The following is a 449,999-nucleotide window of genomic DNA, read 5'->3' as shown; positions in this document are numbered from 1 at the left end:
TTTCTGAAGCATCCAAAGGTCACCGCTGTTCTGCCTCGCGACGATCCTTCGGGAACACGGCTGCTTGGGGCAAGACTGAGGAACGAGTGTCATTTTCCCGCGGGTATTCGAGTAGGACCGGCTGATGCCGGCCTTGCAACTACTATCTTTGCTTTATTCGGTCCGGCCTTGCGCAGCATGCTTCACCACGCGTCTACATACCTTGCCAGCGTGCCACTGCTGTTTTCAGTCGGCGACGATCCGCACGGGGTTTCAAGGCGACACACATGCTCTGTAACGTGAGAGCGACAGGCCGACGCGCCTGCAAGACATCATGACAATTAACATTTCTGCGCGACTCGTATGGGAGTGTGACTGCATCACACTGTCCTTCCACTGGGATACCGTTTGCTTTGCTTTGCTTTGACTTCCTTCTGCAAAACTTTCTACTCCAACGTCTCCAACATCTCCGACATCTCCAACTCAACAAAACGGTCACCACAGCTCGCTTATTTCACTCAATCAATCGGTTTGCATGCTGCTAGCACTCTTCCCGTTGTCTCTGCATCATCGCTGGTCCGGCAATTCGCTGTAGGGTGTCCACTTTTCGTTCTTCGGTGGTTCTCCAGCAGATGGTGCCTGAGTCATGCTCCTGCTATCCAGGGTCCACCTGGTACACGCAACCAATACACTTGTATCGGTCCGACACCTCACTTGATATTTCAGAACAAGGCGACATCAATCACGACACTTCGATCATGGAAGGCTGCCGAACCCAGTAATCAATCGCTGCCGAACCAAGTCACAACATGCCGCTGTTGCGCCGGCGCGCGAGCAATTGTGGAGCTGCGGTTTACATGTCCGGTAGGGCTGCATTCGGAGACAGTGCGGCGATTTGTGTTGCAGAGTGACGCCGCTGGGATGTGGTGATGTAACTCGCAAAGGACGCCTGGTATGCATCACGGGGCATGAAGAGCTGGACGCGAGGCACCGACAAATTCGCCGGTGGTGGATTCCGACAACCACGCGTCCCTATAACATGCGATATATACCTATTACAGTAGACCTGGCCTCTGGAAGAAACACTATCCAGATGCCTCTGTGCACTGGACGAAAACTGCCTTCAACTCCGGTGTGCGAGGTCTATATATATCTACTTTGGAAACGCCAATTTCCCTTCACTGGATATAAGAGGTGACCGTCATTCGAAGAGACAGTCATCAGACACGGTGTAGGTAGATCATTGAACACACCGACACCAGAGATATGTATGAAGCGCTGCCATATTGATTAGCAGTCTTTCCCCACTTGATTCGGATATGGCACTTCCAGACCAGACAGCTGGGGATTCCCCGGATCCCCTGCGGCCACAAACATAGTTTTCTGAAGATCATCGTTGCCCATCTCCGTGGCCGAGGAGTCAAGACCATATGGGAACTTAATGAGGCAACTAAAGCGCGGACGCGAGGTCCCGACAAACTCTTTAGATTCTCTTATTGATCGCCATTCATCAACGATCTTCGGAGAACATTGGTCTGAGAAATCGGCGATCGATCTGCAGTTGCAGGTTGCGTGAATGTAGTTGACCGCAATCTCCAGATAAGGGTTCGTGGAGACAATCCGGTGTCGAGGCATTTAGCCTCACCCTCATCTAGCCTTCCCGCCTCATATCAAGCCCTGAAGGTACATCAATCATGTAAATGCGATTTAAAGTCAGGAAAAATCAGTTGCCATGCGTCCCAGCTGTTCGCAGCTATGCTGTTGTACACGACGGCGCATGCATTCATCTTTTTGTATCCTATGCGTGATAAGTCAAGACATGACCATGGTGCACGAAGAACAGTTCGTCCGCAGTACACATTTCCCAACTCTCGAGCGTGAGCGGAATGCGAAACGCCCATGTGGGCGATATGGTCCAGGATACCGTGTTGGACAGCCCTCGGCATTGCGTCACTGCCAACTCCAACGCCTGGCCCAAGCTCAAGCTGTCTCTTAACAATCTGGACGCGAAAACTCCAGTGTAGCGACAGCGACGTGTAGTGAAGCGGTGATTTGTTTGCAGAACGTCCATCGCACCTACCTCATTAGACCTGGACTTTGCACGTTGCTGAGTAAGAGCTCGCAGCTACCCCACCATGCACGGCATCCTCGAGCTGTCGCTGCAGCTCCTCAACTCGTTTAGCCCGGCCAATCTCGGTGCGTACGCCTCATCCACTAGCCACCTACTGTTGCTGTGGCTTAAATTAACAGTCACTAATTATGAACAGGTCGATCTGGGGCTCAAGTACCTCTTCAAGGCGAACAGGATGTGAAGTGTCGGTACTCCCTAATCTTACTGGTCAGGCCAGCAGATTGAAGCAGCAACTAACAATCGCACAGCAATACCAACAAAGTCATCTGTTCCAGACTACTTTGTCACGGACGATGGACACTTCCAAGGCCCTACCAAGACGGGCGCTGCACCGTTCATGGCGCAGACAAACCTAGCACCTTTTGCCGGCGTGTCATACATTCCAAATACGCCTCTGGAAACACAAATCCCCATTGCTGGCAATGCGGAAAACAAGAACATATTCCAAAGTATGGCAAACATCAGCCCTTACTTTCCTAATCCCCGAGGCTTCGGAGTAAACGAGTACTCGATACCGCCTGGCACCAACGTAACATGGCTCAACATGGTCCATCGCCATGGAAGTCGGTACCCCGAAGTCAGTGGTGAAGCTGCAGAGCGGACTTTAGGGAAGAAGCTCACGGACGCGGCTGGCAAGTTCACTGGTCACGGACCCCTTTCGTTCCTCAACGATTGGCAATTTCTACTGGGTGCTGAGATCCTCGTCCCCAATGGCAAGCAGGAGCTATTCACCTCTGGTACACTGCACTACTACCAGTATGGCCACTTATATCCCAACAATGGAAGCAAGGTTATCGTCCGGAGTACGACCCAACGACGCATGACCGAGTCGGCGGAGTACTTCCTTGCCGGCTTTTTCGGTCTAGGCTGGGCACAAAATGCAACGCTTGAGCTGGCAATTGAGGCGCCTGGCTTCAACAATACGCTTGCTGGCTACAAGCAGTGCAACCATTCGAGTTGGCCGACGGCGCGACAAGGGCTCATGGAATGGATCGGCGTGTACCTTCATGATGCTCATCAGAGGTTCAGAAGCAACATCACCGGTGACCTTGACTGGACAATCACCGATACGTACAACGCTCAAGCTTTGTGTTCGTATGAGACAATTTCGCTTGGCTTCTCTCACTGGTGCGGCCTGTTTACCTACGAGGAGTGGGAAGGCTACGAGTACGCCCTGGATCTTTCATTCCAGGCAGGCACAGGTTTTGGCTCTTCAGTCGGTCGTGCTATTGGAATTGGTAAGGATTGACGATGCCTCTTCTACCTCAATATACTGATACTGTACAGGCTACGTGGAGGAAGTCCTCGCCCGCATGCAGCACCACGTTATCACCTCCCCTTCTGCCCAAATCAACGTAACCCTTGACAATAACACGGTCACCTTTCCCATCGATCAGAACCTGAACCTGGACTTTAGCCACGACGCCGGCATCATCAGTATTCTCGTCGCATTCGGCATCACGCAGTTCAGCGAGGTACTTCCCACGACCCACATCAAGACGCCGCGCGAATTCATCCTCTCGCATCTCCAGCCGTTCGCTGGTCGTCTCGACATCGAAGTCATCAAAGCACCTGCGCCCGTCAACCCTAACCGGACGGACGAGGAGATATATCTTGACGGGCCGCCAACGAGCTACGTTCATTTCATTCTCAACCAGAGGACTGTTCCACTGGGTCGTAGTCACAAGGAATGTGGTGATAGAGACGACGGGTGGTGCGAGATGGAAACATTCCTGAAGGTCCAGCAAAAACAGATTGAGCTTGCGGATTACGATTTCGCTTGCTTTGGAGAGTACGACGATCCGACGTACGGAGAGGTCACAGACGGACGGCCGCTGAGATAGGCGCTGGGATGCCGTTGAGAATGGGAGCGGTATAATGATTTGGATACGTCGCGATGACAAGATCTTTGTTGCTAATGAATCTACGCCATTGAAGGCTCATCGTTGAGTTATTCTATTCGCGACTTCGCTATGCTGATAACCATACGTTTCGGCAAGGTCTTATTCGCTCTTGCAGTTACCAATAGCACAGCAACAAGTCCCCGGCTTATCATCATTCTTGCTCAGTATCCAAAAGGTTCCGAATCATAATCAAAATCGTCATCCGAGTCGTCCATCGCACCCCAGACACCAACGTAACGCACAGAGTCAGGCAATCCCTTGCACCTCAATTTGTTGCCTGGAAAGCAGAGCTCCAAAACACCCTCACCCAAGAACGTGACTTTACAATCAAAGGGATCCAGTGCCACAGTGCCATATGCTGTCATTTCAACAGGGTCTTGTGATGCGAACTGCGGAGGGCTGTTGATGTTCATCCAAAACCTGTCCTCCGGTTCGTCCATGAGATTGAGCCTGACTCCAGTCTCTGTATCACCTTTAGGTAACATTGGCTCCAAGTGTTGCCTGCCAATTTTGAGGGTTCCGGCTTCCCAGTCATCGATGTTATCTCCATTTTCCCACCACCGCTCTGGATTCTGAGCGTAGAAGTCCAAATGTTGAGACGAGAAAAGCGTATAGTTGCCGCTGATGTCTCCCAGAAATATTTTCTCGCCACTTCGTATTCTTTCCTTGAGAGCTTGCGCTTGATTTTCGAAACGGGTTGCTTTGGTCTTGTGTTCGGCAATAGCTTTTTGATGATATACGTCTTCAGGTTCTCCTAAGCCGACGTAATCCTCTTTGTCGTACATTTCTGTTTCTTGGTCTTCGTACTCTTCTTCGTTGTTTACAACCGGTGTCTCTTTGAGAGTATGTAAGCTTTCATCTCAATAAGAGTCGTGGCGTCATACCACTATGCAGGCCAAACCCTCTCGGACCGTCGTGGTTATGTTGCGTCGCCATACCGAGATAGAAAGCTCTTCTGGTTTGAACACTCCAGGGAGCGGATTACGGTTCGATTCTTTGATAATGTAGGTCTATGCGCAGATGGAAGACGTAGATTCGTTGACAGAGAAAGAGACGCTGTGGTGCTTATGATCAGGTTGAGTGTCGCGCTGAGACGCGTTGCATTGTCCGAAAAGGGTGTGTGAGGGCTACCTAGGTATGTAGCAGCTGAACCCTGGGCGTGCACGTGTGCAGAGCAGAACGTGGGTATCATGTGACCAGGGCGCACGTTGCATTGTCTTTGGTCCACCAAGAGTAGTGCATTGGGTCCGGCCCAACGCCACATCGTCATCACACGTCGAATTCACGATCAGAGATCCTCGCACTGCAAAACCAAAAGGATATATTACAAAGTCGTAGATGGCAAGGTCGAAGTATATACAAATTCGGAGATCGCGTGCTTTCTCATTGTCCATCTTCGTCATCGTCCTCATCGTCGCTCTCGTCAAAGCTCCCAGAATCAGAGTCTTCCAAGTCAACGGGCATTCCAAACGCCGCCAGCATATTCGACGGGTGTGTATGCCTGGTATACTTGCAATTCCGCCACTCGTCATGAAATTCCTCGGCTGCGCGCTTCACAGCTTTCCGGTCTTGGACCATAATCCCAGCAAAGTAGATACCGTCCATGCGCAACTCCAAGTAGCCATCGCCGAGAAAGTTGAGTTCGACGGAGATCGGTTCTTCTTCACCGTCATCGAAGAGCTGGACGCTTTCGGGACACGTGGATGTATATTTTGGTTTTGTCGAAACTGGTCGCCTGGGCGTCTACAGGCCCACCGAAGATCTCGAGTTGCATGCCCATATCGCCAGCATAGGGACCGAGATCTTCGACGATGAGGTGCTTTCCAAACTCGATACTTCCGACACCGTCGGTCCAGTCGGTATCTTCGAGGTCTTGGCCCTCCTTGCTTGCATATTCTTCCACCCATTGCGCGGAGTAGAGATGCCACTTTCCGCGTATGTCACCCACTCTGCGCTCTGTGTCCCCAAGCTTTTCGGCGGCGGCCTTGACCTTTTCTTCTTCTTTAGCTTGATCTGCTTTCACTTCTTCGAGCAGCGCTTCGGGGTCTTCTTCGTCGGTGTCCCCTGCGCCTGAGCTCTCAGCTTCCGATTCTGTTCCCAGTTCCACTTCGCTGTTCTCCTCTCAGCTCCGTTCCTGCGCTAGTGGGATCGGTTAGAGCGTCACAATAAGCTAGCTGGAGGCGTCCACGAACTCACCTGTATTCGCGCTGGGTTGTGTAGTAGGCATATTGATATTGATTCGTGTCGTGGCCTCCGCTACAATAGAGATGCATGTGCTATGGAGAGGGAGTGTTTATATTTAAGGTTTCTAGAAAGGCCATTGTGACGTAGCCGCGGAGATCTTCCCGACTGGGGTGTTCGCGCTACGGCAGGAACGCCTGACGCGACTCGTTCCCCCATCACCTCGCCCCAGCTTTGCGTCCAACATGGCGCTATGCCGCTCCCTCGTGCTTGGAATCCAATGTCGCTTCTATTACAAGCAATCCTCTGGCAGCTTTATGAGCTTTCGCATGTGAAACGAATGCTAGGCGGCTTCGCTCCCCAGGTCATCTAAACGAAAAGAAAGCAGACCTTGGAAGGCGCACCGGATCTCCAGAAACCGGTCAATACCGCGCGCCCGTACTCATCATGTCTAGGGGTATACAAGCGTCTCAAACAGTTCCCAGAATTTTCACCCCGATCCAAGTAGTCTGACACCCTAGTGTTATTGTTAAAGTCGAATCCTTGATTTCGTAGCGGCAATCACGGCCTAGAGCTTCGCACACTCTCGCACACCAAGTGCGGTGGTCTACCTCACTTCCGTCTCCCCACTTCGTGCTAGCATTTCCATCTTCAGCTTCTCCAGATCCAAGTGCGGAGCAACCTTGTTCGCCCACCAAAGCGCCACCCAGCCTCTGCTCGTCTCCTTCAGTTTATCCGCCAACATCTGCTCCTGCTCTTGTTCTGCTGACTCATCATCATAGTGCTTCTCCATATCCTCGCGCGACATGCCCAGGAAGCTAGTATTCACCTTTTCACTGAAAGCATCGGATGCCCATGCGCCGGGTGTGTAAGCCGAAGTTGTACGATGGAACTTAGGTCGCGGGCGATGGTTTTCGGCAAGTGTATGTTCGGCGTGGGGCAGCACAACTGCAGTGCGAGAGAGCGGCTGGAAGGGCGAGGGATTGACGACGTAATGATGCTCGGGTGATATAGTCACCGAATCTGTTGTGCGGGCCCGTTTAGGCGATGGTGAGGCGGATTGGCTGCCTGGAATGGTGCGAGTGCGTAGGCGCTTGAGGATCGATTTCGGGACCGCGGAGTTATGCTCGGATGCCAGCGGGGTCGCAGTTATTGCTGTAGCTACGGGATGTGCGTCTAACTTCTCTCCTAGTTCTGGTTCTGGTACTGAAATCCACCGAGACTCCGGTGGCTGACTGCGCAAAGCTTCCACTAACGGATCCAGTCGAGTCGACTCCGGCATCGTGAGCACCTCCTGCGGTTCGTTCAATCCTGTTGCGGACATAGATGATGTTACCTCGTCTCTCCACTCTTCATCCATCTCTTTCTCGATCACCTTCCTCAACCATACCATCAATAAACGCGCACCCTCCTTCTCCAACTTGGTCGGCTCTCCCTCTTCTGCACCGTCAACGTATCTTAGACCCGGCACTCTACCCAGCAATACCTTCTTGTAGTTCCAAATATTGAGCGCTTCTCTCAGCTTGGTCAGATCCTGGACTGGCACACTTGTGTCGTTGAGTAAGTCTTCGAACAGTTCCACAGTATTGGTCAGTGCAATTTTTGCCCTGCGCCAGTTCCTTCTGACGGCCTTGTGGCCAGGGCTCGCATGGTCGCCTTTCCCGCCTTCTTTGGACTGGAAAAGACCACCGCGCAATTCAAACTGTTCCTGTACAGCCTCGATGTCTCGGGCTTGTGAAATTATCATGCATGATGGACAGAGCTGCGGCGAGGGGAGCCTGGAAGCAAGAGTGGTCGGTACGGGGTGTGCGCATGTGCTTAGAACAGGCGTGGCAGGGTTGAATCGTACCATCTTGGAGGAGCCGTGGGTGTTGAGCGTCGGGGTTTAGTGGACGAGTTGCTGCATGCGACAGTTTGCTGCGGCTCTGCGTGAGCAAGGGTCACCTGTGTCTGTGCGTTAATGTCCTTCTTGTCTCAGATAGGAGAAGCGAGTTGAGGTCCAGGCTGCCACAACATGACGTAATAGTGGAGTTTCACGTGAATAACCACGGTACTGCGATGACCTGTAAACGACGAGTCACGCACAACCCCCATAATGCCAATGAGATAACGGTGATAAGCCCCCTTTCCACGAGGGGCCCCAAAGAAAGAGGTGTGAAGTAGAGTAGCAGAGCTATCGTATGGCTTGTTAAGATGGATAGAAGCTGGGTCCATCAGCATGGTAACCAAATTCGGCCGGCCTTCACGGAGACGCACCTCATATAAGCGTAAACTGAACATACGCGCTGAAGTCGACGTTATTATCAAAACGCAAGTCTGCAAGTTCTTCCGACAATGTAGTCTTACCAGTCATTCGTTTTCGTACTTCGTTGACGGGGATGGGCATTTGATCCTCGAGCGTACATGAGATCGGGTGGTAATGCCAGGTACAGATGGAACCGGTAGAAAGTGAAGTCGGTAGTTACCACATGAAACCGCCCGACTTCAGAGCGCCGCTTTCCATATTTCTTTCTGGAAACGTCCGATATGTATGAGACAGCTAAGGAAAGAATAGGAGTGCTTGACCATCCATCCCGAGAGGTGACCAGCTTTTGGAGCAATGCATCCTTTTAGTCACCGTAACGGCATCCTGTCTAGTTACACCGCCTACTTGAAGTTCACAAACTGTCCATCTAGAAAATAGGTACACATTCACAAAGACAAGGCCAAAGTACATGCTTCCAAGAAGTGCCGACGGAATAAGCAAGACTGTTGGTGGAAAGGTTCGGCGACTTGTGATGGCAATACAGATAGGAGATCAGAAAGAAGCAAAGAAACAGACTAACGGTGATGTCATGGATTAAATCGTAAGTATTAGTCTGCCGACAGAGCCGAGTGCGGGAAATCGATATATAATGGCAAGAGATGCCCACTTGGCGAGGCTGAGGCCGAAATGTCGCGGTACGTCCACCCCAGCATTCTAACGGGGTTCAAGCTCTTCCAGCACATATCTTCCAGTATGAAGACAAAAGACGCAGGTTTTGTATCGCACATCGCAACAGATACGCTACGTGCCAGCTGGCAATACGATGAACATGCGCTTGCATCGCTGACTAGTGTGGTCAGTTCATCGTGGCTGCTCACACGCGCTCCAAGACGAGTCGGCACTCTACCAGCAAAAGCATCGCAATCAGTCGTAGATTGGTCCGGAGCAAATGACCATGCAGTCCGTTCTCCATCGGCATGATCTATCTTCCGCACAGCTGAGGCACGTGGCGCGATATGGCTCTCCCGTGGCTGCCACGATATTCCACACATGGCCGGACATTACTCGCTCATGGAAAAGTAAAGGCCAGTCGGTAGTGCAATTGAATGACACCATATGGGCGACGAGACAGTTGGAGTCCTGCTTGTAGAGAAGAGGTCTCGAGGTGGGTCCCATGCAGGCAATACGCTAGTCAAGGCCGCGGCAAAAACGAGGCTGGGATCACGCCACGAAGAGAGCCGTTGCATGAGCACCAACACACGCGCCACGAATACTGCATCACATCGCATCGTCCATCATCGACCTGCAGTCTTTTGAATTGCAGCAATATGCCTTGCTGATAGTCAGTGATAGAGCAGAGAGGATAGATACGCATTGTGTGGACGTGATCGTCGTACCGCAATCTTCGCATCCATGGACGATCGTTTAGATGAGGGGCCGCATGAGAACCGTGGTACTGCTCCGGGTCCTCATAGGGGAACTGTTGTACAAATAGATTCCGCGGCGCCTCGAGCAATAGCAGTACAGAACAGCATGTCGACTTCCTCATGGCTGTCGTCATTGACGCAGCATGGATCCAAGCCACCGTTTATGCTCAAAGCTAGAAGCTCGGATGCGTTCATCATCGGGACTGTGTCTTTGGCCGTATTTACAGTAAGTCCTCAATGCGGGTGTAGCTAGGTTCAGAACAAGAGCTGATTCAAGAAGGACATGTTTCTGTACGGCGTCATTGTACCCGTCATCCCATTCGCAATACGTTCGCGTAGTCACATTGAGGAGGACCAAGTTCAATACTGGGTCTCGGTACTGGTTGCTGTATATGGCGCCGCTCTTCTTGCATTCTCGCCCATATGCGGATGGCTTGCTGACCGCGGGTCGACGCGTCGCTTTCCGCTTCTGATGGGCTTGTTCGTTCTCCTAGGAGCTACAATCCTGCTGAACCTTGGCAACTCGACTGGGGCTTTGATTGTCGGAAGGCTCCTTCAGGGGGCTTCGGCAGCTGTGGTATGGGTCGTTGGCCTGGCCTTGTTGGCTGATACGGTGCCCCAGGAACGGCTCGCAACTGCTGCTGGGTGGCTGACCATAGGCATGTCGATCGGAATGCTCATATCGCCTCTACTCGGTGGCATAGTCTACGACAAGGCTGGCTATAATGCCGTCTTCAGCATGTGCTATGCATTAGTCGGCTTGGATGTGATTCTCAGACTGTTGCTCGTGGAGAAGAAGGTGGCTGCGAAATGGGACGCAACGGTAATGGGACGCTCATCTGGCGAGGGAGACGCATCCTCAGAGGACAAAGAGTTAGGCTCCATCGCCATCGCAAGTCGAAGCGACAGCTTAGGTCTTACCAGGACAACAACTCAGCAAGACGCGGAGTCTGCTGAAGCGCAACAAGAAAGTCCGCCTCGGCAACGTGTGCGCGATCGCCTTCCTCCCGTGCTTTCACTCCTGTATTCCCGACGCCTGCTTGCCTCGCTGTTCTGTGCGCTCATTCAAGCAATATTGTTGACGGCCTTCGACTCTGTCCTCGCCATCCACGCCGCCAACACATTCAACTGGTCCTCGACAGGCGCTGCGCTTCTTTTCCTTCCGATCGTCATACCGAGTTTCCTCTCGCCGTTGTGGGGCTGGTTGAGTGACACATATGGAGGGCGCTATGTGGTTGTCGTGGGCTTTCTTGGGGGTTGCCCTCCCCTCGTCTGCCTCCGGTTTGTCGATGAGAACACGACGAAGGACAAGGTGCTGCTATGCGCGTTACTGGCGGTCACGGGGCTCTTTGTGGGCATGACGTTCGCGCCGGTCATGGCAGAGGTATCGGCTGTCGCTGAGGCCAAGGAAAGAAAGATGATCGCAGATGGACGCCCAGGATTCGGCAAAGGCGGTGCATTTGCGCAGGCTTACGCACTATACAACTCCGCGTTCGCTGCCGGCTGCATGGCGGGACCTCTGTTGGCCGGGTTTCTTGCGGAGGACAGCGGCTGGGGGACTATGGCGGCCGTCTTGGGCGCGCTGTCTGCTGTCACTGCCGTCCCGGGTTTTCTCTGGCTAGGTGGATGGGTGCTAGCAAAGAACTAGGCACGGTCGATAGGATAGTCTCTCCGAACATCGGCCGCATACACAGACATTTAGTCGGTTGCACTCTGCGTGCTGTGAGTCGTGATACATGGCGTCATTGCCTCGGCTTCGTCCCCACTGCCGTTGTTGCCCGACGCCTGGACCCTGCAACTGGCCGGGAGGCGCCACGCCACACCTTGATCGCACTCTCCCTCCTGTCTTCCACCACACGTCCATCTCCGCTCGCCACCGCCTGCATCGCTACATCGGCACCTCACTGTCAAGCGCCTCATTGGGTCTTCGAAACAGGGTTCCATCTCATCCCTATGTGGCGACGGCATTCGCTCCTGCATCATCTCCGGCGCTCACCTCAATCAATCACTGCACGTCCAGGTCCAATCGCGACTTCACCCGTGAGATGCATGCTGCGTGCAATCAAACCCCTTTTACAACTCTTTTTCCAAGATTTGCACCGCCAGTGCAGTTGCAGCAACAGAGTTCATTGGCATCAGAACACTAATTAGAGCCTTATACAATGCCATCACTACGTCATGCACCGAGAAGTTAACATAGGAGGCGCGGAGCAAACGCCGCAACCCCGCTTGACAACAGGTTCCCTCTGACGGCCTGGAACAACGCATGGAGATAGGCGAGCGTGTTGCGATCTCTCTTCGACGATGTAATAGGTTGCCAAAAGATTAGTCTGCAGATCTGGGGTCAGATGGTCCATGCCACGCATCTTAGGTTCCAAGATCGTCAGGAACAGCCTCTCTGAGTACTAACACACAGTGCTAACTTTACTCCGAACGCTTTAGGCTCGCATCCCACAGGCCGCTTGGTGCGTTAGAAGGGGTCCAAGTTGATCAGGTGTTTCAGATGCAAGCAACTACCTACACCGCTACAAATTTCACCATGGCTGATGATCACTCCACGGCAAATTTTTCTACTTCAGGCTTCTCCACGGCAGTCACATTTCATGTGCGAGTATGCACTACAAGATGTCTAGTTTAGAGTGCTCATCGCTACCAGAATCTGAGTACGATGTAGGTCGTTCATTCGTGTGAACGCGTCACATGCGCCTCGGCGTGCTGAGCAAACCCGCCTCCTGACCGCGTCGTCATCCATGTAGCTTTCTGTCCCGATCCGCGTCTCCGGGGGAAGACGTTCACTACAATCCCCCAGATTACGTTTCTAGTTAGATCGGAGGGTCCAACACCAATCACAACCCAGGAGACCCGTGGGCTTACCAACTTAGATGCCCAGTTCGGACTAGAGGATATCCGTCACATGGCCATAACACAGCAGTCGCGACTCCATCGAGTTCGCTGCCTCCAAGGAAAGCGCGCAAACTCCACCTTGGCCGCATCCACAGTGTTCGCTCGGCAACTTGTTAAATGCACTCACTTGGTCCCATCTACAGACATACCATCACATCTTATTTGGATTGAGCGCCACCGCATCTTCAGAGCCCGTACTGCTACCCTTGATTTCCAACAATACTACCCGACAACATGATTATCAGTCGTGCACTTACTGCATTATCGCTATGCGCCGCCGCGATTGCAGCTCCAACGTAAGTCACGCGCACGATGCGGAAGAGAACGTCTTTCCTTTTCCGGTGATAGAGTAGTCACTTCCGCATTCGACACTCCTTTCGTCCCAACGCACATATGACGCAACCGCTAACCCATCTAAAGAGAGAAGCGCGGTGTTGACTTCAAGTGGGGGTCTGACAAGATTCGTGGTGTTAACATTGGTGGATGGCTGGTCTTGGAACCGTACGTATTCCCGAGAGTCTTCGTCACCAATCGCCACCCAGTTGTGTTGCTAACTATCTCTACGCAGTTGGATTACGCCTTCTATCTTTGATGGAGCGAACCAAGGCCGTCCGCAGAGGGACATCGTTGACGAATACACATTGGGCGAGAAGCTTGGCAGAGATGCGGCGGGAAGTATCCTACGCAAGCACTGGGACTCGTTCGTATCATGGCACGACTTCAACAAGATCAAGCAGTCTGGCTTCAATGTCGTTCGTATCCCCATCGGGTTCTGGGCATACGACACTTTTGGTACACCTTACGTCAGCGGTGCGAGTGTCTACATCGACGCTGCCATCGACTGGTCTCGAAGTCTAGGGCTGAAGATCATCATCGACCTCCATGGTGCACCAGGCTCTCAAAACGGATTCGACAACTCCGGCCAACGAATGGACTACCCTGGATGGCAACGCGGCGACACCGTAAAGCAGACTGTCCAAGTTCTACGGACAATCTCGCAAAAGTATGCTCGGACAGAGTACCAGGACGTCGTTGTCGGTATCCAACTGCTCAACGAGCCCGCGTTGTACACTGGCATCAGCGAAGACGTGACCAGGCAGTTCTATCGCGATGGTTACGGTCAGGTTCGTGAGGTTTCCGACACCCCAGTCATCATTCACGACGGGTTCAAGCCTCCGAACACGTGGAACGCCTTCCTCACTCCTTCGGATGCGAACGCGGTGAACGTCGCGGTTGACCACCACGAATATCAAGTGTTTGACAGCAATCTCCTCCGCATGTCACCTATGGACCACGCACGCTACGCTTGCAGCAACTCTCAGACTATCGGCGGTGCGGACAAATGGACGTTTGTTGGCGAGTGGACATCGGCTATGACGTGAGCAGTCCGCATTCTTACAGTTTATGAGACGTCTACTAACGTGTACTAGGGATTGCGCAAAGTACCTCAACGGCTTCGACCGTGGCGCTCGCTACGATGGAACGCTCCCAGGCAGCTCCAGGATTGGATCTTGCGATTGGCAAAACGACCTATCACGGTGGTCAGCCTCCTACAAGGACGACAGCCGACGTTACATTGAAGCCCAGATCGCCGCTTTTGAGAGCAAGACTCAGGGTTGGTTCTGGTGGAACTTCAAGACGGAGGGTGCGGCTGAATGGGACGCATTCCGACTTATCGACGCTGGCGTCTTTCCGGCAATTAGGAACGGGCAGGTGGAGTATAAGTTCGCCCGTATGTGTTAGGAGCGGAATGGGACGGTGACTTATCAACCTCCGGGTAATTGGGCTGACACCTAGAGTCCTGGATAGACGGGGCTATATACACGAGTAAGGTAACGCACATCGTCCTGTTGGTTGGTGGGCTATATACCAGAATACTAGATTTGCGCGCATTTGGAGCTCAGGTATCCTGCAACGTGAGAAAAGCAAGTCGCGCGAACCACGGGGACATGCGATCGCGTGATGTTCGCCAACCGTTGCACCGCTTCCGACCGGTATGACCTTCCAGCTGGAGAACTTACCGCCAGCCGCCAGCGGAACACATTATGCGACAGCGCACAACGACGCCGCCAATAGTTCGCTATTTCTCCACAAAAAGCACGTTGTCGGCTCCAGTTCTTCCCCAGGTTCCCAGCCAAAGGGCGCCGCTTGCGAACCTAGAACCAGGAATCCCACACACAATCTGCTGATCGGCGTCAAAAATGCAACCGAGAAGTCTTGGATAGTGTTCATTCTGACAGTATATTACGATAAGATCTGCAGGCCAAGCTTAGTGGCTGAACAAGCGGAGCGCGCATGTTTGCTATATTGTAGCACGGTGCGGGGAAAAGTCTTGGTGAGATCCTGTGCCAATACCACGCCAAGCAGTTGATTGGAACATGCGTGTGAACATACCATGCCACCCATCATGCATTCAAAAGCAGTGTGCATGCCCTCTGCATGCCGGTACGTTCTACCTGTTGACCTCTTCGAGAGAGACGCTCGAAAGTTCCAGCCAAAATGGATACAAAACGCCAACCCGTAGTCGAGCCGACAGACGAGAAACCCACGATCGTGGCGCACTTGGAAGACAAGAGTGAGCTTGGTCCAGATAAGCATGCTGGTGTTGTGGACTACACCGGTGCAGAGGCGAAGACAGACCCAGAAGAGATTGCGCTCGTAAGGAAGATTGATTGGAGACTGATGGTACGTATTGCGGATACAGATGTAGAAAGGCTGCTAATGTGATCGTAGCCAACACTATGCGTCATGTACTTCCTTAACTATGTTGACCGTAATGCCATCGCTCAAGCGCGGCTGAACAATCTCGAAGAGGATTTAGGAATGTCTGGGGTCCAGTTCAACACCTGTGTTAGCATGTTAGTACTACACGGAAACTCGCTCCTACTCGAGGAGCGATAGTGACGGACGGGCTAACCTTCTTGCAGTCTCTTTGTGGGATACGTACTTATGCAAATTCCGAGTAACATGCTTATAACGAGGATACGTCCCGGTATCTACATGAGCAGCTGGATGTTCATCTGGGCCATCGTATCAGCTTGCACAGCGCTGGTTCAGAACTTCGGCGGACTGGTCGCATGTCGATTCTTCTTGGGTATTACTGAAGCACCCTTCTACCCCGGAGCGACGTACATGCTCTCAATCTTCTACACCAGGAAGGAAGTGGCGACACGTATCGCGTTGCTGTACTGTGCGCAGATTCTGGCTACAGGCTTCAGTGGATTGATCGCGGCCGGTGTGTTCCAGCTGGATGGCGCCCGAGGCATCTCAGGCTGGCGCTGGCTATTTATCATGTAAGTCCACCTTCTCTTGCCTGAACATACATCGCGCTAAACCATCGACAGCGAAGGAGCCGTGACCGCATTGGTCGCCATCTGGGGTTTCTTCATGCTTCCCAACACCCCACTCACCACGAGCTGGCTCAACCCACGCGAGCGTGAACTCGCTCATGCACGTATGGAGCGTGACCGAGTCGGCGATTCCACCGAGCCTGTCAGCATGATGGAGGGACTGAGGCAGGCGTGCCGCGACAAGAGGACGTGGCTGTTCTGTCTCATGCAGAACTTCCATCTCAGTGCTTGCTCGTTCAACTCTTTCTTCCCAACGTAAGTACATTCGAATACTCACGGGAAAATTCGCTGACAATGATGGTAGTGTCATCAAGACCCTCGGTTTCAATACAACGATTACTCTCCTACTGACCTGCCCTCCCTTCCTGCTTGCCGGCGCCGCAGGTATCGCTACAGGCTGGAGTTCAGGCCGTATGCATGAACGCACCTGGCACATCACTGGTGGACTACTAGTCGCCATTGTCGGATTCGTCATCGCTGCCAGCACGATGAACACAGCGGGTCGATACGTTGCCTGCTTCATTTTCCCTATGGGCGCCTATTCCGTCAACTCCGTCATCATCGGTTGGGCATCTTCGACCCTCAGTCAGACGAAAGAGAAGAAAGCTGTCGTGTTAGCGATGACGAACGTCGGAGGCCAGATCGGATACATCTACGGCGCTTACCTCTGGCCAGACACTGACAAGCCTCGATACGGAATTGGATTCGGTGCATCTGCTGGATTCGCGCTACTGTCGATCGCTTGTGCCTGGGCGATTCGCGTGATGCTCATCAAGGAGAACCAGAGGCTCAAGGCGTCGTCGAATGAGCGTGTCAACTTGTATGGATACTAGATGAGGTGGCTGAATTCGAAAGGAAGTCACAGACCGAACGTTGGCAGGTATATACTGGGACAGTTTGGCATATCACGGAGCATGTCGCGATTCGATAGGTACAAATGTTCGAAACTCAACTATATACCCGCTCTACCAATCTTCTCTGTACATGAACATGAACCACATCGCCCCTTCGTTGCTGGCACAAGTTCAAACAACTCGAACCCCCGGTGACAAGAACGTGAGACGGAACTGCAAACCGTCGGGGATGTAGCCACTGTGCTCTACATGGCACTGGATGCTGGCCCCAAATTTGGGGAACATACCGCCTCGCTCGGCCGTCAAGCTAGTAAAGCATTCGCATCTCGCCCTGCAGTCCGTGAAGTCGGGACGGCCATCTAAACGTTCCATTCCGCGTTTTTCCATGTGACATGTGAAGAAAGAAAGCCCTTCAATGCCTTCAAGCACATTATCGATCTCTGCAGCATTCCATCATGCTAATGAATGGCGCGAGTAAAGACAGGGCTACCAATCAGACGGGCGGATCCTCCGGGTGACCGACGATGCTCTTCGCAGCAGGAAGACTTAGGCACAAGGCCTTGATGATATGGTCGCGGTATTGCGTTTCATTGTCTGTAATGAAATCGCATCCAGACAACTGTTCTTTATGCAGGAAGTCACCCCAGTAAACGCGGACATCAAGGCTGGTGATATCTTTGAGGTTCGCAAGTGCTTCTAATCCACCTCTAAGTGGTCCAAAGCCAAGCAAGCCCAAGATCTCATCCTGAGGACAATACTGCGCGAGATCCTTCGGATTGGTTTGGCAGCAGTCAATGATATCGAGACCCAAATCCAGTTTCTCGAGCGAAGGTAGTATGTGGGGTAGCAATGATATCCCTCCTGCGATGTCCCGCTTGATCTTCATGACGATCGAACTGTAATCCGAGGCTGCTTTCGCACCCAGTCGTGTGAAGTAATCAGGATAGGGCATCAGTATAGACGGGTTCACCGTTTGCAGATGCTCGAAGCTTGTGGACCGAGTCGCCGGATTGATGAGACCATACACGGTGACCCGAGGCAGGTAGGCATGCTTGATTCGCTGTCGAACTTCCATGGGGACCGAATTTCGGAAAGCACGGAGAAGGTATCGATCTGGCTGTGTATCGCTGCTGAAGGTCCACCGAAATGTTGATCCTGTAAGATACTCCACGGCCTGATAATACGCCTTGGATGAGTACTGGTCCTTCAATTTCGTGAGGAGGTCGATAGCTGGTGCATGAAGCTGGCCTTCGTTGTCGTGCAAAAGCCTGATCTGGATCTCGCTGCTGTTGTCGCTCGCTGCCCATTTGAAGATCATCTGCTTGATCTCGAGTGGTAAGAGCTCGTCAAATGCCTTTGCGAATGACATATCCTTGGGAGACATGTCGGTGATTGAGTTGTGCTTGTGGTGAGCCGACTGAGCGTACTGTTGTTGGATACCGGAATTCAGGTGGACAATTTTTCTGATCGTGCAGTAGCCATAGGCTCGGTGGGATAGGGAAAGGATAAAGAGCCCTGGAGTGTCTGAGTGTGTCTCAAATAGTTGGATTGCTAAGCCTCGGTGTACTAGCAGATTTCCTATCTAGGTATTGTTGTACCAACCTGTACTCTCACCTTCGCCAGTCACCACGCATTCTCACCTTCACTAGTCACCTTCACCGTGTCATCTCACTGGACGTAGGTGAGCATCTAATCGCGTAAGGAACAACTGTCCACGGCGACGATAAGGAGACGTGACCTTGCAATAGAGCGATTCCTCAACTGCGTGTACCATGACACAAGCCCACGAAGACTCGTAAGATCTGTCATTGGCGATATGCCGTTTGTTTGAGACTCGGTCACTTAACGTATCGGGCGGGTAACACTGTTGTTGTAGGCACGCGACGCGCTCTCGAACGCGCAGGAGCCTGGCGATGACAAAATCCGGCCCCACTTTTACCGCGGGGCAGACTCGGCCGCGCAACATCTCCAAACCAGCACAGCAAATGTCGGTAGTAACGCCGTGAAGGTCGTTTAAACATGATCTAGAACGCGCTTTGATGGCGTCGCGCGTATGCAGGCAGCGCCACAGGTGAGTCAGGCAAGATGCAACCTCCCAGCTTAAACCCGTCTCGGGTTTAACGCCCACACTAGCAACGCGGGTGGTCACCAGTCTTTTGTAGGATGAGATCTTTTCCGTGCTTTTCCGTTTCTCTTCATCTTTTCTTCTCGACATCTAGAAGCAGTCGACGTTGAGTTTGCACTCTTACGGAAGGTCAACTTGCGTTCTCTGATCCAACACGCGGCACAGTCCAACATTGCCACCATGGCTCCCACGGCGATATCGCGGATCGCTGGATTTCTCGGCATCACATCACTCAACGCGACTGGACGGGATGCATACATCATCATCACACTGCGATCGTTGAGAATGTTCACGGCCGGCATTCCGTCGCTGATTCTCGCCCTCTTCTTCTCCTCGCTCAAATTTCCGGATTCGAGGATCGGGGTCTTCATGACATTGACATTGCTCGGAGATGTCCTACTGTCATTGCTGCTTACTCTCGTGGCGGACAAAATAGGCAGGAGAAGGATTCTGTTCATGGGTAGTGTGATGATGGCTTGTTCAGGCGTCGCATTTGCGCTGTCAGAAAACTTCTTCATTCTTTTGGTTGCGGCGGTGTTCGGCATCATTTCTGTCACCGGTGCTGACTGTGGTCCTTTTAGGGCTGTCGAGGAGAGCATGTTGAGTGGCCTAACAGACGAGACAACAAGAAGCGATGTCCTCTCGTGGTATGTCACAGCGACAACATTGGCAGGGGCCATTGGCGCAGAAGTCGCAGGGAGAACGGTAAATGCTCTCGAGAAGAGCAGCGGTAATGTGACCAAGGCATACCATGCCCTGTTCTGGGGCTATGCAGCCTTCGGAGTGCTTGGGAGCATCCTTTGTCTGGGTTTGAGTAGCAGATGCGAGGTTGCAGGTGAGAAGCGGGCGGAGATGCAAGAGCGAGGACGTGGTGGGGGCCAGGGCGAAGAGGAAGAAGTGCTACTGGAGGCGATGACACCCAGCACCACGGACGGTTTCGACCAAGACCGCGAGCACGTAGGAAGACCAGCGGGTGTCAGGAATCCGCCATCGCAAAAGAAAGCAAGCTACTTTAGTCAGATCTCGCAGAGTACACGATCCGTCATGTACAAGCTCTGGATCCTCTTAGCTGTTGACAGTCTAGCAGACGGCATGACACCTTACTCCTTGATGAACTACTACGTCGACCAAAAGTTCCACGTCTCAAAGTCTACGCTTGGGGATATTACCTCGGCTTCGCAGTTTCTCTGCGCAGTTGGAGCTATCTTCGCCGGGCCATTGGCCAAACGCATAGGTCTCATCAACACCATGGTCTTCACCCACCTCCCGTCATCGATCGCCAGCGGCTTCATCCCATTACCTTCAAAGGTCGGTTGGACAGTGGGCCTGCTGCTATTCCGAGCTTCTCTCAATAGCATGGATCAAGCACCGCGTACGGCTTTCATCGCGGCAGTCGTGAAGCCTGAAGAGCGTACGGGTGTCATGGGCATCACTAGTATGCTGCGCACGTTAGCCATGAGCGTCGGGCCATCAATCACAGGCTTCCTCTCCGGTAGCGATAACTTCTGGGTGGCCTTCGTGGCTACGAGTATTTGTAGGATCACCTACGATATTGGATTATGGATGTTGTTCGTAAACGTCAAGGTAGAGAAGGACGTTGGAAGAGAAGACGATAGGGATAGCGTCGATGATGATGCTTGGAATGGATTGCTCAGCGACACAGAAAGTGATATCAGTAGCGAGGGGGGAAAGAGCAAGGATCTTGATCGCGAAAGTAGGGTATAACCCAAAGATTGTATTGAGTGAGGTGTTGTTTTGCCTATCGAAGCATGATCAACATCGCCTTTCAAACTAGCATGCAGCCTTCTCTGCTCCGAGCATTGTGCTATCCCGATGATCAGTAAACAATTTGACCTTTACCGCTCTTGCCTGTCTCTTCTGAGCTGGCAAACTGTCTTTAGTACCGAACCTCTCCTTAGTATGATGATCCAAGCCGTGTAACAACGGCACAAGCGCACTGCTTTTCCACACTTGCGTACCAGACGTATGCGTCATCGTCATCGTCGCGAGCAAGAAGATCAGAGTGGCCACGACAGCCGCGATGGGTAAGACAGCAAAACCCCACCGGATGTGGACATAGGACTCTACCGTTATCGACTTGCCGTTCGTATCAACAGCGCCATTGAAGCCGCGAAAAGCGGTTGTCATCGAAACGGCCAAGTCGCTCATCAGCATATTGAGTCCATCGGCGTACTCGTAGTAGTTCCAGTAGAACGCTGTGACAATATCCGTGTCGAAGAAAGTCTCGCCTGATGAGATACCGACTGTGAGATTGACAACTACGGCACGGTCTGGGTCCGTGACACTTCGGGTGAAATCGCTAGTTGTACGGGTAGCGGAGCCGTTGGTAAAGATTGCACTGAACCATCCGCGTATGCTCAAAAGCGCTTCCATGCCGAGCAAGTATGCAGTGTCATCGGACTTGCCAGTGATGTAAACACCATAGTCGGCGGCGGGGTCGGGGGAGCTCATATCGATGACAGTATGGTTGAGAACAGAGTGCGTGACATTTTCTTGGTGCGTACCGTTTGTGACCGATGCGGACAGCGTATTTGCACATGCTTGCAAGCTGCATTGTGATGCCCAAGGGTTCAGAGCGTTGGGTGTATCTTGACGCTCTGTACCCATGAAGATGAGTCGGATTATCGTGGAGTGGGGCATGTCGCCATACGCCGACGGGATGAAGGATGTCATACTGAATACATCGGAGCTCGTGTTGACTGAAAAAAACAGTGTAAGCAATAAGTACCCGCCAATTTACAATTTGCACATGCGAAACTTACGATGAGCTCCTTGTGGTACTTGCCATCCGCATGAGGACATGTTTGGCGATGCACCCAATTCAGGTGGACAGTAGCGCGTCATGAGCGGAGTGATGTCTGTGCACTCATGGCAAATAGCCAGCGTCTCGAAGGGCTCCCAGGTGCAAGTACCACTCTGGCACTTGAATGGTAGTGACGCAGCAGGTCTATTGTTCTCCGCAAACAAGCCGTTGTAGACTGCGGCTTTAAGTGGGAGAATTGGCACGAAACCCGCTAGAAACCTACGTCAACGAATGATATCGAAATGCGCTTGATGCTACTTACTCGTGCTGGTGTTACCCGGTAACGCAGGGGTGAAGTTGAGGGCTCTAGGCATGATGGCGCCAAAGTCACTTTCCACGTTACGGATTTTGTAAGTTGCGATCTGCTGCGCGAAAGGTCCAAGAGCGAGACCTATAACAGCGACGATAGCGCCGAAAGACCCGAGAAATCTGATCAAGCATTCGTCAGTCATCTGTCAACCATGTCTTGAGCTGAGAAACGTACCCTCCTCTGGCAGTCGCCAGCAGTTTGATAGAGCCCCACGAACCACGACTAGCGTCATCGAAGGCCTCCATGTCAGACAATGGAGCCGATGTCTGCTTGAAACGGATCCATTTCGCCTGCGATAGTCCACTCGATAGGCAAACCGACATTGCAGCGTTTGCAAAAGTAGCCAAGAGGGCAATGAGAGCGTTCAAAGTTATGCTGTAAGGCCAGTCTGGCAATGCGTGTCCATTGTATTTGGCTACCACGCCGACAATGGCGGCGACAGCACCCAGCCCGATTGCGACAGCCATGATCTCGAAAGCCCAAGACCGTGCACGGGACGCGCCAGCCTTGCTGTCAGACTTTGTGCTACATACCTCCGACGACGTCACAGCCGTGCTGTTGGTAGACGAGCTCCAATGCGTTACATGCTTCTTGATAGAAGGTGATTTAACAGTCGAACGTGGACTCGTGGGGCTGAAATCGAAGTCTCGTATCTCTTCATAGTTTTGCAGGGTGGACGAAGGCGGAGTGTAGTCCTCGTTGACCGGCGTCACTTCCACATTGTGCTGTAATTTGGGTAGTTGCTGGTACGCCATCGCGAGGCTGAGGCTGAGGCTGAAGCAGGTAGTACCCGAAGATGAGCCCGAATTGCAGTGTTTCACAATGCGGCGAAATGCTCAGGTCTGAGTAACCTAGATATCTATGAACATATAAGGGATTCCCACTTTGGTCAGCCGCTGTATAGTGCCGCTCCTTCCAAGCGTGATAAGCACAGACAACCCGCTCTCAAGAAATGGTAAGCTTATGCCGCCATGCCCACATTTGGGGTTCAGCTCACAGAGTGCCACATCGATGCAGCTTTGTGGTGCAGGCGTACTGGTTCTTATTCGCCAGTCACGCTGCAAAGATTACCTGTCACATGCGAGGCCCTTGTATTAGGCACTGATTGTCTTGGAAACAATGGAGGATGTTGGCGATAAGCAAGGTGGCGGCGCAGTATGTTCATGGCAGATCGGCCAAGAGTGCCTCGTGGAGCAAGCGTAGTATATGATCGGCAAGACCATGCAGAAGCTCTAGATTGCATTCACCTCTCGGTATCCATACTCCGAGCCTGATTCGCATCATTAGCAAGCATCCTCACTATATATAGAGAAGCTACTGCGATGCCCGCACTTTCCGCCCCATCCTCGGTCGACATAGCTTCATCCGGCGTTTGCGATCTTGGCAAGATATGCCTGCAGAAATGCGCTAGAGAACCATTTGATGGTACATGATATGCGAACAGGTCTTATCGCGCGGGGCTCGCGCAATGTCTAGGAAGGATTGCCGTGCACATCGTGGTGGAAAGGGCCTCCCTGGTGGCTGTCGAGGTGGGGCCGAACACCACCTGGAGTCCTGGACACTTGAGCCGGCTTGGCGCAAACGCACAATCAGCACCAACAGACAACCTATTCTGCACTGTTGTTGATGCATGCGACTAGACAGAATAGGCTTAGCTGCACGGGTTCCAGTATGAGGTGTGGACGCAGAGCGAGGGCGGCATGGCCGTGGACAGAGGTATGGTTGCTGTGTCACAGCATGGCAAATGCTCAGAAGTCTTCGTCTTCGTCATCGAAGTCGTCCTCGGCTAAGGTAGCTGCGGCGTTCGTAGCATCCAGGTAGGCTTTGATATGCGCGATGGTTTGCTTCTGAGCCTTCCACCTTATGAGGTTCTGGCTCTCGCGATCCACGACTTCCTTGGACCAAGTCATCGGATTGGGATCAACGTCATGATCGATTTCCATACGACCTAGGCTTAGATTTGGTAACCCGAGCAAGCTCTCCTGCCATTTCTTGAATTGCTCGTCGACCTCCGCCACTTCCCTGTGCATTATAGCTCTTTCCTCTTTCATTGTGTACAATGCATCTCGTTCCCGAGATGACATTGAAGCTTCTCTTCGCAAGAGCATGAGGGTTTGAGCGGCATTGCGCTCGGCAAGTTCCACATCTTCGTAGTCCCGGATAACGGTCATCGAAGGGTATTTGCCCCATAATGGGGTCATGTTGTCCATCTTCCAAATGTCTCTACCGTGCTTATTGTTACGTGGATTCAACTTCGAACGATAGCGCTTACGTCGCATGTCTCGAAGGCCGTCCTCTAGATGGCTGTATGTAAATTCGTCTTCTTCGGTGTCTTTGAGTAACAGGTTCAGAGCTCGTTCTTCTCGAAAAACATTCTTCAGCATACGCTTCCAATTCGTAACCCGGACAATGATGGTGTCTTCGTCTTCGCGCTCCACCAGTTCAATGTCCACGTCTTGCCCGTCTGCCATGCCAAAATCCACAACCGTTGGGCCTACTTTGACACACCAACGTAGCTGCCCGTGCACTGAAGATGGCTTTCGTAAATCAAGACATTGTACGGTATGGTGCCACCACGGATTGTCGGGTTCAATCTCGCCGACACTGCGGACAAACGTGTCATACCAGGACTCCTTGATGCGAAAGTACGCATTTTGTGGATCCCATACGGCTTGGTTGCCCACACGCTCGTCTAGACGTTCGAAAGTCGCATGGACAAATGCCAAGTCCCAGTAATTCTTGCGCATTGAGTTGCTCCATGAGTTGACCTTCTTTCGGTCCGAGATAGCCGATCAACTCCACACGCTGGATGTGATAATAAAGCACAGACGTATCAATCACTTCTTTGAAGGCTTTGCATACGAGCCGGTGGTCCAAGATGTCCGCTGGGTCGGCGTTGTCAAGGACGGTCAAAAGGACTTCGGCAGGTAGAGTCGGTAGCTGAGATGGGGATGCTTTCTGGCTTGCTGCAAGGCTGCTCAAAAGCAACTCGTGGTCTCTGCCCTTCTCTGGTGGTTGAGATGTAGCTGGGAGATTGGACGGATCGCTCTCGTTGTCTTCTTCATCGTCGTCGTCCAGGACTACACGACGCACTCTTTTGTGTGTTGTTGTGGGCGAAACATCGTCAGATCCCGAATCGGAGTCGTCCACAACTAGTGGTCGTTTGTGAGGAGATATTTGAGGAGCTCCAACACTCTCCTTCTCGCTCTCGGACTCCTCACGAACAATCCGGCGATTCCGGGGGCTGACCATCTCGCATGTGACTTGCGTTAGCAGGCAGGGTGGGGTGAATGGCGATGTGCACGAGTTCGGTGCAAACGATATAGGGACGATGTATTTCCAGTGGAATTGAGGTCAGTGGTGATAACACGTTGGTGTTGATGCAAACAGGAGAGCACAAAGAGCAAGGTGGGCCAGCCCGAAGCCGGCGGGGACTGCTGCAGGAACCCGGCGGGTCTATCCAATCACGCATCGAATTGCCGGTGGTGACCGACCCCAGCGTCATCACTTTCCCTGTTTCTCCAAGGTCTGCGCATTTGAGTTGTAGCGCTGTTCCATTCGAACTCGTCTCGTAATAATCCGGTAGCAATGATTTTGAGGCGTACTTTGGTTGGGTATATAATGACGACGCCGATTTGGCGGCGGCAGTAATCGTGTTCCGTCCCCATCTTCAACGTGACGGTTCAGCACACATTATGTGTTCGTCGTGCTTATTAGCGTACGCTCTTTTAGATACCGCGGACACGGCTGAAGTCTAAGGATGGAAGGAATTGGGGTTTGGCTCTTTTGCTGGCAGGGCGCTGTGTCCGCTTGCTTCCGCGACTACACGCGCCGATCGTCGCTGGGACGCCACATCGATCGCGGGTACACGCAGAGCTCTAGCACTAGACATATAAATGTTCGCATCGTGGTCATTTATTATATATAGTGGCATTAGGATAGCGCGTTGGCATTGATTAACCTTTTCCCAAACCCAAAGTGCTCTGATAAACGCTCTAGCAGAAAGTAAACCATGTGTGCTATGACAATAATGGTCTCGTTGTATCTACGAGGCTTGTGTAAATTTCTAGCGCGCTCAGCATTCAAAACCACGAGATTTCTCAACCTTCACCGAGACGACCAGCCGCAGCAGAGATATTCCATCCTTACCAATTGCATACGCACCGAAGCAATGGATCAGGTCCCGCTCTTCATATCCTTTATGAGTCTCTCGAGGACTGTGTCGGTAAATGCCCAAACGGTTGAGCTGTATTGCGCTCCCCAAGCGTATCCAGTATACCACATATTTTTATATCCCTGCAGGGCGTATAAATTTTGAACAAAACCTGCTCGAAACCGCTCAGCTGATCGCGGCCACCAAGGGCGGCTATGATCCGAAAGCGCTTTAAGTTCCGCTTCGCAATCCGCGGCGACAGTTCCGACGTCCTGCATCTGTTTGACGCTTTCCAAGACTATGCTTGTGAAGGCGTCCGGAGATACCGTGTAGTTGGCGCCGAAGACGACTCGGAAGAGGCCTTGGGCTGCAGGCCCTGTCGAGTCTAGACGCAGGCTGTGTGGCCAGTCTTTGATTGCCAGCTGGTCAGCCGGCAGCGCTACTGAAGGCAAGTATGTGATGGAATAGTTTTCGGGTAAGCAAGGCGCCTTCAGGATTCCTACGTAGTTGGACTCTGTGAGCCAGTTTGAAAAGGCAGCCGTTTCCTTGTTGTCGAGATGGAAAGGAGCCAGATTCTCCAGGCTTGGGCCTGCGGTATACAGAATGCGGCGTGCCTTGATGGTGTAGCTGGTGTCGCCCTGTTTGATTGATAGCCTCATCCCGTCCCTGGTTCGCTTCATGTCGGAAACGGTGCTCGATAACAGTACGTCTGGCTTAAGGAGCTCGAGCGCGCGTTCGTAGAGAACACCGTTATTGCCAACAGGTTTGAAAAGTGCGCCGCTCAATAGATCTATAAGCAGTAAGCTAATACCCTCAGCGAGAGAGAGTCTCAATTTATGAACAAGCCTGCAACACCGACTGACCTTTCGTAAGTGAGGCCCCAAAAGCCTGTAAGACGGTGAGCGTCAAAAGATTGCGAATACCTCCATAGCCCACACCAGATATCACCACTATCCGTGGAACGGCGGCTTCCAACTGATGGAGCTTAGCAAAATCACCGAATGGCGTAAGAAGATCTTCAGGGATATCTGCTGGAGATGGAAATTGCCAGAGGCCGGGCTCCAATATATCTCTGTATTTCGACGTGATCGCAAGCCATCGCTGCAATGCTTCGTTGGTTGCATTTGCACTCGGGGCGCTGTAGTCCTCCAGTTCCTCACCCGTCTCGACATCGATATTGAGTGCCGTCAACCTCTGATTAGTGGGGATCACCGTATCAATCCCAAAGCGTGTAAAGAAATCGGTAGCCGGTCCGTAAGGTATGTAGCTTTGGACTCCGTAATCAATCGAAATGTTTGTTTCGGGAATGTGGTAGGTGCTAGTGTGACCACCCAGAATTGGTCTGGGCTCGATGAGCACTATGCTCGTGTTTAGGTCTTCGCGAAGTCGAACGGCGGCGTACGTCCCCGATGCCCCTCCGCCGATTATTGCAACATCTCTGATCAGCTCGATATGATTTGGGGTAATTTTGCCCTCGGCAGTGGCCAATGTGACGCACGAATACAGAGAGCGCGCCAAGATATTGATCAATCGAGTCATGACGAGGATGAGGTGATAGGTAGTAGACTTAAGGAAGGCTCAAAGTAGGCCTTAAGTATGACCCGACGCACAGTATGCAGCAGACGTCTTACCGGCTTCATCAATATTGCTGGTTGAGTGCACAAGAAAGCCGCCGGAACAGCCGCAGTCGAGTATGGAGTAGCTGTAGACGACGCTCATAGGACATCCAGCACAAGGGGGGAGCTTTTAGTCATCGGTGGCGCCTGCGAGATGTACGGCCATGCACCTGGGCAGCTGCAAGGCCTTTCCGAGGAAGCGTGGTCTACGTGTCGTTGGAAGATAGACGCATTAATGCATCCTCGCAGTGGGAAATTCAGGCGCCGCGATCGACCTGTTTCTCAGAGCTTGCTGCACACCTGGGCCAGGCGCAAGGCCGCCGTGACTGAGAAGAGTTGGGATGCGGAAGCAGCAGTGGAGACACCCCCGGGCCCCGGAAGGCTTTCTTGGCACGCTAAAGCCACTCAAGTTAGGTAGCGCTGACGCCGACGCGCTGCTTCCCCACCTGGGCAGTAACAAGCCAACTTCAATGTTGGCACGCGTCGCGACAAGTCAACTTCCTTCATTTACGAGGCATGCCTGCATCTAACATGCATGAGTATTACATTCACGTGACCGCTCCAACAGCTCAGTGCGCCATGCGAGGAACTACCCAGAGCCAACGCTTTCGATCCCGCATGTCGTGCCACGGAAGCTGTCCTCAGATCAGTGGAGACCATCCACAGCACAATCTCGCGACAAAATGGGAAACTTACCGACTTAGCACATACATTGCGTAACGGCTCATTAAGGTCGTTCGATTCGGCTCACCTTTTCCTCTTACGAAGGGGGATGGAGTGACCGGCAACTCCGAGTACACGTACGGGTGACTACATCCGGTCACAGTTGTTGTAATACCATCGCGACCTTCTCGGCTGATATCACAGATGTTTCTGAACACCATCGTATAGTCGCAAGGAAGATCGAATAGTCAACAAATGAACGCAAATCTATCACAGGAAGAAGAGGCCAATGCATGCGTAGTAACATCGCCAGGTTGACAATTATCAGCGATGGGAACATCGCACTCGGAGGGACTTGCGATGGCCAAGAAAAGGTATCACTGTCACTTTATTGTCAGGCACAGCCCTTGCTGGAGAGCAGCAGTGTGACTACGTGGCGGGCCTGGTCAATTTTACCGTCTTCGTCAACTGTTCCGGTGAGCAGCAATAGGGACCTCCTTGAGCTATAAAAGCTTCCTGGTATTGCGGTAAGAACCGTTGACTGCACAGGATAAAGACGCGTTATCCAGGCTTCTCACCTCTTCGAGCACTTTGCGACAGTACTGCTAATGTCTTCTTTAAAGATCATAGCAGGATTGCTGATCTTGGCGATGTCGCCCTCCGCCATTTCGGTCTTCGTATCTCCAATTGCTGTCACGTCTACTCTTTCCGAGACCACTACAGTGTCTAACTCTATATCCTGGTCAAATGCCTCTACCGCGAGCTCGTTCACGGACCCTACACACGCGACGGAGAATCACTCCATCGCTAACACAACCCTGACTTCAATAAAGAGCCAGAAAACAATCACCGAGACGTTGCCCTTGGAACAGGCCACCTCGACTACTCTATCAGGGTCGCCACAATGGACAAATGCTACTGCATCTGGATATGTCAACACTAGCACCATCATTGGACATGCAAGCAGGAGCTCTATCTCTTCAGTATATTCCGGGAATGAAACACTAAGCCTGGTATCTTCGCCACCGGCTATTACAGCTACCAGCACGTTGAATCCCAATTTGTCCAACACGCCCAGCTTGGAAACGCTCTTGACGACTAGAACCACACAACAAGAAGCATCAGGTTCATCATCTACCGAATCAGTGGTGCTCTCGAAGAGTTCGAACCCTACTACACTTGATGAGCACTCCTCTTCGGCTTCGTGGACGTCGCATGCTGGCGAGTCCACGATATCCACGACACCTGCCCAGCCACGAATTACCATGACATCGGTGCAAACTCCAATCGCACCTATCGTCTCATACAATATCAGTGGTCAGGTCTTCACTATGATCATCACAGCTCCATTCGCAGCTCCAACGCTCGTGATCATTACGACTGTGACCCTGGGGCAGACTGCAGTTCTGCAGTTTCTCTCCGGGGGTGCAATAGTCACACCTATCCCGATACACATTTCGAATCCACCTACTATGCCGACATTGAACCCCGCTGTTTTCGAGATATCTTCTGCATTGACGATAGCGTCACTGCGATGGATGGGTGTGGCGCTAGCTGTGCAAGACTGGAGCCAGAGTAGTATGAATCCAGCAAAGCAAACCGTGGTTGCAGAGGGTGTTAGCATGTTCATGGAAGAGATGGGCTCGCTCATGGGTCGAACATCCCCAGACGAGGAGGATGACCACGACAATCATGACAAGAAAGATGGCTCATGCATACGGTCTAGCAGTGGGCTTCCGTTCATTGGGGGTATCTTCAAAACGATTTCGTGCGTTGTTGGCATGGCGTCAGACATTAGTCATACGTTTGGTATGTTGATCAAGGGGGCAATGGATGTTCATACAGCAATTTCAACATCCGCTGTCCAGATGGCGGCTATTGTTGATGTGATCAGGTTTATGGCGAATCCATCCTTGAACACACCACCAGTCACACCACCACTTTCGCTTCCTTCTACAAGCAATGCGCCACATGCTACTGAGTCTGCACACGCATCCATCTCAATGCCGCTATCGAACTCCGAAATATCGACTGATACTTCCCGTTCCAGCACTTCGGTATCATCTAGTGTCTCCAGCTCCATGGCTTGTGCTGTGCCAACTTCAGTTATCGGCGCTTTTCCAGGGGAATCATATGCTAAGAAGCCCTTCTGTCCTCGATTCCAGCCATGCGGTATTTCCTGTAAGACATGCCTCCAGGATATCTATGTGGACAGTATGGAAGGATCTGGCGGAGGTATGGCCGATGTCGCATACAACAGGTCGGATACCCTCGACTCAGCGATTTTGGCACAGCTCGATCGTCCGGAGAGTACCACGGAAGAAGGCATCAGCGCTTTTATGCGTTCCAGATTTGCTGATGCAAAGCATGCATTGGAAACAAATAACGAAGAGCGGGTCTTCGTTCCCCATGGCCACATGGGCACGGAGATTGGGAAAGGCGTTCCGTCTGCGCTATTTCGCACATACGACCACGCAAAAATGGTACTGGGCTTGGTAAATCTGTACGGATGCACGTCTGTGTTGGTCGTATCAAAATCTGCAATATGGTGGTCCCATTTTTGGGAGCTTCCTGGCTTTCTAGCCTTGTATGATGAGGAATCCCCGAGCGATGGATGGTACAACACCTGGTATGAACCATTAGAGGACGAGGAAGAAGGCAACCCGAGTATCTTTCGAACCTACGTGCTCGACGTTTTGGAGTCAACGAAGAGCTGCTCTATGGACGAGGAGCCCAAGAGCTTTTTGAGTCTGGCATGCCACGTCGACAAAGCCTTCGTGGAAGGCGAAGAGCCACGAGTCATCGTCATCACCCCTAGGTCTTCGTACGGTTCGAGCTAGCGTACCCGAATCATATCAACGCCATCCGAAGCGTCCTGAGAGACAACGTTTTCAAAGACGTTAGTGAATATGATGATAACCATGTGGTAGTTGTGGCTTATGATCGCGGAATGGGTGAGGATCCAAACGCGAACCCACCCCATGAAGGAGGCGATCCAGAAAAGTATTCGTGGCTGGATGGCAAATTCATGCTACAATTCGATCCACAGCATGAGACAGACAGGGCTGCATTGGAGTTATGGGCCGAACAGAGTTCGCAACCCGTTTTCTCTACTCAATGGTCATTCTCACAGACTGTGAGCATCACAACTACAAGCCCACCGACAACTACAACGAGCAACGTTTATACAACAGACTCGTCTTCTTTCACAACGATCGCGACTCCACTAGCTTCAGGTGTACCGAGACCCGGTATCAGTGGGATCCCAGGGTGCGCCTACGTGATTGCACAGAACGGACAACGCTGTGTCGAGGACTATTGCAACTGCGGAGGTACCGTGGCACCCTTGTTGACCATGACCGTAGGCAGTACCCTGGAACTCAACTGCGAATACTCAACCCAACCAAGCTGGAACCGCTGTCCAGGCGACCCAACAGCGTCGCCAAAGTCTACGTCTGCATCGCTTACCACACCGTCTCCAACGCCCAGTCCACTTTATGAACAGGGTATCTGCAGGCTGCATATAAAGGAGTCAACTAGAAGGCGTGGGCCTGCTGAGTTGACTCTGGCTGTGTTCGACAACAGCGGCCATGCTCCACTTTCTTACAGTCATCACGATGCTATGCGTTTCGGTGATATTGCTGTGATCGAAGACAGTAAAACGATATTAGGCTATCCAATTGAGGTCCACTTGGGCGAACCGGAATGGTTTGAGGATGTGTATGACTCTCTTAACATTGTCATCACTTTTGGCGATGTCGCGACCGTGTCTTTCCGAGATCAGGATGCATCGAAGTACCCACACTGCAATGTTGGAGGGTGGGATCGCAGTCTTTTTAGTCTCAAAGCGCCCGTAAGTTCATCAACGAGATCTCGTGCATGAGTTGAATCTGGAAGTGTACTAACTAAGCTATAGAATCGTCAAGCAGACTGCTTCTGGGCGTGTTGAGCGGCGGAGTTGATCAATCAGGTGGGGCTCGTAGATCCACGGCGAGTGAGCGCGCGGAGGATCAGGCTCATGTAGTCGTAGTCGTAGTCGTAGTCACCGAAGCGTAGTTTCCGTTTCGAAGACGATTAATGATGAAGTTTGTGGTAGTGAAGTGTTCCACGACTGAGACGTGGGTGAAGGCGCCAGTCGCGTGCTGTTTCCGGCAATAACAGTGACAGGGATGGTGGGTGCGGCGAGAAGCCGCGGAAGCCGTCACGACGCGCGGGAGGGCTGCTTGTGTACGTATCTGTCCAGTTGGCAGCCCATCATCGCGCAACTGCGCCTCGCAACCTCGAATCTGTTGCATTCTCCTGCATTGTTTCCCAGCCATTTCTACGCTTTCGCTGCAACGTTTGCGCGCCGGTTACGCCTACGCCACCACGGCGCATCGACTGTTTCAGACTGCCAAGCGTCATCGGGGCTGCCATTGCATAGCTCTGAGGCTGTGATTGTTCCCGCAGCCAGCTGTTCTTTCGCTTTGCGCTTTCACCAGACCCCATCACACACGTTTACGCTCGCCTCTATGCAACCATGAAATACAACAAGGGCCTCCTGCTGCCCGCCCTGCTGGCACTAGCATCCACCGCCGCCGCGAAGAAAGAGGACCCGCTCGTTGCGGTGACGCCATTCAAGAATGATCTCGTCAACCTCATGTACTTTGACGATTCCGGCGTCGCCTTACTCCAGGAACTCGAGACGGGTAGCATCTGGCGGTCGCAAGATGCCGGCAAGGGCTGGGGCAAGATCGACGAGTTGCGCGGACTGGGCATAATCAAGAGTCCGTATGACAACAAGGTCGCGCTGGTCCTCGGCGAGAAGAAGCATTGGATCACGTACGACCGGGGTGACAACTGGGACAGCTTTGAGACGGAGCTTCCGCCGTCGCCGCAAGTACCCGTCAACTGGCATGCGCAGGACAACAAGAAGATCATGATCCACGAGATTGAGAACTGCTTCACTGCGCCATGTCTTGGGCGAGTATGTGTTCTATGCCCTTTGTAGCAATTCAGCGACTGACCCCAACCAGACATACTACACAACCGACGGCTTCAAGTCAGAGCCCAAGGTCCTCGTTGACGACCGCCGCATGTGCCAGTGGGCCAAGGGCGCCGAGCGCTTCCTCGAAGGCAAGGACAAGCACGACGACCGGATACTGTGCATTACAAGAGGCAAATACTCGGATAGGTCAAAGGACTTCAGGCTCCTGATATCCGACGAGTGAGTGGCGACGGGCTAGAACCGCAGGCAACAGCTAACAGGCGCAGTTACTTCAAGAACGAGGAGGAGCCCGTCATGTCCTCCGGCCGGACCGTCCAGGGCATGGCCAACATGGCTGCTGTCAAGGGCTACATCGTCGCCGCCGCCAAAGCCGAGCACTCGAGCGAGCTCGCCCTCTACGTAACCCAGGACACCGAGACATGGCACCATGCCCAGTTTGGCGACCACAAGATTGAGGAAAACGCATACACTATACTCGAATCGACCAACTACAGCATACAGGTGGATGTCACGACTTCCAAGTTCGTCGACATGGGCAACCTCTACACAAGTAACTCAAACGGAACCCACTTCACCAAAAACGTCGAACACACGAACCGCAACGAGGGTGGCTACGTCGATTTCGAGAAGATCGCCAACATACAGGGTGTCGTTCTGGTCAATACTGTGGATAACTGGAAGGAGGTGGAAAGGTCAGGCCGGGGCAAGAAGCTCAAGTCGCGCATCAGTTTCGATGACGGCAGGTCGTTCGAGAAGCTCACAGTCAAGGGCAAGGACACGGAGTTGCACCTACACTCTGTAACCAACCTGCACAACAGCGGGAGGGTCTTTTCGAGCCCAGCACCCGGTATCGTAATGGGCGTTGGAAATACTGGAGAGTACCTGGGCAAGTACACCGACGGCGATCTTTACGTCTCCGACGATGCGGGTCTCACTTGGGAGTTGGCTCTGGAGGAGGCTCACAAGTACGAGTTCGGCGACCAGGGCTCCGTTCTAGTAGCCGTATTTGACGAAGGCGACACCGATGAGATCAGGTACTCATTCAAGCACGGACGAAAGGATACCTGGCAGAAGATCAAGCTCGACTACAAGATCCGCGCACGCGAACTCACGACCCTACCTGACTCGACGAGCTTGAAGTTCATGCTGTACGCATCCAAGAAGAAGAAGGAAGGTGGCGGCCGAGAACATGTCATTATACACCTCGACTTTACCGATATGATGAAGAAGTGCGGCGACAGTGACTTTGATGACGAATGGTCTGTGCGCAAAGATGCGGACGGTGACCCGAGCTGTGTCATGGGCCACAAGCAGTTATTCCGCAGGCGCAAATGGGACGCCGAGTGCTTCGTTGGAGAGGTCTTCAAAGACCCTACACCAAGCTTCAAGCCATGTGATTGTGACATGTACAGGGACTACGAATGCGATTTCGGTTTCACGCCCACTGGAGAAGGCAAGGACAAAAAGTGCGAGCCTGACAACACATTCCGCCTCCCGAGCGGCGCTTGTGAGGGTGACGCGAAGACATACAAGGGTAAGTCGGGATGGAGGAAGATACCCGGCGACCAATGCAAGGGCGAAACGGACAGAGACAAGGAAGTTGAGCGCGAATGCGACGACGCAGAGAAGCCACCACCAAAGAGTGATAAGATTACCAGCGAGATCACAAGGTTCAAGGGAGGCGAATTCTTGGAGCAATACTACCTCGAGGGTAACACCCAGAGTGACCCTGAGGGTAATGACCGGGACAAGGATGAAACAGTCGTTATGTTGACCGACGAGCGAACGGCTTACATCACTCACGACCATGGAAAGAAGTGGAAGAAGGCTGTCGATGATGAGGTCGTTCGGATCTATCCTCATCAGTACGACAACAACAGGGTCTACTTCCTAACCGCCGGCAAGAAGTTTTACTACTCTACAGATCGTGGACGTCATGACAGTATCCGCTCTCACGAGGCACCCGTCATGCCCAATAAGGAAAGGCTGCAGATCATGCAGTTCCATCCCAAACAGCAGGATTGGGTCATCTGGATGGGCGGAAAGAACTGCGACAAGCTCGGTGACAAAGACTGTCATACTGTAGCCTACGTCTCACAGAAGAATGGTGAAGAGGAAAGCTGGGACCCGCTTGTACCTTATGTCAAGAAGTGCGCCTTCGTATGGCGCGAGGCCGGTCGAAGTGTCAAGGAGGAGCAGGTATTCTGCGAGCAACACACAAACGAGGAGATGAGCGCTCCACTTGAACTCATTTCCAGCGAAGACTGGTTCAAGAAGAAGGATGTCAAGTTCAAGTCTGTTGTAGAATTCGCGACCATGTCCGAGTTCATCGTTGTCGCAACAAAAGCCGATGATGGCACCCTCCACCTGGATGCCAGTCTCGACGCCAACACCTTCGCCGATGCCAAGTTCCCTCCCAAGTTCTTCGACGTCCACCAGACTGCCTACACAGTTCTCGATAGCTCCACTCATGCAGTCTTCCTCCACGTGACAGTCAACCCAGCACAGGACCAGGAGTATGGCTCTATCATCAAGAGTAACAGCAACGGCACGTCTTACGTGATGAGCCTGAGCGCCGTCAACCGGAACACAGAAGGCTATGTCGACTTTGAGAAGATGCAAGGTCTCGAGGGAGTTGCTGTCGCCAACGTCATTGTCAACGTCGATGAGGTCAACAAGGGATCCAAGAAGAAGAAGCAAAGTCGTATCACACACAACGATGGCGCGGACTGGGAAGCTCTGCAAGCACCCGAGAAGGACTCGGAAGGCAAGGCATATGACTGTGACGTTTCGGATAAGAACAAGTGCGGTCTACACATCCATGGATACACCGAACGCGCCGATGCTCGGGAGATGTACTCTTCCCCGACAGCAGTTGGATTGATGCTTGCTGTCGGTAACGTGGGCTCAGAGCTGACCACCTTTGGCGAAGCTAATACGTTCATGACGACCGACGCAGGCATTACCTGGACAGAAATCAAGAAGGGCACCTACGCCTGGGAGTTTGGCGACCAAGGTTCCGTCATCGTCATTGTCCGCCGTGGAGAAGACACCGATCACGTCTACTACTCGCTTGACAGCGGTGCGAAGTGGAACCTATACCAATTCTCCGATCACAAAATGCGCGTCGAAGCCATTACCACTGTGCCCAGCGACACCTCTCTAAACTTCCTCCTTTGGGGCAAGGATAGCAAGGAACTTGTTGCTGTCAACCTTGACTTCTCCGGTCTACCAGAGTTCAGCAAGCCTTGCGAGCTCGACGAAGAGCATCCCACAAGCGGTGATTATGACCTCTGGACCCCACAACATCCTCTACAGCAAGAGGAGCCACAATGTCTTTTCGGCCACGTAGCGCAATACCACCGCAAAAAGAGAGACGCCAAATGCAAGAACGGCCAGCGTATCGACAAGATGCACAAGATTGCCCGAAACTGCTCCTGCACCAGACGGGACTTTGAATGGTAACACCCACTTCCCACTTTTGACAGGCGACATAAGTTAACATTCAACAGTGCATACAACTACGAACGCGATGCAAGCGGCGATTGCAAGCCCGTTGCCGGTCTCGAACTCCCTGAAGCCTCAGCCGTATGCAAAGACAAGAATGTGAAAGAGTACTACACGGACGTCCGATTCCGCAAGATCCCCCTCTCTACCTGCGAAGGCGGCCGAGAGCTCGACAAGACGGGTGACGTGCAGCCTTGCCCTGGCTTCGAAGAGGACTTCCAGAAGAAGCACGGCATCGGCGGCTTCTCGCTCTTCTTGGCTATCATCCTTCCTTTTGCTGCCGCAGGTGGTATCGGATACTATGTGTGGAAGCACTGGGACGGCAAGTTTGGTCGCATTCGCCTCGGCGATGGCAATGGAGGTGGAGCGTTCGACTCGGACCAACCATGGGTCAAGTATCCCATCGTCGCGGTATCAGGCCTTGTAGCTGTCGTCAGTGCGCTACCCCTACTCGTGGGAAGTGTGTGGCGATGGGCGGCTGGCAGAATGGGTGGCGGAGGTGGCTACGGGGGATACGGCCGGACGTATACTTCTAGAAGCAGTTTTGCGCGTGGCAGGGGTGACTACGCGGTTGTCGATCCCGACGAAGGAGAGCTGCTGGGCGATGAGAGTGACGAGGAAGTATAGAGGTCCTGTTATTAGATGATTAAAGATGGACATGGGAGACTTGGTATTGGTCATGGTCATGGTTATGCTAGGTCGGTTGAAACGATGGGTTTGGGGAGGTGCAGGGTACGATAGGATCGAGTTTGTACATTCTTTGTATCAATCGAGCTGTTTGATGGCTATGTAAATGTAACGCGATATTCTCTTTCTGAATGAACTACGCATGTTGCAGTGCCGACTGAAGACTGCGCATATCACGTGTCCAATGCAAGCCTTGGGCTTCAGTGTTTCTCAACCATCGGAACTCAGGAATTTTTTAACTCAACAACCAAAGTACACCACAGTCATGTTGAACACTGCGCATAACCTCCTGCACAGGCAGAGCTGCATACCTTGCTTTGGCGGGTTCACGGGTGGCTAAAGCTTATCGCTTTCGCGTCTGTCAAGATGCTGTGCGTCATGAAGAGAGTTTAGTGTGCATCGCGTAGAATTCTCTACCCCAGCCGTTGGGCAGATAGAGTAACGGTGCGGTCTTCCGTGGTGCATCGACAATCTAAAGTCCGACATAGAGCGACCCCAACCACGACCATGCTGCTCCACAGTAAAGATCGGAAAATTTGACATTCCCTACCAGTGTTCGCCATAACCCACATAGTTTCTGCATCGTTGGCTGAGGTAGATTGGATCCTGTAGATCTCCATCTAGTGGCGCGATGGAAACTTCCCCATCCATCTCCAAGCGAGGGATTGGTAGTGTGGTTTCAAGCGCCGCGCCTAATCCCGACTTGTGTGGCCATGATTCGAAGACCAAGCCACGATGCGGCGCACATAGATTGAGGGTCTCAGTGGTCGTCGTCCTGCGACCAGGGCATCCAAACCAATCTGCTGGGCCTTGCTGGACGTGAGGCGCGATTGTGGTCGATGGGCCAAAAGTAGGCCGCGGATCAAACATTGTCATCTTGTTTGTTTCTGACAGCTTTATGCCTCTTTCTTTGACAGGTGAGACTGCTCTCTACAGGTCATGGTTGTTTATGCCGCAGTTCTTGTTGTTCAGGCTGAAGTGGTCTTGTAATTGGTGGTGCGTGGGTGGTGTTTCTTATGCGTGCTATATCTGACATCTCGAAACAGACCCTCGGGTGGTACGAGTCGAGGACGAAACGTTGGGGAACTGGACGCTGTGTTCAAGGCACTACGGCAAGGGCGCACGTCGTGAAGACGCTTCTGCCAGTACTCGGGGTGTGTGGCTACTGCACGGGAATTAGTTATGCACACAGACGCGGTACAATGTGCAGTGTGAAGAGTCGTCTGTTCCCAGTCACCGGGTGTGTAACGCCATCAGTTCGTACGAGTCCCCTTAATAAACATTGAAACGCCCCATTCGGATATGTGGCTCTGGGTGTTTAGTTTCCGGATGGTGGACGGCTTGACACATTGCGGAGAGAGACCATTGTGTCGCGTCAAACTATGCACTCTCGACGGTGGCGACTGGATGCAGAGAGAGGAAAAGCCGTTGCGGTGCCGAGTGGCTCAGGCATTGACGCGTTCATAGGACGCCACGGCTCTGCTGGCGGTCGTGCATGATCTTTGGACGCGCAGACGGGCCCCTTGGCCGTGCGGACTGTTGTCTGGATTTTCTTGCGTTGAGTGCAGGTTCATGCATCATGTGGGGATTGGCCCTGGGCGCTTGCCTGGTTTGGGTTGTGACGCAGGCCCACGCTGTTTCAGAAGCGGACAGCCAATCAAGCTCGAGACGGCTAAGGCTGCTCCTTCCCTCTGTGTCAGTCAAACTACCAACGCGGCAGGGGCGAGTGTTTGCATTCAATTTCCGCATCGCCCATTTCAGCAACTCGAAAGCCCGGGAACGGTATTGTGCGACCAACAACGGATTGGTGCGCCCAAATAAATGAATGTTGGCCGTGCAATACAATGTTGGCTATTGGCCAGTCGTCGCTCTACCACGAACAATCTCCCGAGGCGCCCCAATGGTGCGTCGAGGGTCCCTAGGGCCCGCTCTACCCCTGGTTAGCGATCTGATGCAGACCGTCGCGGCTTGGCTACCGGCGCGCAGTAGTGAATTGGGCCTGGTAGCTCGCGGGAACAAGCCCACAGCCAAGCCGTTTCACATGCGGAGGCTCCAACGATGAGCTTGGTGATTATGGCCTGGACACTTGCGGAGCGAGTACATGAGGCCGTCTCGTCCGCCTGGGCAGGTTCCCATCACTCCTTCCCAACGGTCTTGGTCCTTCTTTGCTCCTACAACCCCACATTCACTTTCCATTCATTAGGAGTGCTCTGTCTCTCTCTTCAACACTCATTTTTTTCGTCCCTCACTCACTTTGCTTCCCTTCACCACCCTCCCTTTCTTCTTTTCGCGTGCTGGCACGTCTTGGCCGATACGCCTTCCTCCTCAGACACGTCCTGCCTGATACACGACTCCGTCGCACCTGCACGTTGATGTGAGTATCCTAGCTTTTGCCAACCCAAGGCTGCCGCACATTGTGTGCCTGCCCTACCCCAATCTGCCGTATACCTCGACCCCACACAGCGCTATTATAGCCCTTTTGTATGCTTGTCTCAAAAGGCGCAGCCAACACCGCTTATGTTCACGGTTATAAACCGACAAAGACGGTCGCTGGTCCACCGCTTCACTAGTCGTTTGTTCACAGCAGGCCTGTCACTGACTTGCACCTCGTAGCGTTCCTTCCACATTCATTGCCAGTGACTACCAGGCTCGCCCCACCTTCGTTTCTACTCCTCCAACAACTTTTTACCGGACCGGATCCTTACCGTAATCAACATGAAGTCTTTCTTCGCTATCGCCGCCGGTCTTCTGGCCGCCAGCGCTTCTGTCTTTGCAGCTCCTGGACCCAGCAACCCCGGCTACATCAGCAAATACTCTCTACCGGCGAACCATTCCGGGGATGTCAAGGAGTACATCATTACCTTCTGGCGTAATGAGACTATCCCTAGGCCCGTCGATGAATACCTGGATGCCCTATCTCTCAACAGGAACGAATCACTAGTATACGAATCCGAATGCGAGGACCCTAAGATCTTCATCGTGAAGATGTGCGACGAGCACGCCAAGATTTTCCAGGGCATGACTGAGGTGAACATTGTAGAAGAGAAGGCCGAAGTCAAGTCTTTCGCAGAGCAGCAAGGCGCTCCCTGGGGTCTGCAGCGAGTCTCGAGCGCGGCCGGCGCTAAGGGATCCCCTCAAGACCAGGACTTTGTCTACTCTTTCGATGATTCAGCCCTCGGTGCCGGAGTCGACATCTACGTTATCGACACTGGCGTACGCACTTCCCACGCTGTGTTTACTGGACGCGCTTCTGAAGGTTTCACCGCCACTGGTTCTTTCGTTGACGGTGATGGTCACGGCACTCACGTTGCCGGTACCGCCGGTGGCGCTAAGTTCGGTGTTGCTCAAGGCGCCAACATCATCGAAGTCAAGGTCCTTGGAGACGATGGCTCTGGTGCATCTTCCGACACCATCAAGGGTATGGATTGGGTCATCACCAACCACAAGAAGCGCAGTGCACAGCCAGGCTTCGTCGGTTCTATCATGAGCATGTCTTGGGGTCTTCAGGGTACCGCTGGTTCAGTCGATGAGATTATTCAAGGTGCTTCAGCTGCTGGTATTCACGTTTCGGTTGCCGCTGGTAATGACGGTATCGACGCTTGCGGTAGCACCCCCGCTCACCTTGGTGGCAAGAACTCCAACGTCGTCACTGTCGGCTCCGTCAACATCGACAACGAGATCTCTACCTTCTCCAACATCGGTCAATGCGTAGACATCTACGCTCCCGGTGAGCAGATTCTCAGCTCCTGGGCCACTGGCGACGCTGTCATCAACTTCCTCTCTGGTACTTCCATGGCTTGCCCTCACGTCACTGGTGTCATGGCCACCCTCATGACCCAGGATGTCGCCGGACTTGGTCAGAACCCCGCTGCCCTCAAGGCCAAGCTCCTCCAGACTGCCCGCCAGGGTGATGTCAAGGGTAACACTGCCGGAAGCGCAAACCTCCTCCTCAGCAACGGTGTTGATGGCAACGTTGCCAAGCGTCTTACCAAGAACTACGTCGTGCCAGACCACAGCGGTCTGAACGGTAGCCCAGCTGCCCGCGCCGCCGCTGCTGTCATCGCTAAGGACATCACCCTCGACAAGCGCTTCCAGCTTCACTCCCGGGAAGCCAAGCTTCGCTTCTAGAGCAAGCAAGAGCGCATTACATGAGAGCATAGCGATTGCATGATACCCCTCATTGTTGGTACCTCTTCGAAAAGTTACCGCGGCATTTCTGTCTCATCTTTGGGCTCTTCAAGCTGCCCCATAATAATCCAATGTACCTGCTTCAGCACGGACTGGTCTCTTTTTTTGTCATCAAGTGGGGAGTGTGTGTCGGATCTTAATTTCGCTGTCAATACTTTTATTCATCGCATTGACCGGCTGGGGTGAAGAAGGACATTGGGTAATGGATGTGTACGAAGTGATCCTGCTATGAAAGATCCCATGCGCAGCCACACCGGTGGGCTTCTAAGCCTGTGTATTACATAGACGAATCTAGTCATTGTACATACCAACTTTTGCATCTTATCCATGTTTGCATTCGATATCTGTGAAGAATAGCACGTGCGGCTATGGCTGCCATGATCCAACGCACAGCATTTCACACTTGCTGCGCTGCCAGCGACGAATTCACTTCAGCGTTACACGGCGAGCACATGTCGGCGCCTGTAGACAATGGCCCCACAGCCATTCGAAGCATTTATGCACCGCCACTCTGCCAAGCTGGCGAAAAGCGTTGCAGGTTGCACGTAGAATACTCGCCTACCAGGCCGCCTGCCTGACATCCCCGATGCTGGACGTTGATCACACGGCAGATTTTGGTAGTGTCTTGGCCAAGTCAGTGCGGCAAATGCAAGCGAAGCCGGTCAACCCATGCTTCACTTTTTCGCAGATCAAACTGGTCACGTGTTGGTCCATGTGCGACAACTAAACTCCCATGCGCAATGCACTGTGCTAAGAATACCACGTTCTAGAAGACAGCGAAGAATTTCTCAAAAGAAGAAGAGTAGCCAAGGGCTATACTTTGGAGTTCAATGTGTGTTACCGGCCCATGTAGAACGGCCGAGCGCGGGACATTTCTGACCCCGAAGGGTTCATGCACAGGCGGCTGCTTGGACTCATCTACAACCTAACATCTTCCGACGTCTTCAGCAACACCGCAGAGCTGAGCACTGCGTCACAGCTGTCGCTTCTTTTGGTGATGGACGCTTCCGCCTTCCAAGTGGCCACGCGACGTCGCTGCCACGATCCCTTTGGTGGACTTCGTGATGGCGCTTCACACCTTACCCAGGTAGATCCGGGTGCCGTTCTACGTGGCGCGGTCGCAACCAGATCCTCTGCATCAGCACATCTTCATCGGTGCTATAAGCTCAAGAGACGACAGTTGCTCCAGCATCCTCGGGATGTCGGACCTGTTCTATCTGTACGTACGCGCCGGCATCGCGCTTGCGGTCGCCTACGCGCTGACCATACCCACATTGCCACGTTATTGACGCCGAGCACGTCCTGCGCACTAAAAACGGCTCAAGAGATACTCTTTACGGTATGAAGATCGCGAGTGCTTGTCTCGAGGCGCCAGGAACGATGGTCGTCGTTTCCTCGGTATTCGTTATTCGCCGCATCGCTTTGCCAAGCATCGTCGAGCAACTGTGCCTCCTTCAGATTGTACATTGCAGTAGATCCGATGCTTTTCGTAGCAGAATGGCACGGTATTTAGTAGATGCAATGTATCGCAGTAGCCTCCTTCAACACAGCGGTTCGCTTCACTTTTCATTTTGATCATGGATCTTTTTGGATACGGGACGTCTCTTGAGCTAGATGCGAAATTTGTGAGAACTGGCGCATGGTAAGTTCAACTCGTTGAAGTTCCGTATCATAGCTCGGAAACCTTTACTGACAAGTTCGCATCTAGGACTAACCAGGATGATGGGCCCATCCTCGGAAGAACGATAACGACTGACACGCAAACTGGCAATCTTGTCGTTGCGCTACTAGCTATATTATCAACCCTTGGTATGACCAACTAGGGTATGATTCGACGTATCCCTAATAAGATCAGGTACGGCACATCTTTGGCATCTGATTGCATTTGCGATCCATCAAATTCGAGCCAATGGCCATCCAACAGATGCTTTGTTCCGGCAACAACAAGCGCTGCTCCGTACGCTTCCGACTCCAAGCTCAGTCATTGCTGAGGCACTAAAGCTATATTGGGCTTGGAGGAAAAAGGCCGATCGACCCTTCCTACGGTCAATATTGTTGGTACTCATCGCCATGCTTTTCGCAGCGATAACGATTACCGCCTCCATATTCTCCTCTCTCATTGTCGACACTGGAACGGTTACAGTCATGGTAGATTCTCCGAGTTGCGGACAAGTCAACGTCACTGGAACAGTATGGCGGCCTTACGGACAGCTGATTGACAGAGCTGCTTCTGCATACACTCGGGAATGCTACCGTGATGGCCCACTACCTCCAGCCTGCAATGTATTCACGCAACCCAACATACCGTTGAACGTTGAAAACGTTCCTTGTCCCTTCAATGACACCATGTGCGATACCAAGGACGCCGTTCGTATCGACTCCGGCCTCATTGATGTCAGCAAAACTTTCGGACTGAATCTCGCTGCTAAAGATCGTGTATCCTTTCGCAAGAAGACTGAGTGTACTGTTCTACCGGTAGAAGGATACTACGATGTCGTTGATCTGGAAGAGAGGCCTATGTGGAAACCCGATTATCGAGAGATCCTGCCAGGAGAACAGGTTGCCGTCTTTTTCTACGGGCCAAGGACACCCCTCGAGACTGGAGAGAGCTACATAGTACACCTTATTGCGTCGAATTCTAGTGGGAACCCATGGGTGCCTCGGTAAGTCAATATGATGATGGGTTCTGTTAAGGGTTCAGCTGATTTAAGCAAAAAGCGGCCTGCAGTGGTTTAGAAAGAAGGAAACCATTGCCCTATCAAGTTGGATTCCCAGGAGGGGAATTGAACCTGTCAACCCCGAAGAAGCGGAAAGCGATATCATCTTGAAGCAGTTCTTTGGTGGTTCCCTCTCTTTCGAAAAGCCGATCAACGACCCGCTCTATTCTTCACATAAAGAATACGAAAAGGTTGACTTCTCTACTGGCGAGACATCTATACGCTATCAGGCTGATCATCCTAGCAAGGCGGTTGCATGTACCCAGAACGTGAGTCAAGAGCTTATTTTCACACAGCAACATCCACTAACAGCCCACAGTTGCAATACTGCCATGCAAGGGATGGCAAAGACGATTGGTGTACACCAATGGAAGGTGTACCCCATCCCCTCCATATCGAGCAGGATTTTTCGGAAGCAAACGAGGTGCAGCGGGCGATATTAGAGCTGTTGATCAGGTCAACGTGGTTGCACCCAACCTCGGACGTTTTATCTTGCAAGGTCAACACAATGATATCTTTGAACGAATTCACAGTTAAAGACATACCGGACGACTTCTGGACACAGGAAGTACTTGGCTGGGAACAAGAGACTTGGGGCGCTTTGCAAGTCATGGTATCGCGTCATGCTATAGGGCCCGAAGAAGGCGATCCTTCGGCAGATGGATACCGCATAGAGCCGAAGACTGAGGGCGAGTGGACGCTTTGTGGGGCGCAGAAGATGAAGAAGACTGGTGGATTTGTGTGAGTATCCTTGCTCCACTGCAAAGCGTTTGACAACATTTACTAACTCATACCAGTAACATCAACGTCTTCGGTCTCTCGTTCATCATAGCCTTCTCCGTTCTCGTCGCAATCATCGACATCACACTCCTCAAATTCCTCGTCTACCTCACTCGCTTCCGCCGCGCACTCGGTCCTCGCATCGCACGCTGGACACAAGATGGAGTATGGCAGCTTCAGCGCCGGGCCTATGAGGGGGAAGGCCACCGCAATTGGACTGATCTGGAAAGCGAAATTCCGCTCATGGAGAAGGGTCATAAGCTCAAGGATCTACCGATCATGTGGCGGCCTGGCAAGAGTCCGATGATGGTGCAGACGTCTTCGTTCGCTTCTACGAACTCGATGGTATCGGAGCAGCAGTCGGTGAGCGAGTTAGCGGCGGAGGATGTGGAGACCGCGCCGGTTGTCACTGGGCCGCAGAGGGGCTGGTTTAGCTTCGCGCGACGTTAAGTCTTGTAATTTGGTTGCAAGCGCCCGAAGTTCATCATGACTTCATGATCAAATTGAACTTTTTATAGCTAATTACTCAAAGATATTTCTCTCCAACCTTCGGTTTCGTTACAGGTTTCGATGAAAGCGAACAATGATTTCCCCCTTCAAACATGTTACCCTCCGTGACGCCCCACTGAACAGGTCGCAAGTGAGGATCGACGTCGTCTGGTGGTGGATGACATGCCGCACTCATGACTAGACTACAGGATGCCGCAAAGGGTATTCGAACCCTCATCTGTCTTCGCCCTATCCATGCTACGGATCCTACAAGGACGTAAAAGCAGAGAATCAAAGTTATAAAGCTTATTGCCGAGAACCCGATTGCAGACTGAGAATTAGCCTGCATGATCTTTCCCTCTCGGTCATAAGCGTCGATACGCACGATAAAGATGCTCTGGGATAATAGCCAATGTAGACCACCACTCACTGCAGCTAGAGGGAGGGACCAGCGATATGGTAGCTGGAGGATGTACTTTTCGCGTTGGTCCCCGACAGGACGAGTTACACGTAGGCCTTTGCGCGAGACTGCCAAGTTATTCCACTCCGCAGCTCCAGCCATAGCAGTACATTCGCTATTAATTGCGAGATAAAAGTAGGACAGCACCAATTGGGCGATATTGGCAAGCCACGCGTTCAAAAGTGTGGCCTGGGCGGACGTTTCAGTTTGGCGGAACGCGGTAAGGCTTGCGGATCCCCATCTTGGACTTGTGAGTCCTAGAGTCGAGAGTAGTATCACTAGACCGTAGAAGAGTGCACAGCCAATTGCATAGCTAGTAAGACGTTAACCTCGCGCTTTTTTAGTTAACAGTTCCAGGTGAACTTACATGGCATACGAGGTATATACTCGGTCTCTGTCGAGGGCAGTGGAGTATTGACTGCGTCGTTTGGTCCAAAGATTGCCACATTTACGAATTATAATCCCAAGTAGATCTTGATCCTCTTTTGAAATGTCTGTGACAGCCCCAACTTTGGCGATGACTTCGTGTCTGGTTGATACACACATGCCCCTGGTCGTTAAGTCGGGGTACGCCAGAAATGAGGCTGCTCCATCTCCGACAGTAACAATATAGTCCAGGTTTTCCATGAATACCACCCACAACATCGTAAACAGCTTCACGACGTTACAGACGATCACAATCGCCATGAAGGTGAGACTTAGCTCGATGCGACTGGATGTTTTGACGTGATACTCTGCAAATCCGTGAGTGTAACGAGCCCAAATCTGGTTGCCGTCTTCCGTAGAGGCGGTGATTGTCGAATTAATCCTGACATACGTCCAAGTGCCATTGATGATACTTCGGTTGAGGTATAAATCGTGTTCTATTTCAAAGGGCCAGGATGCGTTTGGATTCCAAAGTACTTCTGGACCGCTAAACGGCCAGCCATTCTCACCCAGTTCTGGAAGCTCCGACTTATTTCCATGAAAGTAGCCGTCGATCGCAAGGTACAAGTCTCCGTATTCATGGAAACTGGTGTCCACATGGTATGCACTGTCTATTCTGCTATTGTCGAGTGTTACATTGCGATCGTCGTTGGTGGCTGTATCAGCCTGAAGTGATAGACTCTCGTACTCAATAGAGTCTGTTGGTAGCAGGGAGATGTTGTACTTATTGTCTGCTCCGATGTAAAAGACTGCAGAGTTGTAGCTGAGACTGGTAAGCCATCAAACTGATCCGATGAAAAGTTGATATAAACCTACAATAAGTGTATAGGTATAGAGGACATTACCATGATGATGCACAGAAGCTTCCGTCGGGTTGGGATATAACTGAAGTTATGAACGCTAAGAATCCCGATATCAAGCCAATGGCGTGCAGAGTGAGCTCGATCAATATCGCTTCTTGTTGGCGAGCTCAGTACCTGCATGGTATAGTTAGAAGCAGCTAGAAGAACTGTACTGAGCGCATTGATCACGATGTGGATAGCGCTAGACCACCAAGACATGTCTTTGGCCTTTCCAGTTGACAGCACGGTAAAGTTGTCCGCAGAGCCGTGCCGTAGTGAGCCGAACACCAGGATGCCTATGTTGCAGCAAAGAACAAGCGACGAAGCAAAGGAGCCTAATAGAACACCCATACGCCAACCGTGAAACCGGCTGTTCGAAGAGACGTCTTTGAATCGGCGGCTGAGCCACTGAAACGGCCAGGTTATGTCACGAATGACTGGTAGTTTCCAGAAAGCTTTGACGACCACGTTGATCTGGTGCATTCTTTGGGTGGGCCGATCATCGTCCGCTTCTGAAGAGGATGAAGACGTGACTGACGAAAATGAAGACCTGGCATTCTGGATTTTGAGCAAGGTCTGAGTGTCTGGATTGCCTGTTCGGTATAATCTGTCTGCCTGTAAGCTCCACCGGAAGATGATGATGGTATGAACATAGCACTTACGGATAGTACGTCAGTTCAGTTCCTCCATCGAACGCCTCTGCACCGAAAGAACAGGGCGATCTTTCGGATTCAAAGTCTTGATCATCATCTGGCAGATACGATCCTGTCGATGATGAAGTTGACCAAGAGCGAGATGTCTGGGACAACGATAATCGGCGCCCTGCTGACCCAGAAGTAACAGAGGCTATGTGGTGGTCTTGGAATGGATCCATAATAGCTCAAAAGCCTTCGATTCCTTGCCTAGAAGTGTATGCCAGATTCCACGAGGTCAAAGTATTGATATTATAATAACGGTGCCGCATTCAGCGAGGAGAATAAAATGGGAGAGAGAAACAGTGTTCGCCTTTTGACATGGAACTCGAGTAACAATTTCATCGGAGAAGGCTGGGAAGTAGCCTCTAATAAGTTCAAGCCCCCCATAAATTTCTTATCGAGAAGGCTGAAGCATGGCAGACTTAGAGCCATTGTGCCGCCTGAACTCGGCTTGGTGGCGGCTGCGATAGACCTCCGGCGCAGATGGGGGCTGATGAACGTGCGTGAAATGGGTTCTTGCAGAGAGCTGAGGGCCTAGCTGCGGCCTCCCTGGACAATGCGTGACCAAAATAGGTGTGCCTATGTGCAAGCATTCTTCGCGCATTCCGCCTTGGATATCACAACGTGTAAAAACACGGTTTCTGACACAGGCTCCACCATGGTGATGTGCCAGAGAGCGAGAAAGTCTGAAAGTCTTGTTATTGCCATGAGCGGATCCCCATCTGGCGTGGTGACAGCCACTTCAGCCACTTCAGCCCTCGGGTAACGATAGACCAGGCTAGAAGCCAGCCTTGCCTATACACGGCAGGAGCCATGTTCAGTTCGCGATGAGTGTGGGTGCACGAACGTCGAAGCGAAATCCCTGTTCCCTGTTTGGTTGAGACCGTATTCATTGCCCGGCCTTGAAGGTGCCGATGCTCGTGTTGTGGTCGAAAAGCTGATGTTGTGCTGTGCGGGTGAGTATCGCACTTGCCGAGAACGACAGCCCCCACCAAACAATACAGTCAGGCAGGGAAGGAGTCCTCCATACACCAGGACAGACACATCATCCACCGACAGCTGTGTTTCGGAGCACAACACCAGCGAGCGCTTACACTTGTTGATACAATGGACAAAATAGACCAATATGAACTTGAATGATTCGATTCTCAATCCTAAACGGCTTTCGCTCTTAAACATGCTAAAACATGCAATCCATCATCCGATGTACATAGAATACAAAATACATCCCTCATTTCCTTTCCAAATTACCAATCCTCTAGTATGTACGCTTGAATGGTGGTACAGCCTTGCACTCAGCCTCGTCCAAAGTGGTACCAACAACCTTCCTGTAACCTAATTGAGTCTCGCCGTGTGGCTTCTTCTGCCACGACAATGTGTGCTTCATCCACTGGTCATCGTCACGGTCGGGGAAGTCCTCACGGGCGTGAGCACCTCGTGACTCTTTACGGTTGGCGGCGGATTCGGCAGTCTGTACGGCGCAGGTGAGGAGGTTGCGTAGCTCAAGGGTCTCGACAAGGTCGGAGTTCCAAATCATGCTGCGGTCCTTGATACCAACGTTGGCGAAGTCGGCGTCGACGTCGTGGATCTTCTTGACACCCTCGTCGAGCGACTCTTGGGTTCGGAAGACGGCGACATCGGTCTGCATGACCTTCTGCATCTGGAGACGGACCTCGGCAGTCGACTTGGCGCCGTCAGATGTGCGGATCTGGTCGAGGACGGAGATGGAATCGGCACCGGCATCGGCGGAGACGGGGTCAGCCTTCTGGCCGGGGCTGAAGTTGTCGCGGATGGTGTGAGAAACAGCACGACCGAAAACGATAAGGTCGAGTAGGGAGTTGGCACCGAGACGGTTGGCTCCGTGGACAGAGACAGAGGCAGCCTCTCCGCAAGCGAACAGACCTGGGACGACCTGGTCGTTACCCTGAGCGTCTTGGGTGATGACCTCACCAGTGTACTTGGTGGGGATACCACCCATGTTGTAGTGCACGGTAGGAAGAACAGGGATGGGCTGCTTGGTGACATCGACACCAGCAAAAATGGCGGCAGTCTCAGAGATACCAGGTAGACGCTCGTGAAGGACCTCGGCGGGCAGATGGCTGAGCTGAAGGTAGATGTGGTCCTTCTCCGGTCCGACACCACGGCCCTCACGGATTTCCAGGGTCATAGATCGGGATACGACATCGCGGGAGGCAAGATCCTTGGCAGTGGGTGCGTAACGCTCCATGAACCGTTCACCCTCGGAGTTGAGAAGGTAACCACCCTCTCCACGGGATCCTTCAGTGATCAAGCAGCCAGCGCCGTAGATACCAGTGGGGTGGAACTGGACGAATTCTAGATCCTGATTGGGAAGACCTGCGCGAGCAACCATAGCCATACCGTCACCAGTGCAGGTGTGGGCGGATGTGCAGCTGAAGTAGGCACGTCCGTAACCACCAGTGGCCAAGACGGTGTTCTTTGCGATGAATCGGTGGATGGTTCCGTCTTCCTGGTTGTATGCGACAACACCCTTGCAGACGCCGTCCTCCATGATCAGATCAGTGGCGAAGAACTCGATGAAGTACTTGGTGTTGTGTCGTAGCGATTGTCCGTACAGAGTGTGGAGGAGAGCGTGACCAGTACGGTCGGCAGCAGCACAGCATCGGTATGCTTGGCCACCCTTGCCGTACTTCTGGGACTGTCCACCGAAAGCACGCTGGTAGCTGGATGATGTTAGTACTCTGCACAAACTAGAGCTGGTTTGACCCTACATCTTGCCATCGTCAGTTCGCGAGAAGGGGCAGCCGTAGTTCTCAAGTTCGATGACGGATTGAGGCGCCTCTCTTGTCATGTAATGAATGGCGTCCTGGTCTCCAAGCCAATCTGATCCCTTGACAGTGTCGTACATATGCCACCGCCAGTCATCCTCGTGCATGCTACACATATCCGTCAGCTGCTGTTATACCCATCGCATGTTTGTCCAGTCCACCTACTTTCCGAGCGCGGCGTTGATACCACCCTGTGCTGCGACTGTGTGCGATCGAGTGGGGAAAAGCTTGGATATACAGGCTGTGTTGAAACCAGCTTCAGCGAGACCGAATGCCGCGCGGAGACCAGCTCCTCCAGCGCCAACAACAATGGCATCGTATTCGTGGTCGATGACGGGGTATTTGCTCGAGATGAAGCCTGACGCTTCCTTCGCCCTCAGGTTCTCGGTAGCGAATATGCGCTGCGCTGGCCGGGTGGAAGAGAAGGCTCGTGTAGTTGGGCGGAAGCTCCTCGCGAGCTATGAGGCGAGCATTAGCCATTGAACAATAAACACTCGGAAGAAGACGTGGAATATCCAAGGGCATTTTCCAGCACTGCGAAAGTGTCGTGTCGACATGCGACATTCTGCCAACGCCATGTGGGATGTGGCACACGCCTCGGTGCGGCGGATGCCGGGCTTGTCGACCGTCGACTGCGACTGCGTGGGTGGGAGGGCTGTCAAAACTCACCTGGCTTGCAAGCTGCGTACGACGCATCCTGAGACAACTCATTTTGGCGGTAGCCGAAGAGCGGAGAGTATACAACGGGAGTGCGAAAGGTCCTGGTGGATTTGAAGTTGGAGGTCAATGATGGCAGTTGCGACCTACGGCGTTACTTACCAACTAAAATCGGAGCGCGCTAATTGGGTCGGTAGGCCTCGGCTGCATTGCCTCCCAAGTACCTGCCCTTCATTCCGGCTTTTCTTCTTGATGAACGTGATGCATCTTTGCCTCTATTGCAGGGTCACGCAGTCCATATAGGCTATCAACACAGAGGCTATGGGTTCGGGTGTACTTTGCACAGCAAGGCCCTTGGCGATTATAGACATGATCCCATCAACAAACTCATCCCACATTAAATTATTACACGCTTGACAGCCAACTTTCGGCTTTGGACATTCGGGACAATGATGGTACCTGCGAAGCACATGGCAACTGCTGTCACTTCGGCTGACTCATGCACCTTGTCTGGGCCGACAGTTGTTGCCGCTGGCGCTCAAGATGTCGAGCCTCATTCGTCGTCGTCATAGACCTTCTCACACGATCACAACGTTGTTCCCCAGTCGTTGTACCAGGGAATTTTCTCCGCACGTTACGTTGCTAATATAGGTGTCGCTACTACCGTTAGTACACCATTCTTATTTACTCCAAGACCCTTTTTGTCAGCCGCATCAACGTCTGAATTGCGCATGTTCATACAACCTTCTCAAATCCTCGTTACAAGTACATGGGATGACGCTTGCAAATCGACATTATGTTAGCTTTATTAAATCAACTCGTACAAAGGAAAAACATTAAACATTTACCTCTTAAAAGCCTACATTGCCGTGGAGAATATCTAAACTTCAACTATTACACCAATGTCTGTTTGCACGGGTGACATCCCACGCTGTCTTTTCTGCATTCTCGGTTCTCTCACGCAAGTCGCGCACGGACACACACCATGGTCAAATTCCCACCTTATACAGGTGAAATGCTGAGCAGGTCTGGAGCCTACATCAGCGTTAGATCTCCCACTTTGCAAGTTTTCATGTTGATGTAGACTGCGGACCTGTTTAGGTTTTTCCTAGGTTGACCAGCGAGCGCCACTGGGAGAGACGGTTTTCACGCATCACACATTGATAACACATATTTGAATTGGGGAATCGTTGAATTTTTGTTCAATCGCTCATGACTGGCATCCATATAGTAAACCTATCCTCTGCGCCCAAGCCCGTGAGAAGAAAGCATGCACTCCGTAGCACCATCTCGAGACTTCTAGGACGAAGTCTGGAGGTCCTTCTTGAGGACACCCTCATATTGCCTCTTCTCCGCCGGTGTCTGGTAAGCACCGTGACCGAACTTGGAAGAGGTGTCGATCCACTTGAGCTCGACCTTCTCCAGCGCCCTCCTGCTGGTGTGGGTGAACATGGACTTGCGCAGGGTCATGACGCGCTTCTTGACACCAGGGCAGTTACCCTTGAGGAGGAGGAAGTCGTTCTTAACCTCACCGTAGCGGACGAAGCCACCCATTCTGATTTGTGTTAGTAGTGATTACCGGCCAGTGTGACATATGACTTACGGTGTGATGCGCTTCTTGGAGACGTCGAACTCGGTGGAGGCGTTACCCTCATCCTCGCCCTTGCCGAGACGGTAGATCTTGTGGTTGACAGAGGTACGGTGGTGGTAACCCATCTGACCAGCACGGGCAACAGTCCATTGGACGTGGGCCGGGTGCCAGGCACCGATACAGGCGACCTTACGGAGACCCTTGTGTGTCTTACGCGGGAGCTTCTTGGTGCCCCATCGGGAGGTGACACCGTTGTATCCGTGACCCTTGGTGACGGCGATAACGTCGATCATCTCGTTGTCCTCGAAGATGGAGCCGATCTCGATGGGCTTCTCGAACAGACCGTGGGCGTACGAGACCTTGTCGGCGATGCTGCCACCGTTGACCTGGATCTCCATGAGATGGGCCTTCTTCTGCTTGAGCGGGGTCTTGTGGATCTGGGTGTGGGCGAGAACGCGGATGACGGTGCAGTACTTCTTCATGCGCTCGAGCTCCTTGGTGATAGACTGGCCGTTCTCCTCGGAGTGCTTCTTGGCGTACTTGGTGAAGGCCTTCTTCTTGCTCTTGTACCAGTTGCGGTAGAAGCGGCGCTTGACCTCGTCGCTCAAGTGCTCAGCCCAGACGGTGGTGAGCGAGCGGAGACCACGGGGAGTCTCGATGTAGCCGACAAGACCGACAGCGATCATCTGCGGCCGTGTTAGTAGTGCGCCAAAATTGCTCGGAATTGGCTGTGCGTACGGGAGGAGTCTCGATGACGGTGCAGGCCTCGACAATCTCCTTCTTGTGCAGCTTGGCACCTGGTCGGTCGAGATCGCGGACGATTGTGGTCATACCGGCCTTGTAGCCCATGGCGGCCGTCAGGTGGACGGGCTTCTTGGGGTCATCCTTAGGGAAGCTGGCAATTGCAGTGAGCAGGCTGTCCGACAGTGGGCGGTGGTGACATGGGAATTTACCTCTTCACCTTACCCCGGTGACGGGCGGCGCGCTTTCGTGGCAAGAATGCCAGAGACCCGTGGCGGGGGGCTTCGAACTTCCTGTGTGACATGGTTCGATTCCTGTGGTTAGTTGGAGGAGTTGGAGGAGTCGTCAAGGAAAAGTCCTCTTGAATATTGAGGTTGACGGAGGAAAGTGCGAGCGGACGGCGCTAGTACAAGTTAGCGCGCCTTCCGACCTTGCTTGCCAAGACACGTCCACGGATCGCAGTTGCCCCACGTTAGAGGCAGTGAAGGTAGCAACAACACACTTGATCTCTGTAACGTGCGCTGTTGCCCCCTACGTCGTCGCCCGCCCTCGTCATTCCGCCGCCGACTCGATTCCGCCGGAGCTTCAACGATCAGCCCGCCCAACCGCCAACCCCGCCATCGGCCACGGCCAGCAGACACCGCTCCCACTACATCATTCCCAGCACTCACTCACCCACCACCCTCGACCTTGGCGGCGCTACCTCACCCGGGCCCCACGACAAGCTCAACAGCTCGCACACTGAACACCCATAGTACATTGCGTACGAACACGACAGAGCACTCGCTACCCTTGACCGCACGCCGCTGGTGTCCCGCAATCCTTGTCCAGAATCATGGTAGAAGCCGAAGGCAATCCCACGACGTGGAAATTCACCCAGTACGTACCGCATGCTACACATCTCCTTTAGGCCCCTCAGCTCAGCTCGGTTGCTGCTGTGCTCGCCACTAGCTCAAATCGCACTGGAAACGCCACTGACTGGAGCAGGTGCTTCGGCGACAAAGGCGATGTTGAAGACATAACCGAAGGTACGTACCGTTTCTTACCGTTGCGCTCTCTGTACATTCATTAATACCTGCATGCAATTGCTGACAGCGAGCGCAGCCGACATCATCTCAACCGTCGAGTTCGACCAGACGGGCAACTACCTTGCAACCGGTGACAAGGGCGGTCGTGTGGTTTTGTTCGAGAGGAACGAGACGGTATGCCCTTCTCTACTATGACCTCGCGCTGGTTCAAGACTGACAAGATGCAGAAAAAAACCTGCGAATACAAGTTCCACACCGAGTTCCAATCGCACGAGCCTGAATTCGATTACCTGAAATCTCTCGAGATCGAAGAGAAGATCAACAAGATCAAGTGGTGCCGCCGGCAAAACGCTTCACACTATCTGCTTTCCACAAACGACAAGACAATCAAGCTATGGAAGGTATTTGAAAAGTCGCTGAAAGTGGTGGCGGAGAACAACCTGTCACACGAGTTGACACCTGGAGGTGGGGTTGCTGGTGGAGGTGGTCCCGTCAGGAACCCGAATGCACAGTTCCGCAGCGCCACCGATCTGAAGCTCCCACGGCTCACACATCACGACACAGTTGTCGCCGCAGTACCGCGAAAGACGTATGCCAACGCACACGCCTACCACATCAACAGCATATCAGTCAACAGCGATGGCGAGACGTTCATTAGTAGCGATGATCTGCGAATCAACCTCTGGAACCTGAACATCCAGGACCAGAGCTTCAACATCGTCGACATCAAGCCCGCCAACATGGAGGAGCTGACGGAGGTCATCACCGCTGCCGAGTTCCACCCTATCAGCTGCAACTGGTTCATGTACGCAAGCTCTAAGGGCACCATCAAGCTGGCCGACATGCGCGAGAGTGCTCTATGCGACCAGCATGCAAAGCGTAAGCCGTCCGTCTTTCCGCCTCAGCTAATACTAACCTCGCTCTACAGAATTTGAGCAAGAAGAAGATCCATCTTCGCGATCGTTCTTCTCTGAGATCATCTCATCCATCTCCGACGTCCGGTTTTCACACGACGGAAGATACATTCTGTCACGCGACTACCTGACTGTCAAGATCTGGGACGTAAACATGGAAAAGACTCCGGTCAAGACCATCCCAATCCATGAACATCTCCGACCGAGGCTCTGCGACACCTACGAAAACGACAGCATTTTCGACAAGTTCGAGGTTGTTTTCTCTGGGGATGCGAAGAATGTCATGACTGGTAGCTACAACAACAACTTCATGATATACCCATCCGATAACGACAAAGACACCGAGGTAGTTTTGCAGGCCGACAAGTCTGCATTCAAGGCGAAGAAGGTTGGAATCCCAACACCCATGAACTCGTCGACAAGCCCGACAGGCAGCAACACAAGTAAGAAAGGTGGCTCGAGGGCCGGCAGCCCTGCTGCTGGTGCAGTTGGACAGGGCCAACGCATGAGGAAGGAGACGGACGCAGATCAGATCGACTTCAACAAGAAGATCCTACACATGAGCTGGCATCCATTCGAAGACAGCATCGCTATAGCAGCAACAAACAACGTAAGCAGGCTTGTTCTCTTCACATGACCAAAATCTAACATCCTACAGCTTTTCGTCTTCTCCGCATTGTAGGGGTAGTCTTGGTTCGCGAACATCGCCACAGGATACATGTAAACAGGAGCATCAGCTTGTTGGGTTTCTGGTCATCTTTACTCTTCCATCTTCCTTTCAATGTTGGCAGCAGCCTGCCAGGCGGCGCTAGGATGATAGAACAGGAGCATTCTTGGCGAATCGGCGTGGGAATGCAGATGAGGAACGACGCAATGTGGTTTAACGATCGGGTAGCCGCAGAGCAGTGTAGATTGCAACACCACTATAATGACTCTGAGTGGTGCAGAGAAAGAACAAAAGAAACTCTCATCAACAAGTCTTGGTCCCACCTCTGCGTGAAACAGCGCAGGACATATCGCAGATGCTAAAAGACTGCGACAAGCACATGACAACTTTGTATGTGCTTTGCATTGTCGTGATGGACGTGAAGCACCCATATGCTCAAAATTGTTAACATCTTTCGTAAATTGTACGCAAAGATACCTAACGAGGCTCTGTTCTAGAAGTTTGCTTGATTCGGCAGTACCTAGGTTGATCCCGTTAGCGCCCGCCGTGAGGCTCATGACATCCCAGACTTCCACGTTGCGTTTCATTTCTCTAGATTTCTCTCAACGTTCACCATACTACAAGCCATGATTAATACATAAAGGTTTATGTACAATCGTACTCACTTGAGCGTTTTCTGTATGTTACCTGTGCGATGGAAGATGGTTTTCGCGGAATGCGCTATGCGATTCTGCACTTGCCAACTTACTGTCATCTAACGCTCACCTACGTCACCTTTCTGACAAGCAACAGCTCCACCAACTTTCGCTTCGAAAAGTGTACACGGCCGAATTCCCGAACAATTGCCTAGGTAATCTGTGCCACTCCTCACGCCACGCGACTGCTATCATGGCCGCTCTTGCGCCCGTTATCAGCAGCTTTTCGCTCATCTTCGGAGGGTGTTGCGCAAATGTAAGAAATCCACAACTGTTATGATGCCATTACTAAAGTCTGAAAGGTGTATTGTCTGGAAGCAATAGTAAAGTAAACAACGTGTAGTCCCTAGTAACAGCACGAGATCTGACACAGCCCAGGCAAGAGCCTGACAGTGGCCTACTCATTACGCTCTTCCAATTCGTGTTTACATGTCTCTCGACATTGCACTACCAGTTCGATCCAAACGGTCGTTACTTCATGCGGAGTTCGCCCGTGCCATTTCGCAAATGGTGTGTCAGCGCTGCGTTGTTCTTCACGGTCAACATGCTGAACAACTGGGCTTTCGCATTCAACATCTCAGTCCCTGTTCACATCATCCTCAGAAGCTTTGGTAGTGTGACTACTATGGCGGCTGGCTGGTTCCGTGGCAAGAGATACACACCTCTCCAGGTCTTCTCCGTTGCGATCCTGACGCTAGGTGTCATGGTGTCAGCATGGGCAGATGCACAGTCAAAGGTACAGTAGAGCGATCAACGACTTATCTATAGACGCTGACCACGGAACTAGGGCAAGAACATGGATGCTTCGAGCTCCGATGAGTCGAATTCCTCTCTACAAGCTGGTCTTCTTATCCTGCTCATCGCACAACTACTCTCCGCATGGATGGGCGCCTATGTCGAGGACGTCTATAGTGAACATGGCAAGGACTGGCAGGCCAACCTCTTTTACTCCCACTTGCTGTCTATCCCGTTCTTTGCAGGATTTGCACCGGTCTTGACGCAACAATTCAAGCGCCTGCAGGCCTCGCAATCATTCGAGGTCCCACCGAAAATCGCAGAAAATCTCCCGCCAATCGTCAACAGTATCTTGGCCTCGACATCACAGCATGTTATCTATCTTACTGCCAATGCCCTTACACAACTACTCTGCATCACCGGCGTCAATATGCTCAGCGCCAACACTTCCGCCGTTACTGTTACGATCGTGCTGAACATCAGAAAGCTGGTAAGCTTCTTGCTCAGTATCTGGATATTCGGAAACCAGATGACTGGATTGATGAAAGTCGGCGCTGCCATGGTGTTTGGTGCGGGCGCTCTGTATGGGTGGGAAACATCATATCGCATCCCGCAGCAGAAGAAGTTGGAAGCCGAAAAGGGAAAGAAGGGCCAATGATTCCAGAGTGTTACCACTCGATCCGCTTTCTAGGACGCCTCGAGGCGAACACCTCAATGAGGGGGCGAACTGAACACCCTAGAGCCTACATAAACGCTAGATCTCCTAATTCGCCTCGATGATCGTAATGTAGTCTTTAGACCCGCTCAGTTTCTTCCTTGTCAGAGGTGCGCATATGACTTTGTACTGCTTGCTGGCAGGGTTGCAAGGTTGCAAGGAGATAGGCTCCGGTGGTATCTCGGGAACATGTAGAGCATGCGAAGATCATGGAGATGCCAATGCCAAGAGCACATAGACGAATATACTTGACCAGACTTCTGTTACCCCTCGCTGGGGGGCTGCGATGATGGTGGACCAATGACCGCTAATGCAGGGGCCAAGTGCAAGCGAGAGAGCCCATTAGGGATTGGCTCCTCCGGACCCTGAACTCGCGATTAGGTGTCGTGTTCTCAGAGCGGAACTCCAACTCTCTTTCCAATTCCATCAAATTCGTTTCTTTGTTTATGGGAGGTAGGCGCATTCTCGCAGCCCTCAACGCGTCGCGGCATTGGAAGCTAACATCAGAGTCTACAGGTAGCTTCATCGAGCTATAGCCCACCATGTCTTCACCAGCTGGTAGCGTCCGCCAGCGCGCAGGCAAGGACAAGAAGCGAGGAACCTCACCGAACCCGGAAGCCCTCGCCGAGAAAGTCCAGGAGAAAGTCGCCAATGTCGTCGAGAAGGCCAAGCCATACAAGCCGGTCCAGCAGGGCGGAGAATGGGACTACAAGCTCGCTATCGCTGTAATGACCGTTCTGGCATTCGTTACGCGGTTCTGGGGCATCAGACATCCTGATCAGGTTGTTTTCGATGAGGTGCACTTTGGAAAGGTGTGTATATCATGGAAGACAGAAAGAGACACGATGCACGTCCAGATCGCTAATCGCACATAGTTCGCTTCCTACTACCTGCAACGAACCTACTTCTTCGATGTCCATCCTCCCCTCGGAAAGCTCCTCTTTGCCTTCGCTGGCTGGCTCGTCGGATACAAGGGCGACTTCCTGTTCGAGAACATCGGCGATTCCTACATTACGAACAAGGTCCCGTATGTCGCATACCGCGCCATGCCCGCCTCGCTCGGTGCTCTTACCGTTCCCATCGTTTTCATGATCATGTGGGAGTCTGGCTACTCGCTACCCGCCTGCATCACGGCAGCCGGTCTTATGCTCTTTGACAACGCCCACATTGGCCAGACGCGCCTGATCCTTCTCGATGCTTCGCTTATCTTCTTCATGGCGCTCTCCGTGCTATCCTACATCCGCTTCTACAAGGAGCGTCACAATGCTTTCGGGCGGAAATGGTGGAAGTGGCTCCTTCTGACTGGTATCAGTCTGAGCTGCGTTATCTCCATCAAGTACGTCGGTGTCTTCACCTTCTTCTCCATTGGTGTACCGGTCATGATTGACCTCTGGGACTTGATGGACGTCAACCGACGACAGGGTGCCTTGACTTTGGCCGAATTTGGCAAGCACTTTGCTGCTCGCGCTGTCGGCTTGGTCATCGTTCCATTCTTTCTCTACCTTTTCTGGTTCCAGGTCCACTTCTCCATCCTCACACGGTCCGGCCCTGGTGACGACTTCATGACCCCAGAGTTCCAGGAGACTCTGAGCGACAATGTCATGAGCCTTCAATCCGTCGGTATTAACTACTATGATTCCATCACCATCCGTCACAAGGAGACCAAAGTCTACCTTCACAGCCACCCTGACCGCTACCCTCTGCGTTACGATGATGGACGTGTTTCTTCCCAGGGACAGCAGGTTACTGGATACCCCCACAACGACACCAACAACCACTGGCAGGTCCTTCCTTCAAAACCCCTAGACAGTGAGATCGGTCAACGCGTTAAGGTCGGCGATGTCATTCGTCTTCGCCATTTGATCACGGACACCGTTCTTCTCACACACGATGTTGCTTCTCCTTACTATCCCACCAACCAGGAGTTCACCACTGTGAGCAAGGACGAAGCAACCGGTGCACGCTACAACGACACTCTCTTTGAGCTCAAGGTCGACAAGGGCAAGGGCGATTTCAAGACCATGTCTACTCACTTCAAGCTTGTTCACGTGCCAACCAAGGTCGCCATGTGGACCCACACCAAGCCTCTGCCAGATTGGGCCTACAAGCAGGCTGAAATCAACGGTAACAAGGCAGTCCAGCAGTCCAGCAATGTCTGGTATGTCGATGACATTCCTTCGCTTCCTGTTGAAGATGAGCGCAACAAGAAGGAACCGAAACAGGTCAAGCACTTGGGCTTCCTCAGGAAGTGGGTTGAGCTGCAGCGCGCCATGTTCTACCACAACAATGCCTTGACCAGCTCGCATCCTTATGCATCCCAGCCCATCTCCTGGCCTTTCCTCCTTCGCGGTGTGTCTTTCTGGACTCACAACGACACTCGCCAGCAGATCTACTTCCTGGGTAACCCCATTGGATGGTGGCTTGCTTCCTCGCTTCTTGCTGTGTTTGCCGGTATCATTGGTGCCGACCAGCTGGCTCTCCGCCGTGGCATGGATGCCCTCGATGAGCGTAAGTTACCTCTCTCGTACACAAAACCCAGGTTATTCGCTTCTGTATTGGCATTTGTATTTGAAGGGGAGGTTCTAACATTCATGTCTGCAGGCACTCGCTCCCGTCTTTACAACTCCACTGGATTCTTCTTCCTCACCTGGGCTGCCCATTACATCCCCTTCTACATCATGGGTCGTCAGCTCTTCTTGCATCACTACCTTCCCGCGCATCTTGCGTCTTGTCTAGTCACTGGTGCTCTGGTGGAATTCGTGTTCTGCATTGAACCTCAGGATCCTGAAACGCCCGCCGCCGTCAAGGGCCACCGCCGCACTCACTCGAAGCCTGTTCGCGAGCGTGTTGCCTCTTCTAGCCTGATGGGCAGCTGGATCGCTATGGGTGTCATCCTCGCCGCTGCCTTCTGGTGCTTCCTCTTCTTCGCACCGCTCACGTATGGTAGCCCTGGCCTTACTGTTCCCCAAGTTCAGTCGAGGAAGTGGCTCGGATACGACCTTCACTTTGCCAAATAGATGGAGCATGAGTGAAGGATTCGCTTCGAATTGGGGTTGGGGTGTCTTCTATTGGATTAACTAGGGTAAAATGCACAGCGCGGAGTGCTGATTGTGTGGATTAGGGTCTTCTATATATTTTAGTGTGTTCTCTTTTGACGAGGCCGAGTAGAGGTCACGCCTTTGAGCACGCAAATATTTCCTATGTAATAGATATAAATACGGTGGTGAACAGTTCATGGTTCGACCATCAATTTATGAGTTCACAGATCCATGACATCACCTTTGCTGTGCATCACTCGTACTCTTTAAGAGCGTAGGCAAAAGATGATAGCATGCAACTAGGGATATATCGTTGTGCTCATGCGAGCTAGTGGAAGACAACATGATATCTACATCGTAGCGATTGGCTATGCATTCCCCATGATCTAAATGCCTCCATGCAGTTTCCAGACGCAATCCATGCCCATCTCCACGGTGCGTGTGCCAAAGCAACAGCTATCGCCCAATTCACCTTCGTCCCATTCATCTTTGCGCGGCGTCTTGACTTTCCGCTGCAAAAGCCAATCATCGTAACTCTCATCATCATGACGTTCAACTTCCACTTTCTCCGTGATACCAACTCCACTATCCTCCCGTTGCTCAAAACTCAAACTCGCCTCGAAAACGCTCAACATCCATACTGGGACCCACGATATCGGAGAGATCCCTACGGCCCATCTGGCCAAACACTCTCCGTAAGGTATCGTACAAGTTTGTGCTTTGGTTCTGGTGGATCATGTTGTCTAGTTGGCTGTCCGAAACACCCTCGCCAACGACTTCTCTAGCCTTCTCCTTGCCTTCGCGCTCGACGACCTTGTGCATGGCTAGCGCACCGAGCAAGTGCTGTGCGGCTTCTGTGTAGCAGCCGATGTTGATACACGACACGCCGAGGTTGTAGCGTGCGCGGACAAAGTTTGGACGGAGAGCGAGGGCGCGCGAGTAAGCGTCGATGGCTTCTTCGCTGCGGCCGGAGTTTGCGAGGGTGGCGCCGAGACGGTTCCAGAGGAGGTGGACTTGTGATGAGGAGTTTGAGACGCCGGATTCGGTCGATGCGAGGGCGGCGCCGAAACAGTCGACGGCTTTGTCGTATTCTTCTACGCCGTAGAAGAGTACACCTAGGCCTACTTGTACGTCGGGATCCATTTGCTCGCCCGTTGGTGAGAGTTGTGCTGCTTGGATGAAGAGGTTGGTGACTTTCTCGTGGAGTACGTGGCGGTCTGTGAAGCCCATCTCGGCGTCTGAAGAGAGTGGCTCTTTGATCAGTGATGGGTATTTGGTGGCCAGCCAGCGTTCCAGTGTCCGGTATGCGGTGCTCTCATAGCCTTCGTTGGTGTATGATACAGCCAGACCCATGAGCGCCTCCAGATTCGACGGGTCCTGCTTCAGGGCATGTTCCAACGCTCTTATAGCTGGTGTTTCCTTCTCGTTCTGCGCTTGCGACTCTCCCAACCTTACCCAAGCTGCAATGTGATTCGGGTCTTTCTGAACAGCTGCCTCAAATGCTAGGGCCGCCAGTGAGAGGTTTCCACCATCTTCCATTATCTTGACACCTTCTTCAAACGGATTCGTGACGTTCTTGAAGAGATTCTCTTGTTCGAATAGGTAGTCGCCCATGGCTGGATCGCGGACCGAGTGTGTGTTGAGCCCATCGAAGCCTTCCCATTGATCCATGTCGCCCATGTGTCCTTCGACGAAGTTCTCCTCGTTGGCAAGTTGCCTAGCGTATTCAGTCTCAGCTTGGATACCCTTCCAAATGGACTCGAAATCGTCGAAATCAACGGCATCTTTCTCTACTGACCTGTCCATTTCGTTCAGCTCTGCCTCCATGGCCTTGTTTGCCTCGGCGTCAAGAGCGCTCAGGTCCTGCTGGTCTGTCTGTTCGAGTTGTGCGAACTGGGCCTCCCAATCCTGATCGTCGAGTTCTACCATGCGCTCCTTGCCTTTGCCAGAGTTCTGCATGGGCTGCTGGAAGTTTTGTGGTGCGTATGGCTGCTGCATGCCCATACCGCCCATTCCCATTCCCATGCCGCCCATGCCCATGCCCATTCCGTACATGGGCCGCTGGTATCCCGTCATCGAAGGCTGAGAAGCGGTAGTCGGGCTCGCTGTCCGCGCGTTCGGGTTCATCTGCTGGAACTTTGCGAATTCGGCAGGGTTGAATCCGGCTGGTCTTTCTTGCATGGCTGGCCCTCCCATCTGTGGCGCCTGCATGCCTGGATCGAACTCTGCTGCCCACGCTGGTGATCCGCTGTGCTGTGTCCGTTCCAACTCGCGTCGCATTTGCTCCATGGCGAATGGAGACGCGGGACCGGGCCCTTGTGGGAGTTGTACATTCTGGTTCATGAACTCGTTCATCATCTATGAATCGCACAGTTAGCCATGATTCCTATTTGTTCGCCCTCGTACTCCTGTTCCCGACTTACGCCATCTGAAGGGCCGCCCATCTGCTGGCTTCGCATGCCCTCCTGCATTCCTCCGGGCCCCCGCCCGACCAGGCGGTCTCTCTGTAGCGACTTGTCATCCTGCACATGTTTGGTGAACTGGCTGAGCGGGTTTGCGCCCGTCGAGCATTCTGCGCCGCCAAGAAAAGACATGACGAAAGGTAAAAGATTAAGTAAGGGTGAAGCAGCGAGTATGACGCGGTTGACAGCGAGGAGGAGGTGTATGTACAGGTCGGGCGGCGAGCGGGTGCCAGATGCGCGTCGGCCGGTCTAATTGATCAGCATGTGGAGAAGCTACGCGGGGCGGCCGAGGTCGCAAATAACCGCCACACAGAGCGAGTGAATCCGAGCTTGTTCAGTAGAGCTCGGCGGCAGCACATCACTAAACTTTGACGTACAGCACGCACTACGATACTGATGAGTTTTGTACATTGCAAGAGTTCCATTAGATCGATTTGCTATTCTAGACCTAGACCCAATACCTTGAACAAAAGAAGAGGGGAATATAACAACGCCGGACGCTCTTCCACTATGATACACAAGACCCATCTATCAACACAGCATGCAGCCAACTGGACACACGTCCCAGTCATGCAGTCGTACAGATACGTCGACCATTTCCTCCATACATCATTCGTTGTAGAAGCGTGGGGCGGCCGTCCCGTTGCATGTAATCACAGTCCCTGGCCTCCTTTCATCATCATCGCTTAATCCTCCTGGGTAGAATCCGAGCGCTTGTTGTCGCGCTGGTTTTGTGTGCCAGACTTGCTGAAGTCGACGCGGAGTTGCCTGCCGTAGATGGTCTTCTCCTTCAGGACTTCCCTGGCCTTGGTGGCGCTAGCGACATCGATGAAGTCTGCGTGAGCAAAGCCTCTGGGCTGACCAGTCCTCCTGTCAATGGCGACACGGACATCCATGACGTTGCGAATGTCACGGAAGAGGTCGTTGAGGTCCTTGTCAGACATCTCGAACGACATGTTGCCGATGAAGAGGGTCTTGGAGGGAGGGTTTTGCTCAAAGTTGCCAGAGGTGCCGCTGCGGGTCCTGGAGTTGGGCTTAGGCGCGTGGAATTGGACAACGAGGTTGCGGCCTTCGAAGACCTGCATGTCGAGGTTGTCAATGGCAGCTTGGGCGTCTGCGACATTCTTGAATTCGACGTATCCGAAACTGCACGAAGGTTAGTGTTTGTTTTCCGAGACTGGGCCATCTAACATACCCTCTGCTCAAACCCCGGTTGTCGTAGACAATCTTGGTGCTCTCAAGCTCACCGAACTTGGAGAAGACACGCTTCAGCTGCTCTGCGGAAACCTCGTAGTACAGGTTGCCAATGTACAGCATGTTGTTCGGCGTGGTGTTCCTTGGGGTCCTGGGCTTTGATGACCTCTGAGCATTGTCTGCGGTCTCAGCGGCAGCCTCCAATGCATCCACGCCAACAGTAGCAGAGGCGTCGGTAGGCTCGGCCTGCACCTCCTGCTGCGCCGGCGTCAGGTTCTCTTCGACAGGTGCCTCAGCCGCTGTCTGCGCAAAGTTCTCGTCCCCCTTGGTGGCATCGTCGCTAGCGAATCGTCGCTGGAAGGACGAGATTGACCATTGCTGTTGCCTCAGACGGAAAGCCGAGGGGGTTATGGTGTTGATGGATCGCGGCTTCGCAAGGAACGCCTTGGAAGGCGACGCGGTGATGGCGCGAACGGCAGTGCGGCGGAGGAGAAACCTGCATTGGCATATCAGTATCACGATTCCAATTGCAGACGAGGCGATTCTTACATTGTGGCGGTATGGGTGAAGTTGGCAAATGTGGATGCGTTGCTAAAAGTCGGAATACCGTAAATTTTTGGGCATGGATCATTGATCCGCGCTAAGCTCCTAGCACGTGAGCGGCGTTCTCAAGCCCTGGACGCTCTCGACATGTATTGCACTTCTTGGTGACGTATTGCACATTCTGGACAGTAAGAATGTAACTATTTGCCGATTCCTCTCCCGCATAGTACAGGTCGTTGCATTCAACGTCGGACATCCTTCGCCAAGATATCAATCCTAGGCCAGGTTGATTGGTGACTTTGTGGGGTATTCATGAGGGGCAATCCTGTGCCCTGTGAGGGAATGATTTCGACTATTCGCCCACTTCAGTTCATGAGAATATTTTGACAAACGGATTGGAACATCAGAGTGCATACAGCGCGCCTCACATGCAAGTGAATGTCTTTGGTGGTCCGAATGACTCTCGGAAAAGGTCCCTTGACCCTGCCGATAACATCACAAGCCGAGGATGGAGGGGCTAGCCTGGTAACTTGCCCGAATGAAACATGATTGCTTGTAGCCTCGAAATCTTGCTCGCTATGGTTACGTACTCCTGCTGGAAGGGTATCCAGGATAAGTATGCCATAGAGTCATCGAATCCATAATTCACAAAATGGCACGGGGTCAGGCGACAGGCCGGCCGCCTCCGAGGCGCGTTCCTGGTGAGACTCGTCTTAAAGTTTGTGTTCGCTCTAGCAACCACAACTACCATCTCTCCATAGCACCATGCTGAAAGGTAGCGCAATCCATTCCTCTATACAAATACAAGCGGAGACTGATCTGAGGAATAGGAGCCTTTTCTGCTGATGCGGACGCGTCGCCCGACTTTGGTCCTGCCCACGACGACCAGATACCCTCGTCGGAAGAGGAAGAGCTGAGCCATGACTTCTCCGAAACTGAAGCTGGCGGTAGCGGGCGCACACGACTAGACAACGGTGCGACTGCAACCGCACAGGAGAATGCTGGTACCAGCGACGAGGAAGAGGACGACAATGGCATGCTGCCCCGCGACAAGCAGCGACGGACCGCCTTCTACGATTATACTGCGGAGAAGCAGATGAGCCACACAGAAGCCAAACAGTTCTACCAGCGTCATCAGCTAGAGACACAGTATGGAGGCTCACAGGCGGGAGAGACATACAGCCCTGCCATGCGCGCAAAGACATTCCCCGTCAACTTTGGCGGCACAGACGGTGTAGACCTCCATGGCAAGGCAGAAAGCATTCGCTCTAGGAAGAGCAATGTCACGCTCGCGAATCAAGGGCATCGGTCCAACCTGCCCATCGGGTTGTCACACACAGAGCAGTCACAGGATCCGCGCCGACACATGACTCAACACGGAGCCAACACTGCAGGTACCGGCAACGAAGGCGACGCCTTTCTCCAAGCCGATCAACAAGCCCGATCTCACGCGCAACACCCTGGTCTCCCTCACGAAGAAAAACCGCTTCTGGCTGAAGAAGGCATCCACGGTGCGGGCGCAGGCATTGGTGTTGGCACAGGAGCAGGAGGCTTCGCAATGAACGAGTCCAGTATCACCACTGAGCTTAGCTCCATCTATACGAATATCCAGAAAGTGCTAGATTTACGTCACAAGTACATCCGCTTGTCTTTGCAGCGCAACTTCGATAATCCAAAAGATGATCCAGCTTGGCGCATCTACCCCACCCCTCCTGAACCAGTATGGAACGACTCTTCCAAACAGCGTCGCAACGCAGGCGGCAGCAGCTTGCAGAACAGCGGCATCCTTGAGCCGAATGAACCGGCCAAGCCACCTCGCAAGATGGGAACAAACATTGGCGAGGACTTCCATCTGGAGGACTGTCTTCCCGTACCGGGTCCCGGAGAGATGTCGTTCCGCCTGGACAGCAGCGGTGTCTACCAAGTGTACGAGACCGCCAAGTCCGCTGAGCTGGACACGCCCATCGTATCAATCCCTACATTACGCGAATTCTACATCGATCTCGATTCCATCCTTGATATATCCTCCGACGGACCGAGCAAGAGCTTTGCTTTCCGTCGGCTTCAATATCTTGAAGGCAAATTCAATCTTTACTACTTGTTGAATGAATACCAAGAGACGGCCGATACCAAGAAAGTGCCGCACAGAGATTTCTACAACGTCCGAAAGGTCGACACCCACGTTCATCACTCAGCATGTATGAACCAGAAGCATTTGCTGCGCTTCATCAAGTCCAAGATGAAGAAGTCTCCAGATGAAGTGGTCCTGTTCCGTGATGGCAAACACCTCACGCTAAGGGAGGTCTTCGAGTCGATTAATTTGACAGCGTACGATCTAAGTATTGATACCTTAGATATGCATGTGAGTACAGACATATGGCACTACCATACTACGCTAATATTTTAGGCTCACACGGATTCGTTCCACCGATTCGACAAGTTCAACTTGAAATATAACCCGATCGGTGAATCACGCCTACGAACTATCTTTCTGAAGACAGACAACTTTGTCAAGGGCCGATACCTAGCAGAAATTACCAAGGAAGTCATCTCTGACCTTGAAGCGAGCAAGTACCAGTTCGTTGAATGGCGCATCTCCATCTATGGTAGAGACATTGAAGAGTGGGATAAGCTGGCAGCTTGGGTCATTGACAACAAGCTGTTCTCGCCCAATGTCCGCTGGTTGATCCAAGTACCTCGTCTGTTCGACGTCTATAAGGCAACCGGACTCATGGACAACTTCCAGCAAGTCATCGTAAACGTTTTTCAACCATTGTTCGAGGTCACCAAAGATCCGTCCAGCCATCCTAAGCTTCACGTTTTCCTGCAGAGGGTCATTGGATTCGATAGTGTCGACGATGAGAGTAAAGTTGAGCGACGCGTGTACAGGAAGTTCCCATTCCCGAATGAATGGGCTACGAAGCAGAATCCGCCGTACAGCTACTGGATGTACTACCTTTTTGCCAACATCTCATCACTCAACGTATGGAGAAAGCAGCGCGGCTTCAACACTTTCCTCCTACGTCCTCACTGCGGAGAGGCTGGTGACACCGATCATTTGGCTGCCGCAGTACTGTGCTGTCACAGCATCAGTCACGGTCTTTTGCTCCGTAAGGTACCTCTTCTGCAGTACATCTTCTACCTTGAACAAATTGGTGTCGCTATGTCGCCTCTCAGCAACAATGCACTATTCCTGGCGTACGAACGCAACCCTTTCCTGAGCTACTTTAGACGTGGTCTCAACGTCTCGCTATCGACAGACGACCCTCTACAATTTGCCTTCACAAAGGAGCCCCTTATCGAGGAATACTCAGTCGCAGCGCAGATCTACAAACTGAGTGCTGTGGATATGTGTGAGCTGGCCAAACATTCTGTCGAGCAGAGCGGTTTTGAGCATGTCGTCAAGCAGAAGTGGTTGGGTAGCAACTACCATCTCCCTGGCGTTGCAGGCAACGACATGGCGAGATCCAACGTGCCCAGTATTCGTGAGGCGTTCCGCCACGAGACGCTCATGGGCGAATTAGCTATGTAGGTTTCGAACAGACATCCACATCTTCGTATGGCAGTACTAACACCGTATAGGATCGACCGCTACACGCGCGCTGCGCAAGCTGGTAGTCATGATCTCACCAGCTCTAACTTGCAGTCGGAAGTGCCACAGACGCCAAAGTCACTCCAAGGAACGCATCCCACTTCTCCTACCCATGCATCCGCGGGTGGAAACCAAGTGTTCTCCAAGCTACCTCCAGCCCAAGTCGCTCGGCTCAAGCCATCTGCCTCGACGACCGACATGGGTAGTATGCAAGGCCAACCAGCTTCACCTTCAGGTACGAAGGACGGTGCCAGCTCTAGCATGACTGTCAACCCTAGCACGATTTCTGTCGCTCAGCCGACAGAGCCTGAAGAGCCGGATCAGGGACTGACGCGCTCAACAAGCACTATTACATTGGATGGGGAGCCTAGACTGTTCCCCGGTATTGTCAGCAGCAGGAGCAGGAGACGGAGCACTAGGACTAGTCAGGCCGAGGATGGTGATATGACAAGTTCGCGTTTGAGGTTCCGTACGGGTGACCAGGAGAGTGTTGTGGAGGAACGGGATACAGACGATGAGGATTAGAACACGTCACTGGTTATTGGATACTTTGTATGTTTAACAATGGGACTAGAATCACGAATGACACATGGTCTGGTTTATGATGGAATCTTCTCTTCATTATGATGCTCGATAGAGTCTCGCTCGATGCAGCTGCTAGTAACACAAGGACGCCCGCTTTGCTAGAATGAACCAAAACAACTAAACTGCCTTCTCTTCTAGTGCTCACGAGTTGAGGTTCCGCGAATAGCAGTCGAGACACCATGCGTCCCCCTCTTCCCCGACTTCTACTATGCACTTCTTACATGTCGCCTTGCTGCAGCCTACACATTGCCTCGCACAGATGAAACAGGTCCGGCCTTCGCATCTCGTGCAATCGAGGTAATTTTCCAGATCTTTCCGTCGCTTGGGCGCTTTGTTGCAGGCGTGACAGGATCGCAGGTCGGAAACGGCGTGTGATTGGGATTGGCAGGGTGATGGGGCGTCCAAGTCGACGTCCATTAGGTGTGATGTTGACTTGACGAGAGACGCTTTCGGACTGAGGCGTTTGAGTTGCTTCACCGGCCGACGTTCTGATGTGTATTCGTGTGGCTTTGAGGGGAAGAGGGCGTATGGCAGGTTGTTGTTGTTGCTCTCGAAAGGCGGGGTATTGTGGAGATGGAGGCGGTTGGAGTCGCGACTGGGTGATGAGCGGTGTTGACGTGATACGCTGCAGAGTTGTTAGAATTGGAGCTCTATTTTGGGTGGAGTATTGGTGCATACGGTTGCGGTCCGTCGTCGCCAGCCATTCTCTTTCTCTTGCCCAGGCCGGCGGCGTGTTGATCGTGGGCCATGGTGTGCCAGTAGCTGGTGGTGGTGTCGTATTGGCGCTCGTGCGGTGTATTGGGACCGAACAAGTCAGAGGTGATGTAGACCATAGTGGCGGCGACTTCGCGGTGATGGTGAGGGTGAAGCGGAGAAGCTGTTGTCGGCCTCAAAGGCGGAAGGAGCTGGAACGTGCAGCGGCGGCGTCAACACAGAACAGAAAGCGGCTTGCAAAACAGGACAAAGGGTATCGAGGACGGCGCGCTAGAGCAGGGGACGCGAATGGGCCGAAAGGAGCGCTGATGTTTAGTCGCGATGGTGCTCAGGACGGACCGGACGGCGCTTTGGATGATGTCGGCCCTTGGAAGGCGGCCGCGCGATGCTCGGCGACGTACCTGACTAGCCGGCCCAGGCAGCCAACAGCATGTGGGCCGGCGCACGTGAAGCGTGTCGCCAAGCAAAGGGTCGCGCGACTCAGCTAACGCGCGACGGCGCAGGACAGGGTGAAACATCGTCGACAGCAGCGACGAGCATCCCGCCCGCCAACTCCGCCGCCTCGGTCTCTGGCGCGTGTGCCATGTCTGCCCTTCCTGCGTGACTTGGGGCGAACGAACCATCTCCACATTATTCTCACCTACCCCACATCCTCCCACCCTGCGAAGAAGCTTGAGCCATGGATAGCGTCAATGTGTCGGAACTGGTTGCGCGCCTCGGCGCGGAGGAGGAGTCGGTGCGGAAGATGGCGGTCTTCAAGCTGCAGAATGCCATTGGCGACCCCTCCTTCGCCGACGTCTTCATATACGAAGGCGGCCTGCCCAAGCTGCGCTTCCTGGCCCTGCACTCGACCGGCAACACCCTGGCCTACTGTCTGACCTCTCTCGCACGCCTGCTGGAGTTGGACAAGGGATGGGACCATGTCACGGACGATCTGGTCGCGAGGGTAAGTCGACGACGACCTTGGAACGAGGGATTGCCTGAAGAGGTCTAACAACTATACTCCAGATCGTCGACCTCGTTGTCGCGCAACCTCTCGTCAACGTCAACCGCGGTGCCATGTCGGTCCTCGCTGCCATTGTCGGCCACCCCTCACACCGTAACTCACAGGACGGGACCACGGGCTTCCAGCGCTTGAAGCCCGCCGTCGACTCTCAGCCCGACTTCCTACCCTCCCTCGTCGAAAAGATCACCTCGGCCGACCACGCGCTATGCGCAAACTCCCTACAGCTCATCAACGCGCTCATGCGAGACGCCATCGCAAATGACGCGGCCTTTGAATGGCCCAAGTTTATCAAGCAGCTGCAGGAGCTGGGCGTGATTAAGAGCGTGTACGGGCTTATGCAGAGCTCTGCGATACAGGATCTGGCACATCCACTACTCGACTTCCAATCCTTGACCAAGATACTGCTCAGGAACTGGAGGGAAGAGAAGGTTGACTTGGAGAACCCTGATCACAGGAGGGCGATCCGGGGTCTACACACGGCGAGTAATCCAGAAAAGTCAGCATCAGACCCCAAAGGAAGCAAGAAGCACAACCCGGATAAATGGAAGCGTCTGGGCTTCGAGACGGAATCACCCGCGTGGGAGTTCGATGCGACTGGCTTCCTAGGCCTCATGGACATTACAGACTTTGTCTACAAGAACGAAGACGGGTTTCAGAAACTTTTGCTGGAGCAGTCGGCAGAGCCGCTCGAGCAGCGATGCCCAATCGCTCGCGCAAGTCTGTCGGTCACACAGACCCTATACGAACATTTTGAAATAGATAAGCTCGACGATGTGGACTCCCACCGGCCTACCGACTCGCGGGCCAACTTCGACCGCTCATTCAAGCCTCTCCTGCTCCACTGGTCCAGGTTACATACGAGTGGTCTGAGTGCCTTCATCCGACTATGGAAGGTAGCCGGCGCACAAACCGAGGACTTTGAGAAGATCGAAGAGCTTGTCCGCATCTTGATCGAGCAGGTCGTGGGCCAGGCGCCACGCATGAGGGATGTCAAGGACGTCGAGGAAGATCTGGCTGAATTCGAGCTGAAACGCCTGAGAGAACTCCAAATGGAAGTACTGGAGCTGACCTACGAGGATGCATGGGGCCATCATCTCCGGTATGCAGTTTGTGTTGATGTAGTCTGTGCTCAGCTAACTCTCTACAGTCAGGTCCGTGACGAGCTCAACCACGAGGCTCTGCAGTTTGTAAAGGAGCAGCGTATAAGATGCCTGCTACAAGGCGCGTGGTTTCCAATGGGTATCGACTACGGCACGAGTGCGGGTCCGGTAACCAGCAAGACCCTGAATCGTTCTGTGCCCTCATCATGGCGTTTTGTCCGATTGTCGCACAACCGGCGATATTTGCATTACGCTGACTTTGACGAGAAGACGGCGACTGAGCCGAGGCTAGACACGCTGCAGGAGAAGAGTAAGTGTAACGCGTACACGCGTCGTTTATGGTTTGCGTTACCGCAGTGGCTGACCCGCATGTACAGTCGATCTATCCATTGTCTCTTCGGTGGTGAGCAATGTCTCGGCTTCGGCGCCATCGACCGCATCGTCAGACAGTACGGTCACAACCCTGCCAGGCCACGAGCGGGCTTCGACGTCGACCAAGATCACGATCCACGGTTACCTGCCCCCGTCCAATCACGCGCGGCAGGCGTCCAGCGGCTCAGGTGCAGGGCGAAAAGAATCCGTCCTACTGCATCTGCATCCCCAGAGCCATACCCTTGCTTCCGAGTGGCTTGATGGACTGCTGATGCTACTGAACCAACAGCCAATTACCGCCGACACCAATAAGTTGGTAACCTTCATCGGCGGTTACGGGCTCAAGATCCGTCTGCTCAACGTTCGCTACGAAGATGTCGGGCTGGAGGAACCAGTGCTCCCCAGTCGTGAAGGACTGGATGACGAATACTACTGTACGTGCTTCTCCTTTACACCGTGGCACGGGCTCAATACTGACTTGATACCTTAATGCAGATGACATTGCTGGTGCCTGAAGATCTAGAAAATGCTTGTTCACGGACAGGAGTCCTGGACAACAAACATCGATCTTGTGCAGGTAATAGTGAAATTAATGGGGCCGCCAACGTCCAAGCTGCATGATGTTGGGAAGCCTAAGCCTACGCTTCCGAAAGCCTAATCTTTCTCGATGCGGAACTAGGCAACGGCGGGGTGGAAGACGTTCGCCGTCTTGTGAATAGACGTCTGTCGACGTTCAAATTGGGAACCAGGTACCGCTCTCTGGGAACCATATTAGGAACTGTGCAGGGGGCGGTAACATTTGTGTTGGCGCGGGAGCTGGATGCGCTTCTCTTGAGATACCCTTGCTTGTACCTGTGCAATACGCTGCAATTAGACAGATTGTTTGGAGCGTGCGTGCGTGTTGTCAGCCTGTCGTCGTTACGCAGCGCATGCTCGACGTTGTACAAGGCGTCTGGTAATCGACGGTGATCTGTGCGATATTAACCCGTGACACGCTGGCGCAGCCATTGAGCCGGCCAGTCGGGCGGCCTGGTAGTAGCCATAACGCATGTTCCAGAAGCAAGTATATTTGATGCGGAGGCTCAATCAGGCAAATATGATGGAGACCATCTGTCGACTCCGCGAGCCGGGCACGTTTGCCAGCGGTGTGTCGCACGCTAAGCATCGTGGCTCCGCTGACGGTGTGTTCCTGGCGGCCACGGGCCTGAAACAGCGGACGGCAAGGTGGAGAGAAGCGGGGAGGAGGCCTGTCTGCACTAACTGACTCAACCAACGACCGCACGCGGGCCTGGCGTGCTCTCGGATACATCAGCCACGGTTCTACTAGGGCCCAGGTGTGAGGTGGAGAGCAGAGAGTGCGTCGCTGGCGGCGCGTTAGCCTGCAGCTGCAGCATCCCGCGACACGAATATGCAGCCGCCCCAAGTGCGAGCGACAGTCGTACGCTGCTGAGCCCACAGATTGTTTCTATCCCCCAGCGGCCGTCCTGTTGGACCTCATATAATTCCTTCTTCTTCGGACTTTCGCTTGCTGCTGTTCGGATAGCCCTCCGGTCGATCCTCGAGAACAAAGTACAGCAGCATTGCTCAACCAAACGTTCACGACCAAGTGCCCGCCGCACCGCCCGGCCACGGCGTCAGGGCCGCCATTCGCAGCGTCGTCCGCGCAAACCACGCCCCCATGTGCCTGAAGCCAAACGTTGCGCCATCGCCGACGTCGAGATCCGAGCCGAAGCCATGAAGAGCAAAGCCAAAGGGACTATTCTGCCTCTGCGGCAGGCCGAATTCGACGCCCTGCCGTATTCAGTCCAGTAAGTAATATTCCGCGCTCCTGAGTGGTCGGGACGTGTGATAAGGGCGCGTTATGCGCGTGCATATACCGAATCCCCCACCATGACTTTTTGTGTACCTTGCAGTAGATGAAGGGCCTGTCAATTATGCCATGATGCCAATGCTAATTCGTCCCGCTACAGGAGAAAGTACTTTTCATCCCTGGAGCGTTTGCAGATCGCCCAGCACGCCTCCGACGAGCCTACTACATCAGGCCGCTCGTCCCAGGCCAGCACCGCTTCCAAATCCCACCGGCCCTCGCTATCTCTCGGCACCGGACGACGCAGACGCAAATACGAAAAGGCTGTGCACGCTCACGACATCTCCCACATTGACCTTGACTTCTTTCTCTCCTTGCCTGAAAAGGTACGCAAGCAGCATTTTTCCCGCGAAGAGCAGGCCCTCCTCCAAGGCAGGCACGAACAGGCGTTCCTTCCCGACGACCAGGATCCCGAGTGGGCACAACAACGCTTCAACGATTTTCACTTCGACTTCTCCCACTCCACGCTCGACCTTCCGGAACGCTGCCGTTCACGACGTCGTTCATCTTCGGCCTCTTCAACCGTCAGCCCTTCCCGCCCTACTTTCGGGCCTTCTTGTACATCAAACACGGACAAGGACCGAAACACCCATTTACTATATCTCGACACAATGGCCACGCCCATCTTCCATCGGAGGGAAACCTCAACGGCAGACATGAGACGAACCATGTCTCTCACATCGCACCCTGTCCGCCTTGGATCTTCATACATGGCGGATCCTCCACTCTTCAATGCCAGGCCGAATCGACTCCACCAGCGTGCCCACTCTTCTTCTCTTACAGGCCACATATCGCCGTCTACGCCGCCAACTCTCATGATCGACCCCGAAGCGACACACTACCAGGATCCCGAGGCGAGGAAAAAGCTGCGCATGTATCTTGCATCTCCTCAAAAGTTCGACGAAGCGATTGAATTCGGCTTCCCATCGTCCGCTGGAAGCGACGCCGCTACACCCCACTTCCAGCTGCCACAGATCGACAATCATGCTCGCAAGTTCAGCCGAGACATGCACACCTTCCTTAGGGATGGACAGCTGTCGTTCTTCGAAGACCATCCAAAGGAGAACCAGGGACTGGAATCTGATGCCGGCTCTGTAGCCGACATGGACTCACCTGCCACGCCCTCTAGCACCGGCCTGTCTTTCCGCATGCACTCCCGACAAATCTCGCACCGCAAGTTCTCGGTCGATTCGCCGGCTCCGTCGCCTGTCCACTCCGCCAATGGGCATTTTAATCGCGAGATGACGCTCCGTATGACCTTGACCCGGCCCGATTTACGAGCTGACGAAGATCAACTGTATGGCTGGCAAGGCTCAGGCTCGAGCTCAAGTCCCAAAACCTCGAAAGACGATCCTCTGGCACTGGAAGACCTTGTCTTCACCGACGACATGACCGGTACCAAGGGCGCCTTCTACGTTAAGCCTAAACCGCGCGGAAACCTCGTGAGCCGCCTACTGAAGCGTGCCAGCCTCAAGGCCACCAGTCGCTGATCCCCATTTCAGCCTGCATCTATTAATTCACTTCTCACATTGTACTTTTTGCCTGTCTTTCCTAATAAAGACCAACAACAGGTCTGCTGCGTTTCAGCGAGCGACTTTTATTTCCTTGTCCAGCCATTTTCTAGACATTTACGGGGGTTTACGAAAGCTCATCAGACTGTACGATTATCACGATGCACGAACCGAACGATTCAGATGCATGAATGAGGCGTTTTCCTTTCATCTCCCATGTCCAGCTACCCTGTTGGTATTTCTTCATACTTAGCTAGCCAAGAATTTCATCGAGAATGATACCCAGTCGGCAGCAACCAAAACTGGTCTGTCGCTTTGATACCACCACTTCGCCTCATCCTTGTCGATAGCATTGTTTCCGCGTATTTCCTATTACATCAGGCAACAACGGTTACTCATCGCAATTGCCGATACAGTCCAGCGTCTCAACTCGCAGCACCTGACTTTTGCCGAAGGAGTGATCGCCCCCAGCGATCATGACTAGGTCCTCGTACTCTCTTCCGGAGCTTTACCTACCCGTTCACACTACCCGTCTTATCTCTCCACATGTTTCGCCAAAGAACCACACTAACCATATTATCCGCAGCGGAGAGATCTATATCGCATAGATGTTAAGGGCAGGGATGGTTGTATGACGTTGCCGTTTTCATCCAGTGGCTAGGCAAAGATCAACATTACAGTACTCGTACAGTTTGCATGCAGTAGTTGATACTAGGCGTTGTATGCGTTTCGTGGTGCTGGGAGGATGTGTTTCGGTGGCGAGGTAAGATGCATGAGAAGGAGGGTTATTGGGCAGCTAGGTTGAGGTTGAGTATATGTGAAAGCATTGGTCGATCCAACGCATCAACACATCACACAACATATTCCACCAACCATCATCTCCATCTTCCCTCTTTACTCCCCCAACCCTCCACTTGCAGTCAACAATGACGTGCCCACTACACTTTCCGCAAAAATACAGCGAACATCCCATCAGCCACTGGAACATGAAACACCCACTCACTCTTATCCTCCACCAGCTCCCCCAACTCCACCACCACATTCCGGTGAAGCTCCACCTGCCCACCCAGCTCTAGATTCCTAATGGGTTCCCTTGCCGAACAAGTCTGACTTACCTATACGCGGTTCCTGGTACACTAACCCACTAGATGCCGAACCGAACTGCTCCAATCTTCACGGTACGCTACGTTTCAGCTTGCGCTAGATTTTTCTTCACTCCCACAAGGCTCGATCTTGCGTTCGCAGCGGATAGCGCGCGCGTACAGTCAATCGGGTCATGTGTGTGGCGGGGGTCTGGATCGATTGAGTGGTTTTCTTGGGACGGTGACGCGTTTGGGTGAGGTGACGATGTTGTTTACATTGTACGCTGGGTTTTGCTCGTGTGGCACTGCAGGTCGTTGTTGTGGCGTTGGCTGATCGACGGGAAAAGAAAGTTAGGGAAAAAGGTACGGCATATGCATGTCATTATCCTGTGATGCGAAAGTGAGAGGAATGCCGTTAGATTGCATACGGCGGCTGGAGGTGGTGTTTTCCGGGGTTCTTTACTTTTTTCGCGCCTTTGTTTATTACACGCGCGTAGTGTAGCCGGAGTCGTATTTAAGATTTATTGAAGGTGCTGATGATGAATGTCTTGCTAGTCAGCATACCTGTGTATGAGTTCCGTGGCCGCAGCTAAAAAGTGATGTTGCTGCAGACACGCTGTCCGTCGGCGTTCCCGAGGTCAGGATTCACGTCTTGGCCAGGTGATAAGCGGCTACAGCAAGATTACAAAACCGATCGTCTGCTTGCATTGAAACGGTTTTTCATGTTGTGATATTCTGCAATGTTAGGTGCACGACAAAGTCGTTAGGCCAGGGAGCTCGCGTTATCGTGGTGAGGCATCACACACATACACTACTCATGAACACGGCACGGAAACACTGCGTCTACATGCTGACGGCCGGATAACCTATGCAGGCGAAAGATCAGCCCGAAAAGCAATTGCTTCGTCACGCGCGCGGATAGTCGCATTCGCATTTCTCCATTTTCCAAACGAGTCAAGTTGAAAACATTGCTCATTTCAGGTGCATACCCCAGGATCAAAGTGGTCCGAATTCGGCATCTGGAAGAAGAAAAGTGATCCACGGCTTATCCTATCTGGACAGTCTGCAGAGAACGACGTGTCCCGCTACTGCAGTCCCATGCTCCCCCACGTGCAGGTTTTAATTGCACCGTTCAAGCATTGAACGCAATATACGCGTAACCTTCACATGCAATGTCATGACATTCCAAACACTTATTTGGCATCAACAGTTGTTCGAATTTTTCATTACTCGTGGTATCCTGCGTCTTTTGCTGCCAAGTCAATCCATTTGCAGTTCTTTACCTCGACAAGGCGATGTCGTCGATTCGCAGAATCATCTTGACGGTCTCGGCTGCAAGCTCGATAGCGCTGGTGCTGACCAGCAGTGGCTGCAGTACGTTCTCCTCACTGATGTCGTTCTTGACACCCCCGCTCTTGATGCTGATACCAGCATTCTTCTGCTCCTGCGCGTGCCTATGCCTTAGCTCTGTGACGACCTTGATGCTGTTCAAACCGGCGTTTTCCGCCAGTGTTGTCGGAATGACCTCCATGGCATCGGCGAAAGCTTTCCAGCAAATAGACTCAGTGCCAGAGAGCTCACGAGCCTTGAGTGACAGCTGATGCGCAATCTCAATCTCCGGGGCACCGCCACCAGCAAGTAGCGCCTTCTTCTTCACCAACGAGCGGATGGCGCAGTGAGCGTCGTGTAGAGATCGCTCGGTCTCATCCAGAATGAGGTTGTTAGCACCTCGGCAGACGATGGAGACAGTGTTGGCTGCTGACTTGACACCCGAAACCTTGACGTATCGTGCGCCCGATGCCTGTACCTCCTCGACAAGGTCTGCCGAACCGAGCTTGTCTTCTGTGAATGAATCGATATCGGCAATGGGCTTGCAGCCAGTGCTCTACTGTGCATTAGCTTTGTTACATGTGAATCACTTCTCTTACGCACCTTGCAAATGAACTCAATCTCGTCACGCTCAATGTCCTTGATGACAAGGATCTTCAGCTTAGACAAGAAGTGAAGACTGAGGTCGTTGACTGCATCTCGGAGGATAGACTTTTGGATGAAGAGAACGTTGCACTTGGCTTTCTGGATCTTCTTAACCATGTTCAGCAGATATGTTCGCTCCTCCTTGAGGATCTTGTCCATTTGCCTGTAGTCGTTGACGACAATCTGGTTCTCCATGTCCGGTTTCGGTGGGCTCAACTGGAACTGAATGAGACCTATCCGTGCCTTCTCCTTCAATGTGGGACCACCAGCGCTCTTGACTACAGGCTGGTTGAGAACCAGTCCGTCGATCATCTCGCTGTCTTCGATGGTACCGCCTGACTTCTTGATCATCCGGATGTTCTTCAAGTCCACGTTGTCGGCGGTCTTGGGGTCGATGACCTTGAGGACTGAATCCACAGCCATGATGGGTAGCTTGGGCTCCTGGGCGACGATCTTGGAAGAGAGTGCGGTCGTAGCGGTCTTGAGGAGCGTTTGCCTATCGGTGAGCGAGATAGGGATGGCCATCTCGGTCAATATCGATATCGCCTCCTGCGCTGCCCGTTGGAAAGCCTCTGATATGACTGTGGGGTGGATGCCCTTGCCCAATAACCTCTCAGCAGCGCCCAGCAGACTTCCAGCAATGACTACGACCGATGTTGTACCATCTCCGGCTTCGATATCTTGGGCGTGTGCGAGGTCGACGAGCATCTTCGCGGAGGGATGCATAACGCTCATCTGGTTCAGCATGGTGGCTCCGTCGTTTGTGATGATGGTCTGGCCTTTGCTGGTTTGGATCTGAACAAGTCAGTTGTGATGGCTAGCGATTTGCGCCTGTGTCGTACCATCTTGTCCATGCCCTTTGGTCCCAAAGACTGCCAAAAAGTTAGTATTCGTCTCTTCCCCGCACCTCGTGGTGGGACATACAGTTCGGATCGCATCTGCCACAGCTGCACAATTTGAGTTAGCGAGATGCTCCTAAAAGAGAAGGAGTAGGTTCTGTACCTCTTGCGGCAATGATGTTGGCGCTGCGAACAGCTCTGGGCTTCTCCTTGTCCTGTGCCCATGTCAGTCAATGTTTTCAGAGCTTAGTGACGAAGCGCACCTTGAAGGCAGTGTTACCGCCGCCGGTACCGCCATTTGCAACTTGAGCAGCCATCTTTCAGTATACAGGAGGAACAAAGCTAAAAGAGGGGTATCGTGGGAGTTTGGCGGGGAAGTTGTGGTGCCTGGACGCGAACTGACAATATTTCGAGAACGCGATAGACGTAGCGCACGGCCAATCCCCAAGCTCCGACTCGCCGGGCCATTGCCGCATCACAGCTACACCTTCACCCAGAACACAACAACCAACCCCATACACTCGCCCGCGCCGCCGCATCTGCTCCCACTGTCGCTCCTACCCGGATTCATCCACAACTCGACTGCACGCATAGCCCGAACCCTATCTCAGCCACACGACAGTCGCCGCCCACTCCGCAAGCATGCCTTCAGCCACAGGCCAGTCCTGGGAGAAGTACCAGAAGAACTTCGCCGACGACGAGGTTGAGGAGAAGAAGATCACACCTCTGACCGATGAGTAAGAGGCGATAAGCCATAAGCAAAGCAGGCATGGGCTAATGGCATTACAGGGACATCCAGGTGTTGAAGACATACGGCGCAGCACCCTATGGCGCGGAACTCAAGAAGCTCGAGAAGGAGATCAAGGACAAGCAGCAGACGATAAACGAGAAGATTGGCGTCAAAGTACAGACTCCTTCACCTCCCTCCAGGCTCGACTAACGTCCCCAGGAATCAGATACCGGTCTCGCACCTCCACATCTCTGGGATATCGCCGCCGATCGCCAACGAATGCAAGAAGAGCAACCCCTTCAGGTCGCACGATGCACCAAGATAATACAAGACGAGAAGGACTCAGAGAAGAGCAAATATGTCATCAACGTCAAGCAAATCGCCAAGTTCGTCGTCAACCTGGGAGAGCGCGTCTCACCTACCGACATCGAGGAGGGAATGCGGGTGGGTGTCGACCGCAACAAGTACCAGATCCTGCTTCCCCTGCCGCCGAAGATCGACCCCTCGGTTACCATGATGACGGTTGAGGACAAGCCCGATGTCACATACGGAGATGTTGGAGGTTGCAAAGAGCAGATTGAGAAGCTACGAGAGGTCGTCGAGATGCCCCTGCTATCACCAGAGCGCTTCGTCAACCTGGGTATCGACCCCCCGAAGGGTGCTCTTCTCTACGGCCCTCCAGGAACCGGAAAGACCCTTTGCGCCCGAGCTGTTGCCAACCGAACCGACGCCACCTTCATCCGAGTTATCGGTTCAGAGCTTGTCCAGAAATACGTAGGAGAGGGAGCCAGGATGGTGCGCGAGCTGTTTGAGATGGCACGAACAAAGAAGGCGTGTATTATCTTCTTCGACGAAATCGATGCTGTCGGTGGTGCTCGTTTCGATGACGGTGCTGGAGGCGACAACGAAGTACAGCGTACCATGTTGGAGCTGATTACACAACTGGACGGTTTTGATGCTCGCGGTAACATCAAGGTAATGTTCGCGACCAACAGACCTTCGACTCTCGACCCAGCCCTCATGCGTCCCGGCCGTATCGACCGAAAGATCGAGTTCTCGCTACCCGACATGGAAGGCCGTGCTAACATTCTCCGTATCCACGCCAAGAGCATGAGTGTAGAGCGCGACATCCGTTGGGAGCTCATCTCTCGTCTCTGCCCCAACAGCACAGGTGCCGAATTGAGGAGTGTGGCTACCGAAGCAGGTAAGTTCTGGCTGTACGAATTGAATTTGAGAAATATACTAACTTCATACCTTCAGGCATGTTTGCCATACGTGCGAGAAGGAAGGTTGCGACCGAGAAGGACTTCCTGGCTGCCGTGGACAAGGTCATCAAGGGCAACCTCAAGTTCAACTCGACCGCTACCTACATGCAGTACAACTAGACGGCGCCACTTGCAGCGCTGAAAGTAGCTTATGTGTTTACATTAGAAGGCAGCACTGGTTTTGTATGAGTACTCACGATGGTGCTTTTCTTCCACTTAGATGGACAAAGACATAATGCATTTTTCGAATCATTCTGTTCTCTACAGTGAAGTCCTGATGAAGCGTAACTCAGTCGACATGATTTGCGATGAACACAAGTATTGTACGTCTCACATTACTCGTGTATTTGATTAAACGACTCCTTGAATACACGTCAACATAGGTGTGTATTAAAACGCTCCAGAGCCTACAATGACGTTATCTCGCCTACTTTGCATGTTTTCACCTTGATGTATCCTGCAGACCTGTTCGTTTCTTTTCTTGTATGAGGTAAATATGCCATTAAACTACGACTGTGCCGCCAATATCGCACAAATCAACATCAACACCCCACTTCAACCCAGCTGCCTCAGCACCCTTCCGCCATCTTTCAGGCGGCTCAGTAACCGGTTCATAGCTAGCCGAGTAGGCACCACGGAAGGTACCAAAATGCATACCTATACTCTTCTTACTCCTCACATCCCTATGTATAGCCAAAGAATCCTCAGGACTAGAATGCTGACCAGACAAGACAGATCTCGGCTTAAAGCAACCCACAGGCACAAGCGCCAGATCAAAAGGTCCGTACAGCTCGCCAATCTCTTTAAAGGCCGGACAAGGCGGGTGCGGCGCGTCGTGGTGTGAAAATTGATCGTCGGAAAGAACGTGGCAGTACCCTGTGTCTCCCGCGAAGAAGAGTTTCTTGCCAGATGAAGACGGTTCCTTGACGATCCAACTACACCATAGTGTACCGTCGAAGTTCCAAGGCGTGCGTCCAGATCGATGTTGCGCAGGCGTGCATATCAACTCTACGCCTCCAGCACCCTTTTTGAACACAGTTATGCCACCCCACCAGTCCATCTCTTCGACTTGATCAGCCTTGATGCCTGCGCCTAACCCCGTCAGGACAGACTTGACGCCTAATCCGCAGAAGAAGCGCAAGTCGCCGCCTTGTTTCGCATTCAGCTTCTTCAGCGTGTCCGAGTCGAGGTGGTCGTAGTGGTCGTGGCTGATGCACACAGCGTCGATTTCAGGGAGCTCGTCGATGGTGCATGGTGGAGGTGTGAACCGCACAGGACCGACCATGCCGTAGGGTCCTACGCGCTCACTCCATACGGGATCGAGGAGGATGCGCATTCCGCGTTCGTTTCCCTCTGAAGCTGTTGTTTCGATCAAGAAACTCGCGTGTCCTATCCATGTTGCCTTTAACCCGTTCTGCGCATTGCTGAAATCGGGCTTGCGCACGTCGACCAGGCCTAATCGATCGGCGGGAATGGGGACGAAGTTCTTGGGTGTGCTGAACCGCGTTCGGACGGCGGCGATTATGCCGTCGTTCTTATAGGAGGGCCATGGGTTCTTGAAGCTTGTAGGTGGCTTGCCGATGTGATGGGCCGTCGTGTATGTGTCTGGCTTGTGTGGGGGTAGCGGCGTTATGGAGGATGAAGGAGGCATTCTCGATGTTTGGTAGTGCCTAAAAAACAGCGCGAGGATGCAAAGGGCTTGATGTGGGCGCGCATGGCTGGTTGTCGTGTAGATGAGACTATGACGACGAATGGCGGGTGTGGAGGCGGCGATAGGCAGCGCTCGTCGGAGGCCACGTTCGTCCGGTTCACCGTTGGAGGCGCGTTTGGGATTCGAGGGTCGTCTAGGGCTATGAAACCTTCGAGACGTCTATCGATGACTTCACTGCCCTTGGAGCAATGTCGATGCAGCTGTTGAGTTTGTGCGTCTGGTCGTGGAGCGTCATCGAGCAGGTCTGACCCAGCCTAACCCTGTCACCTATCGCGCAACCCACGTTCTGCCCCAGCCATCCTTCAAGACGTAATCCCCAACTCTTTTTGCACAGCGAACAAAAGCCGCAATTGTGGCTGGCCCTACCCACCAATCTTACATCCTAACGCGCATCTCCAGCATCATGGCCTCGGAGACAGCTCAAGTGGGTACAAGCACCAAGGCGTGGCTTGCGTAGCCTTGTTCTCTTATCATCCAATAGGACCGACACGTGAGCCCGTCTAGCTTACATGCAGGTACTGTTCGTCTTTCGCTCATCGCCGCCGCCGGAGCTCTAACCAGGAGTCTGGAAGATGTACCTTCTACATGTGGTAAGCACCGACTGGGGCCGCAGCGGCCTGGGTACGCCGTGGCCAAAATTTTGTGAGCTTTATAGATGTCTGGTTCCCAGCGTTGTTGAACTCGTAGTATCCCTTTACATCAATCAAACTTCGATCTTTACAGTCAAGGCAAGATGAAGGGTACCTTTTCCAAAGCCGGCACTGCGGCTCTACTGGCCACAACGGCAAATGCACAACTCTATCCCGACCAGAGCCCGTTAAACCACACCTGCCAGCTACAAGAACCACTTCTGTCGTGCCCATCGCAAGATCCCTCCAAGGTCGACTCCTGCTGCGTCGAGACATTCGGTGGACTCGTTCTGAGCACTCAATTCTGGAACACATACACCGGCCGCGAGTCTGAAGGCCAGCTTCTCCCCACCGACACATGGACTCTCCACGGCCTCTGGCCCGACTTCTGTAACGGTAGCTACACACAGTACTGTGATCTGAGCCGCCAATACGACCCCATCCCGGGACCGAATACTACAAACGGCCTACCAAACGGCACATTTGTCCCACCCTACAATGGGTCCAACATCGGCACCTTCCTCGAGCCCTTTGGCCGCTACGACCTCTTGGAGTACATGAACACCTACTGGATCGCGTGGCAACAAGACAACCCCGGCTTCTGGGGCCACGAGTTCTCCAAGCACGCCACCTGCTTCTCTACCTTCAACGTCCCTTGCTACGGCCCGCAGTACCGCGAGCACGAAGATGTTGTCGACTTCTTCGAGACGGCTGTCAAGTACTACAAGAGGTTCCCTACCTTCGATTGGCTGGCCGCTGAGGGCATCACGCCTTCCAACTCAACCACGTACTCGTACTCCGATCTCGTGGATGTTCTGTACGAGCAGCACGGCGGTATTCCTTTCTTGGGTTGCTCGGGACCCAGGTACAATGCTACTGATGCTGGCAAGAACACGACGGACAGAGGCTACACTATCTTGAGCGAGGTTTGGTACTACGAACACGTAAGCATCCATTGAGTGTGCACATGATGATTCGATGAATGCTAACATGTTACTAGGTCTACGGTCGCCCTCAGGAAGGCAATGCCATCCCCGTCAATGCTTCTGCTACCTACCTCACCAATTGCGCTACTTCCGAGGGCGCAATTCACTACCCGGAGAGGACCAATGGGTCGGAGAAGGCTCCCACTGTCCCGTTTTAGGAAGACATAGTCGGTTTTGGAATGTATTGTAATGATCAAAATCAATCACTTCGTGAACGTAGGCGAAGTCACTCTTGACACCCACCTTATTCAAGGAGAAAACTAAACACCCTAGAGCCTACATTAATATATCAAGATATGGAGTGTGTAACCCAACATTAATGTAGAGCCTACATTAACATAGCAAGATGCAAAGTGTGTAGCCTAACGTTAACTTAGAGCCTATATTAACATAAAAAAGATGCAAAGTATGTGACCTAACGCTAACGTAGGCTATAGAGTGTCTTGTTTTGTTCCGTGAATGAGATGCATCCGCCGTTTTGCTTCGAGTGCCGCCCTTGCAGCACGTTACGCCTAGACGCATACCTCTTCAAAGTCTTACTTTGAGTTGAAACATTCATGCAGGGTCACGGACATTCAAGTGAATCAATACAGAAATATGAAATCCCTTCATATCAACTAACACTATTGATAGTCTACCAAGTACTAATACAAAACAAAGGCTTTACTTATTCTTTACCCTCACATAACGATGCACCCCTGTCTTCGGATCGAATCTGCTCTCCTAGTTGAATTTACGCGGTTTTCCAGCTGCCTCATCTTCCGGACTGGTGTGTGAGGCAGCTCTGGTGCCGCGCTCTTCCTGCATGTTCATATCCTGAGTCTGGTCCTCGGGATCTACACCACCTTCCTCAGGCGTCTGACGCTCGTCGTCTGCGTGATCTTCCCCTGTATCCATGTCGACGTCTGTTTCCTGCACCCGTGGACTTTGTGTCTCGGAGATTCGGTTCCGCTCAACCTGCTCTCTCTTGATCTGGACTGCCGCCTTTGTTGCGGGGGCGTGGTTCTGCGACCGTGGGTGGACGGTATGATCGGTGTTTTCTTCAAAGACTTGACGAGTGTAGTCTTGTTGTTTCCGTGCTGCGTCGACACCAGCGGGAAACATCTTGCCCATTATCGCATTGTGCTTATCGCTGGCGCTTGGGTCCGCTGCGTAGCCGCTTGGACTCGGCGTGTCCGGTGCATTGGCTGAGGCCGCATATTGATGGTTGGTGGGTGTGAAGCCAGTGGGTGAGTGGCTTGCTTCGCCTTCGTTGCGTGAATGCACCTTGCGGAGGTTAGCCGCTGAGGATTGTGAGCGCATGTCTGGACGGCCGTCTTTGCGAATCAAGACTCCATCTGCATTCCTAATGGGCTTGGTGCGCGTCTTTTTTGCCGATCCAAACATGTCACCCGGCGATCCGAAGCTCATAGCAGCTGTCACACCTTGTAGACCTAGACTGCTAGCACGGTCGCTGGTAGGGTAACCGCCACGACCACCCCCACCGCCACTGCCTCGCCGCGCAATACCCCCTCGTCCTGGTTGCGGAACGTGTTGGTAGTATCCGGACGGACTGATCTGAGAATCGGGAACACCTTGCCAATCAGGCCTTTCCCAATCAGGGGTTCCGAGTGTACCGTGGGCTGGCATACTCTTCCTGACTCTGCCACCCCGACTTCCGGGACCTCCGCCACGACGCCCACGCGGTCGATGCTCAATCATACGCTGCGACTCGGGTTGCCAGCTGGCGTCTGAAGGGCCATCTTGTGTGGCGTAAGGGGCGTAGGAAGACTGTTGCGATTGCGACCCGAGAACAGATTCAGGTACAGTTTGTTGGGACGGTATCGTAGGCGTCTGAAAGCGATGGTCTGTCATGGGAGTTTGTTGCGAAGCCGTGTAACCTGAAGGACCAGCATCAACAAGCCTCTGCCTCTTGGGCGAACCGGGTGCTTGAGTGTTGGCCTCCTGTGGATTCTCAACGCCGTTCTGATGTGTTCGTTTCACTCCCGCGTTGATGGTAGCCCATCCGCCAGCCTGACTTCCAGTGGGACCGGCGCTTGTGGGATTCGGCGCGCTCATAGGTGTCGCCGTAGTGGAGGGAGCGACGAACGACAATTGTTGTGGCTGGCCATTGGTTACTGGTTGGGGTGCTCTGGTGCTCGGCGTCATCGTTGGTGTACTCTGATGCGAGTGAGGTGGGCGTGCCATCGATGCTTGCGGTGCCTGATACGTATATGGCGGTGCTTGCGAGGGCTCAGGTCCGGCGCGCTCTTCGAGTCGATAAATTTTACCCTTCATGATCTCGATAGTAGTACTGAGAAGATCTACATCGCTCGCCTTGTGCGACAAAACATTCATCTGCTGCGCCATTTGCTCTAATGCTGCATTCTGAGCCGCGAAAGATGGAGCGGCATGGGGCGTAGCCGAAACTCCTGATTGCCTCTCCATCCTCATCGTATATAACTCACGATTGATGTTTTGCATGGCAAGGTGCATGCCTTGCATCTCACTTTGTAATCTTTCGGCCAGCGCCTCCACCTTTTTGATATGCTCGTTTTGCTGAAGAAACTTGGCATGGTATTGTAGACGCAGTGCCTCTTCTGTCTGGTCCATCTTCTCCTGTTGAAGCCTAATGTCGCGGGTGTGCGCAGCTAAGGCGCCACTGTTGTGGGACATTTGCGTCTGTATACGCGCCATAGCGTCTATGCTAACGTCTTCTGGCGAACGAGGATAGTGATGGCCATTGGTCTGAGGGACCATTGTTGGCACTTCAGGTGGACCGCTCATTGACTCAATGCCAGGCCCTTGGTGAGACTGAGGAGGTTCTTGACGGTAGGAAGAATTTGACTGCGGTGCAGTGCTCAGCGCGTCTTGAGCAAAAGCGTGTGGGGAGTTCCGTATCGAAGACTGCTTCGATGACGGTGCTGGTAACGACGGTATGTTGTTTCCGACAGGATGCAACGACTGCTGCTGCGGTTGTAAATTACGGTCTTGGGATGGCTCGTACCGCCCGCGAGTGTGATCTGGGTGATCTACAGATGGCGCACGTGAGTCAATCTCCATAGCTTCAGCCGAGGACGCTTTTGGTGTTGCTCTCGACGAGGGAGGACTTGGGGTGTCTTCGTTCGCTAGCAGGTCTTGTGAGGCATCCACTTCAGGTTCGACTACAATGGTATGGTTTGGTGCTGTCTCGCATTGCAGTTCTATGCGACCCAGCTTGAAGAAATCTCGACCACTGTCACAGGTCAACCATCATGCAAGGACTTGAAGGGCCATTGGAGAAGTTACTTACCGAAAGGATCCCTTTCCTGCAGGTGCGGTGACAACAGTGAATCCGATAGCTGTCTTTACGCAAGCCGGATCTGGGCACGATAAAGGCTGAATGGTACTGGTGTTGAGTTAGTCCCAAGATCGCTGTGCGAACAAAATGATAGCAATAAGGAATGCGGGACGTAAAATGCGGGCGTACACGTCTAATAGATGTTAATCTATAATGTGGAAAGATTTCGTGCAGGCTAGCGTCGGTGCGTCTAGAGGAAGAAACTTAAAATACCATGTAACCATCGGCAGCCGGGATACGCCAACTCGTGTGTTGGGGTTTGTTGATAGCCAGCCAAGGCTACAAGAGGGAAAGGTGCGACAAACAATTGTAAAGGGAGAAGGAACCAATGCCATGTCTGGGTTCAGCTTACCATCCTGCTAATTCGGTGCCTTTTGACGCCGCTTTTAGTTTGCCCATGGGCTGTAAGGTAGAACTGTAAGAGCCGAGCATGGCGGGAACGAAGTAGCTGCCGGTGACCTTGTACCAGGAGTTGTAGAAATCTCCAATGCACTTCTGACAATTCTTGCAGTATGCTTTAGTTGCACGGTTGGTGGGCGGGGAAGGTGGAGAGGCCTCATCAGCACTCTCCACAACCTCTGGTGGTGATGGCTGAAGTTCATGTGTATTCATGTCTGACTTCACCTCGCCAATTCCGGATCGCCTGGAGCCCGCCATTGATGCAGCCCATTGACACAACAGTGCCTAGGCGATAGCTGCAAGTGAGCGGAGAGGCTGCACGAAAAGTGCTAGATAGCAACAAATCAAAGTTGGATGAAAGAGGGTGGGCCTAAGCAAGCTGAACTACCGGTCTCGGGTACGCGACGACGCGTCTCAGTCCAGGATAGCGTTTCAGCAAGCGCAGTGAGATTGGAAGCGAAGAGGAAAAAATGGTAGGCCCCAACAAGAATAGGCGGTTGCGGCGGAGACTGGAAGGAACCCTGAAAGACGAGAGCTAATTCAGAGGAGGGAAAGGGCAAGTGAAATAATTAGCAGGAGTTATTCCATGATTAGCCATGCATGAGTCCGAGTGGGGTTAGCGCGCCTCGCTATCAATTTAGATGCGCTCTATTGCGAAAAAGCCCTGAAGCCGTCTCGTGTCGCAAGCGCAACACGCTAGCTGTTCCATCTCGCGCAACAGCCAGATCTCTTCAGCTGTAATTTCGTCCGTCTATCGAATGCGAGCAGTTCCCTACCGTCCGATGTACGCATGTGTCGACGTGCACAGGTATGAACTCGTGTCACAGCATCCCAACACCTGATCGGTAGTCACTATCGTTATGGGGCAGTTTACTCATCCCGGGACCAAGCGCCGGCTATCTTTATTACCATCAAATTGCGACGATTACAGGTTGCCAAGTTTGATCCGCGACATGGGCCAATTAGCATAACATGTCGATGCAGGATGATAGCTATATGTCCGAATTTACATTTGCAGCTATATCTGGGCCAGACTACTCGTTTCTGGCTTTTATCCATGCCATTTTCCATGTCGTCGTCAGCAGCATTGTCCCAACTGGTACCCGCCTCCCATCATGACGGAATGATCGCCGCTGAGGGCACTGCTGTACCGTGGCAGCGATCTCACACAGGCAAAGATGGGATTATGGTTTTACAGAGTTGAATTTGCGCAATCTTCGCCCACTGTGAGGCGGCGAAAAGCTTTGCGCTAATTTAACTCCAAGTAAGGGGAAAGTGGACAGGGATGTTGATTGATGTCATGCAGTACTTGTGCCCTTGGCACGATAGTTATTCGCGTTTAATCCTTTCTACCGATAATTGCAAAACACAACGCATGTTCTAGAAAGCATTCAGCCTCTCAGCCTATGCATCCCGATTATCCGTTCATACGCCACGGCCGAGACTGTCTGTCAAGCGATATGCGCTTGGACACCTCGTACTACGACACGTTGCGTTGCACGTAGTACGCGCGAGGTACGAATACTCGTACTTTACTTGACAACAATAAAGCCAACGCCGTTGCGAGCCTCTTGACAGGCTTTCGAAAGAGCCTGCACCTCCGTATCCGTCCATTTGACACTGAGGTTGTCCCAATTCTTGGTAGCGTATTCACGGCGATACTGCTGTTGCATTGCTTGCAAGCGACGGATTTCTCGAGGGTCGCCTGTCCCACTGTACACAATGAAGGCCGTGCAGCGTGGCAAAGCGTCGTATATCTGCCCGATACGTTCAATGGTCTTGGAGACGGCATCGCCGAGCTCAGGACCGTGAACCTCAACATCTGTGTCCTCGCCATCCTTCAGAAGACCCAGTCGTTGCAAGGCATTCTGTCGAATGAGCTCGACGTCGGCCGTCTTGGCGTCGTCCCACCAGCCTCTTGCAAGCTCCAACTCGCGCAAACGTCCCCAGACAAAGTCGATCTTGTCAGTAGTGCCACCCTTGCCTTCGGCTTGGCCCTTGACTGTACGCTCAATAGCTTCTACTACTTCCTCATCGGTCTTGCAGCCTATGGAAACTCGAGCTTGGCCACCATGACCTCTGTTCGGGTCGCCCCAGTCGATGACAGCTCCGGCACGATGCACGTCGTTTGATTTTGGTCGTACAGAACGATCCATTCTCTTGAAAATAGACTCCGCGTTTGTGTCGCCCGATCCCCAGCGCGGGCCCTTTTCACACTTTTGTTTGACCAGATCGAGACATGTCCGAGCATCTTCCACACTGTCGTGACCTGCTGAGCCCTTTTGCACTTCGCGCTTGAGGTATTTCTGCGCAAGCCACTTCAACGACTGCTTGTATGGCGGCCCACGGGGGTGCGGGTAGAGGATACCAGTGTCGATGATGAAGGGGTGGGTCAGCTTGAGTGCGTTGAGATCAGAGTTTAGCGAGTGTCCCACAAGTATTGTACGCGGTGTGATGAGTTCCAATAGCTCCTTCTGTATGTCCGCTAGAGTGGTCGTGACATCCTGGAGCATGGCCGCTGTAATACCAGACCACTGGGTCAGGTAATCCTTAATGGCGACATCTGGCTTGACAAGCTTGTCGAGGGCCGTAGTGCCGTCCCAGTTCAATAGACTGATGCGAGTGAGTACAAGCTGGTCATTCTCAGCTTTGCACATCTCACAGTCGACGGATATAATGTGTCTTCCAGCAGTCAGACTGCCTTGTTCAATCTCCATCTCGGGTACTTCTGCATCTTCCAAGGCAGCGACATTGGTGTCGACCCATCCATCATCAGCAGTCTGATGAGCTAGCTTCCTTCTCTCGTTATTGGCCTCCTTGGATTCCGATGTGGTGAACATTGCTGGATGTAGCACGTATTCGTTCTCTTGCTGTTCCATTAGACTGGCAATGTATTCGGTAATGCGTGTGCGCTTGTTTTCCCAATTCTTTGAATTCTGTGGCAAGGGGCCTTTGTGGTTCCCTGTCTTCTTCATCTGCTTCTCTTCTTGCGTTTTGGGTATTTGTGAAGTTAGCATGGTATGGATGGGCGAATGCACCCTCATGTATTGGTTGTTGCGATGTTCGCCTATAGCCTTGATGGGCCAGACATGCTCAAAGATATCAGCGAGAGGTTTCAGCGATACAGGCAGTTTTTCGGCCTTGAGACTAGCCGGATAAAAGTCATCACGCGAAATGTTTAACCGCTTGGGCTTTGCTGCCTGTGCATCCTTTACAGCCTTTGCAGCCGTGAGGGCAGCATCAGTCTGCGCGTCTGTTGTCTCTGCTCCAACAGAAGGGTTCGACTGAGGCGCGGCGTCTAGAGCAACATCGCCGTTGAACATGCCCAGGTCCAATCCCGGAACCATAAGCATGACGACCTGTTGGATATTGGCACGACTGCGTACAGAAACCCACTGCGGCGCATTACCGTCAGCAAGCAAGTACAGCACCAGTGACTGAAGGTCTGTGATCTTCACGTGCGAGTTCAGACGGGCATGATGTGAATGCTCAATGGCTGGGTAGCTCCTCTGCAGCTTGCGCTCTTTCCTGCGCTCCTCTCTGGTCATGTTCTCGCTTGACTGCTCAGAGCCAGCTTTGTATGTGACGAATGGGTTGTCGGTGGAGGAAAGGCGATTTCCTAGTTGGGCGTCCTTGCCCGCGAATGGGTTGTCGGGAGTTGCATCTTGCTGCGGCGGTGGCGATCGTGCCTTGCGCTTGCCCTGCCCATCTGTGTCGCGCGAATGGCCAGGATTGCGAGCTGGCGAAGGCGAGTTTGAGGCGCGGCGCCCGTTGTGCTCAGAGTGCGATCCGCGTTCCTTCCGTCTTCTTTTGGAGCCGCTGACTACTGTCCAGCCCTCTTCGTCTCCGTTAGTCGTGGTGGTTGCCGCATTGTCGGATTGCGCTTCGCCGCGCATGTGCGCCAGTGTCGCACCGAGTCCCATATCGGCAGGAGGTGGCTCGTCGCGAGCGCCGCGCTTTCGTTTCGCCATATCAGAGCTCATGCGACCCGCGTGAGTCGATTTGATGGGCGCGAGGTGTTGTTGTGGAGAAGCTCAAGAAAATGTTCGGGGTTCCGGCGCATGGGTACGCGCTAGCGATGGCCCACAGGAATCCACTACTCTTGTCATAAGTCTGTATTCACGTCACTTCACAACGCGCAATAAATTCGTTATACTACAATGAGAACCGCGTTGCAACCTCGAAGAGCCAAGTCTTCCTGGTCTTCGTCGTCTTTGTGGTCTTCGCTGCACAGTTCACTATATACATACCCGCCGACGTCATATCGTCACAGCTGCGCTCATACATGAACCAAGTGAAAGCATCACGAGGAGAAGCATTCAGAGCCATTCTACAATGTGAGGCTACTTAAGAGTCTATCATGGAGGGAACATCGCAAGAAGCAAGAGATGGTCAGTCCTGGAAATACAGCTAGACTGAAACCGGAAACTCAGCAGTGGAGTATATGTCGAATTTCTTGAGCAATATACGAATCACGGAGAGGGTGAACGGTGAAGTGAATCCAAGAGTGGATATCCGAGTGATGAAAGTGATGCGATCTCATGCCGGCTCCGCGCATACTATGATACTCCTTCTTTCAACTGCACAAGACCTCTTCCTTAGACTCTACCTCACCGTCGAACCTCTGTCTACATCTGCATCTATTTCAGCGCGATCCTACAGCAAGAATGCTGACCAAAGACCAGTTCGTTCAGGGTCTAGAGCCACTCAGATGTGGTATCTGTCTGGACGACTACAGTACCGAGTAAGTAACGTTGGATGACCCTTGTTATCACAACACACTGACTTGGATACCCTCTGTCAGGCACGTCCCTGTACAACTTCCGTGTGGTCACATCTTCGGAGACCACTGCATCGTCAAGCAAGTCGAGGCTGAAATGCCCAACAACAATCGATGTCCACTATGCCGCCAAGAGCTTTTCCACCAGGAAGATACACATGCATACATCAGCGACGACTCGGAATGGGGCGATGCCGATGACGAAAACGAGGAGGAAGAATGGGAGTTTGATGAAGAGAGGTATCAGGAGACCCTTGCTGGGCTTCTTCATGACAGTGAGCCAGGTATGGCACACTTCGCCTACTCAGAGCTCAACATGCTTACGGACTCAGAAGGACGAACACATGATCTAGCGCCCAGTGCACTCCACGCTGAGACCATCGCCACGACAATGAGGGAGCGCCTCAATCGCCAGCGGGATATCAGAGAGCATGCCGCGCGGAGGCGAGATGGGGGCAGGGCAACCGTGCCGAAGCTACCCGGATGCACCCGCACGTACAATCAGATTGAAGCGTCTGATGTAGAAACGGATGCAGACTGGTCCGGGTCTGAGTATGAGCCAGAGGGGGACAACGACCCAGCTGATGAACGTGAGGAGTAATTTGACGTCGATGTAGATACCACGGTACAGTTTTGTATGGCACTCGACTTGAGCCAGAGGACATGTAGTAGCCAAGATAACCTTTTGCGAGGCAGTTGCTGGGTTCCAAGAGAAATGTAGCCTCCACACTCTCCTATTGCAAGTGTTAAGCTAGGTTCCGAAAATGATGTAGCCTCCACGGCCCCCTTTGTGATATCATGCAGAACGATCACCAGCCCTGTTGATAACATCTGCCGAATCTGCTATCTTTGTGGATATGAAGACCAACAGGTGGACATGGGCGTAGAATTTAGCCGGCAGGTTGTGTAACATTGCATCGACGCAGGTCAGCACCTACATGGTAAGCTTCTTCGCATTTCTATTTGTACATACGCTCATCTACAGTCATTGTCATAATTCGTCGGTCTGTATCGTTATCCTTTCTATAGTTTTCCTCTCCTGCTATCGACCGCTTCCCTGAGCTTCTTGATAACGTCTCCAGGGTCCGAAGCGCCGAAAACAGCACTGCCAGCAACGATGACATTAGCGCCAGCATCAGCAGCTTGGTCAATGGTCTTCTCGCTTAGACCTCCGTCGACCTCGATCTGTAGCTCTGGGTACTTTTGTCGAAGCGCGGTGACTTTGGGAAGCTCGGACGCCATGAATGACTGGCCACCGAAGCCGGGCTCTACAGTCATGATCAATATCATCTGTGGATGTTAGCATGAAATCTCTACCGAACGTGACGTGGCCTAACACGGGCCTTGGGTTGAGGTTATTGATCCTGCGGGAGCAGCCAGCGGCGTGGGCGGGTAGGTACCGATGTCAACTTTGGGGATAACTGAATTGACAGGTGGCCAATGGATGGACAGTCGGTTGGGCAGCATGCGGCGGGCTTCTCGAAAGAACGCACAGGTCAAGACTGATTGACAGTGGGCTTACGCAGGCTGGTAAGCCTAAGCGCCAGCGCGTGCCGCCCACGCCCCAACAGGGTCAGCCCTACCCAGCCTCGCTTTGACCGACCACTTCTGAGGCCTCTCTAACCACCATATAGCGCGTGCGGCCCTTTCGTGATATCGATTGTGATGATGGAAAGCATGGCGGTGCAGGGGTGATGAACTCACATCCGGAACCTCGTCCTTATTTGGGTTCTCCAGTATCTCCCACAGCACATCGACTGGTGTGCTCGGCTTGATTGCGATACCAGCCTGCATACCCTCGCCATGTATGAACTTGACCAGCTCTTTTGGAGATGTCTTCTGGTCCGACTTCCCACTAGGTGAGTCTGCCGCGGTTGACGAGACGGCGGCTTCGTAGTGGAAGCAGTACAGGTCGCAGCCAGCCTTCTTGAAGTCGCGCACCCATCGCTTGGGCTCGGCGATCATCATGTGACAGTCGAATGTTCCCTTGCCGTGTGCGGTGGTCGGTCGGTCGACGTGTGAGCGGATCTTGGTGACAACGGGCGCGCCAAAGGTCATGTTGGGCACGAAGTGGCCGTCCATGATGTCGACCTGCACGTGTCAGTCGCGTGCCCTCCAGCCCGAAACTCAGCATCGCGTACATGGAGCCAGTCGGCGCCCTGGGAGATTGTGTCTGAACAGGCCTTGCCCAGCGCTCCGAAGTCTGCCGACAGAATCGACGGCGCGATGATGGCAGGCGGTGACATGGCGGGCGGTTCTAGTGCGGTTTCGGTGTGTATAGGTGATCTAGAGAAGCGCCAATGGGAGGTATGGGGAGATTGTGGAAATTGCTAGTGTGACGGAGCTCACGATAGCTTTTTGGTGTTGACGGCATCAGCGTCACGCCTGCCCCTCCATCCATGCCCCGCTGCACGCCTTGGCACGCCTCACCTCTGTTCTTGTTCATGCAGACCATGCAGACCGCGCAGCTCACCACCTCACGTTTCGAATCAACTATGTTTGCTGAACGGGGCCGTCAATGCTCTAAATCGACTGAAACCTTTTCTATTGTTATATCTTGGTGATCGGCAACCGCGTGGCTGGTCGCGTGTTTGTACTGCCGAGATGGCTGCGACGGGTCTCGGCACCTGGTCTTTCCCTCTCACATGGCACGGGATGGCTACATGACAGCCTTGAGGACAGCCACAACCACCGCCTCGCGTCCAACTCGAGGCCGTGAGACAATATCCAGCCCCGCAGCAAGAATCGATTTCGACGAGGCACTATTGGGCGAGTATGCTGTCCAACGCCGCTGCGTCTCGTCATTGGACAAGCGTGCAGAACGCGAGCGCTGCAAATAGCACAGCCCGGCGCTTACAACCAAACACCCAACCACGCCGTGCAGCGCAACGCTCCTCTAGCCCAAAGTTTCTAGCGCATGGTATTGACCTTGCTCTCCATAAACTTACTCTGGCCAATCATGCCGCCTTCACCCTCTTTACCATGTCGTGGCCGACCTTGAGCCGCTACTGCCTCTCCACCCAGACTCGGCCCTCTATGCGAGTGGACGGCCAACTGGCAGTGTAGCTCGGACGAATGCCACAGTAACACTAGCCCACAGTCACTCGACGAGTAGGCGTCTACGCGCGATATATCCTCTGACCATCGCGCCCGCGCCGCATCTACTCTCTTTTGCCATTCACTTCTAGTCCTCTTCCGAGCCCCTTCTTCCGTCAAGTCTTCGTTGATCGAAGCAATTCCATTTTTACCAGTAAGCTGTTGACCAGCGCAGTTTTGGGCTATAGCTCATCTTAATATCGCCTCTATTTGGTCCCCTGTACTTCTGTATTTGGACCCCTACCACCCTCGCCGCACTCCCGCCTACTCGGATTTTCATAGGTATCTTTAGTAATATTAGCACAAGGCGGTGCTCACGTCACCGCAATATACAACATGCCTGAGATGCTGGAGCCTGCAGTATACCATCCTGCGACCTTCGGCCCCATGGCCAACTCTCATCAAGCCATGTCTCCGCTGGATCAGAGACAGGCACTTAATGCCACCGACGACGAGTCCTCAATTCCCACCTACTACTTCGGCGCAAGATATTCGACCTCGTCGATATACCTACCCAGTCCCGCGTCACCAGCCAGCATTGACGACGACTTCCCTACCCCCAAGGCACGCTTATTCGATATGACCCCGCAGCCGTCGCCGCGCTTTCCTGTTCACTCGGCTACCTATCCCCCAGTAGACCGGGCGAGTCGTGCTGACAGCGACTTCGATTCCCTCTACGACATCACCGACGATGAGACTGAGGTGCCTCTCCATGCATCCGCATCAGTCAAGAAGCTTGCGACCCAGCCTAGACAGAGACGCTACCCATCCATCGTCATCCCTTCGCCTTCCGCATGGCCAACCATTGAGAAGTTGAAGAGTGCAAACTCGGCGATGCCCGTTACTCCATCGTTGCTACTGACCCCATCGCGTCGCTTCCTTGAGATGATCGACTCTCACAACCTGCATGTGCCCGAGCACTCAGCAGCCCCGTCCCTGGACGGCAGCCTCACATCAGAAGAGATGGACAAACTCAGTTGCCCTGCCACCCCAGTCTCGCAACGTAGACGCGGATCCATGTCCAGTGTTGACTCGTGGGGACCTGTGCAATTGGACCTACAAGCTATGGAGACTCTTCAGCATCTCGGAAACTCGCCATCTGCTGAGCAGTACGAGGAACCAGAGCAACAGGAGTTTCAAGTGGTTGAGGCTAGAGGCGAGATGCAAGAAGTCTCCCGACCAAGTCTCGGCTTAAGCATCCCTTCAACAGTGTTCGGAAACGGTTCCTCTGGTAGCACACCAATTTCCGCGCTCTCTGTCCCTTCTCCCGGTGGTTTCTTCTCATCGCTTCAATCGACTGCTCGTCACACCTGGAGTATCCCCAAGCGCGATGAGTCAATCCCAAACACTTCAACTGCTGAAAGGTTTTACAACCTTCCATGGCAGAAGGAGAACCGAAGGAACACTTCCCCACACCCCGTGCCAGCTGTACCAGCTGTGCCAGTTCTCCCGGTACGAAACTCGACTCTTGCCGGGTCCACTCTCGATGGACACGATGAGCCTCTGGCGACATCGCGCCCAGTCCTGCTTAGCAGCCCAACCGATGAGAACGTGGAGATCAAGGAGATCAACCCTAGCAAGACCATTTTTCAGTATGACGAGAACTACAACGCCGGACTTCAAAAGGTGTCTACTGCTAACCTCGAGATGACCGGCCGATGGTTGGAGGAACAAGATGAGCTACAGGCCGCTCTTCGTGACATGAGCGACATTACCTCTCCCAGCCTCTCCAGCGGAACCCACAGCCGCGGCAACTCGATCGAGAAGACTGTGGTCAAGAAGTCGGTCAAGTTCGCGGATGAGCCGGCCAAGTCTCCAGTCAAGGAGTCGGCGGATGAGCCCATCACCACCTACGTCCAAGGCCTTGAGTACCTTCACTCTCGGTGCCAAAAGAAGGATACGTTCATCCACCGCCAGACTCGCGCTGAGGCTTTGCACGTACAGCGACGCTGCAATCCTCTCGCGCATCGCGATCAGCTCCTGGGAAAGTTCGAGCTTTGCCAGCCAGAGCGCCCAGCGCCACCGCGACCTGTGTCTGAGTTCTTCGTCAATGACCCAACTGTACTAAAGGAGAGAATTGCGCGCGCACAGACGGAGCGTCAAGCGCTCGACCAGATGCTGCCCGTCCACTGGGTCTTGCAAGCTCAGAAGCAACTCAACGGTGGCAAGCTTCTCAGCAAACCTGCCGTGCGATGCATCACACGCGCTACTGCTCCACGCATCCTCGACGTTGGTGGTGTCGCTACCAACGATTGGGCGTGGGATGTTGCCTACGACTACCCATACGCTACAGTGACTACTGTCTACACTGCGGGTAACAACATGTCATCCAACGTCAAGGGCCCCGACAACCACAAGCACCTTACCGTTCCCAACCTGTGGACTCTTCCCTTCCCATCTGGCCACTTTGACGTCGTTTCGGCACGCACACTTTACGAGCTCCTCAAGACAAGCAAGCCTGTCGGCAAGTCATCAGACGAGTACGACCTGTGCTTGAAGGAGTGCTACCGCTGCCTCAAGCCCGGTGGTATTCTTGACTTCAGCGTCATGGATGCCGATGTTGTCCATGCTGGCCGCAACGCTCAGGCCATGGGTGTCGAGTTCGGCTTCAACCTGAAGACCCGCGGCTACGATGCGCAGCCTACCAAGACATTCCTCCCGCGCGTCTCCAAGGCGGGCTTCAAGGACGTTCAAAGGGCGTGGATGCTTCTTCCCATGGGAAAGACGGCAGCGAACTGGAAGGACACACTTGCCGTTGGCGCCGAGCCAAAGCACCAAGAGCGTCGCATCACAGAAGACGGCGAGATCGAGCTCGAGGACGCGCCAGTCTTTGGTACCACCATGGATGCGGCGATGTTGACAGGCGTAGTTGGAAGCTGGGCATGGGAGAGGTGGCTGCTCAGGTTGCAAATGGAGATGGGCAAGGATGAGGAGAAGCTATTGGAGGGAGTTGTCAATGTGCTAGAGGAGGGTGCACAAGGCCACGCTGGATGGAGGACTTTGTCCGGCTGGGCGAGGAAGTAATGGCAACGGGATTGAACATGATGTGATACAGTTACGATGGTTTTGGGTAGACGGATAGGCTGGACTGGACTGGACTAGGTTGATACCACAATAGCGAATTTCTTTTGTAGATGAATTGAAGACAGTTTCTATCACATTCGTCACATTTGGTTGTCTGAGTGTCTGCCTATCAATGTGATGGTGATGCTGGAGTGAGAGACATGGCGAGGCGGCAGATCAGCCTCGCTCGCAGCGGCGCGAACCCCACGCGGCCCATGCGCAGCGCATAACCTCGTCACTGTGCCATGTGCACCGCAAGTCGCGACCACTTCACCCAACTTGCGCTTAGCTGTATCCCGACGTCTCTACCCCAATCCTTTTTCTCACATATACACAATGCTCTTCTTCAGGTGAGTCCCCGGTCCACGTCGACAATGACGCAACAGCGACTGACAGCGCAATAGCTTCTTCAAAACGCTCGTCGAGCACGAAATCACCGTCGAACTCAAGAACGAAGTCCAGATCCGCGGAACACTCAAGAGCGTGGACCAGTACCTGAACATCAAGCTGGACAATGCAGAGGCGGTGGATGAGTTGAGGTGGCCGCATTTGGTACGTTCGGGCATCGCGACTCTCTTCTGCGTACGGACCAGACAATGTGCCAGAGAGATGGCGAAGTAGACTATGGGAAGACGTTGAAGCTAACTTCACAATAGTGCTCGACAAAAGACATGTTCATCCGCGGTTCCGTCGTCCGATACGTACACCTTCCTTCCGGCGCTGTCGACACCGCACTACTCGAGGACGCGACAAGGAGAGAGGCTGAGGCGGCGAAGAACAAGGCGAAATGAGAAAGGAAGGATACCAGGTGCTAGGATAACGCGTGATGATGCGACCGTTCGAGCGGCAACATGAGGAGGGCAAGACGCGCGTGGGCAGACGCAATGTGATATGACAACCCACGGTATATAAGAGCGTGGCCAGGCGCAAGAGCTGGAATTCTGGACCGGGAGTAAGCGCAGAGGTTGCGCAAGCACGAAGAGCGCTTGCAGAGCTGGTGATGTGAATATACCCTTTGATGAGTACGAGGTGATGTCCTCGCCCATCTTTGTTCTCGCTACACATCTCCTCTTTCTGCTCGATGGTTCTACACGCCCTGCTTCGACTCTTTCCCAGCTCACGCGACATGAACATTGCCCATTCAAGCCCATATCTCACATGGTCATCCAAGTCAACTTGCTCTTCCACATATGTGCGTTCCTCCTTCTCTTTGCCTACCCACAACTATGGCATCAAACTTTCGACATCACGAATGGGCCTTCTCTTTTGTCGTCCGTGTCGCTTTCTCTGTGCATTATCTCTCGTACAGTCTCTATCTCCAAGAGACGAATCACTGTTGTGTGTGCGATTCGATATTTTGGTTGTCATCCACTCCATCCACTGGTACTGCGATAAGGCAGGGCAACGACGAGCCACCCACGACTCCCGCAATACATCACCATCCCATACACAAAGGTTTTCCTCAAATGAGAGAGATCGCAATTATCCGACCCCAAGAGACGAGGCCGCTCGTGTCCCCCTTCCCTTTCACCTTTTTTCGTAGCAAACGAAACATGTCGCGTAGAAATTACGCTCACCCACAGTCCTCTCCACTGGCAAATTGCGCATCTATATGACTCCGTCTACCCCTAAACAACGACAACACCCCAACAGCTCTTCCGCCGGTTGACGTCCACGCACACACTTTCAAAAGTCTCCAAATCAGTCCCTTCTAAACAACACCCCACGCAACGAACATACTCGCAAAAGCGACGGACGCCCTCAACAATCATGGCGCCCATCTCCTACCCATCTCCCACTGCCTCAGCCACCCCAGCGCCTTCTCTGCTTACTCGCTCCGCACTCGAATCCCTGTCCTCCGAAACCCTCACCCCAACAGCCATCGGCCTCATATGCGTAGTCGGCACCATTGGCATCACCATCTACATCATCAGCGCCATCATCTATTTCCGCACCAAATCAATCAGCCTGCCCCGGCTGTTCCGCAAGGGCGCGCACACCGACGAAGAGAGCAACACGGACGGCAGGAAGGCAGCCATATCCATCTGGGAGCTAGGCGTACCACTATATGATCGAAGTGGTGTTACGACGACGGCCAATTCGGCGTTTGGAGATGCGTATCCTTCTGAGGGGACTGCGGTGAATGCTGGGCTGGAGAGGGAGATATTGGAGATTCTGGAGGCGGAGGCGGAGGTTAGGGCTATGTCGAGGGTTGTGGTGAGGTATTGAAGGGGTGAACAGGGGAGTGATGGTGATGGGAGGGTATTGGGTAGTTTTAGAGACGATGGGCACGAGCGTGAAGATGTGAGTGTTGAGCTGGTTGTGTCATGCGTTTGGATTTGAGCGACGGGTGTTGAAGTTGTGCTTGGATATACGTTGCTCGAGTGTTCAATATTTTCTGCTCGCTACTTTTTGTGCTTCCGGTGTCTACCTAGGTACCAAATGGGAACTACGATGAGATGGGAAGAAGCAGACGGGGCAAGTAGTCAGTAATAGTTGTCACACCCAAATTTCGTCTACATGCCTGCCTTCTTGTACACATTCAGAAGATCAATCGTGCCTTTTCCATCCCTCGCTATCTAGGCCCAAGGATCTTCCCGCACAACAACCTCAATAGTCTCTTTCCTACCCCCAAGCATTTCACTTCGCCTCGGGTTGAATTTCGACATCAACCGCTTCCTCAACGACTTCTCATCCCGTCTCTCCTTCTTCTCTCTAACAAGCTTCTGCTTCACTGCCTCCACATCCTCATCAGACGAGGAAGAGCTCCAGTGGAGAGTCGGCGCAGTGTTGACGCGCCACGCCTGAATGCGCTCTTCGAGCAAGGGCGAGACGTTGCGTCTCTTTTGCAGAACGTTCCTGGTATGCGGTTGCGTGGTCTCTAGAGACTGGAACAGTGAGGTCGCTGCTGTTGTGGTGAGAACGAGTGTCGCGACGAAGATGAGCGCTGCTTTGGCGACTATGCTCAGGCCGCGCTCGTTGTGTGATGTGAAGAGTGCGGTGAGGAAGCGGGTGATGAGGAGGGAGAGGAGCATGCATGGGAGTACGAGCCATGCGGATGGCTGGGGTTGCGACATGGTGGAGAGAGCAGTGATGTGTTGGTGCGCAGCAACAAGGCACCGTAGTCGAGAATTGGCTTGTGAGAAGGCTCATAAACTCCAAGGTCACTGCGTTAGTCTTGCGGTTTGGTAGAAATCGGATTGGGCGGAGCTAACGGCGGGAGTGTTTGGCTTCTGGTTCATTCACTTCTTAGTATCGACTACTTTGGTATCTATGGAATGAAAATCACTCATCTACTTTTCACACGTTGCTATATTGTCTCACAGTTCGCTTCAAACATTTGCAATTAGGCAGGCTACCTAGGTACTTTTCAAACTGTCTATTCGCACTCGTTGCATCTGTTCCACCTACTAGTTCGCACCCATTCTTTTCCAAGCCTTCCAGCTTTCTGCTAGTCGCCATACGTGAATTATGACGTCGCTGGATGGAGTAGACGCGCGGTTACCGTTTGCCTCAAGGCCTTCAGGGCTGCCGCCAAAGAGGGGGTGGAGACGCTTGTGACCCTGGTGCATCTGCCATACGATGAACCAGAAGTTCACCGATATTATAGCATGGATGAACCAGTAGAGGATCTCACTTAAAGCTGGTACGAGCATGTTGAGTCTTTTGGGTTTGCAAGGAGTCGCGTGTAAGAAAGCTGTTTTTCAGGGTGGTTGTATAGGGAGACTACACTGTGAAATTATCGGTTGTGATTACACCAACGCGGTACTATGGAACATACAGCGGTTGCCTGTAGATCATGTTTTGCTGAGCTGAAGTGAGTGCAGCGGCAAGTGCATACACACTGCTCCGGCGCGCTAACAGGGTCGTCGTTTACTTCTTCGTACCTAGATCAAGACAAGACTCACACCATCACGTCTATATTCAAAGATTCTTGCCAGCTGCTCACTAGCTGTCATCATGGAACTTCACATGCCAATCACTGTCTCGAAATACACCCTTACTCTCGTGGCCTCCATGGCCATTTCGGCCCTCAATTACAGCGGCCTCATGAAAGTTCCACGCATCGTCACTCTTCTCGCGAGTCCAGCGATACTACTGCTTCATTTACTCTGCGAATACGCACAAATCCGGGAGTTGCAAAGACAAACAGAGGAGCTGAGGGCGAAGACCAGACGTTACAAAGCGCAGAAGATCGCCTTGGAAATCGCAATCGAGGAATTATGCGACGGATTTGACGACCTGGATAACGAGGCGAAGATTTTGGTGATCGAAGAGACGATTAAGATGCTGCAGGAATTTGCAGATAGGACTGGAATATTGGAGGACTAGGAAGGAGGGCGGGCAGTTGGGAAAGGGCGCAGAGACATCATATTATCTATGGAGCAGATTTCTATAATGCCAGTTCAAATCTGTAGACGCTTTGCGTATACTGCATCGATTGCTATCTGCGCCTGAATGTAGCACTTGAGGACCAGAGACAAATGTGGTACCATGAGCCACGTCATCTCAAGAATTGCACATGCAATCTCAGACTGTTCATAAGACTTCTACACATCCGTGTCTGCTCATAATCCTACTCGCCTCATAACCTCCAAGACTGCAGAGTGTGCTCGCGGCTAAATCACCGGGATGTTACTGTGAAGGCACATCATCCTGCGTACCCATTCGGGCATCTTGGCCATCGAAACTTGTTTTCGCCTGGACGGACAGTGAAATCACACCCTCCACCAGCGATGCACCTGTGGTGAGGTCGGAATTGACTTTGTGTACGACATTAGCCTGCAGGAACATGCTATATCCAACACGACGCTAATGATCGACGCAGGGATGGGGTACGCGCCGCATGCATGTGCGGTTTGCATATTGCCGGACAACATCAATATTGTGAACAGCCGAGGCTTTCCTCCTTGGGCGACTACTCATCCCGGTGTCCGTCGGAGGGATGATGCCATGTTCGTAGGAATACGGTGTACGGTGTGCGGGTGTGGCGGAGATGATGTCTTGGTGACGCCGATGTACTAGGAGGCGATATCGTGATAAGCTATGGCGGAGATTTTACTCGCATGTAGAGAGCATCTTCTTCAGCACGCCCATCAGGGTGCCGTTCTCGAGGGCAGCAGCGACGCGCTCCTTATCGCCGAGCTGCTTGTTGACCTGCTCGTCGGTGCTGTGGGTGCCCTTCTTGATGCGGACATCGACGCGGAAGCGCGGAGGTAGTGCCTGTTCGAGACGGACGCGCACGCCCAGGCCGATGACGGTGGCCAGCGAGCAGTGGGTGATGGTCGGCGTGATCTCGACGACGACGGTGCTGATGCTCGAGAGCGGTGAGGAGGGGGGCAGAATGTGGATGTCTGGCAGGTTGACGACGCTCAGCGAGCCGAGGGACAGCGGGTGTTCAGGGTCACAGATGGTGGAAATGAGGTCTGTCATGCGCGGGGTGAGCCAAACGTTAACGCCATCGAGGGCCCGCGGGCGCGCCTACCGTAGATTTCCTGCTCGTCAATGGCCTCACGTGCGTCGTCGCTGTCTGAATCGCCGGCTGAGACGCTGTCGTCGAAGGGGTCGCTGAGGTAGTTGTAGCGCGGTATCAGGTTGTCGAACAGGCCGGTCCCGCCGTCATCGCGCCTCTTTGCCGTTGCGTCGCTGCGGCGGGAGGGCAGATCCGAGGGATTCAGGATGGTCGGGTTGGCGTTGTCCTTGTCGAGCTCCATGGCGGCGGTTGGCAGGGGTCGCGGCGTCGTGGTGTGATGGTGGCGGAGGGAAGGAGCCGTCGTGGGCTCCTGCCTCTCCAGCAAATCTGCGAGGAAGGCGCGCCCGGGCCACCAGCAGCCCCTCCTCGGTGTTCGTCATCTAGCATGTGCTAGCCAGCCAGACACTCGGAACATGTCACCCGCCTGCACCTTCACCCTCACCACCACCTCCACCACCGCCGCTGCCCCCGGCCATGCCCGCCGCCTTAGCAATTGCTCTGTAAGCCCTCAATTTCCCGCAGATTATCCGCGACATACAGGGGACACTTGTGTGGGGTGCACCGTTCACACCACAGCACCAGGGCACCCGTGTGTTTGACTAGTGTCTGCAGCTTCGTGTCATTCCATCACGCCGCCGGGGTATACAGTTCGTGGCCTACTGCCTGCTGCCGTTCTGCTCGGCCAGCCTCGGCAAATCCCCAGTGCGCATCCAGAAGGTGAGAAACAGCGCGGCTGGCGACTGCCCTTGGGCTTCAACCCCATCGGCAGCCGACGCTTCCGGCTGATCCACCACCTGCTCACCTCCCAAGCTCGCGCGCCCATGGTGATCGTGTTGACGACATGTTTCTCACTAATCGCTCCCAATGGCAGTCTCGTCCCAACGACCTGTGTCGGCTCCTCCCGCACTTGTGCCTTCATAACGGAAGTGCTGCCTCATCCGGCGTACGACTGACCGCGCTGCTGGATTGTCCCTGCTTTGCTTGCCGTGTTCCTGAGCTGCAGGGAGATCAACGGCAGTGATCAGCGCAGCATGACTGATGAGGTCAGTATCGTGTTATCTTACCACGCGCCACGGAAACCACTGCTTCTATCGACCTTCCAAAGGTCGACGGTAGCCTGGCGCCAGCACCTGTCAGTCATGGCACCATCCCGTCTTGCTCCATACAAAGCAACCCTTGGCAACGCCCGTCGTGTCTCTGCGTGATCGAAGCTAGCACTCGTAACCTGACTGCGCCTTGACTGCCATCGCCATCACCATCATACCACCTGCGTGGTGGGGAACTAATCTTTCAGCTGCCTTGTCGCCTGCCGCGCGAGAGAGAACGCGACCCGGCAACATGGTTGACAGATTACAACAGTCCTTAAAGAAAGGGATTTTCGACCCTAACTTTAGCTCTCCATGCAATCTTCGGTCGTTCTCCATGTCATGCAATCGCCAGTGGCGGACGAAAATACGATCCATGCGCCGGATCGAAGCCTTCGACAAGTCTCCTCAGCTACGTTTCGCTTCGCGGCCGCAATATCTCGTATTCGGCTCATGCAAATGCTATGCCGTCTGTCTGTGCATGCTACCTACATATTCGAGAATCTTGTTAGCCCAACTGAGGGTAGCATCTGGAGTAATATTGTTTCATGCGGGCTACGCTGATGGTGATGCGTCTGCCGTTAGAACCTTGCCTGCACATGGCCCTACCAAGCTTCCGCACGAATCAATTCGCCGATGTGTCGTGCTCAACGACACACACCGGTTCTGCCGTAGCCTTTGCGGCATGCGACGGGATCCCGTCTGCCCAACCCATGCAAAGTCTCGAGTGAACGTCGAGTCTGCGGCCATGGAGATGCAACCGATCAGAGCGGCACATCAACGAGGCCAAAGCGCGGCGTCGAGTAGTGGACGCCTATCCTCATGCTGCCTCCAGCCAAGTCTCTTCCGCGACTATGTGGACAAGACTTGTTTCGCTTTAGCTCCTGGCAGGTTGTGCAGCGTCCTACCAAAGCCATTTGTGTACCCCTATCTAGCCAGCTATAGTCGTACACCTGCTGTATTATATGTCGGCTAAAGCATAATATTCGTCATCGAGGCTAGCAGCCGGAGATCACTTTCTAGAAGGCCCACCTGTCATTGCGGTGACACTGCCAGACCATGTCTCAAACATTCAGGCACCTAAGGCTGTGCGAGATGAGAAACTAGGTACGACTATGAACCGACTAAATGCATGCGCAAGGTTTTCGACATTGTCCAGCCCTATCACGGCCAGGTCCGGGCTGCTGCAGTCTACTGGTCACGTCTGATCTTCTTTTTCTGGGCAATCCAGCAAATGCAGCCGCCACCAGAGCCTCGCAACAGCTTGCGTACTCGGTCCGCTGAAGTTTTTTACTTTGCCTTGAAGTCTGCTGAGTGAGAATGCCGCCATGTACCACCGTCTTCTCAGCTGTCAGACTTTGCCCCCGCTGATTTTATAGCAATCGTTCCCGGCCCATGGCAGTGCTTCGAGGAGGTCCACACTACCCGTCGTTCTACGTGTTACGATTCAGGCCGTCTCCAACGGGCACGACAATCCCTGCTGCCCATTGCCTCACACCCCCACAGCACGGCAGTTCCCTGTGCCCGCAGCATCTTGGTAGCGGACGCTTGCGCTCACGCGCGTGCAGCTTGGGCGCCCATACCAAAGGCGCTACTTGTGCAGCAGTGCGGCTCCTGGATCCTGCACGCTTAAGTCGCATATCGTCTACCCCTCGCCCGCCTATCGACCCCTTCATACACGGCCAACCGCCTAGGACCACAATACTCTCGCCTTTCAGGAGATCCATACACTGCGACGCCACTATTGTGCGCGTGAGCCACGCTGCGAGCCCGCTGCCAGTGCGTCTTCGAAACCCCGGTATGCCAGACATCGTCTCCACCTACCATCCCTATGCGCCTTCTGCCCTGATCTGCCGTATAACCTAACGACGCCGCGGCGTCGCGGAGATTTCCCTTGCGCTATAGCATTCTACAGTGCATCTATTCTCGATTTCGCTTTCTTTGTGTATAGTTTTGGCCATTCCGCGATTTCTTCCGTCCGCCGACCCTCAGGACATTCTGGACCGTCATCGCGCGCCGCTACCATTGGCTGCACACCAACCACCGCACACAACCTCATCGACTTAGTGGATAGCCGACAACCCCGCTGCTTGCAACCATTGCGCAAGGCCTTGCGCTGTCACTCCGGACCGGCTCGTGGTAGCTATTAACGTTATGCCCCCGGAGACCACTGGACGGCCACTGCTGCCACAAACGGCGCAAATGCAGAGCTTCACCTTTGCGCCGCCCACGCTGGCACCGCGCGAAAACCAGCGCAGTGAGTCCACACGCCGCTCAGCGTCTTGGGGACAAGACAGCTGACAACATCTCCAGATTATGTATTCGTAGACGAACACAATAGACACAAACGACTGAAAGGTATGAAGGCACATTTTGTCTTGACATGCAGATGCTAATGCACAGCAGTAATGAGAGCATGCGAAGGATGTCGTAGACGCAAAATCAAGTGCGACGCGGCAACAACGAATGCATGGCCCTGTGCTGCTTGCATTCGTCTGAAGCTTAACTGTGTGCCGCCTACAGTCAGCTATGACAAGGACTACAACGGTTCGCAAACCTTTGACCTGGAGCCCAAACCGCTCGAGTATGCCCCGGACCCATCTCCTCAACATGACTATCAGCGCCATCCATCCATGTCGCAGGCCATGTCTCACCAAATGCCGCCTTCCATGCCGACCACCCAAGGCATGTACCAACCTTCGCCCTACGTGGATCAACAGTCCCAGGAGTCGTGTCATTATCAACCCATGTCTCAGCCCCAGGTCATCCAGCAAACCATGAGCTACGCGCCTCAGCATGGCTACTCACAACAATCTGCTGGCCCGCCTGCGATCCTGACTCCACCGGAATCGGAACCCCACTGGCGAAGTGACTCTGTATCTAGTCTATCCGAGGCACTGGGTGAACTCAAGATCGATCATACAGCCATTGGTGAGCTTCATGGCATCTTGCTGCAAAAACATCAAGCTAACCAGTCTAGCCCCATACATCACTAACATGAAGAAGGCACTGGCCGAAACACCCGCACAAGAGGAGTACGAGGTCGTACTGCCAGCTTCTGTAAGCCTCGATCATACGGTCCGCATACCACCGGAGATGATGCCTGATGATGATCGGGCAATGCATTACTTTGACTACTTTTTCGCCAACGTTCACCCATATTGCCCCGTCATCAACAAGGCCTACTTCTACCAGCAATGGCACAGCGCTCCGGACTCCATCTCTCCACTCATGCTAGAGTCCATCTTTGCTTGTTCTTCGTTGATGCTGGGTGACTCAGAGGAGGGCAACAAATGGCTGGCCCTTGCCACAAGTCAGTAGCGCCCTGTATTGACGGAAAAACGATTACTGACAAGTTACAGAGCACGAGGAGAGCTTCAAAGACGTGTCCCGCCTGAGTACGATGCAGGCAATGATTCTATTGCTGAAAGCTCGTGAAGCTTCACCAAAGCGAGGATACTTCTGGCGTTCTTGGATGGCGACTGTCAGCCTTGTAGCCATGGCGAAGGACCTCGAATTACACGAACATTACGACACCCATCAGATGGGCAAATCATGTGGATCGACAGTACACGACTGTGTTGCCAAAACGAGGGTGTGGCAGATGTGCATGGTCTTCGAGGTCATGATTGGCGGTCCTCAAGGTATGTTTGTTTTGAAGAAGGTACTTGGAGATGCTGACTTCTATAGGACGCTATGACTTTGGTGTTACCACTGATACCGTAGACTTGGAGATGCCCAGACACATCGCAGGACAGGATCCTTCTGAGCTTCAAATTGCGCGTCAATTCGTACAATACGCCCGTATTGTTAAGAACGTTCACCACTCGGCCCTCGTGTACGGAAGACTCAGAAAGAAGAACCCGGACTGGGCACTGGATCCAGCTTTTGTTGGCCACAACACCGACTTTTCCCTCTGGTTACGAGAGCTTCCTGAGGACATGCAGATTGTCTACCCCCAGGATGGCTCTGCTCCTTGGATCCCGTCCCATCAGCTGGCGAATATGCACGCCTATCACTGCTTGGCCATCATTATGCACTTCCGCCCGCAGCTACATGCCGTATCAGAATCATATGATGGTATATGGAAGCAGCATATGCTCACATGCTACTCGGCCGCCAAAAATCTATGCAAACTTCAAGAGGCGATTCTCAAAACCTACGGCATGCCTGGATTGCTTTGCATGATGCGAGGCATAAGTTTCCACATCTACGCCGTGTTGACCTGCACCATGCTGCACCTGGTATGTCATATTCATTGTACAGTAAAGCATCTGACTAACAGCCGTAGGTTGCTGTGACATGCCCGGACCCAGATATCAACCATGATGCCAGGAACTTCTTCGTACGCCACATGCGTGTCCTGGAAACCATGTCTCCCTCGTTTCCGATGCCTGAGATGCAACAGCAAGTCAACAGCCTGCGCCAAGCGTTCTCGGCCGATTGTTCAAAAGCTTTTGAACTGAAACCGACGTTCCCATTCGGAAGCCCACAAGTAGCTCCACAAACAAGCCCTATGGGTCACCAGGGATCATACCGACCTCGTCACCCGAGCCATCCCTCGCCCTTGGAACAACCAGGTCAGGTCAACTACCATGCACTCCCCATTACTCCACCAATTTCGGCATCCGACCGCGGATCCAAGGCTGACTCTCCCGTAGCTCAGTCTTTGGTTATGATGGCGTCTGGTCACCGTGCAGCTCAGCCACCTTCTGGTATGCAAATGCCGGAGAACGCCCAATGGAACCCACAACGCATCTTTGAGTAAGTTCAATCATCACGTTCTCATTGAAACAACAAACTAATACAATACAGTCAATGGAATGTAGCCTTTGGTACGCCCCCTCCTACTAGCGCGTCCTCTCAGGCGTCTCCGCCGCTAAGACCCCATCCTCCAGGAACCAATTACGATATGCGGCCAGCGCAGGAGGCTATACAACCAGGCTACCAAATGTCGAACACATCGCCCCAGTCCAGCAACGTCCATGCAGTCCCAGGCCAGATGCCACCGGCCTCGACATATGGAAACACTGCACCCGTATACGTTACCCCTTCGATGTGGCAGGAAGCAGTTGCCAGCTCTTTACCGGACGGGCTCAAGCGCCGGTGGGACGACAACGCTTCCATGGGGGACCAGTCAATGTACAAACGCGCGCGTTGAGGCCTGACGTCAACCCTGATCAAGATTACACCGCTTGTGCAATGCACTTCGCAGGAACCACAGTGAGCGGAGAAGTGTGGAGAGTGGCAAGCGCATGACCATCACATTGTTTGACCTCGGTCACGGCGAGATGACGGCATGACACGCTTCGGCGTCATTCACATTGCTGTCCAAATCACTCTTTGATGGATGAAGGTGCGCCCGCTTGGAAAAGAAGGTCGATTGAGAAGACAGTTCAGCTGTACCACCACCGTGAGACGGGAGTCCCCCAAAAAGCGCTGCAACAAGCGCGCCTGTACAATACGCTGATCTTGCGATACCTGCAAGCACGACCGCAATGACGATTACGCGCCGCTAGCGATATTATCTAGCGTAAACACCATCACTGTAATAATACTCTGAACAAAGACACTGTACCCTCATTATCGCAACGCATATTATTGACCTTCCTCATTCATGATGATACGGAGCACGGTACCCACTTCTCGTGTCCCAGCCTACGAATGATAACCTCAACAACAAAGCCAACGTACCCAGCCGCTCTATCAAACCTTCGAAGGCCCAGTTGTTCCAAGAACAGTCTCGAGTTTCAACATTGGCATCTTGAAGTTACATCATAAGCGCGCCAACTATCCCCACTCAATCTATTCACCCTGCTCCAGTCCCACCGGTGCCGTCCGACACCTTAGATTATACCAAAACAGAAAGTGATCGTACATTAACATACACGCGTCATATGCATCTTTCTTGAGATCACCACTCAAAAAGCATCCCAGCCACCAGGCTTTACTAATTCGATGAAGCCAGAACGTTCAAACGGGCCGGTTTAGCAAAAGCACCAATCGCCATGTCGCACGTGGGGATGGCCTACCGTCCGTCTCGACCTTCCATCCTTCTACCCGCTTCTCGTACCGTTTGTAAAAAGCAGTTAGCCGTTGTTCCTGATCGTCGAGCAAGTCAATGCGATGCGACGTTGACGACGTTGATCTCGTAACAGTTTGGGTAACCGGACCGCACCATGCGTGCAACTTTAGTACACAGATGCAACAGGGTCCCTTCCAACCTGGTTCGTCAATAGTATAGACAATAAATCCAACGGTCTTTTCAATCCGGGTTTCGCGGCTCCAAGGGTCAATATCGAGGCACACGCCCTCCCACCCGCCAGCCTGGAAAGATCCCGAGGTAAAAACCGCTCGAGCGTCTTCGTCCCCTGAACTTTTCGGCATGTGAAAAAAATAAAAAGCCAACCTTGCAACGCACGGCCCCCTGCAGTAAGCCGCCCTGCCAGCCTGGCTCGAATGGAACGCTTTTCATGATTGTGGAGAAGACGCTAGAGATCAATAGGATCTGACATGGGAGCGAAGGAAGGGGGATAAGCGTGGAAAAAACGTACGCTACTGCATCATGTCACAACGCGGCGGGCAATATGTAACGTGAACATGCAGCTTTTGCATACCGCAGATACATCAAACCTTCTTTCCAGATGTCACACTTTCTCTGCCGCGTGTGCGTGCTCTAAACAAGACTACCACGCACACTTTACGGCACTTTCCATCAGCCACCACTACGACGACGACAGCAGACTAACACTAACCCGGGCGGAATAGTCGCCGACCACCAGAATCCCAGCAAACCGCCCCCTGACCCCTGGTTTCATCGTAATGTTCCCCCAAGCGACTTACCCACAGTGCGTTTTGTTCCCAATCCCAGTGAACGAACCCACCCATCACCCAGTTGCTGTCCCATGTGTCTTGGCCAAGCAAGTTTCCAACGTCTACCCTCCCTGACTAATGCATCCGACTCGTCAACTTGCTTGGCGAGTCATGCTTTGCTACAATGCTAAAAAGTGGATTGTACGAGGTCACTCACCGATCTGAACGATTGCGCGAGCGCGCGTTGTTTGATACGCATGCAATGCATTGATGATCAGCGTTCGGGAACAGGGTCGTGAGAACTAAGAGGGCAGGGGCAGCGGGAGAAGAAGCGGGAGAATTGGTCGTTGGGGACTAGGAAAGGACCGGTTTGGCGAGTACTGCGTGTATTGTTACTATGTATTCTTTCTCGGTCGGTCTACTCCGAGGTGGAGGTAGGTAATGATAATTTTGGCACAGCCTCGTTTTCCAAAATATCATCATCAATGCCATGAATCACCATCGTAATCTCGAAAACTCCTATCGTTGGCCATGTCAGGTCAAAACCCACTTCGAGGGAAAACTCGCATTTCCACTCTCCGCTTCATTATCTCCACTTTCGCCTTGCTGCGATAATTTACCTGCCGTCCGCCGATGTAACTCGGCAGGGCAGCCGAGAATTCCTAGCCTTGAAGATCTTCACAGACCAACCTCCCCCATTCTTGCAAATGATGTTCGATTCGGCTAAGCCCTTACCCACACCGCATCGTCGTTGGTATCCGCATTTCTGCCGCGCGCCGAAGACTATTCGAAACCATATACCACTTCCACGCGAGGCCACTATGAAACTTGGATGTGCTTTGTGATGGGGCGGTTGTGGGGTCGGGAGGCCGACGAGGCATGTGGAACAGGACCGAATAGAGTGGCATGTTGGTCGCGTGTTAAGTGGGATGTTAAGGCATATATTGGATGCCTGGTTGGTTAGGCAGAAGGTAGAGCGAGGCTGGTGGCTGGATGGAATCTGGAAGTCCTCTCCGCAGGTAGCAAGTTATCGTCTCCAGAGAAAGACCTCGCTTCAATAAGCGATGAAAATCATTATGCGACAGCAGCGGTGCCGAGACACCGCCGTATGCATACAAGATCTATCACATAAAGACGAATACAAAAAGAATACCATCACGCCATGACTCAGGAAAAGGCCTCTTAATATCTGTGATATATGTCTAATCCTCACGTTGCCCTATCCTAGGATGTTTCTGCTCATCACCGTATCCTACCATCGGCGCCGCGCTTTTGTCCTTCGGCAGTACAGCGTTCAAGAATATACCAACAATAGCAGCAATGACAAATGGAGTCTCCACAGCAAGGTTGATGCCCTGCTCGAATCCTACCAGATTCTCATTTGGCCCATCGTACGATAAAACCTGTGAAAACCAGTCGGGCTGACATATATCCATGAACCCAATGCCCAGGGAGACTGCGAGGATGAAGCGATCACGGCGGGTCCATGGGATGAGTGCGAGGACACGGATACCGGCCACAGCAATGGTGCTGTAAAGGAAGACTTGCATACCGCCGAGGACAGACGGCGGCATAGAAGCGAAGACAGCACCGAACTTCGCAATGACCCCCATGAGGATCAGGAAGCCACTTGCTGCCCATCCTGCACGGCGAGATGCACAACCGGTGAGAACAATAACGCCGTTGTTGCCTGCCTGGCTGACCATCGGTGGGCCCGTAGCCAATGCACTGAAGAAGCTTCCGAGTCCGTCGCACAAAATGCCGCCTTGGATCCTGCTGTTGAACTCTGTTCCTTCGATGTCAACACCTGATAGCTCTGCAGTGGCCAAGATATCGGGAATGCAAGACACGGCTTGACAAGCAAACATGATAATCATGGGTAGTACTAGCGCGCCATCAACGGAGAGCTTGAACGTGTGCACCCAAAGAAAGGTTCCACCGGGTGCTTGGTTGAGCTGTTCTGTTGACCAGTAGCCTGTTGCGCCTGAGATGGCACATCCTACAGCTAAACCAATAATGACTGAAGCTGAGCGCATGAGTGGCGCACCGACGGCTTCGACCAAGATGATAGTAGCAAACACACTGAACCCTAAGCCGATCAGCTTCGGATGCCCCCATACGAGCGGTCGTGGCGCAGTGATATCCGGACACAGAGCGTAGAACCCGTCTCCTCCGTGGCAGTTTGATGATCCACCCCAGTTCTGCAGTCCGTTACCAACGAGGTAGACTCCAATGAGGGTCAGAAGTGATCCAGTGATGAGCTTGGGAAAGATCTTGTTAAGCATCTTAGGCGGTACAAAAGCCATTGCTATCTGGATCCAGACACAGCACAGCATAGTGCCCAGGCATGCACCCCACGCGTCAGGGCATGGCCCTTGGGTACCGTCTTCAAGAACTGGACAAGAGCCGGACTTATATCGTAAAGCGGCGTAGTTGAAGACGATGGGTAGGATGTCGAATGTTGGTCCCACGACGCTCAAGAGCCCTGTGCCGATGAAGAAGGGCGTCTTCATAATATGCAGCCGAGTAACTTGCAGGGCTGTCGCAATGCCTGTAGTGATGAAGGCTGTCGAGACTAGGTACGTCGTCATAGCTGGGTCGAACTTGAACGCCCCGGAAGCGATTGCGAGTGGTGGTGACACAATGGATCCGATCATGGTGAGTGCATGCTGAAGGCCGAGGAGTAGTGTCAATAGAACAGGTACGCGGTCGTTGAGTCCGTAGAATGGCGCTTGGTAGTTTTTGTACTTTCTGTTCAAGGGCCAGATGTTGGGAGTGATCAAGTAGACGTAGTCCTGGGGCTGTCAGCTATCTATGGCAGATAGTCGGGTAGGTTAAGTATTGACATACGTAGTCGCCGATCCATCCATCTTTCGTCGTGAAAGCATGCTTGATCTTCGCGAGCGTATCCTGCCACTTTGTGGTCACTGTACCTATCTCTTGACTCTCGGCGGACGAGTATTGACCCATTTCTTCAGCGTACTTGGACTTCGGCTCCATCTCGCTCCGGGAGTCGATGACCATGATTACTCCTACTCAACCCAGTGGGATTCCAGTATGCTGACTGAGTTCTCGCGGCAAATGCATTTCAAAATCGAGCTGCATGGTCATATATCAACCTATTAGCCATTGTTGACTCGTGGTTCTAGATCGGCAGGAGCCTTTCCCACGATAGGCGTTTCTGCGCCTGTAAACCCCGCGATAACCAGCTCATCGGAATCCGGCTATTGTTTGTACCTGATAACACTGCGATGATACTTGTGCGTATGCCGTGAGATATGCGACGGGTGACAGAGTACGTGAGCTAGATAAGAGGGGAGATATCGCTAGCGTCGGCCGCCCCCTGTCACGTTAGCGAAGGCGCGAAAGCGGAGAGCGGCGGAGGCGACTGTCAGCGCACGCCTATGGGAAGTCGCGACTATGCAAATAGGATATTGAAAGTAATCGCGTGAAGTAATCATTCGCCCAGATTCCCAAGTTCATTGACCAAATTAGGGACGGATGAGATCTCCTAGAAACTTGAACCTACACTTTCACAAAACCCTCCAACGTCGCACCTAAGCATCCTCGTAGATCTTAGCCAGCGGTATCAGCACTACTTCGAATGAACATGGCAAGATCAAGTCAAACGCCGCTGTGCCTCTTGACGAATGCGACCATTGTCACTGTCAATAAGGACCGGGAAATCATACTCGATGGCGCAATTCTCGTTGAAAGCGGCCGCATCACAGCACTCGGGAAGACGTCTGATCTCATCGACCAAGTCAACCAGAACGAGTATGTAAATCTTGACATTGTCGACTGCAAGAACAAGATCGTCATACCGGGCTTGGTCAACACACACGCCCATCTTGCGCAATCACTGCTCCGTGGACTAGCCGAAGATCTCCCGTTGCACAACTGGTTATGTGATGCAATCTGGCCATTGGAGGCCAACTACGCCGAGGACGATGGATATGTAGCCTCAATGCTGACGATTGCGGAGATGTTGAAGACGGGAACGACATGTTTTCTTGAGGCTATGCTCACGCATAGGAGCGGCCTTGAAAACGTCGTCAGAGCAGTAGAAGAAACTGGCATTCGTGCGTGCTTGGTAAGTATCGCAAAGCAAGATCAATGCAACGAGCTGACCTAGCTACTAGGGCAAATTGATCAAAGTCGGCGAGACGAACTCAGATCTCAACATGAAAGATGCCAGAGATCGGGACGTAGACTCAATGTCTGTGGCAGTTGCACTATCAGCGCACAAGAAGTATCATGGCTCTTCCAACGACCGTCTACACATGTGGTTTGCAGCGGGCACACCTCGAGGCTCACCAATGGCGGTCCATGCCACGATCGGCGAAGCAGCGCGAGCACACGACATCGGTCTCACTATGCACTGCGCGGAAGCTCCTAAAGACCTACCCATTTACCGACAGTATTACCAATGCAGCCCTTTCGAATTCTGCCGAGATACGCAGCTGACGGGCCCGAAGTCAGTATTCGCCCACTGCGTACATCCGGATCCAGCCGCTAGAGATTTCGATATCTTGCGCGAAAGTAAAAGTACTGTATCGCATAACCCTACAAGTAACCTCAAGCTTGGATCTGGTGTGGCACCGATACCAGACATGGTGGCCAGCGGTGTAAACGTAGCTCTGGGGACCGACGGCGCACCGTGTAATAATACGTATGACATGTTTCGGGAGATGCATCTAGCGTCCATTCTACATGGCGGCGTCAGACAAAATGCTGGGGTCCTCAGCGCGTATGATGTCTTGGAGTTCGCGACGATCAACGGCGCAAGGGCGCTAGGACTAGAAGATGAGATCGGAAGCTTGGAGGTTGGGAAGAAAGCGGATATCGTGGTTGTTGGGCCGAAAGGCGTATCTTGTGCGCCCTGGGACCCAAATGAGCAGGCTTCCGGTGGAATCGATCCGGTCACAGTGTTGATCCATTCCTCTGGTTCCCATGTCGATACAGTTCTTGTAGATGGCCAGTTGCTTGTCAGTGACGGCAAGTTGTTGCACATTGATGAGAAGACGATCATACAGAAAGCAAAGAAGTCAGTGGCAGACATACGGAAAAGGAGCGATGTAGGTGCGCGAAACCACATGTCGTTAAAGTATATATGATTTCAAAACTGAAATGAAAGCAAGTCATCAAATAGGCTTTGTCCCCCAAATCCTGTTTGCGGCGGTAGCAAGTTCATGAAAGAGTTCCATGAAGTATGTCCCACGCTTATAGGAACATCTTCGGTCGATGATGACGTGGGAGTTGTTACCTGCAAGTCTTGGGCTACGTCGCTGATAAAGGTCTCCACATTAAATCTACGGGCTCGCTTGCCAGATGTCGACGAGATTCCAAGACTGTCCGCAGGTCGTGCCCGCTTCTTGCTGTTCATGTTTTCACTCTGGAGCTCGCGCTGCAGTCCCGACAGCAACCGCACGCCGCGCGAGGCAATCTTGCTATGTTCGAATCGGCTCAAGTAACCGATTGCGTCAGCAACAAGTCTGGTATGTTCGTCGAACTCCCTGTCACTGGCCGATCGATGAAAAGCATCGAGACTGAGAATGATCCCCGCTGCTACTGAGAAGGCTTGCTCGATCCATAGTATCGGGCCCTGCTCATCGCTGCCCGATAGCGCTTCTTTCAATATGGTCTTGGAAGCTGCAATACAGGTACGTCGCGTGAAGGAAAAAGCGGAGTTCGTAAAGGAAAGGCCGATGAATTTCCGATGTATCATGATGATCTTGTGTGAAGCACATATAGCCAACGAGCGTCTAGCCCAGCCAACATAGATAGGCCAATCGGTCGCCACCGGCGCATTCGTTGATAGGAATGTAGGTATACATGCAGTCGCAAGCTTGCGCATCTTCTCGTCGTAATGTAGCACCTGTTCATACTTCGTGAAAAGCGTGTTACAGCCTGTTATCGCATCTAGGAGTTGCGGCATAAGCGCTGCGATATCATAGCGATAGTTGCAGTAGCTCGCTTGGGTTGGTACGCTCAATGGACAGGGTATCATGTCGTCGTCATTGCAGTTCAGCGGCTTCGCAGTCGTAAAGAAGCGAGGGTTTAGCGTATATGATTCGGAGAACGGAATCTGGAACCAATCTTGTGTGCAAAGCTGATTGAAGACTCGTCGACCGGCTTCACGCTGGCGTAGCTGCTCCTTCGAGGTGGCTGCAGCTGCGCCCTCTGGTCCAAGTCGGTGCAACCCAAGACTCTGTGCAATAGGACCAGCTGAGGCAAGCAGAATCGACTGGCTGTTCGACTTGCCAAGGATATGAGCCGCAATGGTCAACGTTGCAATGGCTTGAACAGAGTAGATGGTATGAGTCTCGATGTAGCCAGCGATTTCGAGACACGTCACACTCGCTTCGTACCATCTTTGTGACAAGACCTTCCTCTCTTCTGATGAGAAACCCCAAGACGGATATACAGATGGCGGCGCACATGTGATACTGCCTGTTATGATGGCGAACAGTAAACTAAGCCATTGCAGATTCAAGCCTTGGTGCCGGACGTCGCCTTCGTAGTCTCCAAGAAAGATATCCAGGTCGTCCTTGAATATTGCTGAGGAGTAAGACCCATGGTACCATAGGATGGTGGTACTATGGTACTCCACAAGCTGGACGATATGAGTCTTGTTCGGAAGAAGCGCTTCAAGTACGTCAAGCCGTGCATCTTTGCTGGTTTCATACAGGATACTGGATGCAACCGCTTCATCCTCATCTCTGATACTCAGTCGCCGTGGCCCGCTGTTCTGCTCTGGTGATGTCCCGTAGTCAATGTCTTTCTTACGGCCCCATGCTAGAAACTCCAACACGGTAGCTGCATCGTCAGTGTCCGTATATTGTGACGCGTTATTGTTGAGAGGTGAAGTGGTCGCTGCATTATGAACTGGACTCGCTGGCGTATCAGAGATTTCCAGAGGCAAGGGTGCTTCGCTCGAGGCCATATCACATTGTTCCTGTAGCTTGGCTTCAAGCTGACTTACGCGGTCGAGTAGAGCGCGCACTAGATCGTCAGGTGCTGTCGCTGCACCTTGAGCTTGGTAGGCGGGTGGTGGTGGTACTGAGGATGTCACAGCCGCGTCTTCTCTCGTACAGAAGCTTGCATATCCCCTGCTTTACTTAGCATGAGATGGTTCGGGCAGCTTGCGCAGTACCAAGAAGCTCTGGTTCCCAGCGAAAAGCATTCCACAGTCGCGCAGGCTCAGTCTTTGTCGAAGACTCGCGGATACTAGACTGCCATGAAAACGGAGGAGCTAACCTTCGAATGCATGTGCTGCAAGGCACACTCTTATCACATTTGATCTTCCTTCTATAGCACTCTGTACATGTCAGACGGGGTCTCGGCCCTTTCGAGGTGCTGCTGTCGTCCATGGTAAGGTTGACCGTGTCGGTCGTGGACTAGGTGTCGCGATCGAGGACATCCCGATGCAATGAGACCGTCTCTCTCAGCATCGCGTTCCCGGGAATTGGCAAGGCGCGCTGGCTATCAGTTGGCTATCGGCGTGCAGTTGCGGTGGGGAAGGAAGATGAACAGGGTGCGGCCGACCACGCGGAACCTTCCACAATCTCGCCTCGGCCCCACATCATCTCGACCGCGACCACCGTCTCGCAGGCTACGGGTGCCTATCTAAGCAGCACGACACACGTGTTGGTGATGACGGCCGATGTGAGCGGCCGCCCTGGCCGCGTCGGCTTTGGCACGCCTGAACGCATATTGCGACACTACATGCGTAGAAGCAAAGATGACCGAACATAAGAATAGGTACAGTTTGCCCTCAAAGCACTACGGTCATATATCAAACTCACCAGTCAATCAGCTCGAATATCAACCCTCTCATTATGGCACCGACGAAATATGTTGATCGCCCTGTGCCGACAATCTCCCTCCGTGACTTCGATGCGCGCATCGATGTGATTACACAGGAACTTGTCGATGCTGCTGAGAACCACGGCTTCTTCTGCATCGTGGACCACGGCATAATACGCGACGCTGTCGACGGCATCTTCAATCAGTCAGCGCGTTTCTTCAATCAGCCCGATCCCGTGAAATCGCAAGTGCCATTCTCCCCTCAACACAACGCTGGATGGGAGAAGAATGCTCAAATCCGGCCATCCACTGGTGCAGTCGACCGCAAAGAGTCTTATCAAATGCAATTTGGCGAAGGCATGAACGGTGAGCTGGTTTCATTCGTCTTGTGTGTATGGCCGTGCTGATCGTTGGATAGGTCGATGGCTGAGTGACCAGACCCTTCCGGGATTCCGAGCAGAGGCTTTGGAGTTCATGCACAGAGTACAAGCAGTTAGTGAGAGGCTCATGAGGTGCTTCGCGCGAGGGCTGAACTTCGAGGAAGATTACTTCGTCAAAGCTCACGATGTCAGCCGACCAGAGTCTCAGACTGTCTGCCGATTACTGCATTACTTTGAGACTCCACAGGTGTCAAATCCAACAGGGGAGGTGCATCATCGAGCGGGCGCACACGCCGACTGGGACTTCTTGACTCTGCTGTTCCAGAAAGCAGGGCAGTCTGGTCTTGAGATCTGTCCGGGGCGGGAAGTATCCACTTCGTTCGGATACGGGGATGCGTGGACCAAGGTCGAGCCGGACGCAGACAAGAACGCAATCGGTATGTTGATGTGCTATGTCGACCTGAAACATTTACTCATGCACCACAGTCTGCAATGTCGGTGACCTCCTAATGTCGTGGTCTGACGACCGCTTCAAGTCGACATTCCATCGTGTCAAGGCTCCATGTGAGCCTGATGACTTCTACGGCGAGCGCTACAGCATCGCCTTCTTCAATCAGCCGTGCAAAGACGCCAAGATTCAGGGTCCACTGAAGAAGTATCCAATGGTGACTGGTGAGGAGTTTACGAGGAATGCCATGAGCCGGAACTATCAGGCTATACAGGATAAGTTAAAGACGGAGAAGAAGTCGGTGGTAACGGTTGTAGAGCTCAATGCGACAGCAGCTCCAACCAGTGCTACCGGGTGAGGCTTTTCCTGGGAGTAGTGGTCAATCTCTTCAAGTATCTACCAAGATCTTTCGTCAATTATAAAAACAGCCCTAGAGCACCTTATACAAGAAAAAACTGAACAGGTCTAGGGCCTACATCAACGCTACGTTACCTATCTTGTAGGCTTTTATGTTAATGTAGGCTGCAGGCCTGTTCAGTTTTCTTCTAAGTTGACGTAGAAGTACAGTCTCACCTAGTCTCGAGTATGACGTCAGGGTATACGTGCACTTTCCTTTCTAGGGTTGTTCACACGTCCTTGCGCAGATGCCTAGTTGACCCGCTTATTCTCTCACCTGCCCTGACATTTAGCCTTCTGGTCTTTAAACCAAGTTCGACCGTCTAAACCCCACAAGCAACACGACAAGCACAATACCCTCCATGGTTCCAGCAACTCTGCCCTTGGCAGATCCTTCGCCCATCGAGAAGCTGCCCACCGAATTACTGGAGTGCATACTGTTGGAAGGTGCGAAGCATGCTGTTCCGCCAGTCACCGAAGACGAACTCTGGGGATCTTTTGTCTATCGATGCGATCAGGAAGAGGAGCATCCGTGTTCACTCGCATTCCGCCTCACGAGCCGTCGCTTCCGTAATTGTTCATGGAAGGCTTTCGGTGCTTACCTGTGCGAAACAATATTCGATCTGAGATCGCGTCAAAGTATATCCAACCTCACCGCTGCGTCTACGTGCGAGCATCTGGCTCCTTGGGTTACAAAACTCATCATAGCTTGCGATGAAGCGCCCGCGGATTACCCACTTGATTGGGATTGGGAGGAAAATCCAACGCAATTGGAGGAGGCAGAGTGGGTTCGGCTACGCCATGACTCATCCTCGGACCTGGCCCAGATTAAACAGGCTGAAAGCTGTTGGTATCCTGGTATTTGGAAGTGCAGGGACGACGAATCCCCAATGACGGGTAGTGACTTTGCTCTGAGTGTCAGCCAGGAGGCCGATACGAGGGCCCTTCAAGAGGTCTTAGCCAAGGCTCTGTACTGCTTCAACAACATGGACCATATCGGTTTCTACCACGAGCCTCATACCCAACCCGGACGCTATCATAACCTGTTCCGAAAGTTTCCAAAGATCTCACGCTACCGCGAAGAAGAGGATATGGGGGATGCTGGTGATGCGGCTCATCTTGGCCTTCAGATGCTCATTCATGCCATGGTAGCATCGAATATCACAGTCCGCACGATGACCCTGGCCGTAGATCTCGATGAACATCACGCGTTCCTCACCAAAGTCCCCTATGCCATCTTCGCGAGAGCCAGTCAAAAGGTCGAAACACTCGTTCTGAAGGACATGTACTCCCCCTTCTTCCAAACACCATCATATGAGGAGAAGGCCAGACTGTCAATTACGAGAAGCCTCTTTCCGCGCCTTCGCTCGTTGGTTATCGATCATGGCCATTATGAAGAATTCACCAATACTCGGTCGATCGTCCCGCTTCCTTCAGCTTCTGACACACCTGTTCTCGAAAAACTTACTGTGAGGAGAACTCCAATGAATGCGAAAAATTTGCACTCATTTCTACAATGTTACGGGCAGCACGCGCGGTGCATATCGTTCGAGAACCCACCAGATCAGAAATATCGCTCTGCGTTGGAGTCCGTGCGCAATCTGAACGTGGAGACACTTGAGATTGAGCACTTTTATGGGGCAGAGTCTCTATGGAAGGACTACAAGTCAAAACTTCTAGGCAACATGTCACTGGATGAGTTTCCAGAAAACCTTGCGAAAAGGGTTCTACTGCACCCTCCTTCGTTCAAAGATGCACTGGAGCGCTACTGGCTTAGATCTGCTGAAGGACGGTCAGACACTGATAAATGAACGGAAATGGAAAACTGGCGATGCTGAAAAGTTTGATCGTATTTCGGAGTGGCTCCGTGAAAGGTGCGCGGATGGTGAAGTGGCTTCCATGCCGTCATCCACATGCGAAGTTAGTCAATGAAAAGTATTAAGATCTCAATTCCATTTTATAGAAAATCCATGCCTTCGAAAGATAGCATGGGTATAGGTGGCATCTGGCACAGCACGTGAGAAACTCAAGCCATATTCTGCCTCTCCACGACAATCACCTCTCTATCCGCGCCCTCATCTCTCCTCGCAACATGCTGGCTACCCAACATATACGAATGCCTCCTTAGTCCCGAGACTTCCCTCTCCGAGTTCGTTACCCAGAAGATGCGAGCCATCACCCACAGAAAAGCGACCACCACGATCAACAGAAAAACCATGACATTATCGGCTGCTTTGTTGCCCAAGAAGCCGTAGGAGTATACGCCGTAGCCGAATGTTACGTCGACGTAGACCGACACGATGAGTGCAAGGCATACAAGAAGAGCTGCGTATGGAAGTCCGAATCGCCTTTGGAGTTTGAAGATTGGGGAGTGGCGAACAAGGTCGACTCCGTGGGTGTGTACGAGATGCTCGAGGCGGTCGGCGGGTCCGTGAGTCTCGTGTGCGCTGGTACTGTCTGAGTAGGGACTGGCCATTGATTGATACATCTTCGTGTTGGTTGCGGTGGCAGGAGTTGTTCGGGTATGGTGGAAGCCATGGGAATTTTATATGTCGAGGTCGATAGTCCAACCTTTTGTTTCACCCCATACCGCCGCGTTCACTAGCACAGATCTGGTCCTTTCCAGTTCTTTACTGATGCTAAGAACTCTCCCATCATCGGGCAGCATCTTCACTCTTTCATTCCCATTCCCCATCTCAGACCACTGCATCTTCACAGCGCCTCTCCCTTCGTGCACATGCCCAAAGCAATGCAATCTTGGCTTCACTCTCTTCACTGAATCGCCTAGCATTTTGCATCCGCAGCTTTCTCCTTTCACATTGACATCGAGACCGTAGCCGAGTTCGTCAGTGAATGAAGGCGGTCCATGCGTCATCAAGATATCGATATCTTCGGGTATGTTGCTGAATCGATCTTCGTCTTTTCCGTACGCAAATGCATACCCATTAAACTCCGGAGTATACGGACTCGCCCAGACACTGAAGCTTCTCCCATCCTTCAGCTTGAACTCATGTCTACCTTCTTCCAGGTAGTATACACCCTCTTTCTCGTGCGACTTCATGAAACTGACACATTTCCTACTGTCCTCTATATCTTCTTCCTCTTCTTGATCTTCAGCGTTCTTGCGCACCCACTCTTCATCGAGATCGAGGTCATGGTTTCCGGCGATGACGAGTTTGAGCTCTGCGTCGACGGTCTGAATGTCTTGCATAGCCTTCCTGTATGCAGGAAGGCCGCCGACTTGAGTGAGATCACCACAGTGGATGAGGATGTCGCATGGAGGTGCAGGGCAGTCTGGGGTGTAGGGCCAGGTGGAGTGAGTATCGGAAATGACGAGGAGGCGGATGATTGGCGACATGGCGGAAGCGAACTTGGGGATATCGTAGATGAGTGTGTCGAGTAGATGCTAGAGAACCAATATTAATATGTAGTGAGACTGAGTCATGTTGAAAGATCATTGGCATTGGCATGAAGCCAAGGTTGGTAGAATCGCTACCAAATCGTAGACTTGGGCCCACTATTGCAATGCGCATGCCAATCAAATCTCACTATGACCAACCCTCCCCGTCCTCACCCAGTTTAAACAGCCCGTTCTTTTTCTTGTCCGCCGCCCATCTGTCACACCAGGCCTTCATCTTCTCTCTGCTCTTTGCGCTGCCCACGTTGACTGTCGGGATGATCTTGTCGATGCGCAAAGCGCAGCAAAACATAGTCAGCTCTCTGAAGCTGCTATGCTCACTGTACGGCACACCGAAGCAGCTTGCCCGACTTCCACTCCCAGCTTGCGGCGTCAGTTCTTTCATAGAGAAGGTACTTCTCCAATTGTCGGAATGCAAGACGGTCTGTACTTGGGGTGACTCGGTAAAGCGACCCTTTGGTGGACGATAGTTCCAGCCCGAGGGTCTAAAGCCGACAACGCGTGTAAAAGTGTCGGCATAATCGCGCAGGTAGTCGTCCAATGTCTCCGCGCGGATCTCAAACAACGGCGTCATGTGTACTTGAGCTGCCCGAGGATCTGTCGTAAGTAGTGCATCCAGTTCAGGGTCCTCAAGCGCTTTGCAAATGCGCTGTTTGTTGGCAGGCGCGAAGATCTTGCTTCCCAGGGCCTTCGCAATCCCAGTGCAAATGCGCTCCTTACCGATGCTGTATGTGCCTACCACAACCAGAAGTCGGCCTCGTGCAGGGCTTTTGGGCTCGCCGGTAACGTCAGTATTGGAGTCTTTCTGAACGAACTTGACCATGCCTTGGCCTGCGCGGTCTCGCTTCATCTGCTCCCATCCATCGGAGTCGTCCGCGCGAACTTTGCTGAGACTTACGCACATGTCCGCGCAAGCTTGGATGACCTGCTTCTGAGGCGGAAAAGCGTATTTGGGGTTCAGGTAGGTGGTGTCAAGGTAGCAAGCGTCTAGCTTTTGCTGCCGATTCTTTCCACTCACAGCATCGAGGACGTCTGGGCGCAATAGCGGGTGTTCGATGTGCGCTTGACATGCACGGAAGTCTCCGCAGTGTAGCACTCGTTGTAGCTTCGGGTTCTTGCCCTTGCTGAGTTCCTTTTCGAACAAGAACAGAGAGCTGCCAGGGCAATGATTCGCAGAGATCATTGTGACGTGGACGCCTTCCGTTCCGGGTACTTCTGTCTTTTTCTCAAAATCCAGATCGACCACCCACTTGGGGTCCACACGAAGCTGTTGTCGTACCAAGTTGCCAGTGACTTTGCTACAGTATATCGGTCCATGCTTCCACGAGGAAGTAAGTCCGATATAGTGATCGCTGTGGAAATGACTCAGGAAGTAGGCGTTTTGGCCTTTGACGGCCCCATAGCGGAATGCGTCAACAGCGATGAACAAGCCAGGCATAATCTTGTAGAACGGGCAGGTGCGTTGATATGCAGGCTTGCCGCGAGACTTGTTGTTCTCGGCTGCAGCTGATGCCCAAGCAGCATCCTCAGCATGGCCGGCCATAAGCTTTGAAAAGGCTGAACTTGGCTGAGCGCTGGGCTTCGCGAGCTGAAACGGGTTGGCTTGACCGGGTTTAGCTGGCCTGTCCGGCTTTTTGAAAACTTTCGCCTTACTCGTCATGGTCGGCTTGCTCTCCTCAGACTTCACTACAGGTAAAGGGAGTGGATTGCCGTCTAGGCAAGCATTGACGTGTACGGATACGTCTTGTTCTGACAGGCCTGGAAGATTGTTGCCGCATATCGGACAGGAAGGTATATCATTGATACGTGGCTCTTCGTGTTTGACTTCGATATCATCGCCTTCAGGGAATAGAGGTGGCGCGTCGAAATCGTCCGGGTCGCCCTCAAAGCCTGCCTCTTCCATCTCGAGCTTCTGTTGTTCCTTCATCCATCGCCTTTCATCGTATTCTTCGCCTTCGAGCAGATCGTCGTCTTCCAGATCCTCGTATTCCTCCAACTCTTCGCCCCCGTGTTGCGATGTCGACTCGGACTTTATGGGTGTGGTATCGTGGTATTTGGAGAGTTCGGCACTATCCGGGGGTAACAGGTCCTCCGTTGGTTTAGTCATTGGCGATTCCTGATTATGGCTTCGTATGGTCATACCTGGAGTTGTAGCAGGCATTTCCACTTCGTCGTCTTCGGAGTCTGAGTCGTCCACGAAGGGTCCAGACTTCTTCCGCAGTTTGGGCGCTTGCTTAGAAACGTCGGCAGCCAATGCATCCAGAGCATTGCTCTCAACATCAGCCGGCGGGGGTGGTGAACAGGCCGGCACAGGCGCTACCGCCTCTTCGCTGACTTTGCGCCTCTTGTTGCTCCCCCCATTCTCGTTGTACCGCTCATCACTGTTGTCTGTAGTCATGACGCCATTGCTCTTCTCGTCGCTCCAGCCCACGTCGTCCTCGTCGCCGTCAAGCACTATGGTTGGATTTGACCCTCGTTCTTGTAGGAATATACGGCTATTGATCTCCTCGGCTTTCTTGAAGAATGCCATGATGTTGCCGTTCGGAGTACCGGTCGGCTTCTGCTTCTTGCCATTGCCAGCAGGCGACTTCTTAGCAAAGTCGGCTGGCGTCAAAGTGGTCTGGACGCTGGTTTTCTTTGGTGGGGGCGCTTTCGTGCTCGGCTTGGGCGCAGCCTTCTTCGTTGCGGTTTTGGCAGCCATGTCGGCCACTCGAGACGATGAGCGGGGTGGCGATGGAGCCCGGCCGGTAGAGGGTGTCAATCGGGACGATTCGGGCAAAGAGCGGTTTTCTCGAGGATTTCTAAACATTGAAGAAGTAGTTGCGCATGGCTGAGTAGGGTTGTGGTGCTCGTGTGCTGTGCAATGTGCGAGTGAACCGGTGGCGACCGAGTGGCTCAACACGCGCCAAGACAAACGCGTCGACACGTGCGGAGACGCGCTCTGAAAGTGCCGGCTGCTCAATTATGGCATGTTTTTGCAGTCATAAAGTTCCTCGTGTCCTTCACCAGCCATTACACGTATGATACACATGGCCATGCATCTGACATACTCCTCTAGTGTATGCGCCCTACAGCCTGTGAACCTGTGAGGTTGCTGGCGGATTCGGAGAGCGATTACGTCAGCGAACGCGCTTGTGCCCGCCGCAATGTCTTCTAGCAAACCGACATCCACGAGCAGTTGTCTGCGAGCAACTAAGCTTCTCAATTCTCATGCCGTAAGCATTGAAACTTCATCTCCGATTCGATTCGCACTGTTCAGCGCATTGTACCCTCACTGTCCATGGCCGGTCTAAAATCCTCAGGGGTCTTTTCATCATGTCTGTTCTTCCTGAACGGGCCCCTCGCCTGCATAGCCACTGCTATAAACAGATAGGTAGCAGGATGGCACGCTCATCCGGCCTAGTATTGGCATGAGGACACGCCCTCGTGGGCCAATTGTCGACAAGCTGACGCGGCCACTGCAAGCTGCTGAACGCCATGTCACGTGGCTTTGACGCCCCCGCGATGACTGCGCTTCACCTCGTCATAGGGCGTTATCAACAACTTGGTCGTTGTGGTACGATGCTATTCCCTTCGTGTGCACAATCGCTCGGTTGGCGCGGAATCGCATCCCCACAATTCAATGGCCGTGCTGCCCAGCTAAGATCAGCATCAAACATCACCTCGTATCCCAAAACGGAAGCCCAGCCTCGAGACGATCAAAATAGCAGCACCTCAGAAGTATCATATCTTGAACGCCCTGAGGCATCGAAAGTCGTCTCACTCACACGCGATGAAGCGCAGACCCGACGGCCTCTTCTTACTTTTCTTTCGTGTCATGTACCTCACCATCTTCACAGGGTTCACGTGTTTTACCATTCTGGGCTTTGCGGCTATTGGAACTGGCATTGGCATTGCAGCAACAGTTGTAGTTGCTATTGGGTCTGAGGTTGCCTTTGTGCTGGCTAAGAAAGAGGAGGCAGAGAAGCGGAGACAGGAGCGATATCTGGTATGAAAAGAATGTACGGCATGACAAACTCAAAAGGCTCGAGAAAAGAAGAGGTTCAGGCAGAATGCCACTCATGGAGGAAAGATCTTGCTGAAAGGGAGGATCTCACAACATATGTTCTCACACCTTCCGCATCGACATCGCCGGCGCAACCCATCGTTTCCACCAGTTCCGGAGCAACTCAGTTACCTTGCCACACAGCAGGTCCAGGCGCAGTGTAGCTCGTAGCGATGGGATAGTACGACCACCTCAGGCCAGGATCGTTTGCATTGTATGCTCCAGGGAACGCAACCAGAGGCCCAGGCTGTCCACTACCACCGCCGGTAATCTCGACTTGCGCACAAGACAGATACATCTGCGCGCCACCGACTGACTGAGCTTGGTGGAGGGCGATGGATTCTACACGAACAAGATACTTTCCACTCGGCACGTTCTTAGGGACCTGGAACTGTACTTGCGACTTCCCTGCCGTAGGGTTAGCAAATGAAGGCGGAAGGAAGCCACCAGGACGGGAGATGAAGACGTACCATAAGCAGGCCAAGTGCTCTCCCCACTCGTCAACGGACTTCCCACCGCGCTTATACTCGCCGCCTTGAACCAAACGTTACCCGCCGGCTCCCACGTATTGACATTCGCACTATCTGGCACTTTCGCCATATAGAACTGCACTGGTCCGAAGTGCGTGATCGATGTCTCAGCGACGAAGCCGAGGTTATCACCAGCAGCGACAACGGCAGTACCCGTTCCAGGACGGTTCTGGAAACAGCGCATGTCAGGACTAGTGACGGACGTAACACCCGAGTTGGTTTGGTAGTTCTTCGTTTGTCGGATTGAAGTCCATTCCGCCGATTCGGGTACGCCGTTCAGGATGAGCTTGGAGAAGCGGTCTTTTAAGAGTCAGTTCAGCACTTCTGACTACACTGTGGTGAACTTGCAATGAGCTTGCGCCGTCGCAGCGAGGGCGGAGAGGGCTAGTAGGAGATGCATTTAAGGCTGTCCAGTCGAGAAGTTATTCTGTGAGCACCCACCCAAAGCACCGTAGCAACCCGAATGATATATATAGCAAGTCTATCTGGTCACGCATAGTTTCTTGAATGTGCACTAAGATCTTTACAGTGTTCTCGGCAACTGAGAATGCACAGGCGAGATGCATATAGATTAATATCATGCACACTCATATTGAGCCAAGCATGTAGATGAGGTGCGTACCGTGAAAGCACGCGTGACCATATCACACTAGCTTAATCTACTTGACAAATTCTATCTGAAGCTCGTCTCGTCTGCTGAAAAGGGAACGGACATTTTCCGCGAATCTGGCCTTCGAACCGTTTCCACGATTTTGCGTAGACCACAAATGTTCGACAGCCGCCACAGACACGTACACTTTCTTGACACCGTGGATCTTTCCAATATGAATAAGGGCGCCTAGGTATGCGCAGGGGAAGAGTGCGTAACTGCGCTGCCATTCCTGGTCAAACCACACCGTATTGATAACTCGCTTTTGAGCAGCCGCTCTATTGCCGAACCAATCTTTCATCGTCATCTCGTCCTGGAAGGAGAACTCGTTCATCTCGTACGGAATGAACCGAGTCTCATGATAGATTTGTCGACAGACGGCTTGGAATAGCGCCATGCGATCGTTGGTCGCGGTGATCACTCGTTCGTGTTCAAATCGCTGCTGCTGCGCCTGATGCCGCATATTAGGAGACACAAGATATGGACGAGATTTGTACGGCTTTGTACGATAATAGGACTGCCAGTCAATTGGAAAGACGCAGTTGTGGAACTGCCGCGCTTGTACCTGGGATATCGCTTCGCGTCTATGAGGCGGATCCACGCCGAAACGAGCTGGACCGGGAAGATCCACAGAGATGTTCGTGTCGTAGTCGTCAGTAAGGATGTGTACGTGTTGGTGACCAAGAGCATATTCGAAGATGACGCAACGGACTTCTGCTGGGAGAGATAGCAGAGGAGACTGCAAGCTATTACGTTCCACGCTGCGATCTCATTAGCTAAGGAGGAGCTCTACGTGAATTGCATACATACATCGCACTGCGAGGATCATCCGCCGAGAGTTGTGCGTTGAGCTGACTGCCCCGATAGAGGGCGGGTTTGTGGCCGTCTCGAAGATCATCTGACCCAGCCATAGCGTCCCTGATCATGGTATCCGCCGAAGAGGTGGACTCGCCATACTCTAGTCGCCGCTTCTTTCGCGCACGCGCGGCTTCTTCGAGTTTCTGGCTTTTGGCGCTGACCGCGGCGGTATCTAGATCATGGAAAACCTGGGGTTGGTCTGCGGGTTTCGCAAGGCGAACAGAGCGGCGAACCATGATGATGTTGGGAACTTGTATCGTTGACGTGAGTGTGGGAAAGAGCGAGTAAAAGCTTGAGCAGGCCTTCAGCTCAAGGCAGGCGCAGTGGACCAGTGTGGGTCACCTGGGCAACGGCTGACTTAACCCCTCGCACGTGCTTTAGGCTTCACTGATGTAGCACCTGGGCAGTCATCGAGCACCTAGGGTAACGAGACCCAGCAGCAGGGAACCGTTAGGTGGTGTATTGTGTACCTACGAGTTCGGCTGCGACTACGCCCTTGGAATATCGGGCACATTAGTATATGTCACCTGTACCTTGCGCAATCGCTAATGGCTGAAGGCGGAGGATCTTCTTAATACCAGAACTTTGGCAATGCCTTGTGCTATCACGACTGTATTGGACGATGGCTTCACTGCAAATAGCTACCCAAATACGAGCGGAGAAAATACGCCAGAGTGTAAAGGCCTAGCGTGTGGTTAGCGTGCCTTCCTGACACTCACATCTATGGGTCGCTTCCTACTCGCCTAAACCCGTAGCACTCTCAGCGTCCGGCGTAGCCTCTTTGCGGAGCTTCTACCCAGGTACACCCCTCTCCCCGTTTTCCGACACAACCACGCCCGTTATGAGTCCACATCCGCCCATTATGCGCCTCTGTAAAGAGGGCGACACAGTGGAGAGCCATGTACGGCTGGGGCTCACAGAACATGGTCTCCTCAACACAAGCAAATTGGCTGTCTGCCCTATGTGAGCTACGAACGATGCGCCCGCGGTGACACAAACTAACTCACAGAAGTGCTGCGAGAAACAGGAGCGCGTCGCCACTTCTTCGTTTGCCGGCAGAACTGCGGAATATGGTCTTCACCATGGTCCTGCAGAAGCCATGTCTGCGGATACACGATCGTGTTGTTCACAGCCTGACTGCGGATTTCATCTTGAGATCGAAAGTCTGCTACGGGGGACTGAACAAGGCGCTTGTAAAAGATAAAGAAGCGGGATCGTACCCGTTACTACCGCTTGTCTGCAGGCAGATGTACGACGAGACTTGTTTGTTACCGTACGCCCTGAACTCCTTCGCCTTCACGTCAATGAGTGCCCTGAGAATCTGGACATCAAGCCGCCTCCCCATACAGTTACGGCAAATCAAGGTGCTAAAGACCCCAATATTTTCCGAACGTGCATATTTCGAGCAGTCGTCCTGCAGATATACAGACCTATTCCCACACCTTGAAGTGCTTTACGTCGACCTGTGGAATGCCCGGATGTCTAGCGAAATGAATGGTTGGTCGGCCGACCAGATTGAGCAGGACCTTAAGGAGAGGACTAAAGTACTGTTGCAAAGGGAGAGGAGTGGCCTGAAGATTGTCGTTACTGAGTACATAAATATCGGTGTGGCTGGGACAAATATCCTCCAGGAGGTCTGAAAGAATTGGATACGGCGATGACTGCCGAAAGGGGGTTACAAATGAGATGTGGTTATAGCACAACGTATTTGTCGTTACTGTATTTAATGGACATGGCCAGATTCTGCCCAGATGCGGAGGTGAGAGAAAGTAAGTTCTTTGACGTCATCTTGAGACAGAAATGGCTAGACTACATCTGAAGATGCCTCCACCAAAGTCTTTTCAATCGCTCAATTATGGTTCTCCAATCTCAAGCCCTGCATGACATCCCGCTTGGGTACCCAAGGACTTTATTGCAGTGAGTTTCACGGCACGATGGATGAACTGTCTTTCACTGACCTTGGCGCGAAGAGTCGTGGTGTCCGTTACATTCACAGGGCGCAGATGAGGATGTCGACACTATATGCACGCCGCGTGACTCGCATTATTCCCTGATGTAAAATTAGGTAGTCGTGTTACTGGCAATCACCGTGCCAGATACCTTCGAGATGCCGTGAGGTTCCTAGATAAGCGTTAGTTACCCGTACCGGTAGCCCTTCGCTCCTCTCACCATCACTTTTCATATCGGTCAGCATACGGGCTTCACCAGTCTCAAAGCAGATAATTCATCTCGATCAATCTTCGCACACATCTCATCTTTCATCGTTCATTTCATCGCCCATTATGCGGACGTCTCCGATCTTGCAGTTATCGAGCTCTCTTGAGTCTGCTCTCCTTCAACCACACGTTCTCTTCACACGCAACAAGACCATATTGAGCCTCAAGTATGGGCTCACCCGAACTGCCCGCTCGCTCTGCGGGGCCGAAAGATCACACAATCTCCTCGAAGCGTACAAAGGTCGTCAAGAAGAAAGGTCCCACAGTCCGCAAGCCCAAACAACCTGGTCGCAGGTACATGAACGGGTTGATGAAAGCCGAGATTCCTGCTCGCTCAGAATTGATGAAGATGTAGATGCGACTCCACAATATACCTCTTATGAAAGCTAACGAACAACAGCGCCAAAGCCAACTCCATCCAGTCTCCGCTTCTCAATCTTCCGGCAGAAATCCGCAACAAGATCTGGGCGTACGCTGTTGGCTATCACCAAGTCGACATCCATGATTACTCCTGCGTTCGAAGATGGGATATCAGGCTCACGCATGTTACGCACCCTCTGACCAAAGGCCCGAATACTTCGTCCAGCTTTGTCCAACCCACTTTTGCGGTCCCCAAAGTATGCCGCCAAATGTACGTTGAGTCATCGGCAATGGTCTACAGCTTGAACAACTTCGGATTCGATAATCTGGACACATGCGACCGATGGATCCTGGGCCGCCCACTCGGCCAGAGACGTCTCATCGTCTCAGTGGACATGCCATTCGGGTACTACAGCCTTTACAAGGACGGTTTCCGCAAACTTCTCCGACAGACGTTCCCGGGTATTGCCAAAGTAAATCTGCACACCAAGATGGCTGAGATGAGCCAACGTATCGTTACTAGCACTTGGTTTCACACAGTACCTACCAGGGAGCCTCTCAACGACACTAAGCAGAGGTTCGTTGACCAGGTTAAGAAGAAGGAGGGTGATGGAATTGAGGTCGACTGGTACAGTGGGTCCGCCAACTCTTTGGTCTACCTGCACTATTGAGGGCGTTCGGTGTATTGTGGCGGCTTCTTATGCAGCCAGCCGCTCTTCAAGAGTTTGTTGGGGATGTTGGGGGACGAGGCCTTTGTTAGGAGCCGATACACAACACTTTGCGGTAAGTGTCCTTGTATGAACTGCCTACGAGATGTACACTGACTACGAAGATCTGTATTTAGTGTACATGACCTTTCACGACCAAAGTCCGGCAGAACTTGCATATCAACCACACCGGTTTGACATTGGAAGACACATGGTTCATCTGGCCATTTCACGCTCAGGTTCCTGGTGTCAAACACCCATTCAAACGAGACGATCATCAAGGTACGACTACAGTCAGAAGGAATGAGAAAACCGAATGGGTAAGTATCTTCTTCCATTTATCAGCATTTGTTGCAGCTTTTTCTTCAGCGTTTGTTCCAGCGTTTGTTTCATCTGGGCGTTCACCCAATCTAATACGATCCGATCTTGTGTTTTTCGTGGAGGGCGCAAATCTTCGCGCAGAGGTAAGTCTCTGGCCATAGATCGGGAGAAAGGTTGTCGAGTGGAGAGAAAGAGGGTAGAACGTGATGTCAGGGCTTTGAGGAGGGTGGAGTGGCTACAAGAAATTAGAATCTTCAACACGAAGGTGCTTGCGCTGTCGCACATGATTCACCGAACCTCGACCAGCGATGAGATCTGGAGCTCCCGATGACTACGAAGGACATGCACCTAACAAAATCCTGGACTCATCTCTCGTCGTGCGAAGTAATTTCGTGGAAGACATGGACGCGAACAACTTCTGGCATCACAAATAAAAAGATGTGCTCGAATTGGACCTGCCTCAACAGAACAGACAAGCCGTATATTGAATATGATAAGAAAGACCAAAAGTGGTCAGGTATACTCAAAAACAAAAGGAAAACGACAAGAACTCATGCACATGCCATCAGAACCCAACCGCATATTCCCCATGCGCACCATCAACTCAACACCAGTGCCGACCAACACCCCGTCTGGCCCATCCGGCTACCCCCCATTATCCGTCTAACAGCACTCCGCCGCACACTCGCAGCAATCAGCGCAGCACTCGCAACCCTCTTCGCACACGAAACAACAGCACAGTGTCGCCAAGCTAGTCTTCCGTTAGCCAAAGTTCAACCCTCGAGTATATCGCGCCCACTTACCAAGCCGCCAAGCATCCTCTGTCCTTCTTCTGCTTTGGTTGTGGTGGCGCCTGTTGGTATTGTCCTTGCGGGGGGCCATAGTACATCTGTTGTTGTGGGGGTGGAGCGCCGTATTGTTGGGGTTGGCCGTAGCCGCCGCCTGGGGGACCGTAGCTGTGATGGAGTTAGCACTTGTTCACTCTTCGACTACGTAGATGTCTTTTGCGATTGCAGGGGAGATTGGGTGTGCGCGCGAATTTGCGCGATAGCGCCAGTCCTTGTAGACGGTCGTGGGAAGCGTACCTTTGTTGTGGGTACTGAGGCTGAGGCCCGCCTTGGTAGTAGCCTTGGTTCGACATGTTGATTTAAAACTGCCTTTGAGATGTTCGTAAGAATGGGAAGTGCGGATCAGGAGTCGCACTCGTGATTGATTCGATACGTGCTCGCAAATTGCTCGTTCGTTTGTCGATGATGGAGGTAAGACAAAGGCAGCCGGTAATGGTGAATCAGGCAAGCAGCAGTCGCGCAACCGAGTCTCGTATCCCCAAACCAAGCTTTCGCCGAGAAGCCGTCCGAATCTTAATTTCTCGCTTGTGAAAACCCCGCGTCACCGTTCAAAGTCGTTGCGCAACGGTCAAAGTAAAGTCAGGAGTAGGTTGAGTATACGGCTGGAGGAAATACAGTGGACCCTTCTTACAGTCCGGGGAGGGGATGCGCCGCCTTTAATCTGCAGCGCGCTCGTTCGCGCCCTCTTTCTCACGCGGACAGGGCAACGCATCACTCGGCCGGTCTATTGAGCTAGTTAGCATGAGCCACATTCGCTGCCCGGCTGTGCGCCGGGCTATTGGCGCAAATAAGCCGGGGGCGCGAGACATGCTGTGGGCTTTCGTCATCGCCACAGATGCTTGTCATGCTTTTTGACAGTGCCAACGCGATATCGGGGCATGTCAAGGCGTGGCTGAGTTATGTCCGAAGCTGCAATGATGATGTAGTTGGCCGAGGTCTATCCACGTACTTTACGGTGTGTGCAAGGTCTGGCATCACTCGATGAGCAGAGCCACAGACGCGTGCGCGGTTTTGCGTGGATACGACATCGAATCGGTCTGCTAGCTAGCCAGCCACACATGCATCGCAGGGATATCGTGCCACCTGATGTGTCAGGCTAAGCTTTACTTGGCAAAGGCTTGGTCTCGCATCTGCCTCGCGCCAAGGGTGAACGACAGCTCGAGAACAGGGGTAATTCGTCCTACATACGTAACATGTGCAATGTCTGTGTTCGCAGTGCCTTGTTAGAAGTATTCCAATGTTGGTTGACGTGCAAAAGTTCATGTGTTATCGAGACTATCTAAGTACATCTCCCAGCCAATCCTCTCTGAGCAACTCAGCCATCACGCCACGCATGTCAGCCGCAGTCTAGACCACACAATTGCCGGACCGATAGCACGACGTCAACATTAAACATCTGGACTAAAGGTTCACTCGATTGAAAGCGATGCTTGTAGAGGGAAGAATACTGGCAATGAGGAAAACGAAGCAAATAAGTGGGAGTGTTGAGTACAAGCAAATGCGATGTGGCTTGATGAAGAATGCTATCGAGCCTTGCGAACCCACTCCGCCAAACAACAAACAGACACGGTAGAACTTATGTACATATACAGTATCAGGGTAATTAAGTGGATGCCCCATAGGTAAGCAAAGGGGTGCGAAAGAACAAACAGCCACCGCGAGCGAGATTAGAAGCCGAACGGGTTTTGGGGTGCTGGTTAACGGTTAGAGAGGTCTTGCATAGATATTTGTTCGAACACTTACTGGCATTGGCAAGGTTCGCCCTCCCCGTCGGCTGGGGTGTTAGCTTCTTTGCGGGCTGTACACCAAACTTGATGGTCGGTGGTGGGCCAGTCTTCTGGGGCACTAGAGGCTGCGCCTGGGGCATTGGCGGCATGGGAGGGACAGGCGGCGGGCTTTGGTTCGACATGTAGCCAGTCGGCTGTGGCGCAAGGGCCGGGGGCAGGAAGCGGTTGACGCCAGTCGCCTGGGGGTTAAGCGGCGATGGTTGGAACGAGTTGTACCCCGTAGGCTGAGCCTGTAGTGGCTGGAAAGGTGCCCGCGGTGGGTCGGCAAAAGGGCTGCCATTCCCGAAGCCTTGTGTGAAGTGTGGCTGCTGCTGCTGCTGGAAACCTGTCTGCATGGGCTGCTGGAAGCCAGTCGGCTGCTGTTGTTGGTATTGGGCGAAGCCAGTCTGCATTGGCTGCTGCTGGGGTGGGGACATGGGGTTGTAGCCTGTGGGTTGAGGCATCATGCCGTTCTGCTGGAACCCGAAACCGCCATTTTGCTGTGGGAAGCCTGTCATTTGCTGTTGCATTGGTGGCATACCCTGCATGCCTTGGCCCTGTCCAGAGTTTTGACCCATGAGGTTCGGGTTGTAACCTGTGAGCTGAGGTTGTAGGGGTGGTGGAGGACCGAAAGCACTTTGTTGTGGGTTCTGAGGGGCAGAGGAAGAACGCTGCGGCGGTGGAGCAATGAGACCTCCCGGACCCTGCTGCTGGGGAGCTTGTGGGCGCATGCGTGGTGGGGCCATGTTGTGAGGTTGGGTAAGGGCCTTGATAGCTGCAACCTGCTCGAAAAGGGTAGGAGTAGCGCCTGTTGGTTGTGGTTGCTGAGCGGGTGCCGGAGGCTGTTGAGCAGGTGCTTGTGCTGGCTGAGGTGCTGGAGCAGGAGGCGTTGGCTGCGCGATCTCGTCAGGCTTGAGTGCAGGCATGTCTAGAAGAGACAAATCGTTCATGGATCCAGTCAACTGGGGTGGTTTTGCGGCAGGAGCTTGTGCTGCTGGTGGAGATGCTGTCTTGTCAGATGTTGACTTGGATGGCTTGACATCCCACGCATTGTCGTCAAACCCATTCGCTGTCTTGTCAGATGTCGCTGCTGACGTCCCGTCTGCGGGCTTCTTAACGGTGTCATCGGACTTCGGTTCAAACGCCTTTGGATCAACGACATCGTTCGTCTCAACCGGTGGTGCAGGACGTCCCTTCCGGGTGTTGTTTCTCAGTGCACCTCCGGGACCTGAGAACAGTCCACCAGAAGCTCCCTCTCCTCCTTCCTCAGCGAAGCTAACACTTCGCTTGTCTCTTCCGAGCTGCGCGTCCAAGTGCTTGGTCACACGGAGAATGTCACCTTCCTTGAGACCCAATGTACGTAGAAGCCCAGGAGTGATGTCTGGGATATTTTCTTCCGTCATTTCGTCCTTGGTAAATGCCCTGGCGTATCGTTCGCAGATCTGTGGGTTGACACCACACTTGAGGAAGAAGTCGAACCAGTCGTACTCTGGCTTCTTTTCGACGGAAATACCGGTTGGACCGGAGTCCTTCCCGCGAGGCTGTTGCATGCTCCTCCTCTTCAAATCCGATAGGGGTTTGTCGTCATCTAGAGACTCGCCTGTAACGCGTTCGACGTACTCGAGGTCTTCTACTGACATCTTTGTGACAGGTACAGCGATCTTGACGCCATTGACTTTGTGTAGGTGGATCTTGCCATCCTTGATGAGAATGAACTCTGCCTCGACCTTGAACGATCCGGATCGGTCGGTCCAAGTGCGTACCTTGGCGGAATCTAAGGAATTTGGTCAGCATCCTTGCACACAATGCGTGTTCTGTTGTCCCACTAGGTAGATGTTCAGCGCCCACGAACGGCGCAGAACCCTTTTCGGTAGACAGATCAAGAAACTCAAGTAGTGAAATTGCTGTATACTGACTTGGTTTGGAGCCGGACTTTGAACTCGAGTCCTTTGCGGAGCTTTCGCGCTTGCTTGATCTCTGTGAAGTACGACGATGGTCAACGTTTGTTTGCATAAGACTAGAGTTACGCGAAGGCAAGTGCAGGCCAGGGCCTACCTGATCGTTCCTTGCCTCACTTTCTGGCTTCTTCCGTCTCGCAGCCTGACGAGCAAGCTCCTCCTCCTCCCGCCTATTCTGTTCGACGACGGATCGGCCAGCGTTGGTTCCCGATCGAGCGATGGCAGCTGCGGGCGCGTGTATGGGGACGGTTTCTGTGACCTCAACGTAATTAGCTGGTACCACACCCTCTTTGCCGTTCTTCAGCCGCCTGACTTTCCACCACTCGTCACTTGCGGAATCGTCGAGGACTAAGATCTCGTCGCCGAGACCAACGGTAACTTCGTCATCACCCTGTGCCATGAAGTCAAAAAGCATAACTCCCTTCTTCTGCACATTGGAGTTTCCGGAGCCAGCAGCGAGTACTTCGCGAAGTCCTGCGCTCTTAGCCGCTCCTGCAAGCTCACCAAGGGCGAGCATGATCTCTGATGCGGTGTCTTTAGCACCACAGTGGAAGTCGACGCTCTTGCTTGGCTGCTTCAGCTCCATGAATATGTGTTTGCCTTCTTGCGAGTAGTACTCCATCTTGTCAGCGCTCCACTCCTGTTGCGGTCCGTCGCGCGACTTCTCGGGTGCAATCATGATCATTCCTTTCGGGATGTTGACACCCAGGGTGATTGGCATTTTCTTATTCTTGCCCGGCTGTGTAATGTACTCGTAGATGTTGTACAAATGGTATCCCGACCCCGACATGGGTGTCGCGGGCTGCTCGTCCCTGCTCGGAGGATCATATTGGTCGAACGTGACGCTTCGGGGCGGTGGCGATCTGACTGGGGGCGATGGGGATCGCGCGTGTGCGTATTGGGTAGGCGGCGGTGAGTAGACCTCGGACTCGGGTCGCTGGGGAAGACGGGGTGCTGGCACTTCTTCGTCCGACTCTTCCGGGGTAAATTGCACGCGTCGTTGCTGTCGCGGAGGCGCGCTTACGTTGGGCGGAGGAGAAATAGTCGATCGCGGTGCTGCCTCTTGCGACTTCTTCTGTATGATGCCAGCCAGAGCCGCAGCGGGACTCGGTTGTGGAGGAGTGTCTGGAGTAGGCGGCTGATCGTCATCGAAAGAGTCGGTCGCTGGTGGCATGGGCGGGCGACTAGGCAGCGCGGGAGATGGCGCAGCTGGTGCTCCTCCTGCTGCTCCCTCTTCAGTGAGCTCGATGTAGTTCGCGGGCGCAAAGCCATAGTCGTCTGCGACTCCCACCAGTGTCCAGTCCGGGTCGGTGGTATCGTAAACGTCTAGGACGGCGTCCTCTTTGAATGAGAGCTCCTCGTCCGTCTGGCGGTCGTAATCGAAGAGGGCTTTGGCTTGTGCGACTGGGGCGGCCTATACGTATCATCAGTCTCTATGCTGCAGCATTCCACACAATGCCTGGTGCGGCGTTGGGCACGGTTTGCGACGCGGATTGGGCTGTCATCGGGGTGAGGCGCAGCATACCTCTTCAATGTAATTGTTCGGAATCAAGCCCTCGGGCTCTTCCTCGTCGCCATCACGCCCCTTCTTCTTTGCTTTCCACCAGGCGTCGATGGTCGACTTCTCCAGCACCATCAAGATGTCGCCCTCGTTCAGGGCGATCTCGTTGTCGCTCTGGGGCTCATAGTCGTAGATGGCGCGATATATGCCGAGGAACACCATTGTGGCGGCTACACGTGCGGCGCAGTCTCAAAAAGCGTGTATAGCGTGGTGAAGTAGATTACTGAAGGTGTGTACGGCCGGCGTCGATGCGCATAAGCTCGGCGGAGGGCCACGGGGGTGCTGTTGCCCGGTCGAGGGGCCAGCTGGACAGGGGGAAGCTGCGTGACGCTACCAGGTCGGCGCCAGCAGCTGGAGAAGCAGAAAACAGCGAGATTCGAATAGAACGGGTTGCTTGGGGCGGTAGGCCGGGACTGCGGGATCGCTCGTGCTGTAGCAGCGGAAGTGGTGAGGCAGCTGCGAGTTGGGTCGACGATGCAAGTGAGGACTCAGCACGAGCCAACTGTCCCATACGGTCGTCCCCACCGACGACGTCAACCCGCTTTCATCCCATGTTCCTGCGACTTGTCAAGCATGCCGGCGGACGACTACCTGCATGACAAGTTCAAACGACTACATGAACTCAACCAGAACCAAGCATTACGGTGTATTGGTAGAGTAGATATTTCTTAGCGTCTGCCTTAGCTCAACCACATTCCGCGCTTCACTCAGTACGTAAACCGGAAACCTTCTGTTCCCTCTAGGAGACGCTTCCCCCTAGTCTGCCGCTTGTTCGCCATGTAGAAGAACACCGAAAACACTCCCACCACTCCGATGATCAAGATGTGACTTCCTATGCTGACCCAGATGGCCGTCATATACCTTGGACTTTCTGGTGCTCTCACAATGAAGCTTCCAGCAATACCGCCGGCGCCGTTGAAAGCTGTGACCATTGCAGCAGTGAAAACCCTCTTCCACTGGCCGACAACGTTGTTCGCCTGGTAAGTCGCCATGGCCGCCCAGTTCGCCACATACGCTCCGGTAGCAAGGTAGGTGCCTATATATCTCACGGTGACCTGGTCCGAGAAACCCAGCATACAGAAACCTACGATCAAAGTAACGCAATTGAAGACTATGATAGGCCCTCTCAACTGGAACTTGTCGCCGACGATCGAGGACAGGATAGCGGGAAGAACGGCGTAGTAGTAAGGTGGTGCGGACAGCAAAATCGCTTTGTTCGAAGAGAAGCCCATGCCGCCTTGCAAAATGATAGGTAGGAAGTAGGATAGCGATGTCGAGACAAGGTTTTGCAGGAAGTAAAGGGTGCAGAACCCGTACACTTTGAGATCCTTGGCGTGAACGAAGACTTTAGACCATGCGAAGTCGTCGGGTTTGACATCGCCCCTGTCGTTGTCGATCCGAGAAGACGCCAACGCACTTTCGTGAGGCGTGAGGAAGTAGAAGGAGTTTTGGGCATGCTCTGGGAAGTCGACCATCCACCAATATGTCAAAATACCGAAGAACGCAGTAATGCTACCCTGGACCTAAAAATTGGTGTACGAAGTCAATATCTATCTCAAACCAATTCGCACTCGGATATCACTTACAATAAACATCCACTGCTAACCCTTGAGATATGTGCCGTCAAGCTGGTTGAGTCCGAAATTAACGATGCCACCGGTTGCCAAGACAATGACTTCGCCACTCTGCATCAGAGCAAAGCGAAGCTGTTGCTCTTTCCGTGTATACCATGTTGAGATGAGATACGTCAAGCCGGGATAAATTCCCGACATAGCTATTCCAAGCAGAATGCGTAGTGCAATCATCTGTCGCCATGTCTGCACGAAAGCTGTGCACAGTGTGATGATGCCGAAGCAGAACGTGATGAAGGCAAACCAGATACGCGGTCCGAAGGTGCGCACAGCGATTGTCGATGGTAGCTGGAAGGCAATGCTCGCGATCGTGAAGATAAATATGGAAACAGAGTATCGGTTGCCGACATTTAGTTCTAGATCGCTGAGCATGGAGGTGACAGATGCGCTAGAGATGACGCCGCTGTCGAGTAGATTGAGCGAGCACAAGATACCAGCAATGCTGCAAAGTCGAAGGTCGACCTTTAGGCGAATACTGTTGCGCCACTCTTCTTCAATCCTATCTCTTTCTCCATCGTCAATCTCATCATGATGTTGGTCGTGTAATTCTTGGATGGACTCGTCCGCTGACTGTTGGCTGGATGCACTCTTCTTCATGTTCTCGCGATTGGGAGGGATGAGGGGTAGCAGGAGTCTGCGACAAAAAGCTCATCATGTAGGTCGCCTGTGGAAAGAGCCAGAACGTGCTTATCGTAGCACAATCCAGATTGGTGTACATATCCGGCTGCAGAAGCTCCGCACTTTCCCAGGTGCAGATCTCCAGGGCTCCGTTGCTTACCGAGGCGCGGTTCCGCACAACAATTCCGCAGCGAATTACTTAGCAATGACCAACCCGCTGATGTGGAGATCTGCATGCGGCTATCATAGACTTACTTGTCGCACATGTCGTCAGGCATGTCAAAGCGCCGTCCGAGTCTGGCGAGAGGCTGCCGTTGCGAATAGATCGACTCGACATACAGAAAGGCAGGCATCATCGGGGGTGGCCAGAATTTGTGTCGCAATTCCAAGGTTTGCTGCATGCACACTATTATATTACAGTAAGTAAGTTGTTTGCAAGATAATGTATACTTTGACTTAGCCATCTTCCTGAATGCGACACAGATTGTAGACACCACTCGTGGCGTAGCTCTAGTGAGCAAGACAGAGCCTCAGTCTTGGGTAAGCCGGTATATGCTGTCCAAATACCGTAAACAAGAAGACGCCTGCAGTCACTGAGCGAACATCGGACTTTGCCATGCGACTGTGATACACATCACACACCTCCCGAGAACACAACTCGATCCTGACAGGTCGGTTTCACGCACAATGTGATATACCACAAAGTCATACATGGAATTGGTGAGGTGGCCTGTCACGTACAACCTGAACTTCAAGGATGCGACATCAGTTTGCATTCGCAAAATCCAATCTGGGGGAATGGGATGATATTGATTTTCTCCGATGAAGGAAGACCCTTTCTAGTATAGCCACTGGCTCTCCTGGCCAGTGGTTTGGGTATCTTCGCCAAGCTAGATAGCGAGTGTGGGTATTGATCGTAACAGACAAGACAAGAAGAAGAAAAAAAAGATAATGAAAAGATACAAAGGATAGTCCACATTTCAGCAGACGAGAAATAGGAAGTAACAACAGAACTCCCAACATCCGAGTGAGTGCCGTATGCTCCGACCGCCCTGCCTTATGTGTGACCCGAATCCGACCCAGTCCATTGATAAGACAATTTGTGTGTGAAAGTGTCATTAATCTGACAACAGGGGTAAAATGCATAAACCAACCGGGTGTCCCAAAAGCACTCGCTTCGTAAGTCGTGAAATGAAGGGGAGCTCCTTGGAGGAACTCTCAAGAAGATCAGGTGTCGAAATTAAAAGGGTATAGAAATCAGATCGACGGAAGGGGGCAGAGGCCCCGCCGGGAGGAGAGCCTAGCCTTCATCCTCACCATCGTCTTCGTCCTCATCTTCATCCTCTTCGCTCGTGCTGTGACGCTGCACGGCACCTGCCTTGTTCTTCTTGATGGTAGGTGTTCCCTTGAGTTGTGTAGATGATGCCTTGCGCTTGGGGCCAGAGCTGGCAGGCTTGGGAGGCATGGACGCGTTTTCTTTGTTGCCGTCTTCACCCTCGCCCTTTCCGGCTGCGTTGTCCATCGCAGCCACCTCTTCTGCGGTCAAGAAGCGACCGCCAGGACCACGGGGACGGCGCATGGCGTGATTGTGCCTAGACTCGTGTAGGTATGGCTTTCGACCCTTGGATGTCAGCCTGAGTGCATCCTCGAGTTTCTGTCGCGCGAGACGCCTTTTCAAGATGCGATGGAATTGTTTCGCGTTGACATAGAGTGGCGCCTCTTCTGGTTGTGCACCTCCAGCGACAAGCTCAGGCGATTGTTGGTGCTGCGATTGCTGGGGCATCGGAGGGACGGAGGGTCTGGGGCCGCCATGGTTCATGACAGGCTGTGGCTGCTGCATCGCAGGACTACTGATTTGAGTGCTCATTCGCCTTTGTTGCATCTGAGTCGGGGTCATCTGAACTTGAGATGGGAGCGCGTTGTTCATCGCATTGGAAACGTTTGTCGGCGATCGTGGAGCGACGCGTCCATCGCCCTTCATCTGGGATACTGACATGCGTGGAGATGCGCGTGGGTCTTGTGCTAGTTGACCTGAGATGGCGGTTTGATCGTAGTATCCGGCTGGTCCTGCTGCAGCAGCCGTAGCTAACGCAGCAGCCTGTTGGTGTTGTTGCTGTTGAGAGGGCATGTATGGATTTTGCATCCCAGCCATGTAGGCCTGATGCTGAGGGAAGCCCATCTGCGGGTGGTGCTGGGGATGTGGTTGGCCGTTATGCGCGAAGTTTCCATTTGATGGAAGGATTGGGGACGACTGCTGCTGTCCGAACTGCATTTGCTGCGGGTTGGGCGCGGGCGCATGCCCGTGGAATTGTGCGTAGTCGGTCATGGCTGTCTACAATGCGTAGATTGTGGGCCTATTTGCGTGAAGACGAGGTAGCGAGAGGCTCGCAGTTGAGGCGCGTAATACAGGCAGGCGGTCACGTCGCGGCAGGGCCGATACTTGATGCGCTGTCAATGGCCAGGCGTGCTTGAGGCGAATTCGCTAGAGCGCACGGCTTTAGCTTCCAGGTTTGAGGCGCAGCAGTGGTGATTGGACGTCGAGGGGCAGTGCGCGTTTACAAATGATGGAGCGATTTGTCGAGGATGAAGCTGCACTCTAGAGGCCCGCGCCGTAGTAGTGGGGAAGAGCCGTTGCAGGTATTCACCAGTCACGAGAGGAAGATGAGAGTCGCCTACAATGATTGTCAGCCAAATCAAAAGAGCATTGGACGCTGTGCTGGCGGGGTGGGCGATTGGAAGGGATGATGCGCTGGCATATGCATGCGCGGTGAGCTAGTGCGCTTACCTTGTTTCGTCAGTTGGCGGGCGTCAAGGTCGTATTGCCGGTCTGAATGCTCTTCGGGTTTGAAGTCTAGGGCGACCAGCGAGCGGACAAATGTATATTGTCGTTGCGCAATGACAGCTTTAGCAGCGGCGTGGTCCAAGTAGCGGACAGAACGCGGGATACAAAAGGCTTGGTGAGCTTTGTGTTGCCTTGAATGCGACGTCAGCCTCTAGCATGTGAAGTGGAGGCAAGGCGCGCGAATGTGTAGCACCAGAGCATGCGGCATGCCTGTAAGCCGAAAAGGAAAATGAGAAGCATAGCGAGGGACGGTAATACAGTCTTGCGACGGCGACGGGAGTGAGTGAATCGATGCGCCGTCGCTTGAAAGGACTTGATCGTCGGACATGGTGATAACGAGTTGCATAGCGCGACGGAGTGGACTTACAGGTGCTTGCGTCTTGCAGGAAGATTGGATCCCGTGATCTGCTTGCCGTTCTATGGCTGCCCAGGTGGGAGATGCAGACAGGTCTTGAGTCCGGCCTGACGAATTGCTGAGAGCCGAGAGCAGGCGGTGCCTTTTGGAGGCAAAGCAAGCTTGGGAGCTGCGGAGAAGCTAGGGTGTATTCTTGTGGTGTTCCGCGCGCCAGTCCGCGCAAACACGTCTTGAGTGAGATGAAGATGGCGAACTTTAGTGAGGGAAAAATGATTCGTCGAGGAAGGAACGAGGGCAGGCGCTGAGGACGCTTTCTATTCGTGCCTGCCCAACGCGCTAAGCGAGCAGGGACCCGCTTAATACCTGGTGAGTCTAAGGCAGCCACACACGGCATCTCTCTACGTCACGACGAGACGGTATGCCGCTTCCCAGACGGAACGACACAGATGAGTGCGCGTATCTGTCTCTCCCCATTTCATTCTCGAGTTTTCACGTTGATACTGAATGATGGCAGAGTGTAGGCCATTCGAGCGGGGTTGGGATGCAAGAGCCCGAGGCTAACCCGACCCGTGACGCTCGTGGAGAAGGCACGTGCATTTCCAGCCTCCGCGCCGCCCGGGACTATCCTCCTCCCCTCACACGCGCTGCGATATCGAATTTCCTGGTTCAGACAAATCACAATTCACACGATCTAAAAAACAATCGGATAATTTGGTATATAGCCAACTGCAGGCGTCAGCTAAGCTGGCATATCGCGGGTGATTGGCGCCCCGTCGAAATTGCGCCCAGTGCCCCCAGACGGATGATCCGTCGGGGCTGTAGGCGCCAAACTCTGAACGAGCTCTAGCTTCTGAACCCACCACAGCGATTCCCAGCAATTCCCAGCAGAACGCTCCGCATCGAACAAGGAGTCGTTTGCGCAGCTACCTTCCATAGCCCTTCAACGTCTGGACGCGCTCGACTAAAAGCCGCCTCCTACGTCTATTGGCCTAGTTCCTGTCTCGCCTCCGTCTCAAGAACCCATCCAACATGATTTGGATAGCTCAATGTCATGGAGTACCACGTGAGCAAACCTCATTTCTTCCCTTCTCTTCAGACCTGCATATGTGCACCGCCGTCACATCAGCTGTAGCGTAAGCACAACAGAATGCAGATGCAAGTGGGCCAAAGTCAGACCCAGCCTCCACTTCGACGTCCAAGCTTGTGATCGTCAGACCCTGCTTCGCACGGGAAAAACTGTTCAAAACAAAGGAAATGCTCAAGCTGGACTGGGAACCTGGCTCTTCGAGCCGAGACGCATATCGTCCCTGGTCTCAAGACCGGTAAGCCTGAAAACCAGCCACCGATTTCTCCTGTGTCGCACATCGCTGCGTCATCCTAACCTCCACGCCTCGGGCCCGCGACAGTGGCTCGGCCGCTCTGCCAAGTCACACCACTTTGTTGATACTTCGGCCCATCCCTAACATGTGCTCTCGTCCGCGGCTGAAGACGGATGTCATCTACAATGCAACCATTACTTGGATGTAAGGGGCACTAACTCCTTGCCCGGATCTTTGCTTCGTGCTGCTTCGGCAAACCCGTCAACTCTAATGACACCCAACCCTACCTCTGCCGGTTGGGGGTAGTTTGGGTAGTATCAGCCGTTGTTGGTTGCTTTTGTTCTGGACTCTGACCGCGATGATGTGATTTCATTTGTCCAGGTTCCACGACAGTCAATCAAAAGCCTCACTCATGCCGTCGCATTTACGCGAGGTGTGATCCCAAGTACCAGAACCGTACCGATCCAGCTCGGCTACATATCTGCCAGCCCTAAAACGCAGCGTATCAGTTTCGATTGCTCATCATGTTAATCTAATCAGGTTACATCTTCCGCTGACGTGCATGATCCCCTCCACGCGTTCATCCTTCGTTTACCACAAGCTTGGTGTGCAACACACGAGGGCTTTTACAGGAAGTCGGCATTTGCAGAACTCGTCGTTACCGCACCACGCTTCATTCCACTCTTTACAGCATGAATACCGAATCTTTGCCTCGATAGCGAAATAATTAGTGGTGTAATCTTGGGTTCTTGCTAGAGTTTAGTTCAACTGCTCCACATGGGCTTATCCGGACACCCGTAGCCGTCCGTTTCGCGTTCCCCTTCGGATCAGGCATTTATCGTCAGCACACCCCGGATGAAACCAATGCGAGTAGGCAAGGGAACATCGGTGAAGTGCCTGTCGCATGCGTCACTACACTTGTTTCATCTTAATCTTGCTACACAGTGCGGCTCTTGCAGTCGTTGATGTGCGATTAGCATCTGCTCCATCGCAGATCCCCCAGACGTTCGACATTGCGCCCGCGTTCCCGCACCGTGGCAACACCAGTCATGGTCGTTACCAGGAGATGGGGGCTTACCGGCCTGTAATCTAGTTGCTTCTGCACGTGAACCGCCACTGAACACGGCAGTCCATGGCTGCCGGTGTGCGATAAACTCATCAAAGTTTCACGGGCACCTTTGATTGCCAAATCTTACAAGGGTTACAAAAAGCACAATATTCGACGATTACCACACAAACCGTGTCGAGGTGACTAACCTGGCAAATATGTGGCCATTTATCACAATTCTGATATCATGCTTTATGCATCTGCGGTCCGTCGGTAATTCTTGACAAGGTTGTGTTTCGTCTGAAGTCTCTCCGTTTGCCAATTGTACATGCGCTACACATGTTAATCCAAAAGACTTCTACGAACGTAGAGCAGATCGCATACGCGGAGTCAGAAGTTTGCACGGTGAACATTGGACCAACAGTTTCTCCCATAGTTGCTCCATGTCGAAGTCCATCTCTTCGATGCCTTTGTCGTCTATCACATACGTAACAGCGGATACGGCCCTTGTGATCTTGATCCATAGTGGCTTCTTTGGTGTATTGACATTGGGGTCCTCCTTGATGATCTGGCGGCGCGCCTCAACACCAGAGTGTCTTGCTCAAAGTGGAAGCTGTTAAACAGATCTCCTCTCTCGAGGTTGAAGCTGCCCGAATGAAGTGGGGCGGCGCGGATCAATCTCCGCACCGCCACGCCTGTCACAGGGCATAGCTGCGAACTTCGCGGCTGTAACCGTGTAGGAGTCCACCAACCGACCATCAACAGAAGACGGGTTGTTCTTAACGCTTAATCATGGAACACTTCGTCACCTCCCTTCCTCCAGCCGAAAGCGAAGCGCACAGGGCCGAGTATCAACCCACCAACATTGAAGCTGAGGCCAACAAGCAGCGCAGGAAAGTTCAGAACCGAAAGAACCAAAGGGCACATCGTGAGTTTGGTCTTAAGCATCTTGTCCTTAGCTGAGCTCATCTCGATGAAGGACTGCGGAACATAAAGCAAAACCCAGTTTCTGTTCAGACGTCGCGCCCGTTCCAAATTGAGCGCTGGCGCCTGGATGAAGCTGACGAAAGTCTATCCCATTCCATAGAGCCCACTGCTAAAGATGTGACGATCAACGCATCGATATCCATTCCTGAACGCACAGTAGACCTCTGGAAGCCGCCTACATACACTCCGGGTCAAGCTCCCACTTCGCTAACACCCCCGTCCATTGTCTTTCCCCTCTCTACGGATCACCTCCTTCACCTAGTTCAATACAACGTCTTCCGAGCCTTTGTATCAAACAAGCGTACTCTAAACGCGCTTCTTACAGGGTGGACATACGAGATGCCTCCTTCCCCAACCACATGTCCCATCAGCCTTCCTTACATCGACGACACGAACATCTATCCCTTGAATCCCAATATACCTCCTTCACTCTTCCCGACTCGCATCCAGCAAGAGCGTTTGCACTCTTTCTGGATCAACCTCTTTCCTTTTCCTTCAGTGCGCGACAACCTCATCAGGCATGAGGGACTCTTCGATCCCTGGGAACTATTGCAGGATCTCATTGGCGAGCTCATGGGTGCTACGCCAATGCAAGAGCGACGAGGTACGCCTCTTGCTATCAGAGTTTCTGACCCTAAGGTCGTGTCGATACCGCCGACCGCAGTAGTAGGACGTGATGAGGATGAGGTTACTGCGGGTCGCAAGGGACTCGTTGTTTGGGGTGAGCCGCACGACATGAAGAGTTGGGAGGCTACCCCTGGCTTTCTGGCTAAGTGGTCATGGGCCGTACAGGGATGCGACGATTTGCTTGTATCTAGTAACCGCTGGAGGTTGATGAGGGGAGAAGAACCTTTGCGTCTTCCTTTGATGGAAAATTAGTCGATATGTCGAACGCCTCCCAACGCGAATCGAGCATGATCTACCAGTGCAATCTTCGATATCACGATTTCACAATAAGAACCATGGCGGGTGAGAACATCAAGTACGGTGTGCTAATGCGCATGGATGTATTCATAGAACTTGTATCATGTGTCTAATTGTACACTGGGTTATCACTGCTGTCCCTTCCTGAACGCTCACTCATCACTCGGCAATCCCACAAGCTTGAGCGAGTCGTTCCACAGCCTCTCCGCCTTCTCCACATCGTAAGCATGCGGAGCATAACCAAGCGCAGTGTACTTGTCATCGCCTTCTTTGTATGGCTCCGCAACAGCGCAGTCGACGAGGTACTTGCCGCCCCTGTGCTTCCATGTTTCGCCGATCGCCGCCCATACCGATGTTGCAGCACCCTGTTCGACGCTCTTCATGGTGGGATACAAATGTTCCATACCTTTGAATGCGTCCGGGGGCATATGCTGCGTCAGCCCCGTCTGAACGAGGCCGGGATGGACGCTAGTGGCGTGTAGATGGCGCGAGCCATAGCGGCGCTCAATCTCGTTGGCCATGTATATGTTTGCAGTTTTTGACTGGGCGTACGCTACGCTGGGGTCGTAATGGTCTTTCTGGAAGTTGTAGTTGTTGGAGTCGTTGATCCCGCAGACGTTGTGCGCTGAGGAAGCGAGACTGACGACACGAGATGGGCGGCTGGAGCAGGCGGCTGCGAGAAGAGCGGGCTCTAGAAGCTTGTAGAACAGAAAATGCGACAGATGGTTTGTGCCGAATTGAAGTTCGTGGCCATCTGCCGTAAGGCGAAAGTCGGGAATTGCCATAATACCGGCATTGTTCACGAGTACATGGACTCTAGGAGTCCTGCTAAGAATGGCGGCGGCGGCGGCACGTACGGAAGAGAGGTTTGCCTGGTCCATCTCGATAATGTGCATACGCGAAGGTTCGAGGATATCAGCAAGGGCGGATTGGGCTTTGCTCGTGTCTCGGGCCGTGAGAAAGAGAATGGCGCCAGTGCTGGCCAGGGCACGAGTGGTTTCAATGCCGATGCCAGAGGAGGTACCAGTGATGACAATGACCTCACCTTTGAGTTTGTTCTCAAGGTTCTCGTCTTTGATGATCTGCAAGGCTGTTGGGCGCGCATCGCCAGGGCCATTCGGCTTAGCATGAGCTTCATCGTAATGAGGCATTCTTGTGTTGACGGGATGCTGGGAGGGATAAAGGTAGAGGATATGACTTGCGTAGATGGCGTAAGCTGGATTGATAAGATCTTGAGGGATTGGATTCTGAGTTTGGACGGAAGGAGGGGCAAATGAATCATTTATGTACTCAACTCACTCAAGCTCTGTACGCGACATCTTGGTCTCATTCGTAGACAGCGTCGCTCAAGAAAGGCACGACTTAGAAATCACCGTACGCTTTAGTATGCTTTCTCGGGGATAAGCTTGAGAGAAGGCTCACACCGCCGCTTCATATCGAAATCTGGGCTTAGTTTACAGGTGCGGTACCTTCGAATTGCTGATTTGAAAGGAGACGCATCATTCAGGCTGTGTGGATGCTTCGGCCCCAAGCTGCGAGCTAGGCTGAAGAGGGTGATAATGTCATCGGGTGGAGCTAGAGCTAGACTGCAGGTACGGCCGAAGATCCTCCGTGGCTCAAACGCACTACGCCGAAACGGGAGAAAATGTCATCGCACTCTGATGTCGACCCTCAACGGAGGTCTTGGAAGGCAGTACTCAAGATGATATGATCTATTCTTGTTAAGTAAGCATCATCCAAAGGACGGCGTTAAGTCATGGACTTACGTGTACCGCCGCGAAGGACTGTTGGCGACCTCGGGAATTTGAGGTAGACAGTCGTTGATGCTACCTAGGTACGCGCGAAACATAAGTAGGCGTCAAGTGCAACCCAATATGCAGTCAATATCTCCACTACTTTCCACTATCTTCACCTCCATCTTCAGTTCGCACGAAACTCTACCATTGTCCTCCAACATGGCCTCAACTCCTTCCACACCGAACCTCAGAGAACAAATTGAGGCAACAGCTCGGGCCTTCTTATCTGCATTCGAAGAAGGCGGAGCTCAGAGCGACGCTTCTATTATCAATCGCGACGTTACAGCCGACTGCACACGTCACCTACTTCCCGCATCCGTACCCAAAGCTTTCGGTCTTGCAACAGACTCGTTCTTCGACACGACCAGTTTCCAGGACTTCTTCGGGAATGACATCAAAGTATTGCTGTTCAAGGATAACACAATGTCGAATTTGATCATCGACACGGAGGCGCGCCGCGCCGCTTTTACAGCTAAATCCGACGTGTATGTTAGGAGCAGTGGAGAGACGTACCCTTCTGAGTGTGCTTGGTTCTTGTACTTTAATGAGGATGGATCTAAGGTCAAAAGGGTGGTGGAGTTCTGCGAAAAGGATGCTATCTTGAAGATGGCAAGCGATGTAGCTGCTGCCTAATGAGTCTAGAGTAGATACAGGCTGGAAGCTGAACAGGAGGTAGAGACCAAGATACGACCAGACTTAGCGAGCATATTCCTAAACAATACTATCTCTTGCAGCTCCTCTGCTGGTATCAGACCATTACGCCCTGAACGAAACCTGGTTTGTCTCTAGGCACAAGTCCAAGTTCACCTCTTCCAAACCCGAAACCATTGAAGAGATAGCCGCGGTCTAGGTTCATGCTGTCCATCAAGTCGGCTATGACATGAGCGGTGGCGATCTGCCAAGGTGGTTCGTAATCATCATGCCGTTATGTGTGTTGACCCGATTCATGAGAAGCTCCGGAGTGAGTCATTAGACCGAAGTGATCCTTCTGCCCCGCTTGATCGTTTCGCGGTTTAGTGCTGTCAGGACAAAGAACCAATACAATGTCCGTCAGGACTGGTGTATCTGAAGTTGATATGGATTTCATGCTTCCCATGTCGCGGACCGTGGGTTTATTCCGCTCTAGATCAGTAATCGGGCCAATATTACTAGCATACCTCCGCACAATAATTCAATAGCCACTTATGCAACGCCCAGGGCTGTGCGCAAGAAGCCAAGCCAATGAAGTTCACGCACAGTATAAGACGGGACAGCACTGCGCAATTTTTCATGAAGATAAAGAGAAATCAAACCCTCTTCTTACCACGAGAACGTCCTCCAACCATGGCCTCTTTCGATGAAACCTTCAATTCTCTTCGTCATCGATTTGAGGAAAACAAGCAGCCTATCCCTCCAGTTACACTTGGCGCCACCAGCAAAAATGGTATGGTACCTAGGAGTCCACCTTTCCCTGTCTCTTGTTTTGTTTCTGTTTTGCTGACCAGACGTGATCAAAAGGTTCTTTCCGCTACATGAAGGCGTTTGAAAAGGAATCCGACGACGCTGAGTCCAATGGTGTGCATTGGCTCGCCTCTTCCACCAAGCTGGTGACTACGATTGCTGTAATGCAATGCGTCGAGAGAGGATTACTAACCATGAATGACGATATCGCCAAAGTGCTGCCCGAGTGGAAAGATCCGAAGATTCTGACCGGTTTCAATGAAGAGAATGAAGCCCTCTTCAGGCCCGCAACGAAGGCCATCACCCTCCGGTAAGTCTTGACATGTCTAAGGGCTTACCACGTTTTGCTAACATATTATCTTGGTGACCAGACAACTGTTGACGCACTCCAGCGGCATGGCTTATACATTCATGGATCCGCTCCTGACCCGCTACGAAGAGCTTCAGGGTAAGCCACTGCCTAGCCCTCCCACATCTGTCGTAAGCTAGCTCACCCCGCTCGCCAATACCATTAGCTTACCACCAAGCGCTATAGGCAGAAAAGTTCCCCCACCACTTTCTCGTGTTTGAACCCGGTGAACGATGGATGTATTCGCCTGGCATTGACTGGGCTGGAGTTTTGGTCGAACGAATCACCTCCTTGAAGCTTGGCGAGTACATGCAACGCCATATTTTCGACGTCGTGTCTGCCAATGACGCTACTTTCCATCCCGACCAGCGAGAAGAGACGCGAGCTCGAAAGGCCAAAGTCTGGGAGCGAGTGGGTGAGAGGTTGCAGGAACAGAAGCAGCCTTACTGGCCGGACAGGGTTGAGGCAGATTTTGGAGGGGGTGGTCTGTTCGCAACTGTGGACGACTTGCTCAAAATATACCAAGGTGTCCTGACAGGGGAGCTGCTCCGGCCCGAGTCTGTCAAGGAGATGTTCCAGCCTCAGCTCGAGACACTCAAAGGCCTCGATGATCCAGCCGAGTACTCGTTGCCGTCCCGTAACGCTATCTGGAATACTGTCCCAGACGACGTCCCTGTCAGCTTTGGGATAGGAGGTTTGATCAACCTCACTGCAGTACCGAAACGACGCGGAGTGAACTCACTCACGTGGTCCGGCCACCCGAATTGCTACTGGGTAAGTCTTCAAACTGTCAATGTCGACTCTGGCTCATCATCAAACTATAGTGGATCGATCTCAGCAACGGTGTCGCCGGGGTGTATCTCTCTCAGCTTGTACCAACCGGAGATGAGAAGGCTATCGAGCTCTTGACCGAGTTTGAGAAATTTGTGTACTCGAGTTTGGATAAATCTTGAATGTTCATCCAAAATAGTATCAGCAAGGCAAGCTAGCTAAGAGAACATCACACTGAACGAGTATCATGTTCAACGGATACTCATACTTATTAGAGACTCCATTCCCATTTCTGTATGATAGTACGGTTGTCTCGATGGGGGGATGAGTCGCTTCTGCTCGTCGGATAGTTTGTGTTGTGTGCCTGTAAGTGTAGATGTTAGTATATGTCTTGCGTTGTATAAGTGGCTATGCCCGCATTTCTACAACTCGCGCTCCGCTCTGGTCGTGTCAGATCAAGCGACCACCTGTCCTTCTCTTCTTTCTCTACACCCTTCTCCGTCGCGAGACTAGGTTCACGTACCTTTTTGCTGAGCCACTAGTTCGGACGTGAGCTTCTTTACGCGCAAGCTTCGCGACCCCTATGTCAGCATCTTCGCAAGCCAACTTACCCTTAGTTTAACATCTTCACACACACCAGCTTCGTGGCACCCATATTGGTATCCTCACAAGCTCTCAAGTGGCGTCTTCGTTGGTCATCAGATCCGCAGATTAGATGGAGGCACGGAAGCTCGGAGTAAAGGTGCGCATGTAATGTATCGATTGAACGCGACGGTAGCTGTCTGAACCAGACAGCTCCGATGCTCGCAGGCTGAACCTCATGAATAGTAGAAAGTATGCTCAACGCAGGCCAGCCTATTTTTTGCCACCGTTCTTTTTCCAGCCCGCACTTCTGCTCTTGCGTCCATTGGCACCCTTCTTTTGTCCGCCGCTGCCCTTGAACTTGAGCCCACTCTTGCCCTGCCTCTCACTCGCCCTGTGGCCTTCAAACACGAAACCCTCTTTTGTTTGTGCCTTGGCGACCTTGCCCAGCATCGATCTAGCACGTCCTTGCATCGACTTTTGCTCCTCAGTCAACTTCTGCTTGTAACCGGCACCAGGGTTGCCGCCCGGCCTGGGTGCCTTGGATGGCGGTGGGCCTCTCGGCTTCTCCTTGTTCTTCTTCTCCGCTTTGCAACGTGTAATACGGAGTTTACGAGGGAGCATAGGTGGGTACATCTTTTCGTTGAGTTGCAGCGCGGCTTCGACGCCGTTCTCATCCACGAACTGGACGTAGGCGAAACCCTTTCCGACTCTTGTCTTGGCATCGCGGACTACGCGCACGCTCTCGATTTTGCCGCATTTGCCAAAGTGTACCCAGAGACCCTCTTCGATGTCAGAGGCGGCCTTCTTCTTCTTGGGCTTCTCGCCTTCTGCGACGGGTGTTTGGGACTCCTCGTCTACGAAGGGAAGGTTGCCTACGAAGACACAGCGGCGGTGGTCGACCTTCATGGGATGGGCTAGTGAATCGACATGGAGATGGCGGTTGAGCAGCATAGAGCCGTTGAGTTTCTTGACAGCTTCTCTTGCGGCTAACTTGGTCGTGTAAACAGCATATGCGTTCGTGCTCTTGGTAGTCGCGTCTATGATGTCTTTGGTTGCAAAGGCAGCGCGTTTGGGTAGGGAAGGATCGAGAGCCGTTGACCGGAAACGTATCGACTCGATCTTGTGCGGGGGCTTGTTATCGGCGAGATCAGGTATAAAGGACTCCAGGTGCTTCTTGAGAGCCTTTTCTGCGGGCTTTGAGCTTATGCACTCGACCGAGACGTTGCTCAGGAAGACAGTGCGGGACGCCTTCTCCACCTCGGATGCGCTCTCGTCGGTCTTCTCCATGAGCGACTCATGCTTGGGAATTGTGACGTCTTCTGCCTTGTCCGCGTCCTTGGTCTCTTTGCCCTCGTCTGCCTCATCCGAAGACTCATCCTCGTCGTCCTCGTCTGAAGAATCCTCGTCCTCCTCTTCTTCGGTCTTGCGCTTCTTCTGTCTTTGCTCCTCCTCCTTCTCTTCCTCGCGCGCTACTTTGCGCATATACGCATCCTCGATCTCTTCCTTGTCGCCTCGCTTGCGCTTCTTTGGCTTTTCCTTTGCGCCGTGCAGTACGGCTTCACCCAGTTTTGCTAGCGCGGTCTCGTCTTCAGATTCAGCGTCGTCGCTGGCATCCGACATGTCCTCATCTTCCTCTTCCTCTTCGTCGTCATCGTCGGAAGGCAAGCTTTCGGATGCCGAGCTCAGTTCCGCATCGTTCGCATCGCCTTCATCCTCGCTGGATTCTTTGGTCGCTTTCGCTTGTTCGCGCGCTTGGTACCGTGACTTTGAAGGGGCTTGCACAGGTCCGGCCTGAGAATTATTAGCAATCACTTTTTAGCACAGACATGCGATCAACGTACACTGGCAGCAAACAGCGATGCTAGCGCCGGGTCAAACGCCTTTTTGTCGACTTTGATGAGGGACTTGTCTGGCTTGTCTGACTTGTGGCTCTTCTTGGGCGTGTCCGTCTTAGCCGAGCGTTTGTCCTTTGATTTGGCCATGGCGACAATGGAGATGTTGGTGTTGGCGACAGCAAGCTCGTCAAAAAGTTTTGGTGGAGACGCTTCACGACGAACGCGCGCTAGGCCCAGCTGGGGCGTGCAGGCGGCAGAACGACACCGCCCGGGGCAGGGCAGTGCGGTCATTTGCAAGCCTCAGGGCCTCTCCCGGCCGTCGACCCGCTTCAGAGCGCAGTTTACACCATCCCGACCGAGCTGCCCTCCGCATTCACCACGCACTCACTCATGCCCGTCGCTGTCCCGCGTTTGCACCCCCTTCCGTACAAACATCGCAGACCTGCCACCCGGTCGCTCCTGCCTGAGACATCCCCACACGCTCCCTCGACGCCCGCGTCCCTCACACCCGCAGCTCTGTTTTTGACCGCTCGCCGGGCCCTGCATCCTCCACCCCCAAGAACGCCCATATCGCATCGCGAAGGCCCACAACACCGTCCCCGGCATATTTTTACGACATTGGTCACGCGGTGAGGCTGTCTTCGGCGTGGGCGCACTATGAGCGCGCCCGAACAGACCAGACGGAGCACCTCGAGAACAGCTGCCGGCCCCAGCGAGGACGTCGCGCACACTCACAGTACGTTGTCACCTCTTCTATCCCGACCCCGATGCGCTTTTTCGGCTTTCCAAAGGGCGGCGCTGCGCCTTGGGTCGCCGCTGGAGAGACTGTCGATCTTTGCGTCAACAACCGAGGCGACGACAGCGTCGCGAACCTGCCTCTCTCACCGCGTCTAGTACCCACGCCGTCCGAACCTGCACCAGATCTAACAGCCCCTCCCAGGTCCAACTTCGACCCTCACCACAGAACTACCTGACCCCACCTCCACCAACTCTTCCTTCAACCACTCTGCGCCAGCGCAGATACCCACACCAGCTGACCAAGACCCCACCGCCATCGCTGCTACGATGCTGTCCACCATGGCAGCTCCGACGACAGTGCTCACCGAGTCCCTGCCCGCAGAACAAGCTCCTAATGGCTTCGATGATGTTGCCGACAACGGCTCTAGCAGCTTGAGCGAGCTCGGAGACGCATCGGACGACCAGTCAGAGTCAACACCACGGCCAGCCGCAGTAGCCGATATGGACGAGGATGATTCAGAGGCCGAGACCGAGCGACTGGACAACACGCCTCGAAAGTTCGCGCGCACAGCGACCGAGACGTCATTACTCTCTGAGCCCATCCACACAAGAACACCGAGCAAGCTCGCGCACTCCAAGACCATCGAGCACGACGAATCTGCCCCACCCACACCATCTGCGATTACAGACGATGTTACCATGGGCGAAGCACCTACAACTGAAAACCCTCTGCATTCTCTTTCGCTGATCGCAGCATCAGAGGCAGCAAATCTCGAACACGTGGGCATGAAAAGAAAGCGTAGCAGTGCCGAGGGAAGCCCAATGGACGAGCGCGAAGAGGAACCATCACGGAAACGAAGCGTAAACGCGAAGGGCTCGGCGCTCGATGGCCTGGCTGATGCCGCAGCAGACAGGCAGGGGCAGATGGACGCAGACGAAGAGCTCGAGAACGCCGAAGAGCACCTGTCGGCACTGGCTCGCGAGGAGCTAGAGCTCGAGGAGCGACAAGCCAACATTGCCGCGCAGACTGTCAGCGAAATGGCCACCGTCGCGAAGCACACAAAACCAAGAAAAGGCGGCAGAAGAGGGAAACGGAAGACGGAAGACGCTAGCTATGCCTACGCCGAGCCGTTTGCAGTTGCTGAAGCCCACGAGGCTGAAGCTGAGGGCGAGCACGACGATGAGGACAGCGCTGTACTCGATGAGGAGGTCACCAAGAAGAAGCAGGCGATCGATGAGCTTGCAAAGATTGAGAAGAAGTTCAAGCTTTTCCGAGAGAAGTAAGCAATTCACTCAGGGCATGATCAGAAGGATCAGCTACTAACCGTTACCAGGCTATGCGACGAGCAAATAGCGCAACTCGAACGAGAGCTCGACATGCTCAAGCAGCCAAATTGTGTCCACCCCGAGTACGTTGCCATGATCAAATGCGTAGACGATCGACGCGCCGACAAGATCGCATACGAGACGAGGCTGTTGGAATACAAACAGAAGAACCTCGAGATAATCACAGCAGCAGAGCGGCATCAGATGCACAGCCAGTACTTCCAGACTGTGCGTCACATCCGCGAGGACATTCTCGAAGAGTGCAACCAGCGGGTATTCGAACTACAACGCGGACGACGTCAGCTTGGCTGCGATGACACTGAGTACATGGCGCGATTACCTGAGAAACGATCCGACCAGATCCGACACCAAACAGCATACAACCTCGAGGTCTCAATTCTTTCAGGTGTCGCCAAGTATGTTGGGTTCCCAGCCGCCCCAGATATCAGCGCTGCGCGACCAACCGAGATCGACGAGGATCTTCGAGCAATGAAGGTAAGTGGCTGAACGCATCTGCTAGAGAACTAGCAGCTGATTCGGCGCGTTAGATTGCAACGCGTGCTCCAGTGCCGCCCCCATCGTTCCGCACCTACAACAGAACGACAACAGCGGACGAGGCAGCTGCAGAAGAACAATTCTTAGAAAGCACGCCATGGGCCAACCCACGACATCCTTCACATCAAGAGAGTCGGTACCCTCCAGGGCCGTCACGCGTACCTAGCTACCAGACACCAGCTGGCCAGCGTCGAATGGTCGACCTCTCAGCTCCCAACGGATCTGCCTCCACCATCGAAGCGAACTCCAATCCCCCGTCGTCGAATGCTCCCAACGCCAACGGTCTGCTAGGCGAAGCAGAATCACCGGTCCTACACATGAAACGCGCACCGGTCGACCACATCACATACGCAGAGACACCTGGCTCAGATCCTCGCAACAACATGGGTGTTCTCAGTAGGGAAACGTACGGGATGATGTCGAGTCCCGCGGCACAGCACATGGAGATACCCCACGAGCAGGTTGGGCCACGCTGGGTTGGCAGCATGCGACCCATGAACGCAGAGCCAAACACCGCGCCAGGACCACCAGGTGCAGCCCGACCAGATGCGGCGCGAGCACCTCTCCCACAACGCAGTGGTCTCGGCACGATCAGCGTTGGCAGCGGCTTATTCGGACGGTGACTCGAATAAGCCCCACTGAACCATTGTTCTCATATCTGTTTTACTATCTGTTGCGTCATACCAGCAAAGTTTCATTGGGCGGCGTTTTCCTTGCGTTAGACTTGGGGGTTTTGCATCCATAGCGGGCTGGCCAGGTAACATGAGCATGACATGATGGGAGGTATAATCCCTTGGCGTTACCTCGCAGGCAGGCAGGCAGTCCTTATCTCCGCTTCCATGTTTTACCTCCCATGGAGGCTATGTCCATGTTCCCTTTTATTTCCGTTATGTTCGAGTTCATACTTAGACTCTTGGTGAGCGGGCTGTGCAATGAGTGTGTATGGTTTTAGGGAATGACGGAGATGATACCTTTTGAGAGTCGCCTTGAGCGTAATCAATGATATTCTATGCATCAAAGCTGGGCATCTTGCGTGCATGTGATGTCTTTGTGTTTGTGATCATCGCTGTGTTGGTTCGTGTCCGTCGCTGCCGGTGTTGGAGAGCGGACTTGGGAAAGCTTCAAATGACTTTGACAGGGTCACTTTTCCAGACAGAAACAGCATTGTTCGTCTGTTTCTCTTTTCGTGTATAGCTTGAGACACAGGGTGAGTTATCTAATCCACCCCATAAACCATGTATTTTGATCACCCCTTATTGAGAACAACCAGCGTATATGTTTAAACTTTTCTTAATCAATGATGCATGGTCCACTCATGCAATTGTGCTCTTTGCTCCACACACCTCACGTCATTTTATCTCATCCTGGAGATATACATCAGACGGCCCTGTACGTCTTTTGACAATTCTAGATTACATCCAACGCATGCCTAGATAGTGAGCATCCCTCATCGCACGGTAGAGCATGTGTTTTGGTCATCGTTCTGGTATTCCAAAGGCATAGAATGTTGCAGTGTTTAGATCGATGAGTTCATTTGGTGCGAGAAATCGCGAAGGAGCAGGAGACCTCATGTAAGGAGTGTTCTGATCTTTTGGAGGCCGAGAGACGAAAGCCATTCATCGTTCGCGATCCCTTTTTGGTGGAATCAGAACTCAGGAGTGTGTGAGGAGAGAAGACTTCGGGTGTAGGAAACGAAAAAGACAGCTTTATATATTTCCAAACACGCGGAGTCTTACTCATCGAAGATGGCAATATTCTTTGGAGTCGCCAGGCATACACATACTCTGAGGTCGCGATATTCATTGACCCGGCGGTGCGTCTTGCACATGTCCATGGGAACAATCACTTTTGACTTTTGAGAAGGAGGAATTGAGACATGACATACTTCGGCACGCGTTTTGCTCTTACAGAACATGACTCTAGTGATAAGAATATCGTAAAGTCAGGCGCGGGCTTGTACGTTTGAATCCTTCTTAGCCCCATCGTCATTGCGGTAAATGGTTTTGGAAAATTGTCGCCCATGTAAACGATACTTCGCATTTTGGTAATGAGAACCGGATTTTGGTTTTGCACGGAAAGATCGAGCGATATGATGTCTTATATACGATTTTGGGAAGCGTTGACCGAGACATAATTGGTTATCAGACTGTGGTAAAGCATACCGGCCGGCCTAGTCGTCAGGATTTGACTGATCGATATGCGTATTTCGAATGGACAAAGACCAAACGTCATGTTGCGACAACGGGTCCGCTGTACTTTGAAATGCGGTGCAGTAGCGGATCAAACTCGTATTGAAAACTCTACCACGACGCGAAGAGGTAACTAAAGTGAGTCAAGGCGCTTGATCGTCGTGATCACGTTGCGATATGGCCACGAGGCACATGCGTCAAAGTGGAGATCCCATGTGACAGCCTGGAGAGCTCCAGCGGCAACCTGCATGTGTCGGTTCGTAGCAGTTTTGTCAAATTAGCTTTTCGGATATGCAGTGATAGATGCGTGACCGGAGATGCGGCTCGTAGTGAAGTGTCGTGAGGCTCAGGTGTCATCGATTACTTGCGTTCCCTTCTGAGTATGCCATCTACACGGAAGGGAGACGATACTAATCCAAGACAGCATCGGTATGTTGATGCTCTCTTCTGATGGGAGGAAAAGAGGAAAGTAGGAGGCCGGTTTCTGCGTCATCGTGGAATGCACCAGCCACATAAAAGTATGAGCTTTCGGCACATGACTTCGGTATACGCTCGAAACTACCGGCGAAGCTCGAGCTTTGTCGATCGTGAAGAACGGCTGCTTGCGAATTTGCTCGCCAACCACGTGAAGATAGTCACCACTAGGACAAGTGGGAACCCACAGTCGAAGCGAGACGGCCAGCGTTACTGAAGAGAGGTTGGTAGTCTTGGTATCGTCTTGGACACGTGTTGATAGGGAGTCTCTTTTTGCCGGTGGTAGGAGTAAGTACATATGTGGTGTAGAGGCAGCTGAATGTTGAAGTTCTGATACCTGAACGCGGTCACATATAGACATGGAGTCTCGAAAAAGGGTGGCCTATGAGGTCTGCAAGACCAAAGGGGTTGAAAAATCGATTGGATGACTCCCAATTAGGAAGTACCAATGGCAGCACCTTGCAGTGTGGTCGATAATGCCCTTGCATATAGAAACGGCTTTGGCTAGTCACCCGAGAGTAGTGGTCGTTTTCGTCAAGCCCACGTTGTGATCGTCGGCCCCTGGCAGATGCCGATGCGTGATGCCGGGGACTGACCGTTTGGTACAGGCAACCGAGAGATCGACCCGCGTAGATCCGAGGGTGGTAAACGAAGACCACGCGAGTGACTTACCTATGTTTGCGTAAAGGCAATTGCCGATGCCTGCCTTGGCCGCATGTCGTCACGCGTGGCTCTGGAGATACAAAGTTTGGTTACCGAAACGTTGGCTCGTTGCAGAGGGCGCGGCCCGAAAGTGACAGCTGGAGCTGACTTGCGGCTGAGCAGAGTGGGGACTCAGCTTGTATGACCTTCTCGATAGTAGGTTGCCTGAGTGTCATAGAGGGTGGGATCTGTAAGGATTGTTCTCCTGAATTTGCAGCACTCGATGGTTTCGCTGGTCTTTGCTACGTGGAGATCGTCGACCTCGCGTAACTGGACGACGACACGTGCACGGAAGTTGCCATCTGCTAACGCGTTAGTCAATCGTAAGGGTGCCATTGCGCTGGATCGTGAAGAAACCTTTGGATGTGCAGTCGGGATGCTTGCGTCTAGTATACGCAATCCGAAGATTTGCGCCATCATGGCTGGAACAGAAAAGCAAAACCGCAGGGTTCCGCGCTCTTGATCTGGGGATTTCGACTTCGGACCGACAACGAACCAGCGAAACCTGAAGCGCGCCACACATCATTCGCAAAGTATCGTGATCCTGAGGGATGCGCACGCATGTTTTGCTTGAATCGAGGAAGACGCTGCGAGTCAAATCTCATGCCATCGCTAAATTGCCCCACTGATACCGACTCGGATAGTGACGATTCTCACGAAGAAAGGGGACATTGGACGCGATAGCGACGGAGTTTCACGCAATCGCATGGGTCTGTTTCGAGCATGCATCAGGTATACCTTGTAGGGCTGAGGTATCAGCCGGGATACGTTTTGCAGCCATGTCATGGAACGTCGACAAATTCGAGAACTTTTCCCGTGGCAATGCTGTTGAGTAACACTGGTGCACAAAATTTCTCACACCAATCAATGACCGCAAGAGACATGATGCTTCGGGCGCGGCTGAAAGATTTCGGGGGTATAGCTCCTAGATCATTTCGATTTTTCCGGATGCTCGACATGATTGAGTGCTTCGCTTCTTAGCTCAGAGACGGCGAAATTGGGACCGTACCAGGAAGTTGCTGATGCTCAACAAAACGGCTGGGTACAGACCTTGGGTATGCTAGAGAATACGTGCCACACCTTGCCGCGACACAGTGGTTTGGAACGTTAGCCGAAGAAATGGCCGTTTCCAGGCCGTCAAGTTCCTGCACTCCGCAGTCTCTCCCGTCAGTGACACTCAGACCAGCGTCCAAATGACATGTGAACAAAAGCGGCACGTTCGTATGCAGCTCTGATGATGAGTAGTAAGACGAATGTCGTGAAACACATGGAAAGGCTGTATTCCTGCCTCGCGTATCGCGAATACCGCATCGGTCTCCACAAGTCGATCGTCAACGTTGTGAGAGTCAGTGAACATGATCTTCGAAAAGCAAATGGGCCCCCATGTGACTTTTCTGAGCCGCGAAGAGTGCAGCGGTAGCGGTCGAAGCTCGGCGGCGGTTGAGCGGACGCGAGGTGGAGCAAACGGCATGCACGCGTTAGTGGCGTACGTACGCCAAGCTGTTTACCTGTGCGCAAAATCGCTCGTCTGTGGCGTTGCGGAACGAACCACCATCTTTGGTCAACCTTCCGGGCTATCGAAGGCTTCAACACACGCGGAAGCAAACACGGTATGGCAGGGTATGCAATTGAATGGCAATGATCAGAGAATTCTCACATGAGTTTCGTATGTTCTGTGCTAACCAGGCAGATAGATAAGGTTGCTGGTAGCCAGGGTGCATACGAAGGACGTGTCTCCTTTCCTGGACCTCATGAGCGACCTGCATATTAGGCGAAGTCCACTTAGCGTCGACAAACCACTGTTCCTGAAATGTATAACCTCCGTCGTCGGTAGCGTCTGCCCTGCGAAGCGTCAGCAAGGGCCCACTTCGCCTGGTCTGGGGCAACACCTCCATTCGCCCTGGGTTTCAGCCGACCCATTGGTTGTATTCAATAATCATGGAATCTAGTGCAAGTCCTTCCGTGCATGTGCCAGGGATCATCTCTACGGCGAGACATACACCTCTGGTACGGAAGATGCATGACCCTCGAAGAGCAGCACTAGAGGCGGTCCAGCCCCACTGTATACCTCAATCTGCACTTGCCGTCCCCCATGCCCAATGGTTAAATGTACCTGCAGTTATTCCCTTCCCTTATGGTCTCATATAGAACAGGCCCCGGAGACTAAGCGACCGGGTCTGGCACTCTTGACAGCTCTTGATGTTCTCCGACCTCCCACGAAGTTTATAGTAAGGGTCTGAACCGGTCCATCGCAGTCTTTTCCATTCCGCCTCACACTTCCTGGCCGTTCGATCGTACACGAAGGTCGTGTGCGAGTACGAAGAAGGATGAGGCCCCTTCATTTGCTCTTCCCATTGCTGGCATGGGTACAGCTGGTAGTCGCTCAGGAATCGGCTCTACTGGCAGTGATTGAGCAACTTCCTCAATGCGCGGTATGTTCAAACGGAGTAATATCCCCAGCATTTATTGACTGTTTTCCAGCAAGTGTGTCTTGCCACTGCAGTTGCTCAATCGCCAGTACAGCATACAGACCAGGCCTCCGTATGTGCAGATGCCAAACTGCAAGGCGAGGTAGAGGCATGTGTCATGAAGTCATGCACACTGAGACAGAGTTTGAGTGAGCGCTCCAGGCTATGTCAGCATGCTTACTGTTGCTGATTGCGATTCTTAGCAACCAAAAACGTTACCACAACAAGTTGTCACGCTCCGATGCGTTACTCCGGCGATTCAATTCGTGTATCCAACTTGATTCTTTCGATCGTCACCGCCGTTTGTGCGCTCTCCAGGATCATATACAAAGCTGTTTTCTCGGTCGGTGAACTCGGCTACGACGACTACAGTGTTTTGGCCGCACTAATAGCTGGTGTTCCATCTGTGGTCATCATCGATAGAGCTATTGTTCCAAACGGTCTAGGACGAGATGTATGGACCGTCAGCTTCCAACAAATCACCGACTTCGTCAGATATCTTTACGCTCTGGAAGTCCTCTATTTCATTCAGGTCGCGCTTCTGAAGCTTACGCTCTTATTCTTCTTCCTGCGAATATTTCCGAAACCCAGCATCAGGCGACTACTATGGGCAACCATTGCCTTCAACTGCCTCAACGGTCTTGCCTTCACGTTAGTGGCTATCTTCCAATGTCGACCGATCTCCTTTTACTGGACCAAATGGGATGGAGAAGGATCCGGCCAATGTATCGACATCAATGGGTTAGCATGGACAAATGCCATCATCAGCATTGTCTTGGACATCTGGATGCTCGCTTTGCCCTTGTATGAGGTGTTTCACCTGCAGCTCTCCTGGCGCAAGAAGCTTAGCGTCGCTGTTATGTTCTGCGTCGGTACATTGTAAGTTCTGCTTCCAACGGTCTACAGACGATAATTACTGACTCAAACCTCAGTGTTACCATCATTTCAATCCTTCGTCTCTCCTCTCTCGTCAACTTCGCGGCCTCATCCAATCCAACATGGGATCAAGCGGATGTTATCAATTGGTCTAACATCGAGATCAATGTCGGCATTATCTGTGCCTGCCTGCCTGCGCTACGCGTCATACTCGTACACTTGTTCCCCAAGATTCTCGGCACAACCAAAGCCACCGAACGACCTTACTATGCATACGGTAGCCAAAGTCATGGCATGAAGAAGGGCGGCAGTGCGCTAGCCAGTGGTCCGGGACGATCGGCCGTCTCGAACGGCGCGCGAGACCCAAACGCTATCACATACACCAAGACTTTCGAAATACGGCATGCAGATCATGATGAGCAATCACTTGTGCAAATGGAGATGGACCAGTTTGGGCCACATAAGCCGAAAAATATGAGTAGCAGCACTAGCATTTCGAGTTTCTAGATACCACTTATCAAAGATACCCCAATCCCTTTCTTAACGCTCGTCAGTGGCTCTTCTTACACACACACACACACACACACACACACACACACAATGTGATGTATGGCACATGTCGACATTGTTTTTTACCACCACGTAAGTAGATGCAGTCTCAGTGTTGTAACGACCGCTATGTGTTTCAGATACCGTACTTCTTCAGATCCTCTGCAGAGTCGGAGTAATGGACCGTAAACTCTTCGCCCTCCTTCACATCTCGAACGGTCTTGAACACCATCTGCTCCAGCTGCTGATCCCAATGCCTCCTGACGTTTGAGTTGCTCTCGTGATTGAACATGGATCCAGTCAAAAGAACCATTCCAATTGGACCAAATGAAGCCTCACCTTTGAATGAATTAGAGTTTACGCAACCCATGAGTGCATCTAGGAGCCGGTTGTGGGCGTTGTCTCCTCTCTCCTTCGTGAATCGCATTTCGTTAGGTCGCGCGTTATGCAAGAGCAAGATAGCTTCCAGGGCCTCCTTGGGTAAGAGGAGGAAGATCAGCGGCACGAAATCGGGATGTGGCATAATCAGGACGGGTGACTCCTGCAGAACGATCTCGCCAGCTTTGATGTCGCGGGTTGCAACGACACCGCGGCCCTTGCCTTCGATGGAGACTATCTTGTAAGGCGCTCCAGTCGGTGATCGCATGAAAGCGCTAGGGTTCTCGCCGCCGGCTGCGTACTCCTCCCACGCGCGACTGATGCTCCGGTAGGTGGCTTGTTTCATTTCTTGTGATGGAATTAACATCTCATCAAGTTTGCCACGCAGCTTGGACGGCATGGGGCGTTTTCGATGCGTCTGTAACATCTCATTTGGTGCGGGGGCGTCTGTGAAGCATTGGTCCAATATGTCTCTCTTAGGACCCGTAAGGCGGTATGGCTCCAGGGCTTCTGAGTCGCCCATATTGATCGTGAGAAGATTGAGTGGATTAGAGGATAGGTTCTCACAGAGGCGTTGGCCCACGACTATGTACCGGGTACGCAGTGTTTATTGGGAAAGACGATGTTTGGCATCCATGGATCGCTGCGCGTCCATCCCTGTGGCTCGGCCCAAGTGGGGTTAGTTCCTTGGCGCAGGATCTATTACAAAGGAGTCGCATCCATGGATCCTTTTGTTCATCAAAGTGGTTGCAATACCCTCTAACGACGCTTCCGTTAGCAGTAGACAGTGAATCTTTGTTTCCCTAACTGTGGTTACATGTTTGCAATCCGCAACCACAATCGTCAAAGACACGTCCCTCGCGGTGTCTACAGACAGGAAGAAGAATTCTCAATGGGGAAAAAGATTTAGGATGTTTGGGATGACTTCATGCTCAACGATCGGTGCAGGTTTCATGACCATCCGACGGGGCGCCGTTAGAGAGAGGTCTGGCCATACCAAAGCAACGGATGATTGCGATTCTAAAGTTACGCAGCGATCGTTTTAGCTTGGAACCCTTTCTTCCGCTCAACTACTCCCATCAACCGCCTTCACCAGGTCTCCAAACATAGCGCTAAAGGTGTGATAATAGTCATCCGCACTATCGGTCAAGAATATCCAATCCGCCGTGTTCTCAACCTGCTGCACCATGAACTCTAGCACCTCTCCTGTCAGATTCGGCAAGGAATGCAATATGACGGCCAGCTTCGAACGGCGAATCTTGTGTGCCTGTAAAGGAACCATGACGTCTCTGTCAAGCCACTTATCGAAAGTCTCTTCGAATACGACAGTGAGATCGGTGAGGTTAAGGTAGGATTCTTGGAGCACTGTGGGCGAGGTGAGGATGGTAGTGGGTATCAGACCGGGGTTGTGAGCCACAAAGCGGTCGTTGAATACGGTATTGTTCTTGATCGCTTGGTTCGCCGTCTTCAAGTATGCGTACGCGTCTTCATCGAAAGTACTTGGTGTCTCGTCTAAGAAGATTCCGTCAACGCGCATCTTCGTTATGTTCGTTACTTTGGGCCAGCGCGCGTAGGTGTCAATTTCTGCTAATAAGCTTTCGATAGGCTTGTCTGCGTAGTCTGTCGCGACGTATCCCAATGTGCGGATGTTTGGGTAGGCTCGTAATTTGGGAACTTCGTCGAGGTACACTTGATCGGGGAGTGACCCCATACAAGGGCCGGAGCAGGGGTTGATGATGACATTGAAGTCTACGTTTCTATGCGCTTCCGCGCTGGCTCTTGGTCAGTATTATACACTCTAGCAAAGAACGGTTTACGTACGCGGCGTATAGCGGATCCCAGGCGCCTGCACTTGGGTACACGTAAAGAGGAAGAAGTATGGACATGTTTGCGAGGCGTATCCAACAAGGACTTTGGAGAAGCAGGTAGCTAAAAGTAGAGAGATCCCAGGATATCAAGGCGGGCTTCTAGAACCCAGAGTGTCATACGTCAGGTCCGCGCTGGCCCGGTCGGCACAGATTGTACCTTACAGCGGGCATGATGGCGTCCGCAAGCAGACTGTACTTAATATGAAGGATGTTACGCGTCGTGGGCACTCTGCGCAGTTCAGGCACTATGTGCGGCCCAAAGGCACTCGCTTGTGGTAGATTGGCTGGAAGAAGTGGACTTCCATATTGTCGGCCAGGATTGCGAATAACCGGGGATATGAAATTGATAAGAGACGAAAAGCTACTCAAAGTATCCAGGAAATCGATCATGTCGTAACTGCTTTCGTATGATGTAATGATGAAATCTAGAGTTCAGCCGCATACAGCATTAGCGATCGTGTATGGGTGATTGGGGAGTGTTGAGTGGAGTAGAGGAACTCAAATGGCTGGATGTATTGCGACTTTCAAGGCTGGATTCTAGATACCGAACGTCTGGTTGTTGTTGTTCCTTTGTTCAAGGCTGCTGCTTCCACAACTCGTAGCAAGATTGTCTTGCTGAGTCCCTCAGTCCTGCGCCTGCCTCCAGGGAGGAAGAGGACGTGGAAGCCCTCAGGGCAGCATGATGTTCATAGGAAAGTATGTTTACTCTCAATGAGATACATCGCCAGCCCAATACGCTGACAAGGCGTGCGCCAGGTCATCGATACTGTCGAGCCCTCTTCCACCGACGCCGCTGCTTGGGCGGTGGTGGTTTCCGTCGGGAATGGTTTGTAATGCAGGAGTTACTGGGGTACTCGGGTTAGTCGCCTTCCTGTTGCGATGGTTGTAGAGGTAAGGTTGGGCGAATCGGAGTGGTGGGGTTTCCGCGCTGGCAGCAGCCTCGCCCGCCGTACTCGCCTATCTTCGGCTTGCTACCTTCGGTTGCTTCACGCCTTGCGCCCTTCCTCTGAACATGCCGCCGCAATGCCGCCACCGCGTTTATATCCCCTCACTCGCCTCTGCAGTACGTGGTCCCGTCCACAGACTGTGCGATTGACCTCACCTCCAGCCAGCAAAGACCCTGAAAGCGCCTAGTCGAGCCTTCACCGCACCCCTCGTCCACCCCGCGCTGCACCCCCTGCGCCAGCTGCACTCGTCACGGCCATACTCAGCCATGTCGGAGCTCTCCCAGTACACTGCTAAGAGCAGCAAAAGCACAACCAATGGCACAAGTCACAATGGCAATGCCTGGGGCGGCGAGCACAACCCAGCGGCCTTTGACTTCCGCTCCGATGTGCACACCACACCGACCATGTCGATGCTGAAAGCCATCCAGGAGTGCACCCTGCTCGACGACGTCACCATGGAAGACCCGACCACACTGTCGCTCGAGCGATTCGTTGCCGATCTCAGCGGGAAGGAGGAGGCTCTCCTGGTGCTCTCCGGCACCATGGGCAACCAGGTGGCATTCCGAGCACACCTTACCACCCCTCCACACGCCGTCATCGTCGATCGACGTGGCCATATCATCAACTACGAGGCGGGCGGTGTAGCGACACTGAGCCAGGCCATGGTGCAACCGCTGGATGCGAAGAACGGGACATACCTCACACTGGAAGATATCCAAAAGTACGCTGTCATCTCCGATGACGTCCATGCCTGCCCTACACGCCTCATATCGCTCGAAAACACGCTCAATGGCGCGATTATGCCTCTGTCCGAGGTCAAGCGCATATCAGCTTGGGCGCGCGAGCACGACATCATAATGCACTTGGACGGTGCGCGTCTGTGGGAAGCTGTAGCTGCAGGTGCCGGTTCTCTCAAAGACTACTGCGCCGAGTTCGATAGCATAAGCCTGTGCATAAGCAAGGGCCTCGGCGCGCCGATTGGTAGCATCCTCGTTGGTACGAAGGAGTTCATCAAGCGGAGCCGCTGGATCCGCAAGTCCATTGGTGGAGGTTTGCGGCAAGCCGGTGTTGTTGCGGCTCCCATGCGCGTTGCCATTGAGGAGACATTCCTCGGTGGCAAGCTCACCCAATCTCACGAGAACGCGAAGAAGATTGCGAGCATTTGGACAGATCTTGGAGGCAAGCTGCAATACCCCGTAGACACCAACATGGTTTGGCTAGATCTGGACGCGCATCATGTTGACATCAACAACTTTATCGAGCTAGCGGAGAAGTACGGCGTAAGGGTGCGCGGTGGTCGGTTTGTGGTGCATTACCAGATTGGCGAGGAAGCGATCGAAGCGCTGCGAAAGGTATTCACCGAAGTGTTGACTGGTAAGGAATCGGCAGGGAAGAAAGCCGAAGCCCCGCATGATCCCGAAGACCTTAAGATGAAGGGAAAGGGCGTGGAGTAGATGCAGCAGCCACAGCATGGAATTAGTCGGTAGACAAATAGACGAATCAAACCAGTGCGCTCAGCCACGCAGCCACATGAATCTTCAGTACCTGCATGTCTAGCGTGGTAGCGTCTGTCATGTTCCGAATTCGCCGGGACATCGGAATCCACCAGAGCTTCCAAGACCTCGCTATTACGTTAAACTTTCAACTTTAGGCCAAAGACTCTGTCCACCGCTACCCGACGTCAAAGCAAACTCGTCATCGAACCCTCAAACACGACATTGCCAAGATGGAGGCCGAAGAATACTACATGAGACAGCTCTGGACGGCGCGGCGGCTCTGGGTATTTGCATTTGACTCCTCGGACTTGCTCTGATTATGTACAAACCTGCACGCGTCGTCACCTCTGGGCAAAACTTTCTACGACAGACGTCACTTTTCGCAAAAAGAGCAGCTGGACCCTGTGTACATAGACCTACGGCCTGCAGACCTGGCAACTCACACAACTTTCTTGTCTCCACACCACGCCAATTCCACACGACAACAGTAAAAATGGTACCACCGATTGCACAAAACCGAACACTCCTGTCCAATCATCCGGACAAAGTCCGCATGCTTGTGCTTGAGACTGATGAGACACATCCCGACACGCAAAAAGAGACGGGATCCTTTGGGGTTGTTTTGGGCCAACTTCTCAAGAAAGCCGGAGACGCGCACAAGCCCAGTCTAGGTATCGAAACTGCCATGCAATATGTGGTCGAACCGGAAGGTGGCGCCATACCAAAGTTGGAGGAGATTGGCGACGATGTCCATGCTATTCTAATCACGGGTAGCTGCTGGGACGCGCACGGTAACGACCCCTGGATCCTCAAGCTCATGCAGTTCATCAAAGGTATGTGTCTCAGAATAATCTTGAGTTGAGGGGAAAAGCAGTAGCTAAATACATAACAGACGTGTGGCAACATCGCCCCGATATCCGCTTCACAGGAATTTGTTTCGGACATCAAATCCTTTGCAGGACTCTCGGCGCAACCGTCAAACCCCAGAAGGATGGTGAATGGGAACTTTCCCACCAACCCATCCAATTGTCTGAACTTGGCCGCAACCTCTTCAACCTGCCCGAAACCGAGTCCAAGATCCATCTTCATCAAATGCATCTCGATCACGTCGTCAATCCTCCGTCCACTGAGACGACTGATCTGATACCGAAGAACACCAAGGTACATGTCTGGGGTACCAGCGAGCATACAGGTGTGCAGGGCGTGTATATCCACAAGAGGCTGTTCACCACACAAGGTCACATGGAGTTTGATGAGGCTCTTGTGAAGAGGCAGTTAGAGATGAGGGTCGAGAGTGGGAGTGTCAGTAAAAAGGATGCGAACGAAGCCGCAGAGAGAGCAGATTGGATGCACGATGGCCTTCTCGTTGCCCAGGCAGTTTTGAGATTCTTCCACGGTGACGACGACATATACACGTAGGAACCATCATCGGGCTAGGTTCCAAGCGAGTCCTCCACGACTTTACGAAAAAGAGCATGTTATCGGCGTTAAGCGAACAGGAAGATTTAAGAAGCACGGGATTAGGAGCACGTGGTATGTACTGAATACTGTTATAGATGTTTGTCCAGTGTTAAGAGCGTACTTTGCGTCGTTGTAGTGACGTACGCCGCTTCGGCTTTGAAGCGTTGAGTAGGACCGTCCGCAACCTCTCAGAGGGCAGAACGCACCAATCAAATGAAGTAATCCACGACCACACAGGGCCTCGTTGCAAAAGCTTGTCTCAACCTCGACCGAAGTCGATCCTGTTAGAGCAGGCTAAACATCGGATGGGTGATGGCCTTCGGCATTAAAACGCCCGATGGCGCGCGGATAAGAGGTTCCGATATCTTATACCCGGATGCGACCCGGCCACCAACCCACCTGCCTCTTTCAAGGCGTCTGCAAGTGCGTCATCGCTCCACAGAGGCGTACCGTAGGGACAGAGATACAGCAGCAACGCCTTCATACCCCAGCTGTCTACATCGGGTGCCATTCGATACTCCCACCCTGCACAATGGTCGGTCAACATCGGCCGGCTGCTCCCCGGCGTGCATACAGCACTTCGTTCACACGCATCCAAACCCTGGAATTAAGAATGTTGCGGAGCGAGATTCAACGGGGCACGGCATGCTCTCCACGTCCCGGCGCTAGCGTCATGTTCGACAGGCGACCAGACGAATTAAGGGTGGGCACATCCCCATGACCTGGGTCGATAACTCTTCCAGCCTCGCCTTCCATAGACCTCGAAACAATTCCCACGCCACTCTACACTGGCAGCTTGTTGAGGCATCTGCTAGCGTTAACATACCACTCGAACTCACACCGCCCCTCATGCTAAAGTCATAACAGCATCGCCATGGCCACCCCCAAAGACACAGCAAGCGACGATAACCTGGATGTTGCTAGTGACAAAGAGAGAAGGAGCCAGGAGGTGGATATCGAAAAAGATGGACTGCAAGACGACCTGGAACGACAGGCCTCTGAGCCTCCCTACTCCGTCTTCAGTAAAGGCATGAAGACATGGATTATCTTCTTGGTGTCTATCTCAGCTCTGATATCCCCGTTTGGCGCGTCCATGTTCCTTCCGGCGCTTAATGTGCTCTCCGACGTCCTGGATATTACACCTACGCAGGTCAATATTTCAATTACAACGTACATGGTATGTCTAAGAATTTCTTCTTCATATTCAACGAGACAGGGAGCGCTTTTGTTACCCCGAAGGCCTCCCACAACCCAGCTACCGCTGACGCTGTACACTCAGTCGATGATCTTGACCATAACTGACTATTATAGATCGCACAAGCTATTGCTCCCGCTTTCCTTGGGACTCTATCGGACAACAGCGGGCGAAGGTTGACCTTCATCATATGCTTCATCATCTATAGCATCGGCAACATCGGCCTCGCACTCCAAACAAACTACATCGCCCTTCTCATCTTGCGCATGGTACAAGCCGTTGGTGGCACGGCTGCTATTGCGTTGACAATGGCGGTTGTCGCGGATATCTCCACGTCGGCTGAGCGAGGCACCTACATGGGTTACGCACAAGCCGGTGTATTGATGGGCCCTGCTTTCGGTCCGACGATAGGCGGTCTGCTGGCGCAGTACCTGGGCTGGCGATCCATCTTCTGGTTTCTTGCCATCTTCTCCGGCGTGCTGCTTGTGTTGTTCGTGTTCTTGTTCCCTGAGACTTGCCGGAAAGTCGTTGGCAATGGCTCTATCCCTCCTCAGGGTGTCAACCGCTCAGTCATTAGTTGCATACAAGCTCGCAAGCTTGCAAAGCTGTCACCCGACGAGGTAACCCCTAAGCCCGAGAAGAAAAAGGTCGCCTGGCCGAACCCGCTTGCGACGTTCCGAATCTTAGCCGAGAAGGAGTCTGGGATTCTTTTACTCTATAATGGCCTCTTCTTCACCGGCATGATGGTCACTGTCTCCGCGATCCCAGAGCTATTCTATGCCGCATATGGTCTCAACGAATTGCATGTCGGCCTTTGCTACATCTCTAATGGTGTAGCTTCCCTTATCGCCTCGCTCACCATGGGTCGAGTTGTCGACTGGAACTTCCGCCGCTATGCCAAAGCTGTTGGTATGACCATCTCCAAGGGCAAACAACAAGATCTCAGCAACTTCCCCATCGAGCGTGTTCGCCTGCAGATCTTAATTCCGTGTCACATCATTGGCATGTTTGGACTCATCATCTTTGGATGGACTCTCAAATTCAGAACACACATTGCGGGTCCTGAAGTCGCTCTGTTCATCATGGGCTTTGGTGTCACTGGTGCTTTCAACATCACCAATGGCTTGCTTATCGACCTGCATCGCGATAAGCCTGCAGCTGCAACTGCGGCAGTCAACTTCGCCAGATGTCTCATGAGTGCTGGCGGTACCGCGGCGATTATTCCCATGTGTCATGCTATGAACCCGGGGTGGGCGTTTACATTCATAGCGCTGATCATGGCGGTATTATTAATTGTTGTCTTTTGGGTCATGAAGAACGGAATGAAATGGAGACAAGAGTTGGCGGAGAAGAGGAGACTCAAAAGCGAGGAACAAGAGAAAAGGGTAACACAGGAGGAGAATACGACGTGAAATGGCTAATGTAATTTATCAATCTTCTCCTTGATATTCCTCTTATAATGCTATACTGCTGGATGATCACAAGAGTAGTGGACTCATAATTCTGGTTATTCGTCCACCACTCTTGTGATCATCCAGCAATATAGCATTTTAGCTACATCGCCGTACTTTTTCCTTCCAGAATCTCGCATGTATTCGTCCCACGCTACCAGAAAGTCTTGCTTGTTCGCCTTCTCCAACATATAGTCTGCTTTCCCTCGCACAAATGGATCTACTTCAGGTACTATGTTACGCAGTGGATAGGTGTCATTACTGGTTAGAAGCATACCATCCCAGCGATGGCTCAGTTCCACACAGTATAATTTCAACGCATGCACGTGCGCAACGTGTAGCGATCTGCGGTTTTGACGTGACACTGCCAACGAGGCGGGCATCACCTGCCAGAGAGCTGGGTTCATCGACTCGAGACAGTGGTTCCGTTCTTCAGTCATCTCAGTGTCTGGGTTATTGCCGGATACCAAGCGTCGATCTCGCCACGCAAGGCCAGGCCACAAGGGATGAATGACAAAAGGGCAGCCGAGCTTCTTTGCTATCGGAATACCGAGGACTACTCGTCCTGGGCCTGGGATCGGACTAGGCACGAAGTCGTCGTCTCAAGTGTTATTGATGAAGATTGCAAAATCCATATACCTGCAAGTATCAGAGTATTTCGTCAAACAGTTGGCAATTTCCGGCTCGTGATGGAACAGCGTGAAGCCAATACGGGCGTTGTCCTCACGCGCACATAATTCTAACAGTCTTTGTCGAATAACGTGACGAAATTGATCACTTGAAGATCTGTTTAACCGGAACGCAGCTGGCAGCGCGACTCATCCTCACCAAAATCATTCATTTCAGCAGCCATCTCATCATCTCAAACCGTCCTCAAGACCTTCACCCCCGTCATCTCAGCAATATCATATATCGCGTCAACTACCCGATCAACGTCCATGCTCTTGAGCGGTATCCTATGTGCACCTTCCCATTCCACCAATGTCACCGTACAGTCTTCACAATATTCGTGTAGTAGTTTCCGATGAAGGTATAGTCCTGGATCCGCCATGCCGTGGACATGCAGTGTGGGTTTATGCAGTGTAGCCTCCTCGTCCACATCTCTGCAGAATTGAAACCCTTCCGATATGTCGCCCGCACTCACAAGAGCCTCACTCTTCATAAGCTCAGGGTTCAGATTGCTCAGAGGCGCCCGACCAGCCAGTAGTATTCCGAACCTCCACCTTATGCCTGAGATCCCTGTGATACCGGTAGCGATCTTCGTGCCTTCTTTGCGCGCCTGTGTTTCCCTCGCTTGTTGTTCGAGAAGTAGGCTTGCGGACAGCTTCGCCCCTTGACTGAAGCCCATCAGGCCTACCCACTCGCCTGTGCCGCCTTCCCGATCGTCGTCCTCCATTGCTGTGCGCATCGCGTATCCGATCTCTTCAATACATGTGTCCGCATCGATCTCAGGGTGTTCGGGAAGCCATCGCAGCCAACGTCGGAAAGGCGCGTAGTCGCTGTAGACGCCGATGATGTCTGAATGCGGATCGCAGAAAAAAGGGCCGTCGGCCCATACGAGGCGGAAGGAGTGTTGAAGGTGGCGGATGAGAGATCGCGATTGTGCTTTGAATATAGCGGCGTTGACGCCGCCGCCATGCAGACAGAGGATTCGGGGGAGAGACCTCGTGTCGGGCTTCGTTGGCGGTATTTTGGAAACTGGCTGTGAGTATGTTGAGGGCATGTTCGCTGTTATCTGTTCTTTTTTACTTGACGTGTTCGCGATCAATCGATAATCGGCCGAGCCGGAGCCTTGAAGTAGTAATCGTTAGAGATTAGTACCGTGAACTGATCAAAATCTAACGTGGGGGCGAGCAGGTCATGCTTCAACAAGGCTGACACCCAGATAAAGCAGTTTTGGCGGCATGCGACTGACTTGCCGTGCTTAGGGGTCGGAGTCCGAAGCGTGGTTGAAGACGTCCCACCGCTGCCCCTGCATACAGTCATGCTACTAGAGGTGAGACACATATGGTGTGCAGTGCTCTCCAGAGCCTGTGAATGTCCAGACTAGAGTTTCTCCCCAAGACTTGATGATCTATGATGAAAAAAGTAGGTTGCGGTGAGGTGGAATGGGCAGCGACGGGCGGGGAACCGTATCGGAACAACAACGCGCTAGACGCTCATCATAGAATTTGCGATCGATCTTGCTCCATGTCAACGCATCGATTACACATTTCTGGTGCCTACGCTCACCTATCGAACTTATCGCTTTTCTCGTGTAGAGTATCCTTCGGATGAGCGTTGCCAAGGCATAATGGTAATGTTCTCCATCTGACTTGACCAGCAGAGTGTGACTGCAGTGAGGTGCCAAAACGCGCTACCAGTGTTTGGAAAACGTCTTGAAACAACGTTTTGCTTTTTCGGACAGAATAGAACCCAACTCATAAAAGTAGTAAGGTTATGTTGGACCTATCAACGACACAAGGTAAGGTCAAACAAGCCAAGAGTTGTCTAGAGTTGTGGGCAGAATGAAAGAAGTTTAAGATTCGAGAAGACTACCGAACAGTCCACTTTTCAATCCAACGCTCTACTTGCACCGACGATGATAACCACGACATCGATCAAGATGTGCACAGAGATTGGTACCCGCTTGGCATATCTGCTTGCGTGACTGCCATCATCATTATTGCCTCCCAGATGCGCCTTTCGCGTGTCTGGCTGCAAGATCCCTAGTATTCCGTAGGTTTGATCCCCTGTTCAGATTCCCCTGGTGCTCCTAATATGTACATTCCCTTCGTTTCGTCGAGTTCGCGTGTTCAGATCCTTACTTAGATGAGATGATTGCAACTCTCTAAGCTGCCGTCTTGGGGGCACCTGCGGCGTGCTGGGAGAGGAAATCGGGATCATTCTCGAACTCTTCCTTGACCTGCAAGTTGTTAGCGTCTGTACACACGCCAAGTTGCTCATGATGATGGACTTACGATATCAAGACCGCCTACTAGCTCACCATCCGCCCACAGTTGTGGGAAAGTTGGCCAGTCGGCGAACTCCTTCAGTCCTTGGCGAACCTCGTCGTCGGCCAAGATGTTGAAGAAGCCGTACCTTATGCCCTTCTCACGCAGGATCGCCACTGTCTGCCGACTGAAGCCACACTGCGGCGAACTTGGTGTGCCCTTCATGAACAGCATAACTGGCGCTGCCTTGACCAATTCGCCTAGCCTCCTGTGTAGTTCATCCTTGTTTGTCTGTTGTTCGCCTTCTCGGTGCTCGCCCGCGCTGTAGTCGGGTGCCGTCCTGGGGTCCTGGGAGCCAGGCGCGTACCCAGCGAGGTTCTTGCCTGTGCTATCCCCGTTCTCCTGTGGTCGTGTGACGGTTTGCGCGGGTGGTAGACTCGAGGATTGGCCGCTGCCCGCGCCGGCGTATTTCTCGACTGCGGCTCGTACTTTGAATGCATCTGAGCCTGACACTGTCTCCAGGGTCTTGCCGTCTTTCTGTAGAACAATGTATGGGACCGCTGTGACATCGTATTGTTCAGAGACCTCGGGCAGCTCTTCGGCGTTGAGCGAGAGGAACTTTATCGGCGCATCGGCGGGGTATGTGCTGGCCAGCGTCTTCAGGATGACGCCCATCTGCTCGCATGGCTTGGCCCATGGCGCATGGAAGTAGATGATAGCGAGGGTGGATGGTGGAAGCGCGGACACGGTCGACTGGAAAGCCGACTCATCGGGCATCTCCTGCATGGTAGCCATGATGCTAATCGTATGTCGAGGGAGGGGCGGTCGATCGAGTGTAGCGGACGTGTAGTTGGCTCGCTGATCTATAAGCGTGGTGTCGTCGTGATTGTGGGGTGTATGCGGCAAGAGTGCTGGTAAGAAGTCTGGAATGATGGTATGATCTGATTAATATTTAGTTGCCGCCCGAAGCAAAGCGCCTATGAAATCACGTCAGAGGCCGAATTGCGGAATCACCCCGCCATGGCCTGCTTCTCCGTTATCAGATCGGCGAAACGTGTCTCCGGCGCCGTTGATCCCGGGAACTTTTTTGTTAGCCAAGATTTCGGCATCAGCAACCAACCTAGATAACAACGACAAGATGCTGAAGACGGTGTATGTAAAGACGACTGTCGCTTCTGCGTGTATGAGCGACTCTAACATGAGATTCTAGCAAACCCAAGAATGCCCGCGCCAAGCGCGCAATGGCAAAGCGCGAGCCGCAACAAAACGAGAACCCCAAGACGACGCTCTTCGTCTCTGGCCAGAAGACGTCTCAGATCCTCAAGCTCGCCGTCGCCGACCTTTGCACAATCAAGCGACCCTTCATCGAGCGCTTCACCAAGAAGAACGACATCCACCCTTTCGACGATGCAACTTCGCTCGAGTTCTTCTCCCAGAAGAACGACACCTCGCTCCTCGTCCTCTCGCTACACTCAAAGAAGCGGCCACACTGCTTGACACTGGCAAGAACATTCTCATACAAGATGCTGGACATGCTGGAGCTGTACATCAACGCAGAGACTTTCCGGACGCTGCAGCAATTCAAAAACAAGAAGCCTTCCATCGGCCTCAAGCCACTAATCAGCTTCCACGGCACCGTCTTCGAAGACCCCAACCAAACCAAATACACACTAGCCAAGAGCCTGTTCATCGACCTGTTCAAGGGCCAAGACGCAACCGAAGTCGACGTCGAAGGCCTCCAATACCTCATCTCCGTCTCCGCCGAAGAACCCACCGACGCGCTCCCCAACCCGCAGATAAAACTCCGCTTCTACCTCCTCCGCACCAAGCGCTCGGGCCAAAAGCTACCGCGCATCGAAGTCGAGGAGATGGGCCCGCGCATGGACTTTACCCTCGGCCGCGAAATGTTCCCTGACCCGGATATGATGAAGCAGGCGCTGAAGAAGCCCAAGGGCGCTGAGCCGCGCACCAAGAAGAACTTTGACACTGATATGATGGGTGACAAGGTGGCCAAGGTGCATCTTGGCAAGCAAGACTTTGGCAACCTGCAGACGAGGAAGATGAAGGGTCTCAAGCGAGGAAGGAACGAGGATGACGAGGAGGTTGGTGTCGAGGACACGGCGAGTGAAGGCGAGGAGGAGGAGAAGACACCCAAGAAGGCCAGAGTATGAAATGTATCAAGACATGAGATGTAACTGCATGGGCGGCGTTAAGGGTGCCTCTGGCGTTCAACTGTTGGGCGAGACTATACCAATCTGCACGTTTGTAGCAAGTCATAGGCGTCTCAAAAGTCAAATCGATTCGAGTGATGTTCAGACTTTATGATATAATAATGCCCTGTCTACTGTCTAATCATCGTCCGGTTCATCAGCCAGTAACCACTTCGCCCGACATTTCACAGCCGCACTTCTGACATCTCTCTTCCCATCATCCAGAGCAGCAATAAGTCTCCTAACCACCTCTCTCCGGTAGCCTAGTATTCTTTCTTCCTTGAACTTCTCTGCAGCCAGGTGCAGACATTTCAAAGCTGCTACCCTCACTGCTGGCGGTGGTGGTGTAGCCTTGTTTTCCTTCGTAACGGTAGCGTTGTTCAGGAGACGAGAGATGAGTGCACCAGCATGCTCCTCGAGCACTTCCGGCTTCTCCGTGAGAGTTGAAGTGAGAGTGCCGATTGCAGCCTCCTTGACAACGTCCACGCCCTTGAGGTCCAAAGATTGGAGAAGCAGGGTAACGAGCTGTCCAACTTCCTCGACTACTATCTCAAATGGCATCCATCTCAGTGCTCCGCTCAGTGCGATGAGATAATTGGGCTTCGTCTGGGCATCCGCTTCTCGGAACGATTTTGTGATGTTCGGTACCAGTAACGCAAAGCTCTTATGCTTATGTAGACCGAGGATCTGGCAGTGGTTTTCCTTGGTGAGAAGGTCGTCGGGTTGCAGAAGTGTTGTGAAACCTTGCGCGACGATACTGCCATACTTCGGATGTGATAGCAAGGACAAGAGCGTCGGATACAATGTGTTCAGCGCAGGGCTGCTCCGCAATACAATGCCCTTGAGGCACGCGAAGATGATGCGTATCCGTGGCGGATCAAGCTTCTCCGGGTTGAGAAGATCAAAGTCCGCGACGAGAGGGTCCATGCATGTCTTAAGTGCAGCGCTGGTATAGTACTTGTTGATGATGAGAGACATCTGCCGAAGGGATGCTGATCGGACTGGTAGGGATAATGAGGATTGCTGGGCGTAGTTTGCTAGGGAAGAGATCAACAGTTGTAATTCGCAAGGCAGCGTCGCGTCCCTGCGGAGGGAAGCGAGGAGGTGTGTAGAGACGATCATCGTCTTGTTCGCTTCCACACTGGCGTTCAGACTAAAAGGTGGAAGTTCAGTTTGTGGCTTGCCGCGGAATAAGGTGTACAGCTCCGCAGCAACGTTATTCTGCTGTTCGGTAGGCAGGTACCTGATGATCAAGTTGCATATGCGGCCGACAAGGTCGAGTGTGGTCTCATCGTCAAAAGCCGCTGGGTGTGTTTCATCAGAACTCGATGCGCGTTCGATGAGTGGCAACGCAATGTCCTTGTAGTAATTAGAGCTGTCTGAGCCTTGCGACAGCTTTGTCTCGCCCTTCTTGAGGGCGTACAACATCGCGGAAAGTAGCGCGACAATGTATGTTGAAGAGGCACCCTGTTGGACTGCGGCGCTGAACTTGTTCTTGAGTCGCAGTATGACCGTGTCAAATACCTGCTCCTCGCTGGCCAGCTTGGCGAAAGCTTCGAGAACAGTCGAGTAGCTTTTCGACCCGTCCGCGTCGGTGTCTGGTAGTTGCGCAAGGAAAGCCGGAAATGCTTTCTCGACTACGACCTGTGGCTTCTGGTGGGCAATCTCAACGATACCGTTGATGGCTGCTTCCTTAACCTCGTCCTTTCCATGTGATTCCTCGTGGATGACGATGGAATGCAGAAGCTGAATGATTCTGCCGATATCGTCGTCGCTGAGTAGTCCTCGCGCTTTCGATAGCTGGATAAGTCCATCAAGACAGACTAGTCTGAATGACACTTCTTTGGCTGGGGCTGTCTCGAGACCGTTCAACATGACTTCTAGCGCTTGGTCTCGGAATTGAGCGAGCGCGTTATTGCTGACTTCTTCCCCACCAGGGCCCATCTTTCTCCAGTCACCATAGACGTCGATGTTGGCTTTTACTAGCTGTACGAGAACTTCCAGTAAGCCTCGGCGCTTTGCCATGGTGTCAGCTGTCTGGAATAGTAGGAAAAGATTCGGTAGCACACCCTCCAGTACGAGGCTAGTGACTTCGGGAGACACATTGGCGATGCTTTCGAGAAACCTTGCGGAAGCTTGGGATTGCTTCGTGGGCGCATCTTCGAGGTGTTCGTTGCACTCCTTGATAACAGGTTTGAGATACGCATTGAGTGATCCTGGGGTACCCTTCGATAGTGTCCGTGCAATTGCTGCCAGACCTGCAAGCGCTTCCTTCGCCAGGTCTTCCTCTTGTACATTCAAGACTTCAAACTTCAGTGCGTCCCATAGCGTAACCGCGTATAAAGATACTGTTCTCGGTCCGTACTCAGTCACGGAGGCTGTAATCGTTGATAGAACGTCTCGCTTGGTGTTCATCGATGTGGAATCGAGCTTGTCCAGAAGCGCAGGGAACGCATATGGCGCAAAGTCGGCCGTGGACGAAATGCAATCTCGCAAGCGATCCTTCAGGTCCTGAGCCGTGATGCCATACGGATCATCAGGTGGCGGCCTGAAGGTAATTGGGAAGTAGTTGAAGACTGCGTCAAACAGGTCCTGTGCATCTCCGCCAATGTTCCACTCCGTCATCGGAACCCTGAGTATCGAGAAGACGACCATCAAGTTCCGAGGATCCTTCTCCCCGTCAAAATATGATATGAAGCGTCCCAAGAAGTCTGGTGTCGCATCGTGGTGGGCTCGGAGGGCGTCGCGGTATTTTGCCATAAGCGTATCGATCAGACGCAGGACGGGGTAACGTTCGCTCTGCTGCTTGTATTGCCGTAGCGGATGTGTGTTATTGAGGAGTGCCTCCACGATGCTGACTACCCGCTGGTCGTCCCACTTCCCTAGCTCTTCCAGCGCCAGGAGTGCCTTTGCGCATGACCCGAGGCCTTCGTTGTCTTCGGTTCGGGAAAGGGTGAAGTCGCAGAGCAGATTCCCTAAGCTTCCCGTTAGCCCGGTTTATCTCATGACACGATGCTCTCGCCCTGGGAATGTAATCCATAGCTAATGCTCCGCCCCAGTGCCAACGATCGTTTTGGTCTGCGATATGCGATGGATGCGTACGGGGAACAATGTAGTATGGGCTGAGCGGTCGCGGGATAACGTACGTTGTTGGAGGGAAAGAACCTTCTGTGGGACGGCTGCGAGTACCTCCGCAAGGTACGACATTGCTACGATGAATTAGCCCAGCTCCTCCTAGATTCCAGAACGATACGTACTCTTCGACCGTGTGGCTCCATCTTCACTGTTCAAGTATTCCCCAAGGTCAGTGACCAGACTGATAAGCTTCAATTCGCCATTCTTCAGTCCTGTCCACAGTCAGCCCTCATCCCGCCAGATGCCCCGCCGGAACCTCGTACATACGCGTCGCGCTCCGCTGAGCAGTCGCCGTGGCTTCTTTTTTGTTTCTATCAAAGTCCAGCAGGTACTGCTGAGCATCTGACATATTGATCGTCGCGGGTGCGGTATATTGCAATGTGTTGCCGTATGCCTCGAAGCACGCGATTCAGAAAGTTGCACAGTCGCGGCAATGACGTTACGGAGTTGCGGTGCTGCTGATTGGCCGGTATCGGAATGGTGGGGCGGGTCGCGCAAAAAAAGTTAATGGGAAGTGTCGGCAGTGAGGAAAGTGTGATTAATTGATCCGATGGGAGAGGCTTGACTGGTCCCTGTGGCCCCGTGCTGTGAAATAAATCGTCTTCTCTGGACCGACTCATATCTTGGATCTACTATTCCAATCGTCGACTATTCCGCTGCTCATCATCCCCAGAACAGCAAAGTTACCCCGCCATGGCCGACGATAAACCTAACTGCAAAGTCATCCTTGCGAACAACATCGCCAAGGGTCTTTTGGACGAAGTGCGCGATGGTCTAAGTAAGATTCCGCGCAAGCCGCTACTCGTTGGCTTCCTCTCCAGCGCAGATCCTGCCGCCAGGGTATACGCAGAATGGACAGGCAAAACTTGTGTTGAAAAGTGAGCGCGTCCACTAGTCGATACTCAGTTCTTCTTTGGCTGAGGCTTTGGCTGGAAGTCGGGTGAAAGCCGCCTACTAACCTCATTGTAGTGGCTTCGCATTTGACCTGCGCGAAGTCGACCGCGAGCTCCTTGAGGACCGCCTCATCGAAGCGAACAACGACGCTGCCGTGGACGGCATCATTGTCTACTACCCCATCTTCGGTAACCGCCAGGACCAATATCTCCAGCAGATTGTCTCCATCGACAAGGACGTGGAAGGACTGTCGCATCGTTACATTTTCAACATGTACCAAAACATTCGCTTCCTTGACCCTGCCAACACCAAGAAGAGCATCTTGCCTTGCACACCCCTGGCCGTGATCAAGATCCTAGAGTACCTGAGAATCTACAACACCATCCTGCCATACGGTAACAGACTGCACGGACGCACCATTACCGTCATCAACAGAAGCGAAGTGGTAGGCAGACCGCTTGCAGCACTACTTGCCAACGACGGTGCCCATGTCTACAGCGTGGATATCAGCGATGTGCAGGAATTCACACGAGGCGTTGGTCTACGAAAGCGAAGACACGAGGTAGTGGAGAAGCCTGGCTGGACCCTCAACGACTGCCTCCCACTTAGCGATGTAGTCATCAGCGGTGTACCTGGAGACAAGTACAAGGTGCCACTCGAGTTGATGAGGGACGGAGCCGCATGCATCAACTTTTCCAGTGAGAGGAACTTCACGCCCGAGGTCAAGGAGAAAGCCTCCATCTACGTTCCTGCCATCGGCAAAGTCACTATTGCGGTGCTCTTGAGGAATCTGTTGGTACGTCATTATGCGTCTAGCTACGGGACTACACTGACAGTATTCCAGCGCCTCGCTCAAAACAAGATTGATGCTGCTGCTCAGGGTGTGGATGAAAAGTCCTCGGTTGAGCCAGTGATTCAGTCAACCGCATAGACCTGCGTTCATCATTCTGCATCGTGTCCTCATTTTGATACCCTATAGAAGGCACACGTGCCATAACTCGCTCGTCATCCAGCTTTTCGAAAGCTGAGCCTGTGTCTGGTCGACGTCACGCATCATGAAATTGACTTGACTGTCACCCAGAGCACACAATCTCGTAGAAGTAAAACCATCATATTAAAGTCGGGCAAGAGATTGCACAAGAATTTGTGACTGAATAGTACCAACCATTTGATCGTGATAGGTAGGATTAACCCATTAAGTCCGTATGACCCAGCCAGGAGAAACCCAAATGTAGAAAAGTAAAGGTATAAACAAGGTGCGAAATTCGTTACATGATTGAACGCCACGCTAAATGTGAAATCAAGACGCCTCCGGCGGCATGGGCACAGGCACGCTCTCCACCTTGATTTCTGGTTGCGGCGGCTCGTATACATCACTCTCTGCCTCCGGCGCCGCTCGCCTAGGTAAGGGTCTCTCCCTTTCTTCGTAGTACATATAGTCGTCAGGGCGACTATTGTATCTCTGTGGTGCGGGTCTCTCGTATTGGACTGGGACATATCCATATGAGTCATGTTCATATCGGTGAGGCTGATGTGGCATATACGGGGCCCGATACCTGGTGTCACCACGTACACGAATGACCTCGTAGTCATGCATGGGATGCCCGTACTCGTCAACATAGACTGGTTGTGGACCGCGTGGTTCATCGTAACGATATCGTGGCGGTGAGTACCCGTGTGCATGTGGATGCAGACGGTCTTGCACAGAGACGTACCCGCGGGGATGACGGCGGGCAGGTGGATAGAATCCTTCATCTTGTACAGACTGATCAAGGCTGTGCTCCCGAGAATACGCAGGCTCGTAGTCAGGCTCAGCATTGGGCTGCGGTGTTTCTTGTTGATCGATGCGACGCTTTTGTTCTTCATATCTCCGGCTTTGCGATCGGCTCATGCTGGAACCACGTCCATAGGGATCTTCCCGCGCAACACTCATGTATCGCTGATATCGAGACGGTCCCCGGTTATCGTTAGGCCGATCTCTTCGGCGTTGAGGTCCAGCCCTTCGTGGCGGACCGCTTGGTCCAGACATTGGCATCCGATACCCGTTAGGTTGATAGTCGTCATATCGGGAGTTGTTGGAAACAGTGGAAGGAGCTCGAGGATGTGGGGGCGCAAGTGGGCGAACAGGTGCTGTTGCATCTGCTGGTGCAGGAGCTTCTGGAGGCGGAGGCGTGTAACGAGGCCCATCCCCGTTTTCCTGCGTTGGTGCAGCCGCGTCTACTTCGGACTGTGGCTGTGGTTGTGGGGGTTCGTTCTCTGCCAGGAACCGATCTGCTGCAGATTGCCCCTGAGGTGGACTGGCATCCCTTGACTGACGCTCGTTCATGAACCGGTATTCGGGCCGATGATCATCTTCTTCATAGTATCGAGCCTGGCGGGGATAGGCACTGTATTCCCGATTGCCGTGGCTTCCTTCCCGCGGATGTGCGTAGACCACGTCCTCGGGTGGTCCATAGAATCGCTCTTGCTCGCGGAACGCTGTTCGGCGGCCGGTGTAATCCTCATATGTAGGACCTGCATGGATGATCCTTGGGCTGGGGGCGTACTCCACATACTCCCGGGGGCGGTGATAGCCGTCATCAAGGTGATCCCTCGGCAGCTGGCAGACAAAGATGTTAGTTTCACTAATGTTTCTGCGGAGTTTTGTAGATCACGTACATAGTATCGCGGCTCAGCATAATGGTGCTGCCTACGCTCTGCGGGGGAGCTTTCTCGATATGAACGTTTCCTGTTCATGGAGCCCGACGCCTCATTCGATTCGCCGGCAAGGCTTGGTCGAACAGGCTCATAACCAGCCTCCAGCGGTTTAGGTGGTAGCGCCGAATTTGCTTCTGCTACTTTCATAACAGAGTTGGGGCGTGCTATTCCCTCACCAGCAACATCGGCTGCACCAGTCGTTTTGTCTGAATCCTTCGGTCCTGACGAGGCTGGAGAAGCTAATCCATGGCTATCAATCACGCCGATCTTAGGCAGTGGCATAGGAAACAAGCTGGGAAAGACGGTCGCTATCATTAGCAGCTTCTCGTCATCCATGCCTGGGGCGTGTATGAGACCAGAAATGAACCGTTCGCTTGGAAGCTCGATCATGTGTTCCTTCCAGTCCAGAGGGGCAATAGGCATTCCGTGGCCAGGCATTGGTTGCTGAAAAGGCAGATGCTGGCTCCTGAAGTGCGATAACAGGCCGAGGACAGTATAGGTTGTTCTTTCCTCCGACTTGGAGTAATAGGAACCTCCCAAGTTATGCGAAGCGCCCGTCTGACAAGCTTTGCATGAGAGACCTGGTGCATTCTTCAAAGCCTTTGGCATCTCATGATTAGACAGAGCATCAATGAAGTGGTTCAGGTTCGGTTCATGATTGAACTCTACATGAAACTTGGAGATGACGCGATGCAGCAGAACATAGATCCGGAGGCTATTCGGCATGTCTTTGATCCCCGAGGTGCGTTTCCAGATGTCTTGGGTCATGTCGATGACGGTACTTACTTGCTTGTCAAACGAGCTAGTACTCTGGCCAGTATCTTCTGTACCGCTAGGAGCGATCTCAGGAATTCCTTGGCTAGGTGGTGGCATGTTGGGTGGTGGTGGAGCTATGGCATTGTTGATCATCGCTGGAGAAGTCAGGTAAGGGTTTTGGGCCGCATGAGCACCATAACCTGGAGGACCCATTGCTTGATGTGCATACATATCCACTGGTGTCGCATATGGCTGGGGGTATTCGAAGCCAGAAGGAACCTGTGGTGGAGCGAATGGTCCATTGTACTGGCCTCCATAGTTGTAAGGACCAGGGCTCGCCTGTGGATGGTGAGTTGGCATGTGAGGTGTTGATGTCCCTGCGCGTGAGTATCCGCCAAAATAGCCACCGAACCCGTTCGTACTAGAAGAGGGATGATGACCATGTTGAGGTTGCTTCACAGAGAGAGGATCTGGGTGGAAGGGAGTCTCCTCCGGCCACTCGGCTTCTCTCCATGCAACAACCACGTTTCCTGAACTGAAGGCAGCAGTATGTTTGGCTCCGTAGTGCTGCGTGACGCCCTCGAAACCATAGTACTTGTTGTTGTATTCGCATCCGCCGCCATGGCACAGGAAGATGTCCTTCCGGAATGGTTCTGTCAAAGGCTTGATCTTGTTGTCGTACACCCATTTCATGTTATCCAGGACGAGCCTGGGCCTAGTAGTTATATTGTCAGTAGAAGGCTGCGTATGTTGCCCGGGATGATCAGAGTCCTGTTCGGGTTCCTCGGCATAGTATGTGCGGCGCACGTGAGCAAGGAGGTCGGCCGCAAACTTTGGGCTGTTGTCGTAAGTGACGGCGCTGCCATGGTCCCAGCTCTGATTAATGAAGTCGTCGGCGATGGCTTCGAGTCTGTCGCGGATGGGTCGTTGCGACTCTTCCCACTCTCGGTCCATGACTTCCCTGGCCTCCTTGGAATTGGCGTCCGTGTGGCGGCGGTCGGCAGCTTTTGTGGGAAACGAAGCAGCCCGAGCCACGTGGTCGGCTTCTGCTTGTTGGGCAGCAGGGAGCTGAGCGATCAAGCGGGGTTGGAGCACACTCCATGCATAGTCGTTCATTGGCTGTGAAATCTGGATAGCCGCTTTGAACGAGTCCATGTGGCGCAAGACGTTGGGAGCGATAGGAGGGTCCATTTGCTGACATCGGCGTTCTATGTCGGTTTTCCGGGTCGCCTTGGCCTCGTTTGCATCGTGTAGGTTTCTCTGGCCAGAAGGGGTGAAAGCCTGTGGTGGAACAGTAGGCGGTCGCGCTTGCGCATGCTGCGACGATGGTGCTACACCTGTTAGGGAGGGGACTGGAGAGGTGTTGTTGACATATCGAGAGGCATCGCCATGTGTGGCAGCAAATGAGACAGCAGAGGTATACTTACTCGCTGGAACCGGAGCATGAATTATGGGAGAGGGAGTTCGACGAGGGGGTGATTTGGACGGGTCCTTGTGTGACGTGGCGGCATGCGAGGGAGCTGCAGATGGAGCGCGCTTCGCACGCTCGTGCTCCTCCAGCCACAGGTTCTTGACCTCCCAGCGTTCCCAGTTCTCGGCGACTTTCATGCGTTCTTTTCCGCGAGCATCGAGTCCTTTGGACCACTCCTCAGCTGCTGCAGGGCCACGGCTGATGGCCTCGTTCATCTCCTGCGTGATTTCCTCGACATGCTTCTTGTAGTAGAACTTGGCAATGTCGATGTCGGCGGGTGTATTCGCAGATTGCAGGGTGTATGCCGGAATGTAGTGCTGGTCGCTGGTGAGGAGGGCGAACGGGAGGGCGGGCCGCAGGGCGGAGGCAGCCGAGAAGAGAAGGCTCGCGTCCTATACATGTCAGTCGCGACCCAGGAAGCGGAAGGTGCAACTCACGGTCTGGCATTGTTTGAGCAGGCACGGCCCGCAGGCTCTGATGGCGAAGGGCCAAATGACGCGGACACCTTCTTTGCCGGGGCCCTTTTGCCATATGCGCTCGCCTGGAGTCAGAGAATCAAGCTTGTTGCAGAACTGACATCTCCTGGACCAAGCCAGCTGCCACATGCGCAGCTCGCTGAAGCCAGGGAGCGGCTTCGGGGGCTTGGTACACATTGCGTTGCGGGCAGAGGCCCACAACGACTCGGACTTTAGGAGATGCAGACGGCCAGGATGCGACTTTGAAGTCGACAAACTGCGCACGTCTGTGAGATAGGATAGGAAAGATCGATTGACCTGGATCAATCGACCGAGATCTGCAAGCGAACAAAAAGAGAAAACATGCTGCCACAACTCGGGTGGTAGCTTCACGAGCGGCTTCGCGCTGCTGAGCTTGCGCTTCTTTTCACGCTCATGGGGCGCATCCTCTGCCTTGCGCTTTGCGGCAGGCGCGTCGCTCTGCGCAGGCGTCGCCTGGGGAGGATTCGCATCAGAGCCGTAGAAGTCGACCGACGACGCTGGGCTTGATTCGCGGTCCTCCATGGCGGCGCAGCCGTGCTGGGGCAGCGTTCACAACAGACTCATTGTCGGCATGCGCAGGCTAGAGACACAGAGACAGCGACATGCGATGGATGACGATGCGATGGAGCAGCGCGCGATGAGATGGAGCGCGGAAAAGGCGGTGCGCTGCGTGTGTTGGCGATGCTAGTGTTTGTCGTGGCAGAGTGGAGGTGTGAAGAGGGCTAGAGGGCTAGAAGGATGGAGCCTGGGGTCTAGGCGGCGGTTTGAAGGATGCAGAAAGCTGCTTTGGCATGCAGCGCAGACAGGCAGTGCGAGGAGCTATGTCGAATCGTCACGGTGAAGCGGACGAGGGTCTCCTTGAAGGTCGTTGGGCGCGCCGTCGGCACCGCTTGCCTGCCACCAGCGCCAGCGCCAGCCGCTCGAGGGCGCGGGCCAAGCATGACATAGCTGCCAGCTCTGCACACCGAACTTGTGGCCCGCCTGTGCTGACCTGCCCGACCCGACTAGGTTAATTCACGCCCAATTACACAGACACACATACGGGATACGCGTACGCTGCCTGTCCCACCACGCATCGTGCTAGCTGTCAATTCCGAGTGCTGCTTTTCCTCCACCTCCTCTTCTCCACCACTCCCCCAAGCTTCGTCTTCCACGACAGCTTCCCCTCCACGCCCGCCCACCATGGCCACGCTCAACACCTCCAGCAACGGCCCCAACATCACCCGCAGCTACCAGAATGTCGTCAATGCCCCGGCGCCCTCTGGTCCCCAGGCCAGCTCGCCCACATACGGCCAATGGGCTGTCTTCACAGTCGCTGCCCCGCTTGTCAGCGCATTCCAGCAGGACGGCGGAAAAGAGAGCGTGCTGAAAGTGCAGAGCACCGGAGGTACGTGGAACAGCGCGGCACACTTCCAATGGCCATCATTTCGCACTCGAGAGCTTGGGCTATGGCAAGGTGGCTGCCCAAGCTCGGGTCTCGGCACATCACGAAGCGCAGCACAGTGCTAACATCCTGCAGAGGGCGAGCTGCTCGACCTGATAGACGAGTTCTCAGACGGCCGCATCCAGTTTGCATTCGTCAAAGTCAAGGACCCCAACACATCGCTGCCCAAGAACGTCCTGATAGCATGGGTAAGCTCTCCGCCGCAGCTGCCAGGGATACAATGCTAATTCACACGCAGTGCGGCGCAGGTGTTCCAGAGCGGACCAAGGGCTACTTTGGCAGCCATCTCACGGTTGTCTCCAAGCTGCTACATGTGCGTGCTCCCACGGCCCCTCTACGCACAAGCTAATTTCCATAGGGATACCACGTCCAAGTCACTGCCCGTTCCGAGGACGACCTCAGCCCAGAGAAAATCGTCCAGAAAGTTGCAGACGCATCAGGCGCCAAGTACGGCGGCGGTGCCGATGTCCCTGCCCCGCGCGGCCCTCCTCCCGTTGCCGCGAAGAAGCCCGTCTTTACACCTACCTCGATAGGCGGCGGAGGCGCTGGCTTCAACCCTCTCGGCCGCTCGCGTGCACCTGCGCCAAAGGGCGATGAAGATGCGGATGGCTGGGGTGCTGACGCCCCGCAGGTCTCCAGATCCCAGCTGGAGAAGGTCGGAACTGCTTACACTCCCACCAAGGTCAACATGGCCGAACTCACCGCGAGAAAAGACGAATCCACCGGTTCCCAGCCCTCGGGCTCGCAGAACGACCGCCCTGAAGTCGTCAGGGGCGCATACCAGCCAGTTGGCAAAGTCGACATTGCAGCCATCCGAGCCCAAGCGCGCGATGCCAAAGACGACCGGCCCACTGTTGTCAAAGGCGCGTACGAGCCCGTCGGAAAGGTCGATATCGCGGCTATCCGCGCAAAAGCCCAAGCCGGTCCCCCATCCTCTGGCATGTCCCCAGCCCCAACGGGAGCGTCGAACAACGAAGAAGAGGAAGAGAAGCCCAAGTCTCTCGCAGAGAGATCAGCAGCTTTCAGCGCGCAGCCCGAGCGCCTTACCAGCTTGCCGAAGCCCAAGGTTGCCAACAAGTTCGCTGGTGCGAGCACATTCACCGGCACCAAAGCTCCTACTCCAGGAGGTTTTGGTGCAAAGCCCGCTCCTCCGGCACCAATCGTCGGCGCCGCGAGCAAGACGTTTGCTGACCAAGGAGGAAAGACTCCTGCTCAGATCTGGGCGGAGAAGAAGGCGGCCCGTGGAGAAGCCGTTCCTTCTTCTACTGCCGATGCTGGAAGCCGCCCAACTCCCCTCCAAAGCCAACAGAGTGGAGGTGGTGGCTGGCAAAGTGGCTACTCCGGCAAATCATGGGCTCCAGTGCAGACTACCCGAACAGGTCAGTCTGCGACTAGCAACCTCAGCGAACAACGCACGGGTGGGGCACCTCAACAAGAAGAGCCAGCCTCTCCTGCAGCTGGTGGCGTAAGCTCGCTCAAGGACCGCTTCACAGGTGCCGCCCCTATGGGAGCGCCAACTTCACGCCCTGTACCAGAGCCGCAAGCTTCCAGTCCACCGCCTCTCGATACCTCGAGCAAGCCCAATGCTGGCCCGAGGGGCGTTCCGATGCCAGGCCTGCCTACCCGACCCAAAGAGCCGGAATCAGACGAAGAGGATGTGCCTGCCACTCAACACCAGCGTATGCCATCTCCACCACCTCAACCACCTCGCAGCCCGTCTCCCGAGCCTTCCGGCTCTCCTGTTCGTATTGCCATGCCCGTTGCTCGTGGGCGCGAACCAGAGGAGATGTCTCCTGCCGAGGAACACGCACCGCCTATGCCCGCGCGATCACTTGATCAAGCAGCCAGGCAAAATCGTGACATGTCTCCGGAGCCACAAGTCGAGGCCAAGGACCCTGCTCGTGGAGCTGGCGCTGCCGTTGCTGCTGCCACTTTTGGTGCTGCCGCAGTAGGCGGTGCTGCCGTCGGCGCAGCGGTCGCTTCTCATGACGATGACGATGCCGGTGCCGGTGGCTCCGGCAAGCGCGCAGTCATCCAATATGACTACGAAAAGGCGGAGGACAACGAAGTCGAGCTCCGTGAAGGCGAGTATGTCACAGACATCGACATGGTAGACGACGACTGGTGGATGGGCACAAACTCTCAGGGCGAGCGTGGTCTCTTCCCGGCCAACTATGTTGAGCTGGTCGAGGGCGACGATGCCGCCGCTGCACCAGCACTGCCCGCACACCCCTCGGCGCCGCAAGAGCCCGAACCTGCTGCGGCACCATCACAGTCTGCTGGCCCTACAGCCACCGCTCTGTACGATTACGAAGCAGCTGAGGACAACGAACTGAGCTTCCCCGAAGGGGCCACAGTAACTGAACTTGTAAGACTACCTGCACCACTGCTAAAACCGATGCTAATACTCTTGCAGCAATTCCCCGACGAAGACTGGTGGCTCGGTAGCTACAATGGCCAATCGGGTCTCTTCCCCGCCAACTATGTTGAGTTGAACGAGTAGGCTTGCTTGTTGCCATGCATTTAACCTGAGCGATTTGGAGTCAGCTCGCGTCGGCGATTTTGTTGTTGCATTGTCACGCACCCGACTGGCTCAGTAGTCGCAGGACGAAATCCTGGTACAAAAGTTGCGGCATACAGCCCTACCACTCCAGTCGCATTTCCAAACGAATTACATTGATAGGACCTACACCGATAAAGATTCACTGGGTCAACCAGCATCTTCTTGTACATATCAAAATTTCAAAAGCGATTACCATGGCTCCAGTATTGGTCATACGCTAAACGAGATCATCAAGAGTGAGCACTCGTTGATTCTGCGACCCAGCATCCAGTGTCGTCCTGCGCGGGTACATGGTACCAGTCAATGCATATGCTTAAGCCTACGAGTATCTTATTCTACGATGTTCCAACGGCCGTTTTGATATTCACTACACGTGGACCAAATTGGCTATTTCTAAAATCCACTTTCTATTTGGGTCTCCACTATAGATGCCATGGTTTGCCTATAACCGTCACAGGATTACGATGGGAGTGCCCATACGTCCCACGGACTGAGGTGACTGCGCACCCACGATATATGTCCGCAGCAGCCTTATGATCATCTGAACCATGGATACCAAAATGCGCGCATCTGGGCAAGGAAATTCCCACTCAAGTACAAAACTATGTAGTACGCTGCACCACTGCTGATTCACTTCACAACCTTTCTCTCCAAGATACCTAATTTTCACGACGAACACAAATTACCACAACCACTCACAGCATAACAGAGAGTGTATCTTACATTTCCATCTGGCGACCACAATGTTCCCCATGCCTATGATCAAGTTGGTCGCTCCGTTGGCGACCACAATGATCTCTTTGGCATGGCCCACTGCAGCCGGAATGGTTCTCCTCGCTGCTCTTATCGGCATGGTCTACAACGAACAGAAATTCAACGAAGCGATCTGTCGAGCCAAGATTCAGGAGCAAGTAATCAAGGCTGCTCGAGCCGAGCTGTCTGAAGTCAAAGACGAACTCCACGCCTCCCAAACCAAGCCTACTGACCTCTGCCTCGTCGATACCAAATCTATTCTCGCCAACACCGAAATTGCGCTCAAACAGAGCGAAAAGGAAGTCGTCGCCCACCTCGAATTCCGCGATGGACTCGGTAGGGAGCTGTCCCAAGCGCGCCGCGAACGCGACCGTGCAGAAGGCGTAATGGTGTACCTCACCCACGCGCTCGAGGAGTCCAAATGCAAGAATGCCTCCAAGGAAGATGAGTGCTATGAACTACAGAGCCAGATTCAGTTCAAAGCCAAAGAGCTCCAGTCCATGACACTTTCTCTGCACAACACCATGAAGGAGTTGGAGCGTGCAAACAAGTTTAGCCAGGAGGCGCAAGATAAGATTGACGAACAACACGCGACGATCATGTCGAACGAAGAAAGCGCCAAACGTGTATCTACACAGATCGAGAAGCTGACCAGGGACTGCAATGCCTTGAAATCCCAAATTCGAAGCTTGCATCTAGGATGGATATCGAGGTGTGACGAATCCTGGCGCGTGAAGAAAGCTCTCGAAGAAGAGAACAGACAGTTACGCATCGCGAACGAATCTTGGGCCAAGAACAACGCCGGCACTATTCGTGCCATGCAATCTCGCGTCGACGAATTAGAGGGCGAGCTTGCAGAATGCAGGGCGGAGAATGGGTGCCTTGCCGTAGATCTCGAGATTATGGTTGAGCGCGTCGCACACTACATGGAGGAGATCGAGGCCTTAGACCGAGAGGCTGAAGAACGCGAGTGGAACGTCATCCAGGGCGATATGACTGAGGTGGCTAGTGAAATGAGCGAGAGCATCACAGATGAAGAGGAGGAGGAGTACGAACCAGAAGGATATCACCTGTGGGCTCATGACGGAGATAGCGATGACGACGCCACGGTATACGAACTCGAAGAAGATAGCGAGGAAGAAATGCTAGAGTGGTTCATCCACGCGCCTACGGACCCTAGCGGCATGCCTTACAAGCAGATGTGGGAGATGACCAACGTTGAGACCGAGGAACTTAAAGAGTGGGATGAGGACAACTGGGCTGTGGCCAACGGTCAGGAGGAGAACGAGGTCCTCGAGTGCCTAGAGGGCTTCGAAGAACAGCACACGGATGACGACACTCTATCTCAGAGCGACAATGAGAGTCTGGACCCATGGGACTCGGGTGACGAACACTGGAGTGGGAGTGCTATCAAGAACAACACTCCATGGAACTCGTATATGGATACTCTGGATGAAGATGAGGAGGATTGGGGTATGGTACACACATGGGATTGCGAGCCCAGTACGGTGGAGTGTGAGTGGTGATGATGTCCGAGCTCTTCATGTGGCAAGGCCGTATGTGGTGTCCTCAACCTTCGGTTAGAGAACCGCTTCCAGTATCTATAAAATGGGGCTTGGTATGAGACGCTGGCATTGGTCGTGTTAGATTGCGATGCTCAAATATATTCGTTGGCCCCTCCACGTATTCTTCTGCAGATAGCCCGTGTACACGTCGCCATCATTCCAGTACTTGTGTACAGTGCAAACGTGGTCTATATAACCTAGCTACCACCACTACGTGATATCAGCACAGCAATTCGCAAATATGCACTTCATGTACACTCTCTTTACAGTATCGCTGGCGCTCAGCACAAGCGCACACCCCTTTATCACGGCCAGAAGCCTACCTCCGGAATCTGCATGGATGACCATATTGCTGCCTCCCAGCGCGACTACACCAGTCGTACCGCCGGCTGCTCCTTCCTCGAAACCGGTGGGTCAGCCGCTCCCTCCTCCTGCGCCAACAAGCCATATATCTCCAACCTTACCTTCATTTGTGCTTGCCTCCACATTCACACCATTAAGTAACATTGCGACACCGGGAGTCCCAGTGGCGACCACACATACCATCCCAGCGGCAACTACCAGCTCAGTCGTATCTGTTGTCCCCACGCCTTCCTCATCCCCCGACTCCCCAGCAAACCCTTCGCCTTCACGTGATTCTGGAGTTGGGCCAATGCTCCACGCTCAGATCTGCTCAACGGACGATAAGTGCGAAAATATCGCATTGCTTCCCTATGAATGCCGGCTGCTCACTACAACTCTGTAAGTCACAACTACCCGCGGACAGCGACTCCCAGCTGCTTTGGGAAACTCCTGACATATACAGTGGTGCAACCGTACGTAAGGTGACTGTTCAGTGGCCAGCAGTATGCCTCTTTACCATGTAAGTTTCGTTTGCCTAGTAGACAAGACATATATTGATAGGCTCAGAATGTCGCAGTGCACTACGTATAAGTTTCTGGAGAATCCTGCATTATCCGTTGCGAGGGAAGTGGCGGGCGGTAGTGTTCCGGGCAGAAGCGTTGTAGTAGACGACATCCAGAAGGGTATGGCGGGGAAGGTGCTGGATATGATCTGTAAGCTCTGAGTTCAAGTAGCGAGCCAGTGAAGGGGCTTTGAGTTTGTGGGGTTTGAAAACTAAAGTAATCGGTATTCATCGTATCTCACTCAACGAGTATTATTGCAATTGCTAGTGGGGCAAGCGTGCGTTTGCTCGTTTAAGCGGTCTCACCTTCACCTTCACGCAAGTGCGCTAGCGTACTTTTCTATCAATCACCGAGATCAGGCCTGCCCAAGTCTAATCTCCTCCCTCTTTACTTTCTGAACAAGCAGCGCCATACTCATCGCGTGGCTCCCCTGCGGCACGAAGCAAGTATGGCTTCCATCGACACGAACTTTGCGACACAGACAAAACCAGAGAAACCCAGGAAGGCGCCACTTGTCAGGTAGACTTCTCTACAGCCCTGATCTGTGGGAGAAATTTGAACTGACAGTACGCAGTATAGCTGCAAAAGAAGGATTCGTCGTTCTCGAAATCGGCCCACAGAAACAGCACTATCACGTGCACAGAGCTTTGCTCACACACCACTCGGAATACTTTCGCAACGCCTTCAACGGCTCATGGAAAGAGTCAGACGACAAGCTAGTGACTTTGAGCGATGTCGATACTGTGGCTGTAGACATCTTCGTTCACTGGTTATATAACCAAGAAATGCCCAACGAAGACCAGTGCGATTCTCTACATGGACAAAACATGACGTCAGACGAATGCGTCGATGACGACACTCTCATTACCGGATATACCAAGGCACTCGTCTTTGGCGATAGGTTTCTGGCGCCTATCTTCAGACAAGCCGCCCACGATTGCATCGTCGACACTTTAATTAATGTAGAAGATCCGCCATGTTCTCGCCCACCTCCTTTCTTCACGGCTACGCAGTACGCTATCGACAATTTGCCATCGGACCATAGCATACTGGATCTGTTCATCAATGTCCACTGCCGTCACTGGGATGTGAGCAGGTATGGCAGAGTGGATGAGAAGTCTGGGATTGCTAATATGCTCAAACAAAACCTATCGCCTGTTATGCTGATTCGCATAGTTGCGCACTATTCTTCAATGGCCATAAACCTGGAATGCGGATGGTGGAACGAGGAATTGGAGCGCTGCGATTATCACGATCACTTGAACGACAAAGAGCGGGAGGGTTGTGAAAGAAAGTGACGCAAGGCTAGTCCAACTGGTCAAGAGATCCGGTGCTGATGTCTCAGGTTCAGCTCAACTGAAGCATGAGAACCAGATGAACTTCAAGCATCATGTCAGAGGAGAAGGAATGGAGAGTGCAATTCAAAACTAAGGCCTTCATGTATGCGAAGGACGAAATGCCGGGATTCGAAGGTGGCTACTAGCATTCAGACCTCAGGTATTACAGCTCGCAATCCCAGAAACAGTTGCACTGAGGACTCTCAAATTTGTTCAGCTCCATCTTATTGTAGGTCATAATCCTACATCATTTCCTTGAACATACCCACCCAAAACCCCTGCCCCGCCTCGCTGGGCCCACCAGTTCGCATCTCTTTACAGTCTTTGTGCCCACAAGTGGTACGAAGAGATCCAATTCCACCATTTCCGCATCTCTGGACCTTAAGGAGGTACCGATCGACAGCCTCATCAGGCGTTTGATCGAGCGGGCAATGAGGCGTACGCTTCGCGACCTCCCACACTTGTTCGAGCGAGTACTTCAACATGCCGAACCGTTGATCATAACCGCGGTATTCTTGAATGTCTTTCACACCGAAGCGATTCAATTGGTGGCGTTGCATATGGAAGAGACCGATGATGTCGAATCCACAGATCCAGATGGTTTTTCCACTAGCGGTTTTGAAGCGCTCGGGCGACGGAACTGAGACAACCAACTTCTTCAACAATGAAGGCGCATTCTTTCCCGTGGCGTAGGGAGGAACTTCGTCCGATGGAGGAATCGTGGCGCGATACCCAGCTTGATTGTTCCACTGAATTAAGCCCCTTCGCACGATGTGGTCGTCATCAACGCCCTTGCAGGCTTTCTCGGCGGTCAGCATCCATCGTAAGTAGTTGACGCAATTGTCGTCGCTTTTATCGCTATCCAGCTGCTGTAATGTGCGCCCGGCATACCTCCCGGTTCTCAATACGTAGCGCCAATAAGGATCGGCTTTGATCAACTGGCCTATCTCGGAGTCTTCATCATCGATGTATTCCTGTGATGGGTCGTATGTCGCTGAATAGCGGGTAGACTGTCCTGGCTGCCTGTAGATTGTCTTCGCTGTTCGCTGGGGTGGCATAGTTGACTGTTATTGCTTGACAGCAAACGGGAATGGGTGATATAATGCGAGGAGCGATCGTACTTATGTGAAGGAAAGCCAAAGAAGGAACAAAGGGTGAGACTTCAAATTTGTGTCGATCAGTTATATTCGTAGACATATGTCAAAGAACATGGCGGTCATACTGAAACGCATGGCTCATTTAAGATAGCATTAGACCTGAGACATGTCTTTGATGCAGATCAATTGGATGTGGGATGGCAAGTACTATTCACGCAAGGAAAACGCTTATCGAACGCGCTGCTATCTACGTTAGTTTGCATATTAAGGTTGATGAGATATCAGGTTGAAGAGGCAGGCGTGCATCAAGGCAGTCTTTTATCATACCCAATATTTAGAAAGCAACATCATCCCAAACCCGCAAGCAGATCGTTTCGTCCTCTAGGCTTCGCAATCCCATCGCAAAAGGAAGGAAACAAGATTCTCTCTATAGCCAAGATCGACGAAAGAGAGCCGCGTTAAGCGAGAGCGGAATTATATAACACGTATTCGCTGGATATGTTCTTGGTCCATCCATGACCGGTCTCGCTCAAAGGCAGCGACTCCTACTCGCTCGTAGACGTTACTGCCCTTTTCTGCGGCGGTAACAAGTAGGCCATAATGGGTCAACAGACGGCCTGATATATCCTGCATCCCCAGGATGACACATTTCAGTTCAATGAAGGGAATCCATTCAGATTCTCGGCCACGATCGAAGAATACACGATCATTGTACTGCTTGTAGAAGTCTCTGGCGTCGCCATGTAGGGCCCCGGGGGTATCACCGAACTCTCCACAGTTGTTGAAGGGCGATCCAAGGTCTGGCTTCCAGTCCACAGTGCCGAATGGAATATCCATGAAGCATATAGCGCCCGTCACTGCCATCCACGACCATGAGAGTACCCGTCTATTCTTTGAATAGTCGATCTTGGTCATGTCTCTGTTCAGATCCGCACGTCGCCAGAGAAGTGTGCGGCGTAAATAGCTGCGCTCCTTTGGATGATCAAGAATGCCGTGCTGTGCCTTTCCGAACAATTTCGCAAACTGTGATTCGATTCCGGCCATACCTAACGACCTATCTGTGTAATGGGTAAAGTCAAGTCGGGAGTACCTTTCGTATATCTCTTCGAAGAAAGCGATGCGCATTCCTTTGTATCGTTTCAACATAGCATCGGGGAATTGAGGGTCAGACAGGAAAGATGTCTTGTGGCTAGCGTGACGATGAGCTTCTTTCCCATTGTAGAAGGGTGTTGGTTCCACTTACTTGTATAGCGTTGTCAGCGTTTCGCACCTGATTCCTGTTCCACACTCCCAGTAGACTTGAACTTCTGTGAAATGAATGATACGCCGTGATAACGCGCGTTCTTGAAATACCCATCCTCTTCTACTCAACGCCGACTGCTCTACGTCGCGTTCGAAATCATCGATCGGTTCGCAGAGATAGATCATGTCTAAGCTACCCAGATGTTTGGCATAGGAGAGGGGGTAGTGAAGTCTTACTTTGCGATCCGCTTTCAAAAAGCCATCATCGCTCCCGTTTGCACAAGTCGCCGAAAGTGTAACGTAGGCACATCTGAAGACATCGTCCATCTTCCTAATCTCCGCTCGTAGATCCTCCTCATCGTCTTGAATGATACAAAGCGCGTCTACCCATAAATAACGAATTCCGAGACTTCTTGTAATCTTTACGGCGTCTTGAAAGGTCCGCGGTAGCATTTTGAGATCAAGATGACTTTGCCAATCTTCGAGCTTGCTACGACTTAGGAATTGGAAACTTCCATGTAATGACGGGGCGCCCCACCGGTGTGTTAAAGCCACATATTTGCCGTCTTTCCTCATATTATCGCAATCTAGATGCAATGTATCTGAATCCCAGCGACCTCGATCATCGTGATTTCCTCTTGGATACAACTCGACCAGTCTGTGAGGCATAGTTACTCTTGTCGGTTTGCATTCGTGACAGAGATCACACCATTTGATCCACTTCTTCAGCAATTTGACCTGGGTAGAACTTCCAGGGCCGGGTAGAACTGGCAAGCCTCTCTGGTAAGTATCCGGAAACCGATTGAGGCCTGTGTGCGGTATCAGTAGTGGTTCACAGCAGTGCAACCCACAACTTACCGGGACTTGGACCTACTACTAACGAGAGTAATGGAGGCTCTCCCCTTCCCAAGGTTAACGAAGACCCCTCCCTTAGCACCATTTTGTACCTGTTCTCTCCAGTCGTGTGGTTCATCGCCATGTAGATGACGGCGCACAGAGAACACATTGCACGAGATGCTTGTGCTCTTTCGTGTGATACTATGAACGATCCTCCTGAGAAGATGCCCGTTTCAGTGTGCAAACAATTCTGACATAGAGGACTCAAAATCGGGTACATGGGTGCGAGCCTTTTGAATTCGTCGCTGTCTAAGGTGCCGAAAAAGGTCTTTGCGAAAAGATTATCGAATTGTTTTGTCCATATATCCAATGCACCAGGTATCGCGTAGGGATTTTTCGTGTTGGCTATCCCGCCGTTTTGTCGTCGCTGGTAATACAGACGTACCAGATCGCGCGATTTCTGCTGATGACTTGACATCAGAAAGTTGCTCATCGATTGCCGGGGGGACCATTCACCTCTAGGCGAAAGTTAGATGTCGACAAAGGCATCAGTAACTTGCTTGGCATCGCTGGTCCTCGCCCGTTCGGTCCGCTCATGTTGACCATCGGGTTGTACATGTAGTAGGGAATGCCGTGAGTTGTCGAGCTGATCCTTTCAATTTCCCTGCATGCATCTTTGCCCTTTGCTCTCCCTGATATAGGAGAATTGTGTCTGACATCTGGTGCAGGCGTGATGTAAATAGGTACTTCCTCGTTGTCAGCGGATGGGTGGTAGCTGTCGCTTGTGTCTTGCTCTGTCGAATCTGGCACCAGTAGCCTGTCTCTAACGAAGATCAAAAGCTTTCGTAGGGCAGCACTGTAGCATTGGTCCCCGTCTGATAGACATGTGTCGGTCATGTGTTTCATCCACGATGCCACTACTGGATTAGTGGTACGACTTTCGCTGTCGCGCAACCAGAAAGCGTCGAATTCCTCGGGAAATGCTTGCTGGCAGAATTCGTCAAGTTCGTGAATGCCGTAGACTAACCAGATTATCCACTCCAGGATGATACAGCCCATGCCCTACATGTCGTAGGACCTGGAGATCTTTCGGCCCACCTCCGGAGGCCTATATCGGAGTGTTCCACCTGGCGATGCTGAAGGCTTATTTCTTGCATGCGTTGGCAACGAGTGTATCTTGGCCAGACCCAGATCTGCGATTTGAAATATTCCACGGTGCGAACCAGAAGATCGAAGAATATTCTCTGGTTTGAGATCTCCATGTCGACCGTTTAATGCAAGCCTAGACGGATTGTTGTGCCACTGATCGAGTGCTGCAACAAGTCCTTGTATCTGTTCAATAGTCCAGCTTATGAGGTCTGCATCTCGAGACCAATTCTCCTCGTTGTTCCAGTACGACCGCAAGTTGCCTCCGTCCGCCCACTGGAATAACAAGTGGCTCGTGAAGTTCTGCCTAAAGCCGCCGACGAATCTCACGATATGTGGATGCTTCAATTGCCTCGCCAGGTCTAGCGCATCGAGTTCACTCTGATCGGCACCGGCTTCCTTGTTTCGCAGTTCCTTGATGGCAATCACGAGATTGTCCTATTGCTGTCAGCAAATCGTTAATATGCCAAGACAAATATACTGACCGAACTGACTGTTTGATGAGCACGGTGTATGGTAGCCTTGTGTAACAAGCTGAAACTGCCCCCTTCACCTTGAGATTCGCATGCGATAAAGGGCAATCGGCAGTCTCGGTGTAAGTTCTCCATCGTGCTATCGTTCCTGAAGATTTGGGGTAGAAACACCCATTGCTCTTTACAGAAGAAATGTTTCTCCTGTGTCCTCCATTTGTTAAACCACTTCCACGCGGAAGAATCTCGCGCAAAGCCGTTGAGAGAGATGAGACGTGGCCCTTCGAGAGCGATGGGAAGGTATCTGTCGCCGAATTCGAATCTTTCTAGGTTGATAGCCCTGCGGACCGCGTCTCCATAGACTAAGGTAGCAAACGTTTTTCGCGCGTGTTTCGTAATGTACTTGACAAGTGACGAATCATATTCCCCGAAAGCAGCTTTGTCTAGCTCTTCTTTGATAGTATGTTCGGTGATTAGCGATTCGAAGTCGTTCTGAGGGAGGAAATCCTTCTGGGAGAACTCGCTGTACGTGAAACGGTCGACAATTGCATCGTACAGCCCACATTCCTGGTTTCGGCCCATGTCGTCATCGGAAAGCTGTTACAATACGGTATCAGTAGGCTTCGTCTTGTAACCGTAGATTTTCACCTGAGACAGGAAAACCAACGAAGTGGAATAAGTTCGTTCGTACATGCTAGAACTTACCGACATGCTGCTGGTGGGATGTTCCAATGACATCATCAGACGTGGTGCGACACAGCCTTGAGGCAGTGCGGAAGGCGTAGCAGAGATTGCGACGAAACAGCGCACAACGCGTGGAGACTTGTAGTACCGGTCAGTTATCGTAGTCGGTAACTGGCTTGTTCTCCTGACACAGGGCCATCAAAGCGATTTAAGTAGGTAGCACTATGCAGCCTCAAAGTCGGACAACAGAAGGTTGAACTGGACGTCAGCGGGGAACAAGTCCAATCGCAATGCGAGTGATGGCAGCCTCCACCATGTATGTTGACTCCCAAACCACCTACTGGTGAAATGCAGAGCATACCTATGGCGGCTTTGGAATGACATTCACCGGTAAGAAAGCATACTGACTGGCTTGAGTCGTTTGGGACGCTTAGCCCTGTATGTAAGTAAGATTGTGCCACCGCGACAGCACATCCATATCCTGACTTGTATCACGATCGACTTGAAACCTCAAGCCTATGCGCCTAGACGATTTGACGAGCGCGTATGCAAAGCCGTCTCGGAGTTTCAAAGTCTGACCGGTACAAGGGTGGCATGCACCTTGCAGCATCCTGTCTCTTTTAATTACCACTGATTACCGGCCAGATGAGAAGGCTGTGTATCGCTGATAGGCGCCGGACGACATCTAGTCTGACACTCGTAATTGCCGTATGCAGCCGGCCAACGATCGTCAACGCCCCCGTCCAGTGGAACGTGCATAGTGTTCGCACGATAGGAACGCATCATGGGGCAATGCAATGCATGTTTTCCGTCACGGTGCGAATGAGGACCACAGTAATCTCGTCGTGATTTGTCGGTGTTGAGCCTCAATTCAGCTCGATCAGTGCCCGACCGTCATCACCGCAGTTTCGACCACTTATGGAATGCCTCTCGTCAGAACGTGAGGCCCTGTGTTTTGTTGGATTCCACCAAGAAGAGGACCTGACGAGGATATAGTCATCGCGGTGTATATGCGAAGACGACGTCGTCTCGCAGGTTTTCCACATTGTATGTATTCCATTGTCATAGATCGACCGGGCTTGGCGATACGCAAACTCGAACGGAGAGTGGAGAGATAGTGAGGCTCAGATTATCTCCGTATCGATTCGTCTCGGACGCGCAGGCCTCTGTTCGCGGTGCTGGTATTGGTTGCGCAACCGGTTGATACAGGCGCTTTCAGTCATCACACCCTCGTCCGGATAATCAAAGATGCAGTCAACGGCCGCTGAGTCTTGACCGGAAACCTAAGTGGCGCGATACTGCAATGCAAAGACGGCACAGAGACAAGTTGCCGGAAGCTCTGGTTGCGGGTTGTTGGTGGTAGCTGAAGACGCGCGCGGGGTGCGTGCAACCAGCTCGGCCCGGGAGCTGTCGCCCCACAAATTCCGCGATCGGGGCACCGTAGGGCTACTCGTTCGACGCACGGCACGAGGAACGATGGGATGATACGATGAAAGCGCTCGCTCTGAAGAGAGCCTGATTACGTGCATTCGTTACGAGATTATTGGTATCAATGCTATGTGTACGGTACTGACAGTACGCCTCCGCCGTTTGCAGAGAGATTTCGAAAGAAAAAACAGCCATCGAATATGCATGTGCCCTCGGCATTCCATGCATACAGTAAGCGCATCGATACGTGCCTACTGCTTGTCATTTTGCGAGTAGATGAAGTTGGCAGCAACAGGCACGAGGCCATTGTGCTCAGCCCACTCTCGCACACCACCACCCTCCTTCCCAGTACCCCAATGCTGGCGATCCTCTGGCTTACTCACATGGAGCGGCTCGGTTGTTCCGTTCTTTGGCGCAAAGACGAGGAACACGTAGCGATGCTTGCCTGTCTTTGGTGGAGGGCCAGGGGGCTTGTACTCCATCACGTCTTCCGGACCGCCGTCTGTCGACTCAGTCTCTTCTGTAAGACCAAACTCTGGTAGGGGTAGGATCGAGAACGTGTTCGGCGCTGTGGTGACGTTTGCAGCAACCCAATGACACATCTCACTCCACTCAGGGTTTTCGCGTGATGGCGCGTCGGGGTCGGTGAGTGTGACGACGTAGCTCATGTCGGAGGTACTGTGCATTCCGTCTGGACTTGTGTCATCGTGCAGAATTATGGTGGGCTGTTCTCCAAGATAGTCTGGCTCGATGGTGTTGCCGAGTTTTGCCTTGGCATCTGGCCAAAGAACCGACAGTGTGAGACTAGGCAGGAAGTCATTAATGACGGTGGGAATTATTTCAGCGTGTTGGAGTCTGTGAAATTTTAGTACGATGCTTGTAGTTTTGATAAAATTCCTTACTTTGTTCGAACAGCCTGGACGTTCTTAGGGCCGTTGAGTATCAATGGCCTTTGCTCAGTTGGTAGCGCAACGGCGCAGAGCGGCAGCAGGCACGTCAGCCCATTCGAGACTTGGGAAAACATCGTGCTGGCGAAATAGCGGCTTGTCGATTCGGGGATGATCTTTCAGTGTCAAAATAGCTTCAAGCCTCGTCGTTGTCCGGGATGTGTGCACAAGAGCGTTGAGATGACCTCAGGAACGTTATCGCGTGAGGTAGGCCCTTATGGGGGGGAGTCTCCACCCAACCTCGTCGTGCGTCATTCGTACCTCAACTTATGCAGATCCACAAACGTTCGGGGAAGCTGCAACATGATTGGGTAACGTAGAGCTCGCAACCCTCGGATAGCGCGAGTCATACAGATGTCATATATTGATTGTATTTCTGCTAGGCTGGTGTAGCTCTACGGGTATTCGGATAGCACGCTCAAGAACAAAAAAAAAAGACAGGAAACCGCCAACGTAGAAGACATGTGTCGCTGAATCAGCAGCCCTCAAAATGTTCACAAATCTGTGCCTCGCAGAATGCACTGCTGTCCATCACAAAACCCATGTTCTGCGAGACTTGATACTCGGCAAGCTCCTGAGCTCCTCGGCCTGTCATGGTGCCTGTGCAGTCGCGAAGCAGAACACAGTCCCACCCGTAAGAGTAGGCATCTGACACGGTGCCAAAAACACATTGGTCTGTGTTGACACCGGCGAAGAGTAGTGTCTGTTTGCCGGATGCGCGAAGGTACTCGTGAAGAGGCTCCTTCTCAGACCAAAGTCCCGACATGCGCGTCTTGTCGAAGAATAAATCGCCAGGCTGAGCGACTGCCTTGAATGGATCATAGAGTTCGGCGTTCCAGGTCCGCTTGAACAGGCACCTTCCCTGACCATCGGGCAGCTGTGCGCCAAGTCCGACGTGCCATCCCAGAGTCTTGCTGAAGCCTCGCTGGATAGCAGGTGCCATCTTTTTCAAGTCATGGTCGCTGATTCCCCAGTTCAGCCAGGCAATTTGGATCCCCTCTTTACGGCATCTCTCGATGACTTTCAGAGTCGGCTCGATAGCGGCGATGCCTGCGGCGTGATCCCGATAGAGTGGGTGAACAAAGTAGTTTTGCATGTCGACAATAATCAAAACCGAGTTGCCAGGGTCGATCATGAAGCCGGTGTGGTTGCGATCTTCCTCATCGCACTCGAAGACCATTTTCTCCCGTGAGCCCCGAGACAGATCGAACTTCTTGGTTGCGGGTAGGTAGAGCCATTGTTCATCCCCTCCAAACGGGATAGGTGCAGTGCAAGTGATAGTCCCCACTGTAACGTCGTTCTGCTGTTCTTCGGTGGTAGTAAGAGTGAGAGACTCCGGGGCCATGGAGGCGTCGGAGATGATGCGAGCGAGGTGGGCGAAAGCTGAAAGCGGCAGAAACCCAGGATAGATTTAGGGCTGAAAGTTGGTGTGGAGGTGTGAGGATGATTAGGAAGGGGGAGAACAAACGAGAAGAAGGCACGCTACCTTTGTAGTCGGTGTGCGAACGCTCCTGCTGCGTTCCAAGGTTTGTTTGCGGTGAATATGATAACAGTGCTTATCACAATGATAGGCTTCCCTCGGGAGGAAGCTTGGTCGTAAGACAATGAATCAGTCATAGCAGTGTAGACCCTATCAGCTTATGCGGAGACGGACTTCCGCAGGGACTTGGAGGCTACATGAGCCTTTCCCAATTAGCGGTAGAGGACGTCGAAGCGACCTGACGATCACAGTGCATTCCCCAAGATGCGGAGATAGGAGCTGGAGATCTTCTTTGATAATTTGGTGTTGTCGCGTCTGGCCGCGTCTCGCAGCGAGATAAGGCTGGAGGGCTTGATAGATAGCCGTCGCCTAGTACAAGGGAAATCCCGGGGTCCGACAATACCCGAGCGCGAGCCAGCGTACGCCAGCGTGTCCATGGTACTTTCTCAGCGACCAGAGAGGTAATGCGATACTACGTGGCCGGACTAGGGGAGTGTAATCCACATATCCTCGAGAAATCCTAGGCGACTCGTGCGCCAGCTGTGTTGCAAAGCCAGCCAGTCTTATGTTGTCCATATCCAATGCTGACCACGGGTCGTGCATCACCAGGCTCTGCTGATGCTGCTCATGTGGTGGAAAAGTCTTGTCCTGTTACTCATTTGCTCGTGTGCACACTCTACATACGGTTTGCTGCAGCCTGTACACCATGTCCGGCCTTGGAGCCGAGCCGCATGCTGCCTCGCGTGTGGTGGCGTTCGCAGGGCTCGCGACCAGCAGAAGAGGAGGTTTCAGCAGCCGTGTGCTTGCTTTAACACCACGGGTGCACGTGGCCACATGGCTGAGGGTGTTGCCTCCTTTATGCGAAAGGAATGAACAATATGACCTAAGATTAAGGAGACATGTGAATGTTGAATGTGGGGTTGGCTGCCAGGTGGATTGCCATGCTGGCCGTCACGTGCACCATCATCAAACCTTGGAACTTTCAAGCGAAGTGACGACGGAGCTGCAGCAAAGGCACTCCATCACGAGCCTCTGACCCGACGAAGCCGCCATCAGCCACGATCACTTCGCCGATCCCGCATCTGCACCGTGCAACACTATCTCCACGCCGCAGGACGACATCGGGCTCACACACGACTCCGCGGTGTTGTTTGGCTGTTCTACCAACAACCGGACCCTTAAGGAGCAGAGAAACCACACATAACCACCAGCGCAATGGCGTCGCTGGGCGAGGAGCTCCTCAACATTGTCAACAGGCTGCAGGATCTGGTCTTCAATACAATTGGAAATGATTCCCTAGATTTACCCCAGATTGTATGTGCGCCCCAGCCCGAGAAGAGAATGCGGTGAGCGCAGAGCAGATTCTACGAAGCTCTGCACAATCTATCAGGCATCCTACTAACTGGCTCAGGTCGTCGTAGGATCACAATCATCCGGAAAGTCGTCGGTACTCGAGAACATCGTCGGCAAGGACTTCCTTCCCCGTGGCAGCGGTATCGTCACACGCCGGCCGCTCATCCTCCAGCTCATCAACCTCCCGAGCGAACGCGACGAAGACGACGATGACGAGGTCCACGTACCACACACACCCGCAAGCGTAGCCGGCCAGCAAGAATGGGGAGAGTTTCTCCACATCCCGGGCCAGCGCTTCTACGACTTTGCCGACGTCAAACGCGAGATCGAGAACGAGACGTCGAGGATAGCAGGAAACAACAAGGGCATCAACAGGCAGCCCATCAACCTGAAGATCTACTCCCCGCACGTCCTCAGCTTGACGCTCGTCGACTTGCCCGGTCTGACAAAGGTTAGTCAGGCAACTTTTTTCTGCCAGGACCCGGAGCTAACTCCCTCAGGTGCCCATTGGCGATCAGCCCTCCGATATCGAGAAGCAGACGCGAAACCTCATCACCGAGTACATTGCGAAGCCCAACAGTGTCATCCTCGCCGTCTCCCCCGCCAACGTCGATCTCGTCAACTCGGAAGCTTTGAAGCTGGCCCGCCATGTCGACCCCATGGGCAAGAGGACCATCGGTGTCCTCACAAAGCTGGATCTTATGGATCACGGTACAAACGCCATGGATATTCTTTCTGGCCGCGTATACCCTCTCAAGCTCGGCTTCATTGGTATTGTCAACCGGTCACAACAAGACATCCAGGGCAACAAGTCGCTCTCTGATGCCCTGCAAGCCGAGCGGGACTTCTTCCGACACCACCCTGCGTACCGGAATATGGCCAACCGATGCGGTACTCAGCTGCTTGCCAAAAGCCTCAACCAGACCCTCATGGCCCACATTCGCGACCGGTTACCAGACATCAAGGCACGCCTCAACACGCTCATGGGCCAGACACAACAAGAGCTCGCAAGCTACGGCGACGTGGCTTTCACTGGAAAGGAGCACCGCGGCTCGCTCATTCTGCAGCTCATGACCCGCTTTGCTTCATCCTTCATCTCGTCCATCGACGGTACTTCCACCGAGATCTCCACCAAGGAGCTGTGCGGTGGTGCCCGCATCTACTACATCTTCAACTCTGTCTTCGGTAACTCGCTCGAGCAGGTGGACCCAACCCAGAACCTCTCTGTGTTGGACATCCGGACGGCTATCCGTAACTCGACTGGTCCAAGGCCCAGTCTGTTCGTCCCCGAGCTGGCCTTTGACCTTCTCGTAAAGCCGCAGATCAAGCTTTTGGAGATACCCAGTCAGCGTTGCGTGGAGCTTGTATACGAGGAACTCATCAAGATCTGCCACACTTGCGGCTCTACCGAATTGACGAGGTACCCAAGGCTACAAGGAAAGCTCATTGAGGTCGTCTCTGACCTTCTACGAGAGCAACTTGGCCCTTGCTCAGGTTACGTCGCTTCTCTCATCGACATCCAAAGGGCATACATCAACACAAACCACCCCAACTTCCTTGGAGCTGCTGCCGCCATGTCATCTGTTATCAACGACAAGGAGCAGCGGGAAAAGAAGATCGCCATGGAGGCCGAGAAGAAGAGGCGGGAACAGAGGAGGATGAAAGAACTCCAGAACGGTGCTAATGGCGAAGAAGCCGAGGAGGGCGAAGGGGGCGAGGGTGGAACTCTCAAAGCTCTCCCTCTTCGGAAACACCAGTCACAAACCAGCCGCAGCATGTCGCCTGCCGTCGGGCGGATGATGAACGGCTCGCAGAGCACCACGGCCGCGCTCAACAATCGCAACCGGTCACCTCCTGGTACTGCACGCGACAGCTTCTTGAACTACTTCTTCAGCAAAGATAGCAACAACGCATACGCCAACCCACAACAAGCAGCACAAGCAGCGCTTGACAACAGGCCTGGCAGCCGCCACGTCAGCCAAAACAGCGAGCCCAGCTTTGCGCAGAGCATCCGGAGAGGCGACAACAAGCAGCCTGCTCATGTATTGGCCATGATGCCACCAGACACCGATGACTATGACGCGCCATTGAGCGCTGCCATGAGTGCCCCTCCCCGAAGTCCAAGTATGGGAGGAGACAACTTCGAAGGCGGCTTTGTAAGTTTCTCCAACACATGTTGCCCTGACTGTATGCTAATGTCCAACAGCCATCAAACCCCGAGCAAGCACCTGCGCTTACGGAACGCGAGGCCCTTGAAACCGAGCTCATCCGCCGCCTCATCTCATCGTACTTCAACATCGTCCGGGAAACCGTCGCCGACCAGGTCCCCAAGGCGATTATGCATCTTCTCGTCAACCACTCCAAGGACGTGGTACAAAATAGGCTCGTGTCAACGCTGTACAAGGAGGATCTCTTTCAGGAGCTCCTGTACGAGGACGACACAATCAAGGCCGAGCGCGAGAAGTGTGAGAAGCTGCTCAAGACATACAAGGAGGCAGCCAAGATTGTGGGCGAGGTATTGTAAGAGATAGGTGTTTGGATAATGAAACGAATCGTCACGGGTTCCTTGTAGGTTTTGAAAATGTGCGATTATACGACCTTGGCCCTTCTTCCGACTGGCGTCGTAGGATGGTCGTGGCAAACGGTCGGGCTGGGGCCAAGGTTGACAAAGCGTTATGGAGGTTGGCCGCCGTCTGTTAATATTGTCCTTGGCCGCTCCTCTACGCTTTTCATTTCTACTCTTCTGTTGCCCTGCTGTTTTCCAAGGGTTGCAGGGCGTTTTCCGCGGCTCCGCTTTTCATCTTTTCTGCGCGTTTTGATGTCCTGTGTAGCATAGTACCTGCCCATGGCGGGTCGGGGGTGGAGATGATACATGTATAGAATATATCATTGGCAACAATTATGGTTTTTGAGAAATATGCAATGTCTGGAATGTGCGAATCAGTGATAATCATGAATTGTGTAGCTCAAGGCGTATTCGACGTTAGTATAAACTGGTTCTCCATATATTCTGTGCCTGTCCTACGTCTACACGTGGATTGTGATGACCCCGCTGGTGGCATGATTCCTGAATTAGTTCCAGTCCTCGCACGATGAGTCGAACCTGCTCCATTCTTGGCCTGGTTTCGATGGCACTATATGACATATGGATACGAACGAGGCTTGAAGAGATCGAACTGAAGCATGTATATTGAAAACGTGACCAACTCGACGTCTATGTTGTACAAAAGGTACATAGTACAAGAGATTGGTATCTCGTAGATGTCGTACCACTATTGACTGCTCTCCCCACCCAGCCGCTTCTCGGCTTGATGGGATCCGGCCGCATTATGCCCATGCTGACGTAGGAAACGGAATCACTCTGGGTGTGCGCTTATTTGTCGGTTATGCCGAGGAGTGTGTTGAGGTCGGCGTTGGGGTCTTTCGGGTCTGCGATGGCTGTTTGGTTGTCAGTATATATTCTGCCGTATCATACACATGGCCAAGTTGGGAATTTTGACATGTGTCGTCGGTCTGACGTACCGCCTGATGACTTTGGCTGTTCCGAGGGGTGGTCCCGTGCCCATTGTTGCTTTGCTTGCCTGATCAATGACTCCTTGTGCTCCCAGTCCTTCTGTGCGGCCTTTGCCCTATCGGCGGCGGATAATGAGAGCTGGTGGTAGGCACCGTAGAAGACGCCGAATCCGAGGGCGGACCATCGGAGGACCTGTAAATACCACTATTAGCCTGATTGTTCCATTTCTGGAGCTAGCGGAAGGCCCAAACGGTCGTGCTAGAGACCTTGGCAAGCGCTTCGAGGGGCAGAGCGTACGTTGACACCGACGGAAGTGGACATGGTGAGGGTCGTGCGAGGACTTGCGATAGGCGTTATCGAGCTTGTATATGTCCAATGGCAGGTATTCCGGACGGGCGATGAAAAGTCACCGCTGCAGGGGATCCGGAGAGTCGGTACGAGGGCGTCGGGGCGGATGCGAGATGTTGGGCGTTGAGCTGTGAAAGTTGAGGTTGGCTGGCGCAAGATTTGGTCGGGATCGCTGGCTGCGAGCTAGTGCGTCCCTGAACCACCACCGCTTGGCGCGACAGCATCACCCGACGCGCCTGCCTTTGTGTACATTGCACTTGCCTTTGTCTGTGGATAGCTGAAGGCGGGGAGGAAACAGCCTCTGGACACACGACGCAGCTCAGGTCTTCTACAGCGCCGACACATACTCAACCAAGCATCCCACCTCGCCCGTCTCCGCCATGGAGTCGACAATGCAGCAGCGGCGCGATGAGATTCTCGCAAAGAAGGCCAAGTTGGCCGAGCTCAAGCGCCAGCGAGAACTGAGGAAGGCAGAGTCAGCCAGCAGGCAATCCGCGACTGGTAGTCCTCTAGGAGAAGTAGGTTACATATCCAATTGCATCTCATCAGTGACTGACTAACATTACAGGTCCTCTCGCCGACACCAAGACGCAGCGAAGACCTCGACCGCAGAACCGACGTCACCAACCTCATCAATAGCATCCTTGGGGAGAGTAGACCCGGCTCTACACAGCCTGGCTCCCCAGCAGGCGCAGGACGACCAACCCGCCCAACATCGGTAGTCAGCGCAGGCCAACTGAGCAGCGACAATGAAGGATCCACGGGCTTCCCATCCCTCACCGGCATGGTTGACCGGGAGATGCAGACTCTCTCGCTTGCTCCGCTAGCGACAGTCTACGAGGCCGACGGCCAGGTCACCAACGAGGTCAAGAAGGAGAAGGAAATCATTACATACAGCAAGGGTGTACAAGCAAGCATAGAGTGGACCCCGTCGAAAGACCGAGGAATTGGCGGAAGCGACACAGAGCGCGACGAGAGCCCTACGCGGTCACCCAAGAGCAAGAGGCTGAGCCGGAGACAGAAGGAGAGGGACGAGGAGATCCGAGCGCAACTGCGCAAGGAAATTGAGGAGGAGCTCAAGGTCCTGCAACAAGCGCCCGAAGAGGGTGCCCAGCAACCAGGGTCAGAAGAGAACTTCCCGTTCAAGACCCTCACAAACGAAGAATTGACGGCTGTCGAAAACTCGGAGGAGTTCATCGGCTTCGTCGAGCGCAGCACGAAGGTGTTGGAGCGAGCGCTCGACCAACAACTTGGCTACGATATCTTGGCAGATTACGCAAACGGTGGTGTAGACGTCGACGACGACGATGAGGGTTACGGTTCAAGTGGAGGCAAGAAGGGTCGCCGCATCAAGGAGATTGCACAGTTCTGGGATGAGCGATGGAGCAAGAAGAGGATGATCTCAGATCTGGGCTTCTCAACAAAGGTATGGAGTGCAGTGACGTCTGGCGATTAAATCACTGACATGCTTCACAGTTCCCAGAACTCGTCCTGGCCTCGTACACCAAGAACCCGTCCGCGCCACACGACCCTGACGGTCTCGTACAAGTATGGAACCTGCACATGCACGATCGACCCGAGTACATCTTCCATGCGCAGTCCGATATCCTTACCGCCAAGTTCTCCCCGTTCCACCCAAATCTCATTGTTGGAGGCGCATACTCAGGGCAAGTGCTGCTATGGGACACTCGCGCGAAGTCCGCACCAGTGCAGAAGACACCGCTCACTGGCTCCGGTCACACACATCCCGTCTACTCGTTAGACATTGTCGGAACGCAGAACGCAAACAACATCATCTCGTGTTCGACGGATGGTGTTGTGTGTGGATGGACTGTTGACATGCTTTCACAGCCCCAAGAGTTCCTTGAATTGACATCACCACCGCCAGCCAAGACAGACGATATGGCAGTGACCAGCATAGCCTTCCCGCAATCGGATCCAACTTACTTCCTCGCAGGCACAGAAGAGGGTACCATTTACGCATGTCATCGCTATGACCGAGCCGGTGCGAAAGCAGGTGTAGACGGCCGCGTAAAGTACGCTGGCCATGCTGCGCCCGTTATGAGTCTAGACTTCCATCCCGCCAAGGGTCAGATCGATCTAGGAGACCTTGTTCTGTCGTCGAGTGTCGACTGGAGCGTCAAGCTTTGGAAGGTCCGCCCGCCGGCTGCTACAGGCGCTACCAACCCAACACTTCCTGGTGCAACGCAACAAGTAACACCCGTTCTCGACATTGCACGCGAAGATCTCGTTTATGACGTTCGATGGTCGCCTGTCAAACCCTCCGTCTTCGCGCTTGTCGACGGAGCGGGAAGTCTCGAAGTCTGGGATATCAACGTAGATGTCGAGGTTCCTGTTCAATCGGTCAAGCCCAGTGACGGTAAGCGTGGCGCGTTTACGAACATGCCAACTGGTCTTGGCTACATGAACAGGAGTCTGAACAAGTTGGCATGGGAAAGGAACGAAGGGCGCAGAGTTGCAGTGGGAGGCATGGATGGCGTCGTCACCATCTTCGAGGTGGGCGATGATCTTGGAGGTGTCCAGACACGTAGCGAGGAGTGGAGTGGCGTCAAGAGGTTGGTAAACCGGTTGGAAGGTCACGGTGATGGTACCAACGGGAAGTAAGATTCTATTGAATGTCTCTCAATGGACACTTCCAGGGCCTGGAGGACGGTTGTGGCAGTGCTTCAATACCCATTTCTTTTCAGCGGAGCATCATTCTGGAGTCGGCAGTTCACTTTCTACCATACCCCAAGCATCACAAATCCACATTCTATACAGAGTACGCGGGCCCAGAACACTACAGGTGTGGCGGTGCATCGACGCTCGTAGCACAATTGCGCACGTCAATTATCCTAGCTCGACGCGTTCTCGTCTCACAAACGGTGATCATGCCCAAACTCATCGTCTCCACGTTGCGATGCCATCAGGGCAGCCCGTTAGCGCACGAGGCTAAAGAGCTCCCCACCAGTTAAACCTCACGGATCCCCTGGTTTACCCAGCCACAGGTAAGCCGCACCTCCACACCTACATCATCGATGGCCAACAGGTTTCCTATCGCGAGACGGGTGCTCGGAACAGAGCATTGCATAGATGGGTCGGTGTCCCCGCTTCTGCCGGTGCAGGATCAACGAATGGAACGCCCGGTTACCGCCACTTCGCAAGCCTGATGAAAGTAGGTCTGGCTAGTACGTTAAAGCGCTCATGGTGCTGTCGCTTCAACCGGGTCCGTTCATCCGTCAACAACGCTTCTGATGATGCTTGGTGTCCTGCTCAAGCTCGTGCCGGCGCTGCGATGGCCCATTGTTTCGGCTGGTCAGGGCGCGAACCATGAACAGATGTAATTATGCATTCTCAACCGCGAATTGGTCAACAGGAGCGAAGTTTACTGACATTGACCAATCTAGTGCAATAACTTCCTGCATATCCGCCGTTAAGGGCTACTTTCCCTGCAATACCACCCCGATTCCCGACTATACGTGCCTGTGCGAACAGTACCTATGGCGCGTCTCATGCTTCGACAACCACGCGTCGCATCCAACATCGCACCCGGATCGTTCGACCGCCGAGAGTTATACGAGCGAGTATTGTCTTGCGGCAGGTAGCATTGGCGCGGAGGAAGTGCAGAGGAACCATCAGCGTCAACGGAGACAGATTGGCGATTTGTTATCCAGCATCGTTGGCGATGTCTCGTCAGTGCTGTCGAGCAATGGCGTTACGGTACCAACAGCTGTCATCGAGAGCGTAGCGGGTAGTGTGGTGAATGCTTTACCAACACCTGCGAATCCAACGAGCATTGCGGCTGAGATCACGGCAACGAGTGCAACAGAGGAGGCAAGCAGTACAGCGAGGAGCACCGGACCGACAACAACAGAGCCATCGTCAACTGCGGGCGCAGCTTCAAGCACCGCATCGCAAGAACCAACGTCGTCGAGTGCAGCTGCCGCAGGCGCATCATCCTCAGATTCAAGTTCCGGCCCCTCAACAGGTCTAATCGCTGGCGTGGTAGTAGGAGGGGTCGCAGCTCTGGCCCTAATTGGCATATTCGTCCTCCTTCTCCTCCGTCACCGGAAGAAGAAATCCAGAAGCGCGGTTTTGAACGACAAAGAGGCCAGCCCCGCAGCATCTTCTTCGTCCGACCACTCCCCACCGACGAACAGCGCATACACCCATATCCCGCATCCAAACACGTGTTCTACCACCAATACTCTTCCCACGCAAACCGACAGGTCTTCAACACAACCAACGACAATGATGTCTCCTGTATCTCCTATGGAGTCTGGAAGTCAGGCGCCATGGGCATCAACATCAACCTTTGGAGGCGCAGCAGCAATCGGTGCCGGTGCCGGCGCCGTCGCTGCACGTCACTCTCTATCTAGTACCACTCCGGCACCCCGATACTCCGACGAGAAACCAGCACAATACCACCAATACATGGATTCCAAGATACCAGAAAGTAACGAGATGCCGACCAGTGCCAACGTCTGGGAAATCGACGGCAGAGAGATGCCACCGCCCAGCGAGTTGGATGCGGGGAAGAGGGATGGGTTAAACTTGGGCGATGTAGGCAGTAATACACAAAAGCAAGGGCAGGTTCAGCAGCAAGAGTATGTTGCGTATAGCCCGCCTCGCGTGGAGCATGCGCAAAATGGCGAGTTTTTAGGCAATAGACCGGTTGGTCAGGCTCTTTGATTAGGATGATTAAGCAACGAATTCACGAGTTTCTTATGCAATTCTTTGAAGTATCCATGCCGACTGTGCTGTCGACCAATCTCTTGTCGAACTCTGAACTTGTCAAGATTGCAAGTCATCGTACGGACTGGGGAATTCCATGTCCAAGCCATAGTCCTGGAATGCCCAATCTAACTGAGAGTAGGATGCATCGAAGTTTGGCCAGATGTCGGTGAGATATCTTTGGAAAGCCTCATCGCTATATGAAACTCCTACCTGGTCCGTAACAGCGTCGTTGTTGGCTGGTATGGCCAGAGTTGAGACTGTGCTGTTGGATGTGGTACTACCACCTGGATGCCCGTCTCGCAAGCTATCGTGTGCACCGTCGCCTATCAGTCTGCAAAGCCGTTTTGCAAGCTTGGCCACGCCTCTCACGCTAGTCCATCGCTCACTGAGGTCATCGAGGGTATCGCAGCACTGGCGAAGATCCACTCGTGCTTTACCAATGTCTCTTACACGATCGTGTAAGGCTCGGTAGATGACCGTTGTGGACATGGACATGGCATAAGGAACCAGTGGGAGCGGAGGCAGGCCTTCGCACCCTTCACGAGAGACTATCTCGAGCACTCTATCCGCGGACGCAAGACGTCGGTTGTATTGTCCGGTGCCTGGTCCACTGTAGCGACAGGATAGCATGGCGGCAACGTGATACCATGTCTCCAGATATACTGCTGCTTTAAGTAGATTGAAGGGTCAAGTCGGCAAGTGTCTTACCTCGATGCGACATGTGGAACTGATCGAAATTACTCCCACTCGTAATTTCCGATAGCGAAGGGAAATCCCAGCAACTATCGACCGCCGTTGTAGCTCCAGCTTTGTAAGCTCTAGTTGCGGTGGTCATGAGGTCTCCAAGAGCGAGAGAGACAGCCATGATTTGAGAGCGGTAGTCGTCTCTCTTCGGTATTATGCGTTCAACACCGATATCTGCATCGTCGATGAAGAAGGGCGCTGCTGCCATGATGGGTTTACCAAGGCGATCAAAGTTCCGCAGTGACCACCATAGATACTTGCATTCGTCGTTGTCAGAGTTGCCAGGTATCTTCAGATGTATGCACATCGACCATGCTTCGCATATGGCCTGCGACAGAAAACTGGACGCGCGATCCACGCCGGCTAATCCGTCGTTATGCAGGTGCATCAGTGCTAAGATCTGGATCTTGATGATGCGATTAGGTTCTAAACCTGCTTTGATAGCAGCATCGAGTCCAGCTAGAAGCTTTGACGCGAACTCTAGAGGTTCGTGTAAAGGCCCGTGATCAGTCAGACGCAAGAAAGGAGCTGCGTGTTTTATTTTGCAGACGACAAGGCATATCGCCCTGACCAAGTAGATAGACGCTTGTCCATTACTGTGATCGCGGAAGACGGCAGCGCCATCCGTGATGGGAGTGAGGTCATTCAACGTCGAAATGTACAAGGGTAGGAGAGCGTCTGTTGTGGTTTTGGGTAGTGACGCGAAAGCTCCTTCTTCCTCGAGATATTTTCGATACGACTCGGATAGGCTCGGCGTGGTGATCCGGATCTTATGTTGCTCGTACCACTTCAATCGGCGCTGTGCTTCGTATGCGGCGGAAGGAGTGAGTACCATAGCCTGTGGTGTAGGTTGAGATGATGTCGCGTGTGTTGTCTGATTCAAGGCGCTTGATCCTGGCTCAGCGTCCTCTGATAGAGCTGCGAGGACGGATTCAGGGTTGTATTCGCTCACGCGACCGGGGCTTGGAATGGGCTCGCCTATATCAGTGTACAGATGAGGCTCTTGCACTCGACTTCCTATTCCGCAAGTTCGCTCCTTTCTTCGATACCCGCGGTCCTCAAAATGGTAACATCGTTTCTTGCGTGACCGACAAGTGGAGCATGCTGCAGCCGTCCGTTTCTTCGGTGCTTTCCCTCCCGAATGCCATACAATCTCCATGTTTGCAGCAGAATTCCAGAGCCATTAGCCGATCGAAGTGTGTAACAAGCGGGAGCAGTGTCGATGTGTTGCTGTACCCGCCCCAGAAGGAGTAACCACTATCTACCCCGCACCACTAAACGATGACCCACCATAACTATGCACGACACCTGGATGAATGTTGTTGGTCATCTCTCGTTCGCTGTTCCCTGTGCCGACCCAAATTGGGATGTTGCCGCTTCTCCACTCTTGTCATTGGAGAAGACTGCGGGGTGACATAGCCACTAGTCTCTTTCTGGGTCGGCAAACGTAGCTACCTACACTCTCCACACTCCACTGCTCCACCTGAACACCTGCGACGAAAGACCCGATTACTGGACACCATCAGTTGACTTTGTCACGGAGACCTCTGATTTGATGCTCTGCTATTAACGATGCATAGTTCCAATTCACGTTGAATCATGCAGACTCAAGTAAGATATCGTATAAAGGTGGGTGTGAGGCCACTCTGGTTGTCGCCAGTTTCATATCCAAGCACCATTGTATCCTAATTCTCAACATCCAAGCCTCCTTCCCAAAGCCATGACTTCTCCGCAGATCAAGCGCTATGTCATTGTGGGCATGGGCGTTAGATCCGCGTTCTACTACCAAAGCATCATCCAAGACTTCAAATCGAGCGCCACAGTCGTTGGTATATGCGATACCAATGAGACGCGCATGAAGGCTGCAAATGATCGCATTGCCGAGATTGGCGGCGAACGCGTCCCAATGTACAAGGCAGAAGACTTTGACAAGATGGTCAAAGAGCAAACGGCCGACGTCGTAATCGTCACCACCATCGACAAGTTCCACCATGTATACTGTATCCGGGCTATGGAGCTGGGCTGCGACGCGATTACCGAGAAACCGATGACTATCGACGAAGAGAAGCTGCAAGCCATGATCGATGCAGAGAAGAGGACAGGCAAGCAAGTCCGTGTTCTCTTCAACTATCGATATGCGCCTCATCATACGAAGCTACGCGAGCTTGTTGATTCGGGCGTTGTCGGTGAGATCTCAACGGTACATATGGACTGGATTCTGGATTGTGCACATGGATCTGATTTCATGCGACGATGGCATCGAAACAAAGACACCAGTGGTGGTATCCAGATGCACAAGTCCATTCATCACTTCGACCTGGTACATTACTGGCTGAACACGGAACCCGAGATGGTCTACTGCGTCGGTAGCTTACGTTTCTACGGTAGAGAAAACGCTGAGCGAAGAGGAGAGAAGAATCTAGGCGAACGCTATCTCAACAACGAGGCTGCGAAAGACGACCCGTTTGCGATTCATATCGACCAGAACGCCCAGTTGAAAAAATTGTACCTCGAGGCTGAGCACGAGGATGGCTACATCCGTGACCGCAACTGCTTCGCTGATGGCATCACTATTGAAGACAATCTCTCTATGATCATCAAGTACAAGAATAAAGCCGTCATGACCTACAACACATATGCGTATGCGCCATGGGAGGGATATCGCTGCGTGTTCAATGGTAGCAAGGGCCGCATCGAGATAAACGTCGTTGAGGGCGGATACTCAGCGGGTGGGGAAACTGTCACCAATGAAGGGCTCGGTGAGCTCGAAGCAAATTACATCCAAGGCGGCGTGGAGAAGACGAATATTGTGGTGTATCCCTTGTGGGGACAGCCTTATGTCGTTGATGTTGTCAAGAGCGAAGGCGGCCACGGAGGGGGCGACCCTCTGCTTCTGCGAGATGTAATCGCTACCAGCGATGGTGAAGACAGCTTCAAACGCGCTGCGTACATTCGGGATGGCGGTAATGCTGTCCTTGTCGGTGTTGGTGCAAATCGCTCCATGGAGACTGGTATGCCTGTTCAAGTGCAGAATCTTGTCAAATGGTAGTGGAGCTCTTTCCTGGCCGAAAGTTTGATGAGTAGAGATGGATTAGGCTCCTAGTAAGCTGTCCGTAGTGCAATTGCAACTGTTGTCGTAAGTTTTCGATGACTGGTTGGTGTCTTGGTTTCCGATGGTAGATCCCAACGCCACAGCAAGCCACCAGAATCTTCGTAATATGCACCTCTCCTACAATAGAAATGAGTGCATATCACACTGCAGGATGTTGCGCGTCGTTTCGGCATCGCAAAATCTCGGGGTCCGGCAGTGGTTCGCGTGCGGCAGCATTGCGGAGACCCGAACGAGACAGCACTAAACCTTCTCGACCAATCAGACACCACCCATCCGGACTGACAGCCTATCAGAAACCAGGAGGCTGGCTGTCTCACCAAGTTAACGCGATACGCATCGCTGTTTGTGCTGGAAACTTACGTCAGACTTGTGAGTACTACACGCTCAATAAGGCAATTCCTGGGTGGATAGTGATGATCCGGAGTATCGGGATGAGCGCAGGGTCCCCTGGCATCCAAGTAAAAAGAAGCCATCGCCGTGAAGCTTGAAACCCTGTCATTCAGTGTACGCATCTCAAGAACAACTTACGCAAGCTTCAAGCATCGAGGAGAGACAGCAACGAAGTTTCAAGACATACCGAGCAAACACCGCCAATATGCGCAAATCCTCCCTCCGAAAGACGACTCTGCTCTCCCTTCTTGGTATCTCGTCCGCGACAACACAGTCATGGGGTGAGCCCTTCGCCGTCAAACCCGCAGCGGAAACATCAACAGAGAACCTGCTCCCATCCGCGTCTCCAACCCCGTCATGGGGTGACGCCTTCACCGTCGACAACAGCGTCAGTACACCGGCAACCTCGCTCCCAACATCAATAGCTGGAGCACCGAGTCTGGCAGTCGATACAGCATCACCTGTGCCTTCCAACACAGTGACCGAAGATGTTACAGTGATCACTGGTATTCAAAGTGCTGTTGGTTCGAGGACTGCGAGCTTTGATGCAAGTTCACAGAGTGTGACGGGAACGCGGAGTGGAGGAAGCAGTACAGAGAGCGCTACGGGTGCTTCAGGCCTTGTGGAGGCTACCGGTGCTGCGGTTCCCGTGAGAGGTCTTAAGAAGATGGGTTTTGCGGGGGCGATGGCTGGGGCTGCGGGAGTGCTATTTGTGTAGAGCGAGGAGAAGAAGGAGGAGGAGGGTAATGGGCTCAACGGGCGAACTTTTCTCCACAGAAAGAGTGGTGGAAGTCGATACGAGTTGCTCAGGTACAGACACTGGAATGTTTTGGGCCAACACTTGGACTGAGAAAGAGTTACCAGGGTGAGGGGAGAGAGCGGTAGGACCTTGACAATTAATGGGAGCTTGCATGACGGAATTGCGCAAAGATAGAGAAAATGTCGAGTTTGCGGATACCATGGCATGGCACCAGCTATGTGGTTACACAGTTCTAGCTACGAGCTTGAAAGAGCTGACTGATTCCTTTGGAAAAAATATGATGTGGTGGAGTACGTTATACTCAACTCGGCTCCTGGCATTGTCGTGATCGTCATTGCAGCAACGGTCCTGGTGTCCTAGTCAAGCTGGAGTCAACTTGTTAGGTAAAAGCGAAGGTTACTGATATGTTGACAACCTGGTCATAATACCGAAGTACGAGCGAATGCAACAATGTCGGTTATCGAAAGCGAGGAAAGCGGCTACGTAAGCATTGAGGCATTTAATGATGCCCAACGTTAGACTGTAGCCATCGCGTATGGCGCGGACTGAGGAATGGCGAAAGGCTTGCAGGATCAAGAGTACACCGGTGTATTCTGAACGGTGAGCCTAAGCAAAGGCGAAGACTCGCTATAGTCTTCAAGGTTCGGCTCCAGCTGCGCTTCATTAGTTCCCAGCTCGCGACCGCTCTACCATCCGTTCAAGCCTTTTTGGCTAGCCTCTCTTACGATTACAAACTAAATATATCTTTCAGCGCCGCCGCATTGGCAAGAAGGTCCGTTTGAAATTTTCGGTATGCAACGTATCAATCCATCTCTTTCAAAGCTAATAGCATATCAGCCTCGGCCTGGCCGCCACTACTCGGCGCTAGCGTGTGCAAGCCGTGGCAAGTCCTGGTTCGATCAAAACGCAGTTGACCGCGTGATACAAGACAGTTGACGCGCAACACACGGCAGCAGGCAGTGCTACATGTCTACTCTCTTTTGGGTTGGTAAGCAGGTGGCTTGCTTGGTAGGCTTGCGCAGTCCTTGTAGTTAGTGATGGTGGAACTCGGTGTACGCCGGCTGGTTAGAAACTAGCTGATGGTGGCGATGCGGGTGCTGCTGCTGTTCGCGTCCTTGGGGCTGTGTGCTTGTCAAGACGCAACAGAATGTTGAAGACTTCAAGCGATAGATGCGACAGAGAAGAGAGAATCGCTGGGGTGTAGTTACGGTGTGGCAATGAGCAGCGGGTTCTTGCAGCTTGCTTGATGCATCTGTGGAGAGGTGGGGAACAATCCCGCTGTGGGGTCACCTGGTCAGTCAACCACAGTTTTCCTGGCGCGACGAACGACAAGATGTGATCTTCAACTCCGCGTTTCAGGCTCTTGACACGCGCCAAACGCGACGTCATGTTGCGCACACGCCAAAGAGTGATTGACCCCAGTACCTACTGTGTACTACCAGGTTGCTGTGATAGACATGCGGGGATAGCGCGCATGCGACGCATAATGACAGCTTCGTACCACGGTACCGTTGAGACATGATGGATGCGGTACCACGCGGATGATTGATTGTGACGTCTGTGCTACGATGATAGAGATCTTCCAAGCATTGCGGAAGTAACAAGAGAAGCAGGGAAGCGGAACGGATGTTTCACGGTAAGTGCGCATAGGTCGGAAGCACCTGTGCTCGCACAAGCAAAACTACATCTGATACATCATGAGACGAGAGGCATGGTGTGATTGCACGCATCACTTGCAAGATCATGGATGAGTAGGCAAATGCTTCCATATTATCATTTTCTGCTACGTCTATACAAGCTCTTTGCATAGCGTTCCCATCAGACACACCCATCACGGATGCCAATGCTCGCGTGACTCAAATTGAAATAGATGCTAGAGGGGGTTTCCACAGATTCCAATGCTAACATGTCGTAAAAGGACAATTATAGTATAAGGTCGTGAAGGGAAACGCTTATGCAAAGTAGGCGAAAGCGGCGGCGGCACCGAGCATGGCAGCGACGGGGCTGCGGATGTTGGCACCAGAGTCAGTGACCTCAGGAAGGCTGGCGCTGCCAGTGGCAGAGCCGGAAGAAGAGGCAGAGCGGGTAAGAGTGGCAGAGGTGACAGTGGAGTTGACGCCAGCGGAGGGGCTGATGGTGGCGGAAGCAGAGGCAGCGCTGGTGATCATGCTGGACTTGGCGCTCTCAATGGCGCTGCTGAGGGCAGCAGAGGCGGAAGAAGCAGCAGATGCAGTAGCGGAAGAAGCAGAGGCCATAGCGGAGGAGACGGCAGAGGAGACAGGGGAGTCATCCTCCTCAGCACCACCAGAGAGGGGGAACTGAGCGGAGTAGTTGATGGTAGTTCCCTGCTGGATCTGGAGAGCGTAGTCGGGCTCGTTGACGAGAGACTTGGTTGGGGTCCACTCGAACTTTCCACCGGTAGCGGAAGCTAGAGTTCTGTTAGAATTGAAAGATCAAATCATAGTCAAATTGGGTACATACTGGTAAGAGTGGCAACGGTGTCGAGGTCAGTGGACTGTCCCTGGCGGAGGATGAAGGTGGTGGGGGTGTCGTCCGCGGGGGAGTAGGTGATGGTGTAGGTCTGGCCAGCAACAACACCCTCAGCAGGGAAGTCGTTGATCTCGAGGGCAGCGACGGCGGCAGCGAAGGCCGCGGCGGAAAGGATGGTCTCGAAGAAGCGCATGGTGACGGTAGTTGGATTGGTGATTAGGGTATTAGAACTGTAGTAGCTGTATGGGTATATGTAGTTGGATAAAGAACGAGTGACTGTGTACAGCGATAGTGCGACGTGGGAGTGAAGAAGGAAAGACGACGGTGGGCGACGCGGTATAATAAAGAATACGCTGACACCCAACGGCTACCTGGACCGGATCGAGACGCCAAAGCAACGGCAGAAGATGCAAAATTGCCGGACGAAAGCAGTATAGCTCGCTCTGGAGCTAATGGATGAGGATGCTCATGCGCCCAATCGGCCGTTCGCCAGTGAGACGCTTGGCCAGGAGCCCCCTTTTCCCTCTGTTCGCACAGCCCTCGAGGCATCTCGCCTAGGATCATAGCGAGCGTCTAGCCCAGGAGCCACTCACCGACGATGCATCCCGGCGCATGAGGAGCACACCAACGGCCGCCGTGCCACGATGCTAAACTGTTTGGAGGTTAGAAGGAAGCCACCCAATAATCCGGGGAAAATTCAGGGGCCTTGCTGCCATCCTGCTGCCGCATAACCGCGCAGGAACACGAGGTGTCGATGCAGACTACAAGAAGAGGGTGACAGACTGTCGTTCGAGATGTGGATGTTGAGTAAAGTTGCTGGCGCAAACTACAGGCGTCGAAGCTGTACCTGCATTGGCGCCAAGGTCTCCCCTGCTTACTCGGCCACCCCCGGCACCTGCCATCTTCTGTAACTTTGCCTCGCCTAACATGTCAGCTCCACCACCACCTTATGCGAACGCCGGTCTCGCACATGACCTTAACCGCCGGGGGCGACGTCATCCTCCACCAGGGCGACTCCAATCGACGCCTTGATCTCCCCCTATCGATATGCGCCGACATGACTGCGATCTACGACCTTCCCTGGAAGACTTTGCCAGCCTAGGGGCGAGACTTGGGTGGTCGGTGCGACACCGGTGATGAGCCTACGGTTTTAGCACGGAGCCGATGGGGGTGCAGACGGCCCGAGATTTGGGCCCCACCCAAAGGAGATTTGACTGTGGGCTGGCCTTGACGAAAATGACCGACAGCAAGATGCAAAGTTGGAGAATGAAGCGGTGACTATCGTTTAAAAGATCATATCGTACCTGGTAGATGCATATGCGCATCGGATATGCCAGAGCGGTACGTCGAGCAGGATCATGCCGTCTGCGCACATCTTAGCAGCATGCGCCTATTGCTTATGGTAAGCTGGATCATGTTATTATTACATTCTTCCAGATAATCGCATGCACGCCCAGCATCGGCAACGTTGGGACCAAGGACGACAAGAAGGTCGCTGAAACCCAAATGACCGGCGTTAATTGTACGATGTCATATGGTATGGAAGTAGGGAGTATCCTGCAGGGCGTACATGTCGCTAACAGCAGCCTGTGGTATCGATCTCTCTCGATACAAGAAGTCAAACTGGAAGAGGATGTCATAGAGACACGGAAGCCGCACGCATGCTGAACAGGTCTGCAGCCTACATTAATATAAGAACATGCAAAGTGGGTGATCTAACGTCGACGTAGGCTCCAGACTGTTGAGCTTTTTTGTTGAATGGGGTTATCCCATCGTGCTGCAGGCTCCCCATTCATGTGTTACAACTGCTTGTACACCTGAAGTGCTGATGTCGTTGTGAAAGTTGGAGCATAAAACACAAGTCATGAGCAAGGAAGACGTAGAGAAATGCTCCATTGACTATGGAAGATCGTTGATGATCCTTATAATTCTCTTCACATACATGCGTGTGGTGCATCTGGCTTCACCGCAGTTTTCAACCATGTGACCCACGTGGTCATAGACGCAACTCCACCCTGTTCACGGTCTTTTGCATGTCATGTCATATTCCATCCGTCTGCTCAAGACTGGATGCTTCAGGTGAAGACATCCTCCTCCCACTTCTTCTCTCTCTTGATGAATTCCTCAGCGTCATCGGGGAAGTCCTCTTCCATGGTGTCCTCTACCGGGGTCTGAGCCTTCTTGCCACGGGACTTGGGAGTCGCCGTCTTCTTCTTAGACGGGGTAGCGTCCTCGGAGCCGGAAGACATGTCCTTTCTCTTCTTAGGAGTTGCCTTGGCGGTTGTTGGGGTAGTCTGACCTGTACAGTGTTAGTTTTGCGTCGGTAGAAGCCTGACCAGCGTGTAGTGAAGGACTGTAAATACTTACCACCCTTCTTGGCCGGTGCCACGGGCTGGAAAGTCTCGCCTTGTTCAGCACGAGCTTTCAGCTCCTTGGCCTTAGCCGTGATCGTGCGGAACTGATGTTCGAACGAGCTCGCAGTTCGGGTGCCGTCGAGGGCTGACATCATCTCATACTGTGCCTTGGAGATGGTGGTGCTACCTATAGCCATCAGGAGGACAGAGACGCAATCTGCTGGTACCACCTTCTGGCCACTTTCGGTGGAAGCTTTGGGAGGCATGCTGATGATGGTGGTGTCGTGTAAGGGAACGTTGTGATGTGACTTCAAGAGATGATACTGAAGAGCGATGCTCGTCTGCGAGGTAGGAAGATTGAACTCGAAGTGTGGTGTCAAGAGAAGAGAGTAGAAAGCCTGAGGACGAACTGAAATAGGCAGGCGCCTTACTACTGCGCTGGCGTAGTGAGAGAAGTCGCTGTCTAAGCAAAGCTGTGGTGACGGTGAGAGCTTGTGGGGCTTTGGACAGGTTCACCACTCACCTTCACGTAGACAAGGTAAGCCCATACCCAACTAGAAGCTGGAGAAAGACCGCGCTTTCCTAGGCCACGCAAAAGTAGGATAATGTAGCCTACTTCCATGCTAGCCATTCAGGCGACTGTTTACATCGGAGTGAGCAGGTGGGAAAATCTGGTGCATGGCGTTATAACAAAGTGAGACGGAGCAAGTACGTGTGCTGATGCAGTAAAAGTTCGGATCATCTTATCGTAATCAAAACATCCCTCTTCTCACACATGTGATGTGAAAGAAGAAGGCGAGGCCCAGACTTAGCCATCTTCTAACTGATTTTAGAGGAAGGCTACACACCCGATATGATGAGTGGGAGAGGAAAGGGCATATGAAGGCGATGCTACATCTGTACTTGATCACATATACGCGTTATTAGCTTCCATTCATGGATACAGAGATCTAGGTCGCGATGCACTCCAGGCGTCGCGCAACGAATGCAAATTGCGGCCATTGTTTGACAAGCACTCTACAAGTCGTTCAGTCTTACAACACCACATTCTGGTCCACCTGTCCAATCACTGAAAATTGCATATCGGCCTCATAACACACTGTGAGCCACCTCTTCGGTCATTGAAACTTATATGTAGTTTCAAATAACGAACACATCCCGTATCGAGCACATCAGCTGCCCACGGTCTTTCTATTCGCATCTTCACTAATCATAATCGCCCATCCAAGGCTCGATCCCGATCCATCTACTGTCCTCTCTCTCCTGCTCCTTTTGCATCTGCTTGAGCCGCTCCATCTGCAACTCCGAAACAAAACGTAGGCCTCCTTGTGTCGGACCAGCGCGAAGGTTCTCGCATTCAAAGCACTCACAACACTCTGGCATAAAGAGCATAGTTCCGTGACCGCATCTCTTCACCTTCTCGAAGTACCGCTCCAGAGCCTGATCAGGAGTTTCGTCCCTAGGGCAGTTTGGTGTACGGACGGCTGCGTTGTATACATCTTTCAAGGAGTACACGTTGCTCCAGTATCGCTTGCTGTACATGACGTAGTTGGACTTTCTTTTCACCCCGGCAGTCTTGAGCTGATTCTCCCTCATGTGAAAAAGACCTGCAACATCCCCGCCTGTGATTGTCATCTGCATTCCTTGAGTGTCTTTGAATCGGGAGATTTCCGTCCCAGAAGCTGCACTGTCTCTCCTGGAAGAGGGTTCTGTCGGCGTTTTCGCCGGCTCGGCGCTGGAGGCGTGCTCTTTCCAGTATAACAACCCCTTCTTCACAATATGCTCCCCGTCCAGGTCCTTGCACGCTTTTGGTGTTCTGAGCATCCAATTAAGGTAGCCCTCATTGCGGCCTTCTTCATGGACCTGCTTCAAGGTCTTTCCCCTGTGCTTTCCCGTCTTAAGGATGTAGTGTGTATATGGGTCGTTCGTCGCTCGAGTGCGGTACTCCTCATCGACTTCGTTTTCGAGGGTCTCGTTAGTAGGAACGAAGCTGTTCTTGTTTGGGTTTGACGAATTGCCCCATGCCTTCTTCGGTGTCCCGTATGGTGGCATTCTCGGTCGCGCAATATAGCGGGTACGATACGGAGGCTAATGCAGAAGCGTCGGCAGCGGTGGGGCGGTGGTCGTGCCAGGAAGATCAACCTAACTATGTCATCGTACCAGCTTTCCACAGGGTGTACACGGGTAATAGTATACTTACTGCTAAGAGCGTATGTCAATGAATTGAATAAAAGCGGTCGAGTTGAAGACAGTTACAAAGTTTATGATTGTTGAGTCTGCGACGCGGCCGCGGGAATGACGGACTGTGCCGCCGCGCGAAACCCTGGCTGTGACGTACCCTTGGTTCATCACCAATGCTGCAATTGGACACTCGACAGCTGTATACATCAAATTGCTTGTGAGATCGACAAGAATGCTATCTGTAGTTTCTTTGTTTCGCATCATGCCTACAACTTGGATGCGTCTGGCTAATCAGCGACGTGGAATTCGGAACGTGGGCATGTCGCAATGCTCGACCCTTAACCTATATTCAAGTAAAACGAGACGTTAAAACCAAAGGAATATGTGTAGATGCAATGTTCTCTTGTTGGAAGTGTGTTGAGAAGGTGAGGGGTAGGAGCATGGGCAGCTTGTTGGCCTTGGCCTAATCGAGCTAGTCAGTCGCGAAACTCACGTTTTCACGCGAGATGAACGCTGTTTTCAGACAACATGACGTCGCACGCTACGCGTCTGAACCCTTTGACTTGAACCCCATCATTCTAACGACACCAACTAAGTATCTATCTACTAACTCGCGTCATGTCAGGCGAACCTGGGTCTTCCGTGGCGGTACCGGCACCTTACTACATTTCGAAGTCGGCTATCTGTACCAACAGCAAAGGCGAGAGCATTGGTAATGGTCTTTTTGCTAACCGAAGGTTTGGTTCGGGCGAAGAGATCGCAAGCTTCACGAGGCCTCTTGCTGCTTCATTGGAGACGGAACGGCTACTCGATACCTGTGCGAATTGCTACCTCTGGACTGAAGGCTCCTCGACTGGAACGAGGTTGTATGTACCGGAAGGCGCAAAAGTGAACAAGTGTGCTGCATGCCAGATATTCCGCTACTGCAGCAAGGTACGTCGAGTTATCTGCGGGTATGTTCGTAAACTAATATGCATCAGGCATGCCAAAAGGACGCATGGAATCGGGGACATAAGCATGAGTGCAAGATGCTGAAGCCAACGGCTGGTAGACCCCTCCCCAAAGCCTTACTTGCATGTATGGAACTATTCATTAGGCGAAAGCATGGTTTGATTTCCGATGAAGAGTGGGAGCTGCTTTGTCGCTTACCTTCGCACATTGACGAATTCAAGCGGAACGGAACCTACGAGAATATCGAACTCATGGCTATGGGTGTCGGTCAATTCTCGTCGTTGCAAAACCTTTTCGACAAGGACTTTGTTGCAGCGATGTATGGTCGAGTAAGTCTGTGATGGACTCTTGTAACTCTCTCACTGACATGTATAAAGGTAATGTCAAATGCTCTGACACTGATCACACCTACGTTAGATCCTCTAGGTATCATTATCGACCCTACACTCTGCCATATGAATCACTCCTGTAACCCGAACGCATACATCATGATGGACGGTCCGAGAGTAAGCGTTCGTACACTCCGACCCATCAAGAAAGACAAAGAAATCTACATATCGTACATTGATGCTACGAATCCCTACCATAGGCGACAACAAGAGCTCCAATCCCGCTGGTTCTTTACCTGCCGCTGCGCCCAATGTCAGGAAAAGGCGACTCTCCAGGAAGACAACTGGCTGGTACCATCAAGGCCTGGATGGGTCTTGGGAGCCGAAGTTGCGTCCATGGCAGAAACTCAGGAGAAGCTGTTTGGTCTCTATGCGGAACTCCAAGCAACAGAGAACCCCCTGCTTGTTAGAGCAGCGATCAGGCAAGCACTCAAGATATGCCATGAGGCAATGTTTTTGCCGATTTATCGACAACCATATGCTGCACTCCGCGACGACTTGATTGTGAACCTGCTTTCCGAGGGACGTTACCAGGACGCATGGGCGCAATGTGCAAAGCGGTACAAGTACATTCTTCCCAAGCTCTACCCAGTCTCGTTCCACCCGGTCCGGGTAGTACAAACATGGCAGATGGCGATGTTGGCTGCGTACTTAGCAAGTACTCCAGAGGGTGTAGGTGCACCGGAGGTGAATATGGGTCTCATTGCCATGATGTTGGTAAAGCAGGTGTTGAATGTAGCGCACCTGAGTCATGGGCCGGCTAGTGCATTCACAAAGAGTGTGAAGGCCAAAGCAGAAGAGATGACAGAAGAGCTCAAGAGGAGTATTGGAAACGCAAACAGTGATGTCATGAACAGGGAGCTTGAGGTTCAGAGAGACAGGCTGATGGAGATGGGGGATTGGGCTCAGGACGGCCAGATAGAGGAACGGGCAAAGATTATAACTCTGCACGAGAAAGCCTTCAGTGTATGAGCACAGCCACCCCGCGCGTGCGTGTTCGTGCTGTAGGCAAGGCATATAAAAGTCCGTATGGAAATTCTACCTCTTATTCCTCAACAACAATACCCTTCTTCATGATTTCAAAAAGCCGAGAACCTCTTCTCAAGGCTCTTCGCTTGTTCCTCTTCTTTCAAAACGTCACAGCAAAAGTCTCACGTGCGGCCTGGCGACCCCGGAGACCTGCATACACACAACGGGGTTATCCAGAACAAAACGCATGGTGCACATATCGATGAAAATATATCACCGTCAAAACTGCGCATCAATGTAACATGTTCGGACTGTTGACGATAACGTCCATGTCACCGGGATCTCCTCGCGCAGGCCAACTTCCATCTGTATGAACATCCTTTCCACGGCTCTTTCTTCCTTCAGCGAGCACATGAATGAGAAAGTACCAAAAACGATGTACGATATATTGATGTTGCCTGTGAGTCAGCAGCGCGCTCCAAAAGCAAAACACGCTACCCGCATGTCCCTGGGAGCTAACCATCAGCTCTGCTCTATATTCTCCTGTGGTCTAATTTACCAAAAATTAAGTAAAAGATATGGCTCAAGTACATTTTCGGCGGCTGCGAGAGCAAGTGGAAGAAGCGTAAAAAATGAACAGAACTATTCATGTGGAGCATGTTGAATGGCGTCGTATCAAAACTGATCTGGACCATTTCCATGCTGAGTTCTGCTCTGGCAGTCAACATCGGTGCACTACCATATACAGGAAAAAAGCTGGACGGGTGTAGAGCCTACATCAATGTCAGGTTACCTACTGTGCATGTTTCTATGTCATCGAAGACTCCAGACCTGTTCAGTCTTTTCCCAGGTTGATGTGGCACCGTGCACCGCGTCTATACACAGCGAGTCGTAGTGCCATCGGTGATCCTTCCCACACTGCTTTCTCTTCAAAACCCAAAAAGCTACCAACAGCAATCCATGTCCATGACTAGACTATTCGACGTGCCATGCTCTGCGCCGCAGCTTCCGCTTCCAAATATTGAAACTCGCGCTCACTTCGGCCATGAGAACCTGTTCAAAGTTTACAGCAATGTACTGCTATCCCCCTTCAAAGCTCAACCTGGTCCAAGCATGGGCAGTCGCTCACCCTTCCGGAAATACACATAGCATTTGATCGTGGGTATCCTGGGAATACGGGGTGTGGACGCGTCTGCCCTGTCGATCAAGCTAGCAGCACAAGGGAGTACCATGCTGCGCCATGGGACGATCTGGAGAAAGCTAAATCTAGCGGGAGTGTGTCGGTAATCATGACTTTCATAGACCAACCAACAAGAGGGCCTTTAAACGGAGCCGCCGGTGCTAGATACTGAGCGTGTCCGCCAAGGGACTTGATTTCTGATGCAAGCGCACTTTGCGACAGTCAGCGTCAAACTATTGGTATGGTGTTTCGATGGCTCGTGTGATCTGGTTTTGGATTGACTTACTCGGCGAGCAGATCGAGTTGATCGACCTAAATGACGTGTGTGCTGGATTGGAATAAGTGTCCGCTAGGCGAATCACATTAAGCCTGTCAAATAGAGTGGTAAGAGAGCGTGCTCGTTCCGATACTGCAAGGGAGTGGATTATGGCGTTAAGGTTTCGACGGGCTTGTCGATCGGCAAACAGTCACGCTAGACCAGGGCTGAAGAACCACGGCAGAAGCAATATAGGGTTCGAAAAGGTGAACTAGTGAGATTGGGGCTTGCATGAGATACGTGCGATGGACGCAAAACGTGCCACTATAGTAAGCCCTATGGTGTGATTGTGTAGTGCCTTGCGTCAAACCTTCGTAAATCGACGCGCGATTCGCGCCATGTTTCCCCACAGCTTCGTGAGCTCGGTTTCGTAACGAGGCTCAGTCGTCGTAAGAAGGAATTAATTATTACGTTACCTGAGGGAATGATGCGTGATGATGTAGCCATTAGAGAGCAGATTGGTAAGATTCGTGAAATGGGTATCTATGTTGGAGAAACTGGCGTTCAGAAATGCCGCCGTACAAGAATATCGCCGAAGCGGGGGTATGCTGGATATCGCTAATCGCAAAAGTTTGTACACAAGTTGGCGTATCAGGAGCCGAGTGTTTTTGTAGCACCGGTCGATGATCGCTCAGGTTCGCACGAAGCTACCCACTGGGAGTCAGTCAATGCGCGAGCTTTGCCCGCAAAGCCTATCCTCTCGACACCGCCTTCCCAAACATTGACAACCGACTTTTCTTGGGCTTACCTGCTGCCCCTCGCTGCTCCTCCCATGGTGAAACGTCATTGATCTGAAGTCGCCTACCAAGACCTAAACGTTCACGTGGAGACTCATACCAATGCTTGGAGAGCTCGGATGGCGCAATAGTAGATGGAGCAATGGAATACGAATCGTCATCGTCGTCGTCATCGCGATCCTCTCGAAGATCATCAGTGCTGGCTAGCGACGCTTCGTATAAAGTTGGTAGCGCTGGAGCTGATGGTGTCCTCCTATAGTGCGGCATGTGTGCAGACCGCTGAACTGGCGGTGGGCCCTTCGTTGCCATTGGCCGACTGAAGTTCTGGACCGGTCGCTGAGGGGCATAATGTGGGATAGACGATGCATCCAAGGGCGACTCGTAGATGGCGAGCGGTTCGCTTTGTCGGCGCTCTACAACAGGTTGGGGTTGAAAGAGGAAGTCATGTGAGTCGGGCACATCGCCAAAATTGTTCTCAGCAGGCGCCTGAACAGCATGAGCATCCGTTCCCCATGCTCCTTGGTTGGGCCGGTCGTTCAATTTTCGGAAGATAGTATCTGCAGTGTCCATGACGATCGTATCTGCGGATGTCGTCGAAGAGGCTGGGGAATGTGGTCGTGAGTCTACTGATCCGTCTATGCTTGGACGATCGCTCGAAGTGGAGTTCGAGAGCCGAACTGGTGACTGCATGGTAGAATCGTAGGACGCGCCAGCGCTCTCGGACCTGGGGGGTAACGCGCCAGACGCAGCGGGGTCGTCTGGGAAATAGTAGGACATCTCCGGGAGCGTGGTAGTTGATGGCGAGGATCCGAGGCCAGAAGCTCCATCTCGGATAGTAAGGTTTGATATGGAGGCAGATGCGACTGAGTTGGGTGGGTTACGGGTGCCATCTGTCATGACAGAGAATCTCGACTCGTTCCAAGGGGCGTTCTTGAGAGGCGAGCCAAAGGAGCCCTTGGACGATACGCTGATTCTGTTGTCCTTGCTGTATGCGCTTGTTGTTGAGTACCGGTGTTTGACGGATTCAGGAACACCGTCCCATTTTGAATTGACCTTGGGGACAGAATTTGGAAGTTTTTGGCCGACATAGTTGCTGCTGGCTCTTGACTGCGGCGTAGAGGTTCCGGAGTTGAGATTCTGCTTGCGCTGCTGTTCCTTGAACTGCTCCAAAGCGACTTGGGATGGTTCCTTTAGAGAAAGGAAACCGAGCACGGAGCCCTTTTTCTTCTTCTTCGATGACTTTGAGCCATTTGACGAAGAGTTGCTGGAGGATATGGAAGCCAGACTGGATGACGTCAGGGAGGTAGTGTCGAAGGACGGGCGGGAGATGTTCGAAGGAGCGTTTGGATCCGGGGTCGCGGGCGGCTCTTGACTATAAGCAGAGTCGGGCCCAGAGTCCTGGGAAGCAGAGTCGGCGATGGAAAGGCTGTCGGACGGAAGCGGATTTCTGTACTTCAGCTTGGGCATGCGCGCCAGCGGGGACTGTGCTGTTAAGTCTGCATTCGGAGCCATGGCTAACGAAAGTGATTTCGGTCGGGTGGGCCCTTAGGGTTTAGCGGCCAGTCAGTGCCAGTTTGATCGTCGTTTGATTGGCAGGCCGTCGCTAAGGCGTAGCGCATGTCATGCAGGTGCAGGTAGCGGACAGTAGTCGAGGGTCGAGAAGTGAGGAATTTGAGTGGCATTTGGAAGGATGATATGAAGGTGGAGAGGTGAGGGTCGAGGACGGGACGGCAGATGAGGGAAATGGGCGTGTCTGTACCGAGCTGGAGAGTCTGCAAGTAGAAGGCGCAATTGAGGGCTCCAAGGCTAGCAAAAAGCAAGAGCGACTCACCGTGGAGGACGCAGGCTGGGACGGGTACGCTACGCTTCAAGAGACGTGATTCTGATGGCTATCCACGCGGCACCGCCTATCAGAGTATTGCCATTGGCGGGCTGAGCATGGCGTTTTGGTGGATTACTTGGGTGGCTTCTCGCTCTGGCGCTGACCCTTGCAGGCGTTCGGCTGCGTAAGACTCTCATCTGCGAGGATGTCGCCGGACTAGACGGACGCGTTTTGCGACATGCAAATTGGCAATCAGAGGGCAGATCTTGAACGCCGTTATGTCGGCTGTGGGTTGGCAGTTGCTTCAGAGGAGTGCACTGACACTGCCTCGTGCCGATGCCGTCTTTAGTCCTTACTTTGTCTCCTATATCCCTCAAGGAACTTGCCATTCTGTTCGACCAGACCGCATGTAGGTCGGATAGACATGACAAGATTCAGACGTCGGGAATAGCGGCGCGTCACGCAATCGCTGTCTGAGAATGCCACGCACGGCCACAAGCAAGTGCAACCGAGGTCAGTGTGCAACTGGCATCGTGATGGTGTACACGGAGTACTCGGAGCGTGGATTACCATGTTCGGACACTCCTTTCAGGTGACAGCTGGATAGTAGTATGATGAGATGTGTATATCCTTCCAATAACACAGACTATCATGTGACACTCTTACTCGGATACGAGAGACCAGGCTCAAGATCTCTTCTTCTAACATCATCGAGTGTTGTCGGCGGACTGTGTGACGTGTGGCGGTTGATGTTGGATGGCCGGCTTTGTTACAAGATAGACGAGATCGACTCCCGTACAGCCGAATCGCAGCCAAAGAAATTATCGCCCGCAGGCCGGCTCCGCACAACCCTCGCCCTCATCTCGCGACGTGTCGACAGCAGCAGCCAGCGTGGGCGTTCCCGCGCACAATCTTGCACGACCGACATCCCCCTCGCAAATCACACCTGGCATGGACGGCCCCGGCACAAGTCTAGACAGCGCCTAAGACGCCGCCACCTTGCGGCGAACCACCGCCGGAGATTTACCAGCAGCGCTCCTAGGCCTCTGCGTGGCCTGACCTTGCTTTCACCGCAGCGTGGTCGCCGATCGCCCTCCTGCCACGACTCTCCGGCTTTGCGCCTGGCGACGTCTCCCTCCACCAAGCCATGCCTGCGCTCCTGGTCGATACGACCGCGCGCCCGGTGTCCTCCAGCGATGCCTCGACCGCCTCGGAGCACTCTGGCGCCCGCTCCAAGTCGCCCACGCCCGACCGCCCGCCTGTGTCACCTCTCACGCCCACGGCCTCCGCTGCCCAGTTAGCTCCTGTGGAGCGCACCGAAGCCCGACCCCGCCCTGCCCCTCCGCCCACGGCCACCTTCAGACCGCAACCGCCGTCCGTCGCCATATCCGAGAGCGAGAACCCAGATGCCATCGCCCTGCGCTCCGCCATCTCGCTCCTGCAGCTGCAGCGCGAAAAGAGCAAGCGCGACCTGAGGGCCCTCCAGGACCTCAAGGCAGCCGCTGTATCCGACCCGCAGGCGTTCGTGCGCTCGCTGCAAGAACAACGCGCGCAGGCCTCCCAGTCGCACCAGGACATCCTCACGCCAACACTGGCCGGTCTGTCCGACGCAGCAAGCAGTAGCGAGCAAGACGCGAACAGCGCAGACACGCGCAAAGATTCCACGCACATGGAGGCGAAGCCAGACCCACCCAAGTTCCCCGCAATACCGCAGCCGCAGAACATCGTGCGATGTCCACCCGTCAACTGGGACAAGTATCACATAGTCGGAGAGCCGCTAGACAAGATGCACGAGGAGCAGAAGAAGTGGCCGGGCTCCGCTGAGCCTCCGCGCACAAAGTCTGGCCAACGAGCACCCCCGCACTCAGTGACAGCGCCATACTCTCCTTTCACTGACGGCGTCAGCGCTGGCTCGTCGTCAACCCCCCAACCCACCAAGAACTCCAAGAAGACGCCGTCGTGAGGCCGGATAGCACCGTGCCAACCGGCTGCGACCCAACACCAAAGCGCAATGCGCAACACTTCATCACTACCACAACCGCTTATAACTATTCCACTCCAAAGGTCCGAGAGCACAGGCTGCTCTACGAAAGTAATGCACTTATGGTCATCATGATAGACGATGCCTCACGAATAGACGACGAGACCATAGCGATAGACCCGAATACAAACAGACTAGACAAGCCAGTCCTTGACCTACATGGTGCGCACCTCACTCATGGAGAAGTCTGAATACCACGGAGCCGACATCAAGATGGAAACATGCAAAGTAGGTGACCCAACGTTAATGTAGGCTCTAGACCTGTCCCGGTTTTCTCTTGCATGGGGTGCACTCATAGGTGATCTTGTTGAATCCAGCTTCTATTTGTGTCACCGTAGTCTGCATCGATTCGTACCTGCACACGCACGTTGCGGCTGTGCACCCCACAGTGGTCCCGCGTGGCTGGCACATCTGCAAGCGCCGCGCTCCTGCCTACACCGATGCAGAGATTGACGAGAGTTTCGGCACTCTTTCTTTTTTCAACTCTGCCATCATCACCCAACCAAAAATCTAGGCACGTCAAGTTCCTGACGTTCCTGCTTTACCCCTGCGTATTTGCTTCGCTTAGCGCTGCGCTACGTCATAATTCCAGGGTCTGTACACCACACGCCCAGCAACACGTCAACATCATGGTCAGTGTGTTGAAAAGGCCCTGATTCGTATTCAATGCCGTTGATCTTGAGGCTGAGGCCCCGTTGGTTGGGTTTGCTATTCGCTTGTTGCCATGGCCGGGCCCTAGCAGTGACGTGCGGGTCTTTTGCACGGTCGTCGTCGCATCGTAAGCTTGTATTCGCGCGTCACGTATAAGTGGTTGACTCTTCCTTTATCGCCTTTGACGCATACTCAACATCTATCGCTTTTGTCTTTTGTCTGCGTTTCAGCCTTGCAGCGCTGTTTGAACACATCGCCATTCACGGGTCGCACATAGAGGGATCGCGATTACTTGCGCCTTTACACCTGCACCACACCTATACTACAACCGTAAAGCCAACACCATCACGATGCGCTTCATCGCAGTACTACCGGTGCTATGTTGTACCGCGGCCCTCATCCTCTCGTTTCTCTGCCTATTTGCCGGGCATAAGAAAGGCTTCATGGAAGACTACTCTCTCCTCACGCTCAACACGTCCGCCGTTGGGCAAACGCTCATCCAAGCTCCATCAGAAGACTCTGACTCCACACTTTCATCCATCATAAACCTCATTCCCGATTCCATTACCGACAGCGTCACCAACGAAATCAATGAGCAGATCGACGAATTCCGCGAGCGCGTTGGCATCGAGGACTGGTACTCGGCACACATGCTCAACTACTGCCAAGGACAGTATGAGCCTGGAGAGGTGGCCAACGCCACGCTGAGTCAGGATGACATTACCAAGAACGTCACCGAATGCGCAAAGAGCAGGGCTACCTACAAGTTTGACCCCACGGCCATCATCCAAGAGGCGATCAACAAGACGGGCGTAGATATCACCCTGGAGGACTTGAACTGGCCAGATGACATTCAGAACGGAATCGATGCCCTCAACGCGCTCATGGCAGCCATGTTTGTGCTCTACGTCATTGCAATCTGCCTCATCTTCATTACGCTCCTCACCAGCGTCCTCGGGATCTTCATCGGAAACGGCCGACTTACTCCCTGCATCAACTTCCTTCTCGCCACACTCGCCTTCCTGGCTATCGGTCTCGCAAGCGCCCTCGTCACAGCAGTTGCAGTGAAGGCGGTTGATATTATCAATAAGAAAGGTAGCGACATTGGCCTGAACGCGAACTGGGGCGGCAAGTTCCTTGCTTTGACATGGGCTGCCACTGCACTTATGCTCATCGCACTGCTTGGCTGGATCGCCAGCTTCTGCATCGGCGGCAAGGACCATGGTTCTCGCCGTGCTCGCAAGCCCTACAAGGTCTAAGGATGAGAAGAGAGCGGATCATATAGTCCTAGACTAACAGGTTGACCATGTTGATGCGGAGCAATCTTTGGAGTATTGCGGCTTTTGTCTTTGTACACGACCTCACGAACGAGTTCACGTCTTTCCTTAACGTTTTTTGTCATATACCCCCAGATACCAGAATGTATTGTCGGACAGATTTAGCGATGAAGATTGTATACCTTAGTTTATTATGAATGGATATACTCAACCAGGACCGTTGTTCTCTTGCACACGTGCACCTTATACAAGGAAAAAGCTGAACAGGTCTGCAGACTACATTGATATGAATACACGCAAAGTAGGTGGCCTGACGTAGACGCAGGCTCCAGGGTGTTCAGTTTTCCCCTACGTTAACATGCATGCACTTCTCTCATACCGCAAGGCGAAGGCCAAAAGATCAGCACGCGCCATCGATCAGCCACGCAACGGGACATTTCATTGAAGTGCGCCTTCATACACTGTTGGCCACCATCGTCTGTAAAAAATCGTCATTACTGTTTACCATGTACGCGTGCGCGATACGCAACACGAATTACTACAACGTGTACTCGACACCGATGTATGCCAACTCAAGTATGCATCGTCATTCCGACATTCATGTCCTTCTCTTTTGTACTATATAACCAGAAAATCCAGCATAAGCCTCCCTATACTTTATCATCGCCTTCTTCGCAAATCCACCTACTCATTTACAGACCGTCTTCCGTCAACTTCCAGCTCACCCAACCATTCTTCTTACCTTGCAGCAAGTAACATATCCCCCAACAAGATCCCATCATGCCACGGTACCAATCTCGACCCCGAGGCTTTGGATATGACCAGGCTCCGTAGGTTTATCTACTCTCTCACGACACTTCACGCCGTCTTGTATATAGTTGTCTTTCCTACTAGCACTGACTACATTTCAAGACATCTTCACTACGGCCCCGCATTCGACTACAACGGCTACCAAGAAGGCCGCGAGGGAGGGCGTCGCGTGCGGGAACACTCATACACGCACGCTGGGTCAGGATTGAGAGTGATGAGGTACGATGCTGGAGGCGATGACGACGACGACTATTACTACCGTCGCCGCGGCGGTGACGGAAGGGAGAGGTGGGGGTGGAGAGAGAGGTTTAGGTGCTGGTAGTCTGTCTAAAAACCAGGACAGCCTGGAGCCTACATTGGCGTTAGGCTGAACACTTTGCATGTTTTTAAGTTGATGTTATCTCCAGGCCTGTCTGAAGATAGCGAGCACGTCAACGGAGAGAAGCAGATGTAGTATCAATGTTTTCGTCTGTATCAAACGGGTATCTAGATTCATTACCTTCATCAAGTATGCCTGGTCTCCGACCATAACTACGCATGTTCCTCGCTCGTTTGGATACCAGTCCAGATGTTCCGTCATACTCCGACGTAACATGGCACTTGGGGATGGGCCATGACGACATCCTGCTCGCTTTTGCGTAGGTGACCAAATGCCGGAGAATGCCCAGAGTGGCAACGCATCCAAATGTTGCGTAAATGGTGTACATGTGTTCCTGCTGCTCATCGCTGGCGGATGATTTCTAGTAGAGTCCGGTATCAGTGGAGGCCGAAATCGAGTTGAAGAGGAATAAAGCTTGCGCACCTGTGAGAAACTCCTCGCTACGAATACAGTTAGCACTTGTTCGAAAAGCTTTCTTTCACACTCCTTCGGATGTCACTTACAAGCTCAGCGTGATATAGCCGTCGCGATCCTCGTCATACTTCTTGAAGACGTCCGTCATCCTCTTCAGGCTAATACACGCTTGCACGAACAGATCGAAGCTCAGCGCGTTGCGTCCGTCGCGGTCGTACGTGCGGTACAAGAGTGTGACGAACGCTTGGGAGAGACGGTATCCGAAGGCGATGAGGGCTTCGTTGAATTCAGCGTAGGATATACTGCCGGAATGGTCTTGGTCGAAACGGTCGAACAGGCTGCGCCAAGCTGAGAGGAAGCCCCAGAGCCCACTACAAACAATGTGTTAGCTTGAACCGGTCACGAGAGGGACGAGGTCAAGTACCAGAATTCATCAAAGTTGACAGAACCAGATCTGTTGGTGTCGAACATTCGGATCATCATACGGACAGTATGAGGATCGAAAGGTGTCCAGTCTCCATTGACGAGCGCTGTTCGCAGCTCAGCCTCTGTGAGCTCACCACTCTCTGTCGCATGCGTTAGCATTCTGTACATGCGAAGTCTTGCTACGACATACTGTCTTTGTCGACCGCGCCGAACAGCCTCCACAGCGCTTCGCGGTCATTCGCATCTCTTGGCGGCGGCGCAGGAGTAGGCGGCGGCCTCGACTGCTGCGCCAACTGCGGCCTTCCATGGTATCCTTGTGGCGGAGGTCCATGACCATAGTTGACTGGTGGAGGCGATCCAACTCCCATTCTGTTGTCTGGCCTCGCGTCGTATCGGCCGTCGTACCGCGGGTCGCTGTATGCGCCTGGTGGGGGTCTGCTGTCATATCCACCACCTCCTGCGCCGCGTCCACCACCGTAGCGCTCATCGGGACGAGTGTCGTATCTCTGACCGCTGGGAACGGGTGGGGGAGGTTTGTTGTAGTCGGGACGCGCGGAGCTGGTGCGCGGTGGGCGTGAGGCCGCGGATGCGTTTTGCGACATCATCGCAGCAGCCTGGTCTACGTCAGTCCTGCAGGCGCGTCGAGGGACTCCAAAGACGTACCTGCTCAGGCTCGGCGTGCATAGGCAGCCTGTCCGGGTTGAAGCCTTTGTTGTACGCCATGGTGGGAGCGAGTCGTCGTGTGTTTGCAAGGTGGAAAGCAAGATGTCGCAAGGTCGAGGGCTGATGATATATGAAGGTGACACCAAGCTTCAGCTTCTCGGCGCGGGCAGCAATCGTCACGCAGACAAGTGACTCCCAAACACAGGGAGATGCTAGTAGGTTATCGTACAAAGGCTTTGCGATCAGCCGAGTAAGATGCGGCTCCAGCGATCAAAGCCCAACGTTGCCCTTCACAGCCCGGTTGCGGCTGACACCAACGGCGACCCCTTGGGTAGGCATATGCGCAGCGGGGCAGTAGGCTTGGCCCTATGACGCACTAGCCCTCGTGCCGGTCAACAACAAGGGAATGTCTACCGCGATGCGAATACGGGCAAGTCCGTGTAGGCATAGCGCAAAATTTGATCGTGGTATTCTTACCCAATGTTCCGATTTCCGAAAGTTCGGCCAGTTGCTGTGGGGTTTGCAGGTCATTCGTTCCCTCCAGTGCCGAGTCACGTAGAGCTTGCGTAATGGGGTATCCTTGTATGTCTAGGTGGACTCCTCCAAGTTGTTCATTGATATTATTTTTTACAAAGAAGTACAAATCGCAACTCTGATCTTTCGTCATGCCATAACCGGGCGCCCGAGGGTGTCCAAGTGCAACCGTCAAATTGTGAAACGAGACAAAATACTAGATGATAACAACGACAATCATCCTGGGTATCCAACGCCCCTGCACCCAAGTTCTACAATTCCTTCAAACAAAAACAACGGTATATAGTATGCATCGAGCATCGCTGGCTGGCCTCCAGGAAGTAAAGACCGTAACAGGAGGATAAAAATAAGGGGTACAAATACAGCATGGCCGAGGCCACACGAGAAAGAAGATCGCTTCAAAACAACTTTTCGAGCTCCGCTACGCTGCTCAAGTCTTGACTCGCTTCTGGTTGCCGTCATCTGAGCCCTGATCAGACGTCTTGCGCTTGCGCTCGGCAGAGTCGTCGCGGGCGAAGCTGGGTCCGTTCGGGGCTACCGGAGTCTGGAAAGTCAAGGGGCTCGGCAGCATGTTGGAGTCGCGGCCAAAACCCCACTCGGGGTAAAAGCTCGAAGGCGAGGGAAGCAGGCCATTCTCAACAAAGCGACTGGGAAGTGCTGAGATGGGGGTTTCCATGTTGTCGCGACTACCGTACGAGTTGCTGTTCGATGGCGGCGGAGGACGAGCGAAAGGGTTGGGCGGGCCAGTTGCACCGGCACTGAGCAGCGAGTTGGCACTTGGTGACGGAGGAGGCAGAACTACGCCGGAAGAGTGCGATGCGTCGGTGCTTCGTCCAGGAGTTGCACCCGTCGTCCCAGAGTCTTTGGGAGACGAGTCGGCCGTCGCACTTCCAGCGTCTGACTGTTCGCTTGGAATCTGTACCCTCAATCTCGGCTTGCTTTCACCACCCATGCGTAGGCTGTTTGTTCGCGACGGAGGAGGAATGGTGGGCATGGAAGACGTAGACTGTGTTCGCTGCGGCGGCTGCTGAACAGGCGCTTGTGGAGGCTGCGCTTGAGGCTTCGGGTCCCCGTTTGGCTGCAATCGCGACATGGCGGCCACGTCAATCGATTGCGCTCGGTTCTCCTGTTTGATGTAGGGAGCCTCGCTGCGAGACAGGTTTGAGTTGTTGCTGCTGCCCCAGTGTGCTGCGAGCATGGACTGGCTATCGTCGATGGGTGTGAAGATGCTGTGTCTGGCAGACGCGTGTAGTGGCTTGGGCTGAGGAAGAGGGGGGCTCTGGAAATCGTTCTGTTGCGGCGGCGACGGAACGGTGATTGTGGGCTGTTGCGGGTGCTCTTGTTGCGGCTGAGACACTTGCGGGGGTGGAGGTGGTGGAGACAATCGATGCTGCTGAGCCTGTTGCTGTTGTTGCTGCTGTTGGGCTTGTTGCTGAGCCTGTTGCTGTGCTTGTTGCTGAGCTTGCACCTGAGCCTGTTGTTGCGCCTGTACCTGGGCCTGCTGCTCTTGTTGATGCTGGTGTTGCTGCTGCTGCTGATGTTGGTGCTGTGCCTGTTGCTGCTGCTGGAAGGTGGGTGGCATAGACTGTCGGCGCTGCTGCTCTTGCTGCATGTACTGGACTTGAGAATGTGTGGGCATGGGGTGCGTGAACTGGTACTGGGCGGCGGGCGGTGTAGGCTGGGGCTTGGGCGCCATCTGCTGGGCAGCTTGCGGGTTGTAGAAGGGCGGGGTCGGCATGTAGGCATAGTTGTTGGGCGGCTGAGGGGCTTGCGAAGGGTAGGGCTGCGGCGGCGCGAGGTTGGAGCTCGGTCTGCGGATGTGGCCTACTCGCGAGTTCGGTCGCGACAGGTGATGCGGCGGCTGTGGGGAGGGCCCTCGCTGCTGGAAGGCGCCGTTGCCGATTGGCGGCGACATGGACGGCGCGCCGTGTCTTATGTGCTGGAACTGCGAGTGCTGCATGTGATGGGGCATCATCGAGTGCTCGGGCGGGGTGTGCGAGTCCCGGGGCAGGGCGCCCTCGTCGTCCTCATCATCCTCGTCGTCGCCGTCCTTCTTGCCCATAAAGTCCTCTGGACCCTTGTGCTCGTGGGCTCCGCCATACTGCGTGACCTGTCAGTGTCATTCTGCTTTAGCGCGGCTCTCGATCCAGGGTCGTCGGGGATGCCTACATATTGGTACCGGCCAATCGTCTCGTTGATGTCGCCGGAAGAGAATTCGTAGAGCTTCTTGTTGTGGCCGAAGATGATGACGGCCACGTCGACGGAGCAGAGCACCGAGAGCTCGTGCGCCTTCTTGAAGAGGCCGCCTTTGCGCTTGAGGAAGGTGCTGCCGCGGGTTAGTGGCTGCAGATGCAGGTGAGGGCGCGGTGCTGGCAGCTGACTTACACGGAGCGGTTCCGGTCGTCCTTGATGGCCTTGATCTCAATCTTTCTGCGACCCATGGTGGCTGGCGATGCTAGACGGGCAGGCGCATGGAGCGACGGCGAGGCTTCGAGGAGCAGAGCACGATGGCACTAGCTTGCGCGGCAGAGGCGTGTTCACGAAGACGTGCAGCGTTTCAGCGCGGCCAGGAGGGAGTGGGCGGCGAGAATCGGCGCGGTGGATGCTCGATTCTTTTTCGCGACTCCAGGGCTATATGGCTGTGATGCGCGACACAAAGGTCGGTTGCTGCACTCACAGGAAGCGTGAGGCTCTGAACGTGATGTGCAGAGGAAACGATGATGGAGTGGGTGGGCGCCCCTATATTTAGAAATCTGGCGTCTGCAGAGCCCAGGCCATCCGCTCGCTAATATGCCCGGTTACAGCTTATTTGCTCGGTTTGGACCTTCGTGCCACGTCCGCCGTGCCCTTGCAATTGGGTGTGCAATCTGTACGTCAATCATCGCTGGGCCGGCTAACTGCACTTGGGCTGTTTACTCCACCTGCGACGCCCAGCTGAGTTATTTTAGGGACATATCAGAGCCGGGGTCCAGCGGCCTCACACGCGCAGAACAGACCCTTGATGCCGTACAGTAGCAGAATGAGACAGCTGCCTTTTGCCGGCATTGCGCTACCTCGCTGTGAGCTGCCTCTCAGATTAGCAGGGCCGTCTGACCGGCTCTGCAGCGACCAGACGGGCGTCGCTATTCTTGCGTGCCACGACCACCGGGCACGCGAGTCGGCGCTTGCAGAGATAATGACGAGAGTCGACCCAGGCTGCAGACGTTGGCCAGCGTGGGATAGGCGCAGGGCGGAGGCATTCGGTCGGCCGGTGCTCCTTGTGCGGCATTACACTTACCGGTGCGCCATTTGCACCCTTTCCAAGACCGTGTTTTGCTAGCCACACATGGCGGAGCACTGGCTCAATCAAACCTCTCAAACAGTAGCCTCTTCGACTGTGAGGGCAGTCCCTGGGTGAGCTGCGGCCCGCCAGCGAGTCCTCCGCTCTCTGCGACTGCAATCATTCAATACAGGCAGCCGTCGAGGGCACCCCGCACCCCCCGCCGGATGCGGCGCGGCACCCATGTGCTCTGTATCTTCACACTCCCTGTTAATCTCTATGCAGTCACGTCGCTTGCAGACGATCGGATAGCGTCCATACACATCGTCTCCAGTATCTGCTTCCATGTCCCCAGGCGTTGAAGTTGGATTAGGGCTCGCAGCACGCGGTTCCTAGCGCGGCTGCCTCCCATGTCCGAAACGCGATATTTTTAGAAGGCCATGCCGCAAACCCACTCCCACGCCTGGCATGACGCACCCACGACCGCGTCTGATTGACTGACTGCCCCAGCTTACCTCACCACACATCCAAAGCTCCAGATCATTACACATTGCTAAGCTGCTGTTCGTCTAACACTTCCTGTCCGCCCTTGTCGTTTTCCCGTTGACATGATCTCACCCGCCTAGCCGCCGGCATCGTGTCCCTTCCCCGGCTTTACTAGCTCATGATTCCGCTTGCGTATACTCCACCGCTGCGAGACTAGTCTATGTGATTGCGGTCTTCACCTGCTGAAGCGACTGTGCCTCACACAGGGCCAGCGGCTCTACCGAACAAGTGCTCTCCATTGAAGCTTGTTGGTTCTAATTGAAGCATCCCAGATACCCGCATCACTCAGCAACGCGTCACTTCATCTTCATCAAAGAAACGACGCCCGCCGGAAAATAAGCGGCCCGGCGCGTCTAACCCCTCTATCAGATGCAGGTACACTCCTCGGCTGTTATTCTTAGTCTCACATGCACACCACCCGGTAACCATCCCTTTGTTTCTTATCATCACCTAACCCTCTCCCAGAGACCTGGTCGATGCAGGTACACATCTCGTGTTATTTTGGGCCGCATGCTGGCCCTCGGGATTCTCATTTCTCCAATCACTACGACCTCTGGCCCCAACCCGAGACCTGTGCCTCAGGGAAGACCGCGTGGTAGATGCAGGTACACTGCTCGGACGTTATTTCTGGACGTCTCAGATTTGATATACTAATCCCAACTTCATGATGACAGAGACGATGCGTTCTCGATCTTCACTATCAACTACTGCACGTCGTCGGCGCCTACAAGAGATCGTCGAGGCACACTTATCAGGGGAGCGGGGATGGGGATGGATAGGTAGTTCAGAATAGAAACCGACATCTTGAGCTTGGCCAATTTTTTCGAAAGCCCTCTCTGAGCGCGTAGCTTCAGCGATACAGCAATCGAGCAGATCCATGGATGGGTTGTTGGTACCATGACTCCACTATGATGAAGCGCTTCGTCAGATAGGGGTACTCTGTTGTTACGCGTTGCGTACATCCTACTATACTGACCCCGGACATGTGAGTTGAGAGAATTCAGTAAGGGGTGTAGGAGGCTCTATGGGAACAGTGAGGAACGTCTGAGACTTCCGAAGCCCTTGCAAATCTTGGGGATCTGGCAACGAAGAGGCAGATTCCTTTCTTGGGAGGATATATCATGATACGTGCAGTGACATGACCCTTTTGTCTGCATCTTTTTGTCCATTTCCGAGACTGTACTGAGAAGGGAACGCTCGAATCAAAAGCTGGAGACAGAGGAAAGTCATGTCTCTATATCTCGATTACGTCTTAGATTCTTCACTCCCGTGATCCAAGTTCATCCTTTCCAAGTATAAAGCGTCTCTTGATCGTTCCCCTCTCCTACCTTCAAAAATTAAAACTTAAAAGCCTTGTGCCCCGACATTTCACCAAAACCACGAGTACAAGCTTTAATGAGTCCGCGTGGTTTTGCGGTCCGTATATTCCCAAAGAACACGAGATGAAATTATGATAGCCCGGGAAGCCCATAGCGCCGTCCCATGCACATTTCCAGCGTAGCTTTCGCGGCGCGCCACCGCAGCCACATGGCATGTTCAGACTGGAGTTTTGGTAGAAACCTCTCAAGGGTATGAATTGCAGAAAGAGAAAGTGTACCCAGCCTGAAGCTTTATATCTCTCTCCCGGACTCCGCTAGTGTGCCCACGTGCCGCACTAGCGTGAGCTGCGAGATATAAAATATCGCCATCCCTTGCAAGACCTCACTTCAATACTCCGCCCCATTTCTAAGATGCATCCAAAAAAAAAAAACAGTCAACCAAGCATTCTATGGAGCGCTCTTTCGTCCGCTTTTGATATTAATGAAGGAAGGAGAACACGATGTGTGCTTCCGGAAACCTCTACTGATTACATGACGACGTCTGACAAGATCTTTTAAAACCCTTGACAGAAGGCGGGATGTGCACCCATGATGTGGGGGACCGCCACATCAGTTGTATAGGAAGTCTTCTTCACAGGCTCGAAGATAGACTGGCATTGCTGGCCGAGACGTCAATCGTGAGCTTCTGTAATTTGTGTCGCGAAAGCGGGCTCATGCAATGGGTCTCATGCTTTTTTGGTAAATTGATTGAAACAGTGTTATGAAAGAAGTTTGACGTGAGCGAGGGAGATATTTATAGGAGCCAGAACGCACCAGAAGATGGCTGCATGGAAGTCCTGATCCCCGAGTCCCGCAATCTATCTTCCAAATGGTTCAGAAAGATCGGCATGAGAACATCATCACCAAAACACGATCGAATGCATCTCAAAGTTGCACACGTCAAAGTGATTACACAAGCAAAACGTCTTGAATTAAACATTCCAACAGTGTCTCTTTCTAGAACATATAACACGCTACGTCGTCTCCACCATGGTATGTATTATCGCGGTCATCGAGCATGCATGACCACGTAACTGTGCATGTCCGCAAAGATGTGTACCTAGACAACGATGTACATTCCTCCCGAGGTATCTCAGCAAAACGTAAGAAAAATCGAAACAGATACAGAGGGAATGAAGCAAGCCGATTGTCAGCCATAAAGTGTATGAAGCTGACGGGTATTTAGGCGTGGAAAGCACAAATTAATGCCCAGTGTCGTAGAAGAAAAGAAAACCAGAAAGTCGAAATGGGAAAGGGTATCGAGCAGTTTGTACGCTGGGAAAACAGAACGGGTATGTGATGCTAAAGAAGATCTGAAGAACCGTTAGCGAGGTCTAAGCAGAAGAAGCCCACGATGCTCACCAAAGCACATTCTACCACTGTCTTCCGGCGCCAGATCCAGCTGCTGCCGGCTGACCATCAACGTTGCCAGTAAGTTCGGCGACACGTGCCTTGATACGGGCGACACGGCTTTCGATGGTCTCCTCGCCACTGGTTTCACCTTCATCGGTGCGCTGGCTCTGGCTCACACTGCGGCTACGTCGGACCTGTTCTTCGCTGAGCCTTGCGGCGCGCTCTGCTGCATTCTTTCTAATTTGCGCCCATCGGTCCTGAGATGGCGATTGTTGCTTTGTGAACTCGATAGACTCCTCAGAAATATCATCCGCATACTCCGGCGCGCGTTGAGTTGGGGTCCTAGGGTTCGTCTGTTGCACCTGGCGACGAGGCACGGTCGGGGCAGCAGCCGCGTCGTCCTCGCTCTCGTCGTCAGCAGGGGCGAAAGCAGGCATGTCATCCATAGGGCCTTGGTCGAATTGAGAGAAGGCTTGGTCAATTTCTTGTTGCGTTGCTGGGGCTCCGGCAACAGGGCCGCCTGCTTGAATCGGCTCTGCGACCTCGGGCGAGGATGCCACAGGACTAGGTTCGTAGTTTGGCGATGGTTCCTGCACGGGCTCCGGATGGTCATCGGTGTAGGTCGGCGATGGCTCTCGTACGTTGGGCTGGTGATCGTCCAGTCGAGAGGTACTGCGAACGGCATCGGATGCTTGGAAGTACGAATCATCCGCGGGCGCAGGCGCAGGCACTGCTGCAGGCGTCTCGGTCTTCTTTCTTCCGAAAAGCTTCCTGAATCCACTGCCTTCCTTCTTCTTCAACTTGTTCGGTGAGATCTTCTTTCCAGGTGCGGCACCCTGATCCTCACTGACGCGAGTCTTGGGCTGAGGAGCTACGACTGGCTTGCGATCGGGGATTGACTTCCTCAAGGCAGGGTGCTGGTTCGGAGTCGCGCCTGTCTGAACAGACTTCTCATCTGAGATGGGCAGTGGTGTTGCGAAGGGCGTTTCCTCGATGGGTGTGGACTGTTCCCGCGTCATTGCAACGGGGAAGGATTGCTGCTGAGGAAGTGGAGTCTGGGTAGGTGACTCATGTGGCCAGGGTATTGGTGTCACAGAGGCCTTTGTAGGCGTGGTGGTATCAATACGAGCGGGCGAGTCTCCTCGCTCAGACTTCGGTAGCGCAGGAAGGTCCCGGTTTGACACGCTCGGAGGCAGTGGGGAAGCGCGGCCATTGGCAGCTGCTGTAAGGTTGTTCTTTGAACCTCTGCCCGCAGTGTGATCACCAAGGTATTGGGCACGGAGAGCGTCCTTATCGAGGGCGGCTTCGCCAAATTTCTTGTCCCACTGCATGGCTGGACCAGCCTCGTTCACCAGATGTGGCTGCAATGTAAGCACACTGTTTGTTTTGACGGACGTAGTATCGTCAGTACGTCCTCGGCGTGTCGCAAATTCTTTGGCATCCTTCTCATCACGCTCGTTCTGGGCGAGTTTCGCGGCTGCAGCCTGTATTCTTGCGTGCTGGTCGGGGCCAATGCTAGTCTTGCTCATTGGCGTGTTGGTAGTCGTCCGGCTGTATGGCTCTTTCGGGGTTGGCTTCTTGCCTGTCGACTTCCGCCGACCAAGTCGCCCGCGCCTCGTGAAGCTGAATTTGGACTTCTTCTCCACAATGTACGCACCCTCTTCAGGGGCAGCTGCACCCTTGACCTGCTCTTCCATGACCAGCCACTTTGCGCCCTGGATGCGTGTCTCGATCAACGTGCATCTTCCGAACGCAGCCTTGCGATCAGTAGTCTCTTCGGAAGCTAAACTGATCATCCACACCCACCAGAAAGTCTCGTCGAGATCGAATTTGGTGATGCTTGCCAGCTCGCCGGGCTCGAGGTCGTCTTCGCTGAGACCATTTCGTACGTGTGACTGAGAGCTGTGTACGCGGTGCTCTCCTAGTGGTGGGAGTTTCTGGTTTGGCATCAACAGGGTAGTTGGAGGAGATTGGTTGTTCTCGTCAGCAAAACCCGAGGACAAGAAGTCCGCCCACGAAGGAGTGGTTGGGCGACCAAAGTCGGTGTTGTTTGAGCGGGGCCCGTTTCGGAGACTAGAGAACTCTCGTGGGTTGCCACCCACTGGAGTACCGTTGGTACTGGCGGAGCTGTCCATGATACCCGAAAACCCGAAGTCTTCAAAGCGGGACCACGACGGGTCTGGTGTAGTGGGGTCGGCCGAGACAGTCGATTGGTTGGCCGTAGCAATGCACTCGAGTACTCTACGGCACTCATCAGTCAGGGCCTTGACGGTGTCGTCGTATTCGGAGAACTGCTGTAGCGCTCTGTCGTCGTCTCGGTATTCGAAGTTCTTTGCGCGACGCAGCAACGCGAATGGTGTAGGCGATACGGAGTCGACAATCATAACCACCTTGGTCGTTCGCGTTTGCATGAGGGTCGGTGTTTGCGGAGGGTATTCGGTCTGGGAGAGTAGCGCCTGGAGTGACCGTGGTAGAGCAGAGATGCCACCGACTACGTTCATATCTGGCGATAGCGATCGCAGGTAAGCGAAGAAGAGATGGCTGGCAGCGTCCGCAGCCCTACAATTTAGTTAGTGTGCGTTGGTCGTCTGGTTCAGCGAGGGTGCTTACTTCTCCCATGTGCGATAACCACCGTCGAAGCCCTTGCCGTCTTCAACGAACTCAAAAGCCCACCATCCGGCTAAACGAGAGAGCTTCCTGCCACCCATGCCGTTGCTCTTGCCTCTTGCGGCGACCGCAGACAGGAGATCAAAGAAGTCAAATATGATGTGCTTGCGAGCCTCAGAGTCGACGCTGATTGGTATGAAGGTGTCGAACGCGTGGCGCGCGAAGTTTGAATCTGGGCAGAACGTCAGTGGTGATTGGGCATGTCTTTGCGGTCGCCTTACCAGACTCGCCGATTCGGAAAAGCTCGTATGCGTCCCAGGTGACGACACCGCCGGGGAGTCTGCTCCAGCACCATTTTATGATACTGCAGAGCGTCTGGCTACGTCAGCGCATGAATCGATGTGGTGAGACGGGTATGTTAGCCTACCAATGGCTCGGTGAGACGCAGTTCCTGTGCCAGCCCCTCGCCTGTGTATTGCCGTGTGCCCTCATAGGCGGCTTTGAAGAAGTTGCGTACGAAGTTGCGGGAGGCACTCGTGTCGGAGGTGGGGCGGAAGGGGAGGAGCATGAAGGGCATGTCCAGGGCTGTCGGGTGTTAGCAGTGCATGCGGGGTGCCAATTGACGTGTCGACGTACCCCTCGATTTCATCTCTTGGGTGCAGACGTGGATGAGCTCCTGGATCTCGTCGGGCGCGACATCCTTGCGCGTCCATGATTCCTCCCAGCGGGGCTTGGGCGGCGCGACGGGCTCGGGGGCAGTTTTGGCGCCCTTTTGCTTGTCCTTGGAGTGGAAGACATTCTTGAAGAAAGGCATGTTGGTGTATGGCGGGGCGGGTCTTCGCTACCACCAGGGCGAGTGACGCAGATGCGCTCGGGGGTGGATGCGCGACGCGGTAGTAGCGCGATGCAGGGACGGATGCTATTCAATTGCTTTTTCTGCGTATGGCTGCTGTGTTAGCAGTGTAGGTGTATGAAATCACTGCAAAGAGGTTCCTGGGCTCGGGCGGCCGAGGGGACGGATGGCTGCTGGCGGGAAAGGAGAAGAGCAGGCAGTTGCAGTCCGGCAGGCCTCATTAGGGTACAGGCGAAATAAGTTCCAATCGACGCCCGTCAATCGCCCATCCCTGCGCCGCCAAGCCCTCCCTTTGCAGCTAGCCCTCCAAGCAGCTGTGGCTTCTGCACGGGACATGCCTCTGTTTCGCATCTTTGCTTTAGTCGCCAGCACACCAGTCCCGGTACTCGAAAATCTACGCGGCAAACGCCTGGCTGTCGTGTGCGATTGGCGGGGCTGTATTGATGTGTTGTCCCTCGTCGCGTCATCCACCGCGCATCCCCACCGTGTCACCGCTGACACCGCCTCATATCGCGCCCACTCGCCCTGCCTGGGCTGCTTCATCACCACCAGCCTTATCCCAGCTCTCAACACCACACAGCACCACTTCACGACGCCTCGTGGGACTGGCCCTGCGTAATGCGCCCGCTGCTGATCCGACTAGCTCCCGACCCCAAGGGCCGTTGTCTCGTACGCATGAACCTGACTCCACTGTAAATCTAATACTCGTGATGCTATGGCGGCGGCTGAGAAGAAGCACATGCACCAGCTGAACTCACCCGAGGCCTGAGCATCCTATCTGACAGCCGCTGCCAGTGGCACCAACTGTAAATGCTCGGATACAAGAGCACATCTTCTTGATCAATTATCGCAGGCAATTGGCTTGTCACATGTCAATATACAAGGTGCAACGCGACAAGCAGCCAATTTGTGTGGATGCAACGGCAGTGTCGTGAGAACACCATCTTACCCTTATGCTCACGTCAATAATCAACGTCTTATCGTATCTCTGCTTTTTGCTTCCAGACAACCGCGTGACCGTCGCGCGCAATTTCCTGCAAACCCTTCCTGGTGGTACTTCGGCGTATCTTTGAAACGACAGAACAAAGTCAACTCTCCTTCACTTCCGCCCGCGTTCCGATGGCACGCCAATGTGTTCATGGCAGAACCCTGGCGGGAATGCAGGCTCAATGAATATGACATCAGCATAGAAGGCACGGTTTCTCTGTATCTGAGCCTGCAGGAGCTGCCAATAGGGGGCAGACCATCGGCAGTATTTCCAGCAGAGACACCCTATAAATTCAGATCGACGGGTGTTGTACCGCGAGAGACACCGTCTCAACTCTTCCTGATGCAGACGAGTGCCCACGCCCAACGTGTTGTCTTCGGGCTTGTGCAATCGCCAAGCGTGCGGGCACGTGTTTTCGTGATCTGCGCTAGCCAAAGCTTCAAATCCATTCTGGCCTAGCTCCAGAGCTATCGAAATGCCGTCCCGTTGACATCTCGACGTTGTCAGTACCCTGAACGCGTTCAAAAGCGACCCCTCGTGACATCTAATTAACGCGATCACCAGAACTAGTCCCTTCTTGAAGATCCGCGCACAATTCCGGGTTCGCTTTCGTTTTAGTTATTCTCTCTGTTGCGGGGTGCAGACAAATTCCGATCATGCCAGCCCAAACAACATGTCCGATACCCGAAGTCGACCGCGCACTGTCGTCATACATAAACAGTCGGGAAGACACGCTAAGGATTCGACGCGCTCTTTCCAAGTATCTCACCTCAAGCCTGAGGCCCGTCAATGCAGCGACCCAGAACCAGCATCTGAACCATGAGTGCCCACAGAACCTATCTGCGGCCAACACCAATCCTCCAGGCCTGAAGGACACTCGTTTGGAATATCTACAGGCTCTGCGGGCCAATTCTCAAGCGCAAGCAAGACACCGTGAACTTCAGACGTCATTAGAAGATCTACGCAACCGCTACGTAGACGAGAACCCAACGCAGCCAGAATCAGAATACGACAACGAAGTCACGCGAGGTTATGTTGCTTTACTACGACAGCGCCGGCGCTATGCAGAACTTCAGGTCATCCAAGAGTCTCTAGACAAGCTTCTCACCGCAAAGCCATCGACCGCTGCGGCTGACCCAAGAGCTTCCATCAGGAACGCCATCGGCGAGCAACCAGACTTACCCGCCGAGAGGCTAGAGCAACTATCGCAAGCCGAAGATGATCAAGACTGGGTCTTCAGGCTGAAGCAGGAGGTTCTCGAGGCGCGAACAGCCATGGAGCGCGCCCAGGCCGCGAGGCAGAAGGCCCAGGACGAGATGCCGGGTGAGCCCAGCTTACAAGCCCAAGTCCATGCCCTCGAGCGAGCGAGGGACGAGCTCGTTGATTGGGTACAGGGGGAGTTGGCTAAGATGGAGGAGGACAGTGTTTTCCTTGAGGACGCCTCACCCGTCAAACGTCCAGTCAGCGTCACGGCACCCGTCGATCTTGCGTCAGCAGAGACACAGATTCGAGAGTCATACAATAAGTACATTGAAGCTCGTGCTAGTCTGCTCGAAGCTCATGCAAGCCTCCAGCAACCGTTGGATGTCCAGACTGACGATCAGAACGGCGGTCAAACTACACCCAACGAAGACGGCAAAGCCGCAGCAACGAAGCCTATCCGACCAATCACCAAACTCTTGCCTTACCTCCCGCATCTTACCCAGATAGCCAACAACGAGCGTTCTCTACTCCAGCAATCTGTATACCTCCAGAGTCAGATAGCATCTGCAGACCAAAACATTGAAGAAGCACTTCTCCGACTCTCCGGCGAAAGCCATCTCCTGCCCGCTGGTTCGAAAGAAGTCGCAGCATGGGGCAAGACAGCACGGGAATCTGAGGCGGCTACTGAAAAACTGGTGAAGGAGCGTTTGCAAGCTGCCCGGCAAGAAGTGGGGAGTGTGAGCACCATTGTAGAGCTCTGCTCGTTGCAAAGCAAGGTGTTGGAGTCAGCATAGGACGAGGGAGCGATTTTAGCATAGGATAAGGATTGCGGAACCTAGGTTATGGCCCCAATCAAGCGGGGAAATATCATCTTCGCCAGTCACACAGGGCTTGTACGTAGCCCTAGAACGAATAATGGCATTACCTTCTTATATTGACATCACCACAGACCAGCTCTTTTTTTCGATGTAAATGGCATACATTTGCATGGCTGACTGAATAAGTGATGTCTGAAAAGATCACCATTGCTCGATATGTGACATCGAAGTGAGTTCTTTTGGTTCCAAATACAAATGCACCGTAATGTTATATCTTACAGGATTATTTCGAGTAGCTACCGACACTCGACTCGGTACGGTATCGCCAGCGTCAAAGTATCAAGGCTGCCGCAAAGCCATGTGAACAAGACCCATTCCCAGCTCGCAAAGAAGCCTCCTTTATTGGTTGTCTTGGAACAAAAAATCCATACAGCGATCCGTCGTCTTTTTTGAAGTATCAGTTCGCGGGGAAAAGTGGTAGAGAGTGCAGAAGCGCAAAGCGCAGATGAAAGGCTTTATATAGCCGTCGGTGTCGGTCATCGACAGCAATTCGAGCACGCGATCTTTGACAGATGCAGACGAAGCATGACACTCTCGTTCAGTGGTTTTATGTCGAGTGCGAGCGCTACATGTTTACCGTGTACCCTTGTTTCGTTTCTCGGAAGTACTGGCATTATAAAATAAAATCGATCATTGAGAAGTACATGTAGATTCATCGTTCTCTTCTCCTTGGGCATGACGATGCGTTCATTTGATTTTGTCCTAGAGCTCAGGAGGATGGGCCATGGCATTGGTCTCGCGTAGTTTTGATATATCGAAGGCGGGCAAGGAGCCCTCGAGACGTGGAAAAAGGAAAGAGGACAGAATCCTAAGCATTATATGCTTCTCGTATCGTCGAAACGGGACATGTTGTTTGCGCGATGTGCATTCTGAATGTCGATCGCCTTGAGGTGAATTTGTCTTTGGCTCGCACCAGGACATAAGCACGCGATGGATTTTTTTTTTGAGAAAAGACATGAGCACCGACGACGTGGTTTTTTTGATTTAGAAACCGAGCAGCCTGTGTGTGTAAGAAAGAGACTGTCAGACTGTAGAGACAAGCTTTTATACACGAGCGGTCAGTGCGCTATACCACTTTTGTTATACAAGTCCTGGCCAAGTACATCATAAACAGACTGAACAGCATCGTTACATATCAGCGAACACCATAGTATTGGCCCGTAGCTATCGAGTGCTCGACCATTCTCAATCCATGATTTGACGTGTGTGTGGTTTTGAAGATGAACACATGTGTTCATGTATCCGACAACCGGGTTTCTACACATTCAGTCTGCTCGGTCTTCTCCATGAAGTGCGCAAGTACATGTTTCTAACACGTATTTTCTGACCAGAACATCAAAGCTTTCCACGTGAATGTTGCAGCGTACACTCAAACATACGTTCAGCAGGTCTCGAGTTCCTGCTCACACATAAGGCGGTCGCCTATGGTTTTGGTTCAAACAACGCAGAACACATAGCAACCCTCTCGTACTTTTTGGAAGATCGTACCGTGCGCATGTTGCTTTTGGCGGGAAAAAGAGAGTACATACGAGAAGAACAGTACCAAGTCGATATTTTATACCCGACCCAGCACTACTCACGCCATTTGCCACAGCGTTGACTTCTTTTTTTTGCGTGAAAGTGAACACTCAGTCTCATCGATTCTTTTCTTCACGCTTTTCTCACTCCGAAAACAAGGAAATTGTGGAAAAGAGCGATGGCGAGCACCCCCTGGCCATGGCTAGATTGTTGTTGACGTTTTTGAAATGCGCACATGACAAATCGGGATATCAATTGGAAGTAAACCCCAGCGGAGAACCCAGAGATATACGCTCTTGCAGTCTGTCTTTTGGAAGTTTGTCTTTTTAGAAAGTAATGAAGGAATGAGAAGAGAGAGCGTCCTTCTCAGCATGGAAAATCCAGCTGTGTGGTTTTGAAACCCGAGGAAACAGTTCCATCATGACAAATTGATATGTTTTTAGATATGTTTCGAGTTTGGGTGCTGATGTGGGAAGTAAAGAAGCGACGTGCTGTGAGCTTATATAGGTATCGCTGGAGGCCTGTGCGTGCGCATGCCCCAGGAACGTATTAGTACATAATCGTTCGAATCCGACATCACCTGATCCAAGGTCTGCCTTCGCTGAAAAAAGGACATTGAAAGAAATCTAAAGAGGTATCGTAGGTAACTATGCATCAGCAATCGTTCAAAACCAATCCCAGTATGCTCTGCCTCATCGCATAGCAACGACACAGCTCGCCAGTGCCAGAATTTTACATGCTCATGACCTCCAACAGCCTAGACATCCCTCCAATTCCGACTAGTCACTCGCTCTCTCGTATCCAGCCTCGGGCCTCTACCCATCTCACGATACTCTCTCGCAAGCCCACCTCTATCACTTCCCTGATCGATCAACCTCACCGCCCTCCTCTCTTCCACAAATGTGGCAGGTTGTCCATTTTCGTCGATACCCTTCCAGCTTCTGATATCATTGATCTCAGCTGAATGTGCGCTCTCCGAATCGGTATCGTCATCTTCTTGTCTTCGGCGACTAGGCGGTGGAGTCATAGAACGAGTCCGTTCGAGTGCTCGTGGGCGGGAGACATGGCGAAATAGTGGCCGCGGTGGCCGTTCAGGTGACAGAGGAGAGGGCGGAAGACGGGGTGTGCGACGTGCGGGAAGAGGAGAGATGTTCCGCACGAGTACCTCCTCAAACCGTCTTGAGGGCGGAGGAGAAGGTGAAATACGGCGCTGTCGATCAATGCGAATTTCCTCTTCGTACTCCCTTCTTGGAGATGGCGATGAGTGCCGTATATGGATCCTCTCGAAGTCCTGGGATAGTGGCTCTTGTGGAGGATCGTCTACAACCCGACTGCGGGAATACTCTCGGTAATGCTCGTACTTGTCGCCACTCGCCAGTCGTTCGTCGGCATACCTTGATCTTCCTCTTGGCTCAAGTACTGGCTCTTCTTGCCTTCTTCCACCACCAAAGTGAACACGAGGTCCTCCGACTTCGACGCGCATGCTCTGCTGACTTTCGCGCATGGTATCTCTTCGCCTGTGGGAGGTTTCGTGCTCGGTGCCTAGGGGCTTCAGGATGCTCCGACTAGGTGAATCCAAACGGCGACGTGGCATAGAATCAGCATTGCTCGAAGTTTCATCCGACGCCTTGAGGAAGCTACGCTGCTCTGGTCCAATCGGGTGGTACGGCCTCGGATGCGACATGAGACGAGCTTCCGCTTCCTCGTTTCGCCTTTCAGCCCGGAGGCTAACACGAATTGGAGATCTACTTGCACTCCTAGTCCGACGTTCCTGAGACTCGCTCCGATAGACAACTCTCGAAGATCTTGTCGGCGGCGGGGGCGACGGACTGAGTTCGATGATCCTTGAATTTGCTCGGCGCGATGGACTTCTCTCGACCTTCCTGTAGGAGTGAGTACGGACAACGTCTGGAGGAGGCCACACCTCGTCAGATCTCGAGGCAAGACTGGGAAGTGGCGGAGGTGGCGCAGGGTACACTTCATCCGACCGTGTTTCCCTAGTGCGGACTATGTCAGGCGGGGGCCAAACTTCACCAGCATACCTGGAAGAGCGGCGAGGACTCAGTGAAGAAGTTTTGAGCTTTCGTTCAGCCCTGCTTTCTTGTGGTTGTTGAAGTACTCGCAAGCCCAGGCGCGCCTGGCTGGATGACCGTTTGATAATACGTGGACGACTAGGAGAGTATCGCGTGACATAGATCTCCTCTCTATTTTGTCTTCGGCCCCTACGCTCGTCATGGTCGATGTCGATGTGGACACATTCTCTAGGCCAGTCGCAGGGTTCTTCGGCCGTACATCTTCGAATGTACCTGTATCTGCTGCTTGAACGATGTGACCCTGCAAGCTTCTTTTTGCACCTTCGACAGGGTGTGGGGATCATGGGCTTGCCAGGAAGGACCGGGTTATTGCGATGGAAACCTGCGGAGCGCATCTCGCCGCAGTGACTACAGGTGTGACAGAGCATAACTGGCACAGCTACTTCTTCTACCTGCGGGGGTGGTGCTTGCGCGGCATGTGATTGTCCGTATTGTTCGTAATGGTATTGCTCGCTTGTCTGCCTCGATCTTGACTCCATGATCTCTTGCTGCGTGTTGCGTGACGATGGTACCATTGCGCTCGTAAGAGGAGCGGCTCGTCGACGTTCCATCCCAGAACCTGGATTGCTATACTGCCAGTCGGCGTTGTAACCTGGCGGAGGCGGTGGTCGTGCGTCGTAGCCCTGTGGAGTATGAGCGTGCCCTTGTGGTCCGGCTACTGGCGGTATCTGCTGTTGACCCTGTTGTTGTGACTGAGGGCTTAGGAGCGGTGGTGGGCGCTGTGGGATCCCCAGATGATTGTACACGCCCTGGCCGTATCCAGCCTGCTGCGGATATCCAGCCTGCTGAGGGTATCCAGCCTGCTGAGGGTATCCAGCCTGCTGAGGGTATCCAGCCTGCTGAGGGTATCCAGCCTGCTGAGGGTATCCAGCCTGTTGAGGATATCCTCCCTGGTATCCGGGAAAAGAAGCGACGGACGAGGCAGCTGGCGGAGGCGTGGGTGCTGCGGGAGGGACTCCGAGCCCTTGGAATTGCTACACGACGGGTAAGCCAAGTTCTATATTTGCTGACGCACTGCGCGCGGGCGTCGATGAGATGGGGCCGAACATGATTACGTCTATTCTTGCTGTCAGCCAACTTCTGGTCTCAGGCGACCATGGCGCACTTACACATTGTAAAGATACGAATTGGCTGGCCGGGCGAAGGAGCCGGGGTACTGGGGAATTGGCTGGCCTTGATCTTGGCCTTGCCCGTTACTGCCACTGCCGCCAGTGCGGCCCATGTACGACTCAAAGGCCCTTCTCTGTTCTTCGTTCGCCATATTGTGGTTTGAGCAGGTGCGGACGTGCGACTCGAAGGCGGAGGGAAGCCGGAAGAGTGGCCCTGGCCGTGGGTCCCACGTGGGCGACCGGGAAAGCGCGAGGAGGTGTTAAGAGGAAGGAGCGACAGAGAGAGATGTGGAGTAGACAAGTGATGGTTGGAAAAGCATGTGAGAAAGCATGTCGACGAACGTGGAGTCAAAGTGAAAGAGCAGACGCACAAGCAGGACTGCGCGACTGCGAAACCGCATCTCCAATCATGATAGTCGAACTCACCGCAACTCACCTCAAGAATACCGATGATGGGACTTGAATATTCTTTTATTTCTTCCCAGACGCCCGCCTGCGAACAATGCCAATATGGCTTCTTATTTGTACAAATGCTATAGAACTCTAGCAAGATTTTGATACGCCCACCATATCTACTCAACTCTCAATACCCTAGGTCCCTTCCTCTTGGTGGACCGCTTCTTCTTGTGGCCCTTGTCGAACGATACGGCGCTTTGATGGTCGCGACCAAAGTTGTCAAGATCCTTGACCTTGTAGATCCTGATGATCCAGTTCTCGCTGGTAAAGGCCTCCTCGATGGTGCTGAGCTCGGGGCCTTGTGCGGGAAGACGCGCGCCACGGACGCGGTCCTGGGCTTGTCCGGCGGGGAACAGCGCGTTGTAGTTGTAGTAGGACATCTTGTACCTGATATGCTGTTAGTAGCTGCTGGAGTTGATGGGACTAAATCACTTACATCAAGCTGTTCTTCATAGTGGGGGTGGCCTCCTCGTCCACACGGTACTCGCCTCGTGGGGTGAAGAAGTTGCGCTCCTTGACCTCATCGGGCCAGATACCCTCGGCAATCCTGACCATCCAGAGGAACTTGTTGATGTCGTCTCCAGAGTAGCCAAGTAGACCACCAAAGACGACCAGTACGTAATCAACCTCGTGTTGACGCATGATGGGGTAGCTGACCTCCTCCCTGGAGCTCATAGCCTTACCGACGGTAGCGATGTGCGTGTTGTTCCAGGTGTTGTTGTCGACAAGGGTTGGGCGGTCGGCCATACCACCAATCTGGTATCCGTAGTCCCACCACGACATGATCTTGGCGTTCTGAGGGGTGTTCTGCCTGAGCCAGTAGTATGCCTCACGGTAGTCATCGATGATGTGTTGGCTACCGTCAGGAAGTCTGGATGCGAGCACGACGGAGGGCGAAGAGTAGGCGTTCGAAGTGACCCATGTGCAGTGCAGAACGAACAGCATGAGGTAGATGGCGGCGGTTCCGGCGACGGTAAGCTTGGAGGCATACGAGTAGATGCCGACGAGCGGGTTGCGTGTAGATCGGAGACCCTCGGGAAGGATAGCTGCAGCAGCGACTGCAGCGGTATCGGTGCTGCCGTTCTCGGTAACGGGCTTGGGGGTCTTGACGTCTAGGTAGGTGTCGAGAATCTGCGAGAAAGCGATTGCCGATGCAACGCAGACAATGGGAGTCAAAGTGAGCATGAGACGGACCATGACACCAGCGAAGTAACTGGCGAGCACAGCGTAGATGACAATGAAGACCTGCTCGTCGGTCAAAGTGCGGAAGCACAGGTAGACACCAGCGGGGAAGAGCCAGATCATCATGTTGAGATCGAAGAAGAAAGCGGGCCATGCGGTAGGCTGATGCTCGGAAACGGAGGCGATGATGGGAATGTGAATCTTGGCGTATCCGGTGTCCCAGAGCGAGTAGAAACGGCCAGTCCAGGGCGCAATAACACCAGAGACGGTAAGAAGCACCAGTCCTCCGACACCGATGAGGAAGACACTCAGAACCAGAGCGCGGAGCAGCGTCTGGAACTGCTTGCCGGGGAGTTGTGCGCGAACCCAGTCGACAAAGGCCACCAGCTGGAGGAGGCCAAAGACACCGAGCGCGGACATGTGCTCGCTACTGCGGATGGGCAGGAAACCGACGAAGGGAATCTGCATACTCGCAAGCGTGCCAAGCGCATACCACGAAGTATAGCTGACATACAACCTCGGGCTGTATCGTCCCATGCAGATCAAGACGAAAGCGTGCAGGGGCAGCAAGTTGGTGATGAAGACGTATCCACCCCACGCTGACACCATGTATCCGTAGAACAGCGCAGTCAATGCACCCCAGAACATGGATCCGAGCTTGACTGCCTTGATCCACAGGAAGAAGGTGAAGACGAGCAGGAAGATGGCAATGGCCTCGTTATCGTAACTTCCTGCGACGGATCGCGAGATGTAGCCGGGGGTGATGCCCATGAAGGCTGCGGCGAGCAGACCGGCCGAGGGCGACGGGACCATCTCGGAGGTCAGGAGGTAGGTCGCGAGAGCGGTAAGACCTGAGAAGGCAGGCGCGAGGAGGACACAGATGTTTCGAATGTCGACGGGCATGGCGAGAGCGCGGAGGGCGTGGTAGATGACACCGCTGGTGACCATCAGTCCGGGGTAGAGAGTACCACCCGTGACTCGTCCAAGAGGATGCCATGTTCCTGCATTCCATGTCAGTCCATTGTAGCTATATGGCATTGGGGCATGCGGTGGAGATGCGTACGGTCGTCGAACCAGTCCCAGAAGCTGTAGAAGCCATTCTGTACCAAGTATTTCGTCGCTCGGAAGTTGAACCACGGATCAACTGCATTGCATAGTCAGTCAATTGCCCTTCCATTCCCCAATTGTAGTACTGACACTCGTGGATGATGCTCTCAAAGCGAATGACGGAGAAGAGACGACTGCTTACGGCGGCGGCAGCGATGAGGCACAGGATAATCACCCGGAGCAAGCCTCGAGTGTTGCGGCCAGTCGCCTGCTTGAGCAGCTGCCCGTCATCTACGGCGGCAGCCATGTTTGCAGGAGAAGTTAAGGAAGGTGAGGTTGTTGGTCGCAAGGCCGCGTCACGGAACTTCTCGAGAGCTATGCTTCATGAGCACACGTTTCCAACTCCACGCCTCGGCATTTGGTTTCGCCGACTTTCAGCATCCCTGCAACGTCATCACCATCACCATGTCCGCGACAGCCACGGTGCGCCATTAAGCATACGGCATTCTTTCACTTTGCGTCGATTCACATATGCGAGAATTGTTTACTGGGTATCTGGATCTGCGCTATGAAATATCCACTAGTCTCCGCAGAAGAAATCCATGAAAGCCTCCGTCTCTTCAACACTGCAATAGGCGCAGACGCGATGTGAGCAGTTGGCGCAAGCGACATCTACAACACCGCAAGGGTTCTGACATGCGCACTGTGTCTGTTAGTACTGTTACAAACAGCTGAAACGGATAACTTACACAATAGCGATTCATTACCGTGGTCGTTTGTCTTCGCTTTGAGTGTCGTTCGCCATATACCGAGTCTTCTGAACGCTGTCGTTTCACTGCAGTTCCTAATGCAATATCTCCTGCAACTGGCGAGTGCTGCATCGTTGCATGGTCTGAGATCGGCACACTGGGCATGTTGTTTGGAGGAGGATGATGCGGCGGTCGCGGCTGTGGAATATCGTCATCAACGTCTCCGGTGGCATCCACATCGCCGTCCTTGTCTCTCTCGTCCTCACCGTCAAAGTAGTCTCGTTTCTTCTTCTCTTCTAGCAGCTCTTTCTTCGGTCGGTTCTCTTCAGCACAGATCCAATCATCGATATTTCTCCTCTCCTTCTCGAAGTGACGCGCGATGTGATCAAACCGCTCATCCCAAGCTGCATTGCGTCGCTCTTTGAGCTGCACTATATCTTTGCACAGGCCACACCAGAAGGTACCTTGGCAGTTCTTGCCAATCCTGCGGCGGTTGACACGTTCTTGGGCAACCTCACATGCCATCTTATGCTCCCTCTCCAGGTGGTTCTTGAACGCTCCTTCGCGGTATAGATGCACACCACAGACCTGACCTGTCTGAAGTTCTTGGCCGCAGCGGAAGGCTTCCTGCTGGAAATGCTGACTGTTCTCGTGGCGCTTCCAATCTGACTTTGCGCCAAAGCGTTTGTGGCACTTGGGATATGTGCATCCATAAGGCCTGTTATGTCGCTTGATGTGCTTACGCAGATCGCAATCACGAGCGACCGCAAATTCGCAGCCAGACATCGGACATGTCTTGTCATTGTTTGAAGAGCTCTTGCTGGAGCGACGCTGTTCTGTGTCGGGGGATCCTGGGCCTTTATTGACAAGCTCAGCCATCATCTTTAACAATGCATCATTCTTCTCAGACTTGGACGGCCTCCTGGATCTATCGTCGCGATTGGCTTTTTGCAGCAACTCTAGTATGCGACTCTCAATATCCACAGGCTCCGGAGAATGCAAGCGCTGTTCAGACTTCCTCTTGAGCTCTAGTGCTTGCTGCTCAGCCTTAGTCTGGGGTGCATTGGATAAAGAAGAACCCTGTGAGAACTTCTGAATCTTGACATGATTACTTCCAGACGCGCCAGGAGCGGCCTTGATAGTGGAGGGAGAATCTTGTATTCCCGGTGCATTGTGCCGAGAACGAGCCACCTTCGACACTTTCTGAACGCGACCGTTGTGTGGTGCGGAAGTAGGCCCGGGTCCAGAGAGCCGAGATAGTGGCTGTGCTTTTGGCACAAATACGGAGTCCTGGCTCGGCGAAGGTAGATATCTGGCATCCTGCATCATGGGAAAGTCCATCATAGACATGTTGCCCATCGTTGGGCTTATGGAGAAAGGGATCTCCATGCCAGCCACTGTTGACCCAATGTCCAGGGGTGTAACCGTTGTTTTACCCTCTATAGGAGAGTCCACTCGCCTGGGTCGCCATACCGATCTATCAATGTCAGCTTAGCTGACTCTTCAAGTGTGGAATGTGCAAATCTACCTTTCTACAAGTTCGAGCACGTCCTCATCTTTGTGCATCCTCTCAACATGCTGCTTGAAGTTGTCTAGACGTGGCCAGATTTTCTCTTTGTTCCTACAATCCTCCACAGCACACTGGTAGGACTTCTTGTCAATGTCCTTCCGATGTAGGCTTTTCTGATGCCGCTCAAGATCATTCGTAGTTGTGAACCCCTCTACCCTTTTGCAGCCGGGTACGTCACACTTAAAGGGTTTGCTGTGTTTGAGCATGTGCTTCCTGTTACCTTCATCAGCACATAGTCATCTCATAATAATCCGCATACGCACTTGAACTCTGAGTTGCACTTGAGTACTTCTGGGCACTCATAGCATGGGAAGTCTTTCTTTGACCTCGACCTCCCACTACGACTGCTGACATGGGATCGTTGATCTGAAGGCATCCGTGACATCGTAGGAGCCTCGCTTGTGGCAGACTCGACATGCATGTTGTTAATATCTGACATGATACTTGCCGATAGTTCCTGATGGAGATGATCGGGATCATTGCTTATGACCGACTTGGTGTTCCGCGAGACGTAACCCTCGTCAGATGGCAAAGCCTGACTCTCAACGTCAGATCCCGGACCCCATGGGAACTGGAAATTCACATTCGATCGAGGGGAAAGACCATGAGAGCTACTAGACTGAGATAGCCTCATATTGTACGGGCTCCATGCTTGCTCCGGTCCTCTGCCTGCAGTCGGGCCATGATAAGGCCGTACATATTGTGGATCGAGAAGGTCAAAATCCCTCGGCATATAGGATCCAATACCATTGTCCAACGGAGAGAGATTGGCCTGACGATAGTTCATGCGATCGAAATCTCTTGCATGTGGAGTAGTTCTTGGAGTATGTAAGGAGGCGGATGAACTAGATCTTTGGCTCCGTACACTATGTGCACTCCGTGGTTGTTGGAAAAACGTGCTCTGCTGCGTCTGCACAGGATCAATGTGCAGTGCAGGTATCTGGCGGCCAAAGTATTGGTTGGGGACTGATATGTTATAAGACTGTTGACAGTCCCCGTTCTGGTTGTGGAGTGACATGTTCGCTATCATGGGTCAGCATCTTTCGGGGCTGCCTCAGGCATCAACATGCCACCCAATTCATCCCAACCAGCTCTCGAACATGGAAAGAGGCATCATCATCGTATAAGCATCAGTATGGAAGTACAGACGAGAAGAGAAATAAGAGTATAGAAAAGGCAACAACAACACATACCTCTAATCTCAACTCGTCAGCCTGCTGCGATATGGAAGCCTTACGCCTGCCTCAAGGAACGCCGTACGCAAACCGTTTCAGAAGAGCAGGCGCGCAGCTGTGCATTAGTAGATTCCAGCTGCAGCACACCGCCCCAATCTGCTAAGATGACAAGCCAGATGGGTACATGTAACAGGTAATGTGTGTGAGGTCCTCCGTTTCGTGTCCCATGCGCACGGGCATGCGCTGCCTGCCGGTGAGATATGAGGAAAGGCTTCAATACCAAGACCCTGTCACCTCATCGCGTGCACCTGCCCTGCACTGGCTGTATCGGAGAACTTCGATTCGAGATGGGTAAAAAGGAGACTGTAGTATGTCGTCAAGGTTTCTTTCCACACGCAGTAGTTATCGCAGTTGTACGCCTGTGGTCGCGATGGCGAGGGTGCGCCGCATGTGGGCGGCCTCCCAGTCCTCCTCGCGCAGGGGCGCTACCAGGAAGGCGACCGGTGTCCTCTTTGCCCTCTTTCTCTTTCTGACAGCTCATTCGTGCTGGGGATGCACCTAGCGAGCCGTTCACCGAATTGCAGATGGAGGACTCCAAGTTGCGGGTGGCTGTGTTGAGAGTCCTCCATGTGCGTGGGAGACGCATGCACCCAATCACAGCTTCAGACCGGGTTCCTCCCCGGCGGCGCGATCGATTTAGCACGCCGCGCTGATGTGTGTATGACAGGGCGTGGGGGCTGGAAGTTTGAAAATAAGTCAGGCATTGCACTCGCGCAAAGGAGTTTTACTGGCGCTGGCGATGGCTATCGTGCAATCACACCCTTGTGGAGTGGAAGGTACCTAAGGGCTTTAAGTGGGTCGCAGCTTCCAGTCTACGACGTATCTCGCAAATGGTACTATATCGTATGGAGCGGACAACAAAGTACGGAAAATCGAGGGATTGAGAAATTGATGCAATTAACGCGCCGATGTCTATAGTACCATGCATGCCTATTGCACCATCAGATGCGACAGTGTAGTCGATCCAATTCGAATCCGAAGCGACAGTAGGTATCGTAACGCGTCTAAACCAAATTCGCCTCGTAAACATGAAAGCCTCTTCCGCTGCGGAAGAGTGGATATCGTACGAAATCAAAGTGAGCCAAAACAAAATCAGATCCTACGCCTGTACTATGGGCGTGTCGATCGAAACCCCTCCCATAATCCACCCCCGTCTATTGCTGATGCTGGTATTGATAGTTGTGTTGTGCCGTCAGATACGACATGGCAGGGTAGGTGCTGCCTTGTTGGTAAGACATAGCGTTGTTGGTATCGTAACCCATATTCGGCATCTCAGTCGTCAAGCCCTGCGGCTCTTGAGTGTAGTAGGAAGGAAAAGGTGTAGTCGTAGCGTCGACCGGAGAGTCCGTGTACAGCGATTGCTGTTGTTGAACCGTATTAACAGGATTCATGCCATACTGCTGCACTCCATTCTGCATATTCCCAGTCTGGTATGGCTGACTAGGAATTTGCAGCCCGTTCGTATAGCCATTGTGTGGCTTCCGAGGGACCTGTAGCCCTGGGTAGGTCTGGTTCGTGAAGTTTGTGGCATTGTTTGCCACATAGTTCGCATAGCCGCTAGTCTGAGTCGGTGGCGGTGCCATTTGCGGTGGGGGGTAGGTTTGCATCGGCGTAGATCCTGCCTGAGATTTTGTTTCCTGAGGGTAAAGACTGTGAGGGTCGATACCAGGTGCATATGCGGCATTAGGATTGTAGCGCGACGGGTTATCTAGTGGCGAACGGCCTGGAGTGATGGAGAGCTTGCGGCTTTCGGGTAGCTCTACCACGGGGCTAATGATGCTGTCCGCGTTGAGCTGCTTCTGGTCCACAAGCGTAAGAATGGGCATGCTGAGCTGCTCCATGTGTTTTGCCAAGTGAACAGTCAATTTCTTCCAGCTCGTACAGATGTTGCCACAAAACCGGCATGGCTCGTCCTTGGGTTGCTTAGTCGTGTCGCGACGACATCTTTCGACAATGGCCCAAATGTCATCTGCCTTTGCGTTAGCGAGATCTCAAACAAAAAGACTTGCCCATCTCACCCTGGTCACCAGTTGCTGTCGCGTCTTTGTGAGCGGCTCGGGTACGTTGCCGTGGCTCAGCTATCTTGTGCTCACGAACGAGATGCTGCACGAAATTGTCCTTGCGATAGCAGGTATGGTTGCAGTCTGCAATCTGACATGTCCAGTTCTCCAGTTGACGGTGTCGCTCGTTCTCATGTCTAACCCAGTCCGCCTTGCGCTTGAACGATTTCGGTTCGCCGCAATTGGGGAAGGTGCACGTGAAAGGCTGTACGTCCTCATGCACATGTTTGGTCCAATCGGACGGCTTGTAGAACTTTTTGACCTTGAAACACAACGTGCATTCGAACTCGGCTGGTAGGCGCTTGACAGGGGGAAGAGGTACACCTGATGGGAACGCGGCAGGAGCCACATTACCTTCTAGCGGGGGCTCGCCATCGTCGTCGGAAGAACCAGGTGCAGTGACCTGGAAACCGATGAAAGGAGTTTCGACATCCTTGGCACCGGCTTTCGGAGGGAGTTGCTTCGCCTCACCACCGAGGTCAGTACAAAACTTTGCAGAGGCACAATTCTTATGCTGTACGGCGTTGAGATGCTTGACCTTGAACTCCAATAATCTCTTGTATCTGCGCATTTGCTCCTGGGTGATACGCTCAACCATGAAATCAGCCAGGCGTGGGTTCAGTTGTCTAGCATGACTTCTGAAGCCGTCGTACGTTGGGACAATGGGATCGGTGCGGACCGTGAGATCCATACTAACGGGGTCTTGGTCATCTTCATCATCGTCTCCAGCTGGACTTGGCTGTGCGGAAGGCTTCGTGGCCTCTGTGTCCGCGAGCGGTGAAGCTAACATAGGCATCGGTGGACCTCCGTGCTGCGTCATCAGCTCAGCCAGCCCAGGCGATCTCCCTCTCCCGATATCGCTCCTGCTTCGAGTACGTCTGATGGCATTTTTGGGACCTTTGTACCACGGGCCCGCTGCCGCAGACAGACCTACTGAACTGAGTTGTCCCCCGTCCTTGCTATGACTGCTTAGGTTTGTATCAACTCGAGGAGATTTTGGACGACCCCAACTACCTATACGTTTCGGCTTCTCCATGATGGGCTCCTTGGACTTGTCCGAGGCTGCATCGGACTGCTGCACTGGTATACTGCCCTTGCGCTTGAGTATATTGCTTGGTGTACGTTTGGGCAGAATGTTTTCCAAGAAGCTGGGTCGCCGTTGTCGCTCCTTGCTCTTTCTTGGCTCGGGTTCGATGACTTTGATAACACCGGGAGCTGCACGTATGCTACCAATATCAGACTCGCTGAGACGGCGTGAGCCAACGGTTGCCGCAAGTGAAGCTTGTTCAACGTCCTTCGCTCGAACCAAGAAGCGCATCATCGCAGCATTGGATGTGGGCGGCTGATATCGAGCCGATGGGTTTGGCGGGTGTGGCTGCAACGGTCCATCTACCCATGGCTTGACAGCAGTACCATCCTTTGGTATAAGTTCTTGTGTCGGAGGAAAGTACGAGTTTTCTATATGGCTTGCGTTGATATCGATCGCAGCGGGTGGGGATTCAGGTTCTGCCGACTCGTCATCGTCGTAATCGTAGTCCCCGTAATCGCTTCGTTCGTCAATGTACACCCCAGGTCCAGGTATGCCCGAATCATCTATACGGTCGAAATTGGTACGCACACCCAGCCCGAAGCTATCTGGGAGAGCCCGGCGTTGAATGTCGTTGTGACTCTTCGCTCGACGACGACCCGTGATGGGTTTGAGTAGATTGTTCGAAGGCCCTACGTCGCCTGCCTCGCTTCCGACCTCACTCTTAGTGAGCCACTCCTGCACTTCAAGCTTCTTCTCATCCTTCGAGCGTTGCTCTGCAATTTCCTCTATGCTGGGGATCCAGGCGTCACCCATCCGGCGGCGCTCGTCAGGGTTGATACCGTTCTGCCCCGACTGTCCTGTCGTGAGCCAGGAGCCGTCCTCGTTGCGATCGGGTCCACGGACTCCTGGTCGCGAATGCAGGTTCTCGTGAGGCTCCGCTTCACCATCCGAATCATCGTTATGCGCATACGGTGATAGGTGATTACCGGATTGACGACTGCCATAGCTGTGCTTGCTTACAGGCATGCTATTGTCGGAACGCGAAGGCGAATCTTCTCTGCTATAGTTTTCCACACGTACAATGGGACTCGTCAAATGTCGGGTGAGGGGCCTTGGGTTTGCCATTGACACATTTCCAGGACTATTCGTTAGAGCTGGACTGTGCGTTTGCTTGATAGGTGTTGTATGCGGTAGATGATTCGCCTGGTTTGGCGGCGTCGACATGTTCCCGTTGTACTGCATAGAGGGGAAGGCTGAGCTCTCATCGCCTAGTGCCGGACTGGAATTGTTCGTCGCACTGGGCGACATTAATTGATGGTGCGGGTTTAGCGAAGTGTTACTGAGGTGGTTGCTTGGCTGAGCGTTGTACGTGTTCAGCGTCCCTGAGGTCAAGGCTGACATGTCAACATGCTCTTGGAATGCCGGAAAATTACTGGCCGAACCGTTATCGGCAAAAGTCAGGCCAGAGAATTCATCGAGAACGTGTCCATTGAAATTTGGTGTTGCATAAGCGCTGAGATCGTGGTGACTGGGATCGCTCATGTAACCTGTTTCTGGGCTAAAATGCTCAACTGAATGCGAGGGCGAGATGTTCTGTCCGTTTCCGTAGTAGGATCCCGGAGAAAGACCGTAGTTTTGAACTTGATTGTAGGCATTCGGTGGTGGATATGACATGTCCGGATGTAATGAGGAGTCGAGAGAGGATCCAACGTTAGGAGTGAAGATGGATTCCTGCCCAGGGGTGCTGGATGAGGGAAGCGATACCATGGACCCATCGTAAACCATGGATGTCGGCTCTGCAGAGTACGTGAATGTGCCTTGCGCGTCTGGCATTAGGAAGTTGCCGCCAGTAGGCGCAAGTTGATAGCCGCTAGTCTGCACATCCTGAGGGTGGCGTGGCTGACGCCGAGGGTCCTGGTAGGGCTGTGTATGCGTATCGACTGCTTGCATGATTACTTTGGCTGTAAGGAACAACCTGAAAGTGGAGTCGATAGTAGATCAGGTCGCGACGATTAACAAATGATTGCGACCGGCAAGTGGTGTGGAGGGTAACGTGACTGTAACCAGCGCTGCTTAGGGCGGCATAGTGCTGCCTGAAGGTTACTGATGTTGAATATTGCGAAAGTCAGAAAACCAGATGAGGAGAAAGTGTCGCAGCGCGTCCAGTTACCCAGATAGGTTGGTGGGATGGCGGAACGAGGGAGAGAAATATCGCAGTGCGGCTGAAAGCGAAAGAGGACAGGCTGCTGTAGCTTGAAGCTGGATGGCGATCTGCCTCGCACAGGACGGAAGTTTGGAGCCGTTGAGGCTAGAGGCAGTGCCGGCACTCTACGATGTTGACAGCTTCAGGGTGGGTCGCGAGCGAAATCGGGAAACGGCGCGCGCGAACAACAGAGAAGCGGCGTAAAGTGCGCGGATGGTTGGTAGAAACAGAGTGGAATTCGACGTCGACGGTGGAGCCAGCGGCAGCAACGAGCGAAAGTCGAGGCACCGGTCAAGGCTGATTCCCCCCAAGATCTCCAGAATGGTAAGACCGGGGTAGAGCGATGCACGCCAAGCAGAAGTTCGCCGTCTCGAAACAGTGTGGGCGCAGGCAGTCCAGATGTCTATGAGGTCGTGAGAAAGAGGCAGAACGACCGAAAACAAGCGCGACGGCGCGACGGTAGCTGTGAGCTTGACTGGCGTCTCGAGGCAGATTTGCAGATGCGTGACACGCTCTTGGCAGGCTTGATACAAACGGCACAGCCTCAGTTGCTATACAGAAGCGGGAGCAGGGGGCTGAACATGGGGCGAGCGGGTGGCTATGCTTCAAGATGATATCCTCATGGCGAATTCAACCTGCTATGCGTGATGCTTGTAGTAACTCCTGTCATCAAAATCTACTGAGGCGGTCACTCCAAACCGCGCTCGAGGTGCGAAACATGCAGCGGCCTTTGTTGTGCGCCCGCGTAGGCTGGCGCTTAGCTGTTTAGCAGCCGAACGCTGATGCTATATAAAGGCAGGCCAAGCCTAGAACTGCTCTTCTGGAGAGCATACCAGCGATGTAGCAAGCCTGCTAGTAATCAGACGCGTGCGATGGACAACACGGACGAGGTTGCGCTGCTGTTCGCGTCGCTGATTTGCGAATGTCGCGATGTGACGGCATATAGTAGCATGGACTGCCTTGCATGATCAGCGATTCAGCCACGCCTAGAGATGAAGCTTTCCTAGCCACGTCGCAAGCGGATAAGGTAGTGGCTGGCCCCAGTTTTGGATTATGAGCGAAGCCGGATGGTCTCCCGGGCTGTTGTGGGGCTCACGGGAATATGGCGAAGGAGCACATCGACCTGCTGTCTTCAGCGTACACTACCTTGATCTAGGCTAGGTGTCGAGAACTATGCTGTCATATCGCTGCGGGCGAGTAGTATGGCGGAAATGGCAGGATCGCTTCGCCTGGAAACGATACATGTATAGTGCGCCGCACTCATAGGTTGTGATATATAGCTGCGAGTGCCGCATACTGTGGTAGACGCCGAAGCCACGAGTGACAGCAATGGTCTGATTTCAGTGGCCATGAAACGCGCCGCTCGATCTAGCGGGCTATGCATATAGTCCTCATCGCGAGATTGCTCAAATAGCAGGCGAGTTGGCATGCCGGCGCCAGGTGAGACGCAGCCGCAGGCAGAAGATCCGAGCCAGGCTATGGATGTCACAACAGCTTTTCGAGTACTACTACCGGAACATGTAAGGTACCCGGAATGAGGGTCTTGTGCAGATGTTGTGTCGATCCAGGGCTGGCGATCGCAAGAGCTGACGTCACTGCAGGCCTCTTCTACGGACTTTTGATGCCATCGTGAGATAGAGCGTACCTAGGTATCGAAGTGCTTGTGCAGGGAGGATGTACCGAACATGTACTGCAGATGTCTGCTTACCCTACCTCGCAATGGTGAGGCCAGGAACGGCAAAAGCACCCTCAAGGCGACGGAATAATTTCTTGCGAGCCTTGGAATCTTTGTCGAAGAAAGTCCGCGAGCTCTGGACGCATCGGGGCATGGGATGTAGAGTGTGTCTGATTGATGAGGCTCGGAGATGGGGCTAACCATTTCCATGGTCGCGATCCAGGCGTGCGGGCAGTCGCAACCGGTGTGTCTAACGGCAGTCACCCTTCGGTGGAGCGGAGGCTAACAACAGCAGCATCCACTCTTTCTGCAGCACCGCTGGACGCGAAAATGGAACGAGATGTGCCTCAGAGCGCTTCTTCTTCCTCTTCCTTTTTCACTTCCATCTTACAGTCTGCCAATTATCGCTTCCTCTCTTCCCCGCATCTGCGTCAGCGAATTTCTGCGCGTCACTGGCCACATTCGCATGTGACAGCATCACCAGACGGAGCCCGCACCCTACACGCAGCACGAACAGCACCACAGAGCGTTGGAGCGTTGCACAACACCTAACAGTACTGTGCTAGCGGCAAGCGCCTGAAGTGTACGGGCTTCTGCAAAACAATAAAGACGCGAAAAGCACAAAGCCTACGAAACGTCCTAGGCTTGTCTATTACGGCGTCTTTCTTAGGAGCAATCGACTCTACGATCGCAGTACCAGATACTAGACGCTCCTTGTATTCTCGAGTGGGCATAATCAGCGCGATCAACCTTTCACACCATACCCAACTTACATTCGCACACCGCTGCCATGCCTGGGCTCAACGAAATCATCCCACGGCCCGATTGCAGGGAACTGCTCCCACCACTGCTGGCCTGTCTGTCGACAGCAAATGCCTCTAAAGACGTACCTCCGGGTCTTCTACCCCTCCTATCGCCTATCCTCCGCCAACGTGTACAGCTTCTGTCTTCCAACGAGTGGTTGTCGCTGTTGTGCTGGGACCGAGACATCGCGTCACGACTACCGCAAATCATCGAGAAGATAAATGTCGAACCTCACCCAGCTTCCGGGGAGATTGAAGTGGAGGAACCAGATCAGATACTGTACCGACGATCAGACCCCGAGACCCTACACGCCAAGTTGATACTGGGTGAATATGGAATCATCCCAACATACCTCTGGTGCACTGGTGGAGAAGGCGGAAGCCGCTGGCTACTGGCTGAGCTGAGAGGAACAGAAGACGCTGACGACGGCACCGAGTGGTTCGAGAACGTTCCCACTGCTGACGAGGCTGGCTTCAGGCGAAAGTCTGTGTCGGTCAAGAGCAACGGCGTCGCACCGTACCAAGCCGTGGTCCAACCCGAACCCGCTGCGGAGGAAGCAGAAGAAGAGGACGACGGTTCTTACTGGGCTGCATACGACCAGACGCCCGGGCGAACACCACAGCCTAGGCGATCCCCTGCGCCAGGAACCAGCGGTCGAACGCAGATCGGGCCGTCGCAGTCAGAGCTCGAGTACTTCGAGCGCTACGCGTCGGAAGTGCAGCCAGCGCTGGATGCGCACGACCCAGACGAAGAGGAGCCCGCAGCTGGCGAGTCGACACTCAATGGCAACGCTCTCAGTTACACGCGCGAACCGCAGACCGAGCCCCTCGACACAACGAACCTGGGCCCGAACGGCTACGACTCGTCGATGCCACCGGCATACACAAGCGGTCTCCTGAACGGCAGCGGCGTTCATGGCAACGACAGCGCGGTACATCTCGAGTCCATTGAGCAGGACCAAGGCGCTACCGCAAACGCCCTGAGCCACCCCCGACCCTCTTCTTCGGCATCGACCAACTCGGTCGAGAGGCTAGAGCGAAAGGCAGAGAACTACAGCCAGGCCGAGCTTGCGATCAAGCAACATATCAGCACGGATATCAAGAGCCTGTTCCGGTTGGCGAGAGCATCGGGCATAGACAGGGAAGAGTTTGAGAGAATTATTCAGAGGGAGCTTGAAGTATTGCCCATGCTTGAGCAGGAGATGTCATAGGATTAGGCCATTTAGGAGGGCCAAATTGGATAGTAGGAAACGACCAAGAGGTCGGTTTCATGGGCATTTGTTGGCGTTTAACATAGCTTAGCCATTGCATAGTATTCCTAGATAGCGAAAATGACGTTCGCAGCAAAGAAAGGCCTTTTCCATGCTCCGCCAAACCATTGTGACGCTTTTGCCGTTCCTTGAAAGCAAGATGGTCCATATAAAGCTGTCGACACCTTAACGCCAGTCTACTTTCCTTCCTGAGCCCCAACCACCCTTATATGATCCTCTACCGCCTTCTCTGAGCATCTCCACTCGCGAACTTGGCACCACTTGCTTTGAGCTGCTGCAAGATGTCCACCGCATTCGAGCTGTTCAGGTTCATCGTCTGGTCCATGCCCGCACTTCCGCGACCAATCTCCTCTACCACGTTGTTGGGGTCCGCAGCGCCGATCACGGGCACTTCAGAAGCGAGCCATTGCTGGAAGGGTTTCGCGACAAAGTAGCCATCCGAGGTAAACCACCGGGTCAGGGGCGCGCGGATGTGGATCGTTTGTTTGGGATTCGAGGCGTATGGGGCGGGTGTGAAGACGACGTCGCACTCGTAGATTGGGATGTGCTTCTTTGTGGAGGACGATATCCTCACCTTGATGTTGTCAGTATTGTTTAACACACAGGTACGGAAATGGGACATGTGAACGAACCCGGCCTGTCTTGCCCTCTCCCTCATACACTACACCCTTCTCCACGAACCATAGCCAATAGCTGAATGCGGTATTCAACAGAAAGTATGCGACGACAGCAGGCAGTGTGTAGGGCTTGCTGGCCTCCCAGCCGAACTTCCAGTCGTAGTAGAAGAGTGCGCCGGCGATGGTGACGGCCGTGTAGCCGAGGACTAACCGCACATCGGTCTGTGTGTGGATCTGCTTGAACTTGAGGCTGTTGAGGTAGTTGGGAAGGGCGTCGTCGGTCGTGTTCTTGAGGTCTGATCGCGAGTATTAGATATGGTCTGTAGGCGAATGCATAGATGGTTGCGATGGCGGGAATGGAAGCATACCGGCGAGGGAGTGGACTGCGATTTTCTGTGTTGCCGACATCGTGAAGTTGTAGTTGTATGGTTCCTGTAATCACGACGAGAGCAGAGGTAGTCGTGAAGCCTGGGGCTCGTTGCGCAGTTGGTGATGTAGCTTTGGACACCTTTCCATAAGCGCAAAGCGCGGACCCTGGTCTCACAACATCCCGCCGGAGCCTCAGCGGCGAGCTATCATCGTCGAGCAACAACCACCACCACCGACCTTCACCCTCCCACACCCCCTCCGCATTCCGCGCATCTCTCTCTACTACCGGCACCATGGGACAGCCTGTAGTTCAGACCATCCATCGGGATCCCGCCCTGTTGTATGTTCTGGTGTTTGCGGGTACATGACGAAGATGGCTGATAATTCTACAGTTGGTGGATTCTGCTCCCCATTACGGTGGTCATGGTACAGTGCACTCAATTCTTTTGAATATGCAAGATGCTAACATACATCCAGGTCTTGACAGGCATCCTCCGTCATTACGCAATGACGCTCCTCCAGTCGACCCCGAAGAAACACGACCTCGCCAAGATCCGGCAACAGCGCTCCCTCGTGCGCGGCGTCAACCTGCGCACGAATGCCCAGGTCCTCTCGCCCGGATCCTTCGCGACCCGTAAAGCCTACATGGTGCAGGCCTACCAGGAAGGAAAGTTTTTGGCTGAGCCGGAGCTGAGGGGGAAACCCAGACCGAATCCTATGAGTGATCCTGCGGCGATGGAAGGCATGATGGGCATGATGAAGGGGCAGATGACGATGATGATCCCACAGACTCTGATCATGGGATGGATCAATGCCTTCTTCTCTGGCTTTGTTATCAGTAAGTCTGCCTTTCCATAAATACTCCTGCACCCTAGGGGAAAGCGGCTCGCGATCAAGAGTATTCTTGCATCCCGAAATCCTTCAGACGACAGGACCGAGTCTCACATGGAGCCAAGCGAGCCTGAATATTTCTGTGTTCGTTGGTCGGATGGCGATGCCGGAGTACATGTTGCGTGGCCTTTCGCTTTGCCTGGCTCTGAAGCAGTTCCTACATGCGCTATCTTCTAGGGCGAAGCGAGTGGCTGGTCTCTTGTATGCGTCGGCATGATGTTTGCGACTAGTTGGCGCGTTTAGTCGGCATATTCTGACATTCGGCTGCTCCCGAGCTGTAAAAGCAAATCTGATCTGTTGCTAACCGATATGCACAGTGAAACTACCCTTCCCGTTGACCCCACAATTCAAGTCTATGCTGCAATCTGGAGTTGGCACGCGCGACCTGGACGTCAGATGGGTGTCTAGTTTGTCATGGTATTTCCTGACTTTGTTCGGGCTCCAGCCCGTCTATAACTTCATTCTGGGGAACAACAATGGTATGTCGGGAAGAGCATTTGCCTACTCAGGTCAAGTCAGTCAAGCTAACAGTGTTATTTAAAGCTGCCAACCAAGTCTCTCAGCAGATGGCCATGGCCAACCCAGGTGCGGGCGGCATGATGGGTCCTGAGCAGGATCCGGATAAGCTATTTCTCAACGAAGCCGAGAATCTGGAGGTGCTAGAGCATCGATGGATATTGGAGGGTATTGAGGACCGCCTTGTTGCCAAACTTGGAGCATGATGCCGACACAGAGCATCAGTTGCTGGCCATAGCACCGCCATGGCGTTCATAGATATCTAGAAAGGGCCCACAAAGCTAGTATCCCGCGTTGACTTTGCGCAAAGACCCCCGATACAGACGACCGGCACGAGATAGCTAATTTCTATGACCATCATCTTATCCCATTCGTACGGCCTTTGCGGTCAGCCATGGCCATGTGGCTGGCAAGCCATGTGCGGGGATACCGTGCCAAGAGCGGTGCATCTCCTGCGTCTCGCTATTTCCAGACCTTCGAACATCTTTCAATCCCTGCGCAGAGCCGCCGGATAATGTTTTGACACTTTGACAGCAAACATGCTGCGAAGATAGTCACGTCGTCTCACCCCCGCGCCGACGCAGGGGCAGCGCAAAGTCATCCGAGTGGGCTGTTCTCGACTTGCGACGGCGCACAAGCGTCGAGTCCTTCTAATCCACCTACAGTTCCGCGCCACCACTCGCCAGTCTCCATCACCAGAGACACGGGACGCACCGCCCCCAAATGCGCCCGGAAAGCCCAAGACACTGGGAGCTCTTGCCGACCAAACCCCTTTGCGGATCGAGCTTGATGCCTGAGCCGTGAGGCGACAACACGAATGGACTGTAGGGTGCATACAGCCGTCGAAACAGCCCAGGCGCACCCGCTCGCTATCTCTACTGCCACTCATGGCATGATAGCATCATCATTAGTGCCATGATGCTGCCTTCCAGCAACGTACGACAACTACTTCGACAGGGAAACCATGCTTCGCCCTATCTTGATGCCTAAATCGAGTGTCCTGAGCCAAATGCGCCCCAGCTGGTGAGCCACTATGCAGCGACTTCCAATGAGAGTCTGTGATACTGCACCCTCCGACCGACGACGGCTTTCTGCTCTTGATCGGGACCTGGGCCTCTCATCAGCGTTCCGGTTGCGCGGCAGCTGTCGGAACAATCACGTCCCTGGCGCAGGTGCGGTAGCACAACAGCAACTTACTACTGGTTTTTCTGTCCGGCCTCCTAACAGAAACAACGATACTCAAAGGTATGTGATCCGTTCTTTGGGTCTTTGCATTTTGTCGTTCATCTCCTTATTTGTTTTGGCCCCCAACGCTCAAACTGGTGGGTCCGCGATTAGCATCCTCACAGCTCACGTCCACATGGTCTCGCTTCGTCCTTCCCACAGCTTAGCGAACGTGCAGCCCGCGGAAGCAGCTCTGGCACAAAAGTTGGCTTGGACGCATCGCGATGGGGTAGCGATCCGCTCAGTACTAGCAAGATTGCTTTTGATTAGGGGCTTAATCCTGGGGCTTGAACCTACCCGTCGGTGGTAGGTGCTAGAGTTCACGTACAGCGCAGTGGTGGCTGGACAACTGTGCACTGCGGCCCACCGGTCAAGCTGAGAACAGGGGAGTACATATTGCCAAGGCACAAGGGCTCTCATTGGGTGGCTGACAATGCGGCTCTGCGGCTCAAACACCATAAAACACTGTAGAGCATGGCATCGAGGGACAGAAAGACGGTACGAAAGATTACGGCAGTGCAACTTGACACTAGCTTTTCTGCTTTGCTGCCTTGGTCTGTCACACCCCCCACTTGACGCTCCGCCTCTTTTGCCTCCTTTCCCAGTCCCTGTACTTGGGTCACTTCTGGCCGGCAGAACTACGACATCGAGATACCTTGACCACTCGTCTACGTGAAGGACTGTTTTCGCCTGCTCAGCAAGATTCTACAAACAGAAGATCTTTGTATCTGTCGAACTTCTACGGCACTCGCATTCCCCCATACTCTTTGGCTTCTAAGTGCCGTGCGATACTTAGTCGCTATCGCTACCCCTGCCCGGTTCTGTGCAACGACTGAGCATCAGCCATGGACGCTCATCAGTTCCGAGACCTGCCACAAATTGAGACGATGGACGAGCCGCGCTATCCCGTCTGGGCGACAGAATACACCAACTACATGCAACCATGCAAAGAGCATGCAGTGCGTTTTCATATAGAAGAAGAGAGCTACCTGGATGATTTCGACAATGGCATTGTCAGCATGCAGCCAATGCAACGCTTCCTGTACGAGCAAAGCCCCCTTACGCCAGGCATGCTTTATGCAAAGATCCCGTTCCCAGACGGTCGATACGAGAAGCAATATGAGCAACACTGGCCTCCGGCAGACTGCTTTCGCAACGCATCACCGGATCGTACTTCTTCTGGAAACACTAGTCAAAACACCCAGGACGAGCTTCGGTCACCATACATGTGCCATAGCATCCCATATGGAAGCCCGATGGACTACTCTCATCTCCCGATTTCATACCCGGCAGCTGAGTATCTTCAAGGCGGAGCGTTCGCCTGCGAATCTCACGCCGAAGAGCGTAACATCAGCCTTCGCGAGCTAGAGTACGAGCCTCCGGTACCGGAAGCAGTGGCTGAAGATGTAGAGGATGTTGTCATGAAACAAGAAGCTACCCCTGATCATCATCACAGTGAAGTCAAAGAAGAAGCTACTCCGGATTATACGAGGTACGCAGACTCTGGTATCGGACACTCGGTACGAGACGCCCAGTCTGTAGAGCCCGTTGACTTCCCTGAGGAACCCGCTTCGGACTCCGACTACAGTCCGACAAGGTCTAAGCGGAGAAGGTCTACAACGTCAAGCGGTAGCTCGGGTCGCACATCGAAGCGCCGCAAGCCGATCCGTAGAGACTCTCATGCTCCAAGTCCCACGGAATCTGTCAGATCAGAGAAGAAACCTCGTCGGTCGTCCAAGACACAAAAAGCGATCACAGATTCGAGCATTCAGGCTGAAGATCGTCGAGCTTTCCCGTGTCCGCTCGCCGGCTATGGCTGCACGTCCAACTTTTCTTCCAAGAACGAGTGGAAAAGGCACGTCAGCACCCAGCACATCAAGCTCGGCTACTGGCGCTGCGATCTGTGTACCCCATCAATCGATTCCAACGACCCACAGACATTATACCATAACGACTTCAATCGCAAAGATCTGTTCACTCAGCATCTCCGCCGCATGCACGCAGCTCCGAAAGATAAGTCCTGCCGCACCCAGAAAGATTACCCCGTCTGCGAAGAGAACCTCTCGGAGCACCAAGTGCGCTGCAACCTACAGCTACGAGATGCCCCACAACATTCGAGCTGCTTGTTCTGCGAGCGATCCTTCCATGGTATTACATCCTGGGAGGAGCGCATGGAGCATGTTGGACGTCACTTCGAGAAGGACTACAAGAGTCGCGTGGATATGCTCGACCCTGCTACGTGGCACAGGGATTCAAGGCTCGAGCGCTATCTTCTTGATGAAGGGCTCATTGCGAGAGAAGGTACAGGATGGAAGATTGGTGATGGCAAGCCGCGCAGGAGTGCTGAAACGGACAGCGAAGTGGACTCAGAAGAAGACTGAACCACTGTGATATCTCAAAAGGGACTTGCTTTACATACACGATGAGTAACAAATTTCGGATACTAAGACCACGGCATTTTACGACTGTCGCTATAGATGATACCCGTTTGGGCGTTTGGGGATACGTGGTGCACACAGCAACGTTTTACGGCCGTTCACAATTTCCGTAGTAGAATATCAAAAGCGCGTCGTCTTTGAACAGTCTACTTTCAGTTTCTGTCTTGCCAGCCCAATATCTCCTTGTCGCGATACGCATGTCGACTCTTCTCTACTCACTTCCCATCTTGACATGTCCGACAACCTACCAAACAGCCCCCAGCCACAACCTCTCCTTTTCGCATACTCACAGCCCCAACACACCGGCGACATTCGGGCGGTAACCCATACCAACGGTCCCGCACCCCTTTTGCCCCAAGACAAGACAACCCCGACGACACAACCATAGGCATAGAAGCGTTCCCAACGCCTACCGATCCGGGAATGAAGAGTAATCCAGGAACTTCAAGGACTCGCTTCACCGGACATGCGCTTGTCCTGCAGTGCGAGCCTAGTTTCCTCACGTGGGGGTGGATGACTGGTGGGTAGGAGTAGAGAGCGGGAAATTGAGAAAGTGGACAGGGGGAGCGATCGGTAAGCTGGGGCTATGTATTCGGGAATGTACAACGGCGATTTCGCGTGATGGTAGGGGCGGAAGCTGTCGGTCTCGAGTTCGGTCTCAGTCTTAATGTAGAGCCTCGGTTTTGCTCAGCTAGGAGTATGGTTTGGCTCGCTGTACTATCTGTCGTCCTTATGGTGGTGTTCGTCAAGGCGACCAACACTTCCCCACCACCTCGCAACCTACACATCGAAAACAAGGCAAAAGTAGGCAAAACGATCAACGTGTCATGTCAATCTACCTCTCTGCCTGTTTTTCCCCTTCGTTCTGCCTGGGGCACAAAGTGAAGCTGAGACATGCACGCTCGTTCCTTCCTAGACTGCGTGCAGATACGAGGAGGTCCTCCAATGCTGCGCCCCGCTTTCTCTTTCTCGAAGCATGCTCGCTTACCACCAACCGGCTATCGGGCTCATCTGACGTTCTGTGATGATGTGTTCATGGATAGAGGACGCGAGATGCAGGTGTGCGTTGTAGATCGCGGATTGATGATCCGCTGGGTTGCGCGATGCTATCTGGTGTCCGGTGAGAGGGTAAATGTCTGCCTCGTGCAACGGCACTTGGGCACGCTTTCTTCGCGAGCGAGAGTCGCAGCTTCAAACATGCGCCACGCCAATGGGTCGTCTTGACAATGCGTGCGTCCGGTTACTTTCAGATGAGACCCGATATGGTCTTGAGTATCGCGCACGTATGAATCCTACACGCACGATCGCTGGAACGATCCACACCTGCGAACGCCATACCAAAGCGTGGGTTCGGGTCGTACGACCTTTGAGCCTTCTACATTCGGAAGTGTTCTTTGAAGCCTGTGATAGTGAATTGGATTGAAAGGAGGGGAAAAATTGAGGCTCCGTAGAGCTGGAGTTGATCGTTTTTGGCTTAGTGCCGCTAGGATGATGTCATAACAGCTGAGGGAAGGAACGAACGAGGTCGCTTGCCACGTGCTTCACTCGAGCACCTGGGCACGCTCCCTCTATCCCCTCATTCGCAACATTGCTTCAGCTTGGCTAGATGAACGATGTGTTCTTCTCGCGTCTTTACGTGAAATCGTGTCTAGATTATGATACGTGTAGTCCCTATCTGCCTCGCCACCGTCTTGCCCAAAGTGTATGCGGTGACATATACCTTCTATCAGGACATAGCAGGCTTAGCATAAGTTCGTTGGGATAAATCTCTGGAAATACTGCAAATTTCAGACTGCTTGTACGATGATGATGAGCAGTTTCAACTGTAGTGTTTCACTACGTCGTTCTTCGCTCTTTCCCGATTTCCTCACCTTCCAGGGTCTTTCCCGTCAAGTCGTTTGTTTGCGTCTCGAGATAACGTCATTAGGGGTTTAAGATTGGGTCAAAAGCTAGAGAGTGACTGCTCAAGGAGAAGGCAACGCGGATTAACTGTCGCAGCACTTGTTGGCAATAGGGTATAGGACTATGACTAGTTGAAGACATGGGATCTGAGGGGTGCTCATACGGTCTCGAGTCGTGTGGGTTCAGTATATTGGGTTGTATCTCGAGATCCAGTAATTTGGAGGGATGTCATTGAGAGCTGCCAAGACATATGTGAGGTCTTGCGTTTGCTTCGAGAGAATAGAAGCACAGACTATCGTGTCTGATACGGCAAAGCATACGGTGAACGTCACGCTTTTACACAATCGGTGCCCATTTATCCACCGCTATTCAGTCTAAGCTTCCTCCGAGTGGTTGCTGGACCCTGGATCTTGTTGCCTTCACCTTCACTCGGATCCAACGCGCTCCCATTGCAGCATATAGTTCCCGAGTTTCATCCCCCCGCCTTCCCTCTGCTCCATCCCTCCACTGAGTTAAATCAGCGCTGGAAGTTGACTTTCTCTCCACTTACACCAGTCTTGAGCAGTCATCAACATGAAGACCATGCTTCTAACCGTGACCGCCACTGTCCTTGTCCGGGCGGCGGCTGTTTTCGCTCACCCATCTCGTACAATCTCAGTCCCAGCTTATGCGAAAGCCTCCAACTAATCTTCTACAGACCCTAACTCCGTATACGGCGTCACTCCTCGAGACCAAGACCCCAACGATGCAGATGCACTTCTCGGAATCAACTGCCGCGGCAGCGCCATGTGCACGCTGTCGACTTGCGACATTAGCCTCTCGAAGATCAAGTCATACATTGATACTATTGGTATGTTCTACAAAAAAGGTTCGCCGCACTCAGCTGTGCTAACGATCTTCATCTAGACGACAAAGAAGAGTGGGGCAACGGCGACCAGATCGCTTGTAATCTTTGCAGTGGATGTTCCAACCCCGACAAGTGCGACGGCCTCTGTGCCTTCCCACAGAAGCTGAAGGCGGACGAGAAGGTCAACGGCAGCCTGATCAAGAGCAAGATCAATGACCTGGTCAATCACAAGTGCGGTAGTAAGTATACCTTGGCCTACGCTACCTTCTGATACTGACTCGTTGCCAGGATGTGGCAGCTGCCCTACTAAGCCAGGAAACGACGTTAATACCGGCGAGATTACGGTCAACTACGTCACGTCTGGCTGCAAAGAGGGTGTCTGCGACTACAAGCGCAAGGCTGCCCGCGATGAGGTTGCTTCCAGCGTTACAGCCGACGAGACTACTGACAAAGATGTTCCTGTCGACCAAACTATCGATACAGACGTTCCTGCGGACCAGACTATCGACGCTGATGATCCCATCGATACCTTCCTTCCTCCTGGGACGTCCGAAAACGTACATGCCCTTGGCGCCCCTAAAGGTATCAACTGCAAAGGTAGCTCCTACTGCTATAGCTGCGGTGAATCGGAATGGGTTGCTATCGAGTATATCCTCAAGTCAATAGATCTGATGGGTAAGTACATATAACACTCATTCATATACCTTCTTATGATGAGTGCTCTCACTAATACTACTGTCCGTAGACGAAGACTGGGAATTTACAAATGGGCAGCACATCGTATGCCAACCCTGTTACTATGGTAACACCTACGGCTTTTGCGTCTTCCCTAGAAATCTTCATCGGCCGATTGCCATAAAGGATGTCAAAGTTCTGGTCAAGCGACTCCGAAATCATGGGTGTGAAAGTAAGTTGTACTCATCTTTGGTCGCTGACAAGTGGGGTCTAATGTTTCATAGAATGTGGAAGCGTTCCGCTCCATGAGGGCGCGGAAAACGCCCAAGGCATGCTTACTATCAACTACATGCAATATGCGTGCCCGCATAAGAATTACCCCTGGGGCTGTGGTCCCAATCCAGGGTGTAAAGGCCATCAGTACGGCAGTGCATGCCACAATTGAGAAAGAGTTTGGAAATGATCAGCATGAACTCTTATTCCAGTTGCACCAATACGTAGGCCATAATCATAACAGTCGTAATAGAGTGTCATGACTATACTTATGGCATAAGTGCTTCAAAGCTCATCTTTGTATACCTCCTCACTCCCCTCCTGCATATCTTCATCCTCATCGCCCTGTTCAACCTCATGTTCCTTCTCCTTGCCCATCCCCGCACTATCGCCATCTTTGTTCTTCGTCGACTTCTTCTTCGTCCTCTCAGTATCCTGATCTTCGGTATCGATGATACCTCTAAACTCCCTGCCTCTTGGCGTGTCCACAAGGTCCAGCTTCCATCCCTTCTTGCCAGCCAGCTTCCTCAGATTGGCTTTCAAGGTCTCGACATCCTTGGGATCGGCAATGTTGAGCTTCTTCATCTCTTCCTTGGACATCTGCTTGCCGTCGCTGCTCGCTACAGTGCCGATAAATGTCTCCTTGCCTCCGCCGACAACGACGGATTTCTCAATCACCTTGCCTTCGCTTCCCACAAAAGACTTCGCGCCGACTTCAATGCCGCCAATGACAATGCGCTTGGTAGAGCCCTCGAGGCCGTCGGCGAGATCGCGGAGCGGGTTCGTGTTGGCGTCGTCGGCAGCGTTGTGGGCAGCGATGAGACGTTCAGCCGCGGCCAGCTTGGCGGATAGCTGTGCTTCTGTCCATGCGTCCACTTCAGACTCTGGAATGACGGGTTCACAGGTTATAGGATGTGCGAGGTTCTCTTGTGGTGGGGTGAAGGCAACGTCGTGGCAGAGGCGGGGCGTGTCGACAATCATGAGGTAGGAGCAGGTGCTTGTTTCTTTGATCATGGCGATTCGGTCGGCAGATTGTGGGTTGCAGTGGAACTGGAGGAGATGTTAGCATTGTGGTAAGAAACACTGCAGCTGCAGGGACATACCTGTACATCGATCTTGCGCGGCTTGCCCGTCAAGTCGCACTCAGTACCATCCGACAGCCGCTGTACCATGTATCTGCTAGACCCCTTGGTCTCTAGTCTTGATATCTCCAGGCCCTTCTCGTCATCGTCGGTCGTTTTGTCCTCATCATCAAAAGCCTCCTTGCTGCCCTCTTCGTTGCCTAGTGTCTTGCGCGCGTCCGATTTCTTGCTCTTCTCCTCCTTCGGGTACCTCCCTAGTACGAAGCTGTGTACGCTTGTGTCCTCTACAGGTGGGTAATGGGGAACACCTCGACTTTGTGGCAGCTGGTGGAACTGCTTGACTTCGTCCTTGTAGCAGAAGCTGTAGCTCCACCAGCCGCTCACATAGTAGATGCAGTTGCCCTTCATGCCTTCGAGTAGCTCCCACCCGCGGTCTGCTGCGCGTATGAGCTCCTTCTCTTCCTCGGCTTTGGCTTCCTCGGCTGATGTTGTGTCATTCTGCGGTACCTCTTCTGGTATTATGGGTATGCTGCATAGGTAGCGCTGTCCGTGTAGCACAACTGCTTCGTATGTCTGTTCGAGCGCATCGTCTACGGGTGGTATATTCGCGGCCGGCTTATCGCGCTTCGAGAGTTCCTGCGTCTCTTGCGAACCGGGCGTAGCAGAGCTCGAGCTGGGTGATCCGTGGGAGAGGAGCAGCGTCGCATCGTTCTCGGTAACGAAAGTGTCTGGCCACAGAACCTCATACTGGGTGTGCTGTTAGCAGATGTTGCCGCTGTCGGGGTGCGTGGCGCGTCATACCTGTGGGAAAGCGAGCAGATCGTCGAACACGCTGAACGCATGCTGGTTCGCCAGCGCAATGCGCAAAACGGCCGGAAGTGCCCAAATGCCCCTCATTACGATAGGAGGCCCTAGGATTTGGGAAAGGAATAGAATAAAGGCATGCGCCGTGGAGCTGGTTGCGGAGTTCTTGGTTGCGGCCAGATGTCACTTCCGCAGGGCTAGACCGCGTTCGGCAAAACCCATGAGAGACACACGAGGGCGCTTTCCCCGTCGAACATTGTTTCACGCATCACAGCCGCATCCCTTTCGCATTCAGGCACGATCTACTTTCCAAGGGTAAGCTTTTGAGTTCTGGTAGCAACAATGGCAGGAGCATATCAGGCTCGATATGATGTCATCTATTCGAGCTCCCATATAAAGGCTACCTGGGCGGTCTCTTGAGTTCAGGATCGTACTACTTGTTCTCGACGAACATGAGGCGTCTCCGATTCGACGCGGGGTAGTATGCGCAGCCGTGGCAGTGTTCTTGACCGGTCAGCTTGCTGCCACGCCCTCTAGCCGCGACCATTGCGCATGTGGAACCATACTCAGCTTAGAGTGTTCCTCCCTTCATTATTGCACTCATCAAATCGTTGGATGTGAACATGTTCCTCTCTCCCGACAGCGTGCGCAAGAAAGGCGCGGCGACATATCCCGGCCTTCCACTCCAGGGAAATCACCTTCGAGTCGTGCGACTGTTGCCTGGCAGATGGACTGAACCGATTCGCTGCGAACTGTCGAATGTCAATATCGAAGTCGCGAAATATCGGGCGTTGTCTTACGTATGGGGCTCACAACGTGTGACACGATCAATTCGACTCGATGGCCGTGTTTACCCTGTTACGGTGAATCTTGAGGGCGCACTAAGGCACTTACGGGAAGTGTACAAGGACGGACTGGACCTATGGATCGATGCGTTGTACGTATGATATCTGGATTTTTCGTCGGTCTGTATCTAACCTGCCGACGACTAGATGCATCAACCAGAAAGATGGCGAAGAGAGAACTCATCAAGTTCAGTTGATGGGTCTAATCTATAAAGAGTGTGAAGAATGCATAGTATATCTAGGAGACAGCCTGGACGGTATCGGTCCCTCTTTGACCGAACCACCACCCGTCTGGCACTTTGAAGAAGGCGTTACCCCTCAGTCTGGCAAGAAGAAAGCGAGCCGGAATCCAGGGGTCAACGAGGTTTTCTCGTTCTTTCATGACCTTTCTCGCCCTAAACATCTTCACACACAGCCGGTCTTCGATAATGACGCAGAGTCATCGAAGACAGAATCATATCACGACCCACCTCAGTTTCGGTTACAGCTATTCGAAGCTTTGAGGAAGTTCACGCATGCACCATTCACACCCTGGTGGACTCGTATCTGGGTCATACAAGAGGTGACATCACCTCCTCGTGTTGTGATTACGTACGGTACAATATCTGCAACCTGGAACATGTTTGCCCTAGCCGCAGACAACTATACTCGTCATAGTGCCGCTTGCTGCAAGGAAGTTATCCGAGTCCTGCCGCTGGATCAGCAGAAGGTCATCGCTGGCAGCTGCAAGAAGATCATGGGGATCTATAACCTTCGACAAAGTACACTTTATCCGTCTACACGAGTATCGCTTGGGCTGTTGAACTTGTTGACGCAGTTTCGCGACCGTAAAGCGTCTGATCCCAGAGACAAAGTGTATGCTCTCCTCAGTATGGCTTGGACTCCCCCAGGGAGGCCACCATTAATACCAGACTATTCGCTAAGCGAAAGAAACGTTTTTTGTAAAGCAGCGCTCGAGTCTATCTACACGACGGAATCACTCTCGATGTTCAGCACAGAGCTCGGGCGAAAGTTCAGAGACGATCTGCCTTCGTGGGTTCCGGATTGGGGAGCACCAGCAGGGCACACATATACAGCACGCGCAGAAGCCATTGGTCTATATAACGCAAATCGAGAAAAGGCCACACCCTTGACGGTCAGATTAATCGCAGAATCTGCCTTGAGATTAGGGGCTGCGAAGATAATGACTGTGGGAGTGTTGGGGGAGACCATGTTCGGAGACGATGCAAATTATACCCGTCGGACACTTATTAAATGGAGGCTCCAATGGAAGGCGCATGCATCTATATCGGATGGTGGTTTTCCTTGGCTAATGCCGGCATTCCTCAATTTCACAAAATCATCTGCGCAGGTGTGATACATCTCACATATGATGGGCTGCCGTGTGGTATACGCACCATACAAGCTTACGACGCAAGCACTTTCGAGAGTTGGGTAGATCATTCGCGAATGTCGCCGCTTGGAAAAGCTGACGACACAGCCATTACCGATGACACATCCACGCCTATGCAACTGTGGAGGCATTTCATGTTGTTGTGGCCAAATTACCCGGGTCCACACGTGCTCGACCATTTAAATGACCATGAGTACTTCCCTGTAGGTCTCGACAACATCACCTTGAATAGTCTCCACGTAATCGCTCGGTTACGTAGACTTCTCAGAGATTCTGACACCGAAATGAAGTTCGATTTGCTTGAATACTTTGAGGGATCTCGGCCACGACTTCATGCTCCATCGAAAGATCTCTTCATTAAAGTCCGGCAGGTACTTCAAAAAACTTTCGGACCCGACATACATCTAAACATTACTGAAAGAAGAGGCCTCATTCCAGATATTGAGAATTCGATAGGTATAGCAACGCTCTCGCGGCGCCTCATTATTGGCGACAATTGCTTGCGGTCGAGCTTTGTCACTGGCAATCATTTCTTGGGACTAGGCCCAGCGGGGACGGTCGAGGGCGACGAAGTATTCCTCTTGACTGGTGGAAAGACACCATTCGTCTTACGTCGGCGTGATGATACAGATGACACGATTCCAGGACCAAAATACGAGATCATCGGTGATTGTTACTTGCAAGGATGGATGGATGGCGAGGGAGAAGGCCTTGCGTTAGATGATTGGGAAGACATAACGCTCGTGTGATAGCTCCAGCAACGCTACTTGTTTCGCAATGGGAAACTCTTGTTGCTGTGAACTTTGTAAGGACCGAGAATCTAAAATGCATCGGGGCCTCTTAACTGCAGTTGCGCGAAAAGATCTGACGTACAGCGTACGATTAACGACTTGTCGCGACCAGGTGAGTGTCTGCGAATGTGTCCACGAACAACAAGATGCCAAAGCATAGTAACGATACATGCGAGCGATAGCCACTATGCCCCTATCAGATTATGGGCCCACTTAGTAAGGGTCAACCCAAGGATGACGTTGCCGACGACGCGTGAAAACACGAAATCGCGTGAGCACGTGATCTTGATGCTGCCGCCTCACAGCATCTCAACAGCACCCGCGTAAAGACTTCCAATCTTTTCAGAAGTGGTCTCATCTAATAAATAACGATTTAGAGCTTCTTATTGTGTAGTGCAGCGTCGCAAACGTCAGAGACGTATTGCATCTCTCCCTTGTTCGGAGTGCTGCCTTGGATGCACGAGGGAGGAGGTGCCGTCGGGGCCCACTTGGAGGCGTCCAGCCAATAGCGGGGTGAGCGCGGGCCACCCAAAGTCTCACAACTCGCGTCGCCTCGAGGGTCTGCTTCCTTTCACTTCCGACGTTCGTGTTCGGTGTCTGCGTGGTTCTGCTAGCAAGGTCTGTCTTCGCCTCAATTGCAATCGCGTAGCCGTGGTGTCCCTGGACGTCTTCATGCTGACAGATTGCCGTAGAGCCTGTTTCTAGGGCAACCCTTCGCATAGTCTTCTCCTCCGTACCCGTACGCGCATGCCATCAAGGCAAACATCCGCCTCACCGCGCTCACTACATCTACATCACGCGCTTTCTGCGACAGCGTCGCTGTAATATATATCGCATTACCGTTCGAGCCGACTCGCTTTTGCCATCGTTCCATTCCATACAAGTTGAAAAGTGTCGGAGACTGAGGCCTGGAAAAAGAAAGCACAGGGGCCACACAAGTAAAGACGCGCTGTTTATCAAGCCGGTCTCTAGCAACGCCAGTTTCAGGCAGGACAACGAAGGACTGGTCCCACCCAGTTGCATTCTCAAGAAACGTTCATTCACGAGTCCCAGCCGCTCGTACTGTTGAAGAGACATCGACACGTCCCATTAAGTTGGAGCACGTAGCAGAGGTTCTGAGTCGAGCTCATTCCAGAGTACCTGTTACCTGTGCCGACGTCCAACCAGAACGCTCTCAACGCGACCATTTCCATCCATTAAACGCACGGCCCAACAGCGTGCCTACGTTACCTAGGTATCGCTCACTCTACTAGAAGCGCAACTACCACCAGCTCGCGCTAGACCGATATCGCACGTAAAACGAATCCCCGCAATTGCCGCGTATAAAACCACGAGACCCGCCTTTCAGTCACTCGCTCGATATCTTCAGTCGCCCCCCTCCCAACTTCCACGGGCACGCCGTTCGTCTGGTCCTAGGTCACTCCCCACAAAGCGCCGCACAATAAGCTACGGAAAGTCAGTCTGGTACCCATTATGGAGGCCGATCCGTCTCAGCAGACACAGCCTGCAACTCAGCAGGTCCTGGATCCACGTCGACTAGGCAGGAACAATTCGGGTCTCAATGACGGTGATATTGCCGATGTCTTGGTCATTCTCCACCCAGCTACTCCTACAGCCATTCGGATTGTCGAGCAGACAGCGCAAGATCGACCCGAGCATGTGCTCTTCCGCAATTCACTCGATTCCATGAGTAGTTCCATCACCGATGTTGAGGAGCAGGAGACATTCATCATCAACGCTCCAGAGGGACGACAAGGTACCAGCTCGCGGGCTGGCGCAGACCTGGCTCTACGCATGTCATCCGCGAAGAGGTTGAAGTTCAAGCCGCTCGGATTTATATTTGGACGCAATCACCAGAGCGCCGATGTTATCTTTGGCCAGGACTCCGGCAAGAGGATAAGCAACCAACACTTCCGCATATATCTGAATGCGGATGGTCTTCTCATGCTCGATGACATGTCCACCAATGGCACCATAGTCGACGATGCACTCCTGAAGTGCAAGGATCCACGCTTCAGTAAGATGCGGATGCTGAGCTCGGGATCGATCATCTGTATCCAGAACTCCAACGATGCAGAGATGATCAAATTCATCGTCCGGGTACCGTCTAGAGTCAATTACATGGACCGCTTCCGCGACAACCTGCGCAACTTCATCACGGAGTGCACTCCAGACGCTGGGGACGCACAGGGCAAGGTTATTCAGCGAATCACAAAGCAATATGGTGGCCCAGCGATGAAGTGGGATGGAGGTGATACCTATAACATCGTCGGTACGTATCGCTGCAATAACACAACCAATAGCTGCTAACTCTTCCCAGGGCAGATCGGTAAGGGCGCCTTTGCGACCGTTTACCAACTCGCTGAAAAGATGACTGGAAAACTTCTCGCAGCTAAAGAGCTGGAAAAGCGCCGATTCATGAAGAACGGCATGCTAGACAAGAAGATCGACAACGAGATGAAGATCATGCAAGACCTGCGTCACCCAAATATCGTCCAGTTCGCAGAGTACCACGACCAGGGCGATTATCTCTACATCATCATGGAGTTCGTGCGGCAAGGAGATCTACAAGGCTACCTTAATAATCATGGATCCATGGAGGAGGATGTTGCGAGGTCAATGGCTCAGCAGATCCTGAGCGCGCTTAGTTATCTGCACCGCGCCAAGATCACACATCGCGACATCAAGCCTGACAACATTCTCATCTCCGATCTGGATCCTTTTACGGTCAAGCTGTCCGATTTCGGACTTTCAAAAGTTGTCAAGCACGAAGAGACCTTCCTCAAGACTTTCTGCGGAACTCTGTTGTACTGCGCTCCAGAAGTGTTCCCCGACTTCAACGGTCAATCAAAGGGAACTAAACGTCGACGTGGTGCCAAGACGTACCACTCGTATAGCTCTTCCGTGGACATATGGTCCTTTGGTGGTGTCCTATGGTATGCGCTATGTGGCGAACCTCCGTTCAGGGGTATCGCTGATGCTACCGGCGAAGCCATGTTCAATAATATCATGAAATCGCCCCTCGACCCGACACCGCTACGCAAGGCTGGTGTGTCCCCTGCTTGTATCGATCTTCTTACTAGTATGCTGCGAACCGACCCTGCAGAACGTCCAACCGATCGCGACTGTCTCAACCATCCTTGGCTTAAGGAAGGCACGGAAATTCTCGCCGACCCGACTCTTCAGTCCATTGCGGAAGAAGACGAGCCTGAGGAGGCCGAGCAGCAGCTGTCGCAGCTCAGTCTCCAGGAGGAGGAGATCCCGGAGTCAGATGAAGACGGAGGCATTCTGTCCGATGAAGAGCTCATGGGCATTGTCAACGAGCGTCAGCCAAAGCGAGTTCGCGCCGATCCCCTGTACCCGCGCAACCAGGTACGTGATCGTGGCGACTCAAGCGTTGAGCCGTCATTTACTTCCTCACACCTTGTAAACGAGGAGAGCTTTCAAATGGCCCCAACACCTAGGCAACCTCGTCTGTTTGGTGAAATTGGCCAGTCAGCTTTGCAGAGTTCCGGCGTCTTGAGCGCTCATGCCCATGACGCCCTGTCGCAAGATGGGTCTGTTCGCCTTGTCCAAAATGATGGAGCAGGCGAAACGAGTTACACCGCTGGTCAGTCGGAGTTTCAGGGTCCTTTCACTGCGCCCGCCCAACTAGAGCGCGGCTTTTCCTCGCCTAGCCTTCTTGGTACCGAGTCTTTGGTACGAGATCTCAACATGACCTCGCCGCACTCACCCGTATCCAGGACACAGAGCCCGGTCATGCCTGCGACCCCCAGGACCCCGGAGGTCGTTCAACACAATTCTTTGGAACAGTCGTCCAAGGACTTCAGTCAGATTAGTGAGCCAACTCCGAGAGCACGACCTATCAATCGCCAGATCAATCTTCCTTTGACTGCCTCCTATTATTACGATCCGATGGACCCGAACACGCATAATCTGGAGTACGCTTCCAGAGTGAGTGGGTTTGACTTCGTGTCCAATGGCCGCAATTCCAACACCGAAACATCTGCATATCCGGACACAACAGCAGCTTCGGACGCAAGTGCGCAGTCGACAAGATCAAGCATTGCGAGAGCACCATCTCCGGCGGCAGCAATCCCTTCTGTTCCAGCGGAGCTTGATATCCGTCCACCACCCCGGCGACTGGGTAAGCTCATCGCAACCCCCGACTCCTTCGCACCCAACCTTACTCTCAACATCGATCAGAGTAAGACTTCTTGGGGCCGCTTGAGCAACAATACGATCGTGTACGAACACAAATCAGATACTCGCGTTCCTAAAACAGCTTTCATAGTGTTTTTCTACTCGTCAGGTGGCCAGACCCAAGAGACAGTGGATGACCTGTCACAACAGGGCAAAGATTGGACCAGCTTGGAGAATTTGAACGTTGGTATCTGGACTTGCGCCACACATGGTATCTCCATAAACGGCAAACACTTGAAGCAAAAGGACGACAAGGGGCGTGTTATCTACGGACATCTACACACTGGTGACATCATACAAGTGTACCACGATGTCCGCGGAATCGAGTGCCTCAAATTCCGCTGCGAGTTTTATCTTGGAGCTGGCAAGGAGCCACGACCGGCGGGCGACAGCTTCAGCACCATGATTGGCAGCCGGCTGTCACAGTAAACATGTCTTCGTCGAAGCAGAATTCATACGCCAGCGCCTATACAACACAGCAGCAATTTCTCATTTCCTGGCCATTTTCATTCTATTCGGGTTAGCGGGCGTTGTTGGCTTCTGTACTACTACGACTATTCCTACACATTCTCTTTGTAATGGCATCACCTCGGTGTTGGGGCTCCAAGATCGGGCAAAATCGTGTTCTTTTCAGAGTGAAAGCGTACTGTTTGGGTGGTACATGGTCGATACAAAGCGTATTATTTCGCATCGGCAGGGAAATTGTGGATTGGACTGAGAGTGAGAGTATAGATAAACTGTGTATAGTGAAATGCCTAGAAAGGCAAGAACATTAAGTAAAGAACAATATGAGCGAAGCAACTGCCAACATACCATTTTCAACTTCCATCTTGCACTGCACTTCTCGGTGGATGTATGGTGAGGGTCATCATGCTTTAAAAAACTCGGTCAAGCTTGCTCTCCGCGTTGCGTTGGTGATTCAGACGAAGCTTTTGCACGACACAGCTTTCCGTGACTTCACAGCACGTGGTGAACAATCGGCAGCTAATCATGAACTTGGGCCAGAAGCTGGTGTTTCATGGACAACATATGGTATTTGCATAGCTCATTTCCTCTAAACAAATTGGCTCTGGACCTTCACTCTCTGGCGAGCCCTTGTCCTCCTCACTCTAGCAATACCACCGACTATTCCAATCAAGGCCGCAGCAACACTTGCTATGGCCCATGGGCGGTCAACAAACCACAACACCACAGCGACATCCGAACCATGCCATGAACCGCCGGGTTTGTGGCCGAAGAAGGTGTACTCTTCCGAGTAGAAGATTCGTGGTAGAACGAGGAAGGAGGTAGGGTCTGTGCAAGATAGGTTAGTTACTGAGACCTTGCTCCTTCACAAGACGAAAGTGGCTGACTTACCAAGATCATTCCGTGCCTTCCACTGTTTACATTGCCCATCAGGACATGCCTCGAACCATTCCTGTAAGATTGTGCTCGTGAACTGCGGTCCGGTTGTCCAGAAGATTGTGAGGTACGGGAAAAGTAGATTCCAGTTGTGTGTAACAAGGCCTTCTGTCATCTTCTTCACGACCGGGTGTTTCGCCGCTGATGCCATCAAGTCGTTGTTGACGCCCAGTGGCGAGGCTTCTGGGAACCAGGCTGGGAAGTCCAACAAGGGGTCTAGTGAGCGTCGGCATGCCACGTCTAGGTCCATGTATACGCCGCCGAAGTGGTAGAGGGCGAAGTATTTCAGGGCGTCAACCTTTTGGATCTGAGCATGGGCGGGCGAAGTCAGCATATGTTTCAGTCGCAGCTTATACATGGAGAGTACTGACAGGATATCTGTAACCATCGTATGTCGGTAGAAACCAGGCGTATTCGTTGGACAGGAACTCGCGAGCGCTCGTTGCATTCCACATGCGGATTTCGTAACTGGGGTTGTGCTCGCGACAGAGTTTTGGCGACCCAAATCCAATAGATGGGCCTCCGCTAGAGCCTTCATGGTTTGGGTATATTCTCTCAAACCATATGTAGTGTATCGTGCGCGGGATCTTCGATCCGGTGTAGGTAGAGACATAGTCGGACTCCAGAGGTTGCTCGTTACGCGCTACGGAATCGTTCAGAGCCTTAGCGTAAGACTCAGGGAAGTCGTCGAAGGTGATCTTGCGGCGCTCGATGTAGGCTTGGAAGGCATGTTGGCGCCTGAAGATACTGAAGATCTTTAACAAAGCGGCGGCAATGACGATTCGAATGAGGATTTGGCGGAGGAACATCTTGTTCATGCTGTCGAGATGCTAGCTTCAATAAGCAGGAACAAAGCCCTTATGCATGAGAGACACATCGACCTTCCACCCTCTGCTTCGAGTAAGCGCCCCTGTGTCAAAGTTACTCTGAGCACCGAGTAGTCCTAGAGACACCGCCCCAACGCTAGTCTCGCACATACTATAGCATCAAATCATTTTGACCGTTGCGCCCTACAGGTGACAGGGCGTAAGATGAAGTGTTGATCTTAGAGATACGAGTTTCAGGAGAAGAGCCGTGGGTAGCATGCCAGAAGTTGCACATCCTGGACCCATACCGCGGTGGAGTGATGGGCCGAGGGCCACATGAATCTGTTGTCAGTGCCCAATAATACACCGAGCATGAACAGAGAGAGGCGGAACGTGCTACCACGGCCGTACCCAGAGCGCAAACTCCTCATGCTGGTTTCCATCCCCGATCTCAATGAGAACATGAGCTTTGGTGACCACTAATTCGCTCGCGGTATGACTATAGTGCTACGGCTTACGTGCATATATCCTGACTTCCTTTAGCACTTCCTATCAGAGATGGAGAAGCATAGGTTTATTCGCATTGCGGTACTTGCCAGCGTCGGACCGAGCGACTAATGTGGCCAAGCTTTACAAGCTCCGGGTATGGTTCTCATGTTCACTTCAAGCATTTTGAGTACGGAAGCGGTGTTTTGAAACGTAGAGCGGAGCTCGACCACAGTGGCTGTGTGGCCTAGCTGCCTGCATAGTCCAGCCTAGCGGGTTAGCGTCCTTCGAGCGGAGAGGTTTCTACCGTTGTGACAGCACGGATAGGCCACTTGTGTTGAGATCCCGCCAATTGGGACTCGACCATCGTTCAATGACTGTCCAGATGCACCTCAGGTTGGATTCCAACTGGATGCAGCGGCTTGCCGTTATCCGGTGTTAGCAGAAGTGGCAACGGAAAAGCCCTTTTTCGCACTCCACCGCTATTTCCACGATTGATTTGCTAGATGCCACAGTGTATATCAACCTTGATGTTCTTCGAGTGGCTATCCAGTGAAGCGAGACGGTGCTTCTAAATGCAGAAATTGCGCGATACCTTCGAGTATGTGGAGACTGGGCAAAATCATCGCTGTTTTTGTATATCTCAATTCACCCTCATCCAACTTGCGATTGCGATTTTCACTTGGACATTCTAAGAAACTGACGACATGTTGGAAAGCACATCGCTGTACGAAGAAGTCTGCTTCTTCAGAACGGTAGGGTCAGGCCCTAGTCCAGGTTCGGGGTTATCCTAGTGTTTATGCGCGTTGAGAGTTGTCCATGCAATGATTGCAAGCTCTTTGGGGAACTGAAAGAAGACGACTTGCTGCGCCACAGCGGTTTCAAGGTGAGAACAGCGGAAAACTTAGTCAGATGGAAATTACTGCTAGTTGTGTGTCGCACGTGCCAGTTTTAAGCGTAACATATATCCAATAGCGGAGGTGGCCGATGTCATCTATTCGTTCCTGACGAGAATGGAAACCTGCATATCCGCTTAGGGGATCAGCGCACTCGTGGCCATGCACTCATTCCAACGGGGCTTCTTCTTCAGGAAATCGATTCGGCTCGCTTTCTACGCTTGACGATACTGGTATGACTCGCACGCGATGTGAGAAGCTGTGTGCAGAGCGGATGCGTCAACCGGCGAGTTCTGACGCGGCCCCGTATTCGTCAGTTTCGGAGGACCTTAGGTTACTAATCAAACAAGCTTAACTGATGCGTGGAGACAGGAACAACAAGATCTCGCTGATGTCAAGGTCTTGTACGATACAGGGGTTCTGCGTTGTACGTTACAGGGAGTTTCCGTCGCGGGTCATTCATTAGATGTGCCAGGAAAGACGTGGCTGCACATTCCGGGAAAACGTTTCCCTTCGCTAGATCACCGCAATGGCCGGTACAGTTTAGCTGGTTCGGCAACTTCAGCTGAGGGGACCGGAGTTCAAGTCTAAGTGTTGGCGATCGGATCGTCGCGAGACGAGCGGGAAGCACGAAGAGATGGGCCCAGGGAGTTGGTGCAGCGTCGGCGGCCTGATGCGTGGCGTTCAGCACGGGGCCAAGGCAGACCCCGTAGTGGATTTCAAGACCGGAATGGCTTATGTAATCTTGCAGGCACTGTCACGGCAAACTCCGAGGTTATTCGCAGGCATGGTCTCATCACAACCTTAACATCGTAATTGGCTACGTTCACTCGGACGGCCGCTAAGCTGCGCGGGGCATTATGGTGTGCTAAGTACACATGTAGATTCTTTTTGTTGTCAGCTATCCTGTAGGTGCTGGTCACCCACGTGTGACGTGTAGCAACACTATGGTTTGCGCTTTCCACCTTCCCCGGTCCTAATACACGTAAATGAAGTCTTCGTTTTTCATGTCCGTCAGGTCAGAAAAGCCGTTATCTTGCTCCTGTCTCTGATCTTGTGCCTCCATCTCCACACCCTTTTGTGTCATTTCTTTCTTCTTCAGCATACTTTCGTCAACCCTGACTGCGCTCTTGCCCAGTTCTTCCCTGCGCTTCGCATGCCTCTTGTTCAACAGTGCTAGGTAGACGGGGATCAAGAGCGCGATGATAGCTACGAGTGCGAACATGACCAAGTTGGCGATAAGTCCTGGCCGGTAAAGAGGCGCGTCATCCACCGAGTATAGCAGCGGGCCGATGACGTTGCCTGTTGCACGCAGTTAGTGTCGTCTCCCACCAGGCCGTGAAAAGATATTACTTACCGGTACACATCCCAATGAACACCATAGCCGACGTGCACTTCTTCTTCGTGTCACCGGCGGTGTTTTGCACATGCCAAGTGTATATCAAAGGTGTAATAGCGGCGAGGCATGATACAAGGTAGTAGCCAAAGAGTAAAACGCCTTTGTGCTGGCGCGGCACAGTCAACATCATGATCGTGCCGATTATGGGAAGGATGGCGACGAGGGCGATGGCAAGACCTTTGCGACTCCAGCGCGTTGCACCCCAGGAAGAACCCAGGATGCAGACAATTTGAATGACACCAAAGGGTATGTTGAACAGGATGGATTGGAAGTTGGTGTAGCCGAAGTCGCGGATGATGAGGTTGCCAAAGGTGGAAATACCGCCACTTGCTATGCTATGCACGGAGCGAACATCAGTAACAAGATTGAGATATAGAGGGCCATTACTCACGATATTGCGATAATGGCAATGAACCAACACCAGGTCTTGAGGTCAATCAAAGTCTCCCAGACCTGATCCCACTTCCATTCTCCTGACTGGATGCCCATTTGGTTAGCCCGCAGACGCTCGACTGCGATGAACCTTTCTCGCTCGGTCAAGTATTTGGCTTTCATCGGGCTATCCGGCATTAGTACGAGGACGACAAATGCATACACCACAGTCAGAAGACCGCAGAACATAAAGATGACCTGGTACTTGTACAACGATTCGCTGTTGATGTGTCCGAGGCCGTAGGTGAATAGTGAGCCAACAATGAAGGTGACTCCATTCATAGCGTTCCAGTATCCAGTCCGAAGGGTCTGTTCAGACCGGCGCCACCACATCGTTGTAGTTGCGACACAAGCCGGTGCGATCATGGCCTACAAGAACGAAGATACGATGTTAGCATGCGATCCACGTGCGTTCCGTACAGCCGCAACTTACCTCAAAAGATCCCAATACGAATCGCAGACCGAGGAGGCTTTTGAAGTCTGTACAGGCGGCCATGATAGCTAGACTGCTACCCCAGAGGAAGATGGCTGTTCCGATAACTTTTCCCGTGGGCAACTTGACCAGGAGGAAGGCTGCGAGGGGCTGCATGACTAGTTGGGCCAGGTATAGAATAGAGCCAAGCCATGAGTATTGACGTCCTACTAATTTGGCGTCTGCTTGCAGACCGAAGATGGAGACGTAAGACAAAGAGGACTTGTCGAGCTGTTGGAAGAAGTAGGCTCCTCTAGTTGTAGACATACAAAGTCAGTGCATATTCCACTCGCAATTGGTACAAAAAATGCTTACAGCAGAAGAGGAAGGACGCGATAGTCTATGCGCTTGAGAACAGCGCGCTCTTCTTCATACGAGAATGATGCATCATCGACATGAGCGTTGGCCAGAAACTTGGCCGCCGCATCTGCCTTCTCGACTTTCTGTGCAGGCGTAGGAGTAGAGTGCTCGATATGTGTGATGGTATCTTCTTTAGGGGCTCCCGAATGCATGGTCGTCATGCTGCCGCAGAACGAAGACTGTAAGACGCTTGGTTGCTCTTCGAATGACTTACCAGGTGACCGGCTCGTCTACTTATCAGACAAAAGCCCATGCTCGGATACCAGATACCGACTGGTTGCGTCTCCCAAACCCGGTCGCATCCAGGTATCGATTGAGCGACGCCCTGGATGGCCATGTGCGTTTCGAGCTTCCTGCTTGTGCTAGAAACCCCTCATAGCTCTGTTGTTCCACGTATCAGGACTTGCAATTCCTTGTTCACTCGCGAATATACCAGGTTTCCATGAGTTTTAGGCAAGGAGTGAGCTTCCCCGCAGAGCTCACGCGGTAAACTCTATTCCTGGCCATGATCGTCTCTGCTTCACTTTCCCCATGGGGGTGGACGCTGTGGGGCCTCTCTTCTAAACATTGGTTCACCGGTCGGCTATAGTGACGGGAGAATGCAAGATCGACATCGTGACATGGTGTGGTTCAGCGTTCGGGGTTGACTGTACCGAATATCGAGGGGTCAGACCGGGGTAGCGACACACCGATGCATCATAGTGGAATATTTCCAAAGCTGTTAAGAAATGCCAACAGAGTGAAGCCTTTGATCGTCTTACTTCTCATTGAACCCCAACTCTTGTAATATCTGTTATCCAATATGGCAGGGGAAAACAAGCAAAAGAGATACGCGCTGATTGGCACAGGCGGCCGTTCGTCCTTCTTCTACACCGCGATAGCAACAACGTACAAAGAAACCTCCGTCGTCGTAGCGCTATGCGATACGAACCAAACACGACTTGACTTTGCGAACACACAGCTGGAGTCTCTTGGTCATGCCAAGGTTCCCACCTTCAAAGCGGCGGATTTCGATCGGATGATCCGGGAAACCAAGCCAGATGAAGTCATCGTAACAACAATCGATCGTACACACAACATCTATATCGTCCGCGCGTTAGAACTGGGCTGTAATGTCGTAACAGAGAAGCCCATGACCATCGATGCACCACGGTGTCGCGAGATCTTCAACGCAGTAGAACGAACGGGCAAGAAAGTGCGCGTTACGTTCAACTACCGCTATGCACCACACAACACCAAAGTGTGGGAGCTTCTCCGCTCTGGCGCGATCGGGAAAGTGACAAGCATACATTTCGAATGGATGCTCAATACGTCGCACGGCGCAGACTACTTCCGTCGCTGGCACCGCGACAAGCGCAACAGTGGGGGGCTACTCGTCCATAAATCAACACATCATTTCGACCTCGTCAACTTCTGGCTAGCTTCGCGTCCGGAAACAGTGTACGCACAGGGCAACCTGTACTTCTACGGGCGAGAAAATGCCGAAAAGAGAGGTGTACAGGAGTTTTACACACGAGCCCATGGCAGCGAAGTGGCAAAGAGCGATCCATTCGCACTTCACCTTGAAAATAATGACAAATTGAAGAAGATGTACCTCGATGCCGAGCATGAAGACGCATACTATCGCGATCAGAGCGTCTTCGGTGACGGAATAAGCATAGAAGACACGATGAACCTCCTAGTGCGATATGAGAATGGCGCGGTGCTGACCTATTCTCTGACCGCATACGCACCCTGGGAAGGTTTCCGTGTCTCATTCAACGGGACCGGCGGCCGTGTAGAGATGGAAGTCGTCGAGAACAGCTACGTGAACAGCGGGGGAGACCAGTCGCTAGAAGGATCACTCGAAACGCGATCAATCACACTCAGAAAGCTTTTTGAGAAGCCGCAAGATATCGAGATTCCAGATTCCGTCGGTGCGCATGGGGGAGGCGATGAGGTGTTGCTGGCTGACTTGTTTGGCGAGCAAGGCGCGGAAATCGATCAGGATATGAGAGCTGCGAGCCATGTCGATGGTGCACTCTCAATTTTGACGGGCATCTGCGGCAACAAGTCGATGGCTACGGGGCAAGTTGTGAAAGTCAGTGATGTATTCGTAGTGTAGATGGAAGCTTTATGCCATAGCTTCGTGGCATGCGCAGGTATGCCGTACTGGCTGGCGTGTGATAAAGAGCTCTCAAAAGATTCATGCCAGCGCGCAGCAATATGCAGCGATATTCAGCGCCACCGTCGTTCAACTGTTGGATGTAGTGAGCGAAAAAGTAGAGTGAGTTTGCAGGAGTAAGCGTCATTGTGTGGCACCTGGGGGCGAACGCGACTGCCCGCGTCGCAATCGCGCTAACCTCGACGCGCCTCCCCACCACCTGCACGTAGCTCACGTTCAGGCTGCCTTCACGATCATCGCGCTCGACACCCTCGTAATCGTCCACGGCCAGTACTCAGATCTCAGAGTATCCCTGGAAATGTCACGGTCAATACTATTCGGATTGCATCTCCATGTCAACGTTCAGAGGCATTGTAGCCGGTAAATATCGCCCCGCCGTGCCCGGCACTCAGTGCCCTAACTAACGTGTCGTTGAAGAGTTTCCTCAGATCAGAATAGACTACTTTCGACAACAACCTGAACACAAGGCGCCTCTTGCATGCTTCTTGAGTCACGTGCATTCGGATCATTTGACTGGTCTGGAGTCGTTGCGGGCCCCATTTGTGTATTGTTCAGCTGCGACTAAAGAGGTAAGCGGCAACCCTATGTGAAATGTCTGTCATGCAAAAGCTGATGTGCCTTGTAGATACTCCTGCGACTAGAAAAGTACCACTATCGCGTCAACTTCGCTAAAGGCATTCTCGAAAGTCGCAATGTCACGTACGATAGAAGCATGCGCAAGTTGGCCAAGGCGCTTCCTCTGGACACACCAACCGTAATCGAGTTAGCGCCGGGCAACAGCATCAGGGTCACTCTTATCGATGCTAACCACTGCGTCGGAGCTGTCATGTTCCTAATTGAGGGCAGTGGCAAAGCAGTACTTTACACTGGCGACATTCGAGCAGAGGAATGGTGGGTGAACTCGTTGATACAGAACCCAGTACTTCTGCCATATACATTCGGAAACCGAAAATTAGACTGCATGTATCTGGACACGACCTTTGCCACGAAGAAAAAGCCCTATCGCCAATTCCCGAGCAAAGCGCAAGGTATACAAGAGCTGCTCAGCAAAGTGAGTGACTACTCCGACGACACTATATTTTACCTCCATTCTTGGACCTTTGGCTATGAGAACGTTTGGATAGCGTTATCTGCATTCTTGGGCTCTCAAATTCATCTCGACGAATATCGAGCACGCATATATGGCTCCTTGTCCGCATTGGACAAGCGACAACTGCGAGAAGCGGGACTCGACGTCCCAGCAAGCAATAAAGCACTCCAAGAATCTGGACTTGAGATCTGTGAGGCTCCTGCTTTATGCGGTTTTAGAAATGGAAATCACATACAACCGGGCTGTTTGACTTCTCAAGAAGACGTTCGCATCCACAGCTGCGAGCGCGGCATGGGCTGTTCTGTCTTAGATCGCGATACGAAAGCCGAGATCGTACACATTGTTCCGATCGTTACTCGCGCCAACGGTGAAGAAATTGCCGAGTTGGGTGCAGGAGGTGGAAAGGGTGACCTGGACCAGAAAGAGGAGCTGGAGTCTGGCGGTATGGGCGACGTGAAAAAGTTGATGGAGCTCTGTGCTGCATCCATAAATGATAAGCAGTTGCTTGGAAAGGTCATCACCTTACTCCAGCAGACTCTCTTGGGAAACGGCAAGCTCGACCTTGGTATGCAGCTACAAAAGCAGTTTGAAGAGACCCAGCACGACCTGTCCCTAAAGACCCTCGTCTCCGTGCTATCATCGAATGTTTCGGAAGATTCGAAAAGCGAACCGCCACTCAACAGGACCATTAGGTTTCCGTACAGTCGCCATTCTTCTTACTCCGAGCTTTGTGGCCTTGTCAGAGCTTTCAGCCCTAAGGATATCGTTCCATGCACTGTTGACGAGACCCGCTGGACACCTGATCTCAGCATGCGGAATCTGTTTGGCAGTCTCTGTTCAGGTGAACTTTTCTCTCACGACGCGGTCATGATGGAGCTGTACAAATCCAGAGTGGACTACGAAGGCCGGCAGAAACGAGGCAGAGATGAGACCCCGACGAACACGCAAATGACTGGCGATGGGACTACGAGCCCGCCTGTGACCAAATTGATCATGGAGGAAGCCGTTGCATTACCTACATCATATCAAGCTGCTCCGAAAGCTCCGACCGCAATAGACACCATCCAGCCATCAACGCTTCCATCCACATCCGAGACTTCTCCGAAAAGCAGTCATCATGATCAAATGGTTGTCCAGAGTCCAGATCATACAGTAATCGATTCATCTTCAGCTCCCAAGCGAAAGACCGGGGCCTCCAATACTCCCTCCAAGATGGAGCCGCTAGTACTCAGCCCCCACAAGAAGCAACGAATAACGCATCGACAACTCGCGTATGACGCAGCACTTGGGAAAAATGGCCTTTCTTGGGGCGATTTCGGAGGCTTGGTATCAACTAAAAGCAAGAAGACCCAGGATGAGCAGGAGCTATAAGTGGCACTCTGGCTTCGTGGGGGTTGTATACGTGAACGAGCTTCGCGAGAACGTGTGACGCGTCGATATTAGTCTGTTGCGATTTATTTGACCAGGAATAATGCGGGAATGGCCTTCATATGAGGTGGTGTAGGACTGTGCTCCTTTGCACCAACGTCACACACATCCATGAGCGTATTGCCTCCTGTGCAAGTATAACTAGCCACAACTCTACGCGTCTTGGAATTCTCTTCGTCTAACTCCTCTTCGTCATTTGCGTCTTGTTATACATCCTCATCTCATCAGGCTGAGTTCTCCCCTCCCAGTAGCTTACACTGTGCCTGAATGTCCATGTCGCGTCCCAGCCCGGCCTCTCTCATGAATTCTGTCGCCTGCACCGTATCAACCCACCAATACTCGCCAAATACCTTCAACGGAAAGTCTTCAACCTTAGCACCTCGTCCAACATGCGACGCAACCGCCGCCTTAAGATCACATTCATAACTCCGCATCAAGGTCTGCCTTCCCAACTCCCAGTCCCCAAAGTCGTGTAAAGTAGACAACCGAACCCTCTTTTTCCAATGGTGTTGTATGGCCTCAAACCGACCGAGGTCAACCGGTAGTCCAGTAAATTCCGTGAACTTGCGTTCCATAGCGGAAGCGAGGATCTGCCATGCGCGTCCATGGCCGTCTGAGCAGAGGTTCCCTGCAAGACTACGGCAGCTGCGGCAAGATTATTGTTGGAAGAATGAATGACAAATTTCGTGTAACAAGGTACCGAGCATATCGAAGCTGTCTAGAGTTGGCACTATCGTGATGTTGTAGTAAAAGTCGCGCCACGCTGCGCCCATCGCGTCTGGGTATTGCGGGATAGGCTCAGTGAGCCAACAGAATTTGGATTTGCGGTAGAAGATGTCAGAGCCGAAGAAGAGGACGTTGATCTGCGTCCACAGGTCTCGGATTGAGGGTATGGGAAAGACTTCGTCGAGACTGGTAGGTGACGCAGCTGGTGTGTTTGGGAAGAACAGCGACATGTAGTGTTGTATCCAGGTTTGAATATTTTTCAAGGCGGTGAGTTGTGTGGTATTGAGTGTGTCGATGGGTCGGTCGAAGTATCGTACTGCCGTTCTCGTCAATATCATCGCTTCGCTCCGGAAAGGCGAAGCCATCGTTAAGGGCTCATAGCATTGATATCCAAATTCGTTTGCGGTACCCTTGAACTTAAGTTTTGGATGATGGTGAAGACGTAGGATGCAATTGCAGTAGGATCCGTAAAGTCGTGGATCACACTGATCGCAGCGGCACACCGGTTTGGAGCCGTCCGTGTCGACGAGTTTGCGAAGTTCTTCGAGAGTATTCGGGCATGGTAATCTCTGCTTTTGCTTGCGTCGAAAGACGTTTCTGAGGGTGGATCCGATATCGACCTCGGTGATTATACGAGCAAAGTTTGCTTCCAGACGGCTTGAAGTGTGAATTTCTGGCATCTTGATAATGTTACTGAGCGACCTGCGGTGGGGGTTGATGTGGCGAGTGAGCCCAGGAGGACTTTATAAAACCCGCAGCTCCGTTTTGTTAAGGGGCGATTGGATGTGAGAAACTTCGTTAACTCTACTAGCTACGCTGCAGAGCAATGCGGTTGATGATTCACTCAAATAAGATGTGCTTTTTCCCTCTGATTTGCATCGTGATATGGGTGATTTATACAGAGATAAACCGTGACACTGCGATGGGTCATTAAAGACGAGCCATTCACAGCTCCCATAACTCATCTCATAACTGTACGAAATCGTGGTAAGATGTGGAGACGACCACTTCGAACGAACCCTGGCGAACCAGCGGTTCCGACTTACCAGCACCCGAACGTGAACACCCAAAGTTGCTCGCGAAGCCCAAGCAATGGTTCGTCCAATAGAATCGTGTCGAATGAAAAGCATTCCGAACTTATGAAAGGCGAGTACGTTCCAGAGTTTTAGGTCGGGATATCATTATGCAGTTAAGTGATACGGGATGCGTATGCCGAAGAACCCTCGTTGTTTTATTTGGCTCGGGCTCGTCATTGCTTATCGACTTCCTGAACACTACCTCCTAACAATTCATCAGTGTCCTACGCCACCTGCTACCCAGTTCATGAATTCAGGATCGCCTGGATTTGGGAACATTCCCCTATCCTGTGGCGGTTGTCCTTGCGCTTGCTGTTGTTGAACAGGCACACCTTGATTCAGCTGCTGTTGCTGTTCTTGTTGCCGTCTTCTTTCCTCTTCCTGTCTTCTTTGCCTTTGTGTCCTGTAGTAAAGCAGGAAGGCCAAAGCCCCGCTCAAGGCCAAGATGATGAGTGATTCCAGAATGTCCGAATCAATCTCATCGCCATGATAGCCGTCGCCGTAAAAGTCGTCGCCGGCGGTATGCGTGTCGTCGTAATCATCAGCTTCATAGTCGTCCCAGCCAGCGAGTTCGGCTTCGAGAAAGGCGTTCAGCCACTCCGAGAGCGTCCATTGTTTCTTGACGACTATAGCCATATTAGCATCCAGACGTGAAAAAGATGTAAAGGATGATGACTTACCGGGATCTTCTTGAATGGATTTGATGTTGCCGTTTGTAAAAGTGTTCCACCAACTCCGGAACCTAAGCTTGTACAGTGCCAAAACGACAGGTAAATAGGCCTCACGTGGATTCGTCTCCAGAGCCAGATCATAGTGTCTCTTTGCGAGGTGGAAGTCTTGATCAATGCCGATGCCATTCTCATGCATCCAACCCAGGTTCCACATGGCTTGTGCGCTTCTCATGGTCTCAGCTGCGGCTTGGTAACAAGCTGCAGCTTTTTCAGAATCAGGTTGTGTTCCGAGACCCATCAGGTAATAATCTCCCATCTTGACCATAGCATCAACGTTCTTCTGTTCGGCAGAGCGCGTCCAGTATACCAAAGCCAGGAATGCGTCGCTAGCTAGGGAGGCCTTTTGCTTCATAAAGGGCACAAGCGAGTTGAATGTAAAACGAGGCTTGACTTGATCAAGGAGGTAGGCCACGTTGGCCTGTGCGACCTCGAAGCCTTGCTCAGCTGCCATCATGTAGCTTACGAGTGCGGTCTCTAGGTTACCATTCGCATACGCCTCATTGGCTTCGGGGAAAGACGTAGAGACGAGTTCGGCCTTCTCTGCTACGATCTTGTAATAGGTGGCCGCCAAAGGACAGGACTTGGATCGAGCGATACCGTTGTGCGTCATCTCAGCTAAGTAGTAGAACGCCTCGAGGTGTCCGTGCCTAGCGGCAAGTTCAAAGTATTTGGCGGCGACGGCGATGTCCCCCTGATCTAAGAAGAGCGCACCTAGCCGAACTTGTGCGACTGCCAAATCCTGGTCAGCAGCCGCGCCGAATAGCTCGGCAGCCTTTACAGCATCTTGAGGTACACCGAGGCCTTTCAGGTACATGATACCCATAGAGTATTGCGACAGCGCATCGCCCAAGTCCAAGCCACGTCGGAACCATAACCTCGCAATCTCGAAGCTTTGCGGCATGCCTTCACCGCGCAGAAACATGCGACCAAGGTAGCCGGCGGCCTTCGCGGCCAGCTTCTCGACGGTAGGCGACACGTTCGCATTGGGCTTTCCGTTCTGCGGCCAGTACATGCGCGCAAGCTCCATGAAGCGCTTCTTGGCCGCTGGAAGGTCGCGCTTCAAAGTTCGTGCGCCATCGTAGTTCAGCTTGGCAAGATTGAATGTGGCCCTGGCATCGCCCTTCCGGGCCTGGAGATCCATGTATTCGAAAACGTCGTCGAGGGAAGAAAAGGCATCAGACTGAGCGCTGGCGACTTTGGCATTGGGCCCAGAGCTGCTTGTACTTGCGCCTTCGCCATACACGCCACCCTGATCATCAGCGATGTTGTATGACTCCCGCGGCATAGAGTGGCCGCCAGGTGGCCCAGACCGCATGTATGCAATAGCCTTCTCCGCTGCCGCTTTGTAGAAATGCACAGCCTCCTCGCAGTTACGCGGGGTAGAGATGCCTGCCGAGTGCCTGTACGCAACAGCCATCTCTGACCGCACGTCTCCGCCTTCTGCGCCCAGGGTATAGTATAGCATAGCCTTTGCCTGATCTTGCTTGACTGCTCCACCGATGCCGGTCGCGTACATGAAGCCAACCATGTGCTGTGCCGATGCATTGCCGTTCAGAATCGCGAGCTCGTGGTATCGTCGAAAGGCTTCGGAGTAGTTGCGCGGATGCGTGTAATTGCCGTAGAAGTTCATCTCGGCGAGGGTGAATATGGCGTCGGAATTCTTTTGAGCCGCTGCCTCTTCCAGTAGGGTGACGGCTTGTGACAAAGAGTGCCCTAGCTGCTTTGGTTGTGGGTTTGTCGTCAACAGCTCCTGCTGTGGGGGGCCATTCATGAAGAGAAGGAAGAAGACCTCTTTCGCATAGTACGCGCTGGTGCCCAAGATGCCAGACTTCTTATCAAAGTTCCACCATGGTGCGGCAGCCGGTTTGATCGTGTGTAGAAGCGTCGTGGCCTCGTTGAAGGCCAGTACGCCCTGATGTGGATTCGTGCCTCCTTCTGTGTTCCCCCATCTTGACTTCCAGGCCTCCTTGCTTTGGTCCGAAGAAACGCATAAGAATAGTGAGAGAAGGACTGCGGGTCTACAAGTCAGTCAGAAGCTTCCTACGTTGCCTGCGCAGGTGCGTACCGAAGAGAAGCGGCACACGCCGCGGTAGCTGTGGCCTCATTGTGGGTATATGTCGAAATTCAAAGTGATGCGAAGAAAGAAACTCATGGCGTCATCTCGGGAGGGCGGAAGCAGAGGCGCGACTACGTGTAGGCAGTCGTGGTGAGGTTGTTTGGAGAGGCCAGCTTTCCACTATCACGGCCGGGGTGGCAGTTGCGCCCCCGATGCGTGGCTCCCGCAGCCAATGAGCGTTGACGTCACTCATGTCACAGGTTCACGCGCTGCAACGTCGCTTTGGGCCTTCCGCTTCGACTGGTAAACGACAACCGAGTATCTACTTGCAACTGATATTCAGCGTGCTTGCTTCCAAGATTCATACCGTCGCCGCTTGTTCCGCTGTCTTTGCGGACGAAAGCCCTCGGGCAAGGGCAGCCGACCTCTTTCTGCATTTGTCATCGGCGGAAGCACTAACATCCTTGCACGTATCCATGGATCGTCATGATTCCCATTGCCAGACGCGTTTCTACGCGAAGTCTCTCTCTTTCATTATCGCTGGATAGCATTCTTCTTATCTTTTGATATTATATTGGGAGTCGTATGTCATGACAGTTTTGAATACCTCGGCAGAACGCGAGCCTCTGCTCCAACCTTCGACATCGCCGGCCTTATCGAATAGGGAGGGCAAAGATGATGAACAAGCCATTTCAACGTCGAGAGGCGCACTTATAGTTGGCTCTGTCGGTCTCTTGATATTCTTGCAAGGTATGTCTTCCAAAATCTCCGCGCTTCGTCACAACAGAATCCCGTCTTCGATCATGTACAATTCCATCTATGCATGAGAATGGTGGCAAATTAACAGAAGTCATGTTCTGTCAAAATTCCACAAACCATGCGAAAAAAACTTGACCTAACCTTCACGACAGCTACGAACATCTCTATCCTTACAACGACCCAATCGTCTATCGCCGCTGATCTAGATGCCTTCGAGACTGCCAGCTGGTTTACTTCATCGTATCTCATCGCCATGTCTTCTCTCGCCCCTTTGATGGGACGGCTATGTCAAGTGTTTAGTCCACGGTTATGCATGTTCTTCTCCACTATGTTGATAGCCATTGGATCGGCCATCACGTCCACATCTGTGTCTTTCGAACACTTCATCATCGGCCGCGTTGTAACTGGAGCTGGTGGCGGTGGCATTTTCATCGTTGCTAGCATCATGGCGATCCAGATGACCAGCCCTAAACGAAGAGGCTTGTATATGGGCCTTGCAAACACTGCAATGACAGTCGGTGTCTCACTTGGAGCGGTCATAGCGGGCGCGCTTGAGCCTAGAATTGGATGGGTAAGTGGACACTATCAGATGTCGAGATCTAGTGAGTTCAACTGACACAACCACAGAAACCATTGTTTGGCATCCAGGCACCAATAAGCTTTGTGGCCGGATTGGGTCTCCTCTTTTCAATTCCAGCCAGCCATACTTCAAAGAACATCAAGTATGAAAATCTCTCGATCCGCGAAAAGCTAGCCCGCATTGACTACTCCGGAGCTCTGCTCTTGACCACCACCATTGTACTCTTCCTTCTTGGCTTATCTGGTCCAAAGGTTCTTCCAACGCCGATCATTCTATCGGCTCTTGCCCTTCCAGTATTCGTTCTAAACGAGGCCTACGTCGCTGGCGATCCCGTCATTCCAGTCTCCGTTCTACGATCTCGTGGAACCCTGTTGACCTGCCTTGGCACGACTGGCTTCATGATGGCCCGTTGGAGTATCCTCTTCTACACGCCCGTATATGCGCTTGCCGTTCGGGGCTGGGCTCCGGCTGTCGCTGGATCAATTCTCATTCCCACTAACGCCGGCTTTGCAACCGGTGGTCTTCTTGCTGGCGTCTTCCATATCAAACGCACGGGCAGCTTCTACCTTCATACCGTCGTTGCGATGGCACTGTTTCCAATCACTATGGCTGTCCTGGCTCTCATTTCTACACCAACAAGTCCGTGGGGGTTATATGTTGCTATGGTGTTCCTCAACGGACTTGTTACTGGCGCGGCAACGAACTACGCACTTGTCCATCTGCTCCATCTTACACTCCCGGAAGTGCACCCGATCGTCATTTCTCTCCTTGCTACGTTTCGCGGCTTTTCAGGCTCTTTCGGTTCGGCTATTGGCGGTGGCTACTTCGTTCGCGTACTGCACAAATCTTTGGATGAAGGTTTTGCGCAGGCTGGGTTGAAGAATCGCGCGGAGCTCACCCGGAGACTATTAGGGAGTCCGGCACTTGTAGGTAAGCTGGAAGGCAAAGACAGAGTCGTTGCCGTCGGGGCATACGCGGATGCACTCAAGGCATTGTTCCTTTGTGCCGTAGGACTCTCCATCATCGTCGTGCTTGTACAGGCCGGTACAGGTTGGAAAGAGCCGGAAAAGAGTGAGGGTCAAAGAGCGGAAGAGGAGGTGGAAGTCGAAGACGGGATGCCTGCAGGTGCTTGAGCTCAATGTCCAGTACAGCTATCTTTTGTGTTTCTCTGTTGTGCATAGCCAGGTCAACACTCATCATTCTATGGTGCAAGGACTGCCTTTGAGCGCTAATAGTCTCTTTTCCATACTTACCATCCTATCACCTTCTACGTCTACTGGACTTCACGATGATCTCTCACCGCGAGATTTCCCAGCGCCCTGTCATTTCTTGCGCAGGTACCCGTCATGCATGCTAGCGTCATCATCGCGATTCTCTCACTGTTTCCACCGTCTTCCATTGTATCACTCGGCTCCTACCCGGTCTCGCTTCGTCTGTTTGTTGTCGTTGGTGCAGGGTCCACTGCCTCGCGCCTGCCTATATAAAATTTCCCACGCTCTCACCTCCACTCCTGCGACCCCACCTCACCAGCGACGACGTGCGGGACCAATTGTACGATCAAGAGACAGTGACCTCATTGTCGACCGCCTGCGACGCATACTCTGCTTATACAAGGTAAGTTCCTCTCACCTCTGGCGTATTCACACGTCGGTCTCCAGGCCCAGTCAGCCTGCTCCGCAAATTTGCAAGTGCGCACACTCAGTTTTGAACGCGTCGCGCGCAGACCGCGAGCTCCAAGCTGCTTCCAGCCTGGATTCTTTAGGCGCTCGACCGACGTCTGTCGCGCTTCACTGCACTGCTGCCGTCTCTGGAGTGCAAAAAGCTAACGAACTGTGTCTAGTTCACCTTTCTCACATCCTCCACAGTACTCATCATGGCTCGTGGTCCGGCTAACCTGTATTCGACCATGGTATCCAACCCATACCCCAAGGCCAAGGAGCATGTTGCTCGTATCTCCGTTTGCGAGCTCTGCGACCGCGAGATCCTCACAAAGGATTGGAACGGACACAAGAACTCCAAGAAGCACCGGGAGGCCGAAGCCAAAGAGCGCGAAGAGTTAGAGAAGGCCAAGAACCCAGCTGGTACTTTCGGCGGTGACGCTACAAGCTTCGGTGGTGGCAACGAGTTCAGCGGCACCAACGAGTTTGCTGACGCCAACAACGAGTTCGGCTCTGGTGGTGACACCTTCGGCGGCGCTACGACTACTGCCAATGACGGCTGGGGCTCTGCGAGCGGTTTCTCTACTGCAAACACTACCAGCTACAACAACAACGGCGGCGGTGGCGGCGATCGAGCCTGCTTTGGCTGTGGTCAGACTGGTCATCAAAAGCGTGACTGCCCCTCTGGTGGAGGTGGAGGTGGCGGTGGCGGCGACCGTGCCTGCTTTGGCTGTGGTATGACGGGTCATCAGAAGCGCGATTGTCCTCAGGGCTCCGGTGGTCAAGCCTGCTTCAACTGCGGCGAGACTGGGTAAGTCGAACTCTTGCAGAGCATCCTGGAGTATCACGCTAACATTTGTCAGACATCGCAAGACGGAGTGCACTCAGCCTCGTAAGCCCATGGCTGGTGGTCCTGGTCGCGCATGCCACAACTGCGGAGATGAGGGTCATATGTCGCGCGAGTGCGACAAGCCTCGTGTCATGAAGTGCCGTAACTGCGACGGGGAGGGTCATGCCTCTCGCGAGTGCGACAAGCCTCGTGACTGGTCCCGCGTAAAGTGCCGTAACTGCAACAACTTCGGTCATGGCGAGAAGCGTTGCCCCGAGCCTCCTGCTGAGACTGCTGGCGGTGACTGGGGCGATGCCGGTGGCTCGACCGCTGCGGCTGGCGGATGGGGTGACACTCCGGTTGAGTCGAGCGGCAACTGGGCTGACGACACCACCGCAGCTGCCGATGCCAATACTTCTTCTGGCTGGTAGACTGACTGAGGGTCTTTCCATTCGCTTGTTGGCACGATGATATCTCAGCATTGCCCAACATACGCGATTCCTGCAAGGACGGCTGACAGACTCGGACAACGATCGAGCCAGTAGCTATCAGTGAGGAAGTATACGAGTCTCATTTGAGCTCAGGGACGATGGAGAATTTTGTTAGGGTAGTGGGGAGGCAGTCAACGGGTATGCAGTTACACTACAAGCGAAACGCGACCATGTACAGCAAGGTACTCTACAAATACCAAACAAACACTAACCCTTATACGCATATTAACCTGCGCTCCATGCTAACACATAATGATATGCTACGTGACACTTGCTGCTTGTGGCTCTGCTGCATCTGCGTTATATTTTCATCTACCGACCATACTACCTTGCTCAGTGGATCATGTGCCAGCCATGGAGACGACTTTCAGCCAAAGATGATCATCACCCATTTGTCTTTGTCAAATAAGTCACAAGGGCGGCGGCCACAGTCAAAGAATACATAGTGATTGCCACGGATTTCTGTCAGACTTCTCATTCGTGGGACAACATTTAAATGAATATAGATATTGCGCAGGTAAATTCCCAGCGCAGTGAAGGGTACGGCCGATAGGGGAGGCTGGGCTTGTCGTTCCTTATTAGTACCCTTGGCAAGATTACATGTCTCTGCCCAGGGCCATTAAAAGGGCTTGGGGGTTTGATTTCATTTACAGAAGATACTTGAGGGGTACATGGTAGACCCTTCACTCACCTCTGACGGCTTCCAGATATCCCGGTCTTCTTCGTCCGAGCACGCCCAAAAAGAAGACCGAAACCCTATTGCAGTTTGCAAACACTTGATTAGTTAGACTATTGGGAGGCAAAATGAGTGGAGCGACCTAGGAAACATACACTACATGGTGTCTGTTCTGCATCGTGACATAGCTAAGGCGGAGTCGGAACGACAGCCATAACATGTGAAGGAACTTAGCGGAAACCAACGATGACGAAGGCTACCACTACGGGATGACATGGCTGCTGGATATTGCGAGGGTCCAGAGATAAGGGCGCGTCCCGAAGGTTTCCAAGATTCCAAGGTTCTCTCTGTATCAGCCCTGGATGATAAGCCCGGGGCGTGCGGCATCCGGTCCTTTTCCCAACCCGAGATTCAAGCCTCTTGGAATCTCCGGACCTCGTCGCCGTAAGCTTACGCGCATAGCCTCGTTCAGATGCGACCATGGTATTTGGAAACCAGAGCCTTCACGGTGGTCGTTTTGGAGGCGCAAACATGTGGCTGAAGCGACTTCTGCATCTCATGAAGCAGCGGTCAAAACTCTCCAGCGGATCAAGACTTCTAGAGCCCAACGGTGTCTAGTAGTAGGGCTGTAGCGCAACGTCTCCGCACAATAGCGCGTGGAAGGCTCGCTTCGGGGTGCCTGCTCGGCGCTACGGAGTTGCCTCCAGCTTCCCCTCGTCGGAACCGTTGAAGTAAGCTTTAGCGGTGACTCGTCCACTGATGCGCTAGCCCTTGACATATTGCCCTACGATCCGATAGATCGAGGATATACCGTGTTGTGATTGATTGATGTTGAGTGAGAAGTCTTGCCACGGCGTAATACGCAAATTAGTTTGAACACTTGATCAGAGCTCGCTTCGTGAACCTATATGTCGTGAGACCACTCCCCATGTCTCAACGGACACCTTGGCAGCGTTGATGCGATCTTCTACCTTTGCGATATTATTTGCTTTTGCGCAAATCTCCATCGCTGGTGTGGCTGCGCAGCCAATGTCTCCGCTTTTCCTTGTTACTCGGGACGAAAGCCACAAACATGTCAACCTGGACGAGCTGCCACCACATCGCGTTACAGTGATCATCATATGCATACTGTTTGCATTTGTTCTCGCGCTGGCCCAGGGTAAGTGCATTCGAATTTTATGTTGACCGTTTCGCATCCAGAGGTCGCTCAGAACTTCTGCTAACCGCTTCGTAGGGTATCGAGCAGGCCGCATGGCTGGCCAGAAGTCCAAAACTCGGGTGTCAGATGTACTTGTATTCGCACAAGGCTTCATCTGCTCGGCCTTTTTATTTGCCACAGCCATACAGGTAGCTGGATTGGGTCTGCAAACGGATGCTCAATGTCATGCTGCCATACGAGTCTGCATCGCCATGTATAGCGCGGACAAGATAGCACTGTAAGTGTTTACTCGTGCGTGACGCTCACCCAAAACCTGGATGCTGAACCACATACAGATATCTCTTCTTGCTAGAGCGCGTTCATATCGTACGAGCTCCCTTTGTGGATCGCACAAGGGATATGCTGTATGTCTTCGGAGGGATCTTTGTCACGGGTGGTTTCCTCGCGATCATGGGATGGCAGTTTGTCAACCCAATGGCCATCTTGAACCACCAGACAGGTGAATGCAAGATAGGCATCGAGCGGCCGGCTACGATTGCGATCATCGTGCTGGACATCCTAATGAACACTGTTCTCACGGGAATCTTCGTCTGGCAGCTTCGACCAGCACTGGGCTCATCGGCACCTAGGATATTCAGTTTCGCAAGCGACACTGCTGGTACATCAACTGGCTCTTCAATGCAGAGACTCCGACTTTGGATGAAAGGAACACGACGGGCCGTATCTTCTCGGAACAATTTGCGAGTCATGCTGGTTCGAAATGTTGTTGGCTCAGGCTTCATGTTGTTTGTCACTTTGTGCAACAATAGCCTGTTTCTCGCCTGGAACTTCGCCAAGATGAGCCACGCTTGTCTGCTCATGTGCCTCGCTGATAGTAAGTTCACGATTCGCCCCTTGTGGTCAACAAACGCTGATGCATAGTTCAGTCTGTCTCGGTATGCTTGTCACCCAATGGCTGACGATGCGTTCGGCTGATCCGGAGATATCGCCGCCGGCATCTCGAGCTTCTTTCGTAGAGGAACGTACCGATTCCGAGGTTTCCTTTGTGAACGAGAAGCCTGTGCCCATCAGCCGCGTGCTAGACAAGGTACGCTTCAATCTCCGTTAAAGGCAACGACGCTGTCAAGAAGTTGTATTTTGCGACATGTGTCTTAGCAGTCTCGAGCTACTAAAGGACCGGAAGGATCCGTTTGCGGTGTACTCCATGGACTCATCACCGCCCTTCTTCGGTCTTGTTATATACCGACTTACACGCGATTGGCTGCGCTTGCCTTCACCCTATACCGCTGTCTAGCGCCTTCCTGCGTAATTAACACGACGCCATCCCCGATCAGCGAGCGCCGAACAAAAAGGTGCTTTGGGCGACATTGAATTTCGTACGCCACACTCTGTTTGGTGCGGCCAAGCGCTGCGCGGCGTTGCATGGCTGCGGTTGTGCAGATATACCCCGATCGTCAGCAGAAGAGGCTAGCAAGCGCCATAGGAACGTTCATGGATCATCTTTGAAGCAGGTCGGTTTGAGATGAGACAGCAGTCGGACTCCATCGTGCGAGCTCATGACGTCAGCCGGCGAAATCAGGGTCTTACCCGACGAAGACTAGCGTTAGGCTAGTGCAAACATTGGAAAGAACTGCCCAGGTATGCACAACCTCCGCACATGCATTGCAAGTACAGTCCTTCATACCAAGGTATATAGTTCGACAGAAGCTCATCTTATACTGTGTCAAGAGTCATAATATCAACGACGGAGTTTCAGTGAGATCAGCTAGATCAACTTGTTCGCATGGACAATATGACAACTGGATGTATCCATGGATCAAATTCCACTACGGCATCCCACTCTTTCCATTCCAACCTCGTTGTCGTCCATATGTCGGACGTCTCGTACTATGTAAAAGTGCTCCCCGCTTAGTTTAGAGGTGGATCGAAGAACCACACTTCCTCACGTTCCAGGACCATCTCATCTCTCTCCACATGTTCGTGATATTTCTCGCATACCTTACCCCTCAATGTGACCAAGTACTCTCTCACATTTGAATTCCTTCCAATTGTCTCAGCGACGTCTTTGTTTCTACCACCTTCCATCCTGAAGCCCTTCGCAAGGTTGACCTTCCACTCGGCCATGTCCTCCGTCTCACCGCAGTTCAACATGATGTCTTGCATCATGTTCCTCAGGGCGGAGTCCCTCAAATGCTCCTCGATGTAGTTCATGATGTCGTAGGGCAGTGGCTGGGCGTCGCGCAAAAGCTTGTTGAAGAACACATCCACAATCTTGTTGCGCAGGAGCGGGATATCGAAGGTGTCGGCAGACACGTGGAGTTCGCATAAGAAGAGGTATCTCACATTGACTTCGTTGCTGGAGTCTAGGCTGCCGCTGTAAAGCCAGTTGGTGAAGGCGTCGAATCGCTTTGGCGCAGAGCATGCGAGGTGGATCGCTGTGCGCTCCTCGTTTGAGCAGGCGGGAAGAGCCTCATAGAAGTGTCGCGAGCGCGCTCTGAGTGCTTCGACATGTAGGTTATACTGCTGGATATTGCTGCCGGAGCCGACCTTGATAAGGATTGTGTCGTGCTTGTTGGTGATGGTAGGCGCGGTCCACGGGTGTGCGCACAGTATTGATGGATTGCTCATTATGACTGTGTTAGAAGTATCGTCGTCGATGTGAGTGTAGCTTCCGTTGATGAAGGCCTTTGTAGACGCTAAGTTTGTCCAAATACCTTTTTGAAGGCAGTATATTCCACTAGCCGAGAAGCTGAAGTGAAGGTAAAGGTGAAGATGCGTTTATCCTAACGTAGCGACCATCCGCGATATGTGGTCATCTCCCCTCGATGTCTAGCTGGAAACGCTGTCAGTTGCTCGACTATGGGTGATAGCACAAAAGCGCAGTATACATGCTGCGTTTTGGATTCTGGCGAGGACATTGTTGCGTCATAGCAAGATCACGGAACGCAATGATAGAAGGGCAGCATGCATGGGGTCATAACGAACCAGACAATTTTCCTCTAGACTTAGTGCATGCTTTGAGGCTGTATCTCTGGTATGTAAAAGGCTACCACATTTATTGCCTCGACAGTTTGATCAGAGACGGCTTATGATCAGTGAACATCTATAGTGTATGCACTAGGTTCGGTAGAATATGCGTCATATGGGCTTGTAGCAGACATGCCAAACTGTCTTACAATGTGACCCTCGAGTACCTCATATAACCTGGGCGACAAGCTGATACTGTTTTGATCGCGCACTCTAACTTTGACCATTTCTCATATCAGCCACTGTAATTGAAGCCATGTACACAAGCCAGGCTTACGACTCTCCGTTCTCTCAAGAAATCCCCGTCTTTTTGTATGTATGATAATGCTCGCAAAAGTTCTTGCGCATATCAGCGAGCCAAAGTCCTGCGTCAACCGCCGGAACCAATATCCGTTCCTGAGATGCCAAGATGACATCGAATAAGAAAGCCTTCTCGCAAAGCTCTGCCCCACCGTGCATTTGTACGCTCTTGAACGATAAGGTTCCAGCCGCTATACATACTATGAAATTTCTCATGGCGTCATGTGCAACAGTGTTCGCATACAGTGTTCCTGTAATCGAGACGCACATGAGGTTATTCTTTTCGTAATAGAGGTAGAGAGAGTCTAAGACAGCGTTCTTGAAGACTTGTGCCTGATGAAAGTCGGCGAATATGTAGGCATCAATAGCGTTCTGCCAAATTCGAGCGGCTGTGGTCGATGCGTCACCGCTGGTGTAGTCCACAACACCGGAGTTGAGCCAATAGTAGAAGACCTGGAAGGTTGCGGCATCGACATCCTTGAGATGAAGATAGGTCGAGCCAGCTTCCCGGAACGAGCCGTTCAGCATGCGATCGAAATAGCTTGAGAAGTGACACAGTAGTCCCCGATAGATCTCGAACTTTTTCTTGGCGTCATCGGGTCCGACCGCGACGGTAATGATGGTGTCGTAGACGTGGCTGTGACTATTAGTAAGGGCTCATAGCTTTGTCTGTTTCGGACTCACGCTGGTGGTTTTGCGGGTGGGTAAGCACAGGGGATCGGCTCCGGGATTTGCGCGACGTCGTCAGTGGACGGTGCTGGTGTCGCCATCACGTGAGATGGAGTCGCAGACAAGTTACTTTGTTGACGCGGTTGGCAAAGGAGAGGGAATTCGAAGGTACCACTAATTGTCTTGGCGGACGCTCGGTGAGAGTGGAAGTGAAGGTGAAAGTAAGAGTAAAAACATCAATCGACAAATCGACTCTGAAAACATGCGAAGATACCAGCAGACTTCTCTACCTAGATACTGCCAGTCGATTGACAATGCCACGGGGTATGGTAGCATTTGCAGAGCTTGTGTATTCTCCCTACTACCTTCTCTTCGAGCATACCAGGATACTATCTCGAAGTAACGTGCTACATGCCATCTTTAGCGGCCCATAACTATGACATGCACATACAAGCAGACACAACAGCGAGACTAAACACGGTGCGATCACAATGACATACAATTGAGCATAACAGGGGGTTGAATCCGAATCGACTTTCTATTACAAGAACGAGTTGGCCAGGTTCTCGAAGTATTTCCTGGCGCCGTCCAGGTCAACGTTCACGGTGGCCTTTGTTCGCTCTCTCTCAGTGAGGGTCTTTCCCAAGGAGGCTTGCAGAGCTTCTATAGTGGACTCCTCGTTTGGCTGGTTCACGATCTGAAGATTCATGCTACCACTCTCAACCTCTTTGCCGCCAACCACAATGATGTGATTGTACTTCTTTGTTCTTGCCTCGGCGATCTTCTTTCCGAGCGAGCGGTCGCTTGTATCGACATCGATAGGCAGGTGTATAGTCGATAACGGTAAGGGCCTGGGTGACGATGCGGACGTGGCTGGTGCGTCGGAGGGTGTGAGACCGGAAAGGACAGACTGAATGCGCGAGACATGTTCGAGGACTTTTGGGTCTGAGTTTAGCGACAAGACGATGGCTGGCCGAGGCGAAAGCCAGAACGGGTATTTGCCGGCGTAGTGTTCGATCAGTAAAGCCATGAAGCGTTCGATGGAACCGTAGATGGCGCGATGTACAATGACTGGGCGGCGAAGAGCCGGATCCAGACCTGCATCCATAGACGACTGCGGTCCTGCCTCCAATTCTTCCGGTGATGCTTGGTATTGCAGATCGAAGCGCTGTGGCAGCTGGAAGTCGAGCTGTATGGTTGCCGTCTGATGCTCCTTGCCGTTCGAGTCTTTCAAGATGATGTCAATCTTTGGGCCATAGAACGCTCCGTCTCCCTCGTTGATTGCCCATTCACTCCCGATGTTGTTTAACGCAGTAGTCAACTGCTCTTCTGCACGATCCCACTCCTCGATGGTGCCGATAAAGCTGTCTTTGGGCCGAGTAGAGAGAAGCAGCTTGTAGGGTCCCAGTCCAAACGTGTTGTATACCATGCCCACAAACTGGAGCGTCTGCTCAATCTCTGCTAGAATTTGGTCTGGTCGACAGAAGATGTGCGCGTCGTCCTGATGGAACCGCCTGACTCTGGTCAGTCCTGTCAAGGCGCCTGAGATCTCGTTCCGGTGCAGAGCGCTGAAATCGGCGAGTCTGACTGGGAGATCCCTGTAACTCTTGATCTCGTCCCTGAACAGCAAACAGTGGCCGGGGCAGTTCATGGGCTTCAGACCGAACTCGCCGTCCTCTCCGCCTTCTGCTTCAGGTATCTGCGCTGTTGTCCCTCTTCCCTGCACACTGAACATGTCCTCTGCATAGTTCTCCCAGTGCCCGGACTTCTCCCATAGCGACTTCTTGTATATTATGGGCGTGATGACCTCTTGAAAGCCGAATTGCGGATATTGCGCTCGCAGGAAAGACTGCAACTTCTGGAAGACATAGGCACCGTTGGGAAGGATAAGCGGCGAGCCGGGGCTATATGGAGATGTGATGAAGAGATTGTGTGTTTGCGCGAGGGCTCGATGGTCGAGAGGAGGTGTAGGCGGGGTACCGGCTGTAGGGTTCAATTGCGCACTGGCGGGTGCTTCAGACGAGACGGTCACCGTGTGCTGCAACTGGTGGGGCGCAGAACAAGAGCAGCTGCGCGCGAAAAGACGTCCATGTTGGCGCCACCTCGTTGGTTCTAATTGCGCCCGTCTTGCAGTCCGTAGCGCGAGGGAAAGCTGGCGTAGTGGCATCGGAAAGTCTTGACTCCTGCACCAACTTCGCGTGGTGTTCAGGATGCACTTTCTGGACTAGTCGTCTTGGCACACGCGAGCTCGAACATGACGTCGACGCGTCTGTACGCCAACACCACTTAAACCCCAAACGCGGTCAGGTACTACAGGTACGGTGCTAGGGCCATCGCTCTGGAACTCCACTAACAACAAAAGTGCTTGATGTCTCTGCGACGCACTAAGACACAGTATGCGCCAGAAGCCTGATTGGCAGGCCCCACGTCACACGTAGGAAGTGGCAACCGGTTCTACCCAGCCTCCTACAACGACACAAAGGCAGTCAGTGAGACAGTTTGGGTCATCACTAGACACACCACTGCCTAAATCTATAACTACCCCCTGCTCTGTATTGCATTCTTACCTTGACCCACTCAACCGTCAGCCCTACGTCACAGATCCTAGATACCATCGACTTGGAATATGAGCGCACGTTCACGGCGACTCGAACACAGCTTGGGAAGTAGCTGGGGCGACGCTGACTACGCATCCGGTGACGAAGGCTCCATTCACTCGGCCAGCGACGAAGCCAGCGAATTGGAACTAGAGGACTCTGACAAAGAAACTGTACAAGAACCACGGACGACCGTGACACCCAGACCTAAGCGCAATCATCTCAGCAAGTCAACACCTACGGCGCAAACGCAGGCTCGGCCCGTGAGAAAGCCAGCAAGTCGGACCAAAGCCAGCCAGTCGCAAAGGATAGGACCCGACAGAACACCGAAACAAGACGCATCCGAGCCGAGCTTCATCATGCCTTCCATGAGTAACTCGCCAAGTGGTTACGGCGGCTCGCCAGGTCCAAAATCCCAGCCGCGGAACCGAGTAAGAAACACGACCCAAAACCGCCCATCAGACTCGCCCCTTGCACTAGGCAGCTCTTTCACGAAAGGGCCTGCCAGCGGATATCCGCAAGCGCCACAACAAAACCAGGAAGAAGTGAGCCCATGGCACTACGTGAACCTCTTCTGGGATAACGTCGCCGCACCACTCCTCGCCCACTTCCTAGACATCTTCTCCTACGCGATGCGACACTTTATCAAGCCGTTCTTAGGGGTCGCCCTCGGCGTTGGCATCCTAGTCTTCGGCATCCAGCTAGCATCCGGGATACTACGATCCACAGTATCGAACGCTGTAATGGGGCCTGTTTGCGCGATACCAGGCTCTTCCTACCTCATCCCCGCATGCGCTACGCTAGACACGTCAGAACCTCAGGCCGACTTTGAGGAACTCATCAATGTTCAAAGTCGATTCGAGGATATCCTGGACGCATCGAAAGATACTTCTGCTCTGCCCGCCACGATCAAGAACTCCGAGCTTGCTATTCGCGACTTGCGTATTCTTGTCAAGCACTCTCGTCTTCCGAGCCGCAAGGCCTTGGACAATGAATTCGAGTACTTTGTACAAACAGCTAACGAGGCTTCCGTCGATCTGTCTCGTTACAACAGTCGGATAGGGGCAGCTATAGACCGTGTAATTGCGACAAACACTTGGACGATGAACGTGTTGTCTGGTATCTCGGAGAAAGAGGCTTCCATTGGCGCCGTTGGCCGAGTTATCAACCAGGTCACGGGTGCGTTCGTCGCGCCACCGCCAACGCTCCAACAACGCATCTTCGACCAATACGTATCACACGTCAGCAAGAACAAAGACGAGATTACGCGTCTTATCGAAACAGCTCAAGCTCTGCTTCTTGTTTTGCACAACCTTGATGAGCGACTAGGCACCATCTACGAAATTGCAACAGGCGATGACCAGACGATAACAGGCAGACAAGAGGAGCTTCTTTCAAGCCTTTGGACGAAGCTCGGCGGTAACCGCGGGGATGTAAAAGCCAACACCAAGTCACTTAATCTACTTGCCAACATCGGAGCCTATCGCAAGAGAGCGGTCAATCATGTATCTGGCACACTTCTGAAGCTGCAAGAGATCCAGGCCGAGTTAGAGAACTTGCGTGAGGGAGTTGCGGCGCCAGAGATGTTGGGGTACAGAAGTGATCTACCTTTGGAGTACCATATCGATGCTATCGGGAAGGGTGTGGATAGGCTGCAGGTCAGTCGTGGAGAGCACATGAGGGTTGAGGGGGACACGTATAAGAGGCTTATGCGTGGCGGCGAAGAAGGTGAGGGTAGAAGGGAGCTGCCTGGACCGACAGTCACCGTGAGGGCGAAGTAGTAAGATCGTCTCTACACAGGCAGCTTTGGAGAAACCTGGCTTAGTACTTGGATATTTTTTGACGGCGTTCACAAGATTGTCTTTACTTTCCTTTTGGTTTTATTTTTCTACTTGGTACATCCCTAGATACCCATCTCATTCATAACTCATGACCGCAATGAACCACCATGTTTACAAAATTCAATACATCTGCACCTCAACCAAACATCTCCTCACACCTCCATCGCTCCCATCGCCTAGGCCTTCAAATTCCATTTCGTAGGCCACACATCCTCTCTGTGCACAAGCTTCTCTAAATCCATCCACACTACCTCCAACACCAAAGTACACTCTCTTCGCCGCTACCATTGTCTTACCCGTCTTCACCCGTCCCATCAGCGCGACAATCGCATCGGTAAACGCCGTGAGCGAAGCCGGCGAGTAGATAGTTTCCGAACCCAAGATGAACGTGTTCAAATCCGAAGACGAAGGAACCATCTCCAGGAGCTTCTCAACCGGCGTCCAAGACCCCGAGATGAATGTCATCGTGATCCCAGTTTCACTCATCGCCTTCTTGAAAGCTGCTAGGATCTCAGGAGTAAGATATACCTCGCTATTCTCCGCCGGTTCCAAGAGCGGATTCCCCGCCTCAGGGAACAGCGCTGCACTCTCCTCAGCGTTTAGCGTACCCACCCATGTCAGAACTAGATTGGGTAGAGTCACAAGCCGTAGAACGTCGGCGTTGTAATCTGTTAGAGTGAAGTAGATCCCAAGTTGGTTCGTAACCGCGTACTGAAAAAGGAGAAGCGAAGGCAGCGCAGACCCGCAACCCATCTCAATAACATGACCGACGCGCATGAGGTCATCGAGATCTTTCCGCGGTCCACGATCGAGCAGGTAGCGGACGAGATCGAGACTGCATTCCCAGGTCTTGTAGCCGCCTTCGTAGACGTTTTGGCGGAGGTCGGAGTCCTTTGGGTGAGTGTCAGTTTGTGGATGGAAGGAGGGGATAGGAAGGCATTACATCGAGACCTGTCAGAGGTGTTTGGGAAGATCCATCGTCTTCAGCCATGAGTTGAAGGCGCACATCGAAGAGTTCGCGGCGGGGCAGACGAGTTGTGAAGCCTTTGGGGCTGGTTATGTTGATGGTTGAGTAGGAGAGTTTGTCTGGGAGGCTGGCTAGCTAGGACCCTTGTTAGTATCGCTTGTAAGAACATCTTCATCATCTCGATGAGAGAGAAGGGTAAGGAATTGAGAGATTGTCCCATGTCTATACAAAGTTCAAAAGCGCATACCTACCAGCTCATCGAGATCATGTGCTTTGGCCGCAATAGGTGGTGGGACATTGCGATCTGTCGTTGTTTGCTGTTGCCCTTGCTCTTGCACATCGTTGGGGTCTTCTTCTATGTCGTCGCCTGAAAAGCCGAAACTGAATGCCATGATGAAATGCTGAACTGGGGTTGGATCAGGTTAGACTGATATGCAAGATGTCAGTTTGGTGGTTGGTGGGGCTTCTTTCATGTGAAAGATAATTTTGGGTCTTATCGATAAGCAAATGGTGTGTGCACGGGTGAATGTCTACTACATAGATGCGCTCTGTTCTTAGTTTGTCTCAAGTCTTAGTTGGATTAATCATCATTTTGATTTGAGGATAGCGAAGAAATGCACTTTACTTCTGACCGGAGAGTCTCCCCACGCGACTTATGCGGAAAGTCAAAGGGTGTCTTGCTGCTTCCTAGCAATATGACGCGTATACGCCTTGTACGCATGTTCCAGTATCACAGCCCATTCTCATCCCGTGTATACCGGGTGGAACGCGTGCATCCTTACTCCTTCTTCACCTCAACACCATTACTGTTCTCTTCTTTCTCCGCCTGTCGCTCCTCGGCCAGCGTCCGCTCCATCTGCCTAGCGCATGCCTCCATCGTGTCCTTGTCCAACTCCCATCCCGTTGTGTCGATCCCCTTCGCCTTGGCGTCGGCGATGATCTGCTGTCGCTCCACAATCTTCTCGCGCATGAGCTTGATGGCACCCCCGAGCACAACTGCCTCGCTTCGGCCTTGTCCCTCCAAGCCGGGTACTATTGAGGCAAGTCGGTCGAAGCCTTCTCTAATCGCTTCGCGTCGCTTCTGCTCGGAACGGATGTGGTTCTCTTTCTTTTGAGCTTCGGTAAGGCGGGGCCGGTCGGCGGCGTTTGTGGGACTTTGCGACTCCGGCATGATGGCGTGGAGGCGGTTGTACGATTGTATCGTCTGACGCGAATGGCCAGTGTGTTCGGGTAGGTAGAGTAGATTTCAGCTGGCACGAACCGGTTCGCTGGATGTGGCTACTTGGGATATTTTCTTGCGTTATGCTGTATGTTCGGTCAAGGAGACCAAGGCGACGTTCTGAGGCACAGGCTGTGGTACGCGACTGCTATAGTGTTGTAGGGGACAGCAGGCGCTCACCTGGGCATAGTTCCTGCCCTTCATGTGAATGGGCCGACGGGTGCCGAGCTTGGAGGCATACACCACTCAACGCGGGCTATACCAGCAAGCCGGTGCTACAATGTGCGATGGGCATCCGTGTGTGTGGTAGGAGGTGCGATGGTAGAGGCGCGCTATCGATACGCGTGGGTGAAGCGGAAGCTCTCCATGGCTAGCACGTGCTTGGTACCATGGCGATAAGATGCACAATGTGCAGATGAGGGCATCTCTACTAGTAAAACGGCTGTTTGTTTCAATGTTAGCAGCGACGCTGACATGGCGCTATCAAGCAAGAAACACGCGGCTAATTAAAACGTTGTTTCAAGGTGGCCGGACCCCGTCAGCGCGATATGAGGCTCCTGGCTCCCTGCACCCAACAGCGTGTGACGCACTCCGGTGGATCTTCCGCGCCACCAGGAACCACGTCGGCCACGACGCGACGCCCAGAGATACCGCCGGCAGTAGCAACCCTCGGTCGAGAGTGAAAACGACGGCTCAGGGCCAGTGACAGAGTCGCCACGCTGTAGGAGAAATTGCAAGAGAAGGCACGACCCCGCTAGGACATCCCACTGGGCAGCTGCAGCCCGGGAGCACGCACTACACCACCACCGCCGTGACATGCGCCCAACCGCGGCCGCACTCCTCCACCCACGCCATTGAATCCTCCCACGCACTCCACCATGGACGGCACCCGGGGGAGCAATCGCCGCATCAACAGCCTCCAGGCCCAGGACCGCCTGCGACGACGCAGTTCAGCCAACGCCCAGGGGAAGCGCCCCGTCACGGCCCAAGATGCCTATCTCTATGCCCTCCGCGCGGCATACCTCGCATACCTCCTCCAACCCCGGCAGAAGCGGGTGCAACATGTCCCCGCCGCGCCCAAACATGTCCAGCGATCGTCGACCTCGATAAACGACCTCATGAAGGACTTCTCCCTCATACGGGACTCCAAGAGCACGCGCTTCCCCCGCGACTTCATGGCTGCACTGGACAAACGGATCACAAAGGTGTTGATGGGGCAGGAGCGCATGCCTGAGTTCCAGGATGCCACGGTCAAGCGAACGTTCGCCGTCTTCCTGAATGCATTCAAGGACCCGTCGTTCAGGAAGAACATGGACAAAGATAGGAGAGTCGAGGACCTTCTTCTGATTTTCTACTCCAACGCCACAAAGGAACTGCAAAAGGGGAAGGCGCCTGGAGATGACAGCTGGAAGCTCATGGTAGATCGGCACGTCGCTCTCTTCCTACGTCTTGTCAGCTCTTGCCTCAAAGACCATGACTGGCAAAAGGACAGACCCGAACTTGCGCATCGGTTGGCCACGATGGAGAAGAAGTTACTCGTACACGACCAAGATTTGGCGGCGGAGAACCAGCGCAATGGCGGTCAGGGTGGCACAACAGTCGAAGTCGAGGTTCCGCGAAGTTATGAAGTCAAGGACATGCCCCTCGTCTTGGTAGTGTCACGCATCTTCGCTGTAGGGTACTCCGATGTACAAGCCGATATCAACCGATACAAGTCCGTATGGACGGAGAAGGCTGCGCTGCAGGATCTCAAGACATACCAGGCGCACCTCAGTCTCATGACCAAGAAGACGCTGAACAGTGACGACTTCGATACCGAGGAGGCGTACGAGGCATGGAAGAACCAAGAGGTGCCAGACCTCTCGCAGATGATACTGGCAATCATCCAGTCCAACCCCGAGCTCGCAAAGAGTTCACCCGGATCTGTGCCACACTTCAAGCCCAATGCTTCTTTGGACCCCGGCTACTCAGACGGTTCGAGGCAGGGTTCTATGTCGTCAGAGAACGGCTCCTCATATGTCATTGACCAGTCTGTGGATATGAACGGGCTCAGCCTCAACGACGACCCAAATGATAGCTCATCCTATACCTTCATACCTTCAGATCCACGTGCCACTTATCGTGCGATACTGAATGAAGCACTGACGTATGATCTGGCGGACAACGACCTCGAACCATCCGAAGCTACCAACGAGAACCCGTCTGTGAAGCTACTGTCAAAACAATCGGCTGAGCTTTTGAATGAGATAGCCCTCCGATGGAGGATACCACAATTTTCCCGTCTCGTCTTGTTCCTAGACGTCATACGCGACAAGTACATTAACCAAGACATCAGTCTGGATACCCTCGATGCTGCCTTCAACTATGTCAAGGAACCACCGCCAGCTGACAAGAAGGCCAATCGAATGAGCCATATTCCAGTACAAGTGTCGTTGTTTGACCGAACGAAATGGACAATCCAGGACTACACTCTCAACCAGCAGATTCTGTCAACGTTGCACGACTGCCTGTTAAGAGAGTTGTATGAGCTGATGATGCATGTATACGACACCAAACCGCCTGCACTCGGACCGGTGATGTACATACTTGAGACCCACATCTACGACGACCCTACTTTCCCCGGCACCGAAGAAGACATGGATCAGTTCACTGAACAATTGCGTCACGGACTAAGGGACAAGGCTGGCGACGTATACCGAGAGCTGCTAGCGAAGCACATCCCGGACACCAAAGAAGAATGGGAGTTCTACCATGTCATTGAGCTGGGTCGTGCTGTGGTCAAGCTATGCGAGCGGATACAGAAGCGCTACCGCAAGAACCCAGAGGTCATGGGTGCTAGTCCCATGAATTGCCTCGTTGAGAAGATGTTTCCCTCTTACGCCGCAGATGCGCGGGACCTTGTCGCTCGGATCATGGACGTTGCTCAAAGCAAAGGAGAGGATGTACCCGTACAGGATGGCTTCGACTTGTACAAAGAGCTTGTTGAGATACGCCGCATACACAGCGATGCTCTACCAGGCAAAAACTTTGCTTTTAGCATCGAAGATCAGCTACAGGACTTTGTGTGGAGATGGATTCAGATGACGGATCAAAACCTTATTGGGTGGGTTGACAACGCTTTCAAGGCAGACCAATTCCAGATCGAATCGCAGAACCCCATTCCTTCAGACGAGGAGCGCCACAGTGTCTCGGTCGTGGATGTCTTCCGGTCCTTCAATCAGAGTATCGAGCAGATTGTCTCACTAAACTGGGATAACGATGTCCAATACGCCAAATTCATGACTGCTGTGTCGAAATCGATCGGTGTCGCACTTGCGAGATACTGCGAACTTGTTGAGCAGAAGTTCGCCAAGGAGATGGATCGCTTGACCCCTGAGCAGGAGGCTGCCGCTCATCAGACCAAATCAGAGAAGTGGTTGTCGACTGTCAAGGACTTCTACAGCCAGAAAGAGAAGGTCGAGCCCTTTCAATTCTACCCAGAGGTAAGTATTCGACTCAATGACATGTTCAATGCTTACGAATACAGTCGCTTGTCAAACTCAACAACATTGAGTATGCAATGCAGCAACTAGATAAGCTCGAGCGCGAGATTGGCGTCGATGCGTGCGCCGAAGTCATCCAAAAGCATTCCCCACCACCGACACAACGCCTTCGAAACAACAACTTCGTCTTCACCATCAAAATCATCGAGGCTGAAGACCTGAAAGCTTGCGACATGAATGGTCTAAGTGATCCATACGTTGTGCTTGGTGATGAGTATCAAAAGCGTCTGGCAAAGACTCGGGTCATCTACCGCAACCTCAACCCTCGTTGGGACGAGACAATTGACATCACGACTAATGGCCCGCTGAACGTCGTTGCAACAATCTGGGACTGGGACGCTATGGGCGACCATGACTGCGTCGGCCGGACGTCTCTCAAGCTCGATCCATCACACTTCCGGGACTATATGCCCCGAGAATACTGGCTTGACTTGGATACGCAGGGTCGTCTGTTGCTGCGTGTGAGCATGGAAGGCGAGCGAGACGATATCCAGTTCTACTTCGGCAAGTCGTTCAGAACACTTAAGAGGACTGAGCGTGACATGACACGGAAGATCACAGACAAGGTAGGCGTATTGCCATTACAATACACAATTTGCGCTAACAATGGCAGCTTTCATCGTTCATCGGCTACAAGCTTTCGCGTCGCTCACTTGATGCCTTGCTCAATAAGGGCGTAGCATCGAAGGTCACCAACTACTTAGGAAACTTCCGACAAGCCAGGCCTATGTCTGTCATTCAAGGCCCTACACAACAGGACGTCACGCAAGCTCTCGGTCCTTTGTTCGTCTACTTTGACGAAAACTTCGCGATCATGAAGCAGACGCTGACAGACGCTGCAATGATCATGGTTATGACAAGACTCTGGAAGGAGGCACTCGCGACCATAGAGTCCCTACTCGTACCTCCGCTATCCGACAAGCTCTCGCAACAGCGCCCGTTGACACAACAAGAGCTTGACATTGTGTTCAAGTGGCTGAAGATGCTTTTCGACTTTTTCCACGCTGTAGATGAGGATGGGAATGTTGAGGGTGTACCCATGGACGTGCTCAAGTCACCCAAGTACCATGAGCTTCAGAACCTCAACTTCTTCTACTTTGAAGCTACTGAAGACCTGATCCGTACGTCCGAATCAATGGCTGCAGCTAGTGCACGACGACAGCAAGAACAATCCCAACGCCTGAACCGCATGTCGGCGCCGCCTGCTATGGGCCACCAGTTTGGTGGTGCCGCGGGACTTGTCGGGATGCCGACCAGGAAACACAAGACCATTATGCTGTCGCGCAATCTTGGCACAATGAAGAAAGCCAAGGAAGAAAAGAGGAAGGAAGCACAGGCTGAGCCTAACGACGACATGATCTTGAGGATACTGAGAATGAGGCCCGAGGCGGAGAGGTACCTGAAGGACAGAAGCAGACAGAAGGTACCCATCGCCATTCCTTTTCCATATTCACGCTTACTGACGAACAACAGGAACGCCTTGCCGCTGCGCAAGCGGCAGAAATGATCGTACGACAGAGTCTCAACTCGGGCGGTGGTCGCATGACGGGCGGCATGGGCGGCCCACGTCGATAAGAGAAAGCCACCCGTGGACTCTTTTTGTCACATGTCACATGTCACTGTTTTGGCGTTCGTTTGCTTTCTGATACCTCTGCATCATTGTGTGTCGTTTGGGCGTTGAGTATACTTAGCTAATGTATTATCGGTGGCATCCGCTTCATGGTATGTGGGATGGACAGCGAGGCGTCTATATGAAGGCTTTCGCAGATACGAGTTGATATGAAGTAGGATAGCTAGCTAGATGATATCCATGGTGTTCAATGTAGGCAGGTGTGTTGTGCGGTAATTAAAGTGTCGTAGGACCGTCACATCATGTCTCACATGAACGTACGTCAGGAAGTGCTGCTCGATGTCATTCCTCAGGGTCACAAACGCCTAAGTCTCACCCTCGTTTCGTCAACTATCAGATGTCGTCGTCTTGTCTTCTTGTCTAAATCCACGCTAATCTAGGGGAACAAAAAACATCCGAGAGCCTACTTTAACGTTAGTTTATCTACTTTGCAAGTTCTTGTTTCAACGTAGTCTGCAGACCTGTCCAGCGTTCTTGTATGAGGTAGATTCATATAAATTCGCGGTCTAGCCGCCAATATCCTCTTTACACAAAACAGTCGGTGCGCGTTTCCATGTCTGGTCCTCGAAAGTGCGCGTGTTCACCTTCACTTCACCGTTTGCTTCCAGGTAACCGCGCTTTGACCATTTTTGAACATCCATAACGGCCATTGTGACTCTGCGTCTTCTCTCCCGTAGCTCCAACATCGGAGCACACCGCGATTCAAGACTTCGTCAACACTCGGAACCAGGATGTCGGAGGCTTTCGTACCTTGCAGCAACCTCCCCGGAGATCTTAGCAAATGGCTTGGTCCCGAGCGGATATCGCTGGAAATCGGCTATGGCAGCGATAGCGAAGTGTTCGACGCGCCGTTGAGGCAACTACGCAACACGTCTGACTACTTCTTCGATCAGTGAGTCTACTACCTCTTATTACCTCACTTTGGAGACATCCTGCACAATATCGCACAAGTGTCACCAAGCGAACTCATACTAACATAATCTAGACTGGACGAATTATCCGAGTACTTCAGCCTGCCTGATGTATCACCACGCAATTTCCGCATCTACCTCGACTTCCTCAAGACCGGTTACCTCAATCAACCCGATTCGGACGATATCACTGATCAGAGAATCTCTTTCGGTAGACTCATCCATGTCTTCATGTTCGCCAACGAATTAGGGATCATTTTGCTCCGAAATGCGGTTCTAGACGAATTCTTCCTGCGCATCTACGACAACCCTGACGATCTTCCGTACAAGTGTATTTTCAACATATACAAAGCTACCACTCCGAATTCTTCCCTACGTCACCTAGCTGTCGACGCCGTAGTGAAGATTGGAAAGAAGGCGGATGTCAAAGAATGGATGCACGACCTGCCGAAACAGTTCTTGATGGACTGCTTGACTTCCGCAAGCGAAGATCGGATAGTACCCTTTCCCAAACATCTTTCCGAAGATGACATCATGGACCGGCTGGAGGGAATGAGGAAGGCGATGTGTGAAGTGTTCCATGTCCACGATTCTGAGCCAGATGATCAAGAATTGGGGTCGCAAGCTGGAACTTCCGTTCGTACAGAGGACAGCCGCCGACCCGGAAGAGGAGCGGAGGGAAAAGGAAAGGAGGCTGAAGAGGACGCAGAAGATGAGGCTCAAGCTCAGAATGTGGACTCAGAGTTGCACGAGACGTTTGATGAGGAGTCCGCTGCGAGGATGGAGTATGTCATGGGGCCGTTGCCTATCAGAGAGAGGCATTAGATGTCCCTCTGTTGCCCACAAATCCTCTAGATACCCCCACATTGTACTTTTAGGCATATGAAAGCGATCGGACACATCCTTGATGACCGTCGTTCTGGCAACGAGTCATCTCCTTGTCGATGATTAGGTAGCACTCCTACCTCATGCGTCAGGCGATACTTATCGTTTTGAAGATTATACAAACGTTCTTATCAACCGCGATCTTTCTAAGCCACCGAATTGCATTATCGTGGCGACCGAGTAAGACAATCCATTCCAAACGCTGAACCAGGCACCAGTGCGAGAGACTAAGGCAAACGCTCTTGCAGAGCGCGTGCCACGCTGGGTATTCGCCCAATGACGTGTCTCCACCGTGCGCACAGGTAAGTGAGGGGTAACCGCAGTCCGGATCTTAGGGTGAAGGACGGGACTCACTTATCATAAAGACTGGAGGGTATAAAGAAGCGAAATTTTCTCTCCACTCTTATTCTCCAGTCTCACCACCAAAAAAATCTTGGAAAGACCCGGTTCAGGCTGCGGACATATTCAACTTACTATCGCACAAATCCTATCCAAGTCACCGACAATTCTCGTACTAAGATGAAGTCTTTCTTCGCTATCTTCCTTGCCGCTTTGGGCCTCTTGACTTGCACTGTGCGTAACTTCCCACCGATTTCAGCAATTTCTTGCGCTCAACATCGACTAATTTGGCCAATAGACCAACGCCACGGCTGTGCCTCAAGCCCAAGATCTCTCCATGGGCAGCGTTCAGATATCCGGCGACAACATAGTTCTCGTAGAGCTGGAGGTAACCGACGACCGGTTCCCCGACGTCACCTTCACGGGCACCGCGGAATCTGTCTACGAGGAGATGAAGGCGCTCAAGCCCGAGGCCTTCCCGGACACGAAGGATTTAGATGTCGCCCAAGCGCGCTCCTTGCACAAGCGATCAACCGTAAGTCTCCAAGCTCATGTCACCCTCGGAACTTTAGTCATGCATGCTCACACCATTGTCAATAGCTCAACTGTGAATGGGGCAGAGATGTCTTTGGCCACAAGTCTTGCAACGACGGCTGGAATCGCCTGAACGGACTTCACCACACCTGGTACTGTGTCAATGGTGGATTCAATCACTGCGCCATCGTTAGCTGCTCATACAATTGCGCTGTCTACTTATGCAACTTGGTATGTCTTATTTACCCCAATACATTTGAGCATGAAGAGCTGATCTGATGACTATTGTAGCGCGACACTAGATTCTGTGCTTTGGGCAGCGATATTGGCGTCGACATGGACTATATTCGCAATACCTGTGACAGCGATTCCACCAAAGTTCCTGCTGGGCGAAGGGATTTCGATGAGCACTGGATCGGCCTCAGTATGGTCAATAATTGTTAAAGGATGACGATCAGGCCCTACTTCGAAGATAGAACCGTTATTAAGGGCCTTGTAGTTCTGCATTCCTTGGTCTGGGTACCTCAAAGCATTGAGGATATTCTTTCTCCCAAGCCCAGCATGTCTTTGCCACTTATTCATCCAGCCCAAGATATAGTATTAGCAATTCTGGGTTCAACATGACCTTTTCCAGCTTTGATATCATCTCCTCCTTACTGCCACCTTCCCCCAATATCTTTCTGATAGCCGAAGAACTAACCTCTTCTCTCTTCTCATCACCCTCAGTATCTCTTCCACTACCCAAAAACGTCACTGTACCCCCAGTCTTCTTGTGGCAAACCCACGTCGGCCCCACTCCCTCATGGCATCTTACCAGAATTTCATGCAGTAAGTTGTCTTGCCTGGATCTAACATGCGCCTCGCCTTCCAAAGCAGCATGCCCACCGCAGTACTCTTGGATCCGTAGAGATATGCGACATTCGTGACTCGCGCCTCCGCATTCATAGCTGAAGTCTCCCTTCCTGCTGGTTGGTGTAGAGATCAAGCGCCAAGATCTACATCCAGGTAACCGTCTGGGCGGACGCTTTGGACCCTTGAACAGACTAGATGCCCGGGTAATGTCGCTGGTGATTATTTCTCCCCATCCTGAGATCCAAAAGGGCTTCGATTCCACTTTCTCGCGTTCGAATTTATCGCTTCCAGCTAGGACTACAAAGGAAACTTGAAATCCGTCTTTCTTCGCTTCTTCGATCAGAGTAGTCCCGTATCTTTCCAGATCTGTGCGATGGCCTTTGTAGAACCAAGTCCAGCGCTGCAGTAGGTCGTTTTGTAGTAGCGCGATTCTTTGTTCTTTCTCGGTGGCGAAGACTTTTCCGTTAATCATAGCGCCGTCTTTCGCTTTGAGTCTGTCGCGTAGTGGAAGTAAGACAACGGCGATGGTGGTGGAGGAGCTGCGTAGGAATGTGTGGAAGGCCAGTTCGATGTGACCAAGATGCGGTGGGTTGAAGGAGCCAGTGTACATTATGATCTTGTTCTCGCGATTGCGATGGAGTACTGGCGCATGCTTTGGTGAGGTGAAGTACGAGTCGGAAGGGGCTGGGAGCGATATGGACTTTGAGGCTAGGCGGATGTAGTATTCCAATGGGGCGGTCGCTGATTCTGAGTACGGGCTGTGTACGTCGGTTGATTTACGCTGGGATGTATCCACAATCGACTCCTTGAGTGACGGGTCTCGTGACTCGCAACTAGGCTCGCGTTGTCTTTTGCGCGAGATCTGCGGTAGAGGGCGAAGTGACTGAGCAGCGTCAGAAGGATCTGGCGATACGTCTTTCGCCGGTAGCTTCTCATCATGCCCTGGTACTGGTGTCTCATCTTTTCCTGCAGGATCTTCGTGGATGATAACATGCGAAAGCGCAACATTCGCTTCGCGCCTTTGGCACTCCTTCCTCTTCTGGCTCACCTTGTCTTCTTCATATTGACGCATGGCGGTTATGATGAAAATTGGTGGGAGTGGAGGGTGCGGACGCGTCCCTTGCAAGATCAGCCGTTTGTATGATAACGAAAGTCCAACCGCGGTGAGCGGCCGATTGCTCGTTCCGGTGTCTGCGCACCACACGACCACTGGACAATTTTGATAGGAAATCTTCCAAAAAACCAGCGGGAAGTCTTTCAAGCGAGCGCGATATGCTATTAACGAAATAATCGTTCTTCTATAGACGTCAACATAGTACAACGAGTGTCGGGTTACTTGCAGGGATAAGTTCGGCCCACGTTTGTACGTTACCCTCCCACGGTTCAGTTTGATTGACCCGGATCACTCATAGGTCACGACTGGACCACCAGGCAACTCATCGAGCCATCCTTCAACCGGCTCCTTCACAGCCTGTGGTACCCCACACTTGGTCGACACATCGGCAGCCTGTGTCGTCAACCCCGTGCAGGTGTTCCCGAAGCAGCGTTGGTCCATCGCTTTCTGCAGCGCACCCTCTTTCCAGCCAAAGACATAATCGCCGTGCTGGCCATAGCCAGTCCTATACATGATTAGTGTTGTTCCCCCACAGCCGCTGCAGGTCACTCACGCATCACCCATGCTGTAGACAAACGGCTGCGACCCATCCTCAGGCCAGACAGACACGTCATTGAAAGGCGTAGTATCCCACATGACCTCGTACATGAGCTGAGGCATCTTCACTGGATGAGTCGATGGGCAAGGACCGCCAGACTCGAAGGATCCAGATGTAGGGTACGCGACATGATCTTTGTGGTTCGGAGAATCGACGTTCTTGCCATCCCAGCATCTGTTTCCAAGATCAGCAATATGCGCTAAGCCAGGTAGGTAGAGTCCACAAACGTTGGGAATGTAATAGTCGTTCTGATCCCACCCCCACACATGCCCGGTGGCAAGCTCGCTGTGTCAATTTCTCCGATACATGGCGCCCCACCAAAAGGATCTTGCTGTTTGTTCGTGAAACAGCGATGGCAGAGCTGTTTCTGCTGACCCTCCTTAGCTCTCAAGCCTGGATCACCAACCAGCATCCTGAAACCCTTGGGAAACGCGGTCACCGTACTCTTTCCGTCGTATGGCGGGATGTAGTATACCGTAACGCCTTCTCTGCCTTGTAGACCCAAGTTGACCATTTGTGGGACGCGTTGGAAGGTTCCGTTACGCGCTTTGAAGTAGAGATTTGCGGTCCAGTAGTTTGATAGGTCTTCGGCGAAATCGCAGGTTGTGCAAGTGGCTTCCGTGCTGGGGTCAAGGTCGAGCGGTGGCATAGAGACATTGAAGGCGTTTCCGCCGACGATCTGGTCTAAACAATGACATGCAAATTTAGTATACGTACTGTAGCAAGGTAGTATATGGGCATCGCTTACGCATGTGTGCTGAAGGTGCAATGCCGGGTTGGACAAGTGGGTCGATACGGTCGTAGACTAGTTGAGAGCACTGGAAACGTAGCATCGCCGCTGTTGCAAACTGTCGGGCCTCGAGGTCGTGAGTCGGCGATGCTGCGACATTGTGTAACAAAGAGGTGAGCGTGAGCGTGAGCGAGGACCAGTACATGCTGACGATCAAGTGGTCTGACAACGAGAAAATGGAATGTAGATGTTGGGAATCAGGGAACGTGCTGTTGTGGCACATGAGTCTCATAATATATCATGAATGACGTTCGAAGCAAGTCTCCACATGGAACTCACCCCACATCATGTTCACGGTTCGCCATGTCGGGTAGTTTCATCGAAGGATCCTTTCCTATAGAAGGTTCTAAAGTCAACTGCCGTATATGCTCCTGTTGATTGCTTGTATAAATATGTGGGTTGACCAATCGGATCCTAGCAAGTATCCTGGGCGGTTACCGACAAAGTGAGCATGCAACAAGGGTGGATCAGTCAGTGGCCAGTAGAAACTTGAGTTCCCTCATGGCCTGGGCATGGATTGCGGAATGCATGGGGCCCACTAGGTTGTGCTCCTGGATTGCTGGGATGACGTAGTGGCGAGCGGTGCCCCTGGGTGGGTGTCGTAGGATGCCGGTCTTGAAGAGGATGCCGAGACGCATTATCCCGCACGCAACGCAGAGTGCTGTATTGAAGGAGTGGTTCCAGGTTCTCGAATCAGCGTTCAATTGAACCAGAACGGGATGAATGCGTTAGTATTTGAGACTGGATTGGCGATGGAGCTCAAAATCAAAGTAGCCTAGAATGATAACTGGGTATTGAATTGACAAAGAGAATCCCATTGGGTTGTATGTACATGTCAGTTGAATTTGCATACAATTTACCAGCCCTCACCGGGCTTCCTTGCCTATACGCTGTTAGCAATAGTCCACACCGAACCATAATGCACTTACCAGCAATGCACCCTTTCCACCCAGCTCAGCCTCCAGACCATCTGGGTAAGTCTTGGGCGCACTAAGCTTGTCGGGGTAGAAGGTACCAACAGCCGCGCAGAGTCCGAAGACAGAGGCGACGAAGGTGCCCAGTAGGACGAAGCCCCATTGGGGGGTGAAGTGGTTGTAGTCGTGGAGCGCTAGTACACCCATGATATCGTTGTCCTCGTGGCAGGGCTCGCCATAGTTGCGGCGCTCCTGCTTGTCCCAGTAGTCGCCGTACGGGTCGCGGTTTCCTCGCTTCTCAGCGGGAGGGTTGATGTAGCCGCCGTTCTGTCACCATCAGCACTAGATCCTTCCTGCCTTCTCTAGAAAAAGTGGGCGTACTTGGTTCGGGTCTGTGAGCTCAGCGTGGGCCTTCTCAGCGTCGGTGAGGGCGGTTCGGATTTGGGTGAATTGGGGTCGTGGCCGGGCTACGGCGGGGACGACGGCTCGAGCCAGCGGGCGTGCCGCTACAATGCGCCTGGGAAACATGCTAGAGCCGAGTGAGTATTTGCGCGATGCGTGTCTTTGGTGTCTTCGTACGTTGTGGCGCAATTGCGGGGGTTGGATGGGTTGCAGTATTGATGTGTCGTTCGCGATGAGCTCAGTTGCGGCCCCGGTAATGCTTGGCGGAGAAGTGGGTCTAACTGCTCTGCGTAGTACCACGACCGGTCATGGATGTGACACGAAAGGCGTCTACGCGACTGAGCAACCCGACGCCTGCCTGAAAGAATCTGCGGAGGTTCTAGACAGCCTCAGTCACAGCATTCTCAGACGTGATATCCAGCATTCCGCCGTCGTTCACGTCAAAGGGATGGCATGCGCGCCCGTGCCGGTATTTAGCGTGATCCCTACCAAACATTATCGCCGGCTCTGTTTTTACCATCTCACAACTTCGACATAACACCGCATCATCCCAACGCGAACCCGAATTTGAAATCCGACCCCGTCACCGTCACCAGCACGCGTCAGGCTATCTTGCGACCCCGAATTCGAGCTGATATATGTCGATTTGGCCGCGCGCCGGGTGGTCAACAGGCTCCCCAGGCCGCCTCTCTCGCCCTTCCTGAATGGAAGAAGTTACCGCCGCGGATCGCGACATCGACTCCATCCCACCACGCGACTCGGCCGCCGCACACAACCCATCCGACATCACACACAATGGCGAACAGAGCGAGAACGACAGCGCACCTGTGATCAAGGAGGAACATCCGCCGGCACCTGTAAATGGCGATGATGGTGGCGTCATTGAGCGGCCGCCAAAACGGCGGAAACTCGAAGACACCACACCGCGCCGCTCAGCATCACGCGCCGCATCGCCGCCCTGGAAGTCATTCGTGGCTGATGGACCGACGACAGTCTTCGAGAATGGCGTCAGGAAATCATCACGTGTGAGCAAGGATGCTGCACCGCCAACGCCGGAACCTGTAAAGCGGAATTCTCGCCCGGCCAGCAAGGCGACGCAGACCAACGGCACCCCTAAGAACGGCGTCAAGCGAGAGTCGCGCAATGGCTCAGGACCCATGTCTGTCTCGAAAGGGAAGACGCCATCCACCATCACCAAAAAGGTGTCCGCACAGTCTCTGGCAACGCCGGCGCGCAAGTCTGAGCGCCAGAGAAAGCCTCCAGCACTTGCGACAACTTCGCCCGTCACGTCGCCAGCACTGCAGAATGGGTCGCCCGAAGGCACGCGCAAGCGGGTTGGGCGCTCTCGGAGGGGAGCGCAGCCACTTACCGATGATCTAGCTGACGAGCCCATGGACGATGCCGAATCGAACGGACACGACCCCTACGCCGGCCTGTATGGATCGCCCGACGACTCGAACCCATCTATGCCTGCCCCTCGTCTCCGCCTGCGACTGCGAAAGCCCGACCCTCCCAACCGTCATCCCCACCATGCCCCGCCCAAGTCAGAGTACGCGTCGCTCGAAGAGTGGCTAGGACAAGATGACCCGTTAGACGGCGAAGAGGCGCTTCGGATCACACAGGAAAAGGCCGAGGAAGAGGCCGAGCGCCGGCTGCAGATTGTCGAGGCTGCTGAACATGGAGTTCTAAGCCAGGCACGATGCAGCGTATATGCGCCTGAAGCAGCCCCAGAGCCACCGCCACAATACGGACATTGGGACCACGTTGTCGCGCATGCCCTGCACTTCAACAAGCTATTAAAGGAGGAGAAGGCATTCCATCGGCGGACGGCCAAGATCTTGGCCAGAGAAGCATACGACTTCTGGAAGAACAAGTTCAAGCGCAAGAGCCAAGATGAGATCGAACAGGAAGAGACCGAGCGGCAAGTGACGAGATACAAGCAGCTCGTGAAGGATGTCAAGGACGCATGGGGCTTGGTCAGGGTTGAGATCGACAAGGAGCGTGTGGCTAAATATGAGGAGGAACAGTTGCAGCTCGGACACAAAGCCATGGACGACATGTTTAATCAAGCGCAAGAGATTCTGGGTGGTCGTAACGCTGGCGACGGGGCCTCCTCCTTGGTCAGCGAAGATCGTGATTTCGATGAGATGGAATCCGAAAGCGGGGTGTCGCATGCCTCACAACAACAGCACGACGACGATATCATGACTTCCACCTCCGATAGCGAACAAGAGAACGAGCAGGACGAAGATGCGAACCTCACGGCCGAACAACTACGCGAGAAGTACGGACAACTTCCCGATCTCCCCGAGAGCAGCTCCGAGGCAGAAGTCAACTCAAACGACGGCGAAGACGATGACGACGCTGATTCCGAAGAGGGCACTCCTGCGCCAACACCCGATCCCGACCTCGATGTCGACAACACGAACGAGCTTCCAGAGAACCCATTTCAACAGACGAACGGCTTTCACGACCACGAAGAAGATGGGGATAAACAGAAGCCAGACTATATCGATCCTGCTACAGTGGAGCTCGATCAGGTTGATGATGCTTTGCTCGATTCTGAGGACGACAAGGGCTCGGAGTCTGGTAGTGAAGCTTGGTCGAGCAACGAAGGTTCGGATAGCGAGGGTGATGGTCATGAAGAAGCCGGCTCGGAAGAAGACGACGAGAATGAGAGTGAGGGAGAGGACTTAGGCATGATGGGTTTCTTGGCACCTAAAGACATCAAGAAACTGAAAGAGGCCGCCAAGACCGCGATTGACGATGTGGAACCGGAAGACCCGACAACTCAGCCCGAACAAACGAATGGCCATGCTACATCGCCCGCGGAAGTCTACGAGGAGAAGCCACATGTGAATGGTCATGATTCTGTCGCTGAAGTAGACGAGCCACATGTGAACGGGCATTCTGAAACAGAACCTGCTCCTACCGTCGAGGCAGCTGAGTCAACTCCGATGGAAGATGTAGTACATTCCAAAAGCGCTTCTCGATCACGGCATACATCATCCCCACCAAGGACCGAGGTGCCATCCTTACTACGCGGTACCCTCCGAGAGTACCAGCACGATGGTTTGGACTGGCTGGCGAACTTGTACGAATCCGAGACAAACGGAATCCTCGCAGACGAGATGGGTCTGGGCAAGACTATACAGACCATCTCACTTCTCGCCTACCTCGCTGTTCGTCGCGAGATATGGGGACCACATCTAGTCGTCGTACCCACCAGTGTCATGCTCAATTGGGAGATGGAGTTCAAGAAGTTCTTGCCAGGCTTCAAGATTCTGACATATTATGGCGACATCAACGAGCGAAAACGAAAGCGCATGGGCTGGCGCAACACTGGCAAGGACATGTACAACGTCGTCATTACCTCCTACCAGCTCATCCTCCAAGACGCAGCAGCCTTCAAGATGCGTCCCTGGCGTTACCTGGTCCTCGATGAAGCCCACAACATCAAGAACTTTAAGTCTCAACGATGGCAGACTATGCTTAACCTTAGAACAGAGCGACGGCTGTTACTGACCGGTACGCCTCTACAAAACAACATAGATGAGCTTTGGTCGCTGCTCTACTTCTTAATGCCAGCTGGTTTTGCCGGAGAAGGTCGCATCGCGGGACTAGAGGAGTTTACCTTGGCTCTGAAGAATCCCACCTCGCAAATTCTCGATCAAGGTCGGCAGCAGCTTGATGCCGAAGCGCAGAAGGTTGTCAAGCGGCTTCACGAAGTCCTTCGCCCTTATTTACTGCGAAGGCTGAAATCAGAGGTTGAGAAGCAAATGCCAGGGAAATATGAGCACGTTGTCTACTGCAAGCTTTCTAAGCGGCAACGTCAGCTCTACGATGGATTCATGGGCCGCGCCTCGACCAAGGAGATCCTGTCCTCCGGCAACTACATGTCGATTATCAATTGCTTAATGTCATTACGAAAAGTCTGCAATCACCCCGACCTGTTCGAAACACGAGCAATTGTAACGTCCATGGCCATGCCCAAGTCAGTCGCTGCTCAGTACGAGATCAAGGACCTTCTCATCAGGAAGCGTCTGCAAGAGGGCATGGAAGATAAGCAAGTAAATCTAGACGCCTTGAACTTGGTGTTTGCGCGACGGGAACAGACGCAGTTGGGTCATGCTAGACGCACCTACCCTATCCGCGCCACACGGCCCCTGGAGGATCTGATCGAGCGCCAAACACGGCGCATCAACAAACCCATCGACAAGGGCACTTCTTCACTACAAGCGACTATGGCAGCGATGGCGAAGCAAGAGCAAGTGGCCGTTCGGGACCATTTGCAAACATGTCTTAGTCTTACTCGCGCGCGCACCCAGTTCATGCCGATCTACGGAAAGGATATCATTGACGCACTGACCGTCGATTGGCACGATTTTACGTTTGGGGCTATCACTGAAGGGAAGAGAGTGGCTAAGCCTCTCCTCTACCGAACGCATCACACACCACATCCTAACTATCATGGCTTCGGTCAGGCTCAGATGCAGCCAAGACAAGAGGAAGCGATTCACTATGACGTCGTTCAACGGCACCATGGTCTACTCGGATTCAGGTCACCGCGCTCTCATCGTGTCTTGTCTCACTGGCACGATCAACAAATCACCCATTTCTATGATATGATCCCAACATTGGAGCAGCGTGCTGAGGCTATGGAGCCTCTCATTACCCGCTTCACATGTGTTACGCCTGCCGTTGCAGCCGAGGAATTAGCACCTCTGACCCTGTCCAGGCGCGGTGTCCAGCTGATTCGATCGTCGGAGGCAGCTCACCAAAAAGACCCCTTCCATTCTTCGCGCATCCGACAATCGATCGCCTTCCCAGACAAGCGTCTCCTTCAATACGACTGTGGCAAGCTCCAACGTCTTGCAACACTCCTACGAGACCTACAGGCTGGTGGTCACCGTGCGCTCATCTTCACCCAGATGACAAAGGTTCTCGATATTCTCGAGCAGTTCTTGAACATTCATGGATATCGCTACCTACGCCTCGACGGATCTACCAAGATCGAACAGCGTCAGATCCTTACTGATCGCTTCAACAGTGACCCCCGCATCTTATGTTTCATCCTGTCATCTCGATCCGGTGGTCTTGGTATCAATCTCACGGGTGCTGACAGCGTCATCTTCTATGACCTTGATTGGAACCCCGCGATGGACAAGCAGTGTCAAGACCGAGCCCATCGTATCGGTCAAACGCGCGATGTGCACATCTACAAGTTCGTCAGCGAATACACCATCGAAGCCAACATCCTCCGCAAGTCGAACCAGAAACGTCTGCTCGACGACGTCATTATCCAAAAGGGTGACTTCACCACAGACACCTTCAACAAAGTCACCTGGCGCGACGCACTCGATGAGAACCTGGGAATCGACACGAACGACGAAGCGGGTGCAGCCATGGAACGTGTGCTCGGCGAGAAGATTGGACTGTTAGGTGACGCGCGTGTCATGGGTACAGTGGAGGATACCGAGGATCGCACGGCTGCTTCCATCGCACAGAAGGAAATTGTCGATGAGATTCAAGAAGATCAGGTCGACTTCAACGAGAGTCTGAACGCCACGAGAGCCGCCTCGGAAGCCGCTGCTGCCGCCAAAGCGAACGAAGACCTCGACATCGACGGCAACGAGAAGGAGCGGAGGCACGTCGACGAGTACATGCTTAGCCTGTACCGAGAAGAGTATGGCAAAGAACCGTACCGGCCGCCAACGGACCGGCAGAAGAGGAACCGAAAGGGACAGGATCCTCATGTGCGGCACAGAAAGAAGAAATACTAGTAATACGCAATTCTTTCTATTGAGCGACTTTGGGGTTTAGCGAGTGTGTTGGAAACAGGAAAAATCATGTATTAGTAGTTGTACAATCGTAGAAAGAGCGAGTAGCATTTGCATGGTCTGGCGTTTTCTCCGATAGGGAGAAAGAGAAATGAGATTAGTGTACAATCACATCAAAGAAGTACTGCAACTATAGTGAAAGGGTAGGTATGTCTGGCGCGAGAGTTCATTGGTCATGTTGCCAGCATGAACAATGGGGTTACGAACCCGAAGCTACGGAGTCCTTCCTTCACTTATTTAAGCAATCCGACAAAAGAGAAAGAGGCTATGCTGTGTAAGGACCGCTGCGGATGTCAAAGGGTGAAATCCAGAGCCCGCCACTTAGAGTGAACCTTGAGGACTACATCGGTCCGGACGGTGAGTAAGTTCCAACTGTTAGCGATATGTATACTTCAAAGCGAAACACAGACGGTCATCTCTAGTCAACCCGGGTCGTCACCGCCTGCTGGACCCTGACCGTTGCTCCTGCCTTAACCGCTCACTGACAAGACCGCGCTACTAGGCCCAGTACTTTCCGCAGTCACCGGCACATCAGTACAACTACTCATTGAGATACCTGTCACAGCAACCACAATCGCAAGCGATGGCGACTACAGAGAAGAAGGAGAAGCCCAAAAAGGTCACTCCATTGCTCGAGCTGCCCAAATGCTCCAAAACTACTCCCTCACCTGACCCGTAAGCACAAGCGAGGCTATATACAAGAAATTCGCTGACGCACTGAATAGAGATGAATATGGCGACATGATTACCGTTGTGGTCGGTTCCGGTGAGGAGATGCGCAAATTCTACACCTACAAAGGCCTTCTTGCCCACTACTCCACCTACTTCAAAGCTGCCCTAAAAGACGAATGGAGAGAAGGGGCTTCTAAAACCGTCGAACTGAAGGAAGACAATCCGGAGGTCTTCAAAGCCTTCTTCCATTGGATCCACACGGGAAAGCTCTACTTCGCGCTCGACGCTTCAGGGAAAATCCCTCTGAGTCAGATGCTCATTTGCGAGATCTTTGTTTTTGGCGATGCACGCGGAAGTCCTGATCTCTGCAACACCGCAATCGACGTGCTTCTTCAGAAGACACATCAGGAGTGGAGAGTCCCGCTCGCCGAAGCTCCCTATGTGTACCAAAACACCCTTCCAGGATCAGCTCTTCGTAAATTTCTTGTGGATGACGCCGTCGAAACTTATCGATTCGAGAGGCTTTCAGACCCGAGCCAGCGAGAACATGAGTTGCTACGATGGCCCCAAGAGTTCCTTGCCGAGATTGTCGTAGCATTCGTGGCTCTTGGATCGACTCCCATTCCGTCATCGGCAGGTTACGGAACCTTGTCTTACAACAAGAACAACTGGGTTACATACATCAAGCCTTTGATATGTTCAAGGTATCACGATCACCCAGCACCTCCGGCTTGATCGCGTTGATGCCGGTACGACGCTCTATGCGCGCGGAAAATCGGGTTGGAGAATACACGATCGCTCTTGTCTCATAATACAATGGGATAAGGATGCTGGACAACTACGGGAGGGCGGCTCCACGACGCAAGCTTGGATCACCAGGATCTTGATAGTTGGATGAATGGAAACTTGTTGCCCACTCCCTATGGTGATCATCTCAATGAGTGAAACGTGACATCTCTTTCGCACCTCCTCTACCATGTTTCCTATTCTCTCTCTCTGACTCAGTCGCAGCAAGCAAACAGCGGGTGCCGCCCTCTGCAGCCCGGTGTATGTGGTCTCCTGGAGCAAAAATGTCAACCGCACCCAATTCTTCTCATTATAACCCAATTTGACAACCAAAACCTTCACATACGACCATAGGATCTTGAACTCAGCGCTTCCCGTCTGCTCAGCGGTACTTAAGCAAGATACCGGCGCATTAGTACCTGGGTGGGTGACCACCAGGGAATACGCGCTGTTGTATGTTTTTGCCATTCTTTTTGCCCACGGTGGGGAAGGAAACGACGCTCCATGACGGGGCGTGAAGCTGTCACGGCGTCGCCTTGAGTGTCTATTTTTGCACAGAGCGCTGTATCAGGAACTTGACTGGACATGTCGCGGCTCATGTTGGTATCGTGATCTTCAGTCTAGACAGCTGGTGTGGGGGATCTTCGGGCAGGCTCGGCGACGCGACTGCGAAAGCCAGAAGAAGAACTCTGGTGCCTGCCCGCCAGAAATCCCACGTCAACTTTAACTTCTTCTTGCACTACCCACGGAAAGGTGTGTGCTCAACATCTGTTATACACGTCGCAATAGCACTTCTCATATGCGGGACAGCTGGTTCACGTTAGCAGCGGCGCAACGAGACTTCGATCGATTCAGTACTTACTAAACGGGCTCCTGCCCAAACAGAATATGCCAAAGGTACTCGAACACCCTTCCGCTTGTCTCGTCCTTCAGCGGAGTTTCCATCAACCACGTGTAATACCTTTGGTACTGGTCCAACGACCGCTTTCGTACTTGCTCGCTCGACACGGCGAACTGCGCGCAGCAAGGCGTCGCCAGTATATGTGGTACATCCGTATTGTTGAACAGGTCTCGCCACGCGTCCGGCATCGCTGCTTCGATCGTTCGATGCTCCTCAGGCGGATCTCGGAACGGCATCACTTCGTGCGGACAGCCGGGATCGTTGACGCAACGCAGATTCGCGTAGCCGTTGCTCTGGATGAAGTTGACGTTGAGGCTTTGCAGAGAGACGACGTTGGAATGTTCTTGGTTGTCGGTATGCCATGCAATCGGATAGCCGTCCTTGTGTGGATGAATGAACGCAATTGTTGAGGGTAGGTTGTTGTAATTCTGCACGATGTATGCGAGGTACGCATTTGCTTCCATTCCTTTGTTCCGGAGGGTGCGGAGAGTGCTGTTAGTCATCGGATCTAGGGTCGATATGTTATGTGGAGTTTCAGTGTCGATGTCGTAAATGGCTGCTTGCCAGTCTGGTAGATCGGTTTGCACCCAGTCTGTTTCATCGGTGGGAAGCTTTGCCATTACCACGACGCGATCAGGTAGGGATGGAGTAGGCGTCGCGACAGCAGTACTTTGCGTCGATGTGCTTATATGTTGAGAGGTGGTGGAAGTCGATGGCATTTTCTCTTTCGCGCCTGCATTCGCATTCTCTTGCTCAAATATCTCTTGCTTTTCTTCTGCTTCCGTTGCCTCATATCGCCATGGCTTTTCATCAACGCTCGGCTCGGCCGGTCCTCTTTCGGCGACATTGAAATGGGCGTCAAAGAGATACCAGGAGCAGAGCAGGAACACTGCCAACACCAAAAACTCGATTTGTCTACGGGAACGCATCATCGCTTGATGGCAAGTGGGTCGAGTGCACGAGAGGTAATGAGATCGGGCATGCGACAGCTGATTCCAAGAAGTTGTTCGGGAAATAGTATTGTGAGCGCGTGCACAGGCGATATCGAGCGCGTAGAAAGATTGCCGATTACCGGATCGTGAAAGCAACTGCGCCGTGCAGTCTGAAGCACACACACAGAGGTATCGTGAAATGCGACAGAAAATGGAATCTTCCGTCGCAGCTGGCAATCTACCGATGCGACATTGCGGCACAGCTCCTTTAGTATCAAGACACGTACAAGGAGTTGCGCGCGGTTATGCCATCGGCGCTAAGCGGCGCGCGCTGGTTGGTGAATTTGTGAGGCTCACGTACATGTACGCTAACCCCATGTGATTGCGATGCAGCAGGGCATGAACTGAGCGTAGTACAACACCAAATTCGGTCAGATATGCTACACGACTCGTTTAAGCGCTACTGCCTGAAAGTACCTTACAGCCTTGCTGTTCCCCTACTCCCGCTGTTTTCAGCTTTCCAGTCCTCCCGTACGTCGTCACTTCCGAATTTGCAACACCAAACGTTGCAATGGGTCTCCCGGTAGGCCTGTTCTCGTTATTTCTAGGGATTCTACACTTTGCGATCTTTGCGAAAAGTCAGTGTCAGCCACAGCCTATTGTCGCACCCATCCAGAATGTGTCTTTACCCAACGGGGCCTCCGTGAGAGGGATCTCCATGACAGTCGGTTCTAATGACCAGAACATCTCATTTTTCGCCAGCGGGTAAGTCTAATTGCATCACTCAGCTTGAGAATTCCCCATAGCTAACTGGCAATCGATAGCGATTACAACGAGACCTACATCTACGGAACCGATGGACGTTGCACAAAGGCCTACTCATCTAGAGCATGCGTGACATTCCGTGGCGGCGCATACGATGCATCAGAATCTTCTACGGACAAGTCAATCGGTGATCGAAAAGACAGCGACGGCTTCAAGGCCGACTGGATAGAAGACACTCTCAGCTTTGGCGATAACACCACGCTTTCTACATTCGGATTCGGCGTTCCGGAACAGGATCTCAACCAAGCTTTCACCAGCCAGTCTCAACTTGGACTAGGCAGCAACTCGTCCTTCCTGAACGCACTCTTATCCGCCGGTGATATAGGCACGAAAGCATACTCAATGTTTTGGGGGCTGGTCGGTGGCCCTGTGGAGAAGCAGACGCGGGGCTCGCTGGTTCTCGGTGGCTTGGACAGATCATTAATCACGGATGAAAACGACAACTTCACGGCCTCGCTATACCATGGCGGTAAATGTGGAACGGGTATGGTAGTAACCATTGGCGACATCCTTCTCAACTGGCCCAATGGTACCGATGTGAGCGTCTTCATGGGTTCACAATCAGCGGCTATGCAAGCATGTATTAGTCCCAGTTTTGCAGGGCTGATGTCTCTTCCACTGAGCTACTACAATAACTTTTGGTCGCTCGCCGGTGGAACGCCACCAGATGACAAGACGGAGGCGAGAAGCCTTGGTATCAACTACTTCACGATGCTCTTTGAGCCAAACAACGTGTAGGTGTAATGATAATTCTTTCCCAAAGATAGATAGCTAACGCTCAAGGTGTAGTTACTACGGTGGTCTAACGATCCAACTCCAAAACAGCATCTCAGTAAAGATCCCCAACACTGAGCTAGTCGTTCCCGATACATATATCGCCTCCGATGGCGCGGTTCAGACGAATACATCGGTCCGCAACGTCGTGATCAACTCTCTTCAATTCGAGAACGACAACGATTTACCAGTCCTTGGCCGCCTTTTCATGAGCTCTGCCTACCTAATGGTCAATCAAGATGCCGGAATGTTCTCCGTCTGGCAAGCAAACACCGGATCAAAGACTTCCGACATCGTCGCAGTCGATAAGCAAAACAATGTGGTCAGCGAGTTCTGCGCGAACTCTAAGGGGGGCTCGCCTAGCGCTACATCCTTGCCCACGTCTTCCGCCACATCCCCGCCACTAAAAGAAACGTCGAAATTATCAGGTGGCGCGATAGGCGGCATAGCTGCTGGTGCAGTGGGCGGTATTGTCTTGCTGGGCGCCATTGGCTTCTTTTTGTATCGTAGACGGCGATCAACTGGCGCTGCAACGGAGGTGGCACAAGAACAAGAATCGCAAACAGCAGATGTGAAATTACCGACGTATAGTGAGCTGCCAGTAGCCGCTCATGAGCTTCCTGAAGCCCGGTATCATGTAGCAGAGCTGGATGGTAGAGCTGTTGACGGTAGTAGATATCAGTACAGAAATTAATCTCTTAATGTATATATAGCCTTCACTCATATTACAGTTGAATAATTTGATGGTAAATGAATGATAAATTGAGGTATAGACCGAAGTCACAGCAAAGTCTATGGACAAGAAGGTAACGTGGTATCAAGAAGGTAAAAGGTAAAAAGGTCGTAACTCGTGATGCGTCTATCAAGACAGCAAACTTCTAAGCAGTGGCGAAGATCTTGCCAATGCTAGACAGGCTCTGGCCATCAGCAGAGATGAGGTACTTCTGGTCGGTGCTAGGTGCGACCATGTGGTAGGCGTAACGCTCGATCCAGGGCTGAGCATCCATCCAGGGAAGGACCTGCTTAAGGAACTCGTCGGCGTTGCCAGAAGTGACACCAAACTCGGTAACCCAGACGGGCTTGTTGAAGGTCTTGTGGAACTTGGTGAGGTAGTTCTTGAAGTCTTGAGCGTTGTCCCAGGCGTAGTAGTGGGCGACGACAAAGTCGATCTGGCAGCCGTTGCAGGCAGACATGAATTGCTTGAGGTAGTTGATTCCCTTGTTGGGCTCGTCGGCGTTGGTGACGGAAGGAGAGCCGATGCGGAGACCCTGGGCGGCGAGGGGCTGGATGAACTTCTTGTGGGTTGCAGCAGCAGTGGCGACGTCGATGTTGGAGCCTCCACCACCAGCTTGGTCGGGCTCGTTGAAGCTCAGTACGTGCGAAACCTTGTAGTTCTTCTTCGCATTGGCGATGTTGGTGTTCCAGCCCTCAGTGCACCACTGCTGGTTGGAGTGGAGAAGGGGAACGTATTCAAGGTCGAGGGGTGTTCCGTCGATGACTGCCTCCCAGTCGTACATCCAGGAGACCTTGGAGCCGGCGAACTTGTGAGTCCACTGGGATCCAGAAACACCGTTGTGGTTCTTGGGGAAGGCAAGACCACGCTTGCTTCCACCACGTGCCTGAAGAGGAGATGCCTCGATCATAGAGGAGAGGCCAGCAAGGGCCAAAATGAAGGTAGAGGTAAGCATAATGAATGAATGAATGACAGATCAGTTGATCAAGGAATGACTGTGGGGTTGCTAGAGAGCGTGGTTGAGTTGGATCTTCAAAGGAGTGAGATACCGCTTCATGGTGCCTTCCTCGACTTACTTATATTTACGGAAATTAGGAAGCGCCCACAGTGAACGGAACTAACAGCTGTGGCCCACCGCCTGTGCGAGCCAGCGCATGGCGTAGCCTTCTCGGCCTTTCCTGCAGTGTTTCACCCAAGCCTACTGCCAACTCCGAAAATCCACGTGCGATAAGACCATCTCCCGCAAGCCCGGTCTGACGGCGCCGGTTGTGGGGTTTGACCATTCGTCAATCTTGGTAGGGCTGTAGGGGCCAAGCTTGATGTGGAAATTACACGTCGGGTAGCCGTCAAATCACGATGCTGACGATTGATCGTCGCCCGCCGAGTCGCTGGAGCCACGTTGGTTTTCGCGGCATATGCACGAGAAGATCTTGCGTAGTAGTGGGCTTGGGGAGCGACGTTGGGGACCTAACGCAGCATCCATGTCTAGGCTGGCTGTCTGTTCAGGAACAGCGCAGGCACAAACAGGAACAAGTTTTTGGTGACCGGACGAGGCATTGTTCTGGACTGCGGACTGACTTGGGGTGGAGCGCGCTAAGCAGATTAAGGCAGGCGTCGCCCGACTTCAAAAACGTCCCGCGCAGATCCTCACCATTTCGAGTTCACCCATGCACAAATCACCAACGACAACGTGTAATGCTGTCATGCGAATCGAGACGATACGAGGTGCGTCATGATTCATCGCAGGTTGCGACGACAGTGCTGCGCGCATTGAGCTTTGTTGTGCAGTAAGGACCTCCGAGACAGAAAGTAAACAAGGCTTTGCTTTTCTGACTTTCTCATAATTTGGATGCGCCCACCAATCATAACCATGAGACAAGCCTAGAAATGCCATGGGCCCGTACCGAGCCGCAATCTTCCGTCAACCACCAGGAACGCCTGCTGTCCATCCGGCGGCATCTTCAGGCGGTGCCGCAGGCGACGGCGTCGACGCCTCGCGTGCTTTTGACATTTTCACGTGGCGCTCCCAACACGGCTGATACTCCACGGCTTTCTACTGTGGCCTCTGAACGCCGAGGTGAATGACACTTGACGACTGGTAAAGGTCGAGACCCTTTTACAACCAAGTCGCTTCATTCGCTCTCACATGTCAGCGCGATGTCGGTCCACAACTCTGGAATCTGGCATTTGGGCTGCAGTCCACAAACTTCTGTCAGCCTCTACAGAACAGACTTTGATAGTTCTCCACTCCGTCACCGATCATAGGTTGTACGCAAAACTCTGCCTCATCCCCGCTTTCGAGCGCTCACAGCACGTAAGACGTTCCACTCGCGTGTTGAAAATTGCGTTTTCCGCAGCAAGATGCCGAGTACTGTCGGTTGTTGTGATAGAAAGAGACGTCTGGGACCTAAGCATGTCTGAAGGAAGACCTGGGCCCTTCGTGCCGGGCTCGAGTACCATGGTAAGAGCGAGACCGGCACTTGCATTACATGAACGGCCTCGGGAATCTTGAGAAAATCAGACTCACATCCGACAGTCCCCACGTATCAGCATACACGGAGCAGACATTTTACTACCATACGTAAGTGTCGGTTGTAACCAAGCGACTACGCTGCGCTAACGCACGCGCAGTGCAAGCACCGGGTGAAGGAATTGCCGTTCGTTGAGTTCTAGCGTGAACGACTGCATTGCAGTAGCAGGCGCGACAGCAGTTCCCCGCCCGCGAACAGAAACATGGAATGAAAACGTTGCATGTTGGCTGCATTACCTCGATGCACACACTTTCAGCAGGAGAACCGAGCAGTTCGTATTTTGCGACGGCGCCGTTGACCGCGCGGCACTTTCACGGCCCGACATCCTCGTACCTCGACACTTTGCGTTTGAACACCCGTCCAAGCCTATCGTACTTACGTCATGTTGCTGGATACCACCTGGGTACATTGATGCATGCGCATCGGTTGAGAAAAGCATGATCAGTCGCTTGAACACTGCTTTTATCAGCCACCTCCCTGTGGAGTCTGTGGCTTTGACCTTGTTGTGGCTCGTTGATAAGGAAAAAGCACTAAACGCGGAGAAAGCACAGAGGAAGCACTGATGCTGTCAATAGCTGTACGAACTCGTGTTGCTGCCAAGGGGCAACTCCATCGCAATCTTGCTATTATTGACAACGGCGAGGCTGGCATGAATCATTGAAGGAGACTGTGCGCGATGCGGAGAAGGCCATGATGTGGACTTTGCTCCTGTCTTGACAACGGTCGATACGAAAACCTTCCGGTGGCATCGTGATAGTCGATGCGTCGGCTCTCCCTATACAGTCTGTGTTCTTCAAAGGCCTCAATACGTGGCTATAGGCATGGATGGGCATGAGTCGATAAACGGAAGTCTATTAATAACCATCGGCTTTAACGTCGTCGACGATGAACATGGGATAACGTTTTGACATGTATTGGCAAGAGAACAACAATTTGGCAACAAGACAACACAGACAGAGCGAGGCTCGCTTTCGCGCAAGGCATTCCCGTAAGAACGCTTTGGGGACTGCATTTCCCTGGTGTGGGTATATTGCATCGACTTTTCCGAATCGGCAGGTCATCAGAAACACCCGTACCGTTTTTTGATATGCGATGAGATACGCGGGCTGGAACTGGCATGCGTTTCTTGTGAGCTTGCTAGCGAAAAGCAGACTCTGTTCCCGCATGGAATGAGCTCATGCGCGATTTTTGGAGAGAGCGAAGTCAGGATTGAGGTATAGACAACGCAGATAGCGAAGAGTGAAGAGAAGGCTTTATACTCCTTCGCTACAGTCGTTCTATACTCGCACGTTCTCATGCTATCTATACATACGCCATTTCGCCCAAGCGACTACGTCACCGAAGTTAAGACATACAGACTTTGATCTTAGTGTACTGAAGGCACGAGTCTCATCTTGAAATATCATCGGTGAACTTGGCGGAAACGTCTCATGGTATTGTTCCATATCTCTTTTTTGTTGGACAGCTCGCACATAAACTTTGTGCCTGTATCTTTCGATGATTGTAAGCACCGCTGAAGTAAAGAAGCAATGGAAGACGGTAATGGGGGATTGTTTGCATTGAAAGCCTCCTAGCTGCCGCGTGGAATGTATCTTGCGCTACCTGTAATTCTCATGTGATCTTCGCAAGTATGTTTGGAAAGGCCCCGGGGTAATATAGTACTGAACATGGGGACGAAGATATCGTCTGGGTTCGGTATTTGAGAATATCGTGGATGGTAAACCCCGCTGGTGGAGGCAACACATCATATCAACACTGTCGATTTAAGGAAGAGGCGGAAGGACCGCAGGACATACGTAGTAGAGGAGTCGATTCCAGAGAAATTCTCACATCGCAACGTGATAGTATGATTTTGGAAAAACTCACTTTTGCTGTTGTGACCGAATGTTGGGAGAAAGAAGACTTGTAGCAAGCAGAGAGGGTATTTACACCCCTTTTCTAGCTCTTTCCCGGCTCATGTGGCGTCCACATTGAACCTTCAGTTACCGAGAAGCTGTCATAGCCCGTATCAATGCTTTCACATCGTCATACGTTAGTTGTGATAATGTTTGGAGCAGAACACCAAGCAGCGGTCATAGCCTTAAAAAGGCGATTGTTTAAGTAGTAGAATGCGGCCAGCAAAGCGCTCCGCCAACATTTGTCGGTAATAGTAAAATTTTAAGTAGGGCTTTGCGATCAGGTTCTTCTCATGTCTCCGCTAGCACTCCGTTTTGAGAAGAGGAAGAAGGCGGTAGAGTTGAAAGCCGCTGGAAGGGAGGAAAGCAGTACTCTTTTATATTGTGGACTCCCGCTAAGAGCACCAAACATGGGAAACCACCTACTGGTTTTGGATATGTAGAGTCCTTCGATTGCGTGAAATGTTATTGCAGGACTTCGATCGCAGTCATGCACTGATCCTGCGAAAATCTTTAGGGGAACCTTGGAAGGCTCATGATAGACATAGATATTGTTTTCGATATCCAGGAAGAGGGGGAAAGACATGAGAATTTGGTTTCCATTTTTTGATAGACAGAACACACGGGCGCAGCACATGAGCACATGGTTGACGTTATTTTGCTCCCGTGATGGAGTGATAGTGGATTGGAAAAGGAGTGAAAGGTCTACGTAAGAGGGTTTATATAGACATCCCCGTATCGCGCAACCAGACAAAAAAGAAACATGTCTGGTCTTTCGGTTTTTCTATGGAGTAAAGTACCCGTGGCCATCCTGGTGAGCCGATGATTTTCAATCCAACTGTCAACTTAGAAAGGCGGGCAGCCGCCAAAAAGTCATTCGGCATCGTAGTATATCTTTTTTGTTGAACGAGAGAAGGCGCGACAGAACTCCATAATGATTTCTGAATGGCACTTTGGAAGAGAAGCAGGAGTCGACACCATGGCTCATTCATCGTCGCTTTGAGTGAAATGAAGGAGTGGAATGTCAAAGTAAGAAAGAAGAGGAGAAGAGCAGAACTAGATAGCTTTTATACCAGCGAGAGCAGTCCATGTTCATTCCCGTCAATTCATTGTGTGACAAATGTCTCAACTCTCTCGATCATGGGGGGTCCGTAGGCGTCTTTTGCTAAAGAGCAGAGCAAATGCTCACTCACTCCATGCACGACTACTTTCTTGTTTTTGAACTGCAGGCTCTGTCGCAACGAAGAACACATCGTGATAAGTACGGAGATTTTGTAGCAGATCATACAAAGTGATCCGATTTGTTTCGGCGCATTCAAACGATGCCGGCAAGTTTTGGGAATGGTGGAAGGCGACCGTGGGAAGGCGGGACATGCGCACGGACGGCCGCGCTTTTGGAAGTTGACACACAGGACATGTTCGTCTCGCAGAATGTTTTCGATTTGTTAAAACCCCTTCTCCAATCTCTTCATACACAAAACAGAAGTTGGTCTTTGGTGCTTGTCAAAAACATTGTAGAAGAGGGGAAATGCGGCGGAGTGGAAGTTTGAAATCTTCTGCTGGAGCAGTGCCATGCGGCGATACCTTGCATGTTTTTGGAAGCATTGGATCTGGTGAGATGGCACTCTTTCGGTGAGCCCATGAGGAGCTGAGCTACTGGTCTTTTGGGGAAGTCAAGTCCAAGAAAAGATCTGGACGGATGATACATGACAGTTCGCGGTGCTCGGATGCTTTTGTAGGCCTTCATTGATCAGAGCAAACATAATCTCAGAACCCGGGTCTTTTTGATAGAGATGCGGAAGGTAAGACGCAACTCATAGATATAGGTGCTCTCCGTTTTGGAAAGACGAGTACGAAGTATGTAGTATAAGAGACAGCAGAAGCACAATGACGAGAGAGAATTTATATAGACAAAGACAGCCAAGACGGAACGATGAAAAGTGATGTAGAAGTCCAGCATCCTTCCCCCACTCAGAGCAGTCTAAACACCTACAAATGCCGCTCAACGTGATCACATAACGCAAGCAGACGCTACCCACACAATGAATGACATGACGTGATATCTAACGCTCAAAACGCCCTCGACGCCGGGTATAACGCTTCAAGTCCCATCATTCAAGATCTACGGCCCGCCCTTTGGAGACTGACGGAATTCCACAAAATTGTACGGCACTGCACTCACGCCCACGTAGCGACCTTGTTTGGGATCGTATACAGCGTGCACACTGACCGTTATCTTCGCTCGCTCGCCGTATACCTCGACGAGGCCCATCACCACGAAGGCGCCGCGCGGGACCGGGTGTGGGTACGGTTTGAACGTTCTGCGAAAGTCGGCCTGGAATTGCGACAGGTCTAGTGTGAACTTCTTGGGATCGATTGTGACGCGGTCGAGGTCCTTGGTAGCGCCGTCGACAGGTGCGACAGAGGGCGACGCACCTGGCTGCTGGGTAGGTGTCGCAGACGTGGAGAACGGGCGTGAAGTGACGCTCGTCGTGGGGTTCGCCGATGATCGCGGGTTGGCGCTTATTCTTTGAACGAGCTCCTGGACGGTCTCGGTCTTCGATTCTGGACTCCAGCCCATATAGACTTTGAATCCTTTCCATGAGCTTCCTAGTTTGCTTGTTGTGTTGTTGTATAGGGCCTTCGCTGCCTCCTTGGGATAGAATAGCCGATTCAGGCGGTGGTGAACAGTGCTGTCGACTGGTCGAGTTGCCTTCCGCAACGTTCCATCCTCCAACAGCTCTATCCCGGGCTGTTCGTATTCGTTGGGCGTGGTGTCTGGAAACTTGACCTCAATCCACACTTTGCCTTTGCTCGTGTCGATTTTGCCGGCTTTTGCGACGAGAATTGGGTGCTTGGCGAAAGCGTTGCGTACTCTGTATACTAATTCTCCTGTCACGTTGTCAGTACATGAACCACATGCTCGGACAAGGATATCGTACCTCGTATCTTGTCAATCCTTGGACGGTCTGTCGCCAGCTTCTTGAACTGTTGCCATTCTGGATCTGACCCTTTCCAAAATCTCTTCGGCTTTAGCCTCGAAAAGCCGGTGGGTATGAATAGTATAGGGTCGTATTCTTCGTCGTCGTCTTCGTCTTCATCGTCTGCTTCTCGGCCGACCGTTGTCCACCCGCCGTCGTTGACCTCTTCAACTTCAACACTTATGCTAATATATCTCGAGATTCCGTAAATGGCCGCTCCAACAGCGACGGCACCAACTAATCGTCTGTGGACAGTTAGCACATGGAAAGTACAGGGGATGTGTGAAGCGACTCACGACCTGCTGAGGAATGGTCGCCCTATACGCACTCGTTGTATTATGACTCGCTCGTGGCCATCTCGTGCTGCCGATCGGACTATGCGCGCATGCGGTATCCGGTTCAAGAGGGAGAAGTTGCGCCGAAGCACCAGTGGCGTAGACATTGGTCTGGCGCAGGCGGAAGCGAGTGTTATGAGAATGAGGAACGCAAGATCAAGTAGAGAGACATTTAGGTCTTTCTAGAACAAAGAATGCGCGTGAAGCTGTACGGCGTTAACAAGTGAATGCGGTTGATAGCGCCCCACGGGTTGTATCACTGATAGTTGCGGGCGGAGGTGAGGCAGGTTCGGCGCTAGTTCCGTCTAGGTCGCAGCGCAGCTCAGGATGGCGATGATGCACCTGCATCATCGCAGAACGTCTTCAACTCCATCCTCACCGCCACCATGAAGCTATCCGGGGCCTTTGTCGCCTCATCGCTGTACTGCACCGTCCTTGCAGCTCGCCCCACCGTCAGTCCCGAGACTGCGCGTCTCGTCATCGCCCAGCGCCTGGGCCTATCGCGATTCCACTCCGTCGAGCACCCCGACGCCGAGACAATCAGACACATCAACACGTATGGAGGAAGGCACCAGAAGCTGTTTGGCGCAGACGATGCAGAGCAATCCAAGGCGCACCTGCTGATGTGGGTGGAGGGCGCCGAGCAAGATGAGGCAACAGGTGGGCATACGTGACGACAGCATCGCGAAGGATACGACTAACCGGAGCTCTCAGTCATCATCAACGATGGATCAGACCGCACACACGACTTTGCGATATCGAGTGCGCCATCTGTCGAGGACAACGAGCGCCTGGTCATGGACTTCATAGCACAAGCCAAGTCGCTGCCGGAACTCTCAGACCCCCAGCAACGGACATACACGTCCAACTTCGACATTGAGTCGGCGCTCCCACCGAACGAGAAGTCGGACGCCTACAATGGCTACCTCAACATCTGGACCACCGGCACGAAAGACGACCTATCGACCGAGCAGATTGCCCAGGTGCTGAGCAGCGTCAACAAGAAGGCCGAGGAGACGGGCTTCTCCACGACTGTCGTCATGATGCCGCGTTCAGCCAAGTCCAAGTCCAAGCGCGCTGCCCAACCGTGGGGCGCCTACGATGTCCCCTCCAAAGAGGCCCGCCGCCAGAACCCCGAGGCAATCCTCTCCTCCCAGCCCGTACCTGCGGTCTCCAAGGTGCCTGACCTGGAAGACTTCCCCGTCGTCATTGCGGCCGACAACAAGAAGGGACCTGTTCGCGGTATCCTTCCTAGCTGCTTCAAGTCCATGTCGGCTTGCGAGACTCAGACCCACAACTGCTCCAGCCACGGCGAGTGCAAGCTCCTCCACAAGGGACGTGGATCCGGTTCCGGTCAGGAGACAGTTGACTGCTATGGATGCGCCTGCGCCGCTACGGTCGAGCACAAAGACGGAAAGGGTATGGAGGGCCAGAGAAAGGTCACCTACTGGGGCGGCCCCGCTTGCCAGAAGAAGGACATCTCGGTTGAGTTCTGGCTCTTTGTTGGTGCCGGTGTCACTCTGGCCTTCTTGATCTCTGCTGGTATTGGTATGCTCTACAGCATGGGTGCCGAGGAGCTGCCCAGTGTTATCGGTGCCGGTGTCAGCGGTCCCACGAGGAAGTAAGATCTCGATATGTGTATGAACTGGGGGAGATAAGAGAGAGAAGGAAGATCGAGCATTGTATATCTGGTGTACGACAGACAGTCTTTGTTAGTTAGCAGTATGGGGCTTGTACTCTATGGGATAATGGCGTTTATAGCACTGCAATTTAGCATTTGAACAAGTTGATACAAGTTTGACAGAGTTGATCATCTGCTCAAGTCCACTAATTCGACTGCAAACGATGATGATAACATGGTGATTCGCTCACGTAGCTACTGATGTGTAGCTGTCCAGTATGCCTGTCAGATGTCTCAGACGCCATGTTCCTGAATACATTAAAACTGAACGTCTGAGACACATCACAGGCGTAATGGATAGCTACACAAATGCTGCAAAGGCCATGACCCTATACATTTTCAGTAACCCCATGTTCGACCCCTAGAAATAAACGCGCATCATCACAGCTTTACATTCCTCATGCCTTGGCCTTCTCCACTATTACACCATCGTCGCTCTTGGCCTTCTCCTCGTCCAACTCCTTCATGAACTCGGACTGTATGCCAGCCCTGCGGTTCTCCCACCATTCCTTCTCTGCTGGTGCCTTGGCTGTGATCTCACCGAGACGCTCGCGGATGTGGTTGTTCTGTGCCATTTCTGAAGCGGATTGGAAGATGGTCTGGCCCCAGTTCGGTGCGAAGGCATTAGCCTGTCTCAATATCAGTCATGCTCAAAGAATTGCGAAGCCGTCTGACTTCGATCTAGACTCTCAGGACTCACCTCGTTGACGACATCCCTGAGTTCCTCCTCGATCTCCTTCTCTGCCCGCTGGAATCGCTGCCACAGATCATCGCCCACGCTACCCCTCTGCAGCAATGCCTGCAGCGCCTGCTTGGCGTTTCTTATCTGGACAATCCTATGTATGTCTTCTGTTGCGCGACGCAATAGCGCAGCCTTGAGTACGCTGTCCGGCACCTTGGGTTCGTCCATGTGTAGCAGGGAGAGGTAGACATTGCGCTGGAGATGTGTGGGGAACCAGGGTTCGAGGGATGCGGCGTTGGCGGCTTGACGCTTGCGGTAGAGGTTGGTGAAGACTGTAAACGATCCGGCGAGGATACCGATGTAAGCGATGGGCACGGTAAGCATTACCCAGTCGACCATGTCGAAGGGCCACATGGTGAATGTTGTGTGGGTTGTGTGTGGTTTGTTTGCGCGGAATGTGAAGAGGTATGACGAGCTCGCGATGCGATGCAGGCGCTGACGTTAGAATATGAAGGAGCGACGGTGTTCTCAGTAGTGAGATATGGAGTAGGTGAAGACCAAGAAGGAGGGCGAGTCGCTGTTGTCTCACTTATCGATACATTCGAATATCTGTCCAGTTCCGCGCCTGACTAGCGTCCTTCTAGCGCGTCTGCGTCATTCATGTCCGCTCCGCTACAGGCGCCTTCTCGAATCAATCACCAACACCAACCAAGGTTCACCACTGCACCTCGCCTTTGTCTACTTATTTCTTCTGGTCGCGCTTCCCTCCCAAACCTCCTCCCTACAGCCTACCACCTGCATCACCTTTATCCACTCCACCACGAAATTCATAGCGTTCCGATCATGATATTGAGGGTATGTCTTTATGCCCAATGCAGGTGATATCTTACTAATTCGCACCAGTTCGTTAGCAAAGACGGCCAGTTCCGGTTGACGGTACAGCCCGAGGACACCTTTTCGTCGATTCTGCCCCAGGTTGCCGAGAAGCTGCCCAAGAATGTCGACATCCAGAGCATCAGTGTTAGCAACAAGCCGCAGGGAGGCGACGCGAGGAAGCTTGCTGGCCTTGAGGGCGTAAGCTTCAAGCAAGTGGGACTATCGTACGTAGCTTACCCAAGCTCGGCTTCACGGCTAACGATACTGTAGAAACGGCGCGCAACTCTTCCTGTCCTTCGAGGAGCAGTCTGCGGCACCGAACGGCCATGCTGCACCTTCGACCGGCGGCGCACGACTGAATGGCAAACCCGTCGAAGAGACCAACATGGGCTCCGTTCCCATCGGCGATGCTCTGCAAACCATAAAGAACCCATGGGAGGTGGTCAGGCAGTCCCCGCTCGACGACAGGCTAGACAGACAGGATGGCAAAATCCCTAGGAAACGCGACGCTCGCATGTGTTCCCACGGGCCCAAGGGCATGTGCGACTACTGTATGCCCCTCGAACCCTACTCGCCCGCATACCTCGCCGAGAAGAAGATCAAGCACCTATCCTTCCATTCATACCTGCGCAAAGTCAACTCGGCGAAGAACAGGCCAGAGCTCGGTAGTTCGTACATGCCACCGCTGACCGAACCCTACTACCGCGTACGCCCCGACTGTCCATCGGGACACAAGCCATTCCCAGAGGGTATCTGCACCAAGTGCATGCCTAGCGCCATCTCGCTGAAGCCACAAGAGTACCGCATGGTAGACCACGTCGAGTTCGCTTCAATACAGGTGGTGGACGATGTGATCAACTTCTGGAGACAAACGGGCTGTCAGCGACTGGGCTTCTTGTACGGCAGGTATGAGGAGTATACCGAGGTGCCGCTGGGAACAAAGGCTGTCGTCGAGACCATCTACGAGCCACCGCAAGTCAACGAGGCGGACGGCATCTCGCTAGGCGAATGGGACAACGAGAAGGAGATTGACGAGATCGCCGCACAGTGTGGGCTGCAACGCGTCGGAGTGATCTTTACCGATCTCCTCGACGCAGACAAGGGCGACGGCTCTGTCATCTGCAAGCGACACATGGACTCATACTACCTTTCCTCCCTAGAAATCTGCTTCGCAGCACGGTACCAAGCAAGATACCCCCGGCCTTCCAAATGGAGCGACACCGGACGACACGGCTCCAACTTTGTTACATGTGTAATCAGCGGTGATGACCAAGGTCAAATTGGCATCTCCTCATACCAGGTTTCGAACGACGCCGTTGAGATGGTTCGTGCCGACATCATCGAGCCCTCAGCTGAGCCATCAGTTATGCTTGTCCAATCAGAGGAAGACAACGAAGCCTTGAACCGCGCGCGATACATCCCCGAAGTTTTCTACCGGAGGATCAACGAGCACGGTGCGAACGTACAAGAGATTGCCAAACCCGACTTCCCCGTGGAATATCTGCTTCTCACACTAACACACGGATTCCCTACTCAGCCAAATCCTCTATTCACTGGTGGCAAGTTCCCGATCGAGAACCGCGAGGCTATGGGCGAGATGCCAGAGATCTCACATCTTGGCAAAGCTCTCAACGCAAGAGCCAACGGGCTGGCGCTCAACACGACCAGCGGCCTCAGTGCCATTTCAAATTTCCACATGCTATGCTTTATCCATAACCTCGGCATTCTGTCAAAGGTGCGTCACTGCAAAACTGCATGGATATCTTGCTAACTGTACGAATAGGACGAAGAGTCACTACTCTTCAAGGTAGCATCAACGCACGACACCTCAGAAGGCTCAGCGCTCCAACATACCGGAGGCTGGGCAACCCTTCTGACCATTCTCAAAGAAAGTGGTGAGCGCCCCCCGAAACGTTCTTATCAATCTTCGCCCCAATCCCAGTCGGCCAGTAGGGGGGCTGCAGCTCTAGACCACACCCGCGGTACGATGCGACAGTCCTCCTATGGCTCAGATTCCGATTCAGTACAGTTGGCTAAGAGGGTAAAGGGGGTTAAGCTTGGGAAGTAGATTAGTCTAGGCTAGTCACACTCCTGGGGCGCGACCTCTGACACCATAGGTCTGTAACCCGAGCGACAATGGAAACGCGCATGAAGTCCGGCTGTGATGGGCATACTGGTGGTCTTGAAAAGCTTGGTATTAGCTGAAGTGCATGCATTGCCTGGCGTCGTCGCAGATTTCTCATATCTGGTGATCGGTCGAGAAGAACCAAGATGTGCAATATATCCGTTGAACTGTGTTTTTGACATCTTCTGCGGTGAGACATGTCTGAAATCATCGCTTGCTCTATGTGAATTGCTCAACCCATCTGAATTGTTAATAAGAACGTGTGTTGTGGAAAGTTCATTCGGTATCTGAATCTTTGAGCATGATTGAGAAATGGCGAACTGTTTTGTATGCCGCGATGATGATGTGGTTAGAGAAAGAAGACGTGGTCTGTGCAGAAACGTGAGTTCGCGGTCTCGCGTCGACGCGTCGCACTTTAGCAGTCCAGCTCAACACCCCAACCCCAACACCTCAATCTCCACACAACCACCACAATGGCCGATTTCTTCAACGTAAAAGCGAGGCAACAAGCCGCTGCAAAGGCCAGCTCATCAAAAGCGCCTACGACGAAGCAAGAGCCCAATCGCATGCAGCCATGGGTTGAGAAATAGTACGAACGCAACACCTAAACACACCATTCCGCACCCTCACTAACAGCATCACAGCCGCCCCAAAACCCTCTCCGAAGTAACAGCCCAAGACAACACGATCCAAATCCTATCCCGCACCATGCAATCCTCCAATCTCCCGCACATGCTCTTCTACGGCCCGCCAGGCACGGGAAAAACCTCTACGATCCTCGCACTCGCCAAAGAACTCTACGGCCCCGAACTCATGAAGTCGCGCGTCCTCGAACTGAACGCCTCAGACGAACGTGGCATCAGCATCGTGCGTCAAAAAGTCAAGGACTTTGCGCGCCAGCAACTTAGTGTAGCGCCCACCTACAACGTCATGACGGAGGACGCGAGCAGCGGCGAGACAAAGACAGTCCGGTACAGGGATAAATACCCGTGTCCGCCGTTCAAAATCATTGTGCTGGATGAGGCGGATAGCATGACGCAGGATGCGCAGAGTGCGCTGCGTAGGACTATGGAAACGTACAGTCGTATGACGAGATTCTGTCTCGTGTGTAATTACGTCACGAGGATTATCGATCCGCTCGCGTCGAGGTGTTCGAAGTTCAGGTTCAAGAGTCTGGATCAGGGAAATGCGGTTAAGCGTGTGGGCGATATCGCGAGGCTGGAGAATGTGCAGTTGGAAGAAGGGGTCGCGGAGGAGTTGGTCAGAGTCGCAGATGGCGATTTGCGGAAAGCAATCACCTTCTTGCAGTCTGCGGCTAGGCTTGTGGGCGCTGTTGTTCAGGCTCAGGGTGCGGGGGGCAAAAAGAAGAAGAAGGTTGTTGCTGAGGACGACGAGATGGATATCGATTCTGCGGCGGCGCCAGCTCAGACACCTGCTGTTTCCCTCCCCATCATCGCCGAGATCGCGGGTGTGCTACCGCCAGCTACGCTATCCTCCTTCAGCGACTCGCTCTTCCCCAAGTCATCGGCTACCAAGTCGATACGATACAACGAGATTGCCAAAGTGGTGGAGAATATGATTGCAGAGGGGTGGAGTGCGTCGCAGACTGTGGGTCAGTTGTACGAACAGATCATGTATGATGAGAGGGTTGAGGATGTTAAGAAGGTTAGGCTTGCGGGTGTGTTTAGTGAGACGGATAAGAGGCTTGTGGATGGTGGGGATGAACATCTTGCTGTGTTGGATTTGGGGGTCCGGGTCGCGGGGGTGCTTTGTCTCTGAGGGAGTAACAGCGCTGTCATGGGGTTTGTGTCTCTGTAAAGCATACTGCTTGCGGGACATGGAGAGACGTATTTGATGGAACAGTAGCACTCATAGTAGCGTCTTTATTTACAGGATCAAATAGAAAGCTACATTACATTCGTATCGTATCGTGTGGGGATATCTCAAAAAGGATATACAAAGAAAAAACATGCAACAACACACGTACTCCCACTCAAAGCTCGTCGTATAGCGCTCAGCGCATGGAAGCCATCGTTCTCGTCATTCGGTCGGGCCTAGTTCACCCAACATCCAAAATATACTCCACTTTTTCCCTACACATACAACTCCGAGAAATACCCGTGAAAAGATGAAGAAAGAATGCGGACGGATCGCAGCGTAGTCTCATCAAACGTCTAGTAGCGTGCATCGTTATCAGACTATGCAAAGATGCAGAATCCGGCTCCAATACTGAACATGGCGATTGCGGCCAGTGTCTCCGTCCTGACCGCGAATCTGTTGCCAGTAGACGGTGAGTTCGATGGCGTAGCTGAAGCGCTGGCTGGAGTTGCAGAAGACGCTGTGGGTGAGGCGCTTTCTGAGGATAGTTCAGATGACGATGGCGACACTAGATCGGTGATTGTTGACGCCGACTGCGATGTCTTAGTAAGTGTGGTCTGTGATGTTGACATCGACGTGGGGGTGAGAGAAGTATCGCTGGCGTTGGAAGACAATGACGCCGGTGTAGACGTAGACGCAGATGCGCTTACAGAGGTAGACACGGATAGCGACGACAAAGATGATGAGGCAGAAGAGGAAGCACTCACCACCACCGTATCCGTACTCTGTGCCTGACTCACAACACCCGCGCCCGCTTCTGACGTCGCAACCGCAGCAGCGGGATACAGCTCCGGCAACAGACTCTTGACATCTCCGGGTAGTTTCTGGTACCAATCCGGCTCCAGATCGCCTGTTGGCATGGGGGCGTTGGGGCCCGCGGGCATAGCTGTTTTGAGCACTGATAAAACCGAGAGGAGTGTTGGGTTCATGGTTGCGGGATCAATGGCGCGGTCTTGGAGGTTGGGGAATTGGATTGCTGATGCGAAGGTGCCAGTGGAGGCGAAGGCTATGAGGATGGAGATGAACTTCATTGTCGTATAGAGGTGTGCGGTTTGGGGGTGATTGATATGGTGTTGAGATGGGTTGGCGTGGTGTTGGCGTGGCTGGTAAAAGAATGTGGGGTGATTGATTATTGTTTGGAAGAATAATGAACGAGCGTGGGTTTTCAGCGAGAGCGAGTGTCGTGAATATAGTAGGTTGTTGTTGACAAACAAACGCGTGCAGTGGAGTCACTTCGATGCACGACTGCGAGCTTTTTGCGCGAGATGACGTCGAATCGGGCGGGGAAAGAGTGCTCGGTCCCTCTGTTCAGTTTGACCGTTTGGGACGTTGAGAAAAAGAAAGTATCGTTGGGAACCGTTCGGTCAAGTCGTTATGTACCCGGGCTTCCTGAGCCGCCGTAGAAGTAGGAACGATTGTATGGCGCTTTGCTGGCGAAAATTCAAGATCGCAAGACCGATTGGAACGTGCAAAATTGTCTTTCACTGCGCTTGTAACCGTCTGAAATGGGGCAATACGATGATGGTGCTGCGCGAAGCCGTGTGTACGTCCAATGAGTGACCAAGTGACGAGATGTTTGATAAGACTCTGTGCGACTGTGCCACAAGAAAATTAAGTGACCTTCTGACGAAGACGCGGGTACGAAAAAAAAAAGATGCGAGATGCGAGTTCCAGCGCGCTCGAAAGAGAGATGATCAAAGCAGGTGTTGAGATGCCTGGTAAACAAAAGCAAACCGCGAACCAGATTTGAAGCTGAGGGGAAAATTACCGAGCGGCTGGGTAGTCTGGACATGACATCTGAGGCATCGACCAACCCCAGCAACATACGTTCCGTGTCGCAGCCTTACCTCAGATGCGAACTCTCTAATGATACTCGCCCCCCTGTGCCGTCGGTTGTTGCAAGTTCTGACGTACTTGCGCGCTAAGCCTCACCATATCGGCGGCCATTGAAACATGCTCGTTGTTTCGGAACATTTCACGAACCGAAACGTGCGACGCCTGATGAGTACTCATGAGAGTAAGGTACGGCGAGGGAACTGTTCTTAGAATAGTTCTTGCGGAGTGGCAGAAGTTTCTCCAGTGAGTGAAGTCCAAGTGTTGGCGCACATGCTCGCGATGGAAGGATTACAAGAGACTCGGCGGTTTTTGAGCCATTTGCCGGCGGCAACATTGTGTCACTTCGAGGCCATCTTCCGGCTTCCCGATCATGTCTTCTGTTTGCTCCTCGTTTGGGCTGCATCAAGCTCGATTCCACGATGGAGGCGGAGAAAGAGACTGGCCGACGAAAGGCGCACAGGAGGACAAGTATGGAATCGGGGATGAAGCAGCTAAAAATCACCTCATCGCATGTCAGCGCTTTGCGTTCAGTATCATGCTCCTCTGACTGGCCCATCCATCCGTAGACGGGAAGTTACGCGTCCAGGAAGCCTTCTCCCGAGCAGTGTTCACATGCGACCCGTCCCAAGCTGGAGGTGTGCCGTCGGTGGTTGCGGACTCCGGAGAATGGAGAGAGTTGATGCGAGCGCAAATGAGATGGAAGACCAGGGTTCCCCGCGGAGGTGCTATCCCAAAGCAGACGAACCTCGGCATCCCTTCCCACGACGCCACGCATGATGTTCGCTCAGGTACGAACGTGACAGCGTGCGATTGTCAACTAAGGCAGGTGCTAATCCACACGGCGTCTTTGGATAGGCTTGGTGCTTGGGCGACCGGCATATAAGATGCACTGCACATGGCCGCCCCAGCTAGGACGGTATCCACCGCTACCAATCACCACAGCCCCGCGATAGCTTCGAAGCTCTTCTCACGACGAAGTCGGATCGTACCAAACTACAGTTCTACCAACAAACACACTAGGCAATATGGCAGCTCCAGCAAGTGCGGATATCAAGAAGCTCGAGGGGAAATGGGTCATGGTAAGTTTCGAGCAGCTTTCAAGGCATATTGTTCTCTGCATACCTTCATCATTTCGTGCATCGCAACATCACTCTAACGCATCATAGAACAAGTCCCTCTCGGATGCGTTCGACGCCGTCCTCGTCCTGCAGGGCATGGGCTGGCTGACGCGCAAAGCCCTCGGCGCAGCAACCGTCACCCAACACCTGTACCAAAGCACCATAGACGGCGAAGACAACACGCCAACGACAGAGATCAAAATCGACCAACTCATCACCGGCGGCATCAAAGGCTCCACCGAGACCCGTATCCTAGACTGGCACTACCGCGAGCACGTCGACCGGCTCTTCGGCACCGTCAAGGGACGGTCACGCTACATTACCTTAGCCAAGGCAGTTGAAGAAGGAAAGGCTGCAGGAGTGAGCGAGGAAGACGCAAAGTATATTGCAGAAGGGTGGTTGAAGGAGACAGAAGAAGGAGATATTGTCGAGAGCTTCGTGGAAAACGAGGCGAACAAATGGACTGCGTGGCAGATTTGGGGCTTCGCGGACATTGGGGGTGAGAGGAAACTGACGAGGAAGTTTGTGGTTAGGAAGGTGGGGAGTGATGAGGTCGTTAGGGTTAGGCTTGTATATGACTACACGGGCGCGTTGGATCAGACGGCTTAAGTTGCAGGTTTGTACATACCCGTTAGGTCGACCAAAGAGCTGTCATTCCTGATCCGATCTAAGCGTTGTCTTGTGTGTGTCATGGCAAGGCCTCGCCCTTCAAACAGGCTATGTTGTCCCTCGAGTCGATGAAGAGTCGTGCAAGTTCTCTCTCCCATAGTATGTACCACTTTGCACAACACAACACGATCACGAAGGAGATTAGCCGGACCCTCGTACAGTTGAGCTCATGCATGGATACAGATTCCTTTTACTGGTCTGGCAACCTGATAAAGAGCTCTCTTAGTACCACACAGATTAGTGGCTACGTTCCATGCTGCACCTGACAGGCTTAAGTACTGCAGTATACCTCTCGCAGCAGGCGCCACAACATCTGCGACCCTCTCCATTCTGTCCTTTTGCAGGCGTTGGTGCAAATTGACATCATCGCCATGAGCACGTTTAACATGGCCGATACGAGCTTTCTGACGGATCTCTTCCTTGCCCTTATCGTTCTGACATCTACAATCCTCATCCTGATGCTGGTTTACCTCGTCATCCGCCTCATTAACCGACACAAAAGAAAGGCCACTCAGCAACCAGCCCATGAGCCCGCTCTACTCGATCTCGAATCCGGTCGAGAGTCCCGCCTATCGCATCGCCTTTCGCGGCAACAAATACAACAGGAGCACTACGAAGACTTACAGCAACGCTACTCGTCCGTACCGCCATCGCCATCAATCGAATTACTCCCCAAGATAAAGACGACCGCAAGTGATGACAGAGCGAGCGAGTGGTTGGAACGCGGAGTTACGGACGAAGGCATCAATGTGGTTCATGGGGATTTGGGGGAGAAGAAGTCGGAGATGACACAGGCGGTGGTGGTTAGGCCGAAGAAACAGTTGAGATGGGAGTGGAGGGATGGGAAGGTGGATAACGGCGCTGTACCGAAGAGATCTAGGGTCATTGAACGGACGGATAAGGATGGAATCGTGTGTAGGGAGTATCGGACGGAATGAGAGAGTGGACAAGGGTTTGGTGGAAGCATCTAGAGGTAATTGTAATAAAGAAGGTTTCGAGTAATGTGCTCTCTCACTATCTCATGTCAGCATCTGGAAGAAACTGGCATAGTTGAAGGAACGTTGGCACGTGGAGATATCGTGCGACTGATCCAAAGTACCTTCCTAGCTGCGCCTGTATTCATCGCACGACTGTGGTATAAAGCCGCTTGCATGCTGAAGTGGCTTGTCATCTTAGTTCGGGAGCGCACAGTAGGACTTATGTCCGCAAGGGTAGCCATGACAGCTGGTACGCGTCCTGTCAACTCCATGGTAGCTCAGGCTGGACTGTAGGATTGGTGTGAACACAAGTAAATCCTGTCTGCTGGTAGCACTGTTGTCATATCCTACCTATAGCCAGTGACATTATAGGCGTTGTATGACGGCGAAGACTGGTGTCTAGTTCTGTGTTTCCCCCTTTACCCGAGTCCGGATCGTACAAATCATACGCTGAGCTCCATAGACCAGCAAGCAAACACAGTACCTTCGATCTATGAAACCTTAGGATTTCAGACACTCTCGACATCGACGGATTCTGACAATGTGTATCATGGCGAACATTGGAGGAGACCATATTGATGTCGACACGCATCCGTACCCTGATATGCCGGAAAGCTTCTACGGCAAGGCCTCGGAGGTTCTCAATGCGGACGTTGGTTCCGGAGAGAGTGGCCACGCGAATTTGCTGATTGTCGACACACCAATGACTACGCACCTCACCTCAACAACGCACTCTCAACATATGCAACCTTCGTCGTTGGCTCAATTCATACCCCCTGCCACGTATAGGGATGCAACTCCAGAATACACACGTCCTATTGGCGCCATCTTCGTGGTTGTCCTCGCTGGTATCATCGGTCTTGCAGTCCCAATCACCCTCTTGACATGGTACCTGAAACGCACCAGACAGAAGACGAAGCAGATGGAGGAAGAAGACGCGGTTTTGGAGGATGTGTTATATCGCAGTAAACTCAACAAAAGAGCGTGGAATGTGGGGTTGAAGCGACTGCACACGGCCTCCATTAGGAAGTGGTCCAACGAAGAAGCCAGTGTACAGTTCGTGGGTGTGCTTGGGCGGTCGAACTTGGATATGAAGACTCCGTGGTTGCAAGGCTGTGCGGAGCGCGAGATGCTGGAGAAGCTATTTGAGCGGGAAAACAGGGTGCGTAGAGGTAACAGGGAGAAACCATTGCCAGTGTGCCCGGAGTGATATCGATAGCGGCGAGACCGTTGAAATTGATAACCGATGATGCGCCCATCGAGCAGCGGTTGTCAAGTACGAGTAAGCGTAAGCGTACGCGCACGCTACATGCATTTGCCTGTTCTTGGGGCGTCTGTTTGTGGCTTCGGGTAGTGGACAGTATGCGATTCAAGAAAGGACTGCAAGGCTAAAGACATGGGTTCTCCAGGCATGTATGCGGCTTCATCAACGATTCGCATGGAATTAGTACAAGATAAGATTTGTGGCGACCTCAAATAAGGAGAGAGCTGAATGGGTCTGGAGCCTACACTGACATTGGGTCGCCTACTTTGCAAGTTTTCATCTTCATGTAGGTTCCATGGTGTTTAGAGTTTTCCTTGAATGAGGTGTGGCTGGTTGCTGTGGTGAAATAGTGAGGCGGTCTTGATGTCCGGAGATGTCTGAGGATGAAGAAGAACAGAGACAACGGTGACCGTAGACAGAAAGCGTACGTAAGCTCGCATTAGAGTGGTCTGCATCGAAACTCGACTGCACGTCGATCAGCGGAGATGCAGATGCAGGGGTGAAAGACGTTGCCCAGCGGTAAGAACGTGGTAAGACGGTTACGCTAGGCTGCAGCCGAGTTAGCGTAGAAGCTTGGACAATCGACCAAATTTCACGACTGGGTAAACAAGAGCTGTTTGGGTTCATTTACTTGAACTATTCTTTCTCTCGCTCGATAATCACACGCCCGACGCGCCTGAACACGAAATCCTGCATCTAAGCGCTCCTTCTCCCATCCACGACTGCGACTTCCCACCAAAGCAGCTGCCCGCCCCGCTCGCTTCTACCACCCGCCGACACCCCACTGACGACCTCGGAGCACACGAGCTCCTCACACCACCTTACGCGCACCATGTCGGGCGAATTGGATATCGACTTCACGCGCCGAAACAAGAAGCCGCGCCCGCTCTCGGATCACGAGAAGGAAAAGCTGGATGAATTTGTCGACGCGATCCATTACTCGGCGAGGTGGGTTGTCAACACAAGAGGCGGTCAGCGCGTTTTCTTTATTGACCGCGAACACAGATACTCGGACGACGCATACGAATACCGCCATGTGCAGTTGCCTAAGCAAATGCTGAAGGCTATCCCAAAGGACTACTTCGACGGCGCGCGAGGCACACTGAAGCTGCTCTGGGAGGAAGAATGGCGGGCACTGGGCATCACACAGGTACGCGTGGTTTTGATACAGGCTGCAACATATATGCTGACTTGGAACAGAGTTTGGGATGGGAGCACTACGAGGTCCATGAGCCAGAACCTCACATTTTGCTTTTCAAGTACGTTGTGTCAGAGCATACGCCGCGCGCTGCAAGCTAATTCTCCAACAGGCGACCGATCAACTACCAACCTCCCATGCACTGATCCAACATCGAACCGCGGCGCAGCCAGAGGTCTACTTCACATTGGCCGAACACGCGCAACAGCTGCGCACACCACCACGGCACACGAGACGGCCTATTCGCGATACCTTCTTTATCCATTTTCAGCGAGGCGCGTTAAACATAACGACGATATGATTACGGTGGTATGATCGATGCGCTGGGGTTGTAGGTTTACGACCGGGTCGAAAGCGCGTCCCTATATCCATTATGATAGGGTAACCGAAGCCCACAATTGTACATATGGCCGAGGCAGGAGGTGCAAGGAGTACTGGACATTGGGCAAGAGAATATGGATTAGGTATATGGTTGTTAATTGCTATGCGGATTTATGATAGATCCATAGCTCCTTCACCTGGTCCAAACTTCATACTTGTTGAAATGACCTTTTTGCACCCGAGTGCCACGGAGAGCGCAACTTGACGTATGCATAGTCATACGGACCGAATCTAGCGTGTCCCACACCCTCCTCGCTTTCTGGTCTACCCACATGTCAATCTCGGTCCCTGCGTAAGTTTTTCTTGACCTGTTTGCTTGTGTTTACTTGATGGGGAACAGAATCTTGAGTCAACCCCAACAGCAAACATATGCGGACAGGACAACATCAAGCACTATGTAATGCCTCCATAGCCCCCGGTGCTTTCTTCGGACGCGAGAGCAACATGCTCGTTGTCGCTCCGTGCTAGATAGTGTCCATTGCGGCCATCTAGAATTATGGTTTTACCGCTATATTAATCTAGAATCTGAGGAAGTTCAACGTATGAGTAGATCTTGAAGATCAATCAGCCCGAATTCAGGGTTACGATATATTGCCGGTCTCAAGAGTAAGCTAGTGGCAGGGAGATGCTGACTGTAGATTCACGACAAATTGAGGGTTCGTCATCCTACACGTATTCCTGCAGTGGTGGCTGAAGATTGATGTTGTGGGCTTAGGCTTCGTCTACGATGTGTTGGCACTTTGTTACCTGGGCATTGTCAAGGTATACCTGGCTCCTTTTATATGCTCAAGCAGATACGACGTAAGAACTCCAACGGCTAGGAGGCAGGTTTTTGGATTACCGAGTCAAGGACTCTCGCATACATCCAGTGGAAGTGCGCGAAAAGTGGTTAGACTGACTCTTCAGAAGGCGCAATATGTAGTCGTGACGACGGAGTGGATGATTCACACTCCGGAGAAAAGCGGCCCGACTTTCCCTGAGATGTCATCAGCCTGGGCAGAATCCACACCCTCTAGTCTCTCACATGCGGATCTGCGCTTAAAGATCTCGTAATGTCAACCACGAACCCATGGTCTTTCAAATCTACATGCGGTTGAGCGGACAGATTTCATTCCGGTACTTAGGCCAGTCGCATCAAGCGGGCGATGAGGGGAATATTGGGATCTGACTTTCTTTACGGGCCTTTCAACAACGACCTCCAGTACTCGGAGGAGGATATATCGTTCCGTTGTTGAGAGATTAAACGGTAGTTTAAGCGAGGACGAATGTGGAAGTACTGAGCGTGCAGCTGGGTATCCATCTGTCATCCCGCAGCATCGCAACCCAAGTCTGAGGTCGCTGGCAGTGCGAGGCTAAGCCTGCGTTTTACGTACACTGGCGTAGATCGCATCCGATTTTCCAGCCTTCTTCGGTCTTGGGAGGTTTGGCGGCGCCGCGGTTCTTCACCCAGCCTCCCTGAATCGCGTCAACGGCGAAAAGTGCTATGACATCAACGGCAAGATGCAACGGCAAGATGCAACTCGCTGACTAGGATTGGCGGAGATATTCGGGTCCTGCGCACTGCCGGTGGTCGGAGCGGAAAGCGTTTTGCCTGAAGTGCGAGCGGTGAGAAACGAGACCAGGGGCAGAGCGGAGCGGAGATCGCTATCGAGGGGTCCTATGCTAAGTATGGCAGTAGGGCTTGTGGAGAACACGCGACACGTGCGGAGGCCGTTCATACCATTACCATGGATACTGGCATGGTCGGGCGAGCTGCCTCACGATGAGGCGGCTCGTGAAAACCTCGGAACGTGGCAAAATGTCGGATCCATCGCGTCGTGCCATGTGCTGTCGAGGCTGCGAACAAGAAAAATTCAGCGGTGCAACTGTCAGCTGCAAGGTCCCTCAAACGGTCGTCAACTGTTTACCAGTGCTAGGCAAGCGATAATGATGCGTAGCCGTGGGTGACGTGCATGCGCCAATACTAAAACTATGGAGTATGGTAACGAGTACATAAGAGTAATTCCTCGAGACAGTTAAACTGGATCCTGTGTAGTACAGACGCACAGATAAGCAAGAGCTGGAGTAATGGAAAGATCACATTATTCAGGTGGGGGAAGCCATGCACGGCGGCCATTGGCCCACCGCGAAGTCCTTATCTCTCGGCTGTACGTAAGATAGAATGCAGGAAGCCGCTAGAGCCCATCCAGCTTACCTCCAAGCAACATCCGTGCACCCTGCATCTTGAAACCCATCCCGAGCACATGTCTGCCACAAAAGACTCTCGCAGCGCGCTCTCCAGCGACACTCCAGTATATACGACTGCCACCCCCGATTATGCGCCTGCTTTCTCCCCACACAGGGTTCTAGGTCTCCAAGCTCCAAGGCCAGGCTGATCCCGCCATCCCGCCCGCCTCCGCCCATCCTCTACTTCTTTCGTAGACCTTCAATGACGGCGCGAACCATCAGTCACCTCATACTCCTCGCCGCCGTTACCGGCAACCTAGGGCCCTAAGTAGGACTCGTCTGACTCTCCATTGGATTACCCAACTGGATTTGCATTTCCGGGATATCTCCCATATACCGATTGAACTACCTATCTCCCACGCGATAAGACCTGTCACGAACCCTGCTTCCGATAGCGAGATACTTGCACCCTGATTCGGAAACTAGCCAACGGGCCGTAGTCTATCATAGCCTTATCGCACCCTTCCACCACGCCAGCTAGCCATGACGGCCGTAGCAATGCAGCAGCCGGCTATGGGCCCACGTCCTGTTGTCTCTATAGCACCAGCTCGTCCTCGCACGATACAGAAGTCACCATCCAGCAAGGAGAGCTTGAGCAAGCCCACGTCCAACAACGGTCCAGTATCTAACATCCGCTCACGGAGGGAACGCCCTTGTGACGCGTGCCGAAGGAGGAAGAGCCGCTGTGTGATACACGAGGGCGCTGCTTTGTGTGTCCTGTGCGAGTTCCACAAGCAGGAGTGTACCTTTGTACAAAGCCCACTGCCGCGGAAGAGGAAAGTCGTCGACGGTGAGAAGAAGGACTCGCCAAACAACACCAAGAAGAGGTATGTTTAGGCCACCCCGCTACTGCTTCACGTCCACGGCTCGCGTAGATATATCACTTCCGACATCTGCTATGCCTCTTGCGTCACGCTACCAGGTCACGTGCGCATGTGTAGCACCACTTGCTTTTTCCATCCCGCATGTGCTCGTGGCACCGGGAGCTGTGACCCTCACCAGGCGTCCTGGTTCGTTGGCGTCTAGTTGGGTGTCGTGCTGACATCCTCTGGCAGATCCGTCGATTCAGATCCTCCACCACTAGCATTATCAACACCCACCATCACAGCAACCGCGCCAAGTCCACCACCACCGCAACCCTCACTATCTCAAATAGCGAGCCTTCACTTGCCTCAGTTTGGAGAGACATTAGGGCTGCAACGACGCCAACATAGCAGATACATCGGTCTGAGTTCTCCATTCGATTCGCTGCTCATTGGCCTATCACAGTTCGACACCCGTAACGAGTCGACCTTCGACCTTGGTACGCTTCGACGTGTGAACGACCATGAATGTTTCATTATGCTACCTGACGAGAACACACAAGACTTCGCCGGCGAGTCTGAGGCGTTGGGTCAGGTCGAGCAGCTTGTGCACCCACATGGTCCTGCTTTACTAGATCTTTACTTCCAAGTAGTACATCCAAACTACCCCATCATCCAGAAACATTTGTTTGTCGAACGGTATCGCAGAGGCGATCGAGGTTTTTCGCCAGCCTTGTTGGCTGGCATGTACATCCTGGCGCTCAACTGGTGGTCTCTCGACCCCAAGCTAGCAAACTACTCCCGACCTGATGCAGCGCGGCTAGAAGCGATTGCTATGAAGGCGCTCACACTGGCTATGGAGCGACCTAAACTGTCGACGATACAGGCTGGCTTGTTGTTGCTGCAACGTCCTGAAGCGGACTCTTGGAGCTTGACAACACAGCTGGTGGCCATTGGTCAAGAACTAGGCCTGCATCTCGACTGCTCATCATGGTCAGTTCCTCTCTGGGAGCGTGGCTTGAGGAAGCGCATCGCATGGGCGTTGTACATGCAAGACAAGTGGAGCTCACTCATCCACGGCCGGCCATCGCACATCTTCAATGCCAACTGGGCCGTGAAGCCGATTACAGAAGACGATTTTGTTGAAGAAGGAGATGGATACGAGACGCGCCAGGAAGAATCTGAAGAGGAGCAGGTAGAGAGCCACCGAGGCCGGATACTGTTTGCCCAGATGATTGGGCTCACGCAGATCATGGCTGAGGTCATGGACACATTTTACACCCAAACGGCGATCCACGACTTTGCCAATGCGGGGAGAAAGTCGACCGAGTTGATCCTCGCACGAGCCAAGCCTGTGCAAATCAAGCTTCGTCAATGGCACGAGAAGCTACCCGCAGAGGTCAAGATGAACGTTCCTGAGAAGGGCAAGCTCACCTCTACGGGCTATCTGCATCTCGCGTACTTTGCGACGGAGATTACACTGCACAGGCGCATAGTGCAGTCGCTCGACTCCACCAACCCCGACTCTTACGGTCTCTTCATGTGCCGCAACGCCGCGAAGACGCGGCTGATCTCTGCTATGGATTTTGTGAACCGTCTGAAGCCGGAGCATCTGCAGGGTTTCTGGTACTTTGCTTCCAAAGTCAACTTTACGCTCATCGGCACCTTTGGGTCGCTGCTATGGGCTACAGCACCCGCCAAGGAGGAGGCCGAGTTTTACAAACTCAGGCTATGCGAGTACCGCTGGACGCTTTCCGTCTCTTCCAAGCGAGCGGACTTTCTTGAGTACGCCGTGTCGATGTTGGACGCGAGTCGCGCCATGCTTAACAATCTGGCGGAGAAGCCGAGCCTCGCAGAACAAATCAGCAGTGCTGGCGTTCCGCCCGCGGCGCCCCCACGGCAATACAGTTCTTTTGCCAATATGGGACCGCCGCAGAACCCGAACGGAGCGGGCCGGTACGAGATGGAAGATGTCGACATGGGCGACGACAACGATCTGAGAAGGATGTCATCAGGTGAAAGCTTCGAGGGCTTTAATGATGGATCTCAATACGGCAGTCGGCCGCATACAGCTGGTAACTCACCTCGCTCAATGTGAGTAGTTGATGCCAGGGGCTTTGACGACTCGCGGGATTGTCGTACAAGTTTCAGGAAGCAGTCTTGTGATGTTCAGCGATTAAGCGTTCTTTTCATGGTGGGATGGTGGGCGTTATATAGGCACGCCTGGGGCTGCCACAATGGTACTCTGGGATTGCGCCAAAATGGCGCCATATCGCGACAGACGGCACTGGGATACTCCACGGATTTGGTCTTCAGCGACTGTTGGTCACGCTTTGATGCTCAGCGATAGTATAGACCGCTTTTTGGATATAGGGTATTGACGAGAAGAATCAATGTTGGTACATTGCCGCCGCCTTCGGGCGGTGCTAGCATACTCGGCCTTTTTTTGAGACGGCATGCACGTGCCGAGTGAAACAAGCAAGTATTGAGCTGACAATGGTGTAACAGGAATGCAGCTTTTGACAGTAATCTGACTGTTGTTGTGGCATTCTGAGTTGGAGATGGGCTGTGCCTGCCGTTGCCTGAATATTTTTACTTCAGGGTTCGGGCAACAGCTGACACGCCTTGACCGCGTTGCCTGCGCCTCGGACCCCGCCCATGATCCCCAACACCCATCATACCCGTGGACATTGATCAGTTCACAACTATCCACACGCGCACAAACAGTGTTTTCGATATCGCAATCAAAGTTCATAAGGCAAAGCTAAGTAGCGACGGCAATGATGATCGCGTGCACAAGCCCCATACACGCACACCGCATTCTCTCATGTTCTGACAGCGCGCCGACGCGCGCAACGCGAGCAATTCTCACTCCAACACCTCCGCGCCATATCAGACCACCCTGAAGGCGTTCACGGTCTGACCCGTCCTTCGGTGAAAATGCAAAGGCGTGCGGGTAGGAGCAGCGCTTCATCCCGCTCAAACAGGCCGCTTGGCAGCCTCCTTCAGCCGCACCTGGACAATGCGGCGGGCGCATTGGCGACATGGGGAATTAGGCGTCCGTCATGGGCATTCGGTGATCGACCATTCATGGTGTACGACTCGATGAGGATAAATCAGAAGAGTTGCGCTGCCTCATTGCCCCATTGCCTGAATGCAGCTTCGTGGCTTGGAACCGGTCAGCTTCGTCTTTTGTGCTGCGTGTACTTATCTGTCTTTTTGCTTACCCCTGAGTGTCATATAACGACGTCCGACGCGCTTGCCTGCGATTTAGCCTTGGTATCTGATCAGCGTTCTTGTACTTGTTTATACGCATTCCTCCTTCCTATAATCGACATTGCGCGCTACAGACGACCGACCGTCTGTTCTTCTTTTCCCATTTACCTACACAAACTTGCATTCTGCCGTCATGGTCAACGACAACACCGCCTGGAGACGACGGCTAGTGATCTGCTGCGATGGCACATGGCAATCTAGCGTCAGCAGCAAAGACAACATACCCTCAAATGTTGCCAGACTCTGCCGCTTGATAGCGCGTGTTGGCACCGACAAGGACGACGACTCGAAGAAATTCCACCAGATCGTGTACTATGACTCCGGGATAGGAACCGGGAATCTGAGCACCTCTGAGAGACGACGACAAGGTGGCACGGGAGCTGGTCTTGCCGAGAACGTTATTGAAGCCTACAACTTCATTGTGCAGAACTACGAGCCTGGCGATGAAATTTTCTGCTTCGGATTTTCGAGAGGAGCTTACACCGCACGTGCGGTTGCCGGGCTGGTCTCGGACATAGGTGTGATTGCACCAGTCAACATGCAGTTCTTCCCGGAGCTGTATCGTCTATATCAAAGGAACGAAGAGGGTGTTGATTTTCGGGAGACGAATGAGTACAGATGGTTCACCAAAGGCAAGCTCAGCGAGAAGGGTCTGCAGATGGAGAAAGAGGGCGTAGATGTCAGGAACATCGACTGGCATGATCTCAAACTGCTGGCGGAAGTATGGGATATCCGGCCGCATGGTGAGCTTGCTGTCAGCGAGGGAAGTAGGAAGGTGAAGGTCGTGGGTGTATGGGATACCGTTGGCTCGTTGGGTGTGCCCGATCTGATTGGTATTGATCTGGCGTGGTCGAGGACGAAGTATGGGTTTCACAACGTCGAGCTGACAGAGAGTGAGTTTTAGTGGTGTCGAAACGTGTGGTTATGGCTAACGATTTGTAGACATCGAGCATGCATTTCAGGCGTTGGCTCTGGATGAGCGTCGGAAGGCTTTCCGTCCTACGCTCTGGTACATTCCTAAAGATCTAGTCGACGATCCCAACAGACCAACACCGGAGCTGAAGCAGGTTTGGTTCCCTGGTGTTCATACAAATATCGGTGGTGGTTCACAAGACGCTTTCGGTGATATGAAGGGAGATTCGGAAAACATCTCCACAGCAACCCTCTGCTGGATGCTTCAAGTCATCTCCCCTCACCTCACAATCGACCGTCATGCTTTCCAGCTGTCCATGGACCAGTACACGCGCTGGCTATTCCGCCTCCGCTTCGCATGCACCTATCACCACCAGAACCTCCTTCAAAAAGCGTGGAACCTGCTCCCAAAGATCTCCATTCCCGGCATCGGTCACGATACACTCAAACCTCCGCCGCGTTCTCCACCCCACTCACACACCAACTTCGACTTCAGCTGGGGTACAGGTCCTCTCGTGGACTCTTACAGCGGCATATACTACTTCATCGGATCTTGGCAACGCATGCCCGGCCACGAAGAAGTCGAGTGTTACAACGAAGACACCAAAGCGCCCAAATGGACCAAGCTCCGCGATCTGGGCGATACAAACGAATACATCCACCCCATCGCCTACTACCGCCATCTCGTCCGCGGATGGGACAAGCACTCTCCGCTGAAACACAACTGGAACCGCGGTAACTGGCGCACAAAAGAGGATGATACGGCGAGGTTTTGGTGGTACAAAGATAATGAGCAAGAGAAAGGCGCGATACCTGAGTGGATCATGATGCCGGACGGTCCCGCGGACGAGTACAACTACGAGAGGGTGTGGTATAATAAGTGTGAGGAGGTTGCGGGCATAATGGACAAGGTGGTTGGTAAGGAGGATTTCCGCGGCAAGGGGTTCTTGGAGAACCTGGACAAGGAGATTGATCTGGGGGTTGATGGGATGCCGAAGGATGTTGCCCCTTGAGAGGGGAGTCACGTCAACCTTGGGGAAAACGGAACACCCTAGAGTCTACATCGACATTAGGCTACCTACTTTGCATACTTTTACGTTAATGTAGTTTGTAAACGTCTTCAGTTTTTTCTTGTATAAGGTAGAGTCCTTGAATACAGGGATGGAACTCAAGGGTGTTGCCGCATACATTGGGTTATCATCAGCGAATTGGAAAATCTGGCGTTGATGTATGCTTCACGGTGTTCAGGTTTCGGCCTGATGGAAGTGTTGTGGAAGATCAGGTAGTTGGCAACGCGGTTGGACTGGTAATTAGCGGGAGGTGATCTTTTTGAGGAGCTGGTCTCTTATGATGATGTGCGACGGGCCTAATAACATATGTAGGAAATGTCGAAGTTGCCTCTAAAAATCTCAAGAATCTAGTCTCTTTGGGTACTGGACGTAGAGATGGTTCACAGCAGAGTATCACAGGTAAAGGCAAAATACGGCTGTTAAAGCTTTGCTGCATAGACAGAATGCAAGACAATGCAAGCAGCGTTTGTGTGCATCTGTGAAACTCACCAAGGTTTTAAGTAACGTTCTCCTGGTTTCTTGGATAAGTCAGGTTCGCAAGCTCTATTTAGCTCTTGCGACAGCATGTTATAACCTGTAAAGATAGAAACAAAAGGTAGCAAAAGACTGCAAAAAAGAAGTTTTGATGGACGGGCGGGTGATCTTGAACATGTTAGCGAGTGGGCTCGACCTCTGGAGCGCAGTGTGAACATACCGAAACCCGGACCTTCCGCAGATTGCTGTATTCAACGCCCTTTCAAGCAAGAAGATGCAAAGCGGACCTTGGAAACGTTAATATCTGTTGCGCATACAGGTCGTTCAGTGCAATTGCTTACGCTCTACCACTGAGCCACACGCCCATAACATTTGGAGTCTCTTAGAGACGTTGATGGCGAATTCTTGTGGAATTTGGTTTAGAAACTAAATTCAATTACCGTTATCAACTTACTAACCTACGTACATACCTTAAGCCCTTGCGAAAAGACTCCATATTCGAGCGCGAGCCCACAACATATTCCAAATTTCTGGGTGGTGCGGCGCTAACACCCGCTTCGGGCTAGCAGCTCGTGGATCTTCCCGACCACGTTCCGTGGGCGATCGGAAGCGTGCAACTGTCAGGGTTCACAGCCACGCCTTGGCGCAACCCGGAACCTCTTCGTCAGCACCAACACACCCACATCCTATCACAGTAAACAACACGTCTTCACTATCGTTCCGCCCCGATCACCTCCTCATCACCCAAACATAAGCTCCGTACTATCGCGACAATCGACAATTGAATTGACCGCGCCTCTATCTCGGCACCGCCTTCCCGCAAGCTGTCGATAGCTTCGCAAACAAAACAAATTGCAGTAGCAACGGAAACCGCCACGATGGGATCCTTAGGCACATACTTCCTGGACGTTGTCTATTCCTTCACGAATTGCATGGTTTGCTTTCCTAGCTCACCACAATTGAAGATCAACAGTCGAAGTTTCAAGATATTACGGCTGCTGGGCGAGGTAAACTGAGATACCTCCAATGCACTTCCACTTTACTCATCGCGACACAGGGTGGCTTCTCATACGTCTATCTCGTACAAGATAACTCGAATCAACAACTCCTCGCACTCAAGAAGATTAGATGTCCCTTCGGCCAAGAAAGCGTGAGCCTGGCGCTCAAGGAAGTCGAGGCCTACACACTCTTCTCGCCGCACCCCAACATCATACACTCAATCGACTACTCCGTTGAAACCGACAAGTCAGACTCATCCGCGAAGACCGTATACATCCTCCTACCATACTACCGTCGCGGCAACCTACAAGACATGATCAACGCGAACCTGGTCAACCACACAAAGTTTCCTGAGCGAAGACTCATGGTGCTGTTCCTGGGTGTCTGCAAAGCGCTCAAGGCAATGCATCAGTACAAGATCAAGGGCGGACCCGGCGGCGCGAAGAGTGAGGGCAAGGCGAAGAAAGTCCGGAGAGACGCGAAGAGGGCAGACGCGGAAGCTGCGGAGACAATGGAGATGCGCCCGAGCAGGCGGAATCGCGATCATGACGAGGACGACGAGCAAGAGGCAGAAGGACTGCTAGAGGAGTCAGAAGTCACAGCGGCGCACGAAGGCATTGCGCCTGGCGGGGAGAGGGCGTACGCGCACAGAGACATCAAGCCTGGTATGCACTGCATTCATCTTATGGTTGCGCATTCTAGAGACTAACACGCGTAGGAAACATCATGATAGACGACGACGGCCAGACACCCATCCTCATGGACCTCGGCTCCCTCGCACCGTCCCCAACACCCGTCACATCGCGCTCCCTCGCCCTACAAATCCAAGACACCGCCGCCGAGCACTCCACCATGCCATATCGCGCCCCCGAACTCTTCGACGTCAAGACGGGCTCTGTCATTGACACCAAGGTCGACATTTGGTCGCTCGGTTGCACGCTCTACGCCTGCTTAGTCGGCAAGAGCCCCTTCGAAGCTAGGTCAGATGAGACGGGTGGTAGTCTGAGCATATGTGTCTTGGGTGGTGACTGGAGATTTCCAGATGAGGGTATGCAGAGGGGGAAGCAGAAGGCGAATCCTGAGGATGCTATCACAGATAGCGTCAAAGAGGTGGTGAGGAAGTGTTTGAGGCTGGAGCCAAGTGAGCGACCGGATGTTGATGAGCTCATTGAGATTGTTGAGGGCGTGCTGAGGGAGCTTCCTGAGGACGGCTCGGACGATTAAGTGATGCAGCATCCGCTCAAAGTGGTTTCTCCTTTAGTGAGCACGCTCGTACGCGTGCATTTCTTTCCTACACGGCGTGAGTATTTCCAAAGAAGAATTGGGCTCTTCAGTTTTCCATCCAGGCGAGCGTATCGATACGTTTCAATATACCCTTTCACGTGTTGATCGCGCCAACCCACTTCCCAGTTCCACTCTGACTAGGCGTTATTATCATACGGGTCCTCTGGACTACCAAGGCACAGTAACTAAGGAAAAAACTAAACAGGCCTGCAGCCTACATTAACATAGAAGCATGCAAAGTAGATATCCTAACGTTGACGTAGGCTCTAGACCTGTTCGGTTTTTTCCTATATAAGAAGAAGGCTTCAAGTGGATATTGGGAGTTCTTGTCGACCTATTCCACGTTCTTTAGTTTTCTAAAGAGATGCATCCACTCTGCTTTGTGCCAGTTTCTCTCACGTCCTGAGACGGAGTATATAAAGCGCCCACCCACATCAACGATCTTCATTCTTTCCTCGGCGTGAAAGTCACCATAGTCTTCTGCAAGAGGATGAGCGGATTTTGCGATGAGATGTCGTTTTTCGATCCGTTGTTCCATCAGCGCAGCAGTGAGCGCACCGCTCAGACTTGCGAAGACATCCAGCTGGTGCATTACGCGAAGACGATTCTGTACCCATTGCTCTCTGGTCAAAACCTTTTGTCCCGTGTTGGAGTACACTGATGAGTCGCGCAAGAGATGCGTGTGTAAGATAGATATGGAGTCCCTCGGTATGCTCCACAGAGCATCTACCAACGAAATCTTCGCTTCTCCGGTGTCTTCAATGCCGTCGAGCAGCAGCCATGCCTCGGTCGGAAAGGCGCAAGGCTTCCTACGGTATATTTCTCCGAATTCCACAAGGTCGCAGTTGTCCCGGTGTCTATGGTAGAAGTTCCAAATGAGGGAGCGAGGCTGCGGTCGCAGTAACGCTAGCGGTGTGTCGATGCTTGACCCGAAGGACATGGCGTATCGAGGACAGGACCAATCCTTCGCATTGCGAACTTTTTCATCATCAATGAAAGCTAAGGGCATGTGATGGAACGTGCCATAGATTCGCAAGTCTTTGATGAGATTTGTGGCGAAGTTCTGGCAAGTATTCTCTCGCCAAGTCCAGTCCAGACGGGTATCCCGATTCGCCAGAACTTTGGCGAAATGCTTGAGATATATATCGATCTCGTGCCCAAAGGTTTCTTTGATGGCCTCGACAATCGGTAGCGAGGCCTTGCGCAGGTTCGATCGCGCTCGAGTGACCCAGTTAGCGGACTCTCCCTTTAGCTTAAAGCTAGAACCAGCCTCGGTCAGACACCTTATTACCTCTTTCTCGCCATCTGAGAAGTGCACGTTGTGTCCGGAGAATGCACCGCCACACACCTTCTTCGCGCAACCAAGAATGCGGCGGGCGGTTCTAGGTTTCTGATGTAGCTCTTTGATCACGCGTTTGTTGGCTTTGTCATCGTACACATGCCCCGTGAGAATTGTCTCGTTCGTCGCGTCCCGTTCAGAGAATATCAACTTCATGAGAGATGGTTTGTATCGTAGAGACGGTATGGGCCGACAGGAGATGTCGGCTTTGTGGACGCTGATGGCTTATTTAGTGTCCTGCTACAAGGTGGTATACGAATAACTTACGGTCGCAAGCCGTTTTCTATCATCAGAGGCCCGAAGGTAAGAGCAACGTGGAGTGGTCCTGCATTCACGAAATGGGTTGGAGAGATAAGCTTGGAAGCCGTTCTTTGCAACTGTGATGCGGATGAACCGTCTTCCTTCCTGAATTCAAAGGCCCGTAGCTTTGCTCTGAATGAGGGAATTCCTAGGAGTATTTTAGTGTTTTGAGAACTTTTCAAATCAAGAGAAAGACATACCCTTTTCCTCACTTGTGGGATGAAACACTTTGCGACAGTGTTCTCGTTTACATGTCGCCAGTATGTCATCTTTACGTGTACATGCAACACATAGCCTCACGGGCGGTCTGGACTCAAGGGGTATATTTATATCCTTCCTTTCGTTGCCTTCTTCATCCTGGATGTAGAACTTCGAGATCAAACTGAAATGCGCAAAGCGTTAGCAAAGCGTCGAGGAAATCTAAAGCCGTGTGGAACTGACCTGACACATCCTTCGTTGCACTCATAATAGAAATATTCTCGCAGTGGTTGTCTGCACGCTTCGCAACGCATTTCGCGGAAATAAACACGCGAATCACTCGGTATTCGAAATGTCTCGCCTAGAGTTCCAATCAACTTGCAAATTCCGAGCTTTCTTCTTTTGCTATCACATACCACGTGGATTATGACAATGTCTGCCAATTGTGACGTCGTCTATGCTGTCGTGCACAATATCGACATCCAGTAGCCCTAGTGTATTTCGTCACTAAGTTTCATACACACAGCCTATAGTGTGGATTACCTAGTGCCTGGAGAAGAGATCGGCTACGCCGTGATTCAGAATCGAGATCCAAGTGAGCTACAAGAGACTTTTAATCCTTTCCGGTTTAAATTATACGGGAGGAAGTCAACACACCCCGAGCAAGTTCAACTGCGCGACTGTGCAATCTTACTGAGTCGAATGCATCGTCACCTTTGACATAGGGTGCTGCAGCTCGGTTAGCGTGCGTGCTGTAGCTTTTGAGTTTGCTAGTCGTCAACTTACTCAATAAATTACAGAAACGCTCGAAGTTGCGAGCACTGAGATCCGGAGCAACGGTTTCGTTGGGAGAAGAATTTGTCTGGTACCTCTCTATATCTTGATAAGCTAGAACGAGTTCGCGTACTTCTCTCTCCAAGCCCTCCCAATACACGCTGCTGAGCAACCGGAAGATTTCACCAAAGGTACCATCGTAGATATTTGAAGTGCTGGCAGAATCATCAGGGTTCATTGTGTCATGCAGGGGAGGTGATAGATCCAGTGACGTGTCTTCCAAGATCGCGAGAGTAGTATCTAGGTACCTACCCCTCGGCTGTGTAACGATGCCAAGAGTCCAGGCGGCAATGACGACTTGCACTTCATTACCAGAGCAGCCATCGTAGAGCAATAGTCCCGAGATGCCACAGTCCAGAGCAGAAGCAAACAAGAGACTTTGGGGTCTCCTCAGTAAGTCGAAAACAAAGACTTTGATTGCTGAAAGCAGCGGGGCAGTAGCCTCGTCCTCGAACAGTGTCTCCCAGTCCACTGAGAGTACTTCGAATTCCGTCGCGCTATCCAAAGCCTTTAAGAAGCTGAACGACATCGACTTCTCATACGATATTGCCGACCAACGTAAGTCAGCCTTTGCAGCCTTAATCGAGAGCATTCACGACACCTCGCTAAGATCTTCAAGTTGAGAACGACAACGAATGGATTGACTACATTGGTAGGATCGAAAAGTATGCGAATCATGTTCTCCGAGATGGTATAAGCCGTTTTGAATTGTAAGTCAGCAAAGAAAGTAAGAGCCGTCGCGTGGTTCTAAAAGAGATGTAGAGAGATGTCCCAGTGGAAACAGGTCAATCTTGCAGCAGAGTGGGCTGTCCGTGTCCACAAGATCAAAGGATCGTCGGAGGACACGATATTCTGCGGGCCAAAGAGTGCCACCGGAAATAGCAGACCCTTCTGTCTGCATACTACGAGAATTGACGAACGCGACAATCTTATCATCGCGTTTCGCGCTACCAGGTGGCCTATGTATTCTGCAATGGAATGGGCAGTCAATACCAATACAGATCCTACAGACTGCGAAGAGTTGGGGGTAGACATGAAATGCCATCGCGGTCTTCTCGCGCTTGCAAAAAACATGGAACCTCTAGTCGCAGCAGAGATAACGAAGCTGTTCGAGGATCGCCCGCCAGGTGAAGTGGACCTATTGTTCACCGGTCACTCCAGCGGTGCCGCAATTGCGCAGCTCCTCTTCGCATCTATGCATTCAAATACCTCTCAATTGTCAAGATTGAAAGCAAGTAAGTGAGCTCACTGAATCATCAAGTGCTTGGCTGATCAAGGCTATGTTTTACACAGTGGATAAGATTACTTGCATAGACTGCGTCACATTTGGAGGACCACCGGTCTCCAGACCTGCGATTCTGCGTCCGACGACAAAAGCAAAACTTTTCATATCATTCATTAATGAGGGAGACCCTGCCCCTCTTGCCCAGGAAAGCTACATGCGGAGCCTCGTTGAGGCATGGACGCGACCGGTCACCACAGAAGAATGGGCAATCCCTCCGCCTTTTTATATTCCTAGCGGAGACCAGGTAGTCCTAAGAGGCGAAACTGATGAGAATGACGAACTCAAGAGAATTTTACCACTGCGGGTCGACCCGAAGGAATTGGAGGCCGTCGTGTTCGGGGATATCGCCATGCACAGCATGAGCCACTATGTGAAACGGATACAGATGATATTGCAGCAACCACAATCCCCCCAAAACCCATTTGAAGACCAGTAGCGCAGAAAATGGCCATTAAAGCCTCACAGAACGTGCTCATGTAATGGTATTCTGCCTCATTATTAGATTTTCCTTTTCCGTAGACCCAGCAGTGTGAAACAGGCGTTTCCTTGCAACCCTGACATGCCTCTCATTCTTCAGCTTATACCCAAATGTCCACAAACCCCAGACCAGGAGAGTCATTAGCAGGAGCGGCAGGGAGACTGCGATGTACAAGAACAGCCCTGGCTTCCAGATCTTGACAATGGTGTCGTCGACCTTATCTCTAGATTCGCGCTGGAACATTGGCGTGCTGAAGAGACCTGAGACGAACGTGCCCGGTAGAAAGATTGTGGTCATCAGAGCGAGGAGTTTCATGCTTTGCGCATCGCTCCTAGTGGCCCATGCGATTCGGCGGGACTCTTCAGCAATATGCTGAGCCGACGCAGAATCGTTTGCGGTTATGAGGTGAAATAGCTGCAAGTGAAGTTAGTCTATCATCTCGAACGGAGAAGTTGTTTGGAGGCGTTCGCCATGACTAACCGCTTCCTTTTGAGTCCGAATACGAGAATTGGTATACTCCAAGTCAAGGACCTGCATAGCCGTACGCCGCTCGACGATATCGTTCAACGCCAACAGTTCTTTCTGGCTTTCAGCATCATTCTCATCTTCGAGATGCTTCCGAATGAACCGACCAAACTCCGCTATCACACCTAACTTTCGCGTATTGGAATCAACCCTTGCTCCACACCCGCTCATTCTGGCTGAAAGGCCCACCAGATCGCCCCTCGCAGAATCCTCGACTCGACCCGTCCACTCGTGATAACCCGTCCGTACTTCTACTTCTGGTACCAACTTCTTGACCTCACTAGTCTCAATGTCGACCTCTTTTGAGCTCATCAAGGCGCTCATTAACGCCGGCGTCATTTCGTGATCCGCTAGTCTCTGCACGAACTCTTTTTCCACCATTTCCTGAAGGATGTCGAGTTTGCAACGGTCCACTACACAAGTCACGCTCGTGACGCCAGCCTCCGTGTCGCGTGACCATGTAAATGCCAGTTTTGGATGGTTGCAAAGATAGTACACATTCTTTCCTGTTTCCTGGTCAATTATGGAGCCTATGCCTGCATACTGAGTCTTGCAGTAGGTCTGAGCCAACTGGTGACGGAAGGCACCACATGTCTCTTCGAACAAGACAGGATCAATGTCGACGATGCGTCGCTTGGTGTCAAGAAGGATCCAAACGATTCGAAGGACGCAGTTTCTTTCGATGTTGGGTACTGCGCTTGGCCCAGTTCCATTGGTTCTCTGTAACCAGCCTAGAAGCTCTTGTCTGTTGACATCCCGCTGTACTGAGATTGTACCATCAGGCTCATTGCCTTGGCTTCTCCAGATTTCCGTAACAGCGACATGGCCGACTTTAGAAAAACCAAACTGCTGCCATATAACTTGAGATTTGTTGAGATAATGATGTGCAGAAGCCATATGATAGGTAGAAAAGATGTGGTGGTGTAACGATACGGGTAACTTGACGAGCTTACGTCGACTTATACATTGCACAGCAGTGTCAAATATCCCTGATCAAGTTCTGCCTTCGAGAGAGCCTTGCGGGAGGACTGAACAGCACTGTGTGCCTAGGGTCTTGCATGCCTATACAAACAGGCAAGGCTGAAGCTCAATCACTAGGATCAGGATCCTGCCATCTCGTATGTACTAGTTTCCCCGCCCACTCCGCCTCACCCAGGCTGAAGATGACGTGTTGCATGCCGAGAGGTGCTCTGCGTGCTTGTGAAGTGTGGGGTCAGGGTATCAATTCTCGATGCCTTGCGGGTACGGACGGCTTGGAACGAGAGTAGAACGCACGAGGAAAAATCTCGATGCTGATACGAGGTGGTTGGAGCCTGAAAATGCCTGATGAGAGAAGGACTCTTTCAGCCTTCAATCTACCATATCCAGGGTTGGTGACGTCCGTAATGTGCCGCTTGATCTTCTAAGTCTTATCAGATCAGAGCCCTAGGCATAGACTGAGATTGAAATCCCCATATTCATGCTAGGCTGAAGACTAATTCTCGATATCTTGTAGTCGTATGTGTTGGGATGGTGGGTTGAACCTCCTAAGAACCTTGGAAATCAACGCGTGATGTGGCGCGCGGACCACCCGTGGACACTTCGGAAGCTCCCCCAAGCTCCCCACATTGCGACGCGACTCCGGAGACCCTACACCCACCATGTAGTCGCCAGCAAATTTTGGCGGTAGAGCCTACAGATTTCAATGCCTACGCGCGCGATAAAAGCAATATTCTATACTCGCTTCCACCATGAGAAAGGTAGTCCAAAGACAGCCGCGCCTTCAGGAAACCCCGCTGACATCTTCTCTAGGGAATCGCGTCCTCCACCAGGTACCCGCAGGCGCCATAATACCGTCCAACCTCCCATCGGCGCTCCCCACACCACTATTCACCTTCCCTTCGGTCACGCAATTCCTCATACCCACGCAACAGTTCTGCGACCGCCTACTCACTTTCTGCATCAACCACAATCGCGTCATCGGATACCCTGTTTGCATAAGAGAAGGGAAATACAGTAGGAATGAGTTCATCTTCAATTTCGCAATCGTGATAGGCGAAAATGAGCGCGACTGGGCGTGCTACGGCGAAGTCGTGAGGAAGCTTGGACGCTTGTTGAGAGGCTTAGAAGAGCAGGGCGGATTCTTGTCCAGAGAAGAGGAGGGCGTTTGGGAAGATGAGGGAGGAAACATTGGGTTTGGGTACGACGATGGCGTCGGCGGATTTGGAATTGGTGGTGGCAGCAAGGTGTATGCGCTGTGTGAGATGGTGCTTGAGGATTTAAATAACTACGCTGAGTGTATGATACCAATCGGTAAGTCATGCTTCTTACCAGACTGTGGTATGCGATATACTAACCAACCACCAGATGACTCGAACACGATCAACCTGAAGCTATTCCCTACGCGACCGCCTCCTCCACCTATCCTCGCGCATCAAGTGCCCTTGCTCACCATATCTCTGTCAAGTCTCCAGCAACCCGTATCCTCGGACCTCACTCTCAATCGCATACTACCATACATAAACGGTATCAACTCGATAGCCCATATAGCGCAACTGGCTGATACCGATCTCTCGTTGACAAGACGAGCCATTCAACATTTGGTATATTATGGATGTTTAATACTACTGGATATCTTCAGCTTCAGCGCCATATATGCGCCAACAGCAGAGATTGGTGATTTCATAATGGATGCAGAGGTTAAAGAGGAATGTATGCGCTACGTCAGCGTACCGAGAATGAGACTTGGTTCAAACGCAAAGACAGCTCGGATGGATAGCGAAGTTTCAGAGAAGAGTAGGGACGAGCGTAGTTCGACCTCGTCTTTGTCATCACAGCAAAGCGAGACTGTCGGATCTACGCTTAGGGTCTCAGAGTTCGATGGCCACATCGCCGCTCAAAAGAAGGAAGAGGAGGAAGAGAATGTATGGCAGACGAGCCATGAGACGTTAATAACGCTATACACATCGCTGCGACAAGGTCTCACTTTGAAGAACTGGGTGCTGGAGAATCTAGACTTGCTCACTGGCATCGACGTACGCCGCTTCATTACCTTCGGCATCATCAAAGGTTTCCTCTACCGTGTGCACAAGTACGCAATAGCGACCTCAACGACCCTACCACCCGCACCACCAACGAGTCTGCAAACAAGTGCCGCGACATCTCTCGCAAACCCCCGCGACTCAGACACCACCACAATTCGCGGTAACGAACGAGTACACCATTCCTCCCAACCAAGTATCCAGACCCACGGTCACCACACTTCCCAAGCCAACATCCACACACATCATCCATCCTTTTCGATTCACAGACCGAGCGTTGCCTCCGCGATGCCCGGGAACCACAATCATCTTCAACAACAGAACCCCCAACATCTCAGTGTTTCGAAGGGTGAAGAACACCAGACCCTCGAGGGCTTGGTGAGCGATAGAGACAAGAGCGGGAGCGGGCTTCCTCTATTGAGATTCCTGGATGGTATGCACTGTTTCGATGAGATATGTACGGAATTGGGACTACCCGAACGTGTTGTTGAAGGGAAGGTACGGGGTATGGGTGAGGGGGCTGGGGTCGTTGTGCATCGATGAGAAGAAATGGCTTCGTCCCGGCTTTCAGATTGAGAAGTGTTGAGGAGAAGGATTTTGTCAAACCTGTGTATACTATGCCATGATCCCAATGCTTATATGATGCTGGCGCCAAACAATGCATACACTAAACAAAACCATAAGCTCAGTGCCGTGTTCGAAAGCCAAAAGTCCTGCTACCCTTCTTCATGCACCTTGTTTGCCCCGTACCTCCAGTTTCCTAGGCTTCTTCTTCTCCTTCTTCTCTGCATCCGCACCACCATTCTCTTGGTTCGCCTTCCGCTGCTGCGCAAACTCATCTGCCGCACGTCTCAGCGCCTCAGGGTCTGGTATACCGTCCTCTTCCCCACCCATCTGGTCTTGCATCTGCCCATCAACATCCTTCCCGTCACCTTCCTCTTCACCTTCCTTCTCCTTATCCTTCCCATCCTTCTTCCCACCCCCAAGCTTCACCCACGGCCCATGTACACCACCCACGCCCGCTCCCACCAACGTCCCCACAGCCGTCGTAGGAATCGTAGCCACAGTCCCCACCAGCGTGCCTACCACCGTCCCCAGTCCCGCACCCACAGCCATACCAATACCGCCACCCCCTACACTACCCTGGAACGCGCCTGAGCTGAGCACGCGCGCCTTTTTCGAGTTTCCATGCGCTTCAATCTCCTTGTTGTATGCATCTTGCAGGTATTTGTTCCGTTTCTCAGGGTCTTTGATGGTTTCGGCGGCGGCACGTAGCGACGAGGCGGTTTTGGCGGAGGCGAGGGCGGACTCGGCGCTCGCGGCGGCTTCTTTGAGTTTGTCTTCTGGACTGTCGGATTTGGCGGCTATGTTCTTCAGCTCGTCTACGTCGGGGACTGAGGAGGGTGCTTGCTGGTTTAGTTTCTTGGGTGGCATGACGAAATGCTTCTCTTTCTTCTTTCAGTCGATTGGAGATTTGTTGCTGAAGGAGGTGTTCAGAACGAACTTTCTTCGTGTGTGAGAGAGTGCCATGATGATGCGTGGTACGTAAAGACTCCTTTGGGCTTTGGTCGTATCCTTGGAGGTGCAAGTTCCCGTTATGACGTCATTTGTTCACGACTCCGCTCGTCGCAAAACCTGAAAGACTATGAGCACAGCGCGCTCCGAGGACGCATAGATTTGTCAAACATGAAGGTCAGGGGTTGGCTTTGAAACGCAGTAGATTCATGTCTAGGGGTAGCTCGCTAATCGAGCATTAGGGTCGCTTCACCTTTCTATGGTTGATGATACCAAAGTTTATGATACATCCTCTATGAAACTCTATCGCTTACTCCCAGCTCAGGGTCCAGCTACCTTGCCAGGCTCCTCCACTGGTCAAATCATTCAAACCTGTGAGCTTCAGGACGCTGCTGGTAGAGTTGTACTCTACATTGCTTGCATCGATCGTCTCGCCGTTCAGCTTGACCTGTCCACAAGATGAAGCTCCCATGATAGTGACGTTGGCAAGCGCGTTGGTGTCCTTGAATTCGCCCTGGACTTCAGCCTTCAGTTGTCCATCCATAGCAGCGAACGTAATGTCCAGGCTCGACTCCGGCTCAAGAGATTCGCCATCGTCAATGTACAGGTTACCAGAAGCAGTACCATCAGTTGATAGAGCAACGATGAGACCCCATGGGTTCTTCCGGGACTCAGTAGTGGTGTAGCCAGGCTCTTGAGTTGGCAGTACTGCGCCACCGCGGACGTATACGGGGATGTGGCCCAGAGGAGCCGAGATGGTAGTGTTGACACCAGCTTCAGCCTGGATACGCTCGCCAGAGTACCAGTCGAACCAGCTCTCGCCGTCGACGATACCGGGGAAAACACCATTGACGGTGTCAACCTGAGGCTCAAGGACGGGAGTGACGAGGATGTTGGGTCCCAACATGAACTGTGTGTCGACGCCTGCGAGCTGTGGCTCGTTGGGGAACTCCCATGCGAGCGCACGCATCACGGTAGAACCAGTGGTGTGGGCGTCGTTGAAGAGAGTGTACATGTAGGGCAGCAGAGAGTATCGGATGTGCATGGCGGTCCTGGATGCAGAGGCTACGGCATCCCAGACGTAGGGCTCCTGTGGAATGGCAGAGAGCACGTTGTGGTTGCGGTAGAATGGGAAGAAAGCAGAGAGTTGCATCCAGCGGGCGCAAAGCTCCATGTCGGTGTTTCCGTTGAATCCACATGTGTCGACACCGAACATGGGAATACCGAAGAGCGAGAAGGATAGAGCCTGAGGGATGGAGAAGAACATGTAAGCCCACTTGGACGCATTGTCGCCACCCCAGTGACCAGCCCACTTGCCGCTACCAGCAAATGTGGAACGTCCGATGATGAAGGGTCGCTTGCCAGGGAAGACTTCGAGAAGACCCTGGTAGGTGGCATTGATGATCTGGTGGCCAAAGAGGTTGTGGACATCATACTCCTCAACACCGTTCTCGTGTGTCGCGTTAGGGCTGACGGCGTGAACAGCAAGATCAGCTCCGCCCTGGACATGGTTGATGACGTATGGAGGGTAGTTGACGTTGCGCGAACCGGGCGTGGGCTCTGATCGGTAGTAGCTGGCAGTTGTAGAAACTTCTGCCGTGGGCTCTGCTAACAATGCAGCCTGGCTAGAGGCACCGGCTGAGGCTGAGGCGGCCTCGGTTGCGTTGGTGATGTTGAATCCTTCAGGGAAGTCGTAGACAATGTTTCCGACCTCACCAGGGAGAGAGAAAGGCGGGTGAACAGGGTTCAGGGTAACGTTGCCAGTACCGCAGGAGCCGACACAGAATGAAGAGACTTCAGTCATGTCAACCCAGAAGCCGCTGAACGGCACTTCCTTGTACCACTCAACCATCTCCTTAACCCACCAGGCTACACCGTTGGAAGATAGCCAGTCGGGGAAGACAGTGTACCCAGGCCATACAGCGCCAATGTATTGGCTGCCATCGGGGTTCTTCAGAAAGACACCAGACTCGTTTCCGCGAGTGTAAGTGTCGTATGCGTCACTCGCGTTCTGCGGGTTCGGGATGTAGATTGCTGCATCCACAATGGGTACAAAGTGCTGGTTGTTTCCGTGCAGCCAGCCAAAGAAGTCTTTGACACCAGAGGGAGAGAAAGTCACGGGATCAAGAGTGAAGTCTCGGTATTGGTCCATGTAGTCGATGTCGAGCCAGATAGTTTCTAGTCATAGTCAGCAAACATGCGCAAGCGATATAATGCGACGATGAGCTTACCCATAGGAATGTTGAAAGCCCGCATGGTCTCAACAACCTCTCTCAACTCTGTCCAGTTGCGGTAGCCCCATCGGCACTGGTGGAAACCGAAGGTCCAGTACTGCTGCATGGCAGGCAGTCCAATCGCCGACTTTTGGTACTCTTTGGTCACCTCAGGCTGAGAAGGTCCGTCGTAGAAGAATAGGTCGATCGCACCTCCCAATGTTCTCCACGAGAGATGGTCAGGCTTCATGACAACATCCATGCCGTGAGTGTTACGGTAGTATACACCATGAGAGAGAGACTCGTACTTCGATCCAGTTGGCTTGCTGTCGTAGCCAAAGTTGCTCTGTTGCATCTCGGACTGTTTAAGAGGGGTCCTGCTACCATTGCCGCCCTTTTCGAAGTAGCGGGTTTCGAGGTAGAACGGGTGGCTACCGTAAAGGTTGCGGTCGATTGGGTCACCAACATCAGCAGCGTAAATGGTTGCGGTGAAGTTGTTGTTCAGGCGAAGGCCGTGAATGCGTTCTCCGAGACCGTAAAGGTTGTAGTCTTCAGGCAGGCTGTTCACAAACTCAACAAACTGGTTCTCATAAATGAGGTGCGAGCCCTGAGTAGTGAAGATGACATCTCCAGTAGAGCGACGGCCGACATTGAACCAGAAAGATGGCTCGTTTCCCCCTTGAAACCGCGTTAGCTGAGAATCCTCATAATTATACAATGTCCTCGTTGAGATGGCTTACAATCAAATTTGAGGTCTGTGCCCTTCGATGAATCCTCGGCTTGCGGCCTTGGGATAAGATCCTCGGGAACAATCCATTGGGACTGGTTGCTAGCATCAAGATGTTTGGGGACAATGCTAACGGCCAGTCGCCCCTTGGCCTGGTATTCGACCTTCAGGTCTAGCTCCTCGATATCGGTACCGTAGGCATTGCAAGGTGCCCCAGCCAGTGTCAAGGTGGCGCTCAGGCCACGGTCGTTTTGTTCAAGACCGGACGCCTTGTAGCCTGGGCAGACATCCTGTGCATTGACGGCTTGCGGATCGTAGATGTTGGGGATCTGCTCAACGCCTTGGTCTACTGAGGGAGGAAGAGTAAAGACAGGGCGGAATGAGGTAGGGGTGCCAGCCAGGGTCGTGCTCCAACCGCCGTCAGACGAGCTGATAGGTGTCTGGCCAGCTGTAAGCGACAGGAAGGAAGAGAGCAGCGTTGAAGCTTGAAGATAGCTTGAGCGCGACATGATCGATGTGCTGAACCAGTCGAGTGCTGCCTGAAGATCCTTTGGAGTCCATGGCGACCTGGTCCCTTTATAGCTTTCCGCATTGCTGTCCACTGCATTAGGCGCCATATTGGTTTGCTGCGTGAATCTGCGATTCCCCGCAGTGAAGGAACCTGCAATGACGCTGAGCAACAGGAACTGGACTCGAGGAGGCTGGGCGCCTGCATGCGCCATGCATAAGCGAGCTCCGTGCGGGGGATGATCATGGGGGAGCGCGCCGACATTGAGCGAATAGGAACGTGCGGAGACATGCAGTTCCGTCGATGTGTGGGGATCGTGAAGAAGACGGACTTCTAGATTCTAAGCTTCGTGGCTTGAAGCTTGTGATAGCTCATAATGCCTGGTAGAAGCGACTTACCCGTGGGTACTTCCAGTGTAGGATGTACCCCAGCATGCGGTACAGCGCAACAATCCTGAAGGAAGAGAACGGATCCCTAAAGGAAAAGAAGCGAATCATCGTCAAGTTTGAGGGTCGGAAGTTGGTGTCGAGGTGATATCTTCCAGTTTCAATGTTTGGCACGGAAGTCATCGTGCCTGCTTCAACATGAACCGAATCAGTAGGTGCGACCCGATGGATGAAAATTGCTAAGCATCTCCGAACGCCTTCACGGCGCTCTTGCTTCCTCGGTCCACGTAAACATCCCAGTCCTCTTCCGAAGCTGACAAGAGCACAAATTGTGGACGCGCTACGGAATGTATCTCGGTAGAGCCAAAACTTGTACATGCACGGCACGATATGGCGGGTTCAACGTTCTGTAGCCACATGTCATGACAGTGGGGTCGCACGCAGATCTCCCCACAAGCACGGTTGCTGGTCACGAAGGAAGAAAGCTTATACACACAGCCATACTGTCATGAAATTGATATGTTGTTGTATTTCATTGATACTGTTTGTTTTACATTACGTTAGGGTATTAAAGTACAAGAATGTTAGACGTCGTTGTGGCATTGCATCCGCTCTGCAGCATGATCCGTAGTATTTGCACCTTGCTCGCATTGCATCATGGAGCTGCATGCAGTTCATGGCCTCGCGTGCCCTAGCGTTTTCCCGCGTGCTTCCTTCCCGTGCGTCGGAGTACAGGGCTGTCGCGCACGCCCTCGTTGGTCCAAAGTCGGGACACAGAAGTGGAGCAGCGGATGTATTACACTGCGCGCAATGCGATCCTTCCTGAGGGTCTCGGCCCGTGGAGAATGAACAATGTTGGTGCAGGCAGTACACGGCCCGCATGGGTAAGACTACAAAGCTCAGCGCGCCCCCAACATCATAGTTGGAATGATGGTAGGGCAGGTGGCTCCCGTAGCTCACGTCAAGGGCGAGTAGCTTGTAGGCCTGCTGTCCTCGCTAGGTCGATGGAAAGTCTTGTATTCGGCATATTCGTCACCTTCTTCAGCAAGATACAATCCATCGTCCGGGAGCCAGCTTCGCGAATCGTGCGTAGCTCGGGTTGCCGTGGTCATTGTAGAAGCCCGCGCGGAGGCTCGACGTGGGGCTGTTGGTGGTATAGGAGACTGCTGTCGCGGAGGGGTATAAACAGTTGGTGATAAACGAAAGTTCGGGTTCGTAGGACTGGGTAGTACCGTTGAACTTGGATGTAAAAGCAACCCTGATGCAGCAGGAGGTGCACCAGGTGAAAGTGGTTCTGGAATAAGACTCGAGTGTAGCATGGCGGACTGCGCCTTCTTTGGAGAAAGAGAAAGTGGTTTAGGGAATGTCGATTCTGTTGGTGTTCGCGCAGGGTTGCGCGAAGGAACGGTGGGTGTGTTCGGCTCGCCATTTGGTTGATCGCCTATAATATCCTGGTACCAGTCGTAGGAACGAAAGCTGAAGCTTGGGCTTGGAGGTGGCAAGTCGGGTAATGGAAGTTGAGGGGGCTTGCTCTCCAGTTTAGAAAGAGTCTCTCTAACAGGGGAGGGTGGTTCGGAATCACCTCCGTTCGAACTGCCGTCGGCTATCGAGACACTGTCGACAGAGTGTCTTTTGTTCGGTAATTGGCTAAGTTCGTATTCCGAGTTTCGCTTTTCCGCGGTAGGCGTGGCATGCGAGATGGATATCGATGGAGGAGCGGCTGTAGGCGGGATGTATTCCTCAAACTTGTATCGTGGCGCACGATCCCGGGTGGGAGTACCACTGCGAGGAGTATCATTACCCCGAAGCGAACTGACGGCATTGATCAACTCATCATCGAGTATCATGCTCTTGTTGATATTGACATTGACAGCATACGACTTTGCTTTCGTTGGCGGTGGAGGAAGGGGATGTTCCATGAGCGGATGAGGTGTTGGACGAGGTGGCAGTGCCTTTTCTGTTGAGCTTCGTGCGTGCTTCTCCATAGATCCTGACCTCTTGTTGTCCGGTTTCTCCTTCTTCTCATTGAATGCAAGAGCCCTGGCAAATAGCCCTGGGTCCATGGTCTGTTGTTGACTGAAGGCTGCGTTCTGGGGACTGTTTGGTAGTGATGCTACCAAGGTCCTCTGATCTGTGGCATTCGAGGCAGACCTTTGGCGAGTGTGTGAAGGCGCTTCGATCGTATGGGTGCGTGGCCGTCTTGCTCGAACCCTCCAGAACCAGTAACCAGCTGCAATCATCAACACCACCATTCCCACAACTCCTACACCGATGCCAATAGCCGACCCTGGAGTTAGTCGCGAAGTTGGCTCTGCGCCCGACCCGCCAAGCGGTGCAGCACCGCCCATGGTAACACATCTTGCGCTCGAGCATGCTTTGCCGCTTGCGCAGTCGCTATCTGTAGAGCATGTCTCGGTGGGTCCCTTGGAAGTGTCCACGAGGCTTGGCTGATTGAATGAGTTGGTTACGCTGGGAACGGGAGCATTCGTTCCAAGTTGGATGAAGGAGAAGTCTGATGCCAAGTTGGTAGGTAGTGCGGTTGGTGACGATGAGGCAATGCGTAATGATGTAGAAGTTGCGCTCGGTTTCCGTTGTTTGGTAGAAGTACCAGTCGCTCTTGGTGACGAAGTGGATGTAGCCGGCGCTCTTCGCGATGAGGTAGATGTAGTGCTTTGTGGTCGTCGGCGGGTAGTAATGAGTGTGGTAGACATTATTATTAAAGATTGTGTTGAAGCTGGTTATACTGACAAGGAGTGAGTGAACGACGCCGCGCCGATGCCTCAGCCACTTCGTCAGGATGCGCAGGCTTCTTTATGTGATACACCAAGTTCTCCGAAAAGAAAGCATATAGAACGAATGTAGTGTGTATGAAGGATAGTAGTAGGTGCTCACAAAGTCACGAAGATCCGCGATCGACAGAGTCCTTGCGACACAACATCGCCATGCAGGGCGGCACGGGTTAGACCATATCTTGTAGGGTCCGGCAGAAGAGCGTGGAGCTAAAGTTTATTGACGATGCACGCACGGTGCGGGCGATCCACGTTCGGTTGGAGGTTTGACGATCCTTAGTGCGCAACCCAACGTCGCACCCGTCAAACCTTGTCCCCAAACATTGCTTTTGCCGCGACAGTTGACAGTGTGTGTGTGAGCAATAAAGGTATATCACGACGGCGGAAAATACCGTCGTGCTAATCGAGAGAAACTGACCCCCCAGCTCCTGTTGCGCCCAGTATTGAGTACGTTGCGATAACTGCTGTTAGTTCCCCTGTCTACTACCAACATAGCCGGATTCGGCAGCCGTAAAAGCACCGTAGGGGCCCGAGTCAGGATGTTCACGGGTGCGCATCCAAATGTGGTACCAACTCGTTTCAGGGGCACGGAAATGGTCCTGCATATACTATTTTCTGCCTGCAAGCCATCCCACTACGTCTTTCGCGCTGCTGTCGGGAGGGAAAACAGGGTACCAGACTTTCACGATGACTGCGTCTTCGATCGCGAGGGCGCATCTCTTAATCAGTGTCTTATCTTGCCATTTCAAAGTGGGTAGTTTCAGGGCATTGGCAAAGTGTAGGTTCTCGTCCGAAAGCAGTTCGTAGGGTAAATGCAGCCGGTCCTTGGCCTCTTTTTGGTAGGCAGTGTCCTGAGTCGACAATCCAAATACACGCTGTGCGCCGAGGTCGCGTAGTTTGGCCATCTCGTCGCGGAAGCTGCACGCCTGAGGTGTGCAGCCTCGTGCTCCTGGTATGGAGTTCCAATCTTCAGTGATTGTTTCACCAGGCGCACCGGTACGCGGATAGCAGAAGACGATTGTCAGGCCCGGATAAATTGAGACATCAAGCCAGTCTCCTGACGTTGCGGACAAGGATACGGAAGGTATCTGTGTTCCTCTCAAGTGCGAACACGCGCCGTCATCCTGAGGGACAGGTAGGTCCGAAGGGAAGGATGTGTCTGTGCTCGTCAGCACTCGGTCTTGTGAGTATCTGTGCCACTAACGAGCCATGTTGACCGCCGGCCGTCGGTACCGAAGTGTCGTCAAGTTACTCTTGCCTGGCTCATGCGCTACTCACAACGTGCGCTTCGGTCGCCGTCAAGTTGGTGCGTAGGGGACTGTCTATGAGTTGGTAGAGGGTTGACCCTGATGCCCTGAATCGACCTTGCACGAGCGGGGTTCGCAATGACTTTTCAACAAAATCGCGACGATCCAAAGTCTAAAATCAGATCGCTGTGAGAAATCGTGATACGACTGAGCCAGCCTTGAGCTTTTGCTTTGCTGTCTGATGTGGGTGTATGGCGGTGGTGTTGTCGGCAATGGCAGACAGTGACTGGTGGTGAGAAGGGTCGGTGGCGGGGCGAAGGCTTGAAAAGCATTGAACAAAGGTTCAGGTCTACTGCAAGATATTGCTTTGCTGTCAGAACTACTGGTTGGTACTGCACTAACAGACCGCGGGGTAAGAGGCCAATGTCACCGGATTGGAGCGTCCCGCGTATGTTTGCTTTGGGATCTGCCAAACTAGAGCATGTGCTTAGTTGATGTTTGGTAGGTGGCGGTTACGCGGAGGGTAGCCGCGTCCCGCGTCCCGATTCCCTTATTCTGGCATCACGAGATTTCATAGCAGAGGTTTATAGTTGCGACTGCACATGCGAGGGCGGAAGTTTCCATGCAGAGGGGAGCGAAGACAATTGTTCGGACCCTGGATCTAAGCCATCAGCAAGTCTGGCTTGATGTGTATCGTAGCCATGCTACGTAATCTCAGTTGCTTCTTGCACGTCATTTCGCTTATACGAACCAAGATTTGTCTATTTCTCGGCGTTTGACTTGGACGTACATATTCTTGTCACATTATGTTTCCCACGGAATACTGCAATGAAGCTTAAGTTCTCCAGTCGTGCAGTGGTTACCAGGTCAACAGTATGCAACAGCAGGAGGGCCACACTCACTCTAAGCATGATACGGGCATCATAAGGACCCAATGGGCTCTAAAGCGCTGCAGTTCTACTGCATTGAACATGCAAATGTTCGCATGTACAGGGAACGTTGACAGTTGCCAGGTTGAAAGCACCACCCCATTGCCGCAACATCTCAACATCTGCTTCCTACAGAAGGTGATAAAATATCCTGAAGCTACGCGTAAATTGTGTCTTCCCTTGAACGTATTTGCATGCTCATGTAAACTGCAACGCGGGTGTCCAGTTTGTTTATTTTGTACATAGCAAGGTGACACCACATTGCAGTGATGCCGACCGAAGTGGGGTCGCGATCGGCGCTACAGCTTCTGGAGCTCCTCCACGTCCAATCGTGACATCATTAAATCTAAGTAATGCGCCTGTCATCATTGGCCAACTGGCAGCTGTCGCGCTCATAGACAGCCTTTCACTCTTCACCTCTCTTTACAACATTAATGCAGTCACTACGTATTCTACGACCCTTACGAACCTCACTCAAGCTCCAATTCAGCCCCACCAGTCGTCTACAAAGAGCTCCGTTTACATCAACAACCGCAGCTATGGCTCAAGAATTCAAGCTCAAGGATGTCACTTCCTTACAAATGAAGAATGGAGACAAGAAGGAGGTCGAAGTTGAGGGTGTTGAGGGAGGAAAGGTGCTCCTGTTGAAGATCCAGGACCAGGTGCATGCTACCAGTGCCAACTGCACACATTACGGCGCGCCTTTAGTGAAGGGCGTATTGACACCAGAGGGTCGTTTGACATGCCCATGGCACGGAGGTAATATCCGTATGCTACCTGTGTCGCATGCTCAAGACTGACATTCATAGCCTGCTTCAAGGTCTCGACCGGAGATGTTGAAGACGCACCTGCCCTCGACCCCATCGCGAAGTACGAAGTAGTCGAGAAGGACGGCGCTGTATACGTTAAAACCACCGAAGACGCATTGAAGGCCAACCGCAAATTCCTGAACATCAAGTGCTCATCAGTGAGCGAGGACAAGGTCCTGGTCATTGGTGGTGGCTCGGGTACTCTTGGTGCCATTGAAGGTCTAAGAGGCGGCGGATACAATGGCAAGATCACCGTGATCTCCAAGGAAGGCTACCAGCCCATTGACCGAACCAAGTTGTCCAAGGCGCTGCTGGCTGACATCTCCAAGGCGGCCTGGAGGTCAAAAGAGTTCTACAAGGACGCGTCGATTGACATTATCGAAGACGAGGCGAAGAGCGTAGACTTCTCTGGCAAGAAGGTGTCCACAAAGTCTGGAAAGGAGTACGAATACACAAAGCTGGTGTTGGCGACTGGTGGCACACCAAGGTGGCTGCCACTTGACGGTCTCAAGGGCGACCTGGGGAACGTCTTCCTTCTCCGCACTCTGCCCGATGCACAGAACATCCTCAAGGCTGTTGGGGACAACGGTAAGAAGGTCGTGGTCGTTGGCAGCTCGTTCATCGGTATGGAGGTCGGCAACTGCCTTGCTAGCATGAAGAACGATGTGACCATCATTGGTATGGAAGAGGGTAAGTAATCCGTCTGCTCTCGTTGATGGTAGTCTAACGCTATCGCAGAACCAATGGAGCGTGTAATGGGAAAGAAGGTTGGTGGCATCTTCCGCGGTCTGCTCGAGAAGAACGGCGTCAAGTTCAAGATGGGCGCCAGTGTTGAGAAGGCCACTCCTTCCAAGAGCGATTCATCCAAGGTCGGTGCTGTGCATCTCAAAGACGGAACCACACTGGAGGCAGACCTCGTCATCGAAGGTGTCGGTGTCGCGCCCGCGACCGAATACCTCAAGGACAACTCAAGCGTTACGCTGGAGAAGGACGGATCATTGAAGACAGACGAGTCCTTTGCCGTCAGTGGCCTGAAGGATGTGTATGCCATCGGTGACATCGCAACATACCCCTACCACGGACCAGGAGGCAACGGCACACCAGTTCGCATCGAGCACTGGAACGTCGCACAAAACGCCGGTCGCTCTGTAGCCAACACCATCAACAACCCAGGATCCAAAGCAAAGCCCTTCATTCCCGTCTTTTGGTCGGCCTTGGGCTCGCAGCTGCGATACTGCGGTAACACGGTGGGTGGCTACGACGACGTGATCCTTCAGGGCGAGCCAGAGAAGCCGTCGTTTGTCGCGTACTACACCCAAGGCGAGACAGTGGTGGCCGTCGCGAGTATGATGAAGGATCCCTACATGACACAGGCAGCAGAGCTCATGCGTAGGAACAAGATGCCCGGTAAGAGCGAGCTGCAGAAGGGCGTTGACATCCTGGAGGTCGGTCTGCCGAACGAGATTAAGATGTGAAGTGGCATGACTGCAGAAGAATAACCGTAGTGAACCACCAAACAATGAAATTACGCAGAGGGCATGTCACCAGTTGGTGTAACCTACTTGTGGGTTCTCAATGCAAAGTGTACTAGTTGCAAAGTTCTAGGCCCCTAGTCCACGTGATTCTCACTTACACTCATGGTGTCCCCCGTAACTTCCTACTAACTCCGCAGCTTCCGGATCTACATTCCATCTCATTCTGTCATAAACGTGCGCATGACCAAGTATTACAGCGACACGACGAGGGTAGACCCGTCTGATCAGTGCTGTCACAATCTGTTCAATAACGTCCGAAGCAGTAGTCCCTCAACATTGACCCGACATGCAACTCAATCTGAACATTACGTAGGAAACGGCAATCTAGAGCTGACGTTGAAAGATGGTTGAACTCAATGTAAGGTGAGAAGAGACGAATATGCCCGACTCGAACAGCGGATCCATGCTCGCGGGGTACGACCGTTGCAGTATGGAGATATGCTCCGCAAGATGTGCCGCAGGGCGGTGGAAAGGAAATGAAGCGTGCAGCAGGCATTTTCCCAAAGTGACGTCAAGCCGGACGGCAGAGGCTCGTGTTGCACAGCGCGAGGGCATCTGGAGATGGCGCAAGAGTCGAGTAACGGTGGGAGCGGGAAGGTGGGTCCGCTGGTTGCACGGTAAGGGCGATCGAGGCGCCAAACATCTAATTTCCAATGTTCCGAAGAGCGGCCTAACGCTCGCCCAAAGGGGAAAATTATACAGAGCAGACGGCGCGACTCGGACTGGAAGGTTATCTTGCCTCGTTCTGCATGTAGAGAAAATGATGTGCTCAGACTGAGCTGCAGACGCAGAGATGGATGTCGGTCAATATGTCTGTCGGCGGCTTCTTCTCATTGGACGCGCTGGCGAGGAATGCAAAGACATGCAGGGCAAGCCTCCCTTACGGCGTGGACGGCTGAGACATGGTGACAGCGGTTTGGTCGACCTGTCTTGTTGCGAACCTCCGTCTTTGCTGCTACACGCGTGGATGTCCTTGCTGTGGATTGTCAGATGAAGTTAGGGGGCGTCATCTGGGCTTATTTGTGCTGCCCATCCCGGCAGGGCGCGTCATAACGTTCTGCGACAAAGTTGGGCGTGTTGTTGATGTTTATGTGTTGCTTTTGCTCTTGGACGCGACCCGCGGTGAGCACGCGCAGAGCAACCTCGACAGCAACGGTCATACGGATGGATAGATGACAGGAATGGATCACGCATGTCTCGCAGCAGGCGCGCGGTCAAGCGACATTCAAGGAGCCGGCGACGTCTATATCGAGGGCCAGCCCAAGATATCGCAGCAGCGCACACGGCGGGCGAGCGCATAACAGGCAATTTGCGGGCGGGTCGGTGCTGTGTGAAACAACGACCCATGGCTGCTACTCCTATTCGAGCGGCGGCGTGCAGACAGGCGCGTCGAGCGCAGACATCGAGGGCGTGGTGAAGGGCGTTGTTCGGGCGTGCGTGTTAGAGGAGGCGCTGGGAGTGCCTGGCTAGCTGTAGGCGTGAGTAATTATCGCATCTAGCAGACCAGTGCCCGCGTCCTTGCTTTGGCGGGCTGGTTTATGCCGAGCCCATGTCGATGATGTGCATCTGCCTCCTTTCCCAAGCCACAGCCTTTACCGAAATTGCCGTCAAGACCAACCTCAGCCGCGCCTTCTCTTCTCTCCACTCACGTCAATCAACACGTCGAGGTCGAGCAGCTTCTCGCCGCGACCGTTAGATAGCCGACGCGCTGCCACCGGCGCCGACTCGCACGACGGCCGCCCTTTGTGCACCCCCTCTGCACGCTCGCTGCCCACGCTGCACCTGCACGCGCATGTGAAGCTATCTAGTCTGTCGCGTCCCAATTGCTCCCAGGCCAAGGTTCAGACACACCGCACCGCCGCGGCTCCGATTTGGCCACTCTCCCCGCCAAAGCCCATTCGACAGCTCAACACCGCCAGTTGACGTTCCGCCCACAAATACTGCCAGCGCAGCTTAGGACCGATAACATAGCGCACCACCCCCCAGGCCCTGCACCCAACTCGCCGTCCCCAGATCATGGCCGCAGTGGCATCGCAGCCGCCGCATGGTCAGCAGCAGCAGTACTACCAGCAGCAACCGCCCGCCGCAGCCTCGCCCGGCACCGCTCGCCGCCCGACGTCGCGACGGCCCAGTAATGGCGCGTCGCCCAACACGCCTACCTCCCAGAACTCTCCCCCGATGAACACCGCGCCCACCACCAACGGCAACGGCAGCGGGCCCATGGCGCCCCCCAGGACCTCGTCGCACCGCTCGCCCAACACTGCATCTGCATCCTCGTCGTCACAGCCCTCGCGGACACGCGAAGAGTCACGCCGGCGGGAAAAGGACAGCCCTCGCCAGACCACCACCTCGACCCGAGCCCAGCCCGGCCATAGTCGCTCTGCCACTGCCATTGGCCAGCCGCCCGTAGGAACCAGCTTGCCCCGTGAAGAGAGCGCCGTCATAAAGCGCATCGTCGTCTCCGACACCCAGGACGACATCGCCCGCGCACAAGCACGCCAAGGAGACGGCCCGTCCGTCACGGCTGGCGCAGATCTGACTCCCATCACCGGACTCAGTCTGGTCGGCAGCGAAGGCGTCGATGATGGCGGCCGCGGCGGAAGCGGCAGCGGAAGCGGAGGCGCAGTAGGAGGAAAGAGCAGACAGGACCACTCCAAGTCGGAGAACGCGAAGCGATCCAAGTTTGGCAACTACATCCTCGGCCAGACGCTTGGCGAGGGAGAGTTCGGCAAAGTCAAGATGGGCTGGAAACGAGACAGTTCGGTTGAGGTTGCCATCAAGCTCATACGGCGAGAGACCCTGGGGAGCAATTCGAACCGCCTCCAGAAGATCTACCGCGAGATCCACATCCTTCGCGGCTTGGACCACCCCAACATCGTGCGTCTGCACGAGATGGTCGAGACTGAGCGCCATATCGGTATCATTCTAGAATATGCTTCCGGCGGAGAATTGTTCGACTACATCCTCAACCATCGCTACCTGAAGGACGGCCCAGCGCGCAAGCTCTTCTCCCAGCTCATATCTGGTGTTGGCTACCTCCACCGCAAGGGTATTGTCCACCGAGACTTGAAGCTCGAGAACCTGCTGCTCGACCGCAACAAGAACATCATCATCACCGATTTCGGATTCGCAAACACGTTCGACCCCAACGACGAGCTCAGCGAAGAGATTGAGTATAGACTCGGAGACAAAGACTACATAAGATCTCTGGGACTAGAAGGAACCGACGCAGCCCGCAGAGGTGATCTCATGCAGACCAGCTGCGGAAGTCCCTGTTACGCGGCGCCTGAGTTGGTTGTCAGCGATTCGCTCTACACCGGTCGCAAGGTCGATGTCTGGAGTTGTGGTGTCATTCTGGTGAGTTTCGAGTTTCCCCAATCTTGCATCTCGACGCACTTGCTAACTGAATATAGTATGCCATGCTGGCTGGTTACCTGCCTTTCGATGACGACCCAGCGAACCCCGAGGGTGATAATATCAACTTGCTCTACAAGTACATTGTGTCCACACCGCTCACCTTTCCTGAATACGTCACACCACACGCAAGGGACTTGCTGAAGCGCATCCTTGTACCAGACCCACGCAAAAGGGCGGACTTGTTCGAAGTTGCGCGTCACAGCTGGTTGGCTGACTACGCGCACGTTGTTGGCTTCATCACCTCAAGCAACACGAACGCGGCAGAGGCCCAACAGGCGTCCGTCTACTCGAGTAAGCTTCCAGATCCACCTTTCAACAAATGCACAGGCATTAACATGATAGCAGAAGACACGTTCGAGCCGCAGCCCACACTCGCTAGAAGCGCTTCTGTCCGTGAACCCTCGAAGCCGCACGCCGCGCCCGCAACCGCACACGGCGGTCTCCAGACGAAGCGCGAAGCGATCAACCAGGCACCTTCCGAGAAGCCAAAGACCACCCGCGACACCAAGCGACGAACCGTGCAAGTCGAATATGTCGCGCCATCATCGCAGACCGCCCGCGGCGAGGCATCCCCTCCAGTCGAGACAACTCCAAAAGCACGCGGCAAAGAGGCCGAAGTACCACCCACCGATGGATACCAGTCAACTTCGAGCGCCAAACCTCGTTCTTCTGGCACAACCTACAACTCGACCAGAAGGCAGGAGCCTCAGCGGTCCGTCTCTGATTACACAGCTTTCGGGAATGCGCCCCCATCCGCTACACGCCCATCCACTGGTGGAGCTCTAGGCACATCGAGACTACCGTCGCGAGGAAACTCCTACGGACAGCCATCTGTCGCGACCGTCGCCCAGACAAACGCAGAGGGACGCTTCTCCCAGCCAAAGGGCAAACAATACTCCATATCGGCACCTTATGCTCAGCAGCAAGAGCCGTCTGAGGCAGCTGAGCCTCCCAACATCGGTCAGTCGAGCTCGCAGCGAGTGCAGTCTGTACAGGGTCCGCCACATGGCGGAGCTGGTGGCGGGCACAGGAGATCGAACACTGTTTCTTCGACTCTCGGCCGCATGACATCCATGTTCTCTGGTCGTCAGCCTTCTTATACGCAGGATCCCAAGGAGTCATTTACATCCACAGGTTCCTACGGCTACCCTGAAGAGAAGAAACAGAAGAGCTATCCTCCCACTTCCATGGCCGGACCCATGTCCAACGAGGCGGTTTCTTCGACATCTGGCCCAAGAGCAAGCATGGAGTCAAGCCGACGGACTTCTTTCGGCTTCTCTAGGAAGAACACAGGCAACTCGGGCGACAATCCGAAATCCAGCCGCCGCTTCTCACTCCTTCCGTCTTCTCTCTCGAAGACTTTCTCTTCTCAGCGGGATAGTCTACCAGCGCAATCCTCCCACGAGCGACGCGGCTCCAGTTCTCGTCCTCGGGCTAGCTCGCGCCCCGGTGGGCCTTTCGGTCGCGTTACGGACTCGAGGTCTCCTAGTCAGAGCACCCAAGGAAGCAACATGCCCGGTCTCTACGACGGTCAACACGACAGCAACTCCAGAATACGGCAGCCCAACACGAGCGCCCCTGGACCTTCCTCGGCACCAGCGAACCAAACCCAGTTCAGCGGCTACAACCACTCGGCACCCGAGTTTGACGAAAAATTTCCCAATCCACAAGGAGCACACCCATCTGCCCAAGGAAATCGCCCGTACCGCCACCCCACGGACGACTCAGAAGCCGACATGTCGCAGTCACAGCAATTCAGTCAGCGCACTCCATCCAACCCCTACCCTGCAGGCATGGGTGGTGACGACTCCAACCAGCAGCAGAGGAAGACAGCCGTGCTACAGAAGAACCGACGTTTCGTGGATGCGTACGACGAGCAAGGCAGCGGCAACAAGGGAAGTTCGGGTAGCTCTAAGAAGGTTATGGACTTCTTTAGGCGCATGGGCAAGCAGCGAACTAGCAGCCGTTAACGCGCCAGACGAGAAGTCGATGATTCCTGAGACCGTCCCTCCAGGAAGATGGGCCACAGCAGGACGTGTGGCCAGACAGGTGCTTGGAACGATCTGGTTGTTTGACATTGGTGTGGGTGTTTTGGGAGCATACTGGCGCATTGTCTACGTTTCTTTCCTCTCTCTCTCTCTTTTCCCTTCCTCTTGGAACTTGTTCGCTCTGCTTGTTCTAGCTTGTGCTCGCTGGATACCACATATTCACGCACATGCGACTCTGTTTACGCTTTTTTTATACTCTTCCAACCATCATCAGCGTGCGGCATGCTGAGGTAATTATTGCATTAGCAGGCGTTTTCTTTTTTTTCCTTTTCCTTTTTTCACTTGATGGCAACGCAAGATTGTGGGTTACGTTGCCAGGTAATCTTTACTCTCTCAGCTCGCTCTTCTTGGAGAGGGAGATGAGGCTGCTTGTTTAGTGTAGTCGTAGTTGTAGTATACAGGGTTTGGGTGAGGCGGTGGAAAGTGGAATTGATATGTTGGAATGTTCGAAATTGTTGATTTGATGCGTGAGACTGGATGCTTGATATGTTTTGTGGAGATCGAGGAACGCCTGTGCTTCTTACCCAGCTTGATACGGCATACGACGTGGGAGGAACTGAGAATGCTTTGTACATCGTGATGCGTACGAAGGGAGTACTATCTCAAGGGAACGAATGTGAAATAACACGTAGAATAGCAAGAGGCCAGTCACACAAACTCGATCAAGCATAGAGCATTGTAACGCTAATGAACGATCAAGTACTTCCGCTAATCCATCTGCACCCCATTTATATAGCCTTATCACATAGCCCAGGGTATCATCCGGTCTAGTTGCAGCCCCATGAACAAACAAAGACCCTGGCAAATGTTGCAATCCCAACCGCCTTGCACCCTCCCACGAGAAATTCTCTATGAAGGCGGCAACTGCCCACCCTCCTTCGTCTTTCCCACAGGCGGGTTCGGCTTCGTACCCCCGGCGGAGTTTAAGCTACTCAAATAGCAATTCCAGCCCAGCGAAATCACATTAACAACCAAGACGCGCATCTCCTGAGGCACGTATTTGAAGTTGGTAAACTGGACCCAAGGCCAAACCATCAAGTTCTTCTGGTAGCCCGGCAGATAAGCGTCCTTGAGGCGCTGGACGGGCGAGTTGCCCTCCATGTATGCCATGGTGGAGAGGAAGAGGGCCATGTTGCAGGGCGCGAAGAGGAACTGGTCGCAGGCTACGCGCGCGAGGATGGTGCCATTTGTGGATTGCAGGTTTACGCGCTTGACGAGGAAGTCGAACCATTTTGTTGCGGCGGGGCCGAAGATGCCTGGGCGTGCTTGTTAGTATGGCGGATGGAAAGGGGTATGGAGGAGGGGGAGACGTACAGCCTCCGTAGGCGGCCATGCGTCCTGTACGCGCGAGGTCGTGCTTATCGAGGCCGCGGCGCTCGACTCCTTGCTGGGCCATTGTGTCGCCCGTTGCGAAGAGTACCTGCAGCATGCCATGTCAGTTTCCGTGTTTCGGCATGCCAGCTGCTCAATCCCTCTCTCGTTCTTATATATCGACTTGTCGGATGTGCTTATCGGCCTGCTCGCTGGCTGGCTACCAAGTCGCATTGCGTCGCGCAAAGAGGAATTGAAGACTCGCAGTTCGAGATAAAAGACGTGCATACCGCGGTAGTGATACTCTGCGTCAAGTAAGGCGACGTCCTAAGCTTTGCCTGGTACCTGTCATCCGAATTAGCATTATCCCCTTTCCCATCAGACGGTTCTCCACCGCTTTTCCCAAGTGACGTACCAGCGAAACGCCATTTTGAAGGTGATGGGAGAAGTCAATCGCCTCAGCAGCTAAAGATGTAGCACGTATAAATACGACTGAGAGCGAGCGACACGACCGCGAAAAAAAGGGTGCGAGAGTGGAGAAGGTGTGTGTGGAAAAAGTAAGTCGAGTAAGTCTAGCAACGTAAGTTTGGTGAGCTTGCGGGACCCGATGATGTCGTGCAGGGTCCCGCGCCCGCACATGGCGGTCGGGGAGCTTCGTTAGCTTTTGAACCCCTTGATCTCCACTGTCAGGCTATCGGGCCTCGACCGTGAACAAGTATTTATTCACGTACACAATTCTGGATGCAAGAATCAAAACAAGACAGGGTTTACTGGCATGATGGGCAAGACAGAGTCAGTTCATAACGCAATTCAATTCCGAGCTCGTCTGTTCATGGTGGGGTATAATATGAGCAGACACCTAGTTACAAAAAGGACCGACAGTTGTTGTACAAAAGGTCGTAAAGGAAGAAATAAGGAAACAATGCGGGTTGGTATAACTCCTCGTACGTGATGCGACATTGCAATCCGTCCCATCTTCAACCTGATATCTCCGCATATAGCCCAAAGGAATCCCTAGATGAAAGAACGCCAGTCCCGCTGATCTCATCCGGGTATGATGAAGCTATGCTCGCAGAAAGCAGGTATCCAAGAAGTCATGTCGTAAATTTTGTGTAATGGGGTATGTAAAAGAGCGCCTAGTCGATTTCCATCCGTTGTGATGGCGCAGGTCCGCTCAATGATGGCATCTCTGTGTTGTATGTCTTGTCGTTCTGGACGATCTTGTCGTTGACATGGGGCTTCAAGCCCTTGTTGAAGTTGTGTGTGCACAAGCACGCGGTGACAATGGTAATGATGAGTAGGAGGATGGTGAGAATGGCAAAGGCAGTCAGCGACTTGCGGGCTGGCTTGTAGTCCTCCTGGCGGCTGGCATCGGCGACCCACATCCGGATGAGCTTGAACAGGAAGTAGCCGAGAGCAATGAAGTAGACGACGATGATACCAATCATTCCAGCGACAGACTCGCGACGGACCCACCAGGCGGCGAGGAACAAAAGGAAGAAGGTGATGACGAGGGCGGCTGCGGTAAGGATGAGTTCGACTGTCTTGGTGTTCTTGACGACGACCAGAAACTGCACGGTGAAGGCCAGGAAGAAGAAGAAGTCGAACTTGAGGAGAGCGATGTAAATCTATGTCGTAGTCAGTAAGGCGCGCATGTATGGTATTGGACAAGCAGTACCTGGTAAGTCAGATAGCGCCTCTTCAGTCTTGTGTCGGCACTGATGCGCTTGTAGATGGTCCAGGCAAACTCATCGTACAGCTTCCATGCTTCGAAGGCGAAAATGAGAGTCGCGACAGCCATCAGCACGGGCAGCGCGATGAGCATAGGCTTGACGTCGTCCCAGAAGTCTTGAGGGATGAAGCGGCGCGTGTTGAGGTCGTCGGCGGCGTCCTTGATCTGATCGAATTGGATAGCGGCATAGATGAGAATGCCGATGTTGTAGAGAACGAGACCGATGACCTGAATGGTGTTCTTCATGCGCAGGGCATCCCAGGTGAGAAATAGTTGGTAGACGTAGCCGAACATGAAGACGGCGAGGAAAGTGGGAATCGTGCGGGTCTCGTTGGCGCCTGCACCAGAGGCCGCGAAATGGATCTCATTCTGGAACTTGCTAAAGACATATCTGATGGGGTGTTAGCAGGCGCATGGTGGTGCGGGTGGCGCAGAGGCAGACGTACGACTCTAGGGCGAGGGCAATGCCGACCTGGCAGATGGCCGTGAGCATAAAAGCCCAGGTCCACCGCGTATTCGGAACGTACATCCTCGGTGGGCGGCGCACGACGGGTGGGAGGGTGGTGGGGAAGCCTTCGCGGTGGTGATACCCCCCAGGCTGGGTATCGAAAGAGGGCTGCGGTGGGTATGTTGGTTGATACGTCGTGTTGGGGTAGGGCGCGTAGCCGCGGTCGAGGGGTTGGCCTCCTAGGAGGGAATGGCGGGCCTCGTGGTGAGTAATTTTGGCTATGGTGGCAGCCGCGATGGGCGGCTGGAGCGTGGGGATATAGAGGCGGGTGGTGAGGCGGGCGTGGTGGTGCGGCGCAGACAAACTGCGACCTGTGTCGTGGTGCGGTTTGTAGGGCTGCCGGGGTACTTGAGACAGAGGACGGGCGCTGGGCGGACTGCTGAAACCAAGGGAGTCGCTGTCGTCGGGGGAGCAGGTGAGCGCGCGTCGCTGAAACTAGTATCTTGGCTATGCGGAGAGGCCGAAGAAGCAACAGGCGATGACGAGCGACGGGTCGGAGATGGGGATACTTGGTGATAAGGAGCGATATCGACGGACAACAAGACGAGCGAGCGGCGGTGGGAGGTGTTGTTTGTTAAGATTTGGGAGTGGGCGGAGATGGGACGGCTGCTGCTAGGTGGACGCAGGTGCTGAGATGTGCGCAAAGTAGCGCCTGGGAGAGCCCCGGCCGGTGTGGAGAAAGGCTGAAGGGGGTCTCGCCGTAAGACCCGCTCGCTGCTCCGTGTTTACTCTGCGTCAACGGTAGCCTGGGTGAGGCTTTGTGGATATCAAAATACGAAGCACGAGAATGCGCACGTCGGGCGGTCTGACTTCTACAAGTACGGACGGACTGTTATGCTGCGGCGCGGCCCAAGCCTTTGGCTGCTCAGCTGCTTGTCGCTTTTGGCATCCTCGCACGCGCACAAAGCTTGGCCCCAGCTGCTGCTGAACCATCGCCCACCTGCACCGCCCGGCGATGCCCGCTGCTCATTGGCCCGCCTGCGCTATCTTTAGATTGCATCTGTGGCGCAGGCCTCGAGCACTACGGTAGCAGTCCAGCGCAGTGGAGCTCAATCTGCCGTCATTTTGCGCGACACCGACAGCTTTCCCGTCACTTGCTTGGGCCAATCACACAGCCATATCTGACATCATTAAGGACGCGTAGTGCACAGGGTCGCCGTTTCGACTGACGCAGTATCGGCCCGCCAAAAGCAGCCCCATCGCGAGTCGCGCCTCTACCACCACCACGACACCCACGCGCCGCAGCCATGACGTCTGGTGAGTTTGGGATTCTAGGGTCCTGGCAACGCGGCACCTACTGATGCTCCTCCAGCAGAGTTAATCCTCCAGAAAGCTGCCGAGGACGGCTCCCTCGATTCGTACGTCCCCACCCTAGAGCCCACGTCCGGCGCATGCAGCATCTAACGCGCCCGTGTGTAGAGCAGAATGGCCAAAGACACTGCAGTACATCTTGGATCGCCTTGATGAGGTAATCCCGAGCTACCCATATCCACACCCATCAACCCTGACCCTCGCAGATCATCACCGACTTCCCCAAGCCACCCGCAGACGCACTCCCCAGGCCGACCACGTCCGCGACCACCGACTTGCCCTCGCGACCCAACACGTCCAATGCCATATCCAGCCAAGACTCGCATGCCACCGACAAAGAGAACGCACCGCCGGCCACGCCTCCGCGACCGCCTGTGCCCGCCTTCTCCGCCTCGACCGAGTCGCAAAGCGTACCAACAGACGTCACCACCTTCTACTCCTCAATACGCTCCACCCTCTCCAAGAACTTCGCGAACCATCCCCCGCATACCGTCCAACGTCTAGCTGAACTCATACTCGAGCCCAAGAAACGCTACCGATACCTGCCACCCTACCTCCGCGCACTCGACCGTGTCGTCTCCGTCTCCTCGCCCCTCACCATCTTCCCTCTGCCACAAGCCGTGCTGCCGACTTCCAGCGGACTGCTCAATGGCACCACATCTACCACTACGCAAACAGCGCAGCTAGGTTCAGACGAGGCACTAGGCGGAGCCCTACTCACTCCCATCCCTTGGCTTCAGAACCGCGGCCAGAACGAGCTTATTTCAGAAAGCACCGAAATGGTCGACGGTCCCAATGGTGCTGGACGCATAGAAACAGTGACGGTGGGAATGCTGAGTGGTCAGCGCGCAGAATCTCCCACCTCGAATGTAGCCCAAATTGCTTCGTCACATCCCGAGGGTGAAACGCTGCCGTCTACAGGGCCCGTCACTCAAGGCGAACTTCTGCGCCAAGAACAAGAGGCCGGCATTGTTTTGAACAACCCCCACAGCATGACCACTAGCCCGACAAGGACTACATTCGGCGAGATGGAAGGCGGAGGTACCATCGTAGACACCGTCGAGGGCGAGGAAGAAGCGCCACATGCCCGAGGTCCAGAGGTCATTGGCATGGAAGATACCGGTCCGCAAAAGCAGGGAAAGCTCAACATTGAAGGAGCTATTGGCAGACCGAGCCTTGATCACAAGAGCCCAGAGCCAAAATTACCAGCTAGCACAGACGCCAAGGACCAAGAGATGAAAGATGGAGGATCTGAGAAACCCAGTGACGCAAAATCGGGAGATGAAAAGTCCAAAGAAGATGCGCCAGCGAAAGAGGAGACGAAAGATGCAAAGGACGTGGAAATGAAGTCGGATGATTAGGCGTCAGACACTTCCCGTGGAGAGGAAGAGACGACTTCGAACACAGTTGTTGACGAAATTTTGAATCTACTGAAGTCCTATATGCCATCCTGACGTTCCGCCTCCTGGGTCTTGTCAGCCGGGCAGATTGGACGTTCTACGGCGTTCAAGCAGGTTTGAATAGGAAGGGAGTGAGAGCTATGCAACGGATGATATCTCGACAGAGTGCACAGGAGTCAAGTTCAGAAGTATGGGGCAAGTGACCGGAGTGCAGTAGAAAGACTTGAATAAGACACTGGCACGAACGCTCTAGCAGTCTGGATGGATACAGATAGTTGCTATCATCGTGCTCTAATTACTAGCATCATTCAGCCATTGGTTACGAAGCACTTGATAGCATCGTCAAATTCCGGCGCAGCCATCACTCAAGACCCACTGCCGTCTCAACGTTTTCTTGTTTTCACCTGCAGCGATCATGTCCACTTATCCTGACAAACCAAAGCATGTCTCACTGAACACGTGGAGAACAACCATCGAGAAACCATAAACAAACTTCAAGTTTGTTTCGCTATCAAAATCCTGCTAGTCTGATTACATCACCACCATCTAATCAACCTTCTTCCACCAGAGGATACCCCTATACCCATTACCTCGCTCACTTCCAATCTTCAGATACTTAACTTCTTCCCCATTCTCCTCCACCTCAACAATCGTATAATTCCTCTTCCCCTTCTGCCCCTCCCAAGTCGGCACATTCGCCACAGTAAGCGGGCCATGGAAAATCTGGCCCTCCGTCTCCGTCGCAGGTATCTCCTCGTTAACGCTGTACGGGCCCGCGTACCCAATGCTGTGCTTGCCGACGAGCGCCCAATCGGCATCTGAGTCGTCAGGCTGGTATGGGAAGGTGAGGTTAGGTCGGAATTCAGGTTCAGTGGCTGTGATGGTGGCGGACATGAAGCCGGATTCTGTGTAGATGAGCAGGCCGACGGGGGCTTTGCCGTACGGGAGGTCGGGGATGGGTTCGCCGTTGCGGGAGCTGGATGTGTTTACTAGGGAGTAGGTTCCTGATAGGGCTTTCAGGATGGGGTTGGTGTCTGTGTTGTCCCTGGCTTTGGGAGGGTCGGTGGGTTCTTCCTCTTCAGTTCGGGGCTTGATTTTGGCTGGTTCCGCCTTGTCGCAGGGACTGGGAGGATCGGTGGGCTCAGGATCCGCTGCTCTAGGCATACCGCGGAGTTGAATAGTCTCCGGCGGGTCAGTGTGCTGGCGTGGGGCATTCTGTCTCTTCCCTGGAGCTTGAGGCGCGGGTGTAGGGGGAACCTCGCGTTTAGTTGGTTTGAGGATTGATTCTTGTCTTCGGACAGCTGCTTCTGCGACTGGAGTTGCACGTGCGAATCGGGGTGGTACGAAAGATTCCTGGCGCTGAACCAGTTCGGGCGCGGGTGTGGGAGCCTCGCGTTTGCCTCCAGGAGCGTACCATACAGCACTGTCCTGTCTTCGGACAGCTGCGAATGGGGGTGGTGGTACGAAAGACTCCTGGCGCTGAACCAGTTCGGGTGAGGGCGTGGGAACCTCGCGTTTGTAATGATCACTCCATTGCGGGGCCGCAGATGCCAGAGAGGCGAAGAGAATTACAGGAGCAATGGAGACTCGCATCCTGCAGTATAAGATCGGCGATGGTGCTGGTAACAGTTGAGCACTTTACAAGTGGTATCAGACTGGAAACATTTCGTTGCGCATGAAGCAGACAGGGTGCTTTATACCCAGCGACGCAGTGACATGATCGACATTTGAACCACTTCGTTACACACGATCTGGACGACGTGCTTGTCCTTCAGGCGTCACAATTACGCCGAATCGATATCTCTTGTCCGTGCAGGCCAAGCGTAGCGTGAGCGAATGTCAATTTCCGGGATGTGGCCGTCGGCGTTTTGCGGGGGATCCTCGCCCAAGTCGATCCGAGAATCGATCCTTTTGATCCCCAATCTAGAGCGCATAGCTGAGCAGCCCATCTTTAAAAGATGCTAGGTCTTTCGCAAACAGTGTCGAGAATCTTGTGTGAGTTTTGAGATTGAGATGTTGAGTTGACGGTCGGGAATAAGTCACTCTGCCAAGGTATGTACCACAGGTCACATGTCGGGGCTGAGCACGTAAGCATCCATCGTGTAAACCTTGGAAACGACCGTTAGTGCGAAACACCAAGACACTCTATAGGGAACGACTTACAACATGTCAGCACGATGTACGGTTACAGCCTGACAGCGGCATCAAGCCAGGAGACTCGCGTGTCTAGCATCGTTTTGCGGCGCCGAAGTTTCACCACCGCCACGATCAAAACCCGGGAAAGTGAACACCCCAAGATTCGCGATGCAATTCACCAGTCGGCCCCCAAGGCTTGGTGACCACCGCGACGGCTGTGGTGTTGATCTTTGCGCATCGGCGGCAGGAGCGTCCCTCATCTCTGTATCCCCGCCAAGGTCTTCTCCGTCCATCTTTGCAGCCTCGATCTGCAGCTGCTCCATATTCGCGACATGGACGTCGAAGTTCTTGCGATATCCACTGGTATCGATGATTTCGCTCCCCTCCGGAACTGCCCATTGTCCCTTCACGTACCGTCGTCTATGCCTGCACATCGAGCTCCTAGCAACGTCTCTCGGAGGCCCGTTGCGGCTCAGCGGGATGACGTAGTGAGGGCGAATAGGGTTCGAGCCGTTCGCGACTGGTGTAGCGGGAATAAGCTCTCGTGTGACCTCGAGTGGAGTTGTGCGAAGAACGCCCATCCTAGGCCTTTTTGGAGAAGGCTCGAGGAACTCTTCTGAGAGTGAGCATGATGCCTTACGGAGCACATCCACGTCGGCATCTGTACGAACGTAAACATTTTCGTTCCATGAAACGCTTGCGCCTTCTCGTCGGCGCTTTCGCCTAGGCAGTTGCTCTGCGACATCGGTCCTTTGAACCTTGGGGATATCAGATTCGTTGAGAAGCTTATGCTGGATTTTCTTGAGCGATTTCCATCCTAGATCTTGTTCATGACCATCTCGGTCAGGGAAGTCTGGATCACTTGCGATTGTCCAGCGCCGACCACGGCGTTGACTGAAGAACTCGCAGTCCTCCTCGACACGACCGATGAAGCCGTTGTGTTCAGTGTCTCTGTACCAGTGCAGTGCAGCTGTAGCACTGTACTGCTTCCTGAGTCGGACATGTTGCACGTGAACGTCCTTGTTCTCAGGAGGCTGTTTCGCTTCCCAGGCCAGCTCCATCTCGGAAAGATCTTCTATCTCGTTGATCAAGTTGACTAGGTTTCTTTTGCAATGTCTGTAAGACACATCTGTTCCATTCACATTCTTCCCCTTCTTACCACCCAGACTGGCGACATGGTAAGTCGACTTAGCATAGTGACCCTCGAGGTTCTCTTTCCATTGAGACAAGCCATCATGGGCGTTGATGAACTCTTGGATGTGCTGGAGTGTCTTCATTGAGGCATCCACTATACACATCAGGCACATGGCTTTGGCGTAATTCTCGCTATAGACGGGATGGATTGTGTGTCCACATGCGTTTAGAGGCGGATATTGAGGTGGTTCCGATCGACGGTTTTGCGCGAAAGTTGGTTCATGGTTCGTCGGGCGGCCATTCGGTGGCGCCTTTTCATGGCTGTGCTTAGAATGCGTTTCTGGTGTTGAAGAGGGACTGGAGTCAATCGCTTTCTTTCCCGAAGAACGACCGTCCAACGATGTTCGCTTTTTCTTTTTCGCTGGTGAAGGTTGGTTTCCCCCGTTACCTCCGTACTCGTCTGAATTGGCGCGTTCTTTGCGCTTGCCTATGGACGTATTGGCGTCATGTGTTCTTGGAGATGGCTTTTTCGCAGTGGCCGCCGACTTCGCAGGCCGCGCTGGAAATGGGGATTCGGGAACGCTAAATGAGCCCATTTTGTTGGATGTTATGCTCGTAAGCTTCGTGTACGCAGATGTTGCGATGGTGGGGATGTATTGGAGGAACGAGTTCGAATGCACAGAGGACGTGAGTTGTGGCGCGTTGAAAAGCACTGCAATACCGTTGAGCGCCATTGTAGAGAAAGGACGCTCGGACTGAAATTGTGTGACGTCAAACGCTGTTAACCTTGCGCTGTTGTAGTTGTTGTAGGGGAGTGAAATCGGTGAGTCTTCGGCTTTCACTTCCACTTCTCAAACATCCACCGACGACACTATGGAAAGCACGACTACATGTCTTAGCGCTATTGTACGAGGTAACGCGCGAAAATTGATTTGGCACGAAAATACCACATGTGGATTGTAAGCCTTGGTTTCAACGCATCTCAACCATGGTTCTCAGCAAAATCCGAATGGCCTGTAAGTATGTGGGTACGCCGACTGTTTTTTAGATTTATTTTGATATTAATCTGGGACAATCCTACGTTAAGGGCGGCCAAAGTGGAATATGTATGAGACACTTCGTGAGACATGCATAATGCATTCGATGCAAGTGTCTGTAGGTGTCTACGCACCGGGAAGGTTTCCAGTGTAGGTAGCAAGCGGTACAACGACTGAATGCTTCACGCCGACCCTGAGGCTGATTTGGAAGTACGCGAATGATCTTCGGGTCTGGCAGCTTAAAAAAACATCCATATTGATACGGGAACCATCAAGTGTCGAACACAAGTCTTTGATCCATTTTCACTATGCTTTCTTCTACAATCAAACTCGACCTTACGCGTCAACGCATTCCCAGCTCTCGATAACATCAGGGTTACCGCCCTTGTACTGGTTGACCTTGGGGAACTTGCAATGGGCGCGCTCAAACTCAACGCCTAGAGCGACGGTGTCGTTGACGAACTTCGTTCCGATAAGTGTCTCGGGTGCGTTGCCGTTTTCTACCCAGTCAACCAAAGCCATGAGTACGTTGTGGCTGGTCTCGTATCCGTTGACCTCGCCCACACCCTGGCCAATGGCGTGCGCACCCTCTCCTCCACCGCAGTGACCAGTTCCACTGACAAGGAAGTAGCGGTAAAACTCGTCAAGCTCTTCAGAGGACAGACCCATAGTAGAAGTGACGTGTTCGTAGTAGCGAGCAGAGTTATCGGATGAGATGACAAAGTCCGCGCCGCCATGCCAGTGTAGCACCTTGGCGCCGCGGTCCTTCATTCCGCTCAAATCACCCTTGAAGGACTCGATCCCAAAGAGGTTCAGTTTTGCGGCGTAGTCGTAGTCCTCGGAGCTGAGAGTTGCTGGATCCCAGCTAGGGTCGTTGTAGATAGCGTAGCGGAACCAATCTGTGGTGTAGGGGAAGGGCTGTCCGTTGATGATAGCGCCAGCCGCAATCACCTCAGCACCAGGCTGCAGACGGGGATAGACTAAGTCTCCTGCATCGTTGAGAAGTGGCGAGTAAACTCCCTTGACTGTCTCTAGCTGCTCAGGCGTAAGGCAGGTAGTGGTGTTGCTGCCCTCAGCGCAAGCTAGGCCCGAAGGGTCATACTGGCAAAGCAAGGGAGCCTCAAGGATGCCATCCTCGAGGTTGTCAAGCTTGTCGCATTGCTTCAAGACATCAGCGTGAATCTGCACCCACTTCGACTGCGGAACGAAAGCGGACGACGAGTTTGCTGGGCCAGTGAGGGTGTAGAAATGTCCACTCCATGAGGTAAGGTTGTTGAACGCGAAGGCTGGTGCGCCCGCAACAATGCCGTCGAAATCGTCTGGGAAATCTTGGGCAGACTTCATGCCCTGTCTGCCTCCGGTGGAGCATCCAAGGTAATAGGACTTGTCGTGCGGTTTGCCGTAGAAGTCTTCGGTGATCTGCTTTCCGACCACGACACCAGTATGTAAACTAATATTGGTCAGCCAGTCTCTAGCATGCCAACACAAGGATACCTACGCTCGGTATGCAAAGTCTTCCACAACATCTGAGTTATTATAAAACGGCAAGCCACTCGTGCCATCATGACCGTTATTGGTCCCAACAGCAGCGAAACCTAGACCAACCGCATAGGCCAAGTCGTCGTAACTGATGCAACCATTCAGACCGCCATTGCCCCCAGAGAGAAATCGTCCCGTCCAGTTGGCTGGGAGGAACGCCTCCATCCTGAAGCCAGAACGCTCAGAAGTCGACACATTGAGCGCGACACGGCACATGTCCGCTGTGATAGCTGGCGGTGCTGCGGCACATGTTTCGTCGTATACGGGTACAGTCAGGTTCGTACCAGCGGCGACAAACTCGGCCGTTGTAACAACACCACCATCGATGTGAAGTTTAGATGCAAGTTCCGCACACTTCGAGCTGAAAGCGGCCGGTGCCGTGCCGTTTGTGGGGTAAGATGCTGACTGTGGGGCGGCGAATACGACGGAAGGCGCATTCAGCAGCGCACATTGGAGTGACTTGTCGAACCTCATCTTGACAGTAAGCCAGATAGATTGAGTAAGAACCTTAATCCAAGATTTTGGGAATGCATCTTCTCTTTATTCTACCGAAAACTGGGTCTTCGTCACGGTACATTACTAGCGTTCGCCTCCGTGCCTGGGGCAGGATAAACGAATAACAGAAGCTGGGGCATATTTGGGGTGCTCCGTTATGCAGCCCTGCAGGGACGTGCCGCGATGACGATCTTTGGCGACACCAAACACCGAATTGTACAAGAAGCATGCGAAGAAGCTGGGGTAAAGGTCTACAACTACCGAGGCAACACTGGGAGGCTCACGTGATCGCACTTCAAATTGAATGTTTCGTTCTGTTGCACAACTGCCGACGGGTATTCATGCTGCGTGTACGCGTAGCTGGTGTACTTGGTGATGCCGATGCATCTGCCGATGAGGGCGCGGAGGCGACACTAAGAAGGTGGTTACTTGCTGTAGAACATTTTAGCAAAACATATAAGAGCCGGCCCGATTTGGCCTCTTGTCATGTCCTGTCAGTGCTGTCGTGCGATCGTTGGAGGTTGGGGCCGGCGCTGCGCGTCATGCGGAACATTGAAGCCGATGGGCGGAGTTCTGCCGCCAGGGGAGGAGCGATCTGCGCGTGCGGGTGGGCCCAACGGTGTATTGATTATAAGTCGGGGTATTGATAACAAATCGGCGTTCCATCCAAATTGCGATGGACGTGAAATCGGTAACTGGGATCGCGGAAATTGAGCGACTTTTGGTCGATGAAGCAGGAATAACATTTACTCGCAGGGCATGTACCCCTTAGCAACTAGTCAGGTACCATACTCCGCATCATATAGCACTAGCAGCATCAAAAAGACCTTTGCAGGCCGTTGCAACTCCTCACAGCTCCCTGGGACCACAAATCGCATTCCTACAATCTCGAGGACGTAGCAGAACCCTTCATCATGTCAGCCGCCCTTCGTGCGCAGAAAGCAAGACTGACACTATCCTTCATGCCACCTCATACCTTCCAAACCTTGCCGGCAAACTCCTCAACATCCTGCCAGAGCTCTTTCGGTTTTTCCAGAGCAGCAAAATGTCCACCGCTTTCGTGCTGCTTATAGAATACCAAGTTTGTTTCTTTCTCCAAGATGCTCTTGATGCCTGGGGCCAGTTCTCGTGGGAAGAACGAGAAACCGAGTGGCTTCTTAGGCGCGCCGATGTCCCTAGCACCCGATCCAAAGAGCGCGCGATAGGGATAGATAGAACGAGCAAAGCTTTCGGTGAACCAGTAAAGTGACACATTGGTGAGCGTCTCGTCGAGGGACGGGTCCTCATCGCTCCATTCAAGAAACTTCTCACCGATCCTGAACGACATTAGTGGAAACATCTCTCTACGTAAAACGATGATATTACCATGCAAGGAGTGCGAGCGGGCTCGATGCCAACACATTCCCAATCGTACTGGGTCTCGAGCCATGCTCCTGAGCGTAGGCCGTTCCGCTAGTTGCCCATTCCTTTGCGTAACCGAGGGATTTCTTCTCTACCTCATTCAAAGGAGTGTTCTCGTCCGGCTTAGGAAGACCACTTATCAGGTTCACTGGTACATCAGAATCAGAGTAATCGATATATGGAGTTGGACTTACAATGCAATGCTACACAGGAGTCGTACAATTGGCTCATCATTTGCGCCGTAAAGCTGCCAACGTCTCCTCCCTGGGCGAGGTACTTGTTGAAGCCCAGATTCAGCATCAGCTGGTTCATGACGCGACTGCTGTCTGCCAGAGTCCATTCCTTGTCTACCGACTGCACGGTACTCAGGGTGTACCCGGGCAGTGAGGGCACGACGATGTGGTATGGTAGGTCCTTGGCTGAATACTTCTCCTTGATCAACGTCAACATAGGCAGAAATTCGAGGAAACTTCCTGGCCACCCGTGCATGAAGATGATGGGGATGGCATCTTTCTTCTCAGAGAAAAGAGCGACAAAATGCATATCGACGTCCTCGATTTGCATCTTGTAGTTCGGGAACGAGTTGATGTGTTTTTCCTGCGCGCGCCAGTCGTACTTGTTCAGCCAGTAGTCCTTTGCATCGGACAGCCACTTGCGGGACACGCCAAAGCGGCGGTCTTCCTGTCGCCCTTCCCAAGTTTCAGGTGCCAGCTTGGAGAGCTGGAGGAGTTGACGCCATTCCGAGATGTCTTGGTCAGAGACATCAAGGGTGAAGGGTTTGGCGGAGTCGGGTGGTGAATAAGACATGTTCGTGATGAAAGAGGTGTTCTCAAGTGTAATGGAGATCAGGCATCCGCGGAGAGCATTCGACCCTTTTATACTCGCCAGACTACACACGAATTATAGTGGGTTTCGCTAGGCAGCCTTCACAACGGAGTGGGGTACATGTACTATCCTGGGCTACGGGCGGAATGAACAAGCTCATCATCCGCTGTGGATCTCTCTGGACCAAGGAGATTCCGTGGAGCCCTTGGAGTGGTTCCGGTGCCTCCGAGCATCTAATACTGATCGTACCTTGGGATTCCATGTTGGTGATTACAGTTCGCTAGTTACCTGCGCTTCAGTCTGGACCTCGGTTCGCACGCTAGGCCAGGGAGACAGTAACGAGAGGAGACGAATCCAGTGTCCAAAGTCAACCAGTAACTTGCAAATACAAAGGGTGAGCAGGGTGTGCGAAGGTATCTCTCGGAACGGAAACAACAGCATCCAGAGGTTATATATTAATCCGAGGCTTTCCGGTAAGTGCGACGCGTCTGAAGCGCGTCGGTGCTTACGTTGTTGTCGTCATCGCCGTAGTGGGGCAGCCCGCCCCGCGATTTGGCATCTGCTAGTTCTGGAACTTTTTCTACAATGAACTAGCGACTCACGCATCAAGTGTGAATCACACTTTCTGTCCAAACCTCAATCGCACCAAATTCTACACCATGGCACCAAATCTGGTTGCTGCGATTGATCTGGCTGCTTACACGAAATCTACCCAAGGCCTTGATGTTCAAGCATTGTCCTTTGTCGGCAACGTTTTTGTTCGAGTCACCGACGAGACCATCGATGAGACCCTCTCCCACCTGAAGCAATCGGTAGGCCGCTTCGCCAACTATCTAGGTGTTGCTTCCGTCACCTCAATCGACGATGTCGTATCTCTCCTCGATGCCGGCGCCGCCAAGGTATTCGTTACCCGCCAGCAATTAGATCAGCTCAAGACATTGAAGATCGACCAAGACAGGATAGTGCTGTGCTTGCCGGGAAACACAAAGGAAGAGATTATAGAAGCTATCGCGGGCACATCAGTGGACATCTACGCCCACCAAGTGGAGGATGTTGGCCTCGTCGAAGCATGGCTAAAGGATTACGGAACAGATCGACCCAACGTCTTCGTCTCGTTTGCGAAGCCGAGCATGGAGAGCGTTCTGAAGCTAGCAAAGCTATCCGCGATACCCATCATCTCCGCCGAAAACCTCACGGTCGACCCGTCGAAACAGACCAACGCGTTGAGCGTCGCGAAGCTATTCATGGCCAACGCAACGAGCGACCGATCCGACGGCCTTTTCACAACTCTCGTCACAGATGAGCGGGGAGTCGCCCTCGGGCTCGTATACAGCAGCGAAGAGAGTGTCGCGGAGAGTCTCAAGACTGGACGGGGTGTATACCAGAGCCGGAAGCGAGGGTTGTGGTACAAGGGCGAAAGCAGTGGTGATGTCCAAGAGCTGGTGTCATTAGCGCTGGACTGCGATAGCGACTGCTTGCAGTTTGTGGTGCGACAGAAGGGCAGGGGATTCTGCCACCTTGCAACCCCCACTTGCTTCGGCGAGTACACCGGCCTGTCGAAACTACAAAAGACCCTCCAGAGCCGGAAAGATTCAGCACCGGAAGGCTCATACACCGCGCGACTCTTCAACGACTCACAGCTGTTGAGGGCAAAGATACTAGAGGAGGCCACCGAGCTGTGCGACGCGAACAACAAAGATGAAGTCGCGTTCGAAGCTGCTGATCTTTTCTACTTTGCTCTCACCAAGTGCATAGCGTCTGGCGTGTCATTGGAGGATGTCGAGCGCAACCTCGACGCGAAGAGTATCAAGGTCAAGAGGCGACAGGGTGATGCTAAGCCGGCCTTTGCCGCGCAAGCAGCTGCAGCAACGAACGGCGCGACTAACGGTACAACAAATGCCCCAACGAAGGAAGAGATTAAAGAAGCCGCTTCAGTTCCGAAGAGCAAGGATGACCCCGCCGGCACAAAGGACGGTCGCATCGCGATGCGAAGATATGCAACCGCAAACGAGACACCAGAGACTATCAGCGCCACCCTTCAACGACCATCTCAACGCTCGACCGACAAGATTCTGGGTATATGTCTACCGATCATCGAGGCGGTTAGAACTCGCGGAGACGCTGCGTTGCTGGAATACACACACAAGTTCGAGAAGGCTACGTCGCTTACCTCGCCTGTACTGAGAGCACCGTTCCCTCCGGAGCTCATGCAGTTGAGGCCTGAGACGGCCAAGGCCATTGATGTGTCATTTGAGAACATCAGGAAGTTCCACGCTGCACAGAAGGAGGACAAGCCACTGAGAGTAGAGACTATGCCCGGCATCGTGTGCTCACGATTCGCTCGACCGATTGAGAGAGTCGGCCTGTACGTGCCTGGTGGAACAGCTGTGCTTCCTTCTACAGCGCTCATGCTTGGTGTACCTGCCATGGTCGCCGGTTGCAAGAAGATTGTTCTCGCGACCCCACCGCGTTCTAATGGCCAAGTTACTCCCGAGGTCGTCTACGTTGCCCATAAGGTTGGCGCAGAATCTATCGTTCTCGCTGGTGGTGCGCAAGCCGTCGCGGCAATGGCATACGGTACTGAAAGCGTGACCAAGGTCGACAAGATCCTCGGCCCGGGTAATCAGTTCGTCACCGCAGCGAAGATGCACGTTTCCAACGACACGAATGCCGGTGTGAGCATCGATATGCCTGCGGGACCGAGTGAGGTGCTCGTCATTGCGGATGCGAATGCAAACCCTGCCTTCGTCGCATCGGATCTTCTTAGCCAAGCTGAGCACGGTGTCGACTCTCAGGTCATCTTGATTGCAGTTGGAATGAACGAGTCACAGCTTGTTGCAGTCGAAGACGAGCTTCACAAGCAGGCAAGCGCACTACCACGAGTAGACATTGTTCGTGGGGCTATCGAGCACTCCTTCACACTTGCAGTAGACACAATGGAGGAGGCTATGCAGCTAAGTAACGATTACGCACCCGAACATCTCATCCTGCAAGTCGATGATGCAGAGAAGGTAGCTGAAATGGTGGAGAATGCTGGAAGTGTGTTCATCGGCCAATGGACCCCGGAGAGTGTCGGCGACTACTCTGCTGGTGTAAACCACTCTCTACGTAAGTCATCTCTCATATGTTCTTCTCGAAACCTTCTGCTAACTTGAGATAGCAACATATGGCTACGCTAAGCAGTACTCGGGTGTCAATCTGTCGTCGTACGTCAAGCACATCACCAGCTCCCACCTGACTAGGGAAGGACTCGAGAACGTCGGCCCTGCTGTTATGGAACTCGCGCGCGTTGAGGAACTAGAGGCCCACCGAAGGGCTGTCAGCCTGCGACTTGGAGTAGCGTAATCGTTATGGACAATGAAGCACATGTAACATCATTACATCATCACGTTGTTGTTCGGATAGAGAAAAAGAGTGAAGTGATTCAAATGATCAATTGAAAGATGATGTTCTCATCTCAAAGAAGTAAATATATATACGATAGAATACCATCCCATCTCAACAAAACAAACACTCAACGTCTACCGAAAGGTGGTAAAGTTAGTCGACAACTCTCACTTCCACTCTAGGTATCTAAGCAAGAGCGGTGCAGAGACCGTTGTAGTTCTCCTTAGCCTTGAAGCTGCCGTCGAAGAGAAGAGGAGTGGAAGCAGCACCGATCCAAGAATCAGTGTCGCTGACACCCCAGACGGTAACACCGACACAGTTCTCAACGTCCAAGCAGGCAGTAACGGCAGTCTTGTAGTCAGCAGCAGATCCACCCTTGATGTCGAGCTCAGTCATGGCGCACTCGGGAGCAGAGCCACAGAGGAGCTTGAGAGCAGCAGGGTAGTCAGAGATGGGCCAGCTGCCAGACAAGTGAGACTGGGAACCGATACCGTCAATGGGGACACCAGCAGCGATCCACTTCTTGACGTTGCTAGCCATGGCCTTGGTCTTGGCGTAGCTGGGGCTGTCGAGGTTGTAGTCGTTGATGTAGAGCTTGGCCTCTGGGTCGGCGGCCTTTGCGGTAGCGAAAGCGGTGGCAACGAAGTCCTCACCGAGAACGTTGTAGAAGACAGAAGAGCGGAAAGAACCGTCCTCGTTGAAGATCTCGTTGACTACGTCCCAGGCGTAGACCTTGCCGGCGTAGGTGGTCATGAGCTTCTTGATGTGAGCGACCATGACTTCCTGGAGCTTGGTCTTGTCGGTGATGGAAGAGACCCAGGTAGGGAGCTGGGAGTGCCAGACGGTGGTGTGTCCACGGATGAGCTTGTTGTTCTCGGTGGCGAAGCTGACGAGCGCGTTGGCGCCGTCGAGGGTGAACTTGCCCTGGGTGGCCTCGGTGGCATCCCACTTCATGCTGTTCTCAGGGGTGACCTGACCGAAGTTGTCGACGATGATCTCCTTGTTCTTGCCCTTGCCGAGCGCACCTTGGTCGGTGGCAACACCGAGGTACTTCTTGCCGTGCGACTTGAAGGCAGCGTCGAGGGAGCACTTGGCTCCGTTGGCACCGCTTCCAGCGACGTCGGGGGTGGAGCCGTTGGCACCACCGGCAGAGCCAGTGGCAGCAGGCTGGGCAACAGCAACAGGGGCAGCGATGGGCTCGGTGGCGTTCATCGATGGCACAGGCGCAGCGGAAGGAACAACGGGTGCCGGTGCAACGCCGGTGGCAGCAGGAGGTGCCTGGCCGTTTCCACCACCGCTAACGCACTGGCTGTACCAGTCGTTGCTCTTGACGCAGGACCATCCCTGGGGGCAGGTAGAGTCGCCCTGGAAGCCCTGACCACCGCACTGTCCGTAGGGAGCAGCTGCGAGGACAGCGGAAGTCGAGGACAAGGCGACGACACCGAAGTAGATGGAGGATGTGCTGAAATGCATGATTGCTACTTTTCGATCGGTTCGGGTTCAAAGGTGTTCGGTTGGTAGGTGGAGAAAGGATAGAAGCTCGCTTCTATGTGGGTATTCAAGAAAAGAATGTCAGGAAGCACGCTTCCAGTAGAGTTCAAAGAAGAGAAGATAGAGAGAGTGTGTAGAGAATGGTGATGACCGAGTGAGTGAAGAAACAGTATGGCGGCGGATGCGATTCCATCTTATACAAACCACCAGCCGCGATTATGCGTCTGGAACGATTTCATGGTGGGTCAAATTTGGGCGGTTAGCTCCCATGAGGCGCATTGTTTCATGAAACCGTGAAACGGCATCCTGGAGATCATTGCACGGCAGCGCCCAAAGGAACCTCGGAACCGAGCGAGTTTAGCCGTTCCAGTCCAACATCGACGAACGACAAGTCGATGAACAGTGGGCTGATGCGGCGCACAGCAAAACGATGATATTGCGTGTGGGTAGGTGCCGCTCATGCGATATGAATGGAGAACCGCCATCCAGGCACGAAGCATCATGCGGGCCCGTGCTCTGGGTGCGCCAAGCGCTAAGCCTGTCAGAGGTAGATGTCACCTAAGCCCTTTTCGGTACGAACACCAGGCGAACAGACGATTTCTATGTTAGCCACCGGTTATCAAATGCTTCATGTTCCTTCGTTCAATGGGTCCCGCCACATCATCGCAAGGTCAAGGGACTCAAGCCTTTCAAGCATTTCAAAACATTCTTGTATTGACTAGGTTGTGATCATCCCCTTTGCTCATCTATCTGATCATGCAGGGTGTTATCTGCCCAGTTTTATGACTTGTAGACGTGCATGACGTGTGGGTTGCAGTATGCAAGAAGACCGGTCTTGCCCCATTCTCCACCGATACCAGATTCCTTGTGTCCTCCAAATATCGCCTGAGGTGTTGGCTTCTCCCATGAGTTCACGAACACGGAACCAGCTTCGAGACGGCGCGCTACCTTGCAGGCCTTCTCGACGTCCTTGCCCCAAACACAGGCACCGAGACCGGTGTTTGTGTTGTTAGCGCGTGCGACGACCTCATCAAGATCGGACCACGGCTGGGTGGGCACGATAGGACCGAATGGCTCTTCTTGGATGATACGGGAGTCGTTGGGCGGGTTGTCGATGATCGTTGGCTGGATGAAGTACCCCTTTCCGGTGCTGACGTCGGGCTGGCCAGCGGCGAACTTGTAGCCCTTGGCCTTGCTGTCCTCGAAGAAGCCCTTTACGCGCTCGTACTGCATCTGGTTCTGAACAGGTCCGAGCAGGTTGTCGCCATCGTCTGGGTTACCGATCTTGATCGACTTGGTGAAGTTGACCATCTCCTCAAGGAACTCCTTGTAGATGGACTCGTGGATGTAGATGCGCTTGGTAGCGACGCATACTTGACCGCTGTTCTGGAAAGCACCCATGACGACTTCAGGTGCAGTCTTCTTGATGTCGACATCAGGAAGGATGATGGACGCATCGTTGCCACCCAGCTCGAGTGTGACGCGCTTGAGGGTCTTTGCAGATGTCTCCATGACCTTCTTTCCGGTAGCGATGGAGCCGGTGAAGCTGATCTTGGCGATGTCGGGGTGGAGGCACATCTGAACACCGAGCTCGTTGTTGCCGCCGACTACTTGGAGGACACCTGCAGGGAGGATCTCCTGTGCCAGCTCTACAAACTTCAGAGCTGTGTAAGGTGTGAAGGGTGAAGGCTTGACGATCATGCAGTTTCCGGTCATGAGGGCTGGTGCGATCTTTCCAGTGCTCAGAACAAGAGGGAAGTTCCATGGGCAGATGGCACCGCAAACACCGAGAGGTGAATACTCTGTGTAGATGGTCTTCTCCTCATCCTCAACCTTCTCAGAAGGGACGTCGAGAGTCAAGTGGTGACCGATGAATCCAGCAACGGCACCAACCTCAATGGCAGCAAATTTTCTCTATTCGTATGTTAGCAAGGGTGTCAATGATCCCAACAACGACTATGACGTACCGGTTTGCCAGACTCTTTGCACAGCAGGTTGACAAAGTCATCGGTGTGTTGCTGGTACGACTCGGCGACCTTGTTAAGGAGCTCCTTCCTCTTCTCAATCTGCAGAGGTAGAGGTACGAAGTCAGTATGTCTCACATGCACTTCGTACAGTCAGAACCTACCGGTGTATCTCTCCATGCGGGGAAGGCCTTCTTCGCGGCCGCAACAGCGTCGTTCAGGTCCTGCTCGCTCGCAATGGGTACATCCCAGAGTTGCTGGCCAGTTGCGGGGTTGATACCATGGTGAATGTTGTCTGAGCCGCGCTGCTTGCCGTCGATGATGTTGTAGAAGGTCTCAAAGTCGAGAGTCGAAACTTTTCCTGGAGACATGGTTGAGGCAGTGGTAGTAGTTGTGGTGTAGGAGTTGATTTGGGTATCCGTTTGGCAGAGACAAGTCGAACGGGTCAAGGTCACTTCTTAAACGAGTCGAGTCGCCACTCGACTGTTCCTATCCTCGGCAGTACGCCTGTTGTAGCATCTTGGCTGAGACCCTTCGAAGTGGGGTCACAAACAGCAGGTTACCGCTTGCATCATCCCTTCCCCAATAAAATATTCTTCCCCGCTATTCTTGGGGCTTAGCTCGAGTGGGTGTCTGCCGCCTAGATGAGCCGTCTACCGACAAATGTGCTAGCTAACATCGTCGTCTTCCAAGATTTCCGAGTCTTTCAGTAGCTCCCGACGTCGGTCGGATTCCAGGTCGCAGTCGTTACTAAACACTCCCGGCAATTGCCCACCATCTGCGCATCGTGTGTTTGTACAGCCCGCTGCACCCCGCCGGGTCCATTGCGGTGCCTGCCGTATCGAGAAGTGGATTCCTTCTCCCTGAACGCGGGACAATCGCTTCACGTGGCTAGATCTTTCGTTGGAAAACGGACATCGCAACCGCCAAGGCCATGACTAGCGTTCGACGTGTCGGCTTCGAGTCTAGTTTTTACCCTTTCTCGCTTTACAAAACGGACGAACCTGTGTCCGCGTACTCTTGTGGTTCCCTTTGTGGATCGCGCAAGAGTTTCAGTGTTATCGTTCCTGCCGCGGCTTCTTGTCGTGCCTTACGATCATCACGTTAGTGAAGCGGGTGGATACGGGCTAAGGATCAACGACGCCTGTATGTCTCGCGGTGAGACGATAAGAGCTCGGAATAGTGAACAGGGCGAATAGAATGTTGTGGAAAGGGTTTGAAAGCCAAGCTGATGTTGAAGGTTTGTAGTCGCGGTGCGATGTTCATGTGTCACCGCACCCGCCACATCATGCACATGCTGTGGAGAAGCTTACTGGTCACGGCGTACTGCGTGGATACCAACATGCAAGAGCCACAAGCTATGCAAAAAACTTATAAGATGCACAAGCACAGTCGACAGAGTGATGAGCGTTCGCAATTAGGAGAAAGAAAATTTTGATATCTCTACGTGGCACCAAGCGTGATCTACAACTACAATTTCCACCAGGCCCCCCTTTACACATACTCCGAGTATTTCCCACTAGCACTTTCTCCACTGGACGTACAAATTTGATGTAAAGCGACCAGCCTCCTTTGTTGCAGCAAGCACACCGCTGGCCGGTGTAGCAAATGGTGTCAAGGCGACCTCGCTGTTGATGTTGAAAGCGGCATCGCTACCACATGGTGACCAGACTGCAGCTGGCACGTTGTCCTGCTTGAAGTATTTGCCATTGAAAGGGCCTTGAATGCTCAGTGCTGATGTCGACTGGCTTTGCTGACCGGAGAAGTAGTATGTCGACTTTACTACACCAGTAACACCGCCGTCCAGCTCGCCCCAGCCAGTGTAGTCTGCGCTGAAGATGGCGAAGGAGAAGCCGGGGGAGAATTCAAGCCCGAGGTTGATCTGGCAGTTCTTTCGTGAGTCTTCTGCGGCGTTTCCGTTACCGACTCGGGCTGTGAATTGCTTATTGAAGTCTGAGTGTGTGATTAGTACAGAGATCAAAAGGGAGTATGACGCGGTAGCGGCTTACAAATTGGCATGATGCCGTTCTCGGTCCAGTTGATGTCGATACTACCCTGAGGGCATCCTGAGCCACCGGACACAACGCTCTTGATTTTGAATGAATCTGGTGCTTGGTATGTTGGAGCAGCGATGGTGGCGGCCGCAAGGGCGAGGGTGGTAAGTATGTACTTCATCGTGTTGGTGTTTACTGATGTAAATCGAGAAGATAGGGCAGACTGATCAGGAGGTGTAGACTGCGGAATAATGGTCGTAATGTAGTGTTGCTAGTCAGACTGGAGCAACTGTGGGACATGATCGTCTTATATGTCAACGTATTATCCGAGTACGAGACCTAGAACGTGAGTAGTACATCTTGACTACACCTACTCCAGAAAGCTCTCTGTGCAGACCAAGCAGTCTCGTGGTCCGCAGACGTAGACATGTGATTGGCTACCTTTTCTTGTAGGACGGCGAAAGATAGCCACTCGCTACCAACAGGCGACCTTGCATTCGCCTCTTGCACCTCGAGCTCGGAGATGCAAACAAAGATGGTAAGGTTGCCATGCTTTAGATATGAGATCTGCCCGTCGATATTGCTCGTAGACTTCCGTACGAGACAGCCGGCAAGCAAGCGAGACGATGCCACGAAACGCAGGGCAATCTTGCTCTAGAACGTTCAGATTCTGGGGTAAAAAGCACACGCTTGGGGAAGAGCCAATCCAAAAATAGTTGTTGTGGAAATTACCGTAGCGTGACAAGTACAAGACGGGTATGCAGGAGGCGAATGTTGTATATATTAGATTGATGGACCCGGTCGAGGTCACGAACCAGACGTGCGACGGCTGATTATGGGCTGGACTTCCTGGGAGAGTTTGAGAGCTTTAGCGAGCTAGTGGAATCAAAAGACTTTCTGCAGCCAGCAAAACGGTAGTGCGGAAATCGGAGAGAGCTTTTCTTCTAGCGTTCGTGTCGTTCATCAATGGCAATATCAGCGGTGCTCGTTGTTCGTCCCAGTGTGATTTGCACGACTGTCCCCGAGCTGAAAGATGCACAATGTTTGTGCTAGCGCACTGTGGCCGAGTATAGGATTCCGACAGGGAGGCGTTGAGATAAGGTGTCGGGTAGCTGCTGTTGTTGGATGTGTGATCTGGATAAATAGGTTGGGAAGCCACGACATGGCAAAAGCAGCTAAGCCCGCACAGCCGGGATCCGACAGGCTCAAAGCATGAGATAGCAGATTCAAAGATAATACAATTCAACATTTGTACGCGATGGCCATATCCTATGTAGCCCTGGTATCTCCCTTTCCCAATCCAAACGCGCTCCCGTGATACTGAACGCCATTGTAATACATTACTTTAATGAGAGTGTTGCGCCGAAACTATGCTGAGGTATCGTGATGAAGGAAATCGCTTATTAACTTGGAAAGACTTTGCGGAACACCCGCCGCCACCTCGGAATGCTCTCTTCTTCTTCCACATCACTAGCCGGTGCATGACGCGGACCAAGCATAGCCAACGCTCGTTGCCGTGCCCATTCTCGTCTGTTTTGTGTGGGACTGCAGTCTTGCGTGGTTTGTGAAGGTGGCGCGTTGGTCGATTGGTGATGCGTCGGGGCATCTGGTGGCGGTGTGGTTGCCATTTCGATATCGTGTGGTCGTGATTGCGTGCGCACAGGCGCACTGAAGATGCGCCGTCCAGATATGGCCCCGCCTATCCTGCTACCAAGCGACCCAAAAGCCACCGGTGGTCGAGTTGGCAGTGCTGGTACTGTGGATGCAGAGCTTGGTTGGGCGCTCGCTGTATGTGCACTGCGCGCGCGCATGCGATTGATATGGCGCTCTCGCCGTACCATGACATTGGTGATCTTGACCGGACAAGCGCCGGCAGGCAATACGGTCTGCTTGCACATAGGACACAGCGAGGAGTGACTGAGGAGAAAGGTATCGATACATTCGGGGTGGAAAATGTGGTGGCATGGAAGCTCGCGCACTTGAGTCTCGTTAGCCTCGAAATCGTCCATGCAAATTGGACATGTAGGCTGAGACCATGCAGCCGACACGCCAGATGTAGGCACTGTGGGTGCAGATGAGCGACGGGATAACGGAGCCCCCTTGTGTCCAGTTTCCGCGTCTACAGCGGCATGCAGCATTCCCAGTGTTTGATTCGGCGGCTGGAGTGTGGTCGCTTTCTCGGGCTCACTCGCAATGGCAGGAGCAGTGTAGGTGTGTATGGGAAGTTTGTCAAGGACTTGTTGCGAGACTGTCAGGCGCTTGACGCCCAACGCTTCGAGGTCAACCTGGCCGTTGAGAACGCGCTCGCGGAGATCGTTGCGCCGTCTCCGTTGGATAATGTGCATGATGAGGGAGGTGATGCTGACAGCGACGAGGAGGATTGCGAGTACGATGACGAGGAAAACCCATAGACTTGGGAGCTGGCCACCGGAGTCTAAGCAGTGAGGTCAGTGGCATTCATGGATGTGAGCAGGCTGTACTCACCAGTACTGACGGTTGCCCATAGCCGCACATAGTCGGACGAGTTGTAGATCTGTGATAGTTCATCGGCATGGGGCACTGAGCTGAGATTTCCAGAGTACTCGTTCAGCTGATCCATGATATTGTTGCCCGTTATTGACGACAGGGCGTAGGTGGGAAAGTCGTTAGCCGTCTGCCAACTACCGCCATCCTGAAGGTTCCACGACGCATCGTTCAGCACTGGGGGCTTGGCGTTGGTGTCGCCTGGCTGATATGTGAGGAAGGCCTTGGTGGGATGGTTGCGCGCGGCGGCGAAGTACTCCGTCGTACATTGCGCCGAGAACCAGGGCGCAACGGCGATGAGGGCGTAGTCCTTGTCGGTGGGCAGATTCACTATCCGCGTCGCATTCTCGGGCACGTGGAGTCGTTCTTGTTCCCTACAGCCGTCTGTACTGACATCGGGGACGTAGAGAATGCCGTAGGGGTCCTGGTTGCTGTCGACGCCCTTGGTGGACAGGGTCTGGATGTTGTTGAGGATGCGATACTGGAACGAGACGGAGTCGTTGAGGGTGATGAACTGGTTGTTATCGTAGTCGATCACGAGCGGATCCGGGAAGTCGATGGTAAAAATGCCAATCCGCTGGGCAGCTGTTGGAGGGTCAGCGTGATTGCCAGAGGCGAACGGGCGGCAAGCCTGTGTGACGTACACATGTTGGAGCGACTGCGAGTGGCTATATATGACAGCGCGCACTGGACGAGGGTTACACAGAGGCCGCTAGTACAGGCCGACTACAATGCATTGCTGGTAGAGCGGGTGTCGAGCGTGCGCAGGGAGGCAGTCTACTAAGAGGCGGCGATGATGGTGGTGGAGCTGGCAGCGGGTGGCTAGCATTGAGGCTGGTCGGAAGCAACACGCAGCCGCCCCCTCCCGGATGGGATTCGACAGCCCCGGGCAGCACGTTAGCCAAAGCTTGATTCACTGGCGCGAACAGGAGATTGCGTCAAGAGACACCGCACAGCATGCACACAGGCCCCTCGGGCAATTACAGACGATGCCGTTGTGCATGAATAGTGCTGAGGCGTCGCTAATGACGTTGGGCCGCCGACACGATCCATCTTATCGCACCGCCCATGGCCTTTCGCGACTTGGCGTGTCCTGAGGCTAGCACGCCCCGGATGTCCAGACCTGCCAACACCATGCATGCCCGCGACGGCCATGCCACCACCGCCGACGCCTGCTGCGAACCCCATTGATGCACGCCCGTCGCCCGTAGAGCGCCCATGATAGCACGCCGGTAGCCTCCAGACTTCCGCCACCGCCTCGCGTCTGCCGTACGTCGACGCGACTGCCTTCCCCGCATACCCCGACAACCCACTGCGACACGTCCAGTATGGCGCCCCCAGGCCTGGGTAGCAAGGGAAAGGCGACCAAGCCGGGCTCCAAGCCCTCGCAGCCACCGCGCAGCCGGAACACAACGCCGCTCCCCAATGTGCGCGCCTCGGTCGAGCCTGCCGCGTCGTCATCGTACTTCGGAAACCGCCTGAGCTCATATCTCAAGAAGTGCCCTACTACCGTCGAGGACATCCTGGACGGCGGCACCAGCGGCTCGTCGATTCCATCCGGCAAGCAGCTCTTTCTTATGCGCGACAACATCGAGAAGAATGTCCTGAAGAACGTCGAATCACGCTGCGTGCAGTCGGAAGGTGCGCTGAGGGAACTCATGAACAACAAGAAGAACCGCGCGCCGCGCGAAAGAGACAGGGAAAAGGACGGCGAGGAGCGCAAACACAAGCTCAAGAAGGTGAGCAAGAAGCACGACGAGGACGGAAAGCACCCACCTGCGACCGGTGCCCATGGCCTGGCCAGGCAGGACGGTGGTGACGCCAAAGGTAAGTCAACAAACACTGGGCAATCACTCTTCCCTGCGACTCTACTTGTACCCATGCAATCACTCTCCACATGCACTACACTTTACATTCTTCAACATGGCTCCTAGACGCCGACAGTTGATCGTCAAGCTCAAGATCAGAGGACTCGACAGACATCTGACTTCACGCACAGAAAACTCCTCCGCCATCTCATCGCCGATATCCCAAGCCCCGCCCTCTGCTGCCGGCGGCGGACTAGCCGACGCTCCCTCACCCAGCGGCTCCGATGTCTCCCACCAACCCGCGCCCGCCCCCGCCGTACCGCAGTTCCAAACCTTTGGCCCAGACCCCGCCAAATTCGATGACCCCACCATATACCATATACGCGAAGTTACCCCGGGCATGTCGATCGAGGAAAGGAAGGAGATTTACTGCGTCGCCGACTTTCCCAAGTCCAATCTCCGGGACAGGATAGCCGGGTCACCACCAGCAAAGGACTTCTCCAACGCCAAGCCCCCATCGCAGGTTAATGCCACTGTCTTCGCCAACTACGTTGAACCCTACATAAGACCACTTACCGAGGAAGATGTCGCTTTCCTGAAAGAGCGCGGCGACCGAGTAGCGCCCTTTGTGCTTCCTAGGCGGGGCCCGCGGCATTACAAGGAGATCTGGGCTGAAGAGGATGGCTCTATGCACATAGACTCCAACGACCAGCGACCGCCGCCCAACGTCCCGCGCGGGGCAGCCGAAGACATAACAGACGACGTGCTTGAGACCGACCAGGTGTCTACCGGTCCTCTCCTGTCGCGCCTGCTAGCCACATTACGTCCCGAGGGCCGCGGCAATCAGAACTCCCAACACGAGACGAATGGAATCAATGGAGACGCCATGGACATTGACGAAGGTGCAGGTGCACCAGCAGATGTCACCAACAACAACTCGATACCCGCCGCCGCCCAACTTCCCGAACTTGTCCAGCCCAGTTGGAAACCTCCGCAACAAACCAATCGCACCGACTATGTTGGCATAGAAGATCGCGTGCTGATGGAACTCAAGCACTTTGGCCTAATCTCGGAAGCAGACGCCGAAGCACAGTCGTACGATTCCCACTTTGACGACGAAGTAGCTCAACGGCTACGCTTTCTGCAAGAAGAACTCCGCAAACAGTCCATCATCAACGGCGCGCGGAAACAGCGCCTCCTCGAACTCACCGAGGAGCGCATAGCCCAGCAAGAGTACAACACTATAGCTGACGATCTTGACAACCAACTCAACGCCGCATACCTCAAGCGTAACCGCAATATAGGCAAGGGCAAGAAACAAAACAAGCGGCCTGGTGGTGCGGGAGGCGGAAGCCATCCTGTGGCCAACGCTGGCATTTCGAGACCGGGCGTCGGCGAGCCAATACGGACTCTGATGGAGAGGAGACAGCAATGGATCAATACTATTGGTCCTGTTGTGAACTATGGCAAGACAGGGTTGCCGACCGAGACCATATTCGGGGAAGAGAAGATGAAGGAGTTGGAAAACAGGGAGGTGGAGATCTGGAACACAGAGGCTGAAGAGTAGATTTCTCGGCTAGAATCGACCGCGGCTCAACAGACGTCCACTGATGAAGCGAGGAAAGAGGCGGTCTCTTGGTTGAAGGCGCAGTCCACTGTTGGAAACGATCATGATGTTTGATGGCGCAGAACTGGCATATTCGGGCGGCAATTGCTTGTAGCCTGTCTTTCGGCATTGTTTGTCCATGGATAACTGAGCATGTTATGGCGTAAGGGTGTTTTTCGGGACCACACTGGCGGTCTGGTGTTATTGATCAAGCTTGCATATGGCTGCGCTGGAGCGTCAGGCGTTGAGATCGGCCGATCTCTGGAAACCAAAGAGCCGCAATACTACATTTTTCCCATGTGTCTACCCCTCACACCTCTTCTTGTCAAACAAACACACCTGCAGCGCTTTCATGCTCCATTCCTCTTCGCTACAGCATGTGCGTCTTCCCTGCTTCACCGGTTCCCGACCGCGTGGAACCGCGCACATGGCCATGAGATTAGCGAATATCGAATTGGGCCGTCAGCCGTGAAGATAGTAACCTGGCTGACCACGTTTCCAACCCGCATGAGTTTGGCGGTTGCGGCGTGCATATGGAGGCTGTGTCGCGTGCTTTTACCTGGTGGGCAGGGGGTTGGGTAGGTCGTCTCGAATGAGAATTGTCGACAACACCAGAGCTTACGGGTGGGTGGGTTTTGAGCGAGCGAATAGCGGGAGGGGTTTCGCTTACATGTTCGGTAGCTGCATGCCGCGTGGACGAAATGGGCTTTGGGCAGCCTGGGAGGGTGCGGCTGGAGATGGATTCGGTTTAGTTGTGGATGTGGTGGGCTCAATGTGGTAGTTTGCAGAACATGGTGATCGATCAGATCGCGAGGTTATCGCAGATGAGGGTATGTCGCTGTTACGGCTAGTCAATACCGCCATAATGAGTGCTCATTGCTGTGGATGTTAGAAAGGGTTTAATACTATGAACATACTCTCATTTCTACTGTAAGCTTTCGACTCCCCTCCAGCTAGTGTACGCGTATTAAACACTTGTTCGTGCCATGCTCACTGTATTCTACCTCTAGGTTCAGGTACCACAAGCACCAAGGATGGTCCTTGATTCTTCGAGCTTATTTCGCAGAGCCGCACCTAACAGCCTCTATCGTTCCTGGCTAGAGTATTAATGCCATCCTATTCAGGTTATCTGATCCACGGAACAGTATCGCGACCTGCATATAGCAACGGAGGTGCTCCACCCGGTGCACAGCCGACAAAAGGATAATTATGAGTGGATAACAGGCACACGTGGGCTCACCGTCATAGAGAAAACATGCAGAAGCTATCAAGGATACGTAGAAAGACGTTTATAGGAGCAGGATCGAAAGGTGCTGTGAGGGGAGGGTGAGCTGGCCATTGACGTGGAGAGTTATTTTGAGCTGCAGGCAGCGCTTACCCATTTCGGCCAGCAGTACGTTAGCCTGATGTACGTCGTCATTGGAAGGCACGATGGATCTCTGTATCGTCTTCGATCCAGATGAATGGATGTTCTCAACTCCCTCTCATGTGTTAGAATATGTTACTGTGATACTATACATGTGCGATGTCTGTCAAACGACTGCGCTCCCCACATCGAGACCAGGGCCGGTCCTGCGACATTGATTACACGCAGAGCTCTTAGGAAAATGCATGCAGCGAAATCACCTGCCGTTCGTCCGGTAGCCAGCATCAGCCGTTCATCTTGGTACTCGTTTCTTCAAGAAAGCGCTGCAATGTTGTTCAGTATCAGAGTCTTCTGTCAGCACAATGCGGCTGACACATCATTTGTTCATTGGATGCTGCATCTGCACCACTACCAAGACGTATTTTCTCTCGCACAGCCGTCCACCACCTGCATTAGCTTCCCTGCTGGCCACTCACACCACACCTTCACACCTGAAAAACGTGGTGTCAGGGATCAAGATAGCTGCAGCCGTTGACATGGCCGCAGACAGTATGCAGCATGCAGCGAACAGACCTCATAGAGACGTGTGTAGCTCGCTTGCCGGGTAGCAAGGTATGATGTGGGCGCGAGGGCTGAGACATGCGGGTGCGCTAATCATGGCAATGGTAATCCTGCGATGCAGCTCTATGCGAGAGCGCTAAATCTCACCTACACCACAATGATGCATTTGGGAAAGGTAAGAATGTTCAGACAACAGTTCATATATAAAGGCGGTGGAGCCTCATGGAGCTGGAACTGGCCTGAAGGAATTGGTAGTACAACGCTCAGCTTACCTTTTACCCGACACCGATTCTTTGACAGAGGATGCCCGTTATATCATAATGTCTACACCATCTCGACCTATTCTCTGGAGATCACCGGTCATACTTGAGAGCAATAAGACACCACTCAAGATGTCTACACCTACTTCAGCACCCAAACCATTTACACCTCGACGGGATGGGAATCTGAAGCTCCGGGCTTCATGCGACGCCTGTGCCGCGTCGAAAGTCAAGTGCAGCAAAGAGCATCCGAACTGTGCGCGCTGTCTCCAAACCCACACGAAATGCATATACGGCGTCTCGAGAAAACACGGAAAGCCAGGCCGGGTGAGGAAGAGGAACCCAGATGGGTCTCCGTTTGTCAAAGTCACAAAGCAACGCCCATCACCAAGTGGCAATGAGTTTGGCGCATTCATGCTACAAACTCCTCCTGTTCGACGGACCAATTCGAAAGTCACGTCGAACTGGCCTTCAGACTGGTCACCTACTCCTAGCTTATCCACTCCTTCAGGTTTCGACTCCGAGACTGCACCTGAACCACCATACCCGAGTGAAATCCTTCAAGACACCACCTATATGGACACTGACGTCCTGTCGAGACAACATGTTCAGCCGGAACCTATGTCAGCCACTGGGACAGACCAGTTCTTCCAAGATCCTTTCACTCAGGAACAGACAGTACAGTCTCAGTATCCCACCTGGGAGACTCTCAACGACTACATGGGTAGCGATGACACAAACCCCATGGACTATCATCCTGGCGGTGCAAAGACCGTGGAGCATCTACGTTCGGCCTCCTCTATATCTTTTCCGTATAGTCCAATGAGCCAAACCGTAGGAGGACACGACAATATGGCATCCTACACCGAAGTCACGACAGACGACTGCCATAGTTGCTATCCGTTGGCCTGTTCGACGCTCGAGAGTCTGCCAAACGTCAGATACCCGGGTCACTCGAGGGATTCATTCGATGCCGTTCTTCGCACTGTTCGGTCAGCACGAGAGAACATCTCGCAGCTTCTCAGGTGTTCATGCTCGTCAGACCCACACCTCGCTATGCTGTACTCTAGCATAACATCCAAGATTCTGGCCTGGTATCAAACCGCTGCTAGCGTTAGTCGCGGACCCCGTACGAGCTATCCAGTCTCGGCATCGCTTCCTTGGAACTACTGCCAGCCTCTGCCTTTCCCGCAGACCGTTTTCTCCCCTTCGTCTGTGACGAGCATTGGGGACGCGGAAAATTACAACCTGTACATGCAGTCATCTCCCTTCACCCAGTACAAATTTGACGACGGTGAGCAAGAGAGACATAGAAGACAGACAATCCTCAATGAGTTGCGAGGATGTGCGCAACTCGTTGAGGCACTGGCTAATTGGGGGGGTAATGGCGATACTTGCGAGCAGGCGGGGCACCTGTATGAATTTCTAGGAGGCTGGCTGAAGAGCCAACTGTGTATGATAATGAAGCAGATCGAACACAAAGAGTCTTCGAAGGCTTGAGCTAATGAGGAGGATCGATAATCAGGAAAGGAATGGGGGGTGCATTGGAGGCATTTTGCTGCTGTTTAATAACCACGGTTTCTCGTGACTGGTGGTAGTCGAGCTTATCACCTAGTAATGTTAATCAAAAGTCCTTCGTTCTTATACTCTTAGTGGCAGTAGGAAACATATCTCGTAGATGCGCGGATATTCAGACAATAGTAGCCTGCTCTGCGGCTGTGTTTGTCGAGCTGTTGTGGAGCCACCCCGGATTTCCCCAGTGCACGTGCACCTTCACATGCCTCGGCTCAAACCGCAGCAAGCATCATAGCACTGGCTCACATGCAATGTACACCATCTCCAACCTCCAGCACCGCCGTTGCGAGAAATGACAGTCTCCCCAGAGAGGATGTACACGGTCAACAATGGCCGCTCAGTCTACCTTGCGACAGCCTCATGACCCGCTCCTAGCACTCTACGACCGCTATGCGACGCTCCTCAAGTCCCGCGTCCGCGGCGCATCCAAGCTCACGAAGCTGCTATCGACCATCACCCTCCTCTTCACCATCATAGGCACCGGATATGGAGGTACGAGATGGTACAAGAGCCGGCGCGCAGAGAAGGAGACCGGCCGACGGTTGCTGAGGAGGAACTCCGGACTCAGGAACAAAGATGGCTCCAGGACCATTTACGTGCCCTATCGCGACTCGACGTCCAAGGTGGTCATACATCCCACCAAGCAAACCACATTCGATGCGCATCGCAGACTCTTCCTCCAGCCGCCCCGCGCAGCCCGCATGGCTGACACGACCTCGAGCGACCCGCAAGCGCCGCCGCCACAGACGAAGCCGGGTCTCAACTTGGCCTTCCTACACCAGTTCCTGAGCCTCCTGAACATCATGATACCGCGTTGGAATAGCAAGGAGACGGGTCTGCTGGTCAGCCATAGCGTCTTCCTCATGCTGCGTACGTATCTGTCACTGGTTGTAGCGCGTCTCGACGGAGAGATCGTGCGCGACCTTGTAGCAGGCAACGGCAAGGCATTCCTGTGGGGCATAGTCAAATGGCTTGGTGTCGGCACCTTCTCTTCGTACACAAACGCTATGATCAAGTTCCTGCAGAGTAAAGTCTCGATCGCGTTCCGAACGCGCCTCACGCGGTACATTCACGACTTGTACCTGAACGACCATCTGAACTACTACAAGTTACAGAATTTGGACGGAGGTGTAGGCGTTGGGGCCGACCAATACATCACACAAGATCTGACGCTATTCTGTGCGAGTGCAGCATCCTTGTACTCGAGCTTAGGAAAGCCGTTTGTGGATCTTTGTGTGTTCAACTACCAGCTCTACCGCTCTCTAGGACCGTTAGCGCTTACCGGGCTGCTGAGCAACTACTTCCTTACCGCGACTGTACTGCGAAAACTGTCTCCGCCCTTTGGCAAACTCAAAGCTGTCGAAGGACGAAGAGAAGGCGAGTTCCGCGCTCTGCACTCTCGACTCATTGCAAATGCCGAGGAAGTGGCTTTCTACGGCGGCGACGAGATGGAAAAGCACTTCCTCGAGCGAGGATTCAAGGACCTCAAGCACTGGATGGAGGGCATATACAGCCTCAAGATCCGGTACAACATGCTTGAAGACTTCGTGCTGAAGTACTCATGGTCGGCCTTCGGTTACCTGGTTACTTCGCTCCCAGTTTTCTTACCCGAATGGGGTGGCGTGGGAGGCACACCTGAGCTACCTGGAGGAGAGAAATCACACCGCGAGAGAAGCCGTATGAAGGACTTTATCACGAATAAGCGACTGATGTTGTCGCTTGCCGATGCCGGCGGTCGCATGATGTACAGTATCAAAGATCTTTCTGAGCTGGCTGGCTACACATCACGCGTCTACACCCTGATCAGCACTCTCCATCGTGTCCACGCAGAAGCATACTACCCTCCACCCGGCACGCGACCCGAACTCTATTCCGTCTCCGATATCCAAGGCACAGTCCACAAGGGCTTCGATGGAATCCGCCTCGAACATGTTCCAGTCGTCGCCCCAGCCCTGCACCCCATGGGCGGCGAAGAACTCCTAGAATCCCTATCCTTCATCGTTCACTCCGGCGAGCATCTCCTCATCACCGGCCCCAATGGCTGCGGCAAGAGCGCCGTCTCGCGCATTGTAGCTGGTCTCTGGCCCGCATACCGCGGTCTTGTCAGCCGTCCCCGCAGTATCGGCGTGGACGGCATCATGTTCCTTCCTCAACGACCCTACCTCTCCACCGGTACCCTCCGCGACCAAGTCATCTACCCTCACACCGATGCCGATATGAAGGATGCAGGCCGCCGCGACTTTGAACTGTCGCAAGTTCTCGAAGAAGCCAAATTAGGTTACTTGCCTGATAGAGAAGGTGGCTGGGACACGAAGAAGGTCTGGAAAGACGTCTTCAGCGGTGGAGAAAAGCAGAGAATGGGCATTGCGAGACTGCTATATCATGAACCCCGGTACGCATTCGTGGATGAGGGCACCAGTGCAGTCAGTAGCGATGTCGAAGGCCTACTCTACGAACGCGCAAAGGCCAAGGGCATTAGTAAGTATCCCACTTCCCTTGTCATGATGACTTCAACTGACTCACACACTCCAGCATTGATCACGATATCCACGCGCGCATCCCTCAAGCGCTACCACGATTACACACTAACCCTAGGCATGGGCGACCACGGCGACGAATGGGACTTTCAACGCATAGGCACTCAGTCTGAGAAGTCAAGCGTCGAGAAAGAGTTATCAGAGCTGAGAGAAAGGCTTGCCAAAGTCGATGAGTGGAAGAAGAGACGAGTGGAAATCGAGGCAGAGTTGAACAGGGTGTGGGTAGAAGGCAAGGATGAAGAAGGTGAGACCGAAGAACTGGCACCGCCGCCATACTTGGAACGAGAAGAAAAGGCCGACACGGCGAGTACAAAAGAGGATGATGCTGGCGATAGAGATAGGGAAGAGGCGGTCGAAAGTGGAAGTGAAGGAATTTCGCCGTCCAGCTAGTGTAGGTATTGAAACACATCATTCTTCCCGACCAAGTCAGCTGTGCGACCCCCAAAAAACGGTGCATACCTTATGTTGACCTTTTTCCAGGGCACATGATGATGGCAAAAAAGAAGAAGAGAAAATTGGCAAAAACATACAACAGCGGGGATTCGCTAGTGGTCACCCACCTAACTACTAATCCGCCGGTATCATGCTTGTATATGGCTGAGCGGACGGGAAGCCTAATTTTCATGATCCTATGGTCGTATG

The 449,999-nt window shown here is 52.9% G+C and overlaps 157 protein-coding genes across 157 annotated transcripts; 72 read left to right on the top strand and 85 right to left on the bottom strand.

The window, feature by feature from the left end:
* Positions 1–2,114: 2,114 nt before the first annotated feature.
* On the top strand, positions 2,115–3,954 carry J4E90_004066 (uncharacterized protein; the record flags this gene model as incomplete). Its single annotated transcript, XM_051433632.1, has 4 exons — positions 2,115–2,175; positions 2,247–2,294; positions 2,359–3,348; positions 3,398–3,954. 4 exons carry the CDS (start codon positions 2,115–2,117, stop codon positions 3,952–3,954), a joined length of 1,656 nt encoding a protein of 551 aa, XP_051292150.1.
* A 221-nt stretch (positions 3,955–4,175) lies between these two features.
* On the bottom strand, positions 4,176–4,950 carry J4E90_004065 (uncharacterized protein; the record flags this gene model as incomplete). The annotated part of the gene is made up of 2 exons (XM_051433631.1): positions 4,176–4,849; positions 4,899–4,950. The coding sequence occupies 2 exons, from the start codon at positions 4,948–4,950 to the stop codon at positions 4,176–4,178; spliced, it is 726 nt and encodes a 241-aa protein (XP_051292149.1).
* A 733-nt stretch (positions 4,951–5,683) lies between these two features.
* J4E90_004064 (uncharacterized protein) lies at positions 5,684–6,644 on the bottom strand (the record flags this gene model as incomplete). The annotated part of the gene is made up of 2 exons (XM_051433630.1): positions 5,684–6,105; positions 6,638–6,644. The coding sequence occupies 2 exons, from the start codon at positions 6,642–6,644 to the stop codon at positions 5,684–5,686; spliced, it is 429 nt and encodes a 142-aa protein (XP_051292148.1).
* Positions 6,645–6,802: 158 nt separating this feature from the next.
* On the bottom strand, positions 6,803–7,942 carry J4E90_004063 (uncharacterized protein; the record flags this gene model as incomplete). Its single annotated transcript, XM_051433629.1, has 1 exon — positions 6,803–7,942. The coding sequence occupies one exon, from the start codon at positions 7,940–7,942 to the stop codon at positions 6,803–6,805; it is 1,140 nt and encodes a 379-aa protein (XP_051292147.1).
* Positions 7,943–9,973: 2,031 nt separating this feature from the next.
* Positions 9,974–11,515, top strand: J4E90_004062 (uncharacterized protein; the record flags this gene model as incomplete). The annotated part of the gene is made up of 2 exons (XM_051433628.1): positions 9,974–10,093; positions 10,148–11,515. 2 exons carry the CDS (start codon positions 9,974–9,976, stop codon positions 11,513–11,515), a joined length of 1,488 nt encoding a protein of 495 aa, XP_051292146.1.
* Positions 11,516–13,005: 1,490 nt separating this feature from the next.
* On the top strand, positions 13,006–14,514 carry J4E90_004061 (uncharacterized protein; the record flags this gene model as incomplete). The annotated part of the gene is made up of 4 exons (XM_051433627.1): positions 13,006–13,067; positions 13,192–13,272; positions 13,340–14,149; positions 14,202–14,514. The coding sequence occupies 4 exons, from the start codon at positions 13,006–13,008 to the stop codon at positions 14,512–14,514; spliced, it is 1,266 nt and encodes a 421-aa protein (XP_051292145.1).
* A 756-nt stretch (positions 14,515–15,270) lies between these two features.
* On the top strand, positions 15,271–16,954 carry J4E90_004060 (uncharacterized protein; the record flags this gene model as incomplete). The annotated part of the gene is made up of 5 exons (XM_051433626.1): positions 15,271–15,456; positions 15,505–15,629; positions 15,699–16,064; positions 16,116–16,376; positions 16,426–16,954. The coding sequence occupies 5 exons, from the start codon at positions 15,271–15,273 to the stop codon at positions 16,952–16,954; spliced, it is 1,467 nt and encodes a 488-aa protein (XP_051292144.1).
* A 514-nt stretch (positions 16,955–17,468) lies between these two features.
* On the bottom strand, positions 17,469–18,359 carry J4E90_004059 (uncharacterized protein; the record flags this gene model as incomplete). The annotated part of the gene is made up of 1 exon (XM_051433625.1): positions 17,469–18,359. One exon carries the CDS (start codon positions 18,357–18,359, stop codon positions 17,469–17,471), a length of 891 nt encoding a protein of 296 aa, XP_051292143.1.
* A 921-nt stretch (positions 18,360–19,280) lies between these two features.
* J4E90_004058 (uncharacterized protein) lies at positions 19,281–20,825 on the top strand (the record flags this gene model as incomplete). Its single annotated transcript, XM_051433624.1, has 1 exon — positions 19,281–20,825. The coding sequence occupies one exon, from the start codon at positions 19,281–19,283 to the stop codon at positions 20,823–20,825; it is 1,545 nt and encodes a 514-aa protein (XP_051292142.1).
* Positions 20,826–20,891: 66 nt separating this feature from the next.
* Positions 20,892–22,989, bottom strand: J4E90_004057 (uncharacterized protein; the record flags this gene model as incomplete). The annotated part of the gene is made up of 4 exons (XM_051433623.1): positions 20,892–21,820; positions 21,884–22,135; positions 22,187–22,353; positions 22,409–22,989. 4 exons carry the CDS (start codon positions 22,987–22,989, stop codon positions 20,892–20,894), a joined length of 1,929 nt encoding a protein of 642 aa, XP_051292141.1.
* A 993-nt stretch (positions 22,990–23,982) lies between these two features.
* Positions 23,983–24,981, bottom strand: J4E90_004056 (uncharacterized protein; the record flags this gene model as incomplete). Its single annotated transcript, XM_051433622.1, has 1 exon — positions 23,983–24,981. One exon carries the CDS (start codon positions 24,979–24,981, stop codon positions 23,983–23,985), a length of 999 nt encoding a protein of 332 aa, XP_051292140.1.
* Positions 24,982–33,185: 8,204 nt separating this feature from the next.
* On the top strand, positions 33,186–37,787 carry VPS10 (vacuolar protein sorting/targeting protein PEP1; the record flags this gene model as incomplete). The annotated part of the gene is made up of 4 exons (XM_051433621.1): positions 33,186–33,632; positions 33,682–33,872; positions 33,920–37,114; positions 37,166–37,787. 4 exons carry the CDS (start codon positions 33,186–33,188, stop codon positions 37,785–37,787), a joined length of 4,455 nt encoding a protein of 1,484 aa, XP_051292139.1.
* Positions 37,788–40,562: 2,775 nt separating this feature from the next.
* J4E90_004054 (uncharacterized protein) lies at positions 40,563–41,975 on the top strand (the record flags this gene model as incomplete). Its single annotated transcript, XM_051433620.1, has 1 exon — positions 40,563–41,975. The coding sequence occupies one exon, from the start codon at positions 40,563–40,565 to the stop codon at positions 41,973–41,975; it is 1,413 nt and encodes a 470-aa protein (XP_051292138.1).
* A 1,969-nt stretch (positions 41,976–43,944) lies between these two features.
* On the top strand, positions 43,945–45,982 carry J4E90_004053 (uncharacterized protein; the record flags this gene model as incomplete). Its single annotated transcript, XM_051433619.1, has 5 exons — positions 43,945–43,992; positions 44,037–44,698; positions 44,811–45,021; positions 45,072–45,493; positions 45,550–45,982. The coding sequence occupies 5 exons, from the start codon at positions 43,945–43,947 to the stop codon at positions 45,980–45,982; spliced, it is 1,776 nt and encodes a 591-aa protein (XP_051292137.1).
* A 3,720-nt stretch (positions 45,983–49,702) lies between these two features.
* SDH1_1 (succinate dehydrogenase flavoprotein subunit) lies at positions 49,703–51,962 on the bottom strand (the record flags this gene model as incomplete). Its single annotated transcript, XM_051433618.1, has 4 exons — positions 49,703–51,146; positions 51,195–51,359; positions 51,417–51,709; positions 51,921–51,962. 4 exons carry the CDS (start codon positions 51,960–51,962, stop codon positions 49,703–49,705), a joined length of 1,944 nt encoding a protein of 647 aa, XP_051292136.1.
* Positions 51,963–53,207: 1,245 nt separating this feature from the next.
* Positions 53,208–54,348, bottom strand: RPL3 (60S ribosomal protein L3; the record flags this gene model as incomplete). The annotated part of the gene is made up of 3 exons (XM_051433617.1): positions 53,208–53,463; positions 53,512–54,185; positions 54,238–54,348. 3 exons carry the CDS (start codon positions 54,346–54,348, stop codon positions 53,208–53,210), a joined length of 1,041 nt encoding a protein of 346 aa, XP_051292135.1.
* A 727-nt stretch (positions 54,349–55,075) lies between these two features.
* PAB1_1 (Protein phosphatase PP2A regulatory subunit B) lies at positions 55,076–56,864 on the top strand (the record flags this gene model as incomplete). The annotated part of the gene is made up of 6 exons (XM_051433616.1): positions 55,076–55,119; positions 55,228–55,268; positions 55,345–55,442; positions 55,496–56,147; positions 56,197–56,792; positions 56,841–56,864. 6 exons carry the CDS (start codon positions 55,076–55,078, stop codon positions 56,862–56,864), a joined length of 1,455 nt encoding a protein of 484 aa, XP_051292134.1.
* Positions 56,865–57,737: 873 nt separating this feature from the next.
* On the top strand, positions 57,738–58,937 carry J4E90_004049 (uncharacterized protein; the record flags this gene model as incomplete). Its single annotated transcript, XM_051433615.1, has 4 exons — positions 57,738–57,800; positions 57,847–57,872; positions 57,923–58,280; positions 58,332–58,937. 4 exons carry the CDS (start codon positions 57,738–57,740, stop codon positions 58,935–58,937), a joined length of 1,053 nt encoding a protein of 350 aa, XP_051292133.1.
* A 599-nt stretch (positions 58,938–59,536) lies between these two features.
* Positions 59,537–62,011, top strand: J4E90_004048 (uncharacterized protein; the record flags this gene model as incomplete). The annotated part of the gene is made up of 3 exons (XM_051433614.1): positions 59,537–59,806; positions 59,870–61,502; positions 61,596–62,011. 3 exons carry the CDS (start codon positions 59,537–59,539, stop codon positions 62,009–62,011), a joined length of 2,319 nt encoding a protein of 772 aa, XP_051292132.1.
* Positions 62,012–62,632: 621 nt separating this feature from the next.
* On the bottom strand, positions 62,633–64,626 carry J4E90_004047 (uncharacterized protein; the record flags this gene model as incomplete). The annotated part of the gene is made up of 2 exons (XM_051433613.1): positions 62,633–64,390; positions 64,456–64,626. The coding sequence occupies 2 exons, from the start codon at positions 64,624–64,626 to the stop codon at positions 62,633–62,635; spliced, it is 1,929 nt and encodes a 642-aa protein (XP_051292131.1).
* A 554-nt stretch (positions 64,627–65,180) lies between these two features.
* J4E90_004046 (uncharacterized protein) lies at positions 65,181–66,411 on the bottom strand (the record flags this gene model as incomplete). The annotated part of the gene is made up of 3 exons (XM_051433612.1): positions 65,181–65,640; positions 65,690–66,184; positions 66,344–66,411. The coding sequence occupies 3 exons, from the start codon at positions 66,409–66,411 to the stop codon at positions 65,181–65,183; spliced, it is 1,023 nt and encodes a 340-aa protein (XP_051292130.1).
* A 585-nt stretch (positions 66,412–66,996) lies between these two features.
* Positions 66,997–70,348, top strand: ADA1 (putative zinc finger protein; the record flags this gene model as incomplete). Its single annotated transcript, XM_051433611.1, has 4 exons — positions 66,997–67,006; positions 67,062–68,593; positions 68,639–69,759; positions 69,814–70,348. The coding sequence occupies 4 exons, from the start codon at positions 66,997–66,999 to the stop codon at positions 70,346–70,348; spliced, it is 3,198 nt and encodes a 1,065-aa protein (XP_051292129.1).
* Positions 70,349–71,801: 1,453 nt separating this feature from the next.
* On the top strand, positions 71,802–76,957 carry J4E90_004044 (uncharacterized protein; the record flags this gene model as incomplete). Its single annotated transcript, XM_051433610.1, has 6 exons — positions 71,802–72,068; positions 72,131–73,227; positions 73,276–73,538; positions 73,606–74,034; positions 75,144–75,408; positions 75,571–76,957. 6 exons carry the CDS (start codon positions 71,802–71,804, stop codon positions 76,955–76,957), a joined length of 3,708 nt encoding a protein of 1,235 aa, XP_051292128.1.
* A 2,382-nt stretch (positions 76,958–79,339) lies between these two features.
* On the bottom strand, positions 79,340–81,190 carry CCT4 (T-complex protein 1 subunit delta; the record flags this gene model as incomplete). The annotated part of the gene is made up of 6 exons (XM_051433609.1): positions 79,340–79,945; positions 79,993–80,829; positions 80,877–80,906; positions 80,959–80,981; positions 81,037–81,088; positions 81,137–81,190. The coding sequence occupies 6 exons, from the start codon at positions 81,188–81,190 to the stop codon at positions 79,340–79,342; spliced, it is 1,602 nt and encodes a 533-aa protein (XP_051292127.1).
* Positions 81,191–81,515: 325 nt separating this feature from the next.
* RPT1 (26S proteasome regulatory subunit 7) lies at positions 81,516–82,988 on the top strand (the record flags this gene model as incomplete). Its single annotated transcript, XM_051433608.1, has 4 exons — positions 81,516–81,610; positions 81,663–81,777; positions 81,823–82,807; positions 82,864–82,988. 4 exons carry the CDS (start codon positions 81,516–81,518, stop codon positions 82,986–82,988), a joined length of 1,320 nt encoding a protein of 439 aa, XP_051292126.1.
* Positions 82,989–83,370: 382 nt separating this feature from the next.
* J4E90_004041 (uncharacterized protein) lies at positions 83,371–84,519 on the bottom strand (the record flags this gene model as incomplete). Its single annotated transcript, XM_051433607.1, has 1 exon — positions 83,371–84,519. The coding sequence occupies one exon, from the start codon at positions 84,517–84,519 to the stop codon at positions 83,371–83,373; it is 1,149 nt and encodes a 382-aa protein (XP_051292125.1).
* A 793-nt stretch (positions 84,520–85,312) lies between these two features.
* J4E90_004040 (uncharacterized protein) lies at positions 85,313–86,352 on the top strand (the record flags this gene model as incomplete). Its single annotated transcript, XM_051433606.1, has 2 exons — positions 85,313–86,152; positions 86,209–86,352. The coding sequence occupies 2 exons, from the start codon at positions 85,313–85,315 to the stop codon at positions 86,350–86,352; spliced, it is 984 nt and encodes a 327-aa protein (XP_051292124.1).
* A 565-nt stretch (positions 86,353–86,917) lies between these two features.
* On the bottom strand, positions 86,918–88,933 carry J4E90_004039 (uncharacterized protein; the record flags this gene model as incomplete). The annotated part of the gene is made up of 1 exon (XM_051433605.1): positions 86,918–88,933. One exon carries the CDS (start codon positions 88,931–88,933, stop codon positions 86,918–86,920), a length of 2,016 nt encoding a protein of 671 aa, XP_051292123.1.
* Positions 88,934–91,444: 2,511 nt separating this feature from the next.
* Positions 91,445–93,895, bottom strand: J4E90_004038 (uncharacterized protein; the record flags this gene model as incomplete). The annotated part of the gene is made up of 1 exon (XM_051433604.1): positions 91,445–93,895. The coding sequence occupies one exon, from the start codon at positions 93,893–93,895 to the stop codon at positions 91,445–91,447; it is 2,451 nt and encodes an 816-aa protein (XP_051292122.1).
* A 684-nt stretch (positions 93,896–94,579) lies between these two features.
* On the top strand, positions 94,580–95,293 carry J4E90_004037 (uncharacterized protein; the record flags this gene model as incomplete). Its single annotated transcript, XM_051433603.1, has 2 exons — positions 94,580–94,656; positions 94,717–95,293. 2 exons carry the CDS (start codon positions 94,580–94,582, stop codon positions 95,291–95,293), a joined length of 654 nt encoding a protein of 217 aa, XP_051292121.1.
* Positions 95,294–95,715: 422 nt separating this feature from the next.
* Positions 95,716–96,938, bottom strand: J4E90_004036 (uncharacterized protein; the record flags this gene model as incomplete). Its single annotated transcript, XM_051433602.1, has 3 exons — positions 95,716–95,982; positions 96,397–96,783; positions 96,834–96,938. 3 exons carry the CDS (start codon positions 96,936–96,938, stop codon positions 95,716–95,718), a joined length of 759 nt encoding a protein of 252 aa, XP_051292120.1.
* Positions 96,939–98,124: 1,186 nt separating this feature from the next.
* On the top strand, positions 98,125–100,812 carry J4E90_004035 (uncharacterized protein; the record flags this gene model as incomplete). Its single annotated transcript, XM_051433601.1, has 1 exon — positions 98,125–100,812. One exon carries the CDS (start codon positions 98,125–98,127, stop codon positions 100,810–100,812), a length of 2,688 nt encoding a protein of 895 aa, XP_051292119.1.
* Positions 100,813–101,187: 375 nt separating this feature from the next.
* On the top strand, positions 101,188–101,642 carry LSM2 (U6 snRNA-associated Sm-like protein LSm2; the record flags this gene model as incomplete). Its single annotated transcript, XM_051433600.1, has 3 exons — positions 101,188–101,201; positions 101,256–101,403; positions 101,508–101,642. 3 exons carry the CDS (start codon positions 101,188–101,190, stop codon positions 101,640–101,642), a joined length of 297 nt encoding a protein of 98 aa, XP_051292118.1.
* A 1,788-nt stretch (positions 101,643–103,430) lies between these two features.
* Positions 103,431–103,928, bottom strand: J4E90_004033 (uncharacterized protein; the record flags this gene model as incomplete). Its single annotated transcript, XM_051433599.1, has 1 exon — positions 103,431–103,928. One exon carries the CDS (start codon positions 103,926–103,928, stop codon positions 103,431–103,433), a length of 498 nt encoding a protein of 165 aa, XP_051292117.1.
* Positions 103,929–105,909: 1,981 nt separating this feature from the next.
* J4E90_004032 (uncharacterized protein) lies at positions 105,910–106,565 on the bottom strand (the record flags this gene model as incomplete). Its single annotated transcript, XM_051433598.1, has 2 exons — positions 105,910–106,277; positions 106,337–106,565. The coding sequence occupies 2 exons, from the start codon at positions 106,563–106,565 to the stop codon at positions 105,910–105,912; spliced, it is 597 nt and encodes a 198-aa protein (XP_051292116.1).
* A 2,998-nt stretch (positions 106,566–109,563) lies between these two features.
* J4E90_004031 (uncharacterized protein) lies at positions 109,564–112,570 on the top strand (the record flags this gene model as incomplete). Its single annotated transcript, XM_051433597.1, has 8 exons — positions 109,564–109,666; positions 109,723–109,767; positions 109,816–110,340; positions 110,390–110,722; positions 110,772–111,053; positions 111,100–111,653; positions 111,701–112,173; positions 112,225–112,570. 8 exons carry the CDS (start codon positions 109,564–109,566, stop codon positions 112,568–112,570), a joined length of 2,661 nt encoding a protein of 886 aa, XP_051292115.1.
* A 2,854-nt stretch (positions 112,571–115,424) lies between these two features.
* On the bottom strand, positions 115,425–117,246 carry J4E90_004030 (uncharacterized protein; the record flags this gene model as incomplete). The annotated part of the gene is made up of 2 exons (XM_051433596.1): positions 115,425–117,017; positions 117,073–117,246. The coding sequence occupies 2 exons, from the start codon at positions 117,244–117,246 to the stop codon at positions 115,425–115,427; spliced, it is 1,767 nt and encodes a 588-aa protein (XP_051292114.1).
* Positions 117,247–117,826: 580 nt separating this feature from the next.
* J4E90_004029 (uncharacterized protein) lies at positions 117,827–119,339 on the top strand (the record flags this gene model as incomplete). The annotated part of the gene is made up of 2 exons (XM_051433595.1): positions 117,827–118,315; positions 118,365–119,339. 2 exons carry the CDS (start codon positions 117,827–117,829, stop codon positions 119,337–119,339), a joined length of 1,464 nt encoding a protein of 487 aa, XP_051292113.1.
* Positions 119,340–120,144: 805 nt separating this feature from the next.
* On the bottom strand, positions 120,145–121,168 carry J4E90_004028 (uncharacterized protein; the record flags this gene model as incomplete). Its single annotated transcript, XM_051433594.1, has 2 exons — positions 120,145–120,165; positions 120,212–121,168. 2 exons carry the CDS (start codon positions 121,166–121,168, stop codon positions 120,145–120,147), a joined length of 978 nt encoding a protein of 325 aa, XP_051292112.1.
* An 895-nt stretch (positions 121,169–122,063) lies between these two features.
* J4E90_004027 (uncharacterized protein) lies at positions 122,064–123,217 on the top strand (the record flags this gene model as incomplete). Its single annotated transcript, XM_051433593.1, has 3 exons — positions 122,064–122,397; positions 122,450–122,848; positions 122,898–123,217. The coding sequence occupies 3 exons, from the start codon at positions 122,064–122,066 to the stop codon at positions 123,215–123,217; spliced, it is 1,053 nt and encodes a 350-aa protein (XP_051292111.1).
* A 400-nt stretch (positions 123,218–123,617) lies between these two features.
* On the top strand, positions 123,618–125,716 carry J4E90_004026 (uncharacterized protein; the record flags this gene model as incomplete). The annotated part of the gene is made up of 2 exons (XM_051433592.1): positions 123,618–124,979; positions 125,384–125,716. 2 exons carry the CDS (start codon positions 123,618–123,620, stop codon positions 125,714–125,716), a joined length of 1,695 nt encoding a protein of 564 aa, XP_051292110.1.
* Positions 125,717–125,800: 84 nt separating this feature from the next.
* J4E90_004025 (uncharacterized protein) lies at positions 125,801–126,613 on the bottom strand (the record flags this gene model as incomplete). Its single annotated transcript, XM_051433591.1, has 1 exon — positions 125,801–126,613. The coding sequence occupies one exon, from the start codon at positions 126,611–126,613 to the stop codon at positions 125,801–125,803; it is 813 nt and encodes a 270-aa protein (XP_051292109.1).
* Positions 126,614–126,803: 190 nt separating this feature from the next.
* On the bottom strand, positions 126,804–129,374 carry J4E90_004024 (uncharacterized protein; the record flags this gene model as incomplete). The annotated part of the gene is made up of 1 exon (XM_051433590.1): positions 126,804–129,374. The coding sequence occupies one exon, from the start codon at positions 129,372–129,374 to the stop codon at positions 126,804–126,806; it is 2,571 nt and encodes an 856-aa protein (XP_051292108.1).
* A 1,468-nt stretch (positions 129,375–130,842) lies between these two features.
* Positions 130,843–132,991, bottom strand: J4E90_004023 (uncharacterized protein; the record flags this gene model as incomplete). Its single annotated transcript, XM_051433589.1, has 3 exons — positions 130,843–131,126; positions 131,189–131,548; positions 132,715–132,991. The coding sequence occupies 3 exons, from the start codon at positions 132,989–132,991 to the stop codon at positions 130,843–130,845; spliced, it is 921 nt and encodes a 306-aa protein (XP_051292107.1).
* Positions 132,992–135,140: 2,149 nt separating this feature from the next.
* On the top strand, positions 135,141–136,002 carry J4E90_004022 (uncharacterized protein; the record flags this gene model as incomplete). The annotated part of the gene is made up of 2 exons (XM_051433588.1): positions 135,141–135,322; positions 135,372–136,002. The coding sequence occupies 2 exons, from the start codon at positions 135,141–135,143 to the stop codon at positions 136,000–136,002; spliced, it is 813 nt and encodes a 270-aa protein (XP_051292106.1).
* Positions 136,003–137,158: 1,156 nt separating this feature from the next.
* On the bottom strand, positions 137,159–137,500 carry J4E90_004021 (uncharacterized protein; the record flags this gene model as incomplete). Its single annotated transcript, XM_051433587.1, has 2 exons — positions 137,159–137,315; positions 137,445–137,500. The coding sequence occupies 2 exons, from the start codon at positions 137,498–137,500 to the stop codon at positions 137,159–137,161; spliced, it is 213 nt and encodes a 70-aa protein (XP_051292105.1).
* Positions 137,501–138,874: 1,374 nt separating this feature from the next.
* Positions 138,875–142,654, bottom strand: J4E90_004020 (uncharacterized protein; the record flags this gene model as incomplete). The annotated part of the gene is made up of 5 exons (XM_051433586.1): positions 138,875–138,900; positions 138,951–140,747; positions 140,890–140,950; positions 141,029–142,345; positions 142,457–142,654. 5 exons carry the CDS (start codon positions 142,652–142,654, stop codon positions 138,875–138,877), a joined length of 3,399 nt encoding a protein of 1,132 aa, XP_051292104.1.
* A 545-nt stretch (positions 142,655–143,199) lies between these two features.
* J4E90_004019 (uncharacterized protein) lies at positions 143,200–144,087 on the bottom strand (the record flags this gene model as incomplete). Its single annotated transcript, XM_051433585.1, has 2 exons — positions 143,200–144,015; positions 144,079–144,087. The coding sequence occupies 2 exons, from the start codon at positions 144,085–144,087 to the stop codon at positions 143,200–143,202; spliced, it is 825 nt and encodes a 274-aa protein (XP_051292103.1).
* Positions 144,088–144,093: 6 nt separating this feature from the next.
* Positions 144,094–145,019, bottom strand: J4E90_004018 (uncharacterized protein; the record flags this gene model as incomplete). Its single annotated transcript, XM_051433584.1, has 2 exons — positions 144,094–144,757; positions 144,997–145,019. 2 exons carry the CDS (start codon positions 145,017–145,019, stop codon positions 144,094–144,096), a joined length of 687 nt encoding a protein of 228 aa, XP_051292102.1.
* Positions 145,020–146,041: 1,022 nt separating this feature from the next.
* On the bottom strand, positions 146,042–147,067 carry J4E90_004017 (uncharacterized protein; the record flags this gene model as incomplete). Its single annotated transcript, XM_051433583.1, has 1 exon — positions 146,042–147,067. One exon carries the CDS (start codon positions 147,065–147,067, stop codon positions 146,042–146,044), a length of 1,026 nt encoding a protein of 341 aa, XP_051292101.1.
* Positions 147,068–152,368: 5,301 nt separating this feature from the next.
* On the bottom strand, positions 152,369–153,367 carry J4E90_004016 (uncharacterized protein; the record flags this gene model as incomplete). The annotated part of the gene is made up of 1 exon (XM_051433582.1): positions 152,369–153,367. One exon carries the CDS (start codon positions 153,365–153,367, stop codon positions 152,369–152,371), a length of 999 nt encoding a protein of 332 aa, XP_051292100.1.
* Positions 153,368–154,171: 804 nt separating this feature from the next.
* Positions 154,172–154,645, top strand: J4E90_004015 (uncharacterized protein; the record flags this gene model as incomplete). Its single annotated transcript, XM_051433581.1, has 1 exon — positions 154,172–154,645. One exon carries the CDS (start codon positions 154,172–154,174, stop codon positions 154,643–154,645), a length of 474 nt encoding a protein of 157 aa, XP_051292099.1.
* Positions 154,646–155,646: 1,001 nt separating this feature from the next.
* J4E90_004014 (uncharacterized protein) lies at positions 155,647–156,754 on the top strand (the record flags this gene model as incomplete). The annotated part of the gene is made up of 4 exons (XM_051433580.1): positions 155,647–155,762; positions 155,824–155,932; positions 155,988–156,575; positions 156,626–156,754. 4 exons carry the CDS (start codon positions 155,647–155,649, stop codon positions 156,752–156,754), a joined length of 942 nt encoding a protein of 313 aa, XP_051292098.1.
* Positions 156,755–157,427: 673 nt separating this feature from the next.
* On the bottom strand, positions 157,428–159,139 carry J4E90_004013 (uncharacterized protein; the record flags this gene model as incomplete). The annotated part of the gene is made up of 2 exons (XM_051433579.1): positions 157,428–158,948; positions 158,999–159,139. The coding sequence occupies 2 exons, from the start codon at positions 159,137–159,139 to the stop codon at positions 157,428–157,430; spliced, it is 1,662 nt and encodes a 553-aa protein (XP_051292097.1).
* Positions 159,140–159,649: 510 nt separating this feature from the next.
* On the top strand, positions 159,650–162,234 carry J4E90_004012 (uncharacterized protein; the record flags this gene model as incomplete). The annotated part of the gene is made up of 4 exons (XM_051433578.1): positions 159,650–159,728; positions 159,933–161,010; positions 161,065–161,551; positions 161,605–162,234. The coding sequence occupies 4 exons, from the start codon at positions 159,650–159,652 to the stop codon at positions 162,232–162,234; spliced, it is 2,274 nt and encodes a 757-aa protein (XP_051292096.1).
* Positions 162,235–167,303: 5,069 nt separating this feature from the next.
* Positions 167,304–168,827, top strand: J4E90_004011 (uncharacterized protein; the record flags this gene model as incomplete). The annotated part of the gene is made up of 4 exons (XM_051433577.1): positions 167,304–167,408; positions 167,458–167,593; positions 167,648–168,323; positions 168,377–168,827. 4 exons carry the CDS (start codon positions 167,304–167,306, stop codon positions 168,825–168,827), a joined length of 1,368 nt encoding a protein of 455 aa, XP_051292095.1.
* Positions 168,828–169,005: 178 nt separating this feature from the next.
* On the bottom strand, positions 169,006–169,770 carry J4E90_004010 (uncharacterized protein; the record flags this gene model as incomplete). Its single annotated transcript, XM_051433576.1, has 1 exon — positions 169,006–169,770. The coding sequence occupies one exon, from the start codon at positions 169,768–169,770 to the stop codon at positions 169,006–169,008; it is 765 nt and encodes a 254-aa protein (XP_051292094.1).
* Positions 169,771–170,313: 543 nt separating this feature from the next.
* On the bottom strand, positions 170,314–171,133 carry J4E90_004009 (uncharacterized protein; the record flags this gene model as incomplete). The annotated part of the gene is made up of 2 exons (XM_051433575.1): positions 170,314–171,019; positions 171,069–171,133. 2 exons carry the CDS (start codon positions 171,131–171,133, stop codon positions 170,314–170,316), a joined length of 771 nt encoding a protein of 256 aa, XP_051292093.1.
* Positions 171,134–172,138: 1,005 nt separating this feature from the next.
* On the top strand, positions 172,139–173,516 carry J4E90_004008 (uncharacterized protein; the record flags this gene model as incomplete). The annotated part of the gene is made up of 2 exons (XM_051433574.1): positions 172,139–172,178; positions 172,228–173,516. The coding sequence occupies 2 exons, from the start codon at positions 172,139–172,141 to the stop codon at positions 173,514–173,516; spliced, it is 1,329 nt and encodes a 442-aa protein (XP_051292092.1).
* A 535-nt stretch (positions 173,517–174,051) lies between these two features.
* On the top strand, positions 174,052–174,977 carry J4E90_004007 (uncharacterized protein; the record flags this gene model as incomplete). The annotated part of the gene is made up of 2 exons (XM_051433573.1): positions 174,052–174,391; positions 174,451–174,977. The coding sequence occupies 2 exons, from the start codon at positions 174,052–174,054 to the stop codon at positions 174,975–174,977; spliced, it is 867 nt and encodes a 288-aa protein (XP_051292091.1).
* A 916-nt stretch (positions 174,978–175,893) lies between these two features.
* J4E90_004006 (uncharacterized protein) lies at positions 175,894–177,626 on the top strand (the record flags this gene model as incomplete). Its single annotated transcript, XM_051433572.1, has 2 exons — positions 175,894–176,169; positions 176,331–177,626. The coding sequence occupies 2 exons, from the start codon at positions 175,894–175,896 to the stop codon at positions 177,624–177,626; spliced, it is 1,572 nt and encodes a 523-aa protein (XP_051292090.1).
* Positions 177,627–178,527: 901 nt separating this feature from the next.
* On the bottom strand, positions 178,528–179,388 carry J4E90_004005 (uncharacterized protein; the record flags this gene model as incomplete). The annotated part of the gene is made up of 1 exon (XM_051433571.1): positions 178,528–179,388. The coding sequence occupies one exon, from the start codon at positions 179,386–179,388 to the stop codon at positions 178,528–178,530; it is 861 nt and encodes a 286-aa protein (XP_051292089.1).
* A 1,107-nt stretch (positions 179,389–180,495) lies between these two features.
* Positions 180,496–181,393, bottom strand: J4E90_004004 (uncharacterized protein; the record flags this gene model as incomplete). Its single annotated transcript, XM_051433570.1, has 2 exons — positions 180,496–180,570; positions 180,626–181,393. 2 exons carry the CDS (start codon positions 181,391–181,393, stop codon positions 180,496–180,498), a joined length of 843 nt encoding a protein of 280 aa, XP_051292088.1.
* Positions 181,394–181,736: 343 nt separating this feature from the next.
* Positions 181,737–182,769, top strand: J4E90_004003 (uncharacterized protein; the record flags this gene model as incomplete). The annotated part of the gene is made up of 2 exons (XM_051433569.1): positions 181,737–181,750; positions 181,809–182,769. 2 exons carry the CDS (start codon positions 181,737–181,739, stop codon positions 182,767–182,769), a joined length of 975 nt encoding a protein of 324 aa, XP_051292087.1.
* Positions 182,770–182,946: 177 nt separating this feature from the next.
* On the bottom strand, positions 182,947–186,292 carry J4E90_004002 (uncharacterized protein; the record flags this gene model as incomplete). The annotated part of the gene is made up of 4 exons (XM_051433568.1): positions 182,947–185,783; positions 185,955–186,017; positions 186,066–186,155; positions 186,211–186,292. The coding sequence occupies 4 exons, from the start codon at positions 186,290–186,292 to the stop codon at positions 182,947–182,949; spliced, it is 3,072 nt and encodes a 1,023-aa protein (XP_051292086.1).
* A 344-nt stretch (positions 186,293–186,636) lies between these two features.
* On the top strand, positions 186,637–187,768 carry J4E90_004001 (uncharacterized protein; the record flags this gene model as incomplete). The annotated part of the gene is made up of 3 exons (XM_051433567.1): positions 186,637–186,821; positions 186,913–187,633; positions 187,682–187,768. The coding sequence occupies 3 exons, from the start codon at positions 186,637–186,639 to the stop codon at positions 187,766–187,768; spliced, it is 993 nt and encodes a 330-aa protein (XP_051292085.1).
* A 998-nt stretch (positions 187,769–188,766) lies between these two features.
* On the bottom strand, positions 188,767–192,780 carry J4E90_004000 (uncharacterized protein; the record flags this gene model as incomplete). The annotated part of the gene is made up of 4 exons (XM_051433566.1): positions 188,767–188,994; positions 189,059–189,436; positions 189,496–192,153; positions 192,199–192,780. 4 exons carry the CDS (start codon positions 192,778–192,780, stop codon positions 188,767–188,769), a joined length of 3,846 nt encoding a protein of 1,281 aa, XP_051292084.1.
* Positions 192,781–193,440: 660 nt separating this feature from the next.
* On the top strand, positions 193,441–196,205 carry J4E90_003999 (uncharacterized protein; the record flags this gene model as incomplete). Its single annotated transcript, XM_051433565.1, has 5 exons — positions 193,441–193,645; positions 193,778–193,890; positions 193,941–194,015; positions 194,061–196,070; positions 196,119–196,205. 5 exons carry the CDS (start codon positions 193,441–193,443, stop codon positions 196,203–196,205), a joined length of 2,490 nt encoding a protein of 829 aa, XP_051292083.1.
* An 803-nt stretch (positions 196,206–197,008) lies between these two features.
* Positions 197,009–198,544, top strand: J4E90_003998 (uncharacterized protein; the record flags this gene model as incomplete). The annotated part of the gene is made up of 1 exon (XM_051433564.1): positions 197,009–198,544. The coding sequence occupies one exon, from the start codon at positions 197,009–197,011 to the stop codon at positions 198,542–198,544; it is 1,536 nt and encodes a 511-aa protein (XP_051292082.1).
* Positions 198,545–201,067: 2,523 nt separating this feature from the next.
* J4E90_003997 (uncharacterized protein) lies at positions 201,068–201,883 on the bottom strand (the record flags this gene model as incomplete). The annotated part of the gene is made up of 1 exon (XM_051433563.1): positions 201,068–201,883. The coding sequence occupies one exon, from the start codon at positions 201,881–201,883 to the stop codon at positions 201,068–201,070; it is 816 nt and encodes a 271-aa protein (XP_051292081.1).
* Positions 201,884–202,396: 513 nt separating this feature from the next.
* J4E90_003996 (uncharacterized protein) lies at positions 202,397–203,279 on the bottom strand (the record flags this gene model as incomplete). Its single annotated transcript, XM_051433562.1, has 2 exons — positions 202,397–202,980; positions 203,276–203,279. The coding sequence occupies 2 exons, from the start codon at positions 203,277–203,279 to the stop codon at positions 202,397–202,399; spliced, it is 588 nt and encodes a 195-aa protein (XP_051292080.1).
* Positions 203,280–205,063: 1,784 nt separating this feature from the next.
* J4E90_003995 (uncharacterized protein) lies at positions 205,064–206,328 on the bottom strand (the record flags this gene model as incomplete). The annotated part of the gene is made up of 3 exons (XM_051433561.1): positions 205,064–205,585; positions 205,633–206,214; positions 206,323–206,328. The coding sequence occupies 3 exons, from the start codon at positions 206,326–206,328 to the stop codon at positions 205,064–205,066; spliced, it is 1,110 nt and encodes a 369-aa protein (XP_051292079.1).
* A 1,652-nt stretch (positions 206,329–207,980) lies between these two features.
* J4E90_003994 (uncharacterized protein) lies at positions 207,981–208,753 on the bottom strand (the record flags this gene model as incomplete). Its single annotated transcript, XM_051433560.1, has 2 exons — positions 207,981–208,584; positions 208,632–208,753. The coding sequence occupies 2 exons, from the start codon at positions 208,751–208,753 to the stop codon at positions 207,981–207,983; spliced, it is 726 nt and encodes a 241-aa protein (XP_051292078.1).
* A 398-nt stretch (positions 208,754–209,151) lies between these two features.
* J4E90_003993 (uncharacterized protein) lies at positions 209,152–210,021 on the bottom strand (the record flags this gene model as incomplete). The annotated part of the gene is made up of 1 exon (XM_051433559.1): positions 209,152–210,021. One exon carries the CDS (start codon positions 210,019–210,021, stop codon positions 209,152–209,154), a length of 870 nt encoding a protein of 289 aa, XP_051292077.1.
* A 1,350-nt stretch (positions 210,022–211,371) lies between these two features.
* J4E90_003992 (uncharacterized protein) lies at positions 211,372–214,033 on the top strand (the record flags this gene model as incomplete). The annotated part of the gene is made up of 4 exons (XM_051433558.1): positions 211,372–211,470; positions 211,568–211,960; positions 212,010–213,665; positions 213,716–214,033. 4 exons carry the CDS (start codon positions 211,372–211,374, stop codon positions 214,031–214,033), a joined length of 2,466 nt encoding a protein of 821 aa, XP_051292076.1.
* An 849-nt stretch (positions 214,034–214,882) lies between these two features.
* J4E90_003991 (uncharacterized protein) lies at positions 214,883–215,344 on the bottom strand (the record flags this gene model as incomplete). The annotated part of the gene is made up of 3 exons (XM_051433557.1): positions 214,883–214,947; positions 215,032–215,215; positions 215,321–215,344. The coding sequence occupies 3 exons, from the start codon at positions 215,342–215,344 to the stop codon at positions 214,883–214,885; spliced, it is 273 nt and encodes a 90-aa protein (XP_051292075.1).
* A 407-nt stretch (positions 215,345–215,751) lies between these two features.
* On the top strand, positions 215,752–217,996 carry J4E90_003990 (uncharacterized protein; the record flags this gene model as incomplete). The annotated part of the gene is made up of 3 exons (XM_051433556.1): positions 215,752–215,889; positions 215,940–216,797; positions 216,848–217,996. The coding sequence occupies 3 exons, from the start codon at positions 215,752–215,754 to the stop codon at positions 217,994–217,996; spliced, it is 2,145 nt and encodes a 714-aa protein (XP_051292074.1).
* Positions 217,997–220,778: 2,782 nt separating this feature from the next.
* Positions 220,779–221,687, bottom strand: J4E90_003989 (uncharacterized protein; the record flags this gene model as incomplete). Its single annotated transcript, XM_051433555.1, has 1 exon — positions 220,779–221,687. One exon carries the CDS (start codon positions 221,685–221,687, stop codon positions 220,779–220,781), a length of 909 nt encoding a protein of 302 aa, XP_051292073.1.
* An 885-nt stretch (positions 221,688–222,572) lies between these two features.
* J4E90_003988 (uncharacterized protein) lies at positions 222,573–223,901 on the top strand (the record flags this gene model as incomplete). The annotated part of the gene is made up of 1 exon (XM_051433554.1): positions 222,573–223,901. The coding sequence occupies one exon, from the start codon at positions 222,573–222,575 to the stop codon at positions 223,899–223,901; it is 1,329 nt and encodes a 442-aa protein (XP_051292072.1).
* A 3,165-nt stretch (positions 223,902–227,066) lies between these two features.
* Positions 227,067–227,797, bottom strand: J4E90_003987 (uncharacterized protein; the record flags this gene model as incomplete). Its single annotated transcript, XM_051433553.1, has 2 exons — positions 227,067–227,542; positions 227,596–227,797. 2 exons carry the CDS (start codon positions 227,795–227,797, stop codon positions 227,067–227,069), a joined length of 678 nt encoding a protein of 225 aa, XP_051292071.1.
* Positions 227,798–229,679: 1,882 nt separating this feature from the next.
* Positions 229,680–230,224, bottom strand: J4E90_003986 (uncharacterized protein; the record flags this gene model as incomplete). Its single annotated transcript, XM_051433552.1, has 2 exons — positions 229,680–229,903; positions 229,972–230,224. 2 exons carry the CDS (start codon positions 230,222–230,224, stop codon positions 229,680–229,682), a joined length of 477 nt encoding a protein of 158 aa, XP_051292070.1.
* Positions 230,225–231,164: 940 nt separating this feature from the next.
* On the bottom strand, positions 231,165–232,010 carry J4E90_003985 (uncharacterized protein; the record flags this gene model as incomplete). The annotated part of the gene is made up of 1 exon (XM_051433551.1): positions 231,165–232,010. One exon carries the CDS (start codon positions 232,008–232,010, stop codon positions 231,165–231,167), a length of 846 nt encoding a protein of 281 aa, XP_051292069.1.
* Positions 232,011–233,218: 1,208 nt separating this feature from the next.
* Positions 233,219–234,451, top strand: J4E90_003984 (uncharacterized protein; the record flags this gene model as incomplete). Its single annotated transcript, XM_051433550.1, has 2 exons — positions 233,219–233,419; positions 233,468–234,451. 2 exons carry the CDS (start codon positions 233,219–233,221, stop codon positions 234,449–234,451), a joined length of 1,185 nt encoding a protein of 394 aa, XP_051292068.1.
* Positions 234,452–236,636: 2,185 nt separating this feature from the next.
* Positions 236,637–238,193, bottom strand: J4E90_003983 (uncharacterized protein; the record flags this gene model as incomplete). Its single annotated transcript, XM_051433549.1, has 1 exon — positions 236,637–238,193. One exon carries the CDS (start codon positions 238,191–238,193, stop codon positions 236,637–236,639), a length of 1,557 nt encoding a protein of 518 aa, XP_051292067.1.
* Positions 238,194–239,650: 1,457 nt separating this feature from the next.
* On the top strand, positions 239,651–240,466 carry J4E90_003982 (uncharacterized protein; the record flags this gene model as incomplete). Its single annotated transcript, XM_051433548.1, has 1 exon — positions 239,651–240,466. The coding sequence occupies one exon, from the start codon at positions 239,651–239,653 to the stop codon at positions 240,464–240,466; it is 816 nt and encodes a 271-aa protein (XP_051292066.1).
* A 1,079-nt stretch (positions 240,467–241,545) lies between these two features.
* On the top strand, positions 241,546–242,454 carry J4E90_003981 (uncharacterized protein; the record flags this gene model as incomplete). The annotated part of the gene is made up of 1 exon (XM_051433547.1): positions 241,546–242,454. The coding sequence occupies one exon, from the start codon at positions 241,546–241,548 to the stop codon at positions 242,452–242,454; it is 909 nt and encodes a 302-aa protein (XP_051292065.1).
* Positions 242,455–244,691: 2,237 nt separating this feature from the next.
* On the bottom strand, positions 244,692–245,224 carry J4E90_003980 (uncharacterized protein; the record flags this gene model as incomplete). Its single annotated transcript, XM_051433546.1, has 2 exons — positions 244,692–245,115; positions 245,165–245,224. Coding segments are annotated over 2 exons (484 nt in total), but the record flags the coding sequence as incomplete, so codon positions are not given.
* A 904-nt stretch (positions 245,225–246,128) lies between these two features.
* Positions 246,129–248,139, bottom strand: J4E90_003979 (uncharacterized protein; the record flags this gene model as incomplete). Its single annotated transcript, XM_051433545.1, has 3 exons — positions 246,129–247,799; positions 247,868–248,024; positions 248,084–248,139. The coding sequence occupies 3 exons, from the start codon at positions 248,137–248,139 to the stop codon at positions 246,129–246,131; spliced, it is 1,884 nt and encodes a 627-aa protein (XP_051292063.1).
* Positions 248,140–252,234: 4,095 nt separating this feature from the next.
* On the bottom strand, positions 252,235–255,635 carry J4E90_003978 (uncharacterized protein; the record flags this gene model as incomplete). Its single annotated transcript, XM_051433544.1, has 5 exons — positions 252,235–254,773; positions 254,825–255,053; positions 255,103–255,196; positions 255,249–255,406; positions 255,458–255,635. 5 exons carry the CDS (start codon positions 255,633–255,635, stop codon positions 252,235–252,237), a joined length of 3,198 nt encoding a protein of 1,065 aa, XP_051292062.1.
* Positions 255,636–257,318: 1,683 nt separating this feature from the next.
* On the top strand, positions 257,319–258,659 carry J4E90_003977 (uncharacterized protein; the record flags this gene model as incomplete). Its single annotated transcript, XM_051433543.1, has 1 exon — positions 257,319–258,659. The coding sequence occupies one exon, from the start codon at positions 257,319–257,321 to the stop codon at positions 258,657–258,659; it is 1,341 nt and encodes a 446-aa protein (XP_051292061.1).
* Positions 258,660–264,035: 5,376 nt separating this feature from the next.
* On the bottom strand, positions 264,036–266,455 carry STT3 (oligosaccharyl transferase stt3 subunit; the record flags this gene model as incomplete). The annotated part of the gene is made up of 4 exons (XM_051433542.1): positions 264,036–264,306; positions 264,356–266,102; positions 266,165–266,245; positions 266,299–266,455. The coding sequence occupies 4 exons, from the start codon at positions 266,453–266,455 to the stop codon at positions 264,036–264,038; spliced, it is 2,256 nt and encodes a 751-aa protein (XP_051292060.1).
* Positions 266,456–266,768: 313 nt separating this feature from the next.
* On the bottom strand, positions 266,769–268,453 carry J4E90_003975 (uncharacterized protein; the record flags this gene model as incomplete). Its single annotated transcript, XM_051433541.1, has 2 exons — positions 266,769–268,356; positions 268,446–268,453. 2 exons carry the CDS (start codon positions 268,451–268,453, stop codon positions 266,769–266,771), a joined length of 1,596 nt encoding a protein of 531 aa, XP_051292059.1.
* Positions 268,454–270,856: 2,403 nt separating this feature from the next.
* Positions 270,857–274,742, bottom strand: J4E90_003974 (uncharacterized protein; the record flags this gene model as incomplete). The annotated part of the gene is made up of 2 exons (XM_051433540.1): positions 270,857–271,671; positions 271,721–274,742. The coding sequence occupies 2 exons, from the start codon at positions 274,740–274,742 to the stop codon at positions 270,857–270,859; spliced, it is 3,837 nt and encodes a 1,278-aa protein (XP_051292058.1).
* A 2,718-nt stretch (positions 274,743–277,460) lies between these two features.
* J4E90_003973 (uncharacterized protein) lies at positions 277,461–278,684 on the top strand (the record flags this gene model as incomplete). Its single annotated transcript, XM_051433539.1, has 1 exon — positions 277,461–278,684. One exon carries the CDS (start codon positions 277,461–277,463, stop codon positions 278,682–278,684), a length of 1,224 nt encoding a protein of 407 aa, XP_051292057.1.
* A 277-nt stretch (positions 278,685–278,961) lies between these two features.
* On the bottom strand, positions 278,962–279,769 carry J4E90_003972 (uncharacterized protein; the record flags this gene model as incomplete). The annotated part of the gene is made up of 3 exons (XM_051433538.1): positions 278,962–279,318; positions 279,377–279,657; positions 279,730–279,769. The coding sequence occupies 3 exons, from the start codon at positions 279,767–279,769 to the stop codon at positions 278,962–278,964; spliced, it is 678 nt and encodes a 225-aa protein (XP_051292056.1).
* A 254-nt stretch (positions 279,770–280,023) lies between these two features.
* On the top strand, positions 280,024–281,343 carry J4E90_003971 (uncharacterized protein; the record flags this gene model as incomplete). The annotated part of the gene is made up of 5 exons (XM_051433537.1): positions 280,024–280,070; positions 280,123–280,156; positions 280,208–280,568; positions 280,939–281,100; positions 281,165–281,343. 5 exons carry the CDS (start codon positions 280,024–280,026, stop codon positions 281,341–281,343), a joined length of 783 nt encoding a protein of 260 aa, XP_051292055.1.
* Positions 281,344–283,248: 1,905 nt separating this feature from the next.
* J4E90_003970 (uncharacterized protein) lies at positions 283,249–284,742 on the top strand (the record flags this gene model as incomplete). The annotated part of the gene is made up of 1 exon (XM_051433536.1): positions 283,249–284,742. The coding sequence occupies one exon, from the start codon at positions 283,249–283,251 to the stop codon at positions 284,740–284,742; it is 1,494 nt and encodes a 497-aa protein (XP_051292054.1).
* Positions 284,743–287,487: 2,745 nt separating this feature from the next.
* Positions 287,488–288,237, top strand: J4E90_003969 (uncharacterized protein; the record flags this gene model as incomplete). The annotated part of the gene is made up of 3 exons (XM_051433535.1): positions 287,488–287,551; positions 287,608–287,787; positions 287,837–288,237. 3 exons carry the CDS (start codon positions 287,488–287,490, stop codon positions 288,235–288,237), a joined length of 645 nt encoding a protein of 214 aa, XP_051292053.1.
* Positions 288,238–288,781: 544 nt separating this feature from the next.
* J4E90_003968 (uncharacterized protein) lies at positions 288,782–290,475 on the bottom strand (the record flags this gene model as incomplete). Its single annotated transcript, XM_051433534.1, has 3 exons — positions 288,782–289,546; positions 289,600–290,325; positions 290,380–290,475. 3 exons carry the CDS (start codon positions 290,473–290,475, stop codon positions 288,782–288,784), a joined length of 1,587 nt encoding a protein of 528 aa, XP_051292052.1.
* Positions 290,476–294,884: 4,409 nt separating this feature from the next.
* On the top strand, positions 294,885–298,043 carry J4E90_003967 (uncharacterized protein; the record flags this gene model as incomplete). The annotated part of the gene is made up of 2 exons (XM_051433533.1): positions 294,885–295,683; positions 295,732–298,043. The coding sequence occupies 2 exons, from the start codon at positions 294,885–294,887 to the stop codon at positions 298,041–298,043; spliced, it is 3,111 nt and encodes a 1,036-aa protein (XP_051292051.1).
* A 901-nt stretch (positions 298,044–298,944) lies between these two features.
* Positions 298,945–299,833, bottom strand: J4E90_003966 (uncharacterized protein; the record flags this gene model as incomplete). Its single annotated transcript, XM_051433532.1, has 2 exons — positions 298,945–299,322; positions 299,387–299,833. The coding sequence occupies 2 exons, from the start codon at positions 299,831–299,833 to the stop codon at positions 298,945–298,947; spliced, it is 825 nt and encodes a 274-aa protein (XP_051292050.1).
* Positions 299,834–302,179: 2,346 nt separating this feature from the next.
* J4E90_003965 (uncharacterized protein) lies at positions 302,180–304,018 on the bottom strand (the record flags this gene model as incomplete). The annotated part of the gene is made up of 5 exons (XM_051433531.1): positions 302,180–302,505; positions 302,561–302,937; positions 302,994–303,403; positions 303,468–303,759; positions 303,822–304,018. The coding sequence occupies 5 exons, from the start codon at positions 304,016–304,018 to the stop codon at positions 302,180–302,182; spliced, it is 1,602 nt and encodes a 533-aa protein (XP_051292049.1).
* A 650-nt stretch (positions 304,019–304,668) lies between these two features.
* On the top strand, positions 304,669–305,970 carry J4E90_003964 (uncharacterized protein; the record flags this gene model as incomplete). Its single annotated transcript, XM_051433530.1, has 1 exon — positions 304,669–305,970. One exon carries the CDS (start codon positions 304,669–304,671, stop codon positions 305,968–305,970), a length of 1,302 nt encoding a protein of 433 aa, XP_051292048.1.
* Positions 305,971–306,742: 772 nt separating this feature from the next.
* Positions 306,743–308,491, top strand: J4E90_003963 (uncharacterized protein; the record flags this gene model as incomplete). The annotated part of the gene is made up of 1 exon (XM_051433529.1): positions 306,743–308,491. The coding sequence occupies one exon, from the start codon at positions 306,743–306,745 to the stop codon at positions 308,489–308,491; it is 1,749 nt and encodes a 582-aa protein (XP_051292047.1).
* A 2,075-nt stretch (positions 308,492–310,566) lies between these two features.
* J4E90_003962 (uncharacterized protein) lies at positions 310,567–313,186 on the bottom strand (the record flags this gene model as incomplete). The annotated part of the gene is made up of 3 exons (XM_051433528.1): positions 310,567–310,976; positions 311,031–313,091; positions 313,147–313,186. The coding sequence occupies 3 exons, from the start codon at positions 313,184–313,186 to the stop codon at positions 310,567–310,569; spliced, it is 2,511 nt and encodes an 836-aa protein (XP_051292046.1).
* Positions 313,187–314,014: 828 nt separating this feature from the next.
* Positions 314,015–315,609, top strand: J4E90_003961 (uncharacterized protein; the record flags this gene model as incomplete). The annotated part of the gene is made up of 2 exons (XM_051433527.1): positions 314,015–314,467; positions 314,524–315,609. 2 exons carry the CDS (start codon positions 314,015–314,017, stop codon positions 315,607–315,609), a joined length of 1,539 nt encoding a protein of 512 aa, XP_051292045.1.
* Positions 315,610–316,349: 740 nt separating this feature from the next.
* On the top strand, positions 316,350–317,394 carry J4E90_003960 (uncharacterized protein; the record flags this gene model as incomplete). Its single annotated transcript, XM_051433526.1, has 2 exons — positions 316,350–316,945; positions 316,998–317,394. 2 exons carry the CDS (start codon positions 316,350–316,352, stop codon positions 317,392–317,394), a joined length of 993 nt encoding a protein of 330 aa, XP_051292044.1.
* A 3,803-nt stretch (positions 317,395–321,197) lies between these two features.
* J4E90_003959 (uncharacterized protein) lies at positions 321,198–322,543 on the bottom strand (the record flags this gene model as incomplete). The annotated part of the gene is made up of 2 exons (XM_051433525.1): positions 321,198–321,974; positions 322,535–322,543. 2 exons carry the CDS (start codon positions 322,541–322,543, stop codon positions 321,198–321,200), a joined length of 786 nt encoding a protein of 261 aa, XP_051292043.1.
* Positions 322,544–322,607: 64 nt separating this feature from the next.
* On the bottom strand, positions 322,608–323,386 carry J4E90_003958 (uncharacterized protein; the record flags this gene model as incomplete). Its single annotated transcript, XM_051433524.1, has 2 exons — positions 322,608–323,253; positions 323,301–323,386. 2 exons carry the CDS (start codon positions 323,384–323,386, stop codon positions 322,608–322,610), a joined length of 732 nt encoding a protein of 243 aa, XP_051292042.1.
* A 440-nt stretch (positions 323,387–323,826) lies between these two features.
* J4E90_003957 (uncharacterized protein) lies at positions 323,827–325,452 on the bottom strand (the record flags this gene model as incomplete). The annotated part of the gene is made up of 1 exon (XM_051433523.1): positions 323,827–325,452. One exon carries the CDS (start codon positions 325,450–325,452, stop codon positions 323,827–323,829), a length of 1,626 nt encoding a protein of 541 aa, XP_051292041.1.
* A 459-nt stretch (positions 325,453–325,911) lies between these two features.
* Positions 325,912–327,663, top strand: J4E90_003956 (uncharacterized protein; the record flags this gene model as incomplete). Its single annotated transcript, XM_051433522.1, has 1 exon — positions 325,912–327,663. One exon carries the CDS (start codon positions 325,912–325,914, stop codon positions 327,661–327,663), a length of 1,752 nt encoding a protein of 583 aa, XP_051292040.1.
* A 180-nt stretch (positions 327,664–327,843) lies between these two features.
* On the bottom strand, positions 327,844–329,082 carry J4E90_003955 (uncharacterized protein; the record flags this gene model as incomplete). Its single annotated transcript, XM_051433521.1, has 3 exons — positions 327,844–328,614; positions 328,667–328,825; positions 328,942–329,082. 3 exons carry the CDS (start codon positions 329,080–329,082, stop codon positions 327,844–327,846), a joined length of 1,071 nt encoding a protein of 356 aa, XP_051292039.1.
* Positions 329,083–329,468: 386 nt separating this feature from the next.
* J4E90_003954 (uncharacterized protein) lies at positions 329,469–329,861 on the bottom strand (the record flags this gene model as incomplete). The annotated part of the gene is made up of 1 exon (XM_051433520.1): positions 329,469–329,861. The coding sequence occupies one exon, from the start codon at positions 329,859–329,861 to the stop codon at positions 329,469–329,471; it is 393 nt and encodes a 130-aa protein (XP_051292038.1).
* A 926-nt stretch (positions 329,862–330,787) lies between these two features.
* On the top strand, positions 330,788–335,026 carry J4E90_003953 (uncharacterized protein; the record flags this gene model as incomplete). Its single annotated transcript, XM_051433519.1, has 4 exons — positions 330,788–333,391; positions 333,436–334,017; positions 334,065–334,874; positions 334,925–335,026. 4 exons carry the CDS (start codon positions 330,788–330,790, stop codon positions 335,024–335,026), a joined length of 4,098 nt encoding a protein of 1,365 aa, XP_051292037.1.
* Positions 335,027–335,332: 306 nt separating this feature from the next.
* Positions 335,333–336,817, top strand: J4E90_003952 (uncharacterized protein; the record flags this gene model as incomplete). The annotated part of the gene is made up of 3 exons (XM_051433518.1): positions 335,333–335,338; positions 335,759–335,973; positions 336,067–336,817. 3 exons carry the CDS (start codon positions 335,333–335,335, stop codon positions 336,815–336,817), a joined length of 972 nt encoding a protein of 323 aa, XP_051292036.1.
* A 1,743-nt stretch (positions 336,818–338,560) lies between these two features.
* On the bottom strand, positions 338,561–339,674 carry J4E90_003951 (uncharacterized protein; the record flags this gene model as incomplete). Its single annotated transcript, XM_051433517.1, has 2 exons — positions 338,561–338,697; positions 338,750–339,674. The coding sequence occupies 2 exons, from the start codon at positions 339,672–339,674 to the stop codon at positions 338,561–338,563; spliced, it is 1,062 nt and encodes a 353-aa protein (XP_051292035.1).
* Positions 339,675–340,004: 330 nt separating this feature from the next.
* Positions 340,005–341,147, bottom strand: J4E90_003950 (uncharacterized protein; the record flags this gene model as incomplete). The annotated part of the gene is made up of 4 exons (XM_051433516.1): positions 340,005–340,221; positions 340,270–340,488; positions 340,542–340,998; positions 341,063–341,147. The coding sequence occupies 4 exons, from the start codon at positions 341,145–341,147 to the stop codon at positions 340,005–340,007; spliced, it is 978 nt and encodes a 325-aa protein (XP_051292034.1).
* An 813-nt stretch (positions 341,148–341,960) lies between these two features.
* Positions 341,961–342,546, bottom strand: J4E90_003949 (uncharacterized protein; the record flags this gene model as incomplete). Its single annotated transcript, XM_051433515.1, has 3 exons — positions 341,961–341,987; positions 342,034–342,345; positions 342,400–342,546. 3 exons carry the CDS (start codon positions 342,544–342,546, stop codon positions 341,961–341,963), a joined length of 486 nt encoding a protein of 161 aa, XP_051292033.1.
* A 578-nt stretch (positions 342,547–343,124) lies between these two features.
* On the top strand, positions 343,125–348,203 carry J4E90_003948 (uncharacterized protein; the record flags this gene model as incomplete). Its single annotated transcript, XM_051433514.1, has 1 exon — positions 343,125–348,203. The coding sequence occupies one exon, from the start codon at positions 343,125–343,127 to the stop codon at positions 348,201–348,203; it is 5,079 nt and encodes a 1,692-aa protein (XP_051292032.1).
* Positions 348,204–348,843: 640 nt separating this feature from the next.
* J4E90_003947 (uncharacterized protein) lies at positions 348,844–349,667 on the top strand (the record flags this gene model as incomplete). Its single annotated transcript, XM_051433513.1, has 2 exons — positions 348,844–348,935; positions 348,986–349,667. 2 exons carry the CDS (start codon positions 348,844–348,846, stop codon positions 349,665–349,667), a joined length of 774 nt encoding a protein of 257 aa, XP_051292031.1.
* Positions 349,668–350,579: 912 nt separating this feature from the next.
* Positions 350,580–351,551, bottom strand: J4E90_003946 (uncharacterized protein; the record flags this gene model as incomplete). The annotated part of the gene is made up of 1 exon (XM_051433512.1): positions 350,580–351,551. The coding sequence occupies one exon, from the start codon at positions 351,549–351,551 to the stop codon at positions 350,580–350,582; it is 972 nt and encodes a 323-aa protein (XP_051292030.1).
* A 571-nt stretch (positions 351,552–352,122) lies between these two features.
* Positions 352,123–353,725, top strand: J4E90_003945 (uncharacterized protein; the record flags this gene model as incomplete). The annotated part of the gene is made up of 4 exons (XM_051433511.1): positions 352,123–352,148; positions 352,376–353,110; positions 353,166–353,605; positions 353,661–353,725. 4 exons carry the CDS (start codon positions 352,123–352,125, stop codon positions 353,723–353,725), a joined length of 1,266 nt encoding a protein of 421 aa, XP_051292029.1.
* A 303-nt stretch (positions 353,726–354,028) lies between these two features.
* J4E90_003944 (uncharacterized protein) lies at positions 354,029–354,793 on the bottom strand (the record flags this gene model as incomplete). Its single annotated transcript, XM_051433510.1, has 1 exon — positions 354,029–354,793. One exon carries the CDS (start codon positions 354,791–354,793, stop codon positions 354,029–354,031), a length of 765 nt encoding a protein of 254 aa, XP_051292028.1.
* A 5,638-nt stretch (positions 354,794–360,431) lies between these two features.
* On the bottom strand, positions 360,432–361,732 carry J4E90_003943 (uncharacterized protein; the record flags this gene model as incomplete). The annotated part of the gene is made up of 3 exons (XM_051433509.1): positions 360,432–361,201; positions 361,252–361,469; positions 361,587–361,732. 3 exons carry the CDS (start codon positions 361,730–361,732, stop codon positions 360,432–360,434), a joined length of 1,134 nt encoding a protein of 377 aa, XP_051292027.1.
* Positions 361,733–362,011: 279 nt separating this feature from the next.
* J4E90_003942 (uncharacterized protein) lies at positions 362,012–363,250 on the top strand (the record flags this gene model as incomplete). Its single annotated transcript, XM_051433508.1, has 2 exons — positions 362,012–362,285; positions 362,340–363,250. The coding sequence occupies 2 exons, from the start codon at positions 362,012–362,014 to the stop codon at positions 363,248–363,250; spliced, it is 1,185 nt and encodes a 394-aa protein (XP_051292026.1).
* Positions 363,251–363,704: 454 nt separating this feature from the next.
* On the bottom strand, positions 363,705–364,402 carry J4E90_003941 (uncharacterized protein; the record flags this gene model as incomplete). The annotated part of the gene is made up of 2 exons (XM_051433507.1): positions 363,705–363,935; positions 364,007–364,402. The coding sequence occupies 2 exons, from the start codon at positions 364,400–364,402 to the stop codon at positions 363,705–363,707; spliced, it is 627 nt and encodes a 208-aa protein (XP_051292025.1).
* A 429-nt stretch (positions 364,403–364,831) lies between these two features.
* Positions 364,832–366,932, top strand: NPL4 (nuclear protein localization protein 4; the record flags this gene model as incomplete). The annotated part of the gene is made up of 4 exons (XM_051433506.1): positions 364,832–364,843; positions 364,892–365,088; positions 365,135–366,599; positions 366,648–366,932. The coding sequence occupies 4 exons, from the start codon at positions 364,832–364,834 to the stop codon at positions 366,930–366,932; spliced, it is 1,959 nt and encodes a 652-aa protein (XP_051292024.1).
* Positions 366,933–367,462: 530 nt separating this feature from the next.
* Positions 367,463–368,768, top strand: RFC2 (Subunit of heteropentameric Replication factor C (RF-C); the record flags this gene model as incomplete). Its single annotated transcript, XM_051433505.1, has 2 exons — positions 367,463–367,578; positions 367,634–368,768. 2 exons carry the CDS (start codon positions 367,463–367,465, stop codon positions 368,766–368,768), a joined length of 1,251 nt encoding a protein of 416 aa, XP_051292023.1.
* Positions 368,769–369,187: 419 nt separating this feature from the next.
* Positions 369,188–369,898, bottom strand: J4E90_003938 (uncharacterized protein; the record flags this gene model as incomplete). Its single annotated transcript, XM_051433504.1, has 2 exons — positions 369,188–369,400; positions 369,575–369,898. The coding sequence occupies 2 exons, from the start codon at positions 369,896–369,898 to the stop codon at positions 369,188–369,190; spliced, it is 537 nt and encodes a 178-aa protein (XP_051292022.1).
* Positions 369,899–371,728: 1,830 nt separating this feature from the next.
* Positions 371,729–372,430, top strand: J4E90_003937 (uncharacterized protein; the record flags this gene model as incomplete). The annotated part of the gene is made up of 2 exons (XM_051433503.1): positions 371,729–371,782; positions 371,870–372,430. The coding sequence occupies 2 exons, from the start codon at positions 371,729–371,731 to the stop codon at positions 372,428–372,430; spliced, it is 615 nt and encodes a 204-aa protein (XP_051292021.1).
* A 3,133-nt stretch (positions 372,431–375,563) lies between these two features.
* Positions 375,564–376,075, top strand: CKS1 (Cyclin-dependent kinases regulatory subunit (Cell division control protein cks1); the record flags this gene model as incomplete). The annotated part of the gene is made up of 4 exons (XM_051433502.1): positions 375,564–375,679; positions 375,737–375,881; positions 375,932–375,990; positions 376,042–376,075. 4 exons carry the CDS (start codon positions 375,564–375,566, stop codon positions 376,073–376,075), a joined length of 354 nt encoding a protein of 117 aa, XP_051292020.1.
* A 2,944-nt stretch (positions 376,076–379,019) lies between these two features.
* Positions 379,020–381,437, top strand: J4E90_003935 (uncharacterized protein; the record flags this gene model as incomplete). Its single annotated transcript, XM_051433501.1, has 2 exons — positions 379,020–379,363; positions 379,592–381,437. The coding sequence occupies 2 exons, from the start codon at positions 379,020–379,022 to the stop codon at positions 381,435–381,437; spliced, it is 2,190 nt and encodes a 729-aa protein (XP_051292019.1).
* A 1,311-nt stretch (positions 381,438–382,748) lies between these two features.
* J4E90_003934 (uncharacterized protein) lies at positions 382,749–384,540 on the top strand (the record flags this gene model as incomplete). The annotated part of the gene is made up of 2 exons (XM_051433500.1): positions 382,749–383,508; positions 383,558–384,540. The coding sequence occupies 2 exons, from the start codon at positions 382,749–382,751 to the stop codon at positions 384,538–384,540; spliced, it is 1,743 nt and encodes a 580-aa protein (XP_051292018.1).
* Positions 384,541–385,949: 1,409 nt separating this feature from the next.
* Positions 385,950–387,294, top strand: J4E90_003933 (uncharacterized protein; the record flags this gene model as incomplete). Its single annotated transcript, XM_051433499.1, has 3 exons — positions 385,950–386,078; positions 386,129–386,735; positions 386,789–387,294. The coding sequence occupies 3 exons, from the start codon at positions 385,950–385,952 to the stop codon at positions 387,292–387,294; spliced, it is 1,242 nt and encodes a 413-aa protein (XP_051292017.1).
* A 394-nt stretch (positions 387,295–387,688) lies between these two features.
* Positions 387,689–388,849, bottom strand: J4E90_003932 (uncharacterized protein; the record flags this gene model as incomplete). The annotated part of the gene is made up of 1 exon (XM_051433498.1): positions 387,689–388,849. One exon carries the CDS (start codon positions 388,847–388,849, stop codon positions 387,689–387,691), a length of 1,161 nt encoding a protein of 386 aa, XP_051292016.1.
* Positions 388,850–394,043: 5,194 nt separating this feature from the next.
* On the top strand, positions 394,044–395,876 carry J4E90_003931 (uncharacterized protein; the record flags this gene model as incomplete). The annotated part of the gene is made up of 2 exons (XM_051433497.1): positions 394,044–394,605; positions 394,660–395,876. The coding sequence occupies 2 exons, from the start codon at positions 394,044–394,046 to the stop codon at positions 395,874–395,876; spliced, it is 1,779 nt and encodes a 592-aa protein (XP_051292015.1).
* Positions 395,877–396,059: 183 nt separating this feature from the next.
* On the bottom strand, positions 396,060–396,767 carry J4E90_003930 (uncharacterized protein; the record flags this gene model as incomplete). The annotated part of the gene is made up of 1 exon (XM_051433496.1): positions 396,060–396,767. One exon carries the CDS (start codon positions 396,765–396,767, stop codon positions 396,060–396,062), a length of 708 nt encoding a protein of 235 aa, XP_051292014.1.
* Positions 396,768–397,158: 391 nt separating this feature from the next.
* On the bottom strand, positions 397,159–400,405 carry J4E90_003929 (uncharacterized protein; the record flags this gene model as incomplete). The annotated part of the gene is made up of 3 exons (XM_051433495.1): positions 397,159–399,026; positions 399,080–399,739; positions 399,802–400,405. 3 exons carry the CDS (start codon positions 400,403–400,405, stop codon positions 397,159–397,161), a joined length of 3,132 nt encoding a protein of 1,043 aa, XP_051292013.1.
* Positions 400,406–401,638: 1,233 nt separating this feature from the next.
* J4E90_003928 (uncharacterized protein) lies at positions 401,639–403,393 on the bottom strand (the record flags this gene model as incomplete). Its single annotated transcript, XM_051433494.1, has 1 exon — positions 401,639–403,393. The coding sequence occupies one exon, from the start codon at positions 403,391–403,393 to the stop codon at positions 401,639–401,641; it is 1,755 nt and encodes a 584-aa protein (XP_051292012.1).
* A 686-nt stretch (positions 403,394–404,079) lies between these two features.
* Positions 404,080–404,682, bottom strand: J4E90_003927 (uncharacterized protein; the record flags this gene model as incomplete). Its single annotated transcript, XM_051433493.1, has 2 exons — positions 404,080–404,630; positions 404,676–404,682. 2 exons carry the CDS (start codon positions 404,680–404,682, stop codon positions 404,080–404,082), a joined length of 558 nt encoding a protein of 185 aa, XP_051292011.1.
* Positions 404,683–406,186: 1,504 nt separating this feature from the next.
* On the top strand, positions 406,187–407,931 carry J4E90_003926 (uncharacterized protein; the record flags this gene model as incomplete). Its single annotated transcript, XM_051433492.1, has 3 exons — positions 406,187–406,406; positions 406,457–407,146; positions 407,195–407,931. The coding sequence occupies 3 exons, from the start codon at positions 406,187–406,189 to the stop codon at positions 407,929–407,931; spliced, it is 1,647 nt and encodes a 548-aa protein (XP_051292010.1).
* Positions 407,932–410,007: 2,076 nt separating this feature from the next.
* J4E90_003925 (uncharacterized protein) lies at positions 410,008–413,378 on the top strand (the record flags this gene model as incomplete). Its single annotated transcript, XM_051433491.1, has 3 exons — positions 410,008–411,348; positions 411,405–411,699; positions 411,751–413,378. The coding sequence occupies 3 exons, from the start codon at positions 410,008–410,010 to the stop codon at positions 413,376–413,378; spliced, it is 3,264 nt and encodes a 1,087-aa protein (XP_051292009.1).
* Positions 413,379–414,305: 927 nt separating this feature from the next.
* Positions 414,306–414,852, bottom strand: J4E90_003924 (uncharacterized protein; the record flags this gene model as incomplete). Its single annotated transcript, XM_051433490.1, has 2 exons — positions 414,306–414,712; positions 414,771–414,852. 2 exons carry the CDS (start codon positions 414,850–414,852, stop codon positions 414,306–414,308), a joined length of 489 nt encoding a protein of 162 aa, XP_051292008.1.
* Positions 414,853–415,903: 1,051 nt separating this feature from the next.
* On the bottom strand, positions 415,904–416,992 carry J4E90_003923 (uncharacterized protein; the record flags this gene model as incomplete). Its single annotated transcript, XM_051433489.1, has 3 exons — positions 415,904–416,395; positions 416,446–416,890; positions 416,946–416,992. The coding sequence occupies 3 exons, from the start codon at positions 416,990–416,992 to the stop codon at positions 415,904–415,906; spliced, it is 984 nt and encodes a 327-aa protein (XP_051292007.1).
* Positions 416,993–418,254: 1,262 nt separating this feature from the next.
* On the top strand, positions 418,255–419,679 carry J4E90_003922 (uncharacterized protein; the record flags this gene model as incomplete). Its single annotated transcript, XM_051433488.1, has 4 exons — positions 418,255–418,264; positions 418,320–418,365; positions 418,427–418,475; positions 418,525–419,679. 4 exons carry the CDS (start codon positions 418,255–418,257, stop codon positions 419,677–419,679), a joined length of 1,260 nt encoding a protein of 419 aa, XP_051292006.1.
* A 585-nt stretch (positions 419,680–420,264) lies between these two features.
* Positions 420,265–421,311, bottom strand: J4E90_003921 (uncharacterized protein; the record flags this gene model as incomplete). Its single annotated transcript, XM_051433487.1, has 1 exon — positions 420,265–421,311. The coding sequence occupies one exon, from the start codon at positions 421,309–421,311 to the stop codon at positions 420,265–420,267; it is 1,047 nt and encodes a 348-aa protein (XP_051292005.1).
* Positions 421,312–421,922: 611 nt separating this feature from the next.
* Positions 421,923–423,722, bottom strand: J4E90_003920 (uncharacterized protein; the record flags this gene model as incomplete). Its single annotated transcript, XM_051433486.1, has 1 exon — positions 421,923–423,722. The coding sequence occupies one exon, from the start codon at positions 423,720–423,722 to the stop codon at positions 421,923–421,925; it is 1,800 nt and encodes a 599-aa protein (XP_051292004.1).
* Positions 423,723–424,361: 639 nt separating this feature from the next.
* On the bottom strand, positions 424,362–426,038 carry J4E90_003919 (uncharacterized protein; the record flags this gene model as incomplete). Its single annotated transcript, XM_051433485.1, has 2 exons — positions 424,362–425,475; positions 425,524–426,038. 2 exons carry the CDS (start codon positions 426,036–426,038, stop codon positions 424,362–424,364), a joined length of 1,629 nt encoding a protein of 542 aa, XP_051292003.1.
* Positions 426,039–427,029: 991 nt separating this feature from the next.
* Positions 427,030–428,267, bottom strand: J4E90_003918 (uncharacterized protein; the record flags this gene model as incomplete). Its single annotated transcript, XM_051433484.1, has 3 exons — positions 427,030–427,375; positions 427,425–427,608; positions 427,655–428,267. 3 exons carry the CDS (start codon positions 428,265–428,267, stop codon positions 427,030–427,032), a joined length of 1,143 nt encoding a protein of 380 aa, XP_051292002.1.
* A 677-nt stretch (positions 428,268–428,944) lies between these two features.
* Positions 428,945–431,630, top strand: HIS3 (imidazoleglycerol-phosphate dehydratase; the record flags this gene model as incomplete). The annotated part of the gene is made up of 2 exons (XM_051433483.1): positions 428,945–431,393; positions 431,446–431,630. 2 exons carry the CDS (start codon positions 428,945–428,947, stop codon positions 431,628–431,630), a joined length of 2,634 nt encoding a protein of 877 aa, XP_051292001.1.
* A 228-nt stretch (positions 431,631–431,858) lies between these two features.
* Positions 431,859–433,145, bottom strand: XYNF3 (Endo-1,4-beta-xylanase F3; the record flags this gene model as incomplete). The annotated part of the gene is made up of 1 exon (XM_051433482.1): positions 431,859–433,145. The coding sequence occupies one exon, from the start codon at positions 433,143–433,145 to the stop codon at positions 431,859–431,861; it is 1,287 nt and encodes a 428-aa protein (XP_051292000.1).
* A 798-nt stretch (positions 433,146–433,943) lies between these two features.
* On the bottom strand, positions 433,944–435,498 carry J4E90_003915 (uncharacterized protein; the record flags this gene model as incomplete). Its single annotated transcript, XM_051433481.1, has 3 exons — positions 433,944–435,077; positions 435,131–435,229; positions 435,292–435,498. The coding sequence occupies 3 exons, from the start codon at positions 435,496–435,498 to the stop codon at positions 433,944–433,946; spliced, it is 1,440 nt and encodes a 479-aa protein (XP_051291999.1).
* A 1,148-nt stretch (positions 435,499–436,646) lies between these two features.
* On the bottom strand, positions 436,647–437,302 carry J4E90_003914 (uncharacterized protein; the record flags this gene model as incomplete). The annotated part of the gene is made up of 2 exons (XM_051433480.1): positions 436,647–437,080; positions 437,137–437,302. 2 exons carry the CDS (start codon positions 437,300–437,302, stop codon positions 436,647–436,649), a joined length of 600 nt encoding a protein of 199 aa, XP_051291998.1.
* Positions 437,303–438,941: 1,639 nt separating this feature from the next.
* J4E90_003913 (uncharacterized protein) lies at positions 438,942–439,532 on the top strand (the record flags this gene model as incomplete). The annotated part of the gene is made up of 2 exons (XM_051433479.1): positions 438,942–439,050; positions 439,333–439,532. 2 exons carry the CDS (start codon positions 438,942–438,944, stop codon positions 439,530–439,532), a joined length of 309 nt encoding a protein of 102 aa, XP_051291997.1.
* A 23-nt stretch (positions 439,533–439,555) lies between these two features.
* J4E90_003912 (uncharacterized protein) lies at positions 439,556–440,292 on the bottom strand (the record flags this gene model as incomplete). The annotated part of the gene is made up of 2 exons (XM_051433478.1): positions 439,556–440,229; positions 440,289–440,292. The coding sequence occupies 2 exons, from the start codon at positions 440,290–440,292 to the stop codon at positions 439,556–439,558; spliced, it is 678 nt and encodes a 225-aa protein (XP_051291996.1).
* Positions 440,293–440,972: 680 nt separating this feature from the next.
* J4E90_003911 (uncharacterized protein) lies at positions 440,973–443,019 on the top strand (the record flags this gene model as incomplete). Its single annotated transcript, XM_051433477.1, has 2 exons — positions 440,973–441,471; positions 441,644–443,019. 2 exons carry the CDS (start codon positions 440,973–440,975, stop codon positions 443,017–443,019), a joined length of 1,875 nt encoding a protein of 624 aa, XP_051291995.1.
* A 4,130-nt stretch (positions 443,020–447,149) lies between these two features.
* On the top strand, positions 447,150–449,747 carry J4E90_003910 (uncharacterized protein; the record flags this gene model as incomplete). Its single annotated transcript, XM_051433476.1, has 2 exons — positions 447,150–449,298; positions 449,353–449,747. 2 exons carry the CDS (start codon positions 447,150–447,152, stop codon positions 449,745–449,747), a joined length of 2,544 nt encoding a protein of 847 aa, XP_051291994.1.
* Between the last annotated feature and the right edge of the window lie 252 nt (positions 449,748–449,999).

Source organism: Alternaria incomplexa, assembly GCF_024043165.1.
Source record: "Alternaria incomplexa strain BMP 0042 chromosome Unknown scaffold_5, whole genome shotgun sequence".
Lineage (NCBI taxonomy): Eukaryota > Fungi > Ascomycota > Dothideomycetes > Pleosporales > Pleosporaceae > Alternaria > Alternaria incomplexa.
Note: the sequence above shows the minus strand (reverse complement) of the source record. Positions and strands in the feature narration are given on the sequence as shown.